This window comes from Hippoglossus stenolepis, chromosome 4, assembly GCF_022539355.2.
Source record: "Hippoglossus stenolepis isolate QCI-W04-F060 chromosome 4, HSTE1.2, whole genome shotgun sequence".
Taxonomy (NCBI): Eukaryota; Metazoa; Chordata; class Actinopteri; order Pleuronectiformes; family Pleuronectidae; genus Hippoglossus; species Hippoglossus stenolepis.
In genome coordinates, this window is record NC_061486.1 from 14,848,960 (window position 1) to 15,358,639 (window position 509,680).

At 42.1% G+C, this 509,680-nt stretch overlaps 10 protein-coding genes, 4 non-coding genes and 1 pseudogene across 24 annotated transcripts; 10 read left to right on the forward strand and 5 right to left on the reverse strand.

Moving 5' to 3' along the window:
* Positions 1-59,348: 59,348 nt before the first annotated feature.
* On the forward strand, positions 59,349-59,430 carry trnas-cga. The gene has a single exon. It is a non-coding gene; the product is annotated as a tRNA-Ser (tRNA).
* A 17,330-nt stretch (positions 59,431-76,760) lies between these two features.
* Positions 76,761-77,845, reverse strand: LOC118105678 (golgin subfamily A member 6-like protein 22). The gene is made up of 3 exons (XM_035153454.2): positions 77,599-77,845; positions 77,061-77,474; positions 76,761-76,949 (listed from the first exon to the last, which is right to left on the reverse strand). The coding sequence occupies exons 1-3, from the start codon at positions 77,626-77,628 to the stop codon at positions 76,761-76,763; spliced, it is 633 nt and encodes a 210-aa protein (XP_035009345.2). The 5' UTR covers positions 77,629-77,845.
* Positions 77,846-204,452: 126,607 nt separating this feature from the next.
* On the forward strand, positions 204,453-225,378 carry scn2b (sodium channel, voltage-gated, type II, beta). Its single transcript, XM_035155512.2, has 6 exons — positions 204,453-204,715; positions 218,100-218,260; positions 218,367-218,583; positions 220,390-220,582; positions 221,536-221,603; positions 221,983-225,378. The coding sequence occupies exons 1-5, from the start codon at positions 204,640-204,642 to the stop codon at positions 221,543-221,545; spliced, it is 657 nt and encodes a 218-aa protein (XP_035011403.1). The 5' UTR covers positions 204,453-204,639; the 3' UTR covers positions 221,546-221,603; positions 221,983-225,378.
* On the forward strand, positions 211,483-211,555 carry trnat-agu. Its single transcript has one exon. It is a non-coding gene; the product is annotated as a tRNA-Thr (tRNA).
* Positions 213,056-213,128, forward strand: trnat-agu. The gene has a single exon. It is a non-coding gene; the product is annotated as a tRNA-Thr (tRNA).
* Positions 213,375-213,447, forward strand: trnat-agu. Its single transcript has one exon. It is a non-coding gene; the product is annotated as a tRNA-Thr (tRNA).
* A 5,472-nt stretch (positions 225,379-230,850) lies between the features above and the next one.
* On the forward strand, positions 230,851-245,497 carry scn4ba (sodium channel, voltage-gated, type IV, beta a). The gene is made up of 5 exons (XM_035155203.2): positions 230,851-231,673; positions 237,483-237,646; positions 238,319-238,538; positions 238,693-238,822; positions 239,412-245,497. The coding sequence occupies exons 1-5, from the start codon at positions 231,580-231,582 to the stop codon at positions 239,500-239,502; spliced, it is 699 nt and encodes a 232-aa protein (XP_035011094.1). The 5' UTR covers positions 230,851-231,579; the 3' UTR covers positions 239,503-245,497.
* A 9,106-nt stretch (positions 245,498-254,603) lies between these two features.
* On the forward strand, positions 254,604-394,738 carry mecom (MDS1 and EVI1 complex locus). Of its 8 annotated transcripts, none has more exons than XM_035155191.2 (18): positions 254,604-254,853; positions 298,162-298,505; positions 367,316-367,450; positions 374,240-374,342; positions 374,437-374,550; positions 375,178-375,289; positions 375,432-375,579; positions 375,726-375,906; positions 378,837-380,220; positions 380,436-380,526; positions 381,837-381,863; positions 385,922-386,088; positions 386,350-386,427; positions 388,117-388,286; positions 389,497-389,641; positions 391,887-392,132; positions 392,249-392,435; positions 392,725-394,738. In XM_035155191.2, exons 1-18 carry the CDS (start codon positions 254,817-254,819, stop codon positions 392,857-392,859), a joined length of 3,804 nt encoding a protein of 1,267 aa, XP_035011082.2. In that variant the 5' UTR covers positions 254,604-254,816; the 3' UTR covers positions 392,860-394,738. The 8 variants fall into 8 exon arrangements, with proteins under 8 accessions (XP_035011082.2, XP_035011083.2, XP_035011085.2 ...); XM_035155192.2 differs by having other exon boundaries at positions 380,439-380,526; XM_035155194.2 differs by having other exon boundaries at positions 375,726-375,882.
* Positions 394,739-401,839: 7,101 nt separating this feature from the next.
* Positions 401,840-462,887, reverse strand: megf6 (multiple EGF like domains 6). Its single transcript, XM_047339667.1, is given in 38 exon segments — positions 401,840-404,439; positions 404,875-405,003; positions 405,150-405,278; positions 406,899-407,027; positions 407,213-407,341; positions 407,755-407,883; positions 408,822-408,950; positions 409,171-409,299; positions 409,759-409,890; positions 411,403-411,531; positions 411,645-411,773; positions 412,636-412,764; positions 413,170-413,298; positions 414,759-414,887; positions 415,576-415,704; positions 421,658-421,786; positions 422,143-422,186; positions 422,188-422,284; positions 422,959-423,090; positions 424,217-424,342; positions 425,387-425,521; positions 425,970-426,104; positions 430,231-430,359; positions 431,163-431,291; positions 433,693-433,821; positions 433,916-434,167; positions 434,300-434,422; positions 435,329-435,451; positions 435,612-435,749; positions 436,212-436,334; positions 436,821-436,943; positions 437,367-437,492; positions 438,735-438,857; positions 442,747-442,869; positions 460,026-460,130; positions 460,368-460,477; positions 461,346-461,480; positions 462,534-462,887. Coding segments are annotated over 38 exon segments (4,761 nt in total). The 5' UTR covers positions 462,617-462,887; the 3' UTR covers positions 401,840-404,359.
* On the forward strand, positions 426,838-430,104 carry LOC118105749 (EH domain-containing protein 2). The gene is made up of 6 exons (XM_035153549.2): positions 426,838-427,201; positions 427,300-427,476; positions 427,610-427,707; positions 428,088-428,500; positions 429,001-429,165; positions 429,266-430,104. The coding sequence occupies exons 1-6, from the start codon at positions 426,981-426,983 to the stop codon at positions 429,827-429,829; spliced, it is 1,638 nt and encodes a 545-aa protein (XP_035009440.1). The 5' UTR covers positions 426,838-426,980; the 3' UTR covers positions 429,830-430,104.
* A 1,252-nt stretch (positions 462,888-464,139) lies between the features above and the next one.
* mffa (mitochondrial fission factor a) lies at positions 464,140-468,791 on the forward strand. Of its 4 annotated transcripts, none has more exons than XM_035155255.2 (8): positions 464,140-464,239; positions 464,929-465,139; positions 465,464-465,633; positions 465,714-465,805; positions 466,717-466,881; positions 467,790-467,846; positions 468,034-468,118; positions 468,208-468,791. In XM_035155255.2, exons 2-8 carry the CDS (start codon positions 464,935-464,937, stop codon positions 468,337-468,339), a joined length of 906 nt encoding a protein of 301 aa, XP_035011146.1. In that variant the 5' UTR covers positions 464,140-464,239; positions 464,929-464,934; the 3' UTR covers positions 468,340-468,791. The 4 variants fall into 4 exon arrangements, with proteins under 4 accessions (XP_035011146.1, XP_035011145.1, XP_035011147.1 ...); XM_035155254.2 differs by having other exon boundaries at positions 464,152-464,375; XM_035155256.2 differs by lacking the exon at positions 466,717-466,881 and having other exon boundaries at positions 464,153-464,375.
* A 713-nt stretch (positions 468,792-469,504) lies between these two features.
* On the reverse strand, positions 469,505-471,568 carry LOC118106357 (dynein axonemal assembly factor 1-like). The gene is made up of 2 exons (XM_035154820.2): positions 470,511-471,568; positions 469,505-470,428 (listed from the first exon to the last, which is right to left on the reverse strand). The coding sequence occupies exons 1-2, from the start codon at positions 471,415-471,417 to the stop codon at positions 469,578-469,580; spliced, it is 1,758 nt and encodes a 585-aa protein (XP_035010711.2). The 5' UTR covers positions 471,418-471,568; the 3' UTR covers positions 469,505-469,577.
* Positions 471,569-472,099: 531 nt separating this feature from the next.
* On the reverse strand, positions 472,100-474,090 carry LOC118106326 (dynein axonemal assembly factor 1-like). The gene is made up of 2 exons (XM_035154765.2): positions 473,033-474,090; positions 472,100-472,950 (listed from the first exon to the last, which is right to left on the reverse strand). The coding sequence occupies exons 1-2, from the start codon at positions 473,937-473,939 to the stop codon at positions 472,100-472,102; spliced, it is 1,758 nt and encodes a 585-aa protein (XP_035010656.2). The 5' UTR covers positions 473,940-474,090.
* A 531-nt stretch (positions 474,091-474,621) lies between these two features.
* On the reverse strand, positions 474,622-476,479 carry LOC118106327 (annotated as a pseudogene).
* A 2,206-nt stretch (positions 476,480-478,685) lies between these two features.
* mrpl44 (mitochondrial ribosomal protein L44) lies at positions 478,686-481,414 on the forward strand. Its single transcript, XM_035155299.2, has 4 exons — positions 478,686-478,912; positions 479,808-480,276; positions 480,372-480,550; positions 480,736-481,414. The coding sequence occupies exons 1-4, from the start codon at positions 478,737-478,739 to the stop codon at positions 480,911-480,913; spliced, it is 1,002 nt and encodes a 333-aa protein (XP_035011190.1). The 5' UTR covers positions 478,686-478,736; the 3' UTR covers positions 480,914-481,414.
* Positions 481,415-509,680: the final 28,266 nt, after the last annotated feature.

The following is a 509,680-nucleotide window of genomic DNA, read 5'->3' on the forward strand; positions in this document are numbered from 1 at the left end:
TTAGCGGAATGCAAAATTAATATTCATATTAATGTCATATACAGATTATGAAGATTCATAAAAAAGTTTACAAAGTCTATTAAACACACAGCAAATGCAGTAAAAAAAAAAATCATAAGTTCCAGAGACACGGTGTCAATTGAAGTCCAAAAAGTTTTGATCCGTGACTCTGAGTTTCACTGAGCAAGTTTTGTTAAGAAGAAGACAGAGAAAGGGGGGTGTACGTGCATCAGTCTGTCTGTGTTTGGGGGCTGAAGAGTTGAGAATAGAGAGATAGACAGAACTAGTCCTGGCTCAGGGTCTTACCTTAATCCTTTCCACACATTTTTCAAAGTGTGTTCGCCAAGACGCCCAAAGAAGCATAGGGGCATCCTTTTGTCAAAGGCAGATTAACCTTATATAAACAGGTTTCAGAAAAGAGGAGAAAGGGCTGATCCAGAGGGGGGGGGAGTAATGTTTTCAAATAACTTTGAAAACGGACTAGAGGGAAATGAAAGGAAAATGAAATGATAGATAGAGTCACAAAGCTGGATGGAGAGGAAAGATTGAAAGACGGGACAGTTTTGATTGGGGGGTTAGCGATGGAGAGAGAATCAGAAAGAGAAGGGAGAGAGAGAGGGGGGGGGCTTTGGTTTGGTTGGGATTGCAGCCAGCAGAGCAGCTCAGAGGAGTAAGCTGCTTCCAGATGAGTGAAAAGAGTCGCACACAGCAACACATGGGTATAGACAATGAAAGGGAGTGTGTGACACAACAGCAGCCATGTTTTAGTCACGCAACAAATTAAAGGGCCAGCGGATCACCTAAACCACTGAACTCTGCCCGGACCTAAAAAGTCTACGGAAAATATGAAACAAACTTTCAAACTGAGGAAAGTATGGAACCACTTCAGATTTGTGGCAGATAGAGTTGAATGGTTTGCGTGGGAAACAACAACACAATGTTTCCCTGAGTCATCTTGTTAATTGAGGTGCTACTTCACTGTCTTTACTTACTCCTTTTTTTTTTGTGTGTTTATTGGTGGTTGACAAACCAGCTTTGAGGTGCACTGTCGCCACCAAGAGGACTGGAGTTGGCACACTCTTGTCCATGGAATGGGTTCCAAGTCAGTTCCTGCACCTGGTTTAGGTCTGTGTAGATTATGTGGACAGAAACACAACACAAACACAATGTTTCTGAGCTGAAAACCAAAATTGCAAGTTTTCAAGTGCGAACTGATCAGTGGGCGTATCATGTTACAGGTTGAAAAGAGCTCTGTTGTGGAATGTGCTACATTTATGACAATAGTTATGTTTTCGTCCACATTTTTTGTCGGTTTGAATTATGCAGAAAACTGCCAGGTGAATTACCAAAAACCTGATGGGAGGATGCGGTAGGAGTCAGGAAAGGACTCAGTAAATTGTGGTGCGGATCGGGGTTGGGGGGGCCTTCCAGGATTTGTTTTTCTTTCTTAATAATTCATGGATCCTGGTATTTGGGGGACCGATATTTATGAGTGTGCACAATTTGGTGCAGATCCAAATAAAAAAATCTGGGTCTTGTGAATTTCAATGTGGTTTCATAAGGAGACCGTTGGACCTCGGTGGACGTGTGGACTTTACTGACATTCTTGTTTATAAAGGTTCTGCTCAAAACGTTTGGAAATGCAGTTTGGTTCACTGGCACCTCCAGCCTAACTGTAGGATATTGCGATTACTGAATTTCATCTGTTATTGCAATCCTTATATACTGCTTGTGTATGAAGAAAATATGAGAATAACAATTGTTTAGTAATTTTTTGTCATTAGTTGTTTGTTTTCTTTTCTTCTTTTTTACAAAACAGGTGAATATTCTTTTGGTTATTTAATCATATTTGTACTATGCTCTTCAGGAAGGTGCAGTAAACAGTTGTGCAGCAGTTATTGAACTTTGTTGTGTTGGCAGGCTTTACTGCAACGACTGCAAGTCTCAGGACTGGGAGTGCATTATTTCCAACCTAAAGTGGTCTCTGTCCACAGAGTGTTCATTTTAAATGACCGTGTCAGCTGGGATCCTGCCCTCAGGACACAATAAGTCCAAATGTGAAACTCACTTAACTGGATGGATGGAGGAAGTTGATGCCGTTTCCTACTGGCACACGTTCGCAAACTGTTCCAAATAGGAAAGGCATAGGCACACATGCACAGACACACACAGACATGCACGTACAGTTAATGTCTACTTGTGACAGGAATAGCCAGGGTGAAGTATATGGATGGAGCTTATCCCACAGGCAGCAGATGAAGTGAAATGAAGAGGAAAGATAATTCCCAGGAAAAGGTCATCAGCTCCTGGGATTTCAGGAAAATGAGAAGGATGGGAGATTACAGGAACGCATGGACACACACTCACAGAGACCGGAAAGAGTGTTGTGAGGACCCGTTGCAATTCGTCACGCCTGGGCGCAGTGGCGTTCTATAATTGATTTAAACACACAGAGGCAATTACTTTAATTCCATCCATCATGTGCTATGGGAGCTCCAATAGCCCATTAGTGCTGTCATATATTTACTCTTTAATGGTCTGTTCATAAAAATACAGAAAAACATAGACGTAAATTCATTTTGGCCAAACCCCTTCTTTCACTCCAATGCTAATTGTTCACTCCTTTGTTTTATTCATTAGCTCATCCCAGAGTCATTCATTTCTTTTCTCTTCCCCCCTGCATTCAACCTTTTCTCTATCTGTCAGCACTGGAGCACAGTGACACTTTTCTTTTCTTCCAACCAGCAGAGATGAGATCATTCATTTTAAAACCCACTCTTGCCCACCTGCAGTGTCTCACTCAGGAGGTGACAACTCCCTGTCGCACCGTCGACTCAACCAGCAGTGAAGCTAAGTTATTAAGTGAAGAAATTCTGCTCGTTCTATTTAGGATTCAACACGCAGGAAAATAGATGCTTGTTTGATTAAGTTGTTTTGAGATTTCCTTTTATCCATCCCACGCAACAGTAAACTCAACCAAACGTGTTTGTTGACTGCCAAATCATCTGTGTCTCTGGGTTTGTGCATGAAGAGTGCACTTTTTCCCTGTGTGTCTTCTGTCTCTTTGTATCCCTGCGTTCATTAAAAATGTTAAAGCTGACATTGTGCTAATTAACAAACAAACCCTGCTTTCTTTGCTCATCATGTCTTTTATTTCCCTTCTATCTTGCACTGTCACTGTGCATCAGAGAGCAGAGAGGGTGGGAGTTTGACAGTTTCCGGCACAATCCTCAACCAGACGCGGCGTTCGAAAAGGGGAAGAGGCGTGCAGACAGACTGATGAGAAAAGCAGACAGAAGTCATGAACGTAAATTCTTAGGATGAGAAATGCAGCGCAGCAGCACGGCCCTATTTCTCGTTGTAAAGATGGATGGAACGCGGGAGTGAGAAAGGGAGGAACAGAGGAGGATGAGTGATGTGAAAGGTCTGCGGCTTGTTGAAGTATTCATGAGCGGTGCGGCGAGCGGAGAGCGCCGAAGATTGAAAACTAGGTATTGTGGTGGTTTTTTTCACTGTAAAAAGAACAAATGTCATTTTCCAAATGGGCACCAATTAAAATTCCAGGCTGCAAGAAAGATGAGAATCTGTCAGGAATGGGTTTAATTTGTGTGGACATGGAATGTGATAAAGGGTAATGCCAATGTTATTTTCTAATAATTGTCCAGTGTAAATTACAATATGTACCGAGTGCTAGTGAAGAAGCGTGTATTAAAGTGAACACGGGCAGGCAACATTAGGATATCAGTCAATGTTCATCCTGTCAACTGGAGAAGAGCAGTACAGGCTGATAATGCATCGTACCAACTGACAAATGTTAGTCCATTCATTTCCTACACATGTAGGAGTTACCAAGTGTGTGACTTTCAGAGCTAGCAGGAACATGAAACTCTCAAACTTAGTTTACGTACTTGCACGAGCAGAACTGTGACATCACAAGTGGCCTGTGGAAATTTGAAGACTACAGTACGTATATGCTGAAATGTGTATCATAGCTGCATTGCAGTAAGAATCCTCCAATCAGTGACCCTAGCATTTTGCAGCCCGTTAACAAAGTAGGATGCTAAATGTTGTAAAACCCTAAAAATACTGTTGGTTTAACTGCATTTTTTTCTTACGATTCTTGGACCATAGCTGGTTTCTTCTCTGGGCCAGGAGTATTGTACTTGAGTCAATAACTATCCCAAACAAATTGAAAAAAGTCAAATATTTGAACTGATGGACATAGTATACAGCTAGGTTATCCAGAAGAGCATCTTTCAGGACATAACTAAAAGGCCAAGCAACCTATTTATAGAGCTCCAGTGAAACACAATACAATTTTAATTATTTGACATGGTCATGGCCATACATTAAATTTAAGGCAATAAAATTGCATTTAAAAAACAAATAAGACAAAACAAGTGCTTTGCAGAAACATAAAATAACTGAAATGTTTAAAATACATCAATAAAAAAGACATTAAAGGTTAAATGATATTCGTTGCCACCAGATATTGCCCTAGCACCTGGATCTTAAAACAAAACTAATCCTTCGGCAGCTACACCTCAGAGCTGTATATTCTCAGCAAGGTGTTGCTTGTGATCAGTGGTTGTTGCAAAGCTCAGTGAAGGTGATCCATAAACACACGTCCAGGAGCACAAATGAATAAAGGTACCAGTTCTCTTTTATGTTTGGAGGGGAACGTTGAGGTGAAGGGTATTCAGCTACAACATGCAACTTCACCACTAGATGTCACTAAATCATACACACTGAACCTTTAATATCATCAATTTATTAACATGGTTTTAGCAGGGAATCCCGTGCAATAACTTGCAAATGCTCGTTCCACATGTGTGGGAACATGGAAATTAAAACATGCACTTCAATGGCTTCCTCAAATCAAATCAATGCATCCTTTTTTCAATTTCTTCGAGATCAGCCTGCAATGGGGGATAGTCATTAAATTGTGAGACTCCTTAACACCTATAATGTAGAAAGTTAAATCTCTCTGCTTCTCTATCTACAAAAAAAATCTTCTACCTGACACACATTAACTTAATTGTGGTTTCTCTGGCAGCTTGTCAGAAGTTGTGGAGCATTAGTTCTTAATGTTGTGGGATCGTCTAAGTTCCTCTGTTTGTTGTGCTGTTGTGTTCTCCATAGAGAGTTCAATCATTGAGATTTAAAGGCAAGGGGACAGGAAGCCGTTGGGTGGCTCTAGGAAGTGGGGTTTGTTGTAGAGCAGCATTAGTTATGGCTTGTGGGGAGGAATCCGTATTCACTAAGTGGGTTTGTTCGACGTTCACCATGGTGTGGTAGCTGGCCCTCTTTCACTGTCCCATTTGAAAGTAGTAATTCTAAGTTTCTGTTAGCCTTTCGAAAACTAATTTTGGCTGAGGCCTCTTCCCTCATTGCAGCAGTTGGTTAATGCCCCTTTTTGGACAGGGGAGCTTCATCCTTCCTCTCCCCTTGTGCCTCCCTGGGGAATTTCCTGAAAAGAACATTAATTCACCTCCGACTTTGGGTGGCACTTGGGCTGTGTGGATTTGGGGATTTAGGAAAGAACCCAACTCCCTATTTTTCCACTGTAAATCTGTTGGACTGGTGGAAATCACATCAGGTACGCAGAGGTTCAAAATGGAAGCAAATTTGGATCTAAGCCGTGAAAGAACACAGAAACAAAAACAGGATCATCCGTATGAGACTCTGGCAGTGTAATGTGTCCTTTCAACCAATTCTGAAATCTGCATATTCTGATACCTACTCAATAGGTTTTCATTTACAAGTCAATACATGTCACGTCTTCTCCTGGGCTGCCTTATCTATTAGAAAATCAAAAGATTCCTTACATTATCTATTTTCATGCAATTACTGTATATATCATGCAACACTATTCTGTGATCTATGTCTATTGCATTTAGTATATCAAGGTGTGTTAACAATGTATATGTTAGCAGATGTGTATGTTAGCAGATGTGTGTGGTACAAAGTTTATATTTAAACTTTGTACCACACACATCTTTATCTTTTACTCTGGTCTCTGTTTCTCCTTGTTTAAGACTCTGTATCCACTTCACTCTTTTTCCTTTACTCATCTCTTGTGTTACATAAGTGGTGAGGCTGTATACAGCACACAAGACAATTCAATCCGACCTGCAAGACAACTCATTAATTAAAAAGATATTCTCATGACACTTATAATTTTTTTCGGAAGTAAAATGATAAGTGTTGCCTGTAGTTTACGGAGCTATGCTTGCAGCGCTAGATATTAAAAAACACTGAGGGACACAAGAGATTTCCATTTTTTATCTTTGCCTAGCAATGACACAACACATACAACCAATACAGCACAGCTTGTCATTCTTGAACTGGATCATGTACTGCAGAGTATTACATATCAGTCATGCATGGCACTAGCAAAGCAGAGGATTTTCCTTATTGTTTAAAAAACTGGCTATGAGTTGCATCATCATCATCATCATCATCATCCTCATCATCTTCATCACTACCATCTGACATCAGACATCAGACACTTTGCCAAAGAGAAGCAGTTCCAGCTATCACATCAGAGAGGCGATATTTGTGTTCAATAATTTAGTAAGGCCTGACAGGGATGTTATAAAAATTGAAATGGCCCTTCATATGAAAAAAGGTTTCCCACCTTGTGTCACATATTTTCCTTTTGTTTTTCTCACGCTTTCATCATCTCTTAATATTTGATGTCACGTTGGTAGCCCATCATTTGGGTTTGTTCCATGAAGCTAATGTTCCTGAGCTGGACACAGACTTACTGGTGCCTGAACCATAATCAACTATGCTATAGAATTACATATCATGCTGGAGGAATGGGCTTTGGGCAGTATAGCAGATGAAGAAATACCATCAAAAGGTTGAGTTATGTTCATTTACACAAACCGAATATCCTTGGAGTTTGGTCTTTCACCACCTGCATTCTGTCCATCTGCAATTTACTGTGGTTTAAAACAAAGCTTCTACCTTTACCCTGTCAACTCCATCTTTACAAACCCACAGATATTGTGATGTAATCTTGAGTTTTTCCTTACATGTGCTTCCTCTGCTCTTCTCCTAAGCCTTGACTTGACAACTAAAGCAAAGACCGTTATAAATACACAATTTCTGACTCAGTTTCCGCTCAGTTTCCCTCATGAATCTTTCTAACCATGTTGTTCTCATATCTGAGTTTCTCACAGCCACATTTGCTTTTGAAACACGGAGAGCTGCCTGTAAATACCTTCTGTCTGACTGATAAAACTACAGTAGCATGTAGCAGTACGGGCTATCTGTATTTTGTTGCTGTAACCTCATCCTAACGTTCTCCCGGCCCTGCTTTACTCATTCATTTTTAACAGCAGAAGCCACGAGAGCAACACTTACAAACCAAAAAGTGAGAGAGAGAGAATCTTGCACAGAAATATATAGAGGCTACGAAGACAAGTTTGCGGACACAAAAATGCAAACACACACCAAGTGATACAAACACAGAAGCGACAGAGGAAGTGAGATAAATCATTATAAAGCGAAAGAGCACTGCAGGGATGCAAGTTAAAACTCCACCGCCATGACTGACCTCAATCAAAGTGGGCATTTGTCGCCTCAAGTGCAAAATCAGAAGCCTGCGTCATTAAACCTGGCACCCAGCTGAAGCACGAGTTGAAGTCACAACATGTTCACAAACACAGACTCACATATGAGCGTGAAGGACTGACACACATCTGTCCAATTCACTGGTAATAGGGGGAACAAGGAGTGGGCATAAACAATGAATTCCCAGCTATTACATTAGTTAAATAGAAAATGATTTGTTAGACAACGGAGAGAGGGTTCACAGAGTCATCGTGAGTTCTGTCTAAGAGCCTTGGTGTGTGTGTGTGTGTGTGTGTGTCTCTACCATACACAATAGCAAAGCACACGCAGAGAGGAAATGCAAGGGTGAAGCTGTTCGTCTTTCTAGTATGTGTGATTCAAATTTTGATATTTAAGGATGCTTTGGAAAAACAATAATAACCACATTATTCAGGCCATTATTCAAGAGTAAAAAGGCTAGTGTGTGTGTGTGTGTGTGTGTGTGTGTGTGTGTGTGTGTGTGTGTGTAAGAAAGAGAGAAAGAGAGCACATATAAAACACCAAGCTTCTACTATCCGCACCGTGAACAGTGCTACAGGGATCAACATTACAGTATTCCTTCTATGTTTCATAGGAATATTAGAACGAGGTAATAACCTGTTCTTCAGTCAGATGCCAAATTGGGATCGCCACGGGTTTTACTGAATATATTAAGTTCTTTGATTTCCAATTAAAACGCCATTTTGGCAATCGTCTGTGTGGCCTTAAGTTTCAAATAAAGTAATAACACTTTCAGTTTTGGGATTAGAAGGGAAAGGGAGTTGGCCGTGGCTGTGATAAGCTCCATGAAGCTACTGGCAAGAGCAAACACAGATAACAAAGAGTAATATGAGACATGGGCAGCGGAATTCTTACCCATTCCTTTTGCTGTTAAAGCAACGGCATGCCAAGTGCAATACTGCAACTGATACAGAAAAGAGTTTGGCAAATGCCAGCGCCTCTCTATATCGTTGTCACTTCACAGTCAGCTTAGCGCTCCAATGTGAAAAATCAACTGAGGAAATATAAAAGTGTTGAGGGGAGTTGGGAAGAGAGTTTTTACAGCTCCTCTTTTGAACAGTATTTTGTTTTTTTTTAAGATTACAAAGAAGCTGATAAAATCTCTGATTTAGCTGTTAGCCTCAGTGGCTTTTTACTGTGTTATATGTCAGACTGTATTTGACAATTTTACTCAGCTTAATCCAATTACAGTTTAATACCATACAAAGAATCACCCTCCTCCGTGCTAATAAGACTCAGGAGCACATTCTTACAACCTCTCATTATTCAATACTTTATCCTGACGCCTGCTTTTCCTTTTTCACTTTTCCGCCTGTTCAAGGGGTCACAGTCATTGTAATGTGTTGTAATCACATTTTGATAATTGAGAATTCGAGCAGGTAGTTATGGAACAATATGGGGTGCTGGAGGTTGTCTGGGGCTGTCAGTGACTGAGCTACAAGTTCTCGTTCCCTGGCTTTCCCCCCATCCATCTCTTTTTCTCATTCTTACTCCCTCCCTCCTTCCCTCCCTCTCGCCCATGCCCCTTCCTCTAACTCTGTCACAGCCTGGTCTCCATTGTGCTGATAGATTATAATGATCTTTAATTAGATCTAAATATAACGATAGGCGCTCACTGCTATCAGCCTCTCTCTGTGAAGACTGGCTATCATTAGGACGCGTAATAAGGAAGAAAAGAGGTGAAGGATGGGGGGGAGGACTGAGGGAAGGGTAGGGGAGAAAAAAGAGAGACAGAAAGCAGTTTAAAGAAAAGGACAGGCAGAAATGAATTTGGAGTTGAGAAAGGTGATTGGAGAGATTCGAGCAACTTCATGAAACTTGGAGCAATTTACAGCAAAGAGGTTTTATGTGCATTCAACAGATCTATCATTGAATGCATCAGCAGTCTATTAAGCATTTTTTCTCTTCTTCGCTCAGCCAAACTCATTTGAATGCATTTATCTCTCTTCTCATTTCAGAGTATACAAAGGTTTTGTGTTGAATTATGTCATTTTACTGTTTTAAAGTATTTATGACCTCCCCTTTGTCAAGAAATGAACACCATTGGTCGGGCCTGAATCCAACCATTTCTCACTCAGTTTATAGAACAGAACTGATCATCTGGTGAACCAGTGACTGCTGTGAAAGACAGCTGGCAGGAGGGAAAGACCCCCACTAGATGGCACCTAGAGGGTGAGCCCGGGTATCAGGGTATCTCCAGGGTAGCAACATGAGCACTCAAATAAGAAGGGCTCCACTAGCATGTAAGGGAATCGTATAATGATTATTGGACTGTAGTTATCTAGCACTTTTCTAGGCTTATCAACAACTCAAAGCCCTTCACAGCACAAGCCACATTCGCCCATTTGCACACACTTGAATGTTGCGCGGCTGCTGTGCTTTTCCTATCGCACACCATTCACACACTGCAGGCACAGATGTCAGGGGTAATTTGGGGTTTAGTATTTAGCCCGAGGACACTTTGGCGTGTGGGCTGGTGGATGACCAGCTCTACCTCGAGTGCCACATCTGCCAAACAGCAGCATACTAGATAACTAAGTGTTTGGCAACAAATACCCCTGTTTATCAAGGCTGCAATTCACTGCCCCTCTAGGCAGTTATATGACAATAGAAATGAAATAAAATGATGATGCACTAGTTAGGCATGCTATGGTGTTAGAAGAGGAGATGCTCTCAGAAAAGTCACCAGGAGGTTCTTGAAGACACAGAGGGATGCCCTGCTCTTATAGCATTTAGTAGCTTGTTCCACCACTGAGGATACACAGACAAAAACACGCTGGTCTGTGAATGTGTTGCACGCAGGGAAAGCAAGGCCAGATGATATCCCTTGGAGGGACGCTGCTGCTGAGAAGGAGTTAGCCCATATGATTTCGTTCAAGCAGATGTGTGCGGACCCAGAAGTCCCTCAGTAGGCTCGGTGACTTGAAATCTGATTTGGTTGACCATGGGAAGCCAGTGGAGGGTGATGCTCAAAGGAGTGGCATGTGCCCTTTTAGGCTGATCGAGGACCAGAAGCACCACCGCATTCTAAACTGTGTGCGAGGGGTTCACCGTGTATAAAGGGAGACCGGCTAGGAGGGCATTGCCATTTTCAAGGCGAGTGATAACTAGACCTGTGCCGAGAGATGGATGGCATTTTGAGACAGGTGAGGCCTGATTCTCCTGATGCTACATAGTGTGTCATGACCGGGAGCTGAGGGATGAGTTGTGGTCCATAGTGAGGGAGTGAAGTGTCATCCAGGTCCTTATAAGGGATGTAAGGTTGTGAGTGTGTATCAACAGGTGGACTGGTTCTGCACCCGCTAAGTGTGGAAGTTGTGACTTGTGTTTGAAGATGAGGTTCTTTGTTTACCACTTTGTTTATGTTCCCAACCCGTCTTTATACATGATATGATATTTGATCCCTCAATAGATCTATGCAAACGGCCAAGATCACTTTTCTTTGCAGGGTGCTGTCGGGGTTCAGGCAGAAGCAATAGAATTTAAATTTAAGTATCTGATCCAGGCACCTCGGACCCCGGAGGAGAGAAGGAGAATGTGGTTAGCGCTTAATGCTTCATGCATATGCTCTTAAAAAGTAAAGTATTTGGTTGGTTACACACAAACACACAACAGGGGCCCTCCAGACTCTTTTCAAATGAGTTTCTGTTTCCATGTCTTTGTTGTAGTTTAGCCACATCAAGGACAGAAACCCGACAGTGGAAGAGGATGAATAATTGAACACAGAGGACTGACGAGTGTTTGTTGAACCATCTACAAAATCATCAAATTCCATAGAGCAGTATTTTTTTCCCCGACAGATTTGACCTTGACTGGCACCACATTTACATATTTACAATGATAATGGCTATATGCTGAACAAACAGGGTTTTATAGCTTCGAGAACATGAGAGACACAGAGAGGGGAGGTAGGCCGGGCATTTATCGAGACTAAACATCTTGTATTATGACTAATTGGCAGGTTCTCTATCTCAAGAGTTTGGCGTGAGAGCGGAATACGCCGGCATGTGTGCATGTGCCCACATATGTGAGTGCGCACATTTTATTATCATTACAGATGGTCTGTGAGAACACTTGTGTCTGGGTATCATCAGGCAAAGAAAAAAAAAAACACACAAAGATGATTCATCCTCTCAACTCACCCTCCTCTCATTGCCTCGACTCATCTGCGCCACCCTTTCTTTGTCTTCTCCTATTTGTCTCAAAATCAATACGTCACTGAAACTCAGTGCATTTTATAACTTTTCTGTGGGTCCATTCAATAACACAACAACTGTTTTTCTATCAAACACATTTCAGGGTTGTTCTTCAACTGTTGGTGGAAGTGACCTTGCCACTGTAATCACATGGGAGAGTCGCCTGTTAAGGCCCAGTGGTTAGATATCTTCAACAGGAAGTCACATGTGAAGATGCTTACATTTTGTCCATCAGATATCGACCCACAGACGGAGTCTCTTTAATTTGCTCTGCTTAGGAATGTCAGACGCTTTCTTCTTTTTCTATAAACCCCTTTGCTTTGTCATCACTGCTATTTTACGTCTGGCTCCTCTTCGCTATGTCACCCCTTGTGGTTTCTCACATTCGTTATCTTACACTCTGTTCTCCATAATGCTTCTTTGACTATAAATGCTTGTTTATACAAAATTTTACCATAGACGGCACCACGGGGAGACAGACCCAAAACACAAGAGGCTCCAGAAGCTATAAAAATGTAAAAATGGCAGAATAACTTTGATACTTTCATCAGCCCGAGAGACTCCAAGTTTGTTTTGTCTGGAATTACTTATCATATAGTTTCCCTTGCTTATGTTTCAAATATTTCACATCACATACACACACACACACACACACACGTCACATCAAATTCTTAGTTGAAACTATAATTAAGTATTGGGCCTGCCATGTTTATGTGTATTGTTTCTAATTGAGCTTCATGCACAGTATATGATCCCCACTGTAGAGTGAATGCATGCCATCACACACACACACACACACACTGTATTACATGGTATAGTGTTGCATACACTATTATAATTAAGAAGCGAATAACACAGATATGTACACGCCCATGCACCTTGAGGCTCGTACCAGCACACATTCCAGAGCTTGCTTATTTGTGATCAAATCACTTGGGAGCATTAGATGCGATGTGAGATACTGCAATGCATTCTGGGGAAGTCTCTTGTTACTCTGTTGCTAGATTAATGGTATCCCTTTGCCCAATACCTCTGTGTATTACCAGTATGGGGTGAGGGTGTGTGCACATGTATGTGTGTGTGTGTGTCCAAATGTACAAGTGAGCCTGTGTTTGTTTGGAAATCATACTATTGTAAATGCACAGTACGATCTCTCATAAAACTCTATGTAAAACATAGGTGATACACTATAGCTATAGATTAGCGGTATAGTACAATAGTGTCTGGTAATAAATTGTATATAGTATTCCCATGTGTCTGTCTCCCCTAATGTGTTTTTGTCAGCGTGCTCATGTTGCTCGTGCTTGTGTGTGAGTACGGCTCAGAGGGGGAAAAAAAATAAAAGCATGAGATTGTAAATGAGAGTCAGTAGGGTGCACTAACAATGTTTGATAGGACCTGGGGTTTCAAATGATCACTCCTCTGTCTTCCCCCTCCTCTCCCCCTCTCCCGATCTCCTACATCACCTCTCCCCCACTCCCTCCCTCTGCTTCCTCCCCAAACCACGTTGCTTTGGGTAATTTAACAGCAGCAGGATATGCCTTCAAGCTCTCAGCCACAAACAGATAAAGACATGAATACACACACACACACACAAACGCACACATTTCCCTCAAATTAGACACAATGTTCCCGGCTCAACCCTCCGAAATACTTAAGAAAGTTTTCTGCATAAACTTCTTCTCTTTTTTTGGAGGGGGAGTCAGAGTGCAGGAGGAGGATCCTGTGAAGATCGAACGCACATGGAGAGGGGCAGCCCCCGAAAGCTTTGCCTTTTCAAACAGCTAAAAGTTTCTACAGACATAAAAAGCCTATTCTGTGAGTAGTGGAAATGCTTACAGTGCAGAGAGGCATAAAGAATGCAAATAAACATATTCCCCCAATGTACACACACACACACACACACACACACACACACACATACACACGCAGGCACACAGATGTGAGTTTGTAGTTATAGTTATACTCCTCATCCTCTCCTTGGTTGGAAGAAATGAAAAGAGGAAAAAAACGGAACATTGGTAAAAGGGGCATATGTTCGTTGATTTTCTTTTTTTAATTTCCTCTGTGTCAGGCTGTCCCTGATGAGGTTACGACTTCATTAAAATAGAACTAAGATCATAAGCTAGACGCACAAATTATATTCCAAATGCCTCGTTCAAGTGAGTCAGCGTTTATGCAGAAAGTTTAGATTGTGTTTGTAAAAATAAATAAATAAGCAAAGTTAATGTGTGCAAGCGTTGGGTTATTGCCATTTATAATTTTACGACGGCAGCCTATTTTGGGTTTGGATCCGGGAGGGTTTTTCATAGAGTGTATCTCGCTGCCTTGCTTGTGTTTGTATGTTTGAATGTATCAGCGAGGATAATTACCAATGAAAAAAACAGCCTGACCTGAAGGGGCAGGGTCCAGATTGAGGGCGTCACTCTGAACTTAGTCTTATTTAACCGCGTCAGTAATGGAAAGATTCAGCTTCTCTTATCCTCCCTTTAAAGAGGGACTATTAAGTATTGCACTTCTATAAAGTCGAGGGACTTGGAAGAGAAACGTGATCTTCACAGCCCCAAATTTGAAACGAGGGCTTTTTTGAGCAAAACAAATTAGCCTCTACTTTATTCGGGCAGACATCATAACCAAATCAGAGTGTTCATCCTGTGCAGCCATAGAGCATGCTGAGGTCTCCTTGAAGCTGGGAGACATCATCAGCCACCCCTGCTTTCGGCGAAAAAGCCTCAGCTCTGCACATTTCCAGCAGTGGAAAAATGCAAGTGCAAGAAGCAGGCAAGACTTGATCCAGGCGGGGGTACGGGACTGGGACTAGGGGAAGAGGATTGTAAAGGCAGTCGAACTAGGGACTCGGGATGCAAAACAAAATGGGATCTGCCCAAATATGAACATCTCAGTGCAGAATTGTGGCAACTGGAGCCTTTCTGCATTTCCTTCCTCCTACGCTCTTTATACGACACCTTTTTGTCAGCTCGTGGCTGAAGGCCTGGGTACTTCATCAGCTAATTGGACATTGCACCCCAGCAAATGTATGACATAAGTAATTTGGAGGTAAAACAAAAGGTTAGTGCATCTGTGATGATGTCAGTAATACTTTAATTGCGCACAGTAGGTTTTAAGCTATCTAATGATTTTAACAGGCTGATACTAATACTCATAGTATACATACAGTATTCATCATGCTGCCTGTTGACTCTGAGCTGTTGATTAGGTTTCATCCTTTTGCACCTTTTGTTTGCTTTGCAGAGATTATTCTGCTATTACTGTTTTTTCCCTCATTCCTATCTACACCAGAGCAAGACATCCACTCTCCTGCGGATTTATTTTGCTCAAATGTCTTTTTGTGATCCACCAAAGTCCAGTCAATCAAAAAGGCTTTGTCAAGGAAACACTGATCGTCTTTGATCTGTGCATCATGTTGCTGCTGGCATGCTGGGATTTTGGGCAAAGAGTTCAGAATAAAGCAGTGTCACTTATTAAAATTGTCACTTTAAACCTGAAAAGCATTTTTTTTTTTTATTCTGCACACAATGCAGATATATCAAGTTCCAATCATTTTGCTTAACATCATACTGCTTTGATCTCATCTCGCTGAAATATAAAACACATAGTTATTCACATATGAAGAATCTTTAAGTGGTCTGCTTGACCTAATTTGCTGTTAAGTGTTTGTGTGTAGGTGGGTTAAAGAAAATGTATTATTTCAATTATAATTTTAATAAGCAAGATACTCCACAGCATATATCTAACTTTTTTGAAAAGCCTCGTTTGCATTTTGGTGGAACTGCAAGAGGCTTGTTGCTTCACTTGGGTTTTGTTTGTGTTGTAAACACTGTTCTTTTCTTATCAAGATTCTTGCCACGTGTTCATTTGAGATCAATCACCAGGCTCACCTAGTTTATAGCTATAACTAAACAGCTTTGCCTCTGGAAGACGGTTTGGGGTATTATTACTCTCCTGCTATTTCATGTAAGTTAGATACCTATAGCAACTATAACTAGCAGGATGATCTTTGTGTTTGCGTCTCCTACTGTTGCTTCAACTCTCGATTGGCTCTCTTTAGAATTGCACATGTGAATTATTTTTGCAGTACCCTTAAATGCACTGCCATTTCCATCCTATATTCGATTCCTTTGTCTAAATGAACATATTCAAACTGAATTTGCCAAATCAACACATCAGCCTCAAGGGCAAAAACATAATTTACTTTTTTCTGCATCGTCTACTTTTTGGAGTCAACTAATATATTTTTCTTCTATTAACTTTTGAATATACATATATTGCCCATTTTACATTTTTCCTTTGCAAAACTGGCTTCGGTGGGAGTAACAAGACGGCTGTAGACACATTTAACTTATATAATTTCCCTTTTCTCCTGTGACGTATAAAGCTGCAATGAACTCCCTCCAGTCTGCCCTGATATAAAACACCTGGAACATCACTCCAAGTTAAATTCATATTGGTTGGCTCATCAGTAACCGTTTTGCACCCGGCACGTTTTGGTCATCTCAGTTTTCAATCTCACGGTTGTTCTTTTGTTATTTTGGTGATAAACTTCTTTATCTATCCATTGTCAAACGACACCAGAATGCAAAACTGTTCAACTGGATAAAATGGACCCATTCTTGACCTTGACCTTGGCTTTCAAGCTTTTTTGCTTGGACATCAGATATTGTGGAAATGGAATGACGGTCAAGACCCAACCTTGAACTGAAACTAAAGCAGAATCTGCGTCTACTAAGTTGTCTTTCAATAACCAATTCACCTTCAAAAGTAGGTCACGGTGTTGATTTTCGAAAGGTTCGCATCAAGAAGATATTAGGCCTTGAGGAAAGTGTGTTTGCCTTGATATACTCAGGCTATCAGACTCTGCAAGAGAAGCCGCTGCTCACTCGACCCAACCCCGGCTCCCCTCGGGCTCCACCGCACTGGCCAAATTCAGATTTTCTGGCTTTTAACAACTGCCAAGAGGGCGGCGAGCACTAAACCCAACTGCAGGCTTCAAAGCGTCTCTTCACACAAAGCTTCGAGCGACGTCACAGCTGCTATGTCCATGTCATTGTGTCCACGGATTCCTCTAGTCTTGGTATTTAAGAGCAACAGAGGATATTAATGAACACAGGCACAATGGTTTGGGTGGTAGACAAGTATGTGTGAATCTTTCGCTCTGTCTCTCTCACAATCATCACCTACTCTGTCTCACTGACCCGACACAGGGCAGAGAGAGCCCAGAGCCCAGCAGGAGTCAGACCAGCTGACCAGGGTCTGCATTTAATCCCACGCTCCGGTGCACTGAAAAAGGAGCAGTGCCTCACTGATCTGACCTGAAATCAGTCACAACACTGTCTTTGCAGTCGGTGGAGTCAAACAGTATAATCCGGACATTCCAGTCTTTAATAAAAACACCTTGAATTACATGTGTAACTCACAAAATCGAGCCGAAATCGAACACACGGGATCGCAGTGTGGTATTATTTTCTTCTTCAATAAAAGGAGAAGAGGGAGATTCTCTGCACTGTGATCCAGTTTCTATGTTTTTTTTTCTCCTTCACAACCCTTTCTTGCTCTCTTTTTACTTCATCATGCTGACAGCTACTTGCAACATTTCCATTTAAGGAGTAAACTAGTTGTCCACTGGATGTACAGTATCAGTGGATGTTTGTGTGTATGTCTACGACTGTTTGTGCACATCTGTAGCTGCGTGTGTGACAACGGGTGCATATGACGTAGCCTTGCCATAGAATGATAACACAAACGCTATCCTTTGTTAAAAACACCAAATATCTTACCTCTGTTACCATGGTAACTGATTCCAGATCTGGGATAGTCCTGTCTCGTCCTTTGCCAATATTACCACTCTTCTCATACCTGTTATGAGTTGTGTGTGTGTGTGTGTGTGTGTGTGTGTGTGTGTGTTTATTTTGGTTGGAGCATTCCTCTATTTACGCAGTTCAGTGTCAGAAGATTTGAAATAAACACACACACACACACAGTCAAGCACTCTGAGAAACTTCGACTTGTTGCTGATGTAGTGATGTAGTGACTTGTAGTTTCCATGGTAACGTCAAGGGAGCAAATCCAGGAGGAGGGCCAACATAACAAAAGGGAACACTGCCACCCCACGACTAGTGAGATGAGGAAAACAGACGGATAGAAAGAGACAGAGAGCAGGAAAAACAGCTGGAGGACAGCGACTGATAGACAGACGGATGTGATGGAAAGAATGACACGACCTAACAACAGTACATGTGTACTGTATCATATGTTTCTCTGTCTGTTCTCAACCCCAACTATACAACTATATAATGAATGAGCGAAACATAACCTTGAGTCCTGAGTCTGCATCATGCATTGTGTTAGCCTGCCTCAGTATCAAGATCGATCACCGTGGTTCAAAGTGGTTGCAGGAATACTGCTGAACTCCTGCTGCTTAGCGGGAAATCCCTCCTCTCGGTTCCCTAAGGTGCGTCCTGCCGTACTGCTTTGATGTCCGTCTTCCCACCGCTCCCACAGGCAGGGACCACTCAATGCCTCCAGTGTAAACTACAGAGATATTGTTTAACAACACAGATCAAAACTATTCAAATGGCAATAGTGAAAGCAGATAGGAATCACATGTTTGTCTTTGACGTAAAAGTTTCTTTCTCACCATTGTGCTTAGAGTTTAGAGAGAATAACAAGTCGCTGTTTTTAGGCTTGAACTCCTTTGCACCCTTTCACACGTGAAGAACGCAGCAGAACATTTAACGGGACAAATGTTCTCGCAACAACAGGAAAATGTCTGGAACATTCAGGCTAGTGGTGTCACCGGGGTACAGCATGCCAGAGGCAGGTCATGATGCATAGTTTCCAGTAAAGAGAGGTTTTTGTTCACAGCACATAAACACTAGTGTTGGCCCAATATCGCCAAAAGCTCTTGAGTCTCGTTGTCCTTCCAAGTTAACATATTTGTAGGCGTCTTCTACGTGTATGGCACCTATTTTTCATTTATTAGCTGTTATTGTTTTAGATTTTTCCTCGCATGTTAAAAATGTCAATAAAATGCCTGCTCTTGAATTGATATAGGCCCCTCGTGGGAAACTTCAGAAAAATGTGTGGACTTCAGTGCATATCTGAAAGCAGCTTATGTCTTTTAGATGACAGTTATTGGATAACCCAAGTTATAATGTAAACTGTGCCTTCATCATAGGGCTTTAAAGCCCTTCAAACCCAACTCAAGCAATGAAGTACTGTGAAAACTAATACATAATTTCAATGCATGTAAAAAAATTATGTAAAGAGACTGACTCTGGCTGCACTGTATACGCTGGGAGCAGTCTGTTCCTCTCCTGTGAGGTCCACTCTGTTTTATTATGTTTGCCTTTATACAAATTTAATCTTCATTCATGTAAAAGGCATTTTTTTTGGTTACAACTCCTGTAGTTTCCCCTTCTTTATCCAGCCTTGGCCTTTTTCGTGTAAATACTTTATTTCCAATAAGGTTTTTAGTTGGCACTTTAACACGGCTTGGGTCCCCTCTTTGTCTCACACATTGGACCAGTTTGTGACAACTGACAACAGCAGCCGCCGTTGCATTTTTTTATATGCACTTTAAAAATGTGTAAAGTGAAAAAATATGTTTTTTGATATTTACAGCAAATAAGATCAGTCACACTTGGGAGTAACACCTTAGAAAGAGCATCTTACCCAGTAAAGAGAGCCTATTCTGAGAGGTGTGAAAACTGGATGCTGTTGATGAGAGAGCATACGGTGTGTTTAAGTAGGATTCAACCTGTGAGTGTTGCTGTTGGTGACACAGGGGAAGCTGTTAACCACATTTCTTTCTTTTCTCCCCTTTCTCCACTTACACCAATGTTCCCACTCATACACAAGTAAAGACAGTGGTAGTGAGAAGACAGTTACAGGCTCAGGTGGACTTTTCTCCGCGTGTTGCCACTAATTCACCTCCTGACGCAGGTAATGAATGTGCGTGTCTTATGTTGCACTGTTTCTGTCTGAGAGCACACAGAGCCTCCATTGGTTAAAAAGGAGGATGTCAAAAACAACAATCTATCGCTTTCCATACGCACGTGCACACACTAACTTTGCCACAGACGCATGTGCAACGTTGCGAATCCGGCTAATTGAGGTGGACATGAGAAAAGCAAAAGCTGTCGGAGCTAATTGAGATAAATGAAGCTGGCGGTGATCAAGGGATAAACGGCGTGTTTCAATGTCACTCCAGCAGAGAGACGGACAGCTATAGATACAGACCCAGTGCACAGACACACAATACAATACACATGACCCACACAGTCTCAATGTCATACACCCTTTATTACAGTTAGACCCGTATCATCATGTTCTTCTTCCGTTCGGTTTATTGGCGGGTGACAACCAACGTAAAGGTGCATTACCGCCATCCACTGGATCTGCCCCTTCTTCCCGACTGCTCCACCAGGATTTAATATAATGGAATATATGTCTGATCTTTAGTGCACCGCAGGTTTTCAGTTCTTATTGTGAAGTGCACTATAGGGAATTGAGAGACTTTAAAGACAGAGTCACTTTACTTCGTCTTTCTTCATGATTTTGGCTGAAAGTGATAGTGATAAAAATACCTAACTGCATATTTTTGTAAAGTGATGTATTGGGATATCATGGTGAAGTGTTTTACAAGTGGAAATAAATTCAGTGTTTATATACCTATTCAAGCGACTATAGAGCCTCCATTTATGTAATTGGAATCCTTCTTTACAAGGTTATGATTTCCACATGTTTGGAAAATCCTATTTCGTTCCCGTCCACGTTCATTTTGATTTACTCATTAAAATCGTTCAAAACAAAACCCCAAAGTCCTGACAAATATGCCGACACTCAATAATCTTTTAATGATTGCATTATTATTTTATTCCCATAACACTAACATCGTTAAAGAAAATATAATCTGCATCACTGATATTAATGCATACATGTCAGGGGTTTTCCTGACCAGAAAATTAGGCGTCAGACCGGGATGGGTGGGGGCGGGGCAGACACCCACGGAGCCATGCACAGCTCCACCAAGTCTGCTTACGGTGTTCATTTGGGTTCTTTTCACATAAGTTTGGATCGTGAAAAAGTAATTTTTTACAGTTTTATCGGCTCTGTCAGTAATTTACTGCTCCTCTTTGTGTCTCGATCGTTCGTGCTGCACACAGTGCCAACCGCATCCAGCCAAACCGAGGCCGCCACCATCTCCTCTGGCTTTCCATTCATTTCTTAGGTTTACAGTCCGTTGAGTTTACCCAGTCTGAGTTGACACGTGTCCGGTGACACTGTTTGTGTGTGTGAGTGTCTGGAAATCTGCGTGTCTATTTCATATAGCATTAATTTAGTGTGTTGGCATATACAAATTGTGTCCTCTTCGTATACACCTGTGTATCTACAGAGGCATGTGAACACAAACGCACACTGAAGCTAACCATGGTTGAGGAAGCTGATATTACGCAAACTATTTTGCATTTCGACAACAGCCTATTTCCAGATTCCAGATTTAAATTTTCAGTATGTTTAACCTTCATATGGATAACCACTGACCTTTGTAAGTCTACATTTTAGATTAATCATTTGGAAACAGTTTACTCAAAAAACACCCCCTTCATTCCGCCACCCTGAGGTAGTCATTAGCTCTAGTGAACACTCCACAGCCTTAATCTGCCTAATTGCTCTGCATTTAGAGGTGGTTTATAAATGAGGCTTTCAGCAACACAATAACTAATGCATTTGACCCCGCTGGTCAATAGCCATACGTTAGACAATGTCAGTGGGAGACTCTAATTAGGCACCAACGCCATCCCAACGGACAATCCATATCTGCAATATCTATCACAGGGGAGAGAGGAGAGCACAAGGAGAACTGCATGAGTCGGACGAAGGAGAAATAAAGAAATATGAGTATAGGATCAAACCTGACAGGGCAGAGTTCTGTGTCACTGGCATGTTGTTTTTCCACCAGATAGAGATGATCATATCAAATGGGATGGCTGTCGATGAGATGAGACAAAGGGAATCGAGGACGACCAACAGGGAGGAAGAAGCACGAGTAAACAAGGATGAAAAAACAGGGAAAGTGGGAGGAGGGACAAACATGAGATGTGGAAGTAGAAGACGAAAGAAAGACAAGGATATCACTTGAAAGAGATGGGATGTTTGAGTTAAACTGAAAGCTCTGCTGTCTCTCACCCCGTCTCTGCCTCCCTTGTCTCCCTGTCTGCCTCCACGCTCCTTAATGTGCGGGAACAGATGTGTAATATCTTCCGCTACATAGGATCAGGGATGATTTCTAGCTGTGCGCCGGGTGTCAAATGGTAATACGGTTCAAAGACGTCTTTTAATAAAAGGGGATTGGTTATTCAATCCAAGAGGAGAAGCCGAAATAGAACATACAGAGAAGCAGTTCCCCACAACTGTGCATACATGTGTGTGTGTGTGTGTGTGTGTGTGTGGGTGGGTGGCTCTTTGTTGCATAAAGGTTCGCGAGTATGAAAGTCAAAGGTGCTTTTGTGAACGTGCCGGTTGGTGCGTGACTGACTTTGGGTGAACATATATCTCTGTTTTTATGCAAATAAATGTTTGCTTGCATCAGTCTGTGTGTGTGTGTGTGTGTGTGTGTGTGTGTGTGTGTGTGTGTGTGTGCGCCTGTGCACGTTTATTAGCTCACACAATCACCCACTCCTTTTTTAAAAATAGAAGCCTCTTGGCTGAGGCTGACAGCAGCAGGGTGAAAATAAGGAGTTCCATTCTGGAGGTAGGAGCCGTCACGATACAGTAAGTATAGGGTGAGGGAACACACACACACACACACACACACACGATTTAAATGGATGCCAATGTAGTCTCTATGAAAACAGATACTTGGTAGATTTTAACAAATCTATTAAAGTGATATATAAAATGTTATTTTACACTTAAATTCACCTTTTATAGTTTTTTCTTTGGAGCCACAGACGAGTCACACGTTTTTTTGGGGGATTACTTTGTGTTCCCTCGCAATATAGTTTGCACTTCATTTCATTTAAGGTACACAAGTGTGCAGTCATCTGTATCCATGCAGTTGGCCTAAATACAGTAAATGGCAATGAATCAAACAGCCCCCTGCAGACCTTTGAAGAAGTTGTGCGTTCTCCTGAAGAGTCTTTTAGATCTAGAATTTGTTCAAGTTTACTTTCACTAATTATAAATCGAAATACTTCACGGCCAGTTCAAGTAAAAAATCAAGAGGCTGATCCACACTGATGGGTTCTGGTTGGAGAGGATGAGCAGAAATAGGGCTAAGGATAATCGACCCGAGTCTATTATTATTGTCATTTAAAATATTTAAACTTGGGTCGGGCCAATCAAGCAAGGATAATGTCTGTTTGGACACAAAACAAAATGTCTTTCCGGTTTGGGTCGAGCTCGGTTACTTTTCTTTTAAGTTTGGACAGGTTCCGACAGAGAAATGCGTCCTGGCCAAATTCTTTTACATGTGGCTCAGAACCAATAGAAGAGGAAATGTATTGGGAGTTAACGCCAAACAATTGTGAGGTAATGCAAAAAAAGTAATCCTGAAAAAGTTCTCGCCCTGACCCCTCGGGAATCCGTATTTTTTCTTTTGTACTTTGTGGATTTTGTAAGAAACAAACGCAGAGGTACTAAAACAGGATAGACACTGAACTTCTTCTGTTGTGGCTTTCACAGAAATGGTTGTAGTTGATTACAAATTGTTGATAATAAACAACAGGAAGTCCTCTTCATTAGTTTGTTCAGATCCTTAACAGTGCCACCTACCCCCCACCTTATCTGTATTACTCTTTTTCCCGTTACATTAAGTAGCTGATCCCAATCTGGTGCTCTGATCCATTTTTCAACTGAAATCTGTATTCACCTCGAGAGAGATATAGAGCGAGAGGAGAGAGGAGCGATTGGGCAGAAAGAAACACTGTAAAAGAAATAGAAAGCAAGAAACAAAGCAATCGGAGTGGGACTCTGGTTCCTCCCAGTTCTTGCTGCTCTGCAGAAATACCGGGCACGGTTGGCACAGCAGTTCATTATTCCAGAAGATTCCAGCTCTGTATTTCATGTCTTCAGACGGGATTTCCTCCACCAGCGATCCCTCGGTGACAGTGTTAAAAACCTCTGGGCCTTTTCTGTCACTATCGTTCCTTAAAATGATTAGTATTTTCTTATCACCTCATCTTTTTTTCAGAATGTCACACGAAAGTTAAAGTTTCTCTTGTTACGTTCACGCCTTTACAGGATATAATACAACTCACGGCACACACACACGCACACACACAGACACACACACCCACAGATATGGGCAGCAAGCCTAATATATTAGCAGGGCATCTCCTAGACTTGTGGAAACATCCCTATTACTTGTGCAGATCCACCTACAGTATTAAAAAGTCATATTGATCACATTGCTATTCAAGCAAAGCCAAAGCTGGTATGTGGAGAATGGCCGCACGCCAGCCACGCTGGTATCTGTTGATAGCACAACGAGGGTCATCATTGTCCCTCTCTCTTGGCAATTAGCTAATTAGCTATGCAGCTAATTAGGCCAAGTGCTTCTTCAGTAAATCTATTGTGTTTAAGGGTAAAAAAGTTAAACGATGGTCAGCAACTGTATTTCGCTTCCTTGCCCTCAGAAAAGGCAGCGAGTACATTTACTGCCGATGATGAGGTGCAAAAAAGAAAACCATCACTGCTTTTACGTGGCATTTCTACCACCATCAGCAGAGACTTCATACATTTACATTCAAGTCAGCAGCTTAAGGGCTCAAGTAGCATTTTTAAAGTCACACAGTAGTTCCTTTTACACTGAGCAGTGAAACACATTGAGTGGCTTAGAGCTCAGAATTGCTTTTCATTGGCTTAAAGTAACACAGAGCCGTTCATTTATTCATTCACTTCTTTATTTTTCGAAATAATATGTAGAACAAAGAGCCACGGAGTGAACTACATGTTTTGTGTAGTCGTTGATGTCAATTTAAACCCATTTTATTGTTTTCTTTTTTAAATCCCCCAGCATGTGTCAGCACCTGACAGCTCCACACTGCAGAATGTAGGGCATATTTTCCTCTTCCTTAGCTTTATTGACTTTATATCTCAAAGTTGCCCTCCATTCACATCTGCAAGTAAACATCAATTGAGCGGCCATGTGTTATATTGCCTGTCTGTTGCCGCCACCTTCTCACCCCTCGCTGTCCCCACTCTGACCTCTTCCTCTTCTCCTTTCCTCTATCCATTTTCTCTCTCTTTTTAGTTTTTTTACTGCCACACTCTCACCGACTCCCCAGCGCCATCCTCGTCCAGGCATCCTTCCACCACCTTCTCCCTCCTCTCTCGCTCGATCATCCCTGCCTCTCATTCAGAGCAGAGGCAGCACCAGTCAAATTGATTTTGCCGCTGTGCTGAGGAGCCCCATCAGCTCACAGATTGGGTTTCCCGCTTACCCTCTCCCTCTGGCCCTCTGCGTTTCTTTCTTTCCCTCTCGTTACTTCGACTTTCCTCTCCCATCCCGGTGTCCTCTCGCGTCCTATCTCCCCATCCTCCTCACCCCTTCCCTCTGCCATGCGTTGCTCTTTTTCTCTCACTAACCCCTCTCTGCACGCAGCCATGTGTCACCTACAGCAGAGTTGAGCGACTGAGGGAACAAGTGCAGCCTCATGATCCTGATAATAAAGGGCCTCATGCGATACATGACTGCGTGTGTGAGAAAGGGAGGCTGAGAGGAGTTGAGGAAAATGTCTTCATGCAAAGACATGAACCTCATCAAACGTACAGCACACGGGGCAGAGGACTGTGCAATCTAACCACTGTTGTCATGAGATTGCACAGTGAGATTGATATTCACATTTAATTCGTGTATACGATATAAAGAATACTTATCAAGGAGAACCCATGCTTGCTCCACTCCTGGATCTAAAATCTTTATCAATCTTACTGTTCCTTGAGAAACACCAAAACCTCTTTGAATAGCACACAGATGTAACCAACGATAACCTTGAAGCCTTGAAGATTTGTCTGATAACGTGGTGCTGAAAAGATGACATATTTCATTATTTGTGAAACCTCAACTAAAATATAGCTTTCCTCATTTTAACGGAGGCGACAGATTCCTCTAATATTCCCCCTCTAAAATGACTCATAGCCTTTATTACAATACAATATTGCTGTGTGCTGCATATGTGGGATTGAGTCCCTGTAGTTTGTGCATTGCATGTTTTTGACTCCTTCCTTTTATGAACATACTAATAGTAGCCTAATGTTAAGGCAAGATCTGCAAATTCAACTTTAGAGTTTCTAGGATGTGGGTATCAGCAGTAAGCATTCCTTATCTCGAAGGCCCTGTGCACTAAGCCATCTGAAAAACAAATGTACAGAGCCTAAACTGATATCAACCCCTGGAAGAACAGTGGACAAGCTGACTCCTGAGTGTTACTGGAAATAGTAACAGCATTGCAGCTTTGTGTTTTGTATGTTCAATGAGTGATTGTGTATTGGGTTCCACCAAACCCAATCCGTCTCTGGCTACAAATGACGTCGAAAGGGAAAGACGCCGCACCTGTATTCTGAATTTTACAGCTTCATTTTATTTATCATTTGTCAACTTTACATACGGCCTATGGCCAAAAAACATTTGGCCCAAATGCAGCCTTAATTAACACATGGTGCACCGAGGCTGCTGCATCCTCCTGTGTTGGCCGCCGTGTTACTTTCCACCTGGCCACACACTGGGCTCACTACTCCCTGCACTGGCACTGGACATTGGCATCGAATATAATTTGTGAGGTCCAGAATCCTCCAATATAAATGTAATTCCTACCTGGCTGGTTGTAATATCTGATCATCCCTATCATACATAACAGTAAACTGTAAATAGCAGGCTAATGGGTTGAGGAAGGGCAACCATGAATCACAAGTGGCCGTTTCACCTTTGGCTGCCAGGAGGGTCGGAAATCAATCATGGGACATGACGGTACGCTTTAAAAAATTAACGATCTGACACATGTAGTAAATACTGCAGAGCAAAATTGCTAAAGTGGTACTTGGAAGCAGGAGGCAGTTTTACATTCAAAAATATTGTCAGATGCTCCAACCATCAATAATATCCTTGTGGACAACTTCCATGATTTTACAGTGGTTCTCTACAGGGAACATAGCTTTGTTACACCGTTATAACAGCTGGCCATCATTCTACAAACTACCTTGCCAAAAACAATGCCGGTATAATCACTGGAAGCAGAGCAATTGATCGGAGGCTTGGCTCGGCCTGCGCCCGTGTGTGTGTGTGTGTGTGAGGCTGTTCCATCACACGTGCTTCTCTATAAATAGTCAGCTGAGCAGATGTGCTTTGTACACACACCACAGCAAGATAATCTCGAGTGATGAATGACTATCCAGGAAAACAATCCTGCATTGTAGGTGAACAGCTTGCTCCCATCTCATCTCATTGCTCCTCAGTTGTCCCCCATATGACTCGCGTCGCTGTGTCGGTCACGCAGCAATGGAGAGCCCTCTGAGCGTTAAAGCCCGATTTGAGGGTTCAACAGGTGTTCAGAGTCGTTCTAGCACATGTTGAAGGAGAAATGTGTCCAATCAAAGACCAGCGTGAACACAACAGTACGACAGAGTATTAGGACGATTGTAGAAGAAAAAAAAATTGGAGAATTCAAGAATATAGTCATAATATTGGGAGTGTAAGTTTGTAGTATTACAAGAAAAAATTGAGTTGTCATTGAGAAAAAGAGGAAAAATAAGGAAATACGTATCAAGGAGAACCCATGCTTGCCGGAGTTCCAATCTTTATCAATCTCACAGATGTTTTGAGAAACACCAAAACCTCTATGAATAGCTCACAGGTTTAACCAACGATGACCTTGAAGCCTTGAATATATGTATGATAATGTGGTGTTGAAGATTACATGTTTCATTTGGTAAACCTCTACTAAAATATTGCTCGACAAGAAGCTCCACATTCCTCAATTTAAACGCAGGCGACAGGTTCTTCTTACGCTGCCCCTCTAAAATGACTCAAAGACTTATGTGTTTACGGGTGTGTTCATATAGCGCAAAGTACTAATAAAGTTCATTTTGTTAAGTATATTCCGACACTTTTGTATCAGTGTGTTATTTCATGCCTGGCTGCTTAAAGGTGTTCTCACAACAATCTCTCCGGTTGCTTAAAGTAGAACAGTTACTTGGCAACAGAATGATAAAATGTTAAAGAAGTGAAATTGATGTTTGGATGTTTGTGTTGGAGCCGGCCCAAAATGAACGACCGAGCTTCTGGGCTCTATGGATTCAATCATGTACCAAAGTTACTTGTTAGCCTGCTAGCCTGTGGATATTATTCCTGACTGGGAACGTTTGCTGCTGCAGTTTAGTTAGTTAGTCAGCTTGTATTGCCTGTTAGTGGTAATAATTGTTTTGCATTTTGATTAAAATAAGCTTCATATTCTCCAGGTCATTTTATTTTCTACTACTGCCATGATACAGCAAATATACATTCGGGTCCTAAAGTCTGGGGAATGTGTTGCCGGACTTTTACACCCCACTGTACAAGATAGCAGGGCTTTGTTTATTTCCTGAAAAAATATATATGTCAACACAATTCTCACAGTAAGTTAAGTAAAAACACTTTTAGGATTTAATAGGTTTCTGTAGCCCACTGCTTAATATTTCAGGACAATGATAGAAGCTTGCAGCTGGTGTGCACTATGGGGGGGGGGAAACACTCAAACATCCTGGCACTTGCCAGTATAATGCAACTAAACTGCCCCTGGGACCTAAATCACAGGTGTGGCGTGGAATATACAAGAGCAGCCTAAAAACAAAGTGTGTGTGTGTGTGTGTGTGTGTGTGCGAGTGTGTCTGGAGCATATGTGGGTGTTCTCCCGTTATTGGATTGAATCCAGCCTCATGCCACTAACCACATTTCTGCTCCACTTATTATTGACTGAAGACAGAACAGGGAAGGAGTGCAGAAAATAACAGGAACAAGATAGATAAGACAGGATGTGTGTGGAGAAGTGAATAAAGCAGCGGTGGAAAAATAGACCAACTGACGTGAAGTCGACCGGCTGCCAAAAACACAGAGTAGATCTGGAAATTTCAAGGAACCTGTGATGTAATGAGAACACACTCACTCTGTAGTCATCCTATGAACTGATAAACACCGTTATTATCTGAGTACGACACAGTGTTGACTATGAGCATGTGAACACCTTGTCTTTATGGTAAATGGTCAATGTGGCATAATATATATTAACAGTTTAATTCATGTGAGTATATGATATGAACGCAGTGTAATATTGTACATATTATCTATATTTGTTACCACATATAAATAGATTGATTATGATGGCGCGGGACAAGATTCTGGGGCCGGAAGCCTTCTGGTTTCAGTTTCTTATTTCACCAATCACGTTTGAGCAGGCCTTCGTTGCCCGGAGGTATAAACAGTCAGAGGGAAACAGGTGTAACACATTGACCAAAATGCCTCGGCTTATAGGCATTTTAATTGATCTGCATTCATATGGCGGTGTCTGTTTATAGAGATGAGCCAAAATGGCGTCTGGACCTAAAACACCTACAAATGTGTCTGTTTGTGTCGCGTGTGGTCAAACATTTGACTGGTGTGATAAAAGAAACTATTCGGACTCTGAACAATGTACAACAATTAGAAGACAGTCTCGGTCCGGATATCTGCTGTCGACACCGGAAGCCCCAAAAATATTGGCCTTTGCCTCCAGAGGCTAATTTGTTATCAGAGAATTTCTGATGGGCTCCAATGTCGGATGAATTGATGTTAAAGTGACAGAAGCCCTCTATTGGCTATTAGTACCAGGAGCAAAGGTGGAGATAAGGTTGTGGTATTTGATCAATGAGTCGTTGCAGATTCATTGCGTTCATTTTGTTTTGTGTTGTTTCCTGCTCTTTCTTTTCTTGTCACAACTGCCACAATCCAAAATGCGATCAAGTGGGTTATGGCTTTGTGTGTGTGTGTGTGTGTGTGTGTGTGTGTGTGTGTGTGTGTGTGTGTGTGTGTGTTTGCGCGTGTGTGTGTGTGTGTTCCAAAATCCGGGTTCATACTCTGTTGTGTTTTCTGTGATCACCACACATGCAGATCTTGAACTTATTGTTCTGTAACCTGAATGATTGTGTCTATTACAGTGCCACAAACCACAAGCTATTACTCACTGAATAAAGTGTAAAAGAAGGCTAAATAAACAAATCAATCAAGTTTTTCCTACCAGTTTCTGTGCACACATTTAAATCACTTCCACTTGTTTTTAAAGCCAGGGTTATGCAACAGCCATACGCTGTTACACCCACGTTTCACACCCCACTCACTGGTCTTCCCTTTCTATCTTCCTCTCTTCTTTACTTGCTTTCCCCTGCTTGTCTCACCTCCTCGACCTACACCCCCCTGCCGTCCTCTGCTCAATATCACCTCTGAGAGACGGTGACATTTTACTGGTTCATTCCCCGAGCACAAAAGCGAGACAAGGTACAAAAAAAAACGATTCTGTGGCATCAACACACAGGTGACATTTCATAGCAACAATTGACTCCACTTAGATCTGTGCCTTGTGAGAGGATTGAGACAGTGTTTGATCTTTTAAACACTCAGACGTCGCAGGCAGTGGTGTAATTACAAGACAGCTGCAAGCACAGGCGGGGGCCATTGATCAGGAGCGAGGACGAAAAAAGACACGACCAAACACACACAATAATGCACATACTCTGCAAGTCTATCTATTCATGCACTTTTGCAAAAAGCAACATCAGATTTAAAGTTCAAGCTTGATATATCAATCGATGATTACATAAGATGACTCACCCAGATAATTTAAGACATAATTATGACATTTTGGATAAGATACTGTATGTTAATATGAGGTATTAGTGTCAATATTAGTCATAGTCGTAATACATACCAATTTTTGTATTTAATTTCAAAGCATTTCTTATCTTACATAGGATGTATGTCCAATCATGGACATCATATTTACTGCAGTCATGTTATCTGATTGCAGTGATAACATTGTGGTTAAAGAGGTAGACTTGCATATAAAAAAAAAGACAGAAAATAAGAAAAAAAAATTGTGAAATAAAATATTTATTTCCTTCAAACTGAAAGGCGTGAATAGATGATGCTCCCACCTCAATCACTCCTCCTACTTCTGCGTTCAGAGACAAAACCTATATGTGCAACTGGACATTGACGAGGCAAGATGGATGCAGATGGATAAAGAATGGATGGTAAAATTGTAGTAAAAACAGCAGAATGGAAGATGGAAGATCAGCATGGGCTAAATAAACTTCAGGTAAAAGAGTATAAACAGTGCTATTGATTCTGTTGGTCTGATATACTCAGGAGAGCCATTTAAAAGCCTCAAGCCACTGACGGCGAAAGCCTGGTCTCTGTCGGACAGATTGGAAACACCGAGAAGGTCACAGCTTGTCAGCACACATGGGAAAAATGTCTGAACTTTAGTTAAAGGCTGGACCTTGATTTTTCTCGAATTTGTTATATATTTAAGAAGAAAAATATGCTCGCCGATGATGCTAGAGTCATCATGTCTCATACTTACATTTAATGTCTCCAAATACAACGTTTTTGTTTTTAATTTCAAGCACTTTTCTCAGTTTTATTTGAGAAAGCACCATTAAATATTACTCATTGTAAATAATGTCAATGTGAATCAATTTAAGGAATCCAGTTACGTCAGGCCAATTTGCAATGTTATTCTGAAGTCTTTTTTTTTTTTTTCAAGAACACTGCTTGAAAACAAGTGGCAAATAAATCTTCAATGAAAACAAATGTAAATCCTAATTTAACCATCACCACAGGGGTAAAAGGAAACAAAAAAAACATACAATATCAAGCCCATTCTAAAGCAACGTCAAATGTTATTCACCGGGTGGCTTGTGTTGCCTGAGAGTGAACAGACTGTAGGACACTGATATCAGCAGTAAAAACATGTCGGCTGGCATTAGACTGCCATCGTTAAGCACAAAACTCATTATGGCATGCCTCGCTCCCCTGCTGAAAGACAGAGCGAGCATTTTCCTCCATTCCGAGGGGGAAAAGGAGTAAAACAGTAGTTAGCCCTTTCTATCTGCATCTCCCAGAAAGGGTTGGTTGTCAGGGACCCATGTGCGGAGGGAGATAAAGCCGAGAAGGGTTAGTAATACAGTGCAGCTATTTAAGAGGCTGTAATGATATTCATTAATTTAGATTCATTTCAACTTCCAGAGGGGGGGAGAGAGGGGGAGGGAAGGAGAGGGAGAGACAGAGCAGACAGTCGATGGATAGAAGATTCAGAAGACTGGGATATAGAGGTTTGAGTTGGGGGTCAGAGAGTTAAGCTGAAGTCACAGAACTCAGAAAAGAAAAGTAAATACTGCAAAGAGAGTCAATCAACTGCACAGTCTTTTTCAGTCTTTGGAGGTTGAACCGCTCTTTATTGGGGAAGTATGATTTAGTATGCTGTGCCACAAGAAGAATACGTCAGGCGTTGGCAAAGTGTATGTATGTTATGGAAATACAATGCATAAGTATATTTTGTATACATATATATAAGTATTTCAGTCAAAATGCATTTATTCCACTTTTCATCTCTTTGACCTTCAGATTGAAACACCTTTCAATGTGTGTCCGGATCTCAGATCCATCCAAATCCTACAGCCAGGAAATCCTTCCAGGACTGACATGGTTGTAAATTGCACATGCAGGGCAGTTTGTGTGTGTGTGTGTGTGTGTGTCTGTGTGTGTGTCTGTGTGTCTGTGTGTGTGTATTTGCCTAGGAAATGATAAAGTTACAAATTCTCTGTGGGTTCATCACTCAAAAAATATGGATTATTGTCACTTTAAGAATAAGTATATCCCACTCTCTCCTCTAACGTGAATGTGTCCTAATTATGAGAATGCTTGTTAGTATTTGTTACTGTGACTGTGCAGCTGCCTAATCTCCATCAGAAATAGCATTGTCAGCCTGGTATCGGAATCAGTATTCACTTGTTGTGGCAGATGACATATGTTCCTCTTCACCCCGGAGAACAGTTGGCAGATCTCTTCTTAGGCTCGACAAATTAAGCAAAATTATCTCCCAAGAAAAGTTTTAGCGAGGCAGACCTTGCCCAAGCCATCGCAACCTGATTTTGTTTTTGTTTAGCATCTTGGGCAATTAACATTTTCAGTCACTTGAGTTGACAATGCAATCATTGACATACAGTAGTTGGGGTGTTTTATAACTGGCACCGTGCGGTACCATCTCATCATCACGACAGACTGTTCTAGAGGTTGTGGCGTGATGGTGCCAGTGTTTGACTGTAATGTTGCATGGCTGGATGCCCTGTGAGGGATAGATATGCTGCCTCAGACTAGGATTGCTATACTCTCCTGATCATGTGTAGTTTAATGCAGTGATGTAAATCTGTTGGGTTTTGTTTCTCAATACCTGTTCGACCTATGCCAGTCAGTAGTGATCGCAGCCGGGGCCAGCACCATTTATAGATCTGACATATTCTGAGAGAAGAGCGCTGAAGAACAATGGCTGGACTCCAAAAAATGTCACTTCCAAAGAAATTCATGAGCGTAACCTTGGCTTGTCCTTCTGCTCCAGTAACTGACTGTCATCACATGGTTACAGTCAGCTGTAACCATGGTGATATTTTCACCAGGCCTTTACATTTGACCATGTCAACAGATGATGTTTCACTATTAAAGTGCTGCATTGTAAGGCTCCATGTTGTATTCCTAACTAACTACAGCTCTATTTTACCATTCTGTCTTTTATATCCTCTGACCGGGACTTGTTAGTGGGACTACTTCTCATACTTTAAACCACCGTCCTCAGAGAGAAGCTTAATCATCTCCTGAAAGGTTACTTGAAAATAAATTGAGGCAGCCTGCAAAACACGATGTGCCATAATGACTATTTCTTTAATTAAATTAAATATTTACAGAAAAACATCATCCAGGCAACAGCGAGGAACATAACAGTAGATTCACTTTAGCCTGATGGGAAGGACAGGGTCTGGGTGCCCTCCGTTTTGAACCCAGCAACAAACATCCAAAGACATTTTTCTCCAACATTGCGTCAAAAAGATTCATGTTGTAAGTTTTTAATGCCAGACAAGTCTGTCCTTGATGCATGATGCATCCATTGTGAAGCACAAATTTGCACTTATCTGGGTCCATCTTTTCAGCATGCCCAGCTGGGGAAAACAAGTTATAAAACAGTTTTTTGTACTTTTGGCAATCATTGCACATTATTTAGGATTAATGTTATGCTTCTAGGCTTCATCATAGGGATTTATAGCCAGGAACATATTGTAGTTTTTTCTAAGTCCTCTACTGTGGCTAGGGGATACAACAATTAGTCAAGATGAAAAAGTGAAATTCACTCCAAATAAACAAACAGCTATTTAGTGGATTAAAAGCTATAACCACAAATGTCCAGTAGTGTATGTGGCATTGTGCTTTGTTGGCACTCCAGGGCAGCAAGGTCTGAAAGTCATGCATCATATGTTTTAAGTCTTGATCAAAAGACCACAAGACATCGAGTGTCTAACAGCAGATGGCTTCTAATTCCCAAGAAAAAAAGGATACATAATAGCATTAGGCTCTGAGGATGTAACAATAGCCTTCAGCATCAAGCCAATGCCAACATTCTGAAAAACGTACATGGTACTTTTTTATGACAAAGGAATTGAGATGTGATTCTTCTGGGTCACTCAAGGACAACAAAACAACCCTGAAATTGGTCTAGTCTGTACGAGAATGGTAATGGAAGAAGAAGAAAAATAAGAAGCTAGAAGGAAGTAAACACAGTATTAACCACAACACGTCAAATATCAGAACCAAAGTATCTACCGAATCCTGCCTCCCTGGCGAGTATGGTAAAAACTTAATGGGTGTTTTAACAGGCCACTGATGGAGGCAGGATTTCTCCCTGCACAGTTAGTAACGCAAAAAGCACTGCACACAGCTTAACAATGAGGTAATGGCAAAAGACACAAAACTAGAGATATTTTATTCTCTTAGGACAAAAAATAGAAACCTATAATGGGGTATGCAAAATGTAACACAAACATACTTACTGTATTTGTGTGTGTGTGTGTTTGTGCTTGTGTGTCTTCATATTGTATTTCTGGTATCGAGACATCTCGTCCAGGCTCAGGATGTCACCTCAGGATGTTGCTATTGCTACATTTTTCTTGTCTTTGGAATAGTGTTGTGTGTGGTTTTTCTACCCTGAGTTCTTTTTCCTGTTTTATTTTATAGTTCTGATCTCCCTAATGTCTCAGTTCAGGTTACTTCCTGCCTTTGGGATTTTCCCTCCAGTTTTGTTCGTCCCGCCTTGATTTGTTTCACTTGCTGGTTCTGTGCCACCTGATGCTACTTTGCCGTTATTTCAGTTTGTCTGTAAGTCAACTCAGTTCTGTCTTTGTCGCGTCGTCTTCTTTGTCCCTGTCTGCTTGAATTCCTGATCCTGCCTTGTTTTCCCTTTACAGTTTGAGTTTGTTTCCTGAGCCTTAGTTTATTTTATTTTATTTGTTTTCAATAAAGTCTGCTTATTTTGATTGAATCCACCCCACTCCTGCATTTGGGTCCAGCCGCTCACCAAATCCTGACAGTTCTTGCTATAATGAGGATGCTTGCATGCTGAGACCTTAAAGTACATGAAGAAATCTAACGGGTCATAAGGTTCATTAAGTGCAGCAAGACCATGTAATATTTTTACAAAAAGAAGGGCACTTTTAAAACAGTGCTGGCATGAAGTGAATACCAGTGTAGGGAGGCCCAGGCTGGAGTAATGTGTACGAGTCCTCATTAGAGTCTGTCCTGCAGTGTTTTGAACACAGTGGACCTTTTTCAAAACAGAAGTATTTAAGCCAGGAAGAAGAACATTGCAAGAATCAAGGGGAGCAGAGGAAAGGTTAATAAATAAAATGAGAAAACTGAAATAGGGTGTTAACCATGAAGTGTTGAGTTAAAGTGGCACTTTTCAAGTGAAATTGTCAATATGGTTATGCAGTACAACAACTGAGAGTGTAAAACAAAAAATAAATGTTTTTTTAGCCGTAAATGTGATTCCTTTGAAAAACTGCTAACACAGCGATATGTCCCCTACAAATTAGGCTTCTTTATGAATAAACAATTACTGGAAAAACTATGTTTTACAAGAAAGGTGAATGCAGGTTTCTTTACACATGCTTTTTAAATTACATTTATTATATTATATTTATTAATCAAAGCAGAGTCGCTCAGTAGTGGTTGGAGTGGAGTACTGAACAAAAGAAAAAGCACAGCTATCACCTCAGAGCCTTGGCTTCACTCCCACAGTCCTTTGAGAGTGCTTTGGTTAAAGGTAAGGTAAATATGATGGCTTTAGTTGATTTTAAATAAATGCATTGCATCTGAAATCACTTTTTTCCAGATCACAGACTTTCCCCAACCTGTATTCGGTACATGAACATATCTTTTCAAGGTCACTGTCCCTAATATTCACAACAGTATTAGACGACCATCAGCTCCATGTGTCGAAGCGCCATGAAATTCCCAAAATGTAAAACAAGTCAAGGCCTGAAGAGTGTCGCTGGAGTGATGACAGTATTCACTAGTCAAGCCTTGACTAAATACGATAAATACATTACAATTTACCAAATCTTTACAATAAAATGCAATGTACAAAGAAACAGACAATATGTTTTACTCACAGACTTTAAACATTAGCGAGCCAGCAGCTCCTCACAGCAATACACGAGTTGATTCAGCAGCAGGGGGCAGGGCATGTTTACTGATTGCTTGGATCCCATTTCCCAACCAATATCCAACATTATTACGATCTGTGCCTCTTTTAATTGATGCAATTTTTGCATAGTGTTTATATTATCGTGCTCTTTGTTTACACCAAACAGGCAAGCGTCAACCATGTAATAACTTAATTTGCCTCTCTGGGTACTTATTTGTTGTTACAGATAGAATAATTGGAGCACTTGGAGACATTAGCAGAGCCTTGGAATCACCTTAGGAACTTGATAAAGAACATGTAAAGAACAACTTGTTGTTTTTTCGACAGAAGAAAAGAAAAACCTAGCACTCATATTGTGGAGGTGTAGTGTTCTGTTGAAATGTTTTGCACAGCTCTGGATGTGACCAGGTGCAAATGACCACATTTGGCGGTGGTTTGGGAGAAAAACTAATTTACCACTTACAGAAAGGCCAGCTATTACTGGCTGCATTACCGAACTATAAAGTAAGCAACATCTATCAAACGTCTCTGTGCACCCAGTATGTAATTCATGGTGCATTAGACCAGGCTGAAAAGACAGTATAGAAATACACATCTAGGCTGCTATATTGTTTGAGGTTCAGTGTCAAGATCAGATGGATGCATTATTTGTGTATTTTTGTGTACGTTGGTGTAGCTCTTCTGTGAGTGTGAACGAAATGGGAGAGAGACTGCTGGCGGTTTGCAGGTCTGGTTGTTCGGGTGGTTGACTAACGCACATGTTTGTGGGTTGGTTGTTGCAGATTTTTTCTCATTACAGGTCGGGTGCGTGGGTGCAGATATAAACAAATGGCATCACTGCAGCCGGTTATCATCTGCATCCTAATAACAATCAGCAAGCAGAAAGAAACCCACTTAAAGCTTCAGCATATTTCCAGAATCATTTTGGGAAATCTAAGCCTCCTCTTGCCTCTTATTAATGCGGCAAATGTTACTGTCAATAGTCAACTTCTTTCAAAGCATCTTTATTTAAATCTCTAATTCTCAAATGAGCACAACAGTCATTTAATTTTTCATTAGCTTCCAAATAGGACTGACCGAGAGACAGATTATATATGTGAGTGTTTAGCATCAGCTTTATTTAGGTGTGGAAGATGGTAAATGTAAACAAATCTGTTTTCAACATTGAACACAAGATATATCAAAGTTTTTTTTCCAACTGACTTGGAATTATTGATCCCCCCCCCCAGGACATACTGAATTATTGAACACATAAAACACCTTTTATAATGATAATGATGATACTCATAGCTGGTTTTAGCAAAAACATCTTTCTCAAACAAAACCTCACCCTTGTTAAAGACAAAACTCGGCAGTGATCCCACACTCAAAATTGACTAATTGGGTCTTTCTGTTTGTCTGTTGTTTTATCACAGGCCAGAGAGAAAAACTGGATTTTTTTTCCCAGTTCTTAACATCACACTGTACTTTGGAACAATTTTTACTTCCTCCGCTACTAGCAGCTTAAAATTGAGGCTCCTTCATAAAAGTTTCATCCTGGATGAGGTTTTGGCTGCTTAACTAGTGGCTTGCTCTCCACAAAACGTGGATGCGTATCATTGTCTCTGTCACAGGGCAGTTTTATAAAAACGACGTGTTTGGCGCGCAAGCTTAGCCGAACAATGTTAACTCCATCCAAGCACATTTGCAATTCACCCGGATGTAATGATGTTTCAGATTTTTTTTTCATTTGCTGCAGAAATGTCATGTGCTGAAGTTTGAGTCCTTCTCCTTGTTCGCAGGCGTCTTGTCTGCTCATGGAACATCTGCTCTCCCATTTCTGATCTTGCTCTTGGGTTTTTGTGAAATAACCCTGTCAAAATTCCAATATCAGGTATGACATCGCCTAATTTTCATCACCGCACCTGCATCCTGGCACACTAGGCACACCGGCTTGTCTTAAGGAAATCAATTTTCCATTTCTCTTGGGAAACGCAGCATACTGCTTCTACTTTCTTTCATTGACAGACCGAATGAATCATCTAACAGCTACATGCATGTTGTGCTCACCCTGACCTTGACACAGACAGGCATACACCTGAAGGACACGTTAGTCAACGATCTTATGTTATTTCTCTTTTATTGCAGAAAACAATAAGTGCTGTCATGAGAATTCCATCATAATTTCTGAGTTGCTTTTTTTGTATTTTTGAAATCCCTGACGGGCCGAACTGTCGCTGGGGGTTACCCATACCCTCTGATTTAGAGAGTGACATTGTCTGAGTTTGACAAGGAGGTTTTCCTAGTTTGTTGGATCAGAGAATGTTATAAATCCCATAAATCCCCCCCCCCGTGTTGTAACGTCTCATTTGTTTAAGTGGTTTGTAATAGCCTAAGAAATTTTGAATTTATTTCCAAACTAAAAGTCTAATTAAAATGTCAACCTCCCTCACTTAGTTTGTAAGTTTTTCACAGCTGCAGGTTTCTGAAACCATATACTGTTTTAAAATGAAACCTTCGATAACGACATACAAAGAAAGAAAAGTATATTCTACAACTGTTCTTTTCAGCCAAGGTAAAACTAAGAGAGTATACAATATACTGAAGAAGTTTCCGACCCACAGATGAGGTGAAAGGGGCAACTGAGTTCAACATGAATTCAATATGAATCGATATGAATGCTTCACAGTGTATGCACTTGGATCTTTACATTTCCTTTTCCATGTATTACTATTTATGGACTCATTCATGAATTAAATTACTTCAGGGTCTTTTATTTCTATATTTCTTTGCCTTTTATTTTTCTGTGTGTGGGTGTGTGTGGGTGTGTTATGAGTCTTTGCTCTTTTTAAGCAGCTGGCTCTGATTCAGCTCCTCCTCTATGGTCTGTGGCCCAAAAGCAGCATTACTGCAATTATTGATGAGGTTCACTTATCAATAATTCAGCCATACATCTGATTAGCCAATAGGATTGATGATGGAGCTCTTGCAACGAATCCTCACACATCAGTCCTCCGCTTGGCCCCAGGCTGTTGTCATCTCTCATCTCTCACCATGTCTTTCCGCCTTTACTTTGCCTTCGTCATTCTGTACGTTCCCTTTCTTTCACTCTCACCTTTCTTTTTTTCTCTCTATTAGCATATTGCTTTACCTGTGTCTCTCCCCTCTGGTATTCCTTCTCCTAGTATGTATCCAATTATTCTACCTTGGTTGTACACTGTGTTTGGGATAAGCTGGACAAAGAACCATCTCTTCATGATGCTCGTACTAACGAATGTCTCTAAAGGTCAAGGCTGGTCCTGTCTTTTGATTTCATGCTGCCTGGTGGCTTTCATATGCTGAAAGGAGAAGGAGCAGTACATAAGGAGAACATTCTGAAAACAATTTCCCGTCAAATGATATCGTATAATAAGTGACATCATATTTCAAAATGCATTTTTTTAAAAGGTATCTTTGCATCCGATAATGTGTATGACGTAAAGCCTGTACGTTTAAAGAATAATTTATGATCATATGGTAGAAATGTCATCATCATGAAATCAAATTAAGTCAGAAAACAAGGTCATATAATGTAGTAATGTATTAACTTTTGCAACTAATTTAGAGATTAGCAATAGTTTGGAGATAAGATCTACAGCCTCTTTAGATCAACCAATCATTTTTCATTGAATGATATAAATGGTGTTATTGTGAGTGTCTTTATTGTAAATTTTTAAAAAGTTAGCATTGCCTAATTGGGGTTTCCACCACGGGCGCAGTATGCATCGCCCCTGCGGTGCTTTTCAGTTATGTTTATTTTTAGCTGCTCAAACACTGTTTGCCTTGCTTGCCCTAACGGCGCGCCACTGAGGGACACTGGGAGACTGAGCCTGTGAGTATTGGGATGGAACAGAGAGCTTTTTTCAGGACAGCGGGGATCGATATCCATGCCGGCTGCACTCACGACCCCCATGAGCACAGTAGAGCCCCAAGATGTAAAGAGTGTGTAAATTTGCACATGGGTGAATCTCTCACCCTCTTCTTTCACTCTGCGTTTGTGTGTGCACTTGATGTTGTGCGAGCGAGGGTGCTTGTGCGTGTCCACAGGGCAGTCGAGAGAGACTGGAGGGAAGAGAACTTCCCAGCGAAGACCCTGAGTGTTAATTACTTATTGATCCAATTTGGCAGATGACTCCCTAAAAAAAGCAGAGGGCAGCTCAGTGCACAGCTCAAAAGGAGAGAGAGAGAGGAGACAATCTACTGCTCAAAAGTCCCCCAGACTTTCATCTCTGCCTCACTAAATGTTTACTACCAATTCCTGGCCTCTGAGCCATGCCTGGCTGCACTGCCTCCTTATCACTCCCCAGCTATCGGACTCCTTTCTCCTCTGTTTTACTCTCGTTCCACATTGCTTGTTTTCATTCTACCCTTCACATCTAATCTACATCCTCTCACCTCTCACTTTTTCCCTCTGCTCGTCTCTCCGGTCTCCAATCATCAGTGAATCTGTGTTTTGATCAGGGATTCTTATGCTGCACATTCACGTCTTTAAATCGTTCTGCCCTGTTTTCATTCTTGTAGCATTAGGGCATCACTCGTACGCTCCTTCCTTTCTCCATCATCTTTCTGTTTCTGTCATTCTCTTCGTTAGTTTGTTCTTCATTTTGCCTCATTCCCAACCCCTCAACTAAATCCCCTGCCTATAAGAAATGGCTTGTACTGTAAAGGTTGAATAAAGTTTTTTTTCAGGAATACTATCCAAATGACATAAGCCACCACAGTCTAGAAATGTGCACATATACTGTCGCTTAAATACTTGCATTCAAATAAACAATTGTCCTCGATATAGTTTATATTTAGTACATACCTCCTCCAAGGACCAACAGTCCCCTTATGAAACCACATTTAAATTCACTTGAACCAGATATCTATTTATATTTGCACCAAATTGCACACACTCATAAATGTCAGTCTCCTAAACATGAGAGATTGTTTTTCCATCGAGATCCTTAAATTATTCCGTGACGCACATCCCTCCACCACGTTTTTCTGAGTCTCTCCAGTAGTTTAGGTGTAATCTTACTTTCAAACCAACCCAAAGACAAATGGACAGTGGTGAAAGCATTTTACACAGAGGACCTCTACTGACATTGAGTATTTAGTTGTATTCTCTTTCAAGTAACTCTTTTTTCCAACGTTTACATTTTGTTTGTCGAAATTTAACGTACAGGGTGCTGTACAAACACATTCAATTTTGTAGTCAAAGTGTTTACCAAGTATTAATACATGGAAAACAGATTTTTACCTTTGGGTTTAGACTCAAAATGCAAAACAGAAAAAAGACGAAAAAACTTATGACTTTGGTTTGAACTTTGATTTGATTTCACATTTCCAAACAAACGCAAATGCATGAGCTGTGAGTCTATTTTTTGTGCATCAAACCAACAAAGGTGCCTGAGTTTGCACCTTTTTCAATAAATGATTAAAGTGAAATCGGAGCTCCAGAATCTTATGGATTCAGTTGTTGTGAAGTGGCCCATTGAACCATTTTTATCATGTTCTCAGCGCACCAACCTACTTTTGTGTAGGGGTTGAACCCAAGAGATTCAACTTACAAACTGGTTTCCATGCCACCCTCTTCCTCCATCTTGCCATAATGAAAACCCGAAATGTTCACTCTTACAAAAACAAGTACTTCTGGTACAAAAATGTCTTCCTTTGTGTAGCCAATGAAACTGAAGGTCTGATGTTCATTGGTGTGCAACAATGTTCTTGTTTTTTATTTGACAATGTTCTACTTTATATGGAGTTGATTTGTTGTTACCGTGTGAGTGAGCTGCAAAAGAAGTGCTGCGCCAAGCACATCTGCACCAAATCACCAGATGTTGCCTTCCCCATCATCCAATGTGTGTTCCTAAATAGAGTCTGAGAATATTGGAAGTTTCTCTGAGTCCAACACGTACTCTGGGAAGTGTTGAGTCAGCGCTTAGTAGTGTGCCAAATAAAACTTTACCATCATGGTTAAAGCCCATAGCTGTTCCAGGCTGTTTCCAAGGATCCTCTGGCCTCTCAGAATACCTCAAATTATAGAAAACCTTGTTTGACAAACATTTATTTTTAGTTTGACCCATGTCCCATCCACTAACATGAGCTATACTGCAGCCAACCAGCAGGTGACGACCAATACACTCTGGCTTTTGGGGAGATGTCACGTCATCCAGCTTTATTAACAGTAAATGGGTACAACCCTCATTATATGATTTTGAAAAACTACGTTTACAAGTGTGCAGTTTTTCTACATGTAGTATTTAGATGAATGGATGTGATGCAGATAAAGCCAGAATGAAGGGATTCGTGACTGTGGAGGTTTGTGTGATTGTAAATGTCTGTAACAGTTATACATGGGGAAACAGATCAATGCATTAGAAGTTACTATCAGTATATCTAAAACCTACATATGTGTATGGTAGCTGCTTATATTTAAAACGTCATAGTATATTATCTTTCTTGATAACAAATGTGCTTAAAAATTTGTATTATGGTGCGATACACTGAAATATAGTTGGAGGAGGAGAGGATATATGGGGGAATATATGGTCCGATCTAAAAGATGTGTAGTAACCATGAAGTTAGAGGAGAACGATATGACCATACCTCTCTCACCTCTTTTTTTCATCTCTCCTCATATATTCTTTTTCTCTCACACTCAGCACTTTCATTTCTTCCTCAACTTCAGGGACATGAATCAAATCTGTGCCCAGGATATTTTACAGGCTACATGAGCCAAATCTCTCGGGCCCTCGGCCGTCCCGCCTGAGTCGCACACTCATGCACATATCAACTCACGCGTGGATGAGCCCAAACACATCGCGCATATGCGCACACACTTGCTGAGTCGCCCTTACACTGCGTTTAAGTGCAGCAGTCCATTTGTTGTCTGCACACACACTCTGAAGCACACACAGTTTACACAATGGAACCAATGGTTGTGGACATTATTTATCTTGACTATGACTTCAGTCTGTGTATTTCCCTATCATCACTTGAGACTACCACTCCTCGGTTTGCCCTGTGTGTGTGTGTGTGTGTAATTCTTTCTTTGGAACTACCTTTATGTGTCCTGGTGCTGCAGGTGTATGTGCATATTTGTTTGCCTGTGTATCTAAATACACACCTGTCTGCTTGTGTACCTGGGTGCTTTTGTGTGTGTGTGTGTGCGTGTGTGTTGGCAGCCAGGTGCATTACCCTGTCAGAGTGCAGAGCTCGCCTCATATCTTACCTCTAACAGCCAGATAGGAAAACCGCTCCACTTTTGATTTGAGGCGAGAAAAGTGGCTTAGCACACCTCTCTCATATATCTCACCTTCTCCTTCACCCCCCCTCTCATCCCACACTCCCTTTTTACTTTTATTTGTCAATTTCCTTCTCATCCCGGCAGGGGCTGTCAGCAGGACTGGAGTCTGATGTACCTGTGGCTCAGCATTCATTTCAACTTGCCACAAAAACTAAAGGATAGAAGAGTTGCTGTACTTCCTATGGTTTTTATGTAATACATATGCAGCCAACTTATAACTTAAAATACAACATTGGCTGTATATGAACAGACACGTGTATATTTCCTTGTGGAAAACTGACGACAGCAACATTCAGAACTTACCAACAACTTCAGCTCAGTCTCTCTATGCATTACACCAATATTGGAAGATACATGTTACCTCACACCAAGCTAAAAGAAAAATACAGATGCACAACCCTTCTCCATTTTCCCCTGCCACCTTTTCCCCCCTCACCATTAAATATTATAGTCCCATTTTGGTTCAGAAATATCACCACTAAATGTGGAACTATTATTATCATAAGAGCGACAGACGTAGTTTCCCTGAACGAGTCCATCATTTATCGGCTGTAAAGATTAGCTGAGTCACTTTTGTTCAATCGTTTTTATATACCTGATGCCAGGATGTACACACATTAGGACTAATGTTTCAACCAAAATAACTGTTTTATGTTGTATGGGAATAAATAGAAATTGAGACCCTAGTTGCTAATGTGTCCATCAGTGGGAAGCCTGAATAATCGCCTTCAGAGAAAGTGTCTGGATATAGTTTTATTATCCAATTTTCATTTTATAATCCTCTACCTCTAAATCTAATTTTAGCCTCATTTTCTATCAGGTTTGCTTCATCTTTAAAAGAGATACTCCTCTAAACCATCAAAATGTGATTGTTTTCCAATCAGATCTCTCCTGTTGTTTTCTCACCAGAGGAAATGTTAACTCGATCGCACATTGGTTACAATTATATAACTGGGACGGAAGACCTGAAGCCCCACATGCGTTTGTTTAGAAAGTGACAGGTGTGTTAACCAATCCCATTTTGATTTATAGTGGGTGGAAACCAAAAATCACCGCTCTGCGCTTTCCTGACGGCTCAAGGCCAGAGCTATCTCTCTGGTTTACCTGCTTTCTGTCCAGAGGCCCGTCAGTGACTCCAGTCAGTCAGGCAGCACAGACGGCAAAGTGATAGGATGGTGCAAGAAAAAATAGGTCACAAACAAAACCGAAAGGTTTAACAGCAGAACCTAAATTAAACTGATGTGCTGCTTAAACACTCTTTCGATATTACAAAATGATATTGCGACTTCAATGGAGGCAGGTTTTCTCCGATCTTTGGTTACTGTTAAGTTAGCTGGAAGAGGAAGGATTCGATTTTTCCAGATGAACGTTTAAATAACTTGTCACGCCAAAAGAAGTGAAGAAGATGAAGTTGCAATGGGCTTCACATGGCACCACTCATGAATTGGAATATGCATATGAAAATCTCTTTGATTGCTTTGATCGGAGGACTCTCACAGAAGAAAGAATGATAAATAATAAATAATGAATGGTCAGAGGATCGCACTTCATGATCAAGGGTAGGGGGGGGCTGTCACCATGTTCATGTCTGGCTGGATCACAATGCAGGTAAATGGAAAGAACTTTGTACTTTTGTCCCTTTTGGTTTCAGTAGCTTGAAGTGAACAGTTGGAGATTCTGTCCTTTCTAACTGAGTCGTTTACTGTACATCTCTGCGATGCTGCTTTAATAGCTTGAAACTGTTCTCTGATGACCAGCTGGGTTTCAAGGGGGCTTACCTCCCTTTACATGCCATTTATTTTGCCCTCTATGTTTAAACCTTGTGCAGAAACAGTGTAAAAACTAATTAAAATAATTAACCGAGATACATGTGAGTGGTCACAGGGAAGCGGAGGGAGACAGAGAGGTTGTTGGGATTGTGTAGCATTCAGTTATTGTAGTTGTTAAAACAACTCAACAAACCAGAGCACTGCATCTTCGGTAGGGTTCAGTAATGTTTCCCTACAGGGTCAATATGGATTTGTCATTATTATCGTGTTTTTTTATGTAGTTTTCATATCTCTACTTCCATTTATTTTTCTACTATTCTTCCACTGGAGGCTGTTGCGATTGCTTTGTTCAGTTTTGACGTTCACTGCCTTTGGTTGTGATGGGAGCTCAAAACATGCAGGTACTGTACAGTGTGTAACATGATAAACAATAGAAAAATGCATTGCTTTTATACCCACAAAATCACAGATAGACTCTATAAACAAAAAAAAATGGTTGTTATTTTATCGGTTTTGAAGCGGTACCGCTGCTTCAAAACCAAAACAAATTGTTAAAATCCCTTTAAATCATGAACACCATACACCGCATTCAATTCAGTTTGCTTTAGTAGTTATCTAGTTTAACACTAGGTCTGTGTGCAATGTGGGGAAAGGGCCATAAAAGCACAAAAAGAATACAGAAATGTATATGAATGAAAAACATTAAACCACAGAGGGAAAAGTTTCATAGACAATTTCTCAGAATAAAAACTTCCCGGATTGTCTGCAACTAAAACTCGATCGTTATAAATCAAAACATCAAGAAGTGTAAAACAAATAATCAGCGGTAAATCTGCTCAGTCCTCTGTGTGTCTTTTTGAGGGTTAGGTTAAAACATGACAAACACAACTACACATTCTTCTTTGTTCCCCTTTACAGTAACCTACTTGCTGAACATATGCAGGTGCTCCTCACGTTACAAAACAGGGACCTTGAATCTAACTGTGACTTCGTTGTAGTGGCGCACCTCTGTAAACATCTGCAATATGACTAGAATACGCATTTTAAAAAGAGATCAAGTTTGCAGGGGCTGCTAATGATACATATGTCTATATAGTTGGTCAGAATGATGTGATGGTGTGGTAAAGCTCAGTTCAGTTTATTGCATATAAGTCTGATACACCATATTTCATCTTCATTTGTGTCTTACACTACTTTTAATAATATATATACACAGCAGCATGTAGAACACGGAGACATTATTTAATTGTTGACACCATGCATCACGTGCCATCCTTAAATTTGCTGCACCTGCAGACTAAATATGTGTTTCTCTTGTTTATGGCCCTCAACCTTGTGTTTGCTTGGGGAGCTGAAAACATAGAAGTAGCTCAGCACCAGCAGGGTCTTTAAAGTGGAATATAAAATGATGCCTGAAATAATTTGATCATATTTAGACCTCAGGCGACTCTTCAGTTGGCACCTGCTTTTAAACGGAACTTTCAGGCCTTCATTTCAATTTACACCGGCTCCTTTAATTACTCACAGCACACTTCATCTAACATTTCAACTCTCCCACTTCAACTCCTTTCATAACTTTTCTCCCAAATAGACTTAAGCCTTACTCATCATGAAAAATGACACCTGATCCCCATTATTAATTCCGTTTGAGATGTCACGTCTGGCACAAATTCATTTTCTTCTCCAAAGACTCAACATGTTAAGACACTAAATCAGATCTTTAGGCTCTTTCACATTTCCCCCCCCAAAAATGAAGCCTTTTTTTGTTGACAGTTTTCATAACCGAAACCTTGCTCATATATGAAATCTTTTTAAACCCCTGCATTTCTAGCCCACCATAGTCTATACGTGCAACTACAGCTTCATAATCAACCTTATACGCAGGCCTAAAATTCCTGCATCTGTCCCCTGATCCCGATCTGCACCAAAATCTTTCCAATTAGTTTCATGGTCATCCGTCCTGTAGTTCATGTGTAATCTTGCTTCAAACGGGGTGAGGTAAAAACGTAACTTTCTGGGCAGAGGTAACAAACCCATCTGTCATATTTGAACTGGCCACCAGCAGCACTCGGAGAAGTCAGGTTGGTTGTCTGGTGGCCCAGTTTCTTTTGTCCTCAGCGGGCAGTTAGACCCCCACATACCACCGGAAATAGTTTCTGCTTCAGCTGTTTGCATTCCTGCGATGGTGAGCTCTCCTCAGCAGGCAGGTAGAACTGTTGTAGCCTGTTTGCCATTAGCAGGGAAGCTCGGACCAGATTGCCAGTTGATAATAATAAATGTGTACACCCTTCCCACTACATGATTCCAACGATGTTCCCTGGCCGAGCCATCAATTTAGATTTCCTGTGCTGTCAAGTGGCGTAGATGTGGTGCAAATTCGCCTTTTTTCACCTCTGATGTGTTGCTGGCTTTTTCTTTTGTCAGTGATCACCTGTGGTGCATCATGTTGGACATCCTTTCTCTCAGCTTGATGCGCCTGTGAAACAGTATAGGTGGCACCTGACTACTTGTGTGAAAAGTCTGTCACTTGTCCACCAATATTTTCATCGGCAGTGAGGTTGGCATGGATTTCTGTTCTGGGCTGGTTGTTACCATTGATGCCTCTGCACACGTTAGAGACATCATATCTAATGGGTTACTTATTAATAATAATAATTATAATAATTATTATTATTATAATTACCTGACACAAAAATACATAAACAGATATCCTGTGTATCGGCGAATATTCCATGTGGAACATACAGAATGTGGATGCTTGGAGGAGTGTCTGTTTGTCTGTTTCTCTAGTGTTTGCCAGTGGCACATGTAGCAGGCTGTGACTCTGTGTACTCTCTGCTCTCGGCTCTATCATCAGTATAAATATTCATGGTGCAGTGTACTTATTAGATGGACGGGATGTGCCGGGTTCAGTCAGTCTTCTTCATTAGCGTTATCGCGTCCGGCTTTCACCAGTCAACTCCCTCCTTTGCCCTCTTTCCCCATCCACTGTCCCTTACTTCCACCAGCCCAGTGCAGACAAGGGGCTTGGTAACAAATTGCTGCAATAAAAGAGATTATTAAAGACTGCTTCACGTATTAGAATATAGCTGTGGGGTATTTTCATAGGGAAATAATCTGTTTTGTGCTCTCTCTTGGCTCACGCTCCCTCTGTCTTTGTCTTTCCATTGGCCTGCCTCTCTCTATTTCTTACTGCCATTGTAGGTGTATTGGTCTGAATGTTGATGACAGTCAGGAGCGTGGCAGAGGGCCAAGGGATGGGAGGGGGGGGGGGGGGGGGTAGAGATTTGCAAACAAATTTAATAACTAGCCCTGCAGAATGGAATCACTTTGCGAGCTTTAGAATTGCTCACCTCCCTGAAAGTGAGTGAGAAGGAGTGAGCGAGCGGGATATTGAAAAGAGAGGAGAGGTGGGGACAGGGAGGGGAGACGCCGTATTAAAAGGACTGGGGAAATTTGAAATGTGTCACATTAATTTCAGCCGCCGCAGTTATCAGGGTGTGTGGTTTACACCAGAAAAATTTACTTCAAAAGGGAGGGAAGGGAAAAAGGCCGGCGAAGAAAGGGAAGAGACGGGGAGGGATGGTAATTAGAGAAAGGTGCAGAAAACAGAAAGCACAGCGAGACGGGAGGGGAGAAAGAGCTGAAACAAGCATATTGAAATGAATTCAAGCAGCTCGTCCTGAAATGAGAACATATAGATAATCGAATCTATCTAATCTAATCCAGATATGTGTGTACATTATTTTTTCAACACTTTTGACAAAAAATTTAAACCTTATCAGCCAACATCTTGTTCACGGAGGTCATACAAGAGCGACATTGTAATTAATATTACAGTGATCAGTGAGTCCCCACATTATTATCACTGTTGTAGTATCAAGAGCTCAGTGGGACACCTTCATTCTGCAGCATCAATAGAATGAGGTTGTAATCAGTTGTGTTTCATCAGTTGTTTATTCCCATATTTGAACTGCCATTCAAGCTGTGAGAACTGAATTGAGGTGAATCGAAACACAATATTTTTTAAATTACAAACTACAAACAGTATACTGATGTCATTAACTTTAATTTTATATAAATCAAATAAGGAGGCCAGGGTTCGATTCCCTGTAATTCAATTTAGTTACATGTAAATCTAATAAGGAGGCTAGGATTCGATTCCAGGTAATGGCGTGGAAAGGTGCAGTGTGGCCCTGAACGTTACCAGCCCACCTCAGACATACCTCAGGCAAATAGGAGAGTCATACAGGCTCGGACGTAGCTGGGGTCTACGAGGTTCACATCAGGGGTTGGGGAACTTGGACAACTTGATGAGAAGTGGGCTACAAGAAAAAGCCATTCTTAGAACTGAAATAGTTGGAATGCTATACAAGCAATACCATAGTGGATGTGGGCTCTATGGCAGGGCTGTCTCCCCCAGACTGGGAGAGTGGCTACTGCAGACTCTGTCCAGAAAGGTGCTGCCCTGGGAACCTCTGATAAACCTCCCAGAGCCCTCAGGCTCCCAGGCCTCTGGTAGAGGACACATGCCTAAAGGAGAAAACACATGAGAGACCGCCCTCATGGAGCAAGTGGGGATGTTTTTTTAGATTTATATATATTCTAATATCTAGCAGTCTTGCATGTACATCGCTAACAGACTCAGCAGCAGGAGTATATAGGCTTGAGTGTGTTGCTCTAGGCAACCCTACATCAAACTTTTACATGAGTGTTTTACTCATTCCCTCGCCCAACCCATATTACCATGTTTAACCTTTCAAGGACAAGGTCTCTTTTTTACACCAGGCACCTCAGGTTACCTTACACCATTCAAACTTCTTCTGCACGTTACATGTTTATGATGGGTTGCATGGAATCTGAACTAAAAATAATAGTAAAAATCCACACAGCTGCAATTTTCAGTGTCAAAAAAAGAAGTGAAATATTTTTAATACATCCGAAATTATACGACCTCAGGGTCCTTAAATTTTGAAACTGCTGTATTGATTTAAAAGTGTATTTGAGGGTGTTTCAGGATAATGTGACACCACTGTTAGGTAAAGTAAATAGATGCAATAGAGCTAATTCATTTGTTTATGTCAATACTTACACACATTGTGCAGGTTATAAAAAAGAGTTGTCTACCACATTCACTGCTAATTATGTTTTTTCTTGATGTCAGGAATAAGAATGACATTCTAAAAACGTTTTAGATTTGTTTCTAAAGGATGAGTAGAAATTCTATCAATTATAACAACTTCACAACCGCATCATCGTCTTTTAAAATCAACTCGAGTGGTGCAACATTCAGACCCCTACAAAATACCACACAAAACAGTTTGTAGGTCGAACTTTAATTACATACGTTTGATTTATATATCAGAAAAGTCACTGATTGGCACTTTAATGAATGAAGAGGCTTGGACTATATCCTGGCCATAATCACCCAGAATCCTCAGTAATTATTTCTCATTCTGCTTAATAACTCCCTCTTGTGTAACCACGAATAAAGATTATTTTATTGGCTTGGAATTGTGGTCATTTGATTGGTTGGGAATGGTGATAGTGTCGTCAGTCTGGTTAATTGCTGCTCTGAAATCATTTTAATAAGAACAAGTGCCCTTGGTGGGTTGCCTCTCTCTCTCTCTCTCTCTCCCCTTCCCTCCCTCTCTCCGACACACGCCGAGTGAGGGAGGGACAGAGATTGAAATGTTCCCATTAATGAGTGTCCCCTCTTTCTAATTATTCTCACTGATTACATGCAACAGTCATGGGTGTGCGAGACTACCTAAAGTCTATTTACAAGCCCGACACACTGAGAGAAAGGAGGAATGGAGGCCGTATGGGAGCTGCTCTGCTGAGGTTCTTGCCTGATCGTCTGTCACTAATGAACAGATAATCCATGCATGATGTACACATTAAAGATTGGACTGGCACCTTCAGATACACATTAGGTTCTGTTACTAATGACCAATCGATAGCTAGTTTGCCAGAGTGACTTTTTATAGTCCCAGCGGGGTGAATAAACAGCAGGTGCAGATTCCATGCATGTTTGTCTTTTCGCATTGTGTATTATATCAAGTTGGTTTTGCAGTTGTGGTCCACAGTTGGCACCTGGTATAATTCCCCCTGTATGAGAATAGTTTGGGGTATAATTAATTTTCCTTTACAGAAGAAGCGGAAATGTGTAATCACCTAAAAAAAATAAATTCAAAGCTATAAATAACGTTTGCCTGCCAAAAATCATAAGAGACACAAAACTGGATGAACATAATAAATTGTTTTGTTATATTTATGGGTACAGTATGGATTTCGGTGATTTTACTGTGATTGCATTAGTTCTACTGTTTTGTAGCTGGTTATGAATCAGTTACAACATCAATTACTTGAAACTCTACAACGCTTCTTTTCTTGAGGTGTCTTGAAGTGTTTGGTCCCTTTCCACTATCCTCTCTGGTGTTATTCATTGTAATGGTCACTGTTGTCCAACGCTATCATGATGATATTAAAGTGGGCATATTTCAAGTTTTGTGGCTGCTTATTAATCAGTTAAACAATCATTTAAATCACATAAAACTAAATGTTTGTGAAATCTTTTTCAGTCGCAGTTTGTTGTTTTCAAATGAAAAATAAACATGTTGAAGTGTGTTAATTTAGGCTTAGCAGCAGTATAGCGATATTCACATATATATATATATATATTAGTGGTGCACCGATGTATCGGCCGTATATCGGCAGCCGATATTCGCCTCGCTTACTGCCACCGGCGTATCGGTAATAAACTTGACTTTCACCGATAACATTGGCCGATGTTCATTGGTATGTTTTCTGCAGCCTGCCAATCTGGCATCCAGATTATGGTACACTGACGCCGGGTTTCACCGGGGGCGCTGCGCCGCGCAGTGCCAAGGAAAGCCAGGCGCCTCCCATCCCCCTGTTAAACCTTTGTGCGGTTCACATGCGATGCGCGCGCCAGCGCCTTCACCGATGGTTTCGCGTGTGAAGGAAGGTCGCGCCAGGAAACAGACTGAGAAATGATTTTAAACGATATAAATGACATATTTTATATGATATAAATGATCAAATATGCATCCCATACTTTGTATTCCCCTTCTGTTGTCCTGGAGTTTTAATTTTCCCAATTTTCCCAATCACATAATTAAATGTCCCCCTCTGCCCATCCACTACAGCCACACAAGCAGTCATATAGATAAAAAGAGAGAGGGGGGGGCTAAAGGCTTGCTTGGAGAATACGTCATTTACCCCCGACACCTCCTATTGTGTTGTGTTGCACAGCAAGCTAGTAGTAGCACTGCATCTTGACTTGAATTTATATGGCATTCCCTAAGGGTTTATGCTAGTGTTTTGTAAGGCTGCATTGCAAGCAACTGTTTACAGTTGAGATGATGTCTTGAGTAGGCCTGGTGATACTGTTAAATGTTTGGCTGAATAGGTGTCTATGTCCATCCATGGCATCTAAAGTTACACTTGTCACTTTTTCTGTTTTTCATATTATTCAAGTAATAAACAAATATCGGTATCGGCTATCGGCTAGATTGTTGTTTTAAATATCGGTATCGGCCAAGAATTTCCACATCGGTGCATCCCTAATATATATATATATATATATATAGAGAGAGAGAGAGAAGAGAGATTTAATTTATCTACGGCACATTTCATTATGTTTAAACTCAAAGGGCTTTACATCAAAAAGCACAATTTAGTAATATATAGGCATAAAAATAGAAAAAAGGTAACATAATCAGAAGAACCTCCGCCTGATGACCTGAGAAGCTACATCGAGATTTAATCAGCGAGTCAGATATACTGAGAAGCCAAATCATGAAATGCTTTACAGACCACTACAGATTTTGAAGGTGATTCTGTATTGTTGCTGGAGCTAATGAATTATTCCTTTGTACCAGAGTAATATGCTACAATGTTCTTGTACGTGTAAGGACTCTTGGTGAAGCATCAACAATGAGCTGGAGCCATAATACTGTTTGGATGATCCACTAACCAGCTTGATTTGAAAGCATGAACCATGATTCAAGTGCACTGCCTAAAGAAAATCAAATTGTATAAAGAGAGTATTGAAAGATAGAGGAATAGATTAATCATTTCAAAGTAAGCAAGCATGCTTGACAAAGATATTGGCAAAAGTTCAGCGCGTAGACAGAAGAAAAGCAGTTCAAATGGATTGATGCAAATGTCTTTTTTATTTTCTTCAGACCAAAGAAAACTGTTGTTTTTGTCTTGACAACTTTCAGGCAAAAGTCTGCTCTTGAAAGCTCCATTTAGCAATGTTTTTATTATTACCAATACATTAAATTACTTATTCAGAAGGTGAAGGTTACTATTACAAATGATAATGACACTGAAAACCAATAATACATCAGCTTTAACCTCTTGATAAACTATTATGATATCTGAGCTCTGTTACAACTACAAGGATTTCTTTTTTCTGAGCCTGGTTTTTAATTAAAAGTTTATTTTGTATTTTTATAAGAGCTTACTTTACTTTTCACTTTAACTTCTTGTTTTACCTTTTTTTTCTAAGGCCTTTTATTTAACATGCCTTGTTCTGTTTTAAATCTAAGTGCGCTTTCATTTGAATCAATAAAGCAGCAGCGCAAATCTTTCTGCCCCATCTCTTCCTCCCTTGTCTTCCTTCCATTACAGTTTCCCTCTGAGTGAAGATCAATAGCACATGGACCTTTTAATGGCACAGTGCTGTTGCTAGTTTGTGTAATATAAGAAAGTAAAAATTACCTGCACTCTATTAACAGATGGCATTTGTTTGTGTTTGTGTCTGTCTGAACTCTGCTGCTGAGTGTATTGATGGTGTCCGATAATGCTGCTGCTTCTCTTTTGTCAAAGGAGATGGGCAAAGGCTAAGCGAAGATGAGTAAAAGAGTAACAGACATAGATAGACTGAGAGAAAGAAACAAAACAATCTTTGCGAAGACATGCTGAACAAATCAAGATCGTTTCATATGGGTACAAACCAAACGTTTAGGTCGTAAGCTGTCAGAATTACCTCACATAACACTTCCTTTCTTAATTAATACGACATTTCCAACCAACGACATGCCTATGAATTGCAATAATGTTTCTCAAATAAAAACCCTGCAGTGGAAAGTATGTGTTGCAAATAGAGCGCTAACCACATTTATCTTACATTCTGAATACATAGGTTTAACTATTTTTAGTTTTAAATGTGTGCAATTGCCACATATTTTAATCTGTGAACTGGCATATAAGCTTTCATTTATACTTAAGCTTCTGCCTCAAACCTAAAAACTCAGCTTTACCTCACACGTTAAGATGTTTCACTCCCTAACACCATGTTTATCTAAACTTCAAACAAAAAACAGCCTTGAAACAGACATCCAAAGGAACAAGCTCACTTTTCAATCTCAATATCTGGAAATATAATATATGATATTCTCTGTAATACACAAAAAAAACCTCAACAAATCCTCTGTAATCTGCCACTGATTTTCTTCCTTTAGGTGTCCCCCAAGGGCACAGTGTTAGGTCCTCTCTTTTTCCATTCTCCTCAGTGGTATCATTCATTGTAATAGCCACTGTTTTTCAAATGGTATTCTGAGGATCTCCAGGTGTGCATGGTCACAAATCCCCTCTTCATTTAAGTCACAAGTCGAAGCTTTCTTTCTTATTGTAAAGTGTGACAAGGTTTTGATACTCATCTCCCACACCCTTGCAATATTATTTGTGAAAAACACCTAAACATACCATCAAATAGTTAAGGAAAAACCCATTTCCATCTGGGAAGCATGAGTAGAATAAAGCAGATATAATAATAATAATAATAATAATAATAATAATAATAATAATAATAATAATAATAATAATAATAAACATGCAAGAAAATGTGCTCTACAAAGTAATCCTCTGTTTTGGCTGCTCAGGAATGTATTTCACCCAGTTTTCTGACTTATACCATAAGTGAGATACAAGATGACAACCAATATCTGTATCAAACAAACACCTCCCAGTTACGTATGTGTGTTTGTATCCGTGTGTATATGTGTAGCTATGTGCATGTGTGTGCCTCTGGAAATAAACTGAACCGACTGACTGAACAAAGCCTTTTGGGGACCAAGGCAACATGACTAATCAGTCCTCCTGAGTGTAATCTCCCTGAGAGCTCAAGTCTGCATGAAGTTGAACTGAATCAACATGGTGGCTTGGCCATGGTCTCTTGTCTCAGAACAAAGCACCAGGAGCCCCCCACACACAGACGTAGACACAAACACATTTTATCTTTCCATTTCATAATTGAATTATACCTGTAATCAGCCTTTTCTTCATAAAAAGTCCCATTATTTCTCTCTTCAGGGAAACAGCTTATTTTGTGTCATCATCAGCATTCTTGCACAACACATATTATCGTTCCTTTTTTTTCTTTTCCACACCGGTTAATCTTAATCAACAAGGTTTAAGTCCTGAGGTGACTCTATCTCTAAGTGATGACATTAATCACATTACTGACTGGTATAATGACACATAAACAGTACATACACATAATAAGTCAAATGATGTATGTCTGTTGATCTCATTCAGCGCAGAGGACCTTGTTTATTTATCACAACTTGGTAATAAGCACTCTATGTAGATTATACCATTCATCACTGAGAGCACAGCAACACTGATACGGATATTGTGTGCGTCTGCATGCATTCCTGCTTCGAGGATGTGTTTGGTTTATCAGATTGATCAAAGCCATCTCTTAAAAGGCCATGGCAATACAGCTTTGTGGCTTTCAGTGTACAAACGTGTCAAAACCTTGAAATCAGGATTTTTGTGATTCCTTCTCTCCTTGACAAGCCTATGAGAGCTTGACTCTCCCGAGCTTCAACTCAAGTGTCGCACACAATTTGTGCTTTGTGTTTGTAGCATCCATTTGGACCCTGTGGATGAACACTCCAGCTGATTCTCTGTGGGTGCCAGCCTCTGTCCCGTCACACTGCCCCGGCTTTTCCGGAGATTGATCGGTATCAGTCGGCTGTCTGACAGCTCCAGAATTAAATCTCATTCAGCAAACCTGACAATTTGAGACTGAATGGAAATGTGTGAGACAGACGGAGATGAAGGAGAGGCAGATTTCGAGTGTGCAGGGCGGATGGCGTGGTGGAGAATGTGGAACAACCTACTACCACAGTCAATGTGGAACAATAACACAGCATTAAAAGTTAAACCTTAAAAACTCTTGTATCTGTTTTGTACAAGATGGAGAAACAGTACTAAATAGAATTAGTGCTAGTCATTATTCAAACTGTAAAAACAATACAGTTAAAACAGACAAGATTGAGGGTTAAAACATAAACAGATATTAAGCCAGCCAGCAAGGTGAAGGCATGTAATACAAAGAGATAATAGGTGCATTAGGCCATGGAAGTCTCCAATAAAGGCACAGATGTAATGAGGGTTGGGGAGACTATCATCAAGATAAGCTGGAGTCATGAGAATCTGTGCATGGGGGTGCACAGCGGAGGGTTTTAATGAGAGCTGAGAGGCAGTTCTACTCCAAGCAGAGTTTAGTAGGTCACACACTTTGAATGGACTCTGCCGCGTATATAGCTGTCATTTCTTCCCTGCAACAGGTTTGGATTTTATTGGATTCTGTTGCTGGCTTTCGGTGGCAATAGAGAGGAGAAATTACAATAGTGAAAACAGGATGAAATGAATAGAAGTATGAGAATTTCTGTAGAAAAGAACAGATCAACTCCGTTCATTTTGGAGAGGTGTAATGAGATAAGTGAATATGTGATCATGGGACTCAATTAAGTACATCCAGCTTTCAATATCAAACATATAAAAAATTGCCATGTTTGAACCTTTTTTAGTACTTCTGGGATTTTTGACAACTTTTGGGTATGGGGCATATACCTGTGTTGTGAGCAGCATAGAAGAGGAAGATACAAAATCAGTCAAATAAACAAAACAATATTTAAACAAACAACACAACACAAAAGGCAGTTCACAGACCAACACCAGTAGAATCATTTGCCACAAAATTTGCCGGAGTTAAGGTCCACATATTTCTACCATATATAGGTTCATTGATTCAACTTGTGGGTTTACTACAATATGTTTGCATGCTGTCATGTTCAAACTATGCATTAGCTGTCTCACACTGTATATTCGTGTCTGCTCTGATTGATCAGTTGGCCCCCTACATTGTGTGTTGGACATGTCGGTCAGAGGAAAATGTATCTAGAAAAAAAATTATATAAAGATTACACTCGTAAAGGATGATGTGTGTACAGTAGCTACTTTTATGCTACTAGTTGGAATCACATTTCCAACTGTCTCCGCCACATTTTCATCATTAAATTTAGCAAATTGAGTAAACATTTAAAATGTGAGTAGAAAAAGGTGGATATTGACTGTTGTGTATCTAAATCCTGGGCAGGACGTAATAGATCATACACTGACTAGAAGGATGATGTACGTACTGAAATCTATCTAGCACATGGGCAGGGAACCTTTTTCCTGTCAAGGGCCATTTAATATTTCATAACATCCTTTGAGGGCAATAATAAATTATTAAAGATATATCACACTAGCCTCTCTAATGTGATGGCTGGAAGTGCTTCTCTTCTGTGAGGCAGCTGATGTCAGATGGTAGTGATGCTGCTGCTGTGGGCTGTTTGTAAGAGCCTGATTTGATAAGAACTGCTCATCACTGAAGGTAGAGTCATGCAAACGCTAACGTATGTCTCCTAATAATGGGAAAATCCTTGAGACTTATATACAGTTGATAGAACAGAGAGAGATTATTGTACCTAGCACTGAGCTTGTTGTTGCTTTTTCGCTCAATGATTTTATGCTGTAGGTTTTTTAGCACATCTGCTGGTTCCACATGAAATAATGTAGGAAATAAGATTGGGTTCAAAATCTTGAGACCATAAATAGGAAAAATGGTCTCAGACTTTTGTACCCACCCATATATCATTACAAAATTAACTCTGGAATGGGAGATTACCGAACAAGGACAAGGTGAACAAATAAAGTTAGAATGACTTAAGAAATAAATAAGTTAAGTAAAACATACAGAATATTTTTGTAATTGTTTGTTATGTTCACAATGAGAGATCAGCCTTAAAGAAACGTGCAAAACAAATGTGTCACTCCTAGTGTATTTGAATAATTTTTGCTTTTCAGGACAGTAAAGACTTTGCCTTAAGTCATTGGAACAACTGGTTAACTTGAATATGATTTCAGCTTTGGGCTATTTTGAAAGTCCTGTGTACACTGTCGCCTAAAATGTGTTATGTGGGTCAGTTGACCTCAAGCATGAAACATCAGGAAATATCAGTGTTGTGCATTTCTCTGTGAGTTGTTTTTATTTATAATAGCGAAGTCGGTGACTGTAGAGTACCCATTTCATGTAGAATACATGTTATTGTTTCCCTGTAGTATTTTCCCATCCAAACATAAATGCCACCAATAGTTTGGTACTACTGGATGAGCTCAGAAAGGCCTCTGTGTGTTGTGTTAGCGGCTGGACTTTAACACAGGACCTTTGAGACAAGTAGATTCAAAGGTTTAATACAGAGTTAAGATAGGAGTCCAGACATGAACGTGTGGCAGCGGTCCTAAGGCAGTTATAAGGCTACATAGATAATTTTTAAAGAGACAGAAGGTGTAAGCTGTCACGGTGGCCGAGAGGTTAAGGCGTTGGACTCGAAATCCAATGGGGTTTCCCCGCACAGGTTCGAATCCTGTTCGTGACGTGTCTTTTGGGAGCGGCGGTGGACTAGTGGTTAGAAAAGAGGGACATCAGACTGGAAGGTCGCTGGTTGGAGGCCACAGACATACCTTGTCCGGAGGATGGACCAGACCTGGATCTGTTCAAGTCCAAGAGGACAGATGGACTCTCCCTATCCAACTGTCTTAAGTGCCCCTGAGCAAGGCACCTTACTCCCCTAACATCTGCTCCCCGGGCGCTTTCCATAGCTGCCCAATGCTCCGTGTGGTCACTGTGTGTGTTGTGTTCACACAGATGGGTTAAGAGCAAAGGGTTATTTATACCAACGTTGGATATGTATATGGAAACGGACGTAGCCTTCTGTCTTTACTCTGCGTTCATTTTGTCTGCATTGGTGAACATCTGAAAAGTCACAGATATGGACTTAACAGACAAAATGAAGCAGTACCACCGGAAATTATGGGCGGCAGCGTAGGCAGTGCTTCAAGTGAGACGACTATAGGACACAAGGAAGAAATGTCAACAATGGCAGATCTTTTTGATGAAAGACTTTGCGAGTTGGTAAGAAAATACATCTATAAAAACATAATTCCGCTCACAAGTGGTAAACAGTTAACAAGTCACTTCTGCCACTTTATTGAGAGTTACAGTGTCACAACCTCCTCCTCCGTCGCCATTTTTGTCGTTGTGGGAAACCTTTGACTGCCCTGCCCTCTTGTGGATGTATTGCTTGCTTGAGGGAGATCAATTAACAGGAAGCCACGCCTAGCCGGGAGCACACAAAGTCAGGCACAGGCACTAAATGGGGACAAGAACACACAGCTGGGAAACACATAAAAAAAAAAAAAATAGCCCAAAACAACAGACTCTGTATTCCTCACACTGTGTAAAGTACCAGATGGGAGCTTAGTGGCTGTCGGTGTCCATGCTGGCTTTGCTCTTTAGCTAATTCATTTACTGCAGCCAAACAACATCCTTCCAGAAAGACCCCTCTCTGAGAATTCATTTAATAACCCTTCAGCAAGTCTCAGGCTGTGGGACTGTAAGGCCCAGACTGCCTGTGTTTCTGTGTGTGTGAGTGTGAGTGAGTGCCAGTGATTCCTCTGCATCAGCTCCGGTCCCTTTTGATTTCTCCATTAGCACTGTCTGTTTGGTTCAATTTTGTCTCGGCAGTCATGAGTCACCACACACACTCACGCCGTCACAAATGCACAAATAGTCCGACACTTCACCGAAGTCGCTGGGCAACAGGCAGCTTGCTGGCCACCTCGAGCATGCTGGGAGAATAAACTGACTTTCTCAAAGAGGCCGAGCAGAAAAGGGCCACCACCCACTCATTGCTATTGGGAGTCATGTTTGTATTATTTTTCTCGCATATTCCCAGACAGCAGTGAAACAGAAGATTGTTAGAATTAGTGAACTCAATCACCCAGCATTCTGATTTAATGAGTCTTCATTAGGGCAGAGTTACTGTATGTATTTCCATGCATATGCTTGAACTGCTTTCCAGTGGGGACCGCTATCATTAATGCAGCGATCTCTTACAGAGTTTTGTGCAATTCAGTTGTGTGTGTGTCCTACCCCTTAAATTATGGTTTTAATTAAAGGGATGCAAGCAAAGCATCTAAAATGTGTGTTTGTGAAAATGCTCTAAGCTAAAGATAACCTCAGGGCATAATGAATGTATACAGAAAAAATATTAGTGAATTCAATCTTGTATTCCTGATGCAATCTTGTGAAAATCCCAAACTTTTGGGTGCGTTAGGTTAGCCAAGTCAGTTTTCCACCTTGACTACCGGCTGCCTAGCAAGAGATATCTCTCCCCCAAAGATAATAAAAACTTGATCTACTCTTTAAGTGCATTGAACTCCTTAGAGTGTGTTTCTACCATTTATAATGCCCATCTAAATTACCAAATAAAAGCAAATAGGTGAAGTAAATAATTGAATCAATAACTCTTATCAAGCATCTCCTATGCAGAGGTTGGTGAGTTACCACAATGGAGTTTAAGGGTCACTAAAGGCAAAGAATCAGAGATTTCTAGAATAAAGTTGTAATATTAGGGAACAAAGTTGTAATTTTTGGCTGCGTGTCATTTTACAGAGGGAATATTAGAAATCCAGCCTGTTGCAAAATCAGATTTCAAACGAGGAATGTGCGTCATCTTTTGAAGTTAAACCTCAGTATCGGTCTCACAAATAATGAAATACTTAATCTTTTGGCTCATCAGCACCACATTTGGTAGTGATCAGCTATCAGGCTATCGTTGGTGACACGCTGGGCAAAGGGGCTTTCTTGTTTCTCAAGAAGCAATGAGATTGGTGATTTTACATGTAGAATTAGTAGAACTCTGGAGTGCATTGGTTATTTCCTAAAAATGTTCTTCTCGAAATATACATTTTCTCATTATACAACTTGATTCTCATTATAAGACTTTTTAATGTTATGACTTTCTTCTAAATTACAACTTTATTACATAGTATAGTTGTATATTATTAGGGACATATTGAAAAAAAAAATTCTGAGATAAAGTCGGAATACTACAAGAAGTTGGAATATTGCGACAATATTCTCGAAATCGCCGATTTTTTTCTCTTCAATCCGGCCCCGATACTCGTCGTAAAATGACAGAACCCAACATAAGCATAAACTCACAGTGTTCTTTCCTTGTATGAGCGAAACATTTGTCTCTATTCATGACCCTAAGTGGTCGGTCTGTGGCCTTGACTGGTCTGGAATGATTCAGTCGCGTGAAGCCGCGGAGTTCACTGATCCATTTTTACGGCTCACCAAGCAGGTGCAGCGGAGCAGGGAGCACATCTGCTCTCTTTACAGCCACAGTGTGTTACTATATGACACTTAATTTTACGATCGCAATAAAATAAAAATTATAAGCATTAAATTGCTCCAACATCTTATAAAATCCGCCGCGAAGGCAGGGATACATGTTGCATGATGGCTTGTAAGCATCGAAACGCCAAATGCACATCTGCCAGAGGGTCAACAGAAAAGGCTGATGACGGTTTTGTTGTCCGCTTTAAAATTTTGTTTTCCTCTGAGCACTCACACCTCACTTCGTACTCCCTCTTTCCTCTGGGTCATCACTTCCTAACCACCGCCCCCCCCTCTAAACCCTCTAGGTATAGGGACTATAGCTAATGACAGATAGAGGTAATCAATGCACTGCACGACTCCTGCTAAGCTCCTCTATCCTATTCTCATGCATTACTGGCCTGTCTCCTTCATTACCCATTCAACCTCTCCGGCTCGCCGCATGGCTAATCCTTTCTTTAGCTTTCCATCCTTCCCTCCCTCCGTCCACGCCTCACTTTATCTCACTATCCATTCTCCGGCCGCACTTCACACCACCTCTATTTTACTGTAATACCCCCACCTGCTCTTTGCTGCGTCTCTCTGACGGTGCGAGCTGTACCCCGGTTTCTCTTTAAATGATCCTGATTACAAATAAGTCACATTAGTGGCACTTTTGATCTCAAATCTCTCCTAATTGTGGGAGTCATTAGAATACATTATCTTAATTTCTTGTGTGCTTCCTCCCCATATCTGTCTGTGGCTGAATCTGAATATCTTATCTCCTTAACAGTAGTCTAATGAAGGTCCACACAAGGCTGAAGAAAGGAAGTATCCACACTGAATCCTCATAATCAGTTTCCTCACAGCACCTCATTAGATCCTTATCTCAATGTCATGTCTGTCATCAGTGTGTGTTTATCTGTACGTACTGTATACCATTAACTGCATTCATGTGTGCATTTTTGTCAGGTTGATGTGCATGTGCATATCCCATGCGCCGGTTTGTGCTCACACCAAAGCATGGCTATACTTTATGTATGTGTGTGTGGGGGGTTTATTTTACGAGGTTACACAATCTGTCCTCACTAATGATAATAATGTGGTATTATTCCCAATGGAGACAGGGGAGCTGCCGTGATGTTATAATACATCCCCAACCATTACAACAATGGATATTGTAATTGGACTGCATTAGTTTTCATTTGCATGTTTCATTCTTATTTTATGATTTGATTATTATTTATTCCAGTGAGCTTAAAGGTCGCTCATCATCATTATCAGCTCCTATCTGGACAAATGGTGGCAATCATTATTTAGCAGTGATTACATTTTTATTTTATTTTGTTTCATGAGTGGGAGACTTCCAAATATTTTTCATTAGCACATCCCAACATTTTCTCTGCCTCTCCTGCTATCGGAATATACAGGTTAGAAGATTCACCGGTAAAGGGATGAATCTACAATAATGACAGGTGTTCTCTCTGCTGTGCCACCACCATCTGGTACTTCTAGAGAGGGAGCTGCACGCACACACTCAAGCACACACCTTGCAACGTTTGGTCTCTGCAGGTTCAAGGCGAGCATGCTGTTCATCAGCGTTGACAATCTGTTTGCTGCTCTAAGCCTCCCACCCAACTGTTACCCAACAGTTAGTAAAACAGCCCGCGCTCCAGGAAAGACCACAAACCTGGGGAAAAGTGCAACCAAAGCACAAACCAGGATGTAAGGCCAGAAAAGCTCACTGATCACCACATGATGAATCCACCATATAAAAATCAATGTAAATGTTACAGTTCGCCAAGCACAGTGCTGCCTCATAGTTTGAATGTATATAAAATATCTCCAGTATGAGTTTAGACTTCTTTTCCTCCTTTTTGCAAAATATAGCCATTATAAAACTGCACCTTACAGCAGTCATCTCTCTCCACGGAAGGTGGCGCAATCCATAAAACATGTCCACACACATTTGTTCAAAGGCACATGATACATTCAAAACCAATCTCTTAAATGTTCTCTCGTAATTTTTGCATTTTTAAGCAGGCAGAGCTGCTTTTTAAAAGACAACCTGTCCTCCAGTTCAAACTCTATATCTCCATCTTTCCCACTGCCAGGCACACCACCGTCCCCACTCGGGCTTATTGTGTTAGTGTGCATGCAGAAGGAGATATAGGGATCACCACAGGGGGTAAGGAGTTGGGGGAAACGGGGCAGAGAGCTGTCAAACTGGAGAGGTTTTAATTATTCTGTCTGGGTTAGGATGCCCGAAGACAATGTTGTTCAATTTGAATATATACATTGTTTTAATATTTATTTTATTGCCTCATGTTGGCTTAATTAAAAATAGACAGTGCTTTATTGAGAAAGCTGTATGTCCCAGTCAATTTAATGCATGAGCAAATTAAATCCTGTTTGCAATAAACTGCACTCATGGCTTTCATTTTTTGTCTGAGAGATTTGTGCCGATTTAAACCTCTGCCATAAAACGAGAGCTTTACAAATGAGTGTGGCTAAAAACACTGATTTTAATTTTCCATGATGCTCAAATACTTTCATATGGACGACGAGGCTTGTGATTTACATAAAAACACATTTCCAGGATTGTGAAATGAGGAAAAGCAAAACAAAATGGAAAGCAGACCGTCAACATCATGGACTTTTATGGCGAGACAGAGATAAACTGTTCATGTGACGATTTAAAACTCTTTATGAGGGAGCCATGGAAACATCTCTGCCACACAAGATATATCACCAGGAGCTAATTATTGACAGCTTGAGCTGGATGCGTAACTTTCTACGTTTGTTTACCCCTGCTGTCCTCACCCCTGTCCGTTTGTTGTTGGGTTGTTTGTTTGTTAGCAAGAATACACAAAAACTACTGGACGGATTAGCACAGGCCTTGTTGGAAGGATGTGGTATGAGTCAGGAAGGAACTCATCAACTTGTCTTAACATTGCAAGATTTTGATATCCACTGGATTCTCAAGGAATGATTCATGGATCTTTATATTTATATCTTTGAGTGTGTGCAGCTTGGTGCAGCTTGATTGAATTGAATGGGACTACTGGACTTGGCGGAGGTATGCATGCGCTCTAAGACGTGTCTAGTGAGTCAAGTAAACTGCATCACAACACCTGCCTTTGGTTTTCTATGTAAGTCCACACACTAGAGGAGACATGCACCACTGTGGCTTTGGGTACAGTTTATTTGTTTATTTGCAGGGTAGGAACTAGTATTGGAATGGTTCCACAGAATCAGCCAATCTTAAAGGTGTGAGTAGGGCATTCCACACTTTGGTGCTATTGTCTCAAAAGCCCTGTCACCACAAGTGCATGATGTGGAGCATACTCTGGCAAATTGAGCAGTCACAATACAGAAAACAAAAAAACAGGGTTTTAGTCTTTGTTGATTTATACTTTAGGTTTGAGTGACTTTTTACATTTCTGTGTTTAAGCGTAAAAGCATTTCTGCTGTGAAGGAATACTCAAGGCAGCCTCCCTTCCAAACTGTAATTACCATTTGAGCATTAAAGTGAATTCTTGACCTCTGCATTCATAGCTTGACATAATAATCTGAGATCAAGGTGCGATTCCTTGCTTCTTCTAGCATGAGGATCTCGAGTTAAGATCATTTCATCTTATCTCAAGCTCTCAAACAGAGACCTAAGTACGTCTCCGAAAAGTGAAACACTTCAACAACAGTTACAAACAACCCGGTCACATTGTCCTTCAGCTAAAACCGTGTGCATGTTGTGTGTGACTCTGAGGCTGTTGAGGCCAAACAACTCCCCTAATGCTGCTGTTGTTAAATGATTCAACAGAGACATTTCAACTTTGTGACTGCTGGTTGAAAAGGCGAGACATGACTGCTTGTGTGTGCACTTGCATCCTGTATTCGCCTCGTATTTTAACCCCTCGGTTACTTTGGATCAGTCGGTGCATTAAGCCATGGGAGAGAATGGTTTCCTGTGGTTTGTCCTTACCCAAGGAGCAACATGACTCCTTAGCCTTTTTCTGACTTTCCTCTCTCCACAAACTTTGACTCTGAGCTTGTTCCAGAATACAAGGAAAGGCACCTACCGAGTGGAAGAAGGATAAAAAAGATAGATAATGCTATGAAGAAATATACAAGAAGAAATATACCATGTTGTCTACATGGATTTTCTTGTAAAAGCACTTTGTGACCCTGTTAAGATAAGTGCTGTACAAAAAAAAGTTATATATTATTATATTACATGGTCTAAATGTAAATAATTGAATCATCCATTTTTTCCTTACTTGCTTTTTTGCAATTCTTAAATAGATTTCAATCTATTTCTGGTCATTTTGCCCGACTCCACAACTTGGTTATGCATCATTTGGCAGGATTTTCTTTTCTCACTGAAACTCTTATATGTTACTGTCGTGCATGTAAGTGTATCTTCTACAAATGCTTAACAGCCTACTTGACAACCATAAGGCTCTGTTACATTTATAATACCTGCATATACTGTAGATCCTTCTCTTGAAAACAACTTCCCCTGGATGACTTCGCTTTGTGCCTGATTAAACCTTTATGTGAAGCAGCTCCACTCTGCAACTACCCGCCCTGAAGTTATTTGATGTGCAGATTCAGTCTTTGACATAAACTCATTGTGCTCCTCTTTCTTATTGTTTTTTTCATTTTTGCCACTTATTGTGAAACTGTGAAATAACATTGTATTATTATACAGGGATTTGGTCGTCCTCGATTCGAGGTGGGGCATGTTTGGCCATATGCAACATGTGAGACAGTTTGATCCAGTCAATGACAATTCATAAAAATCAAGTCAGAGGAGAGAAATACAAACCATGACATCAACAGTAGATTGTGCTTCAGGGGGTCCCATCTTTACGGCTGTCCAGGTCAAGGTCAGGGTGAACACAACACACATGAGGCAGTTCTATATCATCGCCAACATGCATCATGGAGTTTAGTCAAGAAAAGTATGATTATTTTGTCGCTATACATAGTTTGTGGGAACATCTCACACGTCTCTAATGCTTGGAAAATGTTAAACTGGATCACTTTAGGCAATGTTACACAGGATGCAAGTTTCTAGCTTTGTGATTAGCGAGCTAATAGCTAAGCAACTGATGGAGAAACTAATTTAGTAGGAGCATTTGTGAAGGAATGCTTGGCTGCCACTGGAGAGGTGCGAGTACCAGACGAAGTAAAATGTAACATGGCAGACTGAAGGACACCACACATAAGCTCTACTGGTTTCTCTCTGGCCAGCACTGAAACAACAGACATTCTGCAGAGATCACAGCCGAGTTTGACATGAGGAGGGAATTGTTGTCTTCGCAAGTCAAGTCATGCACGCTTAGACATGGGCAGCTTGAAAAGGGTAACGCTGCACTTGCCTACCCTGCTGTGACAAAAGTCTGTTAAGTTTTAATATGAAGATAAGTTTACAAAAGTTCTCCAGAAATTAAGTTTCAGGGCATGAAGCAAATACATTTGCTACATCATTAATGGTGGAATCAGCGGATGCACCTGAGAACCTACATCATGAAATCATTGAGATGCAGCTTAGGTTTGGTGTTACAACCTTTTTCTGCACTACACTTCAGCAAGTACGTCCAGAGGTATTTGTCAATCTCTAAACAGACATTTGCTTGCATTTGCAAAATCAGCTGCAAGTAGCATCATCGCTACCACCACCTTCTGACCTCAGCTGCTCACCAAAGAGAGGCAGTTCGGGCCATTGAGTCAGTGATTATCTTTATAAAGTAGGGATTTTATAAACATTGAAATGGCCCTTGATAAGAAAAAGACTCCCCATCATGCACTAGACAGATGCTGGTATAATGGAAACATGCATTATCTTGTCCGAGCTGTGTATTATGTCCTCCATGAAGTTCTGTCTTCCATTTGGGGGAGCGAGATCCTTTTTACAAAGCAATTTTTTTTAAAAATATATCAACAATCTAATAACTGCAGCACAGAACACGTTGTCCTCCTTCAGAGCAAAACCACCTGCACATTTGTTACATTCTGCAACAATAACAAATGGAAAAGGGCAGTTTGGGACTACACCTACAGTAAAATGATTACAAAATCAGAATCTGTAAATCAGAATATATAAAAAAGGTACTAGCAAAGGATTTAACACAGCTGTGGAGCTCTTTAGTCAAAGTCTGAGTCAGCTTCCAAATAAGGACATTAATAACACGACTGAAGCGCAGATGACAGGATAAAGACTATAAACTGACTCCACATACATATAATTTTTCCTGCTGATGTATGCCCCATGTCCTAAAACAGCAATGAAGACTCTAATATATTTATCACGATTAAATATAAAGCCGCGCATGGGCGACTTATCACCAATAATGAAGACTCACTGAGATGGATGTGCTACTGCCCTCTCTCTCTCTCTCTCTCTCTCTCTCTCTCTCTCTCTGTGGCCTCATATTTGAATGACTTTATTAGTGTGTGTGTGTCATTGTTTGTGTATGTGTGGGTGAAAGAGAGATGGGGTCTATATAAATCCTTCACAAAACGGCGAACACTGTATGTTCTTTTTGTATAAAATATTCGATGCAATTTATACATCATGACGTAAATACCAGAACTTTGCCTTTCACAGCTGATGCAGCCCTGATCACCAAAGGCTCTTGAATCTTGTTGTCTTTTCAAGCTGACATCTTGGTCCAAGTCTTCTACGTGTATGACACCTCTTTTAATCCTGAGATATTTATGTTCCTTCTGGGTTTTTCTGTCGGTCTTACATCAGAAACACCATCAACACATCCACTCCCGGTGCAACAGACTCAGACATTTGTGTCCTCACATACAGCCCTTCGGGAAAATTTCGGTCAAATGATTTCAGTGCCGGTCTGAAAGCAGCCATACTGTACTACATGCATTGTGATTGTGGTTTTCTCAAGCTATATTCTAATGTAGTATCAAGGCTGCTTGTTTAGCATATAACTGAACATGTGTACAGTGAGTTGTTGAGGATGAAAATACTATTTGAATATGACAAAAACAATGTTGATGAAAGGTTTGTGTGTGGATATGAAAAGCTTTTTCTATATGCACCCATTACTACAACAGTGGTGTTGAATAATGGAAGATCATGATGAATGAATAAGTAAAACTATTTATATGTAAGAAGATTTTTGCCCAACCAGAATGCACCAAACACGGTAAATGTGATAGAGAAACACAGAACTGACAACTGTAACGAGTGTGTGTGTGTGTGTGAGTGTAGGCGCACAGTGGAATGATATGTGTGTGCAGTGTTGGTGTGATATAGTAAAGTTGACATGAGGCCCGGTGTCACAGCTTGCCTTTATTAGTGAGAAGAATTACGAGGCTTCAGCCCGGCTCTAATCATTTAACACACAGTCGAGCGACACTCACATGACGGCGCACACACACTTCGAACAAATGCTGAAGGCAAGAACTCAGGCGTCTCTTCACCCCTTTAACTTAAAAGCCTTAGTTAATTGAAATTTTAAAATATTCACGCTCATTGATTATGTGCAGAATTTGGGGAACTCTGTCAATATTAATGATCGCTTGTTGTTCAACAGCTTTCAGAAAATGGAATTAGAACCGCATTAGTTTCTGCTACCTGCATTTTCTGAAATTATAAAAACAGCTCATAAACCTGTGCTGTCCCAATGACCCTGAAAAGAAGTAAGTGGAGAAATTGAAGGCATGAATAAATGAAAAACTCAGCGTGGTTTCCTCAGGTTGTTGGCATTATTTAGGAACTGAGATGTTCAAAGTTGTATACGTTTCTTGAGGGTTTTTGCGGGCGATTTATTATTTTTCTTCCTTAGCCATTCAATGATGATTTATTGATGGTATCTTTGCCTCAAACCCCACAATGATGAAACAATCAAAAATATACACTTAGAAGAGGTTCACACACACACACACACAAACATGAATATCAGAATAGAGCAGTGCGGTGTTGTCATAAAAATACACAACATGCATACACACACTGGAACACTTCCCAGTTTATCGATCAGGTGAATTTTCTGACGAGAAGTAAGGCGCAACATAAATATAAACTAGCGGAGGAAAAGATGGGGGGACACAGCCAAGTCTATCAAACACCACAAATTAATACTTCAATATCCGGGAGTGAGAAGCCGCACAAGTACAAAGGCACTGAAAGAAAGAACAGATCATTACTGTGTTTTCGGTCTCACACACACAAACACACAAACAAGCCTCTGGAGTATTTATATGGATTTAGCTTTTTCGATTTGACATACCTACAGTATGTGCTTTCTACAAGACCAACATCCCTCTAAGCAAATTCACGGTCAAGGAAAATCTATAAGTTCCATACGTGCAAATGTGTCTACACAACGTATGTGTCATTTTCGGTTCACACATGTTCAAGCAGCATGCATCACATTCAGCAAGTAAATTCTCCACTTGCACCCGTTTGTGCTCTGACCTCAACATAAAAGAACCACAACAGCAAAATCAATGAGGATGAAAGATTTGACCGTATTTGCCCTATGGTGACCATATTATTATTATTATGTCCTCGCCTTATTTCCCTCCGCCTTCCCCTTTTCTTATTTACTCTCTCTTTGTCCTGCACCCACCCGATCTCATCCTTAAGTTAACCCCCTCTCACCCAATGTCTGTTCTCCAACCTGTCCTCCTCCTCCAGGTCTCACTGAAACACAATAATGTAAGTAATTGTGCCCAAGACTGTTGCGGTGCTGTAAACATCTTCAGGATTTTTCTATTTGCCTTTTTGACAAGCGCTTTCAGTACTGAAGTTACATGCAAACCAACAGTTGCAATGAAGCTAACTGAATTATGTAAACGCCCTCTCAGTATTGCACTAATGTGCAGTATCAACTACACTTTGATGCTAATGCAGTAAGTACGCGTGCTACATTAATTTATTATTAGCTAAGAACAAGGAGATCGTGCTGTGGGATTATGATCTTCAAAACTCTGCAAGCAGCAGAGTCATAATGGAAAAAATACATTAATTGTAGTGTCATCAATGACATGATGCTCGTTGGTTTATGTCCATATGGTTTAGTTAGATTTAAAAGGAGTAGAATCCATAAAAACTTGGTAGGCCAACAAATAATTAAACTTGCTTATAAAAAGGGAAATTCTCAATAAAAACATCCTATCAACTAGTTTAGCATAATCTTGCATTTGTGTTGATTAATATTATTATCAAATAAAATAAATACAAAAAAACATATATATATACAGTTAGCCTCCATCATCTGAGGTACAATGCATAGCTAAATGTTTAAGTAATCCTAAAAGCCAGTCATATACATGTCCACATTGTATTTCAGAGCAGTAATGAATAGTAGCTGAAGTTAGCGCGTATGCTAAATCAAGCTATACAAATTAGTGTTGTGTAAAATATTTTCCAACGCTGTGTTTTAATCTGCAGAACATGAAGAGACGTCAGAACAGATGTGAGCTGCTACATGAACTGTGAGGAATAATGGCTCCTGGACTGTTTGCATCTTTCCTCCATAAGTATAATTACAGTTTAACTACACACTGTTAAACATTTTAACTGTAGGAGCAGCTTGTGTTCCTCCAGGCTCTGGACTTTACTCTTGCTGTGCACTGACGACTGCATGTAAGTGCAAGTACTGTAAGGTTCATATGAAGGGCTACTTCACTATTGTGCTTTCTCAATTCTAACATTTCTACTGTAATTACTTAACATTAAACACTGGAGTTTGATCTTCTTTTGACAGTTAAGATCACATCGCCTTGATCCACAACTGCATTTCATTTTTGTTTGTTAATTGTATATTAATTCAAGAGGTTTAATGTGCAAAAAAGTTTCCTTTAAAACTCTAGCTTTACCTCGCAGCACGGTCATGCTTGATTTTCAGTCAATTTCAAGCAACAGCCTTTGACTATAGAAGCAACGGAGCGAGTTCAACATACCCAGGATATCTCTCAGTTATCTGGCTGAATTGAACAAATGCAGTCACACTAAGCAGCATCACAACACTAGTGATCAACTCTATAGGTCAACCCAGGTTATCCGACTCTAGATTGGAGCGTGTGCACATAAAAGGGGCATTGTGTACTGCATATGACCAGTCACAGACATGGACAAGTGTACTGGCAGCAGAGCCACATATGTCACAACAAGGATCAAACTATTATATTACTACCAGGAGTACAAACATTATCCAGTTAAAAGAAACACAGTTACAGCTGTTAAATACAGAAAGGACAGCTTGCAAAACATGTCTGCTAGTGTGAATGTGTATAAGTCACTGTTTTGTTACATTACATTAATGCGTAAGTGTCATGTATTCTCATTGTGTGTATGACAGTTTTAGCCTTATTGTTTCAGGTGCAACCCTGGTAGGTCCGTGAACACCTGGGAGTAAATAAAACACGAGCACCCACCATGAACAAGTAACGTACAAGTAACTCCCACAAGCAAAGAAACGTAGGCCAATGCAGATAGTCTGTGGTACAGTCGGTTATGTTCGGCTCCAGCAGTTGACAAAGGTTTATCATTTCCTCCGATGAGTGCGACTTGGCATTTCAGGCACTTTCAGTCTTACATTTTGATAAGCATTTTACAAATGTCATTTCAAAGTACATGAAACCAACATAAATACCAAAAGATATAAATTTTAACATTTTCTAATTTCTCATGACAGAAACATGGATTGAGAGAAAAAAGGGGAAGGAAAGAACAACACATAGTACTGAGGTGCTAGGTGAGGCCAATGTGCATTGTTATGTTGTTATGTACAAGTTAGCCTGTGTTGATCAGAGAGGTTTTAAGAGAGAGAGAGGAGAGCGAGAGATGTTTTGGTGGGGAGGAGAAGTGGAATAGCCAGGGGGTTATTTTGGGGTAGTGGTTGAGTTGGCCATTAATGTAATGAAGGATTTGTTGGTTGGGTTGCAGTGTTTTGTTGTCTTTGGCAAGTGTGGCTAAATGTTCCTGGCTGTATTCCAAACTGACGCGTAACTGTTGACACAATTGTTGTGTCGAGTCCAGTGAGTTCATTGTTTATTGAGGTGAGAATGTCACTGAACTCTGTGCAGCATGTTTTGTCCGGGGAGATGTGGACAGACTGACATTTCTGAGGTCTCTTGTTGCTTGGTCTGGGGGAGAAATGGTCAGTGTCTTGTTTATTGTCGTCCTTGTTGCAGAGTCTGTTAAAACATTCGTCAGTGTGATCTTTGAGGTCTTCTGGGTCGAACTGTTGTGTCGAAAAATAGGGTTTGTTTTATGAAAAGTGACGGGAAAGAGGGAGTTATTCTAATCAGCACAAAGAACTGAGTCAGTGGAAACACATTTAAGAGCTCATGGAGCATTAGCTGGTCTAAGTTTTGCAATATGAATCTGCCACATACGTTTTATGCTATTTACCTACATAAAGTTTACCTACATAAAGTTAGTCCAGCATATTTGGTGATGCTGGGCTAAACTCGATTATAATAAAAAAGAATGCAGATTTATGCAAGAAATATTATCATTATATTACCGAAGTCACTCATGAACTGTTTAGTTGTTGTTGTAACTCTGTAATAACATGTATTGTTTGAGGTGTTTGATGCGTCTAGTGATGGGTTAGTAACTGTGTTGAAATTTCCTGCAATTACAATAGGTGAGTCAAGATACGTTCGAAAAAGCAAGTAAAAGAAAACATGAAAAAAGAATGGATCGTGATTATTAGGGCTTTAAATACGTGCAATGGTGATTGGGTGATTGTATAATGATATATCCATGATGACAAATCCCCCTTCTGGGTCTGTGATGGTATTATGGATAAGAGATACTTTGTGTATTATAATTGCAACTCCTCTTTGCATAGAGTTGAATGGTGCAGCGAAGATGTGATTAAATTGTGGTGTACTTAATTCAGGGTTGTCAGATTCAGATGTATGAGCTTCTTGTAGGAGGCATATGTTAGTTTATAGTTTGTTAATGTGGTTGAATTTCTTGAAGTTTTACAATGTTAATTCAGTTCATTGTGACTTTGTGTGGGGTCCGAATGTTTTTTTAATAGTATGTCTATATGTGCAGGTATATAATCCTGTGTGAATGGATTATGTGTGTGAGTAAGTCATTTTCTGTGTGTGTGTGTGTCTGTCTGTGCAAGTAGATGTGTGCAAGAGAATGTACAGTCCGATAATGACATAACCATGTAGGGACACGCACATTAAGCCTCTTAGCACCGACAGAGCATCATTAGCATACTTACATCTTGATCTTCTTACATCCAGTGGCTCTGATCATTATTATCTCCGTCAAGGAGGTTATGTTTTCGCATTGTCTGTTGGTCTGGTAGTTAGAACTGGGCAGTGCTGCCAAGCGAGACAAAAAAGTAACCGCAGCTTCAAAAACAAGCCCTAAACAAGCCCAGTATTCAAATATAAGTATATAAATATTAAAATACTACGAACTATAAAATACTACAAACTATATATTTTTTAAAGAGTCTAGAATCCTTGCTGCATATGAGTAACAGTGTAAGAAGAAAGTAAAAGTAAAGTGTCCAACTATTATTTTACCTCTGTCCCTACTTGTCACTTGCTCTTCACATCACTCATCGGCATCATGAAAAGAAATCTGTGCGATGCTGTGGCTGGTGAGGCTGAGCTGGGTGAAACAGGCGGTGGCGGGTTCAACACGCTGCGACCGTGGGAGTTGCCAACTTTAACAGCCACAACATGATTGACATGACGTTGATTTTTCTCCAATAGGGAGGATAAATGGGTGGGAGAAGCCCACGTAGGGATTTATAGAATCATTCAGCACTGATATTATTTGTAAGGCTGTTGTAAGCAAACAGTGGTAATCAATGCATGGGGGGGAAATAGTGATCATAAATGTCAAAAAATTAACTTGCTTGGTAAATATTCACAACAAGCAACTAGAGTTTTTAAAACAAGCCAAGCGAGTTCCAAAAAAAGTTGTGTAGAATACTTGTGACTATAAGGCTGAGTTATGGGTCAAGAAAGAACATATTAAAGCTTGGTGAGGATCCCCATCAGCCCGGGTGGATCCGAGATCTTTTTTTATTTTTTTATTTCTTTAACATTGTGAGATGATGACGTTTTTTATTATTATTTTCATTGATTTCTCAGATAATAATTCATGGACCTTGATGAAATCAAATTCAGGCATGTTTAGTGGAACGATATTGTTATTATTATTGTTTGCAATTTGGTGCAGATCCAATAAAAATATGTATCTGGTGAATTTAAACACGGTCAAGAAGACTGTTTGGCCTTGGTGAAGGTATGTGCTCTCTACGTGCCCTTGTAGTTTGTTGAATTAGGTTGGATTACCTTATTCCCATGGTGACTAGTTTAAATCATCTCACATGAATTTAATCAAATTACATCCAGTCTTTACTTAATTAGGCTAGATTGAGCTTCAAATACACATTGATGTTGTTCATTTAGCTATCTGCTAACCATTTTAGGAACAGACACTGTCACAGCTGTTTGGATGAAGTTGTTGCTTACTAGCCTTTTGTAGTAGCATAGTACTAAGAGCATATTCACATGATTGGGTACAAAGGCTTCATAGAGGACTGTAAAATGTGAACCTACATCTCAAGCAGGGGTATTAAAATTTAAAGAGGTCCAGTTAGAGAAAATTTCTTGAAGCAAAGGTCCGGAAGATCATAATGTCTAACTATTTAGTGTGATATATATCAACGTATCAATGTATCAACATCTGCATGTACTAAATACCTGACTGTCAAATCAAATGAATTCAGTACGATTCAAAAACTTTTGGACAATATTTATTGTCACATAACAAAGAACTGAACATATATGTATGATTGCAGATATGTATAATGTTCTCTCATTAACTAAATAAAAGTAGGACTGCATTTCAAAATAAGAGAAAATAAATAAAATGGGAAAATTGTGCATGTTCAAATAAAGGGCTTAACTTCAGAAAAATAAAATAAAGGGAGCAAAGCTTGAATTTCCCTTTTTCTGTTTCACATCTTGACTCAAAAGTCTCAACTAATTTAACAGATAATAAATCTCAACACATCTTAACAATTGAACAGTTTTAGAATCACTTTCTTCCCCTCTTATATCCCACTCCCTTTTTTTGTCTGTTTCTCTCCCTTTCTCCGTCTCACTCCTCTGTTTCTCAACTTTCTCCAGCTCAGTCGTCTGTATCTCTCCCTTTGTTTTCTCTACCTGTATCGCTATCTTTCTTTTTCTTTCTTTTGCTTTTCATGTGTAACTTGCCTCTAACTCTCTCATCTGTCTGCACTGTAGAGTCGCAATGTTTACCGCCTGGAATGCACAGACTTGATTGGCTGAGTGGTATCACGTGGGATGGCTTAACTCGCATGCAATTGGTCTGTGCGTTTCCTCATCCGCTAAACCACTACCGTAAAGACTACAAAAGCTGCGCCGGTTACAAATAGAAGCGCCCCGTCAGGTTTTAAATCATAACCTTCTGTTTTGGCTGTAGGTCCGGGTCCGTACGGGACGGCTTCTGGGTCCGGACTCGGACCGCCTGTTAGTGACCCCTGTTTTACACCATCAGGCACTGCTGGATGGTGTGTTACAGGGAGCGGGGGGAGGGGGGGAGTCAGGACGAGGGGATGGTTGGTCCTGCTCTCTGTCCCATCGCTTTCCTTCTTCTCCTTGTTCTTTCTCTTCTTCTGTCCCTTCTCTCTCTTTCGTCTCCTGCTTTTTCTCCTTGTTCTCATCGGTCTTCAAGGTGAGTTCCTGAAAAGACAGCGACGACATAAGTTTCAGCATTTTCTTCTTCAAAGTCAAAACATGAAACAAACCTACAATCCATAAAATTCAAATCTAAAATGATCGGATGTAACGTACCTGAAGCTCAGTGTTCTGCTGGGTCAGATATTTCACTTTTTCCTGCTCAGCAAACAACTTCTCCTCTGTCTCCGTGAGCTGGTCCTGCAGAGCTTCAAATTTCACCTTCCAGTCGCTTTCCACTATCATGTTCTCCGGGGGCTGGAGCTGAAGATCGGAGCTCAGGGAGAATTTTTCTTCCACAATCACTTTCATCGTCATCTTCAGATCTTTGATGTCCTTCTCCAACTTTTCTACTCTGGCTATTGATGTTGGGGCAAAGCGACGGGCTCGGTGGAGGGCTCCACGGAGGACTCGTTGGGCGGCTCGGCCAGTGGCACGGAGGACTCGGGCGGCTCGGCCGGTGGCACGGAGGACTCGGCGGGCGGCTCGGCTGAAGGCCTGAGTTCCTTCAGACAGCATTTGTTCAAGTGACTGAAAGACACAAATATACATATACCAGGTAAAAACACTGTCCCATCCTAACTTCAGATATATTCAATGAGACAGAGCTGAATGAATTTTAGTCATTTACACACGTCTGCTTTTAAAGACTTACTTTGTCTCCAGAGCAGTTGATCCTCTCCATGTTGGATGAAGTGAATTTCCCTGGTGATGTTGATCAATAAAGATAATCTTATCTTATCTTATCGTATTGTGTGAACGCAAGTGTTCCAGTGTAACAGAGTTGTTGTAAAGTATATTTGCTGTGAAGCACTTGTCTACTGACGTCGTCTGTGGTGGTTTAAGGACGTTTTCAGAAAGAAGATTCTCGTGCAGCTGTCGTCTACTTAATGGTTGTTCAGTCTGATTCTGCTGAGAAATGTTTCTCCTTCATATGTTTGGGCGAGTTAATCAGCTTTGCCCTGTTTCTAAAGGTAACATCAAAGGATTACAGTTGTCTTTGTGACCTGGACTGACACGTCAAACCACTCACTGTTTGAAGTCTACAGGAAACAGTCCTTTAACATGTAGGGTGGTAAATACACAAAAAAATGACAGTTTTATTCCATCGAGCCGGCTAATAGGATTGCAGTTACTTGACCTGTGCTATGTTAACACCATGGGTTGCACCACCTCAGTATCATTAGCATTAGCATTAGCATTAGCTTTAGCATGGCTGTAGCATGTTAAGCTAGAATATTATTTCCATATATAAATTCAACACACACATCATATCAAAAGTTATTATAACATATTTCGTACAAACTAATCTCAATGCGATTTAAACTCAAACCTGTAAAAATGGCGGCAGAGGGAGTCGGACACGTCATGGACACAGACGGAGACATCATTTCTTGACACCAATGACTGTGCCAGCTCCTCATACACAACCACCACCTCAAATACTCAGAGGACACTGCAGTTCTGGCTCTGATCACAGACTTACATTATCATACTTCTGTGTTGGTTGGTCACACACAGGTACTGTGTTGTTTTTACACGTTGTGTTACTTTTTACACGTCATGTTACATTTTACACAAGGTGTTACTCTGCTGTTTGTTTCATGGGATGTGTTTGTAGGGGAATGTGCAGTGCTGTGACACGGAATTTCTCTTATTCAGGACAATAAAAACTAATTAACTAAATTAGTACATTGCATGAAACAGGAGACACACACACACACACATTTGTAGGTGAAGTATAAAAAGTAGTTGGTAGATATTGTGTTTCTTTGTAAAGTCTAGAGACTTGTAGGGTCGACTGCAACATGGGCTTGACATATCTAATAATAGTAATCACTTTATCCATTGAGCACCTTTGAAAACAGTCGTTACAAAGAGGACTAATAAATATGAAAAATGAGGCCGTGCGAGCAATTTAGAAATGTATTTCTCATTCCAAAAATGTACTCTGAGAATTAACATGGGTTTCAATGGGCCAGATATATTTCTTCACTCTAGCGCTCTCCTCAAACAAATGCTTGTTACTCAAAAACTATAAGTCCTATCTGTAAAATGAAAACATTTTGAGAATCCCAAGACTTTAAAGAACAACCAGATATCTTTATTTTTATTGGTGAGAGTTAAGAAATGGGGCCGTGGGAGCGATTTAGAATTTTTTTCCTGTTTTGCTCTTTCCAGAAATTTCGATCAAAATTAACATTAGAGCCAATGGAGAAGATTTTGAAAAAGATTCCTCGATTTTTCGTGGCGGATAGAAGTAGAGGTCCGAGAGATTTGAGAGTGACATGTCTGCGAAAGAAACTACTTCGTTTTTATCCAAAAATCATTTCTGACAGCCTCCATTTGTGGATTTGAGAGCAGTTTGAGTGAAGAAAAAAGGGTCTCAAAACAGTCATTTTCAGCCTCTCGCTCAAAAGAGTAACATTGTACGTTTTCGGCCGTTTTATCGCGATTTGTTCGCAAACCGTTCAACGAAATTCATATAAAATAAATAGAAATACCATTCGACATAATTCCGCATGTTTTTTTGTAGGTCTCGTGTATGTGCGACAAAAGTTGCGGGAGGAGAAGCGGGACGAAATTTTGTAGGGAAGAAGAATAAGAAGTCAAATAATAATTATAAATCATATTTTAATGACTCATATATCAGCAGAACAAGAAAACAAATGACATCAAACTTGTGCTGAATAAATTGATGTTCATACAAACATAAAGCTGATGAATACATCTTAATACAGTAGAATTGTATGTGTTGAAAAAACAGCCCAATGTGCCCTATCAAAAAACACAGTTACTCCTTTGGTTGTTGTGCTGTAAACAGGTTCACATCAAAATATGACAGACAATAAAATAACAAAGCTACTTAGGTCCAGAATGATCAGAGTCTAAATGATGAGCAAATGTCAGTTTAGACCCAAATATAACGTAAGAGAATCTGAACATAATTTGGTACATTAAGGTGCAGAACAATGTAGGAGAAGTGAGACTGATGGGCAGGAAGGGAGGAAACAAGGAGTAAGGAAGGGAGGATATGTGAATGAAGTAAGACAAGTTAACCCTTGTGTTGTCCCTGCTTCCCCCGGCTGTTGGCCCCCTCACATAGCCCACCCCATATTAGGACGCACACGTAGGGCAATAGACAAGTGAGCAGCCCTTGCAGATGTATTTGTTACACTCGCGGCACACGGTGTGAGTTTTACAGTCCTTTTTCCTGGGGCATATCTGACACCTCTTTCTTTTACTCCCCGAGCGGGGCTGCTGCTAGGCCTATGGAGGAGGCCGGACACTCGGGTCGAGCGTCGTGGTCAAGAGCTCTCTGTGCGGCGGCGGCTTTTACAGCCTTCACAACCACGGCGGACGCTTCCGTGCAGGGGATGCGCTCCCTTCGTGCGATGAATGGAGTCACGAGAGCCTTTCCCAGCTGCTCTAGGAACACCCTCCGCTTGTTCCGCTTGCCCGGCATCCAGTCTGGGTTGATCTCTCTCCATATCACGAAGGCGTTGTAGGAAGAGACGTCGAGAATGTTGTGAAAGATGACCAGGGGCCAGCGCGCGGTCATCCTCCTGCAGCTGTAAGTTCCGATCACCTTGTCTAGGTTGTCCACGCCACCTTTGTTGCGGTTGTAGTCCAGGACGATGACCGGTTTCCCGTCCTCGCGGTCGCTGATGTCGGCCTCGGGGTGCCGTGTGCTCAGGAGCACCACATTCCTGTTTTTCTTTGGGATGTAGGACACCAGAGTGGCGGTGGGCGTGAATGCGAACTTGGATGAGAACACCTCTCTTCCCTTGACCGCGAGCAGCCCGGTCGGGAGCTCGGGCTTGTTCTTCCGAACCGACCACGGTGAGCTTCCTCTCCAGGAGCTGCCGCGCGAGTTCGTAGGAGGTGAAGTAATTGTCGCACGTGACATTACGACTGTGCAGTCCCTCCGTTACATCGAGCACTACCCGCAACCCCTGGTTCCGTTCTGGGTGTCCGCCGCTCGGCTTTCCGGTGTACACTTGCATCTTCCAAGCGTAGCTTGATTTCGCATCGCAGGCCACCCACAACTTGATCCCGTATTTCGCCGGCTTGCTGGGCATGTACTGTCGGAAAGGACACCGGCCTAGGGAGAAAAACAGGAGGAGATGAGATGAGATGAGGGCGAGGACTAGCAGCCGCTATCTACATAACATAACATAACATAACATAATAATAATAATATTTTTTAAAAAAGACTAACCTCTGAACGGAACCAGTTGCTCGTCCACGGTCACTTCGGGCCCCGGGTTGTAGAGGTGCGGTAGCCGCGACACCCACGCGTCCCAGACCTCTCGCACGGCCGCCAATTTGTCCGTGGCTCGTCTCGTGCGTCTCGTCTCGCGGTTGTTGAAGCGCAGCAGTCTGGAGTACGTGTGGAAGAGTTTTAGGGGAATCGTGGCACGAAATATCGCCCAGCCGCTCTCGGTGTCCCACAGGCTGGCGGCGGCTCGGCCCGGGACCTGTACACGCCCGCTAAGATCAGCAGCCCTACGTAGGCGCGCAGGTCGGTCTCGTCACTCCCTTTCCATTCGTCGCCGTATTTTCGACGACCCTCCCGATTCATCATCTCCAGGATGATGTTCTCTACCGTCGGTGTGATGAACAGGCGGAACGTCGAGGCTAGGTCACCGGTGCGGGACTTCGCGTGGATCGTGGGGCCCCGGGGGACCCCGCTTTGAGCCGCAGCAGAGGAGGAGGAGGGGAGGAGCAGTGGCCCTCCTCTCGGCCGTACGCCCTCGAGGACCATGTTATTTCCCCGTTTCTTGACGGGAAGGTCTCTCTTTCCACGAGTCCAGTGGTGGTGGTGGTGGTGTCGCCGTGGTCTTGTCCTCCTTCTTCTTCTTCTTCCAAGGATGAAGAATCTGCAAAAGCATCACCCACTGGGTCGTAGTCTTCGTCACCGTCTCCGTCGCCGTCTCCGTCCTCTCTGTCTTCTTCTTGGTCTGCTTTTCTGTCTGCTTCTCGGTCTGCTTCTCCATCTCCTTGTCCGTCCGCTTCTCGGTCTGGCTCTTTCGCGTCCTCTTCGGGTTCAGAGGATGGTTGCTGGGAGAATAGCTGTTGGAGAACCTGTTCTCTGGTGAAACGCTCCTGACGCGACATCGTGCCATGGTACGTGAGAGAGTGGCACACTGAGACTTATATGTGGGTCTAATGTACCCCCCTTGATTTCAATTGGAATCAGGTGTGGGTCTAAATGGCACCACAGCGCCCTCTCTGGGGGTCTAAATGACCCCTCCCATGACAATCGAGAATGACAATCCATTGGTCTCAATTACCCCAGGAGAATTGGATAATGACAATCCTTGGGTCACCCTAACCCTAACCCTGACCGGCCAGGGCTTGCGTATGATCGCACGCACGCACTCACGCATGCACACAGACACACACACACTCTGGGTCAATCCGACCCAGGAACAACACGAGGGTTAAGGTGACGGAAAGAAAAGAGAGATGAGATAGAGGGAAATGGAGAAAAGGGATGTTTTACACCATCAGGCACTGCTGGATGGTGTGTTACAGGGAGCGGGGGGGAGTCAGGACGAGGGGATGGTTGAGGGAGAGGAAGGATGAGAGAGGAGATGAACCATTTAAAGAGAAAACTGGGGAACATCTTCCTCCTCTCTGTCCAATCGCTTTCCTTCTTCTCCTTCTTCTTTCTCTTCTTCTGTCCCTTCTCTCTCTTTCGTCTCCTGCTTCTCCTTGTTCTCATCGGTCTTCAAGGTGAGTTCCTGAAAAGACAGCGACGACATAAGTTTCAGCAATTTCTTCTTCAAAGTCAAAACATGAAACAAACCGACAATCCATATAATTCAAATCTAAAATGATCGGATTTAACGTACCTGAAGCTCAATGTTCTGCTGGGTCAGATATTTTACTTTTTCCTGCTCAGCAAACAACTTCTCCTCTGTCTCCGTGAGCTGGTCCTGCAGAGCTTCAAATTTCACCTTCCAGTCGCTTTCCACTATCATGTTCTCCGGGGGCTGGAGCTGAAGATCGGAGCTCAGGGAGAATTTTTCTTCCACAATCACTTTCATCGTCATCTTCAGATCTTTGATGTCCTTCTCCAACTTTTCTACTCTGGCTCTTGATGTTGGGGCAAAGCGACGGGCTTGGCGGAGGGCTCCACTGAGGACTCGGTGGGCGGCTCGGCCGGTGACTTACTTTGTCTCCAGAGCAGTTGATCCTCTCCATGTTGGATGAAGTGAATTTCCCTGGTGATGTTGATCAATAAAGATAATCTTATCTTATCTTATCGTATTGTATGAACGCAAGTGTTCCAGTGTAACAGAGTTGTTGTAAAGTATATTTGCTGTGAAGCATTTGTCTACTGACTCACTGTTTGAAGTCTACAGGAAACAGTCCTTTAACATGTAGGGTGGTAAATACACAAACAAAGGACTGTTTTATTCCATCGAGCCGGCTAATAGGATTGCAGTTACTTGACCTGTGCTATGTTACCACCATGGGTTGCACCACCTCAGTATCATTAGCATTAGCATTAGCTTTAGCATGGCTGTAGCATGTTAAGCTAGAATATTATTTCCATATATAAATTCAACACACACATCATATCAAAAGTTATTATAACATATTTCGTACAAACTAATCTCAATGCGATTTAAACTCAAACCTGTAAAAATGGCGGCAGAGGGAGTCGGACACGTCATGGACACAGACGGAGACATCATTTCTTGACACCAATGACTGTGCCAGCTCCTCATACACAACCACCACCTCAAATACTCAGAGGACACTGCAGTTCTGGCTCTGATCACAGACTTACATTATCATACTTCTGTGTTGGTTGGTTAGTGGAAACTGAAACTGACATCATCATCATTATTATTATTATATTAACTGTCACTGCTCATTAATAACATCTATACATATATAGATATCACTCTCATTATTTTTTTATGATAACAACTAGTCTGTCAGTGCTGAAACAGAATGGTTACACATTCTCTCAGACTGTATATAAGACCATCAGTGACTGTATATAGAGATGATTAGTGACTATATAGAGATGATCAGTGACTTTATATAAAGACCATCAGTGACTGTATATAAAGATGATCAGTGACTGTATATAAAGATAATCAGTGACTGTATATAAACACCATCATTAAATGTATATAAAGAGGATCAGTGACTGTATATAAAGATGAGCCTTGTGAGTCTATCTTTAATAACAGTATATTCTCTATATATAGTTTCTACAAATGCAGTTTGTCTCTGTGCCGTCATGTCACATGTCTGAAATATATAGTTGGTGAAACATTACACCATGATGTAATTAGCATGTTATACAATTGGGTTCAAACAATGTGTTGTGTCTCCTACTGTTCGGTGCTCAGGCCCTAATAATAATAAATTGGGAATCAAGCAGTTGTGACTTAATTAAATGTTACTGTTTTCAGTTTCTGTTCACATTTCTTTCTCAGACTCCACCTTTTCATTCTGTTATTCACTATTCTTAACAAAACATAACATAAAAAGCGAATTGTAGAGGGGGAAATCACAGATTCCCCTTATGTAATTCCCCACCTCTTTGTCTTTTGGCTATATGTCTATATATACAGTATGTAACATAAAACCAAGGGCTACAGAAATGCCTTACATTTTCCATTTCCCATCATCATCCTCCACATCTTCTGGGTTCCCTCCTTCATAAATAACATGGGAATGTAGTTTTATGTCCATCCCCATGGCCACAACATAGACCTTTTCTTGCTCTTCAAACCACAGAAGTTTTTATTACACAATCTCCCTTCCTCCCTCCACCTCATGAAGCACAACACTGGTGCAGTATACGGTCCCATGTAAATCCCTATGGGATTGCAATAACACAGTATATACCTCCACTCCATCAGCCTAATGTCATATTATTATTGACCATCTGAGAGATGATTGCTGCCGGATAATTATCTGCATGTATCACAAGCATGACTATTGCACAAGGCCCGGGGGACAGCTCATAAAACTATCCCACATAATAAAAACCCAAATGATCTGCCAAGAAAGGCGTTTAATGACACTACAAATGTAAAGCCAAGTCTCCGGTGCAAAGGGGGGTGCATTCAGTTCAGACCCTGGTAGGAATGCAGAGAGACAATGGTTGTTCAAAGCAGCAGATGGATCGCTCATCTGAACGAGTCACGTCGTGCCAGGGACGCTGAACATTGCATCCATTATTAGGGCGACAAGTCGATGGCAAAAGGCAAAGAGAATTACATTGTGCTTCTTCAACTTCTGACAGGAGTAAAGGCCGAGGTACAAAATCACACGGGGACAAGCTGAAAGTCAAGCTGACTCGCATTAACACAGATAGATAGGCACACAGACGCAATGATCCACAAGCAGACAACTTAGCACGCCAGACAGGCTGGGAGAGACTCATCAGAGAAGGGGCGAGACGGACAAACAGAGCGCATCATGGGCAGTAAAACAGCACTCGTTGTCATGTCCATAACTCAGGCTCCCCTGAGTTTTTCTTCTGAAATGAAAATCGGACGTTGTAGTTCCTCTGCGGGGATGTCACGGGTGGGAAAAAAATCCATTCCTCTTCTCGCCTCTCTTCAGATCCCTCTCTAAATCTTATCTAGTTTCATCATAAAAAATGACAGGCTGTCTTGGTAAAGCATAGGACTTATATCAGCATGGGGTCTGGATGGGACAAAGACAAAAGCAGGACATACGGGACCAGAACGGTGTTTTCCACCCTTGTATTTTGTTACTGCAGTAACGGCCAAAACCTCCCAATGTCAGTTTCTCATAAACTGAAGGGGAATGACTAATTTCATATTGACACTAAATATAGACATTCGAAAATCCCTTTAAAGTACACTTGGCTCAGATCATATTTGGACAGATTTTTTTTTATATTTGCTGTAATCCATATACAAAAATATGGGTGTTGACAGTGGATAAAGACAAAAGTCAGAGTCCTGTGCAGTGGCAGTGCATGTTTATGCTTTTGACCCAGAGATGTTTGCTTGGATTTGTCGTATCGTCCAGCCAGGAAATCTATTTGTTCTCCTGTTCGGGCAAGACAGCTGTTATTTTACTATTGTTTGAGTCCAGTCATTCTTGCAGATTAGTCGATATCAAGTCTCGGAAGAGCTCTGTGCTGTTTATCTGCCCTCTGCTTAACAGACCTCTGCAATAGCCGACATGCAATGCATGAAAAAATAACAGCAGTTTAGTTAAATCTTATTATAATGTATATATGAGCCACACATGTAAACAGCAATAAAGACAATTCAGTTTCATACTCTGAAAAACATTGACTATAAAATCCTCATCGCAGATAAACCAGATAGGATGAAGCCAAAGTTTTGTAACTTCACTCTGCACCATAGATTGTTTTTACAAGCTCTGCACACAAACAATATAAAAGTGACAGTATATCATAGAGCTGTGTGAGGGGGACGTAAGAAGCTCCACAATCCAAGCAAACCACCCATCCCAAACAGGCATGTTTAGAACAGGCACTGCACTAGTTGTACCAAAAAGACATGAGAGGAAGCTGTTAAAGTTCTGTCACATTTAGATATTTTTTGCTTCTTGGGGTTTTTCTGCAATTGCTTGGGTTTGATTGCACACAAGCCTCAAACAAATTCACCTTCAGTATGTTTGACTCTGGGGCATAAGTTTGTTTGCATATGTTGATGAAGTCAGATTGAATATCTGTCAACTTGCTGCCGTGTATCTCCTTCTCATGTGGCAGCTATGGACCATGTTGTCTCTATGTGTCGGTATTAGGTACATTTAAATGAAATATGGTCTCCCTGATGGAGTGGGTGTAGTCCCCGAGTGTAGGCATGATAAGCGATCTGTGTCCTGCCAACCGGCCCAGCCAGCCAGGAGTGGGCGGTGATTTGTCTGCATCTGGTGTATTAATGGATGCCTTACACTAACACACAGTGTTTCACACAAACAATTAAATCTGTCAATTAGTCTAAAGAAATGTGTTTTGCATTTTCACATAACCGCTCACATACCTAATAAGCTATAAAGCTCATGGTTGCCATGGCGCACGCAGAGCAATACTTCTCCGTCTCAGTCTGATCACAGAATCACACTGCAATCAACAAGTCCATAATTGTTGTGTTCCGAGGTGATTTAGGTCGTATTAGCGCTGCAGCTACATTTTATATATAACTTTCCCATGTGTCTATCAGTGTGGGGATTTAATTGAGAGATATGATTAAGAAATGTTCCCCACCATAACGGGCCTTCATTTGCCACCACACTATCTTCCAGTAATGACTTACCATGGTAATCAGGTTTTACCTTTCCTTCTGTGAGACGCGTGACGCATTTCAACACTAAAACAACTACTGTGCAACACACCACGATACAAAGTGAGGCAGTGTACTGCTGTAGTTCCCTTTGACAAAATGTCACCACCAAGAGTTGGGTTTACTTGCAGCTTTTAAAACAGAAGATGAAAGCTGAAACCAGGAAGTCAGCAGCAGTAGCAGACACAGCCGTGTTCACAAGCAATATTTCACTACAGAAAAAGCCAAAGACCTGATGCCAGGGCTGATCAAATCCCCTGTAACTCACTGCAGTGACCCACGGCTCGTTTCATTGGTATTTTCCACCAAACGACACGTGTTCCTGGGACTCACTGTTTTGAGATCAATTTGTATCTATTATAGCCGTTTAGCGTGTAACTTGAACACATCGTGGTTTTATCAATACTAAAGCAACAATTAGTGTGTTCGGTGAATAAGGATGTTTTGCCAGTTTAGTAGGTTGGATAGATGGATGGATAATCACTATTAACCCTAAGGGGCAATTTAGCTTATAGTAGTATTCAACACCAATGCTCTGATTTCAGAAAGCAACTCAGATAAAATAACCACAGGACAAAAATCGCAATGAAATATCAAAAGCAATAACATTGCAATGTTTGTAACAGCCAATTACTTTAATTGGCTACAAGATTTGGACAAATAAACTTCAGTCCTTGTATCAGTGGCTATCTCTGACTCTATCCTATCTCTGATTATTTTTCAAACCACACAAATTTGAAACATACTTTTGCTCAACCTCAAACATTTAAGGTCATCACTCAACATGCTGCTTAACGGAAATCTTTGGGCATTTAAAAATTTGCATTGGCAATTTGTGCAAGAAAGTAAATTTGATTTGTATAGCACCAATTTATTTTTATTTACAATTAACCATACGTTCATCAATACCCTAAAAAGACAAGGTTGAAAAAAAACGGTTTTATAAAATGAGTTTTTAGGAAAGCTTGACTCCAGTATACAGAGTATCTGGTCTGTGTCTGTGTGACTGAGGCTATAGCCTCTTCAAAACTTGTCTCAATGATTCATATGAGACTCGTACAGTGGTACAATGAATGAAGGGTGAAGAGAAGTTATTTTAAGTGCAGAGCATGCGTAAAGTCCTGATGTGGACACTCAAGGTTTTTTATTTTATGTCGATTTTTCTTGTTGCCTGTCAAAGGTTTTCAATTGTTTAGTTTAACAATTTTTTATGGGATTATTTCTATTAGAAAATATTATTTATTAATCATTGGTAATGATTGTAGCAGTCTGCCCTCCCTTTCTATAACAAGGGCATACAGAAATACAGTGACATGTAAAGAGACTAGAAAATTCTCTAAATAAGGGGGCGACAATGACATTTAGAGAATTTATTGCTGTGCCTGTTCATAATGTGCTGATGGGGGCTGATTGCTTGGCCTGTGGTAATCTAAGTGTGCTGCTTTCTAGACAGCATCATCCTAACATGTATGTAGGTTGAAAGCATCCTCCTGGGGCCAGCTTAGCAAAGAAGGATCAATGTGATAGTTGACGTTTTACAATTGCAGTGTTTAATCCTCTTCAAATGCCCCTGCAGCTGTACCTTAATACCCAGTGTCTTTTACACCTCATGGATTCTCATTCTGATTGGTACAGAAAATGAAGGAAAATGTGGACTTCACCCTTTTTTTTATTGTAGAGTAATTACATTTCCGCACCTGAGAGCATGTTTAGCAGCAAATATCTGGTCCTCAGCCACATGCACAGATAGACCCCAGGTGATGCTCAAGCCCCTGCCCTTTTGACCTCTGACTATATTAAATGTATATAGTGCTTTTCTAGTCTTGATGACCACTCACAGCGCTTTACAGTGCGGTTTGCCATTCACCCATTCACACACATGTTCATACAGTGCATCTATTAGCAGCACCTTCGGGGTTCAGCATCTTGCCCAAGGACACTTCGTTATGCAGATGGGGAAGACTTGGATCGAACCTTGTTTGGATAACGACCGCTCTACCCCTCAGCCACAGCCGCCCACATATTAGTGCCCTTTTATCTAACATATTTTAATTTCTTTTTCTAAGTTTGTATATGTGGCCCATGATGGCTTAAATTCTAAATTAAAATGCATAGTAATGCCCAACAACTGCATTTTAATGTACTAATGCTGCAAGACTGCAATATATACATATTATTTGTGTGAATTAATAGTTTTGTAGTTATCCGTAGTTGGAAATTAAACTCCTGTGTATATGAGTACTTGAGTAAATAATGTGTAGATAAGAGATGCACTGCTTTATGTAACTTTATTATGTTTTACAAATAATTAGGAGAAGGGGGGCCCTTATATTGCACTCAAACACCTGCCTCCCAAAATGCCTTTGCACGGTCCTGCTGGTCCTTCAAAGTTTTCAACAGGATCCAATTCAAAACAAGTTCTTCTCATTCTTTTCCAGTCTTTCCAGCGTCGGTGGGAGGGGAAGTGAAGGAAAACAGGACAGAGATAAGTGGGTTGCTTTAGTGGCTCTAGTTTATTGAAGTTATTGTGCAATGACCTCCCGACTATCTCCCATTTACCATCCCTTTACCTAGTCTGCTATTTTCTACCTCTCTCTCTCTCCCTCACTCTCTTTCTCTTTCTTTCCACCTCCTCTTCTTCTTCTCTCCGCCTTATCTCCCCAGAAACCTTATTGACTTAAGACCGACTGCACAAAATGTGTTTTCAGACAGTGGTGACGGCAGACTGAGATGGACAGCCAGGACTGTGGCTTTTAATCTCCTGCTGCTTTGCATTTTAAACCAGGAGCACAGGACCATGCCTGTGACTGTGTGTGTGTGTGTGTGTGTGTCAGACAGAAAGCCAGAATGACAGAGAGGTATCCTTGACCTCTAAGACCAGACATAGAGTACTTACTAATCCCCTTCACCGGTTGCCAAGGGAACATAGACAATCCAAATAAAATCTGAACAAATGACAGCTCCCTTCTGTGGTTATTTATTCTCATGGTGGCCACACAAATATACCCAGACATGCACACACACACAAACACACACGCATGCACACAAACTGCCACACCAGTGCACGTACAAGTGGCAAATGTATGCACCCAATTTCGGTCGCAATCCAACAAAACCAGCACCTAAACTGACTTCTCTGCACCCGGATTGACTTTTTATCCCATGTGCTTTTCAGGCTCGTCGATCAAGGTTGCCTGTGGGTTTCCAGTCTTTTAATTTGATTACACTGCTTTAGGAAACAGAAGGTGTCAGTTACAGCAGCAGAATAAGTGAATGGGTCCTGTCCTTGACTCGCTGTCCCGCTCCATTCCACCATCAAGGTGTGGAATCAGCAGTTTTCCTCTTGTTCTGTTGATTTTGGTGCAGGCCACCGTTGAATCACAGCGGCAGTGTCTGTAATTAGGAGAAGCAGACATTCTCCCACTCCTCTGAGGCTGTTGGGAGTGCCTCCGCTGTAAGCCTCATAAGCCCACGGTGTTTAAGGACAGCCTCATTGCTGTCACTGACCGCAGTGAGTGATTGGGTGATTTTTGTCCTTCTTACTGTCAGAATGTCAGATGTTCTTTTATGATCGGGAAGGTGAAGCTTGACGTTTGATGTTTTTTTGTTTTTTTTACTTCTCTAACCCCTGCTGTTAAGATTGATTAAGCTTTCATGAGTTGGCTTGCTATGAATTCCTGGGTGCATACGGAGGCTGCACTCGGCCCAGGCTACAACCAACTCAGTGAGTGTGAGCATTCACAGCTGTGAAGTCCTGGATCCTCATCTGTTTTCTCAATTAGCTGAGTTACATTTCTCAATGTGCTGCATTTGATGGTGCAATGCATTTGACATGGTGTCGTGCAATCCATGTGTTGAGACCGGGAATAAAATGTAATAGCTACTGTAGATTTCTAAATGCTGACTTATGCTAAAACCTGAGGGAATCTATGTACTGAAGAACATACTGAACAGTCTGATCAGGGGCATATGATGATTTATTTTTAACTGCAGATATAAATAAGTCATCTAGCCTTCCTGGTTAAATCAACAATTACATAAAGTTGAGAATCACGTACTGATCTTTAGGTAGAAAAAGAGTATTGTAGCCTCAGTATTGAGTATTGATTATGTTCATTGATTAGACAAACTTAAAGGTCATGTCTTAAACAGAAAATATATACGTACAATACAAATAAAGTTCCTATAATTACAGCCTGGGAACTCCAGGGCTCAGATGAACACAATTTAATCAAAGAAAAAAATCTGATTTCATAAACTGGAAAAAAGCAAGAACCTTAAGTGGCAATTTGAGTAAAAACCCTGAAACCAAGAGAGGATTAGTATAAAATATATGTCATACTAATCCTTTCTACAAATATATTTTCTTAATGTATAGTTAAAACCACATTGCCATGGTAACTGAAGCAAAATAATATCTCAAAATATATCTAAAAACATGAGTCGCGATATGAAGGTGATTGCAGTGCTGTCTCTTTGCAGAAGTTTTTGCCACAGAAACTTTTCATCCAGGGCCTGAGATAGATTGTGAGTGGCGCAGTGAGTTGTCTGCCCCTTGTGAAATGGCAAATTGACACAAAGGTACAGTGCTTTGGACAAGTATACAGCTTTGGCCGACCTGGGAGAGTTGGTGAACAGAAAAGCACATGGAGGAAGGTGTGTGTGTGTGTGTGTGTTTGTGTGTTTGAATGACATGAACTCCTGTGGGTATACACCTGTCTATTTACTAACTCCTGTTTTGTTAAAAAGTGTCTTACACACCGGATCACAAAACACCCACCCATAAAGAACTCACTCCACAAAAGAGTATCTTGACTATTAAATATGATGCCGAGAAACAGACACAAGCAGACACTCGCAGACGCAGCAGGGATCTGCTGATCATAGCAGCCTCATCTATCTTCCCAGTATTTCTTATTATTTGGTCCGTGGGTCAGAGACCCTGCAGATTTCACGGGTCTCTGCTCCTTATCAAGATCAATTCCATTCAACTTCATAGGAGCAGAGGCCTCTTATTATATAATTGAATTTGGGTTGATAATGGGAGCTGAGCAGTTCCAGCACCTGTGATCAGCTGAGACAAAGGGGTGGATCACCTGCTGCAGCTGCTAACATACGACACACCAGAGTGGAGAGGTACTCGGACATGGACCTGAAACAAGGAAACCTGTACATGTACAAAACCAACTTTGTCATCCGCATTTGTGTCTCTCCACAAAGTGACTATAACTGAGATTTTTACAAACTCCTTCCAAAGAGCAGATTTTCCAAACCTCTTCTGTGTATCTGTGTGTAGATGTAAAATGGAGTATTTGGGAAACAGTTGTGTCGCAGCTTACCTCGTGCATGCACACTGTTGCTATGTGCAACAAGCATGCAGTAGAAATACAATGGCAGCTATACCATTCTCCATTCTCTGCGTCTGGTCAGCACCGCCAGGTCTATCCAGTGGTTCCCACATTAGGAGTTGGGGACCCTCTTTGGGGTCGCCAGACACAGAAGGAGGGTTGCTGAAAACAGATGCCATTTAAAGACAACTCTTAATATTATATTAAAAAATAGACAATGCCTTCTGGTTTCCTTTGTTGCTATGTAACCCCTGAGGTAACTACGACAGATGAGTGACAGGATCACTTTGCAGCAGGTCGATTTACACTACTACAGGAAACATTGCATCATGTGCGTGTAAGTGACATTTTTGTGAAGTCGCTTAAATTAATAAATATCCTTTGGGATAATTGGGGTTGCAAGTCTCTAGCATGTTTTTTTAGGCGGTTGAGGGTAAACAAACAGTTGGAACCTGTGATATAGACTTTTTCGCCACCTACAGGCCAGGCATGCTCTCCTTGAGCATTTGTAGTAATTTGGCGTTCTCATCTGGACTGAAATATTTTGTAAAATGAAGGTCGCGCAGTTGTGCTGACAGGGTATTAGAAAACACACAAGTTTAAGTGTTTGTAATTTAATGTTGAAGTGGCTCATGTTCACAGGTGGTCTGCAGAGAGTTTTCTTAATGTATCAAGTTACCATTGTTGATATTTCCCAACACTATTTGGGAAGTGAAGTGAATCTACGATCCACTGCAAGAGTGTTTCTCCTACTGGGAACCTTGAGTGGTTTCGACAATAGAAGCCTGATGTGTGAGACTGCAGGATGCTTGTGTCTGTGCATGAGGAGTCAAGAGTTTTGATGATGCAAACAGGGAGCCATCGTCAGAAGTAGTAGGAAGAAACAATAGTCCTTGTGAATTTTTAAACGTGTAACATAAGTCATTAACAAGGGGTTCATTATGCCAACCTATGGTGTGTCTTTCTGTTGAAAATAAAACTATCAAAGTGAGAGGACTTTATAAACATATTTTCTCTCCATCATGTCCTGGCCCCAGATGACACAGCAGTCGTGCTGCTAATACAAATGAACTCTCTTTTTATTCCTCTGTGTTGAAGAACTCGAAGCCCCCATGAACTAGCCAACAAATTGAATTGAATTTGAAGTTTGAAGATACTGTTGGCCCCCGTTTTAGTTTGAAAACTCCAGGTCGGAGTTGCAGCCCGGTAGCGAATCCAAAAACATTCTAAACACTCAGTATCAGTTCCACCTCATCGTTGTACAAAGAAAGGAAAATAACTGCTTTTACTTTTTAACATTGCTGTTAGTTCGTAGTATTAACTTTAACTAAGAAACCAAGTGCAGAGTAACCAATCCACTCCCTGTTAACACCGGCACACAAATGCACAGTGTACGTGAATGGTCAAATGATATACATTATCAGGTGTGTTAGCATGAACGGGGACTATACACATTCAATCGTGTTTCCCACTCCTCTGTCTTTCTCTGCATCTATTCCCTCCAATGTTTCTCTCCGTCTCTCTCTCTCTCTCTCTCCATTATAGACGCCAACTGGAAGAAAAACCAACAAACATTCATACAACTACACACACACACATCATCCCCAGCTCTTCCCTCGTGGGTGCACCCTCAGGTATTCTGTTATTCACACTGAACATTACGAGCCATTCTCCGTGCATGGTAATAGAGACATCTATCCATGAAAATGAGACATCTGGAGCATCTGAGCGCTGAATTTCACTCTACACTGCATATACTGGGGTATTGTGTGCGGGGAAAGAGAATATATGCATATTTGAGAACAAGGGCACATGTCCATGCATTTGTGCCGGGCTACGTTAAGTGGAGAGGAAGACACTTGAGTGCTTACACAGTAGAATGAATGATTCATCCTTATCATGAGAAGACTCGTAACTAATTGAACTTCAGAGGAGAGAGTCTGTTGGAACTTTAACTTTTTAAAATGTTTTTCAGGTAAAGATAAAGCAAAAGTCATTGCCGAGTGTAGCCTGTTCCCTAATACAACAGTCAACTACATTATTAGCTGTGCCTATACTGTATATTCTCTTTAATACAGACTATTGATGAAGAATGCTGCAGTTGAAGGAAAAACTTTCTTAGTCATATTAATGAATGGCTGAGTCTCTACGATTCCTCTTCTGAATCCATTTCAGGTGTTTCTTCTTCACCAGCGGGTGCTGCTCCTGCAGGAGGCGGGTCTTTTTCTTTTTTTCCCAGAAGTTACAGCTAAAGGAAATCCAAGATCTTTGTTTTAGACTTTTGATGAGATGTCCTCCAGACCTATCACAGAGGTCTGGCTATGGAAAATAACAGTATAACCGATACTATTATTTCATCACATCGGAAATATTGCAAATGAGATTTACTTAGTGAACCTGGACAGGAACCATTGAACTTTAGAAAATTATCTTTTCAGCAGAAATTTGCTCTTTCTCTACATTTATTTCCAAAGCCAGTGAAATCACACTTAGCCACTTAAAAAAAAAAGCAGTCAAACACCATTCCTCAGTAATAATGCTATACTTCATTAATTCCAACCAGGAACTTGTCTTGCCACGTTCCTCCCTACAGGGAGGTCAGAGCGAGGGGTCACAGCAGCGCACATGAAGATGGCAGGGATTTAGTGTTGCTCAAGGACACTTCAGAAACTCAGATGCTTTTTTGAGCAGCGACCCAGGTCTTCCATTGGAAATCCTGCTGCCTAAGACAAATTTGTAAGGCTTAATCACTGGCTTCAGTGTGTGTGTGTGTGCAGATTTGTTCTCTGGCCTGAATTAGTGTTGCAATATAATAATTATAATTTCACCTTACTCATACAGGCCTAGACACAGGAAGTGTTCTCAGCGAGACTTTAAATGTGTCTCAGTAAAAAGTAAAAGCAAAGGCAGTGGTTAACCTGTCACCTGTGTTTTGAAAAGCCAAAAGGAGGATTAAAGGTGTTGAGCTTGGTAAAAGTCACTGGTAAATGCAAATGGAGATGGTCAGACAAAAAATGCTTTGGTTGGACTTGGTGTGGACAGGAGCCTTGGGCCTGGTGCAAACCCATGGATCATCTGGTGGTGTAGAGTTGTAGAGGTCTAATGCAGGAGTAGTGCAGCATTTATAATAACTGGTAAAAAGATTTAATTTATACATTACATTACTTTACCCATTCACACAGCACCTCTATACGCAGCACTTTTGTCTATCACACTGTCTTCATAGCCATCGGGGCAATTTGGGGCTCTGTGTCTTGATGGGGATTTAACCACCAACCTTCTGGTTAATGGACAACCCTCTCTACCTCCTTAGCCCACATTCACCCACATATGAGAAAATGAGAGACACAGCTGTGCAGCAGCTTGTCCTGTTTTTATTTGAGCTCTGACTTATTTAACTTAATTCAAACCACTTTATTTATCCCTTCAGGGCAATTTAGTTTTGCAGTCTACCAATCAAAAAAACAAACAACAACTTGTGAGTAAGCAAGTTTTCAGTCCATGCACAGCCATAATTAAAGCTGGTTTTAGGCTTAGGTGACACAGTCGTAAAATTACGCAATTGATAAAACAGAAAGGTTAAAACAGAAAGATAAAAGTATTGGTTGTGGAATATTCATTAATACAGATCTAATAAAACGACGGCACATTTCAGGTAGAATCCTTGCGTGTTTGGACCGTGGAGGTAAACTGTGCTGGGAGCATAGCAGAGGGAGGCGACATCATAAAGGTACAAAAATCCTAACTGTTTAATATACAGTTGCTGAATATGGAGCTGTGTGAATTTCCCTATGGATTGAGCTTTTTGACATTTACACAGTATGTATATAAGTATTTATATAACACTCGCTTTGTATGCAATATGGGAAGAACAAAAATCCAGGAGAGGATTTGTGAAAGCACGGATACGTCTCCATATCTACTGTACATAAGCAGTATATTTATAATAATGGATGTCATTTTACATTAATTTACAAATAAGTAGTCAATCCTTCAGGAAAACAAAGGTCAGAAGCCCCTGCTCTCAATCTAAAGAGGTTCTGTTTTGTCGAAGGGGCCCTTAATCCCTCCAACATGATTAGTTTTGAGTGCTTGAGCTACTGTATGTATTTGTTCACATACTGTATGTTTGCATACGAATATGTTAATTTGTGCTCTGGTGCTTTGCACGGCTCTGTGAGACAACAGCATGTGCAGCGAACAAGAGAGAGGAATCAGTGAAGGTTGGGTAGTTAATGGAGGATGACCTGAGGACAGACCTATCATCGGGGAATACTCCGAGACGAACAAAGAGAGAAAGAAAAGAGAAGTCTGAGGACGGAGTGCGTGTCTCAGTAATATCTACAGCCTTGTAAAGAAACCAAGACATGCTGTTCAGTATGGAAAAAGCAAGGATACATTATGCAAACTCTCCTTTTCAGTGGTGCAACATTGTGTAAATGTCTGTGCATGTGCGTCTGTGGAAAAATGTGTGTGTGTGTGTGAGCGTGTCTCAAGGAGCAGCTCTGCGCGTCCTGGCGTATAGAAAGCAGCGGAAATCACAGCTTAAGTATGTATGGCTCCTCCTGTGGGAGCCCCTGTTTAATTTTGCATGCCTGCAGAGAGTGTCATAACACATTCACATCACACAGCTCAACAAGCTCATAGGGTCAGGCTGGAGAAGAAAACTGCTTCTGTGCGTCTGCCTGTTTCCCTGAATTCATGCACAGTTGCTCCATACATTAGCATGTGTGTGTGTGTGTGGCCATTTATTTGCTCTCATGCGTACATGTTTGCCTACTTGCTCATATGTATGTCTGTTTATGTTTATTCATGTACAAACACTTGTGCGTCTCCCTCGTAAAAGCCCGCCGTTACGTCGGCTAACATCATTTGCGCTGATCAGCCCACTTAGCCTTAATTAGCACTTCATCTATACATCGTAAGGAGATAATAGAGAAACCGAACCAGACCTAACACATTTTAAAGGCTGTGTAAGTCCAAGCAAAAGCCCAAATCCACTTTCAATTTCCACTTTTAGTTTTGGAGAAACAGTTATTAGTCCCCGCTCTGAGATGTGAGAGCTTATTGATTTATTGTGACGCTGCAAAAGGCATCAATTGTAGCATACCAGCAATTATTGGAGCAAATCAGATGTTTACTTTGACCTTTGATGGAACAAGAAAGTATTAAGGTTTCAATATCGATTCCCAAAAAGCATGAAAGTAATGAAGAAAAACAACCTCAGTATCTTAAAAACATCCATTTTTGGACTTTGAAGGAAGAAAAAATCCATCAGTTTTGTATATTGTAATAATAAGAAAATAAGAAAAATCTTGCAAAGAAAACTCTTGTTAATGGGTCTAAAAGTGGGAGATTTCCACATAAATTCAAGTATTTCTATCCACTCGAGGATACAATTCATAAATAAACGCCACCTAAATTTTCTCATTTGATTTTTATGATCTATACATTATGTGCTCCCTTTGTTTTTGCTGCTTTTGGAAAGTGCTTAAAATTTTGATGTGGCACTGGACAGCCAGATGTCGATGAATAGATTCAACTCATTCAACTCATGTCTTTGTCTACACTCATGTATGTCAAGCTGTTCGGCAAAGATAAAGATTGTGCAAAGCCACACACACACACACACACACACACGTGCACATTTGAGGTCGCAAAGTCTACACACTTGGAGACAAAACACAGAGCAGTAGGATGCACACTGTAAGCACTTAGCACATCACTTTAACACTCCCACACAGGCTTTGTTTAATTCATTAACTCTTCCATGTGACATGACCATCTCTGCAACCACCACACACACACACACACATACAGCACGTACATGCATTCACTCACAGGACAGAATGAGGCCAATCAACTCCAAAGGACTGCCAGACGATGATTAACATGTTTTATTCGCCACTCCCTTCAGCCCCCATTTTGCTCTCCCGATTTCTGACAGCCCTTTGCTCTTATTGTCATCCACACACATAGATAATGTGGGAAACAATGAGGTCTTCTCTTCTGTTCCCGTCCTGTCTCCCCTCCGATTGTCCGTGTGTCTGTGTCATGTTTTGTCGTGCCGGCAGCCTGTTCTCTAACTGGCTGTAAAAAAGTCCACGGGGGCTTCTAGCAGGTCTTGTTCTGATCCCCCCCCCCCACTCTGTATCTCCAGCTCCATTGCCTCCCACTATTCCCTGCTCCCGCACAATGACAAGGTCGAGACCTGTGTTTGCTCGGCCCGAGAGCCACAGGGTGATGCACGTGTGCACAAACACACACACACACACACACAAACAAGTGCGAACAAAACACACACTCACGGACAGCGCACACTCCCTTGTAAACACTTTTTCACTCTGGAGTGTTTTCCCGAAGGAAAGAACTAATTTGCTCTTGCAGAGAGTTCAGAGGAGTCACGGTGGGTTTATTTGTCTGTCCATGGGTGTGTGTGTGTGTGTGTGTGCGTGCACAGAGTTGACAGAATACAAATACTTGTTCAAAGTGGTGTGATTATTGCCCTTGACATGATATAGGTGGTTTAGGGATTGGCAGCTTGACTCTTTATTTCTTTCTCCTCTCATTCTTATTCTGCACATGCTTTGCAGACTGTAATAACATTTCAGTCACATGTCAGTCTGCACAAGGCCCCAGGGATTTGTTTTAACATGCATTTGGGCCCAAACAAACATCACTCTATGTGCAAAGAAGAACCGGAAATAAATCAAATCAAATAAAAAAGAAGATTGATTATAAACTTCTTGGTTTCAGTGTGCTAGAGACGGACTAAGGTAAACTTTAGCCAATACCGTTCAGAGCGAGGGCAATTGGTCAGTTAGAAAGAGCCAATAGCAATGAGCATTACATTTAGTGGTTTGTTTAAGGTTCTATTGATTTCCTGTGTTGTAAAAGATGGCTGTAAAACTACAAAGTTCATTCTTTGGGCAAAAGACAAAAGGGTCCGTAACCCTGCGTTACCTTCTCGAAGACCCTGAGATCTCGAATGCTTAATTCTAAGTCATTTTCAGATTGACACAAGATCAATAACCCCTTCCCGTCACCTGTGAGGCCATTTGGATTAGCGTATACATTAATTATCCCCATAGAATCTTCTTCTACATCCACGAAAATCCCTCCCTCGAACTAAATATGTTGAGAGTCTTGAGCCTATATATGATGAATATCTTCTGCCCCTCCCATTCCCCCACAGGACCACTGACCCTGTGACTGAGGGGATGGCGCGGTATTATTTTAATCACAGCTATCATGTTGTATCAGTCTTGGAGACAACTTCACGGGAGACAAGAGAGGCTCTTAGGTGAAGAGGACGTGGAGAGGAAGGAAGCAAATGTGACAAGAGCTACGGCTGCAGCAAGACGTGCGCCGTTGAAATGAATCTCCCAGGTGCCAAATCCGCTAGACATATACTTGGTTGCACACAAACACGTTGCAAAGATAACATGCACAGACACACAATGACCCTGTCAGGGAGCCGTAGCTCTGCTTTTTTAGGGCAGGAGAGTCAATTAATCTCACATAAATGCGAAGAGAGAGCACTCATGTCACGCTTATTTCTGTGCAAACGCCTGATGTGTACATGAACGGAAATTAACAACAGCATTTCATATCCAATCAAACCACATTAGAGCGTGCCACACTGCTGCAGATTATTATAGTTATCACAAACAAACACACATGCATATAGCAACACGGAGATAGTCGCGCGAACACGTGCGTCTTCAAAGCCTTCCCCGTCATTTCACAGGTCAGAGTGGATTATTTAGAATCACTTTGTCTCTCGTCATGGTGTACGAAACCTACATATCAGCACAAGCGGGATTTTTCACAAGCGTGAGGTTAGCTCTTCAAAAACACACACACACACACAGGCTTGGCTGAAAAAAACATACACACACAAGATATCTCAGAGGCATAAAGGCGCGTTATTAAATTAGATGGGGAAACATGCGCCCAGTGCCTCAAAGACAAGAGCCTTTCTCTTCTCACCTAATCCCAACAAAGGGATGCTTACGCCTTTGTTCTACACTCCCTCTCCTCTCAGTTCGGACAAGGAACGAGGGATCCAGGGAAGGGAGGAGTGCTTGCCAAGTCCAGGCAGCGAAGAAAAATCTCTCCCTTTCTTTGTTTGTTTGGTTTTCTGCGGAGTTAATCTCAGCGCTGCTGATTAGCGGGTGGTACAGTACGCGGCTGTCTTCTCTGAAAGAGAGGGAGAAAAAAAGGGGTGGTAAAAACAAAAAAAGGACTTCTTCCAATCTCCAACCATCTCCGGAGAGATAGGCCTACACACACAAGCACACTCGTGAACACACACATTTAGTGCCAGAAAGAATAGATAAAAACAAGAAAATGAACATCCACAGGATGAACAAAGTGTTCCACCTTCAGGATGCCCATCACCTCAAACAGCAGAGGATTACTATTTCTAATCTGTTTACATGTTTCAACACCTCGATTATAAGGCTTAGTCAGCAGAAAACAACAGTTATGGAAACACGCTGTCTCGTGAAAAGGACAGCTCCAAACTTTTGCCGCAGGAATGTGTGAAAAAACATGTGAGTTGGATGAGATTTTCATTCATCACGGTGATACTTTTCAGAGTGTTGACGCTGAACAAAATGACAAAGAGCAGCAAAACCAGGAGGCGAGCTAGAAGTGGAAGAAGAGATGAGCAGGGGATTTTCAAGAATTAATGAAGGCTGGTAATAAACACTGTTTAAGACATGGGGGAAAACAAACCACCAGAATTGGAGTAAACTCCCTTACCCGTCCTCATCAATATTCATATATCAGACTCTCTTACAGAGTAGAAGAATTTAAATGGGACATGTTTGTTGGACATAGCTTTATTTAGCTAGGATGTCCTGTGTGTGACCTTGTAATCCAAAGCATTTAGCCAACAATCTGGATGCCAGTGCTGTCCATTGTTTCTCAGGCACTGGTTGGTGGACAGAGCAAGAATAAATAATCACTAAGCCATTGATTTGGATTCAGTGATGATTACTGTTACTTTTAGGACTCGCTAACCTGAGCCTTGTGGTAGCAGCGCTCAATGCTTCATGTTGATGCTTCACCCACATTCAAATTTAAGCTCATAACCTTTTCAAAAGTGAGATCGCAGTGTTGGGTGTGAATGCAATCTAATCTTAATTAATGATGTCATTCCAAATGGCCTTAAAATCATAACACAGATATAACGGAATAAAAATACATATATATGTATATGTACATAGTTCTGTTGCTGCTTTTTACATCAGTGCCAGCATTTGAACTCAGGTTTTCAGCTCTGCTTTGTGTTGCTTTTGAGAATGAAAATGTGCTTTACCAGACCTCTTTCATAGCTGACAAAGGTTGGTAATGGGTCATTCAACCGAAAGAATGACCCGCGCTCTTTTGTGTCTCTAACTGTGAAAAACGCACTTTTCCTTGAAGTGTTTACACTACATTTTGTCTTCCCTTCTTGTTGTCACCACCAAGCGGCATGCACAAGACTGAAGATTGCTCCGCAGCCTTGAACAAAATAAGATAAAGAGTGGAAATAGCACCATTCTATCTTATCTATGTTACCTATCTCATTGTGAAGAGCATCCAGTGTGCATGTGTGTGTGTGTGTGCGTCTATGTGGCCACGCACGATATACTCCAGAGTCAGCCAGGGTTACTGCTGCATGGTCCTCTTTACTGTCTGATAGGATCAAACGTCTCAAGGGGGAGCAGACATGGCTGCCTCTGATTGGTTACTGGCTCTAGAGGGTTCAGCTGTGGAGAAAACTACTTCGGCCCCAGTCTCACACATCCCATCCCTGCTGAGAGTGGTATCTGGAGGATCAAGAGTGTGAAAATAGCTCTGACTCGGTGCACACTTGTCCCTTCGTTATCTGTCGAGCAGACATCTGGCCTGGGAGCTGACGTCAGAGCGGTAAAATAAAAGCCTGTGAAGTTACAAACTCTCAGGGTATTTCTGCACAGTGCAACTCGAGGCAAGCCTTCATGTAATCTATTGCTTTGGTCTGCTATGTGCTTTTCATTTTCATTCTTCTGCTTTACTTGTATGACTCTTTGTTAAAGTCATCCAAGTATTATTTTTCTATCGTCTGTTTTGACTAAAATCAAAGGTCAGGCACATTGAACAAACTTCTGATCTCCCAATGATTTATGTCTGCATTATAGGCTCTGTTCAGAGAGATCTGATTACAAGTGGACAGCTCTAAGTTTGTCTCTTCACACCTGGCATTAAAATATAACAGAATGTGTCTCCTGTGATCACTTGTGATCATAGATCATCATTGTCTTGCCCATAAAAAGCAGGAAGCAACCACCAGCGTGGTGTCTTCTGTGGTCCAGGAAATCTAGTGACTGTTTTAATAAAGCAATGCAGAGGTGATCAGTGTGCTACCTTTATTCTTCTTAAGCTTTAACTTTTCTCATTAAAATTCATGGTGATTTTGGCAATAAAGACTGACAGCATGACCCTATATTGTCTGGACACAGAGGTTGCTGCTGAAAAGTGAGTTTCATTTCTCGCTGGCACATAACGATGTGTGTTCATGCGCGACATGGTGATCTTTTCTGAGCTGTAGCCCATCAAATGTAATGATCATTTGTCATGCACAAAGGCCCAGAACAGCCCTGGAAGTAGCTGGAGAGCAAATCACAGGCAGACTAAAAGATGCACTGCCCAGTTAGGTGAGCGAACACAGACACAAAAGAGACAGATGCACGTTCAGCTTCACATTTCAGTTATTTGCTAACATCAAACTTGGAGGGGAACCCTATGTAACTCTGGTGTACGTTGTTGGACCATTACGATGTCACGTTCGCTAGTTTATCATCCGAAGTCAGGTAAATCCGTTTCGATGTTTAGCCGGCAGGTTAGCCAAACGGTAGCCAGGCTCAGACCTCAACTCGTATTTACGACAGCGGATAATGCATCCAACCTGTAGGGGGAGCCAAAGTATAGCAGAGAGCGAATCTTACATCGAGTCACTTTAAAGAATTGAGTAGAGAATCATCCATGAATTAAGACCCTTGCAAATCTGGTTTTGGTGTAGATGTATTCACGTAATCAAGGAGACATTTATCCAAGAGAACTACGCCATGACAGGAAGAACGCAGCCAGTCACCTGACTCCTCTTGCTGTCCTTTCACACTCACTTACGATTCAAAGAATTTACAGACGCTGACACAATAATGCACAGATTCAGACACAAACTACTCTCACACACACATCACACACTTGGAGCAGTATGAAGGCCTGCAGTCAGTTACACTTCAAAGGCCCAGTGCTTGATTGGGCCACAAGAGGTTTGGGGGTAACGACGGGACAAAGCGTCTCCGCAGAGAACGATCTGCTCACGCTCTCTGCTTCACTCATTACACTCACCATGTTTAGAGCAGTTTGAGGCTTCAGCAACAAATAACAAATATTAAAAACAATTTTTTGGAAATGTTATTAATTTAATCATGATTATTTCTCTCCCAGTTTCAGTACGTGATGTTCAGTTATAGACTTAAGGATTTAAGGGCAAAATATTTATATAACATTCATAATCATGTTTCGATTAGTGTAGTGTAGTGTACTCCTGAACGTAGGAGCTGTCGTGTTTTCATTACCTGACAATGAGCCCTTTATATCTTCTGATGGACTCCACAATCCTACAAACCAAACATTGTCTCCAGAATAAAGAGGGCCTGTTGTTTTTTTTTACGTTAGCATTGCTTGGAAGGGAGTGGTGAGCTGAGGGGGTATTCAGTTTGTTGCAATATACAACTTCACTGCAAGATGCCACACAATCCTACGCATTCCTTTTCAAAATTCTCCCTCTGAATTAGGATTCAGCCTCTAGGCTATTAGCTAACTCACTACAAAACTCACCTACATTACATTGAACCTGTTGCAGTCTTGTAAAAGCGGCCTCCTGAGCACACAAACTACCCCAATGATTATAAACTTGATTGAACCAACTCATCTACATCTTTTTAGCTGTATAAACGCTCTATGTCAGCCTTTTTTTTAATCAGCATCCAAATGTCGAGACACACTGGGGGTCGGTTATGGTTTTTCCATTTCTCTCGGAAAGTGTGACATCCCTTATCTACTTTGCTTGACAGTAACCGTGATACTTGTCAGCGGTGACACATAACAGATGTGTGTGTGTGTGTGTTTATCTCACACAGACCGTGACCTGACAGACATTCAGCTAGAATGGACCACCCTAAAGGACACTATTCTTTTACATTATTTTCTTTCATCGCAGAAAAATGAATTGCTTCCTTGAGTTTATCTATCTTTTAAGCTTCCAAGTTGCTTTTTTTCTGTTTATGAATCGCCTCACAGGCCGGATCAAATTGTCTTGTTGGCCGCATACGGCCCGAAGGTTCCACACCCCTGCTTTACTCACTGTGCTTGATGTCCTTCGAGGTGAAAAGGAGGTCAAAGAAATGTGAGTGAGCTAAACATTACTTGAGTCATTTTGATCTGGGACCTCATTAAAACAGTGATTAATCACCCACAGTCACCCTGGCCCCTCACTGTCATCAGGACTTTGTGTCAGCCTCTCCAAATGTCCATCTGATTTAATGAAAGGTAACGTTTGTGTGTGTGTGTGTGTGTGTGTGGACTCACTGATAAATTAGCGTGATGCCTCATGACTTCTTATGTCTGTTAGTGACAGATGTAGTGACACTCACATGACTGATCCGATTTGAGCACAGATAATTTTGGATGTATATCGTTAAGTAATAGATATATATATATTTTTTAAACGGTCTGAAATTTAATTAGTAGTATTTGTTTCATACTGTATAAACTATGTGAATTCATATGAGCGTAAGTCGTTAGCTAAGGTTTGGTAGCAGGGCCACGCCTCAACCACACCTCTAATCACCTGTCAAGACTACTGTCCCCTATTTAACCCATCACACTCTGTTTGTCCAAGATTTCTTCACTCACTTGTCCATTCATCCTTCTACCTCATCCTCTCATCCTTCTACCTCATCCATTCATCCTTCTACCTCATCCCTTCCTTCATCCATTCATCCTTCTACCTCATCCCTTCCTTCATCCCTTCATCCTTCTACCTCATCCCTTCATCCTTCTACCTCATCCCTTCATCCTTCTACCTCATCATTTCCTTCATCCATTCAACCTTCTACCACATCCCTTCATCCTTCTACCTCATCCCTTCCTTCATCCATTCATCCTTCTACCTCATCCATTCATCCCTCTAACTCATCCCTTCATCCTTCTACCTCATCCCTTCCTTCATCCATTCATCCTTCTACCTCATCCATTCATCCTTCTACCTCATCCCTTCTGCTCATCCCGACCCACATCCCTTCTTATTCAGTTTGGTACATACATCTTGCATGTCTCTTTCTACTAGCTGGGAACCAACAAAAGGTTTGGGTGGAATGATGCCTGAGATGGAACGAGCAGTCTCCCTCCGCTTGGTCACCAGTGCATCCTCCCATACCAGCCACATCTTGACCTCAATCCCTCCCCTCTATGTCCATCCATTTTCAACATCCAATAAATTGATTTCCATTGAAACCCTCAAATTACAAATTGTTGTGGTGACCTAAATGTATATGATGTATAAGACTAGCGTTAATTATACTTACGTTGCATTTCCAAATATTTGATGTTTAAAGGTAAAATGCCAGAAGACATTAACTGAGAGTGAGAAAAGGTTTTTAAAAAACAGAGGTCAATTGACTGACCCTTTTTTCAATTCATATCTGCAGCAGAAATGGAACCAACACTGCTCCCTGCTAACATTGTTCATATACTATTGATTTCCAGTCAGGGGAAATTGTCAGTGCCAAGTGTGGAAACTGATCGAAAACATTAGCAGAAAACATTTTGGAGGAACATTTAATATGGATGCTCTGCCAGAAACTCTGCGGAAAGATCCAATCCTGGCAGCAAACTAGTTTCTATTATTTATCCCAAGTCAAAATAGTTGCACATGAATGTAATTTGTAGCAGGAAATGTTGTGTCCACTGCTGCAGATACATTGGACTCTTCGTGATTGGTGTTTTGAAACTTGCATCTTGTCAGTTGGCTCATTGGTTTGGAACAAGCTGGGATAGTTTCTCCATTTGGGGAGAGGACGAAAAAGATGAGGTTCTAATATCTAGCTGGTGAGGGGAAGAAAAGGCCAAGGCTGGATTTTACTGATGACACAATTCTCTCAACAAGGAAAGATAATGTGTAGAACCCAGGTCTCCTGAGGGTGAGGTTGCAAACATGCACACACCCAATCCTGAATTCGTTAAGGTGGTGCCAAATCTGTTGTGCATGTTTTGTTCATCTACACGACAAACATTTAAATTTACATTCGTGCCACACATCACTCACTGTCACTGCATGAAAGCACTTCCTGTACTGGCACTGAGGATACATACATACTGACATACTCACATTCATACAGATAGTTTCCACAGATTCCTTACGGATGGATTTTGTTTCCACATTGGCATTGTTGTAATTCATGTCTGTGACTAGTCAACTAGCAAAAAAAACATCATACCACTTAAGTAATTGATCAGCTTAGGTCTAACTGTCTAACTCTACAGTGGTTTTGTATCAGCACTTTGTAGAGGGTGATATAGTTTCAATTATAGAGACTTTTACTTCAAGTTTATTCCTCTCAATGTTGAGCTTAACTAACTGCAATGGCAAGGTAAAAAACAAGCTACCATGAAAAAGAGAAAAGGCAAAAGTTGCAGTGTTGCTTTGGTTGGAGCCCAACCGCACGTCTGCATTAAGGGAGCAAACAACTGAAAGGGAAATTACAGAAAATTACAGGGAGTGTTCGAAAATCAATTTGTGTTCGGGGCCAAATGGGAAGAAACGTATACAGAAGCAGCGCAATCTAAAGAATAGAGAAGGTACAATGGGATGCTGCTGGAGAAGACATATTTTAGGCAGACAACATAATTAGAGCTGCAAGGCTAAAATGGCTGGTGGAATTTTCTTCAGCAAAAATCCGGCACAAAATGAGCTCCTCTATTGTGTGTTTACAGCAAAGTCATCCAAGCCTACTCATATTGAACCACTACACACACACACACACACACAAAAGAACATTTTACGCTTTGTTCTCAATGTTTGTGCGGGATGGGATTGTTTATTGATTCGTTGTTTCAATTATTTCATCCCACATAAAACATAAACAGGCAATGGTTGTGTTGGGGATTCACGTGTAGGGTAAAATGTCTTTTCTTCTATCTCATAATAGTTGCAAACAGTGTCTGTTTGTGTGGTTTGTGTGTGTGTTTGCTATACCCTACACCACTCATTTCCTCTTAGGACCCCACTGCCTCAGAGGCTCATATATGTTCTCTTTAAAGGGCCCACTTCCTCGCAACATTCATGATTAAGTATCCACTCTACCGCAGATCTGCTTCCGCTTAATCTGACTTGCACAGTTCTCTATATACAGTGTATTCCCCACAGGCAGAGGTTCATGCTCCCTCTCTCACCTACGTATGTAATCATCACAGGCATAAGTCAGCCGACGCATGTTCTTTTCACTGGTGTTATTTGTTGTTGTTATTAACTCCGCGAGAATTGTTCTAAATGACTGCGAGAGCTGATGCACCTGCACTGCTGTGTGTGCATTACAATGAGTGTACAACTGTGCCGATCTGCCTATATATAAGTGTGTGTGTGTGTGTGTGTGCCTGCCTCCTCGCCTGCATGGGTACTTGGGCTGTGAAGTTTTTAATGGGTCCAATATCTCCCTGCATGTTTATTAGCTAATTATGAAAAATGGTGAAACTATATTTCACCCGAAGCAACCCCCGACTGTCACAGTTTCGGCCGAGTCATATTCGCATACAAATACCAGAGTTCTGTTTTCTAATCTAAAAGTTAAGTTAAAAAATGATGCTCTGACTCCGGCAAACAATTTAAATTCAGCCCAGACTAGACCCAAAAGTATTTCTTGCCGTTTATTTATTTCTTTATTTTTTAGTTTATAGCAGTTGCCTTCTCCTCTTTTCCTTCTCTCTCTTACAATCAGTCCGTTCAATTTACACTGCGATAGTCTGCAGGGTTGAAGCAGCCGAGCTGTCACAATGGATTTGTGTCCCCTAAACAAGATTAACTACTGCTATTTGTATCCCCATATCTGTGAAAGGGTAATCAACGCAGGTGGTTTGGCTTGCTAATTTTCACCATGGTAACCACTTACAAAAGCCCATCACAGCAAATAGCTTGGTTTTTGACAACACTTGTATTGAATGTGTGACTTGTGCACATGCGAGTGTGTGTCCCGTGTACCTGACTCAGATAACAATTTATCCAGAATAATTCCCCCCAGATTCGCTCCCCGAGCGAACGAGGGGACGAAGTCAGTGCTCATGTTTAGCAGAGTAATACCTGCAGTTTATAGATAGTATTTCCACTTCTTGGACTTCCTGCAGACAGGATTAGTGCAACAGTGGTATGAATATCATAGACTGTGCATAAAGATAGACAACGTCCCCAAAAAGTGTCAATGCATGTCAATAGCCTCCTCCGTCAGTCCATGCAACATGGACCAAAATAAATATGTGTTCAGTAAAACCTTCTATAGCACTATCACTTTAGGTAGTTGTTATCACACTGGCATATGTCCAAGTGCTAATTTTTCAAGTAATTTTGTTTTTAATTTAAAATCAAATAAAGAATATTTGAGTTATGACACCAGTGAAGTGGAAATGTAGCCTTGAACGTAGCTCTGTGTGTGTGTGAGAGAGAGAGAGAGCTAGAAAAAACAACCTGATGGCATGTAGCTCCTGCTTTAAATGTAATTCATATAACATATTCATGATCTGAAAATGTTGCATCGTTGTGATTTTGTGTTCTTTCTGTCTTTTTTTACGTGAGTTCTCGTACGTCGTCTTCATGAGCAGATAATCAGTGAAATGTCTTGTGTGTGTGTGTGTGTGACGCAACCAGACTTTAAATCTGTGAGGATTTAAACCCCTTGTAAATTGGACCAATTTAAGTAAAGGTACACGTCTGGAGGAATTCAAACATTCATTACCCCTCTGAAGTGTTCGACATGGTACAAGTACAAGGTCTTTGAAACTTACTTAGGGTTTTAGAACTGAGTTATGGCATACAGACTGACAATGTCTCATACCGTCAACTACAAAAGACTTTCTAAAAGACTTCATGGTTTGGTTCATAGAACACACAAAATGTCATGAACCTAGTATTAAACATATTTCATATAAAATGAAATAACGAAGATGACGCTTATTACACTGCAATACGTATTTAAGTAAAAGGCCAATAAAGTTGCCTTGTTTATCAAGTGTCACTTAAACGAATATTGAATCGTTATGGAGGACCTATAACAGAAGTCGTCTGTCTTTAGTCAAACGTTTATCGTATTCCATGAAGCTGACAAAATGTTGGATCCCAGCAGCAGTACAGGGAGGAGGACAGGAGGGAGGACCGTCGTTTCTCCGTGCAGTTACTTTGAAAGAATGTAAATAGCACGGTGCTTCTCGTGCAGTTACGTCTTTAAAATCATTTACTTACACTTTTATGTGTACATTTGTTTAACAGTGAGTGAATTTGACCACTAATTTCAAAGCCCTTGCAAGTAAACTGAATCATTTTTTAGACTGGGATGAAAAGTGGAAACTATTAGTACCATTAGTAACAGAGAGAGAGAGAGAGAGAGAGAGAGAGAGAGAGAGAGAGAGAGAGAGACTCCTATGGGTTTGCTCTCTGAAAACTCTCCATCTGATCAATGTGCCATCCACTGTGTGCTAAAAGCCCAGAATATGAGCTTGATTTTCTTTGATGTGGCTCCACTGCCGACATTTCCTTGAAAGGCTGTTTGCAGTTCATCCGTCTTTGACTTTGTGTCTCAATTGGTCAAGATAAATGTAGTCATTCCGAAATCCTTTTCTGGGAAGAGTATAGTTTGCTAGCGGATAAATTAGACGTCTCAATCTGCGGGAAATGGCTGTTTTTGTACCAAGATCTACCGAAACTCTGCTGTGGAGTTTGTCTGAACTCTGTGAGCGCTGGCGGCTATAAATGGTAAGATACACACTGCACACCTCTGAAAGCCACAGATTACTGATTTCAGGCTTCATCTGATAGGTTTGTGAAATGGTATCATATTAATTGCAAATAACTGCGAGCTTTGAAAGTAATTTTTCAAACCTTACATGTAAAGGCTGGAATGTCAGGTGTCATTGGCTTTTCAGTAGGATTGTTGCCTTCTGTTTGTGTCGATGAGCCGCAGGTGAACAGATGTTTTACCCCATGAACGCTTTCCTCACATACTGTACAAGCATGCATAGGCACACATACATGCTTTGTCCCGAAATACACAAGGAAATACAACCAAACACAATATTCACCAGCACACACAAATTGACGAGGATTATTAGTACACCCAGGGAAGATACGGTGAGAGTGAAGGTAGAAGATGGAAGGAGAGGTAGGAATACCATACATAAAGAAAAGGAACTGCACTTTGTTGAAAGAAATACATCTTTGTTTCAACTTTGCATACTTCTGCCTACTGCCTACTGCCAACTTCCAATTATCCTATTCTATACAACCCTCCACCACTTGGAATTTTCTGTTTCTAACACAAACTCCTCTGCTTTCTGTCTTCTTTCCTTTTTTTTTACATCTTTGTTTTTAGATTTACATTTTTTTCTCTTCCAATCTTCGGCAATAAATAAACACATTTACACCAGCTGGCCAATTCAGAAAGCAAACAAACACAACAATATACAGTAACTGCAAGGGAGGTACTGAATGCTGGAATGGAAATGGCAATTGTGTGTTTGCTCACTAGGGAAACGTTGTTTCTCTAACCATTATTGTAAAGAATACAATCCAGACCAGGAAGAGTGCCCTGAGAAAGTGCCTGTTATAATTTGGTTATATCAGTTATATCAAACAGCAATGTAAGACTGAGCCCACTCGCTGAGTAAATGATATAATAGTGATCACATAGACATCCAGTAATTGTACGACACTATAATGGTAAATGGTATGTATTTAAATAGCGCTTTTGTAATCTTGATGACCACTAAAAGCGCTTTACAGCAGTTTTTTTTTTTGCCATTTCCACACACATTCATTCAATTCATCTATGGGCAGCACCTTTTCTATGAGAAAATTTGGGGTTCAATATCTTGCCCGAGGAGAGAGACCTTTTTCTTGTGTTTATTCAAGTCAACAATAGGAGCCATCAAGTTACAGTCCCAGCAACACCATGTTGCTCAAAAGCACTGAGTCATTAAATAAATGACCCTATGACCTCTATTGGGAAATTAGATTTCCATCATATTGCGCAGCGATTATAAATTGTATTCGGAAACTAAAAGAGCAGTCTTCAAACTACATCTGCAACTTTTCTCTCTTCTGCCTTATCTTGTGAGCTTTTTTTTTGTTTTTGAAAGGCAATGCCAGAGTCTCTCTTTTGGAAGGTCCCTTTCCTGTTTAGCATGCATGTCTTCCACTGAGAGACTCAACTGTGTCTATTTAATTCTGCAGCATGATGATGCAGTTTGAGTTGCTTTATTGTCTTTTCTTTATCCGTTAAACCCTGGATGCTGCTGCTACATATTTCCACCAGCAAAATGAACGCTTTCCTTAACAATGGTGATCCATTGTGCCAAATCAACGTGCGATAAAGGTCACAGACAGTTTCTCATTGACAGGTGTATGTTGCCTGGAAGCTAAGCTGCTTGTCTCATGGCTTCACCTCAACTGAACTAAGAGAGGGTTCGGTCTGTTGCTTCACAACCATTGTGAAGTCTTGTCCCAGCATACCCCCGTCACTCCGCTTTAATCATAGAACCAAGATATCTACAGTTAATCCTTTCTGGCCCTCCAGAGTTTACTTTGGTGCTCTGCTGCCTTAGTATTTCGATAATACATACAAGTAATGTCAAAGATAGCATGAGAAATTTAGTCTTCCTTCTAAAAACTGCCAAATCTGAGCTAAAAAAGACCACGTTGGAAAAACCAGTGAGCAATTAGTCATCATAGGTTTCTAGGCATTATTTTAGCGATAAGGAGAGGGAGTAGAAGAAGCTCCTTTAACTTGGCCACACCACACCGCCTCATATTTTTAGCTGTTTCCCTCCAACTGCGAAACTCCATCTGCATGTCTTCTTTTTATTTTCATTCAGCAGGATTTGGGATACGTAACAATGCAGAAAATAGAGCAATTGAAAACAGGAGCAGAAAGCAGAGGGGAGTGCAGAACAGACATTGTTTCTTCCCCTGCTTTTTGGGTTGCGTCACTCTGCTGAACTGCTCACGAAACACGGCTTTGATAGGAGCGAGAGTTACGGAGGTAGCGAGAGAGAAATTAGAAGAACCCGGCAAAATGGGACTCCTTTAAGTACACTTTTACACTTTTTAAAGCTCGTTACAGAAATCCATCCATCCACACCCAGCGTTTTTTTTTTTTCCACAGAGACTGTAGATTGATTACCTGATGAGAGACAGCGGGAGGAAAGAGCAATCCAATTAGGAAGAGTGAAGTGCCTCTAAAAACTCAACCCAGTGCCACAGCCAGTCAACTTTCAGAAGTCCAAATGACTTCCATGGCTGGTGGCAAGTGTTAGCAGAGGGAAATGAGACTGCTGATTTCTGTGTGATACAAATATGCTTTATAAGTGTGAGTTCATCTATTTATACAGGTTCCAAAACAGGGAAGTGATCTATATCACCAATCTCTTATTGTGCTATCTCCATCAAAATATCACAGATTCTAGTCAAGGCTCTCTTGGCTTTAGAAGAAAGTATAAAGAACTAGAACCATTTATACAAAACTATTCAGAATCAAAGACACAAACAGTTACTTCTATTTCTGAGAGATGTATTCCCATCTTTCTTTTTAAAAGCAGGCCAGCAACTTTTGACTTGCATAAAAACAATAAATGTAATCAATAGAACAGAATAAAGATACGTTAGTTGTTGCACAGGGAAAATAAAGGACAAGTGATCAAAATGTGATTTTTTGGGGTTAAGTACTAATCTATGAAGTTAATAGTTCACACCAAAATTGCAACTTTTGTTCAATAAAAAACTATAGAACCCAGCTTAAAAAATTGCCTTATGCACTTTAGGCCAAGATTATATGGACAAGTGGTCAGAAACTTTCTTATCAGTGAAGACACACAAGCACATGTGTACTTTTATCTTAGTGAGGACACTCATTGACATGATGCATATCCTAGCCCTTTACCCAAAGCTAAATGCCTAACCCATACCCTAACCTTAACCTAAACATAATCCTAACCTAACCCTTAAAGCAAGTATTAACAGCCCCTTGAATGTGGGTCAGAAAGTGAGGACCGACCAAAGTATTCTCACTTTCCCAAAATGTCCTCACTCCGTAAGGTCTTGCCTCAAAACGGTCCTCACGAAGATAAATGTACAAGTACACACAAACACACACACACACACAGGTAGGTGAGTTTTAAAGGGCTGACTAAGCAAAATTCCAGGGAATGAGGTCAACTAACATGAATATCCTCCTTACAACAACAAAGTACGCCAAAAATCCCCTGACCTTGAACTAAATTCTCGCTCCCGCCATCCATCTCTGTACTCTGGATGATTTGGCATGCGATTCCCCACTCTGATTAAAGCTTGTCAGGAGTGGCCACCACAAATTAACATGCACCCCTTCATTTATTTCTCCTTTCATCAGTAGTGAGGGGAGAGAGGAAGCTAAGGGCCTTGGGGAGAGCGGAGGGGGTGAGAGTGAAAGAGGCAAGAAAGAGCAGAGTGGGAAGGAGGGGTGTACGGAGCAAATAGAGAGAAAGCAGAGAGCTACCCGTGGCCTTAAGGGAAATTGAGAGATGGGGTTGGTGGTTGGAGGAGGTGTGAAAAGAAGATGCTGGCACGAGGAACAGGGAAAGATGATAAGAGCCACAGGGAGAAGGAGAATTGAGGCATAAGAGAGCTTGGGGGAGGGGATGTGGGGACTTTTGTTTGAAGCATACTTCACATCCACTTCATCCGCTTCTGAATTTTGATCAGAACTTGTTAGATGTCTGCAACTAGCCCCCTCCCTTCCCCTTCCCTTCCCCCTTGTTTGGCTCAACTCTCTTTTTCTCGTTGTCATTTCTTTGCCAATGGATTGCTCCTTTGTTTCTGCTGTGTCACAATGGGACTGTTTTGAGCCCGAGAACAAAAAGTGAAAGAACGGGAGAGAGTGATCCAAAGAGAAATTTGACAGTGTTCGCCAGATAGAAAAAAAATAAGTAAGACAAAATGAGCTTAATGATATAATGTGAATACCAAGGTGATTATTGAACGCTGTGTCAAAAAGTGAATGTAACACGCCATTCTATTTGTATATTATAAATCTTATAATATATTTTAGATAATTTGTGCAGGGTGTACTTTATACAGTACAACCATAAAGGATTCGGCTAGGGTAATGGTTACTCTGGCAAATCAATAAAATGTATTCGGCCCAGAGAGACACCATTTAAACTCGGCAATGTAGTGAGGACTCCCCCCTTTCATGAAGTCCACTGAGGTCCTGTTCAGAACTGGTCTTACCATCTGTCTCTGGTTATCCGATTGCAAGTGGACAGCTCTGCGTACACAGTCCTCACGTGGCAACCAGTGTTCGGATCTCACTTTTCTGCTCTTTGTGCAAATGCACACAGCATGGGTCCCATCTGGTATCTGGTGGTTGTAAGAAAACAGATTCATTGTCATATTTTTTCATATATATTTTGTATACATGATATATGAAATATATTGTATACACTGCACCCCTTGCTTTCTTTTAAATGTTTGTCCAGAATCTGAATTACCTTCTGTATATTTCTAATATACCTATTATAAAACTAGCAAAGCAAGGTAGGGGAGAAAGTTCTTTGAGGACTTGAGCCTCTAGATCAGTGGTTCCCAAATGGTGTGCCGCAGCACTCCGGTGTGCCACGAGGCAAGTCCAGGTGTGCCGTGGGATTTTGAGAGAAATGTACAATATTATTATTGCAATACTACTATACTACTACAGGGCTCCACAGTGCGGCCATTAAAGTCGGCGACTAAAATGTTTTCTTGGTTGCACCGGTGGGCCAAACATTAAGCTGGTCTGTTTCTGTATTTTAACGCATTGTGACGCTTCCTCATCTCATCTCCTCTGCGGAGTTTCCACTCACACACAGGCCCCAGGCTGGCCCCGCCCCCACTCACACACTCTCTGACACACGTGAAGCAGAGACGAGTGAGAAGAGGAGGTGAACGGGGCGATTTGTTTGTCGAACAGTGGAAACAAAAAGTGTGAATACAGTTTCCACTACAGACCAACGCTGTCAAACGATAAGCGCCGCTGCTTCAGGATCAGAGCAGAAGCAGCGGTTGGTTTGCACCCTGTCAGAGTCTCTGTCTGAGTGTCCTCCCTCCACACTCCTGCTGACCTGCGCTCACTTTACACTGTAACTATAAACACAGACACTCATCACAGGGTATTAGGACCTGAACAGTACTGACGTTTACCAAGTGTTTGTATGATCTGCTGGATAGTTTATGGGACACGTATTTAAACACACTGAAAATGTGACGAGCAGACACACACACCAATGCATATGGGAACTGTCAAGAAAAGGTATAATAGGTGCCAAAAGGCGCAGCGAACATTGTTTGGGTGCACTCACCTAAACAATGTGCTGTACCACCTAAATGAAAGGGTTTGGGCACTAGTGCGACCGATGTTAAAAGTAAGTCAGGTGCCCTGAAAGATTCGTTTTTTAATTTATTATATTAGTTATTTCATTCACTAATTTCTCAATACAGAGGTAAATTCTGTACCCTAAAAAAATCATTAAAAAAACCTTCGGAGACTGATTGACAGCCAGTGTGAAGGAGAGCAACTTAGAAAAAGAGAGAAAAGCGGGTAAAAATGGATGATAACAAGGGTTTTCCATGACTATGAATACAGGTGTGCCTCCGCTGGGCAGAAAAAGTTTCAATACCACTGCTCTAGATCAATCAGTCCTTCAGGATTCCTCCCTCTGGGGATATGTGGCACTCAACTCAGTTCTCAGTGGGGATTGGGTGTCTTTGTGTTGGAGACGATAGAAACAAGACAAATCACACAGAGATGAAGGTGCAGTACTTTGAGTCACAGAGCAAGAAAAGTTGAGTTCCAGTTCATGAGTAAATAAACCTCTTCCAACAAACTCCCCGTAGGTGTTACTTGACAAGACAAGTAATCTTGCTTCAGGACTGGACTCATGTGAACTGCTTGAAACTTTAGGACAAATGTATTGATTTGCAGGCCAGATTTTCCTGATCTTAGAAACAATAGTGATGTTTTTTTTCTGTCTTTGAGACATCAAGGCCATTTCACTTCAACAGTATTACCGGCTTTCATCCTGTGTCCCTTAGTCATGTTGTTCGATCCGTCATGTCATTGTAAAGTTTGAAAACATACCGCAGGCACTGGTATCTGAAACTCTCCCCCTCTTTGTTTCTTTCTCTCTTTTCTACTTTCTTATGATCCAAGGACATCCTGGAGTTGAGAAGCAAGTGGTAAGTAAAGCTGAGATAGTTACGTGATTAGTGTTCCGTGGCACAGAGAGTTTAAGTTTGACTAAAGCCACTCTTCCTCCTCTCTGTACTGCCTCCTCCGCTCCTGCTCTCCATCTCTCTCTCCCCATCTTTCCCAACAACTTGGCTGTCCCCTGGCTGAACCACTTCTGTTTAATATAAGTGCGTGTGTGAGAGTGAGAGAGTGAATGACTGTGTGTGAGAGTAGTGTGTGCGTACATGCTAAGCCATCAACTGATTCTCAGAGTGTAGCTGAGGCTACTGCTTAAACTCAGCAGCCTTACAAAGTTGCTTTACTTGAAACATCAGTGCACTGACTGGGAAATACCAGTGTCTATGCTTTTATTTATGTATTTTCTGGAAGAAAGAAGAGAAAGTTTATGCTGAATGGTAAAAAAGATAATTTTATCAGCATGCCAAAAAGCAAGTAGGAGGCTATGTATTTCATATAGTGTCTGCAGCCTTCACTAATGAATATATATGCATAATTATTTGTTTCTTTATCTTTGCCTGTGTTTTTGCAGTAATGAGATCTTCTGTCAGAATATTTTTGAAATGTTTTCTGTTCAAGAAATCTGTAGCGTTAAACCAGCGATTGCAAGTTTTCAGCAGGTGGCACCAGCATTTTGACCACCATCACAGAAGCCATTCGGGCAGCCAGAGCTTTAGCTCATCCTTTTGGTTCTTCGGACTTATCAACAGCCTTTGATACAGTGAACCCTGACATCCTGTTTTCTATTCTCTCTGACATGGACGTCTCTAAGTGCTTTCATGGATTAAATCATCTCACCAGGACTTTCTTTTAAGATAACAAGGCCAAGACAAACATCCTTATCCCATTCCTTCTTTACAGGGGTGCCCCAAGGCTCAATGCTGGGACCCCTTGCAATATACACTACTTCCTTGGGTCCAGTTATGTACTTGTAAGCCTTCACATATCACTGCTATGCAGACAACAGACAGCTACACCTCTCATTCCCATCAGATGACCCTGCCGTCTTGGCTTGCTCCCAGACATATCCGCATGGATAACACCACTTATCGCTACTTATAGATCTCTAAGACTGAGCTCTAAGACCTCCTGACCAATAAATCTTTCTAGCACAATATCAACGTCAAAATTGCCTCTTGACTCTAAACCCAACCATGGTGACAAGATTCCGAGCTGCCAAGTTTGATGGCCAGCTATTCTTCTCAGACGTTTGGTCAAAATGTAGTTTTGAATGAGCTTTACAAATAAACTTGACTAAACTTGTCTGACCATGTCATCTGTCTCCCAGTAGTGCCGCTCTGCACTTTATAACATCATTAGGGCTTTTTGACATGGTACTCTCTTACCTTGACAACTACAGTACACTTGTAGTGGGCCTTCATTAATGCAGAGTGAAACCCTTACAGATGGTCCAGGATAAGGTGATGCATCTGGTCTTCAATCACCATTAAAGGGCACATGTCACTTGGCTGATCATCGACCCCTACTGGCGTCCTCTGGCAACCCAATTCAAATTCAGGTCACAAATGCCTGCATACAGAGAAATGTCTGGGTCTGCATCCATCTACTTGAAGTCAGCCATATCGGTCTTTGCTCCTTCTCAGCCACTGCCTACCTCCAAGAAATGTTGTTTGGCATTGTCATCACTGCACACAAGGCAATCACAGTCCAGAGTGTTCTCGCTTGTTTTCACACTTGTGGGACGCTAACAAATGCTATCAGAGCCGGGGCGACCCTCCGTATCTTCAAGAACCTATTGAAGACTCATCTCTTCTGAGAGCACCTCCTCTCCGAACAACTCTTCCAGCCTAACATGCCTAGCTGGAACTTAGTGTGCACTTCTCTACCTGATCTGAGACTTTCTCTTGTAATTACAGATATAACACTTAGTACTTACTTCAAGGTCCCCTGCTGTACTGAAGCGTTGCATCTCAAGTCTCTTTGAATAAAAACATCCGCTAAAAGAGAAAATGTTCATGTCGATGAAAGCTGATGAAATGAATAATGTGAGACGAGGGGTGTGGCCCTTTAAAGTCCATAATGACTCAGCTATCGAGTTGATGATGGGAAAGAATCAACAGCAACAACGGCAGCCTTCATTATAGGTAACACCTACACGTGTGTGGTGTCTGAAGACTATAATTGTCAAGAAGATTTCAAAATCAGAAATTAATTAATTCTACAGTAGCTTATATGTTACATATTTTCCTTTAGATGTAATTAAGCTTTGATAAAAAATATTTACAACCTGCTCTGCAGTTGCCACATGATCTCCGTTGAAAATACTGCAGCTGCGTCACTCTGTCCACTCATCTATAAATAAGACACAGGTTTTTAATAAGAATTGTCCTTCAATTAAAAGATGATTAAGTTTAATCAGAATTGCTAATAACTCCTGTGGACATTTTAAATTAACGTTTATCGCTGACAAAACTAAATACTAGTGAACTTGGAAATGTGATAATAGTTGCACGTGTTTTCCCCACATCTTCTATCGCTCTGATTTTGCAATCTTTCTCCGTAGCTCTCTTTGTTGACCAAGTGTAAACTGTGCTGTGATCTGAGGACAAACAAGATGATGCTCTGTTGCCAACAAATACATGCACGTCACTTTGTTTGGGCAAATCGGTGCGTGTAATGACCATCACTGTTGACTGCATGTCCTCAAGTAGACACTTTTACAGCCTCTTACAGCCTCACTGTGTTACAATACACATACACAGCACAAAAACGGAGAAATGACACAGAGAAAGGATAAACATAAACTTGCTGGCTAGTTTATTTGTTGTGTAATGTAATCTCAGTCAGTGCTTCCTCATATTGACAAATCAATTTCCCCTCATTAAGTATTAAAGAGGTCACATGCACTCTTTCTGCAGAGGGGTTAACGTCCGGTCAATAAGCATTTATGTGTTCTTCGCTTCCATTGGATAGAATTTACAACATTATTAGAAACCTGAAATATTGATTACCACTGCCTTCGTAAACCCAGGGAGCTTCCACATGTTTAGTGGAGCACTTTGTCATTATTTTCAACATATTACTTTTTTGTTATTGCACTCATGTATCTTCTTTATAGGTTTAATATATTACAAATTGCCTGTAATTGATGCTTTACTTTTCATATCCCACATATTTAGTTAGTGAAATAACTTCTGGGGTTTTATCATTTTGACCACAGTAGCAGGCCGTGGAGTATAACTGCTAAGATGTGTTTTTTGTTTCCTAAGGCTTTCAGGCACCAGATACCTTCTTTTTTTTAACTCCACTATCTGAGCATGCCCAAACCTTGGGTGCTATTGGATCGTACCTCCAAGAAAAACTACTGTAACATCTCCAGGACTTTAGCACCTCAGAATCAAAATATCTGTAAGATGCTTCCTATCTCAATCAGGCTCTGAAAGACTTCCTGCATTTATTTCTTGGAGACTATAGATTACTGTTATATATTGCTGGTGTTGTTAAAGAAAGGAACATGACCAGACAGAAATTAACTAAAAACCTAAAGTTTTGAGCATATTGCTCCTGTTTTGGTTTCTCTTCACTGACTTTCACTCAATCAAATTATTTATTTAGAAAAAAAATCAACTTTGGGGGAATGACCTGATAGCATATGGACGCATATTCATTAAGCAGTTGGTCCAACCAGCTATTTACTGCTGACTATTCCCCTATTCTCGCATTTCCATTCCTTGTCTTCATGGTTCTATCTAATCAAGGCAAAAATAACATAAATATATACTTAAAGTACTGTGCTTTAACTCCTCTTTATGTTGTTGACATGCTTACTGAGTGCACCCTGGATCATCATTAAGCAAAGGTCTCCTCACTATACCTAGAATAAATAATAGACAGAGAGAATAAATGGCAGCTTTCAGTCAATATGACTCTGTGGAATTCTCTACCACAACCCATATCTTCTTTTACGAGCAAATTGAAAAACGTTTTTCTTATAAGCTTTTAGTTAGATCAAATGTATGTTGTTAACAGACACAACTTTTATCTGTGTTATTATTATTGTAAGGGAATGGTGAGGTGGCAGTACTTGAAGGGAAACAAGGCGGGAGGAAATAGCAGGTCTGTTGGAGGAGACAGGAACCCAGAGACGAGTCTTTGCACAGTTAGTGTTTTTGAAATCGACCACGGAATAATTACAGGTAGAGGGGAAAGCTCACCCAGAAATGAAAATGAACTCATTATCTACTCCCCACTATGCCGATGGAGGGGCGGGTGAAGTGTCCAAAAAACACCTCAGGAGTTTCTGGTGCCACGTTTGCACATTGATCACAGTGTACATTTTGGCTAAAAACACGGTGTAACTGACGCCATTTCAAGGCGAATTTTTTTATTGGATTTGGCTGCAACACTGTTTACCCCTGAAACTCCCTAAGTGTTTTGTGGACTCAAACACTTCACCCACCCCTCCATCGGCATAGTGGTAATTAGTTTTGGGTGAACTATCCCTTTAATTAATAATTTTTTATTGCGACCACATGTGACTACACTGATGTAACTTGAATTGCGACAGGCCATTATCACAGCACACAATTTTGATGAGGTTAATGATGGTTCTGCCCAGTTCAAGTTTTCCCAAAGACATTTCAGTGTGACAGGGAGTCAGCATGAACTGTGCCGGGACCCTATAATAATAATTAATTTCATCATTTAAACATCTGTTTCTCCTACTGTGACATGTTGAAATGTCTGCTGTGAAAAGGTTCTATTACTTATTCCTCAACATTTGAATCAAATTGACAAGCGCCTTTATAGTTGCAATTTTTTTTTATGACATTATTAATTTGAAATTTGAGCGTTCAGCAATTGATTCAAAATGTAGCTGTAGTGTTTTGGTTGTGAGAGCTTTAGGTGTAAGTCAGGCGTCACCCACAGTCTGTTGGATCGCAGCAGACACCTCGGCAGAATGGCTGCAGGTTATTTAAAGGTCTGCCTGTCTACTCTATGGAATACCTTTAACATTAAATGTGATTATCCAAACTACTTTTGCATTCGACGCGCTCCTCTCTGGGTGTACATAATACCTCTGGTGACAGTGATGGATTGTGTTTGTGATTGTGTTGGGATCTCACTCACAGATTTACAGAGATAAGAATAAATTCTAAATCAGCTTTCAGTCACTATGGTCGTACTCTACGGAATTCTCCACCACCTGAGCTAAGGGCGGTACAACCCGATCTTATTTGAAAGCAAACATGAAGACATAAATCATTTGTGGAGGTTTTCAGTGAGATTGAAGGTAACAGATACAACTTTGATTATTATGAGTACAATATATTTTTGATTATTGACTGTTAAATTCCATGTGGAGTACCTCATGCCAAGTTGACACTTGGCTGTGGCTTTTCCACTTTCACCCTCACGCTTTTAATGTATTTAGCATTTTATGTATTGGATTCTGGATTTGATTTACACTCTATTTTACGTATTTTTTTCTTTTTCTTACTTTATATTTTTCTATTAAATTGCTGTTATTGATATGCTGACCTGTACTTCTTATCCAACACTTTTCATTGTAGCATTGACTCTGTGTTAACTTGCATACGACAAATACTCTTGGAGCCTTAAAATAATACCATCCTATAATTTTGCCCTTTTTTTTTGTAACTTCTAATGTCTTTTGTCATGTATGATTTTCGTCTATATTCTCTTTGCGTTAAATCTTGAAGCATATTGATTCTACACCTTTTGTATGATATGTTCTATATAAATAAAATTGACTTAACTTTAGTGATTATATGACCATTAATGTGCCGCAAAGGAAACACTTTTCCACAAAATAAATTGTATTTGTGACACTTGCATTCGACATGCTCCTCTCTGAGCTTTACCCAACACCTCTGGTGACAGTGATGGATTGTGTTTGTGATTATGTTGTGATCTCACTTCAACATTTACAAAGATAGCATCTTCCGTGTTTGTTTGCAAACGCGATTTGCGATAAAAAAAAATATCAGCGCACCTACTTTATTCAAACACGGCTACGTTTTTTAGTTTCAGTAAACATTGGAACCGAAGCCTCAAATCAACGCAAAAATGACACATGAATTAATGTCAATATTTTGGGGGGTTAATTTAGTTTTTCAAATAAAACTTAAAATATACTCAATTTTATTTTGTCCTTACAATGACTAGAGGAATGAAACAGGTTTATGTGAGTTTTGAAATGATTTGTTTATTTTTCTTCTCAGAGCTCTGTTGTGACATATTTAATCTGATATTTGTTGTTTAAAGGTTTACCAAGTTGACAGATGCCCCCAGCGTGTTGTTATTTTTTGTTACATAAACATAAATAAATAAAACATCATATGTATAATAACTCCCCAAGGAGAATATAATGTGACGGCATTCACCCATGAATTGTAAGAGGATTAAGAACAATGGTCCAGTTTTGTGGATTCTCAAGGGGAATGAAAAACAATCACATCCGTTGGAACAAAGCACAGTGGAATGTATCAGACTGTAAAAGATGAGATTATATATCTACCTGCATGCAACTGCACACAACGCATGAACACACACACACATTGATGAACACTTGCACACTTGCTCATGCACACTTTCAAAACTGTACACGTAAGCACTCAGACAGGAAATATCTCCTCTGAAATGATCTGTGGTTAAATGCCTCTTACACACATACACACAGCCAGATGGGTTTTTAGGTCATCGCTGTGCCTGCAGCAGAGCATGGAGAGTGATGTCATCGCAACCTGTTGGGATGATGACTCCCGGCATTCTTAAAAAAACCTGTTGACTGACCTTTACCGCCAATGTCCGCTGAACGGTGAAGTTCACAGACGGGGTAACTCTGTGCATTCATTTGAAAGATGTATAACAATTTAAGATTAAAAAAAAATAACATTTATTACAACGGATTGTAATCATCTGGAGAGAAACACAAACCAGAGTCAAAAGATGAATTTTGGAAATAATTATAAACAATTAAAAAATATTCTCATCTGGATTGCCCCCTGGTGGTTGGCTGCAGTCAAGGTCAGAAAGGTTGCCTCCTCCATGTTATTGGATGGAACATGGACCAAAATAAAATGTCAAAGTACAGATTGAATACATTTTCCACAAAGATTGTTTCTGTCATTTTAGTTAAGTTTTTATCACAAGTGCTTATTTTATTCAGTGTAGTCTCAACTACTTGTTTTGATGTTGTAAAACCAGGTTGAAATGCCATGACTGACAGCTAAGACTTACTTCGATTGGTTGGGAGCATGTGTCATTGGGGTCTTGATACCGTGGCTCTACGTCCAGATTACTACTGCACAGACTCTGGCAAACGACAAGATGACGACACTTGTACCCTGGATATTTTAACCTTGGCAGAATGGGAGGAATACCGTAGTCTGTGGTTTGTATTTATCAGGCCTACTGATAAACTGCTAGACCTGTCATGGTCCATACAAAACATGATATGTAGAGGTTCATTACAACTAATTACGTAAAATATATAATAATACATATTTACATTTATATTTACATCATAAATTATGAATTCTTGTTATATAGTTATATTTGAAACACTTTGATGTGATCATATAAACAGATTAGTCAGTGTAATGCTTTCTAAGTTGTACATTGTCTCATCATAATTCAAACTATGATGCAACAGTATCAGCTCTGTAAAGTTTTTCAGGCATTAAAAAAACATCTGAAAAACTACAAAATGGCAAAAGAAGTTTCAAGACGCTCCGGATTAAAGAGCTGAAGTGTCGGCCTTAGGCTGCAGCTTAATTATCATATGTGTCCTGCTGCCTTCATATGGCTGCAGGGATTCACTGACCTGAAGAAGCGTCTCACGCAGTGTAAAGCAGCTGTGGACAACAGATATGGTCTCAATCACTCCAAGTCCTTTACAGCTTCAACAACGTTAAACGTGTTTTTATGCTCACTTAAACACATCCGGAGTGTTTGATTAAATATAGGCTACTCTCTTAAATCTCATGTGTTACTCCATCTGCGCATTAGCTGAAATAATTTTGAATTTAGTTGAGTGGCAGCAGAGTGGTTCTAAAACATCTATTCTCAGCACACAGGAGTGATGAGGGGGTCGATCCATAACCTGTGGGTTCTAACTTACAGAAACATTCCATGCAATAGGCTGTGCTAAAGTGGTTATAGACTTTCAACTATCGCTCTCTCCTCCCTCTCTCTCAATTAAATTTGAAGGTGATTTATTGAAATGGAAGTTTCATATACATATTTTCCACCATTGCTTCCTCTCATAATAGTTTCGAGGAGGGATCTATTTGTGGCCAGCATGGACAGGAGGAACACTGACTGGGGTGAATTGTGCTTTCAATGTGCAGATAGTATGTGAATGTGATTGTTTTTTGAGGATAATGCTCATGAACTGTTTGTCCAATTTTATCTTCATCAGTGCATTGGCAGGTATTAGTCAGTAATCAGAAATGGGAGCATGTAATTAACATCATAGTGCAACTTTTCAGTCTTTTGTTGACATTCAATCGTTAAGTTTACAATAATGATATTCAATAGTACATCAAGCCTTTTCTCTTTAACCAATTTATCTCACTAAGTACTCACTTGGAATGTGTCTATAATGGTATATATAATGTACTATTGTGTTAGGACACAACGCAAAACTTAATTTGTTGACCATATTTAACATTATGATTTGGTTAAGACTTTAGAGACCTGTCACTATAAATAAAGTATAAACTAAGTATGGATTGTATTTACATTATTGGTTGTTATTAAATAATAATTGACATTAATTATGTTTGAAATAAAGAAATAATGTAGATGCTTTGATTGTTGCAGCCATCGGTACAAAATGAACACCATAGCTTTATCATCTATCAACTTTTAAATGATATTTACTTTTCTTCTTCCTCAATGTCCTGTTCTTACCTGTTAACCTGCTACTATCTCATGTTGGCATGGTAACAGAGCCGAGCATCTTTAGTGGTCAATCTTTTAATGGGGTTGACAAATAGTAATCAGCAGGATGGTGTGATCATTATATATTTAGGAAACTTCAAATATCAAAACAATAGAGTGGATGTAAATTAAAGGTAGTTGTGCAGAAAATGTTCCTGATTTCCCCCCTTCAAAAAAGAACATTAATAAGGGATCTAGGAAAATCGGCCTCTGTTCCTTCTTTGGCACATTTGCACCCTGCACCTCTCTATTTCATGATTTTAATGCCACACATAAATAACGTTTATTATCGTCTGTCCTTCAGTTGATGAGGGACTATTACATTAGAGCTGACTTGTCAGACTGGACTAAAAGCGGCTGATCTGGAGGTGAAATGACCTGCTTCACTCCTGGGAGGGGGCTGCACCCGCTGACCCCACCGAGTCTGAGAGAATGCAGGGAAGCATTCAGGCAGTGACCTTTGGCTCTTTACTGATTCCGTCCCATGTCACTTGAAACAGAGAATTGATTGCTCACAAATTGCATTTTTATTGCTCATGGGATAGAGATCAGAATGCAGAGTGGGAAAAGTATCAAGCAAGACAAAAGAGCTTTCATTGATCCTATTGACGCCTCTGTGCTAGTGGCAGCCTGTTGTAGCAGCTCCATGTGTCTTTGTCATTTTCAATTCTTTTATTTTGTAATGCAGTACCTGGTACTTGTCCTGTTCTAATAAGTTATTTTATGCTACTAGACATTACTCAACATCAAGATGCTTTTCAATGCTTTCACTACATTTTTATTAAACTCCTTTGTCCTCAGATCGCTTCCATTGACTGGAAGTCATGCCTGCTATACTCCATTGGACTTATCTACACATGCAAACAAGTGATCGCCTTACAGCAATCAACCACTACAGCCAGTGGAAAGCCCTCAATTCAAGAGGAGCTAAGTAGGAAACAGCAGGAGAGCAGAGCTGCTGTTGTGCAGAGAATGAGGAAAATAATATTTCATCCCCGCAGTCATTATGGGGAATGTAAGTTCCCTGGCAAATAAGATGGATGAACTGGGACCACTCGTGGTTCTCTGAGACGTGGCTACACAAACAGATACCTGACTCAAATGGGATGATCCTCAGATTCTACATGATTTGTACGGATAAGGATACCACCATGAGCAGTGACAAATCAAAAAAGGAGGATTTACGGTGCACAAACATCTGCAGCAACATCCTCTAGCGGTGATCCCTTTATTCTTAGTGGGAAATGTAATAGTTTCGGATAAAAAAATTGTCTTTGTAAAATAAGTTTCTTTTTTAAATCTCAATCTTCATGAAGTGAATGTATACCATCTTAAGTTTTTGAGTTACTGCATAGATTTTTCAGGGTTCTGTCATGTCTATGGTGGTTGCTATGGACGCCTATGTTGCTAGGTTGGCCTCTTTATCTTCCTGAACTTCTTGAAGACTCATAGAGCAACTCTTTTCCAAACACCTCAAACACCCAAACAAGATTGACTAGCACTTATTGTCCATCCATCCATCTATCTGCACTTGAGAGAAAAACAAACTGTTTACATTGTTTTACACCAGAAATCAAGGACAAGCGTTCGGTAAACAGCCTGGAAACAGGAATTACTTGTTTGGTCACAGATCTCCAAAGCTTATAGAGGCATGGAATAAAGCATCCAAGTGAGCAGAGTATAGTTAGTCACCAATACTTCATCCCACCCAGTGATTCATGTCACGATCATGAATCAATCTCCTGAAAACAACCTCAAAATTTCTGGTTTCTGATTGTTTCCAATCTCAGACCAAATTCTTCAGCGGCTAAATTTAAGATTTCAGCTCATAAAGATTTATTCTGCAGCCCGGAGCCTGACTGTAGACACACGTGCTTGCTCTCACAGAGAGATCCAAGGAGGCATGCACTATAAATCATGTGCTGAAATAAGAACACGAACAACCCCCCCAAACACCTACATGTGCACACGCGCACTCACACAGACCCGTGCGCTCGCAGACCTCCCCCACGAGTATCCCCTGAGTTTAATTTTGGTGGGAGGTTTTGTGGACATTTATGGAAGGATCTATGCTGTAGGTGGCACCGAGGCAGGAGTGAGAGAAGAATACGAAAGAAAGAAAGAGGGAGGAGAGGGATTATTTCTGATGGAAAGATCGAGGTGCAGAAAAACAGAGGAGGTTGTTTGAAGAAGGAGGAAAGAGTCGGAGGGAGAGAGAAATGAAAACAGAGGGTGAATGGCATGGTGAGAATGAGAAGGCGAATGGTGGTAAATGCCGGCCCGTGCTGCTGAGATGCAGAGCGGGGCAGCAGCATAGGAGAGAGAGAGAGATAAGGAGATAGAGGGAGAGATGTGGGGGTGGAAGAGTGGTTGAGGAGAATTTTGCAGCCTCTGCATTGCAGGGCCAAGGTCAGAAATAAATAATAAAGTAAGTGAACAAAAGAGGGAAAGAGAATGAGTGAATGGAGGGATGCAGGAAAGTGAAGCTCAACCTCAGAAACGAGTGATTCTGACCAACAAGTAATGAGTTTTGACTAATCCATTGAACAGCACATTACATTTTACATATTAAAGATACAATCATCTTACCAGCAAATTTTAATTAAATGATGTTCCTCAGTGAAGGTGATACAGACAGAATCAGAAGTTAGATGTTTTCTATCCTTCAGCATATATTTCATACCTGAAGCTTTTCTGCCATCGGTGATGGATGCATATTATGTAATCATAAACCCTCAGGGAGCAATCCAATCAAAACAGATTAATAATGAGCTCATGAAGAGGTAATGAATTACACATTATAATCCATTAGGTGTCAATATTAAGTGGTAAATTAGTTTTTCAAAATAATTTAAGTTTTGCTTAGTTTTAATGTGTAAAATGTTTGGTATTTTTTGCAGATTCATGCAGATGAAAAAAAAAACGTCTGTATAATTTTTTTTAAACTTTTAACAGAGAACCCACATGGCGTAAAGCCATTAATCCTTATTCATTTAATAGGAAATATTTGAAACATTATTTTGACCATCTTGAGATGATTTACAGCCAAGTATTTGAGGTCACAAAAAAAGCTTTGTTCAGCATTTAATTCTTAGTAGAAAAGCTGTTGATGAGACACTGACAAAGGAAAAACACAGGAGCAGTTGATTTATGGTTCACATCGTCCATGAATAGCATTGTCACCGTTATACAATGTGACCTTTAGATGGTTCTGGGCTCTACTCTGTGTGTGCCACATTAATGTTAGAGGTTAAGATAAAACCTTTTTGAAGTTTTTTTGTATGTTTACCAAAAAAGTCATCATAGTCACTTGACTCTTCGGAACCTCTTACTGTCACTGTCCAAGGCGCTGAAGAGGATAATGACATCATATTATAGGTTAAAAGCCCAAATGAAAGTATTAGACTTAGAATTTAATACATTTTAGAATGAAATCCAGCTCAGAGTTGAAATAAATATGGCTCAACTCTGCATCAAGATGTATTTGCCTCTGATGTACCTTGTCCATTATTTATCTTAATGAGGCATCTAGTGAATCACATGAGTCATTCCCTTCTGAGGATACACATCACCATGCTACTCGGTCAGGGTCTCAGAAGCATTTGACCACAGGGGTCAGATTGAGGCCAGTTGTTTGTTCGCACAGGTCTTTAAATGAACTGTCAAACTACCACTTTTACCAGCTGCATGCGTTCTAACCAAATATAGTTTAAAAAGTAAATGGGACCCCTTCTTCACATGTAAAAAAATATATATACCTACTTTAATTGTAGGTTTTAAGCTGCTTCCAGACATGCACTGAACTGAGCAGAGAATCTCTTGCTGCGTTGTTCATGTTTGAAAGGCAAACTCCAGAGAAAGTCTGGACCCAATTCTTTAAGTAAGCTGTGCAGGTCATGTCTGAACTGTACTAAATGATGCAGACAGACGGGCTTCAAACCCACAACCTTCCTGCCACCAAATCTGCTCCATAGCAGTGTGTGTGTCAAGGAGACACCTACTGTAGCAGTGTCAAACATAGAGACAGTTTTGGGTACTTCTGTCTGAATACTCAATTGATATTGTATTAATGACTATTGAAGACACATGTAATAAAATAGTAAAGACAACTGAGTATTCATGTAATAAAGTAGTAATGACTACTGAGTATTCATGTAATAAAGTAGTAAAGACTACTGAGTATTCATGTAATAAAGTGGTAATGACTACTGAGTACTCTTGTAATAAAGTAGTAATGAGGACCAAGTACTCTTGTAATAAAGTAGTAGTGACTACTGAGTATTCATGTAATAAAGTAATAAAGACTACTGAGTATTCATGTAATGAAGTAGTAATGGCCTGTGAGTATTCTTATGTTGAAGGGTGTCACTGGTGTGATCCCATGGCAGCATGGTCTCTAGTTTCAACTCTTGTTCTTTTATTGCTTGTTCTCCCAGAAGAGTGGAGAGAACGGAGCTGAGCAGCTTGAAGCCGTTGCTTGCTCAGGATGTTTTTCGTTTGAAAAGGAGGCTTGAAAAGAAACACAATCACATGGAGGATGTTGTTACACAGCGAATCACCAGGGTAAACAGGAATGAGCTGCATTTAAATTAAACATCATAGCAAATTAATGAGGGGAATGTGCTGTGAATGCTGAGATGTCCACAGATTCATTAGGCTGAATTTTCTACCTCTTCTTCCACTCTGCTCTTCTTTCTCTCGATGGTTTCTTGTGTTTTTTCATCACTGGTGGAGATCGTCAGCTCAGGTACTCGGGAATCACGTCAGGAGATGGAAATGTGGAAACGTGGCACAGCCAGGTGGACAGCAACAAAAGTTGATCAAAACATGAAGAAGAAGAAAAAACGCCTCCTAACCAAAGGATGGACAGAGACATTATGAATTTAAAATCAACAAATGTTGATTTTCAAAGTCAAGTAATGATCTAACATTGAATGACATAGTTCTTCTTACAAGTGAGTGTCAGGCACACTTTCACTCTTCTTGCTGGGTGAGTCTATTCATTTAGGCCATCGGAGCACCAGTATCTATTATGCACCACATGCAGAATGTGTCAAATGTCAGGCTTTGACTAGAATTTAGGAATTTCTATATAACATAAAGACAGGAACGATACTTCCACTCTGTATATTTTTTGCTATTTTGGCGTCTAAAATTGAAGTAGGATTTCATATATCTAAGCATTTGGGGGCATTTTTAATATGTTAACTTCAGAACATGAAGCTGCTGTCTGTGCAGGTTTGTTGAAAACAGAGGAGAGACAGGAAGAGAATGTAACAATTTGAATAAGTGCAACTTCCAGGCCCCTTCTCACCTCACCTGCTGAGCTCAAACACCGTTGTTAACGCCCCTTCCTGCGCCACAGAGCACGGCTGTGGTGCAGGCACAGGATGGTAGCCACAGCAACAAAAGAAGCCAGAAAAAACAACATGGAGACAGCCTGGGCTTTTCTCAGTGACATTTTCAGCAACTTTGCAATTCCAATAACATCAAGAGCTTTTTAATCGCCTGTAAAGCAGACATGTGGCTAACTAGTTGCTTTTATGTGTGTGTGTGTGTCATATGTGTCTGGCTGGTGTAATTGTTCAAACCTTTCAATGACATCCAGCTTTGACACTGTATTCACCTGTATTTAAATATTTGGAGGTTGGAAGCAGACAGTTCTTCTTCCTGCCTCTTCTTCCCCCACATGCTTTACTTCACCCATGTTAGCATCGCACCAGTGCCACCTTCTGTTTGCCTTTTACTTTCCATTTACGGCATCAGTTTCCATCTGTGTTCACCGTGTCTGACAGAATATGGAAGTAGTACATCGCACACACACACACACACGCAGACACACATTTCTCACGCCATCTCCATCCCTCGTTCTTTCAGTCTCATCCACTCTTCTCTTCTCCCGGTTAAGTATAACCACAAACTGCAAGCCCTCTCTGTGGCATCCATTTCTCCAGATGTGAGCTTAATGAGTCTGAACATGTCTTCAGCGGGTTATATGGTTTTTGTTTAATAACCCTCACTTACATTTACGAGCAGAATGCGGTATCAGGCTATAGGGTGTTGAAGTTATCTCTTTTGTCTTTTTTAACTTCTAAAGGTGCATTTTGAAAAAGGAACACCTTGACAAAGACTTACACCGACATCCTTGAGCCCTCGCACACATCTGCTTAAATTGAACATGTAAAGTGGACACATATCTTATACAGTAGAGATGTAAATAACACATAAACAAGCTGAAAAACAAGGTATAGGTTGCGACAAGTAAGATAAGCTGGAGTCATGGCTCGGAAAAAGAAGACACATGGGTTGGCAGAAGAGCAAGAAGAAGAATGGTTTGACTAGCAGGAGCAGTTCATTTAATGAATGGAGAAACTTATAAAAAGAAAAAAATGTCAGAGTCATGTTGAACCTCTGGGGTGTAGAGGGTATCTTTTTCTATTATGAATATGTCGAGAACGCATGCAAGCACACGTGCATGCCCACACACACACACACACACACACACACAAGCACATACGCACACATTGGCCTGCAGATAGAAAACTCTATTAAAGGCCTTTATTAAACCATCAAAAGTCAGACTCCTCTCACAGTCATCTGACACTTAACGGAGTAAATTGATTCATCATATTTAAAGCACAAGAGTGACAGGTGTGGGTGACAGGTGGTTTTATCGGCCTTCAGATAGGCGGGCGTGTGAAGGTGTGGGACAATGGGAAGAGAGAAAGAATTGGATCTTTTAAAGCGACGGCAGCTAAATGAAGCCATGGAGTGTGGTGCAGATGGAGAATGACTTCAGACACGAGGTAATTATTTCCTGGCTGGTGGAATGGAAGGAGCAAGGGCTCCTTCATTAACTGGCTGTTCATTACAGAGGGATAGAGGGATGCAAGCACGTACACACACACACACACACACACAGACTTTCACAAGATGTATATGTATTCACAACTATTTAAATTCACCTCATCTTCTTTTTGGAATGCTGAGTACGTCTCACAGGCATGGAAAAATATGAGGGATATCATTTTCTGCCTGCAATGATGAAGATAAGATATATTTTGAGGTCCGAGTTCAGGTTATATAATCATGACAAATTAGAACAAGATAAGGATGAGTTGTTTTCTCGTTGTCTCCTTTCCTCCTCAACAACAACTTTATTTATGTAGCACTTAACACAACATTGTTGATCTAAACTGCTTAGCAACACAACAATAACAGTAAACATTTCACGGGGTGCAGACACTTGTGGGCCAGCACAGGTATATGTCATCATGTCGCTGTGTTTTCCTGTCGTACATAAACAACTAAGTTAACTTTAGCATTGAATTGGGCTAGCTCATAAATATATACACATTTTGACACCCATTACTCTGCCTACCGGGATCGTGTTAAACTTTTAAAGCAGTGTTATAGAGTTCGGGGAACTCAGAAACATAGATGATTAATTTTTCCTCCATCAAGTCTCTTCTGCCAGTTGCCTCAGACCACATCACATACAGCAGGTAACTCAGCAGCCACCAGGATCAATGTTGAACGCAGCGCTTGTTGACAATTTCAGGCGGTGCACCATGCCTGAGGGAAGGCCTCAGCCTGTTTCGGCACCAATGCTTTTTGGCAGAATTACCGCTGATCACATGTGGGAAACCTATCAGCACCTCTAAAAGCCACTGTTATAAAACAAGACAATTCATTGTAGGTCATGGATGATGGTATTTCTCCACTGGGACCAGCCAAACAACCAGTGAAGACTCTTGGAAGTTACCAGTCCAACAACAACCGAACCCCTGTGAAAAACAGATTTTTATATTAACGCCTCAGTTTTTGAATGAATTGGTGACATCGATGGTTTATTGATTACATGTTGTGTCAGTCAGCTGTACATACTTGACAATATTGGGAGCACATCTCTCAGTAAATAATAACCTTCCAAGTACTCAGCCAAGCCATTGCATAAGTATTTGAAAAGGGTTTACATGACTCATGGGTCGTAGGAGGCCATGCTTTCATCTTTTCATCTCTCTGGCATCTTCGTCGCCTTGCTAACCCTCGAAAGGTTTGCAGGACTGTGTAATAGGAGGGTATCAGCATTCGAGATCTTCAACACATTATTTAGACGTTTGCATAGAATCAGTGGGACTTAAAGTTTCAGAAGGATAACGCCTACAAACAAGGTGAGAGAGTAATCTGAGTGATTTGAAGTGCGAGCCTCGCAGATAAGTGGGCACTCAGAGCGGAGCGGCATTAGAGTTTAAAAGGAGACTTGGTGCTTTAAGTTGAAAGGATGGAGAGTGAGCTGAAAAGGGGAGGGCGGGCGGGTGGCGGGGTGGGGTGGGGTTAAGCAGCCTTGTTTATACCTCTCATAAAGGGCTTGTCAACTCTGTCAGCCCAGAGGAGAGAAACCAATTTGCAAGCTGACACCTTGTGACGTGTGTGCGCGCGTGTGTGCATGACAAATGCACAACCCGCACACCTGCAACTTCTCACCTTCGCACTTCCCGTATGCCACACACATGTGCCCGACACCTGCACATACACCAAGACAAGAAAACACACGCATACCTTGCACACCCACATAGATGGTGCCGACACTTTCTAAAACCCGCAGAAATATAGACTCAGTCACACACACACGCGCGCACACAAGCACATTTAGACAAACAAGTTATGAATTTGAATGCAGATGAGCGTTTTGGATGAAGGTTGCTGCAGGCTGTCCATTTAGGAGAGTCATCACCCTGTTTCCATCGGTGACACCTGGAGACACCGAAGTCACTTTTCATCTATCTCAGACACCTGAAGACAGGAAAGGAGAGGAGAGAGAGAGGGAGGGAGACATGGAAAAGAGAGCTTAGAAAGAAAGAAATAATCAGATACAAAAAGCTTTTAAAGTCTTATGCGTCTTACCTATTCATGTAGACATATTTGCAGGTGGGTTTCCATCTGTGTTGTGGTGTTTTTGTGCTGCCATTGTAGCATTGTCGGTCTTATTGTATGGAAATGCCAGGGGTGAAGGATCATCTCGTTATCACACCTACTGACAGCAATTTATTCAATGTGAGCGCTGGAATTTGTATTATAAGTGTGGGCTAGAGAGAGAAAGAGGAATGAAAAAGATTATTTGTTTTAAGTTCTTCATTTCATTCCATTGCTCATTTGGCAGCTGTTACAAATGAAGCTTGACAGACTCCTCTACATTTTCTTTACTATGACACAAGGACTCATATCTCTGATGTTTTTGAACCTTATTACCATTGAATAAAAGCAAACTTTGAATTTTACTCGTGCTTTTAATAATCTACAGATGAGACAGTTAATCTACACAGAATCACTGTCGTTTCTGCAAAAGTTAAAGATGATTGACTTGAGCTCAGGTACAACAATAAATAAAAGCATATATTCGTACCACTTCATATTTTCTGTTTAATAATGAATAATAACCATTTTGATATGAAACATCATTGAACACCACCATTTGCAGCCGTACTCCACAGTACATTACCACACAACCTGATGAAGTGATGCTGCAGTGCAAAGACAGAAACAGTCCCACATACAGTGGAGCCAACCTCAAATTAAATTTAAAAAAAGCTCCCGCATCAAACATCTCTTCATCAGAAGCAGTAAAGTATGTGAACCTTCCTCAAGCACGGTGTTAGTCAGCAGATAAGTGTTTTAAGAGCCTCTTCATTCTTTGACAAAATATCAGGAAAGGTGCCAGGGCGTGATGTGGGCGGCCAGGGGATCAGGGGACGAGGAGAAAACAAAACAGAAAACTTTTTTTTCAAAGTGATAGAATTCAAATGAGAGCCCAGACGAAGGTAAAAAGAAAAATCACTTCATCGTTAAGGGCATGGGGAGCCACTTAAGTCAAACCAGCGGCTTTGATCAGCACAGTTCCTGTCTTCGTCATTTCTGCTGGCACGCGGCGTAGAGAGCATGGAGATTCCCAGATGGCGGGAGATTGCAGAGACTATTGGTAAAGATGAGGCATTCTACAAGTAACTATAACTCTATTACTCTTCTTTGCCTTATCCGGCAGTGTGGTTGTGATTTTTCGATTTTTCTTCAGCTGCGACACCTAGCGTTTAGCGGAAGGCTGCAGCGAGGGATAACGCCTCATGTCACAACGTCACAGCATATCAGAGGCTTAAATTGAGGACTGGGTTGTAAGTTTTAACTCATGGTTTGAAGGTGCTGCTCCCTCATTACTGTAGGTTTTTATAAATGATATGAAGTGGATGTCAGCGGCACCTGAGAGCCTGATCAGAGTAGACCTGTGTGTGTGGGAGAGGGAGAGGGGGGGGGGGGTGTTTAGTGAGGTTAAAGATTAACTGTCTTAGCTGTCTTGATGAAGTGTGACTTTCGAAGGGCAGATGTGAGAAGGACCAGCCAGCAGGAAGTTGTAGTGTAGTCGAGAGCAGGAATTAAAGGAATTGCATGAATTGGTAAGGCAGGCTCTGATCTAGTGGAAGGTAGAAGCCATTCAGCACCGTCAATCTGTGACTGATGCATGAAAAGTATGAAGTGCTTTTCAAGGTTTATGGGCTTTTGGCAGATCGGGTTGGTGTTGCATTGTTTTGCCCGGCGGTGGAATACCCGGCTCTCCCTGCAGGAGCAGCTGTGTCTCTTCCAGGCTGAAAACTCAGGTGAGGCAAAAAAAAAAAAACGTGGAGTGTGGAAATGTCATCCTGGTCTGCTGAGAGCTTTTTTTCTGTATTTCTAGAACCAGCGTGTGTCAAAGGCCAGCGCGGTGAGTTACAGTTGAGTTGGTAAAAGAATTTGTGAGACATGATGAGAGAGCCAATGGACTTAGCGTGAAATGAGAGCAGAAAGCCTGGATGCAGCCTCCAAATCCTGATTCTGTGACCTCTGATATGATCTCGATTGGACTGCAGCTGACTGTAATGTAACCCCCCCCCCCACCCCCGACAGTCTGAAACCACGGTTCTCATTGCAGGTGGGAGAGAGGCGGTGAAATAATTCAGGCATCTTGCAGTCTTATTCACAGGTGATAAGCGGCACTGTCACGGCGAACGAAGGTTAGAATCATTGCTGCAGTATTTCTGGCTTTATATCACACTGAGGGGTTAAAGAGGGGATATAAAACACTGCTCTAAGTTTCCTGTTCATTTTTCCTTCCAACTATCTTCACTCACATGTGATCACAGGCTCTGAGTAAGAAATCAAAGGGCGAGACTGCAGTTAAATGTTCTCCTGTAGAGGAGGAGGAAACCATTGCACCTTATTCTGGGTTTTCAGAGCATGTTTAGCTTTAGACACATGGGAGGTGGGGGACCTGGCAGCTTCAATGATTTGGACGATCTCCCTAATGAGATGGTGGAGCTTTCCGGACCAGGACATGACTCAAATGGATAAAAAAGCCTTTTCAATTTCCCCATTTAGTCCTTCCCATCTGTGTTGGTGGCAGTGGCGCCATCCTTATTGCCTCAACATGTTTGTGAGATATCGTCTTGTTTCAAGTCTCAATGAAGTCATCACATTGGATATAAAAAGGGAAACTTTGAAATGGGACGCCCACAGTCATGGAGAAGGGCGCATTCACATCAAAGTCCTCTATGAACCGTTATTGTCTCTGCGGATGAAGCAGATTGACAGATAATGCATATCAGTAAACAGCCTTTAAGGCACACATAATATATCATTTTCTTTCTTTCTGTCTCTTTTCCTCTATATCTCTCAAAGACAAATACACACACATGCACACACACACACAGACACACACACACACTTGTATTTGTGTTTCCCTTTAAGCTTCAAAGAGGGACCTGGAGTGACAACAAGGACAGAAATTAGTCTGTAAAAGCATCAGAATGCTGTGTTATCCACCCGGATTACCACTCCTGCTGCTCCAGGGGCAAATGGATGTGTGTGTGTTTGTGTGTTTGTGTGTATGTGTGTATGTGTGTATGTGTGCATGTGTGCATGTGTGTGTTTATGTGTACAAGAGTGTGTGGGCAAGGATGCATCCTCATGTGTACAGACACATTGTCTGCACTGAATTTTTGTACAGAAAGCTCGGAAGTAAACACAACCCTGTGTTTTAGTACAAAGTGAAGGATTTACAAGGAAACAGATAAAAATCAAAATGGATTTTTTTTGAAAATTAATTTTCGCCCAAGGAAAGTTTGTTGCCGTTGAGCACATCAAAAAAAAATCTCATCCAGTAAACTTTTGAATCAAGGTGGGGGAAGTGACAGCAGTGAGAAAGCAACTTCTTCCAGTCTGAGAGAGCGAGAGAGAGAGAGAGAGGAGTATTATTTCAAAAAGGAAAATGGACTGTATTTACTTTGTGCTTTTCCAAACTTATCGACCACTCAAAGTTCTTTCCAGTACAAGTCTCCTTCCCCCGCTCACACACACAGTCATACAGCACTTCTATACACAGCGTTTGTTCTATCACACACCCGTACACGGTCGGCACAGCCATTGGGGGCAGTTTAGGGTTTATTATCCTGCCCAAGGACACTTCAGAATGCAGACTGGAGGAGCCGGGGATCAAACCATAAACATTCTGGTCAGGGGATAACCGAGCCTGAGCCACTGCTGCCCAGTAAGTAATGTAAGAAACTGAAAAAGTAAGAAAGATTCAGACGGACACATTATTTTAGGATACAAGTAAGATTTTCCTTTTTTGAATACATGTCTCTTCTGTCTTTATTTGTTAATGACAGTCACATTATAATGATCAAATCATTAATAGAGAAACCCTGTTTTACAGTGCTTTCCATTCTGTCCACAAGGGATGTGTAATGAGCAGTAAATGTACCGCATGTGTATTCATTTAATACTAATAATGGGTGAAGACAATTAAACATCCTTGACTGACACCGAAAGAGATCAATGATAGACATGTGATTGATGATGAGAACAATGAGACAAAACCTAATTAATATGATGGATGGTAGGGTGGGTGATTATGACAAATAAGGCCAGATAAAGAATTAGTTGTTGGGGGGGACAGGGTTATGAAAGCATAGATGTTGGCGGGATGGGTGGATGAAGGAGAAGTGAAGGTGAAAGTTGGGTGGAGGTAGAAGAGACGGAGAGGAGACGTCGCAGTTATGGATATTACAATAATTAATTTAATTTTGTGTGTTGTGTGCATGTGTGTTACTGTCTAGGAAAAAACATGTATCTCATGATCCGGTGGAGCACAACATTCTTAATGGCTGGAAAGAATATAGATAGTCAACATGCAACATTCCTTTTATTGAAATTGAATTACAATTGGTTATAAAATTTCAAGAGATCCATGCACTTATGCCCTTGGAAATCTGACCGTACATTTTTTATACCGCTTATTCTTTGAGGGTCGTGGGGACATTGGACGAGAGGCGGGACACACCCTGGACAGGTTGCCAGTGTATCACAGGTTCAACATACAGAGACAAACAACAATTCACACTCAAATACACACCTACGGACAATGTAGAGTCTCCCATCCACCTAATCCCAATCTGGATGTTTTGGTACTGTGGGAGGAAGCTGGGGTACCCGGAAGAAAACTAATGTAGACACGGGGAGAACATGGAAACTCAAAATGTCAAAAAACAAAACCAACAAAACAAACAAAAAAATCCTTTATCTGCCTCTTTGTGCAGGGACACGGCAAAATCCATGGATTTCTTTCCTGGCCCATGTTCCATCCTTCCACCAAGTTTCGTGGAAATCTGTAGTTTCTGCGGAGTCCGACTGATTAAACCAACCAACAAACCCACCAACAAACAAACAAGCCAACAGCCAGGGGTGGGGAACATAACTCTGGGGGTATATATAAGTCCTTCAATACACCCGGTGTAACATGAAAACTTGAAGAGATGTTCAAATTAAACATGTTTTCGCTCACACAAAGAACAGGATAGTGCCTCACTGTTATGGTACCACACGATACTGTGGTCAGTGTGTGTGAGTGTTATTCTGAGAACAGGCTGTAGTTTGCCACAAACTACATAGAATAGGAAAGGGCGGTTATATTGAACCGATGGGGTCTTTCTTCACACACTCAGCCTTTACAGAGAAAAGTCAAGTGCCTCATCTGTTATTAAAGGCGCTTCACTCATCCTTTTTTAATGTGTAATTCATATGTTGTATATCGCAGCGTGGCCGTATCTCATTCCAAATATGACCAGCGTGTTGCTCCGCTGGTCGACTGAACCTCAGCTCGGAGACGCCTCTGTAACCGCAAAGGCCGCTCACGTCTGATGATAACCCCCCCCCTCCCTGCTACGCTGCTTTGTGTGTAGTGACTCGCTGCGAGAACCCAGCACCACTGCAGTGAAAACAGAAGTCGGAGTTAAAGCAAGGCCAGCAATAAGTTGTCTCATATCTCCGCTTCCTGTCCCGAGGTGCCCTCTGTCTACTTCACTCGCTTATTTTATTTTTCAGAGCCAGTCATCTTTCTCTGCCTCCTCCACGCTCTTTTTTCTGTTCAACTCATTTGGCAATGAGCACTGAAGCCCCCTCAGTGTGACAAACAATGCGTGTATGCATGCCCGTGCCGTATGGAGCGTGTTGTGACTAAACACATGTCCCCGCTCTCTCGCCGGGCCGTGAGCAATTCCTCATATTGTTGCACCGTGCACAAAAGCTCCTGCGTCTGTGAGCAATCGTGGCCGTGGTGTAATCAGTCAGAATAAAGCCGACTCTGTGACTGCACCCCTCAACAACTTGTCATCTTCATTTTATCCACTTCTTGCTTTAATATTCATAAAAGAAACATTACGTCCACGTCTCCTTGTTGGGTGAATAAGATTTGTTTGTGTCAAGTGAGTGTGTGGCTCAGTGATCCATCCATTCAGCTGTCCTGGGGAGGAGAACATCATACACCATAATGGAATGGATCCCTCTGTTTGGGATCTCTTCATTCGGCCTGTGCTTTACCAAGTTTTCACAAGGCAGAATGAGGAAAAATGGTGTGTACTGCCCAAGGAAATGTAATGTAATGTAATGGTAAGTACAGAGGATGTTTTGACACCAGAAAAATAACGGATTAATGGATAATGTCAGTGTGGATGCTGGCTCTTACTCTTAAGGTTCATCCTGGTTTGACTTGGCAGAAGTAAACACTTGAGCCTTTTTTCCCTTCCTCTGCTGATCCTTCGCTCTGCTGCTTTCCCTCTCTGGTTCTCACACTATCTCCCTCCCGAGCCCAGATTTGTGTCTCTTCCCCTCCGGATAGTGTTCATTAGTATGATAAATCTCTGGGGCCCTCCTAAATATTCCACTCAGTTTCTAATGAGACACACACAGACACGAAATAAACACACCAAAAACAAATCTTGGGGCAATGGTGTAAAGCTCAAAGCTAGTTTGGGATAGGGTAGATAATGCAATCTCTCAACGTCACCACAAGGCAGGGCCCCACAGATTTTGTACACAAAAGCCCACATTCTATGAGTGTAACAAGAACAATGTCAAAAAACCAGAACAGCGGATAACCACGGATAATACAACATACAAAGGACCTTGTTCTCTAATGTGCACACTACAGAATAGTGTATTCGCCCATCACGCTTATGCCGAGTGGTTGCAGAACCCCTGCATGATGCTGAGATGCTTTTCACAGAGGTTACAGTAACATCCCCCCGTGTGCCCCTTTAACAGATTAGCCGATGTCAGACCATATGTCTCCACACAAATTCTCCCGCGGCTCCTACCCTGCTAAAAGCTCAGGCGAGTGAGTCATGTAGAGTTTGTCACCCTGTCATAACCAACTCCCCTTTGCAATGTACAATACCTGCTACGGCCCCATTACATTAAAGTGAATCCAGCTCCCAGACAAACTGTGTGGCAGCTCAAGGCCAGGGCCGTGGTGGCTTGAGGAAACGCTGGAGAGGCGAGCCTTGAGAAGAAAGCTAATATGCAGATGACTAAACTATCTACCTGTCTTTTATTTTAACTCTCCATATGAGTCACTAGACACGGGGAAAAAAAAGATGAATCCACTTCAAGTTTTATCCTTTGAAGGGCACCTGGTCTCATGGATGGTTTTATGCGGCCTCCAAGTGACCGTGAGTATTGCCTGTTATCCGAGAATATCTTAAGTGAGCGAAGGTAATGCCTGTCGGTGTGCGAGTTTCCTCTTCAGTGCCTCCTGCAGTCTGCGGGGAGACGCCTCTTCAGGGTCACCTCTTAATAAATAACTGAGCCAGAATATCTGTTTCTGTATCTCCTCCCTCGCTCCCCCACCTCTTGCCGTCCACCAATACTTACCTGCACATGGAGGATGACCCTAACCTGCCGCACACGTTCACACAAAATCTTAAAGGTACTCACTCTGCCAAAAAAATACGCCTAAACGCCCTTCCTGCCGACATACCCGGGGCTACCCAGGGACAGATTAGCTGTGACACAGTGTTGCCCTGCCACCTCTGACCTTCCAGAAAGTTCTGAAAGAGCAGGCCCCTCGCTCACCACTCAAATCCAATTATCCAACCAAGCAAGAGAGGGGATGAAGGAGGGGACGGTAGCAAGGGAGGATGGGCAGAGAGGGAAAAAAAATTATACAGAGTTTGCCATTCTGTGGTTCTCCATCAAGCTTGCCCCATTTTGATCCCTCTTCCCCCTGCTGTTTACTCCCATTTGTTTCCTTTTACCGCCATTTACATCCCCCACCGCACCGTTATGCTATTTTTGTTCGACTGTATTCGTTTCATAATGCCTGCGGTAAAGGACAAGACAGAGGAGAAAAAAGATGCAGCGTGGCTGGGTGCAGTGAGCGCAGCAGAGCAATCTAATCCCCTTCATATTATTAGATACAAGCCACTGAAAGTTTCAAGGTAATCTGTGATTGCTGATGGTTCGCACCTAACAACAAAGGGGAAAAAACATCCTGTTGACTTTCTGTGAGCTTTAAAAACTTTCTGTTAACATTGCATTTTAATGAGTCATTGCTCCTGCAATCTCTAAAATCAGCCCTCTGAGGGTTAGAGGAATCTTTTATTTATCTTATCTTTGCACATCTGTATCGATTAACGAATCAGAGTTCAGGTCGCTTTCATCAAAAGGTGTGCAGCGATACTTTGATATACGCCTTGACGCCAGAGCCTCACATTTCCCCCCCACAGGCTTCAGAGAAGCCTGATAATCAGCGTGATCAGCAGTAAGATCAGCTCGCCTGGGATACAATATCAACTGCAATCCTGTTAATGCTGATGAAGGATCTGCTGGTGCTACTTTGAAATTTATATGCAGCAGCTTAGCGAGGTAACACATCTGGATATTGGAGCAGTTGAAAAGTGAATGGGCCACAGGCTGCGCTCCACTGATACTGGGTGTGTGTGGATGCAAACACATTTGTAGGTCAGAGTCCTCAGGGTAAAAAGGTCGCAGGTGGGAGGAAGATAACAATGGAGCAAAAGAGCTGAGGGATTTTCCTCCCGTCTCCGTTTTCGCCGGCAGTACACACGTGAGTGAGTTAATGGACTGTATTTTGTATTGTGCTTTTCCAGTCACATTCATACAAGGCCTTCTATCGTTGTATCACACACCATCCATGGACCATCACCACAGCCGTCAGGGACAATCAACATCTTGCTCAAGGACACCAGACTTCTGAATAGTGAGCAACCCACTATACCTCCTTAGCCATAGTCAGGTGTGTGGGTGAGTGATCTTTTGAAGTAATTTACTCATTTCCTCAAACTACAATTCTGTTGAATTTCATAACTGAACTATGACCAAGATGTCAACTTCATGTTGACTTGACACAAAGAAACAAACAATTAGATATTGTACTTTCATGGTCCAGCCAAAAGGTTTTTACCTATTTCCATTTATCTGCCACAGTGTTTATAGAAGCAGTGGCATCAATAGATGGGAGTGGTAGAGAAAATGTAACATGCCTTACTTTTCACTGCGCCTGTAAAAAAAATAATACCGGGGGCTTAAGTCATTGTGACATGTGTTACACACCATCTTGGACCATCTTTTGGATATGCACGATTTTTAAAGCAACATTTGTACATCTGCTGTTGTTTTGATTGTTTCATTATTTAAAATGTACATAGGCAAATTTGCCATCACTCACACACTGACACCTTGACACTCACACATTCATTTAAAGAATATGTAATAGTGATTATTGATTAAAGAAGCATGTAAGACAGCCATCAACCTTTTGTGACTTAGACTTTGTCCACTACAGATCGATTCATTCCTGCAGTGTGACATTGGCAATATATGTGATGAAAAACACACACCTGGGTGTTCAAGACTCCTATTCTATGCACAGTGACAACATTATGCAAGGCCACTATTGTAATTTCAGCCCAGCCCCTTATTTTCTTTCCAAAGTTTCACTCCGAAATGTTTCTTTCTTTTCCTTGTAAACTCGCCTTGTAAACTAATCCATCGCTCTGCTACCTGCCTGTCAAGGCTGTCAGTGTTTGTATGCACATAAGCAGACACAGGTCAGGAAACCTTGACAGGTTTTGTATCCGGAGGACATAATCTGACTTGAATTCCAATCAATTGCATGACTAGCTACATCGGCATGATTCCCTTCAGGACACCCACACACACACACACACACACACACACACACACGTTCTAAAGATCAATTAATACTATTAAGGTTTTGAGTGCCTTTTCCATTTCTTTTGTTGAAATATGTGTTTTTATTTGCATCCCTTCTAACTTCTTTCTTCTATTTCTTTGTGAGTTTTTTTCAGCCTCATTTTCATCCTCGGCTCTGCGCCGATCAATGTGAATATTGTAGCTTAAATGTGTCCTAACTGCTTTTGATGGCTAGCAAAGACGTGATGAACAGATAAAGTGGGAATTAAATCAGAGGACTTAAGGACAATGGCAGTTTTAAGTAACAAAAGTAAGGCTAGGTAAAAAACGACAGACTCAGAATGTGAACATCAATCATCCCAAGCACCGTAGTCGAGAATATAGATAAGATTTGAAGATAATTAATTTTGGCTTTTCAAAGAGGCAATGGCAGGGATGATAGATCAAAAGCCAGAAGAAGAACGTGTCAACTTGATTGTGAGATCTTGGTAATAAGCTCAATATGGACTGAAACTACAAAGAAGATGAAATGTGTACACGGAGCAGGATCCTGTTTGTTGAGCCAACTTTGTTGTTGAACACCACCTGACATTTATCATTCTCAAAATCAATATAAAAAGGATTTACAAAAACACCATCACCATATGGCATGAATGCAAAATCATGAAATCCACCACTTTCAAACAGCCAGCACCCAGGACAGTGTTATAAATGAGATTAAACTCCTCATAATCTAAATAATACAGTAAAAGAGGAACAAAGCTTGTCCCATTAGCTCATGTGTATAATTAGAGACTTGGGAGCCACAGCAGAGGGGAGACCATCCCCTCTCTTTCTCAGTAGAGGCTGAGTGATGAGATTGAGATGTGAGGTATGGGATTGCTTGTGACAACTCCTCGGAACAACACCTGCTACCTCGCTAACACGCTTAGCATAAAGTAATCAAACTTTTCTCATTATCTCAGCAATGCAAGCCAATTAGACATGATACATCAACAACTCTGCAATTATCTACAATTACAACTCATTAAGCTCTGATTTACTTATGTTTTAATTAGCTGGCGCCGCACTTTGCGTTGCAGACAATGTCCTCGATCGCGCTGGTGTTGGTGGTTGCTGTCACCGCTGATGTGGTTTGTGGGATTGTTGCACTTGGCTGGGCATGGTGTACTCAAGAGGCCATCAATCACTTCTCCATTGCCTCACTGTTGACTCTCAACTCTCCAGTACACTCACTCATACACCAGCCTGACATTTTGAATGGCTGCGCAGGTTAAGTGTCTTTTGGTAAGATTTATCTATGATAATTTGGCCCAATCCCATTTCACCCGTTCTCCCTACCCCTACCCCTTGTTTTCGAGGTAATCTTGCCCCTTGAAACGGAGTCACAAGGGGTAGTGGTTTAAATCTTCCCCTACGAATTGGGACAGCCCTTCAAGAAGCCATTACATCATCAGTAGTCGTCGTGAAAACCTGTCACGTCATCAGTAGTCGTCGATGTAAACAGACGAGACAGTTTTGATGAGGATGTCATTGTAATAACATTGTTGAGCAGTAAAGTTTAGTAGCATCGCTGCTTTACGCGTGTTCAATCAAGTATCTATCAAAAATAGATCAAAGCTAGCATAAAGGCAGCATGCTAACGCTGGTGTGCTCGCTATCTTTTTCATTAAGGTTGTTGTGAAAAAAGTGATTAAGTAAGTAATGAAGTAATTTTTTCAATCCTTATTAATGGAGAAAATTCTACATTTGTGGATCTCTCTCCCAGCTTGCCGGTGATTCGCAAGGCATTCTGGGTACCCCTAGCTTTGAAGAGTGTCGAGGGCTATAAAGCCCTATGCCTTGGCCCTACCCCTCCGTCCCAACAGGTATTGGGACAGCCTACCCCTACACGTGAATGCACAAAATGAAGGGGAAGGGCTTAGGGGTAGAGCCAAGGGGTGAAATGGGATTGGGCCTTTATCTAGAGCACAGAAAAGGAGACTGATCTGTTTGTAGATATACATGGGCTGGAAAAGCCTTATTTCCTGTTCATCCCACTCAGATTCACTGGCGTGTATTTCTGAAAATATATAATACATCCACAAAGGGAAATATAGCTTATTTTAATATATGTGGTATGTCTAATGCAGTAAATGGAGCACAGCATATCCCTACATCAGTGGTCAATGTGTCCTGGAAGCAAACCCATTATGTGGTGGATTTCCCTTTTCCAGGCATTTAGTATCTTTGCATGAATAAAGTAGTGACAGAAAGAGTTGAAGGCACAGAGGAGGGGTAAGAGATGGATTTAGAAAAGCTCTGTAATTGTTGGAGGGAGGGAATGGACTGGAGGAAGAGGCGAGAGAAGAGAATGGGAGTGACGCCACAGATTACCCTTTCACTGTTCCCCCGATCGAGGTCTGTGAACGAGTAATTTAGTTATTTCAGTTTAAGCTTCTTCTGATTTCTCCCCGGCAACATTTTAACCATTTCTAGTTTCAACTGTCTCTTCCCTTCATGACAGAAACAAACCAAACCAATTTTCTCCCTCTTGTTTTTGAAGAGGCAATCAGCAAAGTGTCCTTGGTGTGATTAGATTCCAAGCTGCTGTCTTCCTTCCCATCATTTACACATTTTCTCATGTTGTCTGTTTTTTTTTGCTTGTTTAAAAGGAAAGCACAACTAGGCTTCCTCCTAAACTCTGTGGAGACTCCTGCTATGTTTACGGGTAAACCCACATGCAGAACAGGCTGTCCGTGTGTTGAATTGGAGGGGGGTGAGGGCTCCAGCAGGTGGACGTGCAGGGAAGAAGAGAAGATGAGGGTGGAGGAGCTGGCAGGTGAGAAAGGAGTTTGAGGGAAGCTGTAGCGCAGCAGGGGATGATGGCTGAGGTGCTGGCAGGCGAGGCAGGGGCTTGAGGGAGGCTTGAGGCCGATGGAGATGGGGGGTTTTGGGGATGGTGAGCTGAGCATTGAGCGCAGCAGGTGGAGATCCGAGCAGGCTGGCAGGTAAGCAGGGGGTGATCCTGAGGCACAAGGAAACAATGGTTAATTCAAGGAGACACAAGGGAAAAATCTGGAGAAATGGCACTGACCATGTCAATTACCAAAAATGGAGAATCCTCCATAAATGCTCACTCGATATATGCTCATCCTTCTTCATTCCTCTGTGAGTTGTCTACCTTCCATCCAGTGTCTCTATCAGAAATCATATGACCATTTAGTGATCATGTCTGTTTATGAGTCCATTTACAGGACTGCCTTAAATACTTCGTCCCCTGGGGTGAGCTGGTAGCTGAGTGATTAGGGCTCCTGGCCCATTTCATTTCCCTCTTTGGTTTACCAGATAACCTGTTTCCTATCAACCAGTGCCCCTCTCATGGCACCAGTTGCTGTCGCCCCAGGTCGTGAGTGCAGCATCGGCATTTTAACATAAAGTTGTACGAGTATGGCAAAATATTTCTCAAACAATAACATTCTAGCCATTTTCTGCTCTTTCTCTTTTTCGCTGGGGACAGCCTGTGGCTAGAGGCATTCGGTTTTGGGGTTTTCTGTCCATTCAATTATTGTGAACACAATATCTTAAGAAATTTCTTCAAATTTGATACAAACATTCAGTTGAATTAAAGGATGAAGTGCTTATATTTTGGTGATCTATCGTCAAAGGTCACTGTGACCTCACAGAGCAAGTTTGTGAACACGATATATCAGAACACATTGAGATAATTTCTTCAGAATTGGTAAAAATGTTAATGAAGACTAATGGATGAACTGATAATAATTTGGTGGTCAAAAGTTAAAAGTCACTGTCGCCTCAAAAACATGTTTTGGGCCATTTGAGCAGGGTATCAGCAAGTTTGGGAATTTGGGGAATTTGTTAAAATTTTGACCATTTGTCCGTTGGAATCAAAGATTAATTGATTCGATTTCAGTCGTCAAAAGTCAAGGTCATGCTTATGAGTCTGAAAAAAAATGCATGTAGACTGAAAATGTCCTGGTTGGCGGAGCCATACAACCACAGCACAGTAATTCTTGAGCTACAAAACATGTCTTACACTGTTGGGGTATTTATTTAGACACAGCTGTGCAGACTCTTTTTTTACTGAGGCCCTTTAAAGCTGTGCACATAAGGGTGGAGTTAAAGTAGGTACTAAACTTGAGATTGTGACGCAAACTTGGGCTGCTGTCTTTGAAACAACTTTGCTGTTGGTAACTTTACTGCTCTCTTCATGTTCTGCCTTGTTGATGTTCAACTGCAGACACCCTGGCAGTTTTTGAATTTGCATGTAACAATATTAGGACAATTAGCAAACATTAGAAGACTGAAGCTGTCCAGCCACAGTTAGTGGCATTCGATTACAGCTGCTCAGACTGACATGGCACAGCAGGCCTGTGAAATTCCGATCGCTGTGATCCACTCTCATTTATTATTCAAATTTCAACCAAGGGTAAAAAACATTAAACCCAGGCTGCGATGCTGTTGCACACACATAAAACCGGGTCTGTATCTGCCTCACATTGGTCCGTTTTTTCTTTCTTCCTGCTCCATTTATTGCTTCACCCATCTTTTCCTCCTGCAAGTGAGGCATGAGCCGTTAGAATGATGAGTGGGACAGAGAGACAGGGATGAAACAATATAGAGACTACAAAGCTAGAGTTGACAGGGAGATGCACAGCAATTTTCTAGTTGAGACAAACACGTTGAGAATAGAACAGTATATCCTGCAATAGCTAATGAGACACCAAAGACAGAAAGTTGGAGGCTGAGGAGAGTTGATGATCTAAATTAATTGGCAACGGTACCCCTGTGGATATTTCAAAATGGCAAAAATAAGATTATCCTCAATTTATTCTCACCGAGGCTGAAAAAATGTCAAACATCTCATCTGTCAGCTCAGTGGGGGATTGGTGAAAGGCAAAATGGAGAAAATTACTTCTTATTAGGAATTAATATAGCAGAGGAGCGCTGGATATGGCAGCGAGTGACCCTGGACACTCCTGGTTTAAATAATTAGTCAAACACTCTCCTCACAGTAGAGAGGTGTGCTCAAACATTCACTTTGTGAGCTCCTGTGTGTGTAGTAGTTCCAGTTTAATAGTTTGATTATCTGGTTGGAGTAAAAGTGGTTGAGCGTGTGTGTGTGTGTCTGTGTGTGTGTGTGTCTGTCAGTTTGCTGTACATTCAGTATATGTGCAATTCAGATTTATCCATGTGCTCATAGCAGATGTGCTCAGTCTGCTTCCATTTCGTTTGTGTGTCTTTGTGCGTGCAACAACCAACACAAATCTGAAATTGGCAGCAGAATATGCTGTAAGAGCTAATTAGGCGTGGAGCCGCTAGCATCCTAAAGTGAATAATCAGTAGGGAGGATGAATGGAAGAGACAAACAGGCTTGACGAGTGAGTACAGCCACCAATCCACGGTGGAGAGAATGAAGACGAAGATTTGTTGGACCTGCGTTTGATGGATTTAATTCCGGTTGATGGACTGATGGCTCAACTCAGAAGCATAATAAAGTCATGCTGCCTATGCTATTTGTTGGCTGAGGTCAGTGGAAGACTTACTGTGTCTGTTTCTGTTTAATGGTTCATTATTTTCTTCAGGGAAACGATTGCTCCAATGTCAAACTTCGTCTGATTTCTTTCTTTCTTTCCTCATGAATGAGTCACTCTGTAGTTGGGGTTTTTGCACCATAAAAGCAAGGTGAGTACTGCAAGGGGCCGTGCTTTTAGGAGCCTGGTGCTGTGTATGTGAGCAGAGTTCTGACAGAATGTGGATGTATTTTATTCACTAATGGTCATTTATATACGGACAATGTCACAGTTGTTGATGAGAGACAGAATTCCTAACAGCGGTGCAGCATCAAGGGCTGTGACTAATGATGAATGTCCTGTCTGGGTGAATTAGAGCCACGGACAGCGCCTCATACAATCTGCCTGGACGACTGCCCAGTGTGTGAGTGAGTGAAGGTGGAGAGACGAGGAGGAGAGAGGTGGGAACACTGCGGCACAGGGAAGGTTAAAAAGGTGGGGGTGAGAGATGTAGGGGGGGGATGAGAACACATTCAGGAACGTCGAAGGATGAGCATCTAATGGAAAAATAAACATTGAGCGATTTGGTTATCATTCACTGGTTGTAATAAATAAAGCAAAGATTAAAAGAGCAATTCTAAATGCAAAAAAAAAAAAAAATCAATGAAATTACTCAGCGAAACAAAAGTTACAAATCATTAAGACAAAACTGAGCCAGAGCCAATTATGTGTCTACATTGCTGTAACTAAACTCAAGAAAATCAGTTCATTAAAGAATACAAAATTATCGACCATCCTGAAATTGGAGAAATGCGGGGAGAAGTCATCAGTGGTTTCTGAACCAAACTAATGAGATTAACATTTCTTTAATCCCCAAACCAAACTTTGCTTACTTCAAAAGTTTAAAACTACGAAAATATGTTTTCTTTAATGAGGTAACACTTTACTCTAACACAATATAATGCAGCTGTAAGCAAATACAATGTTAATAAAAAGCGGCTTGGATGTGTCTGTTTGGTTGACAAATACTGTAAATAAACACAATTCTCCTTATATGTTCTCACACCATAATATAGGTGATTATAAACACCTTTCAAAAATTATATGATGCTTATATTTAGATAGATTTTAGCGTGTCTATGTAGGGGAATAGTAATATATATCCACACACACACATATCTTCCCCCTTTCATTCTGCCTATAATACAACAATAGAATGCAGAGTTTTGAATATAAAGTAATAACTACTGTTGGCTACATTTTATTCAAGCAATTCCTCCAGAGAGAGAGAGAGAGAGAGAGGGGAGAAAAACCAAAACAAAGAAAAAGATACACAAACAGTGGACTATTAGATTTGAGGATCTCCTAACTTCGACCTTCTCTGTCACTCTCGTCTGTGGCAACAGAGGGATGAGTTTCCCAGTTTTTGACACATTTTGTGGAGTGTGACCAATTTATCACCCCATCTGTGCCCAAGCACACTTCTGTCAACATCTCAAGCAACAGATCAAAAATACAAATATACACACACTGAGCTCAGACACTGTGGAGTGTACAGTGCTTTTACACACATGCACACACTGAATGCACATTCATAAAGGCATTTGAATGTGGTGTTCAGTGGTGCTGTTAAAGTGCAGTTGAAATAGATGATTTAGCATCTGCACTGTAAAGGCAAAATGTCAGTTCTTAGGTCCTGGTACGAGTAATATGTGAATTGTGGTCATAGGGTTAGGGTTAGGCATGAATTGGCCATGGTTAAGGTTAGGGATAGGCTTTTGGTTAGGCTATCCACAATGAATGGAAGTTAATGCAGTGTCCCTTATAAGGATATGTGTGTGGGTGTCTGTGTCCGAGAAGTTTACCACTGACAATCAGTCACACAAACCTGCTGATGTTGGTAAACCACTGAGTTGCAAAGGCTTAGGTACTTTTACTTTACAGTTTTTATTGTCCAGTGTGGTAACAAAACACCAAAACTGATGATGACAGATTCAAGACTCACAGACAGCTTTCCAATAATAGGACATAAAACATACTATGTGTGCCAGCGCGAGGAGAACCTGTATCCAGTAGTTTTGAGCTACCAAAGGCATTTACACAAACCAGAAACATTGTCTAAAGCAGCAGGAAGCTCCTGGTGTTGACCTTTGTAAGTCAACAGTGCCAAGATTACGTCACTCTTAAGTTATGCAATGTCTGCTTCTATAGCTTGAATATTACGGTGCAGTAGAGACACGTGCCAAAAGAAAATGCTACAGTTACAGGTGCCACCGTTGGCTCTAAAGCAGTAATGATGATTGTCTGAAAAAGAAAGACATAAAAAACATTACTACAACATCCAGATTGTCTTTAATAACTAAAATATTTCTCTGGTGGAGCTTTTCAGTCTCTCAGGTTTGCCTAAATGAATGTTTTACTACATTTCAGTCAAATAACTTAATGATCTCACAGCATCTTACTGATAATGCTCTTTGTCTGTGTCCTTGGATAAAACATCAACAATACTAATTACATTTTTGACAGTTTTCCTCTTGAAACCGTTGTTTTATTGAGACTCAGTTTATTACTTGATATATTTTAAATAATCACCTTATATGTGACTTATTTAAATTTGTTCTAAAAAACATATTTTTCCATTAATTTTAGTAAAATCTCACAAAGTGATCCATTTAGTTACAAAGCCAGATATAATGATCCTAATCATACCCAGAGTATATCAATGCATAACATGTGACTGATAGTTTAAAGAAGACATAATATGCGTTTTTAGTATTTCTTGCCTCCAGTGTGTTATTTAGGTTATTTTTGTATATAAAAGGTTTGCAAAGTTAAAACACTGAAAGCTCCTCTCCCCTTCAGAAAATACTGCTCCTGAAGATCCTTAAACACCTCATCACTAGTCCAGCTGATACTTCTGGAGTATTGGGACGTCATGTTTTGCCCCTCTGTTGCATTGTGCACACCTAGTGGCAGACAGGAGCTAAAACATAGTGTTTTAGACAGAGGCTGAAAAGAGGAGCTGCAGCAATGGACAGCTGAGGAAAGTGATGTGTGTTCTGAACATTAGAGCATGCAAACCTTTTCAAATAATAACCCAAATTAAAATTATGAACCTCAACATAAGCATTGTATTTATCCTTTAAATAACCTGCAGTGTTATCATGCAATAATTAAAAGTACTAACATTTAAAAAAATTCACCCGAAGAGGTTCAAATGTGTGATTCAGTGCTACGCTGAAGAAAATGGGTCAAGCACTCATTTTGGTTTGGTTGTATAGAACTGATCCAGCGACAAATGTTCCTTTCACATCCTAATGACCTGATCCACATTACATTTTCATTACATTTCATTTAGCTGACGCGTTTATCCAAAGCGACTTACAATAAGTGCATTCAACCATGAGGGTACAAACCCAGAACAACAAGAATCAAGAAAGTACAATTTTCTTCAAGAAAGCCAAACTACAAAGTGCTATAGGTAAGTGCCATTTAAGTAATACAAAATAATAATTTGTTATTTTTGTATTATTCCAGGTATAGTCGGAAGAGATGTGTTTATAGTTTTGCGGGGGAAGATGTATAGTCTTTCTGCTGTCCTGATGTCATTGGGGAGCTCGTTCCACCATTTAGGAGCCAGGACAGCAAACAGTCGTGATTTTGTTGAGTGTTTAGCTCGCAGTGAGAGAGCAGCAAACCGACTGGCCGATGCAGAGCGGAGTGAGAGGGCTTGGGTGTAAGGTTTGACCATGTCCCGGATGTAGACTGGACCCGATCCGTTCGCAGCACGGTACGCAAGTACTAATACTAATCCACCCACAGTACAAGTGAGAAATACACTAAGACCTAACAGTGCAATGTTGGGTTGGCAATGCTTCGTACACCGGGGCCACATCAAGTCACTGATCATAAACTCATCATTTTGCTTGTGTGAATGTGCCAGATTTATCTCATTTGGAGACACTGTCAGGTGTCTGGTATTTGCTCATGTGAGGATATTCACGCTCAAAGAGGCATGAATAGATACAGTAGGGACTTTTTCAGCACTTCTTTTTAAAACTTGAACACTTTTTTTTTTCATAAGCTGTTTGGCATCGACGAGGCTCCTGGATTCCGGGATGAAGACACAGAAGATAGCAATAATAAACTTGCCTAGTGTGCATGTGTGTGTGTGTGTGTCTGTCTGTGCGATGAGCTCAGCAGTTGTTGATTCAGCTAAATGTTTGATCCGAAGAACTCTCTTCAGACTCAATCATTAATGAGGCACTCACACACACATAAACACACACACGCACACACACACTCACAAACACACACTTACACACACACACTCACAAACACACACTTACACACACATAAACACAAAAGCTGTGGAATCAGATGCCAAATTGCACCCCACTTCCCTGCCTGTCAATCATACCACAGAAAGGGTAACACCATCTTTTATAAAGCGACCTGATGAGATGTCAAGGAGCAGACATGTCCACGTACACACACACTTCAGTCCACTCTCATGAAAGCCCCTTATGGTATAAAATATAGGGTCAAGCTATTAGAGTTCAACAGAGAGCCCTCTTGTTTCTAAAGGGACCTTGTTGGCCTCCTGCCTGTGACTCACCTCACAGCCAGTACTTCACTGTGAGTGGCCCACTGCTGCTCACTTCCCACAGCCTGCTCAGCAGGACACACAACAGCTGAGAAAGTGGAAAGCGCACATTTTAAGTTGGGCTTCATACAATGCTGCTTAGCAATGCATCCCACTGTGTAAAAACGATCGTGACAGTTTTACTCTTTCACCCTGATTGCATTCAAAATGTTGCATAGTGCTCATCCTTACAGTATAAACACTACCCAAGCACTTTGTTAGGGACAATAATGCAACTATCCCATAGGGGTGTAACAGTACATGTATCCGAACCGAAGATTTCCAGAATGGGCCTTTTGGTTCGGTACGCAGGTGTAAGAAAAGACAAGTGGAATCGTACAAAAGCCGTATGCCGGTATTGTGCAACTGCTATCGGATATGTAGCTGGTAGCACAAACGAACATGCATTACACTAACATTAGTGGGCCAAGGAAAAAGCGAGTTCCGTGCAAACCCAGCTCCTCGGGGCATTAGAGCAGCGGCTTGTAAATAATTCAGACTGTGTCAAAGCAATAATGAGTGACATAGGTGTTCTTATAGCATCAGATATGCAACCGTTCTCTGTTGTTGAGAACGCAGGGTTCAAACACACGCTGAAAGTAATCGAGCCCCGTTACGAAGTTCACTCTCGTCCGTATTTCAGCCAGCGAGTCACACCAGAAAACCTCTGTCGCTGGAGTGAGAGTGTTCTCCACAGCGGAGACAAGTACAGTTTTCTGAAGAAAAAATAAAATAAATATATATATTTAATAATGTTAATTATAAATTACAGTAATGGTGCAGTTTAGATACAGTCAATTTTCTACATCCTGCACCTTAATGGATATTTATTTTACTATTTTAAATTATTCATGAGTTTATTTTGTTATTTTACTTTTGTAAAAATTACTTAGGTAAGAAAGACACAGCCATGCTTAACCAGGATTGACTAAAAAGAAATAAAAAATGTTTAATGTTTTCTGTTCCTTGTATTACTGTACCGAAAACGTACCAAAAACTTACCGAACCATGGCCTCAAAACCGGGGTACGTACCGAACCGTGATTTTTGTGTACTGTCACACCCCTGCTATCCAATCAATGCATAGAACAATGTAAATAGAGCTTCAGTTAATGTTAGCATTAAACATGATGACAATGTCCTGTTTGGTGGTGCCAGACTGCCTGGCTCAAGTGTTCCTGAAACTGCTGCACTCATCAGATTTTCAGACACAACAGTCTCTAGAGATTTTACTCCGATGGTATGAAAGAGAAACAAAAATGATCAAGGGAGCATCAGTTCTGCAGACAGAAACACTGTAATATTAAGAAACGTAGAATGGCAAGAGTGGTTGGAGCTGCCAGACAGGCTATAGTAACTCAGATAACCATTCTTCACAACAGTGGTGAGCTAATAAGCATCCCAGAATACACAACACGTCTAACCTTCCGGTGTTTGGGCTACAACAGCAGAAAATTACACAGAGATCCTGTCCGGTCAAACGAGAAAACAAGAACTCTGAGCCTGCAGTGGACACAGGTTCCCTGCAGGTGGTGGAACTATGTGGGAAATGTTTTCTTGGCACAATTTAGGCCCTTTCATATTAATTAGTGATGCTCTGAATGTTACAGCCTATCTGAATATTGTTGCTGGCCATGTGCATCCCTATGGCCACAATTTAGCAATAATGAACCATTTCACAAAGCAAATGGTGTCTCAAACTGGTTTTATGAACATGACAATGTGTTCAGTTTACTACAATGGCCCCTCCAGTTACCAGATCTGAATCCATTAGAGCATCTTTGGGGATCTCAAAGGGATGTTTTCATCATCATGTGGAATTCAGCACGTGAAGAATCAACTAAATTAAGAAGAGGATAAAGCAAACAACACCTGCAGGCTCCCATCCTGCTACTAAACAGGACCAACCCTGCTTAGATTCCAGGATTGAATGGGATAGGATGTGTGTTATCAGGGGAGAATGGTAGTGACGCATCATTTGGTTTAGGGAAAGAAGATTTGGCTACAATCTTTTTTAACTATTACCTCTCTGTAATGTGTTTTTGTTAAATTAAGCCTTTAGGGCATTAGGGCTTAAAGACTAAAATTGCCAGAGAATGAAGTTAAGAAGCCTAGAAAATTGCTTGAAAAGTTCTGAAAATTACCTGAAAATGAATGAAAAATGACTGGACCAGGAAAATCACAATTTTTTTCCAATTTTGGAATAGTACCAAAAGGAATGCTATAAAACGTTCAACGATAAAATTCTGATACTGGGAAATTATTGGGAAAAAAACTACAGTACAGTTTCAGTCAAATATTGAAAACATATTTAATAAATATTAAAAAATTATTCTGGAAAATTAACTGAAAAATGCCTGACACCTTTTGGAAAGACACTGGAAAGTATCATACAAATAACAAAAATACAAAAAAATACAAAAAAACAATATCGATAGAATACTCAAAAATACAGCAAAATTACTGTACAATTAAAATGATTACTACACTTACTAAACACACACATATACAGTGGAGGGGGGTTAGAGAGGGCATCATTAGGGCATGTGTGCTTACTTCGGAATTTATGTATTTATTTATGGGCTATATATCATGTGACCTTTTCTCCTCCTGATTTTATCCCTGTGTGTGTGCACAGGCTCCACTAACTTCTTACTTTCCTGTCAGATGCCTCTGTACAGACTTTTTGTAGCAGTGTGTAGGTCCCTTTTGTCCTCTTATGGATGAATGAGTATCAGCTCATAACATTCTGTCAAAGTCATCTCTCCGCACACAATGCAGTTCATTTTCTCCCCATAGTCCATATCAAAGAACTAATGAAATTACATAAGACAGTGGAAAGCGAACACTCCATTTAAGAGCAAAAGAAAAACCATTCCCCACTCAAAGATTACTCATTATTTCTTGTGTGTCAGTCAGTCTCTAGTCCGCCAGAGAAAGAATACTTTCTCCATAAAAAGAGAGTCCTGGGTCACAGAAGGAAGAAATGAGAGAAACAAAGAGGGAACTTTCTTGTGCCAGAGGTTTTGACAGTGCAATTTAATTTTGACTGATAAATGCTATTTTTTAGAAGTCTTAATCATTTTTTAACTTACTTCCATCTCCATAAATTTTGTCATCTCAAATGTCCTTTTTTTCTTTTTTCCATAAAACAATACAATGATAGATGCCTTCACATCCCAATCACTCCCGCTCTCCAGTCTTTCTCTCATTTTGTCCTACAGATTCGCTTATACTCGTTTTGACATATCATATCAGAGGCAATACGATTTCATACAATCACATATTATATAATGTTCGCAATATTTTTTATTTCTGATTTGATCAAGTCAAAAGTCAATTTTGTTTATATAGCAGCAGATCATAACAGACGTTATCTCATGGCACTTTTCATTCAGCCATTATTAAAATCTAAATATAAAGCACGGAGCTGCAATATACTGAGCCACTTTATTCAGTTCATATTCTCGTCTATTTATACATTTGCAGATTTTCCCACAGTCAGAATTTAGTCAAACATTCCACAATGTAATCAGCACCGACAATTATGAATAGTTTTTGTTATTCAGAATTCCTCCTTCACTTTCTTGACACTTTTTTAACTTTTAGCTCTTCTGCTTTCTTAGTGTTTTATTTATGTGTTAACACAGCACAATGCTTCATGTGGGCTGATACTGATGGTAAAGAAACAAATAAAATAAAAAGGCTAATAATACTAAACGTGATCCGGCCAAGCCCAAGGGAGTTAAACCAGGCTGGGACCAATCGTGTGAATACATTTATTCTGCTAAAGAATGTTGCACTAGTGTTCTGCTTGGACATTAGCCCTGGACACTGACCTCATTGGAAGCAGGCCTGGCAAAGAACGGTAGGAAACATTAAAGTATATCACATATACCATAATGACTGTCAACGAGAGGGAGAGACGAGCATCACAATATCACTTTCATCTCCGTCCCCATCTATTTTTATCCTCATCTTTATCATCGTCAGCATAATCAGCTGATGTCATTATTATCGCCGTTGCCAGCTCTGTCACCATGGTAACAAGTAGTTGCCAGGATGTAGAGATGCAGGGTGTCAGGCATCATGGCATGTTTTCTCAATCATCTCATGATGCCTCTAAAACACATTAGAATTTAATTTTATACCTAGACTCACTGATATTCATAGCCCTTAAACAATGTGATATAACTCTGAGCAATATTTACTATTTGAAGCATTTGTGATGTGATAATTCACAATGACCCTATTTGTACTTTCTTGATGCAGTGCACTGTGCATATATATGTACTTCAAAATACTAGCTTGCACTCATGGATGATGTCTAACTCAATGTACCACGTGCATGTTTTTGTGCAGGTGCAACCACATCTGAATCTACATTGTTGGTTAGCCAAAAAGAAAAAAGAAATGGGATAAACATTGTCAGGATGTTCTACACACTTAAACGACGGTGAAGCACGAATCTGGCAGCGGGAAGGGATAATGTCACTCTCGTCGAGTAGCCAAATTAACCAGAGTGGCAAATGGAAAAGTGTTCAGCCGGCCAGAAACCAAAGCGGGTTCCCATAATGACTGAGAGCTCATGAGGATATCAGCATGAAAAGTAGTTTTTCTAACGAGTGGGGAAACGTTCACGATCTCAATAAAGAAACCTGCATGTCAGCTCAGAGAGCAGAAATAGCTGTTCTCTCCAGTCATCTGGTCTCAGCTGTGGATTATATGAAGACTGTGGATGGTTTTACAGACTGCAGGAGTGAACACCAGTTTGAAGTTAACATGGCTCATACTGTCACTTAGGTTGTTTAATGATTTCATTGCTCTGTTCTAGAGATTTACAATCAGTGGTTGGTTATAATGCACATCTGATTTCCCCAAAACTATAAACATGTGCACCAAGTGTCTTCTCACGCGTTGATCACAGTGAAGCTCTCTGTGTTTACACTGCAATCTGTGATGGAAATCTGGAAATACAAGAGGCTGGAAACACCAAAGTTATCTACGTGTATTTTAATAGGAGCTTTCTGCAGAAAGGATCAACACAGAGAGTCACAAGGATCTCAGAGTGAAGATGCAGGACACTCAAACGCAAGGATCTTATATAGGAGGACTAAGGCTGTCTCTCAGAACCAGTTCAGACTGGTTCTGTAGGCGCAGGTTGAGAGAGGAATCTAAACACAGGGAACTGATTTACAAATGTTTCCTTTGGAGATAAGCAGACATACATTCAGTTATTTGGAGAGTAAATAAGTGATAAAAAGGGTCTGACAGTTTTCAGGTCAACACAGTTCAGACCATAAAACAGCTCAGGTCATAAAGTATTTGGACAGGTTGTATATGTATGTAGATACAAGTCATAAAAGTCTTTAGACAGGTCTGCAATAACTTACACTCAACTACAAAATAGTTTTCAACCACACTTAGTTAATTTTTCCAATACAAATCGTACTGGGAATTTTTTGCATTAGCACATCTAGCACATATCTTGACATGCTAATGTTACACTTGCAATGACCGGAATGAGCTCTCATCTTGTGCATTAGGCTAAAAGCATGACAGTGAAAGCTTTTCTTTTTTTTAAGCTAACCCCTGCTGTCAGTTGATGGTTTTGGAAAAACACGGGTTGTTTCTCTTTACCTCTGGAGCTAACTCTGTGTATAATTTAGCATTATCCAAAGCTGCCTTTTGTCACTGGAGTGTGTTTTGCCAGCTGCCAGAGTTGTCTTTAGAAAGTTGAGCAATGGAAGTGTGTTGCATACGGTTTCATCTTCAGGGGTCTCCAGCTTTTTTGTTTGCAAAGTGAAAATGTCCATTATACGCTGTTATTACATTAGGGAAACCTGAGTTGTAACCCAAAGCTGCACAAATATCCTCAAATGTACACAGGAAACATACAAATAATGTTAAAAGAATAAGCATTTAACTGGATGTTTTTGAACTTTGGTAACAGGTTGGCACTGAAATGATGCTGACTTGTGCCAGAGTCTCAGGTCAGTAGGGCTTATTCCTGTGCAGAAGCTGAATGCCCACTATATGTGTGTTTGTGAACGTGCACCAGAAACAGACGCTAAACAGTTCCTCTGAGCTGTCAAGGTTGAAAGCAATGAGGTAAAAAAAAACTTGACAAACACCTAACAGCAGTTTCAATAGCCGAGCAATCAAAACAGCTGGCTCAAACAGAGAGAGCAGAAGTATGACGGTTGTATGTGTGTGTGTGTGTGTGTGTGTGTGTGTGTGTGTGTGTGTGCGTGCCCACAGTGTGACGCAAAGCGGACTCTGGAATTTGTCATAGTTATTGCTTCAGTTCACTGCAAGAGCAGCAAGAAACTGAGCAGTGGAATCATTATTTTGACAGTTACAAACGCTCCTCAAGTGCACATACACACACAGACACACAGACACACACACACACACACACACACCAACACACAAGCCCCAGAATATACACAAAGTAACATAGAATACTGCAGAATATGCCTCATGCATTTCCCACAGTAGCCATTAGAATAATTATTTCCAGTGCAGTATGTACACATAGAGTATATCCCACATACACACACAACAGCTGAGTTCACACACACACACACACACACACACACACACGCACACACAAATTCACATGCACCCAGAGGCCAGAGTTCCTAACCTTGTCACAGTCTGCTAGAGCAGCACATCGATCACTGTCTCCTGCGAAGACAATGAGGATGGGAAGGAGAGAGGAGGACAGGAGAATAAGACAGGGAGGATATTTGAGCTTTACAAATAACTGTAGAGACATACTGTATGTTTGACCTCCACCATGATCAGTAGGACCCCTCCTCTACAATATACTAATGTTTATGACAACATAGAATATGGACATTTTAGCTCCAGTATTGTCAGAGTGAGGGTGACACGGTGGTGCAGTGGGTAGCAGTGTTGCCTCACACCAAGAGGGTCAGGGTCATTTCTGTGTATACGATCTCCAGGTTCCAGCTTCCTCCCACAGTCCAAAGACATGCTGGGTTAGGTTAATTGAAGACTTATTGGTCGTAGGTGTGAATGAGAGAGCGACTGGTTGTTTGTCACTGTGTCAGCCCTGCGATACACTGGTGACCTGACCCAACATCATGGATGGATGGATGGATGGATTGTCAGACAGATTACGTTTATAGTTATGCAAGGTATAGTGTACTGTAGCACTGACCTAGATTTCCCAGTGATCTCTGGGTGGGAATGAAAGACTGGGGTGGCAGACACAGAAACAAACTTTTGGAGAGACAATGTTAAGTGACCAAAGGATGAGGATGAAAACATTTTAACAATGATAGCGTGAGAAAGGACCCGAAATAGGAGAATACGGCAAAAGCAAATATAGACAGTAGAACCGAGAGAAAATGAAAATCTGTTGGGTTCAGTGGATTTATGTCTCTGAGCTGGAGTATTTAAGAGGAGGTCAAAAAGGAAAATGGACAGAGGGGGAGAACACATGGCCTTTAAAAGTGTGGGTGTTACCAAGCCTAAAATTTGAAGAAAATTGAGCTACTCTTTCCCTTAAATGGTGTTAAAACATGTGCACACTTTCACAGCTTTCCAGTTTCCACACACAGAGCGAACAAAGAGACCTATTTGTTCAAGTTTTTTGACACAGAAATTGGACTTTGAATTGGTCAGTGGGTATTGAGGAAATGTCAGCGAGCATGGAGAGTTTGTAAGGAAGGGAGGGTTAAAGAAGTAGAGTGAAAATAGAGGGAAAGGAAGTGGAGTCGGAGGAAGAAATCAAGTGGGTTCACAAGGTTTATTTGCTCATAGTTTGAGGAAAAAAGCACGAGGGCACAGGTGGAGGAGAAGAATGAATAAAATAGTGAAAGAGGACAGATTGGTCATAAATACAGCAAAGGCAACTGGATGGAGAAAAGGCAAGTTGTTGGGTGCTTTAGAGGAGAATGAATTATTGGAAAAGAGATGCAAAGCGGATGTTGAAAAAGCTGCAAAGTGGCAAGAGAGTGAGAAGGAGTGAAAGGAACATGTCCCTGCAGGCATAGATGAACATGCCATCAAATTAGATTATCATTATCACACTCATTAAATTGTCATTATTAGCATCACAAATTGAGATGCCAGTTTACTTGTCTCCCTTATCTCCCGGTTCGACTACATTGTCTGCTGATCACGTTATTTCTGTAGGGAACTCAATTAGATGACCTCCTAGAAGTTGAAGCCCTTGAAGCTTCGAAGCTATTAGTGGCAAATTGTTTATTTGTAGACTCATCAATAGTTACTACAATAACTTGTGACAGCATGACAATGACTTGCAGAGGTGGAAAATGCGATAGAGTCAAGTGGGAGTAGCTCAGGAGTCGACGCAGATGACAGCGACAGAGAAGAGGGGACTTTAAGAAGCTCAGGAACCAAATGCCACAACCACAACAACACCAAACAACTTCCGACACCATACATTTGAATGATGGATGAACTGGACATATTGGACAGTGACTCCGAGGTACTTGATGCTAGAGAAGAAGAATTACAGAGCTCAGAGCAAAAAAGCCAAAAAAAATCATTAGATAGAGGAAACTGGTCTTGGCCAGAGCTCGACCCCCGAGAGCCTGCCGGAGCATTGAACTGAGAGTAACCAGCTTGGGCAAAGAACTGAGACTAACAGACTAGAGCAGCTACTGAGATAAATGCACTTCGGTGGAAAACTCAGGGACACCGTTTTAGGTGGAGGCTCAGGAGAGAGACAGAGAGGGCAGGATCACGAGACTTTCCCGCCACAGAGTCACAGGTACAGTAAAAGCAAACACGAGGAAATCCCACACAGGGACGAAAGCCTTGTCCGCACTGACAAGATTATTTCGCAGAGGGGACATTTTCCTCTGTTTTGACCTCCCATCCACAAGCAAACAGTGTTTTCTTTTACAGTGGCACCTTAAGGGAAACCAGGAATAATGGGGTTTGGAGGAGGAGAGCCAGGGCAGCAATGAAGGGTGAGGTTACAGGATACCATTAGCCAGGTCACCACATGGAATGTGCGAAGATGAGTGAAAGCCAACTCTCGCTTGGGCATACCACACACCACTTAGAAATATATATAAGCGTCTTTAGAATCAATGAACACTTTATGTTCCTTCACAATGCAGGGTCTTCTGGATTCAGGTGACCTCTTGTCCCTTCCTAATTGGGCTGAGTTGCATTTTTAGATTGTAATTGACACTTATTGGCAAAATTTGCACCCAAAAGGGATTTATTGTTACCAGGGAGAGACAGCAGGCTTACACTGGTGACAAGCAGGATCTGGCAAATGCTAATTAAACCTCTTATTAATGACATATCAGACAATACAAACTTATACTCCACAGTCAAACATTGCTCAAATTCACAGAATCTTAATTTGGGAAAACTGAATGATTTACTGACACGATGAGTTATTCTATAGAGAATATTAATTCTGGAAGATCTTAAACGAAGGTGAATTTGAATGGGACCTTATTTTTTATCTATATAAAAGGCAATGCAAACTAAAAACAGTTTTACTTATATTCCATTCCAAGTTCATTCATCTCAAAAGTTATTGAGGCGATTTCAGTTGTTTGTTACCTTTAAACAATTCTGATATTAGATCAGGTCATTTTTCCTTGGAAAATGGTTAGACAGTCAAAAAAGTGAAGAAAGTGAAGATGGATCTGCCTCTTTGACAGCATCCGCACCAAGATTTATTGGACTGTTTTTACACCGATGTCCAATCCATCCACCAGGTTACGTGGGTGTGTTCAGTAGTTTTTGTGTAATCCTCCTGACAAACAAACAAACTAGAAGGGCACTTGGAGAGTGCTTAAATTTGTCAAGGCTAACGCCTTATCTCGCTATTTTAAAGAAAGTGAAAAATAATTCATGGATCTGCATCCAAATGTCATGGGTTCATGCTTCTCCACCCCTCCACTAAATTTGTTTAGTAGTTTTTGAGTAATTCCGCCAATGAAAACATACCTCTTTGTATGCATATAACTCATTGGATCTCATGCAAACCAAAACACAAAAGAGAACAGATTGTGCAGACATGTTAGGTAATAAAATGGCATTCAGCACTTTCCTAGATCTACAAACTCTTTGTTTCCTAGAAGTTGTTAATTCATCCAATACGTTAAGTGCAGTGGGGAAGACAATGGACAGAGGAAAACAATCAGGGACTCCATCTGTCAGGAGCAGCATCTTCTCCACCTCCACTTACTGTCCTCCAACAGAAGCAAACATGCTAAGTACTCATGACAGCACTTATGCCCAGAAGGAGTGTTTTTCTCGTTCGACTGCTTTGACTGTATTGTAGATGAGGAGTTTGAGTCACTTCATATTATTAGTAAAGGAGTCCAGGGGGAGCGGCAGTGTAAAATGATCCCTCCCTCCCCACCGGCAGTGGAAGATTAGTTCCTACCCCCCGCCTGAGAAATGGGCCCGGGTTTAGCTCACTCTGCTGTTCTAAATCAATTATATTACCTGCTAAATCAGGCTCTTTACGCAACAACACACAGGTTTCTTTGTCTCTAGCAATCTCTCCAGCTTTATTCCTTCCCTTTGCACCGTCTCTCGATGTGCTCCATGTGTCAGGTTTGCCATCGTTTTGCCTCTCCTCCTTCTTCTCTTCAGCTACCCACTCTTTCTCTCTGGCTGCTAACCAAAAGGCCAAGGTGTAGAGGCGTGGTGCTAGTGCCATCTTTTGACTGAACACAGGCTGTGATGGTGCCCAAGTCAGACGAGATTTTTCTCGACATCTCAAGAGCAAACACAAGAGGTTCATCACTCAAGATGCCTGCAACTGTATCATTTGTCCTCTTTTTTTCTTAGATTGACTAATCTTCAAAGAAACTGTTTAAGCAAACATTTCAGTCTTTTTTTTTTTACTTTACAGAAAACCAGAAGAATAAAGAGATTCCAGCAGATGGGTGTCCATCCTCTACTTCTGTGTGTCATCTCTCTATTTGACTCTCCTCTCTCTTCCTCACTATTTCACTTTGTTTTTCTTTACTCATTCCTTCCGGGTTCCTTGTTTGCTCTGACGTAAAAAAGTCGCTTTTTGTTTTGTTGTGACATTGAATTTCTCCTCAGAAGACTCAGTGGTCTGCTCAGCTGCACATCAGTGGAGACAAGATACGTTACAAAAACATTTTCCCCTCACGGCAAAACTCATTGTGAGTCAACCTTGACGCGAAAAAAGAAGAATTTTCCACAAACTTTTAACCATAAACCTCCACAGACAGACGTGTGCACATACATACACACCCACTGTCTAAACAGAGGAGCAGAGTAATAGTAATAGTGCATTAAAAATGTTTGCATAAATTCTCCATTCATATTATGCCCACTAGTGCGGGTAATTGAGATTGTGTTGCGATGTGTGAGGTGGAATGCAACCACTGTTGTCCCTGTTTAGCTCAGTGATCTATATTCAGAGAAAATGCTGAGATGACTCTCATTTGATTTAACGAATTCATACTAGAAAAGCTTGTGCGTACACACACACACACACCAAGAAAAACAAACATTAATTTGTTTTACTTTGCTTTCAAGGGTTTTGCATCCATTCATAGTCATTCCCAAAACCTCTGAGCTAAAGCTGAACCAACATTGTAAATCTCTCCCCAATATCTCGGATACAAACGTCGCCATTTTGATCATTTGGGGCTAGCGTCTGTGCTCTAGCGAATGATAGAGCAGCGAATCAAGGTCTTTCAGATAGACAAGCTCGATCAAACTTGAGTCAGTCTCAGCTGTCAATTTTCACGTTTCACCCCGTTTTCATTGCATCAAATAAATATGTAAAACCAAACTAACCAAGAAAACTTACACTTGAACAAACACCGGTGTGATAAGAAGTACCTGAAATGACAGAAACCATCTTTGAGTAAAATGTATTGGAGTACTTTGAATTTTTATGTTTTTGTCAATGTCTTTTCCACTAATATGGAGGAGGCAGGATTTATGACCTATACCACATCCAAGCACAAGGTGTCACATTTGGTTTCACTTAAGGTGATGAGCAAGCATGTTGTCCAGTATCATATACAGTCTATGGGAAAACCCTGTTTCTGAAATAGTAGCATATTGCTTCACCTTTTTAAAATGTCTATTTATCTCTCACAGTGTTCTTATTACAATAGCAGTAACTTTCTTACTCCAGGAAAAAGACAAACACACAACACATCATGTGGTGGCACCCAAGTGCTTTTGCACAAAGACCTACATACAAGTTTAAGCAAAGAGGCCATTGTCAAACATTGAAGACTCTACAGTTGCTGCTGCTTCTTTCTCTATTAATCCTGTACAAATATTAGACAAAATAACAGGTTTATGTTAACTAGTGGTTGTTTTAAGCTAAATGCTCATGTCTGTGTACCAACATCCTTATGTTATCTCCTTCAGGAAGGACACGTCTAACCAGAACTTTTAAGAAGTTTTGCCACTAGGAAACCTAATTCTTTATTGTCTCTTCAAATAGTTAATCCAAGCTTTACGTGACATGATTGAGGATGTCACTGTACCTCTCTATATATTGTTCCTTGTTGCTCATGCATCCAGTCTCTTTGACTTTGGAGCCAAAGATGTGTCTTCCAAGACATTAGCAAGAGGGACTGTCCATGCCAGCCCTACATCATATTCATATTCACTGTCCAGTGCATCCTTGAACACTGAGTGCTTCAGGTGGTCATGTGCAGTGGAAAATGATGGGAGGAAGCCACACCTCCTCGCAGCTAAAGTGACGCTGCATCAATCCAAGAGATGCATCTGTCATCGCCATCACCCTTTGGCCGCTCAGTGTGATAAAGCGAGCTCTGCAGTCAGTCAGTCAACTTCGGACACAGTCCACTGTCCATCGAAATGCTGCATTAATTTAGCATGATCCACTCACTCGAAAACCTTGGAAATGTCACCCCTCCCGAAAAATATTACATCTGTTGGCTTTCGTTCAGTTTCACTAATCCAGGTATGGATTGCCCTGTCCACTGCTGAAGTCATGTTGTCCAGAAGTAAATGGACGTCCATATTTTCACTCTCAGTGAGGACACTGGAAATGAGCCTTGCCTCTATAAATCTTTTCCTGGATGTTTCCAAAGCAGGAAGGTGAAGAGATGAATTACCGTTCATCAACAGAACCCCAATTCAGAACTTTTGAGGGTGACACATTTTTCTATTTCCAGATTTCAGTATATTTATCAAATGTGCAATGACAAGCACAATGTTCTCGGCATTTTCAGTCTCAAAAGTCTTCTTGGATTTCAAAACAGACTCTTTGACACAAGGAGGGGTTCAGGTGGTGTATTAGTACGTGCGGTGGCCCTGAGAAGTCAACACAATGAAACTTCAGGGAAACACAAGCAGATTTTAAATCATCGTCATTAATTTGATAACAAAGGCTGTTTTGTCTATTTGGTTGTGAGTATATGCAGCACATGTGGTGTCAAATTTGATTCAATGTTTCTTTATATTTTGCTTATTTATCCCACGATGCCGGATCTCAATTTTGTACAGGATTAGATTCGGCTCTGTTACTGTCTTTTCTTCTGGCATAAAGGTAAATCTTACCTTTCTGTGTTCATACTGTTTATAAGGAATGGTGAGGTGGAATAAAAACACATTCCCACCTTGAACAGGCTGTGTAAAAGTAGCTTTTGTATCATCCTTGACTACATTTACATGGACACCAATGATATGACAACTGACCTTATTCTTAATAAGATATTACTTCATTCATGATGTTAACATGAGTTGCTAAGAGAGTTATCCAATTCATATTCCTGATTACATGCTTCAGAGCATAGTCCAATTATGATATTGATAATATATGAATATTTTTCCATCTTGTTTACTCACAAACCCAGTACAATCATTGTCAAGCAGTTGGTAACTCTCATATGTCGATGACACAAAATGCTGTGAAAGCTCCAATGGGACATTATACTGCGATTAAGACGTATAAATGTCCAAATAATGTCACTAAGGCAACGCAAGTTTATTTGTACAGCACATTTCAACAACAAGGCAATTGAAAGTGCTTAACATAAAATATAAAAGACATGATGACAAATTTTAGCATCAACATAAGACAAAAAAGATGAATTTAAAAAGAAATAACACAGAGAATGAAAGAAATATATGAAGAAAATTAGGAAGAAAAGAATGAAAGAAGCAGAGCAGTGTAAGATTTGAGTAATAATTTGACTATTGACCTTAACCAGAATACTCCAAATCTTAATTTGATTATTGCATATTCTAAGTATGACCTTATTTGAGTTAAGGTAATCAGAAAAAAGCTATTTATATGTCAGTGTCGTTTTCAGACTATTTTCTCAATCCGGTAAATGTCACTGTCCATGTAAAAGTATCTATTGTCAAATGCTTGTTTACCTGTATACCTATTTTTAATTAAAAGTTACACACAAATACATATGAACCCAAATACCTGTTGCATTAATAACATGATGGTACATTTCAGTTATTTTAGCTTAACATTATAAAGACTATCACAGCAGCCAGCCAACAACCTGTGAACCATTATAATGACTTATGGCGTCATGGTAAATTTATGGTGAAACAGTTTATTCAGTGAATAATATTTACTTTCATGCTGCCAGCAGCAACACAAACAGCACTCAATACAATGAAGAATACATGTTGTCAAGGCCATTTTGAAAAGTGTCTCCGTGAGGTATTAAAAAGAGTGAAATGTTGCTCACAGTTTATTAGAGAATAAAGAGTCAAATTCACTCTAACCTCAGAATCCTTGTTTTGTCAAAGTGGGAGTAAGTGACAGTCATTCATTTCTGCAGGTGGGAAGACTTGTAATACCCGGTTTTTGTTCTAGCTCTGGTGATTGACTTGGTTTCCTTAATGGATGGTCTGAGCCTGAAGACACACACACACACACACACACACACACACACACACACACACACCCACACACACAGAAGCAGAGATTAACCCTGTGTGTCAAGAGCGGAACAATCGATTTTGTCAACTCCCCAGTACTTCCCCATTCAGATCCACTTCACTGTCTGGGTCCATGGAGACATTAAACACTTGCAGGCTTCGCACATACTGTCACACAAAGGTAAACACACATACCTTAATGATGTAAACTATATAAGCACACAAACTGGTAAATGTCAACGCCCACTCCAGCACTTGGTCAGACATACATGACTGGGTTCCTGGTAATAATTGGTTTGCTGGGAAGGCTGTGGGTGTGTGAATCAATTACAGCTCGGAGCTGAGGGAACTGATTAAACTGCTTTTGTTTTTGTTCACTGGGAAGTTGCAGGGGAAAGAAGCTCCATCTTATGTATTTGTGTACGTCAAAGCTTGAATCGTTGTTCGTAAATTCTCCTTTGCATCCATCCTACAATTCTTTTGGCAGTTAACTGCTCATTCCGGCCCCAGCTGGTTACAGCACTGACCAGCTGGACCGAAATTGGCAGCAGGCATCAGCATTAGCTTATAAATCCTGTTTCACCTTGGTTGGCAGCAAAATGCTGTAGATGGAGGCATTTCTTCATGATGTGTTATCCCTTGAAATATCTGTTAATAAATAGTGTGGCCCTTTCTGCTGCTCTCCAATGTTGTGCAGCCTAAAAATATCACCAATAACAGGAGCAACAGAGGGCAACTCCACTGGTTGCAAAACAAAAATCCATGAAATGACTCTACTTCTCAATCACTAGTTTTCCTCAACACAGTATGATGTTTATCAAGTAAACTGTCGACCCATTTAGAGTAAAATACACCATGTAGGTATGCACTGGGACATGGACACCATATGATTGACAGCTGGCACCATCCAATGGGTTCAAGTCCCAGGTGTCGATGAGAGTGTGTTGTCAGTGAGCTCTCAGTCAGGCTCACTGACTGCTCCTCTAATTATGGTTACTTCAGGGTTTCTAAAAACCAAGATGTCGATTGCCAACGTGTCAAGATTGAGGCTTCAAACGGCAGTTCACAAACCAGTGCGTGACGTCCCTGGGGGTTTACACTTGCCTTGGTCTTTACAGCCGGGATTTTAACCCCACCCCTTTGGTCTGGCCTCCGAAATGGAACATGGGCTTTTGCTGACAATAATAATTGTAAAATCACAATATCATGTTATCAGTGTCACTGTGTCCATATAGTGAGGACATCGTCAATGTGATCTTTACTGACTACGCATTCTACATTTAGTCATACTCTGCAGTTGCATCAGTCATAGTCATCATTGCCCTCACTCTGCCCTCACATTGTTAACTTCATTAGTTTTGTTGTTGTTGTTACATCATGTCTGTTGTGTTTTACATAAATGCGATGACTAAGTTTGTGGGTGTGTGTCTACAGACACTCAAGTCTCTTTTCAAGACTCCTGCCAGTGTTGTGCACAGAAACAAGATGATATTCACATGTTGGCACACCAGACACAACCCAGACTGAGGCCAAGTCTGGCAAAATTACCAAAGATTGTAGGATTTCTTGAAATACTTGTTTTATGTTACGCAATCAGAAAAACTGCTTTTGAACCATTTTAGTACAAAAAAAAAAATCAGACAAAGATAATCTCTTCCCTGTAGTCAAATGGCCGGTTAATGCAAAAAAGGCCTCTGCTTGACCCACATCTGAAGATGTATTAAGGAAACCAAGCCCTGATTTATGTTTGCTAGTGAACATCTGGAAAACAGAATTATTTTAATGCTCTGGTATTTTCTTTTTTTAACACAGACAGTGAAATACAGTGAATGTGAGTATGACCTTTAATTATGTATCATGTAATGAATGACACAGCAAGTGAGTAAAAAACGGACATGGACACAGATGTGGAACTTTAGCATGTTAAAAGTGCGGTGAATTCATAAGCATCAAGTCATGGGTTTTCTCCACCTAGTTTTACCTATGGTTGGTTTTAAAGATACAATATGTCAAAAATATTCATCAGAATGTCTAAAAACTACTTGAACTATATATTTTGTTGACATGTTTCCAACCATGTTCAAAACCAGAGAAATCCCAAATCTTTTAATTACCTCATATCCGCTTTACCTGTGGCTTTGCTCATCTCTACGAACTTCCGGAACATACGACAGAAAGTATGACGACAGAAAAACACATCGCTAGCCAGTTAGCCTGTCAGTTGTTTTTTTCCCCTTCCACTGTTTGTAATGTTGTCAATGCTCTCCCAGTAAAATTCAAATGCACAGAGGAACCAAGCAACTCAAGATGATTATGGGACAAGAAATGGTCCCACGCTGGTTCACGACATCGTCAAGCTAGGTCTTTTGTTATTATTTTGACCTCTAGGTAGTTTAACCAGTTTAGGCTAAACCGGGGCCCATGGTTCGAGGTGGTACCATCGTGGTCTCATCACATGTTGACCAACAGACTTCACGTCTTCACTGTCACTTACTGGTCATTTACTTGCTGCTGCGTCATCCTGGAACTTGCTTTGAAGATTTTATTGCTGTTGTTTTCTCTGTTTTCTTTCCTCAAACTATTTCTGCTTTCATCACTCATCTGTTCTGAAATGCATATGCTCACATACACAGTATTTACGCACAAACGCAAGTGCACGCGCACTGATGAGTGAACTGGGAACACGGAATTGGAACAGATCCGGAGGGGGCAAAGTTCCCCATTTTCTAACTGTCTGTTTTTAAATGTCGACAAAACAAAAACAACACAGACCCCGAGAAAACAGAACATGCGGAGTTGACATGAAAATATAGCTCTCCGCCAACAAATAGGATCGGTTTCATCTTTATCACCCAGTCATCGGGACACAAAAAAACTCCCCCCCCCTGCAGACTGAGAGCTTGAGGATGGGGGCAATCAGAAGTAACCACAGAAAAAGTGTGCCACTTAATTGAGAGGAAGAACAATGCATCCTCTTTTAGGCCTCTCTCTGTTTCTTTGTTCTCTATCTCTCTGTCTTTCTTTATCACTCTCACTTGCGGGGGTGTATGTACAGACACAGGTGCTCTGTCATGCTCATCCTCTGCCCCGACCTAGTCTCTCTGCATTTGCCTCCATTTGTCTGCTTTCCTTCACTCTCTCTCTCTCTCTCTCTCTCTCTCTCTCTCTCTCTCTCTCTCTGCACCTCTGTTTCTTCCTCTCTTTCACTCCTGAACTACAAAACGGAGGCGACGTTCTCACAACCAATATCTTTTGTATTTCTTGATATAGGTTGGAGTGTGAATGTGGTTGTTTTTATGTGGATTGTGGCAAACATCGACTGAGGGACAGGGTATCCAGCATGTTTATATCATTAGACCTTCCAATGATAAAAACCAAGTGGTTGGGCCACACTGGATGCGTAGCGGCACATTTGCATTGCAGAACATCTTGTTTTTCATTGCGGAACTGGTCTGCTGGAGATTCAAGGTCTCGTCTAACAGTTTCAATGTCCATATCTGTCGAATATGTCACAAACTTAAAACGTCATGGACCTGTTTCAAAGTAAAAGCACTCTGGCATTTCTGTTGACTGAATCCATTCCTTTGTTTTAACGAGGCTTTTATTGTTATATTTATTGTGAAATACATGCAGGACCGGAAAAGATGCACGGCCTCATACCATAGAGTCCTCGTATTTAGTTGAGTACAGGCCTACTTTTATTCTAAGCAATACAGTAGTCATACTTGAGATCTCATACTGAACAACAGATGCGTGCGAGACGCAGCAGATCTGTGAGGCAGTCGTCATGCGCTGCACACGCACCCAGTGTGGCCCAGGCATAAGACCATGATATGGTATTGAAGAATTGATTCGTGTCGCTTCTTATAACTTGGTTTGCTTTATAAGACTATTTGTGAGGATGTCTGTTTATATTTCAATGTGGTGTATCTGCACTCTTAGTGCTGGATCATTCATTGGGTAGTTGTTGTTTTTTTTGTATTATACTTATGTCCTCGAATTTGAGTCACTTCCTGATATCTCGCAGGCGGATGTGTCTGGTTCTTTCATATTTCAGGTTAGTCATCCCGATGAAGGTCAGTGTGCAGCAACATATTTTTATCTCATACATTAGCCACACTAATAACGACTTCGTAATTTCTTTGTTTTTTGTATCAAAATCACCTCTGCACCGAACATATCTCTGAACAGACACTCTTTTTTTTTTACATATTTCCTTCTTCCTCAGCTCTCCTCTCACAGAGTCATGAACCGTGGAAAAGGCCTTTCTTTTTCGGAGGGGGATGTTTTTCTTACAGTGTTTATATTATATGTAGATTTCATTCTGCACTGGAGCTTCAACCTCGCCTACGCCTTTTAGCGTAGGCGAGGTTGAAGCACGTCAGGCTCAACTCCCCCATCACTCAGGTCACGTCCGCACACAAGGGTTAACGGTGCACGAGGTCAACGTCGGGCCACAAAGAGAGAGAGTGGTTGAGACAGTAGGATGTCAAACACGGAGAGGAGAGATGAAAGAAAGTGATAATACGTTATATGTGCCTGAGTGTCTTGTTTATTAACTTGAATCTTCCAGCCTCTTCCTCATTCAGTGTCAGTCCCAGGGCTCAACAATGAGTGATGTGCCCTTACCACTACTCTCTCTCTGTCACACACACACACACACACACACACACATGCCTCTGCCTGCGCCTGATTCCATTAGTGCTCTTGGACCCCAGTCATTGTCCCTCCGCTGTCCTCTGAGGCAGCAGCCAAAATCACTGGAGGAGAGCAGCTACACAACACGTCTCAGACAGACTGTTAATCAGGCGGGGGCTGCATGGAATTCTGTGGCCGGTTACCTCGCCGCTCCCTCGGCGAGTAATCACCTAACAGTGTTATGCTGATGTTGCACCGGGTCAGATGGAAAGAGAGCTGTTTGTCTCTGTGAAAGAGACGGAGAATGAGGAGAACAGAAAAAAATGAGAGGGAGGGAAGGAAACGGGAGAAAGGAGAGGAGAGACGATGATGATGATAATATGTATTTTTCACAAGCTCACATGCATCACTCATGTATCAGCTTTATTATATTAATGAATTTTGAATTTTCTGAATTTACAAATGGGTCAGTTACTCATCTCTACATCAAACACACACACACACAGGTTTGCGTAGCTACCCTTGTTCAGACTTTGCATTGACTTCCATTCATTGTGGACAGACTAAACAAAACATTATTCCTATAACCTTCACCATGAGCAACACAAACACACGTCTATTTTATGAGGACTTGCTTTTTGTCTCCATAAGTAAGTCAAGTCCCTATAATGTGACTATGTAAAGAGATTTAGGTTCCCACAACTTGAGTAATACCTGGACCCCACACACACACACACACACACACACTCACACACACTAACCTTAACCTTAACTACTCCTTGTATCCCTAACCCTCCTCCGAACCTTAAAGCACGTCTCCACTATAAAACTTAATCATTCATGTTATGGGAACTTAGTCCCCATAATGTGACCGTGTACTGTTAACAGTTTCAGGTCCCCACAACATGGGTAATATCCAGACCACAGTGCATATTGACGTGCTCCTGTGCTTTTAGTGCATCAGGCCATGAGAGATGAGGCGGCGGCAATTAATACCTCACTGACATTTTCTTTCGAGCTGTGGTGGAGGGAATAAGGGGAATGAATGCAATCCATCCGTGATCCCCACACCAAACCATTTCTGTGTGTGTGTGTGTGTGTGTGTGTGTGTGTGTGTGTGTTTGCATGTCCTAATTTCCCTCTGAGCTCTTAATGACATTTCATGTTTCATCTGTGTGTTACAAAAAGACTGTGCTTAGCAGGGGTGATTTAAAGTTCACTGTTTCAAAGTGGGAAATAACAGCATTCTTTTTTTTCCCCTCTCGCAGCAGTCTGAAGGAATAAAGCTGTGTGTTGTTCTGTAAAGTGGAGATGATAAATCAATCCTTATGAAATGTAGCGCTGAACTGTCAATATGGCGCCTGTTAGTGGGTGAGCAGAGAGGCCGAGCCAGGCTGCCCAGGCATCTGCTGCTCCGTCTCTGCTCGGTAAATAACATTTGAGATACCCATTCCGCCATAAACACACATTTTCTCATGAAGTTCACTGAAGCCGGTTCAGTAAAGTGACAGCTCTCGTTCTGCCGTGGTGTTCACTTGTCTATCTTGTGCGTCAGCCTGGTTTTCTCTCTTCTTTTTTACCATTTCCTCCTCTTTGCTGTTGTTGTAGGAGGAGAAATCAATGCAGATTATTGTTGTTTGAGTTGAAAATAAGTTCAGCCATTCCCTCATTAAAAGAGACTTTGCTCTGAAAACAATTCCTCCTGTAACCTAACAAAATGTGCGCATCACCGGATTCAATCTGCATCAAATAGACAAACAGACTTGCTGCTGCTACAGTGTTAAAAGATGCACAACTATGATGGAACACTTCAAACCAGACTCGAGGGACCGAATCGCTTTTTAAAGGCACTTTGTGTAAACATTTTATGTGAGGACATTCAGTGGGGTCTAAAACACTGAGACCACTTTCCCACTCACTTAAATCAAGAAGTGGTCTCAATGGGAAATCTCAATGTTATACAGTAAACAGTGCAATTCTGTGTAATTCTGCACCATCTCCAAGGAGAAAAGTTTAAATGGTCACGTAATATCATTACTTATAGACTGTACATAGAGAGCTCCCCAAATCATCTCGATTGTCCCCTGGTGGCCGACTGCAGTACATGTCATAAATCCCGCCTTCCCCATGTTAGCAGATGGGATATGGACCAAGCTAAGAAGCTAAAGTAAACGTTTAAAACATTTTTCTAACAAGTGTTTTTTGTCATTGAAGGTAGCACTTATGTACAAATGTCTGTTTAAGAGTTAACTTTTCTTGTGAGTTTGGTTTTAATTAGTTATTTGATTTGCTATATGAAAGGGGGGGCAGGGGGGGTAACATCATGATTGACAGCTGAGACTGTCTTGGCGGGACCTCGATGCTGTGGCTCCACACCATTATCGTTACTGTGCAAACTCTGGCTCCTAAGGACTTCAGATCGCAAGGTTGCTGCACCGGTATCCAGGATGTTATCTTCAACAAGAGGAAGAGGCATTTACAGAAACATTCTTGTGTGTCTATTTTCAGGAAATGAAAAAAAAACAACTGTATTTTTAAATAATTGAACCACAAGAGATTTAGCCAAACGCGCCTGTTTACTTGACTTTTTTCAGTTGTTAAATTCAACAGACAGACGATATATGAAGAGGATATATGAAGAAGATATATAGAGTTTCCCATCCTACAGCAACGATATTTAATGTTTCACTAATGCAATCAGGTGCAGCAACAAATCACCAGGAGTACGAAGGTATTGAAGCAAAGCTGCGCTTGGTAAATAACTCTCTATTGACATCAGTGTGGTTAAAATGGGTCCAGTGGACATTAGCGGTTATATAACTACACATTGCCTACATTCAATGTGGATAAGACACCAAAAGAGTTTGAGGTTAACCAAAAGAAACAGAAACTTGGGATTTGTTTTTGAAGACTGCATCGAGAATAATATTTACAGGAGGACGCTCTGGGCTAATGGACTGGTGCTTATTCCTCTGAGAAGGAGGGGGAGAAAGAGAGAGAAATAAAATATATGGATGACGGTTGCAGTGACGGAAAAGAGAGAGATAGGGATGAATTGAGGGGTCACAGAGAAGAGGACTTATGGGACGGATAGAGGAGGAAAGAGGCTGCAGAGGGACGGATAGTGGTTTACTTGGCTACTACACATCTCACTGCGTCACCTCCACTCAATGTCACGCCCCTCTCCGTCTGACGAGATGCTAATGCACATGTCACCACGGAGACATTTCCAACTCGGCCGTCCTCAGCATCCGCTCTCGGCGCTCCTCTCGCTCTGTCATTTCCATATCTCTGCCAACATGTCCCCGATCGCTCTCCTCCGCTCTTCAGCTGCTTCCCAACATACTTATCTGTCCCTCTCTCTAATCTAACTCCGTCCCTCCGTCACTCTCTGCCCACTGGCCTTCTCTCTCTCTCTCTCTCTCTCTCTCTCTCTCTCTCTCTCTCTCTCTCTCACACACACCAACACGTAGAGTTTGTGGTCACTAGTTGACTAACAGGGGTCATTGGTGGCAGACAGGCTGTTACTCTATGTGTTTATATCTACGTCTGACGGGGTGTATTCACAGAGTCACACTGTTGCCATTTATAACACCACACTCACACCCCATATAGACTCTATATAAAGATGGACGACGCGTCTCCACGTCCTAACCAGAAATGGAGCCTAAATATCCGGAATATGAACGTGACCTTCTTGCTAATTATCTCCGCTGTCAGTTATGACGTTTCACCCCATTTTATAGCATCAAATAACTAATTGAAATAAAATGTACTGTAAAACTCAACACAAGTGTGATGAGAAGTACATAAAATGAAAGAAACCATCGTTAAGACCAATTTATTTGATGTGTACTTTGACTTTTTATTTTGGTCCATGTTCCATCCACTAACATGGAGGAGGCAGGGTTTGTGGCTTATACTACAGCCTGCCAACAGGTGGCGATCAAGATGCTTTGGCTTCACTTTTGGGGAGCTGTAATGTTGGCTCTCTTTATATACAGTCAATGTCAAACACAGTCATGTACATTATATACAATGTCTGTGTTCTCCTCCTTACCTTCTAGATTCCCTTAGGAGGGGATCATAATTATAATCCATTCACCCCCAGTGCTGGTGCTTCCCTGTGGGGAGTGATGAGGTCATAGCCTAGACGCCCATTCTTAAAGTTATACATATATAAAATATTCTGCATTCACTTAAAAATGCATTCTACCTGAGCGGGCTGGCTAAATAAATGTTGTTATTTTTAACCAATGTTTGGAAATGGTGTTTGGCAGTAAATTGTACCCAATATCAGCATAATGTGTAATGATAGAAGAAGCTCATTCTCTCACACACACACACACACACACACAAGCACACTTAAACACCAAAAGCTTGTCTCCCCACACACAATAGCAAAAAGTACCCATTCACACAAACACAATCTCACGCTTCCTATGTCTCTTCATCCTGTTTTATGCGTCTCTCTCTCTCTCTCTCTCTCCCTCTCCCTCTCTCTCTCTCTCTCTCTCTCTCTCTCTCTCTCTCTCTCTCTCTCTCTCTCTCTCTCTCTCCAGTGGAAAAAAGAAGGAGGTGGTGCTTTAGTAAAAAGTACCTCACTGCCTGCACAAGATTTACCATCTCAACATTTCAACATTTGTGGACCATGACATTTAGCCGGAGACGCTAGAAGTCACACACGCTGTGGTGGCGGCCCTGAAACTCCGCACCCACCCACTGCCTCGCACATCCGACCACTGCCGCGGTACAACGGGGCCCTCTACAGGCCACGTGCGGAACAGCTCTCCTCAGCCGACACTGACGTCGGACTGAAGGCTGAATAACTCTTAAAGGCATTGCACTCAGTAACTGTCACTCTCTGTGTCTGTCAGGCAGCCTCTCGCTGTCTCACAGAGCCTCCCGCAGACACCCAGCCCAAAACACCCACACTGGTACACCGTCTCATTCACAAATACTGGAAACATGTATACAAATATATATATGGTCTCCTCCTATGGATCCGTGAGTGAGTGTGGGGTCAGACATTAAATACCAAAAGTCGGACTTTGCAAATCAGTTGAGGTTTTTTTTTTTTTTTTTTGAGGTTTGTTTGTTGCACCAAATATAAATCAATGACTTATTAATTTGAAACAGACACACTTTCACACCAAAGTCAAAGTACTTGGGCCACATGATGATCAATAGCACTTATGTCAATATTAGGGTATGTCAATATTAGGGAAGTTGTTTTCTCTCTCACCAATGGAAGAAGGGGGGGATAAAAACAAGCTTTTTTCATTTGTCAGTGTTTGACTCTTTTTTTTTTATTCTGTAAAGCTGTTGTTCCCAGTCTGGGGGTTCCAAGAGGTTGAAAGCTTAACTTTGAAGGGTAGTAAAATTATAAATGGAATAGGAAAAACATTATTCAGTAATTTGTCTTTTTCTGGGTCTTTAAATATTACTCAAATGGCTCAATCTTAGAGGGGAAATTAGTCTCCGGTTGAGCCTCTCACAAGCAGCGCGGGACGAGTGAGTTTTTTTTTCAAGGCGTCACAAACCAGAAAAGGTTGAAAAAGTACTGCCATCATGGAAAGCAGTTCGCATTTACTTAAACTGCTGCCTTTGACAAATAATGGGGAAGATAAAGAGCCTATATTTATAACTCTGCACCAGAGAATAAGCTTTAAAGATGCTGCAGTGTCTCCAGACTTTAAACTGAAAACTGTAATAATATTCATTTTTCTGTGCCGTCAATTCAAAAGTGCAGCGATAGAAAAGAGAGGATTCTACAAAGGCATAAAAATATCACTAGTTTCTAGCATTTTGTTTTATTCAGCTCTCTCTGTCTATTGTGGGGTGTAATGAACGTCTTGGCCCCTGGTCCACAAGCAAAGAGCGTTTACGCTTGTTTTATGTGCAAATGTTCAAGAACAATGCAAGTAAAGTTTTCCAGGTTTGCCCCAACTTTTCAGAGTATTCTTGAGAGGTGTTTGATTAGTCTGCACTTGAATAGGAGACAGACAAAAGGCCATCATTGTGTTTTTTCCCCCATTGTTTTAATGAAACGCTCACTTTGAACTCAGGGGCATATGTTGATAACATAATTAGCGCACACTATTTGAATATGTTTGTGGAATTTATTACACCACATCTTTAGTCTGAGAAGATTTCCCTAGACTGTGTATGACATTTGCCTTTGTGGGTCCTTCTCCTCCGTTTTGATCTCTTCACCCTATTAACAGGTTTCTTAATTTGAGTTTTTAGTAAACATACAAACAGTCTGAGTCTCTCTGCCTGGTTTGGTTGTTTGCTTCACGATGATGGAACGTATCAGTTATTTTAAATAAACCATGCATGACGTGCACAAACTTCTTCTTCTGTGTACATTGTGGTTGTTTATTCATCTTTTTCCAGATGTAAAGCCATTGGATGATTATGTGCATGGTTTAAATGATGTTTTCAGTCTAATTGAATGCTCAGATCTTTTACAATCTTCGAGCCCATCGGCTATCGTCGCATGAAAAATTAGCCCCTGGGGGCAAGGGACAATATTTGGGCCTTCTGGTGTAGACAGTGGATATCTGGGCCAAGACTCGTTCACAGTTTACAGTCTGAACACTTTCATCTATCACCAGAGTTAAACATTTCTCCACACAAAACAAAAACAGCTATACTTTTTTGTAGGTGTTTTAGATCCAGATGACATTTTGGCTCTATTAAAGACTATCTGCATATTAACGCAAGGATAAATTAAAACGCAGATAGTCAGAGAATTTTGGTCAATGTGTTTGTCCTCTTTTGCTCTCACACAGACTTTTTACCTGCGGGCAACCAAAACCTGCGCAAATGTGCTTGGTCAAACTAGAAACAGAAAGCAGAAGGCTTCCGGCTTCCGGCCTAAATATCTTGTCTCTCGCCTAAAGATTCTGCAGATTTACATGAAGAATCTGTTCATAGAGATTAGCATCCTTGTTTACAAAAGGCTCTCCTTGAAAACCTTAAGTGCAAGTACAAAAGCAAAGAGGAGGCACAAAGGTTTTTTGGGAGGGAATTGGGGATTCTGTTCCTTCTACATCCTTATTTTTATTAGGCCAATTTTAATATACAAAATATGTAACAGGTACAAAACAAATCAACTTAATAGGCAAAATTAAGGAAAAAGGACAGAGTGTTGGTTTCTAACCACACATTCACACCCAGTAACACAAACTGATTTACCCACAAAATGACAAGTCTGCTGTTGCAAACCGAAGCACGTGGCAACACACAGTTTGTCATCAATTATTGTAGACATCTGTGTAGAGCCTATAACAGCAGTAAAAGCTGCTGACTTTTGTAGACACTTCCTCTCTGTGATCTTTAAGCTTGATGTTTTGCTGAAGTTATGCACTTAAAAAAGTGTGTGTATGCATGTGTGTATGTGTGTATGCATGTCTATGTATGTTTGTTGTTCGACCACGTTACAAGGCCTTGCATCAGTTTTACGCCTTTGCAGTACTACAAAACAGAACGCTTGGATTCAACTCTCACTCCCGTATCTTTCCTGCCTTCAAAATATCGTTCTTTCAGCGTGTGTTGCCCCCACTGCTCTCCGTCTAAAGCACTTTCTCTCGCTCTTTTTTCTCATCTCCCCCCAAGTCCCGCGCGTCTCTGCTTCAGTCCTTTTAAACTTTGCTTGCTCCACTGTTCTCGCAATACTAGTTTGATGCACTGACTCAAGGAATCACAATACCTGAGCTCAGCGATGTGATTCTGTTAAAACCGGGCACAAACGTTACAGATGCCATTCACGGCAGCCTCAATGGATTAAAACCCACAACTCCTGTGTGTGACCGAACTTTCCTTTGTGCTGTGATGCTTCCAGTTGTTGACAAATTGAGTGATATCACCTATCTGTGATTATATCTAGTCTGTGACATAATGATCCTTTATAATAAAGAGTAGTTTCAAAAGCGCAAAAGATGCATTGAAAAGGAATTCCCCTTCAATAATTAGGCAAAAGACAAGACAGAGGCAGACGGAATTCAAATATGTGAACTATATATTATATAACCCATTTGCAATACAATCATGCAAGTCTTGTTAAAAGTTGAATATCTCATAACAAAATACCGTCCGTCTTTCTGCTGTGCAGGAGCAAAGCGGGAACACCTTCTCTGCAGCTATACAGGCTCAGATGGGAGAGCCTGAGATCAAGGGAAGGAAACCACCGCAGCTGAATCTGTTCTTTAGCGGCTCCAAATATTGCATGAGGAGGGTGAAAAAAGATCCAACCGAAGGAAAAAAAATCCTCTGAAGAAAGTCGTGCTTCAACAACCTCTTTATCTTTTTCAAAGTAGACTCAAAATCTGCCTTGTCATTTGACTGTAGTCATGAAGCAGCCGGATATGTCAAGCAGTGGTGGGATGTAATGCAGTACTTTTACTTTTTTTTCTGTACTATTTGAATGTATCTGTACATAAATAGATTTATTTTTGGATACTTTTCACTTTACTCCACTATATATCAGCAGATATCTGTATTTTTTACCCCACTACATTTTTACAATGCATTGTGTCACATGTTCACATCGTTCTTTATATATTTAGAAATAATCAATTACAAGGTCGGGACCCAGAGATCCCGACCTTGTAATTGATTATTTCTAAATATATAAAGAACAGGTTGCTATAAACCCCGCCTCCTTCAGTGTGAGCAAAGCCATACGACCGTTGCATTAGGGAATAGGCTACACTCGGCAAGTACATTACTTTTAATACTTTAAGTACATTCCAAAGCTAAGTTGTACTTTTACTTAAGTAAAATTTGCTCATGCCAACAGCGAACATATTCATGTACCTTAACACAAAAGACAGGATAAAAATACATTGGCTCGACTGAAGGTCATAGGTGTCGCTTTTAACAGGAACAAACAAACTATGTAACACAACTGCTATTAACTGAATCCTCATCTGCGATACAAGGACCAATATTTTGTTTGTTCTACCTTCTCCTTGTCATACTGATACAATGATAGAACCATGACTTCTTCCAGTGCACCAGCTCTGATTCAGATTCCACCAGTTAAAACCACAGTCCACTGCTCACTCAGCCCAAACGTGAGCTGCAATGAGACAGTACAATATTGAAAGGGTGAAGATGCTTTGAAAGAAAACCTGAACTTGAAGTGCAAACACCAGACCATGCATTTGCTGTGAACATATTCATTGTACATGTATGTGTTTGTGTTTGACTGTGCAGGCAAAAAAGAACGTGAGGCTGTTCTCACCATGAGGCTGTAACCTCAGCTCCCCTTCTCCCGTGGTCCCTCCACGGCAAGTGCTTTTATTACCTATCAATATTTCAGGGAACTAATTTAAGCAGCTCTTGCTCCATTATGCAGTCTGGTCTAAGTGTTTAGGTTTTAACTCCGTGGAGAATGATCAGGTATGTTCTTAGTCTGCGACCGCGGTTGCATATGCAAAACTGGAGGCTCGGGGTTGCCAATTCTATCGTCATCCCTCTTTCTGGGGAATCCAGTGCTGCTCTAAGCCTGCCAGCAGCATGCATTATAGATCAATATGCAATACAGCATCGCCCACAGCCCAGTAAGGAAGTGCTGTGCTGTAATGGTTGTTATCTGTCTGCAGAGCGGCTGCCTGTTGAGACTGTAACCAACAGGTTCCAATAGTAAAAACTCACATTACTGCATAGTCGTTTCGAAAAAGAATACAGCACGATTTACTGTTGATGAAAAACCTTTATTTGGCTTCTGTTTCTTGGTCGACAGAAAAATGATCAGAATGTGCATGTGAGTTTCTTCCCATACAGGAGCTTTTGGGTGAGTGTGTGCAGTTCTTTGCGAGTGTGTGAGGACACCAGAGTGCGCTTGTCTTGCTTTGACACCGTGTTTGTCTTTCCACTCCCTCTTCTGGAGATGCACTTCCACGCGAGCCCTCCATTTGCCATGACCCTGCTGCAGAGGTTATGATCCACCTTTAACACTTCTCCCACCTAAATCCCCGTCTGCCTGACATTTCTCTTCCATCCAAATCAGATCCGTGGCTTTGGCCTCCTCTCACCTGACCACCAGCTCCTGCAGTCTTCTTTGATTTCTATCAGCTTGCGTTCAGATGTAGGTCTGATCTTGTCGCTTTCCCTCTTTCCAGGACGGCGACCTTTCATTTATCTCCCTCAAGCAAGACGTTTCCCATCGGGAGATTTTCTTTTATTTGTCTGGATTTATCTCATTCTTTGACCTGTATTTGAAATTATTCTTGTTTGGATTCTTGGTCTTTCAAAGTCTCCTTCAACTTTTTGACATTTTATTTAGCCAAAGTTCACTACAGTCTTTTATTTATTCTTTTACCGCTTTCTTTTGTCCATCCTCCCAGCTGAGTTTCCTAGCTGGCTGCTGATCTCCTCCCCGAGGGCTTCATTTGTTGAGATCAGTCCCTTATTTTTTGGCTTTAGTGGTTGTCTTTGCATGGCCGAGCTCTGATCTAGCCTTCGCCAAATTCCTGAAAGGTGCATGTAGTGTTAAACCAACAACAAAGCCCCATTTTAACACTGGATACACTTTTTTCTCCTTTATCTTAACACGGGAGGTTAAACCTGAGCTCACTTTTGACATCAGCTGGTCAGTGCTCCTTGCAGGCCTTCTCAACGATGCCCAACATGTTGTTACAGCCATTAACAAGTTGTTAACAATAACACTGTTGTCTGTCAACCATCTAAAGTATCAGTCTAAATCTTGAGACCGTTTCTGACCTGATTTTGGAGATGCACGTCTCATTCTAAAGTTGGTCCGAATTTCAGAATTGTTGTGCGTCATTTGTCGTGTATTGTGAGGGGGTAGCAAGGAGAGATCATAAGCAAACTTTGGATGAATTTCTTACAAATTTCACACTTCTGACATTTATGTCGACCATCCTCAGGCTCTCACCAAGTTGAAGTATATTCATAAGTGGATTTGCCCAAACTCTTTTTTGTTTAGTCCTTTTGACAAATTTTTTACTTGCAGCGTTACTAGATTGGTAAGTAAACAGCTGTTAATGCTGTCATTAGCTACGTAGCAATTAGAAAACGTACAAATAGCCCTCTGAAAAGAGAGAGATGCAGAGAGAGAGGCAGAGAGAGGGAAAGAGAGAGAGAGGAATCAATACTTAACCCAGGGGCTGAACAGAAGGCCAGTCTGTTCTTCTTCTAAGTGAACAGCACAGCTCATGATGTTACACACATATCAAACCGTCAAGGGGAGTTTTGAGCTGAGTGAGTGTGTGTGTGTGTGTGTGCGTGTGCGTGTGCGTGTGCGTGTGTGTGCGTTGTGTGTGTGTGTGTGTCGTGTGTGTGTGTGTGTGTGTGTGTGTGTGTTCGCTCTGTGATGCACCTGGTGGATGGACCAGGTGGCCATCCAGGTGTGTGGGCGGAAGCAAGACTTGGCAGACAGATACGATGGGCACAGTTTTCAAAGGGGACACACAGATACACAAACACACTTACATTACATGCACAGAATATCGCAGGTTGTTAATGAGGAGTGCAACTTCTCCCACCACTGTTTATCAGCAGGACCTTTAAAGGGTCATCGGAACCACAGAACTGTCATACTGTCTTACTTGTGTGAATTGGTGGACTTTTAAGAACCAAATCTAAGTACCCCAACACATTTCCTCACCATTGGTTGTGCACCATAGACTGTAAATAAAGATGGACGACGCATCTCCCAGACTTGGAATTATTCATTTTAATAACATGTGTCTGATGTATTTTTTGTATCATCATCACCTGAGGATTGAGATAGGGAGATGAGTGGAGCTGTCCGAGCTGCGTGTGCAACTCCCCTTGTGATGCACATGCACAGCAAGGGCAGGTCTGTCTGTCGGCCTGCTGAGAGCTGTATGCTTGTTGGGACAATGCATACAGTGAAAGTTGTACTGAGTTTATCAAGTTTATGCTGAACCCGGAAGATGGTAAGAACTTGACAAAGGAGCCTCAAACGTTGTGGGAAAAAGAAAGAGAGAGCGACAATAGAGCAAAGAATGCTGCACACATCTCTAGAGTATCGCAGGGACACAAAGGGTCACAATGGCTGTAGGGCACGCAATGATTCCCGTGGCATGTGGTACCCGACGTCTGCATTTCCTCCATTTTGATGTCATTCGGAACCAGAGTCTGCGCAGTAGCGATCTGATACACATGCTCGAACAACCGCGTGTCAGTCTCAGCTGTCAATCATGACATCTCACTGTGTTTTTATAACTTAATTGAAATCATATTTACACATGAAATGAACACTTGAAGAAACATTAGTGCGAAAAGAACTGGATTGACACAAAGCCCAAAATATCTCACCTTGTTAAATAAGATGAAATAAAAATTCCATGTTTTGCCCTTTTTATCTTATCTTAGTCCGCTCCGAATTTCAAAGGGTTCTTCTTTGGATCGTGCCCCACCCGTCTGCAAAATATCATGGAAATCAGTTCAGTATTTATTTTTAGTAATCCTGCTGACAGACAGACAAACAAACAAATGGCTCTGAAAACACAACCTCCTTGGTGGAGGTGAATATTGTCAGTCTTCTTTGAAATAAATATCTGTCATAATGCATTTATTTGTTCAATGAACACACACACACACCCACACACATTTTATAATGTGCTGATTTAGAAAATAATCATAATTTGAAAAGATAAAAAATAAGACTTGGTGACTGTGACTTCAACACTAACAAACGAAGGTGAATGTAAATACACACAGATTTACAGCACGTGTTTCTATGACAGATGAAAACACACACACATACAGCACAGAGGGATCATACACTTCGCCCGGAGCAATGAAAGTACACAAAACACTTCTTCCCTCAGCATCTCCCCCCTCTCTCTCTCATGCGCTCAAAATATCTGCGAGGCTTCCTCTTCCACTATCAAACAATTGTTTGTTCTCATTATCATAACTCATTAATCCTGATCAGACTCAATCCCACTATCTTTTTCTCTGTCTATTTTCTCCCCTCTTTCTCGCTCCTTCGCACAAGCACTCACACACACACACAAATACATGCGTTTCTTCCTCTATTCATAATTCATAGGTTTTGATCAGACAGAATGTTTGATAAGGTTTACAGTCGGCTTTCCCCCGGCAGAGAGGGAGACAACAAAAATAAACAGTCATAAATAACACCCACTGGATGATGTAGGAGGCACAGTAAATGTAATGATACAGCTGAAGGGAGAGACACTGAATTTTCGAGTGAGTGAGACAATTGAATCGTGCATTGTGCTTCTGAAGGCCTTCGCTGCTCCAATTGCAGAGTGAGGTGGATTTTTTAAACTGTGAGAAAAGAAAATCTCAAGTTATGAGGGATGTATAAATACTTTAATGGATAATGTTTAAAACAAATGTGTTGAGTAACACAGGGGGAATATATAAGCTAGATGGTCAAGTAACACAAGTTGACGTGAACCGGCTAAATGCAGGTCAGTCATAAAGAATGATGACAACAAAACCTGGACATCAATTCATCAAACAATCCTGAGGTAGTGATGGACAGCCCAAACCACACACACACACACACACACACACACACACACACACACACACACACACACACACACACACACACAATTAGACTCATATTGTACTGTTACACAAACACACAGAGCGGTCAGGGGATTTATTGTAAAGCTAGCTTTTACATATGGAAATATTCTTCCTATAATATGAGACTGGGAGAGGGAGGCACGCTCAGACAGAGAGAGAGAGAGAGAGAGAGAGAGAGAGAGAGAGAGAGAGAGAGAGAGAGAGAGAGAGAGAGAGAGAGACGTGCATGAGCGTGAGAAGGAGCGAGTCAGAGATTGATAGGAAAAGTAAATCCATCCCAGAAATAAAGACTAATCCAAACTCAGTCTGATGGATAAGTTGTTAAATTGAGTAAACAAACTCACCCCTCTCTTCATAATGAGGTGCTGGGAACTGTTGTCATTCAAAATGGAATCCAAAACAAGTCAGTTTGGTTCAAATGGGGATAATGTTGGGTAAATATGTGCAACAGAGAAAGAGAGAAGAAAAATCCCAGAATGACAAGAAATCCACCCAAGAAACGATGATCCCAACTCAATTTGGCAGACTTGTAGACATGTTGACAGCAAACACCAACACCAAGTGTTTTTTTCGTTTGTTTTCATTCCAGATTAAGTACTAGGGGGAAATGTTAAGAATAGAAGGACAAAAGAAACTGAAGTGGCAGCGGACGGCAACAAGAGGGATGCCAATCACAAGACAGTGGTTATTGTTAGAGGGAGGTGTGATCATAGGTCTTTACCTGTAGAAAAACAGGACTCTGGTGGATCAACTCTGACGTCATACAGACCTGGTATTAACATCCGTCCTGGAGATCTGATCACAAGTGGCATTAGAATGTGTCCATTACTGTTTGTGAAGAACAAATGAGGTTGTTTTTTACCCAGACAGAGTTTACAGATGTGACGGTACGGGGGGGGGCGTGAGGAGGGGCAGAATGAATGAGTGCGCTGTTGTGCTATGAATAAAGATTTTTACCAGTATAGAGATGTATCAGAGGTGCTCAGTGTTGATATCGTGGCCACAAACAAATCAACATTATGGGCACTGAAAAGCATTAAAATACGTTTTATTGTGAAACTGTAGCGGGTCAGAGACATCAGCTGAGTGGGGGGTCCTCTAAATATGGCCCATGGTCTTTTTCTCTGTCTAATTTCTCTCCTCTCTCTTGCTCTTTCACACACACACACACACACATGAAGGGAGGCGCACACACACTTGTATTTGAAGTATACAAACATTCCAGCTGAAAAAGTCTCATGCATCCAGTGTGAGTGAGGATCATTACTCTTGCCAAAGATCATCTGCCATATGGAAATCGGTTCCTTGAGAATAATATGAAAAAAGCTGTTTTGAAAAAACTGAGTGAGGGGAAAAAACTGTGTTTCTTATTTATTTATTTTCTTTCAAAACTGTTCTTTTCCCGACTGTGCTGGCGTTTGAACACAGGGGCACATTAGCAACAGAAAGCTGAGGAAAAATCTCTTGATTTTCACTGGGTGGCTTTCAGGCAAAGCTGAAAGGGAAGGGGACATGTGGCTGCGGCAGAGAGGAACATATGGCATCTGCTCTGGTGGAAAACCTTAATACGGGGAGAGCACTGGCACCCGTTGCCTCGCTAGCATTAACATGCTGTCAGAGTTGTTCTGGCAGAACAAAAAGTGGTGCACACTTGCCCAGCACTGTTCCCGAGATCATTGCAGTGTGTCCCTTCCCACTTGCCATCCATCCTGGACCACGTTATCAGCGGCGTTATGGAGAGGCGAGAACACACACACATGCTGGAGGAGCTGGGTTTATCAGATCTCCGGCCAAAGATCCAGTCATAAACACTGCTCTTGTTAACTTGCTGAGGAAGAGGAATGAAAAATGAAATGGACACTGGGAGTTTTCAGAGAGGGAAAGTGGGACCTGTGATATAAGCGTATGTAGGACAAATCACATTATATTAAAAGACTTGATATATACAGGAAAAATACATAGGGATAAGCCTATATAAAAAAAAAAACATAATTTAATATTCTGCTAAGAAAATGGGAAAAATTGTATGAGTGTGAAGCAGAATCAAAAGGAGCTAAGGATTTTCTACATTTGGTCATAGAATAAAAAATTACAGCACATCCTTAAAGGTTTAATGTGTCAGATTTAGGTGAAAGGGATCTATTGGTAGAATTTGTATAAAAAATAATCCTCATGATGTAATCATCTAAATTGTACATTTGTACATCTGAATTATTGTTTTCTTTACCCTAGAATGAGCCTTTTATATCTAAAAACTTAATATTTACATCAGGAGTGGGTCCTCTCTACGGAGGCCACAATGTTTTTAACAGTAGTCCACACTGGACAAACTAAACACCTTTCAGCTTTTATGATAACTGAAGGCTACCACAGGTTCTCTTTCATGTTTGGAAGGGGAGGGCGAGGTGAGGGGTATTCAGCTGCATCATTCAACTTCACCACTAGATGTCACTAAATTCTACTCACTGAACCTTTAACTACTGGCACTCAAGGGAGCGCTTATCTTCGCCAATTCTAAGGAGTTCCTTTGCAGGTTATGTCTGAAAACAGCTTTTGATTTACTGATCTATTTGAAAAACAATTACGTTTTACTCATGCAGATCACACATGCAATAAATGACCCACCCTTTAAAGAATGTTGGCGGGTAAATAATTTTGAGAAAGTCTTCAAATGATGCAGTTGATGGTCCTCTCTTTACTCCAGACTGTAGAGTTGACACAGCTGCTGTGTATACGTGACTTAAGAGGAGGGTTGGACCTCTCTGATATATTATACGTCACTGGGTCTGACCCGACCGCTAAACCAGCAGCTGGGTTACACAAACACAACCCAAGTCACTATAAATAACCCAGAAAAATGGCACAACAGGTTCAACCCTGTGTTGGAATAGATTAAATAACCCTGTGATTTTCTGTGTATCCTCTGCCCTCAGATGTGGGGAAGTCAACCTCTCTGTTTAAATGAAAAGCTAAATGGATTTTCGATCCGGTTACTATGACTCCAGAGGGATTCACAGAGGAATGTGATCCACAGTATGTTGAGGTTTCCACGTAAACTATTACTTGTGTTTTGGGATTGTGGTTTGCTCTTATGGTCTCTTATCATTGTTGTCATTATCCTCATCATTATTGTTGCACTGCTGACATGATCTTTATCATTATATAAGTGTCTGTAAGTGATCTTTGAACAACAGGGAGAAAACAAGCAAGTATTAAAAAAGCTTGTTTGGAGCTGGTTAGAAAATGGCAGAGAATGATGAAGAGGATGCGGAACACTGAGCGCTGGTGAGAGGTATTTTTCTGTGAAATTTGGAAGATTGATGAAGGATGATGAGGTGTTTCACAGACTGTTGAAATACTAAAGACATGCGAAGGTAAGACTGCTGCTCTTTGACTACATCTTTGCTTCTCATTACGCATTTCTCAGGGTTTGAACGGAGCTGCGGGCTGATGGCAGGTTGTGTGTGTGTGTGTGTGTGTGTGTGTGTGTGTGTGTGTGTGTGTGTCTACATTTCCTTCTGAGCATTTGTGAGGTTATGACCACACCTGTCAGCATCTGTGCTTTCATCGTTGTGTGCACATCTGTCCGTGCATTTGTACATCTAAAATCTGTGTTAATGTTTCAGTATCAGACATGACTTAAGGCTGTTATTAACAAAGTTATTCAGCCAAACTCAAATCAAAAGATATCACTACCCAGATGATTACACCTTCTAACTGGTCTGCTCTGATTGGCCACCTGGCCCACTCTGTTGTGATAGGGTTAACACTTCCAACTTGTGTAGGAAATGTCGGCCTCGTCTCTTCACTTAATCTGGCTTTATTTGAGGCATGCCAGACTAGCTGCTAGGTATGTATTATGCAAATGTGGTGCTATGTGATGTCACATGACATCATGATTCCCCAGAAGTATCGGCCCGACGAATGATGAGGCGTTTCAGGAGATTCAGGAGCCCAGATTTCTGTCTTTGCAGATCTTTAATATAGACAAACTAGAAAAAACGACCTGCAGTTGTACTCTTACATCAACCACTGCAGTGTCAGTTTACATCATTTTTTTTAGCAGACTCATATGAGGTCACATGACCTTTTAACTTGACCACTGAAATCTAATCAGTTAGCCTTTGAGTCCAAGTGACAACAGGTCAACATTTGAAGAAATTCTCTTGAGGCAGACTTGAGATATCCTGTTCAAAAGGCCCAAAACATGTTTTATGAGGCCATCATGACCCTGACCTATGACCACCTGCCTCCTCCATGTTAGTGGATAGGACATGGACCAAAGTTAACAAAAATGTAATGTTGGACTGTGCGATCTGCTTGATTTAACCTAATTGGTTAATCTGTGAGTCTAACTTAAACACTTGTGCCAAATTTGAATGGAATCTCATGAGGCGTTTTTAAGATTACACGTTCAAAACTCGAAAAACTGAAAACGCATAATATGCCTTCTTTGACAGCCAATTGCAGTATGAAATGTGGACAGGTCAGAATGGATTCAAAGCAGTCATAAGTGATATTGCTTGAGTTTAAAATCCATAGTGGTGTCAGAGTGATTGGTGTGAGCTGCTTGATCAGTTTGTGAATGTTGATTTGCTGAGGACCTTGTAACCCCCCCACAACAGCTGACTGATGCAGCTCCCCAGGAAAACAAATTGCATCTCTGCTCGTCATTATCATCTTAACTCTGCATCAGCTGTCAACAAAGGGCCACGGTACACGCATATGTGTTCACATACACACACGCTCATCATCTTCCGTCTCCTCGCCTAATCTCCAAACAAAGCTGGGAATGTTAGCCTCCAAACTCCTCTCACTTTGAATTTTGTTGGGAAAAAAATCCCCGGAGAAAAAAAAAGAAATAAAAGACGACGTCTGCAAAGAAAGAGATGAAGGAACGAGCACTGGCCAACTCCTGCTGAGAAGTCTTTGATAGATGTACAGTTTTTCAAAAGGGGAGTTTGGTTCATTCGCAGATTCTCTGCAGGGGCTGTGGGCATTGTTTGAGTGTCTCTTTGTGTGTAACTGTACGTGTTTGAATCTATTTTTTCATCACTTTATGTGTACAGAACAGATGCACACCAGGCCTGTGAGGGTCTTTCTTTGAATTCTGCCTATATTTCTGTGCGGGATAAGAGTTTTGTTTTTCCTCTTTTATTTGCTTATTTTGGGGTTGTCCTCATTATCTGAATGCTGGAGTCCTCATCTGTTTTGTATGCTTTAAAGAGCCATTAGATTACCTTGATGTTTTACAATACTGCAAATTAGGTTTACTGGAATCCCAGCATTAATAAGATTAAGCATCCCTTTCCGTTGTTAGGGGGAAAAAAGTAGTGTAGAAAATGTGCGATTGTCCCTTAAACTGACAAAGCTGGGGGAGTCCTTTTTACCGACTCTGCAAGAGAGAGCAGTGATTACATCCCTCTACTTTGTTGCAGGATTTAAAACGAATTGAGCAAACAGGGTGACCTCCATATTTGATTAGAACTGCAGCTATACCCTTTTCTACCCAGCAGAAGAGAAGAGATGAGAAGAGAACCAACACTTTTAATAAAGAAGCACCTGCATAATAGAAGTTTAAACAGGAGTAGTGAAAGACGCTACTGGGTTTTCACATGAGATAATACTTATTCTTTCACGTTCAGTCTCAGATGTGTTTTGATGTAAGGATGGTTTTATGTTGTAGATGGTGTGGTGAATATTTACCAATCCCCAAACCCAGATTAAGTGAACCATGGTTGGGTTCGTTTGCAGAGCGAAAAACAATATTTGGATAGTTCAGACCTTTGGACCAATTGCACGAAGTTGACAGCATAACACAGTAGGAGAAAATATAGAAGAAGAAAAAGAGCAGAAGCGCCTCACATCATTGTTTGTAGTCTTCACCTCTGCCAATGTAATGTTTGATCGATGAGGACTTTTTGCTGGTAGTGATAAAATACCAATATCACTATGGCAACGAAATTAATGAAGTAAACCAGTTCATTCGTTTTCTCAATTCAAATGGAAAGACTTTTATTTTCCCTTTGCACTGTGATGTAAGGTTTGAAAATTAATTCATTAGCATGTATAAGGAAATTTATAAGAAAATTTGTATCACTGATCTTTGTCCCTCACATGCACATGACAGTAGTCAAATTGATAACATTCTGACATCAGACACATGCCTGTCTACAAACCAATCAGTGTCCAGTATAGGTAGATTTAGCCAACAAATGGGACGATGTCAGGACGTACATTTATTATACAAAAGTCCTTAGTCCACTCTGAAATTTGACACCAAAACTCCCTGGATCAAATATAAACAATTTAACAAAGTCATGAATCTTGGTCTTGATTTTCAGGTGTGAAAAGACCCAAAAATCAATATCTAAATTTAATGCAGGATACCTTAGCTTAGCTCTGTCTGCCTGAGATGTCAGAAGCTGCAGCCCACCCACTTCTTAGGTATCACCTTATTCTTTTATTAAGCCAGTTAAAACCCTTACAGTCAAATGTGACTAAACACCAAATGCAAATAACGTAATACCTAATGGAGCAAGTCTGTCTTTCCTGTCAAGTTACCTCGTTGCCACAGCAAATCCTGCTTGTTTAACAAGGTTTAGTTCTATTAATCTGTCACAGACAGAAAGCCACATGCATTTAAGCCAAGTGACGTCTCGGCACATAACAAGACCTGACATGAATAAACAGCCAGGATCATCTGGGCTCACTGTAAAGACATAGACGACATAAATTATAAGTAGTGTGACAGGCCCAGGTCTGATCACAAGGATGAAAAGCACTTAAAATAAAGCTGACGAGACACAGGGAGGTCACGGCGACTATGAAGCATATAACAAAACAACATTGAAATCAAAATCATGCGAATAAGAATGATTTGACGTTGATTTAAAGTTGCTATGTGTGAGTTTCCTCTGCTGACAAATGTGTTTTCTTGCCAGGAGGTTGAAATACGCCCTCTGATCAGTGCTAAAGCTAAAGCTATTGTCGCCCCACACTGTAGACTGTATATAAAGTCCCGACTATCCAGAAATGAAGCCGAAATATCTCGGATACAAATGCTGCCATCTTGTGTAGTTGTAGCCAGAGTCTACGCAGTAGTGACACACGAGCTCCAGAGTGTGGCTCAGACGGCAATTTTCTGTCCAAACCTGACCAAGCTAGAGAGCCTGACCCGAACTCAACAGGCATTCTGTTCTTTGTTTGCGAAACCAATCCGAGTCCGATGTTTTCCACAAATACACGCACGTGTGCCGCAAAAAATCTAACAGCTAGCCCAGTCCAACATATATTTTTGTTCACTTTGGCCCACGTCCTATCCATGAGCATGGAAGAGGCAGGATTTACTAACTATACTGCAGCAAGCCACCAGGTGGTGAACGAGACACTTTGGCTTCTCTTTTGGGGGTCGTCAGGTCGTCTATTTTAATATACTGTCCGTGCCCCTCACCCACCACCACTCTGTATTTGCTGTGTCACTGCAGGCCATTTAAATAGGTGGAATAATCACCAATATAAACAGGTCCCACTTGGTCTATGAATAAATGAAGAATTTGTGGTGATGTTTTATTTCATGTTTAAAGGCCTCCAAAGCCTTGCCCCGGTAGGGAGGGGCCACAGCTCTACAGTTACCCCTGACATGAACTCAGGAACAGACAAAGTCAATAAATTAGTGGTATCCTCTGTAACGGAGAGTGGCAGCTGTACTTCTTGTCACCTTGAGAGATGAATAACACATCTCCTTGTTATCCCAATGAACATCTATACTTTTATGATTTCTATACCTCTGTCTTATCCCCTTTACCTCTGTTCTCATTTGTCTTTATATCTGTCTCTTGCACCGGCGCTCCCTTGTACACTTTGTCTGGCTCTAATGAATTCTTTCTTCTTGTACTTTTTGTAACTTTTTCCCCCCTCCCAACTGAATTTTCATTATTTAATTCCTCTATTTTTCTCTCTCTCTGTTGCTCTTCTTTTTCTTTGAGTTTTTGTCCTCACATCCTTTTGGTTATTTGAGGACATGGCACAGCATCATGTCTCAGGCCACTGGAGGACTTTTAGAAGTCAACAAGAGAGGGACTGTTGCACACACACACACACACACACACACACACACACACACACACACACACACACACACACACACACACACACCCACACACACACACCAGTGTTAAGTTCTCAAATCCCCCTCAAACAGCACCACTCCCACAAGGCGAGAAGCCTCAGAGAGAAAAGCAAAGAGTCAGAATGTTTTCTCTCCATCCTCCGTCTTCCTTTTCTTCCTCTTCTCTCACTGTAGCCTTCAGTAGCTCTGTGCAGTGCAGTACAAACATGAGTGATCAAAGAGTCTGTGGTGTCAGAAGCGAGGGACAAGACGAGTGTGGAAGACATGATGAGAGCGGGGGGGGGCAGGAGAACAGGGCTGTCAGTCACATATTCTATCAAACGTAGTGGAGCCTGTGTCCCAGTGGCGCGTCAGTGCACGTTTGAGTTTACCTGGAGGCTCATCAGCGAACTTTCCAACCACTTGATTCGTTGTCATTCCTTCCTCATTGATATATTCATGGATTTGTTCAATTTTTATTAGAAATAAATAACATCCTGTTTGTGCACGGCCTGCGGTGGCTGTCTATAAATAAATATATTACAAAATCAAAACAAAAACATGTCTTTTCTGTGTTAGTGTGGGCCTTTTCTGGTCAGACCTACAGTTGGGCTACCCCACCGAAAACGCACAGGGATTCTGTACTGGAGCTCGCTGCTCAATTGTGGAAAGCCCTGGTGATGTAAGACGTTGGGAGCATCAGAACTGTCACAGACTTTCCTTTTTTTGTCAAGAGGTTTCCTTTAAGACTGGCACATCTGCCAACCTCGGCCAGTCACTTGTCAGTCACTCAGATTGATGGCAGCAAGTTAGGTGGATGGGGAGCGAGGGAGAAAAATACGTCGTAAATGAATGGAAATGACCTAGCTCACAGTCTTTGTAATGCCTTTCAATGGAACAAATCTTTGTTTGCGGTGGCTGTGGCCGAGGGGTAGAGCGGTCGTCCTCCAACCAGAAGGTCGGCAGATTGATACCAGTCTTTCCCATTTGTATGCTGAAGTGTCCTTGGGCAAGATACTGAACCCTGAATCGGCCCTAATAGTTATTAGAAGTTGCTATAAGTTAAAAGCATCAGCTAAATGATATGTAATGCAATTTAAGTTTAATGGCACTGATACGCTATTGTACTCATCTCTGAAACCCCAGAGACCCCAAACAAAACAAATCCAAGGGTTGTACATAAAGATGGACGACATGAAAGACTCCCAGAAGTGAAGCTAAAACATTCTCCTGATGGCTGCAGTGTAAATCATGAAACCCACTTCCTCCATGTTAGTGGATGGGACATGGACCAAACTGAAATGGGAAAGTACACGTGAAATATGTTTTTTCCAAATGTTTTCTGTCATTGATGACCATGATGTACGTTCACATGTTCATGTTTCTGACGACATTGGTTTCATTTAGCTTTTTGATGATAAAAAGGGGATTGGTTGGATGGATGCATCAGCTGGACCTTTAAGAATCCAGCTCCACTCCACCATCACTACCCCAAAAGACATCACATATGGGGATCATAGTTATGAAGAAAAAAGATGTGTATATCTTAGTTAAAATCCACCAGTGTTTCACACCTTATCTAAAGCTGTTGCTTTTTAGAATGGAGGCTTAAATACATGATGTCTGCTAAGCCTCTGTACAATTACAATAAACTAATTTGTTGGAACATGATCATAGTATCTTAGGCACACAATATCAGTGCCTCTCCTGTGGAGAGCTGGTTAGAGAGATATGCAGGCGAGAGGAGCCGCAGAGGAGGTGCATGTTTATCAAGAGTGTTGAGCTCAGCTTCTGCAGGTGAGGCTGTCAGTCAGAGGGCTAAAGGTTGGGCTGGTTACCGTGAGGAGAATTAACTGAAATACACTTGTAGCAGTATTTTAACCAGCCTCCGTCACGGGTTTGTTTTCAGCACATATATTTGAATATCCCTGTAATAGTGTCTCAAGTCATTTTAGGCATTTGTTTGTTTAAATATTTGCAAAAATGTGGGCCCATGTGTGAAAAAGTAAATAATTGTGATGACAATGACAATAATAACTAATAGTTTTTAGAGAAATAGTTACATTTTCTCCTTTCTTATTGTGAACAATAGGATGGACAGGTACATTAGTAATAAATCTGTGACAGCTCAAATAGCCAACCCTGCAAAAGCATTTTATTCTTGCTTTGAAACATAATGCGGATGCCTCCTACACTGAGGAAAACTTGGAGTTTGTTCAAGAAGGAGTAACAATGAAATAAATGATGGTGTTGCTGCGTCCACCGTGGAGTCACAGCACCCTCTTCTGGATCCATTGAGAAGTCAAGTTATTGTTCCCTTCATGCGGTTTTATGTTATCTCTGTTTGTGTGTGTGTGTGTGTGTGTGTGTGTGTGTGTGTGTGTGTGTGTGTGTGTGTGTGTGTGTGTGTGTGTGCATTTTCTTCATTTGTAAGTATTCACCTGATTCATCTTAACTTAAGATGTAGTGTATTTTAATCACCATAGTTTTAACTGACATACAGTACTTCAAATGATAATAACTACCAGAGTTCATGTTACATTTACATTTTAATGAAACCATTTAATTGTTAAACTTGACCTCACCGCATAGACAGAAAAAACAGTCCAAAGTCGATATGGACATGAATGAAGAGCAAATGTGGTGGCAATAATTTACAACAATACACAATTTTAGCAAACAATTGTTTTAATTCAGCACAATAAAATCACTTCCCTTCGAGTTTAAACTAGTAATGGATTCTAGATGATTTACTGTGCAGAGAGGTGGGTTTCACATTCAGCGATACAGTGTATCAGGACTTATCTCTCATACATTTATTTAGTCCCAGATAAGGTGCTGTATTGGCTGAAGGACTTTTCACTCCGTCTGTGGTTGGTTCAGTTGCGATGGTGGCCACACAAGTCATTTCCACATTTTAATTTTCATTCAAACAACCCAGAAACTGTAGATAATACCAGTGATACATGTGGGCATGGTTTGTGACACCTTTGTAGTACAGCTTGTGACATTTCAAAAAGACATGATGGGGTACTGGCAATAAATGTTGAAGGTTAATGTTCAATAATTCCATATAAATGTTATCTGTGCTGCCCTGTATGTCCAGGCAGACCGTCAGGAGCAGAAAAGTGAAGGTTGCAGCTGGCTTCCATTATTGATACCTTGTAGTGTTTTTCATTGTTGACAAGTGAACACCCAAACATCCAATGGTCCCTTTTTTTCAACATTTTAAGAATTGACAAGGATCGACTGAAAGGTCAATTAAAAAGTTGACTGTCATGAAATATTAGATTCAGGTAGCAGTAGAGAATACACAGGGTTGTGTCCTTCAACATTTGAATAAAACTGCAGATCAGTGGACTTACCTGATTGGCAGTGGTTGATTAGCTTGGATAAACTGCTGATCTGATTACTGACTCACCTTATACAGCATACAGGGTCTGGAGATGCCCCTCTAACCTCGTGCTCTTCATTAACCTGCCCTTAAATTGAATTCTGTGACGTCATTATTAGAGGTTTAAGATGGTATGGAGGGTCTCATGGCTCACTGATAATTACCTTAAAGAGACAGTTCACCCAAATCTTGTTTTTTTCTATATAAGCCTTGAAAGAAATACTCAAACCACTGTAAGGACAAATAACCACAATTAGCTTTTTCGCAATGCTTTTATATGTGAAACTTGAAATGTACTTACTTTTGCACAGTTTATATCACCACTCTATCTGAGCCATGGTGAGTCTGTTACCTTAACAAACCTCTTACCTCTGATTGTCTGTATAAAAGTCAGTGACAGTCACTGGGATGCACTCTCGTACAATATCCCTGCTGCCTAGCAACAGAGGAGCCCTCTTCTCTCTGCTGAAAGACAGGGGAGAGAGACGGAGAGAAAACAGAACCAAGTCCTGTGTTATTATATCGATCTGCTTTGCTCTAATGATTGCCAGTTAAGTTTTGATCTCAAATGTCAGTGGCTCAATTTTCATTTTCAGCAGTTAGGTTGGTGCTGTAGAGAACAAGGGCTGGGAAAGGCTCTCCACACTGAGAGGTGACATTCAGCACCAGGGGGGCCGACACAGTCCTGAGAGATATCCAGCACCCTGGAGTGTGAGAGGGAGCGTCCTGCCAAACAGGATAAAAGAAACAGTTCTACTAAAGAGTGCAGTCCAGCATTCCACCATATCTTACAACATGTGCACTCTATACTCACTCAGACCTAAAATAACAAGATTGGTCTGATAATGTAGACACGGTATCATTTGTAAAAAAAGTGTTTATTGTTTCTACTCTGGGGTGCACTGGTTCGCATTGTCACCTCACAGCAAGAAGGTCCCTGACTTAGATCTGGGGTCTTTCTGCGTCAATCATTCAATCAATTTTATTTGTATAGCCCATAAATCACAATTTTTCTCATAGCTCGACAAGATGTGACATCCTCTGTCCTTAACCCTGAACAAGAATAAGTTAAAACTACCAAAAAAAACTATTAACCTAAGAGAGAGTCACATGGGAGGGATCCTGAGGTGCAATAGATGTCACATGTAGCAGAGAATGTCAGCAAAATAATAACATTTACAACATTGATTAGAAGAAACAGTATTTAACAGAGTGGAAAGTTAAAAGTACTGGAAGAGTTATCGCCAGTAATGGTGGTATACGTGAGTAGGCATATTGTATATCTAAGCAATCTTGTTGTAATCATAATCCATGATCAGCTGCCACCATCATCACGATCCATAATGTGTGAAGTTTGCACACATTACCATAGAATGAGGCCTAAAATCTAGATCAGGAGCAAATTCTCTTCCATGGAGTCCGCCATGTTTCTACAGAAGCCCAGAGCAGTCAAAACAAAATTGGCAAGAGAAGAAAAGGGCTTTTAGGTTTTACCTCTTGGTAACCTATAGGTGGTCTTCAGAACCCATAGGTTCTCTATATATGATTGGAAGTGGAGGCTTTGGGTTGCAGTATGCACCCTCACCACTAGATGCCACTAACTCCTTCACACTGTTTGGATTACACCCTACTGCCATGTCCTTGTGTTTCCTGCCCTCTTTCATTCCCTTCCCTCTTGTGCGTTGTTTGTCCACGTTTGGTCTGTGTTTGTGTGCGTGCATTTCTAATTTCTTGTTTTCCCTCCAACTCACCTGCACAACTGAACCGCAGCTCTACAACCTGAAGCAGTATATAAGAACCAGGTCATGCCACCAGATCTTCAGATCCCCTCAGTGGGAAACACTCTGGATGCTTACTCTATAGACCTCATTTACTAACACCTGCTCCGTCCATTTGTAGGATCACCTGCCCCTCTGTAATACCTGCCACGCTCACTTCAATCTCTTTGTTTAGACACCTGCCTGCTCGACCACCAGCTTGACATGAACTCTAAACACACAGAGGGGGAATCAGTAGGGCAGCTGCTGATAATGATCAAACTACCCAGTGAAACACCCACACCCACACACACACACCCACACCACACTCACACACACACACACACACACACACACACACACACACACACTATTATACTGCTGTGTGTTGGTGACAGCTTGTTAGCAGCTGATTCCCCATCTTGATGGATCATTACCCCCGAGCTGCACGATCATTGAGGTAATGTGAGAGGATAGAGATGATCTTTTCATTATTACTGTAAGAATCTCAGCACATAACAACTTCACAGTGAATATAATGTCAAAATAAAAATGGTCCAAGGCATGACGTCACTCAAGTGGCAGATCAGGATACTGAGGCTGAAAAAACTGAACATTATAACTCGCAGTCTTCTACAACGTTGAATAAGCAAATACAGACACTGGATGTTGTACTTTCACTGTGACTATGTGACTTTGTTTACATGGACACCAATATTCCGATATTAGCTCGATTAAGAAAAAAGTCTGAATAAGGCACGTAATTAAGACTTGTGTAGTATTCCAACCTAAGTCACATTATGTAGACATGTATACATCTTGATCGCATTATAAGTTTTTGAAGCATTTTGCGACATCGTCATAGAGCAGTTACCGACTGCTTGATGACACATGGCCTGGGTGTAGGAACAATGGGATCAATCAATCAATCAATCAATCAAATTTTATTTGTATAGCCCATATTCACAAATCACAATTTGTCTCATAGGGCTTTAACATGGTGTGACATCCTCTGCCCTTAACCCTCAACAAGAGTAAGGAAAAAATACTAAAAACCCCTTTTAACAGGGTAAAAAGAACGTAGAAACCTCAGAGAGAGCCACATGTGAGGGATCCCTCTCCCAGGACGGACAGAAGTGCAATAGATGTCAAGTGTAAAGGAGAACATCATCAAGATAAAGGTTTTAGCAGCATTGATAAGGGTAAACATTTTGAAGCATAACTGAAGGTCAGTGAATTGGTGGATTATTGTCAGTAAAGGTCAAGTATCTGAGGAGAAATACTATGTATCAAGCAGTCCTGCTGCAATCATAGTCTATGGTCAGCTGCCAGAAAGATCATGATCCACCATCAAGATCGGATGCCACTATAGTCCACAGTCATTGTCCACTGCCGCCATTAGGATCCATCATCAGCTGCCACCTCGGCCGTGGTCCACCACCATTATCTGATGCCAACACGATAAAGGATCCGCCTTTATTATCACGATCAGCCAGCACGATACAGAATCCGTCATACTGGATCGACCATTACGATCTCTGATACGCGATCCACAGATCCTAATCCATGATGTGGCCACACAGCTGGAAAGAGAAGCTCTATCTATCTATCTATCTATCTATCTATCTATCTATCTATCTATCTATCTATCTATCTATCTATCTATCTATCTATCTATCTTTCTATCTATCTATCCATCCATATGAATGTACTGAATGCATGTTTAAGGTGTAAGTCACTGAATGACCCATAGCCCTGCTACAGGCCTTCCACTGCTGTTTTAGTAAATCTGAAAACCCTCTTTCTATGTGGATAGCAGCATCGTTATGCTAACCACATTCACACAAACCAGCCCAGTCTCCTCCTCTTCCTCCTCTTCTCTCCGAAAAGCTTAATGTCTTCAAACCACTCTCCTAACTCCCTCTTGCCTCATTGTGACTTTCCCTCTCTTCCTGTCTTGGCATGTTCTTTCATTTCCTGACGTCATCCCCTTATTCTGGAAGCAGAAATGTTCAGTCCAAAGGAATATGGAGTCTTCTCCTCTGGTCCCATCCGGTACCCCGTCACCCTGTACCCCATCTCATCAGCTCTGTGTTTATACTACACCATTGTTGGCATCTCCTCTTTGCAGAGGAGGGATGGAGAGACCATACCTGCGTTTGCCTCTTTCATTTCCCAGTATCCTCTCCTCCTCACTCCCACCCAGGAAGGGTGATGGAAGAATGCATAGAAGGAGGGAGTGTCTCTGTTTAATTTTTTGTTTGTCTGCACGGCAGCCTGGTTCTTCTCTGCAGGGTCTCCTCTCCAGTAGTGATATTCTATTATAGGAATATGTATGCCCATTTGGTGTTTCCCCCACTCATTTAGTGACTGGTTGATATTTGTGGGTTGTGTAACACATATTTCCAAAATCTTTCCTAGTTGTTTTGGGGACTTTGATGATGGCTATGCTACAAATATCTAAACTAATAATTCAACCATGGGAATATATTGGCAGATTTTAGTTTAGTGCAGATATTACTGGCTACGGTAGAGTAGAAGGGTCGGCTTAAGAAACAAAATGAGAAGAAGATTTTTTTTCATTTTGCAGGTCAAAATACCAAGAAAAAAGTCAAACAAACTCAGAGATTCTTTTCATTACATTTAGAATGAAGTTGAAATGTAAAGAACCTTGAAATAAAATAAGATGGTGCTAGTATAAATGACTTCCTCTTTTGATGGATTGGTGAAAGGAATTTCTTCTCAGTAGTACATAAACACAGTGTGGTAATCAGTATTAGATCTTTGAAGAGGTTTTGCTCAAATATTTCGACTTTATCATGTCAACAATTAAAATTAATTCACGATTAATATTAGATCTGTATTATTATTATTTGTCATCAGCTTTATTACTAGCCTCCTTCTTTTTATTCTTAAGTGTTCATATTTTTTTTAAATCTTCACAAATGTTTAGTCACAACTGGAATGTATATATATTTTTGCTTTATTAATTAATGTCTTATTAAAGATTGGCAGATTATATAATAAAATTCTTCTCTCTGCTCATTTTCATGCAAGATTTGAGAGTTGGTGTAAAAAAAATTGTTTGGTCGATGAATGAAATAAACTTATAAATATTGAATACAATATTAATATTATATATGTGTATATATATAAACTGCCATTTAGGAAATTATACACACACACACACATATATATATATATATATACCTTTCTTTTCTTTTAGTGCTGACTTTCCTGCCCTCCCTCCTCATCCATCACCACACTGACAACCATGAGATCAACCTCCAGACGGCTGAAGACACTGCCAGCCATGTTCTGCCTCTAAAACAAAAACACTGCCTTGTTTCAAAGCGTTTCTAACGCGCACATCTGGAGCACAGTCGCTGCTCTTTGCCTCCGCCCTCTTGTTTTCTCTTCAGATCATTCTAAAGCCGTGTTTTGATTGAACCCAGGCGGAGGTAAGATGTCTTCCCCGGCGCAGGAGAGGAGCTCCGCCGCTCCGCTGCTCAGCGCTGTGCTGCTGCTCGTCTCGCTCTCCGGTAAGAAGCGCAACACCAGTCACACCGATCGATGCCCGGTTACACACATTGATGCACGGATCAACAGTTGGATAGGATGAGATCCCTCACACACACAACACATCACACACCCTCTGGGCCCTTCTCTGAGAGAGAGTGGATGTGAATGTGTGTCAGAGATGGGGGTGATAATGGGTGTGAGATGATGTCGGTTAATTGTTTAAGCATCCCCCCCCCCCCTTGATTCAAAGTCATTATACCAACGTGATTTGTGATCCGTTGTGTTACTGGACTTGTTCTTTTTCCTCCCATACACAGCCACCTGTGTTTAGCCTCTGACAGCAACACCAGTGGCCTGTTGTATCACAGCCTTCAAACAGGATTATGATGATGCTCTATGTGAAAAAATAAACATTGGCTCATTAGTCCGTGCACAGCAGGTCCAGTAAGGATCTGTGACTCAGTGTGAGTGATGTGTAGAAACAGGCCCTGTGATAAGGTGCTAACAGGGAGAGACTCATATTTACAGGCCTTGTCACAAACCCGCATCTGTGTTTATGGGCAATATTAGCACATCAATGCAAGACGTAAGTGAGATGACCTGGCCCAGATGGGTTCATGAGCGATGAGGCCAATACGGAAGTACAAAAAGCTGCAGTTCACTGGGTGGCCACTTGAGGCTGGCTCCAAGAAGGAGTCAATTCCCATTGACTCCCATGTTAAAAAGCCCGAGTTTAGAGCAGAATTAAACCTGTTTACAGCCTGGTTCAAAAAACGGTTTTAGTCTCAATCACTAAGTTCTTCCTTCATGACAACTCTGAGGGGGGTGAATTTGTTTCTAACTCACTCGTTTAAATTATATACAGGTTTGATATTATGAATAATTATCACTTGATGGACAGGTGACGTCACCGTTAGCGCGCGACTCCAGCTCCTAGCCTGTTGCCTGCTCGGCTTCACCTGAGCTAACAGGCTAACAGGCTAACCCCCGCCACCGAGCAGGACCTGAGTCTGTGGAGAGGTTTCACTCACATATCGGATGAATAATACGGTTTGATGTTCGGCTTGTTCTCCTGACGGAGAAGCTAAAGACGTCTGCGCTCCAGTTTCTGTGGTAAGTAAAGTTTATTTTATGTATGTGTTAGTAGTGATGAGCAGGTATCGGTGTCTCTGTACCTGGCTTGTTAGCTTAGCTCCGCTAGCCTGCAGGCAAGATACCAGCAGTAATGGCGATGCTAACGGGACCGTACGGGAGTTATTGAACCGACATGAACCGACATGAACCGGTCCACACAGCAGAGAGAAGCGTTATGAATCTTTTAAACTGAGACAGGAGACTGTGTGTGTTTGGAGAATAAGCTCCACCACGTAAGATATCTAATGTTATGTAAAGTTGTTTCACTCGCCAACCCATTTGACTTGACTACGTTACACAGATTATTATTCTGCAGAAACCGATTTACTGTGATCAACTGAAACGTGAGTATTTAAAGTCACATCTGCATTTTAAGAGCAGCTGTTTAAAGTAGCATTACGTCTCCTAAAGCTCTTTATTCAGAGTATTGGTGTTGATGTGTTGTAACGTGTTAGTGAAAACTTGTCGGCTACATTCAGTTTTTACATTGTTAATCTTAGGCAGATTTTACTGAATTATTGTGTTAAATAAGTGGACATGCAGAATAATGTATTTTGTCACATAAATAAATTATAGGAAGTGTAACTTTACTAGAATAGACAGTCACATAGAGAACCTGAGGCTGATGTCCACCACCTATTTCCTAAGCTGAAATGATTATGATCTGATGAACTTTGAAGTAATAAACTTTTATTTTTACCATGTAAAAGTCTGTTAAGGAGTTAACCTGGCACATGTATGACTTTACATATCTGTGTATTTGTGTTGAATGTTCCTCTAGGTGACTCAGACAGCCTGCACCTGTGGATGTCCAACATGAGACACAACTGGAATCCAACCAGACTGAACACTGAGAGTCATCACTTCAACACTGACTCCAGGTACAGACCTGTTTTCATAACTTACAAACAATCAAAGCAAAGTATTGCACATAATACATAATGCATTAAATTACAAATGCAATACTATTAATGTGGAAGAACTCCATACTGTACATTCATTGTCTTGGTAGTGCACTGTTTAATCCAAAACCATATTCAAATACATAGTTGAATATCCACAGAAAATAAGGATACAAACTTTGTAACACTTCCTCTACAATAATGCCATACTTTTATGTTTCCTGTCATATTATTAGGGACGGACGAGCCTGAAGGACGCAGCTGTGCTGACCGTGTTCTGTCTCTTATGGCAAAGAAGAAAAATAAAACACTGGGTTTTTATCTAAAGTGTATCAAATCAGAAAGTAAAAGATAAACATTGTTCTGATAAGTGTTAATTTTTTTAACCAACCATAATGAATATAGAAATGAACTCTATTATCCATGACACTTAGCAATGACTCTAAACAGTTGCAGGCCATCTTTAGTTAAGGGAGGAAAACATGAAGTGTTGTGCAGATGAAGCTGGTGCAGGTCGTCCTCATGTTGACCAGCCTGAAGCTGCCGACTCTCCACCATGTTGCTGCTGCCACAGTGGATGCTGAGGACATCAGGTGCTGCAGTGCTTCATCTAATGAAAAGAAGAAACTCACTATAAAAGGATGTTTTATGTTGTGTATGTTCCAGCAAAGACTGGTTCTTACAGTTTATTCTGTGTTCAGCAGGTGGAAGCACCACAGATTTCAGACAGAACCGATGTACTGGGCTCTGGGTTTGTACCCTCATGGTTAAATGCACATATTGTAAGTCGCTTTGGATAAAAGCGTCAGCTAAATGAAATGTACTGAAAGAAATAAAACATTGTACAAATAGATCAAATGTCTTTCTACCTCATCTGTAATATTCAAGGTGATAATCTCTCACAGAGCTGTTGATAACAGTCCACATCAAGTCTCTCCACTTCTCTCAGTGTGAAAACATAATTATATAATAAATATGAGAACTGTTTACAACAGTGGTGTGTGGAGATTATAATCATATCTAAACTGTCTAATTCACTGTAAATTCCATAACAGGCTAAATAAACAAGGTGGCAATAGTAATGGTGGTTATACCAGCCTGTATCAGAACATTTGTGAAACATATAGTTACTATCACATGCAACTTACACATGTAGCGTATTGATATTAACTTACTAAAATTAAAATCAAGTCACAACCAAACACACGACTCTGTAGTAGTGTAGTTAATTTGCTTCAATCTGTTCATTACACGTGTTAAATAAACGGTAACTTTTATAACAATTAAATATTAAAAACCACTTGAGGCATGTAAGCATATGATTATGATAATAGATAAAGCAATAGGTTTTGTTGTTGTATAGTTTCAAGGTTACTTACCTCGAGTGAGTTCGTTGTACAGATCGCGACCATCCTGAAGCAACATCACTAGCCGCTAGCCGGTTAACAGCCGCGGATAGCATGTAGCCTAGCTCCTCCTCTTTGCCCATTTATTGGTTAGCCAGGAACTAGGAGGAGTCAGCACCGGCAAGATGGCGCCGGGTGAACGCTTACTACTAGCCTCATTTTCACTCTTCAGAAACCAACGGGTGACGTCACGGACCCTACGTCCATCTATATATACAGTCTATGTATTTAACATGAAAAACAGGCTCCCACACTGTGTGACCCACATGTGATCAAACCCACAGCATCCCTCTACAAATTCAGAATGATCAAATGTGCCTCAAGGTAAAGCCAGTGCTCTCCATCACTAGCTTGTGAAACACAACTTCCTGCTGTAGCTGGAAACTTAAATTATCCTGTGAAGTCACCTCCAAATAGCTTCAAAAGTGCACTATAAAGTGTACAATCAGCTCCGCGCCCAGGTGACTACGTGCACCTTCTATACTGTATCTCACTCCGGCTTTCAAGTAATTTAACTCTGCAATATTCATTCTTTCAATATCATATACACTACCGTTCAAAAGTTTGGGGTCACTTAGAAATGTCCTTATTTTTCAAAGAAAAGCACTGTTTTTTTCAATGAAGATAACATTAAATTAATCAGAAATACACTCTATACATTGTTAATGTGGTAAATGACTATTCTAGGTGGAAACGTCTGGTTTTTAATGAAATATCTACATAGGTGTATAGAGGCCCATTTCCAGCAACTATCACTCCAGTGTTCTAATGGTACATTGTGTTTGCTAATCGCCTTAGAAGACTAATGGATGATTAGAAAACCCTTGAAAACCCTTGTGCAATGATGTTAGCACAGCTGAAAACTGTTTTGCTGGTGAGAGAAGCTATAAAACTGGCCTTCCTTTGAGCTAGTTGAGTATCTGGAGCATCACATTTGTGGGTTCGATTATACTCTCAAAATGGCCAGAAAAAGATAACTTTCATGTGAAACTCGCCAGTCTGTTCTTGTTCTTAGAAATGAAGGCTATTCCATGCGAGAAATTGCGAAGAAACTGAAAATTTCCTACAACGGTGTGTACTACTCCCTTCAGAGAACACCACAAACGGGCTCTAACCAGAGTAGAAAGAGAAGTGGGAGGCCCCGTGCACAACTCAGCAAGAAGACAAGTATATTAGAGTCTCTAGTTTGAGAAATAGACGCCTCACAGGTCCTCAACTGGCAGCTTCTTTAAATGGTACCCGTAAAACGCCAGTGTCAACGTCTACAGTGAAGAGGCGACCGGGATGCTGGCCTTCTAGGCAGAGTGGCAAAGAAAAGCCATATCTGAGACTGGCCAATAAAAAGAAAAGATTGATATGGGAAAAGAACACAGACATTGGACAGAGGAAGATTGGAAAAAGTGTTATGGACAGACGAATCAAAGTTTGAGGTGTTTGTTTGGATGACACAGAAGAACATTTGTGAGACGCAGAACAGGTGAAAAGATGCTGGAAGAGTGCCTGACGCCATCTGTCAAGCATGGTGGAGGTAATGTGATGTTCTGGGGCTGCTTTGGTGCTGGTAAAGTGGGAGATTTGTACAAGGTAAAAGGGATTTTAAATAAGGAAGGCTATCACTCCATTTTGCAACGCCATGCCATACCCTGTGGACAGCGCTTGATTGGAGCCAATTTCCTCCTACAACAGGACAATGACCCAAAGCACACCTCCAAATTATGCAAGAACTATTTAGGGAAGAAGCAGGCAGCTGGTATGCTGTCTGTAATGGAGTGGCCAGCGCAGTCACCAGATCTCAACCCCATTGAGCTGTTGTGGGAGCAGCTTGACCGTATGGTACGGAAGAAGTGCCCATCAAGCCAATCCAACTTGGGAGGTGCTTCAGGAAGCGTGGGGGAAATTTCTACAGATTACCTCAACAAATTAACAGCTAGAATGCCAAAGGTCTGCAATGCTGTAATTGCTGCAAATGGAGCATTCTTTGACGAAAGCAAAGTTTGAAGAACAAAATTAATATTTCAAATAAAAATCATTATTTCTAACCTTGTCAATGTCTTGACTATATTTTCTATTCATTTTGCAACTCATTTGATAAATAAAAGTGTGAGTTTTCATGGAAAACACGAAATTGTCTGGGTGACCCCAAACTTTTGAACGGTAGTGTATGTGCAATACTGTTACATTGTACATATTAAAATTTCTTATAGTTCCTTGTGTTTATATTGTGCCCTTGTACTTATTTATTACCTTTATTGAGAGTAGTGGGAAAAATAAAGGATTATCTTATCTTATCTTACCTTATATTATGTTATCTTACCTTATTTTATCTTAACACTCAGCTAATATGACATCTTTAATAAGGGAAGTTATTACGTCCTCGTGTCTTTTGCAGAGAATGATTAACACCTCTTTATTTCAACTTACTGGTCTTGTGCCTCTTCACTGCGTCTCATGCCCAAGCTGTGGCGAGGTTATTAACCTGAGCAGGACACATGGCGTCAAGCACAGTCGTCATGCAGGGAGAGATCATTCAGTGGCTGAGCCAATAGTTCATTGGTCTGGGAGAGAAGAGTAGAGACAGAGTAGAGTAGAGTAGAGTAGAGTAGAGACAGAGGGGTGGGATCATTCCAAAGTCTGAATTTTTATGTAATTGATGTTTTTCATGCAATTTACACAAAAAGGAAATTGCTGAGGCCGGTTTTTAAAATCAAATTTTCATCCAATTTCATTGTCACTTTAAACCTGTTCCTTGAAGTGAGACTACATGTTGAGTGCAGTGAGACTGTGAAGAAATACTTTGACCGGTTTGACACCATCCAACCTAATGGAGTTGGAGGAAATGGAGTTGAAGTTTGTCTTTGTCAATTTCAGTACAACAATGTTCACCCAGTATTTTTAGATGGTGTCGCCACCCGTTGCATTATGCCAACTGAAAACAGATACTGTTGCTGGGGAGCCTGTTGCTTGGTCATTCAGAAGAACACCAGTTCTATTCTAGGTTGAGGGGGGGTCCAGCAGTGTAGTAATCGTACAGATTTTAATTTCTCATGCAGTTTCCCAGCAATATTCCTTCTGCCAATTGGTGTGTACTCAACCGCACAGCTGCAGTTACCACAGAGAGGCACTAGAGGGCAGCAGCACACAAACAGGAGGAGGCATGTACTGTAAATTCAGTGGCATGGACTTCGAACAGGTCAATGTACATTGTCTTATACCTTTGTACAGAAGCACCAAAATACCACAGGTCAGTCAAAATGTTATAATGTAATTGTAATTATGTTTCTGTTTTTATTAGGAAACAAATTAGATAGCTCGAACATATTTCTTTTAAAATGAACTGCAGTTGTCGGTGCTGTGGCTTAGTTGGTAAAGCGCCTGTCTAGTAAACAGGAGATCCTGGGTTCAAATCCCAGCAGTGCCTTTTGTCTTCCAGCTGGCTCATGTATAGGTCGTAAACCGCCTCCTCCAGGTTAGTGGATGGACCACTGACCAAAAATTACAAAGACGATTCCTGTTATTTCAGGTAGTTCTTATCACAATGATACAGGTTTAATTTGGTATAAATTAGTTATTGGGGCCGCAATAGTTTATCTCCCTATCGCTACTGTCATTCTCGCTCCAAATGTACATAATGTCAACGATATTTTGGCTTTATTTCTGGATAGTGGGAAGAAGTGGAGACGTGTTGTCCAGCTTTATACAGTCTATGATCTCAAAATATTTGTTCTCATTATCATTGAATTACAACATGTCAATCACAAGTGAAATTTTATCTTGAAAATATTGATCCGAGCCCAAAATTTGACGTTCATATAAGTAGAGTAACATTGTTAAGACAGCCTCTCTGACCGTAGATCAACTGGTATCACAAGAAATGCTATATGCTAAGTACACAAACAAAAACAATTGTGATTTTCTATTGTGAGACCTGAAAAGGTAACATTAGTTCATTCAGTAGTCTTTTTCATTTTCAGATATCACAAAACTATTAATACTACCTGACAATAAACTTTTCAAGCACACAACTAATCTAAAGTAATTTTTCTGATGTGTTCAAAACTTAATCAGTCCAGATATCTGGCAAATTACAGAAATGTAGGAGAGCAACTGATGTTTCTTTATTTTTAGATGTTAATAGAACCAGGGTTTCTCTTACGATCAACTGAAACTGAACTGCTCGACACCTCAGCGTTTACTCTGCTGAAGAAGTTTAACACCGACCCCCATCCAAAACCAGAGGCTGTAGTTTACCTTCAAGTCCATCTGTGTTTATTTGTGCATCTGCTATTGTCACCACTCAAAGCCTTTTAGTGCTTGAATGTTTACAATGCACTGTATCTTAAAGCAGTCAGACTTTGTGACTCTATTATAAGTAAATACATCTGTCAATAATGCATGAGAGTGGAAGGCCGTAGGGGTGATAAGGACAAGGAGCGGAAAGAACCTTTCAACTCTTACTCAGTCTGGTCAATATTCCCCTTTTGGTTTGGTATTTTCAATATTGATCATCAGTGAGATTTTAAAAGGAGTTTCAGCCTGTGCAGTTATTATGGCTGCAGTGAAATAAGGTCATGATACTGGATGATGCCTCTCTGTCTGTGCTACTGTGAAGTAGTGGTGTTCACTTTACACTTACTTTATAGCAGCAAAATGCGATGCTGCAGGCTCATTATCTTTTTCTATAACTATCTTTTCCCTTATCTCAGTTGTGTCACAAACATTTTGAACATCCTACATGATACCTGCAACTGCAGAATGAATCTCTGACAGACCTCATGCAGGGTGGATGTCTCCAAAGCAGGGGGCACTAATTAAGGAAACAAAATTCAGAATTGCACCAACAGAATATCCACTACAAACTGTAGCAGACTCTGGCCAGCTCGGACATCTGTCTCAGTCTGTAAATTGATCTTCTGCTAGGGGTGCTGTGGCTTAGTTGGTAAAGCGCCTGTCTAGTAAACAGGAGATCCTGGGTTCAAATCCCAGCAGTGCCTTTTCATTGTCTTTCAGCTGGCTCATGTAAAGGTCGTAATCCGCCTCCTCCATGTTAGTGGATGGAACATGGACCCAAAATTACAAAGACGATTCCTGTTATTTCAGGTAGTTCTTATCACAATGATACAGGTTTAATTTGGTATAAATTAGTTATTGGGGCCGCAATAGTTTATCTCCCTATCGCTACCCTATCGGCAGACTCTGGCCAGCTCGGACATTTGTCTGTAAAATGATCTTCTTCCGTCGGTGCTGTGGCTTAGTTGGTAAAGCGCCTGTCTAGTAAACAGGAGATCCTGGGTTCAAATCCCAGCAGTGCCTTTTCTTTGACAGGAAATAGACTTTTAATTGCGAAACACAATATTATTTTCCATTTAAGGGACAAGATATTTTAACTAAGGTTTATATCGCAGCCAAAGACTATTTAAAGATAACAGAGATGACAGGGGGCACTAGAGCTAAACCCTACAGAATCGCAATCAACTCTTCCTCTGCAGACCCTGACCACTACATGCAACATTCCTAAGATACCTGTAGATCAACTGCTACCGCAAGACATGCTATATAAAAAAAATAGAGTATGCATCGAGATATTGATCTGATTACTGAAATAGAAACATTTTAGAAGCAATCTGAGATCATATCTGCTGTTACAGTCTTAACTCCTCGTGGCGCAATTATCATTAAGCTAAGATCGCCCTGGGGACATATATATAATTTACAAGTGCTCCTTGTTAATGTGGGTTATACCGTAGAGGCATGCACTAAAGGAGGTGAAGGTCAGGGGAGAGAAGCAGCCACTGACTTTAGCTGATCACAGACATAGAAGGATGCTGTACAGTTTCGTCAGTACCCTCCCTGTGGATGAACCTGCTGCCTCCTGTTATACCTTATAAACCAGAGAAAAACACCTTCAGCACCAGAACAAGCAAGTGCTCCTACTATTAGGGATTTTACTGCTTAGTCTGTTTTGAAACATCCTCTAAATACTAAGCTGCATCCCTTTGTGCCCTTAATGCAGCTTTAAATCACTTTTAGAAGAGACCGTCACAAGATGGCGTCCGTGCTTTTGTCGAGTCAGCCTTCAGGGGATTCTCACTCTCAGAAGCTTCGTGCAAGCAAACCCACAGATGTCTCCCTGGATTGGGACGTGTCAGTGGGGTAGCTTACACTGGGGAAATGTTCCCGTGGTATGAAGAGAAGCTTCCCTGGACAATCGAAGAATTTGGAAACATCCTTCGTAGAAAGGATACCCTATAAATAATGTGTTATGGTGCCTTACATGAAGGGATTTCTTTGAATTTGGCGCTAACATTCACTCGGACTAAAAGATGAACTGATCAGCTTTTAGTGGTCAAAGGTCAAGGTGACTGAATTCATATGCTGACTGGAAGGGCATTCAAAGGACGCATACCTCCACCATGGTCAAACAGTCCCCCCTTGAAACCACACTTACATTCACCACATCTGGATTTTGATTTGGATCTACACCAAATTACCCAAACTCATTAATATCAGAACCCTAAACATGCCTGATTTTCTTCATCAACACCCATGAATTAGTCCCTGACAAATCAAAAAAAACGTCCTGTCTCAAATTCCAAATTTAATGGAAGTCTTTCCTTACCCTTACCTTCCTTCCACTGAGTTTTGATTTAATCTGTTCTGTAGATTTTGTGCAATCCTGCTGAATATCAAAGAAATGCAGATGAAAACACAATATACTTGGCGGAGGTGATTCTGATAAAAGGCCTTGTCCAAAATTCCTACAAAAGTCTTCACTTTATATATAGATATGACATGGTGGATGTAAAAAAATTAAAAAGGCTTAGAACCATGGGCGGCAATTCAAGTTTAAATACAAGCTACAACATTGTATGTTTTGTTTAGTTTTTTAATTTCCATTCTTGTCAAAATATAAGCTGCACGTTCTTTCTTTCTACTTTCTTACACCTCAAAGATTTAACAAGTGGCTTCTTTTTACCAATCACTGATTCCAGGCAGAAAGGCTTCATCCTCTTTACACCATTTCCACAAAAATGAAAAAAGATATTTTTACTGCAATATACACTTCTGATGTGAATCGTACTTGAAATGTAATGAAACGGGGACCATGCAGAGTTGGAAAAGAGGAATGGAGGGAGCAGAGAGAAATTATGTAACAGACCTACTTTATTCCTGCATTGACCTTGTGAGAGGAGGGAACAATGGAGGGTAATGAGAGGGCGTAGAAGAGAGAAACGCTGGAGAGTGTCGTTGGGGAGGAACCGAAACTGTAATTTTGAGGGTAGTCAGATCGAAGAGGTGCTACGAAGGAGGCGTGAGAGGTGGCCAGAGATGGGAGAGGAAAGAGGGAGGGGCAGAGAGAGGGAGGAGTGGCCCAAGGCTGCCTCACTGCAGTATTTCATCTGTTAGCAAGTCGTTGTCTCCCTCTGTCTCTGCATCCATCCCTAGGACTGCTGAGTCATCAGAAACACCAGCCTGTATCTGTCTATGACTTATAGTAACATATGCTGTGCTTGTGTGTGTGTGTGTGTGTGTGTGTGTGGGGTGGGGGGTGGCAGACGGGGCTTGAATGTGACACACAGCTAACGCTGTGTGTGCAGGTAGGTCAGTTTGTGTGGGTGACATTGACATAGCACCGCTAGCATGCAATACACACCTTGTGGGAGGATGTGCATATGTGCGTGTGTGTGGTGCAGAGAGGCAGGCAGGCCTGTGGAGTGGTGCAGCAGCAGTGGGAAGGGAGCCAGAAACACCCGACTGCAGAGGAGAGAATGGTGCAGAGTCCCAACACGCACGCACGCATGCGCGCACGCACGCACACACGCACACACACACAAGAGAGAACGAGAGAGGCAGAGCTTCTGTCTGGGGAGTGTGAGTCCATGCTGAGACATAAAATGCTCAGAGAAGAGGAGCAAACTTAAAGAAACTGAAGAATATATTAATCTAATTTCAAGTTACATTATACACAGGTTTATGCATTTGACCTTTGGAATCCTTCCTAAAGGGGCTTCATTGCTCTTTCAATGTTCCAAATTCGAGGAATATGCGATGCTGCCAAACCTTCTGATAACCCAGTCAACTGCAGAGATTGTAATAACTTCTCAAAATTAATTAAACATAATCCTCCAATCAAGAAAAAAAATACTTTTAAAATGTGGATACCCACATTACACAAGTGACACCAACTAAATGCACTTAATTCAACTGTCAAAATTTCATTCCAACAAATGTTGTTTCCAAAAGTTATCATCTCCCCCATCGATGTTTCATTTAAATCAGTGATAACTATAATATTAAATGTGATTGCCGTCAGTCTCCTCTAATTGACTGTTTCTAAGACAGGATTTCAAAATGCCATAAGTAATACAACAAAGGAAATACGGAGTCACTATTCCCGACAAAGATTTAAACCTCCTTACAATAAAGGAGTGTAAAATATCAATAAACCATAGCGTATGCTGTATGCAGGCAGTGTTCGTGCATTTTGGATGCGTAACTTTGAAGAGAGGGTTGATGGGAGGGGGTGGGATGTATTGGTTGCAGCATGCTCTTGCTAGTTTTTTAAGGATTACCAGCCCTCGCTTTAAGATCCAAGAAGATATAGGGACATTTTGTGTAAACTTGTGTGAAGGTGTGTTTTTGTTCACTAGACCAGGGGTCTTCAACGTTTTTCAGGCCAAGGACCTCCAAACTGATGGAGCGATGGAGAGGTATTCATGTTTTTATTTTAAACATGTGCAAGGTATAGGAGCTGCAGTGTGTGCATTGCTGACTGAAAGATAACATCTTCTGCCTCCATTTATCTGTTCGCTACAATATGTTGGATTCATGTTAATGTGTATTTAAAGACATTTAAATGTGTGGAAAAACATTTTTGGGAAAAAAAATAGTTTGGAAAAAAAATTAAAAATATATAAAAAATTGTCTAATCAACCAAAAATTTCGCGACCCCCCTGCAGTACCTCCGTGGACCCCCTGTTGAAGACCTCTGCTCTAGACTAAGGCATTGCTTGGAAAATGCAATCTGCAAATCCATCTATGACATATAGGCTGATTACAGTAGATTTATATGGATTAAACACATGCTGTGAAACACCCCTTTCAATTTGGTGTTTCTCAGGAGACTTTCCTGGAATTCCTCCACATAGCAGGCACGTTGCTTGACTTACCAGTCACTTTGTGGGTCCACATTTAAAGCTGTGCTGCGACTTGAAAAAGTCACATCAAATGGCTTTCAGCCTGAAAGACAGCACTCTCTCAGCAGTTACTTGGAGAAACACGTCCTCACTACATATTGGCGAGTTGAAACTGCTGAGGAATTGCACTCTTTAGGTTGTTTTGGAGTTTAGCAGAAAACACAAAGCCCTAAAATAATGCCCTTTTTGCATTTTCACATGAAATATTTCTTTGTACCGAAACTTGTGCGAATGAATTTCCTTTTTCATTATTTAGATTTACGTTCCTTATGAGATGTCTTAAACTATTATATTAATACATCCTATTTATCTGTTATTGATATGCATAATTTCAGTCAGCTTCAAATATTTCACAGTAAATCTAAGTCCTGGCAAACATCGATCCATGATCTATATTTATATCCATTATCTATGGATATATCTATGGATATTCTATGATCCATGATCTACTTATAGAGACAAACAACCATCCAGACTCACATTCACGCCTAAATTCACCAACTAGCCCTAACCCCAATCTGCATGTGTTTGGACTGTGGAAGGAATAGGGAGACACAGGCAGAACGTGCAAACTCCACACAGGAAGGCTCCGGCCTAACTGGGATTCAAACCAAAAACCTTCTTGCTGTGACAGTGCTAACCACTGTACCACCGCCTGCAAGCATTTAACATGAAATTTTGTTTGAATCCCCTTGTTTTACCGCTCATGCATGTCACTGTTGTTGGTACTGGTGTTATTACCGTTGTTGTTTTTGTTTTTCGTTATAGGTTGTGCAAGCATGGAAGTGCTCGTGCCCAGTTTCATAAATGCACTGAACGGAACAACAGTCAAAATCCCCTGCACGTTCACGTCCTGCTACAAGATGGATGTGAACACGTTTATCATGAACTGGACCTACCAAGAAACACTCAACGACACAAAGGAAATGGTAAAGTGGCTTGTATTTACATGTTTAATAAGCAGAATACTTCGGGCACCTATGTCCTAAATCTTTTAGCCAATTAAAAACTCTCTGCCTCTTTCTCCGTCCATAGTTTATGATTTTCTATAAGAGGAAAGGAATGGTGACTCTGAGGACAGAACGGTTCGGAGAGAGGGTCATGTTTGCTGGGAACCTGGATAAGAACGATCTGTCCATCAAACTGTCAGATATCCAGGTGGAGGATGTGGGGACTTACAACTGCTATGTGATGAATTCCCCAGACCGCACCCCGGGATATGGTCCCATACAACTTAATGTTGTCACTGAACGTAAGATACTGACCCTATACCTTCTCCATCCATTAATTATCTCTACCATTTATCCTATAAGGGTAAAAAAGGTGTGGTTAGAGCCAATCCCAGCTGACATTGGGCGAGAGGTGGGGTACACCCTGGACTGGTCACTAGTGTATCACAGGGCTGACAGAAGCAGTTTTCAGACATGAACTATGGAGAATGTTTTGTCCCAATTTGCCGGAGATTTTCAAGAGTTTGCTTTTCACATATGAAGAACTAATCAGGAAATGGTCCACATTAGATGCATTGACAACAACAGGAAAGTTTCCGGAACATTCAGGCGAGAGGTGGCACCTGCGATGAACACGCAGGAGGCACGTACTGCGTTTTTGTTTACAGCACATTGACACTGCCAGCCCTTATCACCATAAAAACTTGTTGTCTTTCCAAAGTGACGTCTTTATCTGTGTTGTCTACTTGCATCTTTCCCCTTTTCCGTCCTGAGATATTTGTAGTCTCCAAGTTTAATGTCCACCATGTGTTAGAAGCGTCATTCAGCACATTTTGCTCAGGCACTGGCAGGAAAAGTTCCGCTAAATGTCCGGAGCAAGTGACTCGCACATACAGCCAGTCCGGATAATTTCAGGAAAAGGTTTGGAGTTCTGTTCATGCTGAAAGCAGCGATACAGAACAAACATTTACACTACGGGCAAGTTGGAGTCTCCAATCAACTTAACCCCAATCTGCATGTCTTTGGACTGTGGGAGGAAGCTAAAGAAGACACAGGGTGAACAAGCAAACTCCACCCAAAACAACGCAACCCAACCTTCTGTTATTTTCTATAAATACTAGACGCTGCCTTGGAAATGCACTCTCAGGGCCATCACACGCTACTCAGCACTAAACCAAAATCTGGATGTGCAGTTTTGAGGGAGAGTGCCACTGAGAAAAACTTTGTATTAGGTTTCCATTTTAGCTGTACCCAAAATGGAGACAGGGCTTGTAGTGCAGGGAATCAAATAAGAAGGCTTCGGGTTTCTGTTTAAAGGTTTGCAAAAACAAAGAAACTTTGGTGTCAAAAATGCCGCCAGCACAAATGTAAGCAAAACTCTGGATCATGGACAGAAAATACAAGGGCACACGACAGGAGCAGAACAGGAAAGGGAAAGTGATGGGGATCACTAAATTCGCAATGGGAGGCAGGGAAAACCCGGGCATATATTAAAAACGAGCAAACAGTCACTAAAGAAGCCACAAAGGCTATTCCCTAACAGAGAGAAGCAAAATGGCCTGATTTAGATCCAGAATGGAAATAATAGGGGGTCTTTGTGTCACAGCATTCAGTGGTCTACTTTTTTGGGACACAAAGTCCCCTATTATTTCCATTCTGGATCTAAATCAGGCCATTTTGCTTCTCTCTGTTAGGGAATAGCCTTTGTGGCTCATGAATAATTCCCGTAGTTGTGTGAAAATATGGCTCAAACCCTCAATTTGAGGTTTTCACCATTACTATAGGTATTTATACTGTTGCTGTTCATCACAAATAGATGCTACAAATGATTAAACATATATGGCTACATTTTGTGCAAGTATACGTTTTAACAACTTTTGTTTCAAATGTGACATAAATTAAGCAAAGTCGTGCGAAAGTTAACATCTATCTGTGCTCTGGAGTGCATGGATAAGTGTGTGTGTGTGTTTCCTGAAGTGTAAGGACCTACTGGTGCTGAGTCAGCTTTTTACTTATTAATGACCATCAAGAGGTTGAAGTCCCTCAGCATCTCGCTGGAACACTCGTCTTTATCCGTTGTCTACAACCCTCTCCTCTCCTCTCCTCAGTTCCCCCGCCGAGGGACTCCACCATTGCAGTAGCTATCGGGGCATCGGTGGGCGGAGCATTGGCTCTGCTGATCCTCTCCATGGTCGTGTTGAAATGCCTCCGTCGACACCAGAAACAGGAACTGATTTCGGAGGAAAAGATGGAGGAGGAGGTTAAACTGGACCCTGAGGGTGTTGCAGAGGAGGGAACCAAGTAAGAAATTTCACCTTGACGTCAACAAGACCAAGATCTAAAGTAGTGAATGATACGACACTTTTATTAAAGTGGAATGCATCAAACATTAAACCCATAAGGATGCAGCTGCTGTTGAACCGGCATCCGTCATTTTAGTTCTGGCAGATAACACCAGTAATAACCATGTAACTGCCATATTCCCCTGGTGGTTAGGATTTGCCTGCACTGTGTCGAAGGCAAACACATGTAACGTACCTTAACTTAAGTCCTTAGTAGTAGGAGGGGCCATAATGAAGAAAGAAAAATCTGAGATTTTGAGCATAAAGTGGCAATATTACAAGAATAAAGTCGTAAAAATTACAAGAATAAAGTTGCAATCTTACAAAAGTAAAGGAATAAAAAAATACTTTTTTGGAAATAAGTGTTGAAGAAGATTTCTCATGAAGAAGACACAGAGGCAGAATTGTAGTGGAAAGGTCTGTTTATCCCTTACTGCAGCCAAGTTTGGTCAAAACAAGTTGCATGACAGCAGGTCATTTAGAGGTCGAGCTACACACGATATAAGCAGTAATTAGAATCGTTCCACATGTCATTGCCTCTTGAGAAATTACGAAACCCCTTGAATAGTACGTAGAGGTAAATAACAAGAATCACCCAGATGACCAAACATTTCCTCCTCCACAAAAGAGGCAATTTCTTCAGAATGGACACAATCTTTTCAAAGTCCTGATACTGTGGTAGATAATGTGGTGCTGATTATGTATTTTGTCATTTACCATAAACCCACACTAAATTATAACTTAACAAGATGCCCGACAGATGCTGATATTCCCCCTCAAAACATGACATGTGGCCTAAATTTACAACTTAATCATCGATTTATTTCCCTTTAAGTCACTCTCCGACAACCTTATAGATAGAAAGCTAACCTGTTGTCATGTTGTGTGGCACCTCTTCTTGAACATTTACAGACAACCGTAGCCATGTCACCTGCTTGAACCCGCAGACTGTGGAGCTCTCATCCCCAACACGTCCTACGGTAAATACATATCCATGTCAACCAATCTAAAACTGACCAAAATACAACAAAGATCAATATCAAAGTTTCAGCCAAATTCAAACTGGGGAGACAGGGCATTGCTATATTTGCACATGGAACCAGAACCTGGATGAATTAATCACTAGACTGAAATGGAAATCCTCTGTCCTGAAAAAGAACTATGGATGTGCAGTGTCCTCAAACGTGGTCAAAATAAGTGTTACTCTAAATGTGAGCACATAGGTTCATGTTTTTTTCTATCTTTTGCCCTACATCTTGCCACCTGCTGGCTTTATCTAGACAGAGGTTTATTTATTGCTGCATCTACCAAGACATTTCCTAACAAACTTGTTTATCACCATTCTCTCTTTTTTTTCAGACCATCATCCTGAAGATCTATAGTAACCACTGCTTGAATCATTGTCTACGGATGCTCCCCTACCCCCTGCAGGGCTCCAGACTTACTTTTCTAACCTTGTCATTTAAGTGCACCAGCACATCCTTTAGGTGCACCCAAAATGTATCACTGTGCCCCTTGGCACCGCAATAATACACCTATTGTACCATTTCTTGACAGTTCCCATTTACATCGGTAATTTCTTAATTAGGGCTGGGGTTTGATTTGTTCAAATATCGATTCAGTTCAGGATATTTCACTGTACAATACCAATTTTGCCTAGATATGAAATCAATTCTCAGAGAACTAAAGCTGTAAACTGAACAAGGAAACCCCTAACTTGCTGCATTATTAAAAATATTAAGGTAGGACTGTCACAATAACACATTTTGTTGGATGATTCTTTGTCCCAGAAATTATTGGAATATATGATATTATCATCATCGTGAAACCATTTTAAGCCACTGGTATAATGATCACTTAATTCTAAAGAATATTGAGTCTGACATTTGAATTCAATTTAAAAATAAATATTAATATTTCAAATATCCTAAATAAATAAAGAATAAACCACAGACAACCAAAACAATACATAAAATGGACTCTCTGGCTCTGTTAAAAAAAATTGCTCTTGATAAATATTAAACATTTGGCTCAGGATATATGTTACCTGCTCAGCAAACAGGAAGGGATGCTTATAATTTAGATGAGCTTTTAAGTTTCTATTGTATTGGGTTAGTGTTCCAGCGTTATACCTAGGACTTTGTTCATGTGTGGGTTCGATTTTTTTGGGGATTGTTTAAATGCGTGTCTCATAAACTCTCAAGTCAATCAAACAAACACAAAGTAAACGTCAGTGCGGTTCGGATCTTAATAACGTGTGATTAGTGTCGGTGTTTATTGTAAAAGTGTAAAGTGATCGCAGGTCAGCAGGAGTGTTGAGGGATCACATTCAGGTAGAGACTCTGACACGCTTCAAACCAACCGCTGCTTCTGCTGCAGCAGCGCTGATCAATTTGTATTAGTGGTCCGTCGCGGGAAACCCTGTATTCACACGTTTTGTCGCCACTGTTCGACATTTACTGCTTCGCTCACCTCCTATTCGCCCTCATCTCTGCTTCTCTGTCTGTGTCTCAGTGTGTGAGTGAGTGAGTGGGGGCAGGGCCAGCCCGGGGCCTGTGTCTGTGAGTGTAAACTCTGCAGAGGAGATGAGATGAGGAGGCGACACGACTCGAACAAATACAGAGACACATCAGTTAAATGTCAGCGGTGTGACCAAGGACATTTGTTAGTCGCACTCTGGAGCCCTGCACTGCGTGAGCGAGCGAGCGAGTGAGTGAGTGAGTGACATTGAGAGAGAGAGAGTATATCTGTATGTCTGTGGGATGTGTTTCCTTGAAAAAGCCAGGGAACACTTTTTTCAACATAACCATTAAACATATTACTTTATTCATAGCTACAAGTCAATATCAATCACATTACAAGTGTCAAACATTTTAATGGCACACTATACGACAGGATGGGGCTGGGCGGTATCACCTACGCTTTATAGCATGGTATCAAAATACAATATTTTGAATATGGAGTGGTGTTAATATCACAACATACAACTTTACTCGCATGATTTTATGGGATGTTATTTCCAATTCAGTCTAGGGCTTTGGGACAAAAACAATTGATTCCCTGAAGTCTATCTTAAATTAATTAATAAATCCAAAAGTGGTTTGTGATGGAAGTTAAAAGCCTCTCACACAGCAGATCAGATGTGTGTGTGTGTGTGTGTGTGTGTGTGTGTGTGTGTGTGTGTGTGTGTGTGTGTGTGTGTGCATCTGTTGTGTGATGGGAAATTGTGCCGTATGCTCTTCTGTCTCACAGCAACTTTGGGATTTGGTTTTGGGTGAATTTTTTTAGGTTAACATATTGTGAATTCATTGCCTTAAAGCCATGTCTCTCAACTGTGCGTCTGGATACCATGTCTTAACATAGACAACAGAAATAGTGCATGTGTGCATGTGCTGTGTCCTTCCACAGCTGAACTAAATGATGTCTACATGTCTCGAAGGTGTCAGCTTGTGTCTGAGCCAGAGAGCATTCTTAAACATTCCTGAAACGCGTCAAGGTTTTTCTAGCAAAAAAACAGTCGCCCTGCATAGTGACTTGTCATAATAGAAACAGCACAGGTTCTGTTCATCAATTTAAAGCTGGCTCTGTTATAGACAAACGTTGTGACACACCCTCTCTCCAAAATCACTGCCTATTTAATATGCAGTGCAGATTTCGGAATAAGTCGCAGAAGTCAAAATTGCAAAAAATGTCCCAGATTCCCCGAATTCCCCCAATCAATATTCAGGACTTGAATTAGATTAAATAAACATTTAATTTGTATTTTGTTACTTTTTTTGACTAAAATAAACTATGGAATATTTACAGTGTGTATTGAATAAATGAACATGGGCGTGGTTTCAGACAGAGACAGTTTGACTGAGCCACCATGCACAACGACCAAGACCCTCAACCTGAAGCAGCTAAATATCATTCAGTCAGGATTCATTTTGATTGTTTCCCTACACCTTGTGCTTTTTCTACTGTGACACGTCACAAATGTCTGCTGTGGACAAAAGGGAGGTGGAGCAACATGTTTCCCAATAACCTCATGGTTCTGCCTTGGTCTTATATGTTCTTATTTAGTTTTTGTTGTTGTTTTTTTATTGTGTAAGAGTGGTATGCTTTCTGTCAGTGACACAAATGAACAACCGCACTGGTGAACATGTGACTGCCAATTTAAATACGAACACAAACAGCTTGCCCTAAACCTATTTTACAGGTTATACCATCCATCCCTATGGTGGGCACTGGTCCATCCTGCCTGCAGCCTTGTATTAGGGTATTTAAGGATACAATAATTACAGTGTTTTTGACTGTAAGATTTCGCGATACATTGTACAACCATTTGCACGTTGTTTAGAAGCCCCCTGGTTAATTCGTAAAAGAAAAATCAAAAATAGAAAAACATTGCAGAAGTCTTTAGCAAAAGCACCTAAAAGGCGAAGAGAATTGAAATACATTTGTACAATACGCTGTGTGTTCATGCAAATTTGAAGCAGTGTTTACCACGAAGGTTTTGCTGGCAATATATTTCGTCGTATACATAACTGTGAATAGTATCCACTCTGTTTCTCAAACTGAAAAAAATATCATGTAGTAGACAGATGTATCATTGTATATAAACCACCTCTGATCGTGAGTTTGCCCTGAATAGTTGCTCTTGTATCACTTTAAATGTTAGTGGACACCAAACTAATGCTTGCACTGTGTTGCCTCTAAAAAGCACCTGTCGTTACATCAGGTATTTTAAATAAAGATGATTTAGGAAATATCCCTTTTTTCTTGTAGTTTCTGCTTCTTCTCCTAACATCCATTTTTCTATTCCTGCTTATCCTGTTCGAGTTGGCAACGGGCTGGAGCTCAGAAACAGACAACACCACTGTACGATCTGTCTGTCACAGGGCTGACAACCACCGTACAGCTGGCAACTGTTGTCTATACACTGCAGAAGGAAAATCAAAAGAAGGCCCCAGCGTTCCCAAGCCCCGTTCACCAGTCATGCAGGGTGTGGACTCAAACCCATCGTGTGCGTTAATGGAATGTGTCTTCCGCTGGTGTATGGCACACAAAATAAAACAATATGCTACGTAAGAGGACACGACGCATTAACCGGAAGAAAATTTCACAGAAATACAAAATACAGCATAGGAACAGGAGTATAAATGTTAAATGAAGTAAAAGTTGACCTGTGGTAATTTAAAAATGGGTAAATATTAAATTCTAAAGTATAAAGTGCTGTGTGCAGCCTTCTCCCATCTTTCACCTCCCATAGTGTGTCATTTTAGTTTCACAAAAATGTCTCCAAGTGCATCACATGAACCCAACCATTGTTTCTTGACATTGCCATTGATATATTTGCTCTTTTTTTGCACACTGTATCAGTTCTGACTTTACACGTGCTGTATCTTTGACACTCACGACTCATATGTACAGTATATGAGCAGTAACCAGTCTCAAACCCATTAAACCGAGCTGTACTCTGCTCTCACACAGGGAGGACGACCTGGAGCCGCTCCACTGAGAATCAGTCAGAGGTGACTTTGGCAACGTAGCATGTGGAGTGTGTATTTTCAGCATTTACAGCCAAAAAGGATTCCTTTAGGTTCTGTGCTACCGCTCAGTCACATCAAAAATAACCAGACCAAATGCTGTTGCAGGGTGTGAATTGTTTTGGGAGATATGTGTAAAATAGGCCATTGTGCAGAATGTTAATTTGAGTGTGAAAATAAAACGTCCCTCTCTATGTAAGAAATTATCTTTCAGGGCATTTTTGAGCTTTTCCTGACGATTCAAGTCAGCCACTGGTCTCAATGAATCCTCAATTAATTCCACATTATTGACACATTTACCCCAATTAATTTATTCCTGCTTTTTTAATGGTGCAGGGTTCAGGATGTGCAATGAGATGAAGTGTCTCCATTACAGGTGATGGCTACATCACTGCTAACTGTTTAACATGTGTTTGTTATTACTTGAACACTTGAATTGTGGCAGTCATCCAAACAATATGTTATACGTAGGTCCCTCGTGTGAATTTTAAACTTGGACAAAAAAATTACTATGATCTACCTCTACTAACAATTTCAACATGTTGTAAATCACATCAGCACAGCTTCTTACATACGATGTTTTAAAATGCCTGTAAAAGTATTGTCTAAATTTCCAGGATTTCCAGGATGCATAGGAATCCTGAGGTTATTTGTAATATATGAAGAGTTGGAATTAAGCGTTTAGAAAAGTTTTCATCCTATATGCTTAAAATAATCATGGAAGTAACATGCATTGTTTAAAAAACTACAACAAAAAGGAACATTTAATTGCAGCTGGCAGAAAATGATGCCAGGAAAAGTAGTATGACATATTTCATTCACTTAAATTTACGTAAAATATTGACTAAGGTTAGAAAATAAAATGAAAGTTTGCTGTGGATATGTTAAGCCTATTAAGCCACATAGTAATCATACACTTGGAGGAACAGGAAGACACAAAAGAGACCAGGTAGTTGCAGTTCCATTGCATGCACAAACACATGCATGCACACACACATAGCCCACAGAGCTTGCAATGCAATGTTTTGACATTTTCCACACGTCAACAAATCATCACCAGGTTAAAAACTCCCTTCAAACGCATAACTTCAAATTACAAGGCTGCACAACAACACCTTATGAGGCTGCAAAACTGCGTGAGCTGCATGTTCTGCGTGAGTTCCCTTACACATCAGCTCTGATGTCTGGTACTTACAACTCACGCATACGTGCTGGTGTGTGAATCTGTTGGTGCTGCAGACCAGCTCTTAACTTTAGACAGGACTCACCTTTTTGACGGTCCCCGTTCCCCACTGAGAGAAGGATGGATGCACAAACCGCGGGGATAGAAAAAAGGCAAAAAAGAGAGGACAGCCATGCAAACACAAGGACAGACAGTTGCAAGCATGCAACATTTTTAAAAAGGCAACAAAAAAAGAAGAACAGAGAAAATAACACACATTGGGAAAGGGGAATAAAGGAAGAACAGATGAAAAGCATAGGTAGAGAGCGAGAGAGGCTCCACTCAGGATGTCCTCCACTCAGGATGCTTTCTAAAATCTGCTCACTCATCGGCTGGTGCAAAAAGAGGGAGAGGGCGAGAAAGGAGGGGATGGAAAGGGGGAGGATGGAAGTGGGGGGGCTGGTAGAGCAGGTGGATGTGTAGGTTGAGAGGAAGGTTAATCAGAGTGGGAGTGAAAGTGGTGGGCGGGAGGAAGATGGAGGTATGAGATGAGGAGCGAGGTGGAAGGAAGGCGCTGCAGAGTCTCTGAGTGTGGCTGTGTTCTGGACTGGTTCAGCTGTGTGGCTTCACTGCAGCATTTTCACTGCCGTGGCTGTCCCAGAAACAGATCCTCCACTCCCTCCCTCCCTCCATCCCTCCATCCCTCCCTCCCTCTGCCTCTCCTCTCTCCTCCCTCCTTTGCCTTGTGTCGTCTCTCATCTCCTTGCTCCTGCTGTCCCTCCCCTCCCCTCCACCTCCTCTCCTCCTCCCCTGTCCACTCTAACCTCCACTGCCCATGCTTTTTCCCCCTTCCCTCTCAACCCTGCTGCTCCCCCACATTCTCCTCTCATCAGCGTAATGTCCCCTTTTGCTCCGCCTTCCTTTCACACACAGCATCCAAGGTCACCCTGTCCAGAGGCAGGTGTGTGTGTGCGCTCACATGTGGTGTTCATATGCATGTGTACAATCCCTGTATGTTTGCATCTCAATCTCCACATCGTCGTATATATGTGTGTATTTGCTTTTATTTTTTTATATTTATCTAAACATAACTTGCTGCATTAAGGTACTACATGTATCTCACTATCTGTCACTGCCCCCCACCACGTACTGACATATGGGTGTGTGTGTGTGTGTGACATGATGGATGATGGACCTCAAACCCACACACACAAATACACACACACACACACATTACCTTATATGGGGGAAATGGACAGAGATTACGAGAAAAAAAAAAACACAAATATACTTATTTGTCATTACAACAATTATTTTCTTTATATTATGTTATATTACATATCATATTTGATAAATATTGAATGCATCAAATGTATTTAAATTTTATTTGAATTCCAAGACGCACAATCAAACATAAATAATCGCTATATTGTAAGAAAAAAGATCACTCTGCTCATTAAGAAAACAGTACGATTACTGTATGGCTTGTAGAATACGCTACAACCTACAATATGCCAAAACCCCAGGGAGGGTGAAGTGATGCCAAAAGATCACAGGTCTCCTTGTGATGCCACGTCCTCACAGAAATGAGTACTGCCAGTTCAGAGAGGGAATTAGGTGCAAAAAGAGAACGCATGAAAGAATACATGCTGAATGGTTTCTGCAGAGAATAGAATTAAGCATGTCCACTGTGTGTTGATCAAACGTCAGGTTACTCAACAACACCCAGTGACTCTTGCATCTATATTTAGCAGTAACCTCACTAAAGGTGAGCCGGGGAAGTAAAGGATGGAATATTCTGTAATGTAGTGGACTTGTCCTCTCACCCATTGGGTGAAATGAGAAGTTGTGTTGAATAGACAGAGAGGGACTTTGGACGTGACCTTGCGTGGCTCTGATATTTCCGATGACACTGTTAACGTGTGAGTTGATTGCTAAGGAAGCCATGAATCCTGTGGATGAGGTCAGGCTGCACATTCGGGGTTGTGGACTTTGGTGATCCTTCACTGCCACATGGGGCTGTGTTGAAGGCTGAGCTGAGATTGATGAGAGGTGTGCTGTAAATGTGTACTGTTGTGGCGGGGCCATATTTTGTAACACAGTGTGAAGGACACATCAATTTTACCTATGTGTCTTGCAAGCTAAATGTAAGGCGTGTAGGCTCGGATCAGTTTCTTGAGGGGAGTTTGTGACAGTTGTGAATCAAACTCACAGTTCAACACCATGTGTCTTCTTTGTATTCTGTAGTGTAGACCTTTGCTCATTGTATAGTTTGTATGAACAGATGATGTAGGACAGGCTGAGCTCATGTTGCCCTGTGCTCTGTTTGGCTTGCACCTACTAAGCCTGAGACAAAAGCCATTATTCAGGGGCTGTCATGTAGTGTCACATGAATTAACCAAGTTGTGAGACACTATATGAAAAACAGCTAGGAAGCAGATACAGTTGTTGGACAATTGTTATACAAGAAAGTCTTATCCAGTCAAACATTCAACGGGTTCTTCGTTAGCATCCTATCACTGATTGTTTGGGCGATTAGTGGGCCTAAATTAGCCTAGAAATTGACAAAAATCTACAAATTGCCCTACCTCACAATAATAACTGAATTAAAAGAACATCCCTGGATCCACCCTTTGATCCAGATATGTTCCAAAATTGAATGGCTACTTCCCTTTGCCATCGCCTTAGCCTTCATGAAAATCGGTTGAGTAGTTTTGCATAATTCTGCTTACTAAAGGCAAATTCAAGGTTTTCGGATTCACAAGACCACCATGGTCTGCACTGACTGTACTGTGCATTCTCCAGGTACAATATATCGTGTTGCTGAACACTCTCCAGTCCAGTTGGGGGCGCACTCTTGGTTTTGTCACAAAGAAGAAGAACACGTAGAACATGGACGCTTGTTTTGAAGAGAGGCTGACGCAGACCCTCCTACCCTATTATGAATGGAACCGTGCGCATGTATGTATGCACAAGTATGCAACTCTCAGTGGACATAGCGCGCTGAAAGGATGGTCAGCCCGTGACAAACAAACAACCCCACATGAAAATATAGTCTCCTTGGCAGAGGCAACAAACCCTGTAATAGGGTGACACAAGATTTTGTATTACAAAACCATTTTCTGTACCAAATTCAGCAAGGCATGCTTTCCTTAAGACCAACCCATCCACATACACAGTCCAGAAAGAGAAGAGAGAGCATATGAGTCATTTGATAGAAGGCTTGACAGTGAGCAAGGTGTATTAGCCTCCCAACCCTGATGTGTATGAGAAGCATGAAACACGAGATGGAGGAAGGTGGAGACAGGAGTAAAGGCTGCAGTAAACAACCAGCCCGAGTCTGACTTGGAGACACTCATGAGTAAAGGCTGACTCAGCCCTACTGCACTGGGTGCATATGTGTTGGTGTGTGTGTATGTGGCAGCAGTGGACACACACACACATGCACACCCCTACCCCCCATCACCATTTCCCCTCTCTCTCTCTCTCTCTCTATGTTACCCTCTACCTCTGCAGTACCTCTCTCGCTCATTCCTCCCTGCAGCTGACTGGGGAGACACTCGCTCGCTGCTTTTCTGCCTGGCTGCTGGCTCTTCTCCAGCATCCTCCCCACCCCTCCGCCCTGTGCCTCTCGTGTGCTCTCCTCCTCCTCCCCCTCTGGCCTGTGTCTCCCCTTTTTGGAGTCGCTTGGCCAGCCTGCTTCCCTGGCCGTTGCCGCTGCTGCCATTGCTGCTGCTGCTTGAGCAGTGGAGCTGTCTGACACCACACTGCATGCTCTGCCTCGCCTCTTCGCTTTGCTGGATAATCACTGAGTCTGCAAGAGACTGCAACGGAGGACGGGAAGGGAGGGAGGCAGAGAGGGACAGAGAGAGCCTGCACTCTTCGTTCAGCTGCTGCATTCTCCAGCCTGCCTCTCCCGCTGCTTCCCTGCGCTGCTTGGAGCGCAGTGCTGGGGGTCAACTGGACGGGCTGAGAGCTCCTCGAAGGTCTTCATCCTCCTCTCTTTAGGGTTCCTCCCTCTGTTCATTCCGGGGGCAGGGTGCAGAAGAGAAGAGGGAGGGACTGGGAGCAGGACTTCAGACTCCTGCCTTCAGCTGCGCGGCTGTGTCCCACCTTGCTCCAGAGACACATGAGAGGAACACACGGGCATATTTGCATAGATTAGACACAGCTCAGGCTTTAGCAGACAGGAAGGAGGGGGGGACAGACTGACAAAGACACACATTATATAAATACAGAAGGACTGACAGACAGGGGGGTGTCATGGCGTCAATGGACAGCACCGGTGTGAGTGTCTCTGGTCGGCTGAGATCCGGGGATCTCCTTCACGCTGGCCTGGCAGTTGTGCTGCTGCTCGGTGAGTTCTACTTCTCTCTATGCCTTTAGCTGCCCGGCCATTCCTCACTCTTCCACCAGCACATTTCTGATCCTCTCTGAAAAAGCTTATTATTTGTGTTAGATAATCCCTGTGATTGTTCATACATTTCAACTTGTTTCCCTTCACACCCTCCTCGTTTGCTTGTGTTGTTCTGTGCCTGCCCGTCGGTCTTGTTCACCGCCATCACAATAAATCCATACCTCATAAAGTCCACACCTGAAGGCTAAAAAAAACAAACAGGAATGGTGATGTCACAGCTGGTGTTTACTTGTGGCTGAGGGCATGAAGGTCAATTACATCCAACCCTTCTCATCTGAACGTGGACATGTTCCATATCTGGTTGCTGGGCTGGAGGAATGATTTGTTAAATGACTCTTTATGGTCAATGGAAAGATGATTAAGAGCCAAAATAATCAAATACAGTAAAAGTTGAGGTTCAAGAGTGTACGCAAAAGTCTGCAGTCCACATATATACATGTTGTAGTATTACTGGCTGTGACGTAGTGGTGCATTGGTGGTCTGTGCTTTCACGCTCCCTGATTTTGTTGTGGCGCCCAATAGTGCCCCCACGTCAACATTTCCTCCTTGAGCTCAGCTGAGTCGCCACGCAGCACAGTTCTCAACAGCTGAGCTTTAAAGGCACTAATGCTAACATCAATGTGTGCATGTGAGGAACTCCGTCATTTTAGGACATTTTTCTGATATAGAATTAAATTAGAAATAAAACTGGTTCCTGCTCTTTCTTTTCTTTTTCCCCCCACACAAATGGTGGAGCTGTGGTGTGTCAAATTTATTTTTTATATGATGTCCAACTGATAAATAAAAGATATGCATTTCCCACAAAAATGAAATTACTCTGGTTAATATAAATAACAAGGTATTTAGCCTTTTCAAGAAAATCACCCATCACAGCATAATTTGTGAAAATAGCTTCTCTAAAATGAATTTGTCTGCAGCTTATCACACACTAAATACTTCTATAACTATCAGATGATTAAACATGTTTTGCTTTATGCTAAGCATGTAAATACAGGATGTGGGCATGAGTTCATATATAAATAAAATAGTTGCGAACAAGCAAAGTCCGTCACCATCTTGTCATTATTTGTGCCTTATCAAGGACAGACAAATCCATTGTGCTGAAAAGCCAGATTTGAAATGCCAGCTTATAAAATGTCCCACACACAAGTCTATGACGCGCTCTAGGTGACAAAAGCATTTTATTTGATTTCGTATTCTCAGCAGTGTGAGCTGTATTTACAGGAAACTCCTTAAGATATGGTCAACTCAGCACTTCTGTAGCCTAATGTATAATGTAAAACACCACGTTTGAGCCTGTCAGACTTCTTTTCTTCCGATTCTACAATATATGTACATCCCTCTTTACATGCAGTTACCCTGGATTACCTTGCAGATTTAAATGCAGAACAAGTCGATACAGTATATTGGTCCATATTCCAGATTTTAATAGTTACTGTGTTTTACTCAGCAGATTTTTCCACACCAAAATGCGTGATGTATTTTGAATATTGTGTGCTTTTTAATATATGGGTTAGTAAACTGTGGAGTTGTCAATCTGTGATTTCAGTTGTGTCGTTGCCCCCTTGACGTAGTTGCTCTTAGTTAGTTCAGTGGGTCATCTTTTATTTTCTACTTCTGCTACAAGGTTTCTGATGCGTTGGATTCAACTGAGGCAAGTTACCACCATTTTATTCAAAAGAAAATATGACAAACACAAGATAAGGGTTAAACTAGGCCATGTTCCTGCAAAGTAATATAGGTTCATTTTCATTTGTCTTGCTGGTCAAATGGGGGCTTGAAGATATACGTAAACATAAAAAAAAACAGAGCTCTATAGCTCTCGAGGTGGGAACCTTACTGTCAATCAATTATATTGATTTATATTTATATTTGTATTGATTTCAAAAGACTTTTGACTGAAGTAATTCTGAAAATGATCGCGCATGTTAAGGCAGCAATCTTGTTGCATCAGTCGAACAACAACTTTATTTACATTGTACTAATTTATTGATATTGATTTATTGCCCTACTTGTTACTATACTACTAATCTTATATTATACATGTAGAGATGCCTCTTGTGTTACAAACCCTCATCGTAAAACCTCAGAAAACAAAGATCTGTAATCCAAAGAGGTTAGAGACATCCCCGCACAGCACACACAGTCACTTCAACCCTGCCGTTGTCCACTTCCATAAGCATCAATATCTGGTGCCACTTGTTATATATTATATATTATGCAGCACCTTTTAAAAAGAGAATAAAAACAATCAACAGCAGACAAAGTAGCAGTTGTGGTTCAACAGGAAACGAGGCAAATAAGTGCAGAGCAGTCCAGTAACATGTTCATCAGTGGTTACTACGTACACATGGTAATTAAACCGTGTGTAGTTGCATGTTTGTGTGGCAAACCCATAACATGAGTGTCAATCCATGTGTGTACATGCAGTGTAAACTGGACCCCACCCTCCACCCTCTGTTGATTGGGTTACTTAGCTGCTGCTGTAATTTTCTGCCCTTCTGTCACTCACTCACCTCGGAGCGGACATTACTCTTCCCTTACCTCCCCCTCTCCATCCCTCTGTTCGTCCCTATAGTGACCCCTTCCATCACTTCCCACACACTGTACCTCCTCCATTACCCCTGCCCCCATTCATCTCCCTTCTCCCCTACCCATTCCATCACTTTTCTCTCCATCCCTCTCTCTCTATTTCTTCTTTTGCTCAAAGAGGTAATAGTGTCCTCGGTCAGTTCTCTATGGGTTCAACTCAAAAATACATTAACCCTTCTATCGCTGGCCTACTTTAAGGAAAAGAAATAAAGGAAAGAAAAAAAAACTCACCTTGAGAGTCAGCCAAGGACACGCACGCACACGCACACACACACACACACACACACACACACACACACACACACACACACACACACACACACACACACACACACACACACACACAGTCAGTTGCCTTTCCTCCCATCAATGATTCAGATATTGATGTTTCCCAAATGGGACAAAGAGATATTTGATAGTGGAGCTAAAAATATCAGATATTCCAGCCTATTACTCATGTTCACATGCACACAAGCACATGCATACAACCACCCACATACAAAGACAACCACACTCACTCAACTAGCATGACACATTACTTGAGTCGGTGAATCCGTGGGCTTTGTCAGGACAAACTACAAAGGTGGGAGAGGAGTGGAGAAGAGGACGGGCGGAGAGCAAAATGGATTGTAGAGAGAAGAGGTGTAAAACAAGGGAGGTGTGAAATCTATTTCTAGACACGGGAGCTTGGCGCTGCTCTCAGATATGGAAAAGATCATCCTGCTCCCAGCGCACGTCAACCTTTCAGAGGGGAGATTCTCTCCTGTTTTACAGGCAGAAGATAATTCATCATTGTACTCAGAGTTCAAAAGGCAGTTAAAGGAGTCTAACCAGCAGCCAGCTATACAGAAACATGTCAACTCTCTAGTCTAGGCTATCAGACTCCACCACTGTCACAAAAAACACACAGTGGCTCCTCACATCTCTGCTGTGCTTATTTAGTTCCAGCGTCCCGGTGGACCAAGTTCTGAGAGCGAGCGAGCGAGAAGAAGACTGAGTTAAGAAAGGAGAGAGAGAGGGAGAGAGAGAGAGAGAGAGAGAGAGAGAGAGAGAGAGAGAGAGAGAGAGAGAGACAGTCCATTAAAGGAGAGCAAAACCAGAAACAGGAAAGAACAAGCAGAGCCCCGAGTGATCCGTGCTGCTACTGAAAGTAGAGGAGATAAGTCAGGATGACTACAGAGGAGAGGTAAAAATATCCGATTTGAGAAGAAGAGACGAGCAGGTGATACTAAGAGGACAGATGAGCAAAATCTGAAAACTGAACAGAGAAAAAAATACACTGATACACGTTTAATCATTTATCAACTTGACTTTTACGTGAAAAACTATTTTGGTGCGTTTATATGAGAAAAAAAACAGGATCAACAACACACCTATGTTCTCATTTAGTTGAGTGAGAATGAACGTTACTATAAATTATGTTCTATGGGGGTATGCACAAATCTTTCTTTTTTCTTGGACAGGGATTTGGAATTTGGTGACCAAGTCAGTGACAGCTGCACTCACATATTTGAAATTACTAATTTGCATAGCCTACTGTGTTTTGGCGAGTCTGCATTTGAAACAAACATATTACTGTTGTAAACTGAGATTATGCAGAAGCAACTCACTGCTGTATATCATTCAGTTCAGCTCTACACGGCTAAGGACATATTTAGACAAAGAGAGACCAAGGAAAATACACTATTGACGCCATTTCTCCATCAGTTGCTTGCCTGTAAGTGGTCAAAGTATGTTTATTATCCTAACCTGGTCTTAATAAAGACTTTTATGTTGGCAGAACAACACAAGTCTGCTACACACTGCAGTAAATTGTGTATAACTACTTTTTGAAATAGCTTAGTGTGCTTGATCTCTGCTCCAACACACTTGACCATCTTGACCCTGGAAATGTTTTTATGCCTCCACACCGGCGACAGCTGGAGACAATATTTTCCTGAGCTAACTGAGTATGTTGGTAAATGGTCTGTAGTGATGTAGAGTCTTGATGAGCACTCAAAGCCCTTTACAGTCATGTTTTACCATTCACCCATTCACACACACATTCATACAGACGCATAGGCACACTCGTACGCCAGCGCTGTTTGCACCATGTCCAAGTGCAATGTGATCCTGAGCAGGTCACTGTGGACCAGAGCGTTTATAAATAGGCCCCAAGAGTGTGAGGGACACCAGATCAACAATCTGGGAATTACACCATCTGCACGGCAAGACCCAGATACCAATACAAGATGACGCTGCTTGTTTGGAAAGACTTACTCAGTGTTTCCTGCTTCACGTAGCATCACAGGACACCAGTAATACACTGTAAAGTGCTGGATTCATTTATTTTGTATTTGATCGAGGTGCATTTCTGTTGGTGTCTATGGGTAGCTTACATATAAATAGATCAGTTAGTGTTTGTCTTGTGCCAGACATTCTCAGTCAGCCAGTTACCTAAGTCTTAATGTCTGGTTTATAGGTCTGCGTAACGAATTTATCAGATGTGTGAAATCAAGTAAAATACACCATATTGCAGGAAAATTCAATTATTGAGGTCAAACTATGAGTCCAGAGTCAAAACCTTGAATCACGTTAAGACCAGCAGGGGGCAGGTATTAATATTTATCACATTAAATTAGTAATTTATGACTTATCAGTTATGGTATATTCTAAATACAAATATTTGTTTTTAATAATATGATTTAATCCCCTCAAAATCCAGCGGTGTTCTACTTTCGGCAACATGTTTTCCACATACTCCGTCTGCTTAACTCCTCTCCACAATCACCGGCTGGGTATAATCACTATGGCACCCTACGGGGAGACATGAGTGGGCCGTGGGGAGTCATCTGGTCAAATAGAGTTGAATAACTAAATCGAGTATACATTATATATTATATTTTGAACAGTATTTGTATTTTGATATTATAACTGCAGCAGCAGAACGACTTGATACTTTCCCAAAACCCGAAGCAAAATAAACTTAACTGGTGTCAGCAGCATCTATATCTCTGCTATAAAGTATTGGTAAATTGGATTTACACTGTTTCTGTGGCTGATGGTGTTACATTTTGGAAAACACACTTGGTTTTAGATTCTCTTTGAATACATTGGAAATATATCCTGTTCCTTTCCCTTTTGTTTTCTTCACCATGTCTGCTCTCTCTTGTTTCAGGGGTATGGAGTGTTAGTGGACTGGAGGTATCAACAGGTAAAGTGTCCACAATCGAAGCAATGAACGGCTCCACGGTTCTGCTGCCCTGCACATACTCCTCCTGCATCGGCATCAAAGACCTCTACTTCAACTGGCATTATAATGACAATGGAACCATGATCAAGGTAAAACCCGCAAACATGCACATGCACATGTTTGCAACATCGACTGTATGTAAAGATGGATGACACGTCTCCACCAAACAGAGTATATAACAGCTTAGAGTGTTGAAGTTCTGCTCCAACACACTGCTTCCTTAGTCCACTTCCTCTCACTATCCAGAAATCAAGCCTAAATATCCTGGGATACGAACGCTGCCATGTTTTGCATTATAAGTCAGAGTCTATGCAGTAGCGATTAGGGGATGGAGCCACTATAGCGAGGTCCTGGCGATGACCACAGACGACCAATTCAACCCAGAAAATAATTGAACAAACATAACTGTGATAGGAACTACCTAAAATTGTACAAACCATCTTTGACTTTTTATTTTGGTTCATGTCCCATCTGCTAACATGGAGGAGGTAGGGTATATGACCGACTCCACACCAGGGGGCGATCATGACGCTTTGGCTACACTTATTTAGTCCATCTTTATGTACACTCTATGGAAAAAACATACACACAAACACGATTGGAAAAATGGACATACTATGGATGTATTTTAGCAGACAACCAATCTACCTGTGTGTGTGTTTTGTGTGTGTGTGTGTGTGTGTGTGTGTGTGTGTGTGTGTGTGTGTGTGTGTGTGTGTGTGTGTGTGTGTGTGTGTGTGTGTGTGTGTGTGTGCGTGTAGTTGTGTGAAGCAGAGATCCCAATGGAAGGCGTGGAGCCCAGGGTCAGTGTGTACCATGAACGTGTGGACTTTGTCGGCTCCTCAAAGAGCAACAACATCTCCATCCTGCTGTGGAACATCACCTTTGAAGATCAAGGAGATTACATCTGTTTCGCCCGGAACCCGAAAGAGAAATACCGCAACCACAGCGCTATCTTCACTCTGATGGTGGTGGACCAAAGTATGTGACAGCTTTGTCTAACTCAACAACACTATAACAGTGTTTAGGCACTTAGAAAAAAGTTGTTCCTACAGCATGTGAACTTCCTCTGCATCGTTTACATCGTCTCCCTCTCCTCGTCTTTCTGCCTCTCAACTTCTCTCCCTCTTTTCAGTGAAGGAGGTTGACAACACTTTGACCGTCATCATCGTCTCTGTGCTGGGTGGAGTCATTGGCTTAGTTATCTTCATCATGGTGGTAAAAGGCTTGGTTGTTCACTTCCTGCTGAAGGATGATGAAAAAAAGTGAGTAAATCACAAATTATGGGCTAAATAAGAAACGTAATACATCATATATTTGATGTATTGATTGTTATATTAATTGGGACTTTTTTACCAAATATACCTCTGCTAGTACTTATTGTATAAGCATCGTCATTTTTTCTAATACTTTTTTATTTTAAGAAATGTGATAATTTGAAGTGCTTGGCTGGGTTTCTATGTTAATCATTTTGTTACACTACTTGGACTGATGACAGTTCAAATTCAGCCAGAGGAAATATGGACAACAACTATGTTATAACCTATGAAACCATCATTATAAATAACTATGAATAAAAAGAAAAACCCAAGTACAACTTAACATATAGAATTTTAATGGACACAATGTAAACATGACTGCATGTCTTTTCTGCATTGCTCATTCCACAAACTTGAATTATTCATATCTGCAAAACGTAAATGCAGATTTTTCTATGCCTGCCAATTTAATCGGCCAACCAATAAATCATTCAGGCTTCATCATTAACTTATAAAAGGACTAAAAAAGGTTTTAAAGCTGTTAAGGGCCACTATGAGAGTAGGTCTTAACCTTTGTTGACTCTGTCCCCTGCAGTAAAGAATGCCTGGTGAACTCAGGGAACGACAACACAGAAAATGGACTTTCAGGAGCCAAAGCCGACAACAAAGGGACACCAAAGGCATGAGCATAAAGCGACGTATGTCTGTATGTTTGTATATATGTTAGACAAATGTACACGCTCAGAGAACAGGCTGTTATCGGTGGACTGTTTTATCTTACTAGTGGCTATAACTAATAACAATATGTAAATGTTTCTTTTAAATCATGCTTGAGATTTGGGGGGGTGTGAGATGTGCACAGGCCTGGATCACTCGCTCACTTATACGGCAGCCCAGTTGTTACACAGAGCCTCGGTTATCAAATGCTGCTCTGTGTCCTACTGAGCCTCACAGTGCTCTTCAGATCAGACTGAATTATTTCTGCTGCCAACTTTATATACATATGCTTCCTTGTATTCAAAGGATTTCTTAAAATAAATTACAATCACTATTTATTTATTTTTAAAGATTTGTGTTACAAAAACGTAAAATAACTGCGATATCACTTTAGAGGAAGAATTTTGCACAAAGCAGATTCTAAATTGCCTTTTTTTGTTGTTGTTGCCTTTATTGATAACGTTTCTGGATTTCAGTGACCCCACTGAAATACAGTTAGTACTCTTAGTTGACAGTATCTTTGATTATCCATTTGGAATTCATGGTGTTAGTGTAATCCACAACTCTGAGTGAAATCAGGACCCAAACACACCCCCACAGTCAACTGAACAACAGCATAAAAAGGAAAAGAAAAGAAAAAACAAACAAACAAACAGTTTTTCCCAACTCTCCCATGACACTGACGCACATTTAGCTAGCTAGCATTAAACTAAACATTTATTTTCTGTCTATGAACCTATTTTTTAACAGCTAGTTTTACTGCCGGGTCCAGGTCCGTCACACTGCCAGGTTGTGCTTGGTTCATTGATGCTGAATCTGCAGATTTTGATTAACTCCTGGCTACAACTGGGCTTTCTGAAGTGACTAAAAGGATCCAGTCCTGCACTGGTTTTTATTGTTTCGCTTTAGATGAAACACAGGTGCCTGTTCTGCTTCTGCTCCCTCTGCTGGCGGGAGGTTAAAAACACAAAAAAATGTATAAAAAAAGACAAAAACAACCCTCATCAGAGACAATCCCTAGACCTGCCCAGCTCCCTATAGAAAGGAATGAACTTAATCATGCTGCTTCTGACTAATAACCAATGCATTTTTAGCATGTGTGCATTTTATATAACGTCATATAAGTATATGTTGTCTCGTACCACAGGACAGGAACATTTCTGTGCATCGCTGTATGGTCTCATTTAACCCTTCACATCAACTGAATGAAGCTGTGTAAATGCCAGACGAGCACCCTCCCCCCAAACACTGCTACAGCTATTCTCACCCCTTTAACCAGGTCAAGGTGATGACCCATCTTTTAGGGTCATGACCTGCAGGTATTTGTGGGAAAAGAAGGGTGACAGACAATTTAAACTTATTAAAACGTACAAACTTGTTTAGGATCACTAAATTTGAATCACATATTTAAAAAAACTACAGAAGTTGAAGACGTTGGCACTTTGTTCAATGGCACATCAGCAGTATATACTGTGAGTGGGAAGGGCAACATGCGTACGCAGTTCTCCGGATACCAATTCACCTTTACATTTTCTCTATAGAAGAACCACTGACTTGCTTGGATAACCATAAATCAACACCCTTAAAATACAGTACACATACATGCATTTGTGATTGTGCTGAAGCATCCAAACATGTCCACTGACACAGCGTCAATATTACAGGTAGCACAGCACTGGGACAGATCACTACAGAAGAATGTAACGACTCAGTCAGGGATGTTAAATATTGTCCAATAAGTATAGATATATTTTAATTCATTAGAAAAATAATATCCAACGTGTTAGTGTTATTATAAAGTGAATCTGTGAATATTCTCAAAAGGCCAGAATATTTTATTTATGTTTTGTTCTGTACAACCTGTACAACCTGCCGATACCTTCACTGTTTCGAGTTCTGAGAGTTCAGATTAGACCACAACTACTTGCTGTGATTGTACCAACACACATACGACACTGAGGACTGTAAGTGTAGTATATACACATTTAAATTGTGGAAGATGCTCAAATTTAAGAACTTGTAATATTTAAGAGGTAATCACATTTTGTTTAAGTAACAACAAGGGTACTCAATAGAGTCCATTCCTCCGCCAAGGCCCAACATTCCTCTAAATTCACTAGATCCGCATTTGTTTTTTGTCTCTTTACCTAATCATGCACACTCATAAGTACATCAGTCCCCAAATCATGTCAGAGATCTATGAATTACACCCTGAGAAATCAATGAAAATGTTGGAAAACTATTCCTGGATCTGCTCCCTAATCCGAGCCATGATTCAATGGATTCTTTCTCTAACCCATACTACACCCTTCCACTAAGTTTTGTGGTAATCCATCCAGGAGTTTTTTGCATAATCCTGTCAACTATCAAACAAAGGCAGACAGAAACATTACCTCCTATAGGTGGTAACTAAAGTGGCACTCAGTAGAGTGCATACCTCCGCCAAGGCCCAACAGTCCTCATAAATTCAATCAAACCCCACCAAGCTAAATACACTTATAGATATCTTACCAAACTTTAAAGGGTTCCCCCCCTGACCCAAACCACATGCTTCCACTGAGTTTCATGGTAATGCATCCGGCATTTTTTTTTGCATAATCCTGCTAAATAACAAATGCAGATGAGAACATAACCTACTTGGCGGAGGTAAGGTAGCATGTGTAAAGTGTTAATGATGAATCTTCTCATCCGATGGGAAGTCAACATAACCGTAGTGCGAAGATGCTCATTGGAAACTAGAACCTCTCTTTGCGACCCTCAGTACGTGAGGTAGCTTCTGTGGAGCTGGCTGAGATGTGCCGTCACAGCCGCGTGCATAGCTCAAATAGCTATGACAGCTGAGAGCCACTCACAGACATCTGCTCACGTACTCACATACTAAAGAGACACTTTGATACCAGGGTGCAGTACACTGGCCTTGCATATAGACAATACGGCACTTTACCACTGATCAGAGTGGCTGCACAAAACAGGATATTATGGGAAAGACTTCAGTCTTCGTTCTTTATAAATTCACATTGAGTTATTCAGCTGACGACAGCATTGACTGTCTACATGTTGTCTCATTGGAACAGAGCTCTACGGCAAAGATTTGATCTTATTTTTCTAATCGCTCCCCCACTTCTGTTAGCCTGCTGCTCTCTGGCACTGCAGTGCATTTCCCTTCTTGCTTTCAATGGAAGCAAGAAGACGACAGACAGACCGATTATGCAATAAACAGTTTTAAGGCACTTTACAGATGTGTCTGGACCGGTTGCGATCGCAACTGCGTCTGTCCGAGCCACTGTTCATATGTAGCTTCACTCTACTAATGTATCTCAGTCAGACTAATGTATTGACATTAGGTTCATATATCTACATTAGACAGATTTAACTGCATTGGATCGATCTAGATTAGATCCCTTTTACACTTGGCATGAAATTCCCTGCGTAGATGGAATATCTTTCAAGACGAGCTCAGAGCTTCAGGCCACATTATGAAACCACCTCCGACCTCTCCCTTCGGTTGAGGAAAGCTCTGCAGCCGATTTCTGAAAACCCAAGTCTGCAATGTTGTGTTCATCCTAATCTGGAAAAAATGGTATGACCAGAGGTACGAAAAATCTTCATGAAAGTTGTATCTAGAGTGAATTCAGATATAGTGTGGTTTAACCAAACCTCATCACATTACAGCCTTTATACAGCGCTGTGTCGTAAGAATGGCCTGGCTGCATTCTGAGCTGTACCTTTCCAAAAAGAAAAAAATCAAGTAAGTTCCAACGAATTTGACATGACATGTAATTAGATCTCTTTCAAAATACAGATACCATGACAAACAACACATTTGGAGTATAAATGGGATCAAGGCTGATGTCCACAGACCCAAACTTGCTTCCTCATCCCACCATCTGTGTGCATATCCCTCTGTAAAGAGGGTCCATAGTGTCCCTGTGGGCAAACAACTACAACACTGTTGTTGTTTTCTCTTGATGTAACTTTTCTTCCTCCATACCTCGGTCCTTGCTAAACAAATTCATGTAGGGATTGTGATGCATTGCGTGTGTATTTGTGGCCACAGTTCTAGTGCCTGTTTTGTTTTTCTGGGATCACTAACCAGATTTTCTGTTCTCTGGAGTGTAGCCCATTAACCCTGCCTCGCGGTTTCAGGAGATTTATTCTCTGCCGTTATGGATTTATTTATGTTCCTGACGAGAGTGAAAAACATCCACATCGATATTGGCCCAGTAAACTAGACACAGGCATGTGGGAAGACTGTAAGGATGATGGCCTGTTTCAATGAAGGCCAGGTATGCGGCAAACAGGATAATAGGATTTCATGTATGAATGCAGACAGTGTAGATCTACTGTAGCTGTGGAGCTGCTGCCGTCATCACAACATGAAATTGTACTGGCTCTTTTTCTCTCTATCACATTCTGACCTGTATGTATTTCTCCAAGAAACATCCTTACGTGGGTTGATGTCGGCTTAACAACTGCTTGCAGTGTTTGCTGCAGTACTGACTCTGCCCTGACTAGAGTAGGACGCTCCTCTGCAGTGGTGCAGTACACCACAGTCAATACAACGTGACTGCCACCTGGTGGTACATGCCTAACACATCAGACAAGCTTGGGCAGAAGCTGATGAGACAAACAAACAGGCGCTTATTGCATTTCAATTCAGACCATGAACAAAAAAAAAAAACTGTGTCAAGCAAAGCTAGAATTATAATTTCAGTGTTAAGATCATTCGTACAGCTGAGACAATTTATGAATATTAAATTTAATTGAACTGTTGCTAATTGCTTTACATAATGCTACTAGTTAGATTGCTAAAAATATACATTACTTACATTATTGGGTGTTCTATCTACGTTTAATACGGGGGGACTCATCCTGTTCAAGTTTACACTAAATCTATTAGGAGAAGGATACATGACTCAATTTGTGCAAACTTGGATTCTTTATCAAATTGCTCCCAGTTGACGGCTACATTGAGCATTAAAGTAGTTACAGATAGTCTCAGTGTTACCGACTGACCACTATGGTATTGCTCTTACTGCCAGGGCGGCTGAAACTCATACTGCCAGTCCAAGAGTCTCACGTCTGCTGTTGTTACGACACTATTTACACTGACACACAGTGACTCTATTTGTACACCACAAACACAGATAGTATTACGGTCTTCCACTCGTATCGACGGTACTCTCAGTGCTAAATCCTACGCGATATCGCTCTGGCACTACCGATGTATTTCTAGCGGCTGAAACTCACACTGCCAAGCCATGAGTCTGACGTCTGCTCTCCGCTTCCCACATTCCACTCGGATCAAAAGATCACACCACGGATCGAATGGTGGTTTAATGCAGCAAAGAAAATACATTGATTTTACTACAATCCCAATGCAAGGGGATGCTAGATACATGAGATGAATGTGGGCGCCATAGGTTCTTATTTAGGCACAAACACAATCGTTTCCATTGTAGGAATTTTGAGATAGCAAACAAAATCATAAAAAGTAATTATTGTCAGCATATTGTGACATAGTGTGTGTCAATGTTTTATCACGTGTCTAGCAAACTGCCTTCCGTAACTCTTATAGACCACGGCTATAGCTAGAGATTTGAATTACAAGCACAGGCTGACACTCACTGCAGTCCTGCATTTTGAACTATTTCAACAATATTTTTGACACATTCTATCAATGTCCTAATTACAAACTTATATCTACACAGTGATCTAACTCCACTGACGCTACAGAAACAAAGACACTTTACAGTATGTCAAAATCTTGCAGCAAGTTCCACACACACAAACACGCTCACGGACAACAATTCTGCCACCCCAGGTTTCCTGAATCTACTTTTCTGTGATGTTCAGCTGTTTGTCTGTGTTTGTGACCATGTTGCTCATGCTCCCTTCATGACTATGCACCACAAACTCTTGTTAAAAAATACATCCTGAAAATAAAATGCTGATTGGAATTCCCGGAGTGTCGCTGTGTCGTTATTGAGGATGTTCCTTCATCCGTTTACTTTAACAGGTCATAAACAGTGCAGTAACTTAATCCATGATAGTTGTGAGTCTCTGTTTGTGTGTGTTATGGTGTATGTATAATGTGTTGGTGAACAGATAAAGAATATTACTGTAGGAAATACGCTACAGAGAAAGGAAAAGGACGATTGTTTTTTATTGATGATGCGATTTATGCCATAATGAGTCCTAATAGGGCAATAAACCTTCATTAAGATTGTATATTACACACAGCTTCTAAAGTCCAGACTAAAGTTATCCTGGTTTATCAATTGAATGGGATATAACTGAGTGTTCTTTGATTCCTGCAACAGCAACAAAAATCCACTGTGGTATAACAGTGCAAATATCTGAAATAAAAGCTTTTTTGCTGTGGTTTGTTTCGGCCATGTGCGAACCAAAATCCTAGTCACGCATCACTTACATCAAGCAAGATCTGCACCACTCTTTCCACATTCAACTGGAAAACCCCATATGTTGTTTTGAGGATGAGATCACATAGAAAAACAGCAAAATGATGAAGAGTAATGTGTTCTCCATTATCTCCAGACATCTCCATTTAATGCCAGAGAAGAAAGAAGTAACAGCTGCGCAAAACAGGAATAGCTTTTGTTCCCGTCGGCCTTCACCGTTTTCTTATTCAACAACACAACAGCTTATCTATGTATAACTAAGGAGTCAAGTCGAAAGCTGATTTCCAAAATAAGACGTCTCGTGCTACTATGATTGAACATGTTAGTAAGGTAAAGCTTAGAGGGAATGACCAACATGCACAGGGACCGATTCTTACATCCTTACCAGTAACGCACGTCTATTTTCTGAAACCACTCTCTGTAACACTGATTGAGTCTGCTTCTTAATTCTTAATCCTCTCCACTTGCCATGTCACTATCTGTCACACCATGTTCTGTCACCCATGGAAGGTGGCATACATGTGGATAATGAGTTAGATATGTGACCTTTATTGAATTTGCTTTAATGCTACTTATAAAAATAAAGAAAAAAAAGTTAGATAAATCCATTTATCAATGATGCCCACTGTCGGACTTAATGATGAGTCAACTCATCATTTAACATAAATACAAGACGAAGGAAGGCTCACATTTACTGTGTATTTAAAGTCAACTTTATTGTCAATTCTGCCATATGTACAGGACATAGACGAGATTGAAAAGCTGTTTCTCTCTGATCCCCAGTGTAAACGTATAGGTACACAGAACATATACTTACGCAAAAACAGAACATATAAGTATGTAACATAGTAAGTACTCAAAACATAGTACTCAGTACAACATAGAATACAGTCCTAAGGCACACGGTGGATAGGATGAGAGAGGTGCAAAACCTGAATAGTGCAAAAATGGATTTAGAATACAAAAATACATTCATGATTGTCACTGAATTACTGGTGAGATTGCTGCACTGATGGCTGCATGATTGCACTGATATCCCTGATTCCTACACTGAGGATCACGTGATTTTCATATTCTTGGTACTCGACACTTCCACCTTGTGGACGTTTCGCGGAAGTGCGCCACCTTTGCTTTCTGCACATGGAGTCTGCTCATTGTGTGTTGTTTATTGTCTGTTTACTGCAGTGCGAAAAACTAAATGCTGGTCTACACAGCCTGTGGGCCGGTGGTTTACACACTTTACGTGGTAATTTTGTTTTGTTGCACATACTATGGATTCACTTCTTTATATACATAATGAAACATAATGACAATAATGATATTGTCACTAAAAGATTCCACGATGAAAAGAGACTGATACACACAATGAGGTACATCTGTAGTTTCATTGTGGCAACATGTGAACGTTGAGGAAAAAACAAAACGGAAGTTCCCGCCCGGTTTCAAACCGAGGACCTTTCGATTGGGCGAACGTGATAATCACTACACTATGGGAACTGGTTGCCCCATGTCAAAGCATTTTGAATTTCCCCTTGGATCAACAACAGTTAGCTTCCGTATCTCCATTAAAGTACACTACAGTACACCATGGTACACTTCAGTTCAACAAAAGTATCATTACAATTATGTACAAATATGAACACGTCTTCACTGATTATGTGTGTGTTTACGTTTGTCGTCTTGATGTGTGGCTACGTTTAGACAAGTGAGGATCACAGAGGCTAAAGGCTAAAGTATCAATAATATACAAAACAACAATATAAGACGCGTTTTTTATTTCTCCTCAAGGAGTTTCCCATTAAACGAAAACGTCTTTGATGCATAAAAATAGGGTTAGGGCCACAGAATGTTCTCCCTGAGGAAACTAAGAAGTAAACTCGAGGAAACACAGGCCTACCCCTGTACTCGTCGCTCTGCTGGTTCTCCTCCTCGTTCCTGGATGAAGAATAAACAGGTATGTTCCTGGTTCAATGCTAAACCTCATCATCATCATCTGTGTCTTGGATTGTTTTCACTCTTCACTGTTTTAACTCGTGAGCTGGTTTCACCAATTGGCTGCTACTGAATTGATTAATGACATGAGGATATTCACATGAAGCCCCTGTCTTCAAAACCCTTGACGCATGGTGGACTCAAAGATTAAATACACTCCACAACAGCAGAACTTTGACTTTAACATCTGCACACACAAAGGTGTAGCTTCTCGGATCAGGTGTGTTAGCGTTAAGGTGAAGAAGCTAGTTGAGGCAGCAGGGGCTGTAGCTCAAGTAGTGGCAGTGGCAGCTGTATAGTAATCTAGAGGTTGGAAAGTGTGCTGATCAATCCCACTTATTCATTATTGACTTGGATTTTCAATTGTAAATACTTTTAAGCTGTTCACGTACAGTAAAAAATAAAGAAGAAATTAGTTAAAGTCAGATCGACTGCAGGTCTGCATCAGCTACTTTATGACATTGAATAAGATGTTCAGCCTCCTGATCTTTTACTTTGAAGGCAAGCCATTTCTTTTTCTGTATTGTACGTCTTCATTTCAGTTTACCGCGTTTAGACAACACCCGCTATCGAACAATAAGCTCACACCCATCAACATTTATGTGCATACACCAAAGAATGAAATTAGCCAAACCATCCTAAAGTGACATTTTATATGCAGATGAATTATGCTTCATGCATCAGCTTACTGTAATTATCAGCTTACAATAATACCTGGAAAAGCAATTTGTAATTGTATTGATAAAAAAATACACTTGCTGCACATGGTGTTTTGTTGACTCTATTTCCCTCGTCATTATCCTGAGCTAAACTGATTAAAGAGTTGCAGAGCTTTTTTATTTTGAAATGTTGTGAACTCGGGTCTGAAGATTGCGTCGATGGCTTAACAGACCTCTGAAATAGCCGACATGCAATTTGTCAAAAACTAGTACTTCATAAAATCATTCAAACACACATAGACACACACGTGAACAGTGATAAAGCAACTTCAGTTTTAATTTATGACAAAAATTAGACTACAAAATCTTCACTGCAGATAAACCAGGTAGGATGATCACATGGTTTTCTAACTTCACTCTGCACAATCGACTGTTTATAAAATTGCTCTGCACACAAACAACACAAAAGTGACAGTATAATTGCAGAACTGTTTGAGGAGGACTCACTAATGACAAGGAATAATTCTGAAGTAGCTCCAGAGCATTAACACAGCCCGAGCTGTCAGCATATTCCAAGCAGGCAGGTGTATAATGGGTACGGCACTAGTATGATACAATTCTTACACTTACAATAAATAAATACATGTGCATTATTTTCTGACAGTAAATAATTTTCTTTAATAGCTACTGAAGGGTGAACATATGGCCACGTCTCTGCCCACACCTCAGCTGACCATAAAAATACTGTCAACATAAAAATACAGATGTTGCCAATAACACTAATGGTGCAGCTCATGTCCAAAGTGTCCCAGGAGGCCGTATGATAATGTGACAGTGTGCATACTGGCGATGACTGATTTTGTCTTGGGTGTGCAGTCCCTATACAATATCATCTATTAGTTAAAGTGTTAGGCTCCCTTAATAATGCTAACAGGAATGAAAACTTTGGTGCTGGGGTTTTCTATTGACTATTTTGCTTTGTCTACATTTAAAATAAATACAGTGTCACTGGCGTCTGGAGAAAACGAGGCCCTCTGCTGCATTCCCTCTCCTGTGGACACTCTCCGTCTCGTCTTGTTGAGGTCAGGTAAGTAGGACTCACCCTGTGCATCGCAGATATCTCAGGAGACAGACGATGTTAAATATCATAGATCTTGTGGCAACCCCTCAATTCATAAAGTCAACGTCCATATTGTTCACACCGAGCCATTTATTGATTTTCTTTTTATCTTGTCTGTTTCAAGTTCAATCGAACAGTGTCCTAAGCACTCAGCCACCGTTGACTCGTTTTCTCTTAATATGTCCCGAGCATCCCATCCATCTGGGTTTTTTTAATTGCCCTGCAACCGGGAACCTGACGAGGATCCCACTGTCTGCTGTTACTGGAAACGGAGATAAATAAACTTGATCGACTGTCCCATTGATTACTTGTCACATCTCTCTGATACTGGTGCAAGGGGAGCATCAGTGGAAATTGATTGGGATGCGTTTGTATCTTTAGTCTACGTCTCGGGGTACACGCCCTTCTCATCAAGCACCCCTCAGAGATAAATATGTCTGTGGCCAACACCAGCCCTATCAATACTACTTCCACAAATTGTCTCAGGAGCGCATCGTAATCTGTCTCCCAGGCCGGGTACTGGGTCCAGAAGCTGTTGTTAAAATGCACTTTACTCCAGTAGGAACCAGAGCAGCTCATTAACCTGTCACATGTTACCTTGTGCTTTTGAATTCATTCACTTGATCCATACCAAGCCTTCAAATGATAAAACCCACTATTACTTAGACCTATTTTTTCTTATCTTTGCTGTTAGTCGTAAGGTGGGGGTATACGATGTGGCTGCAGCATTTCCAAGAATATTTATAAATTATTCATTGTTATTTCAATCTGTTATTTTGCTTATATTTATTGCTAGACATCATATAATTATTTATTTTTAAAGGGAAGAAACCGATTCCTCACACTACATATTAAACACTACTGGATAGTACCCACTAGAGGGCGCAATAGTATAAGAAGTTTTAACAACGACGTCGACCGTGTTTTCTCACCGCCTCTTCCTCATGTAGTAATATTTGGAACAAGCACTAATTCAGAGCCATATCGCATTTTGTGGTCACGGTGCTTCATGTTCGTGGTTCTTTATTGATTTTTGTTACTATATTATTTTGCAGGTTCAAATAACTGTTATAATCTGTTTGGTATTATAGCCATTGTGCGTCCTCCTGTTCAATCGCCAACAAATAACAGAAACATATATATTTTTAGAATGCTCACATTTTTTAGATGCAATTATTATTTTTTAAATTATCTTATTTTTTTTTATCGTAGTATTATTCAACCATATTTATGCTAAAGAACTAGCACTAGCATGGTTTATTGACAAAAATATCTTCTCTTGTTTGAAAATAAGTGTAGAATCGTTATTATGTGATGGTATAAAAAATAAAGGCATCATTGCATTGTATTAGTATAGAATAAATATGGGATAACACCATTTTAAAATAAACCAAAACACATTAATGCATGTAGACCTGTTTTTTTTCTTGGGTTGTCTCAAGCTTTTATTGAAACATGATGGAGACGTTAGGTGGGTCAAATACATCTGTCTTTAATTTATTTGATATCTTTTGCCATCGCAGTGTCTTTTTCACTTTGCTCTTAAGGATTTTCCTTCACCTTGAAAATGACCAGGCTTTTAAAGCATGACTTTTATCCAATTTCCCCATGATGTCGCACTCATTTTCAATTCACAAAAATAAAACATACAAATAAAACAAATAATAAAAGTTAAAGGTGTGTGTTAAATCAAATTGGCTGTCATATATTATACCTCATCTTTTACTCTATAGCAATATCATTATCTTCTTCTTTTTTTTTTTTATAATGGGAATAACAACACCTTGGCCCAGAGAGAATGAATTATTTTCTCCACCTAAGTATTTAATATTTTATTGCATTAGCTGGTGGAAGCTGCGTTTGATTGGGTCGATAATTCTCCACACAGGGGCAGCATGCACTGAGCCAAACACCTCGTTCTCACGCTGCACACATGTAACAACAATTTTTATAAAAGCAAGAAATCATTGCACTATTATATTCGCCGGGTCGGTGTAATAATGCACAGTAAAAAATCAAACACTCACTAAACACGTGCTCCTAACGTTACAGTCTGAAATGTAGCAGCTACAGGCCCATGGTATTCAAGGGCCAGGAAACAATGTGGGCCTCAAGTGATGAAATTTATATTTTCTATTAGTCATTTCATATATGTCTCTTTATGCCTATTATGGGCCACATTTTGTTATTATTAATAATGAGAAAACACGTGTTATATTTATTATTATATACATTTATAAAGTTTTAATTAAATACCTTATTTTTTGTTTTTCATAATTCGAAGACTACAAAGTCAATATTCCATTCATTTATTAGGTTTTTTGTTTCCAGGCTGCAGGTTCGCTTGGACAAAGCAGTGATAAATATCCCTGTTGATCACTTGATTGATTACCTTTCTTAAAGGTCACGCGGGCGCTGGTAATTTCCTTACGCCGGAGGCTCCCTTTTCACTTTTAGTCTGCGTCCGTGCGCAGCCCCAGTACGCACCGTGCTATTCCTTTAACCCCTTCACGGCTTCAGTCAAATCTACAACACATTCATTTAGTTGGAATGAAGATTATTAAAATACATGTGCGGTACAGAATGTGACTCGTTCGTTAATAGCTGGTGTTTGTTTGCGAATTTGACCCTCAAGTGCAAAAGTGAGGCACTGTTGTTTTTAGTATATACCCACATCTGGGTCTCGAACCCAATTAATTTCTAATAATTACGCGGCACGGGGCTGCGGGGATGTGCGCGCCGCTCCGCCCTGCCACCGGGTTCAGCGTGTCATAATAAAATATGTAGAGGGTGGGGGTTGGGAGAGAGAGAGAGAGAGAGGAGTGAGTTATTGTGGTGAATGAAAACTGTTTCCATTTAGTCTAATTGAGCGCGCCGCCCCAAGCCCTCTCTCTCTCTCTCTCTCTCTCTCTCTCTCTCTCTCTCTTTCTCTCTCTCTCTCTCTCTCTCTCTCTCTCTCTCTCTCTCTCTCTCTCTCTCTCTCTCTCTCTCCGTGTGTTCGTGCGCGCCACCCTCTCGGGCACGGCGCAGCTCATTTAATAGCAGCATTTATGTCATTACAGTGGAGGTAGGGTGAGGTACGAGCTATAATAAAGCGTCAGTATTAACCTCTCTTCACTCGAGACAGTTAAATGGGGAACATCAGCTCCGGGACGTCCCAAAGTTTAGTTTAGTTAAGTTTAGTTTAGGACGAAGTTGAAATAGGCCATAAAACTGGAAAATTTGAAATAGGCTATAAAATTCAGTGGAAAAAAATAAATTTGCCCTTTTACGCAATTGTGCGTAAAAGAGTTCGTTACAAGAGGTTATATTTTAATTTACCACTTTGCACTGAAACTGTCCTTTATTTTGAGATATGGTTGAAATCATTTCCATCAGAAATAATTGTCATCTGTATGTTTCCTTTTTGTGCACAACGCACAGGGCGTATCTGCGTTATTGAAACATTACACGATGACATGCTTCGCTTCTGGTCAGCGGTTCTACCTGTTTGTTTTCTTCTTGACATTGCATGATGTCACGACTTCAATCAGTTTCAACACACTTTGGAATCGATGGCTCGAGTTCACAAGCCATTAGAGAGTTCATCTGCAAGGTCAGGGTGACTTCATGCGGATCTAATTAATTGCCAATTACTTTAATTATACCCCGTCCCTATTTAAGGACGTATCAACAGACTGCACCTTTATGATTTCGTTTTCTTCATGAATGTTGTGATAGAATGAAATGTAAAAAAAAATCCAGATCTTCCGTTTCTGTATCTGACTGCTGCTCTACTTTGCTGATATGACTCAGTCTCTGAATATGCCTCTATAAAATGTTGATGTGATAACAGCAGACATGCAGTGGTTTTATTGACTTTTTGTGCCTTGGATGGCATTTATGAGTGTGGCCCCTTTTTCAGAAGAATCCAGCGTGAAGAAAAAAGAAATGTTGATGCAGACATTATTTCACCCACTGAGATGAAGGTTTTGGTCGAGTCCTTTTTTTCTTTCTTTCTTTCTTGTTTGATAGATCCTTCCTCCTTCCATGTGAAGTCAATTAAAACATTCTTATCGAGTCCTCAGCAATTACCAAGTGATGAAATTTACGCACTGCAACCGAGAAGTCTCAAACAGGCATTAATGCTATAAGCACTTAAACTTATTAATAATTGTCAGCACAGAAAGAGAAAGATGGAGAGAGAGAAATAGAGGGGGAGAAGAAAAAAAAAACGGGGCACTCTCATACTATAGCTGTCAGTCGGGTGCCCAAGAGAGAAAGAGGGAGGGAGGGAGGGAGGGAGGAAGGAGGGGGGGACGTTTTTCCTTCATTTTCTATGCAATGCTCTGCGTAATGGTGAAAATACAAATAAAATATGTAACATTTTTGGCATCGGTGTGATTTGTGTGAACGGTGATGAATTGGACCATTTAAGACAGAAAATGTGCGCAACAAGGAATGAGGGCTGTTATAATTAACGTCACCGGCGATGTGTGTAAAACATATCACATATGACAAAGTATTGCACTGAGGGATCGGTCTTTAACACTTTGTTTTATTTTTCAAGAAAATAATGTGCGTGCATCATTGTGGTTCACTTGATTTCAGATGCTAAGATATTTCTCTGCAGTTTCATTTATTTTAGAAAAACCTGCACTGGATGCGTCTCCATTGCAAAGTTCCCTCATGCGTCAAATCAACAAGAGCGCACGACCGAATCTGAGGCTGCACCATCGTTGATCTTTTTCTCTTTTTTTTTTTTTTTTTACAGTGCATGCTCCGCTTTCTCACTCTGATAGTTTGAAAAGTTGCAGCTAAAGGCAGATGCATCTCCTCGATCCGCACACGCAACGTCTCCAGGTTAAAACAGCACCAGTGATAAATCGTCCCCAAACTTTTTCTGGCACTTGCTGCCCGGCACATTTTTCAGGGGGGCTGTGCGCATGTGCGAAGGTGCCCGGGACTGACAATGCTGGAGAGATAGCGCGTTTGGTTTGGATTGAGAAACCCAGAGAAAAAAGGGGGAACCACAGAGAAAAAAAAACAAAAAGGAGGAAAAAAGATCCGAGAAAAAATCCAAACAAACCCACGCCGAGAGACTGGGCAGCATGAGGTCCAAAGGCAGGGCACGGAAACTGGCCACGAGTAGGTGCAACATCCCTTTCTTTTTTTCCCCTTCTCCTTTTCAAACATGCCGTCTTAACATCTTACCTATCGCTGTTATCACCGCGTCTGCTTCTGCTACTTTCTGTAACCGTTTCATTCTCCTCCAGGCAAATCCGCACTTTCACGCGCAAAGAGTGACAGAATGGTGATGTTGTCGCGAAAGGAGAAGTGAGTGGAGGAGTGTAAACTTTAAAGTTGAGCGGAGCGATGGAGGAACTTTTGTTGCGGGGCGTCCGCTCCTGTATATTGGAATCGCACGGTTGCATGTAGTGGGCGCTGTAGCTTAACGTAGTGGGTTAAAATCCCCGTGTCCTGTGCGTCGGCAGTTTCATCGTATTAGCTGCCCGGTGCTGCAGCGCGTGGTGCTGCTGGTCTCTTCAGTTTTTTTTTTTTGCCGGGGGAGCAAGTTGGATTTTTGAAATACAGAAAGAAAGAAATTTTAGAAAAACCGATTGATGGAGAGAAACGAGGAGAAAAGGAGGATTTAGGCAGACGTGGTAAATGTTGCGGTGGAGGGGATCTTGTTTGTGAGGCATGCAGTTCGCTCCGAGCTCCCACGAATGCACCATGTGTGTTTGTAGTTAGATTTTATACCATTCTGGGAAAAAACAACCACAAATGCATATACTGTAATGTTTAAATTTATTTGTATGCTGCAGTGTTATATGTTGCTACACGTGGTTTGTTTTTTTTGCAGGACGCAGCTCCTCGCTCTGTTTGCAAAAAAAAATATATCATTCAGGATAAAACAATAACTTCAACTATCCAATTAGTTTTATCAAGTGAAGTGTAATATCGAAACACTCTCGTCATTAAATCGAGTTCATTATTTGGATCCACTATAATAAGTTATGCGAGATGATCGATAGAGCTGTTCATGCATTGATTTGCTGCAATAAATTATCAATAATTATATTGTGTTTTCTAAAGCTGCTCCAGTCTGCATGTTGTAGTTGTATTTTTCCTGTGATGGTTTGCATATATACATTTATCTGTTCTGTTGCCTTTCATTTGAATTTTGTCTAACACTAAAATGCACACTATATTAATCTGAAAAAAATTTGCAATTTTCTTTTTGAAAGAAATTATGCAGATATGTAAAAACAGAATGGCAACAATACAATGTAATGACCCAGGCCTGCAATATTTTAGTGTTTGCATAAAATGTTATTCAAAGCAGGTCAGGATTTTCACGAGTTTCAAAGACTTTCAGTTAGATCAGTGCTCAGTATTTACATTGTGCATGTAGTCCTGCATTTTATGCATTAAAAACAAAGACAAATAAAACAATATTTAAGAAAAACAGCAATGTGTGCAATAGCTGCAATGCAATGTCTGCACGTATTTGTACAGTTGATGCCAGCAAGCAGCAGGTTATGGAGAAGTTGTTACATGTGTTTGAATTGGTTTGGCCTCACAGAGATATCCGAGCTATAATAAAGACGTATTGATGCAGTTTAATCAACATATAAAGTGAGTGCTTTAGTGTGATTCTATTGAATGTGGTAGAGACATGAACGTGCACGCGAAAACACACACGCACGCATCGTCATCATCATCATCATCATCATCATCATCATGAGGAAAGAAACCACTTGTTTTTCTTTCTGTCTGTGACTGTGAAACACAACACTTTGCCTCGGAATAAGACTTTTTATTACCGTGCACAGAAACGCACCCAGAGGAGAACAAGCAACAACTGCACCATTTTCTGCATATTTGACAACCATTAAAGTCCTTCTGTGAATATGGCAGCTAGAACCTATTATTCGCTGTGTATTTAAAGATTATTATTCTCGGGATGGAGGGTCTCTACCTCTTGGGTCAGAATAGGGGGGGGTGTTGTGTGCGTCCTCTGGAGGAGCGGGCTCGCCCTGGCCCCCAGCCAGGTCTGCACAGTGTCAACAGTGAATATTTAAATTCCCAGACCCCTCATATGGGCTCTGCTGGTAAATGTGTTCAGTGTGTGTCCGGAGAAGTCGTGTTAAAAACGGGCATGTGCGGGAGGGCCTCCTTGCAAAACGGTCGTGTGATTTCCCCCCCCCCAAAAAAGGAGAGAGGGTGCATGTAGACGAGGTGATGGAGAGGTGGTAAACGTGAGTGATTGATGGAGGCTGAGCTGATTAGTCCAGATGTAATGTGGTGCGGCCGCAGAACTCGCGTTTGCTTCCCCAACTAAGTTTAGCCGAGGCGCGCACATGCGGGCCGCACCCCGCGGTGAATGAGATGGAGGGAGAGGAGGTGGAGGAAGAGGAGAACTTGGACGAGTCAAACTGCAGCTCGGTGAACAGGCCCAATTAAAGAGCCACTTAGCATATTTGTGTCCCAATAAAAGCGCTTTGATTATAGTGTGTTCAGAGGGCTTTGATAAATTGTCAGGAGTCATCTCAATAGCGATTAATCTCGCACGAGCCACTGGGACTAATAACTGGGATTTACGCATCTATATGTGACATGTAAATCAGAAATTTGGGATAATTAAAGGAGAGGTTCCATGACACATATTTTGGAAGCTTAACAAGTGGCAGTAGCATTGAAATCACATGAGTGTGTGTCCACAGGCCTGCAGGGATACACACGTTCATCTGATACACATTTTGTCATGTCTCCAGAAATGTTGTCATATATGCTTTACCTTTCAAATTGACGTCCCTGATTGGAAGGTGTTTGTGCATGTGTGCGCGTGCATGTGCGCGTATATGTGCGTGTGTGTGTGTGTGTGTGTGTGTGTGTGTGTGTGTGTGTGAGGCCTCCGGATCTCGCTGTCCGTCAGGGTCTCTCTCCTCCTCCTCTCCGCAGCCGAGGAGCGCGTCGTCCTCCTCACTTTGTGCAATGGGCCATGCATCCCGCGTTTGTCTGGCGGAGCTCATTAAAACGGTTAATAGATCGGCCCATTTAAAAGGTGAGAAGGAGCGGGCCGGCGCGAGGGAAGTGAAATAGAGGCCCCCCCCCCCATTAAACAGCCCCTTGTTGTCCCGGAGCGGAGCTCTTTGCCTCCGCAGCGCTCGGTGCCAGAGCTCCGTGCGCAAATGCCCCAAATCTCCCTCAGTGCACAGGCGCATGGGTCGAGAATCACTGGGGCCCACGACGGAGGTGACTCCTCTCTGTTCTGTTGGCTTATGTTAATGCTGCTTTGAGTTAGATTTTGAATGCAAATATAGAAAAAATATAAAGGCCCCTAATATATTTTTTCTTGCACTATAAGAGTGAAGTCTTAAATAGCAAACAAAAAAAATCTATTGGTTTGATTGTTTATTGTTTTTTTAAACTAAAGGGGCTATCACCACTAGGGTAAATAAAGATTTTAGATTTAACATTTCAATGCAACATTCAATAACTTAATCCCTTACTCTCCCCCCCCTTTTTTTTAGATTGTGTGTTTGCTTTAGATGACAGATTGTGCATGAAATGCTCACTTAAACTTGAAGGAACGCCACTTGTACCGCTGACACAAATGCTTGTTGTGTAAAAGGTTTCTGTCAGTACCTTTTTTAGAGGAGTTACATTTTTCCACTTCAATGTCATGGCCGCGGAACAATTATAGGATCTGTCTGCAGAGGTTGTGGAAGTGAGCAAGCACACTTCCAAACATGCAGCGCAGCATTTCTGCTTGTTATAATGGGACGGCTGCTGAATGCTTGTCAAACCAGGTGTAAAGCATGTCACGGACACGTATGCACACAGAAGCACATGCAGCCTTTGTGGGTGTATTAACTGTGTTCCGAGGTACAAGCGTATGTCTGTGTGTGTCTGTATGTGTGTGTTGGTGGGTTTTGGGTGGCGGGGGCAGGTTCACTGTGACCCAGGCCCTCTCATCTATCAACGCCCCCATCTGTCTGACATGTCGTCCACTTTCCTCCTCTCTTTGGTGGGGAGAAGGGTTCTTCTCCCCCCCCACCCCTCCCAAAAAATGCCCCTTTTTCGGAAGGTCTCTGATGTTAATGAGTCGTCCAGGACTCGGTCTCAGGGCTGTAAACACAGAGCTGATGAGGTTAGTGGTTTGTTTATGCACTGTTGTCACCCACTTGAAGGATGGCCCCATGTCCCGAGCAACTGGGGAGCTTCCAGGCCCCGTCGAGGGTCCCCTCTCAGGCCCTGACACAGCAGCGGCCCTGCCCCAGGGGCTTCTCTCCCGTCTCCACTCCCCTCTTATCCAACTGCACTTCTCCATCTCAGCCCATCATTTATCCGAGGAATTTCATAATGCTCGAAAAAGCACACGCACAAGCATTATTTTTTGGAACGCTGCTCCGGTGGCAGGTACAGAAAAAGTGAGTCTCTATGTAATTGTGGTGTCATTGAGTGTTGCGCTGATGGGTGAGGCGATAGCGTGTTTGTGTGTTGCATGTGTGGGGTGGGGTGGAGGGGGTATGGTGCAGCGATCCAGACAGGGCAGTGTGGGAACACCAAGGGATGGATGGAGGCAGGGAGGGTGGGAGGTGGCTGTGCAGCAACATGTCAAGCCTGGGAACCGCTGTGTGTTTACCACAGGGAAACCGTACCAACACAGAACAATGAGTGCGCCGTACCCCTTCTAAATAAAAAAAAAAGGCATTTCTGCTTTCTTCTCCCCCCCCCTAAAGGTCATGGAGTTAGAGATAGGGAGTCCACACAAAAGCCTCCTGTCTGTCGGCAGTCTGGTCTGGCCCAGTGCGGTGCCAAGGCTGAGGTCATTATCAACAGAGCGGTCCCAAGCTAAGCATATTTTCATAGATTGTGCTTGTGTGTGTGAGTGTTTGCTGGAAAGGGAGGCGAGGCTGCGCATGTGCTCATGTGGCTGGGCCGAGTGTGGACGTGCGATTTTCGGAGCGTATTTCACAAAACAAAAGGCCCTCTGCGGAGCGTTCACATCCACGGCATATGGCTGTCAAATTTGTGACGCGCTGCCATTTTCTCATCGCAAATTGGTCCGAGACAAATGACGTTTTTGCTGAGTTGAAAAGTTTACCCTCAACGTCAAACTGATTTGTGTCGTTATGATGTCTGAGAAGTTATAATGTCAACAGATTGCTGATGGTGCGGTTCGCCGGGGCTATTAATGGGCCGGTGCGAAGTTGGCGACTCCTTGGCGCGCTGTGAGAGGGGACGTCTGTTAGCTAATTAAAGAAACTCAATCATTTTATACTCCAATCAATTACCTGGTAGCAGGCGGTAGAAACAGGCCCGACACTCTGGCCTCATGTCTCACATCGGCTAACTACACTAAGTCACTTTACTACATTGTTTACTGCTTTTATGGGAACGAGGACTAAATAAGAGGCTTGATATGACTTCATGCTGACTGCCAATGTGTGTGTGTCCTACACTTTACACTAGACTGCAGATATAATGTCCGTTTTTCATGCAGTATGATCATTAACTTTTCAAATTCACCCCCCCCCCACCAACAGAATGGCATTAAGTGGATTTATCACTTCCATCCCAGTTGTCCATATCTCAACGACCCTTCAGCCCCTTTTGGATAACACCAATGTTCCTTTGAATGAATGATGAATATCTTTGTTCTGGCAGGTTCGCTAGAGTCACGTGTGTTTGCTTGTGGACGTTGCTTTTTAATCTCTCTCCCGGAGGATTCAGAACAAGAACAGTGGGTTTTTTTTCTTTTCTTTTACTCTTACACACTGGAGGCACCACATAGCTATAAACAGGAATTACCCAACAATCGCTTTGTGAATGTGGTGATAACAGTCTGTTCCAGCACTGCTCGGGGATCTCCCTGGGCGGAGCAGGCTGGCCCATAGGGATGGAAGGAGTGAGTGAGTGAGGGAGGCATGGACATAAACGGGGGAGCAAAACAAGAACATCAGGTAATGCCCATAGCGGAAGAGGCCGGACAGAACAGGGCGTATATAGTCTGCGAGCATTTATGTTTTTATGTACTGCCAGTATTCCTGTACACCTTTTTTATCTCTGCTACAACAACCACATCCCACCTCCCACCCTGAAGCTCATCAAGTGGTGACCGCTTGAGGAGATGCGATCAAAGGTGGGGCTTTCCAGATGAAGTCCACCACATCCGCCTGATTGGATCTGATAGCAGCTGTCTTGCCCAGGTTGTAGTTACAATGGGAAACAAAACAGAGGTGAAAAGCCATGACAAGCTGTGAATTCATTATTGTAGGTAAGAGAGTCAAAGGGTCAGTAAAGCCAAACTAGCAAGGTCTACATATATTGCAGGTGGTATTTTATTGTGAAACATTTGCCCGCCGTTGACGCTCCGCTGATATGAGCATCGCACAGTTCTTGAGCTTTTTTGGGCCAGATAGAGATCTAGTTTTCCACCATTAGTGAGGCATGAATCATCAATGTTCACCTTACTGTCCCACTCCCAATCCCATGTCTGAGAAAAGGAAACATCCCGTCCCTGTCCTGCAGAGATCTGTTCTTGATGAATTCCCCTCTGTGCATGGTGTGGGCCCGTGTAAGCCGTGCACCTTCTGTGTGTGCACGTGTGTTGTTGGTCAGCCAGGGTCGCAGCAGAGGAAAGAATGTGGCCGTGGATAGGAATGCAGGGCTGATTAGCGCTGCTTACCTGTAAGTGAACTGGACGTGCCGGCGTGTGATGAGACCGAGGAAACGAGGGAACAATAGGACAGTAGAGATTCCTTTCCACGCCGCATTCCAGCGATCCTGCGGACAGGGCCCCCCGCTCAGAGCTTTGATGAACCCTTCTCGCAGCTTCCTGGGATTGTCGCTCCTCCACAAACACAAAAACATGAAGCGGTACGCGAGCGGGGCCAGGGAAGAGAGAGCACGGCCCTCCTCAGGATGTCCTGTTTTGATTAGCGTTAGCATCCTAAAAGCACCATAGAAATATTATTCTAACACGGAGAAGCGCTCAGTGGTGACACATCCACTTCTTTCCACTCTCTGACCCCGAGGGTCAGATACACTACAATGAGCCAGGAATCAAAGAGGTGCTCCTCACCCAGTTATATGACTGAGGAAATCATGTGAGGAAAACACGGTGATTAGACGATAGGGAGAGATTTCAAGGCCTGTCAACAGGTGGATGTTTTTGGGCCGATGCTTTTAGAAACTTTTCAAGAAACACCTGACAATTTCTGAAGTGATTATTAAAATTTTAAATAAATGGTGGCATCTTTAAAAATTGCAAGGGTGTTTTTAGTAGAGATGGAAAAGGTTTCTAGAAATGCCTGTCTATCCAAGAATGAGCAGATATTCCTCAACGAATGAGAAGTGTGACTTTTAAGAGACAAAAATATTGAAGTGGCTCAAACACTGATGTAAATGATTATATGTTATAAATGTATTTAGTTCTTATTACCCTGTGAGATATTTTATTAAACTTAATTCCAGCGACTAACCTCTACTAACATACTAAGGCTTAACCCTTACCCTAACCCGAGCTGTTATTCCCAAGTCATGTTAGACATTAAAATAACTTTTATTCTAAAGAAACGTGGTCGATATCAGTTGCTAGATTAACTGAGGGTAGTCTGAAAGTAAGTGCTGTAGCAGTGTATTTTGAGCAGCAGTGTCCTCTTTCCACAGCCCCACACTACATCTTTCCTGTCTCCTGTGGAATCAGAGAGCAGTGAAGCATTGCAGCATGGTTTGTTGTTCTGCTGTTGCTTGAGGGCTTTAGTTTGACAGGAGGGCACCACTTTGTTCACCTCAGTGTCCAGAAGGGACCCCTGGGGGCCTCTGGGCCTGGATGTCTCTGTCAGGGCTGTGGCAGGAGTGGGGCAATGGGGGCCCCCGCTGCTCAATGGGTCAGCGGACAAGCTAATCGATTTTATCTCCGTTTCACACACCACGCCAAACCCCTACTGGCCTGATATTCACATGTTCACTGTTCAGAGGATTATGCTCCTTCCATCTTCTGTCTATCTTGTTTTTCTTTTTTTCTCTTTCAGTTTTTTCTTATTTCTCCCACCACATTTCTACTGCTTCTAATTTGTATTTCATTCGTTATGTTTTGTCTACAACCTCTCTTGCATTTTATCGCCCTCCCCCACTCTACCCCCACTTTTTTTTTTACTTTTGGAGGGAGCATTTTAAATTTAGCCTCCGTGCCCGTCTCCATGTTGGCGCTCCCCCTCGAGGGAGGCTGGTGGGCGGGCGGAGGAGCCCTTGTTTTCTCGGCCATTCCTCTGGATGAAGCGTTGGAACAAGGGAATGAAAGCTTTGGGAAAGGTCTGGAAACTTCCCATTCATCAGTGTAAGGAGATACTGCGCTGACAGTTAGCAGACGGCCGGCCAAGTACAACACGGGACAGCCGCGTGGGCCCGCAGCGCTCGGCTCAACAGACAGACAGAGCAAGACCAGACCAAACACCCCACTCATCTCTGCTCGAGGAAATAACATATGTTAGCATTTTAGGCATTTATTCTGATTCTCTTTGTCGGAGGGACTCAAGTGTGAACAGTAGAATAAGTGACTGATTATGGGGGCAATCATATCTAATATAGTAATAAAGAGGAGCAGGGGGCAACAATGTTTTAGTGCTGCAGACAAATAATGATCACATGCTGCCATTTAAGTAATGGAACAAACTGCGGTTAGGTTCAGTTTTTTTTCTGATTTGGCAAAATCAACAACTTTTTCTAGTTTGGGCCTAAAAAGGCATTGTAAGTTGTGTACTTACAAACCCTTTCACCATACACTTCCCATCAGCCACTGCAGCAAGACAGTTTGCATGCATGAATTCTGTAACCGCAACACGTCTATGCTTGAATCTTTATCGATTCTGATACTCTGATACAAATGCGGACATGTACCTGTACAAAGGGTGAGCGGAGACGGGACAGAAGATTGGCTGGGCAGTGCATGGTGGGACATTGCAGGTGTGAGCCTGTGTCTCTCTGCCCAGCCATTAATCGCTGCCATCTGACAGTTCAATCTACGAGGGACGGAGCGGAGCAGCCGGCTGGTTACCAGGGCAGGTCATTACTGAGCATGGAGGCAGCCAATCGCATCAGTGATCAATGACAAAGGCAGCAGAGGAGAGGAGAGCAAAAAGTGAGGGAGAAGTGGAGAAAGGTGAGCGAGGCGATGGAGATGTAAGAATGAAGGGAGAGGAGAGGTATGGCAGGATGAAGGCAGTTATGCTGCTGAAGGTCAGTTCTTGGTTGTGGAGTGGATGACAAACAGGCTGTCAGCCGCCAAGAAATGGAGATATTCATCCGATGCTGCACAACTTAAAATATGGGCCCCTCGCACGTGCACACACTTAAATGTGCACAGACACAGTCATTGCCATAGCAGCTTGATTGAGAATGCAGCAGGGGAATTTAGTGTGAGCCATTGTTTTATGAATTCCATATACAAGGTGTTGGCAGTCTGCGCTGCCCTTTTAGTGGTCGGTTTGGGCTGCGCTGTGGTAAAAGTAATGACTGACCGAATAAAAAAAAAATTCAGTTCATGAAAACGCCACAACTCCCCTGTGGCTCCGCCTCCACTGCCCACCGCGTTACCACGGGAACAGCTGCCATGGCGAGGACCGTCCGGCGGTGTTTACCCAGCCCCAAGAAGTCAAACACAGCCCTCCCTCCGACAGAGGGAATTCCAAACGCTTTACGACATTTATCATATTTCATTACCCAGCGAATGTCATTTTCACCTTCTCACCCATGTTTTTCCTCAGACTCTCTCAAAGAAAAGAAAAAGAAATGATGACGATGGGATTAATTGACGTTGTGGGTGACAGTATTTGGCCAGGGCTCTGGTAAAACAACAGGGGGATCTTTCGTTTTCTCCCCAGAGGCCTAGAATAGCAGAACTGGTCGTTTATCCTGCACTATCTCTCAGCAAATCCACTGGCCCTCTCTCCCAGACACAGATTCTCTCACACACACACACACACACGCACACGCACACGCACACACACGCACACGCACACAAAACACACACACACACAGGCCATCCCGTGTAGACACCACTGAGTGATGATGAGTCATTATAGAGAGGGTGCCCTTCGACCTCCTGCAGTCTTTATGGATCACTCTCTGGCAGAATCATATTCCCTAATGCCAAGTTGCTGTCCATCTGCCTGCCTGTCTGTCAGACGGTCAGGCCCCTAAGTCTCTCTCTTTCTCTTTCTCCCATACTCTCTCTCCCCTGAGTTTCACACACCAGTTCATCCCAGACATCTCCGTCTCTGTTTATTTTAATAACAAACAGGAAAAATATCTCCTTTTCCCATTACCAAATGTTTGAACGTGATAGTTTTCCTGTAGTCCGCGGTGAGAATAATGGGCGCAAGTGTTGATTTGTTCCAAGATCATTTTTAGATGAACTTGAGAACAGGCTTTCGAAAGTTGTCTGTTATCCAACGGTGCGGTATAGTTCAGATGAATTGCATGTATTCACCCTAACTTACCATGTACTGCAGTGTTGAGATTGGCATGCGCCATCACTTCAGTTGAATTCGCAGTAATCCAATCCACGTCTTTGCATGTAAGTGTTTTCTTCAACTCTATTTTCCTCGCTTGCATGCGATCATGGTAATTCATGCAGCGCAGCAAAGGGGAAGGCGGAGGAAAGGAGTCAGTTTGGATTTCTGCACGTCCTCTTCTCTTATTCAACGTTACTTTGTTAATCCAATACTACCACTATGCCAAAGGGTATTCTGTGCGGATCAGGCCGCTAATATGTTTGTTGTGGGCGCCAGCATTTGATCCTTCTCTCGACAAATGCAATTTGCTTGTCTTGATTTGATCAGCTACAGCAACATATTTCCGTGCAGGCGGGAGCATGTAAACCCTCCATACAAAAGGAGTTACAATGTCTTTTTTTGTGGGGTTTTTTTTGTGCATCTGCGAGAGAGGAAACTCTATTACAGGTGTCCTGGACCGCGGGGCCCTGCTGTCTCTGATGAAATGCTCTTTGGGTGTTAATGCAATTCTGATTTCGCCTAGTCTGGAGACAAGCCACCTCTGGGGTTTTAAAACTGGCTCTGAAAGGCAGAAAACAAAGTCTGGATCTGAACTGTGCAATTACAATGGTGGAAACTTTGAAGGGCACTTCCTGATGCAGCATAGTAATCTCCTTTGGGACACCAGAGAATGATGCTGTATAATTTTGGTGATGTTTTTGTGGAATAAGCTTTGTTATATGTATGCACAGAGCATGCGACTAAAGTGGCACTGTACACAGCCAGTGATATATGGTATGCCTTTGACATAGATTATACTGCAGGCAGGCTTTAGCTCTGGTGAGATGACAGCTGATGGAAAAAAAGGAAAACGTAGTTCTGAGGTAAGATACTTTACATTTACAGGTCTTTGTCTTTGAAATCATAACTACTTGAAACTTTTACAGTGGATGCTGCAAAAATTCACCAGTTACAAAACCATGCCTTCATCCCACAGCATACACCAGAGTTACTCTGCACGCAGAATAGCAGCAATATCAAACCAATGCTTTTCTCAAATGCAAAGCTGAGGTTATAACCAAAGTAATATCTGGGTCATAATGTGTATTAACTTTTGCTGTTAAATCACAGCAGTGAACGGCAGATGCCACAGCCACCAACTGTCGTCCATTTTCAACACCAGTCCGATGTAGAGCCCGATTATGATAATAAATAAAGTCTATGTAATAATATAAAAATCAATCAAATTGCACACACAGTTCCCTAAACATGCTTGATTTTTAAAAAAATTTTTTATCAAGATCCAGGAATTTTTCTCTGGGAAATGTGTGAAAATGTCAAAAAGGTCCTATCTCAAAATGTTACGGAAATTAAAATTGAAGTCCTGGATTCACCCATTGATTCAGATCTGCAGGGAAATTTAACGGGTTCTTTCCGTCCTGTAGTTTTTGTGTAACGCTGCTGACAAGCAAGATGAAGAAAACATAACCTCATTGGCGGAGGTAAAAACTATAAATTACGAATACACAGAACTTGAATTAAAAAAAACAAGCAACATTTTGAACAAAAAATGTAAATGCACATCTTTTCTGCATGGTTTATTGTTTAAAATAAAAGCTTTCATGTTGACAAATGCTAATATTTGAAAGGCTCATATCTGTCTTTTTATCAGCCAATGGATTAATAGGTCGGGCGCTCAGTATAACATCTATTTATTTCATGCCTAACATTAGACAATTGTGGTAATTGTTTTACCATTTGATAGTTCGAATGCACATTAAAGGGAAACCTCACCACAGCTGACCCCACATTTATATATCACTGAAAATACGACTGGCTCGCAAAACAAGTGACCCTTTTCAGCCCCTCAGGGTTCAGAGACATAGGCCCCATGCTACCTGTCACTCCGTCAGCCAGCCCAGGGCCCCACAGATCAAATACAGGTATGATTTATGTCCGCTGTCTCAGCCTTCACACTGCATGTTCTCCTGCACTGGAGCTGTTGGTCAAACCCAACTGCAGCAGTAATTTGTCTCCTTACATGTGTAGGAGGCGAAGGCCAAAGGTCAGTGAAATGAAAATGACCAGACCTGACTTAATTGTTGTATCTATTTGCAGTTTGCAGACAGGATGTCGGTCTGAAGGTCTATCTGTCTATTTGTCCATCTGTCTCGCTTCTCTCCCAGGCGCCATGTTTTGTGTCAGTGGGTCAAGACCCTCTGGCTGCAGTCGGCCATTATGGGCACTGATCTGATCCAGCAGGAGCACAGAGTTCACTGAGGGGGATCTCTTTTTGGCCAGATAGCATCACTTTCAGAACACACAGCCTAATTGAAAGGTTTTCTCTGGTTCCTCTGGACCTCTAATTGTGGTCCTGCAAATAAAGTTCCCTCAATAAAAAATGATTCGCTTCAGTTTGAATTATAATCAATATTTACCCATATTTTCCAAGTCTACCAAACCTACTTTTTCATCTATGACTTTTCAACACCATTATCCCTCCAATTTCCCTGCCAGCTTGGCACATGTGACAGGGTTAAGCCAGTAAATTGTGGAGAGAAATGCTTCCTGCGTGTAATTACATTTATCACATATAATTAGGAAGTTCTGCTCTGTCTACACGTGACGACCCTTGACCTTGAGTGGTGTTGCCAGACACCCAAACATGCGCGTCCAGAAGCTTCTCTGCGATGTGTCAGTTGTACCAGAATTTCAGATGAATCTGTCATAGTAAAACGCCATTTTATCCAGACGTACATTAGACTGGTCCCTTTGCCAGATTTTTATAACTTGACAAAGTTTTGGTCTGTTCATATTTGACCATTCACACCTGATTGGTGGACTATACAACGCAAAACGCCAAACCAACTTTATTGAAACTTTGTGTGGGGGTGGGACATGTGGCAGGAATGAAACCATACAATTTTTGCCACAGATCAAAGATAGATGTGATAAGGGGCCTGTTGGGCCTTGGCTGGGTTTTGTGCTCCAATGAGTATAAACAATGTCATATAGAACTGACTATATTTCTTAGCATTTTATAAGGTTGTTATAATGTTATAAGGATAAAAAAGGATTTTGTTTGAGAACTATTTTCTAAGTATCTTTACCATGGCGAAATGCTTCACTGCAGAAGAGGTTGTACATGCCTCTAGTTGTGTTACTATAGGTTTACTACAGTAACCCTTCAGTAAGTCTTAAGCTAACTTGGGCTCACACAGTGAAGCCCTCTCTATTTGTTGATTCTGTGTGAAATACAGCCGTACGGCTACACTCTGCTAAGTATTTAAGCCCTTCTCTAAATCTTGGTCTTTCTTTCTCCCTTTGTTTCCTTCCCTGCATCTTTCTCTCCTTCTGTCCATTGCTCTGTCATTTGTTCTTCCTTTTCCTTTGGCTTGTACCCTTTTTGTGTTATAATTCCCACCTATTATTTCTGTCCGGGGCCCTCATTAGTCATGTCCCTGTCAACCGCCAGCTGCAGACGTGTACACACACACACACACACACACAGACGAAACCGCACAACCGCACACATTCTTGCACATGCACAGGTATGGAAGTCATCAAGGCAAGGTCAGAGGTCTGCCTCATTACCCAGCTCCAGTGAAAACTTGGTGTGTTTTATGCACTGGTATCAGAAAGCAGGAGGAGGGAAATGAGGGGAGGAAGAGGGGGGGTGACATGGGGAATAGAGAGAGCAAGATAATGAAGAGGACTGATGTGATTTTAGGAGAAGAGAGAAGGAGACATTTACGTGAAAAAAACCCTTTTCTGTCTTCGTATCACCTGTTGTACCGATCAGTGCAGCCACAAGAAGGCACATTCTTTGTTTAGGTGGAAGGTAGAATTGATTGATTGACACACACACACACACACACACACACACACATAGTACATAGAATTGGAGCCTGCGTGGCATATGATACGCTGACATGTGACAGAAAGCAAACCAGGAGTATGTGTGCATGTTCAAGTTCAGAGAGGTCAGAGAGGTGTCTGTGTGTGCTTGAATGTGTGTGTGTGTGTGTGTGTGTGTGTGTGTGTGTGTGTGTGTGTGTGTGTGTGTGTGTGCTAGAGGGAGTGTGGGGGTGGGAGTGTCAGCTGGGACCAGTCAGGGGGACACTGGTGATGCAGACTGACGGGGGACATAAACACTCAGTCGTACGCTGAAGGGGCCCATTGTCTCAATCGCCGCCATGCCAGGCTCTCTGTGTAATGGAACGATCGCTCTCTGTATGTTTGTCTAATTGCCCAATCTGTCTCTCTGTCCCACCGCCTGTCTGTCTGTCTTCTGATATGTCTATCTCACTGTTTGACTGGGCCTTTTTGTCCCCCTCACACACTGCTTCATTTCTGCCCACACATGTGAGGCATGTCCGCTGGATGATCTGCCGGCTCCTGGGTCAATGTTTCTAATTTTTTGTGCGGCAGCCAACCTGTGTTTTTCTGCTTCTCCTTGTCCAGTCAGTAATTCAACGTATAATGACACACTGCATGTCTCAGCACTTCTTAAATTAAAGGAGAATTCTGAAACGCACAAAAACAAAACACAACAATAGGCATTACACGTTAGCTTTTTCTGCTCCTCAGAATTGACAAAACTTTTGTGTTTTTATTACGAGCCTTGTTAGCGGCAGGTGGAACTGTTAGCAAGTCCGGTGGTACGGAGCATGCGAGGGAGTTATTAGCTGTGGGATTTGGGAGCCGCAGCTGAGAGCCCAGAAAGGAGGCAAAGGTGTGCGGAGGATATGAGATGTTTGGGGTCGAGGTGCAGGGACTGTGATGAGGTGTATGAGATTAATGGGAGTAAGAGAGGGGGGCAAGAATAAGGGGTGAGGTGCTGAGGACATGTCGAACGGTTGTTAGGGATTTGCATCTGTGTTTCTGTGTTTCTGTGTGCGTGTGTGCGTGTGTGTGTGTGTGTGTGTGTGTAAGAACGCACACACATTCGTACTGGCTGCACTAAAATTTTCCAGTCACGTTCTCACCTGGATTTCAGATCCTTAACCCGACGTCCTGCAAGATCAACTCAAAGCCAGACTGTTTTATTCATTCCCCAGTAAGATTTCCTTCAGCAGCAGAAACGTGTGTCAAACAAAGGAGAGGGACGCAGAGACAGAAAGTATTAGAACTTCTCGGTTCGCAAGTATGGAGGTGTTTAGAGGAGGCCAAAGTTCATCCATGTCTCTGGGCTGTTTTATGTGTCTGCTGCCACTCTCCATCTCAACGCCGAACGGCTTTCACCTTCTGTCTTCTCCCAGTTAAATACGTTTTTTAATAGAAAATTCGGCTAACCACACTTTATTAAAGTATGCATTTAAAAGTCTATATTTAAAGTATTTATTTAAAGCATGTAGGGCGTTGATAATTAACATTTTTAAGCAATTTTTAACAGGTTTAAAAGTGACCACATCCCTTGAAAAGTATATATATAGCCCCGTTTATGTTCTATACACTTTCAAATGCTTCCAGGTGCTTTTTCAGCAACACACACACACTTTTGCCCAAGCTCATTTTTCTTTCTCCTTCCTTCTTTCGTTTTCTTTTCTTCACACAGTCACCAGCTCGAGTTACTGGCACTGCCATGTTTAGAAACAGAGGCGCATACAGAGGGCTGAACTGTAGTAATAATCCAATTAGAATAATAAGTAGCCCTGTGATTGGCACTTCAGTCAAACACTGAAGGGGCTTTTACGGCCATGTCTCTTGAAGGACATGCTTCCGTATGCCGGCCTCCTGTTTGCACACATGAACACACACTCACACTCACACAGATGTCTACTTCAGTGGCTTCTCTCTCTCTCTCTGTCCGTATAGTCCGCACACAGTGTCTGTTTATTGTAGATGAGGTGTGGATGTTTATACACTCTGCGGAGCAAAGCAAACCAGTCCGAAGTGTGAGGTGATTCTCAAATAATCCTCCTCGTTCTCTGGCACATCCACACCGTGTCGTCCCTACTTGTGTTATTTGTTCATTTTGGCCCCATCAATTTACTCACTCCCGCAGAGAGAGAGATTCTAAATAGCTTACACATCTGGATTACCTGACTAATAGAATAAAGTTAGTATCTTGAAGGAATCTTGAACTTCATCTCTAAATTCACGAGTTTTCTCCTTTTTTCCTCCTGTTTAAATATGCATAATAAATTCAGAGCCAGTATAAAAGATGCAGTGAAATAGATATATGGTTTATATCTTTTTTTTAAATGCATATGGAGCACTGACATATCGTTGACATATCTCACACAACCTCCCACTTTTAGAATGGCTCGGGCTCTGGAAGTAAATTTCACATTCATTTTCTCCATTAACTGTTCAGAAAATCTTTGAAAAAAAGTCTGGAAAGGGGTCGACCAGCTACAAGTTGAATCGTGAGCATAAAACATTTGATTTTGAGCAAAAATACCACCAAAATAAATTGGAAAATGGAAAAAAGGTAAAGTTTCAAGACTGTACATAACTATTTTAAGAGTGAAGGAACCACGCATCCCATAAATCATTGCAAATGATGCCTCTCCAATGACTACTAGTGCTTCTTCTTGAATTTAACCTTGTAGTTATTTTCACTCCTTTGGACTTTCATCAAACATCTCTAAAAAACTGCAGCATGTTGGAAAAAGAAATGATGGTTATACATAATTAAACATAATGTTATGCTGAATGATCCCATCGACCATGGTATCAGCAAGATCCGCCTATCAGAGACGTCGCTATTACACCTGAGAATTGTGGGTAGGGTAGTACTTCTTGACACTGCAAATTAAAAGTTGAAATACAAACTTGTGGCTTTTACAGAAACATATATCATCGTTTCACAGTCACGTAGCTTGTGGTAAGTCTACCTTGTATGGTTACAGTATAATGGCTGAGAATCAAAAGCTTTATTCAGAAAATGCTTTCGCAACCACGCTGTTGAGGTCTATGATAATATCTATTCTTGTTTGTCACCACAATAAAGTATAATGATAATAAAATGTATACTTTTATTCGCATTTAAGTGACAATCAGTTGTTCTCAATTTCATAAAAGGTCTTTCAGCGCTTTGTGTCCTCACAGCACATCAGGGCCCAGGAGGTCACAGAGGCAACAGTGTATCATGAAATCAAAACAAATGATTTTGTGTAGATGTCTTTTCGCACCCTCGCTTCTTTTTTTTTTTTTCTTCCCTCCAGAAGCCTGCGTATTAGCGTTTGTATAAATACATCATAGAAACACACACAATGGCCAAGGAGGGATGGATGTCAGTGGTCAGAGCAGATAAGAATGACAAAGCTCTACACTAAGCCACGTCACCAGCAGGCCTCTCACCTGCCTGTCTGTCACACAGAGGCACTCAACCATCACCGACTGATTGTTTGTGCCCATGCATGTGTGTGTGTGTGTGTGTGATTGATGCGCTTTGCCTTCCGTCAACTTTACCCCCCTACCACCACCGTCCTCCCGCCTCGCTCTCTCTCTTTCTCTCTTGTCCCACCTCAGTCTGGACTGTCAGGGAAACGCGAGGCCTCGGGAGATAGCGGCGCTCTCTCCTGGCCGGCCCTCGGGCCGCTCTGTCTCTTTCTCTCTTCCCTGTGCCAGTCACCTACTGCTGTGGGAAAAGCAGAGGAGATGAGGCCTTAAAAAACAGATCATTGTCCGCCTTCTAGATTAAAGCCAGAGAATGTGAGCATTGTCCACTGAATGGCTAAACCTTCCTGCTGTCACTCAAACGCTGCTCTGAGCGCTACTTCATGTCTAAGAGGCTTATCTGCACTGAAAGGCCCCTAGCTGCTCTGGGGAGAGAGGACGTAATGAAGCGTGTTTTTTTTTCTCCCCTCTGTAGGGAGAAACCTGCTGCTGGGTGGTGTGTGGGTAGGGGTGATGGTGGTGGTGGGGGGGTGTTAGGGGATTCAGGGGGTGGATGTGGCCAGTGGGACAGCTGCAGCACCAGGCCCCTCTACCCCCCCCCAACCTCTTCCAATCCTTCTAACTGCCCCTCTCGAGAGAATTGTCATTTATCTAGTCTCACATGAGAGGGAGTGCTGTTTATATGCGGGGGCATACGGGCCCGAGCCCGGCGCAGGCAGGATAGGGGGGACGTGGGGACATTATGTGGGGACGTGCCGAGGGACCTGCCCGTTGTCCGCGCTCAGCCGTCTGTGGGGATGATCAGCAGGCCGCTGATGTGGTCCCCTCTTTGTGCTCCTCTGTTTGAAAAGGGGAAAGTTTAAGTGCTGCTCGCATTCAGGGCTGAGGGCCGGCAAGACAGGGAGGGTTAGCTAAGCTCCGAGGCCTGTGTGTGTGTGTGTGTGTGTGTGTGTGTGTGTGTGTGTGTGTGTGTGTGTGTGTGTGTGTGTGTGTGTGTGTGTGTGTGTGTGTGTGTGTGTGTGTGTGTGTGTGTGTGTGTGTGTGTGTGTGTGTGTGTGTGTGTGTGTGTGTGTGTGTGTGTGTGTGTGTGTGTGTGTGTGTGTGTGTGTGTGTGCTTACATTATCATAACCTGTATTAAGAAAAAACTCTACATTTCCTTTTCAGCATCATTTGAGTCATGTGGAGATTTATGGTTCTTCTCTGCTTATGTCATCACGTACTCATATCAGAATCAGAATTATTGCCAAGCAGATTTTCACCACAGAGAAATAGAAGGAGAGATCAAATCAAGGAGCAAGTGCTTGAGTTCAAGGTGAAAGATTAAGAGCAATAAGTAAGAAAACTATACAATACAAATTGAATATATACCTGTACAATACAGGATCACAGCTAGACTCCTGGCATACCCACTGAATAGATGTATGTTTGAATGAAATGATTTAAAAAGTGAAATCCCTTAAAAACGATAAAGCCCTCACATAATATTCTGAACCTTTATTTACATTCGTAACTAGTTCCTCACTCTCCTATAAGATGTTTCCTTTTTCTTGAGTGCTGTCTGAGTTAGAGACAAGATGACACAATGATTCACTTCATGAGCACAGGGATGATGCTCGCTCTCTCATCTTCTCATCAAACCACGAGCCGCGCATGCACTCTCCTAATGTGACCTCTGACCTGGGCATCTTGCGGGGTTAGCACTGCCTGCGCCTATTCTGCGCCGTGTCGGGAGGTCAAGTGGGCTGGAAAGCCTCATCATGGACCAGAGGGGTTGTCGGCCCGGACGAGGACGGGAGGGGGACGTTAAGTGGTGTGGCCCAGCTGTGATGGGTGGCCCAACGGTCCATTTAGAGTGTCAACCCCATGCTGGGAGATGGTACATCCCGACGAGCCGAGGGGGACTCCGTGGTACCAGCGTGCTCTTGACTCTGTCAAAATGTCAAAATATGAATGTCAAATTGTAGGAACATCACTTCTGCAGCATGTTCAGATGGAAGCTCCTGGCGTCCTGTGGCGCTCTGTCTTTCATTTGTGGCTTCAAGAGCTAAAGCAGAGGCAGAAAAACCAAGGTTTGAATTTAAAGAGCAGTTTCAGTCTGACTATGCTGCAGATGTCCCCTTAGTAAATAAAATGCAATCTGCCGTGTAACAGTAACAGTATTCAAATAACGTCCTTTATCTCACAAAATGCTTTTGTCCATCTCGAGAGGATGAAAATCGGATTCCTGAGAATCTGAATGTTAAATAGAAAATGATTCATGGGAATGATCGCTACATATCAATGATTCACATATTACAATGTGTCCATGCACCCAAGAGTGATAGGTGCCACATTGTGCGGGAGACGGAGAGTGGATTGGAAGGTTCTTTTTCAGTAAACATTTAAAAGAGTGGAGAAGTGAACAAAAGCGTTAAGAAGGAGCTGTTTTGTTGCCCCTTTTTTAACCTAAATAGGCGGTCTGTCCGACCGAGGCCTTGGCTTCAAAGTATTATCCCACACATGCAATTACCATTTCTATCAACTGGGGAGGAAGATTATGCTTTTTGGGTGTTCTTCTGCGTTTCTTCCAGTGGATTCACTTGGTGAATGTGACACGTTTTGTGTCTCCTACCCCCCATTGAATTTAAAAGTTCTCTATTCTCCGAGTGAGCTGAGGAGAGTCCTACACGCGGGCTGAATAGACACTAAATCTTTCAAGGTTAGGACTTAACCTTCTCCCACTCTAATTCATCTTCAAACTTTAGTCTGAAACCAATCAATATCAGATGATTGGTAAACAATGTGCAGTGTCTGATAGGCAGGTACCAAGGGCCCTCAATGGGATTGCAAATGCTTTGTGCGTCCCGAGTCGCTTTTGCTCTAAAGCACTGTCACAAAAAGTGAAATTACCATTCGCTTGGAATGATGCCATTCATCTTTGTCAGAGCGCCAAGCTCAGCACGCAAGCCGCTCCCCTCAAATTAATTCCTTGTTTTGCATCAGCTGAATTTGCCCAAATCCAGGAGGATGGCTCCGGCTGCACCTCGGCCGCCTTCTTTAATGTTGCAATTCCAGCTGATTTTTTGCTGCGCGCGGGGCCCCATGCATTTTATTTGCTGCCTAATTCACAAAGAAAAGGAAATAGATATGAAAATAAGTTGAGGAAAACAAGATAAATCTGGTAGTGAAATTTCAGAGGCCGTGCATGTCCCAGCCAGGAGAGTTAGAGGAACATAATGCACACACATGGCTCCTGAGAGCCCAGTGTGATGCTATTTGTCATTTCATGTTGCAGGAGCTCCTGTACAAAGGTAATGTCCTCCCAGAGGCTCTTACCCATGTAATAAAAAAGGAAAACATCGTGGAATGAATGTCTGATTCATTTGCTGTCCTGCACAAGATATTCCACAACACGTCAGGACAGTTTAAGTGCAATTTAAAAAGACATTGCAAACAAATGTATTTATATATTCTACCTTTTTGACGTAAAACCCCAGAGTAAAGTGTGCAACGCTGCACAATTTGGAAAGAAAACACATTTAAAACATTTAGCATACAACTCTTTGATCAGATCTTAAAATAGTGGAATTCAATTTCTTTGAATGAGAGACCTACTTTTCCACTAGAGGGCTGTGACTTTGTTTGTTCTTTCTCTGCCCGCTCCACTGAAGTCGTTCCTGCCTGCGGGGTAACCCAGCCCTGCCATCGTGGGCCCTGCCAGCATTTTAGTGGTCGCTTCTTTGTTGTTCTCCCTCTCCAGCTCATGTACAGTCGATGTTATCCCAGTGTTGTTTCATGGTGCGGAGCCCACAGTGACAGCAATGATGAGATTTTAAAGAGCGGGTTTGTCCTCGTCCTTCACTGTCTTCTTCTCCCTGTCGGACTCAAATGCTAAAAATGGTTCCGAGGCTAATTTATGGTTTGTGGCAACTGCGACCGCTGATTTGTGAGCCCCTATGTTTGTGTTTATGGAACATGGCTTATTTTCCTCATCTTATCTGCCGGCAGATGGACAACATGGTTTGACAGGGTTTATTTAGATGTTTGCTTTTTCCGGCACAAAGTATGATGGAGTGCAATTACCAGGAATGGAGAATGAAGCCCTGGGGTCAAAGGCCTTTTCCTGTCTCCCTCCCTGGAATCAGACGACCAACGTCTCTGTACCCGATTCCACATGTAAGTTACACAGACTTATGTATGTAGAAGAGAAGAGAAGACTACTGGAGATAAGTGGGTCAGGCCTGAGAGACCGTTCTTCACCTCAGACACCTGCACCTCTCCACAGAGCCCCCATCAAGGGCCAACTTTGTCCCCCGGCTGCACCATTGTCAGCTGAAGGGCCCTCCAGACTTCACTCTGAATACCTCCCTGTGCTACCCCAAGTGGACTCAGCCCAGCTCTTCCGAGAGACAGACAAAACAGCGGATTCCAAAGCGCTGGCCCCTTGGCATTCCCCTGCCTCTGGGAGATAAAGCGGGGGAACATCGGCCTGATTCACTCCTCTACTCTTCATCCCTCTCCACAAAACTAAGAGATGAGGAAGAAGAGGAGAACAGGAGACTTGCGAGGACTAGCAGTGGGGTGGTCTTTGAGGTGGGGGGGGGGGTCACTGAGTTATTAGTGAGCACTAGTGTAGTGCTGCCTTTCCCCTTTGGTCCTCTTCTCTGCGGTCCCTGATAAATGACTTCCACTGGGCTTACTGGGGAGTGTGGGTGGAGAGGGAAGTGGAGGAATTATTCCCTTCTGTCTGTCTGTCTGTCTGTCTGTCTGGACTATATTTAACCTGCCGCCTTGACAAGATGGATGTTTCCAAGGGACGGCTCCCCTCAGCATAAATGAAGCCATTATACTCTCCTCTCTTGTCCTCTCCGAAGTTTTTCATTAAAAACTTGAAAGTCGGGCTGAAATAAAACCTGAGCACAAACGCAGACGTGCTGGGTCACCGCGGGCTCTGGTAGGACTGTTTACATTAGTGCTGCTAATTTTACTGCTTATTTTACCTGAGGCAAGTGAATATCTCACACTCATACACCCAGACTGATATAGGAGATGCTGGTTGGCCACAAAGCTTTTTCATACCAGTGCAGTGCCTGTTCTAAAACTGCCTGTTTGGGATGGGCTCATGATTTGGCCTGTGTTAATGCTCCATTCCTCCTCAAACAGTTCTACAATATACTGTTACTTTTATGTTGTTTGTGTGCAGAGCTTTTTACAACAGTTTTTTAACAGTCTGTAGTGCGGAGGGGGAAGTTTGTATTCATCCTACCTGGTTTATCTGCAATGAAGATTTTATAGTCAAATGTTTTTCATAAAGTAAAACTGAATTTGCTTTGTAACTGTTCACGTGTGTGACTTTTATATAAGTTTAAATGGTTTACTAAGCTTGCTCAAGTTCAAAACTTTTCAAAATAAGAACTTCTGTAATTCAGCTCGATAAAAAGCATTGCAGCAACAAAACAAACACTGTGAATATATTCATATTCACGACGATTTCGACCTGCGGTGTCACGCAGTTGCCGACCACTGTTTTATCTGAGGACACAGAAGACGACACGCTCAACTCGGTCCACGGACTGACCACTAGCGCGATACCCCACCCCCGCTGACTGCGACAGAATGCTGTTTGCCTGTTAATTCCACTTTTATTGATACTGAATGTATTGCGTGTCCAAATCACACTAAATTCTGCAACTCTTTACAATGGACATGTCAAGTGTGAAGCCGATTAGATGAATGGTTTGCGAGATATGCCCTCCACATACATACAGACAGAGGTTTGGTCGGTAGATTGCACAAGAAACAACACACTGCCACTTCTACATGCTCAAGCACAGACTCCATGCTTTATAGTGCTGGTGTGGCCGTGCCGGTGCAGGCCATACGCGGGGACTGGTGTGGAGGAGTTGGAAGTGATTAGGGAGAAATATGCCTGTCTCCCTGTAATGTCAGTAATAGGCAGGAGCACATCAAAGTCCGCGCCTGTCAAAATGATCCGGATCAAGCCGGCCCCCATCTGGAAGCCATAACTGACTTTTCACTCATTTAAACACTCTTAAAACACACTGAACAGACATGGAGCTCCCGTCTCTGCTCACCACTCACCACCACTCATATCAGCACCCTCTGCCCTCTGCATCCCCGCACATGTGTGTCTGTGTGTCATTACTCTCTCGCTGCCTGCATATTCTCCCGCCGCCTCTTTATGCTTTTCCACATTTAACGGCGGGCCCATATGTTTCACATTTGTGTATTAGGCTACTAATTTCTGATGATAAATGTTTTCAGTCACCCTTTCAGCCTCGTTATTGCAGACTACAGAGGATATAACATCCACGGAGCGCCCCTGAAATCCTGTTTTGCCAGTTAAACTGATCTCTACATGTTAACTAATGGACACGCAGATCGTTTTTTTAAGGCAGCGTATACATCTGGTAAACCACGAAATCAAAGATAATATTATTGTCGGGAGGGGATTAAAAAATGCAATCAGGTGCAGGCCCATGTTTTTCTGCTTCAGCTTCAAGTCGAGATAAGTATCTTGTCAGCACGATAACCACGCAGCGCGTTCTGAGACAATGACAGAGAGCGCCTCCCTCTCACTCGCTCGCTCACACCGTGTTGACTGGACATATATTATCTTTCCAAACACAAGTCGGACACGACTCTAAGTGTATTTTAATTGGCTTCGAGCTGCCTTCCTAAAGCAAACAGCCCGTGGTGTAGCTGGTGGTGCGGTGCGCTCAGTAACTGACGTGTGGCCCGCAGTCGGGGTGGGGTTGATCGCCTGTCTGTCCACTCCACCGACAATCAGTGCAATACAGGACTCCATTGTTTTTGTGTGTGTGCCCATGTGTGAGTGTTTGTTTAATCGGACTGCATCTCTGTCTGGGTGAGACTTACGGGGAAAAACTTTGTGGGTGTTTCACATTTGAAGTAGCGCACACTTGCTACTGTTACACATTTTAACGCCTGGCAGATAGCATCTTGATTTAAATCGCAAGTGATTTAATACTAACAATTAAAGTAGGCATGTCAGCGGGCAGCCTGGGCCCCTGCTGTGGCCGGACAGGGAGTGGGCCCTCTCTCATATCTCCACCAGACAGGGAGACAGGAGGGCCTCTGGCTCCACCAACCACCGATGCTGCTAACGCACGCTACTTTTCATTCCCGACCTTCAGAGAAATAGTCTTCTTGCTTTCTTTTCTTCTGTTTTTTTTACCTTTGTAAAAATACATCACCCATGGATCAGAAGTTCCCACTGACAAATGATGCAATATGTCTTTTGTTTTCTTTTAGTTTTAAACATTTATCCTAGCCCTCTGATTGGTTCAAAAGATCGACACAGGGGTACCCAGTTGCTACCCGACCACTGTTGAACAATCATGTCTGTTGTTGATGTTGGCTGTGGAGTCAAAAACAGGACTTCTGTTGGATCCGTGAACTGGGAGCTGGTAGAAAATGTGTTTTGGAGAAAAGAAAGGCATGGTGGCAAGCAGAAGAATAGAATGAAAAAAGTCTGAGCTCAGCATATGAAAAAAAAAGCCCTAAAAATGATTCATTTTACAAGAACCAAGGATCTGACTCCTAACATGGCCAACCCCACTCTCATAAAATCTATAGACATCCATTATAAAACACCCAGGCCCTTATGAGATGCTTTGCTCGAGCCCAGCAACGGGGCCGACTGCCTCCAAATCCCCGCTGGAAGTGTTTGAAAAACAAAGCCAGTCTTTACTTCAACCTCATTAACTAGTTATAATAAACAAAACAATGTGTTTTTAATGGATGGCGAGTCCCGTCTCCCCTTTCCCCTTCCAGCGCTGGTCCGGAGCGACTGGCCAGCGGTGGGTTTCCCAGGACCACAGCTTGCGGTGTCACGATGATGGATGGGCAAGGTTGGTGGTGGGGGGGGGCCTCTTACCCTTCTCCTCTGGGATGTCCCGTGGACTGACAGGCACATTGTGGCATGTGACCCGTGCTGACGTACTGCTCCGCCCACTGGCACAGCCACAGAGAGCCCCCCCTCTGGAAAATGCCCACTTTTCCACTCTCATATTGGCGTGTTTCGCTCGCCTCACAGAGAGATTCGGACACGGAGCAGTGCACGGAGGAGCGTGCGAGTGCATGAACACGAGCAGACACAATGTGACTGTGAAGGATTTAATTGTTCTCTGCTCAACAGTGAATGTAAAGTGTGTTGAAGGAGAATCCATATTATCCAATTTTTATGTATAACATTGCTTCACTAATGCTGCTTTCAGACATGCACTGAATGTTAATCTCCAGACATTATCAGGAGTTTCTCCTACCAGCCCCCTAGTTAAAGCTCCGCTTACTGTCTGAGTGAGACCATGTGAAAAAAACAGTAGGACATCCTCCGGAGGATTCAGTGGAGTCGAGTGTGCGATGACTGATGACGTTTCGAAAGTGTGACAGATGCTGAACAAAAAGAATAGAAACATCTCTGGATGAAAAAGCGGTGCCATACACGGAGAAGACAACGGTTACAAAATCAAGACCCTGTTCTGTGTTGAGTTCGCATTTGTAAATAGCATAAATTAGGTAGTGATGCCGGAAATTGTGCGGCATTTGATTAACTGAAAATAACACTCGTTTGAAAAGTTGAACTTCTTGCGATATTTACAAAGATAATGTTAAATACTTAGCAGCGCTGGTTTCATTGGTGTAGCTTTACAGCGTGAGGAGTCACCACCTGAGTACCTGAGGACCCCTGCTGGGCCTCAGCGGGGAGAGACATTAGCTTCCTGATGAGTAAACACCAACAGAAGCTCAGTAGCCACAACACACACACTCTCCTGATGTTGTTTTACAAGATTACAGTACCACACGTGTGTCTCTCTCTCTGCCTCTCTGTCCCTCTCTCCGTCTGACTCAGTCGAACACACTCCTCGCCACACAGAGCGCCTCTGGAATAAAACTCTCCAGGCTAGTGTAAAACAATCCAATAACAGCCAGCACCTCTCAAAATAAAACAATAGCTCAGCTCATGCTGGTGTTGTAAAACGGCTCAGCCTATTACATGCAAGTATGTGTAACTACACTGTAAATTTGCCCTTTGGGTAATAGCACATTTTTTCCTTCATTTGGTGATTTTGGGATTGGAGCAATCGTGATGCTTGTGAGTGTGTGCGTGCATATGCTTGTGTGTGCGTGTGTGTGCATGTGTGTGTTTGTGTGTGTGTGTGTGTTCAAGGTTAGTTCAGGTGTGTGTGTGTGTCTGTGAGTGTGCAAAGTGTTTTCCCACTTATTCTTGCATTGTGTTTTATGCACGTACATGCCTCTGTTTGCAGTTTGTTGTAGCTCAGCGTTGCCAAGTGAGCTACATCCTTTTGGAGTGTCCATATTGTTTTTTCCCAAGGGTAGTCCTGTCAAATGCTCCATTAGGCCAAAGGTCATTTGAATAGAAGGATAAGATATAAGACTCAGACAGACAGAACGTGAGGGTGTGAGCGACCATGACCCCTGCGACACCGCTCGACGTGTTTGTAAACAGGATGTCATTAACACTGGGAAATGGCCGGGCTCACAATGACTTTTGTCTCCGTGTGTGTGTGTGTGTGTGTGTGTGTGTGTGTGTGTGTGTGTGTGTGTGTGTGTGTGTGTGTGTGTGTGTGTGTGTGTGTGTGTGTGTGTGTGTGTGTGTGTGTGTGTGTGTGTGTTTGTTTCTAGAGCGGGGCGAAGAGAGAAAGAGGGTGGGGAGAGGAGGGGGAGAGGTTGATAAAATTTCAAATAAAACACTTCACATACTTCCACTGATAAATCAGCGCCCTCACAGTTTTCTCAGAACTGCCCTCGCACTTTTTCTGTGCAAACAACATCCAGGTTAACTTTAGTCACATCAGATAAGTGGCGGCTAATGTGATGTACTAATACAGTGGTGAGATTGTGTGAAGCCGAGCTAAGTGCACTCAACTGTCAGCTCTTATTGTGGTGTCAGTCCTTCCTTCTAATTAGTGTCCTCAGCAGGCAGGAAGTGGGCCTAGGCTGGACTAATCTGTCAGTGAGGCCAGACCATCCTCGCCCCAGCGACTGTTTCCTTAGATAAACCCGGAGCCCTTTATCTAAAACAGTTGCGACACTCGGGGGGATCTGGGAAGCCCCTAGCGATTCTGTTATTACTTATCGGATCTTAAATTTTTCCACATTTTATCCAGAACTGGACAAAATTGCATTGTCCTTTGTCATTTTTGTTTATCTAAGAAGCAACAGCAATCACGAGGGATCTCCGAGTTTCTTTGGGATGTGCAGGAGCCTCTTCACGCAGTGCGTTCACATCGCCGCGGTGACAGGTGTTGATTGAGCATGAGAGGGAGGAAGTGGAGTGAAGGACACTTCCTGGCAGACAGTTTTATCAGCGAGGGAGCGGAGGGGTCAGAGAAAGGGTGGATGAGGTTATCGCACTCTGCTATAGTCATGTACTGTATGAGTGGTGCAGAGCTTTTGGAGGCCTGGCAGCGGCCCAGAGTTGCTGACCAAGGTAACTGTCTCTTTCATATAAACATTGTGTGAGTTATAGCCACATGCTGGGACTATCAAGTACATAAGATGTGTTCTTTTCTACTTTAGTTTATACTGTGCTGCCGCGGTTCAAAAGGTCGTGAAATAGGTGGAAGGGCTCTCTCCGGTATGTCCAAAAAGGACCTGAGGTTGTTTGTGTATTGTCTAAGGGCGCTGACACATCCTGGAGTGAGATATCTCACGCTTGTGCAGATTGCGAGGCCGATTTTGAGAGGCGAGAGACGTATAGTTTAAGGACGTTTTTTTGGCTCGTTGTCGCACCGGTCACAACAAAAAGTCGAGTAACAGGCTCAGGAAAAGAGAAAGTGAGAGAAGAGGAAAGGCAGAGTGATGGGGGGTTGCTTTTCCTTCCCCGCTCCCTCATTTGCACCCTCCCTCCCTCCATTTTTCTCTCTCTCCTTCCCTCCTTTCCTCCGCTCACCACCAGCGGGGTCCAATTCCTCCACTTGAGCGCCCAGGGCCAGCAGTGGGCTGATTAGACCCGCACCCCCAGCCGCGCTGCGCTGAGGACTCTGCAGCGGGGCGACTTCAAATGCACCTCGCTCCTGCCACCCCAAATAAAACCTGACTGCTCCTAATGGACACATTTTAATCTCCCTGGGTTATTTGAAGATTTCTGCAGCCCACTGCTGGCCGCAGCAGAAACAAATTCCTCTCGCTTTGTTGATTAAACCGCAGCCTCTCCACCGTTGCTTATCGTCCAGCGACGAGCCAGCCGCTCTTTTTAATTAAAAGTGAGACACCACAAGTGTGCAATTAACAGCTGGTAATTATGGAGCTCTTCAGAAGTGCAACACTCCACCTTCATTTCAATTATATAATGGACAAGTGGCTGTTTGATCTCCAAATTAGTGAACTCTTGTAATATTTGTTTTGTGGCAGATTTGGAGGGTTAATAGTGGCCTATGGTGGCCTCCCTCCTCCGTGATTGATGTCGGAGCAGAAAGAGGGATATTAAAAACTGGAACAGTCCATCAGGAAATGCAAATCACACCTTCATGTTAATGAGCAGGCAGCGGGCCGGGCTGGCCAGCCGAGGCGTTTCATGTGGGAAAAACAAGCGCCCGCTCTGCCGCAAACTGATTAGTACATTTGAATTTGAAAGTTTAATTAAGTGCTTCTAATACGGATCATTTCGGAGAGTGACGCATAACATTAAATTGTTTGATACGCGATTTCGCCGCCGTTTGATTGCAAAGCGAGCACGGGTGAATTTGCAACGCGAGTGTGGAGGCATTGAGCGCCGTCCCAGAGGAGGCAGAAGCTGTGGACTTTAACTGATAACTGATGAAAATGTATTTAATGACCAATACACTCTTTGAGTGTATAAAGCGGAACACTTGTTCAGTTTTAATTACAATTGATTTCCATCTATGTACATGGCTGTGGCATTGTTAGTTTAGAGTTAGCGTTCCTCCACTCTTTGCAGTCCATCAATATGAAGAAAAAAAGTAGACCTTGATTGATTTTTTGGCTGCAGGAGTGCATGCAGCAGGTTAAAATGAGCCAGTTATTAATTGGCTGCAATGCTTTAATGTCTTTGGGGGATGCTTTCCATTCTGGCTCCTTATACTGGATTGTCGATGTATCAAGTGGCTCCAAAGAAGTTTAATCTTTGTGCTGTTGTGATTTGTAATTGCTTTATTTCCCTAGTCAATACAGTTCTTATGGAAAAAAAAAGTTTTTTCTTCTTCTACAATGGAGGGTGCACTTGCATCACACTTAGCCACGTGCCTATTATTGCCTCTTTAGGATTTGATATTTGAAACTTTATACATCGTCATACATCATCATTCTGAAATTAAGTCGCACAGATCTGATGAGATGTCCGAGATAATCAAACGCTAGCTTTCAATCAATGAAGTTGTCAAATACAAAGAAATGCAGTTTCAGAAATATACAAACCATATTTAGACCGACCAATGATTATAATCCACTTGTAGAAATAATGTCAGATCAAATGCATCAGCACCAGAGGTCTCCTGATGATCTGTTTTACTTTAAGCACAACGTGTTCATGTTCAGGAAATCTGTCATTAATTCCGCAGACATGCCACTCCAAATATGTACAAAACAGGAAAACCGAAGGGAGAGAAAACGCATGAAGTCAACAGTCTCAAGTCACTCAAGCACTTTGGAATTTTGCATCGGTGAATATTGGCAGCTCATTGTGAAATAAACACCAACTATTTAAATTCAAACCAGGTCATTATGGACGGTTCTTAAACAACATGTCAGTCATTAGGGGAAGCCATGTGGCTCTGCTTAAAGACCCTGTTTGTTTGAATTAAGAAGAAGAAACAAGGGGGGGGGGGGATTTCTGTGATCCCTCATCGTTCTGAGTGACACTGAGCACTCCTTACAGGACCGCATTTCCCATCTACCCCACTGAGCGCCGAGTAGGATCTGTGATATGCTTCGTATCGTGTGTGTGTGCGCGTGCGTGTGTGTGTGTGCACGTGTGTGCGATCTCTAATCTAATCTGAGTTGCTGTTACTGTCATGTTCCTTTCTGTCCCTCATTGTCCTTCGGCATTCCCACCTCAATCTCACTGTCATTTTGCAGTTGTCACTCTCAATTTGCGTCCAGCCGCTACACACACAGACACACACACACACACACTGGAATAAAAAAAAGCCTGCTGGTTTTCACTGTATCCTATACGAGAGATCAGTGTGAATAATGCTAAATAAAAGAACGATTTTAGATAAAGTGCGTTTGTCATCCGAAAAAGATTGTAAATGCATTAATTCATTAGTCTGCATACTTTTGCTCTTTCTCACCATTTCATGATATGCATTTCATATTATGAACTGTAATTGTAATGCAGTCGTGAATCACCAGGTTTTATCATTAAATGTAAAATACAAGCAGTTCTTGACAATGACCAACACGGTTTATGTCCAGACTTTCATGCCGAGTCGTGCAGTTCTGCAGAGGGAGGCAACAATCCCACATACAAGAGTGCAACCCCACTATATTGTCCAGTTAACCCACCCCCTAAAATAGAGGGAAATTGACATCCATAACAAATAACATAAACAGCTTCAGTGCTCCGAGGGGGATTTTGTTGCTTGGGGCGCGGGGCTTGAATGTTAGCCTTCCAACAATCATTAAACAAACATCCTCTCCGGGACCTCTCCGTGCCCGGGTCTATTCCACATGTCACACTGTGGTTTTGGAAAGTCTCCGCAGCCACGGACATTATTGTATGTAACAAGTTCTGTAACAAAGTTAAGGTGGAATTGGCCTGCTGCTGTGGTAGCGTTCGAGGCGAGCAGACCCCGAGAGTGGAAAAGCAACCCTCAGACAAAGTCCATTCATATCTGAGAGTATTAAATGGAAGATGTCAGGGTTGATAGTAGGTGGCCAGCTTGTCACAAATTCTCCTGCTTTCCAATAGTTAGTTGTTTTTCTTTCTTAAGCAAACACAGACATTGCTTCTGATTAAAATCAGCTTTTTAAAAGAGTATCAGCAGCTGCTCTCTTGAATCTTTATCAGGCAGCTTTTACAGAGTCTGTATTTGCTCATGAATTCAAACACGATAGGGGCGGTTTGTAAATCCATGTGGCCTATTGTGCATGAGACAAGGCCAAAATAGCAAAAATCAAGCGCACCTTTACGGCATCTGTTCAAGAGGCTGCTGAGAGGTGAGAGAAAAGATTAATTAAATGAAGTGAAGAAAGGGGATCCAACGCTTTTTAAAGGTCTAGAAGTTAATTTACAAAAAGAAGCTTGTTAAAAGAGGTGGACAAAAGAAATGCACCATGATTGCACACTGGTGGGTTTTTTAATTGTCACATTCAGTGATTCCATATGTATCTCTCTCGCTTTCTGTGTGTGTGTGTGTGTGTGTGTGTGTGTGTGTGTGTGTGTGTGTGTGTGTGTGTGTGTGTGTGTGTGTGTGTGTGTGTGTGTGTGTGTGTGTGTGTGTGTGTGTGTGTGTGTGTGTGTGTGTGTGTGTGTGTGTGTGTGTGTGTGTGTGTGTGTGTAAGGGCCCCAAGTGATGAGTCTTGAGTTTGTCAGATGCCTCAACCCAGACTTGAGGGCCATTTGTCATTGGTGGGATTCATTACACGTGTCGCTCGCCCCCCTCAGCCGGGCGGTGTGATCACCACTGACCCCCTGTGACAACCACAGCACCTTCATTATGTCACCGCGGCCACCCTGTCACTACAGCAACTCTCTAACTGTCTGGGTGACACCCCTGGGTGGGACTTCAATCTCTCATCCTGAGGCCTGCTTGTCTCTGGGCTTGTCACTCCTTGTGTGTGTGTGTGAGAGTGTGTCTTTCAGGCATTTCTCTTTGGTTCCTGTTTTTTATTCTGTTCTTTATTTCATTTATTCCCTATTTCATACATTTACAATGCATTTCACAGTAAATCAATGTATAATCTCAAACACTTGCATAACTTTCTCAGTTCAGTTTAGTTTCCCGTGAATAACAGATTGTCTGGCTGAATTATTCTAATATATTCATCCACCTGGTTCCCTTAACAGGTACGGCCACTTTTCTATTCCAGCTTTTGCACCATCTCATCTGTTATCCCTTAAAAATAATGTCAGGCCAATAAACTGACCCTTAGATTAATGAAATCATTCCCCAGTAGGTGTTAGGTATAGTAGAAATATACATTTATTTGTAATCCGTTCCAGGGCAATATTATCATATTCCTCCTCCCAGTGGGATCATTTCAGATAACACACTGGACACTGTTTTACTATTAACTCTCCCCCTATATTGTAATCAGCAATTATTCAATTATGTCCCATTAGTTGGAGGGTGTTGCCAATGTCGCCGCCCTGGGCGTTTAGCCCCTGCTCTCTGTCAGGGGGAGACCCCAAGGGCCCCGCCGAACGCCTGTGATTAGTGTTGCATCTGCAGAGAGGTGACAGAATCCCTCTTCAAATATTTTGTCTTCATTTTACGGCTCTGAGATGCAATTATGGAGCAGCAGTTCATTACGGCAGCACGCCGCGCTTCATGTTTTATGCATGCCGCCTCATTTAGGGCCTTTATTAACGAGGCAGGTCTGACCAGGCTGCTTTACTGCAGGCTGCACTACGGCCACCTCCGCTTGTGTTTGTGTAGGTGTGTGTGTGTGTGAGTGTGTGTGTGTGTGTGTGTGCGCGTGTGTGTGTGTGTGTGTGCTGGCAATATGAGTACGCATGAACGAGAGGAGTGAGTGAGAATGAAAGCTAGATGGAAAATAAAAAAGAAAGAAAAATGTGATTGAGAGAAAACTGAATGAAGCAGGGAGTGTGTGTGGTCAGTGTAGTGGTCACTTCACCGCCGTGCCCCCTTTGTCCCAGCAGCCGGGCTCATAACGTGGCTCTTATATAGTGCGGAGACTGGCGCTGGGCCGGCTTGACTTTACGGCAGTAGATTGAAGAGGTGGGGGCAGCAGGGGTGACTAACTGCACCTCCCTCAGCAGAAGAAACTCCATCTGCATCCAACATTGAGACAGATGAGGCCAATTTGGCTCCTTAAATTTCTGGGCTGTGATGGATGTGGGCTGGCTGTGCACACTGAGAGGTTCGTAGAGAGGGTGCATGAGGGAGCGGGGGAGAGAGAGAGAGAGAGAGAGAGAGAGGGGAGACAGGTGAGAAAAGGGAGAGAGAGGGAGACATCCCATGTAAGGAAGAGAGAGAGCGAACGAGAGTGACGGAGACTCACCCCTGAGCGTGAGCGGTTTGAAATTATGACTTAAACAGATTCATTTATTATTGGCGTTGCTGCTTTACGTATTGATGTACAAAATAGATGCAGAAAGTTTGGACAAAATCATGACACAGTTGAAAAGTTTGGATCTGGACTTTAGTGCTGTGTGATAACTTGTGAGTGCACTAAACATATGTGTTGGTCATATCATGTGTGATCTAACCCTACGTTTGGACAAATTAAGCTACAGGACTCATTTCGCCCGATGGCAGTAAACAGGGTGTCGACACTGACTTTCCAGCTTTCAACTGAGGCAGAGCTAAATCTAATGCGCCGTAGCCGGAAATTTGTACAGCCAAAAATTGTCTTTGATGGAAACTTTTCAGTTGGGAACGCGGCCAACGGCACAACGCGCTCAATGCCCACCAGGCTTTGCTTTTCTGTCGTGCTCGATGTTTATTTAGTGCACAATGCAAACATGCGGGGACAAGGTTATTGATTCGCTGATATACAGTACGGCTTCCTGCATTTGATTTCAATCAGGTGCGCCTGATTATTCATGTCAAACACATGAATGTTTTCTGGGCTACATGACTTTGAAAATAACATTTTTTTATGTCGCAAACACACATCTCAAGTAGTCAGGTTTGTGTTTGCCTGCAGTTTTGCCCAGCTTGAACTGACTGATGGCCTTCCCGCTGCAGACCAGGGTCCCCATCTGTGCTGCAGATCCGCCTCCTTTGATAAGAACTACCATCCTCAGGCCTACATAAATATTTTATCAAGTATAATGGAAATTGTCAAATCAATCTAATTGTGTAATGCATTATGAAGACATCAAACTTAAACAAAGCACATATGCTATCATTTCTTTTAACGACCGGGCCAGGCTGGGCCGGGTTGAGCTGGCGGTTTGGTACCCAGGGGGCCCTCCACAGGGCTGATGGGTGGGGGGGGGACTGGCAGCAACCACTCTGGATATACGTCTCTCTCTGCTCTGCCCAGACCTGCCTCGCTCACATTTCATCAAAGGAATCAATTTCTCAAATGTGCACAACTGTGAGCCATAATTATATTAGGGCCCAATGGCAGTTAGCCATGACATGAAAGAGGGCGAGAGAACAGAGGAGGGAGAGGCTGCTCATCTATGCGTGTTTGTATTGACATGTATTGTTACAAGTTTAACTTTGCAAAAAAACATTCGGTTTTACTTTTGTAGTTTTACATTTTTTTTTTTTGGGACGATAGTCAAATCTATTTTCCCGATTGATGTCTCACCTTTGAGCGGTACTGGTGTTTGTTGTTGCTGCCTGAAAAGATAGAGGAACAGGAAGGTGGATGGAAGGAATGGCACAGGTAACCAGAACAAACAAATCAAAACCCTTAGGATGTGTGACATGTCGGGGGGGGGGTTGTTGGGTCGGGATTTAATCGGAGGCAAAGACAGAAGAGATGATGGGATTGATGACCTTTCTCAGCACATTCTCTCCACACTTCACGTAATATATGAAAGCTGACAATTCAATACTTTCAAAGGTATGAGTAGCCTATATGCAGATGATACACACTCATGTTTCACTGAATCAAACATGTTATGCTACGACTAAGATTTTCCTTCTCAAAGGACGGACAGAATATTGAGAGGCTCACACAGACTCACACACAGTTGGTGTTCAGGATTACTACTTATCTCTTATTTTACCAGTGATCAAATCATTCTTGTGGTACCACTCTGATTTCACACATTTAAACTATTATTATCATATCACATCCGCTTCCATCTCTTAATCCCCCCTCTTCTTGCCCCTCTCATCTCCTATCCCCCTCTTTTTTCCCAACCCCTCCCCACTCTTTCCTCTCATCTTCTCTATCCCGGGGTCACTGTGTGATTCGGAGGGCCCTCCCTCCAAGCCCCCCTGGTTGATGTATAGCTTGTAGAAACAATGTGAGCGCCGGGTTGTTATTCTGTTTGCTTTGCAATTGACAGGCTTGAGTTAACGTCCGACTGGGATCCTATCTCATTAAGCCAAATGCGGGGCTAAAACAATCATAAAAATCGTTTGGCAACTGGCATCTCGCTACAACAACATACAGGCGGGAAATAAACTCCGCAAATTAGAGTCGGGGAGCGAGATGGAATCAGAGAGTGGGGCAGAGATGGAGGGAGGAGGCGGGAGGGAGAGAGAGAGTGAGAGAGAGAGACTGGCCCATATGCTTTATGTTGTTAGAGACTTAATGATATGAAGTGGTCGGGCTGATGTGGAGGCGTCCTCGTTGATGATATTGATTGTGGTTTTAGGATATAAATTGTGCGTTCATGTTTGTGTGTTGCACATCCATCTGTGTTCATCTGTGACGTCATTCATTTGTATTTCATTAAAAATAAATGCAGCTCGCTAATCCTTCATATTGATTATCACAATGAAAAGAAGTGGAAGCAGAATAGAAACAATGCAATTTGTCTTTTAATGCAAATGTGTCGAGTGAATACAATTTTTCAATAATGTACTAAAGTGTGTGCGTGTGTCCCTCTCACAATCTGAATCAGTGCAAGTCCCCACTCACTCTATAACGTACTTATTTTTCTTCTTTTATGCAAACACACACATTCCCTTTCTCCCTCGAACACACCTCTCTCTCTCTCTCCCTCCGCGATATCTTCCCCTCCTCACCCTGTCCAAACATACATCTTTATCAAGCGGCTGTTGTCAGACAACATTAGATAATTAATAGGCCATTTGTCAGGCCTGTGAGAAACATGTTAAAATCCCCGAGCAGCTCCCCAGATAAATCCTGCCGCGCACACAGATGCCTTTGTTGTGTCAGCCTGCCATCGGAGCTGCAGATTTACCATTAAAGGACCCTCATTATTAATCACAACTAATGCTAATTAATTAGGTGTGAGTGTGTGTGTGTGTGTGAGAGGGAGAGAAAGGGACCGACTCTAAGTTTCAGTTTGTTGTGCAGTGTTAATTGGTACCTCGGCCCAGAGCCCTTAATGGAGTGTTTTCCATTTAAAATGGGGAGTAGTTGACTAAGAGGGGGGGTGAAAAAACATAGACAATGCTCTCATTAATTAAGGCTGTGTTAAGAGCTCGACTCGTGTTACCCTGTGGTCTCTGTGTGCTTTAACACTTTGTGCAATGAGGCCGCCTGTTTGTGAGCATATGCATGTGAATACAACTGCAAATATGGCTTTTTATACATACCTGCACTGGTGCCTGTTTTTATCTTTAATTCTAATGGGAGTTGATGCAATTTCTCAGCACTGCACATTTAAATCTAAGGACAAAGTGTTAGATATTCGAGGGTTCAATTAGCAACGGGCAAATACTAAATATTAGAGCAGAAATATGTCTACATTTATACTTTTAAAATGATATGATGGCTTTGTTAGCCAGGGTCATTTATCCATGACCTGGAGATAATTGTTACTGTGTCTGCTCTAATGGATGTTGCACAGTTTGAGAAAGACAAAATGAAAAAGACAACAACATTGACAAACATGCAATTTTATGTGGGAATTTCACTGCTCACAATTTAATTCTTTTTGGTAGAAGAAACCAACATTTCGGGTTAAATTATGCATAATTGGCCAAATTCGCATCTATAGAGCCACCTAAGGCTATGGATGTTTGTAGTTTGTATCAGTCCCTTCCACAGCCAACCCAATGGACCCGTGCACCAAAAGACTCCCCAGAAGTGGCGCTAAGGCCTCCATTAAGCACAAAGACAGAGTTAATTAGGAAGCTTATTGCCTCTCCTGAGGGCTCGGGCCTCCAAACACTCGCCTATACACCCCTGCTGAGGGAATCTAAGGCACAAACTGATGCACTGTAATTAACATCGCTCGGCAAATCAACAGCAGCCATGTTCTGATTGGCAGCAGCATGTGAGAGTGTTAAAATTTAACCAAAATGAAAGATGATTATTTTTTATTTCCTCCTGAATGGAGTCACAATGAATTGTCTCTCCCAGATGTCTACGCCTATACGTCTCCCAGAGGGTGTTGTCATTTTTCAGTCAAACAACTAGACGACAACAACAACACACACACACACACACACACACACACACACACACACACACACACACACACACACACACACACACACACACACACACACACACACACACACACACACACACACATATTTTGAATTATCCAAACAATGCCTAAGTTGGAAGAGTGTAGTGGCCATGATAGAAAACATTTTTTAGAAAGCCGCTGGGAGAGCGCTTACCTCTGCCAAGGCTGATTGGCTACTTAACCACCATATTGCATATACACGTATTGCAATCAGATACCATGTTGACAGAAATTTGGGGTTAAACAAAAGAAAGAACAATGTGGTAAGGTATAAATTTCAGAATGTCAAACAACTAACTTAAACCACTTGAAAAAGGAAATTTACAATTACATATATTACACATATTTCAAAGGTTCCTTACCTAAAAATACTTTTGACTCACAAAATCTGGATCCTGCACAACATTTCACCTGTTCATAGATATTAACACTCTACATCGGCCATTTTTTTCATTTAAAAAAAATCTTGATCTGTTTTAATTAATCTAATCAACTCGATAAGTGAATGGGTTCTTCCTTGTTCCATTCCCCCTCCTTCTTTCAAGTCTTAGAGGATCGGTTTTGTAGTAGTGTATAAACCCTCTAACAGACAGATAAACACCAATGACAAAATCACTACTGTGGTTCTGGTATTTTCAATGGATATCAACTGTTGGATATAACGTTTGTCGTTGGTCGGAACAGCACAAACACATACTCACGACTTCCTGCTGTGGAGCTACAAATAGAAAGGTATGATGAACAGTGCACTTTCAGAATTGGGATGATGACTAATGGAGGGGATCATGTGTGATTATGTTTGACCTGTAATACAAGGGTATTACCACGCCTCCCTGTTCCATTTGTCCGTTATCACAGGCAACAAATGATGTCTAGAGATAAGCACGAGGGCCGCTCCTCGTGAGGTGAGGAGGTCATTTCCCTATTTCACCATGTGGGACCCCATCCGTCAGGTTTTCAGACCCCTCAATCTGATGAAGCGATCTGTGAATTGCGCCCGGGCTAAGTAGATGAATGATGTTCTTACTTTACACCTTACCGTGTTACAACCTGTCCAGCATCATACGCCATTATGCAGGAACATGAACATAAATAACACGTCAGTTCAGTCTTTGAAACGTAGTATTTTTAAATAGTACAAATGGTTCTTGGTTGTTTTTTGGACAATCATACTAATCTATGAACCACCACGACATAAAAAATCAAATACTTGAACTCAAATACGGCCAATCGTGAGTAAAAGGATTTAAATTTGATCTAAAATGTATTATCGCATAAAAATAGCAGGAAAGAAAAAAAAGGAACAATTTAGAAGAATTTAGGCAACCTGAATTGTAACATAAAAAATGATAAGGACAAAGTGTAAAATGGGGACAATGAGATAAGGATGGAGACATTGCACAGAAATGAGAGGGGCTGTGGTGGGGGGTTGGTTTGACTGTGTCCACAGGTAGGTTATTCCTCTCTGTAAACATATGTATCCATTTGTCCCGTGGGTGCGTCCCCATGGCGTTCGGTTGGCAGTGGCTGGGTCACACCTCCATTAGGGGCTTTGTCACAGTGATTAATAGCTCCTTCTATCATCTTTAATTCACTCCCTGATGATGGCGGCCCTGCTTGCTGCTCGGGGTAATCGTGTGATGTATGAGTCCGCCCAACACCTTGTGGCAGAGGTGAAAATCATTCCACCCATGCAGATAGCAGGCCTGGGAACAAATGTTTTCCCTCTTAATAAAAATTAATGAATTTGGCGTTAAGCGTGGGCTTTCGAATACATGGGACTTGATAAGTGTGTGTGCACGGCTCGGCCATGATGTATTTTCACATTATAATAACAGATTTTGATGAGGAGATAATATTGTTTTCCTTATTATTTTGCACTTAATCATTTGCGTTGTCTCTTCTTCTAGTTCTATCTTAGTCAAAATTGTGTGTTTCTTGTTTATTTTTTACATTTGCTTCCTCGTATTATCGTGAAATGCCATCTGTGTTATTAATGCAGTTTAAATCTTGATGCTGCTGCTCCCAGCTGGAGTTCCCCTCCTCGGCCCAGAAATCTTTTAGAGCTTTGATGAAGTAATGTCCATTGCTGAACAAACAAACAGGACTGTTTGCTTTGATAGGCTGAGGCACACCGAAATCCCCCCACACACACACCCCCACACACACACACACACACACACACACACACCACGATCCGATCATCTGTGTGCAGCGTCCCCACCGCCCCACATGTCTAAGCCGAGCTACGCTCTTTGACTTATCAATCATCTGCACATGAAAACCACAATTTTCAAAACGCTGAACGTAGCATATTTGCTTTCAGCTAACGTTTACCTTACAGAAACATATATGTTTATGAGCTGCACTGCTCTTGTTGAGTCCAGTGGACCGGGGGAATTTCTGGTCTAAATCAAATATAAACTTGGAGACCAGCGTGAGGGGGGAAATGTCAGAGGAGAAACGGCAACGGAGGGATACGGTTACCTTTAAAAGCTCTTGTCCCTCCACCATATGGCAAGCTTCACATCCAGGACTATAACTGGGTTACACAGTCTCTGTGCTGAAAATCATTACGTGGACTCCCAGAGCCACATTGGGTTTCATGCCCGGCCCGACTCAGCAGAGTTTCCCCCCTCGAACGCACGGGGCCCACACAGTGTGTGTGTCAAACACAATAGTTGCACAGACACTGTGATCAGGTATTGCTGCAGGGAGAGACTATCAGAAATACTTAGGTTAGATCTGGTTCAATAAACACACACACAGTGTAGTGCAAAACACAGAAAACATAGATATCGGTAATAGACAGCTCAGTGTGTTCAAGCATGGGATTCTTTCCCCACAGCAAACACACAATTTGACGGAAATTATGATTCTTAAGTGGTAGAGGAAAACAGCTCATGTAGTGCTTATAGTGTAGCTGACAGTTTTGCATTCCTTTTCACCGGACATTGTGCTGTGACCTTGCCAAAGGGGAAGCTGCACATTCGAGGATATTTACATACAATGCCCTTGGCTTATCTTGTGCTTCAAGTAACGTCTCAAAAGTTTGCGACGGCTCGAGGGAGAGTGCACATTAAATAGTTCAGCGACTGTGTCCAGGTCTTGAGTTAATCTCTCGGGTTAGTTTATGACCACCTGTGGCCAATCACGGTGACCGGTTCAGTCAATCAGAAGCACAGTTACTTCATGGCCAGTGAGCAAGACGTGTGTGTGTGTATCTTTGTGGATCAAAGGTTCCATGGCTGACAGCGCAGCGGTACAGTGTCACACAGGCAGCCCTTCAGGAATGTTAGTCAGTGCAGGGATGGGTTGTGGAGCCTCATTAGCGGAGACCCGTCTCCCCTTGGCCTGTCAGGCTGCGTTAGGCACAGCCCACCACAGATGCACGCTGGGGGAGCAGCGGTTTCCTGTGGATCATTTCCGGCTTTTAGCGTCCATCTGTCTCACCGTGTGACACCTGTTTGGCAGTCTATCATGTTAGCTGGCTTCTCCATTAGCTTCTTGTCTTTATTTGTCTGAAAGTTTGCTCATGCGGTGACCTTTCGATTGTCTGTATATGAACTAACCAAGGCATTCATTTTCATTTCCGTTTCTTTGTCCGTCTGTTAGATTTCCATGAAATGTTGTCATCGGGTCATGACCCAAGCAGGAACCAATAAAGCAGTTATGGATAATCAGGCAGATTTTTAAAAAGATATTTCTTCATTAAAATGTGTAAAAACAACTCAACCTTTCATTTTGTTGACTTGTGAACTTACATGAACCAAAATCTTTTGAAACAATGTTCAAACAGAGAAATCCCTAATCTTATTTAAGGCAACAGGATATTTCATTTTGGTCGCCTGAATTGCATCATATCCACTTTACCTGTGGCTTTGTCCGTCTCTACTATAATATTGACCTGTAACGAAGGATAACACACTGTTAGCCAGTTAGTCAGTCAGTTGTTGTTTCCTTCAACTGTTGGTATTGATCAATTGTAATTGATCACAAAAATCTAATACATGAACTCATCCATGAACATGATTTGTCGCCTCAGCGAGATTTGAAATGGGGATGAAGGTGACAACTCCCATGATCCCACGCTGCCTCAAGACATCATCTTCTTTGTTTTGGTTCAGACACCCAACATGGCGAGATAGGGTATTAGCGTTGGCGGTTGTAAATGCTCTCTCCTTGCACCTTTCTAGCTGCATTTCAGAGACAAACATTTTTCAACCAATTCACCTTTGCTCTACATGTGCACCATGCCAACAGTAGGAATTATTCAATACCTCTTCCACCATAAAGCCCCACCAGCCACGTGTGCCACTCTGAAGAAGCCCAGTGTGGGTTCAAGGGTCATACTTCTATGTCCTGTTTCACTCTATTCACAATTAACCCCAGAGTGCTTCCCTCTGTTTTCACTACAGTAGTGGAGAAAGAGTTCAGGAAAAGGAAATATAAAACAGTCAGAGCAGCACAATGCCGAGAAGACCATGCTCACCCACCTCAATCAGCAGCAGCTCAAACAAAACATGCCGTGTTGCTGCTGTAGGCTTGTTTTTTTTTTTAAACTCCAAAAGACTGTTTTTTGGCATTTATTTTAAATCTGATTTGAATTTAATTGTGTCTGTTGGGTGTTTCTCATGCCAGGAACAAATCCAGTGATTTGACATTAGAAACAAGTTCCGTCATGATCTCTGGCTCTTTACCGAGCTCAATCTAAACAGAATCGAGACTTTGTTACATATGACCCCGCTTTCTTCAAACCTGTAGGAACCTTCTGTCTTCTGCTGTTTATTTGAACGGATCAAGTTAATACATGCACGTGTATGTTTTACTCATTAGTCTTCCCTAGTTACAATAAACCTCTTGTTTTCTTTGGGGTTTCCATCCATTTATTATCTATAACTCTTATCCTCTAGTAGGAACTGGTGCAAATCCCAGCTGACACTAGGCAAGAAGCAGGAAACACCCTGGACAGGGTGTCGTCGTATCAGAGACAACATCACTATTCCATCTCACATTTACACCTACCTCAATTTAGAGTCTTCAATTAATTAATCCCCAATCTGCATGTTTTTGGACTGTGGGAGGAAGCAGGAGTAGTTGAGAAAATCTAAATAGACAGACCATTCTAAGGGCTTTGCCAAGTTGGGATTCAAACTTGGAACCATCTTGCTGAGAGGCAACAGTGCTAACCACTGCATCACCACATACTTAAATTTTTTTGTCGGATACATAACCTGTTTTCTGCGTTCATTTGTGATAATCCAACAATGTCAAGGATGTTACTGAGCATCACCCTCACATAGAGACTCTTTCTGTGTCTTTCACAGGTGACGGCGATGATGAGTTTGCCCTATACTCGTCCGACCTCCTAGATGATGTGTGTGGCTCCGATGGCGATCCCACACCTTCCTCGGCCCTGGTGGAGGACCCAGTGTCCCCTCTGCTCTCTGATGATGAGTCTTCGCCTCAGGACCCCTTGTCATTCCAACACCCGAGCTTTTTATGCCAAGAAGATTTGACCATTCCCCTGGACTTTGAGCTGAGGGAGTCGGTGGTTCCAGGCGGAGGCCTGGGCATCTGGAGCCGCAGGAAGGTAAACGTCGGGGAGCGTCTTGGACCATACGAAGGAGAACACACGCCTTGTCTCCGAGACCCCACTCAAGGCTGGGAGGTAGGAACACGATAGATGAAGAGTTTGTGTGCTTGTTGTCAATGTCTTCTGAAATTATTGCTTTAGAGTCAGTATACCTTCACAGAAGTTAATGTTTCTTTAAGTGTACTGCACTTGAATATCAATCAAAGATGTAATTTGTACAGTTGCTACCATATTATTCAATGGTTCGGGGATTTATTTTTTATGGCAGCTCTACTTGTGACAGAGCAGTTTACACTTTGGTTCAAGTATAAACATGAAAATTGCAGTCACAATGTTTTTTTTCTGCACCAGTAGTAGTAGCACACGTTCTGACAAGGGGGGTTTTCCTTGGCGTACATACACTGTAGCATTCACATCAAGTCCTCTTTTTTATTTCCTCCCATGTCGTCATGTTCACATTTAGCCCAGTGACCACAAAGCTGTTGTTGTCGTCGGTTGCCCAGTGATGTAATGTTAGCTCAGTGCCACTGAAAGAAAGGCAGTCGAGGTTGTGCTCTTAACTCAATTAAAATGAAAAGCCATAAATCCCCTCTTCATCCTGGTTAGGGACCCAGTGCGGCCATTGGCAAATCACATATTGGTCAGGCGGCACAAAAAAATCGAAGGCAGGGTCACAGGACAAGGTCAAAGGTTAGATGTGGTCTCCGTCAGTGTCAGGCTGGTTGGGTTTTATAGAGCAGGAGGAAGGGCCTGGCATAGTATCAGCCTCATTTAGTCTCCCAAAATAGATCCTCTCTAATTTGGATGCGAAGATTTAGTACTTCATATCCAGACCTTTGTCCCTTTGTATGGCAGAACCAAGCTCTTGAAGAGTCGCTGACCATGCAGTTCACAGAGCGAAAAGTAACAGGTTTAAATAAAAAAAGACCATTCAAAACAGTGTTCACTCTCTTTTCCTGAGTCTCCCTAAGCCTTAAGTCCACTTTAATGCTGCACTTTTAAAGATGACTGGGAACGTGTTGGTAAAGTATCAACATTTTGGTCATATAAATAGTTTTGGATTTGGACTGGAGCTCGTTTGGTTTGCATCATAGAGCATTACTCCAGCCCGTCGGCTCTGAGTGGGTTTGGCTCAGGCCGAGTGAAAATAAATTTCTTTCTTTTTCACCCTGGACTACATTTCTCCAGGAAACGTCTCCCTCATTAACAAACTGCTGCTCGCGAGATGCAATATACGAATGTCTGTTAAATGGAAGTGAGAGAAAAACTCTTCATTTTGCCAGTTTTCATAACAGAGAGCCGTAATAAAATGTCTCTGTCTCTTCCAAAGAGATTTACAGCTAGTCCAACAAGCTCTCTTGGTTATTCTTTTTTTTCCTCCCAGGGTAAGAAATAAAGGATAAAGGGGGAAAAGGAGTTTTCATGAATTTTAATCTGGTGGTAATTAATGGGCAGCTTGAATAATAATATGGATTTAAAAAGCTGAGGAGCTGGGATGTAAGTGAGCGTGTGTGTGTGTTGGGGCAGGCGCGTTGGGAGGTGCGGGTGGTGGCAAGGGGGGGATCCAAGATGGGATCCTGGCGAGGCAGCACTGTATCACAATGTTTAATTACCATCCTGACAGCGAGCCATAACTCTTTCCATTAAGTAAATAAGTTGTAAAGAATTTATGATGAAATGCCACATTATTCAGAATGGATATTCAGTGATGACATCCCTCTGCATTAAATATGGTAAATGCCATTAAGCCCTCCTGACCCCCCCCCCTCCTCCCATGCCCACCCGTTTACCATCCCTCGCCCATCGCTCACACCCCCAGCCCCCGACTGCAAACCGTCAATATGCCAATAAGCCCGCGGAGGGTCTGTAAAAATAAAATTGATTTGGTAAATGTGAGTTAAGATAGATATGTTTGCTTTCATCATCAATTCTGTGCGGCGCAGCGAGGTGATGTCACCGACCGGGGGAACGATAAAGTGGCGCTCCCATCTGGAGCGTTTGATGGAGGGCCGTGAGCGGCTCAGGCCAGTGGTGACAGACTGGGGGAAGTTTGTCACCAGGGAGGCCACCGCTCCTCTGCACCATCACCATAAATTCGGGCGGCTTTATTCATAAAGGGGAAGAGTGACTTATGGCGTCCGTGATGTTTTATGAATAGAGGAATGGTGACTTATGGGAAAGATAGCTTTGGTAAATAAGAGGTAGGGAGGCAGCAGTGAGCGGCCTGTCAGGCTGAGACGCCCGCTAACACTGTCGTATGCAGAAGTGAAGTGCTGACTGTGCCAGCAATCATATTCCCGCTGTGTGTGTGTGTTTAGTTTGGGTATGTGGAGAGAATGTGTTTGTGTGAAGGATTTGTTCATGAATGTAATTATTAACATCAGGTGTTTCAAACTCAAAACCAGTTTTGATAAGTTGTTTTTGAAACACTTTCTACCTTCTCTGTTGAAATCCTCTGTCTGTAGTCAACCATAAATAAAATCGTCGGACCAATTGAAATGATTGGCTTGCGTACCTGTCCGTCACTAACCGACCTGCCTGCCTGCTCGCACCCTGCCCCTGCTCTCTCTGCGCATGAGTCTTGAGCTGGAAAGACATAGAAGCTAAAGCAGAGACAATAGTCAGAAGTTGGTGAGCGAGTTACAGAAAAGTCGGCTTCTAGCAGTTGTCACTCAGTGCACGTTGATGTGTTCTGGGGGCGTAGCTTTGACGAGAGGGCTGGTGGGATGTATCGGTTGAATATTTTGAAAGTGTAGCCTGCTCTTGCTATCTGGATTACCAACTCTAGCTTTGAGAAACTTTTTCATTCATATTTAAATGTTTGAAATAGAAGATTAATCGGTATGTAATATAAAGAAATCAAGTTTTTGTTTTTATGAATCCAAATCATCTGAAATAACTGAATGGACAGTGAAGATGGTGAGGACCAGAACAAAGCTGATGATGGTCTGAAATTTAATTCATGTAACAGCTCAGGAAATGTTTAACAACACGAGGGAAAGTATGAAATATTTTACTCAAAATGTATTTGATCATTTCATGAACTGTGAAAAAATGATATTCGTAGTTTGGTGTGAAAGAATTAGGAGGATGTGTCCTGCAGTATCCTACAGTATATTTATTTCTCAAGGCTTTGCTTGAAACTACTTTTAATGCCTGGATGCCCTCCAGTCCACATTCTGCTGTCTCTCTCTCTGAGTCGTCAGGCGCATTGAAATTCAAACTCCATTTGTGTCTGTCCTCTTCTCAGCGGCAGCAACAATAAGACGGAGAGTTAGAGTCCGGGAGAGAGTTATCCAACACTCAATGAGCCTTTGGACTCGCCCAAACTCGCAGCCCCATGGGATTATGGGTCCTGGGCTTAGAAAGCTGGGTGCCTCCTGCTGTAGCGGCGATGGGCGGAGCAGGTTAGGGGTGCGGGAAGGGGTGGGATGGCGAGTGGGGCGGGACAGGGGCGCTTAGGGCCTTTGTGCACCTCTCGAGTGAGAGGCCGAGGTGGAGGTGGAGGCAATAGTGGTGGCGGTAGTGGTGATGGTGGGGAGGTGGTGAAGGAGATTAGCAGTGATGGTGAATAGGAGTAGAGGATTAGGTGGCTGGGCCGGGCCTTTCCTGGATCTGCCTGTCTCCTGAACCCTCCTGTTCATGAGAGGATGGGAGGATGGAGGGAAGAGAGGCAGATGCCTGACCTGGAGGAGTTCATCCTTTAAACTGTCAGCTGAAAACTTTTCATTTCTTAAGATCTAGTGATAAAAATGAATATGTTGGTGTGTTTATATTACTAAATATTATCTGATCAAAAACTTTTATGATTAACCTGTTGCTTATATAGAGCCTGTGTTTAGGATGTAGATGCATGATGGGTGATAAACAGCCGGAACAACAAAGAACATCCTCCAGGAAAGTTTTCAACCTGTCTGTTTGTGGTTGCTGCTTTCGCAGTTTGCACATGAACTCTAGGAAAGGTCAATTCTGGAATGAAGGTTTTGTGTGTTGCATGTGTGCGCACATACGCTCTTGTGCGTGCGAGGCAGAGTGTGAGAGTGTGGACGGAGGGCGTTTCGAGAGGGCGTTATTTTTTTGTGCACGGATAAGCTGCTGTCCTGAATGAATGCAGATGTCTCTGGCTGGCTGTCCGCCTGTCCCCTGTGCGCTGACGGCCTGTCACCTCTCTCTGTCACAGGGAGAAAGAGCCACTCTCAGTCCTGGCTAAAAGCCCCTTAATCCCCGAGCCCCCTACCACATCCCATCCACTGTCAGCGGAGATGGCCCTGCCCACAGCAGCGCTTAGAAAGGCAGGCGCTAGGGATGAACCTCTCTGTCACTCACACACCTCTCAATGGACACACATCTTCACGTTCTCACGGGCACGTACACATGCACATGTATCGTTTTTTGGGGAAATTCAAAGTGAAAAAAAGTCCCGCGGCTGCAGAGGCGAGGTGAATGGCGGATGTCAAACGCATTGTGCTGCAGGAACACAACGGCTGCGCTGACATCATTGTGGGACCTGCTTTCTCCTCTTGAGAAGAGCAGCGACCGGCCGCTGAGACACTGTGTGTAATAATGAAGGAACAGTTCACAGCATACTCTCGGGTCTCGTTGGCACTTAATGAATTGTAAAGAAGACAATAAGGACCATTAAAGTCTGTTGTGTGGGACCGGATAGTGCGAGGGGGGAAATGTGTCGCCGCGTAGACAGAGTGTTCTGAACAAGTGACTGTGTTTTTGTGTCTTACGAGAACTGTGCTGCCGAGGAAACATCTATCCTTTAATTACACCTTCTTTGATTGTGATTACAGCTATGCTCCTGAGCTCTTTGTGTAAGACTAGTAGTTTAGACAAGTAGAGTTGGAGAGACCTGAGGGTACAATAACTGCTGGGGGAGATGGGGCTGAAAGTAGATATGGAGGTGGGGAAGATGGTTTTGCTGGATCTGAGCTAATACCAAGTTTTTCACCTGTCTTCAAAAGTGTAGCTTTCAAACCATGTGTCAGATGAGAGTCTGTTGCTACGGAGATTAGGAAGCTTGCAGTTTATGATCTCATTACTATGAAGTGTATACCTATAGAGGAATTTCATTCATATCAACCTAATCTTCACCTCATAATTTGTCTTAATGTTTATTGCGGAGTAGTCTGCACCATATGTAGCACAGAAGGCCGCATGTAAGGAATCCAATATTCATGCAGAAGACCCAGTTTGCATCCCATCAATAACCTATGAATTTGTTCTTTTTTAATCTCCACGATCTTGTCCGGAAATCCTTAATATTTGAGTTGCTTAACAATAACCATACCGCGTTTATTTGCCACATTAATCTAAATAATTTCATATTTTGCTCAAGTATAACACAGCAACCAGTCACAGTAGGTTTTTCGTAAAGACCCAAGCCTACCAAGGCTGGTCTTAATCAACTCTGCCAAGGAGTTCATGTTTTTACTGTTGTCCATTTGTTTGTTGGTTTGGTTGTTTGTAAGCAAGATTTTGCATTACCCTAAAACTTGGTGAAAGGATGCAGGTCCAGGAAAAACCCATTGAATTTTGGTGCAGTTCCAGGAATGTTCTATCACTTTCTTTAGCATTGTGATATATGGCGTTTACTGACATTTTGACTGTTTTCTCAGGGAATAATTCATGGGTCTTGATGAAAAAAAGTCAAGATCCATGAATTATTCCCTGAGAAAACATATTTAGGGGACTGATTTCTATAAGTGTGAGCAATTTGGTGCAGCTTGATTGAATTTCAGTGGACTGTTGGGCTTTGGCCCAGATAATGCGCTCTACTGAGTGCCATTCATTTTTTTCAATTTTACAGTCATACGTAACAGTTTGACATTTTATATAGTTTTCCAAGCAATCAATTCATGCATTGATTGAATTTAATTGGCACCACTCGAGTGAAGACCATGTGACTTAAGGAGCTACTTCAACACCCCTGCATGGCCTCTTACCTCCTCCACATGGTGCAGAGTGTGTGCAGCCTCCCCTCCGTTAAAACAACCCCAGTAATTCCTTCAGCCGTGTTCGTCTGTGTCTGTCTTTGTCTCTCGTGGTGTCTGCGAGTGAGATGAGCTCTCCAGCCAGTGTAACTGAAGCTTGATTGTCTCGGACGGCAGTGATGTCCATTCAAAAACCAAGACAAAACAAGCTGGGGGTCCATCTCCCTGCCCCTGCAGTTGATTGGTAATCCCTTTCTTTGGGTTAATCTGTTGTTTGTTGGTGCTGGTTGAAGCCGGTGTGTGTCTGTTTGTGTGTGTTTGGGGTGGAGGGGGGTGTTATTGAAGTTTTAATCTAATCTGAGAGGAGCTAAAGTAGACGAAACACACTAATGTGGACAGTGTAATACTGAAAGTGTGAGAATATTGTCCTACATGAGTGCGGAGTCGGTCAAATCCATTCATTCCATGTGGAAGCTCTTCTTCATCAGTTAGAGAGAATGAAAAAAAACTCAAAATTACAGATTTCCCTCTCATTCCTTAACTCTCACCCCTCCTCCACCTTCTCCTCCTCCTCCTCCTCCTCCTCCTCCTCCTGCTTTCTCTGTCAGAGTTCCCAGCAGGGAGGGGAAGCTAGGTTAACTAACTGAACAAAGTCAGAGTGAATTGCAGTAGGACAAAGGCGGGCGCGAGTGGGGGCTATGCCAATCGGAAGGTGTAGCCGGCAGCACAATACCAGGTGAAGGAGGCTGTCGTCAGGGGTCCACCCGAGCAGGGCAAAGGTCACAGGCCTTATTAGATCTGAAGTGAATGGAAGGGACTTATTTAACGGGAAGAGGGAGGTCAGTAAAAAGGAGGGATGAGGAAGGAGTTCACCTGTTTGAAAAGCTCAGAGGGCGGCTGGTTTCTCCCCCTCATTATATCCAACCTGTCGGGAAGCAGACAAAAATCAGACCAGCTGATAGCTCACGGTGGGAGTCACAACACACACATAACACAGCCCTGAGCTGCAAAAGAAAAGGGGGAGGCTGATTTGATCGGAAACACACAGGGCAAACTCAATAACACAATGACAAACGTCTAGACATCCACAGATATAATAGACTTTATATGTAGGTGCATCGACTCGACGGCGCAATATAAATGCTACTGCCTTGTAACGCACATTTACATCATCCATCCTCGGCTGTTATGGCACTCTGAATGATCTGTGGTGGGGTCACACTGCTAAGACTGTTGGAGGAAGAACACTTCAAAGTCGCTGCCAAAGCCATAAGACATTTCTGCGTTAATGGATGATGTTCAGAGGAAAGTAAAAGGAGAAATGAGAATGGAGCATGGTATGTAGCAACGGTTACCCACTTGAATTTGGGTCACCACAAGAGTTAGACATTGATGTTGCCTTCCAAATATCCCAAAAGATATATTTTTAAAGGACATATATGTAAAACTCTGATTAAGAATGCTAACCCAAACGAAATTTGAAAGGACGATGACCCGCGTGAAACCCGGTGAGCCAGCCACCGCACAACACTCTCCACCGAACACGAACACCGGTGACGGTATATCCCTGTTTGACTGCTTCTCCAGGTGCCAACAAACTCAGTGTTCTGGTCGTTGAACGTGTAGTTTGTGTAAATACAAACGGTTGAGTTTGTCTACAGTTAAAACTCATGTCTGTAGTGGCTGATTCCAACTTTTTGCTATGAACATGCAGGAATGAAGGCGGAGCCTCTGAGGAAGCAGTGAAACGAGGAGGTTTATTCGTTTTCAAATATCAACAGTCGTTCCCCAGAATCACTATCTGTACCTTTAATGTGATGATAGTAGTGAAGTGACATTGGAAGTGAGGGAATGTGCAACAAGTATTGACTCCACCCATGTAAGGCATTCAAATCAAACGCACCTCATCAACTTTCTACAAGGCTCCCCAGGGTAGTGCTATTACACACACTACTCTTACTTATAGCTGCACACATACAGTTACCCACAAACGTGTAATACACCAACATAAAAAACCCTTTCACACACACACACACACACACATACACGTACACACACATGGGCAGACACACACAAGGTGGCCCCTGCACTCTGCAAAGATATAGGTGAAAATGAGGGGACCCCTAAACAGCATACAGGAAACAGAGGTGATGAATTCCGTGTGCGGGGCCACAGAGCCAGGCTCATAGATACCTTATCTAGGGGGATTGATAGGGGAAAGGGCCTTCCCTTAAAACACACTACTGATTGTTTCCAAATGTCTTCCCAATGGGGAGGGTCAGGGAGAGGGAGAGACAGCGACTCGGGGGCAGAGCTTGCAAGACTTTTATTGGTCCAGTCCGGGGGAAACAGAGAGGGAACGGCAACTCTGTCCCGGCTTTCCTGCCCCAAGTTGCTGCTAGCGCTTAACTACCAGTCAGATCACATTACCCAGGCAGTAAATCTAAGTACCGGTTAACGCAAATAATCAAGAGCTAATACTGCACTACGAAACCACTTTCTCTGTGTCTGTGGTTGGAGCTGTGCAAACAGGCACAAGCCAAGGCCCTCTGTCCTCTTAGCCTCTGCCAGACTCTCCCTCAGTCTCTCATGGCTATTATAACCTACACACAGTCACAATCTCCATGGACTTATGTTTCCATGTATCCCTCGTGGAGTGTGTACCTCTGTGTGTGTGTGTGTGTGTGTAGTGTGTTTGTGTTCACTCGCATGTTTAAATCTCTCTCCTGTCACTGCAGTTCAAAGGGTAATGGGACAGTGCGGTCTAGTCTGAGAGCTTATTACTGGGTTAAGCGCTAAAAAACGCCGGCCCGGGCCACAGTCAGCACGGTAACACCGTACCCTTCTTCCAATTACTCCATATTGCTGCTCCAATTAGAGTGGAGCAGGTCCAAAACCAGAGCCGAGAGCTGCCAGGTTTAGAGAGAGAGAAAGCAGAGGCCCCGGGTGGCAGTAATGAGGTCTTAACCCCGACTTTGCTCTATTATGTCATAATGCTTTAATTCGAGCCATATGATAGGCTGCCGTGCACTCCTATGTTATTGGAAAGTCAATATTTGTGAGCTGGCCCTGTCTGCTCACCTCAGATGTGCCCTGGGAGTGAGTGCAAAAAGCCAAAGATTTCTGAGGAGCAAATTATTGACAGAGGAGAAGGCCACACCAGGTTGTTCAGGGAGGGGATATGTTGTAGTCACTGCTTGCTCACACCACATATCTAATGAAAAGAGAAATAAATATGTGGTGTCTGCCTTGGGTGATCTACACAGCTCTATGTGGGATGGTGATAAACCATTGGCTGCATTATACCTCAACAGAATAGGTTATGTTTTCATTTTTTTTTTTTAAACTTAGTGGAAGGATGGGATGTGAGCCAACGGGGAACCCACTAAATCTTTGCTCGGATCAGAACAAAGGGCCTGATCCAGGAATTTTTGACATCACTTTCTTTACCATTTGATTTTTGGTCATTTTCCCAGGGAATAATTCATGGATCTTGATGGAAAAAAATCTGGTATATTTAGGGGACTGATTTGTATGCCTGTGTGAAATTTGGTGCAAATTGTCTGCTGGGCCTTGGCAGAGATATGCACTCTACTTAATGCTGTTCTAGTTACTACTAGCAACAGTTTTTAAGTAATTTCTAAAAGGCATGTAAAATAACACGTATTGAAATAAAGTCACACTTCACAGCATCTAGGATATTCACTTATCCAGGGTGGAATATTATACAGCACATTTGTACGCCATTGAAGTACAATTCAGAGGTGTTTCATTTATTGTAAATGAGCATTTCATTTTTTTATGTTTTTATTTTATTTTAATTTCATCTCCACTAGGGGTCTTCTGACACTGTTCATTTACACCTTATATTACTTTGACTTTCACACGTGATTTTTAAGATTAGTATTCCCCATTGAAACATATGGTTTATAAAATATCATGCAATCTTGTAAATAATGCTAAACTACCCAACAGAAGTACAGACACATTTAGCTCCCCTTCAAATCCTGATTTTACCTTTATGTATCAGTAATCATAATCAATCATAATTTTTCTGGTAATATCTATTTACTGTTGGCATGGTGAATTTTTTTTTCTTTCTTTTACTTTTAGATTTTACATCATAGTATAACTTTATTTGCTTAAAGTCTGAATATATATCCCCTGTTACATACATTAGCTCTATGTCCCACACACCATAGAGCAGCTGCTCATCACGACATCACTTCACCACCAAACGCTGTTTTTTTTTTTGTCCTGCTGTTGCACCGAGCATCAATTAACTAACAGTGTATTTGTTAATAGTTTGTACAGTGCTTGAAGGTCACATTTTAAACGAGTGCGGCTCTTGTATTTAATGGGGTTAATTACCATGGTAATAACCCAGGACCACATCCTGGTCAATAATTGTTTGGTAATTGGTTTCAGGTTGCACAATAAAAATACAGTCCATCAATTCCTGTCATTTCATAATTACAACAGGGGGCTGTTTAATCATATTCAGAATAAACATGCATTGCTTTCAAATAATGAGAAGCAAGTGGTAGATAATATCTCTTTAGAGAAGGGAAGTGTTTACTGTACCTACTCATACAACTCTATAAAAGTAATTTGTAACTTACAACTGTGTATAACAGCTACAAAACATAACAACTACTACTCTTCTGCAAGGGTTCTTGCAGTTTTGAGTTGATTCTGCACTACAGGCTGCATATGCTGCAAATCAGACTTAATTTGTGTTCTGCAGAGTTGGATTTCTTGTTTACACTCAGAGTGACTCCAGGAATGTTATTCTAACTGCATTACAGCAGCTTTTGCAGGGTATCTTTTTTCATACCCAGCATTGTCCATTGTTTGAAGACGTAAATTGGCCAATAAAAAGCCAATGCTTATTGGATATATTGGATTAGACATCCAGCGTACTGTACGCTCATGTGTTTTGCATTACACTTCTCTAAACTTGAGCGTGGGGCAAGGGATTGAGCTCTACACATGGCAGTCCCCCTTAAATCCAACAGATAAATGCAGCTCACTCATCCGAACACTGGTGAGGGGAAAACTGTAGATAGTGTTTCTCCTCCTGGGAGAGAGTGGAGGGGTGCAGGGGGATGAGAAAAGCAGTTAAAACATGGTTATGCACGGCGACCGGGTGGGGGTCCGTGCACAGATAGGATAGGCAAAAACCAGACAACTAGACTGGGTGAAAACAAGAGTGATAGATGAGGCAGAAGAAAAAGAGAGACACATAAAGGGGGAGAGAAGAGTGCAAGAGAGTGAGAAAATCAGTCAGAGTGAATGAAAGAGAGGCAGAATGAGCCGAGGAGGAGGAGAGAGAACTCGATGTCCTGTCTCTGCTACGTGCCGAGGGAGACAGATTTCCCGGTGGAGTGTTCCCAAGTGTCCCCCTGCAGTCCATAATAGGATTTCCAGGCTACAGCAGGTAGTCTGTGAGGGAACTTTGTTCGCAGGCGCTCACAGATAAGGGTTAATGCAGCCCAAAGGTTCCTCCGCTAAACAGGGCGCTCTGGGAGTCTGTCGCTCCCTCCTCGTCGGCCTGCGTTGTCAGCACCAATCCGTCACAAAGGATTTCTTCCTGCAAAACTCAGTGGCCATTTCTGACATCTCTAACAAACTAATTGTTGTCTCCAGTGCTGGCAAGCCCTGTGAAGTCCTAACGAGTTAGCGTCTTCTGCACAGATGAGAAAAAGTCTCGCAAAATCAATTTACGCTTTGTCATCAGAGCCAAAATTGGCAGAGGAGGAGAGGAGAGAGGAGAGGAGAGGAGAGGAGAGGAGAGGAGAGGATGCCAAGACAGACCATGCCAGAGTCTCTTAGAGCAGAGTTTGTGTCGTCCCTATTCTCTCCTCCAATTGTTCTCTTTACCCAGGCCGTTTTATGACCGCTTCCCTCCAAGCCACTTTATGACAGGCATTGTAATGTCTTTAGAGTTCGGAGCAGCCTCTGATTGGGCCATGCGGTGCTCCTCTCTGGCTCTGAGTGACAGTGGGACCGGGTCCAACCGCCACCCAGGACACAGAGCCATAAATCATCCTGCTGGCACCGGGCTCCACTTCCTGAACGACTACCAGTTCCTGCAGGGGACAAAAAGGGCTTTGTGGGCTTTAGGCAGCAAGAACCTCTCCTCTCTTTCAGGATTCTGAGGTTTTACGAGCGATGCTGAGAGAGATTGTGGGGAAAGAGAGAGAGAGAGCATACACACACACTCTCTTTCTCTTTTATTAAGTATGTTTAATAAGGCTATGACTAAGCTAGGCCTAATAGCTACTGAATGTGGACACCTGTTGAACAGCAGGCCCTGATCAGATCAGCCACTGTTTGTTTTCATCTGTCACTATGGAAACTTCCCATTGGCGTTACTTCACTGAGATAAAGTCATCAGCCCTCAGTTTCTGCAGGAGCCCAACTTGGCGATTTCATCACTGTTAATGTGAGGAATCAGACTGCCAGAGCTGCGGTGGCGGCCCACGCCAGAGGTGGCCTCCCTCCATCGCTCCCTCCCTCCTTTACATTCCTCATTTCCACCAGTCTCCGTCCTCCCTGTGTGTTTGGATGGCTCCACCTCACTGTCAGGCTGTGAGGGACGGCTGTTTTCCTTGCAGGCCAGATCAAGACAGGAGATTGGCCCCGGGGGGCCCGAGGATGTGAAGCTCCTGACACGTCCCGTAAATCTAGGGTGTCCCATCTCCACCGCTAGATCCGTGCGCAGCAATGAGAACGCCAATGAGGCGTGAGGATGAACATTCCTCTGGCCGTTCTCACACACGATAATACTTCGCTGCCCCTCTTTGCTGTCCACCTCAGCAAAAAAGACGTCTGTCTCTGTACCCCCTGGTGAAGTCCCCACAACCCTGAACCTTTAGGCATAAAGGTTTTTGCAGTAAGGCTGCTTGCTTACATGGCTTTGTGTTTTTGTTAAATGATGAATATGAAATGCTGTGTTATTCTAGAGTCCATGAGAGGCAGTTACAAACTGGTTATGTTGATATACTTAATTCCCATAATCCTCTGCCATGTCTGTCTGCAGTCCCACAGCATGGAGTTGGCAGAGCTCCGCGAACATAAGCAGACAAACTCGTATGCACACTCGTGCACACACACACCTTCTTACACACATCTAGGTGTCATGTAACTCTCATACATGGAGCTATGTGTGGGGCTTTCATGCATTCTAGACCTTTTTAACTCTTGTTGTATCAATTTAAAGTTTTACAAACTTACTGGGGCCTCTGCTATATCAACGTATTTCAAATGAGTACTTTCCACATGTCTCTGGTGAGAATAGTTTTTATTATCACCGTTATTTTATTTTCTTTGTTAAATGTTTCCACTCAATTTGCAGAACCCACAGACATAATCCATATGGACATATAAGGGGAAATTGAGGTGAAGGGTTAGACTGAAAAGTATACTGACCAAACAACAAGCAAACAGCAGACAGCCTGGGCCTAGGCCACGTGGCCCCCTTTCCCCCCTCACCCAGGCGGCCATGTTAGCCACGTTAGCCAGATTTTTCACCCAAATGGAAATGAAGCCTGTCACTTCCACGCAGCCTCCAACCGCTCTGTCTGTCCAATCCGTCACAGCGCGCCAGCGGCCGCACAAATAGGCCTGCCACTCTCACTGTCATCTGAGTAACGGATGTCCCATCGTTACCACAGGGTGCGAGCAGGCAGCACTCAGGTCCACTTTCACTCCTCCTCATTTTTCCTCCATCCTCCTCCCTCCTCTTCCTCTCCCTACCTCGTCCCGGTGATGAGCCTTTTGGACCTTTCGAGGAGTTCAAGGTGTGTGTGTGTTTGTGGGTGTGGGAGCACAGGCATGTGTATTTTTTTTCTGTGTGCAATGAATGCTTCCCCCAATCTCCCACCCTATGCCCCAATCTCCCATCAAGACTCAAAAGCAGTGGTATAATAGGAGCAGGGGTGGGGTGAAATAAATTGTGTCCTGGACTGGTAACCTAACAGCCATCATAAATAATGTAGACCTATTTGAAGGGGAAGATGGGGCATTAGAAGCTATTTACACTGCAGGAGCCGTGCTATCGATCAGCATGGGACGTCCCATAGATAAGAATGGGATGATGTCATGGTTATTTATGGTGATTCCCGATAGTAAGGCTACAAAAGGGATTCGAGGTGACAGCATCATCAGTTTTGGGGGTCCAGGGGGAAAGGGGGCAGGGGGTTTGATGCATTCGGTCATCAATGGAGAGATCAGCGGGGCGGTTGTGGGAGGCAGTGGGCGCATGCTTCTGACATACACACACATTCAAGCGTGGACCTACCGACATTCATGGACACAGGCGACTCTACTCGCACACACAAACATTTAACATGCATGCAAACACCCACACGATGCAAAGATAAATGCCACTGGCGTGATCAGGGTCTATAAAGAGCGGTGAGAGGAGATGGCTGAGAGGAGAGACAGTACATCTCTGTCTCCCTGTTCCACATTCAGCAGCGTAACATATATATAAAGAGAGAGAGAGAGCAATAAAACACTGGTTCTCCTCTGGTGTTCTCTCCGAATTGAGCCAAAGGCCATATTCAATACGAGTCTGAGACAGAATTACCATTCAGGGATCACTGCTCGGGTCATATAAGTACATGAACCTCAGTTGTGTTAGATGAGAATTTAGGAACTGTGAGATATGGAGACTGGATAAGGTGCACCTTGGGATTTGTCATATATCCTGCAGAGGGAGGAGAAATAATGGGAGGACGTCTTGGAAAAGAACTCGGAGGTCCCTTAATTACAAATCCAGCTATTGGTCACCCATCGCCGACGTATCACGGTTAGTATTGTGACATGGGAATGTCTGAAGTAACATGAGACAATGAGAGCTGCTTTCAGACATGCACTTTAGCAAATCTCCACACAATGGGGATCAGACTTTGGCTCTCACGTATGAAGAACGCAGCAAGAGATTCTCCGGTCCAATGCGGTCACAACAAAAGAAAAAAAACCTCTCCGCACAGCATGCAGGACATAACGTATAACACCTATTTCTCATCAGGATATATTTGTATTCATTTTGTTTTGTTTTAAAGTTTTGTTCAGTCATGTGTTCGAGACACAATCAATGTGCCCACTCGCTCCTCCGGAGAATATCCTGCTGTTTTCTCGCATGGGTTCACTCTGACATTTTAACAGTTCTTTAGCAATTCTTACAGTCTAGCTGGAGAAAAATTTGCGTTCTTACATACAGCCACTCCCGATAACTTCAGGAGATTATTCAGAGTACAGTGCATGTCCACTGACAACAAATTATCTGCTCAAAAACTCTGGTCTATCAATTTTGAAGTATTCCAACACTCACTGTATCAGTGACAAGGAACGGTGGTCAAACCTAAAGTACATTTAACATGTAGATCCGTATGTGGGTCACGGAGCAGTGTGGTTGTAATGGAAATTTTCTCGGTTATTGTGTCAATGTAAGTAAACACATTGTTGTGCAAGCCTAAAGTAATGCATGTATATTTCCATACAACAATAGAAAGCACCAATATTAACAAAATGTAGTATATTGTGGAATATTCTTTATCCTTCTATGAAAGATAGCATTTCTAAATAACCGCTGTCATTTCAGATATAATTCACAAGAACCAACCGTTTACACCGACCACATACAAACCCAACTGGACCAGCCATCGTGTACACACTTATGCTTTGAATGGTGCCATGAAAACAATGTCGTGCTGCAGCAAAGAGCCGCACAGAACACGTCAACAAACACTTTACTTCTTCCATAAGCTTTAAAAGATGGTCAAAGAGCGGGAGAGCGAGAATGGCAGGAGTACTAGAAAGCAAGACTCCCAGAGGTGAGGGAGGTGCGGCGGTGCGGTGGAAAGAGGAGAACGGGAGGGGAGTAAAAGTTGGCACGACTCCACAGTGTTTTTTGTCGCTGGCCCCTCGGAGCAGGAACATTATTGTGAATATTAGTTCAGAACTTCTGGCACCCATCCAGACACCGGCCTCTGCCTGTGCAGGGGGGGGTTTAGCAGCAGGGTTCGAGCCCCATCGTACACACACACATCACTACTGCCATTAACCCCCCCACACACACACACATCTCCTCAGCACACGCAAGAACTAAAAAGGCTCCACAACAACAAGATGTGTGGAGCCGTAAGTCCTGCCCAGCCCTGATAACAAGTCCCAGCTTTTTAAAAAATAAGCAAACACATGTGGCCGTTTGATGTGCCCCCTTATCTCTGCGCAACTTTAAATCCTCAGAGTTTCTCCAGCGAGATCAAATTCAGTAATTAATCTTCCGCCTTTTTTATTGTGGAGCAAAAACTTTCGCTCAAACTCAAAAAAGCTCACTGCTGAGTCCGTGCACCAGTGGAGTTTCCGGCAGTGCGTCTTTCACGCTGCTAATGAGAAAGTGGCGGAGAGGCCTGGGGAAAAAAAGTCTGCTGAACTCCATGAGGAGTGCTTCAGAAAGTTGTGCAGTTATTCTTGGATGAATGGTGAAAGTATGGTTACTTGTAGGTGTTTGTTTTCATTGGGCTGAACGCTCTTCAGGATTGTCTTCTTGACTCTTGGGCTTGAGGCTCAGATCAGACCATTTCCCATTATTTTTTAGTTTCACGAGACGGGTAGAGCTTACAAGGAAGGAAATGATCTTTGCTGCTTTTATTAATATAATTTATCATATTTTTCCAGTTTGTATGCTCTGTAATTCTTCTTAAACTCATGATTATGGTCATAAACTGTACATAAGAGGATAGCGCCTCAGGAGCCAGTAAGTTCAAAGCGGGGATGCCACTGGGCAGACTGATAGCCGCCTGGCACAGAGGTGAAACCGCACAAAGAGAGAAAAGCGTGGGGAGAGCACCTCCCAGTTCCAGGGAAGGAGGAGGGCGCATGCAGGGTCTATTGAAGGCGAACGAGGAGACACAATGCACAACAGGGTCAATGCTGGGTCAGCAAAGTCCATGAACTGCCGGGTACAAGTGATGGCAGGCAGGAGCGAGACGGCAGAGGACAGACAGGTGAGCTGTTAGCATTAGCCATTAGCTTTTTTCCCTTCTTTTAATGCCAGAAGAATGCGGTGCAGGAAGGTGCTCGTTCAAGGGCGGCGACATGCATGATTATAACCGCGCACAACAAAAACACTCTCCACATACGTGTGTGTGTGCATATGTGCTCGCGTACACGTGTGCACTTTAATGGAGTACTTTTTTTCAAAGGTTTTGTTAAAGGCTTTTTCGACAAAGCCATCACAAAGGTCATGTATCTATAAGTATCTCTTTGACCTTTCACCCTTGACCCCTCAGCCAGCCAAGACAACGAGGGGCTCAGAGAGGCGTTACCATGGATACAATACCAGTGGGTCAGTGAGGGGACACATGGGATATTTACACACTTAACTGTTGTGTGAATGTGCGTATACACCTGCATGCATGCATCAATGGGTGCTTCCAGGTACAGTGCATGTGCTTTTTACTCCATTAACCAAAGTGTGCACCTAAGAGAGGATACATCGAGGTCCCCACTGAAGTTTAACTGTAAACAAGCACCCACCCCCCTCTATCTCCAAACAAGCCCGAGGAGGATGAGTCGATGGGCTCCCAGGTCTCTATCTCAGCCTGCCTTGGGGGCCAAAGAGGAGGAGGGAGTCAGGGTTTTGTCCCTCGCTCCCCCCCGCTTTTGTTAGAGTACCCCTCGTAATAAATCTGGATCTGGTAAATAGCCCATGAATAAAGGGAGATTTTATCCTCAGTGGCACAGGGAAGATTTAGTGGGCAGAGGCAGCGTCGCCTCTCTTCTGAACAACTACAAAGTGGTCACTCAGCGAGCCTTAAGAGGCATAAAAAGCCTGCGGTAGTTCATTAAATCTCCAGCATGAAGATGGGACCGCTGTGGCCGTGATTTACGGCAGTCAGGTGCATATATCGGCGGTGGCACCCAGCCCCACCTCTCATTCTCTGTCTGTCCCAATGAGGAAATAACTAAGCATGCTGCGCTATTTATCGGCTGCATAGTTGGGAGACACACAGGGAGCGGGGGACAGGGACGCTGGGAGCGCCGGAGAGGAAGGGGTGGAGGGGGGACGGATGGTGTTTTTCCAACTCTTGTTTCTTTTAATCCTGCTCTGAATAGGAGCAAGAAACGATACCTGTCTCTCACATCGATCAGAGACCATCTTGAGTGTGGTTCCAGGTGGATGTGCTTGACCTCATGAGGAGGCAGTGGAGGGCACGGAGGGTAAAGGAGGGGTCAGGGGTCAGTTTATGAGAGTTAAGCTGGGAACCCCCACTTAACCCCCCACACACACAAGTATTCTGAAATTCAGAGAATAAAGTAATAAAATATGTTAATACATTTTCTCAATTACAACTTTATTCTTGTTAAATTACAACATTATTTGCAAAATCTCAAGAACTGTTTTCATCCTGAGACGTGGAAATGGGAGTCTGGCTACTTTTCCTGCTCTGATGATTTTTAATGATCTAAAACAATTTATTTTAATAACTTTTAGTATTAAACATTTCTGGCAATAAAATACATTACCTTTATAAATGCTCTGTTGCATAATATATGAACAAGACACATAAATGTCTCCTGAAAACATTAGGTCCCTAACATATCACCTATTACAATAATATCCTACATTTCATGTTATGCTCACAAATCCCTGGCTCCTTCACTGACTTGACTTTGACCTTGCTGTAATCACTAAACCTTTAATATTCCCCAGATTAAATAACAAGTCACTCTCTCTCTCACCTTGAAGCTGAGCCACTTAACATGGAGGAACATTAAATATTTGTTTTCAGATTCTTCGTGCTTTCAGTCAGCGATAGGAGCTTCACTTGGATTTGCCCTGTTCAAACATTCACGGCCCAATACAGAGTTCAGTGTGTGTCATCATAATCTCAGTCACAAAAGTTTTTTGATAAAGAAATGAGTGATGATTTTATTTGTGTGTGAACGTTTGCCAGTCGACGTTTACAGTAGTGACGTTGCTTTCACTCTGGTTTCACTCTCAGCCGTTGGAGATCTCGATAAAATACTTCCCGATAAATTTACTTACGTGTGAACTCCCAAGCAAACTTTTCCTGTGCACACTCTAGCCCTTCTCTGCGCTGATTCAGAAGGTCAAGTTCCCGCAGACAATCTGCAAATCTGTTAATCTCCTCACTGAAGGACAGCATAAGGGCAGATAAATGCCATTTACCACAGTATGACTCCCCAAATAGGATGATTTAGACTTGCATTAATCACATTCAGAAATGTCAAGTTTCCCTTTTCCTTTATAGAGTTCCTCTCTCGTTTCCCTTCTCCCACTCTGTCATTCCTCTCCTCCTCTCCTCCCTTTACCCTTCATCCACCTCTCTTCCTCTCTGTGATGTCGGCATAAAGATGTAGGGCCCGATCAGTGGAAGCTGATGTCCTAATAGAGAAGTAATGAGAATAGATCTGCTGGCTGCCGGGCTGTCTGCGTGTCCCGGCCGCGCCGCTGTGTTCAACCACTTATGAAAGACACGAGGGGGGAGAGCGCGATGTGCTCTGGCCCTTAGCGCAAAGATAATATTCACTGTTTTATCCACCTCTGCCTGACAAATGACTGTCATTAATCAGCAGCCAGAAAGACTGCCCTGTGTGTGTGTGTGTGTGTGTGTGTGTGTGTGTGTGTGTGTGTGTGTGTGTGTGTGTGTGTGTGTGTGTGTGTGTGTGTGTGTGTGTGTGTGTGTGTGTGTGTGTGTGTGTGTGTGTGTGTGTGTGTGTGTGTGTGTGTGTGTGTATGACTGGTAAAAAAAAATGGAGGCACAGAGCATGGTCCCTGCTTGGTATTTGTGCAAGGAAGAAATGCAAATATCCACACACGTGAAGACATACACACCTTAAAGATCTTGCTGCGGAAGGACATTCACTTTTTTTCTCTTTAAACCAAAAGTAACGGGCCTATGCAGGTATTTTAAACACAGGTAAACGATTTTGTGCATCAGAAAGAGACAAAGATTATAGTAATGAATAACATTTCAAAAAGGAGTGCAGACAAAAGCCAGATGTTAGTGAGCTTTTAAACCAGAGGACTTTATTGCTCGATGGGGTTTTTACCTCAAAGAATTTTTTATTGCACGTTCAAGGTGTGTAATACAAGAGAACAGAACAAAATCCAAGAAACGAGAGGGAAAATGGAAAAAATCAAGCATTTACAAAGAGGGATCGAAAGAAAGTGAAAGAGGCACAAGTGGGAGGATAAATAAATGTGGAGGTTAACAGGCACAAAGTGCCAGAGCGAGGGCCGGTTGTTGGCCCTCACAGTAGATGAGGTGGCAGAAAGAGAGAGAGGGCCCGAGGAGGGCCTTTGTGTGAATGAATGCGTCTCACCCTCCAATGTTATGATGGTAAGTCATTAATCACAATCCTGACAAAATACACAGTGACCAAGAATCACACACTTGGCAGCCAAGCGTACACGCGCACACACACACACACACACACACAAATATGCACGTGGGCACATTATATACAAGGACATATAAGCACCCAGTCTGAAGTCACACAAAATGTGTTTGCGTGTGTGTGCACATGTTAGTGTGCATGCTTGTATTGCTCTCTAATTCACCTCTCTTGCTTAGAGACATACTTCACATCTCCTGTGGACCACAGCAGCGATTCCTAGATAACAACTAGTATAACCATGAGACGGAGGAAATACAAAGAGCTGCTGGAAAAAGGCCCAGCTTTGGGGGAAATGCACTTATTCTTATTTATTTTCCGTTTAGTTTTTATTAAATGTCGCAGATTTCTTTTTACGTAGCCGCCATGAAACATCTCACCTTTACAAAGTAACCAGCTTCATAAAAATGAAATTGCTGTAAGGGAGGTCTAAGTAGCTTGCTATATGATAGCACTTGGCAGCTGAGAGCTGAGAGCTGTTGGCCTACAGCGCTGGTATCCTACACAGAGGCTCCACTCTCTGAGTTGGCTCCTGGCCCTGGTCCTTCCCCCTGGCCTCAGTCTGGCCTTGGTCTGGGCCTGCTTGTCCCCGGCCCTGCCAAACCTCCACCGCACACCCCCACCCCTCCCAGGAGCATCACTGCATCTCTAATCTGCACCACTCTGCTTTTCCAAGTACACACTCCAGCTGCCCAACCGAATGCAGGGATGACCTGACAGGCACACTGCCCTGACTGTGAGCCGGGGCACCTCGCTGACACAAACACAACCTTCCTCCTCCAGTGATCGTCTGTTTGAGCCCCTCACTCATATTCATGTATTCCTCTGCATCTGCTGCTGTTTCTGTCTGAAGGTGTTGCACTCTTACGCACACACACACACACACACACACACACACACACACACACACACACACACACACACACACACACACACACACACACACACACACATTCAGTCCAAAGTCGTTTGACACTGGAAGCCCTCTCATATGCAGCGATGCCAATAACTGAACAAATGACTTTATGTTGTGTTGCATGTTGTCATAGTGAACTCTCTTACACTCCTCATTTACAACTCTCTCAGACTATTTTTTTTCTTGCTGTCCCAGTAAATGAAGAGAACCCTTTCATTTGCTTTTTTCTCAGCTCAGGCAAAGGTCCCACCTTTCCCATATTTAATTTCTCCTCCTTTTTCTCTTCTCTCCAGAAACAAAATAATATCTCAATGATAAAAAAATATTCCTTGTGTCTCATGTTTTTCAAGTTTGTTTCTTTCCATCCATCAACTATACCCCTTTGAGGGTCGTGGAGGGAGCTAGATCCACCCGGGGGTACACCCTGGACAGGTCGCCATTCCATTATAGGGCCAGAATCAGTGACAAACAACCATTCACACTCATACATATCAAATCAGTGTCTCCAATCAACCAAACCCCAATCTTCATTTCTTTGGACTGTGGGAGGAAGCCAGAGAACCTGGAGAAAACCCACCCAGACACGGGGAGAGCATGCAAACTGCACACAGAAAGACTCTTTCACTGGTGTGTGGCAAACAAAAGCATACAAGACAGTACATAAGAAGACAGGAGTAAAAATGGCAATTGCTGTGTGCACTTTAGCATTCTACAATTGTCATATCACTCAAATAAAATCGTAAAGTCCCTTTGACTTCATTTAACTGTACACGTCTGCTGTACAGAGAATTCAGTCTATTTTTGTCCATCGTCTTTCTACATCCAGCTGTTTAAGATGTTTGCAGAAGTTGCTGATGAAGATCACAAGTTAATCAATGTGACAATTTGAATCCGTCTTTCACTTATAGGTCTTTTGATACCTCTGTGAATGACATATGTTATGCCTGACCAAAAATGTGTTTCACAGATTGTTGACCTAGGTCTGGAGGCCTCTGCAGGAGTGCTTTAGATTAGATGTTTTATGTTTTGTGTTAAAAGTTGCATGTTCCTTATCATCCTCAGAACTCGGGGGAAGGTGGAAAGAATAAATGGTACAATCATAGAAAAGCGAACAAAAACCATACTAACCACATGTATAAGTCACGAATTCCCTGACGTTTTGGTTGAACAGAAGTCTAAGTCAGGTAGGCTTTAACAAATCCAACCATCTGGTCAGTCAGTTGTGTTAGAAGCACCATCTTCCGATTGTCCTGTGAGATCACAGAAGTAACAGTAGAAGCACAGAGTGGGTATAAGCCCCAGCTGAGATGTGCCCACCAGGGAGCAGCCTGCTGCTGGAGCAGCTGAGCTGTTTTAACTTCAGACCGCTAAGTTACTGTGGTCACTCACAGGAGGGATCCTGGTCCCTGCTCAGAGAGAAGCAGGCCAGAATATACTGCAGAGGAAGCCATTCAGAAAGAGAGGAGGAAGAAAAGAGGTGAAGCAGAACATCAGAGAGAAATGAGAGCAGAGTTGTGGGATGTGGCTCTGTACAATAGCTGTTGTGCATGAGCAGTGTGAACCTTTGCATAATGCAGCTCACCCTACACTGAACCGCTCGTGGTGTTTTCCAGTGACCTGCTGCTTGTCTGGCTTGTTTCTCTGAGCCGTCTCTTCGTCTCCGTTCGCCAGGGCTCAGTATCTGTCACCAACTTTTTGTTCGTTAGCCCATGTTTGTGTCCGTCTTTTAGCCGTTGTCCCGAGAGAAATGTGCGGCCTCCACATATGAGAGCATTTAACAAGGCTGTAGCCGTTGTGTTTAATAGTTCTGGTGATGATAATTGTGGGCTGAGCGATGGCTCGTAAAAGCCGCTGCAGTAAGAATGAATTTCAGGCCTGTAATTGCAGCTCGTTAGAATAATGCCAATCAGGAGCTTTGGCCCGCGGTTCCTGAGGGCCCTCATGGAGGCCCTCTGTAGCTCAGCAGCAGCGTCTATTAAACGAAAACGTACCATCGACACGATTTATCCAGCAGGATTTGATTCTGTCATGTGGACTTCATAAGAACCATTTTTTGAGGTTTTAGTAATATTTAGTATTATTTTCACTTGCTTGTTTTTATTTCCCACTTGTGAGCGGTTTCTCTGAATTCTCCTTTATACAGCCACTTAGCAAAATACCTCAATTTCTATCAAGTATTAAACCGTCAAAGAGAGGATTTTATATATTTGTTTGATTTGCTTATACAGCTAAATAAAATACACATATTTATTTCACGCTGAGACAAAATGTGGCATTCTTTGATACATTTTTTATATTCAAGATTCCTTCTCTGTTTATTGTCATATAAAATTTGCATTTGTTCTCCCATTGTTTTTACCCAGTGTGTCATGTTTTTAGAGCTTGAGTCAGAGCCAGGTTCAGTCAGGCCTGGAAGTGGGAGCTCTGATGTGGCCTCTGTCCCCTGCGCGGGGGTGCGCACACTGCCACACATGGCTAGTGTATAATTTAAGATTTCTGGTGAGCTAAATAGCACTCTAGCTCAATAGCCATCAATATGGCCGCTTGTAAAAATGTGTCTGGGACCAGTTGGGAGGCTGGCTGGTTTGTTAGGTGCTGGGAATGTTTGAGGCAGGTGGTGGAGGGCCAAGGCCAAGGTCCATATGGATCTGATCACTGAACAGTAGTGGCAGCTTATGGGGTTTTCTTGCTTTATTCCAGCACACGGTGTCTCTGTGGTTCCTTCAGTCTGCAGCTCTGTTTCTCTGCAAGTCTGGATGTGTCGTTTTGTCGGCCTTTTGTGTTATGTCTCACTGCATGTGTGTGTGTGTGTCTGTGTGTGTGTGTGTGTGTGTTGTACTTACTTTTCTCTCCTCCCTCTCTCCATGTTCTCATCTTATAATTTGAATCTTTATTTTTAGCTACTTTGCTTTTACATGTTATTTAATGTCTGCATCAAAATGTCATGTTGTCAGTTCCATTTGTGTCACACGGCCTTGATTAGTTGTTTTGCAGACTCGTGTTTAATGTTCGGCAGCACATCTGCAGCTTCTCCGGGCGGCATCTCGAGTGAAGAATGAAATCCCCGCGCGTTCCAGACCGCGCGACTTTTAATCACAATGTCATGTTTTCAAATGAACTAAATGAATCCCTTCTCCCCTCTTTGTCTCCAACCTCAAATATTTACTGTTGGCGTTGTCTGTTGGCGGCGGAGCGAGGGAGCGGGCGGGTGCGCTGTGCGCTGCAGTGTGCCTTGGCCAAACAGAAAAGCAGAAATGTGGGCCCGGCTCAATCCAGCCCTGAGGCCCCGTGTGTGCAGCCGAACTGCTTAATTGAGATCTCAACGTGACACTGAGCGCTTGTAAATTACAATGTGCTCGCCAGACAAGCTAGAGAGGCCTTCATCTCAGCAGCAGCCCCACAAACATATGGGACGCGTGTTTTTTGTGTGTGCGCGTCTTTGCCCTTGTCCATGTGTACAGTTGGCTGGTCTTACTTTTGTCAGGGCTCCTATTTGCTTCATTATTACCTCTGCATCTTTATTCCTTATTGTAAAAAGTCACTTACATTTTGTATTTATTTCCATCATGTTAGTTCCTGCCCTCTTTCCTTGACGACCAATTCACTCTTTCCAGTCAAACTTCCCTCAGCGAAGTCATCCAATCACTACACCCATTTTCTTGTTCGGGCTCCTCCCCTTTCCCAGACTTTTGTTAACGCTCGCCACATGATTTAAAAGATAGCACGGCGTTGCAACTTTTTAATTACCTGGGCACATTACTTACAAGGTTACAGACATCAACAGGTGCTGTCTTTATATTGTTAAATGCCCTATTAGCAGCTGCGATAATATATTAGAAATATAATAAAAAAATAAATAAAAACAGAAAAATAATCGAGGTACAATTTGCTCAATAACACACAGATCGAGGATTATTTTTGCCAGTCTGGAAGTTACAGAGTTTTTGCAGTGTATCCAATGTCACATGTATTGTATGTGGTCATTGAATTAGCACACACACACACATGCTTTCACACACATACAGGAGAAGCACACACAAACACTGACTCACACACATGGTTTCATACACAAGAGAAGCACACACTCACCCCATACACACATACACACTCATGCTTTCATGTTTGCTTTCACACTCATACAGGAGAAGTTCACACACACTCACACACACACATAAATGCATGTATACAGACTTGTCAGTCAAGCGGTGCGACTGTTTATATTTAGAAGTTGTAATGAGTGTGATGTCATTTCTCCATGCTCCTGAGAACAATCTGGCAATCTGGATACTGTCAATCACTCTGTGCCTGCAGGCCTTAGCAGACTGAGGTGAGTGTGTGTGTGTGTGTGTATGTAGAGGGGGGGGGGGTAAATTTGGAGAGAGTGTGTGTAGAGGTTCTGATGAGCAATTCTTTAACAAAGACCCAACATATGAGCTGCACATGGTGCCTTATTTGAGGAATGGACTCCATCATTCTCACCTCATTGCCGTACAGCGGCTGCACTCCCGCACACGCCTGAACACACACCAACACGTACCCACTCTCAGACACACACCCTCACACGTCCACACTGCACACAAGCAGAGGTCTGCCTGGTCATTCATGCACACAGATGCTGTACACTTACAACACCCACATTCACCTATACCCACTAACACCCGCAGTGCCCCCCGTGCCTGGAAAAGGTGGGAATTTGTTTACTTTTTAAAAATGTATTGAAATGTGTGAAGGAGTCTGAATGCACGCGGTGTGAATTTCCTCTATGAGATTTATCAATTAATTCAATGTGGTAGGAAAGAGTAGGTAATAGGAGACGTTATTAATTTAGTCTGGCACCTACAAACTTCGCACCTTTAGTTTGAAACACTCAAAGAACAGTTGCTGCTTATACTCACATACTTCCATACTCACCCTGGATATTGATAGTACGATAACATGCAGTGCGCTGTACCTGAATAACGGACGCAACCAGGTCAAACATTTGAATGTAAAACAATAGAAACTGTGAGTATTTTCGTATTTGTGAAAGGAAAGAGTACAAGTTGTTGGCAATGAACGTGGCTTTGATTCCATGACACATGACACAGAGGGCACACACATGAAAGTTAATGTCCCTTTTTTTCGTCAAGTGAGCAAAACAACTTGTATTTTGGCAGGTGACCATTACCGTCACATGTCACAGTTGTCATCGCCAGTGTATGCACTTGCAGTGACACTACCCTGTGCCAGTGACTGTGTACTGCTTTGGGAGCATATACTTACTGAATTGTCCAATTTCAGGCACAGCAAGTGTCTCATGCAGGGCTCATTAGCATAATGTAAAAGTAATTACTGATGACTTTCCTAGAACTTGCTTTGCGGAGCTGGGGGTAGGACAGGAGGAGGAAGACGTGGAGCAGTGGAGCAGGCAAAGCGGGCAAGACAAGCAGGAGACTACAAAGTGACCAGCCAAGCGACCGCCACTGTGTCTGTGTCCTTGCTCTTTTTTGTCAAGTGCATGTTAATGTTTTAATGAAATGCAAAAGAGGAGGGGGGGGGGGCATCCATATAAACGGCTAATTAAAATAATGAGGAAGGAAAAAGAATGTAGTGCAGTGTCACTATTGATTAATTCATTCATAAAGAATGGGGCGGGCACAGCGGGCGTATCCCCGCCACTTCACAGCGTTCCCAGAACTGCTAGAAGAAAAGGGAGACAGGCGGGAAACTGAGGCAGACAGACAGGTACATTGTACGGTGCTCAACTGTAAATACTCACCTAATCACTGAGGCCACCAAACTCACAATGAATTGTGGGCAAATTGTGGAGACCAACAGGTCAAAGATCTGGCAGGACTCCAGACGTGGGTCTTAAGTCAAATTTAACAAAGCACCAACACACTGTTTAATTTTTTAACATATTCGTACCAATATAGAGTATAAGTAATATTTTCATCATTTAAAGTTTCAACTGACAAAGTATTGTAATTGATAGTTCATGGTCACAAGAACATGAGGTCATTGTGACCTTGACCTTTGACCACCAAACTCTAATCAGTTCATCTTTGTGTCCTAGTAAACATTTTATCTAAAATTTGAAGAAATCCCCACAACGTATTCCTGAAATGTTGCGTTCACAAGACCAAAACCTTGATAAGTAATGTCACTGTGAACTTGACCTTTGACCTTCAACCAACAAACTAATGCCATGCATGAGTCAGAGTTAATGTTGACACCAAATTTGAAAGAGTTCCCTGAAGGTGTTTTTGAGACATCACGTTCACAAGGCAAAAGAAAATTAGTTTATGTGGTCACAGCAACTGTAACCTTTGACTTTTGACCAACAAAATCGAATCAGTTCATCCTTTAACTTAATATTTGCCCCAAATTTGAAGAAATTTGACTGAAAACCCCAAAAAACATTGCCTCTGGCCATTGGCTGTTGCTGGTCCAGACGCATAAAAACTAAAGATAGTAACATGTGAAACACATATATATGACTTTCTTGTCACATATTTTTCACATGCTGCCTGGTGTGCACATCAAATATGTGGTGTGACCCATTCTTTTAAAGTGAAAACATTTCTATTGCCGCCCTCCACTTAAGGTGACTTTGGCTGTTGAACATCTGGGTGATGTTATCAGGTCATGTGTGTGTATCCTCGTTCTTTGATTCCTCCCGGAGACAGATTAGATTCTGGTTGCTCCCTCGGCGTTCCCTGTGTCACGTCCCCGCTCCCAACAATGTCAGACCTTACTTCCTTGTTTGGTTCTCAAACATGTGAACGCTGCTCATGTTTTCTGCCCGTATCGGTTCACTCTCTGCTGTTATTTAATGCCTTTTCTCATGCTTCTCCAATAGCAGTTTGTCCACTGTTGTTTAGGTGCTACGTGGTTGTGTAATAAATGTGTAAAAGACAGCGTTTTCACCTGTGTCTCAACTGTAGAGAAGAAGCCAGAAATTATGTTCAATCTCTAACACATATGGAGCCAGGTCTACTTTTTTTTAGGTTTCCAGTCTGACATGTTTCATATTTCCATTTCCTCCTCTGTGTGTGTCTCATTCCCTGAACCTCTCTTTGTGTGTCAGTGTGTGTGTGCAGGCAGCAGCGGGGCAGCTTGAGTGCAGACAGACGTTCGCAGCTCCCTGCAGAATCAAGGCCCATCAATCATGTTAACATGTTAATTAGTAGGATTTATTTTATTCAGCAGAAATAACAGTGAGGATCCCATTACCGAGACTGGCCTGAGGCTAAGTGTGTATGAATGTGTGTGTATGTGAAGGTGTAAATGTATGAGTTGGGGGGAGGTCCTCTGGGGAAGACCCCCTTCTCTTCCTGTGTAACACCCAATCTCTCTCAATGGCACACTGTGAGAAATAACGATAAAGCTGCAATCAATCAAAAAAGTGAATCAATTTTTTTAGAAAATCAAACATCATGTATCGTGTGATTTGTGTGGTCAGGACGCAAAACCCTACAGCACGTATCCGATACGTCAGGCTCGATTCACTGATAGAAAGCAAACGGAAATGCAAATCGCCAGCTCCGTTTTATTGGGCGAACTTAACGTGTTAGCAACAACACTCTTATGTGGGAAGTGGAGGCCTGCCCAGATACAATTAATGATTTACACTCTGCTGCTCACTTTCACTGTGCAAATAAGATTAGGAAATAATACGTAGCGTTCGAGTTACCCCACCTGACAGTCTATGATAGGTTTCGTGTTGCAGGAAAACAAGAGGCATGGACTGTATTACAGCTGGGCTGCTTGTTCTCTGAGTCTATACAGAGGTGAGGGGGATGCCAATAAATGTCATATTATGTTGATATAAGGATAAGTACCTGCAGACATAGACATGCAGTGTGTGTGTGCGTGTGTGTGTTTTATGGTTATGGATAATCAACAAGGAGAGCTCATCGTCTTTTTTATGCTCACCTGTGTGCTGCTCATCTGTTTTTATTGAGCTAAATTATTAGGAGCAATGAAAAGCATCAGACGGGTGATGCATACCCTACACATGCACTGTTTATACAATATTTAGTCAATACTTTATATATTGTAATAACGCCATTTCATAATGAGGTCATCGTGACGTCATATTAATCTAAATAAGGTCGAAATCGTGTCTCTAATCTTATTGGTTGCAAACGTTCACCGATTACTTTCCTATAGGACATAACTTTCTGATTCCATAGTGATGTCACAGTGATGTCATTCCTACCATATGATTATAAATAATTTGTCCATTTATATTTGCTTTAGTTCATGTCTATATCATATAATGCAGAATAATTTAAATATATATTTTTGCTGACTTTTCGTTTGACTTTTGTTGACCCCCGACCCCCCCCCAACATACAGTTTCACTTCAGTTTGAGAAAAATCCATCCCTGTTCTTTAAAATTGGTGTTACCAATTGAAGTAATTTTAGCCTAACAATTTTCCTTTTTCAGTGCACACACACACACACACAAACACAAACACAAACACAGACACACACACACATTCAGGACGGTAAACAATACCCTGCTTCCGACTACACTGCTGCACAGTCTGATAAATGACTCTAAATTAAAGATCACAGATTTTACAAAGGAGGAAGTACAGAGAAGCAGGTACATTTTTTGAAGCCGTGAGACAATGGAGAAGTACTTTCTACAAAAGGAGCAGAAACTCGATATCTGGGAAATTGTCCTAAATAGCGATTATTTTCAGTGCACTTCCTCTATCAGCCTTCTGACAATGCAACTCATCCACAATGAATGAACCACATGCAGTTTCACTCATTTCCTCTGTTTATAGGTCACATTTTATTCAGAATGTCCACAGCTGACTTCCAAACTGTTAAGTCTCTATGTGACACAACCTTTATTTACAGACTGGGTTCAGAGAAGTAATGAGGTTAAAGTCACGTCTTAACCGTGACTCATTATCCAGTTTTAAATTATCTTTAGTTCAGTTCTGCTTTAACGGATGAACAGGAAAGCTGAGAAGAGGCCATGCAATCACGGTGTGTTAAAACATGTGACACAGCTGTTTAAAACACCTGGAGACCCCTTGAGAGTGGGATGTTCCCCCCCTTTTGGATATATGACTAGGTGCTTTTTTCAATCAGTGAGGCAGGGCGTGTGCCACTGACACATAAAAAGGAAGGTGAAAAGCAGGAGAAGGAAACAGGAGCCGGGAATCTGATCCACCTTGTCTTTATCTGGCTCAGTAAAACAACACCACGCTCCATAGCAATTCAGCCGGCTGTGGACATGCACGTGTGTGCTTCTGTGAGTTCCTTGTCGTGTGTGTGTGTGTGTGTGTGTGTGTGTGTGTGTGTGTGTGTGTGTGTGTGTGTGTGTGTGTGTGTGTGTGTGTGTGTGTGTGCGTGCAAAGGTGTTTCCTCATATTTAAATGCACATATTTGTGCATTTACGGCCATGAAAGTGTTGCTATATAAACAGCTCTGCTTGTTACCATTTTTGTTTGCATGCCTAAGTATTTTTGTGTGTGTGTGTGTGTGAGGCTGTTTGATTGTTTCACCACCTGTGCCCGCCATGTCCACAGATTAGTGCCTCCCACCCTGACACTCAAATCAAACACAGCTCAAGTTTCTCAGCTGTCTTTTGTGTCGAGCGTGTTAAGCGATTTTTAAAGTGGCCCTATCCGGTTTCTCCTCCGGGCCAAGGGGGCAAACTTTCACTGCCTATCTCTAACTTTCTCCAATTTGTTTTATTTTTGGTCCCCCGTTTTTGGTCAATTCTATCCTCTCTTTTTCTTCTGATTTATTGCGAGCAATTAAAATCGTGAAATGGTGAAAGGAAGAAAGTGACATTTAAGAGCGAATTTAAATTAAAAGTTGCTTCATCGGGGGCCAGAAGCGATGCATTGGCCCATCTGCCGTCTGTCCCGTCCACTCCGCAGATGAGTGGGAAGCTCATATCTCACTCGTCGCTCAGCATTTTATAGGCATCCTATTTGCATAGCTGAGAACAGTGGAGGGAGAGGTGGGCTATGGGAGATGTGTATGCGGTGGCTAACGAAGTGGCCTGGAGAGTGCATGGATGGACACTTGCCAAGCAGCCCCCTCCTTGCACCCGGAGCTTACTCCCAGTCACTGTCACCCCCCCACCCCTCGCCACCCGCAGCACATCGATGAGTGCACCCACTCTAAAAGCTCACAAATTCTGCTCCCCGCGACAATGGTTAGGTCAGCCTAGATAAAGCACGTCCATTAGAGGCAATTGAGCCCGGGGACAGAGAGACAGAGACAGACCGGAGGGCAGAGAAGGAGGGGATGGAGTGAGGAGTGGGGTGTGAGGGGGGTGGCTTTGATAAATACCAAAGGTGGCCATAACTCTTCTGGGAAATTTTTGCTTTTTTGTTTTTTTCTTAGAGGCCGATAAGTGTCTTTGAATCAAATGGGTTTTAATTAGCAGTTCCTAAGTGGCAAGTTCATTAGGAGGCTCATTAGCATATTACCCGGGTGTTTGGCTATTTGCATGAGGATGGTGGTGCTGCTCCCTGGGACTCACTCTGTCTTCTCTGTGTTTTTGTGGGTGTGTGTGTATGTAAAGGAGGCAAAAAGGGAGAGATCGAAATAGGGATTGAATGAGAGTCAATTGAAAATTAAGAAATTGAGATCAAGAGACAATATGTTAGAAACTAGCTTCTCTACCTCTTCTTCCCTGTCTTTTATTCCTGTCCCCCATGGTTGTTCTGTTACAGTCCTTTTCTCCGCCTCTTTTTTCTTCTTCTATCTTTGTCATCCCTCCTCCCCAGTTTCCCTCTCTCCCTCACTTTAAGTGGTTAGCTTGTGGTTATGTGGTGATGGAAGTTGATGGCTGGCGGTCGGTGGCTGTTCTGCAGGGGCTTTGGAGGAATCCATCTGTGACCGAGTGCGTTGTGGTTTTTGGTCAGACGTTGCAGACCAGCCTGCTGCGGTGGCGTTACATAGTGATGTACTCAAGATGACAACGTGGGGGACAGGGGGTCGTCCTCCGACATCAGCCCAGATCCTGATGTCTGGCGTGATTCTGGTGTGGATGAAATTTCATGGAGAATAGAAGTTGCACTGGGCGAAATGACACATGACATATTTATAATGCTTACAAGAAAAAAAGTTCAGTCAAAAGTTATTGAAAAATTGTCAAATTCCTTAAAATGTATCGATGAAGACTCTTCAGTTTGCTTTATAGATTGTATTCCTTCATTTCTTAGCTTATAGCTCATCAGTTTTTCTGTAGATTGTATCTACACCTGCTTAATAATATATTCCAAATGATGTGCAAAGTTAAGTTATCAAATAATAATAAAATGAACCAATCTTAAAGGGTACTAAGGAGAGCAGATACCTCCGCTTAGGTCCAACAGTCCCTCACTGAAACCATATTTAAATTCACCAGATCTGGATTTTTATTTGGATCTACATCAAATTGCACGAACTCATAAACATCAGGCCTCTCCATGTCCGATTTTTTCAGCAAGATCCTTTTTTGCAATGATAAAGAAATAGAAGAAAAAAAAAACATTCTCGGATCTGCACCAACATGTAATAGCTTCATACCTGGGTCTTACCCCACCCCTCCACAAAATTTGTTGGACATCAGTTGACTACTTTTTGAAAAATCCTATTAACAAACAAACAAATAAACAAAGACGGTGGTAATAAGAGTGAAAGTAAAACTCGTGTCGGATACTTTCCTTGCCTGCATTTTATCAGCCGTGTATTGATGGAGTTTCTTGGCCCGTTAGTGGTCATGTTTTCATTAAAATGAGCCGTGAGGTCAATGACCTCGCCTTGACAAAAGCTTTGACCTCATTCTCAGGCTAACGGCCAATAGTATTGACAGATGTATCAGCATGTGTCGATACGTTTAACGGAAACATTACAGTTCACCAACAGCGTAAGGAGACCGAACGCAATCCCACATGCAAATGCGAGACGCACATTTGAAAGGACACTACATTCTTGCACAAACACACCCGCCCAACCTCTCCGTATCTCACTCCTGCGCACGACACACACACACGCACACACACACACACACACACACACACACACACACACACACACACACACAGAGTAAGATAAGTTGTACTGAAGGAATATATTTGCAGTGATTTGAATTGCGTATGTGAGTACTGTGAGAGATCAATAGCTCTATATGGAATGGCGGGGGATGTCAATGCCATAGCGACAAGGACTGAGTAATGAGCAAGGGGTCTAATGGCAAAGAGAAGGGGGGAGGGGGGGGGGGCAGAGTATTACCTATACCTTGTCCCCTGCCTCCTTCCTTCTTTCTGTCCCAGCCTTCTTCCCCTCCTTGTGCCTTCCCTTTCCCTCCCTTCATACTGACATCACTCCCTCCCTGTGTGGTAATGTGTAATGTTCTAAAGTTGGCCCGGCCCGTCGCAGACTGCGGCCGATACAGACTGATTAGCTATAAATCTGGCTGCAGTGGCCAGTTACCTCATAGTGGGGTCAGACAGACAGAAGGACAGACATGAGAGGGGATTGAGCGAGCAAGAATATTTTTTTTAGTCTGTGTGTGTGTGTGGACACAGCAGAGGCGCATAGAACTGTCTGACTTACACGGCCTTATTAATACAACGATGACTGATAACACTCACTTTGGGTCCATGTAGCTCCCAGTTTAAATATTAAGCCATAACCAAAAGCCAGGGTGGTGACCTGAGCTTTTCCAGGGATCTGCTGTCAAGCCTGTTTGAATGGGAAACACTTGATAAAATGCTCATAGTCCTTTTGACTAATCCCACAGGAATGTGTGTGTGTGTGTGTGTGTGTGTGTGTGTGTGTGTGTGTGTGTGTGTGTGTGTGTGTGTGTGTGTGTGTGTGTGTGTGTGTGTGTGTGTGTGTGTGTGTGTGTGTGTGTGTGTGTGTGTGTGTGTGTGTGTGTGTGTGTGTGTGTGTGTTCTCTCTCGCTTCTCTGTCACCTTCTCTCACAGAATCAGAACCATCAACATACTTAACTCAAGAATATTTCTCTAGGTTATACCAGTCCAACATATATGTCATCTATAAGATTCAATAATAATCATAATTCAATTTTAAACATACTGCTCTTTCCATTTAACCATTTTCTCTGCACAAATTCACATTTATTCTTGTAGACATTGTACACACTTGTATATACAGTAGTTGGCTCACAAGAATATACAACTGTAAGGGCATTGCATATTGCAAGATACTTCCCATTGAACTATGGACATTTTTCACAGAATACCAGTGATGTGACTCACATGTAAAGATGTGGAAATGATCTTAGAGCTTTCAAATAATATAGATGTATAATTATGTGATTGAATCATTATATATGATTCAATCAATGCATTTTGATAAGTTAATCGTACCTCCTAAATTTTCCTCTGGATCAATAAAGTATCTATCTATCTATCTATCTATCTATCTATCTATAAGTCTTAAGTTGAGTTTACTTTATATCTGCTTGTCAATTTCACTTAAAAAATGCAATAAAAGATATCTAAAAGTACTACTTACTTAATTTTGTCAAATGAAATGAACTTGTTATTTTGCTAAGATCTCGTTCACTCCAGGAACACAAGTCCAGTTTACCAGTTTACCAGTTTACTGAACAAACAGTATTTTGTATCTGTTTTTGGAAAAGCAAGCACATAACTCACATCACATGAGTCGAATCAACTGGATCGTGACAAATAAGTGAAGAACACTAATGTAACACTAATGTTATGGTAAACCTTTTACTGTGTAAATGCATTGAACAAACAGAATTCCTCGAATTAACATTTGACAAGATGGAAACAGTCATCTTGAAGCTCTGATAACTTGCCACCAGTGCTTATTTTGATGACATTCTATAGATTAAGTGATTATTCAAACAACCGAAGAAAATGAATGGGTCGATTAATCAATAATCCTTTCCTCTGAACCACACTCACATTCATTACAATGCACGATTTTGAAATAGATCTTGATTGACATTACTTTGGACGGTGGGAGGAAAGTGGAGCACCCAGAGGGGGAAGCCCTGTGAAATTGGGGAGAGCGTCCAAACTCCACACAGAAAGGGCCAGTGTTCAAATTATGTGCAATTGTGGATTGACCTATATGGAAGATTTCCCTAAGTAGCTCCGCAAATTTGCAAGAGGGTTCAGGTACTTGCAGCCTATTTCAGCAACCTGTTGACAGTGGTGCTCCTGGATCCTGGCTCCTGGCTCCTGGCTCCCAGCTCTTGGCTCCTGGCTCTTCATTTTAAACACATTAATAGATGTACTTTTTGTTGACAGAAGGGAGGCGGTGATGAGGTCGGTGAACAGGCAGTTTGACCTTGGCACTCTGACTCTGACTCCTTGCTCCGGTGAGCCCAGAGAATAGCCCGAAGCGGCTCCCACAAACTGTTCACCACATGTCAGTCAGACGGCCCTGAACTCTGCATTCATCTGTGCTTTTATCACCATTTAAACTACTGCTGATTATTCTGAGAATATTTGGCCTGTCTGCATTTGTCTGCACATTGACGCCAGGTTTGAGTTTGCAGGCTCAGACAATCAGGTGGAAGAGGGATGTCTCCTCTCTATCTTACACTTTGATGATAAAAGTTGTACAACTTCCTGTTAACACACACCTTCAAGCAATTAATCAGCATAAGCTGCTGATTAATTGTCTGACACTGTTCATAAACAGAACAAATCCCTGTTCTAGCCGCTAGTACTTTTACTCCACTTGACCTTTTTTTAACTTTTAAGCTGAACCACTTTCAATTGAGAGCACACCAGACACTGAGTTAAAAAAAAAAAGAATAACGACACTTGGAGCAGCATGTGAACATTTCAAGTTCAAGTAGAATGGCTCTCAGTAGAGTGCATACCAAGGCCCAACAGTCTCCGTATGCAACCACATTTAAGTCCACCTTCGACTTTTTGATCCACACCATATTGCACACATTCATAGATATCAGTTCCCTAAATATATGGTTGATGGTAAAAGGAAAGTATTTCTAAAGCACTTATCAAGCAATCAAAACGCTGTAACAGTACAAGTCCCATTCAACAATTCATACAATATAGACTGGAGGAGCTGGGGATCGAACCATCTATCCTCTGGTTTGTGCACAGCTGCCCTTTTCATCAAGATTCATTCATAAGTATGAAAATGTCATAATAATAAAAATCCTGGATCGACACCTTTTGTCTGGATCTGCACCAACATTTCGGTTATTGGCACATCCAGCCTGCATCCTTCGCCCAAATTTCATGGAAAAGGTAATAAAAAGGACAGAGAAGTGTACAGCTATTTATGTTTATTAGTATTTGCGGTGTAATTTTGTCCTACAATAACTACCAAATAATATGAAGCTTCATTACATTGTAAAGCCAATGCAATTGTAAGGCCAGACCAATATAAACTGTATCGATAGCTAACAGTTTAAAACCTTGTGGTGAAGTGACGATCCACGAGGAGCGGCTGTCTCAGGGAATCCAGTCTTGCACGAGTTGGGCTGGAAGCACGTCTGGACTGTGAGAGCATGTTGTTCCACTCAACACAGACGAGCCCCTCTTCACCCCGTGTGTCTCCGTGTCTGTTTCTTTTTCAAATTGCATTAATATTAACACATGATAATGAAGGTCCAGACACAGACAGAGGGGCCTTTTCTCTCTCTCACTCACACTCACTCTTTCCCCTCTGTACGTCTCTGTCTCTCTCTTCCTGTGACAATCTAAACCAGATGCGGGTCACGGAGTTAAGGAAGAGGGTGATGGTGGTAGTGATGTGTGTGTGTATGTGTGTGTGTGTGTGTGTGTGAGAGTGTGAGAGTGTGTGTCAGTGTGTCAATGTCCAGATATGCGTGTCTGTGCATGCGTGAGTTGGAGGGGATCAAAAGTCAGGACAGGAGGGGATGGAGGGAGGAGAGGAGGGGAGTTAGGGTCGGGACGTGCCTCGCCAGGAGTCAGTTGTCAGAGGTTGTGGGTGGGTGGGTGGGGGCGTGTGTGTGTGTTGGGGAGGGGTACGGGTCATTAATTTGCTGTCCTTTGTTTTGTCAGTTTGTTTTCATGAGGCCCTGGTCGGGCCGAAAGTAAAAGCAGTCAGCCTGAAAATTGTCTGCCTGCTCTGCAGCATGTTCTCCCCTCAGGGCTGACCAAGCCACCCATGGGATGAAGGGGGGGGTGGGGTGCTGGGACAAGAGAGGAGGTGGAGAGGGTGATGGCGAGAGGGGGGGGGCACAGGGGTCGACCCCACTTCCCTCTCACACCAGCCACTTCGGCCAAGATTGATCACAGATTACGGATAGCAAATCCTGCCCCACTCCAGCGACTCGTCTGTCTCACCCTGCCGCTCATGTCTCTCCGCTTCGCTCTGCCTCCAGACGACGGGCGATCAGCCAGAGATAAGACCTCGACTCACCAATTAATATCAGGAAACGAGTGCAAGCAGTAAAGCGCTAATCAATGCACACTCATGAACAGGCAAAGTTCTGTTGCTCGTTCAGCCAAGGAAACCGTTTTTGATGTTGTCTTTGTATTGCAACGTCTAGATCTCACAGGGTTTTAGGACTTGTGCAAAATGACACGTTGATTTACGTGATACATTTTAACAATGGCTGCTGTAAGTTATTTTTTTTTCCAGACAGTGATGATACCAATTATAGCCGGTTAATAAATTTAAAGTGCTGAAAAGTGACTTACGTTCAAATAAAAGTTGCCATGATTGGTCATAATCACTGACCAACATCATGTATTAGAGTTTCTCCATTAGTAATGATTGTGCATATTTAGGTTAATACAGTTACAATTTTTTGATATAAATATACATAAGTTTTCGATCCATTCATCCATTATCTATTCCGCTTATCCTTTATAAGGGTTTGAGGGTTGGGGGGGAGCAAACCATCCAGACTCACAATTTAGAGTCTCTATTTCATCTAATGTTAGTCTGCAGTCTTTATTCTCTTGGAGGAAGCCTGAGTACTCGGAGACAACTCACAAAAACACAGGGATTACATGCAAACCCCGTACAGAGGTCCCGCAGCTGAACCGGGATTTGAACCTAGGACCTTCTTGCTGTGAAGCCTACCGCACCACCATGCTGCCCAACACAAGTTTGGCAAGTTTGAAATGAGACGTAACTAAAAAGCAATAACTTTCCTCCACAAACGTTTCCCTTCACATTGGCTTGAACACACAAGGCCAAAGATCAGATTAGCACCTTGGTGCCGCAGCAGTACCTACAAACCACATACTGCAACATACAGGATAATGGCTCATTAAAACCAACAACATAATCACTACATTTGAGAAAACATATGTGAAAAAGTAACACTGAAGTATGTGAGTCTGGAGTCTGAAGAAGACAGAAACAAAATAGGTTAAATATTGTTTAGGTGCAAAAAAAACTGTATGTGTGTGTGTTGTGTGTGTGTGTGTGTGTGTGTGCGCATGCCCGCTGCACACTGAACCAATAAAACTGAAAAACTGTGGAGTAAAACACTTTTCTTCTCTTGTTACACCCCCATGGTTTTCTGCTGCGTGCTGGAATTCCCACCTCTGCACCCTGGGGTCCACCTACATTTCCCATAATGCATTGCTCGGGGGGTAGGGGGGTTGAGGGGTGGAATCCCCTGACACTCTATCAGGGTAAAAATAGAGAGAAAAGTAGAAAGGAGAGGAGAGAGGTGAGGGGATAAAAGAGTGAATGTGGAGAGACAGAAGGAGATTTAGAAGGTGTTGGCACCGCTGCCACAGGGGGACTGAGGGTTTCGGGAAAGGTAGATTCAGCCGGGGCAGCTAGTGTGTGGGTGATGAGGATGGAGGCGGGGCAAGCCAAGGGCAGGCACAGACAGACACACACGCACACAAACACGTGTTCGCATACCATCCGCAAACCCACATTCGCCTCAGAATGAGTCAGCACCTACAGAACTGTGAAATTCACCTATGCATGATCTCTGTGTGGAGAGCGTGTGTTTGAAACGTGTCAAGGCTCAGGTTTGCAGGCCTTGTTTGATGCTAAAGAAGCTGTGTGTGTGTGTGTGTGTGTGTGTGTGTGTGTGTGTGTGTGTGTGTGTGTGTGTGTGTGTGTGTGTGTGTGTGTGTGTGTGTGTGTGTGTGTGTGTGTGTGTGTGTGTGTGTGTGTGTGGGGGTTTGGGGAGGTTGCGGGTTCAAGTCTAGTAGATTGTGCATGGAGGATATTAGGAGAAAGAGGGGGAGGGTGCGGAGGGGCATATTTCACTGTGGCACCCCCCGCTGGGCGCTGTGTACCCACATTGTTATGAGCACACAGATCTTTTAGGCCTGTAAAAATACCAGTGCTGCGCTCAGCAGCGGCGCACAAAGGAGAAGCCCTCGCGCTTTGTTGCTCTCGCTCAAAAAACGCCAAGTGACATCAGCCTCCCTTCCTTCTCTGTCCCTCACACTCTACTTCGGTTTCTCTCCCTCCCTCCCCACACCTCTGTCCCCCCTGTCTCATCCTCTCTCTCTCTCTCTCTCTCTCTGCCTCTCTCGGTTTCTGTCTGTCTTTAAAGTGTGTGTAATGGTGTTGTAATTTCTCTGTCTGTCTGTGCTGCGGGAGGCCCAATGCAGCCAGATGACTGTGAGTCGACTAAAGTTTCACAACATGTAATTAGGGCCTAAGTAGCAAGGTCAGTGCTGCGTGGCCCTGCAGCCGGGCCCTCTCGCCCCCCCCGCCCTGTCCGGCTGAACTTATGTCTCTCTCCTCCTCTCCGAATTCTCCGTTTCCATTCACTTTTTAACTACATCTCTTTTTCCCCTCCCTTGCTCCTCCTTCTTCCCTCTGGCCGGCTGCATCCATACTTTAGTTTGAAAACGGCCTTTTCAGACTAAAAGGATCTCCACCACACAAATGTTTTGGCTCCGTTTCCATTTGAATCCTGGTCCATACTAACACACCTGTAATCATGTGATTGCTTAAAGATTTGTCCATGTTGCATTCTACAATCCAAGGCCAATGCCGGTTGTTTTCTTCCAAAATGGATGTGATAGGAACCTGACGAATGAGCTACGTTGAAAAGACCCAATCAGTAATTTGTTGTGAGTGTCTCAAAACGCAGCCCTGGAGTTCAAACTAAAAAGGTTCTGCAGCGTTTCCAAACTTCTCAGTTTTAGCGGCTCTTAAACTCGGCAGTAGTGTGGAAGCCAGACGTATCCGTAGCAGCGTTGATGTATTTTCAAATTAAAAGTTTAGATGTAGCCTATATGCCTCCTTTGTTGCATCTTTTTCTCCTCATACTTCCCCCTTTTTTTTTTACCTCTTTCTTCCTCTCCCCTCAAATTAGGCACCCCTCTCCAGCTGTTTCACATATCCACACCATCTTATTTAGATAAAGCCTGCCATCTTCCAAAGCAGAATGGGAATGATGTGACGGCCTCTTTATAGAAAACTTTTTAATTTAATTGTAGTTTCTTCTCTTATAAATGGTTAATTGAAATGCCAGAGGGTAGCCTGCTTCGAAAGTCAATAAAAAGTCCTCAGAATAGAAGTTTATAGGGGTTGTCTATGTACATAATTAAACCCTTCAGGCGCTTTAGAGAAGAAAAAAAAAAGAAAACTCTGTAAAATAAATGGTTACGCAAGACCGGCCTGCTGAGAGAGGGGATTGAGAGAGACAGAGGGAGACAGATAAAGAGAGAACGAGAGACGGAGGCTATTAGGACAGTGGAGCACACAAATCAGTGGCCCTACCGACACCTCGGGGATGCCTTCACGGTGGCTGACAAGAGCAATACTCCACAGCGCTCTGCCTCCCCGAAAAAACAACAAGGGAGGAAAGGAGAAAGAACCCATTGACATTTTTTAACCAAAAGGGTGAAGAAGAGAACTCAAAGAGGGGGCTCTTTCATGAGAAGTTGCTTTTGAATTCTCGTTAAAGTTGTTGGTTTAAGTCGGTCGGTTAGTTCATGTTTTACTAAGAAAGACTAGATCCGGACGACAGGAAGTGCAAAAAATATTCTCCTTAGCAATGCTGTCATATGATGTAGTGTGCGAGGTTCTGGATCTCTGAGGTTAATTGGTTGAAATGGTGTGCGCTACATAGGCAGTGGGGTGCAGAGACAGGTTTAGGGTTACACACACACACACACAACCAAAAATCACAACTTATAGTTTTACAGTTACAGCATACTACAGGGAACAAGAGAACCCGTTAAGACGCCGCTGGGCTGTCGGGCCGTCGCAGGGAGGTCCTGACGATCACGACATTGTTTGCATGTGCTCGCAACCCTATATTTCATTCCACATGGGTTTTTATGACTTCTTCGTGTGTCTCTTTTCATCCACCTCGTTCGTTTTACACCCGCACATCTGCGGTCGCACATCTGTACGTGTGCTCTCCCACACATCTGTTTGTGTGTGTGTGTGTGTGAGTCTTGTGTCTCGACTGCACCGGCCAGAGAGGTGGCTCGGCTTTTTCCTGACTGATGATAAATGGCAGCGCCAGGAGCAGATAACCCTTCAGGAGTTTTCGCTCCTGAGAACAGCGGTGGAGAACATTCTGAAACTCCCCGCTGACCTGACACACACACTGCAGCCTCTGTCCTGTTTGTTTTCTCTGCCTGGTTCTCTCTCTCTCTCTCTCTCTCTCTCTCTCTCTCTCTCTCTCTCTCTCTCTCTCTCTCTAGCATCTCCGCAATTGCTCCCTCTCCCCCTCTCTCTCCCTTCTCGCTCTCTCTCTGCTCTGGTCAGTGATAGAGGAAGGGCCCAGAGCGACCTGCTCACTGTGGGCAGCACACCGTTCTTGGCGCCAGCCAGTCGCAGGAGCCCCCCTTCGCTGGAGATTTGGAGGAGTGGAGGGGGGGGTGGCTTCTGCTGCCTCTCTTTCGCCAGTGTCTTGTACACAGGGGAGAGGAAAAACCTAAAAAAAGAGGAGATGATCTGTTATCAGGTTGCTGTGGCGTGTGTTGTGCCAGAGGTCCTGTCGTCCGGCCGTACATTGGGGTCTTTGTTCATGGATGTGCCATTCGTGTGTGTGTGTGTGTGTGTGTGTGTGTGTGTGTGTGTGTGTGTGTGTGTGTGTGTGTGTGTGTGTGTGTGTGTGTGTGTGTGTGTGTGTGTGTGTGTGTGTGTGTGTGTGTGTGTGTGTGTGTGTGTGTGTGTGTGTGTGTGTGTGTAGCCTGTGGAGCCTGTGTGTGTGTGAGTGAGTGAGTGTGTGTGTGTGTGATTACAGCAGCAGATTGGTGTTTTTTTATTGGAAGCTGTGGGTGGATACATGCACAGTAGCCTAAAGCCGGAGACCAACAATGATCCCATCGCTTGTTAAATCAAATGCTTAAATACATCTATTGGGGAATGAGGACGAGTGTGGAGGGCTGCAGGCCCGGGGTATAAAGGGGGGTGTTGAGGTTGAGGAGGGGGAGATGGATGAGAGGAGGACGAAGAAGAGGAGGAAGAGGAGGGGAGGTGGGCTACTTTTACAGCCGGGCAGCAGCAGCAGGCTCTGTTTAATATGAAGTAAAGAACAGATCCAACTGCATCATTAACTCTCAATTACAGCCATGAGGCTAGCAGGCCGGGCTGAGCTGAGCAGGGCCCTGTGTAATCTGTGTGTGTGTGTGTGTGTAGGTGTGTGTAGTGTGTGTGTGTAGGTGTGTGTGTGTGTGTGTGTGTGTGTGTGCGTGTGTGCGTGTGTGTGCATGTGCGTGTATGGAGAACAAACTGCCTAGTTTGGTGTTAAATCTGAATACACAGACAGCAAGTATATTATATTCTGCTTTATGTGCATTTGTGCACAGTAAATATGTGCCATGTTTGTGTGTGTAAAAGGTTCAGTTCCTGTAAAATGCCTTTAAATACATTGCGCCATAATGTTTAATATTCCATTGACATGACAACTGTGTTTTTTGTATAAATTATCATCTAAAAACTCACTTTTTACTTGCAACACTTTCCGCGACACATAAGATGCACGACACGCTATACCTCAGAATTAACTGGAAAATGTAAGACTCAAAATTGCCACTAAGCCCTCCAGCTGCACAGCCGGGGCGACTGGCACAGGACAGAAGTCACAGGAAGTGCTGAGGAGACAATTGCAAAATCTATAAATCTGAGACAGTCTGAATAAAGTGGAAATGGATTTCCCACACGCAATAAAGGCAAACGCAAGTGCGGGGGGAAACACAGCTGTAGTCTGTTAGGATCATTTTGCTTAATTAAATGTTTCTATTAAAACAAAAAGCAGCTTATGTTTCCTCAGAAGGCCGTCATCTAAAAAAGCCGCGGCAGAAACACTCACACTTAACTACTCATTTCTCTCTCTCTCTCTATCGTTTTCTTCATTCTTTCCTTCCCCTGCTTTCCCTTTCTTGGAGATGAGTAAATGCAATAAAACTGGCTGATCCAAATGAGACCCATTGCATCATGGGAATGAGATATGTGCGTCTGTCTGTGTGGTTTTATATGGAGACTTTTTCCCACTTTGCAATAAACATATAGTGGCAGCAGGTTCACATAGAGGAGCTCTGAAAGGTTTCATTTAGCTTTTGAAAATGCATACTGACGGACAGGTATACATAGACAGACAAGCAGATGGATAAATAGACAAAATGACAGGAAACACATGTTGCTCATCGAGGGTATTTTTGGATTATCTTTGCATGCACTGTAAACTATCTATTATTCTGTCATGGGTATATGTATACACTACAAAGTGGATTTTAAGTCTTTCCTGAACCGTCCGCTCTCTGGGATGCCACAATGACAGTCTTGTTTTATTGGTTTTCTTTGAGGACATTCACATTCGGACTGGCTCCCTGTCAGTGTTTTGGGTTACACGGAGTTCTTCTTGGCACCCAAAAGAGAGGTTGGACCTGACTCACATTATGCTCTCCGCCGGCGTGCCAGGAAGGGTTACAACGCGGGCAGTTCTTGGCTTTGGCAGAGAGCAGCTTGGCTTGGCGCCGTTCAGATTGGCATTTCCATCAATACTGAATTTTAATGAATGGCAGCTACATGAGCCGTGCTCATCGGTGGCTACAGTGATGATGACGATGATGATCTCCGAGCAGATGAAAAGCGTCCACAGAATAAACTTCTCACAGTTTGACTCAGAGACGAAGACGAGGAGGTGGAAGACGAGAACCTCTAACTAAAGTCTGCTTGACGAACACAACACACCAGTTTTTAAAGTTGCATCCCTCAAACCCATTGAACTACAAGTACAGCAGCTGCCATGACCATTATCATCCAGGGACAACAGACGCTCTCTCAGCACAATGACCAAAGTATTTAGTGTCTCATGTTTTCTCATTTTCACACTGTCCTTCAGAGCTTCTCTCTCCTTCCTCTATTGTAGTCCTCCCCTGTCCCATCCTCTCATCCTCCCACTGTGTTTGTGTGAAGAAGCTTGTCCCCCCGCTGGGCCAGGGTGCCGGGATGCCAGGCTGAAAGACCCCAGGGGAGAGCGCTTTTTGAACCCCTCTTGTCCCCCTGGTTTGATGCAGTGCATCTCTCTGTTGTTGGGTGTCTTTGTCGAGCACTCCAGGAGGTCCATTACTTCAGACCCCTCCAACGACAATCTTCATGCCTCCCACCCTCCTTAAAAATCCCCTCATCCTCTGAGCACTGCTATACTGTCCTCATTGAGTGTCCCAAAGCATCTTCTGTCTGTGATCAGAGACAACTGGCATGCATCCTCGTTCTGTGTTCAGCCACATCAGAGCAAACACAAGACAGCGTGATCCCGTTGAAACAGAACATTAAAGTGAGCATCTTCAAAACGATTGAGCAACTGAAGTATTATGATAAAATCCCTGAAAAAACACCTCAGAATAAAATAATCTCAGATCGCTCCTTCAACCCTAACCCTATAGGATCTGAGCTCTTACATAGACAGGATGCACAAGAAGAAATAACAAAAAACATACATACTCTGCATTACTTTATTTGCCCCTCTAGCATTTCAAAATGACAGCATCGAATGTGGATTGATCCCACATCTATTCCAAAAAGGACATTCAGTCAGTAGTGAAAATGCCAGAGGCAGTGTGTGTGTGTGTGTGTGTGTGTGTGTGTGTGTGTGTGTGTAGGTTTCACAGGGATGGCGCAGGCCAAAGACCCTGGGCGGCAGGGGAGCGGTGAGCTGTGCGGAGCTTCTCCCAGGGTATTTACCGGGGGATCTGACTGTTTGGATTGGTGATTTAGGATGTTCTCCGGGTCACAGGGCATAATTATACACTGAGGCCGGGGTCAGCAGTGGATTGCCCTTCTGCCAGCTCTTCTCAGTTTACCAAAGACGCCAGGCCCCCACCATTATACCCTCTCAGTCACACCTCCCACAACCGACAGTACCACTGACTATCACAGACCATCCTTTTAATGTGCCAACCTCCTAAAGAAATGAACTCACTAAAGGATAGCCAATAATGTTAACAATTACATCTTTATATGCATACATTGTAATTTCAGGATTTAGTGTTGGTTTTCTAATGTCTAACAACAAGGCAGACTAGAATGACACTCAGTGGGAGCATTCCTCTGCCTGACAGACCCCTTACATTCAATCAAGCTGTATCAGACTGCACACACTTACAGATATCAGTTACCTAAATATGCCTTGTGTTTTTCATCAAGATCAATGCTTTATTTCCTGGGAAAAACCATCAACAAATACCTTATCTTGCAATGAAAAATTAAAAAAACATTCCTAGATCCGCCCATTTGTCTGCAATCATGCAAAACTTTGATAGGTTCTTTCTCTGCCCATGTCCTATGCCCCCACTAAGTTTTGTGAAAATCCATTCAGTTCTGTTGAACTTTATTTACATTTCTTAAATTAATTTGACTGCTTGCACGCAATGTCAAAGTGTGTCACAACAGAAATTACCTGATGAAAATTGTTTACCTCCCATTTCAGTCATGTACCATGGTTCTTTTTCTAAAGCCATGCCTCAGGAGTTGTGGGTCTTCCCCTGTGTGACCACTGACAGGCCTTTACGGTAAAGAGCTGGAGAAGCTGAAAGGACGTGTGTGTGCAAGAACACCCTGACTCCCCTGCCCTCTCCGTGTGAATACATTAATTCATTTACCACTTCGAGGTCGCCAAACCCAAATATTTGCCTCTGCACATATTTAATATTTATGATGACGAAAGCAAATATTGCCCGCTGGATTGAGTGACACAGAGAGGTCAAGCTCTGGACTTGGCCAAAGGGGGCAAGCAGAAATGTTATTGGTTTGTGCGGGTGCGAATGTGTGTGTGTGCTCTCCTGAGAGAGCCAGTCCACATCACAGGGGCAGTGCAGGCCGTAACACACGTGCAAATATGACACAGTTCAGCAAACAATTTACATGAATTTGTGTATTATGGATTCATGAGCTTAAATCTCCGCTCGTCTTCTAAGAAGGACAACTGTGTTTTTAGTCATGTGCCCGTTCCCAGGTGTATGTGTATTCACTTATACATCTGTGTGAGTCTTTGCACGCATGTACATGCTCTGCTTTTGAGTGTGCGCTTCCAGTGAGGTGATCCATTAGGGGGGACAGTTTTACGAGCCAGTCTCAGATCTGGATCAGCTCAGATGAGATCCTGTTTCCTTTGGACTGATCTCCTTCACCTCTGATTCCGGCTCAAGAGCTGCATGACTAAATGGTGAATGCCTAATCTCTTTTGAACTGCAACCCAATAGACGCAGCTTTAAATTGTAATATCAAGTTTTCTGACAAGCTCTACTTTCAGATTGAGTTTCATGTCGCTTTTGTGAATTTATAGCCCTTTGCTTCGGGGGAGAATCTGTGAGTCGAACAAGTTAGGAATAAAGACATCAGGTGCCTCTTATATTTGTCCGTACACAAAGGGTAAATATGAACACATATATGCATTTATGTGTGTTATCGACATGGATACACACAACAAGTCTGTTATTCTGCATCCCACCCACCATTCAAGCAACCTTGCCATGACCTCCAAGACTGAGAGGGTTTGAGGAAGCAAACTAAGATCTCTTAAACACACAGATCACCTCTTCACCTCCCTGCCCCTATCTCCCAACGTTTTCTGCCTTTTATCCTTTCTTTCATATGAGCTATCTTTCTCTTTGCCCTTCCTCCTTTCACCTCTGATAAGTTATTGTGCAAGTTTGTGGAATGTACACAGGCCAAGGATCTCGTTGAAGTGTCATTGTTCTGTTTGTTGAAAGGCACGTCGCCCTCTTTCTTCTGCTCCTTCGGATGTGAGAGAACGGGGGGAGAAAAGGCCTTCATGGCAGAGTGATAAAGAGTCTTTCAATGAAAGAGCCTCAAAAAAAGATGAGGGAAAAAAGGGAGAAAATCCTGAGACAATATTTGTCAGTGATTCACCTACAGTTCATGCCATCGAGGAGCGATATGGACTTAGTGACCTAGTCAAGGGGAAAGCAGGTGTGAGTGTGTGAAAGAGATAGAGTTTTTTTCAGTTGGCGATAATTCCAACACACTTACCTCACTTGTGTGCAATTTAAGCGCAAATGCATGCAGCTTATACGACTAAAGCATAAAAGGAAAACAACGGCACACTTTCCACATGTCAGTGAGAGCAAGTTATTCACAAGGAGGAAACATCGTCCCAGCCAGGCAAATAAAGTCTCTCTGGAGCCGCTGTGACATCCCAGGGGACCAATAGCTAAGAATGATGGGGGAAGAGACAGCGTTTCACGACTCCAAGGCTTCTTCGCAGTAAAGCCATGTTGTTGTGTCGGTGAAAATGGATGGACAGATGAAGAAGTGAGTTGATGGATGAATGGATGGATGGATGGGTTGAGCTCAGGAGGAAGGCAGGCAGAACGTGAGAGAGGAGCAGGACAGTGGCAGAGGAAATTGTATACTCATCATGACATCCACCATTAACTGTGCTGCAAAACTGAGGTGTAACGAAATGAGGCGAGAGATACAAGAAAGATGAAATGACTCATATATTTGATGTTATTGTACATGGTTATGGTACATTCTTGTAGGGAATTTACTCAAACAAGTAGGTAACACAAAAACAAAGAACACTGCAGAAGCTCCACTGTTTTATGGGACAATTTTCCTCAATATTTAAAAAAAGATTTTTGCTTTTCATGTCAAATCAAAATGGTGTAAAATGTGTTAATTTTTGTTCTTATGTTTGATTCCTAAATCCCAGCAGAATTTTTTTGTCATACTTGTTTTTTAAAAGAACATTCGTCTGAGATTTTGAAAGGGTCAAGAAATGTTCATTTATATGAATTAGAAAAATGAAAGGCTCTATGAATGAGCCTTGTGGAACTCCTTAGGAAATCGTTCTGTAGCCATGAGGAAGCGTGTTTCCCAATTTCACAAATGTTTGCCTCATATCCAAATAACCTTAACCATCTTTTTTTTTTAAATGAGGGTATTCATCTATTTAAAAAAAAAACTAATTGGTGAGAATGGAGAATATATTTTCATTACACAGAAGGTTTTCACCCTTATCGACTAAAGAAATTGATATATTAACACTTTCAAGTTTATTTCATTGTTGGACTTTCTATTTACACAGCGAACACTTTTCTGGCAGTTTCAAAATTAGATAAGGTCAAAAAATGAAAAGAAAATCATAATTACATAGCTGTAGTTTTTATCAACAAGGTATTTCTGTGTTGAGTAAATGAGGGAGGAAGATAAAATGTCAGAGAACCTTCGGTACATAAGTGAGAAGTAACAAAGTACCAATGTGGTCCTATATATATTCCGTCTTGGTGTTCGTATTGTATTTCTATTGGTGGGAACAGAAGACAGTGATCTCCAAGGTACATTGAGAAGGCTCCAAACCCCATCGTGCTTTACGGATGAAGGCAGATGAAGTGCATGTCTTTGGACGTGTCTAGTTGGCAATTGTAAAAAGACAACTGGAGTTACTTTGTGAAAATAAGTAGAATAAAGTAATGGCTGTGAAAGGGATAGGGTCAAGGCCATGTCCATGGTAGTGCGGTGAAAGTAAGAGGCTGTGTGGGAATGACCTCACTGGGGCAGCTGGCAGCACTCCCTCACTTCTTTTGTCAACTCCAACCATTTGATGCCATTGAATCAGAGCAAGGCAGAGAGATTGAGAGAGCAAAGGCGAGTGCTAGTGTGAAGGTGCAGAGCAGCGTGATGCAATGTGAGATAGCAGCTGAGTGAGCGCTCTCTGTGTGTAAGTGAGTGTGTGTGTGTACTTGTACAAGCATGCAGTGTGTGGAGAAATGGCTAAATTTCCTCTAATCGCACCAGCAGGTCTATTATACCCCTCAATCTCTCCATTATTAGCTCTCGCTCATCTCTCACCCTCATCCTCCTCATCATCACTCGATCCTTCAACCCTATTCTTTTATGTTGCCAGAAAGCAGAGGAGGAGGAGGTGACGGTGGTGGCGGTGTAGGGCGGGGGACTATAGGTGATGTTTTGAAGGCTTTGCAAGTTCCACACCTGTGGGTGTAAGGACAGTTTGTAACCTTATCTCCTATGCTTTGTGTGTCTGCTTTTTCTTTGGCGCTGGATATGAACAAATTGAGCATTGTGTTTAGGCAGGGGCCAGGAGGATTTCGAAGGAAGGAAGCCAGCGAGTCCAGGCTCTGCACAGCAGTAGCCTGAGACGGGAGATCAGGAGTGATTCCATGTGTAAGATTCCTTCCTTCTCACGGACAGTGCTAATGAAGTGTGTGCACCCTTTGTTAGACAGGCTCCTCACGCAGGGCCCGTTCTCTTACAGACACTCTAGACAAGACTCTCACAAACATCTTTTCAGCCTGTTTTTTTTTTAACATCCGTAGGGGTAGAGCAAACAGATACTGCACTGAAAGTATGCCAGAAAGTTGAAGTAGGTTAAAATATGCGATTTAGGACGTATTGAAATAAGCTGTCTAATAGGTTTCACTGTAAAAACCAATCACCAACATTATTAAAATCTAATGTATCCATTAAAAAGTTGTTGCTTTTGTTGATAAATAATGCACAAAGAGACAGAAAGAAGGGATGAACCAAAGCTCAGGCCATGAATCACATCTGATCCTGTCATGGAGTATACTCGTGGCTTTTTTAACCTCTTACAACGACATGTTTTCAAATCTCCCAGTGTTGACGCAATTTCAGAATATACCTCCTAAGTGCAATTTCTTGTGTGCGTACAGCGGAGGGTTATGCCGGAGTCCATATCCACTGTCACGCTCTCTTGTCTCCGCTCTGTTGAATGCAGATGAGGGGGGAAATTAGCCAGTGTGGGAATATCAGAGGAGACAGATACCCGTGTCACCATGCATCCTAACAGAAAGACTCCTGTTTCCAATTATAGCCAGCTGTAAAGATAAAGCGGTGTGAGCAGCAAGACAATGGTAAAACCGCCCGTCTACGAAGTCCCGGTCTAGTGTTGAAGAGGGGGGGGTGAGTGGGGTGAGAGGAGGGAGCAAAGCTGGGAGGAGGTGATGAGCTGAGGAGTGAAGGAGGAGGCAGGATGATGGAAAGAGATGAGCCGGGGGAGTAAAGCAGTAAAGGAAGACAGTTAACAGGAGAGGAGGAATTCTGTCTGTATTTTTAGGCTTATCCTTTCTAAGGATGTTCACACACTGTCATGTGGGAAGATGTAGGGGCACAAACCACCATAAAATAAACACATGGGTCCAAATGAAAACTGAAAGTATTTATAATGTGCTGTGGCTATACTTCACTAGACAGAACTTGGGCAGATCAGGTCGATAAATCAGGCACTCCAGCTGTTGCTTTCTGTTTTCTTATTTCAAACGTTAACCTCCACTTCTATTATTACCACTGCCAAAGTCCTCATCCTGGTTCTCCCTGGGACTGGAGAAGCTACCGAGAAACTTCCAGGACCACAACTTGCGCTCCCTCGACCATTTTTACTCCTACTCCACACTCTATCTGTCTTGCTCACCCTAGCGTGACCCAAACATGCGGCCAGTGAATGCAATGTGTTTTCTGTGGACATACAGGGAAGGTATAGAGGCTCCAAACCAAACCTCAGCCATGCCAGGCCTTTGAGGGAAGGAGGGGCCCCTTTTTTGAGGAAGTCATCACAGAGTCCAAATAACAGGGCCGTCCCCGCCTGGGGCCCGCTGTCAGGCCAATGATCGATGGTCATAGTCTCAGATGCCTTCCCCAACTGGCCAGTGGTGAACAAAGAGGGGCAAATATAGAGACAGAGAAGGGGTCATCCCTGCCATGGAGGGTATGATACTCAGCCAGGGAGGAGGATGGAGGGAGGAAGAGAGCGAGGGAGGGAGGGAGGGAGGGAGGTAGTGTAAACCCCAGCATGTTGATTGCTAGTCTCTTCTTTGATTCAAAAAACAGACATGTCGTGCTGTTTTATTTCGTTTGTAACGTGTCCAGAAATTGTCAGCATTGAGGCAGCGCTACATTTTAGTGATTGCAGCTCCCGCAGCTGTGGCCACAGGAATGCAGCCTGCCTTCCTTGCCCTCTTCCTCTCCTCTCCTTCTCCCTGTCTATCTCTCATTCATGTCTTCTCTGGTTTCCTCACCTCTGTGCCTACCCCTCGTTCTCTCACTCTCTCTCTCTGCCCAGAGGCGATGACTCCGGCTCTTCTGGGAAATCTCTGATTAACACTGAGGCCTTTTTTTCTTTTTTTACCAAGAAGGCCGTCTCTTTTCCCCCGTTTTCCGCTTAACTCCTCTTTCTAGCATTCAACACGCTCCTGATGTTTAGCCAACATCAGTCAGGGCTCTAGAGGAAGCTCTGCTTGGCTCAAGACAGAGAAAGACCCTGTGTTGTACCAAACCTGGGTGGTGATGTATGGTAACTCAAAAGACACAGTTTGTGAACAATCAATTAAATTAATGATGTGCCTTTGAAGTTTATGCTGCAAAAATAAAAATTTTGACCAAGCGATTTTTCAGATTTATTTTTTTTTACTTATTCAGGCAGATCCAGTAAGTTTTTTTTTTTTACCTGAGTGTTTTCATTGGCCAGCTCTAAAACCAACAAATGTGAATGGTCCTCTCTTAAAATCTGTGAATGGGCAAAAACAACCCAGGCTGCCAGTCTTGCTGTTATCTATTCCAAGCAACTGAGCTGAAAGCAGACAACTTATTTTAAAGGAGTTGCACAATAGTAATTTTCCCATAACTGCGCCAAGTACAACCTTGAACAACTACAGCCAATTCCAGATGTTTATAATAGGAAATCAACAGTGTTATCATTTGACCAAAGTATATATTTTTTCTTCTTTTCTCAGACAAATCATGAAGAGTGTGAACGAAATATAGTTTTAAGAGAAACTCAGGGTGATGTTTGTGGGTGAGTTCAGGCCAGGCCATGCTCGGCCCTGGAGTGGGAAGGTGGCCATTGTGAGAGCAGAGGAGCTGCACTGCCTTCAAGGCCCCTGACACACAAGCACTTATTGTTGTCTGCCCTCTCCATATAAGTCAAACTAAGCTGACTGAATGTACTTGACCCTTCACCCACTCCCTCTTTTCTCTCACACTCCTCCACTCTTCCTCTTATCCACTTCTCTCCTCCTCTGCGTGTGGTCTTGCTTTAACCACCTGTCTCCTTTACTGTCGGATTGTCCCATATCTCGACGGACATATAATTGAATCTGGTTTCTTGTACTTGAACCAGCTCAAGTGCGTTTCTCAGCCAAGAATCCAGAATTACTCTTGCAATTATTTAGGCCTGTGAGATAGTTACCCAGGGCATCTTGACACTCCTCATCTTCATCATGAATACAACCCTCTCTCCCCAACACCTGGTGTTGGCCTATTACTGACCCAGGCTACTACTGGCCTCATCCTTTTGGAGAGGAGAGGAAGGGGCGCCAAGAACAAAAGCAGGAAAGAAAGGTTTGTAAGATTGGAAGAAATACACATAAATCACATATAAACCAATGAAAAGGGGGGAAATAAAACCTTGATGAGACTGACACTATTTCAGAGAGTGTACATTTCATGGTCGCCTATTAATTGCGTCATATCCACTTTAAACGTGGTTCTGCCTGTCTGTAATATAACTTACGGGACAAACAACATATGAGGAAGGAAAAACACCCATTTAGCCAGTTAGCTGTTTCTTCTTCTCCCTGTTTGTATTGGTCACCAGTAATTGATCACGATTATTCATTACCATTTATAAGTAACATGAATAAAAGTTTAATACCTCAACCATGAACATGATTTGCATGTCGCATCAGGAAGAGTTTCATCTGCAATTGTGGTAGAGACAACAAGTCCCATGATCCCATGCTGCTTCACAATGCCATCACACCATAAGCCTTTGTTTTGATTGCGGTCGAAGTTACATATTGTACGTTTAAATAATTTCTTTGCTGTTTTATTATTAATTTCACTTCAGCTTAATTCAATTTCACATCAAACATTAAATTGAATAAATTGAATCCATTGAAATCAATCCCTAATTATTCTATTCTCCTTGGCTTAATTCAGGCAAACTTAATTGAGGTCGTAATTTAATTGAGTTCTGCCAGGAGGGATTAAAAACATACAACAAATCTACTGGCTATAGAACTCGTGCAGTCAAGCATCATGAAAATGGCATTTGATAAGCCCAAAGAGGGAGTCAGCTAAAAAAACAAATCACTCATCAGTGTAAAGTACATAATGATAAATGAATCAATCACTGGTTCTTTGACTCTTCAGTTTAGACACTCTGAAGTGGCACTGTAATAACTCTGGCTTTAATTGTTCTCTAGAGGGGTGACCAGGGCAGCAAATAATGGCAGCTGCTTTCCTCCCTGTGTGTCCGACAAATATTTCAATCAGCTGTGCCCTGCTCATGCCAGCAACCGTACAGACTGTTTCCCCCAAGCTCTGTTGTACTTGGTTCTTTTCTTACGTAGGGTTTGCTGCCAAGTCATGCTGTAGTACAGTCACTACAAAACAGATTCAGTGAAACTTAGCTGTAATTTCGCCAGGCAACAGATTTGACTTTTTCCTACCACAGATCGCACAGCATTGCTGCCATGCTGCTTTTAGACATTCTCTGAAGTCTGGACATATTCCTGACATTTTCTGGAGGGGCTGTCCGTGAAAACGCAAATGATCAAGTCAGTTGCTCACAGACATTTGCTCTGTCAGAGTGAGCTCGTGTAAGAAGGACAATTGGATGGATCAGGATGAAAACGTGGTGCCATACACATATATAGACAATGTTGATGAAAATGTCAACTTAAGATGGTGAGATTCAAGAGATCCCCCCTCGCCTGAATGTTCAGGAACATGTTCTGTTGTTGTGAACACGTCTGAATCGCACAATCTCCTGCTGCGATCTTCATATGTGAAAAGGCAAACTCCAGAAAAGGCCCGGAAAACTCTGCCCTGTCCCGTCCGGCTTCATTGTAGTATATTTATATAAGTGAGAAGCTGTGTGCGTATTTGGGCAAGTGTGTGTGTAATTGTGTAAAAACCTATCATGGTCTATCTGTGGAGTATGACTCTTATTGCAGTGGGTCATCTTCCACTCTGAGGGCCAGACAGCTAATTACCAGCCAGGAAATGAGTCTCTGTAGTGAGGATGATGTTTAGAGGAAATGACCACAGATGACCAACTGAAGAAGAGAAATGAGTGTGTGTGAGTGTGTACGTGTTTGTGATCCATGCTTGGCAAAATGGAAACTTCAGTGTGGAGCCTGCCCCCCCCCCTTCTTAGAAATGTGATACTGCTGTCATGACTGAGTCTAAACTTCAAGTCTGAAGTGAGTCAGAGAAATATGTGATGCCCACATGAACAAAGAGGACAACTGAGAAAAGTTGAGTGAGTTGAGTGGCTGTGAGGGACGGCAGACCTCAGCTGCAATTTGTACTGTACTGCACCACTGGGACTTTAAGAAAAGACGTCTACTGTTGAACCAGTTCAGCAGCCAAAACTTCAAAATCAATGCTCAAGTGTTAAACTATTACATGCTGTACTTTACTTTCACTGAAAATCTAATATTGATGTCATACAGTGACACAGCTTACTAACATGTTTCTTGAAAACGTGTTAAGCATATTTGTCTTCCAATGTATTTTGAGGGCATTATCACACCTGAGAGTATGAACCAACCACAGTATTTAAATTTAGGTCTGACATTGTTATTTAGAGAGTGCACTAAAGACTTTTTTATGACATACGAACGTCCTCTTAACCTATGGGCTGCAGCTATCTATACTTGTTATTGATTGGTTTATAGACGGGCGTGCATCTGACATCAGCGTTTTGTCAATTCGGCGGATCGTAATCTGTCCGTTTGAATGGTGAAGTTAATGAACCGGCCATTGTAATATCATTATGGTATTACTACCAGTATCACCAAACTATGGTTCAGTTTGAGCCGGACAGAGACCAACTCTTTTTTTCAGACAAAATTTGGTCCATTGGTCCAGACCATGGGCCGAGGCACCTTTCACATCTGTTATTTTGGTTTGAACTAACCTGAAAAGTTCAAAGTGGAAACACCTCAGATAATGTTAGATTTTTCCGAAAGCACTTGCAAATCAGTTCCACTACACAAGCCACACAGTTGTTTTAGTCCTGTTGTTTTCCAGCTTTGTCAGTGCATTGTGTAGCAGGTTTGCAGGTGGGCAGCATTAGAGCTGAAGGAGTAATGCTGATCAGATGAGATATAGTAGGACTTTGCATGCATCAGTATGTGAGCATGTGTGTGTTATTCCTAATGTGAGGCCCATCATTTGGTCTGCTGCTTTAAAACAAAGGGGCTTTGGTCCAGTTTACTCCCATGGGGAGGCTACCTTTGGCCAGGAGAGAAGGCGAGGGAGAATGAAACCACGCAGCTTGTTGTGCTCTCCGCAGTCACTCCTCCACTACTTTATGGGAGGGTCAAGGTAGTTAACTAGTGGCAGGCGTTCAGATGGGTTCTGCTCTGACTTCAAACGGGGAACATTATGGCCGTGCGCGCTCACAGGATATTGCAATGTAAGGCCACTGAGCACGGCTGGGTTAGAGAGGGGAGGCTTTGTATCGAGGCCATTAGAGCCCTAAACCGGTACTAATGAAGCCGTTTCCTGTACAAACGGAGCTGCTCAGGGGAAACTGGCTCTAGCTTTTAATAAGGCCCTCTCCAATCCCAGTTAAGATGTTGGTACTTTTTTATCTGGGTACTGAGTGGGTTACCGCTGGTTCCAAGCAGAACCTCCCTTTGGAAAAGTTAATTACGCATGATTAATGGAGAGTTTTCCTTCCAATGATATCTGTGACAGCACAAAGCTGTCGTAAGGCTTGTCAGGCCCAATTCGAGCTGAATAAGTATTTATGTGATCGCATGTGATGGGCCTCCTCTCACCAGCACCAGCCCTCATCAATCAAGCCCTGCTGCTCGCAGTAGTGGGAAATTGGTCTATCAGCGCGGCTGCCTCTACCCCCCCCACACACACACACCCCACACCCCACACTGCTGCCACCACCGCCGCCACATCCCTCCCTCCCCATTCAATCAGGCCCGGGGCTACAATGCTTCTTTAGCTCTTACTTCTGACCAACGCAGGGGTCATGTGGGGGAAAGTGGGAGCCAGAGCTGAGCCCATCCATTACAGCTCTTGTTTCTCTCGGTGGCAGCCGGACGACGGGATTCTATTAAGAGCTCCGTCTATTCAGCACTGAGATTACACCAGGGCCCTCTCTCCGAGCACACCTCGCCGCCAACCCCCAAACCCTCACCAAAACCCTATACCCACCCTGGGGGCCTTATAGTCCCCCCCGCCCCCACCACCACCTCCGCCACCGCTGCAGCCACCGACAGCCCGCTGCAGCTCAGTCATGCGTCCCCCTCCCCTCCTCCCCCACCCTTTTTTTTGTTACACTTCCCAGTAGTAGTGTTGTTGTTTTTTTTCAGTAGCCAGAATGACAATAATCAGGGAGAGAAAGACAGAAAGAGAGAGTGAGACAGAAAGACAGAACAAGAAGCTTGGACAAGAATGAAAGCAGACACTCTAACCTGAACCTGTTCCTGGTTGGGCTGGGGACACACACACACACACACACACACACACACACACACACACACACACACACACACACACACACACACACACACTGACACACACTGTTCACCTGCCTGGGCAGCATTTGACTTGTAAGCACTGCCACACATACACACAGGCCTGCTGCAAACGAACACACACACACTCACACTCCAAACCCATATGCTCCCTCTCAAACAGAGGACATGGAGCTTCGGCACCTGGCTAAGAGACTGGGGGCCATCTCCACCACAGTATAAACACACTTAGATGGGTAACATCACAAACACGACTCCGCCGCAGTTACGTCGTAAACACCCCCGCCGACACCAGATCAAACCGCCACCCCTCCAAAGTTTAAGAAGCTCGTTTGTCTCCTGCCGGCCTGAAGAGACTCTTCATTTACTTGATATGTGTTAGCACTTGAGAGAGAGAAGGAGAGGGGAGTGCTGCTGGGGTCACGCCCCCTGCCTGGATGGATGGGGGTCTTCCTGTCAAGGAGAAGGAGAGAGACAGCTCTCCTGTCAAACAAACAGAAATTTAATACGTTGCCTTCTATCAGGACGTCCACAGTGTGTACATACTCGCTTTGGCTTGATTATGAATAACCCCCTCTGTGGTATAAACAAGTGGAGTGAAGGCATTCATCAGGGATAGAGAGGTAAGGGTGTGAAGACGGTGGAATGTTCTCTCCTCCGTTGAGAGACTGAGGAGAGGAGAGGAGACGAGGAAGGATGTAAAAGAGGATCTAGGAAGCCAAGAGTGTGATTAAAGAATGGAAAGCCAATAAGACAAGAGACAAAGCAATAACAGAAAGCAGAGGAAACGAAGAGAGGGCCTTGGCAGGGAGAGGGCACTCAGGGTGGGGCAGTGTGAGGTTTACTCTCGCAGCACTTCGCTTCATGGCCTGGAGTTGGCAGCCAGCGTGCGGGTTAACAGGATCGGAATGCTTCTACAGGGGCAGCATAATCAGCACCAACTTCCTCTGATTCAGAAACCGTAGGCCTTGTTCTCCGCCTCCTTTGTTTCGGCCGGGCTCCGCTGACAGCACGGAGGAAGCAGCCGTCTGACGGTCAGGGGAGATGTTGAATGCGTGTAAACACCGTATCCACGGAGGCAGAGAAAGAAACTGACAAACTTCGGTGCGGCTAATGCGTCTGTGCACCGATTGGCCGCCCGTGCCATCTGCGCGCATAGATGCACACACTTGTTTGTGTGTCTTGGCTGTGTTTTTTAAACCCACATTGCCGGCCTCTCCCAGTGAAAAACACGCAAGACGTGAGTAGAGGCGGTTGTGTGAGGGATACTCTGCTCATAAGCTCCATACTCCGTCAGGCCAGTCATCTCCAGCTGCCCGCATGAGACTTTTGTCTTTGTTAAATGTTGTGTGACAATGAGATTTTCCAAAGTGCCATCTAGATAAAGAAGTGGATTGAGAGAAAGAGGGGGAAAGAGAGGAGGGGGCGACTCCGATAAGAGCCGAGATGGTCTGGTCATAGTCCAGCAGCCCTTCATCACCGCTGCAGCCCCAGATATATCTCCCCTCTGTCTATGAAGCACTCACATGCACACCTTCATCACTTTGTCTCTCTCGCTCTCGCCTTCACAAACTAATACACACGCGCACAAACACACCTCTATTCCATCACTGCAGCTCTAGATCCTCAATCGATCCTCGCGTGCACCCCAGCCCCCAGCAGCAGACACCTGCAGGTGATTGATCCCCAAATCAGTCCCTCACAACCCCAGTGCAGTAAAAACCATAACAACCCATCATAAAAGCTGATTTATCTTCACCTAGCCCTGGGCCCCACTGTTAGAATATTAACCCAAAAGTGTATGACACCAGAATGATTGGTTTGGAATTGAATAAACCTGGGGAGTATTGACGCACATGTCTGATGGTTCATATCAAGTCTGAGTGCTGAAATGTGCCAAGTGAGATTGCATTATCTCAGAACACTGGTGCAGACACACACCCACGCATCAGAGAACTTTAGTTGTTTGCATCTGGTCTTGTATGTACAACGCTGCGTGCAGGAGATCTGTAGGATTCAATGTTGTCTTTGAAATACGTGTTGCTAGATTCATGATTGCTGCATGTACAAGCTCTTATTAAAAGTATACACATTGGATTATTGTTTAAGTCACACAGGGATTTTTGTCTAATCTCTAATGTAATGCATAACAGCATCCTGCATTTTGAACATTGTATGTGATTTCTTATATCTTTGCAATGTTGCGATACAGTATCCTTAAATATATTTATGACAATGGCAAGATAAGATAAGATAATTGATCCAACGGCAGGTAAATTTATACATTACAGCAGCAGATAGTCAGAATGAGGAAGACAAGACAACATATAAAGGTATAAAAATAGAATAAATGGGGCAATAAAATAGAAAATATAATTAAATATATGTACATAAACCTTTCACTACAGATGAAAATATTTGGAGCGATATGCACTTGAGAAAAAAGTGCAGTGACACAGGATGATTGCAAGAAGATGTATAGTGTATTTATTTTTTAGTTTATGCCTGTATCAAGCATGCACAGCAAGTATGAGATATATATATATAAAACATATATTCAATATACATCACTAAATATAACTAAGAGTTTGAAATATTACGCAGCTCCTCTAGAGTCGTTAATGTTCAGTTTGAAATCAAACAAAAATACCATATGTCAATTTTTGAATTTTGTTTTCAGGGTGTTTATATGTTTGCATGTGTCGGTGCATTACTCCATGTGTGTGTTCCTGTAGGAAAATGGTGCCCAAGCCACATTTTAATGAGAGCGTTGGCCTGGATGCCAGAGGCATGGTGCACTGGCAGCGGCGGCAGCGTGTGCCCTGTACTCAGCGGTGCAACAAGCTTGCAGGTTAAATATAATCCCAGCCTAACTCAGGGGCCTCTTTGATGCTACTGAAAGCCAGTGAAGCCTTTAATGGGAGCCACTCTGTGTCCCTGTATGTTATGAGCAGGCCGCCTCGGCGTTCCTTCACTTCAGGTTTGCTGCAACTGATTTGTTGTTTTTCGAGTTAATTCTGACTTTAATCATGGCTACATACACTGAGCTGAGCAGGGTAACAAGTGTGTGTGTGTGTGTGTGTGTGTGTGTGTGTGTGTGTGTGTGTGTGTGTGTGTGTGTGTGTGTGTGTGTGTGTGTGTGTGTGTGTGTGTGTGTGTGTGTGTGTGTGTGTGTGTGTGGGACACGCTCTCACAAATTGCTTATGCTTTGCACTTACTCAAGAACATTTTCTCACTTTCTCACATTGCAGTTTTGACCACTTGTAAATTTTGGCTAAGAAATACCCATTAGTCCCATTTGTCATGTTTCACTATGTTTTTCTCCCGCAGTACAACAACATGAGCCTTTCTTTTCTTTTCTTTGCAAAAAAAAAAAGGGAAAATACCCAAAACTAGCAAGTATATGAAACGGTCTGTGTATCCATGAATTTCTCCACCTGCCCTGCTTTTAAAAAGAATATATTTTTCACCAAATTAAGTAATCTCTCTGACAAATATGAACAGGTTTTCAGTTGTAAACGCTAATAGAGAGGTTGTATGAGAAATCTCGATTTCATTAGCTTCATTGAATCATTTTTATCTTATTTCTAAAGTCGGCTTACACCCTACATTTCTCCAGTGCCCCCTGACTCCCTTTTCTTTTTAATCTCGTATGACATGTTGTAAGTACCAGCACTTCACTTAATCTCCAAGGACAGGTCAGAACAAGACAAGATAACTTGGCCTGTCTTGCAACCATACACCATTTCCTCCTGTCACTGAGCCCAACTAAAAGTATAGCCTATCGTCTGATATCCGCCAACATTAAAATATTAGCCTTGCAATTAGACACGGCGTATGAAAAGCAGATCATCGCGGCGCTGCAGCGAGAGCCCCGACTTTAAAACGTGAGACGAGAGCTCAATAAACGTAATGAATGTGTGACACTTGAACATCTGAAGTGCCGTGTTCAGTTCCACACGGCTTTTTACCTCTGGTACATAAAAAGGGTCTTTTAAAGATGATATCTATGAGCGTTTTAGAGCCAATTTGTTCACCCTGCGGCGACCGGCAACATACTCTAATTACCTCCACCCACCAACCCACTCACCCCCCCACCCCCTTCCTCTTTTACTTCACTGGACTGGAGTGGGACGGAGGGGCGGTGGGGCGGTGGGGGTTGTTTAAGTTTCCAGCCTGTCTCGTGTGCATAAGAGCCATGCGCCCGCTGAATTTATGCTCGGAAAACGTGACCTCTGACCCCCTGCGCGGCTTTATCGCACCCCGTAGCCCACATACAGTGTGGCCCTGTGTGCATGAGGCTAGGCGAAGGAAGTGTCTGTGATTACCACAGCCTGTGCTACTTTCTATACATCACCCCCACCCTTTTCGAAGACCCCCAACTGCAGCCACATTCCAGGTACTGCTCCTCAAGGAACAACAGCACACGTTTGGTTGCCAATCATCGTTAAACGGAAATTTGAAATTTGCATTTCCCACAAGCTTCATCTTTGCATCCACGCCTTCCGCCGGGATGCTCAAAGCATTTTTTAACAGTAGCTTTGCTTTGCTTTGCTGCTCTTTATAATTGACTGAGCATGTCCTGTTGCAGTGCCTGGTCACGTCCCGACATTCCTGCTGTCAGTGTTGATTTTAGCACAAGCAACGATATATCTCATTCCCATCGAGGGGCCGCTAAACATCACATTTATTCTAGTTAAACATCCATGATACAGAGATGAGTGTATTTGCACCATTTAATCCAGCACTTCTGCATCTGCACTTCAGATTACAACGCTCACTGGGTGGATATTATTGTTTTTTTTTGGTTGATGTTTTTCATGGAATGGATATAATTCCAAATCCTTTCTCTATTTTCTCTTTCTCTTTATTGATCTGCAGCTATAGCTCCACAATATGCAGTATCCCTGTGTAAAAGGCCCCTGTCACTCCTGCTCTGAAGCTGCTAAATGAGATTAGATAGTTTATGTCTTCTCATAAATCCTCTCAAGCGAGCATCATGTCCTGTGATGTTCCGCCTTGTTCCAATATTGACACTTGTCTTCATAAACTTGACGGAAGGAATACAAATGCCCTCGTGGATACAAATGGGCTCCTTCACACCACGAGAAGAAAGCCCCCTATTGATAAGATAAAAAGTGTAATCTTTTAGGGTATGACTGAAATAAATGATATATGGAAATCTCTACGCAATGCTCTGGTTGAGCTGTCACTGCAGCTAGATGTGGAGAACAGACAAAACCGAACAAGCTGCTGCTCGGGGGCTTGTTCCTCTGCAGGCCGCAGAATTTGTCAAGAAATCATCCCTCTCTCTTTTTCTCTTTCTCCCTCTCTGTCGGAATGCCTGGCTGACCCCCGGCAAATGAAAATAATCCAAAGTAATTAGAAGTGAGCTGGTCTGGTCCTGAGAGCCCCCTGACGGCCGGGTAAACATGGCGGAGGAGGAGGGCCGGGAGGGGGGCCCGGCCCAGCAACTAGAGGCAGGAGGGAAGGAGGGAGGTGGTGGTGGGCTTGGGGGGTCTGACCTTGTCCACATAAAGCAGTGATTTATGAAGTGCAGGGCACAGCAGCAGGGCTTCTGTCTTCTCCCGCAAAACCAAATTACTGAGGTGGAGATTAACACGCCGCGCTCACAACGGGCCTACTTCCAGAGCCGAGGAAATTTTTTATTTACATTTTTCCCCTTTCATTTCCTCTGGTCCTGTTTTAATGGTAATTGGGCTGTATGTGGACACACCATGTCTGTCCCCTGAATATATGTGGAACTCCAGGCCACACACTTATTGTATTGTATTGCGTCTAATCTTGGCTGAGGGGTTGTGGTAATTGAAAGAGAAGCAGAAGAAAAAAAGTTGCGCAAAACTGTAGGTTAACTGTTCTGTTTGAGCTGCAAATGAGCTTTTTACCACTTGATTGAATCGGCCCACATTAAAAGCACAAAAATTAAATGTGCATGCAGCAAGGGGGGCGCGTGTATACAGAGGCATGATGGAGACTTAATGCAGCTTTGCGCCGGTGTCAATGGGAGGTCTCGGCCGTGAATGGTGGAACTATTTCATGTGGATTTGGCTGCGATATTTTTCTTTCTCTCCTCTCTTTTTTTGGGTGCTTTTTTCTCTTTTTCTTTCCGCTCTCCTGGAGGATGTGCTGGAATGCACCACCACACAGGCCTGCGCGCCCTGTTTCCATGTGGCCCCCTCTCAGAGCTCTGCAGCGGGCACACGGCTCTGCAGCAGCTCGATGCATGGATGGAGTCAGTTTGCAACCCACTCGGGGATCCCCCCTCTTCTTCTTCTTCTTCTTCTTCTTCTTCTTCTTCTTCTTTTTCTTCTCCTCCTCCAGCATGCATGGTCTGATCTGACATTACATGCATGGTGCTAAAGGCAATCTTATTTTCTGTACCAGAAAAAAATTAATATTGCTGCAAAGTTATTCAAAGCTGAACCTCAGAACAAATGAGATGCTATTGATCATAAAAATTATTTGTGTATGAATCGTTTTGTGTGTGTATGTGTGTGTGTGTGTGTGTGTGTGTGACTGATCTCCTAAAAACAAACAAGAAAGCCTGCAAGCAAAATAAGCCACGGGCCCATTATAAGCAATTGAACCTCCTTTTAAAAAAATTTCACAGCACTTTAAAGCCTCGGCACTAAACATTATCCGGATGCTGTACGTTTTAAGAGCCATTTAAATAAGTATGAAATGCTGTGTGGTATATGATACAGTCGGAACTAACATACCCTGCAGCCTGCATGTGTTTGTCTTTGTAATTTGTTGATAAACAGCTTTTTCTCTCCAGCAGCATGTCAAAATCATTATGATAAAGGCGTGGTATAATTCACATTAAATAGATCTGTTTCATCTCACAACATCAGAACAGTGTTTATGGCAGATTGCTGGAATAAATAATAATAATAAAAAGAGCCATGCCTCCTCGAACATCATTCATTTATTAACAAATGAACAAAGTGTTTTAAATTCCCCTCCATCCAGCTTTTATAGCCGCTCACTTCAGGTGATTATATATTCAAAGCTCCTGTGCAGCTGAATCCTTCATGGCACCGTCCAGCTAACCTGACACATTAATGTAGATGTTTGGTGCTGCAATTCACAGAGAAATTACAGACCCCCCCCCCCCATCCCAATATAGTAAGTCAGAAAGCTGAACAAGTCAGATTCACAGCTCAAAAGTGATCCACTTAGAAAGTTAGATTTTTTTTTGGCTATGGCTGCCAATTTTCTTAAATCTGAAACCTATGACCCTTAAAACTCACAAACCTGCTTGTGGGGATGAAAAATAGTGCAACTGCTTATTATAGCATCATAAATAGACATATTCAAATAATCAAACTTTATTTCTTAGATGCACGCAGTTTTTCCTGAAATGCACAGATTATGTTTAGCGGTGTTCACTACATGACAAAAGCAAATGCAATCATGATTAACTGTGGTTTTTGTCAACTTAAATGTTCAACTATGAATTCAAATATTTTAGTTTAAAAAAAGTTTCATTTCAGTTGAGCCCGCCATCTCCTGGCAGGGGGAAATAACTGCAAGCATGTCTTCATATTAGTGGGCCATGCAGGCTCAGGGGGTCCCGCCACAGTTACCCCCAATTTACCCCCACGTGAAGCCACAAAACCCCTGCGTACTTATCCTCTTTTTTCAGACATTTTCTCCGTATTTAGAAGAGAGAAAAAAAAAGAAAGCAAGTAAAAAGAGCTCGAACCCCTCTCTCCTCTCTCCTTCTCTCTCTATCAGGGCCAGAGAAGCCATGGAGCAATCACTTTCCCAGATTACTTGTATTTAATACACAATGCATCATAAAACAAATCCCTCATCCTGACAGGAAGAAAATAGAACAGCTCATTCGACTTGAGCTTTCCCAATTTATGGCTAAATTAAAAAGGCTTCCAACAATGGACAAGTCGAAGGGAGGCAGGAAATCAATGACCGGGGCGGACCGGGGTCCCTCCTCGGTTCTCAAGAAGCTGAGCGAGACGATGGGAATCGGTGGCGGGGTCCCTGCCATATTTACACGTAATTTTTTTTTCCTGTCCTTCGTGCACATTTGCGCCGCGATTTTTACCTAAAACAATGGACATTATCTGGGAAGGAAGGTCAATGTCACATGAGCGAGGCGCGTTATCCATCATCATCTGCTCCCATCAGCCAAAGTCCTGTCCCCTCTCTGTGGCTTTATGAGCTGCCATAATAAAGTCCTTCTGCGCACTGACGACCGGCACGTTTCTTTCTTATTCTTCATACCAGAACATCCCGGTTTAATCCGTGTTTCGTCACAGTTTCAGGCTCAGCTTTTAGCCCAGAAATGTAATTTAAACTGCACCAGATTCTGCTTTTCTTCGGGCCGCTGCAGGTGCACGCTCACAGGCCAGAGCTGAGAGGAAAGTAAAGATAAATAAAATCAAGACTGATGCAAACACCAACAAATTCAACATTTCCGTTTTTTTCATTTATTTTTATTTTTATGATCATTAAAAATAAAAAATCCTAGTTCGTTTATTGTAGATTTGGGGGAGGGGGTGCACGAGTATCATTTACCTTATTTTAACAACCTGCAGCATTTGTTGTGCGCGTCACAGATAAGCAGGTGATTAGGTCAGTGTTTCCAAAAATGTGGCTGAGGGACTCCTAAATGGTCCTTGTGGAGTTTCCTTGGGGTCTGCGGGAAACTCCCAAGTGTAGTTGTTACATGACACGAACACAATTAGAGAATACGGAGAATTTTCTATAATTAATATTAGATTTATTTATCGTCTCATTCTGTTCCTAAAATGCATCTCAGCTGCGCATCATTGGATCCTGATAATAAATACTAGAAAAGCGTTTTTTATTTTTTTCAGTTGGGATGTTCAGGTTAATAATGTCATAAAACGGTCCGTGAACCCGCGCCGATATGTTGTGTAAAAAGTTTTGGGAACACGTGGATAACGATTTGCCTTTGATGCTTGTGTAGGTTCATTAAAACGTGCCGCCTGTCTTTGTGCGTGTGTGAGTGTGTGTGTGTGTGTGTGTGTGTGTGTGTGTGTGTGCAGTTCATCCCTTCAGAAGCCCCATCCCGACCTCTCCCTGACCCCGCTCACCCTCTCCAACCCCGGACCCTGTCACTTTAAAATTTACTGCGGAGAGGAGTCGCTTCCGACCCGGGAGGACAGGGAGCAAAGGACGGTCCCCGGTGCTCCTCAGAGTCGCCTCTCTCGGAGGGACGAACGTGCCTTATTATTATTATTATTATTATTATTATTATTATTATTATTATTATTATTATTATTATTATTATTATTTTATACCGAGACAAAACATGACAGAGAAACATCACACAATCTGTCCGGGACGCGCAAAGTAGAGTGGGGGCGATACTTGAAATCTCCCCCCTCCCTCCCTCCCTGTCCTCCCCCACCACCGCCGCCCGAATCTGTCCGCTATCATCCGAGGAGAGAGAGGGGGGGGTGGGGGTGGGGTGGGGGAGGAAGAGAGGAAGAGAAAAGTTGAATGGCTACTAGAGGACACCTGGGTGCGGCAGGACAGGAGGGGTGACACGAGAGGAGCGGACGAGCCGAGCGAGGCGCAGCCACAATGAAAAGTTGGGAGCTGGGTGTTGATGCACCGGAGGGGATTTAGTTGCGACCCCGCGGATGTCTGCGTGACAGTGAGGGGGAAGATCGACCGAGTCTGCGGTGTCTCCGAGACAATACTGCGCGAGAGCGTGAGAGAGAGAGCGAGAGAGAGAGAGAGAGAGACGGGGGATCTACTTTTACGCACGGCGCGGTGTCCGAGGGACGGTGAAGCGTGCGCGCACCGGCGAGGAGTCGACTCGTCCCGCGGAGTGAGGACGCGAAGAGACACCGAAACAAAAACACAGCCACACGCTGGTGCTTTCTTTTTTTTTTTACTTTTTAAAAAACTGGAGAAGGAGCCATAGAAGAGACGATTTTTAGTTTTATTGTGTATCCTCCGCGTTTTTTTTGAATCACTTTTCCTCTCGGTGAACGACGCGCTTATTATCCCAGGAGGTTTTTAAGTGTGACACGCCGGTGCACAAGAGTTTCAACGGTAAGAGGAAACCACACGAAGAGGCTCCGTTTGTTTTATGAAGCGATTTGCACCGAGAGCAAATAACAAGACAAGTAAAGCTGCTGTTCTCTGTTCGTGTCTTTGTAAACTTAAGTTAATTTCATGAAAAGACCTGCAGCTCGTTTATTTGTATAGATCCAGTGTTCCTCTGCACAAAGGACTTTCTACAACCCAAATATTTATTCAGTGCCAGGTTATAGATGACACAGTGGTGATTCAGTTTTCTGCTTCCCAACATGATCGGCTGTGTCTCCCGTCTATTTCTTATCACTCGCGGTTTCCCTGCAGTTGATTTGTTTCCCTGTAAAGTTTACAGCTGCTGTGTGATGAATATGAACATGTTAAAAAAATGACGTCAAGCTGTTTACAATCCATCCAGAGAAATGTCGCGTAAATATTTCGTAAATCCACTGACCTCACGATTTGCATAATAATTCACTTCATTGTGTTTATTGTTGTTTTGCTCTTGACGTGTTTTCAATTGTGTTTTGGATCACAGCAATGCAACAGACTTATTCCTTTATTATTATTGTCTTTGTTATTATTTATAGCATTGATTATTATTGATGCTATTATTATTGTTGTTATCGTTCTTATTTTAATTAGTATGAGTACTAGTATTATTATTATTGTTAAGATCCTTCTAATTTGTATATCCCTTAGGCCCATAAGAACAGATATTATAGGTAGTTTCGAGAATTTATTCGTTAAATCTGCATTTTCAAAAACGAATTCAAACAAGCAACTATAAAATCTTTTAGCTGCACCTTTTTCTAAATTTTTTCGTTTTTTTCGTTTATTAGTATGATAATACAATAATTATTAACCAGAGCTGATAGTGAACTTAAATTAGCTTTTATTTGTTGCATTCCATATATTTATTTCCAAACATATAAATACATTTGCTTTACAGGGGTTTTACCTTCTGATTTTGGTGCTGATTTATTATTGTCACTCAGAATCATGAAAAACACAATAAAATTTACATAGTTTTATTGCTGTAATGGAAATGACACAATTCATTGAAAGCTTATCCAGGTTTTTCTTTTTTTAAGTAAAAGATGCCCACATATTTATTGCATATTTTATTTAGTTTTCTTACATTTATTGTTATTATTTTGTGGTTTTAAGAGTTACAGTAATTTCCTTTATAAATTAATAATAATAAAATACATATATCTATATAGGCCTATACTGGAGATCATTTTTGCCAACAGTCTCTAATACACATGATTATTTTCTATATTATATAGCAATTACATTGCCTTTTTTCCCTCTATCCAAACCTGTGTGTGTGTGTGTGTGTGTGTGTGTGTGTGTGTGTGTGTGTGTGTGTGTGTGTGTGTGTGTGTGTGTGTGTGTGTGTGTGTGTGTGTGTGTGTGTGTGTGTGTGTGTGTGTGTGTGTTGCTGCATGCCACAGACCAACTCCTAACATTTGAGTCTTATTTCTCAGTGGGAGGTATGTGGTTAGTCAGTGTTTGGACACAGTAACCTGGACTGATACTGATCAAAGTCTGATCTCTCTCTCCCTCCCTCCTTCCATCTCTCTTCCTCCCTCTCTCTCCCTCTCTCTCTGCAGATCTTGGATGGTTCAGGCCATGTGAAATTTTGTGTGGATGCCAGCAAGCCAGATATCGGGAGCTGGCTGAAGCACATCCAGTTTGCCCCTGTGGCCACGCAGCACAACCTGACAGCGTGCCAGATAGATGATCAGGTACGTGGAGACACTTGCAGCGCGCCGCCTGGCAGACCAACAACTTCAGCGAACACACACGAGTCGAATATGATCTGAAGACACACATGTGGATGACTTGATGTCCCCTCATGGTGCCGTGTCCTCCTCTGAAGCTACACGCTGCTTTTATTCAAACACAGCTCCGGTGCCAGAAGGCTTCCCTGTATTTTCCGACGGCTGTCCCTGTCTGCGCGCTGCTGTGTTAAAAGGTGTTATTGTGATCTGAATCAGATTGTCCCATGAGCGGCTGGCCCACCCTGCCTTCACCTCACTTCACACACCCACACACCCACACACCCACAGCCCTCTCTGCGCTGCACCACCAGAGACTCCTCACTATCTGTGCGTGTGTTTTCCTTCTGTAATTGTGCGCTGGCTTCTGCCCGTGCAAGGACCACAGGGCAGGATCAGAGGAGGACCGCTCCACAACACTTCCCCAGTACCACTTGCGATATAAACTCTCAGATATGCCAGGAATGTCGCAGTGCCTTTTGCTGCTGCTCACCTGGTCTGTGCAGGGGAGGTGTGTGCTGAACGCACGTGTGGGCCCGTTCGCCCCAGTAATCCCAGCGCCAACAGTGGCTAAACTTTATTTGACACGTGTGTTCGAGCAAAGCGTGGCTTGACCCGAATGAAAAAACATAATCTGGGTTGCGTGTTTGTCGTCACTTCTCACTGGTGGTCTGCTTGAGTGTCACCCGATGAAATACAAGCAGAACAAAGTACACGTTTATTACAATAATCCAAATACAGCGGTGGCCTTTTGGAAATGTAATTTACACTTTAAAAGTCAACTTCATTGTCAATTCTGCCACCTACCCAGTGTAAACATACAAGTACACAAGCTACGTATAAGTACACAACATATAAGTGAGCAGGCAAAAGGGCACAGGGTAGAGTGGATATTTCCTAGATGATGATTTTGGTTTCGTTGGTCATGAAATACTTTTTACCCAACAAGTAAAAGTGAACAAATCTCCTGCTCCTCCTTCACACGTCTCTGTTCCTCTCACCTTCCCTGTGCTCTCTGTAAAGCACTGAAGGGAGCACATAGCCCACAATGGGAGGGGAGAAGAAAAGATGCTTCCCAGTAGTACTTACCCACTCTCGTTTAAAAAGAAAAAGAGACAATCAGGCAGAGGGAGCTTTCCCCCGAGCTGCCCTCTCCTCGAGGTGTGACTCGCTGTCAACACTGCGGTTCTGCTCGGGTGCCCGTGTAAGGCTCAGACAGGTCACGGACATGGCTATGATGAGGTGATTGTTAAGTATTACACACTGTCACAACACGGCACAATGTGGTGTCTTTAAGCCTTCCGGGCCGACATTGGTGTTTTTGAAAACACACTGTAGCGTCTCACAATGGCTGTCTGTAGGTGCAAAATGAATAGACCAAGTGGGGGTGGTCTTGTAAACCTGCTGTCAGTTTGCAGGGCGTCTGTGTGTGTGTGTGTGTGTGTGTGTGTGTGTGTGTGTGTGTGTGTGTGTGTGTGTGTGTGTGTGTGTGTGTGTGTGTGTGTGTGTGTGTGTGTGTGTGTGTGTGTGTGTGTGTGTGTGTGTGTGTGCTGGTGTGTGTGCCTGTGTACATGTTTATGTGCTCGGACTTGTTAGTGTGTGAAGTGTTTCATTATGTATTTGAAGTGTGTGTGTACACACCTGTAAGTGCCTGTGTTTCTACATGTATGCATGTGCGAAGTCTTGTGTGTGTGTGTGTGTGTGTGTGTGTGTGTGTGTGTGTGTGTGTGTGTGTGTGTGTGTGTGTGTGTGTGTGTGTGTGTGTGTGTGTGCATTTAGTTTGGATGGTTAAAGTTAGGGTAAGAGGTTAGGGAATGTATTATGTCAGTAAGCGTGCTCACTAAGAGAGAAGTACAAACGTGTGTGTGTATAAATGCTGTAGGACTGTGTTTTTTGTTCACTGTGGTTCAGATGACTCCCCGAGCTGGAAATGTTTAAACACACAGTACCTGATTCCAACAGGTTTTTACTGCCACAGTGAAATTCTGAGTCGCAACCACACATTACACACTGGCCACACATATGTGCACCGTCACCAGCTTTCCACTGAGGGGCCTGACGGAGCAACCTCACACGATCTGCTAAATCTTCCCTCAGAACCAATTCTAAATCTCCTCACATAGTGTCATCCGGCCGAGATGATTTGTTGTGCGATTTATTACGAGAGGGCGCCGCACGACGGCCGCAATTTCCAGGTGTGTTGGTCATTATTTAGTCCTCGTTCCTCTCAAGCACCAATTTTAGGCCTGCCAGTGTGAGAGAGTAAAGCTGGCCTCTGTCCTCTTATTTCTGACCCAGTTCTGTTTATCATAAAACTTTATGAGCAATCTCTGGTAGGTGAGGGGTGGGGGGGGGGAGAGAGAGGAATGAATGAGTGAGGAGAGAGGGAGGAAAAAAGGCCTGTTTTGTCTTGACTGGAGGAAATGTTGGGGATAAGACTTTGCTTTTCTCCTCTGGTTCTCCCTCTCAGTTTATTTTTTCTGCCAGATCTAGTAGATTGCATAGCGCAGTATAAAAGATCTATGTTTTGAAACCACCTGCAGAAATATTGTAGAAAAATTATAGATTATATTTGTTTCTCTGTGATGCCGACTTTCGCTGTAAATTCAGTATATTTAAGTGCATTTAAATTTGTTGGCTTGAGTTTAATGCCTTTTCTATTTTATTGCTTTATATATTGGACATTGCAGAGTGGACAGAAACAGGAAAGACTGGAGAGGAAGGAGATGGCAGGTGCTGCAGTTAGTGAAATCTGTAGTTAATTCAACGCGCTATAAATCGTGTTTAATTCATTCTTTTACAAATAGAAAACAGCTCTCTGAAGAGAATGGGATATTTTGCACGTTTGGCTTTTAATTAGAAACTTGCATTTCTTAAAATGCAGGAAATAACAAGGAAACTTGGACAAGATCATTTGTAACAGTTAAATCTTTCATCTGTGGCCTGCAACCTGCTGCTTCGACACAGAGCTCCACTTCCCCTGATATTCTCATGTGATTGGATACACTACAGCCTGAGCATTGCTTTACATAGATTCCCTTCATGATCCCCTGTGCTTTTGTCGTTAAGATAATTACAGCAATTAGTGGTTTAAAAACCCTTTACTGCGCTGTGGACTCTACTGATTCAGTTGAAAGAAAAATGGATTAAAAGTGTAATTACCATCATCCAACGAGGCCCTGAAGAGCCTCTCATAAGACAGTGCAGAGGGATATGAGCGTTAATCTCATCCGCTCTATTGATTCTCACTCGCTGTTGAGTGGAATGAAGTGACGGAGGGGCAAATTAGCAAACCCCCCCCCCCCTGACGGTCATTCGCTATGTAAACACACTGAAGGTGAAAGCGTGAAGTGAACATAACTCACTGAGCTTATTCACGTTTCGGGAAAAGAATCTGGAATTCATGGTTTTGAAAAAAAGAGGTGGCTTGTATATAGATTGCAACAAAGTACATTTTCATATTTTTGGCTTGGAACGGTAAACATTGGTGATTCATCCTTTATGAGATACCAGAACGTTTCTGCTTCTTCAAAAGGTCACTTTCCCACAGCTCAGTCCAACGTGAGCAGAACGACGTTGGCTTCTTCACACGTTCGTCCAGTTTGCTGGAACCAGCTGTGCATTGTGTGCTGCGGCTCTTCACTGCTATCGAGGATTCATTTAGATGCCAAGTGATGGGGACTGCCAAACACACTGTACATGTTGCACGACCCTGTCAGCAGCAGGGAGGTCACAACACATGTGGACATGCAACGTCATGCAAACAGTGTTATTGGATTACTTGTCTAAGCCTTTTTGAAGCATATTGTTGTATCTAATGCTTTTTTTTAATGCTAGAAATGTGAAGCTATACTTTACGTTCTTTTCCAAGACATTGAGTTTTTGCTCCAAGGGCAGTGCCCAGATTCAAGAGTTCATCTTGGCAGGGCAGCGTCAGTGAATGGCATACCTGTCCAATGAGCTCTGTGTGAGCGAGGAGTCGGCCAACAGGGTGCGACCGGGGGAAAATGTGACTGTGTTTACTTTGCTAATGACTAATGGTGTCAAGGTAACAAAGCAGTACGATTGTGGCCTCTGATCCTCTCGTGGTTATAACCTTTGACAGAGTGTGTGTGTGTGTGAGTGTGAGTGAGTGAGTGAGTGAGTGAGTGAGTGAGGGAGATAAGTGGTCAAAACATGAAGTTATATAAAGTGAAATCATAATTTTGATGTTGCTTTTGGTTGCAGTGAGAATAAGTAATGACCTTTACGTTGTGGCAGCTGCCATCCACAGCTGGAACCAAGACGACCAGTATACAGAGTAACCTGCTATTTTAAGCCACTGTGTGTGTGTCTGTGTCTGTGTGTGTGTGTGTGTGTGTGTGTTTAGTTGTTGTTGGCATATCCATGACCTGCTTTAAGGAGGACCTCTTTATGATCAAGCAGAGTATGACTCGCTGTGTGTTTGTTTATCTATGTGTGTGTTTTCACTGTTTATCCATAGCGACCCCTCGTGGGAAGGGCTAGAGCTTTTTTGGGTAATTCCCGTCATATTTGTAATTACCCTCCCGTTTCTGGTCAGTCACTAACTCTATGCCAAAATACGTCTCCTCATGTAGACAGAGAAACAGAGCTACAGATGTTTATTGATCACTTAAAGAGAGCAATCAAAGGTCAAACTCAGGTTCTCGCTGATGCTCTTCTCCACTACTTCGACATATGTTTCTTAATTACCCCCCGTTATTTCTGAAACGTACAGAAATTATAGACTTATAGTTGCGTTCTACCTTGAACTCGTGCTCTTGTGTTTATGAACAAAGTGGTTTTGACAGCATCCATTAAGTTTTATGTTCCGAGGCCTCAGTCCACGCCCTGGTAGCTTTCCAAAGAGCCTCCCTCCTCCAGCCTCGGTATCAGTCTCTCCGAGCGGAATCCCTGCAGACGCTCGTGTCTGTTTGAGCCGCTGCCTGATTGTCTCTGAATCACAATATTTTTGTGGCCTTACAGAGGTGACAGACACAGGAAAGAGAATGTGTCTGTTTGCATATGTGTGCTTCATGAATGTTTGCTCATTTGTGTGTCTGCGGTGGAGACAGACGTAGGAGTTGGGTTTGTCAGTGACTAAAGCTGCTGTTAAGAACCTCACTGCTCAGTTCTCTTTATATTTATACTAATGCGATTGACACTTCTGTATCTGACCAGAACAAGAAAACAGCGAAGAGTTTAATGACTGCGACCCTTCTGTTGGTCCACAGAGACCTCCAAAGGCAGATTAAAAAGAAGAATATTTTTTAGGATTAAGTCAATTAGTTGTTAATAATTTACATGCAACATGTCTCTCCAGGTTTAGATGCGTTTATGCTTCCATCAAATCAGTTGCAGTGCATCCATTCATCCTCCGTTATTGATATCCAAGCGATCTGCCTTGGCCAGACTCTGCTTACTATTGACTTCTGCTCCCTTTACCCCAGTGACTCCCAAGTCTATGAAACTTCCTGTGCCTCAGTGAATCACAAAAAAATGATATATAATATATCATTTGCCAGAAGCTAGAACAATGTCACAGACATTTATAGAATAGTCGACAGAATACATCACGATCTTTTATTGTGACCGAGATATTTATCAAAACCCTCTGTGGAGCCGCTGTGGCTCTAGTGGTCTAGCTGTGCTACGGCCAGAAATTCCCTTAATGAGCGGTGTACCTGCGACCCATGCCTTCCCAGAAGCCCCCAGGAAGGGTAGGGGGTGGGGGGGTCCCTTCCTATTGCATTTCTAATGAATTCCTCTGTCATCATTGTAACGTCTATGTGGCAGAGGAAACTAATATGTTAAACTTCCAAAAGCATGCCAAAAATAACGCCATGTCTGATTGTTTCACAGAGAAAGGCTATTGTGTGTCCATGGGAAGTGCGCCGCAATCCCAGGGTCTTTCAGCTGATTCTTTAAAATGACTGACCCTGTCTGCATGCAGCCAAATATTTAGCAGCAGCGTGATTCCATAATCTGTATGCAATCTATTCTGGTTTTCTAATCTGTCTTTTTATGTAGAAATGCAGACTTTTTAACGTAGGAGCATTCCGTGGAGTTGTGCTGTATTTAATGAGCACATAGAAGTGATGTTAGTTCTTAAAATGATCTCACTGTGAGTTTCATCCATCATCGAAATACTCACTTAACGCAGTGCATTTTTTTCAACAGCTTGTTTATTTTTGCAGTTTATCACCATTCTTGCTCTCCACACATTTCTTGGCGGCTTCCTGACAACTACATGCATTATGGGAGAGTCCAGTTAGCGTGTGTGTGTGTGCTTGTGTGTGTGTGTATTCTACTTATAAGACGGTATATTTATTCTGCAGTATGGCTGTTCGCACTTCCACTTTGTTTCCGTGTAGATGGATGTTTTACGTGATGATTAATTACAAGTTAATGAGTGTGGGGATTTTCATGTGTATGTTTTCTGTGCGTGTGTGTGTGTGTGTGTGTGTGTGTGTGTGTGTGTAGTTGTAGTGGTGCAAGTATAACAATCATACCCAACACAACTGTATAGTCAATTTGCATGTGTGTGTATTTTAATGGTACCAAGAGCTACCCAAAGTGACCTCCGCTGGTTTAGAGATTTGATTGCTAAGCCCACATTGCAAAAGACGAAAAAACCTACAACATCGAAGGCAAATGGCAAAATGTCAAATTCTGCACATATTAAAATGTTGACCTCTACACTTTTTTGTTTGACCTTTAACTTTAAATCATAATCCCTGTGCGTGTGTGTTGCAGATCTTCTACAAAGTCACCAGAGAGATTTTCCCCGGTGAGGAGCTGCTACTTTTCATGAAGGCTGAAGAGTATTCATGTGATACCATGGCTCCTGATATTCACGGTACGCACCACACAAATACACATTTCTGTTCAAATCTAAAGCAACACATACTTCATTACACAGCTATTGTCCCCCCCTCCCTGTCACCTTGCAGAGGAGAGGCAGTACCGCTGTGAGGACTGTGACCAGCTCTTTGAGTCCCGCAACCAGCTGCTGGACCACCAGAAGCAGCCGTGTGGGATGCCCCCCTCCTCCTTCCTTAACCCAGGTTTGACTTCTTATTCTTTTGAAAAGAGGGACTATTTTCATGTCATTGTAAACAGTGGGTATAGTGAAGAGTGACAAGAAGGATGTTTAGAATCTGGCTGGGAGAACATGACACTAATGATGTAAGCCTCTGAAAAGGAGATCACAGTAATACACTGTGGAAAGAAGAGTAAAAAAACTGGCATTAAGAGCATTTAGTTTTAAGTAAGTGTAGAGTGAAAGAAAACTGCATGTGAAAAACGTTAAAAACCAAAATATTGGTAGATGATTCCATTGAAACCATCACGACCACTGTGCTACACAGGTAATGCATTGATGTAAAACTCTGCATGTTGTAGCAGATTTACTGTATGATTCACACTCACAGCATGAGTGTGAATCATATTTACCTACATCATCTATGTAATGATATAGACAATTATTAAAGACAGCAAACATGCACCCAAACAGCTCATTCTTATATCATTTGTATTTTTAAGTTAACTTGCACCACCTGCAGGCTGCATGAATTTTGAAATATATCTGATACATAAGCTTAAAGAAAGATCCAGATTTCTTCTGCAGTATAGGGTATATATACGTTTAAAGAGTGGTCCTGCTTGGATTAACCTTTTTCTGATGAATCTAGGAGGGGACAGTGACCTGAATGCAGAGGAACCTCAAGACTTGCGACCGCTCCACCTGTCCCACGGTCTGCACGAGTGTAAGGAGTGTGACCAGGTCTTCCCTGATGCTCAGACGTGAGTGAGCAGCTGACGCGCTCAAATAATTTATTAATTTTGAGAGAAATTTTGCAACTTTCATTTCCAGATGCATGCGGAGAGCTGATAGGAAAGAAACTTCTCCATATACTGATAAATCCATATTTTCTGTCCCTTGCAGCCTTGAGGGCCACATTCTGTCCCACTCTGATGAGAGGGAGTATAAGTGTGACCAGTGCCCCAAGGCCTTCAACTGGAAATCAAACCTGATCCGACATCAGATGTCACATGACAGTGGCAAGCACTACGAATGTGAAAACTGCTCAAAGGTAAAGTGATGACTTTTGAAGGGGCTACGTTTTTGTGTATTTGTCTACAGGTCTGTTTAGTTTGTATAGTAGGTGTGAATTATTTCTTAACGCTTTAAGAAGCAGATAATAACTCCGCCCGATGTCTGTGTGGTTCCTTCCCTCAGCAGGTGTTCACAGACCCCAGTAACCTGCAGAGGCACATCCGCTCGCAGCACGTCGGGGCTCGGGCCCACGCCTGCTCTGACTGTGGCAAGACGTTCGCTACGTCTTCTGGCCTCAAGCAGCATAAGCACATCCACAGCAGTGTCAAGCCCTTCATGTGTAAGTCACTAAGACCCTACCTATGTAAGTCTCCTCAGTACGTTATAACAATAATAATAACAATGACTGCTTGTGACGTGCCTTTAATAGAACACAATGTTATATTTTTTTGCAAAACTATATTGTCTATCCTTCCTCAGCTGACGTGTTGGTCATGTAATGCTCTGCAGGGATTACACGTGGTCGATAGAGTAGCTGTGTTTAGAGTGGCAGCACCATTTCTTTAGAGTCAAGAGTCACCCAGTTACATCTGCATCAGCACTCTCACACACTGCTGCTATGGGGATGGCAGCATTTAAACATTTGAATCAATCCCATTTGGTTTAACCTCACAGTGACCCAGCTTGACTGGCTGTTAATGCTGCAGCTAACACACACACACACACACACACACACACACACACACACACACACACACACACACACACACACACACACACACACACACACACACACACACACACACACACACACACACACAATCCTCAGCTAACTCCTGCAAGACCCAAACACATTTTGACCTTTCACACTTTCAACACCTCAGACCACCGATCTCATCTCCTTCCCCTAAAGCATTATGACCTTCACCCTTTGCCCCTTTCGTTCTCTCCTTCCCCGACACTACACACCAGCACACACACATGCAAGCTCACACACAAAATACACGCACTCTCCAAACACACACGTACACACACACACATGTGTATGCATAGGTCGTAGTGACTGCATCTCCGCTGCAGACCTCTGACTCTCCTCTCCCGTTCCGCCACATCCACCATTCCTCACAAATAGCAACCACATGTACGGCCCTCTTCCCTGTGCTCCCTCTGAATAGGAGTCCATTTGCTGTAATCAGCAGAAAATATGCAGGTTCGAAAACAGCTAATGTGCTGTGTAAAAAAATAGAGACTACGACATGCCGGCTGCCTGGGAGAAACCATGTGTGTGTCTGAGATGTTTGTTTGTGCGAGTGCTCTTTAAGGGCACGAATGTGTGTACGTATGTTTTGAGACAGTATTACACTGTATGCATGCGTCATTCTGTTTGCATGTTAGTCTGCACGGTGTGTTTAATTTGTGTGTGTGTGTGTGTGAGTGTGTATCTCAGAACTTTCACCATTATAGAGGAGCTCCTGCTGGGTTATTAATTCAGACACTCAGCTAGCCGCTACATAGCCACCACTCCACTCCCAGGAATGTGTTTATAATATTTTCTTACAGTTTATTAACAGCTGATGAATGCACATGTGTCGTGAGTCAGGTCTCACACTCAGTGTGTTATGCAGTTGCGTTGTTGGTCTGTAAATGTCACAAGTACATGATTTATGGTGCAGGGCCTTTTTTTCTTGCAGTTTTTCCCTTCCCATTTGGCTGTACACACACACAGAGAGAGAGAGAGAGAGAGAGAGAGAGAGAGAGAGAGAGAGAGGATATGGAGAGATGGATACAGCTACACCCTGCAACACACACTTTTAATTATTATTTGTATTCCGTTAGAATCATTATTTGTGTTGCCAAACTGTGATACAGTTTTTCAAAACCTAACTTGCCTAAGTTGCTTTAATCAGTGTAAAAGTATTAATATAATTCCTTCATCTGCTTTGCAAGACAGAAACTTCCTGAGAAGAAAATCAAAAGAATCCACCAAAAAAGAAAAGAAATAAGATGACATTAACTCCTGGCCCAAACTATCCTGTTTAGCTTTTCTCTGGGGTGTTTTATGTAAATCTGTTTCCACAATACTTTTCCCCTGCTCTTCCTGTCGATCTCCTTAAATTGCCTCTTGTGCACCTTGAGATTGGAAGGCATCCAAAGTATGCAGAGGTGTAATCACAGTGTGAGCCTAACCACTTCCTTATCCTCATACTGAAGATCTAATAACATTGTGAAGCAAAATCAATCATCCAGAGCGGCTTCTTGCTGCTTCATGAAATAGTAGGTTTACGTCTATTTGAAATGTCTCATGTAGAGTTTCTGATCTGTAAAACATCCTATATTATAGAAGGGGGGCAAACAAAGACCCGTGGCCTTTTTCATTAACTATATTCTTGGCTTTTACAAGAGAAGCAATAGGAAAGGGCATGTGAAAACAATACTTGTGCAGATACCAGTGCTTCGCTATCACCCCTCTTTGTAAATTGAAACAAATCCTCATTTGGTTGTAGATCATTTTGACAGATTAATAATGGCGACAGATAACTTGAGGCCGGGTATTGTCACTGTACGTCTTCCAGGGTCAGACTGACATAGTGACGGAATACAGGGGTGGACTGTGGGAAGGTCACTTAGCTCAGGACAACAGGGACCTAGCTATGGGGACAAGGTGAGGGGGCTGAGGGGGTGACAGGAGTGGCCCGGAGGGGGAAGAGGGAAGAGGGGCAGTAGAGGACGTGAGACCTGTCCCTGGGAACCGGACTGCAGGATAGGATTCATTCAACTCCGCTTCCTTCACAAACTTAAAATAGAGCCATTGTACTTCATGCGGCCGAGAATGTGTGCGAGTGTGTGTGTATCTGTTTGTCTGCATGCCTGTGTGTGTGATTCAGTTTCTCTGTGTTATGTGAATATTTTGTGAATGTGCCTGCTTATGTGTGTGATTGTTTACTGACTCCCTGGGAGCGTCCCTGGGAGGACAATGGGCCTGGAGATGCCTGGGAATTCAGTTTGATGTGCAGGTGATGAGTGGCAGCAACTGACTCACACCATCAACCAAACAGATTCACTTACAATGCCAGGATCTGGACACACCTCTCCTCCTTATTGTGCTGGAAATCCATTGTCAGAGTATTGATGGGAACACAGGAATATCATTCATACTCTATTTCCTCTGCCTCAGCTTCAACCAGCCTGAATCATGTTAACAAGAGATGTCATATCATGTGATGTTATTGTGCTTTTGTGTCTGTTTTTTGTTGCATACCAATACGTTCTATGTCTGTCTCCGTGTCCCTGCAGGCGAGGTATGCCACAAGTCCTACACCCAGTTCTCTAACCTGTGCCGCCACAAACGCATGCATGCTGACTGTCGCACACAAATCAAGTGCAAGGACTGTGGGCAGATGTTCAGCACCACATCCTCCCTCAACAAGCATCGGCGCTTCTGTGAAGGAAAGAACCATTTCACTGCAGGGGGATTGTTTGCCCAGGGTATGTCACTCCCTGGCGCCCCTGGCTTGGACAAATCAGCTCTGGCGATGGGCCATGGCGGTGTTGGATTGGCTGATTACTTCGGGGCCAGTCGTCACCTTACCTTCCCTGCTGCCCCAGCATTTCCTTTTAGCTTCCCCGGTCTCTTCCCCTCTGGACTCTACCACCGGCCACAGCTCATTCCTGCCACCACCTCTTCTATCAGGCAACCAACACATGCATCTATTGTCGGGCCTGGTGTAGAGCTAAGTAAGAGTCCACTGCTGCCTCCGAGCCCTGGCTGTCAGGAGTCCCGAGAGCTCCTCAAAGCTCTCCGTAAGGATGGCGGTTCACCTGGCAGTCAGATGACGGCCTCAGAGCTCCATACTCAGAGCTCATCCTCCACAAAGCAGCGAATCAAACAGAGTGACCAGTCCGAGAGCAGCGACCTGGACGATGTCAGCACGCCCAGCGGAAGTGATCTGGAGAGCACATCAGGCTCCGAGCTGGAGAGTGACATGGACAGTGACAGGGAGAGGGGGGCTGCTCGAGAAAATGGAAAAGGCCCCAAAAGGAAGGCCAGTGAGGGAGGCCCCCAGAGCCCCAGCCTGACAGGCAGCAGTGCTGCCAAAGACTTTGCAGGCCCTTCCCTCATCCCACCCTCGCTGGACGAGCACACAGCTGTAACTGGGGCTGTGAATGACTCTATTAAGGCCATTGCCTCAATTGCTGAGAAGTACTTTGGCTCCACAGGGCTGGTTGGCCTGCAGGACAAGAAGGTTGGGACTCTGCCCTACCCCTCCATGTTCCCTCTGCCTTTCTTCCCAGCTTTCTCTCCTCCAGTTTACCCTTTCCCAGACAGGGACCTCAGACCTCCAGCCCTAAAGGTCGAGCCCCAGTCTCCGGCAGATGAAGGCAAGAAGGCCCAGAGCAAATCTTCATCCGAGTCACCATTTGACCTTACTACCAAGAGAAAGGAGGAAAAGTCAGCTCCATTCGCTCCCTCCAAACCAGAGGCCTCCAACTCTCGTGGTCAGGATCAGCCGCTGGACCTGAGTCTGGGGAGCAGGGGCCGCGGACGGAATCCAAGAGAGGAGGAGACAAAGAAGAGCCTCGGTTATAAAGAAGAGAAGGGAGCGGTGGAGATCCCAAAGGCAGACACCTCCTTACAGCATGCCAGGCCCACCCCATTCTTCATGGACCCCATCTACAGGTATTGTTATTCCCAGTAGCTTAATGTAAACTCCACAACAAACTACTGTTAACCATTTGTGCTATGAAAAAGCATGAAAAAGATAACATACTTTAAATGGTGTCATTTACTATCATATAATTGCCAACTGTAATATTTTGAACTACTGAATGTAAGTGTACATTGTGTATTTGCTGCTGTGCTTGCGATAATAACTGATAGAAATCTACTATTAGCAGGGTTGAGAAGAGGAGAATGAGCGATCCGTTTGAGACTCTGAAAGACAAGTACATGCGGCCAGCACCTGGCTTCCTCTTCCATCCACAGGTACGTTCTGATTGTAACATTGATTAAACAGACAGCAACAGACCTTATTTCAATGGGTATTTCTTGGTAAGTCGTGCCCATTCCAGTTCACAGTGGCTGTAAATTGATGATTTGTGTCATCTCACCTTGGCGACATCACTGTTATGACTGTTAGCTTTCTATAGCTGCAGATGTAACAACAGCCTGACAGTAAATCAGTCAATATATATTATCATTCTGTGGGTTTTATGGTCGTCCCGGACTGACCAAACTGGATTAATGAGTATTAGTATGTGGCTCCAGCCGTATCCAAGCTACTGCCTGCTAAGCCCATTGTTGGCTATCTGAAACAGATGTGGCAGAAAGAAAGGGCACCCTGTGACACGTCTTCCCATAACGTGTCTTTGATTACAATATGAAAAACGATATGCTCTTAAAGCAATGATTTCTGCCCCTGGGTTCTCTGTGCCAGTGTTTCCAGTGTGCGACTCCATAAATATATATATATGTATATGTGCGTGCGTGCATGTGGATGCGTGTGTCCATGACATGTTGCGTTGACATTCATTTGTTCAATCTTCCCCTGCGGGTGAGAACGGTCCATCGGAAAGTGAAAACACCACTTTCTCAGGCGTATGATTTTTTTTTCTTCTTTTCTGGACGTTTCAGGTCTGGTTTTTACAGGCTGTTTCATTTGTCTGATTTATGTCCCCTGTCCAGACTGCTGCATGGGCCCAGGCTGCAGCAGCCACATGGCCGTCCAACACGCCTTAATGAGGTGTCCTATCAGTAGAAACACTAACAGAGTGCTTAAGCCATCTTTATGACTTTATGATGTCTGGACACACAAATCATTCCCAGAAACACCAGACCTGGGTAAAAGGCCTAAACCAGACCAGGCGTGGGGCCCTTCTGTATACTTTTGAGGGGGTTTGTTTTCAGTCACCTGACTCACTTTTGAGCCATATATCAAATAAAAGAGGTTGCAAAGCTGTGGGGACTGGAACTTTTTTCAACCTTTGGTGATTCAGCTTTTTATTTCCTGGCAGGAAATTTTTACTGCTAACCAGTTCTGGCTTAGATTACATACTGGAATTGTATTTGTAGCTGGCTATAATGAGCTTATTGAACACCAGGAAGTGTTGGGAACTGTTAAAGCCTCCTATAATTCCAGCGCCATAACTTTACCAATCATTTCTCTTTCAAAGTTAATCACTTTGAGATCCATCATCCCCTCTATGTCCACATGTGTCCAATCAAAACCTGTTGATTCATGCGCCACTTCCTGGTTCTGACTGCTGTCTCTCTCCCTTCTGTTCCGCCTCCCTCAGTTTCGTTTGCCAGATCAGAGAACTTGGGTAAGTTCCTCCGTAACGTACAGTAGTGCTATGTGTCTTTGCCTCTGCCAAACAGACCCCATCCCCTAATTAATGCATGGGCTGCATAGCAGTTTACAACTGACATCACCCAGCAATGCATGGCTTCAGCCAATCACCACCACGCACTGGCTAGACTTGTGTCTGTTTCTGTGTCACTTTTAGGACATTTTCCTAAGTATTTGTGCGTTGCTTTTTGATCTGTTTACATCTCACATCTACATCTAGATGTATCCGCTGTCTGATTCACATGAAAGGGTTGAAGCGGGGATTTCCATTCAACTCGTCTGAATATGTGTTTGCTTGTTTGGGGACTAGTGGGCTCTCGCAAATGGGCATGGGCTGGATGAGTGGATGAGTGGTGGGGTGGAGGGTGGTGTTTAGGGGGGCTGCTTTACATCAGTGCAAGGGTAACAGTCTCTGTGGGACACATTTGTGTCAGAAGGGGGGCTGGTTCCTCCCTCCAAACATCTGGTTCCCGATTAACATCAACAATTGAGAGCTGAGAATGCATCTCGCTAATTAAGGCCCTCACAGCATCACTGACATCTGAAGATAGCCAATCAACTGCTGGTCCCAGAGCGACGCTACAGCAACAAGCAAGTTCACAGAGGCTCACACACTGCCTGCAGGGGGGTGGGGGTGGGTCTGGAGGTCTGTGTATATGGATGTGTGTGTGTGTGTGTGTGTGTGTGTGTGTGTGTGTGTGTATGGGGGTCTCTTTTACAAAGTAGGGGTGGGGGATGTACGAAACCTTTGAAAAATCACTTTAGAGCTAAATGTGCAGCTGTTTATCCTCCTGTCGTTTAATTCCAACATTTCACACACATGGCATCGTCAGACAGTGGCCTAATGACACTGACTCACCATCCATAAAACCAGAGCAGTGGCAGAAGGGCCCTTTTTGAAGTGTGATCTGTGGCAGACTGTTACTTTACTTTCAATCACTAATACAGCTAATCCGTGGGATTGGACACGTGATCCATTTACCACTCCACATCAAACAAAGCGTTTGAGGGGTTTAGAGAAACTTCCCAAATACTTCCCGAAAATGTGACGTATAATAAAACATTGCAGAAAAAGTTAAAAGCATTATTTGGCTTCCGTAAACAATTTCTGACAATACAGCAGTGGGTTCAAAAATATTTCCAAACAGGAAAAATATGAATATATCACAATATATTATTGTTATGTACAAATCCTTGTTCTTCACCTAAAATTAACAATATAATAATAACAACTAGAGGGCCACATACCTCTGTCAGGGGGCCAACAGTCCCCTTATGAAACCACATTTAAATTCACTAGATCCACATTTTAATTCTGCAGGGTTAGGTTAAAATGAAATGTTGAAAACGGAAACATGGAACAGAAATCTTGGAAATTGGTTTCGTGGTTTTTGCTGAGACTTAAAAACAACATCCTTGGTGGAGGTATTTGCCAAAACCCTGTAACCATGTTAAGTAACAGTAATAATAATAATAACTCTATTTATACTGCACCTTTTAAAACATCCATAAGGAGGAAAAAATTTAAAGCTGGAATACAGATATCAAAGACAAGAAGAAAATTAATATAATTTTGTTCAAATCAAAGACAGCAAATGATATAATACAAAATGAAAAACATGACATCAAATAATACAACATCATTTAAAAGTAAAGGACAAACGAAACATAGGATACACTGAGGATGCATTCCACGACATAGAGGCATACAAATATCTCTAAATGTAAAGGATACAGAGGTAAATGTTGACCAGAGGTGTGAGTTTAAACTCTTAATAGAGTGCAGCAGCACGAGTGGGCTGAGCTGGGATCAGAAATCCCCCAGTGGAGGGAATGGAGTCGTTTGAACTCTAAAAAAGTGTCTTATCAGACGGGCTCGATACTGTCGACAGCTTTAGGGGCCTTAATGTTCCCAAGAGTTATGGCTTCTCATTGACTAAGGCAGACAAACTGAGCATTCACTCCGGTGCCTGAAAAAGAGCCCAATGAAATACACAGAGCACATTCAAAAGAAATATGAAAGCAGTTCACCTCCCTCTTTCCCTGCAAACCCCTCGCCTATCTTTCAATCCAATCCCCTCTCTCTCTCTCTCTCTCTCTCTCTCTCTCTCTCTCTCTCTCTCTCTCTCTCTCTCTCTCTCTCTCTCTCTCCCCCTCACTCTGTTCTCCCTCCTCTCGCCTTTGATTCATGGCGTGCAGCATTGGCATATTCATAATCAAACGGACCTGACACTCCACATCCTCCCTCAGTGGGAACGTCGACGGCTGCGGCAGGAACTTTACACTCGGCCGTCACTCCTAATCAGCCACTCCCAACGCCAGGCCCCGCCGCCATCCATCAGCCCTCCTCTCCTCTCCCCAGACTCTCTTCTTTCTTTCTTTCTCCCTCTCTTTCTTTCTTTCTTTCTTTCACTCCCCTATCGTCTCGTCCTTCATCACTCTTCTTCTCTGATTCTCTTCCTCCTCTCTGTGCTTTTCCCCTCGGTGCGCTCCATCTTGGCGTGCAGCCTGAGAGTGACAGGGGGTGAAAGCAGGAGATGGAATGTCAGAGTCGGAGCAGGGCTCTGGTGGAGGACCCGAATCACCATTGATTTGCTGCCTTATTGAAATAAGAATAAGAAACAGGCTGAAAATTCAATACACGCAAAATAATGCAAATTTGTGTGGCCCCTTAAGAAAACGAAGGGGGTGAAACTCCTCTGTGTGTGTGTGTGTGTGTGTGTGTGTGTGTGTGTGTGTGTGTGTGTGTGTGTGTGTGTGTGTGTGTGTGTGTGTGTGAGATGGGCTGACAGGCCCCGCGGCCTACTGGGACCCCTCGCCCCGCCCCTCCCTCCAGTTCTCCCTTCCTCCCCCTCCAGCCCCCGCTCCTCCCCCATCCCGCCCCTCTCAGCACAGCGATATCATTATTACCCATGTCTGGCCCTTGATCAGTAATGTCAACATCTTTCATATTGACGAATGTGCTGTCTGCCCACATTGTGCACAGAATGGTTTACAGCCCAGCAGTGGACATGAATCACTCCTCTATCCCACACACACACACACACACACACACACACACACAGAAACACAGACATGTATCTGACAACACACACACACAGATACACACTAAGCACGTACAATCGCACGCGCGCACACAAAATTCCCGTGCCTGCACACACTACACACACATGCATTACGAATACATTCTTCTCTTTCACACATATATTTTCTCTTTCACATACATCGATGGTAATTAATCAGCGACCACCATGCGGTACATAGTTTCTCATTCATACACACACACACACATACGTGCGCAGACCAACTGACAAGTATACATATCTCCTCAGAGAGTATCGTGATGAAAGCAAACGTTCAGCTTCATTAGTAGATTGGCTGCGGTCCTTAATCCTATATGTGTGTGTATGTGTGTGTTTATGTGCCCACTGTACGTGTGTACATTAGAAACAAGAGTTGGATGAAGTACACGAATAAAGTTTTACACCTGCTTTCTAGACAACAGATGAATAGTGTGTTTTTTTGTTTTATATCAAAGTTATGAATCAGTGTCACACATGCTCACGTACACCGGGGATTCGACCTTGTGATGGATGAATCATTGATGAAAGTCACCGATACCTGTATCACTTCATTTCACCTGGTAGCGTGCCTGTAAACAAGGCTCGTCTTTCAAACCAAATTATACATCAAAGGTTTTAATTATATCTTCGATTTAACAGTCAATCAGAATCAAATGATAAGGTATCCACAGCAAATGTAAAATATATGGATGTTGTGATCTTTCTAGCGTTTAAAACATCCATCTCTAATGATATATTTTGCCTAAATTACATTTTCTGCATCCTGCAACCAGAAACCACCGCGAGTTTACATTGATATCCTCCAACATAACTGCATGGCACTGATGAAACTCTATTTAAAAATCAGCCTCTTTGCTTTGCATGACGGACTTTGCCATGAGCTTCGAGTGTGTTTTTAGCCACAGCACTAACCCGTCCCTCCGTCCTCCCTCTCCTGTTGTCTCCTCAGATGTCGGCCATCGAGAACATGGCAGAGAAGCTGGAGACGTTTGGCTCGTTGAAGCCGGAGTCTGGTGACCTGCTGCGCTCCGTCCCCTCCATGTTTGATTTCAGAGCTCCGCCCTCTGCACTCCCAGAAACGCTGCTGCGCAAGGGCAAGGAGCGCTACACGTGCAGGTAACTACCGCAAATGATTTGGTATATTTTGTTTTATTTTTATTTTCCGTATTGTAGAAATATTCATAGTGCTTTCATATGAATCCTCAAAGAGTGTTTTTGTGGCTATTTTGTTTTGTATGTGGACATTTGTTACTGAGGACAAGTCCTTGTCAGAATTGCTGTTTCTTTATTTTTTTTTATTATTGTAGATAATATAGTTTTTATAACACTATAGTAACACAGGTAAACCCTACTTACAAATCTTTATTTTTTTTTTAGATATTGTGGTAAAATATTCCCGCGCTCTGCCAACCTGACCCGCCACCTCAGGACTCACACAGGAGAGCAACCATATAGGTAAGATTATTACTACACACACACACACACACACACACACTTGGAGCCGTGTGTTATGTTGAATTGGTGTGTGGGTGTTTAGTTTTGGTTCTGGTGTCACTGAGCTGTTACAAGGAAGAAGACAGTCCAACATAAACATGTCAGCTGAGTATCATCCTCCTCTCATGCTTCTCTCCAGCGACGCGCCAAAGATCCTCCTCACTTCCAGGAAAAGAAAAACACAACACAATACGATATAGGCACATTATCATATAGTCAAGTATCAGATTTGCACAATAGCACAATAACTCCCTCCATGAAGAACCGCGTCTCTCTCCCCACAAATATGAAGCGAATGCAGCAAAACACACTTTTTACAAAACAAACTCTCGAGCAGACAGAAAGACACATTGAGGTTTTCCCAGGAAACACTTGTCTACAGTCAGAGCGGAGTTTAATAGCGTTTTCTTTATGCCGTAGAAAGCTTGGAATAATTATCCTACCGCCAAATAATTTTCCTGATGAAAGATGGTGTCCGTTGTCTGGGTGACAGGACGAAGGGAGGAGGGGGGGCTGGGCAGATGAGAGGGGAAGTGAGGAGGTTCGGAGAAAAATTGGGGAGACGATGGAGCGCGGGCAAACGTCCAGGCCCGGCAGCTTAGGTCATTTCTCTTGTGTGTATGAGGCCAGACTCATCTGCGAGCCCACTGGCTATTTGCTGCTCAAAGTGAGGCTTTCAGTCCAAATAAAAAAGATCACAAGCTTAAGCTCTTCAGAAATCACTACTAATAATAGTAATCATAATAATTGAGATTTTTTGTCAAGGCAACCTTGCTAATTGTTAACAAAGTCCTCCCCCTCCGACGCTGCAGAGTTTTTCAGGTGCTGCTGAGGCAGAAGGAACAATGCAGCAGCACTTCAGTGTACATGTAAAAATTAATCTTGCACATTTACTACATTTGGATAATGAGTAAGCCCTGGCCAGCGCTGCTCGGCTTTGTAGTTACTAAGGTGGAGGAATGTTGGCCCAGAGCTCGGAGGAGGCCTGCTGACCACAGGGGAGAGAGAAACGCAGACGCAGGCCTCTGCTGCCCCAGCCTGATAGCCTGCACTCGGCACGCTGGCACGCCATTAAAGATCGCCGCTGTTTATTGTAATTCATTTTTTTTTTTTTGGAGATAACCGGGGGGTTCCTGAGGGACAGCCAATCGAGCGAGCTAATTCCACAAGAAGAAAAGATGTAATCTTCTCGTATAATTTTGCATGAAGAAACTTGGCAAGGGGCTCTAATTTTGCAGGGTTAGGATCAAATCTGTTGCATGCTTATTTTGTGAGAGAAGAATGCAATTTTATTGCGCTGGCTGGAGATAAGAGACGGAGCTGTTTCACCTTAAACAAGCTCCTCCATCATGTCGGGGGCTGTGGGACTGCTGGGACTGTCTGTGTGTGTGTGTGTGTGTGTGTGTGTGTGTGTGTGTGTGTGTGTGTGTGTGTGTGTGTGTGTGTGTGTGTGTGTGTGTGTGTGTGTGTGTGTGTGTGTGTGTGTGTGTCCTACATAATGTATCTCATTATGTTTCCCACAGAAAAAAACAGCATTTCCTGGTTCATTGGGTAGCACAGCTGTACTTTCCCTGTTGCCGCTTGTGTATCTTTTTCAGTTTTTGTCATTTATTGGTTGTTTAAGTGAAATGTGTCCACTCTGTCCTGCAGGTGTAAATACTGTGACCGCTCCTTCAGCATCTCCTCCAACCTGCAGCGTCACATCCGCAACATCCACAACAAGGAGAAGCCCTTTAAGTGCCACCTGTGTGACCGCTGCTTCGGCCAGCAGACCAACCTGGACCGTCACCTCAAGAAGCACGAGAACGGCAACTTGTCAGGTGAGAAGAATTTTTTTTTGTATATAATAGAATAGAATAGAATAATAGATGATCAATTTTAAGTTTTCTCTGCTGTTTCAATTTTTCTTTGAAGTTTTTCTTTATTCCACACACAAGACAGATGGAGATATATACATAATCATAGTATAATCATAATCAGCAGTTGATAACACTTGTGTAAATAAGATAGAAAAGACACATACAGAGAGGAGCTCAGGGCTCTGTCATTGCTGCTGCTATTGGTGTCCATCTTTTAACTTATCAATTAAAATTGATACCCCAAACTTTTTTTGATTTCTTTTTTTACACATTTGTAGATGTTCATTTTTTGAGGCAATCCCAGAATAAATTGGTAAAATATCCCATCATCACAAAGTCCTTTTTCATATTTTATCAGAGAAAACAAGAGCTGTTTTTCTACTTTTTGAGATTTACAAACACTTTGGCTGATTAATATAAATCATAATCAACTTTAGAATCACTTTTAGAAGCAGAACAAATAAATAATTAAAATCTGTCATGCAACTGCAGGAATTTTTTTTTTTGAATGAGCAGCAGAGCTCATGGGATTGATAAGTGGCATCAGCCCGACTCTGAATCAGCAGAATGAGCAGTGACACTTGGCCAGTCGCCGACGGCAACAGTGCAACAGCACATCTGAGTGTGGATTGAGTCTGAAGAGACTTACAAGACAACAGACTGAAAGTATTAGCAGGAGACGCTTTCTTCCCACAGTTAAAATAATAGCAGCGTAGCCTCTTGAACTTACAGCACTTTGGCAGGTCTGTCATTACGAATGCATTTTGTGTGGCCAAATCTTAAACCCTTTAAATTGTTGTCAAAGATCTCAAGTCTCCAAAGACACCAAATATTTCACGAAGAATTCAGAGGAAATGTGTTTAACGTGATGCATGGCTCGGTTATTCCCACTGATGTCATGGCTCCAGCATTACATCAGTGGGAAGAAATTGGATTTGAACATTTCTATCACTTCATTAAAGTGTTGTAAACAGCAGACGCAGACAATGCACCAGCACACAGTGTGAAGAGAGCGTGTTTCTATTTAAATATACAGACTGAGAAAAATGGTTTAACCTCACAGTTTCATTTTAGACGATGACAGAATCATTTAGAAATGTTTTACAGCAGCGAAATTAAATATCCAAACACCTTTAGAGATGAAACTGTAATACATTGTTTCTTCCTGCAGGCACTGCAATGTCGTCTCCTCAGTCTGAACTGGACAGCAGCAGCGCCATACTGGACGACAAAGAAGACTCGTATTTCAACGAAATAAGAAATTTTATCAGCAACACTGGGCAGAACCAGACGTCCCCGGACCCCTCAGAGGAAGGGTGAGCACATTGTTTGTTTCTGAGGATGACGAAGATGATTACAGACAAACGTTAGGGAACCAGGGCCTGATCCAGGGGCCGGGTCAGGGGGGTTACAGGCCCCAGTTGAAATCAGATTGGCCCTTGAAGTGCCCCTGTCCGGTCTTTTTTTTTTTTTTTAAATGAACTAGTCACTTATTGACAATACTTATTTTTTCAACTTTTTTGAAATACACAATGTGCTTGGACAAGAATTTTTTTTTAAATTTCATAGTCTATGGTGTGTGGCTTTGAATCAAGCTATAGAGCTAACAGTAAACATGGAATTACTTAAATGTCCACCTTATTGAATCAGGAATGGTGCATAGATGTTGGACATGATTTGCCCCTCTGTGTAAATTCGGGCCAATTTATGGCCCTTGGTTTAGAAAAATTCGAGATCCACCCCTGTAGCTCACTACTCTTCACAGCAGGTACAAATGGAACCAGATACACTATAACTTTTATTTATCTGAAACTGTGCAGGACCTGATAGTCTGACCTACGTTAGTGCATACTGAACTCTTGCAGTAATTGTGGCTTCATTACCGCTGTTGGACTCCAAAGGCTTGAATAAGAATGAATAATGGGTCAGCTGCTATCAGCCCATTTTAGACGTGCGTTTTTATACCACCCAGCCAGCTATCGTTCATAATCACATCATGTTCAGGGTCTGGAGTGGAGAGCAATCATCTGCGATGACATTTAACATAATCACCGGTTTTTGAAACGTGCAGGAGCTCTTTATATCAATTGCCTGTTTGGCCACACGTACGAACAGATATCTGCGCGCACGCAACTCTGCCTGCAGCGATATGCAAATAAATTCTTGGAGCTGCGATCGGGGGGCGGATAGCGGCTGAGAGGTCCGCTCAGGTCTCGGAGAGTTTGTTTTCACGTGCCTCGCGTTGGTGTGATCACAGGGGCAGATTGTGAGGCCAGATACGGATCTCACAGTCGCAGTGTGTGATTGTGCAGGAGGCCTGTGAGAGCAGGGCCGGGCGGGAAGAGTGTCAGAGGGCCAGGGGGAGGGGCAGGAGGACGGAGGAGGGAGGGGGGGTGCAGCACATCTGGAACCAACATGTCTGCCTACAGGAAGAGGGTAGAGGGGGTGGGGTCACAGGGTCGGCCCGTGTTTCCTTTCAAAGTGCTTCTCTCCTGACTGCTTCTGATAGATACTTTATCCTCAGCAAATTACCACGTTTGAAAGCGTAATTAGCGAATCTGTTTTCTTAATCACAGAGCTCTCTCTCACTCTCGCTCTAGTAGAGCTTGGTCCCTCTTCTCAGCGCCGCGAGCTCGACACAGCACGAGTACCGTCTGTACGGGGGGAGCTCTGTCGAAAGCACAATGTCATCAGCTGCCAATAAAGGCGGAAAGATGATGTCGATCCTAAAATCTGCAAAAACTCCCCCGTTCTAAAGTAACTCAAAAGCATCCCTTTCAAACCCAGTGCAGGTATCCTGTTTATAAGTACCCTGTAATTATGTGGTGATGTACTTTTTTTTCTATCTGTCTACTTCTCCTCGTCCAGCTCTCGGTTCTCATCCCCGAATCCTTTGTGAGAGAAATGGCATTTTTGGGAGATGACGAAAGACGTCCCAGAGTGTAATTAGTGAATCAGTCTTAATGTGGTTCCAGATGATTTACCAAATGGTGGTTTCCTGTGGTGCTGAGACAGAGGGACAGATTAAGACTCAGGCAGTTTGGATAGCTGGCTCTCGCTCCCTCCACGGGGAAAGAGGAATGGGCCGGTTGGCATCGCTCTCATAACTCTCTCACCAAATGGGGCTGTCAGCTAAATATTTTGCCTATTAGATGAATACGAGATAGCAGAGAAAATAAACAGGGAGAGGGGCAGAGCACTCCAGTTAAGTACTGCAACGATCAGCCCGGTGCTGCCGTGGCCGAAGGGGCCCCCGAGCCTCGATGACAAACGGGATTCTGGCTCTGCTCTATCCCAGCTGCCATGTCTTGCTTCAGATTCATCTCCTTCTGCTGGTTATTCGATGCACGCCATTGTTTTTGAACTGAACATAGAGAAAACCCATTAGTTTAAGAAGCACCAGATTTCAATTCTTCATTTGTTTCAACATTTTTCTCTGTTTTCCTAAACATAGAGTATTTATAAAAACGTAGCAGTTCTAGTTATTAATGGAGATTCCACTGTAATTTTTTAAAAATTCAATCAATCTGTATTGATCTAATCAATGTCTCTGGTCCGCAGGTTAAATGGCGGCCAATTTGAAGAGGAGAAGCCACTGATGGCCAGCCATGGGTCACGTGACCTGGAAGACGAGGAAGCAGAGGAGCTCGGTGCTGATGAAGAAGAAGGAGACGAGCCTAGCAACGCCTCTGGGAAACCGGAAGGGGAGGTGCTCCCGAGCAACCTCAGTGATGATGTCACACAAGAGGAAATGGACTTCACTGGGCCCAACGACTTGAACCTCAACTGCAAAACCTCTCCCAGGGGGTAAATTTCACACAGAGGCACACGATTAAAACATCATGTTATATATTGTGAATGATGACATGCTGTCAAAAAGCATCTTGAAAATGTTTCATTTGAGTTTTCTGCTTGCCCACCAGGTATGAGGATGAGGAGGAGCAGAGCAGCTACTCAGCCCTGGATCATATTCGCCACTTTTCAGACATGCGCAAGCTGGAGGAGAGTGAAGTGAGCGATGGTGACGGAGACGAGGACGATGGATCATTCGGCTCTCCTTCTCTGACTGAGGCAGTCAAACAGCCACTCTTTAGAAAATCTAAGTCTCAGGTAAGAGAGACACTGACAGTTCATGTGCATGTTTGCCTCATAGACTGTAAGTAAAGATGGACGACGCGTGTCCACTTCCTCCCACTATCCAAAAATGAAGCCAAAATACCAATATCAACATCTTGCACATTTGGAGCCAGAGTCTGCGCTTGGCTTCACTTTTGTGGAGCTGTCATGTCGTCCATCTTTATATACAGTTTATCCAGGGTTCACCTCCACAGTATAGATATATATTTGAATTAATGATAACATGATAATTAAACGTAATCCCTCTCACCCTCTCTCTCAGGCGTACGCCATGATGCTGTCTCTGGCTGAAAAGGACTCTCTCCACCCAGCCACCCACACCCCCGCCACCATGTGGCACAGTCTGGCACGGGCCGCCGCCGAGTCCAGCGCCATCCAGTCCCTCAGCCACGTATGATGACACCCCTCTGCGCTTTTCCCTTTCACCTTTCAACCCCTCAAAACCTGACCGATGGCACTGGGAGCCCAATACAGTGGGGCTATCTGCGGGGGGGCCCCCATGATCATCCACAGAGTGACTGCTGAGCAGAACCACAGCCCATCTGACTGCTGAGCGGAGCGCCTCACACGACGCAGGGTTACTGTGCGTGCAGAACCCAGCCCCGTCCCAGCCCAAGAAAGACCCCCAACAGATAGAGAGCAAAAAAATGTGTCCGCCTGAGACCCTAAAAATTGATTTCTTGCATTAACACCAAACTGGATGTGGTGAAAATAATAATGCTAAAATAATAATAGCTGTATTTATTCTGCTGAATTTCTATGTTTTGCACAGCAAAGGCAGCTGGTGGACATGGAAGATGGATGTGCTGATGTATCATTGCTTAGACTCCATTCATTGGCCAGCACATACAGAGCGAGGAGAACATTTCACGCTGCGAGGGTGGGGTGGTTGTGTCTCTAAGACGGACGGCCTCAGCTACACTGTGCGTAAAAGAATAGGACCCCCTCTAATCTGGATAAAATATATATCACAAGAAATCCCTCTAAACCCGAGACATCCACAGTTGTTTCCCATAAATCCATGTACTTGATGTTAAAAATCAAAGGTTGTGATTACAGCGACCTCAGTTCAGATGGAAACCGCTCCATGTAAGGACAGCGCTAACATCGCTTTGATATCACTGAAGAGATGAAAAAAAGTAATTGTTCAACTGAAATCAGGCCAGTTTCCCGTCTGAGTTTCCATGGCTGCGTGTGTGTCCGTACAATCACAGCACTGTGTCTACCAACTGTTCTCCACTGCACTCCATCCCGCCCGCCTGCGCTATCTGTGAAAGGATTTAAATAGATTGTCTTTTTAGTGGAAGAGAAGAAAACACCTTTTTTTTGTTTTTACTGAGATAAGTAGCCAGTGCTGAAGTTAATTGTTGTTCTGTAAAAGGGCATATGTCTGTTTTATTTTGAAAAAAAATCCCTTGAATCCATCCTAGTCAGTCAACAATACCACTAAATAGCCTGAATGCTAGTCGTTAGCTACTCCATGCTTGTGTGTCTTTCATTTTTAGACAATCATGATTTTTGTTCTGTTTTGGGGTTTTGTTTGTTTCCTTGTTTTTATTTTGGGTGTCGTTGTTGTTATTTGCTGTTGTATGTTGAGAATTGTATTTATTTCTTGGCAAACTGTAGTTTGTTTACTGAATAGCACTGCTCTTAGCCCACAGGTGACGAGGACGTTTCCTCGCCGGGCTATCCCAGAGTTCCAAGGGGTTTGTAGATTACATTCGAGTGCCGGATAGTATTAAACATACGATTCACTCCTTATTCTTCTAATGAAACCGGTCGATGAATAGATATTACTTAGGTTTTTTTTTATTCTATGACAATTTAATGATTCAGTTGTAAAAAATGGAAAAAAACATAAAGAATGAATAATAAAAAAAAATGAAGCCAGGTATAATTTCTTCATAAGCGCATGATTGGTCTTGGTAAGATCTGTATCTGACATTTTCTACGGTTGTCTGCAAGCTTGTGTGACGTTCGGTTCATGTTAATCCCTTGTGCCAAACTTATGATAAATAACAGATTACTTTTCATTTATTCTCCCGTTTTGAGGGACCAGTTTTTTTTGTTTGTTCGTTTGTTTTTGTCGTTGTTTTGTTTATAATCGATTTTAAAAAGTAATCAAGCAAGTTGAGGTACTTTGTTTTAATGCTTTCTACAATGTAACTGTTATGCATTTCAATTCAATACTGTGGGAGGAACAACTAAGAAATAAAGGACTACAATGTGGACTGACATGTCTTCCGGTTGTTTCTCATTAAACATCTTTTTACTCACTTCTTTGTCTCCCTTTATGCTCACACCCTCACCCTCCATAATAGTCCTTCTGGCTGCCCATCACTTGGGCCTGAACAGAGATTTATACTGAGAGACATGAGTCAGAAAACCACCTGGTGCTGTTTTCTGGCGCTCTCATGGCCTCCGAGTGTGAGGCAGAGCTTGAACTCTGGTCCGCTCCTTTTTTTTCCTCCAGGCTTTGGCTCACATAGAGCGAGGGGAGCATAGAAAAGGCTGGAGAGCGCCTGAATGTGGTAGTGGGAGCGCAGGCAGGAATGTGTCCTCTTTATTTGTGTCCGTTTGTGGGGCATGATGGATGAGGTGGGTAGATGTGATGACCTGGCTCATCGCTCAAACGCTCAATAAGAGTCCCATCCTGCAGCAGGCCTCCCCGTCCGGCGCCCCCCTCTGTCACATGCTGCCAGCCGACGTGGGCGGACATTGTGGCTGCGAGGGTTGGAGGTTCAGCGACTCCATTGTCCGGCAAGTGGGGGGTTGCAGAATTGGGCATGACAGTGAAGATGGCTGGCGCTGACACTCCACATTTACAGTGCTCTTGGCACCCTAATGGATGGGGTGTTTTCTTAGGGCCTGTTGTCGGCCCTCGGGGCTCCGTGGGGCGTCCAGCTTTGATGAGGTCACAGGGGGTCACGCAGTGCTGATGAGGTCAGCGTGGGTCGTCCAGCTTTGATGAGGTCAGTTGCGATGATGGTAGCGTTGGCGCAGGCCAGGACCATAATAGAGTGGCAGTGATAATGGCCCTTTGTATGAGTTTGGCCACCTGTACTATTGTGGACTAATTCAAGCCTTTAAGCCTCATCCGTTCTTTAAGATTTGTAACAATCTTTTTTAATATCTGCTCATTACAGTTTTTGAACATGCATATGGTGAACATGCATATTTACAAGTGCAACATATTCGGAACAACATTTGCGTTAATTTCTCTTCTTCCGTATATGATTTGGCAAATGGACTTCACTCTCTTAAGTAGCTTTGATTTTGGTCTCCATTTACTCCTGTTGGAAATACCTGACTCTCTTTGAGCCAAATGTTGTCAAATACAGTTTGTCTGTAGTTTGTTGTTGAGCAGCTATTAAGTGTGGGTTGTCAATGCTTTTCTGCCAAAAACAGCTGCCTGCTACGGCCAAAAATGACGCTGTGAGAGCAGTGAGAGTGAACCAAAAGATTACATTTGAAGGCCGCTTTCATGAATCTGCCCCATGAATTCTTGTGAACAACATTTTAGATCGTGGACCGCGTTTTCCTTGTGTTTGGAATTGGGTGGTTTACACTCTGAGTTCTCAGATTCCTGTTTTATTTTGAAACTTCATTCATCATATGTCTCTTTTGCTTAACTTCCTGTCTTTGTCCTGTTTCCTGCCCTTGGGATCGGCTGCACCTGTCTGATGTGTTTCACCTGTGTTCAATCATCCCTTGTGTATATAGTCTCTGTGTTTCCCTTTGTCTTTGTCAGTTTTATTTTAATTTCAGGGTTAGGGTTAGCTGTTGTTTTTTTTTGTATTGATTGTCTGTTTTGTTTTGTTCTATTTATATTAAACTGTGGTTCATCAACCAAACTGTGGTGCCTGGCTCCTCTCAGGCGAAACCTTGACAGCCACAAATAATGACTTGAAAGACTGTAAAACTAGCTGAGTTGTGTGCAAATTTCCTTTTGTTTTGTTGCTTAAAACCACCCATCTCATAATGCACACAGTCATTTGATCATTTCTTTAACCAATATCATGACATTATCTCACCAGACAAACAAAATAAAAGTAAACAATTTAATGATAAGATAATATTAGAAATAAAAAGGTATAATGTAATAAAATATTAACTGAAAAACATAAAATCCCAAAGATGAAAAATGAACAATTAACAAACAGAAAAATATAGCATGTTGGAAAAAAATGTGCAACACATTGCAGTTTTAAAGTGGCTCCAATAAAAGTTTCCACACAGTTGAAAATACTCCTCCCCTTCCCCCCATCATGTAAGTAAGATTTTCCAGTGCAACACAACATGCCCTCTCCTTCATAAGTATTTATGACACATCTATTGTTCGAGCATATCCTCCTGACCTGAGTCCAGAGTCAGTTAAAGTTTGCAGTTTTTAACTATCAAAAAAAACTTTTGGGATGTTTACCTATTATGCACATTCTTGCTTGCACATGCACTTTCACTCCCACAAATGATCCATTGTTATTGTCAAATTATTGATTATAGATTTAATTGGTATTCCTAGTGAATGTCCCTGTTTCATCATATTGAAACAATGTATTTCTTGCCTGATATTCATTTGTAATTAAGCCAGGTATTGCGTGAGAGAGAGCACTAAAGCAACCATGGTTCAACTGTAAGTTAAATTATCTGTAACTGGAAGAAATAACGAGAACATTTTAATCACCTTGCGTTGCTGCAGAGCGATTATCCAGACGAAAAATTCTGCATCATTCTGCAGATGTAATAAAACTGTCAAAAATTTCTCTGTTCAACGAGCTTTTAACAAACAGGGATTATACCTCGACTACATCTGGGAACCAACTTGGCGGCGGGACTTTTGCCACTACCCCTCGCTGACCACTGCACCCCCGCTGCAGTTCAAATTGCCCATGTAATTACATCACCTACATAAAGAACTTCCCCCAGACAAAAAGTCCAAAGGCACTGGCTCTGGAAAGAACACCAAAATATTATGAATAGAGAGCAGTGTGTATAATGCCATTGTGTGTGGGCAGTGAAGTGGTGCGAGGAGGGCACCCGAGTGAGTTTGGCAGCTTAGCGCTTTTACTGCTGTGCATGCGTCGGTTTGATCAGCGTTGATTAGCGCATGCCAATGTCACCCATGTATCCTCTCACACTTAATCAACACGTTGGGACGAGTTATTGCCGTCATTAACCCACAGCGTCTCATAAAGGGCCTCAGTGTGTATTGAAGTGTGGCTGGCAGGGCCTAGTGTGTGAGGAGGTGCTGGATCCCCAAGCTGCCGTGTCCCCACTGTGTGTGTGTGTGTGTGTACGTGGTCGGGTGGGCACACCGTGGGCAGCACTCGGTGGGCCTTGGAGCCACTCAGCTAATGGTGCAGCTGGCACAGCCTCAGAATCCATCAGGCCTCATTACAGCTCCTGTTCAGCCACTGTCCGTTTCTCTTTTTTTCTTCTTTCCTCCCCTCCTTCTCTCTGTCCTCACCACAACCCTCCCTTCCTTTCCTCTGCCACTCGTCCACGCAGCCGGCCCTGTGTGGCATGTAACTGCCCCGCTCCCCTCGCTCGAACATACATCAAGCCCCCAGAGAGGGGGAGCTATCACAGCTGGCAGCTCTCACGCAGATTGACTTGGCACCCGTGCTGACTCAGACGCCAGGGGAAACATTTTCGGAGAGGGAGGCATGGATGGGTGTGGGAGTGTATGGCTTTCAAGGAGGGATGGGAAGGTGGAGGGGGGTGGTATGGAGGGGTACTTGCAAACAGCTGGCTCAAGTGTGTTGCTCTGTGTGTGTGTGTGTGTGTGTGTGTGTGTGTGTGTGTGTGTGTGTGTGTGTGTGTGTGTGTGTGTGTGTGTGTGTGTGTTTGGGTGGGGATATTCCACAAATCATAACATCAAGTTTTTGTTGTGTTTACAATAATGGTAGCACCTCCTCTGTCTGCATGTGTGTGTGCACCCTCATTTTTATTACCTCTTCCAGCATAATCATTGAAATTGTCAGGACCAGTAGACCTCATGGGGACCAAAGCCTTGGCTGTCTACAATGGCAGTCGATGCCCTAATAATAAGTCCTACTAATGGATGGCCAAGGTATTACTCATGTATATTACTCACATTATGGGGATTTGTCATTTTTATGGGGACCAAAAAGCAAATTTCCATAATGTAAATCAAAGAAATTTAAAGGTGAAGACATGGTTTAAGGTTGGGGTTAGGGTTAGGGTTAGGGTTAGGTTTGCGTCTAGCCATGGCACCCCAAATGAGTGCTCTGAGTGGCTTGGGCACAGGGGGACTGAATGTGTTAAAGACACTTAAAATGTTCCTTATTCAGGCCATAGTTGGTTAATTAAGATCCCACGACAGCGGGATGGGTCAGTGCTTATTATAATTGCTCCAAGCTTCCTTGATCTCTTTCCAGAGTCAATAGAGTCAAATGATATTGAGGAATGTTAATATAAACATTTATGAGTCATAGTTTAAAAAAAATATATATCTATCAAAATAATGATAATGTAAATCATCACAATTTAAGGGGAAGAAATGTTTTGAGGTTAGAGTCAGGTTTAGGGTTAGGGTTGTCTCCAGGAAATCTATGTAAGTCGATGTAACGTCCTCTGAAGTCATGGAGATACGTGTGTGTGTGTGTGTGTGTGTGTGTGTGTGTGTGTGTGCGCGCGCAGCCATTCAGACTCTCTCTTCTTCTTCTTTTTCTTCTTTCTCTTGTCTTTCCTCCACGCCTGCCTTCTCTCCTAGAAAGCACCAGAGCTAAAGGTTTTTGCGGCCTCATTACACTGTTTGCTTTTCCCCCTGCAGGCTACAGCTCATTAGAGTTATTGATGGACACTCCAGTCTCAGTCCCAGGGAACAGACCGGGACAGAGCCGAGCAGCCGTACACATGGTTTTAATATGACGAGTCTAATCAGGACAGGCGTGGTGGCAGAAACATTTGAAGTCATCTCATTCTTTGCTCATGGAGTATAGATTAGAAAGCAGCTAATCAGGCCTTTAGCTCCATGTTAGAGGGGGTGGGTGTAGCAGTGTCGGGTTGTGACACTGTAACCTATAAATATAGGTCTCATTATCAGACAGTGGGAAATCTATGTACCTTTAACATAAGCCTGCGTAATTATCCCACTGGATCCTCACAGTTTCACTCTGTTTTCCATTATGAGCACCATCCAGTGGTGGAAACAGCAATGTACACCTACCTACAGCTTCACATTTAGACTTAGATTAACACTTCACAATTTGAATAAACATGAAATTTGTACTTTACTTTATAGACAAAGTTGCAAGATGTCAATCTGCTCAAAGACACATGCAACTTATTCAAAAAAAGCTGACACGTCTAAAACCAAAGATACCTTCAGATTGCAGAGTGTGGGAGAGTTCAACGATACAAATCTGTTTTTTTGCAGCCTCGACATTCAACATTTATTTTTCCAGGCAACAGCCAAACAAATGGTGCAGGACGGGTTGAAATGATTTCCCCCCTCGTTCCTTTATCTGAGCCGACAGCTTTGTCAGCCCGAGTTCAAAACGCCGCGGCCTTCTGGGAGATCTGGTTCAACACAGAGGGGCAGAAATTATCTCTGGGACGTGAAGTGAAGCCACGGCGGTGAAGCGATAGAATCTCCTTTGCAAAGAGTGGCGTATGCATAATTACAGCGAAAAAGTACCCGTGATGCGATCTTACCTTTTACGGGCTATTTCATCGCCAGTTTCCTGCCCCCCTTTCTCTCTCTTACTCACTCCTGATAAGCCAGCGTGCAGGCAGGACAACAGTAGGAAATTTCACTGCAAAAACGTTTAAGCACAAACTTTTTTGTGTGCAATTGTAATAAAACAAATGAAGCTTAGAGGTCATTTAAATGAGCCGATGAAGTCTGAAATTAATTATGCCTGAATGAGGGTTTTGTTTTTTCGAGCATCTGAGGGCACTTTCACACCTTCCTCGTTTGTTCTGAACCCTCTGACTCTTCAGTTTGGTCCAAACCAAATTAACAGAAGATGTGGTCTCAGTGAGAATCAAACTGAACCATGGTTTGTTACACGTGAAAACGTTGAGAAAACATCAAATAATAGAAGAAGAAAAAGAAGTGGATGTGGCTCAGGGGATTGCTTGTTGTCTTTCAAATCCAACAGTATAATGTTTGAAGAAAGGAAGTTCATTTGGCGATCAGGAAAACCATAATGATATTTCACTTCACAGTTCAAGGAACTACAACGTTGGGTCAAGGTCAAGTATAGATACAGGTAATGATGAAAGAATGTACATATGTCCGACAAAAGTCTTAAATTAAAATATGAAACCAAAACTAACCAGATCAAACATAAACAATGTCGACAACACATGAGCCTTGGTTCAGACTTCAATTATAAGAAAACTGTGCAGCAGTGTTTTAAGTTTACATTGAAAAATTTGAAATAAATATTTTAGAGTTGCATTTACTGAAGATATTTGAGTTGACTTAATCAAATTTAACATGTAACATTTACGCCAAATATTTGAGCCCTGACATACGGAAACAGTGTATGAACCCCCCCAAAAATGTTGGACCCTTTGTGGCACTGCTCTTTGCCGTGGCACCCTTCGCTGTGTGTGGAGGGCAGATCCGGCAGTGCAGTGGCCACCCATGAGCGCCGGGGATGAATGGCCTCTCTGGGCCTGTTTGACTGGAAACAGGTGTGTGTCATCCGAAGATGAAGGCCCGGCCGATAAACATTATTGGAGAACATCTGCTGCCTGTCACAACACGGGGCGAGCCGGAGCGGTCCCCCATCCATCAGCCACACCGGTGAGTGGGTGGTGGCGGTGGTGGTGGTGGAGGGCTCCATCTCCATCCTTTTGCTGTCGGACCCGTTCACCCATCACTCACCTCGGTGGATGCTGGATACCGGGTGCATGTTTGGTCCAGGCACCTGCCTGCCTCTGCCGGACCACGGCCGCTTCTGGCCGATGGAAGACAAAATGCTCCAGCGCACATGAAAAATGTCTGAGGAATAGCACTCTCTCTTCCTCTGACACGACACACACACACACACACACACACACACACACACACACACACACACACCTTACACCACTATTGTACCTCAGGTGCCTCTCACAACCCCCCCACCCTCTTTAGACTACTGTCAGGGAGGGATGGCCTTAATGCTTGACCCTTCTCGGGCTGATGAGCGATGCCTGGTAGTACCCACAAAAACACCCCCGACACATCCACTCACACACGATCACATAGGTCTCTGTGACAGCTGGACCCTCTCTCCCCCTCTTTCTACCTCCGCACCTCACCGTGCCCTCTCAACCCACTACAGGATCACACAAATCAGCAGCACGCAAGGCTGCAGTCACAGCTCACTGGTCAAACAACAATAAAAACAGCAACATTTCGCAGTGTGTTTTTTGGCGTTTATTTGGTTCATGGCTCTTTGTAAAGATCATGGAAGAAAACAAAAAGACAACAGGATAATACAGTAAAAACGTAATTCATTAACTCAATCAAAATGGATCAATGTAGCACCACACACCATCAGAAAAACAAGCACATTCGGTTATCTCTGATAAATGACCTGAGATAAAATACACACAGTCTTTGTACAAGTTTAACCCTCAAATCAAACACACATAATTGTTGATCGCAGTAGTGATATTGGACATGTAATCTTATCTTGTGTAAAAAAAAATGTCCACAAACTGCAGCAAAAGTGTTCACATATCAACTTTCAGACTTTTCTACAAAACTCCCAAACTCGGTATCAGCTGCTGATTCAGCAGACATGTGCAACAAGTGCAACTCCAATGCAGGATTTGCCTGCAGTATATTTCGCGACCAGCACACTGCACAACACTGAGAGATTCTACAATCAATGGCAATAAATGAAGTGTTCTTAATGCAGGTAAATGATGCATGATTATGTCATATACAGAATTAAGGAATTACATGTACATTGATGATATTTTTGCAGACATCTGTAGGTAAGTGTACACACAATTAAATAAGCTAAGATGAGAGTTCATCCATTATTTTAAAACTGTCAGCTAGGTAGAATTAATCTCTTTAGAATAATCTGTAAACCTAGAAGCCAAAGCTGAGACTTTTTTTAAGGAAATGATGCAGTTTGACAAAGATCACAGGGAGAATGCGTAAAAATTCAAATATTTGTATCAAGAAACACACAGACACTTTTTTGTGAGTCACCATGATGAACGCAAACTACATAATAGTTTCCTGTTGGGGATTCACATAAATACAAATATCAGCATTTCAAATTGTGGATGGCACGGTGGAAAGGGGTTTGGAAGAAGGTTCTCAGTTCGAGTCCTTGTTCGACTGGGGTCTTTCTATGTGGCGTTTGCATGTTCTCTCCGTGTTTACAGGGTTTTATCCAGGTACTCAGGTTTCCTCCCACAGTCCAAAGACATGTTTGATTTTAAAAAACTGAGATTTTGTTTGATTACTTCAATTAAACTCTTCCTCTAGTCAAACATGTTTTGCTTATTGACCTTGCACTTATTGCACACACCATCTTTGTGCAGAACAATGTATGTGCAGTTTCAGGGCCATGTTCATAATCTGCTGAAAGGGAAAGTTCCTCTGTGCTCACCTTTCAAGCTGACTTTAAAACATGAAGGTACAATCTGGTCAGGACTGGGTGATAAAACAATTTCAATAATTATCGCAATATAATTTCTATGAAAAGCAATACAACAGAGGTTCACAATAAATCGATATATAGCTTGTGCATTGTGGAAAAACTGGGAGGAGGTATAACACCTCAGATTTGTAAAATGTTTTGCTGTTTATGAAGTTTTTGTGATTCTCTGCTCAAGAAGTTAAAAATCAGTCTTCAAAGTTAAAAGAAATAATAAAGGGACATTTATCATTTATTATCTTCAAATTCTTTGAGCCATATTGCTCAGAATTCTCAGCTAATCATGCTCCAATATGCAACATACAGAAGTGTGATATGGAAACTGCATAACAAATATACTGAGTATGGACATTTCAGTAAAAAAGGAAATATCTACCGTGTGTAGCTACACTTTTTAAATGAAGCATCTTTGCACACTTATAGATTCGGGGATTGTGGAGAAAGCGTAGTTGTACTTTTAATATACGTAACCAGGTAGCTGAACTCTACTGTGGAAAAAAAATATATCAAACATAAATTATTACTCAAACATTTTTATACATCTTAAAATACGTATGGAGATAATTTCTCCCATAAACCAAAATCCTCTGCTTGAACATTCATTGGACCACATGTTTGGAGCTCACATGCCTGCAGTCCCTGTATGTGCGGATCCTGGTGTTTTACTCCTCAGAATAAGTATATACATGACCCATATATTTCTAAATCCGTTTTAGCTGCTGTTAATCTTCACCCAAAATATGCTCGGCATTCTGCTGTACTAACCACCAAGTTTTTTTTATGAGCAGAGTTGTAGGGGATGTAAAGTCTCTCTGGTTACAAGAAAGTCTCGGATTCAGTCACGTGTCTCGTCCAAACGGCCCGAAGAAAGAAACTGAACTCTTAACAACTCATTAAACGTCAAACTGGAGAAAGTAACTTAAACGCTTTCATTCAGCAGATGTGATGCAGGTATTAGTGTGTATTGCTAAGGAGTCTGTGTAACCCTGGACTATAATCTTACACAGTTTGGGGTCAGTGTGGAGTTCCTGGTCCTCCGAGGGCCCTTCACATGTCAGGTTCACTGGTGGATTGGCTTGAGCGGCGTGCTCGGTGATGAGTGCGGTGCAGCGTGAGTATGATGTAGCGTCACTTTCTGACAGCTGTTTCACAAAAAAAACATCACCTTTACAGAGACAGGCTCCTTAAACGCTCCGCACAAGCCAAGTCCTGTCTGTGATTGTCCAGTCAGGAGTTTGCACCTTCTGCTACGGGTTATGTGATTCTGCTGCCCGTTCTTCTCTTTCTTTGGGACATGGAGACATTCAGCAGTCCTGAGGTTTGGTGCTGCAGTGCTGAAAGACGAAAAAAAAAAAAGGCAAGAAGACATCAGCACTATTTGAAAATCAAAAGCAAATGTTCTGGGGTTTGTGGAGGAGAAGTAACTGGTGCGTAGTCTCCCGTGTGCTCGGCTTTGAGGAGGTGAAACGAAGACAGCCTTGAGCCGGGCGCCACGCTGGGTGCAGATTAAAATAACTGTCAGGAGACAGGAGCGGCGATTGAGGGAGACAGGGTGACACACAGAGTGATGGGGCTCAGCCTCTCACACTTCATGACATAGTATTTCACTAAAGCTGGTTCAGCTTTACAGCCTGTGACCCTGCGTATGTGTGTGTGTGTGTGTGTGTGTGTGTGTGTGTGTGTGTGTGTGTGTGTGTGTGTGTGTGTGTGTGTGTGTGTGTGTGTGTGTGTGTGTGTGTGTGTGAATGGCAACAGGAGCCGAGCAGTACCTTCCCTACATGTGGGGCCCAGCCAGGTGAGCGGACACAGACATCGGCCAGTCAGCCCATCACAGCGGGCCCTGTGGGAGCACTTGCACGGCAGGGAGCAGTCGGGGCCAAAATGCTCCCCACCACAGTCTGAGAGAGCGCAGAGGAGGGAGAGGTTGAATAAACACAACAGACACACACAGTTAAAGTGTATTAAAGTGCATCTTCTAAATGTCTGATTGTTTAATTCTAACATCTACTTGTTAACAGAAGTGCTCCCTTATGGTGACGTCTACCTTTTTCACATCTCCCTCCTGTCCTTCCTGGGGGACAGAGACACCGTCCTGTCGCTGGGTCACATGGGGCCTCACCAGCACAGTTGCATGACTCTGCACAGCTCAGTCCAAAGCTGCCGGCTTCACAGCCTAAAGACGAGAAACGCCAGGGTTGCCAGATGAACGATAATTATCGTATTTGTACGATAATTCTTCCCTCTGTACAGTGTAAGATCAATAATGCCAACATTTCCATGATGTATGATAATTTGATCCTTTTGTGACACTTAGTATTATCAGTTGTAATCTGGATAATAAAATATGGATCCTGTTTGTATTCAGGCATCTTTTCTCGCGTGACGTCTCTCCAGTCAATCATGCTTGAGCAGCCTCAGCTCATCTTGCGCTCACCCTGATTCGATATAGGTCAAACGTCTGCTCTCAGATTTCTTTCCTGCTCTTGGATTTTTTTGTGTGTGCAATAAGTGTGTTGAAATTCCCCAACCAAGAGAATGCCTGGTGGAGTGTTGACAAATAAAATTGCCAACTAGCAACCGCAACTAGCAACCGCAACTAGCTGTGCCTAACGTGTCACTACCTTTCAAAAATCCTGAGTGATGTCATTGTTTTGTAGAAGGATTCATTAACTAACTGGACAAACGTCTTTTTTCCAAGAACGTTACATTTAGACCTTTAAAATGTGATGTGCAATAATAAACCATCACTTTTCTATACTTATGGACAATTAGAGGTGAAAATGCAAGACCACACACATGTGACTGCACAATCACATAAAAAGAAATATACGAGCAAAAACAGACACACTTAAAAAACAGATTTCCTCACATTTGTAAGAGCATTTAGTGATAAAATAAAAGGTGCATTCACATTTCCTCAGACAGACACACACACACAGAGTCAGCTCTGTCTCTGGCTGCCTTACAGCTGCTCTGTAATGCTCAGCCATATCTCCTGCTGGGACTGAAGTGGCCATTTAGGCGCTCACACTGCGGCTGAGAGCCCAGCGAGCAGGCGGGAGGGCACAGGGATGTAACAGGAACGCATTAAGCAGGAAACACCTGTCTCTCATCAAATAACCAGCCTGCCTGCCCACCTACCAACCTGTCTGTCTGTCTGCCAGAACACACACGCACACACACACACCTTTTCTTCTCTGGAATCTCTTATTCATTCATGCTCATATCTGCACATGCACAACTGCAGGATCCAAACGGCTGCTTGTTAATGAGTGCCGGCCTGTGATTGTGAGCATGACAGGGTTTCTGCTGTCATGATGTTGCTGGAGTGTAAGTATCTCAAAAACATAAAATATTGGAAATCCGATATCTATATGTCTTTATCAGTTTTTCTGCAGGGTTTTACAAAGTTTAAATTTCAATCATCTGAATTTGAGGCCTTTAAAAAGTCTTAAACATGTTAAAATATTGTGTACTTAAATAGACTTTAAATACTTTAAAGGTAGTTCTTTAGTTTTGGCTGCATGCATAGCTTGTAATGTCTCTGTGTGCTGTAGTCATAGACCGCATATGAAAAGGTTTTAGTTCTTTCTTAATATTAGCAGATATACAGTAAGTTATTCTGGGACACTGACCTAGTTCTTGAATTTCCTTCATTATGGCATCTGTTATTTAAAAGTTACTGTTTCACAAAATCAAATTCATTCTTTTAAAAATTTTACATTTAATCCTCAGCCTATTGCATAGGCTAAAATGTAATGTTGTGTTTTTCTGGATGTTCATTTGTACTCACGTCTTTGGCATTGTGACCCATAGTAGCCTGGTGGACATGCACATTGGCCTGTTACGTGGTCACATGACTGACCCACTTTACAGTCACATGTTTGGGCACAGTTCACTCCGAAAAACCCTGAAGGGCATCCTGGGAGAAACAGGGGAAACAGAAAAACAGTTTATGGTTAAAAATGGCCAGAAAATCATGTTGTATTTCATTTCATAGTATTTCATAGACTATTAAACGTTTCACAAAGGCAGAAAAATCCTATCTATTTTAAAGTGTATGTGAGGCCAGAAGATGTGATGAATTGTTAGTTAAGGTTTACGTACTGTGTTGACAGGAGTGGCCGTAGTATCCGGCAGTACAGCTACAGGTGCCAGTAAAACGGTGGCACGTCCCATTGTTGGAACATGGACAGTCCTGTGCACAGTCAAGACCATATTTTCCCTGTGAACAGGCTGAAACACACACACACACACACACACACACACACACACACACACACACACACACACACACACACACACACACACACACGATCTGGACTGCATTAGAGGCACTAATGAAGAAACAGTGATCATAAACAACATGATTGGTCATAAATGGCAACATTTGTTAATACCACTAAAATCAAAGGAGGGTATAAAGATAATGGCAATTATTAGTATTTATTAGCTATAAAAAAAAAAGGTCTGTTGATCTGTTAGTAAAACAAAGGCAGGACTGGCCCATAGTAACAGGAACAATATTGCAAAACAAGTTTTTCAATGGAAATCTGAAAAATGACTCAGGTTTATTGTTTGTTTTGAAGTTTTCGATTTCCCCATGAGCACAATAGGATTTTGTTTCGTTCTGATGTGTTCTGTTGTACCTGTGTCACAGCGTGGTCCAGTCCAGCCCAGTCCGCACCTGCATGACCCAGCGACAGGGTCACACAGACCCCCGTTCTGACAGCTGCATGTATTTCTGCACTGCGAGCCATAGCGCCCTCTGGGACATCCTGAAGAAACAGTCAGGAAACACCCAAAAACTTCAGGCCCTTTTGCATGTTCTTCTTTCACACACACAAAAATTGCACTAACCACATTGATGTTTATTTAAGCAATAGTTCATTAAAGAGATGGCAAAGTAGTCTAATTTGGCGCTGATATAAAAGAATAATCATGTTTCTCTGGGTAATTTAGATCAGGAACACAATAAGCAGACCGTCTTTGATTTCCCTGTTTATTTATTTGCTTCCTTGCCAGATCCATCGACACGGAAGACAGAGAACAAGCTACTTATAGGTTTCTGTAAACATTCAACAAGAGCAACTTAAGAGGTGGTATGTCCGAGTGAATGCAGGAGGAGAAAGAAGAGAACATTTGTTGACGAGCAGTGCTGGAAAGCCCCTCTCGCAATCCAGCTGAGTTGCTGATAAAGGGGGAGATTAAGAAAAACTCTGCCTCTGTTTCTCGCGAAAAAGAATCCCTGTGATCATCGGAGGCCTCGCACTGAGGAAATGGAGAATTTATTATGTAAATATACAGTGAGAGAGATGTTGAAAAACACGCCCGAATCTGTGCGGCGGCTTCTCAGTTTCTAGTTAGGTCGTCTATTTCTGAAGAACTCATTAGGGCCGATGGTTCTCACTGATGCATGTCAGCGGACCTGGTTACTCATTTTATGCTCATGAGAATGGTAAGAAAAAGAGATATACCAGATATCCATCTCAAAGCCAAACATTTGTTTACTGCATGATAGTCTTTAACTCTATGATAAAAAAGTAATATACTTAATACTTCTCTTTTACTCATTGGCTAATCCTTATCTTTTCTGCAAAAACATTGCCTCTGAAATTCTTCTCTAGTGAAATTGTATTAAAATAATTCACAGTGGAATAATACGCATGAGGTTTACTTAGATATTGTCATATACATAAGGACTATGTGTATTCACCTTGTTGGCAGGACTGTCCCATCCTGCCCGGGGCACAGATACACCTCCCTGTTACCGGGTGGCACTGCCCTCCTTCCCCACAGGAGCACGGCTTAGCACAGTCCTTCCCATAGTACCCATTCACACAACCTGCAGAGAAAATCACGCTTTAATTCATGCAAAACTACAAATCAACAAGTTAAGGAGATGTCATAGGCCTTGCGGTTCACCTCGGCCGTGGTTGACCAGAATTCTCCAGTGCGGCAAAGATAGCGTGATGATGATGATCATCCCTAAAACACCAGCTCCAAGCACGAATCATAAAGCTGGTGCAGTGGAGAACAAACAGGTGCCAGGATTCAAAACTTACTTGAGCTGCAGTCGGCTCCAATGAAGCCCGGAGGACAGTAGCAAGTTCCAGTCCTGAAGTCACAGCGACCGCCGTTGACGCAGCTGCATCTGGATTTACAGTTCGGCCCAAAGGTTCCTGCTCGACATCCTGAACACGAACCGTGATGACAAGAGGGAAAAAGATGACGGAAGGTGACTGTTGTGTCGTTTTGTATCTGATCCAGCTTTACTATCGTGCCGAGTTTGCATAACAACCAGTTTGGATTTGTTTTTGATGGACTTTAGATGTAAAAATATGTAAACATTTGAATTGGTTAAAACTGTAACATCTTAAAACAATTGCAGATGAACAAAAGTTTTGAATGTAAGAATTACATGTAAATATTTAGTTCAATGGCAATCTACAAATTGGGTCAATGCGCCCACATTTTCCTCCAGACTCCCCGTTTAATTAAAGACAAAAAACCTCCATGTTAGTGGATGGGACACTAAAAAGTCAAAGTAAACTTTTTATTTTATTCTCAAAAAGAAGGAAGTGTAGATGCGTCGTCCATCATTCTGTACAGTTGATGATAAGCACAAGCCCAATATCAGTCGGTATACTTACGTAGCCCACAGTTTGCCCCGTAGTACCCAGGTAAGCAGCTACATTTTCCCGTCACAGGATGGCACTGCTCCTGATCACCTGAACACTGGCACAGCTGACTGCACATCTGGCCAAACATGCCAGCAGGACACGCTGCGAGAACACAGTCAGAAAAATATCACAAACTCTAGGTGTTACGTAGAAGAACTTCAAAAGGATCCAAAATTCGTATAATGCACATCATTGCATTACAGCGCATGGTTTTAATTATGACAGTTGACAGGACTTTCAGTAGTTAGTGGGAACAAATACAAATTCCACTTCACTTTCCTTCTCCAGATTCCTGTGTGAACACACTGGGACCTTCAGTACTGACTGGTAACCAAACAAAAAAAACACTTTCCCTGGTGCCCGGACCCAGATGGACGCATAGGGACATTCTTTCACACACTTTTTTTGTCCATACATGCGTATATACGCTCATCACAATAATGAATGGGGTCCGCAGACACTCGGTCATAGCGAACAAGATGAATCTGTGAACCGAACATGTTTTCGGGTGAGACCGCAGCACTCGGCTACTCAATCAGACAGCGGCAGGCAGCGCGGGGGACAGATAAGAAAGGACTCCAGACTAAAGAGGCAATTACGGCGCTGTCATTATGCATGTCTGCCTTCCAAAAGCCCTTATCCGCCGCGGAGGAGACAAAAACAATGCCTTCTGTTTTACTTGGCAACCGGTGTGTAACATTTATCAGATGTCTGGGGAGTGTGTGAGGAGAGGAAGGGAGCTGAGGCGGAGGGGAGGTGGCGGTGTAGACGGAGTGGTGAGGGGCTGAGTATAGTGAAGGCGCTCGTATACAGTTCTAAAGGGTATAGTCTAAATAATGAAACATTAGCATAAAGTCCTGTGACAGTGAGGCTTTAGTGCTGTGTGTAGAATACATTTCCTGGAATGTAATAAATGGTAATTTTCCCCTTGAGGACACGGTGGAAAAAAGGAAATTTTAATTAGTATTAACAGAAGGATTCTTGGTGATCGCTTCCATCCCATGATGCCTTTTCTTCCTGATGGAAGTGGTGCATTGTGGGGGGGGAGTGTTTCTATCAAAAGGGAACGGATGTCGGCCAAATGGTTTTATATGCATGACAGTGATATTAGCCATGTGTCAGGGCTTCCTCCATGAACACTAACACATAAAAGACATGAGATACACAATTTTCACTGCAAGTATTTAAGATTCGAGAAGCTGCTTCTCACCTTACCATTAAAATACAAACTAAACCAGAGGGAAAAAATCATATATTTGTGTAACTCTCTCAGAGAGCTCAGACCTAAAGGCCACATTTAAATTCACGAGATATGGAATTGGATCTGCACCATATTGCTCCCATTTATAAATACCAGTCCCTTAAACACGACTGTTTTTTATTCCTATCTCACCTATCTAGTTAAAACAAAAAAAATTCAATAAAACCCGAATCCACCCCCTCATCACCATTGCGGCTAAAATTGTATGGGTTCTTTCCTGACCCATACCGCATCCTTCCACAAAGTTTCATGATAATCTGTCCAGTAGTTTTCTTGCATAATCGTGCTAGTCGAATGCAGAACCTTGCTGGAGGTATTAAAGTTTTGTTTTACGATGGATGTATTATTCTTACTTTTCTCACAGCCGGTCCCTGTGAGTCCAGCTGGGCAGCCACAACTCCCAGTCTCATGGTGACAGGACACCCCAGCCGGGCACTGACACCGCCGGGCACAGGAAGCACCGAAGGACCCCGGCAGGCAGGCTGAGGGGAGTCAAACAAATGCGGGGCACACAGTCAGTTTCCCCCTTGTTTAAAGCTGCTCCATTGTGAGCTTCATTCAATTGCAATTTCCTCAGTCCCACACACACACTCACGTTTGTCACACCTGGCTCCTCTCCAGCCTGGCTCGCACTCACAGCGGCCCGTCACATGGTGGCAACTCGTACCGTGGACGCAGTCGCACCGCTGCTCGCAGGCCTCTCCAAAGAATCCCTCTGAACAGGCTTCAGACGAAACACACGAGCATTGACGTACAGCAGGAAACATTAGAACCAGAAAACAAAGGTTTTCAACATGGCAGAAAAGAGGGTTTGTGCTCATTAGGACTAAATGCACAAAAAGTTTTGACACAACAAGTTTAATAAATTCAGGAGTAAGTAAACCTTCTCTTAGGATTTGTTGTTGCTGCACAGAAATGCAGCAAAGGTGTAAGGTGAGAGAAATGTTACACTTCTTCAAGGTTATATAGACACAAGGTGGAAACTACTGGATGGCATTTAAGCTATATATATATATGTATCTCTTAATGGGATAGGTGAATGACAGAGTCGATAATACTATAAACTAATACTATACCGATAGATTCATATCTTATATTCGATATAAATATAAATTCAGATTCCTATGAGGTCACAATTGACCTTGGACCTTTGATCACCCCAATCCAATCATTTAATCTGTAAGTCTAGAGTGAGTGCCAAATTTGAAAGGATTCAACTGCAGCATTCTATGGTGAACATGACCTTTGACCTTCAAATTCTAATCACATCATCTTTGAGTCAAGTCAATGTTTATGCCAGATGTAATGAAATATGTGTGTTCCCCGTATATTACGATCACAAGGACGTGACCTTCGAAAACAAAAGTCAATTGCTTTCATTTTTGAGTCCAAATGAATGTTTGAACCAAATTTGAAGTCATTCTTGAGATATGGTGTTCACAATGGGAATGGAATGGACGGACAAATGGACCTGAAAACATAATGCCTCCGGCCTCTGGCTCCCACCAGCACGGAGGCATAAAACTGAGAAATGAAAACGAATATGCTGTAATATGACAGTGCTGATGTAAAGCTCGGGAAGTCACCTGACTGACACAGCTCTCCTGTCCAGCCGGGCTGACACACACACTTTCCAGTGATCTTGTCACACCTCCCTCCGTTCGTACAACCACAGACCTGGATGCAGCTCGCTCCATAACGTCCTTCCTCACACTCTAGGAGAGAAGAGAAGGAACCCTCAGATTGAAGTTACACTCAAGAAATGATGTATTGCACAAACTCAAAACGCTTTTTAACAATGTCAAAATGTTTGATGAAGAGGAGTTTGGAATGGGCAGCATGGTGATGAAGTGTCTACCAGTTCTCAGTGGGTTCAAACCTATGGGCTGCCTGGGAATTTTTTTCTGTAGGGAATTAGACATTTCTCCTCATGTCCACTAGGGCTTCCGTTTGTTTTCTCCCCCAGTCCAAAGACATGAACGAGACTCGAAGTTATGTGGATGAGAATTAATAGTTGTCTGGTGTAAAGCTCCTCTCACCTAAGGTCAGCTGTGATTGGCTCTGTCTTTCCCCATGACCCTGAAAGTTTAGCTAAAGGACAAATTGGAAGAAGGACTCACCTAACTCACAAGCGTCTCCAGTCCAGCCGGGTGGGCAGGAGCACTGGCCTGTCACACTGTCACAAGGGCCCCCGTTTTGACACAGACACTGGCCAGAGCAGTGTTCCCCATATTGTCCTGCAGGACAGGCTGAAACACACACACGCACACACAAACACACACACCCCACACACACACACACACACACACACACACACACACACACACACAAACACACAGTACAGACAGTTAATGAATGATATCTAAATTAACACATATTGAAGAGATAAAAGAATGCACATTTTGAGTAGAGAAATGTATATACCAATAACAATTGATGATTCTAGCAAATATTGATAATGAAAATAATATATTATCCATGTCACTATCTTAGATTCCATGTTTTATATCAGAATCAGCTTTATTGGCCATGTATGCGAACACATACAAGGAATTTGACTTTTTGAATTTGTTTTTTTCCATTGCTCTCAACGTACATACACAGAAATAGACAAATAAATAAAAAAACAAGGTCTACATCTGTTTGCTGTCATTATTTGTAGTGAATCCCTACTGTGAATAAAATATACAGGAAATATTCAAATTGTCTCATGAAGAGGAGCAGATCTCAACAGTGAAGGTTGATTTTTTTAACCAGTCTTTGTGTGTTTAGCTGTTCTAGAGACAGGTGCCTCCACTGGATATTGAAGTTGACTTGAGAAGAAGCAGCCCTGCAATTAAAACATGTTTTGAAATGAGGGAGGTGGATTCACATGGACGAGCTGACTTCTGGACTTGTGATGAGGTAGTGCGTTTTAAGGACTATACAGGGGTGTATGCAATAACATCTGTTTTTACATTTTCACGTACCAATTCCTCCAGTTCAGGTTCGATTTTAATTTAGCTTTTGTTTAGATGCTTTTTGATTTGCAGCTGTTTTCTTTCAATCATGTACTTTTGAACAATATGAAAATCAATCACCGTGTTAGCATCCATGACATTTTATCGAGAGGTGCAGAATGACCAAAAGAAAAACCCATTAAATTTAGGTGCGGATCAAGAATATATATTTTTTCACTTTAACATTACTAGAGAGGGCATTGTCTGACCTTTTCACTGATTTCCCAGGGAATAATTCATGTATCTTAATGAAAACAAAGCAGGTAACTTATATCCCTCAATGTGTGAGATTTGATGCAGCTTGACTGAATTGAAGGCCACTGTTGGGCCTTGATGGAGGTACTGTGCTCTACTGAGTCTAGTTTGAACAGTGTCAGTGATGCAGTTAAGAAACAGGTTGTTTTAAAGAGGCAACACTGCATCACCTCTTCACAATAATGTCACAGAAAACTGATACAGACTTAATGTTCACTGTCATTTGCCAAAAAACATCTAGCATGTTAAAATGATCTCCTGATTTTCATCTAAATTAATGAAACCAAAAGGTTAATTTTGATGTAAAAATGTAAAATGACTAAGTTCCACCAGTAAAATCATTTAAAACTTTAAATATAAAATATATTTGACAGCTTCATTCATCGTCATTCTGTAGGTAAGTCATATATGTATGTGATATATCATTCTGTGAGACTGAGCGATGAGCTACTCACACAGTTGGCAGCTCCCGCCGGTCCACCCGGCCGTGCAGCTGCATCGCCCGGTGACGTGGTCACACCTGGCTCCGTTCTGACACTCACAGGTCTGACTGCACTGCTCTCCAAAGTGACCCCCCGGGCATTCTACCCACACACACACACACACACACACACACACACACACATGAATACCTTCAAATGAGCTGCAGCTACATGCACTGGAAACGTACAAGGGGCGTGAGGGTTTTCAGCACCCATATTGTAAACGTACTGATGATCAAAGTCCCACAGTGACATTTGGAATCTAAGGAAGAGGAAAATGCGCTAATGACAGAGATGCATCATTAAGTCATGCTCTTAGCTTTGTGCTGACTCTGGTTCTGGTGTAGTTAGGACCACAAAATGACTGTGGCGAGAGGAAAAGTCTTGAATAAGACTGCAGAATGACAGGCTAAGAAGTTTAGTGGGCATTTCACTGGATTCATTAAAACAACGGCTTGAAATCCTCAAGAAACTTCAGTATGAGAACGGCGATTGGTTCGCCGCTAAAAGTTGTATTCTTCCTCTACTATATTGTTGATCACTATAAACACGTGGGTGCATTTATCCAGAATAGACCTCAATTAAACCTCGTATGCCGGAGGGCACTCTCGTCCTCCCTCCTTTCTCCTCTCTCCGCCCTTACCCATCCCTAAAAAAGTCATTGGCAATGTCTCATTATAGAGATAATTGTTCACAAACACATCTTAGTCGTGTTTAAGGAGAGGATGTCGTGATGGGCTGCAGCGAGGGCCTCCCTCACACCCCGTTTTAATGATGTGGCTTCCATTACCCAGAATGCAGTGTGGTCCTGCCCAGCCGGCGGTGCATAGGCAGGCTCCTGTGATGTGGTGGCAGCGGGCACCGTTCCTGCACTCGCACATCTGGCCACAGTCAAGACCGTAAAAGCCGTCCGGGCACACTGTGGGCCGAGATAAAACATCCGACTGGTTAGAACTGGCAGCTTCACAAAAAAAAAAAAAAGGGGGAGAGGAAAAGGTTTAGATGCCAACTTTTTTTTTTCTTATTTAGTTCCTTCTCTTCCCTCCGCCATCTCTGACTCTCTTCTCCTCCCGCTACTTTCCCTCTCTGTCTTACCACCTACTGAAAATACCAATATCAAATGGCAGCACCACGCTGCGGCTGTTCATTTGCAGAGCGTCTGCGTTCGTTAAGTGAGCTCATGTCCCACATATGCGGTGGATCTGGGCCACATCAAAGTCGACGGCGGCTCGGAGGCTGTTCCCCTTTTGGGGGTGGATGGGGCACAGAGAGCCGGTAATTAGAGCACCTGCTGAGTCCACAGGCCCCACCAATACACTGCAAAACAAAGCCAGGTTACTGTTCCCCGCTAACACACACACACTGTTACGGTATCGCCGCCGATGCAAAGAGATGCCAGTGTGAGAATCTGTTTCCCATTCTCAAGGAGAGATTGTTTAAGTGTGTGTAGAGTCAATTGACACTCAAGAGAGTTTGGTAAACACAGTGCCTCCTATCCACAAGAACCTGGCCAGAGGCTGAGGGATGAATGGGCCGCTCCAGCACTCACATGTAAATATTGTCTGTAAGCACGACTCTGCCAGAGCAGGAAAGAATGACTCTGTTTATTTCACGGCTTTTTTTTTTATGGCTCAATTTCTCACCCAGGAGATCACGGCCTAACTCGAGCATTATAGTTGTGTTTTGCAATAATGGGATGCAAAAGTGTACATTTACATCGTTACTGTACTTTTCATGTATGTGTTATTTATTTAAAGTTCAGTGTGTAGAATTTAGTGACATCTAGTGGTGAAGTTGCATGTTGCAGCTGAATACCCCTCACCTCAGCCTCCCCTTCCAAACATGAAAGAGAACCTGTGGTAGCCTTCAGTTGTGATAAAAACTCAAAAGGTTTAATTTGTCCAGTTTGGACGACTGTAAAAATGGCGGCCTCCGTAGAGAGGACCCGCTCTCGATGTAAATATTAAGTATTTAAATATAAAGGGCCCATTCTAGGGTCAAGAAAACAACAATTTGTACAATTTAGATGAAACACACAAGTGATAAGATCACTAGGATTATTTTATATTCAGTTTCTACCAATAGATCCCTTTCACCTGAATCTTACACACTGATTTTCAGGTATATTTCACTTTTACTCCAATACGTATACAAGCAAATATCTGTACTGTTTACTCCTACATTTTTACAATGCATTGCGTGGCATGTAGATATAGTTTTCAATAAATCAATACAAGAGGGGAATTGGTTCAATGACCCGATCAGAGAGGTCAGGTAACATTAGACCCCGCCTCCAGCAGCAGCATTAGGGCACTGTCACACATGTGCGTATATATCACTGGCGAACCTTCTCCTCCCGTTCTCTTTCTATTTGTGCGAGCTAGGAGGCAAATAAAACATTCACTTCCTGCATTGGGGCAAACTGCAGCGTTACATGGGGTTTAACTTTGGTGAACTTTGACCTGCGATATTTGCTTTGCATTCACAAATGTGTGACCGGGCCCTCACTGGCAAAGAAACACCCAAAATGGATTCAGAAGATGTCGCTTTCCGAGACTTTAATATGACAATGACAGTGTTTTCATCATCTGCAGCGTTTTTTATATATATGACAGAGTCTGCATTATTCTTATATTAAGCAAAATATACAGTGGGCACAGTTAATGATGTGATAGACCGTTAGGGAACAGGTTACAATCTGCAAATACTTTTACTTTAAGTATGTGTAAAAGAAAGTACTTACTTTTTTACTCAAGTAGTAAAGGTAATATGGTACTTTTACTTGAGTCCATGTTTGTCTATTTGTTTGTACTTTTACTTAAATAGAATATAAGCCTGGTGATGGTTTCCCAATTATCTCAGTGTTGTTTTTTGAATTTAATTGACCACCTCTTCTATCTGTACAAGAAAAGCAGTGTCACTATGTCAAAAGATGAGAACCCAAATTGGGACTGCTACAGAGGCGGAGCCAGTGGGGGCAGGGGGGCACTGGCTCCCACTGAAATCTGATTGGGCCCTGAAGTGCCCCTGTTATTTCAATGGTCTTAAAAAAACATAAGTCACCTACTAACAAAACTAACAATAAATATGACTTTTTAAAATATATTCAATGATGTGTGGCTTTGCTCAAAGCAATAGAGCCGACAGTTACTTAAATTACTTGTGCATTTCATTGAATCAGGAACAGTGTATGGACATATAATTGGCCCCTCTGTGAAAATTGTGACCCCTTCACGGCCCCTGATTTAGACAAATCCTCGATCCGTCACTGTACAGAAATGTGCTTTTAATGTGTTCTAAATGCCACAGCGCTGCACTCAGGGTGTTTCCCTCTTTGCAATCTATACATCATAGCTTCCTTCTCCTGCTCCAATTGATGATGCTGTCCTCACTTCTACTTTTTTTCTGCCTCAAGGCCTCAAACTGGGAAAAAAAAAACGTATCTTTCCTCGCTCAGCAGTTACTGGCATGGCCATCGTCTTGTTCCCACGCTGACAGCATGACGTCTTCGCCTGCCTCTGTAGTGGTTAAGCTGCGACGTTATTAAAACTAGCCCACTGAGGATGCTGTCATCTTAGCCCAGCTGTACATTAGATCTGTAGTAACGCTTAGGCCCCAAAAAAGTAAACATGGGTTTATTGTCTGTTGTTTATTATTATGATAGCAGTTGCTGACACCATGGCAACAAGCTGTCGCTCTGATAAATCATGTGTTTAGCGATGAAACAGAGGCTCAACACGTCTCTGATGTTAGAATATAAACATGAAACATCTCACAGGAGGGATGTTCCCTGTAATTGTGTCTTTACACCAAGCGCACTAATGAAATCAACATGTTAAAGCACTTTCCGTCTTTTTTTTTGGTGCTGCGGCAAACACACTCTACGTTAGATCTTCAGGGACGATCCTGACACATCCGAATTGCAAAGTTTATTATTTGTTTAAGCCAGCAGGGGGCGAAGGGTTTCCATATTAACCACAAAGCATCAATCTGTCATCTGATATTAGCACCGTCTGCTAGTGTTTGTAAATGTGGACTCTTCCCTCCAAACTTTGTTTATAGGTAGGCACAGATGAGACGTTCCAACACACACAAGCGCGTACACACACATGTTCACACACAGACATACATACACACATGCACAAACACCCCACACACACACACACACACACACTGTGCCATCGTTGAAAGACTCTCCAGACTAAATGAGCTCTTTAAGACAGGAGGATTATTTCCAGATCTCTGGTTGTGTAAGAGCCACTGCTGTCAGCCCATAAAGCAGGACCACACAGCCGGAGAGCGCAGACCACAGAAACACAGCGGATAGAGAGAACACAGAATAGCACATCCTGGTGCTATTCAGGGCCTGCAATGAAAGAGGTCAACACAACAACAACAACAACAAAACAATAAGCCAGCTTCCTCGTCAATAACGCAGCTGTTGGATGACGGTCGAACCCCGGTTTTTGTTTTTTTTACTGCTGTTTTCATGCAAACATCAAAGTTGTGGATCAGAACTGCAGCAACAATCCAACGCTATTCGAACAAGAGGTCTGTTGTGCATGGACGCATTTCGGCACAATAACGACTCGACGGAAATGTTCAGCATCAGCCGCAGCGAAACAAGGCTTTTTTTCACCATAGCAACGAGCTCTGCGAGTCCTGCAGTGGCGGTGATTTTCATGAGCGATGAGATATAAGCCAGAGTGGGGATGAAAATTGCCCACGTAGGAGCAAACATTGAAAAGTCATTTGAATTCTGCGAAAACAGATGAAGTGGAGAGATCTGGTCCTTCTCACGGCGCAGGCCTCTTCCTGACTTCTCCTGAAGGAAGAGGCCCCAGCAGAAGACTGAGAAACGGGACACCTCTGTTTGAGGGGGAAAGGCCTTCAGCAAAACAGAATCTGGTCGAACCGATAGCCAGTACTTCCACAGCAATGACCAATCAGAGTGACGTCTGCGTCTGAGGCCATTAGAGTGTTATGACTAGGGATGTGAAGCCCTGTTCTAGAGTGACACGGCCGTGATTTACGATGCCCCACGCGTTACAGAGGTGGTATGAATTTTCTGGGCCTGGTCGTACACTTCCAGTAAATCTTACACTTTGTAATAACAGGAGGCCACTCTGAGTCAAAAGACTATAATCAAGAACAAATCTATTATACTGTTAGGACTCTCTCACTGTTGCCGTGTCTCAGTGCTCAGGACAAATATCGTAATGATGAGAGGAATATTGGTGACATGAAGGGTTTTGCTTTGTGGGGGCACATGAAAGGACTCTGCTTCCTGTGAAATACTGTTCATCTATCCCAGGACGACTATCACAATTTATATCTGGGGATTTGTGTGGTTTTTTAAATGTTTTTTGCCCGTGACGTTACACGGACAATCAGATGATTCATTGAATCTGTGTTAGGATTCAATCAAACTTGGGCAGATGAAGACAATCAGAAAAGCATCCTGCAGTGCCCTCTAGTGTATCAAAACGATATTGTGTCGAGCAGCAGCGTTGCCTTGACTGGGAATGTGGTTAAATAAGTTAAGTTAAGTTCAGTATGGATAACTTAACACAAAAATATACTTATATAATAAACCGTTTTTTGTATTTTGTGACATCCTATGACATAATACCCTAAAACACTAAGTTCACTACCTGCAGCAAATCCTCCAAACTGACAACCTGGAATGTTCAATATTTTTTCTTGAAAAATGGCACTTAAGCACCAACTGATTATCAGAACACTTGCTTATAGTAAAAGATAGAAAGTATTTCAGCTCTGACAAAATGCAAAACTAAATGAAACTGTAAAAAAAAGCTGAATTGGGAGCAGGTTTCCTCTCAAGTCATCTGAAGAATCATCAATGTTCATGTGAGGTTTGTCTCCTGAAACCCAAACTATCAAAACACACCACTTCACTCCCTGAATAACACAACTGGGAGTTCTGCTCCAAAAATTAAATGTTTACAAATGGACAGACAGACAGACTGAGATACTGTATCCCTCTGCGTTATATGCCATATCTATCCATCCATCCATCTATCCATCCATTCATCCATCCATACCGCTTATCGCAGGAGGGCTGGAGCCAATCCCAGCTGATATTGGGTGTGACGGTGTGAACCCTGGACCGGTCGCCAGTGTATCGCAGGGCCAACATATAGAGACAGACAACCATTCACCGACCATTCTCACATTCACACCTACGATCCAGTTAACTAGCCTCTCTATGTCTTTGGACTGTGGGAGGAAGCTAGAGTACCTAGAGAAAACCCACGCAGACACAGGGAGAACATGTAAACTCAACACAGAAAGACTCTGTCCTGGACCTGGAATTCAAACCAGAAACCTTTTTGCCGCACAGAAAATGTAAAATTAAATAGAAAATGCAGCAATGTCAAAGACTTCTTGCATTACATGAACAGCTTCTAATCATTGTTGTATATCGGGTTCATTTCATGTGAACTGCAGCTGTGGATTATTGAGAAATCCTTTAATCCAGTGCTAATGATAACAAGTAAATCCCTTAATATCCACACCCTGTAAACACAACTGTGTGGTGTCTTTCTGTTGCTTACTGGTGAAAAGTTCTGAGTTGAGAGCCATTCCTCAGTTTGCCATCGATTGACAGAAAAACAAACATTTCTTAAAATCTAAAATATCAGAGGGCACCAATTCGCTATCTGGTTAACATAACTGTGAAGTTCCATACACAGATTACTATATCCCCCTCACTTTATATACTGGATGGATTATTAGCAGAACTATACTTCCTACATTTGAGGTTTTTATAAATAAATAAAGGATGGCTTCACTTTTCTAAGAAATGATGCGGGCAGGAAAGCCAGTAACTCAAACAAAGGAAATCTTACTTTTTTCACAAGACGTGCCGGCGTATCCAGGAGAACATGTGCAGGCTCCACTCACATGGTCACAGTGGGCTCCATTGTGACACTGACACTGCTGAGTACAGCCCTGCCCATAACTGCCATTCACACACTCTGTGGACGACAGTGATGTGAACATTACAACACAGAATACTTATGATGGACGGTTATCAAGATTATATTGTATCAGAATGATTTTTGTCTTGAATTTTTTAACCAAAGTGCAGCCTGTTAGAAACCATATATACAGTCTGTGGTGTTAAGCTGTGGTGCTAAATATCATGTTGTTCATCCCACTTATTAAGTACATCACAGTCCCAGGATCAACTGCAATATTTTCTAAAATTAAACATAATATGATCTAATTAAAGATCCAGGGAATTACTTTCCGTGAACTCAAAGGATGCTATACCTGCAAACACCCCATGGTGGCAGCATTCATTAAAAATATATGGAAGAGGTCAACTTACTCTCTTCACAGTGGTCTCCGGTGAAGCCCGTCTCACACACACACACAGTGGTGCGAGTGTCCAGTGTGTGGGTCACAGCCGGCGTCAGGGTGGCATGAACAGTGCATGAAGCAGCCGGCTCCATGGTAACCTGGAGGACACTCTGGACACAACAGACATCCACAGGACACACGCTTTAGTAACAAAGTGAAAGTAAAAAATATCTTCACAAAGCGGACACGAAAAATTAACATCTGGATCCATTCACTTATTCAAATAAAGTTAAATTAACATCTTTACTTGAAGCATACAGATGTGAATAATTGGCTAAAACTATAGACTATATATACAGATGGACAACATGTTTCAACTTCCTCCCACTATCCAGAAATGAAGCTAAAATATCCTGGATACAAACAGTGCACTTTAACACATTTGGAGCCAGAGTCTGCGCAGTTGCAATGTGGGGACGGAGCCGTAGTAGCGAGGACCCCTCGATACACATGCCCCATCAAGTCTCAGCTGTCAATCATGATGTTTCACCTTGGTTTAATAGCGTCAAATAACAATTGAACAGAGAACGACCTAAAACCATCTTTGAGAAAATCTCATGTGATGTGATCTTATTATTGGTCATCTGTCCGATTCCATTAAGAATGAGGAGGCGGGACCTATGACCTATATTGTAGCCAGCCACCAGGTGCCAATCCAGACGCTTTGGCTTCACTTTTGGGGAGCAGTCATGTCGTTCATCTTAACAAACAGTCTATGGTTAAAACTAAACCTAAAATGACAGAAATCCCATGCTTTTTGTCTCAAACCTCAGTAGAAACTCACTGTTCTGACAGAGGTCTCCTGTGAAGCCCGGTGAACAGTCACAGCCTCCAGTCTGCTTGTTGCAGGAGCCTCCGTTCTGACAGCCAGGACAAGACGACTGGCATTTTAACCCCCAGAATCCATCAGGGCAGTCTGGGGAGCATCAAGTGTCTTTCAGATTAACTGAGCAGTAATCCACTTATGTTAGTAACGTCGCTGTAAAGCCCTAAAGCTTCTTATACCTAAATAATTTGGGAGAGGAATGCTTTAAAAAGGTCTGTGAAAGGGGTAAAATGTGACACTGGGCAAGTGAGCTTTTAAGCAAAGGACAAGTTTCTGATTGGTTTGGTTAAGAGAAGGAAAAGGGACACAAACACAATGGTGTCTTTGTGGCTAGAGATAATACTGCAAGCTGGAAGTGAGTCAGTGAGTTCAAACTTTCCCTCAACACATTGCTTCCTCCTATAATCTGCAACACGATCAGGCTAAAATGACCCAAAGCTCTGGAGACGTATTATGCTTTTATAGTTATTCCCTTTGAGGCACATGGAGTTTTTTTTTTTCATGTAAAAGGTCTACAAGGTTAGCCCAAAGTCAAAAGTAGGGCTTTCAGTTTTTATTTGAATAGTTAACATTTGAACTGTATTGACCTGTTTGACTTCAAAATAAACAAATCTAGAAGCACATCAGACCATCTGTGGTAGTATGCTTCGTGATTCAGCAGAGGGCGCTCACTGTCACCTCCACCTATAACATGCCTTTTGGACCAGTAAAGTAAGCCAGTAATGTTAAATTGAGGCACCGTAGACTAGCAGAGCAAAGTCAAATGCTCAACCTCGTCTGACTGCATGCACGTGGGGCGGGGGGGTTGCAGGTATGCAGTATATACTAATTGTGTCATGATAAACAAATTTAAAGGTGACAGGCCATGTCCTCTACATTTGCACACCTAGTGGATATTCTGACACACCCCCTAACAAAGTTAGGTAAATCCAGAGTGGAGGCCAATTTTTTTCTACATGCGCTGGAACTGGTTGACCAATCACAACAGAGTGGCCAAAAGGAGCATACTGGGCTTTATCAGGAGGGGGGAGGCCTTAAAGAGAGTTTCAGACAGAGGCTGAAAAGAGGAGCTGCAGCGTTGGACAGTGTGAGGAAAGTTATGTGTTTACTTAACATTAAAGCATTAGAACCTTTTCAAGTTATAACCCAAACTGAAATCATGATACTGAATATGAGCAGACTATTTTTCCTTTAAAGGACAATGAATTAAACATACCTTCCTGACAGGAGGGTCCTGTCTTCCCAGGGGGACAGATGCACTCTCCGGTTATGGGATCACAGAGCGTTCCTCCACAGTCACAGGCCAGATGACAGTTTTGTCCATAGCTCCCAGCTTTGCAAGCTGGTAACAATACACAATAAAAACATGGAATAAAAAAAGTGGAAAACACAACCGTCCAGTGTAAAACCAGAAAAACCACAAGACAGGATTACACAATATTGCACAATGGGCTAAGGGAGAAAACTACAGTAGAGAAATGCTCACTCATTTTCTGTTTATTTATTCAGCCTCTGCAGTAGTAACTCAAGTAAATCACCCCTGTCATGACCTGGCCACCAACTGAAGATCAGTAAAAGTCAGAACATTTGGAAGACTCCTGTTTTATATTTGGCATCGGCAAACTCTGCAAGCCTGGGCCTGGGCCGTGCATTAGCGCTGACACACTGTAACTCAGTCATGTTGTCTTAATCCACTCCACGGAGACACAAAGTCACATTTTATACCAAAGGCTCCCGAACAATATTCAGTATCACTTTAGATCAAAACACAGAGGGTTGAACTTTCCTTCAACCGGCAGAGCAAACAGCCGGAGGACGCCCTGCTGCTGAGGAACAACTCCTAATAACAGGAACACCTGCATTGACCAGGTGAACTTTTTTTATTTCGAGTACTAAATCCACTCAATCCATCAAAGGTAACAGAGAGTGAATAGAAGGAGAAAATAAAGGAGGGTTTATTGGCGTTACGGTAAAAAAGAAAAAGGTTGTGACAAAGGGGGAGAAATTGCAGGAACTCATCAATAACAATTTGTGTTGTCAGTTTATCAAAAACATCTACACAAGCATGAAGTTTGCAAACAAAAAACAGACATGCAGACACCTGTATGCACTAGTATGCAGGGTTATACTGTATGTATTCACAGTGGTGTTCTACTATATAACCACAAGAGAGCGCTGTGGAGTCGAGGTTGATGGAGGACTTCTTACTGTCCCTCAACACTGTGTCGGAAACATTTGAAAAGAAAAAGATGACCTATGGATGAACGCCAGATGAACATAAATTAGACCTAAAATAACTTGACTCTGCACTTCCCCTACACAGCACTTGTGTAGTTTGATGCACACAATGTTATTTAAACTGCAATGCAGCAGCTTTTAGTCTCACCGAGCTGACATCTATCTCCATGAAGTCCTGCAGGACATCGCTGGCTGCACTCTCCGCTCCTGGGGTCACATGGTCCCCCACCTGGACAGTCACATGGCTGCTCACAGCCTGCACCGAAGAAGCCAGGATCGCATTCTACAATAAGGGAATGGAAACACACACACACACACATAGAGAGCAAAAGAAGATTAATACAACAGAGAATCTCAAACCAAACGTTTTGCAAAACCATGGAGAGTAGTCAGGCACTTGGTTTGTTCAAACCAGGGATGATTCTGAAATCTCTGTGGATGATCTCAAGCTGCTCCTCTATATATTAAATAGAGACCTATAGACCTTTACTGCATTAAGCAGCATACCACCAGGTTTATTTCCCACCAGCCAAGGAGATTAACCAGGATCTTAATAAAGTTTGAAGCTGTGAAATGGTCATTACATCAATATGTCTAGATCGGTTTTAGGCTAAAAAGTGCATGTTAGGCAGTTGACCTGAAATTGTTTACTAGACCCAAATCTTAACCATTTCATTCCTGAGGCCTTGGATACTGATGAACACGTTGGTGTCCTGGTGAAGTGTTCCTACCTTTCTCACACTGTGGGCCGTGGTGTGCAGCTTTACAGGAACAGCTCCCCGTTTTGGGGTCACAGCCAGAGGAATGTTCTTGAACACAGTCGCATTCCTTGGAACAGCCTGCGCCGTGCGTCCACCTGGGACAAGCTGAGGGGCGGATGGGATGGATCGGTTTGAAAACGGAACAAAAGAAAAGCACAGTTAGGTCGATGTACAGTGGCGAATGGTGTCAATAGGTTCTCACACAAATGCTCATCAAACTGCACGACTGACATTGTTGCTGCACGAAAACGACTTCATATACGTTTCTTTAAAGTCAAGCAAAAACAATACATTTTTGCTTGTTGGAGTGAGTTCATTAAGAAAAAATTTTGAAATATCGGATTGCATTTATTAAAACAAACACACCCGACCACCATGTTATCACAGCGCCAGACCTCTGCTAGTCTAAGTCATGTGACCGCAGACTCCTGTTTCACATGAACATCATGCACAATTATGGTGCATCATTCATCCCTACTATATCAGTATAATCACAAATCTAACTTGAGTGCGGGCCGGCTGCTTGTGCAAATGCTTTCCTGCAAAGTTTGAGCTGTAAAAATCCTGATGGTGGCAACTTGGTGGCCACTGTTGTTGGAGATTACAGCAACTACATCACATAAACAGACACGTTGAACAAATATACGTAGAGGGTAACGTAAGGCATTGGAAACTTAAACACTGCCATCTCCTCATTAAGTGCTTCAAACAATCACATTTTGCCAAGACTGTCTCTACTCAGCAACAAAAAGCTGAACTCCACTCCACCCTGTTCCTCTCCACATTGGCTTTATGTTAGATGCAGCTGCAGGCTCTGGTTACACCCTCTCCACCCTCTCTATGTCCCGCTGCAGGATGGAGCAGACAGCTGTGAGAATCTGATAATGTTCCTCGTGCACATTCCTCCGTCATTCGGTTTTTGGTCTTAGAAGGGTGAGCAGCCTCCACACTGAGACGATCGAGAGCAAAACAAAAATCAAGATGTCCATCCGGAGGCTCAGGAGCAGCCCTAAAATGCTGGGAGATGTCAATATGGTGACAGAGGAGCTGAAGAATCTTTATTACAAGAGGCTGCTGCCGATAGAGAAATATTACGCCTTCCATCACTTCCACACGCCGAGCTATGAGGACGCAGACTTTGACAGCAAGCCAATGGTGCTGGTGATGGGCCAGTACTCAACAGGAAAGACAACTTTCATCAGGTAAGATTGTGGCCTCCCATTCTTCAGCCATTAAAAATATGCAGATTCCTTGCACAAAGGATGATGACAGTGGTGCTCTACGTTGTGTGTGTCTTCAGGTATCTCATAGAACAAGATTTTCCTGGTAGCAGAGTTGGGCCAGAGCCGACCACCGACTGCTTCAGCGCCGTCATGTACGGAGACGTGGAGGGAATCATCCCTGGGAATGCCCTCACGGTGGACCCGAAGAAACCCTTCCGCAACCTTGGCCCTTTTGGAAATTCTTTTCTGAACAGGTGACTCAAAAAGACACAAAAGCAGAAAATGGAAAAGGGGGAGGATAAGTGGAGTTCTATCTTATTTCTTCCAAAAGTCACCCATTAAACATTTTTTCCCTTTCTGTTATTCACAAATATTTTTTCGATGCAGGTTTCAGTGTGTTCAGATGCCAAATCAAGTGCTTGAAAGCATCAGCATAATCGACACACCGGGGATATTAACTGCAGCTAAGAGAAAGCTGAGCCGAGGTGAGATACTTTGCTAATTTCCTTTTCAGTGGCAGAAGCTATTAGTGGGCCTTAATGTCCACGTATTCAAGTTTAAGACAGAGTTGGAAAGCATCGTTGTTGTCAGGGGGATTTAAATTCCTGAAAAGAGGAGTCATAGTAGATGCAATAAAATAACAGGATTTCAGTCCAACACATGAAGTCAGAAGCACAGCAGACAAAGGTAATGGGACATTATAGTTGGGAGGAGACGAGCAGCAAGTTAAGGAGCTGCCATTGCTTTGTTTTATGGGTGTGTTAATCTATGGGTGTAACTGAAATGCCTCGAAACCAGTGAGAGCCTGAGTCCCCCTTACAGTCAGTGTTGATGAAAACCCTGTGTTTTCTTGCTCCATCCCCAGGCTACGACTACCCGGCAGTGCTGCGCTGGTTTGCAGAGCGTGTGGATCGAATCATCCTGCTCTTCGACGCACACAAACTGGAGTTCTCCGACGAGCTCACCCGGGCCTTTGGGTCTCTGTGCGGCTATGAGGACAAGCTGCGTGTGGTGCTCAACAAGGCCGACAGGGTGGACTCGCAGCAGCTCATGAGAGTGTACGGCGCCCTCATGTGGTCACTGGGGAAAGTGTTTCAGACCCCGGAGATACTGCGGGTATACATAGGGTCGTTCTGGTCCGAGCCCAGGCAGACGTGCGACCACTACCAGCTGATAGAGCTGGAGGAGGAGGATCTTCTGACTGACATACGGAACCTGCCGCGGAATGCTGCAGTACGAAAGCTGAATGACCTGGTGAAGAGGGCACGCTTAGTACGGGTAAGAGATTGTGTCCATCGCAGTTAGCAAAAAAAGTTTTGGCTCCGATTTGGCCCACATCCCACATGCGGCCCACATGCCACGTCGAATGACGGCACTTGGAAGGTCCACTCCTCTTTGCTCGCTTTGGGCCACAAGTCAACCATAGCAATACCGCATCTCAAACAAGGTGCCAAAGGTGCACCCGAATTTGATTTGTGCTATTTGGGCCATATTCACCATTTAAAACACTTCACAACCAGATTACACCTCGCCTAGAGCAGCGCATGTTTGCCAAAAAAGGACAACATGTGTTTTGGGCTATTTTGTTCCACGTTTGCTATTTTACAAGTTGACTTCTTTAGGCCCACATCCATTTTGTACAGGCCACCAGAGGATCAGAAGTGTTGCATCATTGCCTGAAGTGGCCCACATCTGTATTCTATCTGGGATAAATATTAAAAAATCCAGCTGCAGATTTGATGATCTTGTGTCTCATTGGAGTTTTGCTCCCTTCCCAGGCTCATGCACATATTATCAGCTATCTAAAGCAGGAGATGCCGACCATTTTCTGCAAAGAAAGCAAGAAGCACAACCTGATTTATCAGCTTCCTGTGATTTTCAAAAAGATCCAGCAACAGCATCGGGTTCCAGCTGGTGACTTCCCCGACTGCACCAAGATGCAGGTCAAACACCACGTTTCAATTGCTATATTAATAACATATATGTTTGAACTTGAACTAAATATGTTCTGTGTGTCTTACATGTAACTGCGTTCATTTACAGGAGAAACTTATGGGTCATGATTTCTCAAAGTTCAAGACCCTGAAACCAAGTCTGATGGCCTCCCTGGATAAACTCCTGACCACCGACATAGCGAAGCTGGTGCCTTTACTTCAACAACAAGAAGTGAAGATGAAGAAATCCCTCCCCGGCATGTTGGACGGGGACTTTTTGGGAACATTCCGGCCCGAGCATTACAGGAGAGATCCTTTCAAGGAGCTCCCCAGAGACGATGACGGCAGCGAGGCAGATTTCGACGAGTGGATCGTGGAGAAGTACAAGCCCAAGTACGATGAGATTTTCTACAACCTCAGTCCGAACGCGGGCAAACTGAGCGGCAGCAAAGTCAAACAGTGGATGACGACCACGCTTCTGCCGAACTCTGTGCTCGCTCACGTCTGGAGGCTGTCTGATGTGGATGGAGACGGCATGTTGGACAATGAGGAGTTCGCTTTAGCAGTCCACCTTATTGAGGGGAAACTGGAAGGTCACTGGCTGCCCAGAGAGCTGCCCTCTCACCTGGTGCCACCGTCAAAGCGCCTAAGTACAGCCAGCGAAGAAGAGTAAACATGACATCGAGAGGAAGTGGAAGACGAAGGACATGTCTCCATTATATGTAAAATATGTAAATCATTTTTCTAAATATAATCTAATCAGAGGATACGTTAATCAGCATGACACCAAAACATTAAGTTCATGTTTGATGGTTCTGATCACTGAAAACGTGTTTTCATCTCACATTTCACTTCGGAATTTTGCACATTCATTTAGGTTATATATATATTTACTCTTACATAATAATAATGTATCTATTTGTATTGCCATTAAACTTATAAAGATGATTAGCCAGCATTATTATTTATTGTTTGTGATAGCATCATCATCATCATCATCATCATCATCATCATCATCATCATCATCATCATCATCATCATCATCATCATCATCATCATCATGTTGGTACTCACGCAGGTGGCAGAAACGACCATATAACCCTGGAGAACACAGACAGGCTCCATACAGACGATGACAGTGTCCGTTGTTTGGGCAGTTACACTTTCTTCTACATTGCTCCCCGAAATAACCTCTTGGGCAACCTGTGAAAATGAATAATGACAGGAAACATAGTCATAGTTCTGGTAGGATGCCTGCTTCAGTAAAACAAGCTCCACTGGAATAAAACCACAGAATGACAGTTTAACAGAATTTGGTCAAATAAAATAAAAATAGATATGGGCTTAATTATATGACAGCGTATAAGGGCCTCTAAAAAGAGAAGAGAAATCTTAGATTTCGAGCTTAAAGTCACAATATTTCAAGTAAAACTCATACATTTATAAAAATAAAGTCATAATATTATAATAACAATGAAGTCATCAACCCTGTGTCATTATAAGGAATGAGGAGCATCTTCTTAAGTTATACTTTTCATATAGGTTTCACAAATACTTAATCTTTTGGCACATCAGCGCCATATTATGTCTCAGTCTCCTGATTTTCTGTTTCTGAAGAAAGAACCAAACAGACTTGGAAGAAGTTGCCTCTATTGCGGTGGAGGAAATGTTTGGTAGGGGTCGACTGTACATCTGCGTGCTATTCAAAGGGGTTTCGTAGTTTCTGCAGAAACAGTGAGATAGGTAATCAAGATGGAGTGGGAAGCACCACTTCTCCCTGCTGCTTATTTCCTAAAAATATATATATTTTTCTTTTTAAGTATTTCTTTTTTGTAATATTAGGCCAATTACTTTTTTCTGATTAAATTGTGACTTCACATTCATAATATTCTTACTCTTAAACCAAAAAAAAAACGTAAATTCGAATTGTGTGTGTGTGTGTGTACGTGTGCATGTGTGTTCATGTCTGCTTAAGTGTGTGTCTGTAGAAGAAAAAGTGTACAAACCATCCTCGCAGAGCAGGCCCTGTACCCCTGGGGGGCACAAACACTTCCCAGTCACAGGGTCACACAGGCCTCCATTCTGACAACGGCACAGACTGTTGCAGGCCTGACCGTAGGTCCCCTGTGGACAAGCTGCAGAGAGCAAGAGGAGGTGGGATCATATGAGAAAAAAAGCACTGGCATATCAGAATCAATTGCTGGATCAAACTGTGGGAAATTCAAGGTCTAAGCACTGGTGGTAAGAAGTCAGTCAACACTTCCTCCTTATCCTGTCTCTCTCCATGTGCGTGCTCTCCTCACACTCCTAATCCCTGTGGCCTTGTTGCACATTATAACATGAACCATCTGGCTGTTGAAGACGTGTTACAATCCCTCACGTTAATGTGTGCTGAAATTCCATGTCACATAGCAGCTTTATGTCACTCCCTGGAAAGATAAGCCAGCTGTAATAATTTGTGGGGGTAACTGCATCATGCAACCGCAAATAGACAGAAAGTGAAAATAATGATGACTACAGAAATGTTTGGTCCTTGGACTTACATCAGTTTGATGAGAACTACCGAAAGTTACTTTGCATCTATTTAGACTTTTTAGTTTGGTCAACATCCCATCATCTAACATGGAGAAGGTGGGGCTTATGACCTGCACTGCAGCCAGACATCAGGGGGTGGTTGAGACGCTTTGGCTTCCCTTTTAGGAAGAAGTTACATAAAACTTTTTTAAGAGAATAACTTGGAAGCAGATTGTAGAAAGAGGGGCTACAACTTAACTTGCTGTATTGCCAGTACATGAACTTTCAGTGTAAACTAATTTATTGTGTTTCTTGTGGCTCTAACTTCATAAAATAAGGTGGTGAAGTGACATCAGTCAAATCGTGTGAGACAAAGTGGTAGAATATTTTATTTCATTTTTAATGGCCATTGAAGGTCCGAAGCTGTCGCCATGTTTTGAGCAGTTCACAGTTCTTTATAGATCGCTATGTTATTACTCTACAGTGGCAATTCCCATATCTGTGCTTCAGGCAGTAAAATTGGACATCTACTCCGCTCCACCTGAAACTGCTGCCCATGTCCAGACACTTCACCTTCAGGGTGTGCATCTGAATACCACCACCTGAGGTGCGTGTTTCTAAAAGTGACAGATTGCTTCTAACGGACTTCATCCCAAGTGGCTCTCCTCACATGATTACGAGCCTGACTCCTGTTCGGAGCAAAGACAGCCATTAATCATGGAGCCTGATGGGAACAATGGAGCTCTGCTTTAGTAGTGGACATCCTTGGCCTCAGGCATGTGCTCTCGCTGTGGGCCCTGCTCGGCCTCGCTCCAGTAGCAGACAGATTGATTCACCTGGTGCTCTTGTGTTCAGGAGCCCGTAAACAAGCCAGCCTCCCACGCAGAGGAGCCGACAGGTTTTGATACATGGCCCTGGATCGATGCACAGTGGGAGCACTCACATCTCCACAACTTCACCACATCATAGCTCAAATAGACCTAAAGAAGAGGTTATATTCTGTGGGGAAAACCAGCAATAGTGTGTGTGTGTGTGTTGTGTGGGGGTACTGTCCTGTTAATATTATCTACATTTCATGTCTATGATCTGAACCTAAATTATTTATTTTGGTCTCCTATCCATGCATAAGTCTTAGCCAGTCATTTATTTTATACGTTCTAAAAAATGAAATATTGTTATAAACTTTTACAGAAATAGTTTAGTAGTTTTTGTAAAAAGCACAAAGTGTTGCTTTTGCACATTGTTTTTCGTAAAAAACAAATAATAAAAAATCGTAGAAGGTAAAGATTTTGAGTTTTCAGAGCGAGCTGTATCAATCTTCACATCTAACCATTTGAGAGATAGTAAAAAAGTGTATTTCTCCTTAAATGAATGCAGTCTGCTTATTGTGACCCGTACTTGTGTTTTATTGTACAACAACATCTAGTGGTCATGTGAGACAGCATCCGTCTTTTGTACAAATGCCCCAAAACGATATTTTTATATTCAAGTGGTAAAGCTTTCAATCGGCCGCAGTTATTATGAGGCAGGTGTTGCAACTGAGTCCATGTAAGGAGGAGGCCAAAGTGGAGGGCTGGAGTTAAACATGGGAGAGACTGCTGTTCATTACAGATCCAAACAAACAACCACCATTTTCTCATTTCAGCATGTTTTTTATATTAAACCAAGACAATGAACATCCTCTATCTGAAAACAAATCCAAACTATGACCTTTCCCTTAACCTGACCACAGAGTTATTTACTTTTTGATTTTGAAGAGTTTACATGTTGCATATCGCCCTAACCCTAACCCTTATGCAAGTAACACTGCTGTGCTTCAAATCTGAGGTTAGCGACAAATGACCAATGTGATCATTTAAGCTGGAGGATGTGTTGATTCCTTGAGGGAAATATATCTCAACCACACTGACAGTTAAACTGTAGGGTTGAGCTCACTGTAGCACTTGTCAAGAATCAGATAAACAAAGTTACACACACACAATGCACAGGAATGTAGAACGTCTTTGTATAAACAGGACTTACTCATGTTGCAGATGATCCCAGTCCATCCAGGTGAACACTGACACCTGTCTCTGTTTTCACTGCACTCTCCGTTCACACAGTCTTCACAGCTCGCACTGCAGTCATCCCCAAATGAGCCGTCTAGACACACTGAACAAACATATGTATATATAATATGAAAACAATCAAATAACGTCCATCTGATTTCTCATCTTAGTCTCATCACTTGCATGTTTTACTGCACCTATGTGGCTGTCCAGCCTGAGTTCTCCCCTGCGATCTCTCTGCATCTGTGATCCTTTTTCATTGTCTCCAGCATCACTACCATCATCATCATCATCGTCATCACTGTGATAACGGGAGTGTAAGGCTGCTGTGTACTGCAGGAGCTGAGGAGCGTTGCGGAAGAGCAGATCTGGTAATCTGTGGACCTCCAGCTGCTCTTCATCTTCTTCCTCCTCGTCCTCCTCTTCTTCCAGTTCTCTGCCATACAGAGCTAAAGACACCCAGCACAAGGTTAGGGTCGGGATTAAGTCATATGAGACAAAGTGGGATTTCTGAATATGGGCTTTATAAATAAAATTTGATCGATTGATTGATGACAAGTTGAGATATGGCTGTTACTCACAGATACAGGAGTGCTGGTCGTGATCCAAGCGGAAGCCGAGTCGACAAAAGCATTCGTATGTTCCCACGGTGTTGACGCAGTAGTGTTCGCAGCCTGAAGTTTCAGCCAGGCACTCATCAATGTCTGTCAGAGGAATTCACAAACATCATACCGCTGAAGAAATGACAGAGTAATAATAGCTCAGTTCAAGTGTAAGTGAGTCTCTGGTTGGTTTGATTTAAGTTTATCCAGGTTGCACACAACTGTTTTTTACTGGTGACGCATAAGTTCTTTAGAAGACAGGTTGAGCAGAGCTGCGTTCAGCCCAGATAAAATGTAATAAAAGGTTTATTTAACAGTCCTTTGTGATCATAGACTGTATAAAAGGTGGATTTTTTGTCTCTGAGGGATTAAATATGCATTTAATACTTCAAAATATGCTCAATGTTACAGTTTCTAGTTTAAGCTGCTTTCAACATCTTCAATGATGTGACAGCATGCAGCTGCTTTCACATTGATAGAGGACATCGGGAATCCATTGTGTGCACTGCCTTTTTATTACAGCAGGGTTTTTATATATGTCGCTGCTGCTTGGGCAACACCTCTGACACACCCACCAAACAAGAGAAAACATAACTCGAAGTCGGTTGCACACCTTTTTTTGAGCAAACATGTCTTTCAAAATGTGTTGAGATTGAACGCACCCTGTTCAAGCTCAGGTCGGCCTTGTCATTTCTCTCCATCCAGATGAAGATATGACAGTTTCACTTCAGAGCATTTATTTGATCTAAATTCTTCCAGATGCAGATTATGATTTTTGCTGTGTTACTAATCTGGCAGTTGCTCTCGATTGTGCAAAATCTGCTCTGCAGTAAACAAATGTGTTTTTAGTTTTCTGCACTGAGACGGCTTGAAAAGGCTCAATATCGGAGTAATTAGGTTGTATATGCGCTTTGGGACTTTGTGTCCTGCGCAGCTGTGTCACAACATAGTAAACACTTACAAAAGCACCAGACCAGGCAATCTGCTAACAATCCAACGGCCTCTTACCATCGCAGCCGCAGCCGTCTGGGTTGAGTCTGTGGCCGGCTCTGCAGCTGCACTCGTAGCCGCCCGGGTAGTTCCTGCAGAAGTGACTACAGCACGACTCCCCACTGGCACACTCATCACTATCTGAGGACGGCACACAGTGGTACAGGGTTTCAGCAGACAGACGGACAAATAAAGAAACCAAAATAGAGTGAATATCAAAGAAGAGTGAAAGAAAAAACAATACATAAACAACGGTGGAGAAAACAAGACCCAGAGGAATAAGAAGATGAGAAATTCGTACCCACACACGTCTTCCTGTCTCGGTCCAGCTGGTAACCGTGGTTGCAGGAACAGAGCGGGCCGTTGGTGGTGTGCTCACAGTGATGAGAGCAACCTCCATTGTTCTTCTCACAACTGTTGACGATCTCCATCTCAATGCCTGGAGGACACACGACCACAACCATGACTACAGTGAGGACAATGTTGGGGGCATTTCAAGGACTATTTTGTTTGTCCCAGTCTTTTAACTGCTGGGTAAAGATGATCTAAAGAACTAAACTTAACCTTTCCAATTTCCTGGCAATGTAAATCATATATGTGCTGAATAAATATTTGTTACTTTCTAAGCTTATCCTTTATTGGTATTGTCTGCCAAACACCACTGTCATGAAATCTGAATTCAGAATTGATATTCTGTGTTTTATCAGCTGGGTTTTAATGAGGTCCATATGTCTGAGAAAAGATAATTGAGTTACTGCTCCCTATCCATTTTGCATTGTATGTATATATATATGTTTTTGTTGTATTCAGAAGATGAATAATATTTTGGATAAAAATGTTGAGGTTGAGAAAGGACATTGTCATTTGCCATTGGAATTTGTGGATTTGAATTTGCACTTACGGTAGCACTGTTTGCCATCAGCACCGAGTTCAAAACCTGGGTGACACACGCAGCTGAAAGAGCCCAACGTGTTGACACACCCATGGGAACACTTGGCACGGCCTGAGCTGCACTCGTCAATGTCTGTAGGAGAAAATTAATACAAGACATGAATGCACGTATTTACACAGCAGTTCTGGGACTTCAGAGAGAATAGGACCTGGGTTACTATGATTCATACAGACACAGAAACATGTACATTGACATTTCTGCCATAAACACACACACACACATACACACACAAATAGATTACACACATATCTTTTTCCTTGATATTGATTTCTCTTTCATGGATAGTTTGATTGTAAACCAGATGTACTGCATAAGAAATATAACAAAGACTCATTAAGACTTCTTAATTATAAGCAGATTCAATTAAAGATATTTAATTGGAATGTTCCTTCTCCATTTTTTCCTCATTTCATTCTCTTCTTCCTCCTCTCTAACTCAAGCTGGTAATCCTCACTGAGTTTGTGATTGTGTTCTGTGTGTGTGTGTGTGTGTGTACGTGCATTTATCCACATGATCATAAATGAACTGATGGGAATGTGTGTGTGTGCAATTCCTCACCTTCACAATTCTTGGCATCTCCATCCAGTGTAAAACCGCGTCGGCAGCTGCAGTGAACCCGGCCGTCCTCAGACAGACACAGCTGGGCGCAGCCTCCATTCCTCTCCTCACAGGGGTCCATCACTGACACAAACATAAACACACAATTACAAAACTTAAAGACAGGTCAACCCAGCAGGTGACACTGTGACCCTACTGGTTACCTCCTAAGAACAGTTTTCATTTTTGACACCAGACTGACATCTGAATTTGCCACATGCATCATTTTACAGGTTTTCCATACTTTGTCAATGGGTGAGAACTGGGGTTGTGATATTTGATCCATTGCAGGAGGACAAATCTGAATTCCTTTTCTTGACTCTTTCCAAAGCTGCTTGTTACATTCTTTCCTTTTCCTACCTTGCACACTGTCAGTAACCACAAGCGTGCCGTGCGCTCTATTATGGTCCAATATACAACAGCAGAAGCCCCTAAAGAGTAATCTGCTGTCCTGCACCTCCATACTTGTTTGATATATTCATGCGTCTGTTGGTAAAAATGACTTACATTCACAGTGTCTCCCATCCCTCTTCAGCTGGTAGTCCTTCCGACACTCACACTTGTAATGATTGCTCCCCGTGTCCACACACTTGTGCTCACATCCGCCGTTCAACACTGAGCAAGAAGTCACAGCTTAAAGGCAAAACACACACACACACACACAGAAAGTGTAAATAAAGACAAGCTGTACAGCTTTTAAAACCTGTACTCAGATATATTTGACATTGTTGTCAGCCTAAAACAGCTTCGCAACTCCAACTCTGCCGCTGTGTAATTATTGAAAACCCCAGGGTAAAGACTGGAATGTGTAAAATGATTTTCGAGCTGGGTCCAGTGGGTACTGCTGGTTACTTCCTAATGATCTTTCCATCTCATTTCTCCTGTGATTTAATGATGTGCCAAATATGAATATCAGCCGTGTGTCTTGTGGGTGCTCTAAACATAGACACGATGACACAGATGGGCTGTAAAAGTGAGAGAGGGACTGGTTTTAAACCCTGATGACTTCTGCAGACACAATTAACTCCACTCCTATCCCTCCATCCCTACCTCCTTTACATCGAGTATTAAGACATTAAACCAAAAGGTAACGGAAGGCGAACGGATTATCAGCAAATAACGATTTGCTTCGATACTTACTTATTTCATGGTGCTAAATATTTAGATCAATCCTAATGAAATAAATCTGAAATTTCCCACTTGACACTGGGGTTAATCAATGATGCTCAGCACTGCAACTCATTGGAGTTTTATCGTGCTAATCCACATTTGGGGATATTCTTCCGTATGTTCTCTCACAAAATACACAAGGTGTGAGTCAAGTCTCCTGAGGGCAAACAGGGACCAGATGTTCACTCCAGATGTGAGCAGGTCATTAGCAAATCTCAAATGCTCACCATCAAAGTTGGAAGTTGTGAAAATACACAAATAGCCTGTAATCTCAAAGGACTGTAGACTTGTAAAAAGGGGAAATAGTGGATGTCCAATTTGTGAGTTGTATGCAGTGTTTAGCTAAAGCAATAAAATACAAAATAGTAAACATAAATATGTCTGATTTGATTACTGGTTATATTGAATAAATAGTTCAAGGAAACCAGCAGAGACTTCATGTTGAACACGCAAAAAAACGCATGTTATGTTGAATTATGTTTCACAGTCAAGATGTGCTTCCCCAATTTTGTCTCCCATCCCACAACCCCTCAGTGGTTAGCGTTAGGACAAGGTTGGCTTCAGGTTAAAGTAAAGGGAAACAGAATTCAACACAACAAAGAACATATCTCAAAATGAAACTAAACTTATTCCTCTATGTTACTGAGGGAATGTTGGAAATATCCTACAATATTACTGTGAGATATAATTGGAATATAAACTTACGGATGCAGGTCCGACCGTCAGAGTGCATGCGGAAGCCTTCGCTGCACTCACAGTGGTGAGAGCCCGGTGTGTTGACACACATCTGCTGGCATCCTCCATTGAGCTCCTCGCACTCATTTACATCTGAACAAACAGATATGTACAGTTTATTTAGTCAAAAAAGTGGTTTGTTCGTATGCCTGTCATGAATGTGGCATAATTAAAAACCCATATAAAAGGTCTCTTGCCCTTTTTGTGTTAAAAATTGGAGCATTGCTTTGGTCAATTCTGGGCAAAAAATGATTATATCAATAGAAGGTTCAAATGAGCTGGAGTTTCGAAACAAGAAATGTGTCACATCCTTTATAAAACAGTGTATTAAATTTTGAGTCGGCCTGATAAAAAATTCCCTCAAATAAAAGAAAATGAAAAACACATTTTAGTATTAAAGAGCTGTAACTGAATGATTGCATTTGCCATCCTTGAGTGTGTGAGATTTGGTGCAGATCCATGTTCAAGCCTCACTATCATCACCTCCCAGTATTTAATAGTGAAGGACAAAAGAAAATGCTAATATTGAAAAGTTTCTGTACATTCTATCCTTTTCTTCTTCTGGCAGCCAATGTGTCAAAGTGCCTTTGAATCCCCACTTGCTGCAGAAGCCGACTGAAACACAACACTGACCCTTTGCTCTGCAGACTTCTCTTGGGAATAATACACATGTTGGGTGTCTTCGTTGGAGAATGATGAATGGCTTATCACTCTCTCGTACAGTATGCGTGCATCGATTTGTTTTCTTACACAGGGGAGAGTTCCTCCGCAGAGGTATGTCTGTGCGTGTGTCAGACTGAAGCGCATGTTCCCGCAGAGACAGAGGCTATAGTTGAGAAGACACGCTACCTGGGGCAGCTAATTCAAGGGTAATCAGACTTTACTACACATCTGGACAACACATCACACGTCCTCCGGAGCTTCTTCTCTCCCAGGTGATGAGAGAAAGGCCGCGTGAGAGGACCAAATGAAGCAGTTTTCTTTTTTAAATTTTAAGAACATGTGGTTCGGTTTATTTCTGCGTGAAGCGCTACCATCGTTAAGGTCAAAGCTCTTCCCACGTAAAGTGCATATACTAGAAATCGTTTTCTGATAGTTTATGCATGTGTGTGTGTGTGTGTTCTTTCCCTGAACTCGAAAGTCTCTGGCAGACCCATGGGAACAGGCATCTTCAAAATGACCTCAAGACTATTTTTAATTCGTTTGTGTAGGAACTAAAGGGAGGGGAGGGACAAAGTTAAGGCCCTTCACCATAAAAATAATCCTTTTCATATCCTGCACATAGATTAGTGTGATCAGGTTAAAGGTCATTACCTTATCAGACTGAAACAGATATTCAGGTTTGTTTTTGGAAAGTTATGAACTTGGGTCCGAAGATTGTGTCGGCTGCTTAACAGACCTCTTAAATAGCCGAAATGCAACGTATGAAAAATTACACCAATTGAGTAAATCACTCACACTTATAAATAAACCACACACATGAGTGATAAAGCAAATTCAGTTTCATTTTATGAAAAACACTTACTATGAAATCGTCATTGCAGATGAACCAGGCAGGATGAGCACATGGACACATGTATTTTAAAAGCACTGCACACAACATCCAGCACAAAAACAATAAAAAGTGACAGTATAATTGCAGAACACTTTGAGGAGGACTCACTAATGACAAGGAATAATTCTGAAGTAGCTCCGGAGCATTAACACGGGTTAAGCAAACATTCCAAACATGCAGGGTTAGAGCAGGCACCGTTTATTTAGATATCTCTGAATTTTTAAACAAATATTCACAACACAACCAGCTCTGAATAATGATAAACTCATGAGTGATCCTGTCATTATAGGCTATTTTCTACTTTAACACATTGGCAGCTGTGGTAGAGGAACCCTGGTATACAAAACAACAGACGCAAGGGGAGGTTTGTCAAGGTTAATATACTTATTGGGCTCCTCGCGTGAAAGGATTTCAGTGGGAGACACACAATGGCTGCTTTTTACCACAGGGTGAAGTGGTGTGTGTGGCAGCGGGGGTAGGAGGGGCGGCGGCGGCGGTGTCGGAGGTCGAGGGCCATGAGCTCTGAATGGTATCGTGTGACACCGCCTGGCTCGGAGCGGAGCTGCTGAGCGAGCATCCCACAAGACAAAGCAGCAGATGAAACGTACGGGAGCGCAGCTTTGGTGGCGGAACAAAACAAACAGGTGGTCTTCCAAAGAAACGCAACAGGGGCTGAATTTACTCAACACCAAAGGAGGATCCGAGGCACTGGAGCAAATGTTTAAATGTGTGTAAATAGCACCATTGTGGCTGTCAGCTTAAGTGGTCTCACTCATTTTTCAGTTTCCAGGATGTGATGCTGGCTTTAAAAGTTCCTAAAACACCTTCTAAAAAGGTGTTTTCTGCCACAGTCTAAACCCACAGTTAACCGTCTTTCCCCATAAATACGACCACACGCACTATTCACACAAAACACTGTTAAATAAGAAGTTCACAGCTGTCGTTTGACTTCTGTAGAGGTGACGACTCAGACTTAAATTATCACAGAGTGGCAGTATCCTGTCTTAAAGGCTAAAAGGTGAGGGGCAAGCATTTACACCTGTATCTTTCAGTAGCAAATGGTGCTAAGTTTTCAACACTGACTCTGCATATTCACGTCAGATGAGACAGATGGACTGGAAATCATGAGGTCTGAGAAGGTTATTAAAAACCTGTGAGCTGCGTGTGTGTGTGTGTGTGTGTGTGTGTGTGTGTGTGTGTGTGTGTGTGTGTGTGTGTGTGTGTGTGTGTGTGTGTGTGTGTGTGTGTGTGTGTGTGTGTGTGTGTGTGTGTGTGTGTGTGTGTGGCTGGTTCAGCTCTTTACAGCCTGGAGTCTAGACAGTTAAGTCGGCCCTCAGTAGGTCAACCTTGGCTTTTTGGTTCAAATTGAATGACCTAAATATTTCTCTAACATCATGGAGGACATATGTATTAATATGTATCTAGAATGTAGATGGTAATCAATCAGAATCAGGGTTTATTGCCAATTAGGTTTACACATACAAGAAATTTGCTGTGGTGTGTTTGGGCAAGTATGAATATAAAATATATAAAAATAGGAAACAAATTTTAATATAAAAAGTGTATAAGCACCAGTGAAGAGATTGTGCAAAACGCGCACACTAATGTTATCAATCTTTTGGTAATATGTGTTTTAAATTTATCAGTTGTGCATCAGTGTGCTTTACAATTAGTAAATGAACTAAATGCAACTCTTTACTCATTAAACATTAGCAAAGACTTTTTTAAGGTGATCAGGATTTGATTACATCCACTATAGCTTGAAATCTTGATATTGCCTTTGTTGGCATATTAGTCTGATATTCTTACCTAAACCAATCAGCCAATGAAAGCAACTAGTAATAGCCAATCAAAGGCAGGTTAGGGACAGGGACACGGACCCTAACCCTAACACGGACGACATGATAGCTCCCCAAAAGTGAAGCATAAAATCTGCCTTCTCCATGTTCGTGAGGAGATGCACGGTATTTTTGGTAGTTCTTATCACACTGTGGATTAACATCATGATTAACAGCAGAGAGTAATGGGAGCTTGCTACCACGACTCCATCCCCGGTCGCTAGGTGCAGACTCTGGCTCCAAATATGCACCATGGCAGCATTCTTATCTGTTTTTTTGGGGATTCATTTCTGGATAGTGGAAGGAAGTGGAGACACACCGTCCATATTTATATAAGGTCTATAGGGTAAACAATAATAAAGCTCAAACATACCAGAGAGCGCCCTCTAGGCATGTTATAGTATGCATTACATTAGGTATGTTGTGCTGGTTTGGAAAAACAACAGGCATCTTTAACATCAAGTAAATTCATTCACATTTTTGACTGAAAAATACTTGTCCATTCATAAAACAGTACAGGAAGCCCCGGCCGGCAGAGAGCCTGCTACCGTCTGTCTGTACACTAGCTACATCCAGATGTCCGTCTTACCGTGACATGTCTTGCCATCTGGCTCCAGTCTGCTGCCTTCGGGACACTTGCAGTAGTAGCTGCCGATAGTGTTGCAGCAGTAACCCTCACAGCCGCCATCATCCACTTCACATTCGTTAACATCTGAAAGAAGAGGATAAAAAGGCCAGTTTTACTTACATACAGCAATACACGATATTCAAAACACTGCTGCTAATTCGATTGTGTGGACAGACAGGTTTTTGGCCCTTTCAGCTAAACTTTCTTCTCTTCTCTCTTTGCGGGGTTCCTTCCTGTTTTCTTTAGTTCTTTCCCTTATCATCAGAAACTTTTACAGTTTATTTTCCGTGTAGATCATGACCCTCCTGACTTTCTGCCACAGAAATACTTTGATGTTGCTAAACTAACAGGCAGTTGATAGTGAGTGTGTTGCCAATCTTTTAGGACCGGTGCACTCCCGGAGGCACATAAACGAATCAGCAGAATCTTGTAATGATTTTTTTTCTCCCTTGGAACTTTCACCTGATTCAATTGATTAAACTGCTGCTATTGCCCCTGTGGTTCTAGTCCATGTGGCAGAGTCACAGCCGAACCTTTCGCAGATGATACAGTGTTGGAAAAATGAGACTGTGAAAGATAAATGCATTGCACTTCAACGAACACCCCCTGTGAAGGAAGAAGGAAGGAAGAAGGCAACAGAGGAGAAAGGAAAAGTTATTTAGTTTTTTGTCCCCATCTGGTACAATATTTAATGGAAGCACTGAGCCGTTATAGTTTGTTTGTCTTTGAATAACAGGAAATTTCAAAAGCACAACTTGGAAAACTAAACTGGAAAGACAGAAAGAGACAGAAGGCAGAGGGAGATGGGATTAAGTTTGTCAGCTTGTTTGTGTAGATTGAGAGCACATGACAACTCAAGGTCTGCCTTTAGAATCACAGTGTATCAAATGCCACTGCGTGCCTATGGCTTTTTTGCAATAGACAAGGATGTGCATCTGATCATTACCGAGCTTCTCATTAAAGTTTTTACAATTTGTTGAGGCTTTGTGGACACAATGTGTCCTTTTCCTTTAATCCCCTGGTGTTTAGGTATGCAAATGTTAATCTAAAGCATACACAGGTAAATGTAATGCCAATAATGAATAGTAAGTGTAGATGCACATGCACCCAAAGGCCCCTCTGGTAAAAAACCTGAAAACAATTTCTGGTTTAGTTTTTAACATGTTAAATGAGCAGACTCAGAGCATTACAATCCCCCTGTCGGTCTATTCTTTGACTTTTCATGTAACGTCTACACTGAATTTTAAAGGTTTCTTATCTGATCTGTAGGAAACAGACAAATAAGTGTTGCTCAAAAACATTTGATAATGTCTCTGTGTATATATGTGCACATGAATAAACCATGATAAACCAAACTGTGTGGTTATCTACATACGTGAGCGATATTGCTTGATAATTGTAGCAAACCTTGGCATTGAGTCAATTAGGAGAAAATTGTCCACCGCTGACTGTGTGAGAGGGATTATCAATTATCTACTCAGATCATTTTAATAGATGAGAAGTATAGTACAGTAGTTTAGAACAGTGATGCTAAAGTTATTACAACCATAATAATTCCCCACATATATTTTCCATGAAGACAGAGGGATACAGATGTATTTCTCTTATAGAGGATGAACAAATAAAGAAAAGCAACTGAAGTAACAGGACAAATGTTTCTCTCCTACAGTGGCAATTAAAGGGAAATTATACTATGTTTCCAGATCTATTGGCAGTGATTAGTAGAACTATGGTGGTTTGGCTTCTGCAGAATTCTACAGGACCTCAGAAACTAAGGATGGGTCGCCATATTTATTTGTTTCAGGCCACACCCACACTTGGTTTCTAAGGGCAGGCAGAGTTATCTGGGTCATCACACTTTGTTTCAGGGATTTTGCTTCAGGTTTAGCTTCTGGTCTTTCTCTTTCTTTGCTTTATTTGAAAAATGAGGAGTAATTGACAGGTTAGGATTGTGTCCATTCCTCCTAATGCTTTTTGTTTACTTCAGCAGAGGATAAATAACTGGCAGAGTGGTCTCCAGGTCTGCGTTGCCCTGATGTCTGGACTTTTACAAGCCATTACTAATGCAGAAGTTCAGCATTCAGCACATTCTCTTTCACTAGGGGGGGCTCTAAGAAACTATCACACACACACAGTTGCACACAGAGAAACAATCCTGTTCTGCATTTTTCATGAACTCATAGGGAGGTGACACGGGCCCTTAACCTCAGGACCCTGCCCCCTTACACATCCCCACTTTGATCCCACGGCTCCTGAGAGCCCTAATGAGCTCTCCATGTCAGCTCAGGGTCATTTACCATCACTGGCAAATGGCAACTAGACAGACAAAACAAATTTGAAGAAACATTCACTTCAGAACGTCTGGATAACATGATGCTTAAAAGGCAGAAAGTCATACGTTACTCAAAGAAAGACATATTTGTTATCATGTCTTTTTATTTCAGACTAAACTTAAATTATGACCTGAACCTAAACTGTAACCTCAAATAAAACTGTTACTGTTACCTAAAGTACACACAGAAATCCATTTACAGATTTCTCATTTTGTGGTTTGGCCTTTCCTGAAAGTCATCGGTCACACTCTGTGTCTCTGGTCTAACCAGACCATCATCAAGTGAACATCGTGCTAAACAAAAAAGAATGGAAAGAGCTGACTTGTTAGTACAAAGTCTTGTGCCAAACCTTCACCAAAAGGATATAAGATATAATCATTTTAGATACTCCAGGGCTTGTGCTATGAAGATACAAGGAAATATAAGTAGATTTATGCATTAACAATTGCCATAGTGGTTTGTCAGCAATCAGTGTGAGGGAGGTGAAGAGCATAGATTATAAAATGGATTTATACCACAGCAATCATCACATACATCACTCTGGTAGATTTTAAAAGAACATATCAGTAAAATATGCAGAACTACGGGGTTTTACACAGCTGAATGAGTTTAGCTAGAAAGGTTTGCTTTGAAGAGAAAGCTTGGAAGACTCCACGTGGTAACTGCACATGACATGAGGACATGCAATGACATTTTCAGACCAAGGAAAAAATATTTCCTTGGCAAAAAGGGATGAAGAACGATTTCCAATTGTTTCCTGTTGCTAAATTAACCACTTTCTTCTAAGTTCTGTTAGCGTATCAACTAGGGTGAAGTAAGACTTAAACACAAAGGAATAACATTAGAGGAGATGTGTATACTTGATTTTTTGGGGTGTTATATTTGACAAAGATGGTGGCAAGGACTAAAACCTTATTTTAAGAAACCTTTAAGTGAAGTCACCAACACTCAAACTGTTTTGTTTTTCTACCGTCAATGGTTTCTGCTTTTGTATCCTGAGCTTTGGACTACTTATCTCACTGTTGTACATGAGCGACATTTGTAGAGTAGAAAAGAAATCATAAATACTTCCAGATGGGGCACAGTGGTAAAGCTTCTCCGCATGCATAACAGCACCTCTCAGATGCTCACTGTGTACCATGACCTCGAGTGGTTAATTACTTTGGTAACACAGCACATCTCAACACACGCATGTACATGTAAACAAGCCCGCTCGCTATCTCTCAGAGCCCAGACGTAATCCGATTAGACTGTGACCTGCACAGCACCGGAGGATTTCATTCACGGAAACCGTCCTATTTTACTTTTCTGAGCAACGTTAACTCCTGGAGCATGTTGGCATTAAGATCTCTGCCTTGGTTCAGCTGTGGGGCATTTGGATGTATTACATGGGCCACCCGCAAGTTACACACATGAATACACACATGCATGCATGTATTTATATAAACGATTCCATCGACCTCACCAATGTCTTGAGGGGATCTTTCATCTTCCAAGATAAAAAGGCCTCAATAGTCAAAATATGGCGGTTTCAAAACAAGTCCGTTTTTTTTTTTTTCTCTCTAACAGCTTGACACCCTCTATAGCTGCTTTCAGTCATGCACTAAAGTCCGGAGGGGCTGTATGTGAGAACGTTAATTTACAAATCAGTTCATCCAGACATTTTCCGGAACTTCTCCTGTCCGCAAAATGTCTGAGTGAGCCAATGTGAGAATACAGCAGGAAAAATGTCCGGAAATTTCCCAGCGAGCGAATGGGCGTGTTGATGATGTTTTGAACAGAATACAAATATGTCAGGATGAAGAAGAGGAACCATACACGTAGAGGATGCAGACAAAGACGTCAAGTAGGAAAGACAACAAGATTCTGGAATGTTTTTGCGATAGGGAACAACGTCTGTGTCAATGTGCTGTAAACAAAAAACGCTGAGTGCTAGGCACCAAGGCACCACCTCTCATCTGAAACATTTTCCAGACATTTTCCTGTTTTTGTGAATGCACCTCCTGCTGACCCAATTTTCTGGAGTTCATGTCTTAAAACACGTCACGTGTCTTACACACTAAAACCTTATAGGTTTTTTGGGTGGAAAACTTCACATTATTCTGTTACGTCAACTATATATGTTCCATATATGATGATAACATGGAAACCTGACATGCTGTCAACCAGCATTGTTGAGGTATGCAAGCACATAGTTTATCAAAATGTAATATCGTGCTGTGACTCTCCCCTTTAGCTCCAAAGCCCCTGATACCCAAACACCTGCAGCCTTTTGCTTGATGTTCTCCATGTGCACCAGCGCTGACTCCCTCATGTGGCCTGTGAGTCTCATACCTACAAATCTGCATCATCAATCTTCATTTCACTGATGGACTGACCCGATGGACCACATGTACCCCTTACCTCAACGCAGAGTCATTCTTTTATAAATCTTCTGGAAAACCAGAACCCTCCTGGTATATTGGACAATCCATAACTTTTTAACCCATTTTCTCCCACACCCACTTTATTTGCATTGTCTTATAATGTCTTACATGCCAATCTTGAAAACTATCATGTGTTTTGAATGAATTACATGAGCTCATTGATAGCTCAGGAATGGAAAGTGTTGGTCTCCTCTTGGTTTATGAATAGGGGTGATAATGGTTTCCCATCAATAGAGAGAGGACAGCTGCTCGAGTGCTCTGATGTTCTCAGACATCAGCCACCGAGATCCAGTACCTGTTAATCTCATTAGGTGTTATTAACATTACTTGTCCTCCACAGAACAGTACTGCCCCTTTCCAGTCTCTCCAAGGACCAATGCTCTTCCTCTCTAGAAAAAAAGATGGAAGTACAAGGACATTACATAAATCAACATATGTCCAACTAAGTATCCAATCCGCTGATGTTAAAGATATTAGACAAAGAAAAGTCAAGATCAATAACTGAATCAGCAGACCTCAGTTGCATGGTGTATTTCTCAACTCTGTTCAATAGACGTGGAGGCTTTAGATCTCGGACCTCAGTGGTTGTAAGTGATACGCAGAGCTTGAGTGATTTACTGTTTCTTCCTCACTAGGTGGAATTTGAATCTCTGGCATAAGTCACTTGAATTTCCTACATTCTCCAAGTCCCCGTTCCCACATTTCTACTGTAACAAAACGACACAGAAAAGGAACGCAGCTTACCAAACTAACATTAACTTGTCTATTTCTATTATCGCAGCCTTCCACCCTCATAAACCATTCTTTCCATTGTTTTTCATTTAACCGAAAATGACACATGACCAAAAGTGGACAACACATTTGATATTGCAACATGAGGTCCACAAAGTTGGACAAAATAAAACTGTCAGGAACAGGAAACGTTCTTTCCTTGATTCTTCTGAACTTCAGAGGGATTGTTGCAGGAGAGCCAGATAATAAAGCTGTAAAAACACTGCTGCAATAACTCAACACAGAGATGTTACACCTGATGGTTTGATTGGTTCACATCCATCCAACGATTCATTCATTATTCTAATTTGGAAGATGTAATGTGAGGCAAAACAAACTTTTGTCTATTATGATTTTTTATTATTCATAGGCTCTGTATATTGCGGCAACTGCATTCCTTACTGTGATGTGCCTAATTACTGTTTTGTGCACAAGGCTCGATGTCACGTGTGATTGGTTTGGATCTAATCATCTAATCAACCACTGCTCTCGGTTCAGGGCCCCGTCACTCACGTCAATGTGAATGTGAATCAGCGTGGGAGAGGCACCATTATTTTTTGGGTCGGTCGGTCAAGCAGTTCACCACTTTGGTCCAGACTTTTTCAGCAACAGTAAGATAGATCATAACATACATTTTAGAGACATTCGGGATCCCAAGAGGATGAATCTAACTGAATTTGGTGATCTCCTGACTTCTCCTCTTGGGGATGTACAGTTCATATCAACCATGCTCATTCCTATATCTATCATTTAAACCAGTAACACTGGATCCATATATTTGTACTGCATTTGTCTTGGGACAGTAAGTAACTGCTGATCACTTTATGCTTATAAATAGCAGAGCAAACAAAGGTGCATTGAGTGCTGATAGGGAAAACACAAGGTTCCATGAGACTGAGGTCAAAGGTAATTTATGGACAGCTGAGGAGCTTAAGGAACCTGTCACACAGAGGAAAGAGAGCTTCAACAATAAGCTCAGTAGGAAATAGAGCGGAGACAAAAGTGGGACTGTTTTCAAACTGTTGCACTGAATGAAATGGACAGAAAGAGACACCAATCAATCATGGCTTTTCAACTTGGAGGAAGAATGGAAGTCGTCATTCGGTCATCAATCAAGTACACGATGAAAGAGTAAAGAATCCCAGAGCTTGTGTTTGATGGTGCAGAGCCACATTTTGTGTGTTTTATTATATTCTAAGTGACGTAGGTGGGATCTAACACTGTGAGAAACTACCTGCATTTCTCTGTTTCTTCTCACTGCAGTGTCTATGTGAGGAACCATTTATCCTACATGTTTTGGATCCTATGGTCACACGCTTTTACCAGCTCCCTCACTCCAGCAGCTCACATGGTTCCCATTTGTCCTCTCAACACAGAAATTATGCTCTAACATTATAAGGATTTTCAGAGACTGCCTTCAGCTCACTGTGCACGTATTTTTCTTCTCTTTCTTGTTGTTGTGTTGCATGAATATAGTACAGCTAATCTGGGATTCTTAAACAACATATTCAAAAATAAAACACAAGTTAATTACAATATCTTCTTCATCTGGAGTAAAATAGCTGGAACACCTGCCCTGAAAGTCCTGTTTTAACTTTCTCTCCTATGTCTCCATTAAAGCCTCTGTCAAACTTGGTCCCTGTACATCTGGAAAAGCCATGCCTGTTTAGATCCCCAACAGATAGGACAGAAAATGTCTTGCACAGACAGGATGAAACGTGGCTGTGAATTTGTATTCCTTATGTTCAACCTGGCATCGCAAAGCAAAAGAAAAAAACAAAACGAAACAAGATTAGGTTTGATTTCACAGACATGAATTCAGCAAGATTTGTGTCTATAATGATTCTTCTGTAAAAACTCAGAGATCGTTCATCTTCATATAGAGTCTGTGGGTAAGGACTGTATGTCTACATGACTCACAGGGTTAGCTAACCATGTTAGCTAGTTCACATGGTTAGCTAGCTCAGCTATGATAGCTTTTTAAAAACAACAGAAGGATGACAATAAAACTACAAAGAGCTCATATAAAAATGTACTGTTGATGAATGTCTCTATTATCAGAAATCTTTAGTAAAGTGAAGAAGCTTCTACTTTGCCCATTAAAGGATCCCAACAGTGACCTCATGTTCTCGAACTTATTTACCCAAATCTAATACTAATACCAGAGCCGACCCGAGTTCAAAGAGGAAGAACTGAGAATGCTCTGCTGCTACTGTAGGAGTCTCACAGTGAGTCTTGGGAACACATGGTCAATCACACAGACCATTAGCTCCGACCCATTCAGCATTAACCTGGTAAACAATGGTGCCTTAATGCATTTGGGGAGACCAGGGTCTGCTTGTTTAGTGTGTGAGAACTTCCCTGCCATATGGCAGCCATTAGGGCTCTAATGAGCTTCTTCCTCTGATAGCAATGCTTAGCATGAAGCACTGCTGCTTGTGTCCTCCTGTCAGCAGGCCAGCAGCCTGCAAGTCTGTCTTGGCACCAGGATTCCAAAATCCAAACCCATAATGGAGTTACACGGGGTAAATGACAAGCAAATAGTGCCATCTCAGTCTCACTGCTTTTTAGACCGACCTTTGTTTCTCTATGGGGAGAGTCACACAAAATGTCTACCGTTCAGATGCTTTGTTTTTATCCTTATTCATCCTGTCCTTTTGCACTTAGGATGTCTTCATCCTGACCGTGTGATGGATTCACTATTTGTCACGAGACTTCAATGTCGGTTATAAAACGATAACCCTGAACAGCTGTGGCTGAAGTTGCATGTGGACAAAATATGTTATTGCAATTCATCGCAGCCACCTGGCCTTTTTAAATCCTCACGGAGGAACAGTATAAAGTTATCTATGCAATTTCCAGTAGGAATGATGCTTATTCAAATCTGGTGAGAGGAAACATTTGACTAACTTTCTTTGCATTCAGTTTTCTCTTTCGAATTTTTTTAAGTAACTTTGGATGCTAGGGGTGTCTCAATCAAAACAATAGGAAAAGACCTACTTTGATGATGTTGTGAATCACCGTGGGACTATGGGAGCTATTGTCTTCAACTCCATTGTGGATAAAAAACCTTGAATTTATGAGTTCATGTATTATATATATAAATATCAAGTTTTATTCACGTTACGTGGAAAATGGCAATGAATAATCGTGATTCCATTACGAGTGACCAAAACAAGCCAAAGAGCCAAAGCCCCCGGGGCTGATATAACACAATAAAAGGTGATGAAAGAAACCTTAAATAAAAATTGGGGATTTCTCTGCGTTTGAACATTGTTGAAAAACATTTCTGATGACTTGTTAGTAAACAAGTCAACAAAATATATAACATAGGTCTGGTCGTTTCAGATTTTTTTAATTTAGCTTCAACGGCTTTACATTGACAAAAGAAATTTGTTTACCAGCTTAAAAAAGGACTTTACTTGGTAAAGTTATAAATTGTGTTAATACTGTATGACTTTCACTTGAACAAACTTAATTATTTGTGTTTCAGTTTTAAGTATTCATATGACTATACACACTTATAACTTATCATATACAGGAATATCTTCAAAATACATTTATCTTAATGTTTTCACTCAAGGAATAAAAATACAGACGACTGGTGATTAAGTTCATATTATGCCAGAATAGAAAACCTTAAAGGGATCTGTTCAGGTCTGCAGGCTTACACTGTAAATCTAGTTTTCAGTGAACCTTTTCACTAACCTCAGATTCAAAAGAGCACAAGAGCAGCTGTAGCCAAAGCAAAGAGCAAGCTGTCAAAGGTAATCATGAGGTCTGCTCTGCAGCTCTTACTGAAAACAAAGAATGTCATGACACCCGCACCTCCAAACATTCAGCACCTTAGTGTCTAGCAACTCAAATTTGGTCGAATAAATCTTTGAAACTTGACCAAGACAAACAGTAAAAGTCTTGCCTTCATTACAACCACATGGTTCCCATCATATGTTAACTCTGCTGCACACTTCTGACACGGTTCAAGCCCTTTAATCTGTAAACTGGACATTTACATTGTAGGGTGCAGTATCCTGTATCACCAAGTAAAACCATGAGAGTGCGGTGCATAAATGAGATTATGTCCTCACCTCGTTTGTTGACTAAGACATAGCCTAGAAATAAAGCAGCCCTAAAAATTGGTCTTTTTCCCTCATAGCCAAAGAAATACGAGGGGAAATAGACGTTCAAGAGGTTCGTGTTACTCAGGAGCCAAAACAAAATGCTTTATAATTCACATGGAGTTTCACAGTGGACCTAAGTGCATGGTCAGACTGGGAGAGGATGAACTCAGAGTATGGTATGTTAGTTAGCAGAAGGGGGGAGGATTCACTCCAAACCTGTAAAAGACATCACTGTTCCCTGAGAAAAACCACAGCAGCTACCAGGACATGATTTTTTATACAACTCGTTTTTCACAAAGGAATCCGGCTTTACACCACCATTTTTTACCAAATTAAATCTAGCTCTAGATTTATTAACTTTCCTTCAGCTATATTTTTGTTGTAACCACACCTTGAAATTTTGACTCGACAGCATCTTTGAGCCTAATTACTTCCAGAAATCTGTAAGAAAATACAGTTTCTTTCCATTTTGAAAGACAAATTCTTTCACCGGCTCTGAGGACCAGCCATGCTAGTAAAATCCTTTTTTTCTATCCGACAGAAAGTCACAGGGATGTATGATATTACTGCCAAAGACATGTGGAAGAGAGGAGATCAATCTCTGGCTAAGGAAATCAGATCTATAATATAAAAGATCAAGTGAGGACAGAGTTTTCCCAAGATGCAAATGTTTCTGAGCCACATAAAAACCACATGCATGGTGTCTTCAAGTGGAATTCAGATAATCCAATTGAAAAGTTATATCAGAAGAGAACAGTGCACAATGTGTAAAATCCCAATAGAGACATCAGAGGGTAACGCACAAGCTGAGCCCATGTAGTATAAATAACAAGAACACCTTTCTGATATGAACACTGTTCTGTTTCAGTGACAAAAATGCAGATATAACACAAGAGACTGTGAGGAAGAAAGCCTGGTGGTTTTAAATCTGAAGCACTGAGTCAGCATTTCTATTTATTCACCTCCCTCCCTCTGAATATCAACAACCCTGTGGAAAGAAACCACATGTGGCTCTGACTCCTCACTGAAGTTTAGTCTACTATAGTCTACTATAGACTTTAATACAGTCAGAGATAGCTGCTGTTGTAATACAAATATTACATATAGAGGGCAAATATTTAATGGCATTTCACTGAGGGCTAATTTCAATATTTTACTTAACAATGCCAATCATACAGCAGTAATATGTGGACAGGAGTGGTAATATTTATTGCTATAATTACACAAAATCTGTAATCATGTCTAGGCCTCCATAGTCACCTCTCCTCTTTCTATTGTTGTACTCCATGGGAGAGGTATGTGACATTTTGGCTGTTCACATTTTATTCAAAGTTACAGTGTAATATACTTACAAATTTCAGTAATTAGTGTAATTGTGGCTCCACTTTTGTACAAAACTGGCCGTTAGAATTATTGTTGTTTGGCTCGTTTTGTCAGGTACGTTTTAATTTCATGTCGGCCCCCTTTCTATTGTTGTACTATATGAGAGGAGCTACACATTTACACAAAACTGACTGATTTAAACATACTCAAATTCAAGCTGAGAATTGGCACTTCAATGATACATCTATTATTTTATGTCAGATTGAATGTGCTGAATATAAAACATATAATGTCAAAACTGTCAAAATACTTATGGTAGGGAGTGGTTTACATGAACATACACCGAGAACATTTGTTTAATTTAGTAGAGAGTTGGACCAGTCTTGTCCAGACATGAGTGTTTGAGAAGAGAACTGAGACTCTGGGAGACAGACCATGGTCTTTGGGGATTAAACCCGAGTGTCATATGAAAAACGATGATTACCATATGAGAAATCGGGATTTACATTGCTTTCTGCAAAGTGTCATAAAGGAAAGGACTGACAACAGTCCACAGCCCTTTTACTGGTAAACATAATTTCTTAAAGGTCCGACATCTGTGTATTTTTTATTGTAAAGCAGATTTAGGTGTTATATAAATATTGTGAAAGTATCAAAACACTAACCTATTAGAAAACAATGCCTTAAAAAAAATAGCTGTCAAGGTGTTTGTATTTTGTGAGATGTCAAAGCTATTCAGTCACTACCCTGAATCATGCCCCCAACACGGCCCACCCAGACCAAGCGACTATTCTCATTTGTTTTAACTTTATTATCAACACAACACGAAGAGGTCATCCTGTTGCCGAGTTCACAAGCTGCAAGAAAAATGTCCACAGAAATGTTGCAAAGGTGTTAAATGTCAGGAGGCCAATAAATCATTGAACAGCCTTCCCCAGGATAAAACTATGATAAACTGATACCTAAAGTTTTTTTTTGTCAAACTGGAGCATTTTATTTAGACTTAACTGTTTGTTCAGCTTTCCAGCACTGACTGACCATTACAATTCAGATTTACCAAACTACAGTAGATGCTGAACCCCGAATGGAAGTTGAACGCACTAATTGGAAGTCGCTTTAGATAGAAGCGTCGGCTAAATGACATGTAATGTAATGTAATGTAAATGCTTCACTCAGACAACAGCCAGCCAATCAGAAGAGAGGCTCAGAGATGAGCTAGCTCTCCAGAGAGAAGTGTCAAAGAGGATATGTCCAATTACACTGTGATGGTTTTTGGTACATGAAATCACAAATATATCATATTTCTATGAAGATCAAAACTTCAAACAAACTATCAGAAAATTGTAAAACACGGGCCCTTTAAACCAAATAAACTCTTAATGGTGTGAATGCATGAGCGTGTTCACTACTGGAATTTCCTCCTTTTTTCTTAAACGCGAGAAAATTCCTATTAACCGCTGACGTCATTAGCTGTCTTATTACATTGCTACAACCTCCAGTAGAACAGGATCCAGTCTCAGGCAGTGTCCTTAATCACTCTGCTATAATGTGCTTTGAAAACAACCAGGCTTCTTTAGTGAGGACCAGATGGTTTCTGTCCTCACACTGTTATGTGCCTGCACACTCTTAATTTCAAGCAGACCCGTGCACCAATTCAACCAAAGCAAAGTCTAATCTGAGGCTTAATAGAGTGAGACAGAGTGGCATTCACAAGCCGGGGTAAATGTTACTATTACAGAGCAGGCTCCAGTGTCGAAGCACATGCTTGGGCTGTGTTCAGGCTGTTAATTACCTCAAAGTGTCAACACCAGAGCCTTAGTGTCAGTGGCTGACACACATTTCAATGGATGGTGCCTTGTGTCTCATATCAGAGATTGGAAGCAGGTGGCCGGCTGGCCCCCACACAACACAGTGTGAGTGGGCTCTACCACCGCAACTTGGCAGAAACACCAATGAGAGTAATGTACAAAAAGCCAGTTGCCGATGAGTGCTGAAAGGGGGTAGTAGCATGGGAAGGGACTCCTGCTTGAACTATTACCAGACCCGGATTGTTCTTTAAAGATTCCGATGGAAATTCCGTTTTCATCCCTGTTAACATGTCCATATGGTGTTTTTAATATGGTGCAAAACATGAGCAGTAAACGCCATGGCTGAGTATTTCCATCTTGGTACTGCAGTGACCCAATGACAGTCTCAAAAGGAATACAACCAGAAATAAGTTTTTTGCACTTTGGATTCCAAAAGGTGATGGGTTTTCTGAATGGATAAACACACAAGTTCAAAATGTTTTCATGATTTATTCTATGACATGAAATACATCAATACCCCCCTCAAAGATGTTACGTCTCTTAAAAGAGGTGGTTGTCAACTGGTGGCTAAATGGGACTGCTGAGGTTGTCAGAGACAATAAATGTCATCATGCCAAAGACAAAAACCAATGAACCAACTGGTCTGCCTTTGACACTTTGAGTTCATACTCATGTTCTTCCAAACTAGTATTATGAGGCTTCTCTAGAAGAGGTAAGTACATACACAAACTCATTTAATGTCTTCATTCAGTTCAGGTCAAGCCTATTGTACCTCCAAAAGAAAGGTAGGTATGTTTTAAAGCTGCAGTAGTTGAATTATAAACCACTAGGGGGCAGATAGGCCTTGTTCACACCTGGAATTAACATGTGTCCTGGGGGATCCAATCACACACGGACAAGTTGTTGTGAGTTGGTAACTTAACATGTGGCTCCAGTTAAAGTGCACCTCCACTTGTGTCTCGACAATAAACAGATTTGGAGCAAAAAGCGCATTCACCTGGCCTCTGGTTACCATCAACCTGGCAATCATAGCTGCAATAGCCACCAAAGTCCACCATTTTACCTTTGTTTTTGGTCTCCACCATCTCCTGAGGGAAGTATCTGGTTCTTTAGCTGCTAAATGCTCCACTATGTTCATCAGTAAGTTGCTACATCTCTGTGCATGCCATGTGGTGCTGAGCAGGTATAGTTTGACAATTTTCCATTTTCTTTGGGTGGAAACAAGTCTGATGAGAGCAGGGAGAGTGAAACAAAACTGTGAAGTTGCAGACAACCACAACAATGAGCTAAAAGACATTAAAAAGCTCTGTGGACCTAAGGGTAGCTGAGTGAAGTCAAGTAATAATTCTTTGAGAATCTAACACAATGAGCAACCTCCTTCACATCCAGGTAGTCACGTGTTCAGACAGAAAAAAAAAGACTAAAAAGCCAAATACTTTCACGCTACAATACAAGAGACATTATATGGGAAAGGGTAGGAACATACAGGAAACATATAATAAATCTGAAAATATCTTCATGACCAAACAGCAAAAGTCAAGTTGCTTTAACATATTACTCCAAGATAAATCTACAGAGGTCAATTCCTGCTTCTCTGTTGTATCTGCTCTTTTTCCATCATACATGGATCACGACCAGGTTAGTGATAAATCTGTCATTGTGGAATGTAAACGCTCGCAACATAAATTCAATAGTGTACAGTGTTCCCTGGTGAAATCCTGGTGGCTCAGTGTGCAAATACAGTTATCCAGGTTTGTAGGTCTCTCTTGGTAATCGTGTCAAGCTGGAATGTGCCATACATGCCTCATGTGCGGAACAAATAGTTTCCTGACCTTGTTGATCACTCTGTCTATCAAGGAATAAATGAAGGTTTGGGGTCATTGCTTAGTTTACGGGTTAGGTGATGAAGCACATTTATGGAAGGTGGATATCTGACTGATATAGTCAGTTAAAATGTAGAGCCATTCAAAAGACTTAGAAGTCATTAAAAACCTGGGATTATCTCTGATATTCAGCGAGGAAACTTTAAACATATCAAGAATACTGAACAGAGTTCTGTGCATTTGTTACAGCAGCAGCTCTTCTGGTTTATGGAGCCGAGGATTGTAGACAATGGCCACAGTTCAGTGAGTTGGACCACACAGTGAGAACCCCACTCAACACACTGATAACAGGCTTTGTTTTTACACGAAAACCACTTAATCGCTCGGAAATGGAGCCCAACAGAAATAATCAACCACTTGTGTCTGCAGAGGGCGCTGTTGCTAAGAGTTTCATAGCATTGCTTTACTGTAATATTGTGGCTGATTGGTGCATATCCATGATCGCCTGTTTTGAAAGCTTCAGGAAATTGTTCAGAAAATTCTCTCACAACTATCTTCACTGATAAGTCTCACTTTCTCGCCTTCCCTCATGGTATACAAATAACAGCATGTTATTTCTCTCATATTTATTGTGATTTTTGCAAGTAACTTGGCTTTCAGTGTCATTATAGATATGTACTGCCTAACTTAAGAGCAGCCACAAGTTATTATGTTCTCATTTTGAGATGATGCCAGTGGCCTGAAATCTCTCATGTCACCAGGGATACCACCAAGGAGGATTTTCACATCAATGCTCCCTTCGTTTAATGAATGAGTTTTCAAGATTTTCTGAATGCTCCTAGTATTCCTTTAGCAGTTGGAGAACACATTTCCACAGTAGTAGAGACAGGGAAGCTTTCTTCTTACTACTACACTTTGTGGTACACTAAAGTCTTACTGTGAAAAGTATGCAGTATTATGTGTTATTGTTGGCAAATTTCCCTTAAACGTTTCTGGATTGACTTACAATTTTAGGTTAAATCAGTTTGAATTGAAGAAATATAGGGGGGGAAAGTAAGCTTTTATAGTTCCTATCACTTAGGTTGCAAGATTTTGCAAGGATTGTGGATATTTATCTTTTCAAAATAGTGTAGCTGTCAAAATATCCTTGATACATGCTAAAACCTTCACAACACAGAATTATTAGTGCAAATTATCAATGCCTATATTTGCCTCTGCATTTATCAAAGGTGCAGTTTTAGGAAACTGGCTGAAAACGGGAGGTTGGCTGTTTCCTCGTATAATGACTCTGGCAGAAGAGCGAGGATAAATCTGTCTCGGGAGAAGAGCGAAGGAAAAACGTTTTGCAAAAAGAGCAAAATGTGAGTTCTCTGCGCTGAGGTGGAGCCAAGTACAGGATGTAAAAGAGTGAAAGCAAAAACCTGTAACTCTGATCAGATCTAATATCCTTATCCACTCTCAATCTGTCACTGTGAGGTGTGAAAGCCAAAGAGGCCATGTCAAAACAAACGGATAGCAGCGCTGCCTCTGACAAACAATGACGCTTTCCTGTGAAAAGTCTTAGCGAGAGAGAGGACTGTTTACAACCTGCAGTCGGCAGGTCCTTCCTCCTGGGAAAGTCAAGGAACCCAATGGGAAATCCTTTGCATTGCGCGCGCGCGTGTGTGTGTGTGTGTGTGTGTGTGTGTGTGTGTGTGTGTGTGTGTGTGTGTGTGTGTGTGTGTGTGTGTGTGTGTGTGTGTGTGTGTGTGTGTGTGTGTGTGTGTGTGTGTGTGTGTGTGTGTATGTGTTTGTATGTTAGCAAGCATGTGGGGGGTAGGAACCAAATAGTCTCAGTTCCCCATTTTATCTCTGCAGGAGTCTTCCAAAACACTAACCACTGTCTTCTTGTTTGCGGGTTGAAGTAGACTACAGGGGTTTGAACAGTAGAAGGAACGCACTGACAGAGACATGAGTAGGATCTGTGTATATACATGTCCCGTTTTGAAAGAGATCATCCTGAAGCATCAGTAATGTGATATAAAACTTATTTCGTAATGCAAAAGCAGAGCGAATATTGTGGGTCAAAGTTCACCAAAGTTGAACTCAATGCAACGCCAGGCTGTAATATGTCTCGCCGCAGGAAGCAAATGTTAAATTGGATAGTGTATAAATAGGTGTATTATTATTAATATTAGTGACTAGGAATCTGTTCTTTTTCTCTCTGTACCAAATGAAAGCCAAACTGCAGATATACCCTTATTAACATGCACTTCTTACAGAGTGAAGGCTCAGCTGGGTTAGCCACAGCACTCCAGGCTGTAGCCTTCAAAGCAAACCAATCCTCCCGGGGACTCTGACCACTTCTTCTGCCTTTAACTAGCCAGAGACCCCCGCAGAGCAGCCTCGTCCAATCAGAGCCGCAATACAGGCTCATTCTTGCTTTTACAAACTGAAAGCAGAAGGCCTAAACCGGGCCTATTAAAGCTTTAGAGGACGTGTGTCAGTTCAATGACTAATAAAGCTGCGCTCAACTCTCGCTCCGTATTGTACATGAACTCCTGCAAAGTGAATGGAGCATGCAGGTTTGTAAACATTTTAATCGTGGTAAAATATGTAGATTTTGGTGGAGGAGTTAAGGGGAATTAAAACTCACCGTACTGGCATCTTGTCCCTTTGAAGCCCGGTGAACACTGACATATCTGGTCTTCAGTCTCTGAGCATCGGCCTCCATTGAAACATGTGTTGGCAGCACACACCCCTGCAGACATCACATATCATACTGTGCATACCATAACGCTGCTGATGATATAAAGATGTATGAAGCCTGTGTTTCCATATCTCCATCCAGTCAGTGGTTTGGCCTCCTCTCTTAAATGTAACTGACATTGTTCCAGTTCAATCATTATCCTAATTATCTAATTGGCTATATATATATATCAGCTTCTTGGCAACATCAGAACTAGGCCTATGTGATCTATATGTGTAAAATACTCACTATGCAGACAGCCAATCTCTTCCCCCCTCTGAGTCCAACCTGGGCAGCACTTGTAGACTGTGTGGACGTCCATGCTGTACCTCTGCCTGTATGCTGTGTAGTATGTTGTCCTGAGGAGGAGAGGTGATATTATTGTAGTCACATAATATCATTACCTGGCAGTTACATTATAGGTCAATACATGAAAATAATCCAATGTGTCAACATAAGCCAATTTCAGACATAAACTCAACTGGGGCCGGACATTCTCCAGACTTTTCCTTTCACCAATGAGAGATTGAGACTGAGATTGTCCGAGTCGGGCGCGTTCACAACAACAGGAAAATGTTCGGATTATACAGGTGAGGGGTGAAGGCAGGATAAAACATATAAATTCCACATTTCTATTCTTTTTTTTTTTCTCAGTTTCTCAGTTTCACCTCCTGCTGTATTCTCACATCTCACATCAAATCTCTTATCAGTCAGAGGTCATCCTGACATTTTACTAGGGGGCTGGCAGGAAACACTTCAGACAATATCCACAAAAACGGACTTGGACATTTACATTCTCACGTACAGCCCCTTCAGATAATTTCAGGAGAATGTCAGTGCAGGTCTGAAAGCCTTATATCTAGCGAATCACAAAAGAAAGATATGTTGTTGTACTCAGATAATGCATTGTCAGTGGTATGGAACTATACATTTTATATCAGTGGTTTTAGCTTTATCACTACAAGGTTATGATCTCTGATTTCAGTGAGCAGATAAATAAAATAGGGATGTTCTCTTCCTTGATCCATCAGTCATTCACAAAGAGGCTGAGCTCCATTCATTCCAGTGGAGCTTATTAATGTCAAGGACAAATGCATTTGAACAAGGGAGACTCAATGTTGGAATTCCATACATATGTGTAATATGTGTAATATCCATCACCACTCACTGCACTGTTGCTCATGGATGATGATCCATAATAAACTGTTGAAATATTTTTGCTCTTACCTCCTCTCATATCCCATACACCATCTGTGGTTGGTGCAGCCCTGTTTCCAAACCTTCACCATGCGGGTAAAAGCCTGGACACACGGCTGAGGGGCCCCCAGCATGGACATCTCCTGATCCGCACAAACATTTGGCCTGTGCGTGAAGAAATATAAAAAGAAAGAGCGAGGGAAAGTGATGGGCAGAGAAATAAAAAAATACTCTTGTATAATAAAAAATCACCAATAAATTGAGAAAAAATAAACAACTTTGTACACTGTTATGACTTTCAAAACAAGCGTGTCAGTACCTAATTTGTCTTTACTATAAATAATATGTTGACGCACATAGTCAACTGAGTTGAGAGCTTCCAAATGTTCTACACATGTTCAGTTGTATGAACATCACCTCATCAAACACTGTGTTTGTCAGATAATTACACAGCTTCCTGTTTGGTGTAATGTGCTTGATTAAGATGCTGGGGGGGGAAAAACAGTCCAAGGTTTTTGGACACTGCCCACAGCACCCAATAAACAACCAATGAAATCCTATGGGAAATTAAGTCTGTGTTCTCCAGAACTGTTTGCATGTTCACGTGCATGTTCATTAAAGAGCCTGGAGGTTTGCCCTGCAGGTACATGAGTCAGTTATAAGTAGCCTGTGTCCATCTGTGTTGTGAGTGCAGGTAAACTGTCCAGAAGTGTGTCCTCCTCCACAAAACCATCTGGCTTTAATACACAGCAGCCTGAAGTTAATTAGAGGAAGTATTCGGCTCCTCCGCTGATGAAAACGACTTCTTCCATCCTGTCCAACACGCTCTATTTATATGTGGAAACCTCTGCTAGAGTAATAGGCTATTCATAAAAAAATACATTCCATTGGAAGCTATTAAGCAGAAGCATGTAACATCAGTGCTGTAAAATACACATTCAACCTAATGGGGGGCCTGAAAGAGCGACTCCTAGTGGGCGTTAGACAGAATAAAATGTAAAGTAGCTTAAATGTTACACAAAAAAGTAGAATCATTAGTTCAACTCGAGCTTTATGTGAATATTAGTTATTTTTGAATACAGACTATGACAGGTTGCTTTTGTCTTATTTCAAAGCATGTAAAAGCAAGAAACTAAAACTTTCTCATTCACCACCTCAATACAATATTTTAAAGTGCAAATAAAAACGGTGGAAACCAAATTAAAACCCATTACTTACATGTCAGGTTGCAGCTGCAGAGATGATGCGACGCGCACGGTGCTGAGTGATATCACACACAGGATGATGGTATGTGGGAGCATGATTTCAGCCTGTTAGAGACGCGGGGAGAAGAGAAGTGCTCGGTCACAGTCGGTGCAGCCTCTGAGTCCAGCATCAGATGAAGCGCAGCATCCTGACGTTTACACGAGTTCCTCCTGCGACATGACTAAGTTCAGACTCTACGGTTGTGTTTGGAGGTTTCCAGAGATCCGGGCGTGATTTCCCTGAGCACCGGTGGAAGCAGACTTGTCTCATGTCAATCGCAGCCTTTGAATGGCTCCGTCTGAAACGCACCACCCACTATCACTGCGGGGGCCAGCTCCTCAAACCCCCGGCCACAGCAACCTGTGCTCGCACTACTCACATATTAACACAGGCAGCAAGGCTATCTCCTGAATAAACATGACGTGTGATAACATGTTAAATAGTAGGAGCCTGTTTGTCAAAAGTGTTCCTATAAATATGTGGTATTGAAGAATTTAAAAAAGGAAAGGAAACCGAAATACATTTGCAGTTTGCATTACTGAAGTAACGGCAGGACTATGATTTTGTTGCATATATTTTATTGTCAATGTTTATTAAAGTCTGTCTATCTTTATATCTATCAATCTATCTATCCATCCATCCATCCATCCATCCATCCATCCATCCATCCATCCATCCATCCATCCATCTATCTTTTTCAAATTGAGTATTAGCTTATTTCAACTTTTTGTTGTAAAACAAATAGAACACGTTATAATACATATATAATATATGCATTATAAGTCTTGTCAAATACATAAAATAAAAGTTAAAAAAATATATGATATACACTACACAAATGAAAAAACATAATTATGAAGAAGCATCCACATCTAGTATTTCTGCACTTTTCAATTTAGAAAAAACAACAACATGTATACAGAGAAATTAGGTTTAACATTTGAAGCACATTTAAAGCATTGTAAGTCACATAGAGTAGAGCAGTGACATACAGAGGAGATTTATATGTACACAAATAAATTGAAGACAAAAAGTGCTGCTGCTTGAATCGCAACATCTAAGACATCAAAGGAATCATTCCTGGCTAAACACGCTGGAAAAGAGAAAGCTACACTCTAGCAAAGCCCTCGAACAACGTGCGATTATTCGCGAGAGCGAGGGTAGTTTACGCAAAGTAGCGGAAAATCTGTCCTGCTCCACTCTCGCTCTAAATGGGCGAGAGACCTTGACTCCCATTCATTTCCCCGCCCCGCTTATTTTGGTGATTTTCGAGCGAACCGTTTGGCGAATGTCTTAGAAGAGGGATAGCACACCATTCCCGACCGAGCCACACGTTTTGTATGTTTTGTGCGTGTACGACGAAAACTGCGGGAGGAGTAGCAGGACGAAATTTGATACGGAAGACGAATAAGAAGTCAAATAATAAGTACACAGAATAGTAATATATGACCAATGCATTGTATGCATAGGCACACATTTTAATGATAAAATGGAATGAAACTAATTAATTATACCAACGATAGATAAATAAATGACATTTCTGCTTTTAATTTCAGCGCTTGGTGCCAGTGACGTAACTTCCTCCAAAGCTTGGCTACTTCCTGTTTGGAGTCCGGGCAGAGGAAGAAGACGAAGAAGAAGAAGGAAGAGAGGAGCCTCCTCTCTCACATCAACACAAGGTGATGCTCGACAGATTCGTCGTCTGCGACACTCACACTTAACCAGGCCCCGCGGAGTATTTACACTGATCTTCAGTCTCTTAAGGAGCCGATAAATAAACTGCTACTCGGAGAGGTCGCTGTCCTCAGCAACAAGGTAAGAAACCGAAGCTAACGCGTTAGCTTGAAATGGCGCTAATGTGATGCGAAACCCAAAAGAACCAGAGATTTGGGGGTTTGTTAGATCACCTGACAGTCATTTAAACCACAGAGATGGTCAACAGTAGCTTGTTGATACTTATAACAATACCGATATTGGTTAATGTGGCGTCACAGTCTAAATTAACCTTAATATCAATCAATATCAATGTCCTCTAGTACGAGCACCAGGCTCACATCTGCTGTCATCAAGACTGATGCTAAACTGGTGCCTGTAGCCTCCTTTTGCTTTCATCCATCATGAGACACTACATTGGTGTCATATGATGTGTTTTCATTTTCTTCCTCCTCCCTGAGGCTCATCAGCTGCATCAGTAATAATCATTTCCTGACTAGATCCTTGTTTTGTGTGTCAGGAGATTATCATAGCAGTTTATTAAGCTGGATCAGCAGATACGCAGCACAACGCATCAGAATGAAACTATTAGAACACCTATTGTGATCATTTCCCGACAAATGTCAAACTCTGTGTTGCTGTGATTATTCCTCAGAGTCAAATGAACGGAGCAGCATTCCCTTCCCCCACGGCAGAGATGGCGGAGATGAACCGTATCCAGTATGAGCTGGACTACACAGAGGGGATCAGCCAGAGGATGCGCATCCCTGAGATGCTCAAAGTGGCCAATGAGGACCCTAATTTTGGATCCCAAGAGGTCCCCCGCAGCGTCTTAATGCAAGTCCCAGAGAGAATCGTGATTTCAGGTTGGTATACTATGATATCGGTATCAAATGATGTGTGGTTCAAAGTCCTTTTATTGCAAACAACTCATTGGTGCCTGTCCGCTGGCTGTAATCTAGCTGTTATTTGGCTTAGTCACAGCTTAGTCACACTGGCAGATACTAGATAACCCTCTACCAGTGGCTCAGGAGTTTGTCCATCCTGCTCTTAGAGGCACATGACACGCATAAGTATTATGAATCATATTTAAGACTTGAAATGAAACAAAGACGCTCTAAAGGCTGCTTTCCAATCAGCTGTATCAGTCTGTCAACTCCAGTTTACTCTTTTACTTCTACCTCCACCAGGAGACAGTAGTGATTCCCAGTACTCCAGACCTAGAGATCTTGACCTTATCCAGTCAACACCACTTGAAGCCCTTTCACTGAAGACACCACCCAGAGTCCTCACCCTCAATGACCGACCCCTGGACTTCATGGAAGAGGAGCAGCGGGGAGCTCTGGACAATGAGGAGTTGGTAGGTGATAAAACAACAAAGTATTTCTCTATTACTAAGAAACATAGCCTGATTAAACCAGTTGTCAATTTTGCATCTAGTTGCGGCCCCAAGGACGAGTGCGACGAGAACGCTCAGCCAGTGAGAACACACCCGTCCGTCAGAACAGTCAGCCGATGAAAAATGAATCAGCGTGAGTATTGGCCTGGACATAGCACCATTACACCTGCGCTAGCTCCCTCTTATCTCCTTCATGCATGCACCAGCATGCTGCTTCTTTCTTTTGGTTTTGTGCTCTGTCCCTTTTGTCTGTGTGACACAGCTGGTTGTTTGTTGTCACTAGTGTTGTAAGCTGCTTTGTTTTTCAGCAATTTTTCTGCTTTGAGTGTCAATGCAGCTGTTTTTGTCAATGACACTATTCCATTAGCTCATAATTTAAAAGTAGTCTCCTCACTTTTCATTTCATAGTATTCACATTTGTAATTGTTCTAAATAACTAAAATTTTCGGGCAAAAAGGGTCAATTTAGCTATTTAATGTATAAACACACAAGACCACACTTCCGTCTTAGAAATACTGGAGAACATGAAAAGAAACATTTTCAAGACAGAAGCTGTTCAGATGTCAATCACACCTGGAATAGTTTTGTTTATTTGAATGTTGTCCTACTCTTAGTCCTAGCTTTATTGTTTAGGTTGATATTTTAAAGATATCCGAGTGGGTCTTGGTTTTTGTCCTAATTAAGAATTATAGAATTCGGCTTTCCTTCAAACTTGACATTTTTAGCTGCAGATTTCAAATTTGTTTGTCGATGCCTTTAGTTCGTGTCCCCTCTTCCATTTCTGTTTTGTGTCCGCGTTGTATTTTATGTTAGTAAAGCTCTGTCAGTTGTGGGCAGGTTTGATCTCTTGCTGATGTTGCAACATTGATTTTAGTTCATTTCCCTCAGTTGCGATGTTTACAAAGTCAGTAAACAGTTTCTTAGGAAAGTTTCTTTTCCTTATTTCTCTTCCCCCCTCCTTCCCTCCCCTCTTTCCTCTATTATTCCTCTTTTTCTTCCCTGTTTCCTCTGAATTGGCTGCTCTTAATGGTGGGCACTGAGCAGTGCGGCCCCGTCCCCCCCAGCCACTATCCACCCTTGTCCCCCTCTCACCGTGACCGAGGAAGAGCACAACCTGTACAGCACTAGCGGCGTATTATCTTTCCTCCAGTCCACCACACGTCGGGCCTACCAGCAGGTCCTGGAGGTCTTGGATGAGAACCCTCGCAGGTGACCTCCCAATAATCCGGTCATATTTTACTTTAAAGGGGGGGTGTGGAATGGTCCTACCAGATATTAGAGGACAGTGCAGACTTTTATACGACAGACTCTTGAGCTCCCGATGTTTAGAGGGTTTCACGTGGTGTTTCTGTTATGTAGCTTGGCACTTAATCCTTTTACAAGTTTGGGAGTGTTTGTGTGAAAGCCTCAGGCATAATATGATCATTTTGAACAATTTCTAACTCTCAGTAACAATATTAATACAGCATCTATTATCACATGATCTGTAGATGTTTCCTCGTCACCAGCTTGTTTCAGTTTTGCCTGGACTTTTCGAACTCTTAAATTTAGATTCGTCATCAGAAATAACAAACAAAAAACTGGCCCATTTAACGCGAAATGGCACAGCCCACTTTTGCTTAAAGCTTTTAAAGTGCTCATGGGTCAGGATAAGTCAAAATAAATAAAACAGTGGAAAATAAACTAAGACAGTCTGTAGAACATAGGCGTTCATTTCCAAGCAAAAAGAACCTCAAAATGCTCACATACGCATTCCTCAGAGTTCTGCAGCTCAATGAACTTTTGACTGTTTGCCCTCCTGGGGCCTGGATAAGGTGAAAGCTGAAAGAAAACTCCTCACCATGTGTATTCACACCTTCTGGACAATTTCCATTATTAGCCTCTTATTTTGTAGGAGTTTGATTTCTTCAACTGGAAAGTGCTTTTAGAATTTTTGTAACCTTGAAAAGGATTACAAAACAAAAATTAGTCTGTTGATTTCCAGGATAACACAACGTTTGCATGAACGCGAAAGACGAGGCAGGTCGTTTCTTTGTGTGTGCAGCACTGTACCATGTGTGTTTCTCTACCTCTCTTATTTTTCCCTCTCCCAATCCTGTCTTTCCCGACCTTTTCAGCAAACCATCTCTGCGAGGGGGGTCAGCTTCAAGCTCCAACCCCCTGCATGAAACCAGGTAACCTCACCTGGCATCTTCAATCTGTTCCCTTCTCATCTGCCTCATCTTACACTCTCATTTCAAGATCAAACCCTGGTAGAAAAGCAGTCTATGAAAAATTTGTTGCGTGTGTTAATGTGCTTTTTAAGAAATACACTCTGCTGCGAATGGTTGAATCATGTTTATCTCAAATTCTTTTCCCAAGGCTTGCACTATCATCTTATGAAGCTTCACTGGACGCAGGGCCTGATGATATGACTGTGGTTGATGCAACAACACTTCGACGTCAGGTTAGTTCATTCGAAATTCATTATCTCTGTGTGTGGGAGCTAATCACAAAACCCATCTGAATGATTTCTTTATCCTGATTAATCCTTAGCTCATCAAGTTAAACCGGAGACTCCAGCATCTGGAAGAGGAGAACAAGGAGCGAGCAAAGCGAGAGATGATCCTGTACTCGGTCTCCGTAGCTTTCTGGCTCGTCAACACTTGGGTGTGGCTGCGACGTTAGAGCCGCTCTGTGTTTCTGCAATCACCTTGACAAGAGAACGTACATATCCTTATTCTATGTGTCAAACTTTAGCTGCCCGCTGCACTCCGGCCCTGTGCGTTGAAGACCTTGACGCGTGTTCAAGGCCTTGTTGGGCACAGGGCTGATATTTTTGATTTTTGTTTATTTAATACATGTACAGTTTTATTTTTTTACTCTTGGCTTGTTCTTGTCTTTTCTGTTTTCATGTGCTTTGTTTTTATTAGAGATCTTACTTCTCAATGCTAAGCATGACTTGTTGTAAATAGTTGTTCATGTCACTCAGAGCTTTGGAGAGGAGTGATCCAGAGCTACGGCGTAGTTTACCAAAATAGGGAAGTGGAGCTTCAATGTGGAGGTGTAAAATGTTGAATATATTTAATGCGAGTGAGAGTCGTACGTGACTTGAACCTTAAATAAAGCCATATACATGATGTGCCGTCCTGTTCTTTTATTGAAGCATGAGATGCACATAATTATGATTCTGCAACTATGTGTCTCTCTCAGATTCGCAGGTTGTTATCTGAAGTGTAACCTCTTTCTTTTATGTTTTCTGACCAAGTCTGACCAATGCATCCATTGGGCGATAATATTGGCTGATATGAGCCTTTCACGGGCTTATTGGTATCTGCTTTTAAGTTTGCTGTATGAAAACCTCTTTTGAACCAGAAAGGCACTCAGTAAGGCATACCTCAGCCACCACATTTATATTCACTTGATCCGGCTTTTTATTTGGATCTGCACCAAATTCTACACATTCATTAATATCAGTCCCTTGGAAATGCCCGATTTCTTTTCATCGTGATTCATTAATTATTCAAATCAAGGGAAAGGTTGACTAAACAAAAGATAAGAAAGTGCATTTATGTTTATTTGTTTTTACTTTGCATAACAAATATCTTTCTTAAGTTCTAAATATTTGGTTTTATTTTATTTTTATGCAATTGTTCATAATAAGTTTATGGTTAAATTACACATATATTATAAATATTTGATAACAATTTTGTTTTTCTTTAGACGCACTGACAACTGACAGGAAGTAATTTTAGCTAGTGTATATGTGTTCGTTCATAATCTAGTTATTACCATTTGTGTTGCCTTACTAAGTTATAATTTGCCCCTCCGAAGTAAAACAAAGGAAAACTGACCAAATTAAGTACATTTTATTCTGTTGTCACACAGTTTTACAGTGAGATTGTGTAGTTTCAAACTTGAAAGTATCAGTCGAGCTCCTCAATCAGGCAGCGTGGTGGAGAGGAGGCTTGGTTTGTCTCTGACTTCCCCACCAGCTCAAATATCGGTGGCTCAAGATCATCTTGATCCCCCGGATACCACAGTGATGAAGAATCTTCAGAGACTTCAGTGAATGTTGAACTTGCGTCTGGACTTATGGTGGTGATGCTCTCGCTCTGGTTTCCGCTCGGCTCATCCTCATCGCTGCCTCCTGATATGACCTCTATCATCGGTTTGAACAGCTGCTGTGAGGAGAACGTTGCAGTGAAGTCTGCATCGTCCACGTCCTCCAGATCGGGCAGGTCGTCGATGTGTAGTGAGCGATGCAGTGGGAGGAGGATGGTTTCTAGCTGCTCTTCATCCTGAAGCTCTGTAACCAACGGACCTGGCCCATGTGCTGGTGCTACTTCCTCTGCTTCAGGAGGAGCTGCCCTGACCAGAGGAGGCTGCTCCTTCTCTCCGTTCTCTCTCATGTTTGTCTGCTGGACTACATGTGACTGGTTTTGTTGTTGTTTGTGATCATCTGCTTTCTCTGTCTCCAGCACAATCTCTGCAGCAGCGTCTTGCTCTTGCTCTTCTTCCTCTTCTCTCAGCGGCTGCTTCATGTTTGATTTGTACTGATTATCTTTCTCTAGCTGCTCCCTTTCCAATCCTTCACTTGTCTGATCTGCCTCTTCATGCTCACTTTCTGGTTTGTGTGTGTGTGTTGCATGGCCCTGCAAGAACTCCTCGTGTGCATCCAGGCTGTCCTGCACGAAGGCCTGGACCTTCATTTGAGATGAAGTCCAAATCTGGGGGTCATTTTCCTCAGAAGGAGTGGTGGAAACCTCAGTCTCCCCTGAAATGAAACAAGACAGACACTTTTAATCATGTTAATCCACATTCACACTATATCTGGAAAATTTGAGATGATTGTTCACCATTCTCCTGCAGCTCTCGCAGCCGCCGCCTCTCCTGAGCTTTCTCCCGAATCACCGCTATGCCATCCAAGCTGTCCTGAATCTTCCTCCTCTCTCGTGTTTCCCATAGCTCCCTCTCTTTGCGCTCCCCGTCCAGCCCTCCCGCCACCCATGCCACTGCACATGCCCTGTCTTTAGGAAACACTGGACGATCGTCCAGGAAGGTGAGCTGCTTGAGGCGGATGATCACCATCTTCCTGTAGTTTGGGATTTTCCTCACCACCTCGTTCCCCATCAGATTCAACACTCGCAGCTCAGGCATGGCCTCGAGCACGTGGATGATCTCTGGGTCATTCAACAGGTTGTTAGACAGATCCAACACACTGATCGCCAAACACTGACTCAGGTGCTCCACGTCCAACACGGTCTCCAGCTTGTTGTGGGCGATCTGCAGAGTGGTGAGGCCTCGGAGGCCGGAGATGTTCTCTATTTTCTGGATGTAGTTGTTCGAGACGTTCAAGGTGCAGAGTTTCTTCAGGTTCTCAAGGTTCTCCAGTTTGAATAAGAGGTTCTGCTGAAGGAACAGGCAGCGCAGATCAGTCTGGGCGTCCAGGTTCTTGATGCGCCGGAGGCCGTTGCTCTCCAGCCAGAGACACTTGAGTCCTGTGTACTCCTCCAGGTTCTCGATGGTCGAGAAGCCTTTGAAATGCAGATACAGTGTGTCATTGAGGCGAGGTGTAGAGTAAAGTTTGTTCTGCTTGCAGTGATCCTTCAGGAACTTCTTAGTCATTTGCGGCCATGAATGTTTTGGTTCATTTTCCTTGTTCTCTTGACCTCCATCCTCCATCATGGCATCAACTCCTTTCTTAGAAGAAGTTAGTTCAGGATGTCCTCCCTCCGTTTGAGCTGCATCTTTATCTCCCGTCATTGTTTTTTTAATTCAGCAAAAGAAACTGAAGTAATCTCTACTTTGTATTAATGTCAGTTTGTAAGTTGTCTATAAGATAAACTCCACCGATCATCCGCTCGTGTAGCTAAAGTTTGTGTTTGTTTCCATGGTGACGCTAGGACCGGTACGTCTGACAGGCCGGATGTTGTTCCCTCGTTGCCCATCGGACACTTTTAGCCGTTACACTCCGCTGTCAGTGAACCTACATGGCGTCAGTGTTCGTACTGCGTCGTGGTGCGCTGACATTAGGGACTCACTGTCAGCGTGTGTGCAGAAACGTGTCGTTGACACAGGTCCGTTTTTTGTCGAGTCTGACCGATATATCGATCGGGCGATAATATTGGCTGATATGAGCCTTTTTATGCAGTTATTTATAATAAAGTTATGGTTAAATTAAATGTCTATATTATAAAGATTTGATAACAATTTTGTTTTTCTTTAGACGCACTGACAACTGACAGGAAGTAATTTTAGCTATTGTATATGTGTTCGTTCATAATAGATAATAGTTATTAACATTTGTTTTGCTTTACTGTGACGGTATAAAGCTATAATTGGCACCTCAGAAGTAAAACACAAGAAAACTGACCAGATTAAGTGCATTTTATTTTGTTGTCTCACAGTTTTACAGTGAAATTGTGTCATTTCAAACTTGAAAGCATCAGTCGACCTCCTCAATCAGGCAGCGTGGTGGAAAGGAGGCTTGGTTTGTCTCTGACTTCCCCACCAGCTCAAATATCAGTGGCTCGAGGGTATCTTGATCCCCCGGATACCACAGTGATGAAGAATCTTCAGAGACTTCAGTGAATGTTGAACTTGCGTCTGGACTTATGGTGGTGATGCTCTCGCTCTGGTTTCCGCTCGGCTCATCCTCATCACTGCCTCCTGATATGACCTCTATCATCGGTTTGAACAGCTGCTGTGAGGAGAACGTTGCAGTGAAGTCTGCATCGTCCACATCCTCCAGATCGGGCAGGTCGTCGATGTGTAGTGAGCGATGCAGTGGGAGGAGGATGGTTTCTAGCTGCTCTTCATCCTGAAGCTCTGTAACCAACGGACCTGGCCCATGTGCTGGTGCTACTTCCTCTGCTTCAGGAGGAGCTGCCCTGACCAGAGGAGGCTGCTCCTTCTCTCCGTTCTCTCTCATGTTTGCCTGCTGGATTACATGTGACTGGTTTTGTTGTTGTTTGTGATCATCTGCTTTCTGTGTCTCCAACACAATCTCTGCAGCAGCGTCTTGCTCTTGCTCTTCTTGCTCTTCTCTCAGCGGCTGCTTCATGTTTGATTTGTAATGATTATCTTTCTCTAGTTGCTTGCTTTCCAATCCTTCACTTGTCTGATCTGCCTCTTCATGCTCACTTTCTGGTTTGTGTGTGTGTGTTGCTTGGCCCTGCAAGAACTCCTCATGTGCATCCAGGCTGTCCTGCACAAAGGCCTGGATCTTCATTTGAGATGAAGTCCAAATCTGGGGGTCGTTTTCCTCAGAAGGAGTGGTGGAAACCTCAGTCTCCCCTGAAATGAAACAAGACAGACACTTTTAATCATGTTAATCCACATTCACACTATATCTGGAAAATTTGAGATGATTGTTCACCATTCTCCTGCAGCTCTCGCAGCCGCCGCCTCTCCTGAGCTTTCTCCCGAATCACCGCTATGCCATCCAAGCTGTCCTGAATCTTCCTCCTCTCTCGTGTTTCCCATAGCTCCCTCTCTTTGCGCTCCCCGTCCAGCCCTCCCGCCACCCATGCCACTGCACATGCCCTGTCTTTAGGAAACACTGGACGATCATCAAGGAAGGTGAGCTGCTTGAGGCGGACGATCACCATCTTCCTGTAGTTTGGGATTTTCCTCACCACCTCGTTCCCCATCAGATTCAACACTCGCAGCTCAGGCATGGCCTCGAGCACGTGGATGATCTCTGGGTCATTCAACAGGTTGTTAGACAGATCCAACACACTGATCGCCAAACACTGACTCAGGTGCTCCACGTCCAACACGGTCTCCAGCTTGTTGTGGGCGATCTGCAGAGTGGTGAGGCCTCGGAGGCCGGAGATGTTCTCTATTTTCTGGATGTAGTTGTTCGAGACGTTCAAGGTGCAGAGTTTCTTCAGGTTCTCAAGGTTCTCCAGTTTGAATAAGAGGTTCTGCTGAAGGAACAGGCAGCGCAGATCAGTCTGGGCGTCCAGGTTCTTGATGCGCCGGAGGCCGTTGCTCTCCAGCCAGAGACACTTGAGTCCTGTGTACTCCTCCAGGTTCTCGATGGTCGAGAAGCCTTTGAAATGCAGATACAGTGTGTCATTGAGGCGAGGTGTAGAGTAAAGTTTGTTCTGCTTGCAGTGATCCTTCAGGAACTTCTTAGTCATTTGCGGCCATGAATGTTTTGGTTCATTTTCCTTGTTCTCTTGACCTCCATCCTCCATCATGGCATCAACTCCTTTCTTAGAAGAAGTTAGTTCAGGATGTCCTCCCTCCGTTTGAGCTGCATCTTTATCTCCCGTCATTGTTTTTTTAATTCAGCAAAAGAAACTGAAGTAATCTCTACTTTGTATTAATGTCAGTTTGTAAGTTGTCTATAAGATAAACTCCACCGATCATCCGCTCGTGTAGCTAAAGTTTGTGTTTGTTTCCATGGTGACGCTAGGACCGGTACGTCTGACAGGCCGGATGTTGTTCCCTCGTTGCCCATCGGACACTTTTAGCCGTTACACTCCGCTGTCAGTGAACCTACATGGCGTCAGTGTTCGTACTGCGTCGTGGTGCGCTGACATTAGGGACTCACTGTCAGCGTGTGTGCAGAAACGTGTCGTTGACACAGGTCCGTTTTTTGTCGAGTCTGACCGATATATCGATCGGGCGATAATATTGGCTGATATGAGCCTTTTTATGCAGTTATTTATAATAAAGTTATGGTTAAATTAAATGTCTATATTATAAAGATTTGATAACAATTTTGTTTTTCTTTAGACGCACTGACAACTGACAGGAAGTAATTTTAGCTATTGTATATGTGTTCGTTCATAATAGATAATAGTTATTAACATTTGTTTTGCTTTACTGTGACGGTATAAAGCTATAATTGGCACCTCAGAAGTAAAACACAAGAAAACTGACCAGATTAAGTGCATTTTATTTTGTTGTCTCACAGTTTTACAGTGAAATTGTGTCATTTCAAACTTGAAAGCATCAGTCGACCTCCTCAATCAGGCAGCGTGGTGGAAAGGAGGCTTGGTTTGTCTCTGACTTCCCCACCAGCTCAAATATCAGTGGCTCGAGGGCATCTTGATCCCCCGGATACCACAGTGATGAAGAATCTTCAGAGACTTCAGTGAATGTTGAACTTGCGTCTGGACTTATGGTGGTGATGCTCTCGCTCTGGTTTCCGCTCGGCTCATCCTCATCGCTGCCTCCTGATATGACCTCTATCATTGGTTTGAACAGCTGCTGTGAGGAGAACGTTGCAGTGAAGTCTGCATCGTCCACATCCTCCAGATCGGGCAGGTCGTCGATGTGTAGTGAGCGATGCAGTGGGAGGAGGATGGTTTCTAGCTGCTCTTCATCCTGAAGCTCTGTAACCAACGGACCTGGCCCATGTGCTGGTGCTACTTCCTCTGCTTCAGGAGGAGCTGCCCTGACCAGAGGAGGCTGCTCCTTCTCTCCGTTCTCTCTCATGTTTGTCTGCTGGACTACATGTGACTGGTTTTGTTGCTGTTTGTGATCATCTGCTTTCTCTGTCTCCAGCACAATCTCTGCAGCACCGTCTTGCTCTTGCTCTTCTCTCTTCTCTCAGCGGCTGCTTCATGTTTGATTTGTACTGATTATCTATCTCTAGTTGCTCGCTTTCCAATCCTTCACTTGTCTGATCTGCCTCTTCATGCTCACTTTCTGGTTTGTGTGTGTGTGTTGCTTGGCCCTGCAAGAACTCCTCATGTGCATCCAGGCTGTCCTGCACGAAGGCCTGGATCTTCATTTGAGATGAAGTCCAAATCTGTGGGTCGTTTTCCTCAGAAGGAGCAGTGGAAACCTCAGTCTCCCCTGAAATGAAACAAGACAGACACTTTTAATCATCTTAATCCACATTCACACTATTTCTGGAAAATTTGAGATGATTGTTCACCATTCTCCTGCAGCTTTCGCAGCCGCTGCCTCTCCTGAGCTTTCTCCCGAATCACCGCTATGCCATCCAAGCTGTCCTGAATCTTCCTCCTCTCTCGTGTTTCCCATAGCTCCCTCTCTTTGCGCTCCCCGTCCAGCCCTCCCGCCACCCATGCCACTGCACATGCCCTGTCCTTGGGAAACACTGGACGATCATCAAGGAAGGTGAGCTGCTTGAGGCGGATGATCATAATCTTCCTGTAGTTTGGGATTTTCCTCACCACCTCGTTCCCCATCAGATTCAACACTCGCAGCTCAGGCATGGCCTCGAGCACGTGGATGATCTCTGGGTCATTCAACAGGTTGTGAGACAGATCCAACACACTGATCGCCAAACACTGACTCAGGTGCTCCACGTCCAACACAGTCTCCAGCTTGTTGTGGGCGATGTGCAGGGTGGTGAGGCCTCGGAGGCCGGAGATGTTCTCTATTTTCTGGATGTAGTTGTTGGAGACGTTCAAGGTGCAGAGTTTCTTCAGGGTCTCAAGGTTCTCCAGTTTGAATAAGAGGTTCTGCTGAAGGAACAGGCAGCGCAGATCAGTCTGGGCGTCCAGGTTCTTGATGCGCTGGAGGCCGTTGCTCTCCAGCCAGAGACACTTGAGTCCTGTGTACTCCTCCAGGTTCTCGATGGTCGAGAAGCCTTTGAAATGCAGATACAGTGTGTCATTGAGGCGAGGTGTAGAGTAAAGTTTGTTCTGCTTGCAGTGATCCTTCAGGAACTTCTTAGTCATCCGCGGCCATGACAGTATTTGTTCACTTTCCTTGTTCTCTTGACCTCCATCCTCCATCATGGCATCAGCTCCTTTATTAGCAAAAGTTAGTTCAGGATTTCCCCCCTCCATTTGAGCTGCCTCTTTCAGTAAGAGCAAGCTCAAATCGTTGCAGCAGAAGATTGTAGAGGCACTTCCGGTGTCAACAGAAACCGCCACTGATATGTAAAGGCGGCTGCCGTTGTTGCCACACTGTTTGGAGGCAGTTGCCTTTGTTGCCAAACTGTTTTCGAGGCTGCTGCCTTTGATGTCACACTGCTTCAAGGCAGCTGCGCTCAACCACAGTGTTTACTTTCTAATTGCATATAAACCATTTACAGTTTTACTATCATAAGTTGACTTTGGCCCAAATGATTTCCTTATGATGGGATCTTTTAGGCATTCTCCAAGGACTCGTATACACTAAAATCCATAAGAACATTTGAAATAGACTTATTGTTACTCCTTCAATTTCTAAATATTTTTTATGGGTTATGAACTTATATGGTGTAAAAGCATCAGTGCATATACTAGACAAATGACTAACGAAGCTGTGCAAAACAAACAGCTACTGACCTACTACTTTTTAACCAAGTTTTATTCTCATGTCTTCAGTATTTATATGAATTGAGTTAACTGACAATGACTCCATGGACAGCAATATTGATCCAGGCTGGCTTATCCTATTCAAATAAAGTGCAATGTACTGATATTGAATCAAACTGTTATTTATACTTTCCTGCCTAACCAGTAATTTCAAGTACAACTTGAAAAACAAAAATAATGTTTTGCTTTTGATGACTGACAGACATTCAAAATGTGAAAATAATCGCCTTTTATTTTTTTATGTTTGAGTCTTTTGTACAAATGGAGATCAAAGTAACAAAATTAAAGTACTAAATTATAGCATTGTCTATTGTAATGACATATTGTGTCAGTGATGGTAAATGTTAATAATGGAACCTTATAAAGGGCCACAGAGCTGCAACAACAGACACAAACAGCAGGTTTTACATGTGTCACTGATAGCAAAGGTATTGTAGTAAGGACTGGGTTAAAGTGACTTTAATATTAAAAAATCTTTGAAGTTCACAAGGCACGGACATTATTTGGCTAATGATACATTAATAACAGCTTCTCACAATCATCATTTCAGACAGAGCAGTAAAGTCACAGCAAATTTGAGTCTTTTTATGTAACTCATTGAAAAGAAAGCAGTGTTCCAGTTTCAGTCATTAAGTATCATGTTCCACTGAACAAGACTACATAAATATACATATGGAAATACCAGTACAGATGCTAAAGCAGTGAAGTGTCCACTTGTCACATGTTGCACATTGTTGTAGTGCAAATTAATAATGGTGTCCCTCAAAAGTTTTTGACATGTAATTTAGCCTACACATATCCAATAGTAATATCACTTAATTTTTAAATGCAATTCAAAAAACACAATTACTAATCAATATGAGGACACACACAATACTTAAGAGGAAAAAAGAACATCTTTACCTTGTTCTCCTTGATCTTTAGGGAAACCCAGTGTGGGTAGCCAAAGCGGTCGTCTATATTATGTGCTGACTAGTCAACTTCTTTTTCCATGGAGACTGGATTTCTTTAACTTTGAACAAAATATTATTATGTTATTTGTTACCTGTGTCACTGTGAGGAGTCTGAAGTGTGACACAGGCTGCACATCTTTTAAATGATCAGTAGACAAAAATAAAAGAATTAACATGGCATGGATCCATAAAATGCTTAATACATTTTATTATTCAAATTTTTTCTGAAGAAAACCAATATATCTGGATATTTAGAACAGAAAATATTTATTTTTGAATTCGGCTGTATTAAAATACAGTACATACGAGCACAGAAAGTAGAAAGGAATAAAACAGATGTGAAGGGATGACACCATAACTGTACGCAGCGTCTCAACCGTCCATGGCCCGGAACAATAACAAGTAAGTAAACGTTCACAAACTAGTCCAGATCTTCCTGAATACGTCACAAACAGCTGTGGCAACTGAGAGCTGCCTCAAATTGCGGCAACTGCCTCTACAAATCAGTGGCAGTTTCTGTTGCCACCGGAAGTGGCTGCCGATGCCACGATTTGAGTTTGCTGTCTCTCGGATTTCCTCGCTCCATTTGAGCTGCGTCTTTATCTCCCGTCGTTGTTTTTAAATTCTTCAGAAGAAACTGAAGTAATCTCTACTTTGTATTAATGTCAGTTTGTAAGTTGTCTATAAGATAAACTTCACCGATCATCCGCTCGTGTAGCTAACGTTTATGTTAGTTTCCATGGTGACGCTAGGACCGGTACGTCTGACAGGCCGGATGTTGTTCCTCGTTGCCCATCGGACCGTTAGAGCCGTTGCACTCCGCCGTCAGGGAACAGACATGGCGTCAGGGTTCATACTGAGTCGTGGTGCGCTGACATTAGGGACTCACTGTCAGCGTGTGTGCAGAAACGTGTCGTTGACACAGGTCCGAGAGAAGAAGCGATGGATGAAGGCCCACACGTATCTCATGGCGAAGAAGCTGAAGCTGGAGGGGCCGCCGCCACCGAAGCCACGGTAACAATAACCGGAGAGTTCACCAGAGAGCGTTTCAAGGCCATTCATGGATTTATCATGTGTCAGGTTGTTTGTGTATAGGATCGATCTGCACAACATTATAGTTGCATTACACACGTTTTCTCCGCAGACTTGTTCAGCAGCACGTGAGTTATTACTGCGTCCACTGCTTTTATAGTGAAGCCAGGGGCGTAGTTAGCAATCATGGCGCCTTCACTCATGGGGAGGAAAAACCTGGGTCCCCCCCTCTACCCCTCAATTTTTTATTGAAGAGCTTTGCATCGATAACATTTCAGTCATAACATTTTTTCTTTTCCTTATTTCTTAAAATATATATATATATAAATCATTGAGACCTGTCCAATATGTGTTGACCAATAAAAATGGCCAGTATGAGCCTTTTACAGATATATTGGTATCAGCATTCGTGTTTGGCTGTATGCACTGATATGAAAACCTTTATTTGAGTCTAAACAAGAGACGGCAACTGCAGCCGCAGATTTGTCTGTGGCACCATTTGAGCCCACCCCTGCTGGGATCATGGCACCTTTAGATAGGTGGGGGGGGGGGAATTCGGGTCCCCCCTCTAGCCTGCAGTTTTGTCTTGAAGAGTTTTGAGTTGATTATCCTCGAAACACTTTATTTTGTTTTTGTTTCTTTATTTGATTATTTATATATTTACTTTTCCCAAAAATGTGAAGAGTTAAGTTCTATATATTGGGTTGTATTTGTGTTTTAGTTTTTATGATATGATTAAACTGTAAAATATCAAACCTTCTTTGTAAGGGCTTGATGATGGCGTCATAGGAAACATTAAACCAACTTTTTAAATATTTACATATTGGACACTTTTTGCAGAAGAAGACCGTTGACTCCATGTCTGACTTTCTTTCAGCTCCCAACAGCCTCTGTGGGATTACCATGCCGAGGTTCAGGCTTTCAGCACCCGCCTCCATGAGAACTTCTCCCCGGAACTACTGAAGACGGCATTCGTCAACCCATGTTACTTGCAGGCGGAGCAAGAGAGGAGACGGGGGTTGGGTGTGGACTCAGACACCATCGCTTTGGTTCTGAAAGATAACATTCAGCTGAGTGCAAAGGGGGTGAGCTTCACCCAGAGCCTTCTGACAGACTGGTGCAGGGCCAGCTTCCCGAGCCTGCCGAGCGAGGGGGTGGAGAGCATCGTCGGGCACCTCACCAGTTCAGCGGTTGTGACCTATGTCGCTAGAAATCTCGGCATTGAAGAGTTAACCATGAGCGCAGAATTCCCTGTTCCTGATGACGTGCTCCATTCGACGTTCATGGCCGTGATCGGTGCACTACAGGAGAGCAGTGGAGCCGAGCGAGCAGGATTCTTCCTCAGGGTAAGAAGCGTGGTGTACAGTATCACAAACACTCCACAGTAAAAACATTTGTCTTCTTTAACTCGCTCACCTTTTACCTTCTGTCCACTCTGTAGGATTTCATGGTGACTCAGCTGATAGGAAAGGACCTGTTTGATATGTGGAGAGTGGTTGACCCGATGGGACTATTGGTGGAGGAGCTTACAAAGAGGAATGTAGCTTTGCCAGAGCCTCGCCTCATCAGGTCGGCTGGAGCCAGCACTGTCCTGCCACTGTACTTTGTCGGCTTGTACAGGTATGTATGCTGCTGTGGAGGCCGTTACCCAAAGTATATTAGTAAATACAGTTTTTAAATAAAACATGTTGGTAATTAGTGCTGGCGTGTGTTAAAAATCAAGTTACATTACAAGTTGCGCTTTTGAGGTTTATTATCTGCCGATGTTACTGATTTTGTTCGTTTCTGCTCACCTGTGTATTCAGCGATAAGAAGCTTCTGGCTCAGGGTCCAGGAGAGACGCTTGTAGCAGCAGAAGAGGAAGCAGCTCGCGTGGCCCTCCGAAAACTCTACGGCTACAACGAGAACCGCAGACCCTTTGACTTCTCGCCTCAGCAGCAGCAGCATCAGCAGCCGTTAATTGAGTCTGTCAGCAGCAATTAATAAAGTCACAACTGTTGCGGGAAATCATTTAAAAGGATAAAGTCAAGCAGAAAATGTGGCTTGAATCTACTAAAGAAATCCTTTAAGATGCAGTATGTCTTGTTTGAGGAATCCAAACTCCTTTTGTGGATTCTGAGGAAGAAACAAAGGAAACAAGGTTCGCATCTAACTTGGTGAACATCAGTCCAACGGCGCACCACAATGATTCTGTCGGTTATTTAAACGTCAGTTCCTCCAGACAGAAAAACAAATGTCCAAAAAGGTGTGACTATGCTGTATGATCCAAATGAACTGCACAGTAATCTGAGCATTCTTGAATACATTGTACAACATAATCAAAACTTTACTCCACCGCCCTGTTTAGTAACCTATTGGTTCAGCTGTCCGTCACATAAAAAAGTCCTGATATCTGGTTGCCCTTGTAAATAATACAATTGCCATGGGTTTATTTGGTATTCTGTTATAATATGTTGCTCAATAAAAAGTATGCGTACATCAAAACCAATTGTGTATGTTTGGGTTGATTGTTTATATGCATCATTATAAGTTGTGTTATATTATTTAAAATCATAATTATGCTCTTACAGGGCAGTGAATGTGTGAACATACTGCAGATATCTACACATGTTTTAAGCAGAAGTCATCTGTTTAAATTTCCACTAACCTTAAAACACTTATTAGGGCCCGAGCACCTCCGGTGGGAGGCCCTATTGTATTTCGAAGGATTTGTATTTCCCTTTTGGGGGTTTTTCAGGGCCTAGACATGCTCAAATTGTTACCAAAGTTTGCAGAATTCAAAAGCCAAAAAGTAATTGTATGCTGGAGTAATTTGAAGTGGGCGTGGAAAATGGCTCAACAAGCGTATCTAAGGAAAAGCCCCTCCAGTTAGCTTTCACCGATCTTCACAAAAATCGTAGCGGGTGTATCATGACAAGACAAACAAAAATGGTCAGAGTGCAATTGGAAGAAAAACAGCAGAAGCCATGTTTTGACTTTAGTGGCCATATTGGCCATTTTCACATTTTACTTTGGCGAACGTAAGCCAGGGCTTTCATCAGATCAACTTCATATTGAGATGAGTGTCATTTAAACAAGATGGAGACAAAACTAACTCAGATGATTTTCATCACGGTGTGACCGTGGCGTGGCGTCAAAGTTTGATTACACGCCATTAAAACATGAGGTTCTGTATCTCTGACATATTTGTTCCAATTGAGTTCCAAACTAGACATGTAAGACAAGAGTCCCAGCCTGATAACATCTACTGAAATCTTGACTTGGAAATCACAGGCGCCACCTGCTGGCTACAGGAAGTGACATGTTTTGCTGATGAACTGCTCCTGGCTGCTTTACAATATACAGCTCAAAAGAAGCTCAGTCAAGTCATTGGATCATGGTCAGTGTGACATTTCCTCAAACCGTGTAAACATTGAGGGTGCGGCGAGTTCATCCTTCGCCAAGGAAACGATGTTGTCATAACTCCAGTGTGCATTGTCCTATCACCGCCAAACTGATGTCTCTCATGATCGAGACCAAGCCTGAACAGCTCTATGTGTCAATATTTCCTCAGTGTCATAGCGCCACCTACTGATTCGCCATGAAACAGAATTACTTTGTAAATCCACTCTGCATTATCAACCGGCTCGAACTACTGACCTATGATCACACTCTGACCTGAACACATCCATATATTAATATTAGTTCAAGTCATATGATTACACCGTTACTTTGTAACTTTTCGTTGCACCGTTACTTTATGCTTTTAGTTGCACAGTTACTTTGTAACTTTTCGTTGCCACCGTTACTTTGTTACTTTTAGTTACTTTTTGTGACTTTCGTACTTTTAGTTACTTTTCGTTACTTCGTTCCTTTTCGTTACTTTTGGTACTTTTCGTTACTTTCGTACTTTTAGTTACTTTCGGTACTTTTAGTTACTTTCGTACTTTGTTACTTTCGTACTTTTAGTTACTTTTTAGTTACTTTCGTACTTTTAGTTACTTTTTATTACTTTTGTACTTTTAGTTACTTTTTAGTTACTTTCGTACTTTTTAGTTACTTTCGTACTTTTAGTTACTTTTTAGTTACTTTTGTACTTTTAGTTACTTTTTAGTTACTTTTGTACTTTTAGTTACTTTTTAGTTACTTTCGTACTTTTAGTTACTTTTTAGTTACTTTTGTAGTTTTAGTTACTTTTGTAGTTTTAGTTACTTTTGTAGTTTTAGTTACTTTTTAGTTACTTTTGTTTTATGGCATCAGCTGACTAAGACCAAACTTAAAGGAAAAAATGAACATTCGAAGATACATCAGTGGGATAAGAAATACCCAAAATTATGATCTTTGAGAAAAAAGAATTTTAACGTTTAATTTGACCTTTTAGTTTGGCCCATGTCCCATCCACTAACGAGGAAGACAGTGTTTATCCCCTATTCTGCTGCTAGCCACCAGATGGCGGTTGAGATAATTTGGCTTCACTCTTGGAAGCAGTCATGTCAATCCATGTTTATTACAGTCTGTACTTGAGGCACAGTGGAGTTCAGCATCATTGGTAAGTTAAAGCTGGAGCTGTCTGGTTTATTCTGTGTTTCAGGAGAGAAGTGGCTGGGACACTGTGCCTCACAAGTCTGCTGCCAAGCTGTGAGGATGGAAACTGTCTTCAAACATGTGCTCGAAGATTCTTGAATTCTATCTGTCTTTGATGCCTTTAAACTTAAAAATTCACATTTTGTAAGCGGTGCCTTTTTAAACCAATCAGCAGATTTCCAATAACCAATAAATAGTGTAGATGATGCCTTACACCATTGTGCTGTAATATGTGACAGTTAAAGGGTGACTTCTCCTGGTGTTCTTCACGCTGTGACCCTTCAGAAGTGACTCCTAATCGTGAATGGGTTGTGTGGCTGAACACACACAGAAACTCCCCATGGAGCATGAATGTTTGTATGTATTTGGTTTTCAAGCATCTGCAGCCAGCCCTGGTCACTGTTATTTATTTTGCCCAGAGGTGACGGATCCGTCTGGTCGTCAAAGTCGACCTCGGGGAGCACATATAAGTTTTAATGGCAAAGATTGGCACAGTTGCACATTTTTGTTTATTCTCAACACTATTAACACACAAGGATTTCTTATTATTTTATATTATATATTATAAATGGTTAACAATGCAGTGTAGACTTAAAATATGTGTTATGTGTACAAATTATGTCTTTAAAGGAGAATTTAAAATTGTTGACAAATATGAGCACTTAAAATAGCTTTACAAGCGGCATCATAGCTTGACATAAACCATTTATCAATTTTTTTCTTATAAAAGGATAAATATGGTGAATAGAATTAAACTAGTGGGGCCCAGGTGCACCGTGACAGTGGGAGGCCCTATTGAAGTGGAATTATTAGGGCCCGAGCACCGGCGGGTGGAGGCCCTATTGAAGGTAATAAGGATTATTCTTTTTTATTTTACTTTTTTTTTTTTCAGGCAAATGAATTGGCTTTTGAGGGCTTTAACGTATCAATCGTTACCAAAGTTTGCAAAAAAATTAGAAAGTGTGAAAATTTAAGTATTCTGGAGTAATTTTAAATTTGACGTTGTTACTTTTGTTTGTCCACGTTTTTACCCCTCTATTTTGAATGTAATAGTTTTAATAGATTAAAGTAGGCTTACCTTATGCTGCCACCAAATCAATCAATCAATCAATCAAATTGTATTTGTATAGCTTATATTCACAAATCACAATTTGTCAAAACTTTAACATGGTGGCGGCATCCTCTGCCCTTAACCCAGATAGCAGTCATAAACACCTCTTGACTCCATAAATAACTATGATGTTTCTCAACCATTGGGTTCAGACCCTCCAGGGTCACATGGTCAATCTGAGGGTCTGTGATATGAGACATTGAAACATATTTTCTGTGTTTACCAAATGGGAAGTATGAGGAGATGGTGTTAATTGGTAAATTTCAAGATATCTGATGTGTTACATTTAGGATCAAAATACTGTTTGTGTTTAGTGAAATGCAGTTTTGCATTGTGTTGTAGTGTTTTTCCATGTTGCTCTTTATTTTCATGTTGAAAAGCCAACTCACAGTGTGTGCTTGTCACCTGGAGTCAGAGCTTTCACTGTGGGCTCAAGTGTTTTGTGGTAAGATTGATTAAAGAAATGCTTTATTAGTTGAATGGCAGATCTCTGTAAATGGCTATTTCAGTTGATCAGTTGAGTCGTCCTTGGCTTTGGCCCCAGCTGTTAAAAAAGGGACGAGGCGATTCATTGCATTTCAATTACTGCTTCGAAACATTTATGAAACAAAGTAGTCAACATAAACAATGCTTTTATTTCCAGCGGGGAATATCTTCAACTCACTCTCCTTCCCCTCCTCCTTCTCCTCCTTCTCCTTCTTCTTTCTCTCCATTTGCTCTTTCTTTTCCTGCTTATTCTTCTCTTTCTTCTCCCTCTTCTTCAGTTCTTTGCTCTCCTTCTTCTCCTTCTCTCTCTCCCGGTGCTCTTTCTTTCCTGCTTCTTCTTCTCTTTCTTCTCCTTTTTCTCCTTTTTGACCTTCACCTTGTCGGAGTCGGTCTCAAGGTGAGTTCCTGAAAAGACAGAGACAACATAAGTGTCAACACTTTCTTCCTCCAAAGTCTAAACATGAAACAAACTTACAATCCATATAATTCAAATCTAAAATGAGTCATGATTTAACGTACCTGAAGCTCAATGTTCTTCAGTATCAGGGCCTCATGCTCCTTTGCAACTCGTTCTCAGCAGCCAGCTTCTTCAGTGCAGTGTTTTCTTTGTGAGCTGAGTTTCTGCAGTCAGCGCCTCTCTAGATCACCTTTCACTGCAGCCAGAGCAGCGTTTTCTGCAGCCACAGCAGTGTTTTCGGCAGCCTGCTTCTTGAGAGCTGTATTCTCTTTGTGGGAGCTGAGTTTTCACCAGTCAGCTGCCTCTCTGAATCACCTTTCACTGCAGCCAGAGGCAGGCGTTTCTGCAGCCACAGCAGTGTTTTGGCAACCTGCTTCTTGAGAGCTGCATTCTCTTTGGCCAGAGCTGAGTTTTCCATGATCAGCTGCCTCTCTAGAGCACCTTTCACTGCCCAGCCAGGCAGGCGTTTTCTGCAGCCACAGCAGTGTTTTCGGCAGCCTGCTTCTTGAGAACTGTATTCTCTTTGGCCAGAGCTGAGTTCATGATCAGCTGCCTCTCTAGATCTGCCTTTCACTGCAGCCAGAGCAGGCGTTTTCTGCAACCACAGTGTTTTCAGCAGCCTGCTTCTTGAGGCTGCATTCTCTTTGGCCCAGAGCTGAGTTTTCACAGTCAGCTGCCTCTCTAGATCACTTTTCACTGCATCTTTTTTTCAGAGATGATGTGCTCCATCTTCTGTCAAGAAAGCTCCATCGCCTTGACCTGGATTGCACTTGTGGCTCAGCTCCCTTTTCACCCTCTCGATCTGATCGTTTCTGGGACGAGAACTCAATTTGTAGATGTACTTTTCTTTGTCCTTCAACACCAGCCTTCAACTCCTTGAGCTCGTCCTCCAACTCTGTCTGCATAGGCTCTTCCAGAGTCAAAGGCCTGCCTGTTTGGCGGAATCAATCTAGTCCTGCATGGCCTGTTTGTCCCTCTTCCACCTAGCATCATTTGTGGACATCGCCACTTCAGTGCCGCATTTTCCTAGCTAGCTCCATTCCCTCAAATTCCATTTGTGATCTCCATGTGGAGGAACTCAATCGTTTTTGTGGAGATTCCACATGATGTACAACGGACTGAAAGACACAAACATACATATAACAGGTAAATACACAGTCCCATCATAAGTTTGGATACAGAAAAAAGACAAGAGGTCTTTCATCTTCATCTCTAATGATCCACACTGCTGAATGTAACTTTAACAGTTACATCACTTTTCATCAATTCAGACGATTTCTCATCCATCCATTCATTATCTCTCTTAAAACATTGATCATCACATGAAATTATTTACGAGTTATTTTAAATGCAGTTTCTGCATTTCTCTTAAAGCCTGATATCCTCAACACTAAAGTGAAAGTGAATTATCCTAAACAGAAGCTGCATAATATCCACAGAGACTCATTTCATGAAGTATTGTAACACACAGACCGCAACTGTCAGTTCAGACTGGATATCAGGTGACTGATGTAACGGAGTTTATTGGTCACAGACAAAACATGAAATAATGAAATAAAATGTAAGGTAGATCTGAATATGTGTAACACTAAAGTGTCTCCCTGATTAAGAAAATCTTACCGTTTCTTAAGTTGTGTCCCTTCTTCATCTTGGCTGAACACAGGTACAGAATTAAGTGTTGTCGAGAAAAATGATCCGTTGTCTTCTAATAGTCTTGATGTTTCTTGGAGCTGTTGTCTTCTCCCTGTCTTGGACTGGTAGCACTGTTGAATATGAAGGGTCAGGTTGGAGCTGTTATCCTGTCGCCGTCTCAAACTCAACTGACAAATTTCTCCTCCAGAGTTCAATAAATAGGGTTTCATAGGTGACATCAAAGGAACAGTTGGCTATAATACAGGCCCTCATGCCTGTGTTCAATAGGGCCTCCCACTGTCTCCTACTGTTCGGTGCTCGGGCCCTAACTAGAAATAAGGCATGAGGGTTTCAAACGTGACATCAAAGGAACAGTTGGCTACATAAAAACAACATTGAATAAAATATCCGTAGGTCTTGAATTTCCTGCAAAGTTTCATGATCTTTTGAGCATGTCTAGTTAGGGCGAGCACCTCCGGTGGGAGGCCCTATTGTATTTCAAGGATTTTGTATTTCCCTTTTAGGGGGTTTTTCAGGAACCTAGACATGCTCAAATTGTTACCGTTTGCAGGGCAAAACCCCAAAAAGTAATTGTATGCTGGAGTAATTTGAAATGGGCGTGGAAAAATGGCTCAACAGCGCCATCTAAGGAAAAGCCCCTCAGTTAGCTTTCACCGATCTTCACAAAAATGCATAGCCCAGGGTGTATCATGACAAGACAAACAAAAATGGTCAGAGGTGCAATTGGAAAAAAGCAACAGGAAGCCCCGTCATTTTGACTTTAGTGGCCATATTGGCCATTTTCCACATTTTACTTTGGCGAACTTGTCGTAGGGCTTTCATCAGATCAACTTCATATTGAGATGAGTGTCATTTAAACAAGATGGAGATAAAACTAACTCAAAGATCGATTTTCATCACAGTGTGACCGTGGCGTAATTAATCAAAGAGTTTGATTACACGCCATCAAAACATAGTTCTGTATCTCACAACATATTTGTTTCCAATCGAGTTCAAACCAGGCATATGCGACAAGAGTCCCAGCCTGGTAGCATCTACACAGAAATCTTGACTTAAAATCACAGCGCCACCTGCTGGCGTCACAGGAAGTGACATGTTTTTACTTTGATGAACTGCTCCTGGCTGCTTTCACAATATACGGCTCCAAAGAGCTCCAGTCAAGTCATTGGATCATGGTCAGAATTGTGACATTTCCTCAAACCGTGTAAACAGTGAGGTGCAGCGAGTTCATCCTTCGCCAAAGGGAAGAACGATGTTGTCATAACTCCAGTGTGCATTGTCCTATCACCGCCAAACTGATGTCTCATGATCGAGACCAAGCCTGAACAGCTCTATGTGTCAATATTTCCTCAGTGTCATAGCGCCACCTACTGATTCGCCATGAAACAGGAAGTACTTTGTAAATCCACTCTGCATTATCCAACCGGCTCGAACTACTGGCCTATGATCCGCAATCCTGACCTGAACACATCCATATATTAATATTGGTTCAGGGTCATGGCGCCACCTCGTTACGTTACTTTTCGTTACTTAGTTACTTTGTAACACCGTTACTATTAGTTCCTTTTCGTTACTTGTCGTTACTTTGTAACTTTTACCCCGTTTACTTTTAGTTACTTTGTAACTTTCCGTTACTTTTTCGTTACTTTGTTACTTTTAGTTACCTTCGGGACTTTACGTGCTTTTAGTTACTTTTCGTTACTTTTCGTTCCTTTTAGGTGCTTTCGGTGCTTTCGTTACTTCACGTGCTTTTAGTTACTTTCGGTACTTTTTAGTTACTTTGGAAGTACTTTGTTACTTTCGGACTTTTAGTTGCTTTTTAGTTACTTTTGTACTTTTACTTACTTTTTAGTTACTTTTGTACTTTTAGTTGCTTTTTAGTTGCTAGTACTTTTAGTTACTTTCGTACTTTTAGTTACTTTTTAGTTACTTTCGTACTATTAGTTACTTTTTAGTTACTTTTGTACTTTTATTTACTTTTAGTTACTTTGTACTTTTAGTTACTTTTGTACTTTTAGTTACTTTTAGTTACTTTTGTACTTTTAGTTACTTTTAGTTACTTTTGTAGTTTAGTTACTTTTGTAGTTTAGTTACTTTTTAGTTACTTTGGTACTTTTAGTTACTTTTTAGTTACTTTGGTACTTTTAGTTACTTTTTAGTTACTTTGGTACTTTTAGTTACTTTTTAATTTTTGTACTTTAGTTACTTTTTGTACTTTTAGTTACTTTTGTACTTTTAGTTCACGTCCACGTCACGTCACTGTACGTTACGTTACGTTACGTTACGTGCGTTACGTCCAAGGCGCTGAATGTTTTCATGTAACAAAACAAAATATGTCCTATTGTTTCCCCCATTCGTTCAGCTTCCCCATGATGGTGTGTCATATTGATGGAAACCAGAGATGTTTTGGATCTGACTGGTTTGAGCTCATGGCCCGCCTCGATGAGAATACTGTTGTACTCCACATCTTTCACAAACCAACACATATAATGTAAAACTGAAATGATAAAGATTAACATCTGACGCAGTCTTAATCTACTGTTGAGCGTGCTGTTTGTCACTTGATAAGAGAATAACATAAATGCAGATGTTCAAATGTGCTTTCACCCGTTTTATGGCATCAGCTGACTAAGACCAAACTTAAGGAAAAATTAACATTGAAGATACATCAGTGGGATAAGAAATACCCAAAATTATGATCTTTGAGAAAAAGAATTTTAACGTTTAATTTGACCTTTAGTTTGGCCCATGTCCCATCCACTAACATGGAGGAGACCGGTGTTTATCCCCCTATTCTGCTGCTAGCCACCAGATGGCGGTTGAGATAATTTGGCTTCACTCTTGGAGAGCCGTCATGTCGTCCATGTTTATTTACAGTCTGTACTTTAGGCACAGTGGAGTTCAGCATCATTAGTGATTAAAGCTGGAGCTGTCTGGTTTTATTCTGTGTTTCAGGAGAGAAGTGGCTGGGACCTGTGCCTCACAAGTCTGCTGCCAAGCTGTGAGATGGAAACTGTCTTCAAACTGTGCTTTCGAAGATTCTTGAATTCTATCTGTCTTTAATGATGCCTTTAAAACTTAAAAATTCACATTTTGTAAGCGGTGCCTTTTAAACCAATCAGCAGATTTCCAATAACCAATAAATAGTGTGAATGATGTAACACACCATTGTGCTGTAATATGTGACAGTTAAAAAGGGTGACTTCTCCTGGGTATTCTTCACAAGCTGTGACCCTTCAGGGCTCCGTGCGTGAATGGGTTGTGTGGCTGAACACACAGAAACAAAACTCCATAGGTATGAATGTTTGTGTGTGTTTGGTTTCAACTTGTCTGCCGGCCAGCCCCCTGGTCACTGTTATTTATTTGCCCAGAGGTGTGGATCCGTCCTGATCGTCAAGTCGACCTCAGGGGAGCCTTTACAAACATATCGTTTTTGTGGCAAGATTGCTTTTGAGTTTGCACATTTTTGTTGCTATTCTCCAACACTATTAACACACAAGGATTTCTTATTATTTTATATTATATATTATAAGAAGTAGTTAACAATGCAGTGTGAATAAAATATGTGTTGTAATATTTAAATTATGTCTTTAAAGGAGAATTTAAATTGTTGACAAATATGAGCACTTAAAATAGCTTTAGCGGCATCATGGCTTGACGCAAACCATTTATTAATTTTTCTTATAAAAAGGATAAATATAGTGAATAGAATTAAACTAATTAGGGCCCGAGCACCGACAGTGGGAGGCCCTATTGAAAATTATGGGATTATTAGGGCCCGAGCACCCAGCGGTGGGAGGCCCTGTGAAATTGTAAGGATTATTCTTTTTATTTTACTTTTTTTCCAGGCAAATGAATTGGCTTTTGAGGGCTTTAACATGCTCAAATGCGTTACCAAAGTTTGCAAAAAATTAGAAAGTGGTAGAAAATTTAAGTATTCTGGAGTCATTTTAAATTTAGCGTTATTACTTTTTGTTTGTCGTTTTTACCCCTCTATTTTGAATGTAATAGTTTTAATAGATTAAAGTAGGCTTACCTTACCAAATCAATCAGTCAATCAATCAAATTGTATTTGGCATAGCCCATATTCACAAATCTGGTGTCTCATAGAACTTTAACATGGTGTGACATCCTCTGCCCTTAACTTGGATGGCAGTCATAACCTCTTGACTCCATAAATAACTATGTTTCTCAACCATTGGGTTCAGACCCTCCAGAGGGTCACATGGTCAATCTGAGGGTCTGTGATATGAGACATTGAAACATATTTTCTGTGTTTGCAAATGAAGTATGAGGAGATGGTGTTAATTGGTAAATTTCAAGATATCTGATGTGTTGCATTTAGGATCAAAATACTGTTTGTGTTTAGTGAAATGCAGTTTTGCATTGTGTTGTAGTGTTTTTCCATGTTGCTCTTTGTTGCTGCATATTGAAAAGCCAACTCACAGTGTGCTTGTCACCTGGAGTCAGGCTTTCACTGTGGGCTCAGAGTGTTTGTGGTAAGATTGATTAAAAGAAATGCTTTATTAGTTGAATGGCAGATCTCTGTAAATGGCTATTTCAGTTGATCAGTTGAGTCGTCATGGCTTTAGCCCCAGCTATTAAGGGTGATTCATTGCATTTCAATTACTGTAAACGATTATGAAAACAAAGTAGTCAACATAAAACAATCTTTTATTTCCAGCAGGGAATATCTTCCAACTCACTCTCCCTTCCCCTCCTCCTTCTCCTCCTTCTCCTTCTTCTTTCTCTCCATTTGCTCTTTCTTTTCCTGCTTATTCTTCTCTTTCTTCTCCCTCTTCTTCAGTTCTTTGCTCTCCTTCTTCTCCCTTCTCTCTCTCTCAGTTGCTCTTCTTTTCCTGCTTCTTCTTCTCTTTCTTCTCCTTTTTCTCCTTTTTGACCTTCACCTTGTCGAGTCAGTCTCAAGGTGAGTTCCTGAAAAGACAGAGACAACATAAGTGTCAACACTTTCTTCCTCAAAGTCGACATGAAACAAACTTACAATCCATATAATTCAAATCTAAAATGATCTGATTTAACGTACCTGAAGCTCAATGTTCTTCAGTATCAGGGCCTCATGCTCCTTTACAACTACGTTCTCAGCAGCCAGCTTCTTCAGTGCAGTGTTTTCTTTGGCCAGAGCTGAGTTTTCTGCAGTCAGCTGCCTCTCTGAATCACCTTTCCTGCGGCCAGAGCAGCGTTTCTGCAGCCACAGCAGTGTTTTCGGCAGCCTGCTTCTTGAGAGCTGTATTCTCTTTGGCCAGAGCTGAGTTTTCCGCAGTCAGCTGCTCTCTAGATCACCTTTCCTGCAGCCAGAGCAGCGTTTTCTGCAGCCACAGCAGTGTTTTCGGCAACCTGCTTCTTGAGAGCTGCATTCTCTTTGGCCAGAGCTGAGTTTTCCATGATCAGCTGCCTCTCAGAGCACCTTTCACTGCAGCCAGAGCAGCGTTTTCTGCAGCCACAGCAGTGTTTTCGGCAGCCTGCTTCTTGAGCTGTATTCTCTTTAATAGACTGAGTTTTCATGATCAGCTGCCTCTCTAGATCACCTTTCACTGCAGCCAGAGCGAGCGTTTTTCTGCAGCCACAGCAGTGTTTTCGGCAGCCTGCTTCTTGAGAGCTGCATTCTCTTTGGCCAGAGCTGAGTTTTCCATGATCAGCTGCCTCTCTAGATCACTTTTCTGCATCTTTTTCCAGAGATGATGTGCTCCATCTTCTTGTCAAGGAAAGCTCCATCGCCTTGACCTGGTTGCACTTGTCGCTCAGCTCCCTTTCCCTCTCGATCATTCGTTTTCTAGGACGAGAACTCAATTTGTAGATGTACTTTTCTTTGTCCTTCTTTCAACTTCAACTCCTTGAGCTCGTCCTCCAACTCTGTCTGCATGGCTCTTCCAGAGTCAAAGGCCTGCCCCTGTTTGGCGGAATCAATCTGATCCTGCATGGCCTGTTGTCCCCTCTTCCACCTAGCATCATTTGTGGACATCATGCACTTCAGTGCCGCATTTTCCTGAGCTAGCTCCATTCCCTCAAATTCATTTGCTTGATCTCTCCATGGAGGAACTCAATCGTTTTGTGGGAGATTCCACGCGATGTACAACGGACTGAAGACACAAACATACATATAACAGGTAAATACACAGTCCCATCATAAGTTTGGATACACAGAAAAGACAAGAGGTCTTTCATCTTCATCTCTAATGATCCACACTGCTGAATGTAACTTTTTAACAGTTACATCACTTTCATCAATTCAGACGATTTCTCATCCATCCATTCATTATCTCTCTTAAAACATTGATCATCACATGAAATTGTTACGAGTTATTTTAAATGCAGTTTCTGCATTTTCTCTTAAGTACAGTATCTCAACACTAAAGTGAAAGTGAATTATCCTAAGCAGAAGCTGCATAATATCACAGAGACTCATTTCATGGAAGTATTGTAACACACAGACCATAACTGTCAGTTCAGACTGAATGTCAGGTGACTGATGTGACAGGTTTATTGAAATTCACAGACAAAAACATGAAATAATGGGAAATAAAATGTAAGGTGGTCTGAATATGTGTAACACTAAAAGTGTCTCTAGTTGAAAATCTTACCTCGTTTCTTAAGTTGTGTCCCTTCTTCATCTTGGCTGAACACAGGTGCAGGGTAAGTGTTGTCGAGAAAAATGATCCGTTGTCTTCTAATAGTCTTGATGTTTCTTGGAGCTGTTGTCTTCTCCCTGTCTTGGACTGGCCAGCACTGTTGAATATGAAGAGGTCAGGTTGGAGCTGTTATCCTGTCGCCGTCTCAAACTAATAGTAAATTTCTCCTCCAGAGTTCAATAAATAGGGTTTCATAGGTGACATCAAAGGAACAGTTGGCTATAATACAGGCCCTCATGCCTGTGTTCAATAGGAGCCTCCTGTCTCCTACTGTTCGGTGCTCGGGCCTAACTAAATAAGGCATGAGGGTTTCAAGCGTGACATCAAAGGAACAGTTGGCTACATAAAAACAACATTGAATAAAATATCCGTAGGTCTTGAATTTCCTGCAAGTTTCATGATCTTTTGAGCATGTCTAGTTAGGGCCAGGCACCTCCGGTGGGAGGCCTAATGTATTTCCAACGAGTTTGTATTTCCCTTTTGGGGGTTTTCAGGAGCCTAGACATGCTCCAAATTGTTACCAAAGTTTGCAGAATTCAAAACCCCAAAAAGTAATTGTATACTGGAGTAATTTGAAATGGGCGTGGAAAAATGGCTCAACAGCGCCATCTAAGGAAAAGCCCCTCAGTTAGCTTTCTGATCTTCACAAAAATCGTAGCCCAGGTGTATCATGACAAGACAAACAAAAATGGTGAAGGTGCAATTGGAAAAAAGCAACAGGAAGCCCGTCATTTTGACTTTAGTGGCCATATTGGCCATTTTCACATTTTACTTTGTGAACTTGTCGTAGGGCTTTCATCAGATCAACTTCATGTTGAGATGAGTGTCATTTAAACAAGATGGAGATAAAAACTAACTCAAAGATCGATTTTTCATCACGGTGTGACACGTGGCGTGGTGTCAAAAGTTTGATTACACGCCATCAAAACATGAGTTCTGTATCTCTGACATATTTATTTCCAATCAGAGTTCAAACTAGACATGTACGACAAGAGTCCCAGCCTGATGACATCTACACAGAAATCTTGACTTAAAATCACAGCGCACCTGCTGGCTGCAGGAGTGACATGTTTTTGCTTTGATGAACTGCTCTGGCTGCTACAATATACAGCTCAAAAGGAGCTCAGTCAAGTCACATTGGATCAAAAAAAAGCTGGTCAGAATTAACGGCATTTCCTCAAACCGTGTAAACATTGAGGTGCGGCGAAGGTTCATCCTTCGCCAAAGGCATTTGATATGTTGTCCTTGCTCCAGTGTGCATTGTCTATCACCGTAAACTGATGTCATGATCAGAGACCAGAGCTGGAACAGCTCTGTGTCAATATTTCCTCAATTGTCATAGCGCCACCTACTGATTCGCCATGAAACAGGAAGTACTTTGTAAATCCACTCTGCATTATCAACCCGGCTCGAACTACTGGCCTATGATCACAATCTGACCTGAACACATCCATATATTAATATTAGTTCAGAGATCTTAGCGCTTCCCACCTAAATTCGTTACTTTTGATTACTTTTAATTTACTTTGTAACTTTTCGTTACTGTTAGTTCCTTTTAGTTACTTGTCGTTACTTGTAACTTTTAGTTACTTTTAGTTACTTTGTAACTTTCGTTACTTTTCGTTACTTTGTTACTTTTGGTGCCTTTAAGGTTTCGTACTTTTAGTTACTTTTCGTTACTTTCGTTCCTTTTCGTTACTTTCGGTACTTTTAGTTACTTTCGTACTTTTAGTTACTTTCGGTACTTTAGTTACTTCGTACTTTGTTACTTTCGGACTTTTAGTTACTTTTTTAGTTACTTTTGTACTTTTACTTACTTTTTAGTTACTTTTTGTACTTTTAGTTACTTTTTTTGGTGCTTTTAGTACTTTTTAGTTACTTTAGTACTTTTAGTTACTTTTAGTTACTAGGTACTATTAGTTACTTTTAGTTACTTTTGTACTTTTATTTACTTTTTAGTTACTTTTGTACTTTTAGTTACTTTTGTACTTTTAGTTGCTTTTAGTTACTTTTGTACTTTTAGTTACTTTAGTTGCTTTTGTAGTTTAGTTACTTTTGTAGTTTTGATTTACTTTTTAGTTACTTTGGTACTTTTAGTTACTTTTTAGTTGCTTTGGTACTTTTGGTTACTTTAGTTACTTTGGTACTTTTAGTTACTTTTTAGTTACTTTTGCTTTTTTTAGTTACTTTTGTACTTTAGTTACTTTTGTACTTTTAGTTACGTCCGCGTCCGTCACTGCTGCGTTGCGTTGCGTTCGTTGCGTGCGTTGCGTTGCGTTGCGTTGCGTCAAGGCGCACAAGATGTTTTCATGTAACAAACAAAATATGTCCTATTGTTTCCCATTAGATTCGGCTTCCCCATGATGATTGTGTCATATTGATGGAAAACCAGAGATGTTTTTGAATCTGACTGATTTGAGCTCATGGCCCACCGCCTGGAGTAAGAGAATGCTGTTGTACTCCACATCTTTCACAAACCAACATATAATGTAAAACTGAAATGATAAAGATTAACATCGCGCAGTGTAATCTACTGTTGAACGTGCTGTTTGTCACATGATAAGAGAATGACATAAATGCAAGATGTTGCAAATGTGCAACTTTCCACCCCGTTTTATGGCATCAGCTGACTAAAGACCAAACTTAAAGGAAAAATTAACATTGAAGATACATCAGTGGGATAAAAATACCCAAAATTATGATCTTTGAGAAAAAGAATTTTAACGTTTAATTTGACCTTTAGTTTGGCCCATGTCCATCCACTAACATGGAGGGCAGTGTTTATCCTATTCTGCTGCTAGCGCAGATAGGCGGTTGAGATAGTTGGCTTCACTCTTGGAGAGCCGTCATGTGTCCATGTTTATTTTACAGTCTGTACTTTGGGCACAGTGGAGTTCAGCATCATTAGTGATTAAAAGCTGGAGCTGTCTGGTTTTATTCTGTGTTTCAGGAGAGAAGTAGCTGGGACCTGTGCCTCACAAGTCTGCTGCCAAGCTGTGAGATGGAAACTGTCTTCAAACATGTGCTCGAAGATTCTTGAATTCTATCTGTCTTTAATGATGCCTTTAACAAAATTCACATTTTGTAAGCGGTGCCTTTTAAACCAATCAGCAGATTTCCAATAACCAATAAATAGTGTGAATGATGTAACACACCATTGTGTGCTGCTTAATATGTGACAGTTAAAGGTGACTTCTCCTGGTGTTCTTCGCTGTGACCCTTCCGGTGCTCGTGCGTGAATGGGTTATTTGGCTGAACACACACAAAAACAAAACTCCCCATAGGTATGAATGTTTGTGTGTGTTTGGTTTTCAACTTGTCTGCCGGCCCGGCCCCCTGGTCACTGTTATTTATTTTGCCCAGAGGTAGCGGATCCGTCCACAGTCGTCAAAGTCGACCTCAGGGGGCACAAACATATCGTTTTGTGGCAAGATTGCTTTTTTGATTTGCACATTTTGTTGCTATTCTCAACACTATTAACACACAAGGATTTCTTATTATTTTATATTATATATTATAAATGGTTAACAATGCAGTATGAATAAAATATGTGTTATGTGTACAAGTATGTCTTCAAAGGAGAAATTTAAAATTGTTGACAAATATGAGCACTTAAAATAGCTTTACAACGCATCATAGCTTGACATAAACCATTTATTAATTTTTTTCTTATAAAGGATAAATATGGTGAATGAATTAAACTAATTAGGGCCGAGCACCCGACAGTGGGAGCCTATTGAAGTGTAAGGATTATTAGGGCCCAGGCACCGGCAGGTCAGGAGAGGCCCTAATGATGTAAAGTTATTCTTTTTATTTTCTTTTTTTTTTTCCAGGCAAATGAATTGGCTTTTGAGGCTTTAACAGCCTCAAATCGTTGCAAAGTTTGCAAAATTGAAAGTGGTGAAAATTTAAGTATTCTGGAGTCATTTAAATTTGACGTTGTACTTTTTGTTTGTCACGTTTTTACCCCTCTATTTTGAATGTAATAGTTTTAATAGATTAAAGTAGGCTTACCTTATGCTGCCACCAAATCAATCAGTCAATCAATCAAATTGTATTTGTATAAGCCCATATTCACAAATCACAATTGTCTCATAGAGGCTTTAACATGGTGTGACATCCTCTGCCCTTAACCCAGATGGCAGTCATAAACACCTCTTGACTCCCATAAATAACTATGTTTCTCAACCATTGAGTTCAGACCCTCAGAGGGTCACATGGTCAATCTGAGGGTCTGTGATATGAGACATTGAAACATATTTTCTGTGTTTACCCAAATGAAGTATGAGGAGATGGTGTTAATTGGTAAATTTCAGATATCTGATGTGTTACATTTAGGATCAAAATACTGTTTTGTGTTTAGTGAAATGCAGTTTTTGCATTGTGTTGTAGTGTATTTTCCATGTTGCTCTTTGTTGCTGCATATTGAAAAGCCAACTCTGATGTGTGCTTGTCACCTGGAGTCAGAGCTTTCCTGTGGGCTCAAGTGTTGTGGTAAGATTGATTAAAGAAATGCTTTATTAGTTGAATGGCAGATCTCTGTAAATGGCTATTTCAGTTGATCAGTTGAGTCGTCCTTGGCTTTGGCCCCAGCTGTTAAAAGGACGGGCGATTCATTGCATTTCAATTACTGCTTCGAAACGATTATGAAAACAAAGTAGTCAACATAAAACAATCTTTTATTTCCAGCAGGGAATATCTTCAACTCACTCCCTTCCCCCTCCTCCTTCTCCTCCTTCTCCTTCTTCTTTCTCTCCATTTGCTCTTTCTTTTCCTGCTTATTCTTCTCTTTCTTCTCCCTCTTCTTCAGTTCTTTGCTCTCTTCTTCTCCTTCTCTCTCTCCAGTTGCTCTTTCTTTTCCTGCTTCTTCTTCTCTTTCTTCTCCCTTTTTTTCTCCTTTTTGACCTTCACCTTGTCCGAGTCGGTCTCAAGGTGAGTTCCTGAAAAGACAGAGACAACATAAGTGTCAACACTTTCTTCCTCAAAGTCTAAACATGAAACAAACTTACAATCCATATAATTCAAATCTAAAATGATCTGATTTAACGTACCTGAAGCTCAATGTTCTTCAGTATCAGGGCCTCATGTCGCTTTACAACCACGTTCTCTCAGCAGCCAGCTTCTTCAGTGCAGTGTTTTCTTTGGCCAGAGCTGGGTTTTCTGCAGTCAGCTGCCTCTCTAGATCACCTTTCACTGCAGCCAGAGCAGCGTTTCTGCAGCCACAGCAGTGTTTTGACAGCCTGCTTCTTGAGCTGTATTCTCTTTGGCCAGAGCTGAGTTTTCCGCAGTCAGCTGCCTCTCTCTAGATCACCTTTCACTGCAGCCAGGCAGCGTTTTCTGCAACCACAGCAGTGTTTTCGGCAGCCTGCTTCTTGAGAGCTGCATTCTCTTTGGCCCAGAGCTGATTTTCATGATCAGCTGCCTCTCTAGAGGCACCTTTCCTGCAGCAGAGCAGCGTTTTCTTTGCAGCCACAGCAGTGTTTTCGGCAGCCTGCTTCTTGAGAACTGTATTCTCTTTGGCCAGGCTGAGTTTTCTAGCAGTCAGCTGCCTCTCTAGATCACCTTTCCTGCAGCCGAGCAGCGTTTCTGCAGCCACAGCAGTGTTTTCGGCAGCCTGCTTCTTGAGCTGCATTCTCTTTGGCCAGAGCTGAGTTTTCCTTGATCAGCTGCCTCTCTAGATCACTTTTCACTGCATCTTTTTCAGGATGATGTGCTCCATCTTCTTGTCAAAGGAAGCTCCATCGCCTTGACCTGGATTTGCACTTGTCGCTCAGCTCCCTTTTCACCCTCTCGATCTAGTCGTTTCTAGGGCTGAGAACTCAATTTGTAGATGTACTTTTCTTTGTCCTTCAACACCAGCTTCAACTCCTTGAGCTCGTCCTCCAACTCTGTCTGCATAGCTCTTCCAGGTCAAGGCCTACCCTGTTGGCGGAATCAATCTGATCCTGCATGGCCTGTTTGTCCCTCTTCCACCTAGCATCGTTGTGGACATCATGCACTTCAGTGCCGCATTTTCTATTGCTCCATTCCCTCAAATTCCATTTGTGATCTCTCTCCATGGAGGAACTCAATCGTTTTGTGGGAGATTCCACATGATGTACAACGGACTGAAAGACACAAACATACATATAACAGGTAAATACACAGTCCCATCATAAGTTTGGATACACAGAAAAGACAAAGTCTTTCATCTTCATCTGTAATGATCCACACTGCTGAATGTAACTTTAACAGTTATCACTTTCACATCAATTCAGACGATTTCTCATCCATCCATTCATTATCTCTCTTAAAAACATTGATCATCACTTTAGAATTGTTACAGTTATTTTAAATGCAGTTTCTGCATTTCTCTTAGAAAATACAGTATCTCAACACTAAAGTAGAAGTGAATTATCTAAACAGAAGCTGCATAATATCCACAGAGACTCATTTCATGGAAAGTATTGCCAACACACAGACCGCAACTGTCAGTTCAGACTGAATGTCAGGTGACTGATGTGTGAGGTTTATTGAAAATTCACAGACAAAACATGAAATAATGAAATAAAATGTAAGGTGGTCTGAATATGTGTAAGCTTACTTAAAAGTGTCTCCTGATTGAAAATCTTACCTCGTTTCTTAAGTTGTGTCCCCTTCTTCATCTTGGCTGAACACAGGTACAGGGTAAGTGTTGTCGAGAAAAATGATCCGTTGTCTTCTAATAGTCTTGATGTTTCTTGGAGCTGTTGTCTTCTCCCTGTCTTGGACTGGTAGCACTGTTGAATATGAAGGGTCAGGTTGGAGCTGTTATCCTGTCGCCGTCTCAAACTCAACTGACAAATTTCTCCTCCAGAGTTCAATAAATAGGGTTTCATAGGTGACATCAAAGGAACAGTTGGCTATAATACAGGCCCTCATGCCTGTGTTTCAATAGAGACTCCACTATGTCTCTACTGTTAGTGCTAGGGCCTAACTAGAAATAAGGCATGAGGTTTCAAGCGTGACATCAAAGGAACAGTTGGCTACATAAAGCAACATTGAATAAAATATCCGTAGGTCTTGATTTCCTGCAAAGTTTCACTTGATCTTTTTAGCAGGCATGTCTAGTTAGGGCCGAAGCACACTCCGGTGGGAAGCCTAATATGTTCAGAGGATTTGTATTTCCCTTTTGGGGGTTTTCAGGGCCTAGACATGCTCAAATTGTTACCAAAGTTTGCAGGAATTCAAAACCCCAAAAAGTAATTGTATGCTGGAGTAATTTGAAATGAAATGTGGAAAAATGGCTCAACAGCGCCATCAAGAAAAGCCCCCTCAGTTAGCTTTCACCCCGATCTTCACAAAATGCGTAGCCCAGGTGTATCATGACAAGACAAACAAAAATGGTCAAGAGGTGCAATTGGAAAAAAGCAACAGGAAGTCCCGCCATTTTTGACTTTAGTGGCCATATTGGCCATTTTTTCACATTTTACTTTGTGAACTTGTCGTAGGGCTTTCATCAGATCAACTTCATATTGAGATGAGTGTCATTAAACAGATGGAGATAAAAACTAACTCAAAGATCGATTTTTCATCACACGGTGTGACCCAGTAGCGTGTCAAGAAGTTTGATTACACGCCATCAAAACATGAGTTCTGTATCTCTGACATGTTGTTCCAATCGAGTTCCAAACTAGACATGTAAGACAAGAGTCCCAGCCTGATGACATCTACACAGAAATCTTGACTTAAAATCACAGCGCCACCTGCTGGCTACAGGAAGTGACATGTTTTACTTTGATGAACTGCTCCTGGCTGCTTTACAATATACAACTCCAAAAAGAGCTCAGTCAAGTCGTGGATCATGGTCAGAATTGTGACATTTCCTCAAACCGTGTAAACATTGAGGTGCGGCGAAGGTTCATCCTTCGCCAAAGGGGCTCGATGTTGTCATAACTCAGTGTGCGTGTCCTATCACCGCCAAACTGATGTCTCATGATCAGAGACCAAGCCTGAACAGCTCTATGTGTCAATATTTCCTCCAGTGTCATAGCGCCACCTACTGATTCGCCATGAAACAGGAAGTACTTTGTAAATCCACTCTGCATTATCAACCGGCTCTGAACTACTGGCCTGATCACAATCCTGACCTGAACACATCCATATGTTAATATTAGTTCAGGGTCATAGCGCCACCTACGTTCGTTACTTTTCGTTACTTTTCGTTACTTTGTAACTTTCGTTACTGTTAGTTCCTTTTAGTTTACTTGTCGTTACTTTGCCAACTTTTCGTTACTTTAGTTACTTTTGTAACTTTTAGATTACTTTCGTTACTTTGTTACTTTTAGTTACCTTTCGGGACTTTCGTACTTTTAGTTACTTTTCGTTACTTTCGTTCCTTTTCGTTACTTTCGGTACTTTTCGTTACTTTCGTACTTTTAGTTACTTTCGGTACTTTTAGTTACTTTCGTACTTTGTTACTTTCGTACTTTAAGTTACTTTTTAGTTACTTTCGGACTTTTAGTTACTTTTTAGTTACTTTTGTACTTTTACTTACTTTTTAGTTACTTTTGTACTTTTAGTTACTTTTTAGTTACTTTCGTACTTTTTAGTTACTTTCGTACTTTTAGTTACTTTTTAGTTACTTTCGTACTATTAGTTACTTTTTAGTAGTTACTTTTGTACTTTTAGTTACTTTTTAGTTACTTTTGTACTTTTAGTTACTTTTGTACTTTTAGTTACTTTTTAGTTACTTTTGTACTTTTAGTTACTTTTTAGTTACTTTTAGTTGCTTTTAGTTACTTTTGTAGTTTTAGTTACTTTTTAGTTACTTTAGTACTTTTAGTTACTTTTTAGTTACTTTGGTACTTTTAGTTACTTTTTAGTTACTTTTGTACTTTTAGTTACTTTTGTACTTTTAGTTACTTTTGTACTTTTAGTTACGTCACGTTACGTCACGTCACGTCACTGTACGTTACGTTACGTTACGTTGCGTTACACGTCAAGACGCACAAGATGTTTTCATGTAACAAACAAAATATGTCCTATTATTTCCCCCATTAGGTCGGCTTCCCCCATGATGGTGTGTCATATTGATGGAAAACCAGAGATGTTTTTGGATCTGACTGATTTGAGCTCATGGCCCACCGCCTCGATGAGAATACTGTTGTGCTCCATCTTTCACAAACCAACACATATAATGTAAAACTGAAATGATAGATTAACATCTGACGCAGTCTTAATCTACTGTTGAACGTACTGTTTGTCACACTTGATAAGAGAATGACATAAATGCAAGATGTTCAAATATTGCTTTCACCCCGTTTTATGGCATCAAGCTGACTAAGACAAACTTAAAGGAAAATTAACATTCGAAGATACATCAGTGGGATAAGAAATACCCAAAATTATGATCCTTTGAGAAAAAGAATTTTAACGTTTAATTTGACCTTTTAGTTTGGCCCATGTCCCATCCACTAACATGGAGGAGACAGTGTTTATCCTATTCTGCTGCTAGCCACCAGATGGCGGTTGAATAATTTGGCTTCACTCTTGGAGAGCCGTCATGTAGATCCATGTTTGTTTACAGTCTGTACTTTAGGCACAGTGGAGTTCAGCATCATTAGTGATTAAAGCTGGAGCTGTCTGGTTTTATTCTGTGTTTCAGGAGAGAAGTGGCTGGGACCTGTGCCTCACAAGTCTGCTGCCAAGCTGTGAGATGGAAACTGTCTTTCAAACATGTGCTCGAAGATTCTTGGGTCTATCTGTCTTTAATGATGCCTTTAAACTTAAAAATTCACATTTTATGGCCCAGTTGCCTTTTTAAACCAATCAGCAGATTTCAATAACCAATAAATAGTGTGAATGATGTAACACACCGTGTGCTGCTAATATGTGACAGTTAAAAAGGTGACTTCTCCTGGTGTTCTTCTCGCTGTGACCCTTCAGGGGCTCCGTACGTGAATGGGTTGTGTGGCTGAACACACACAAGAAACAAAACTCCCCATAGGTATGAATGTTTGTGTGTGTTTGGTTTTCAGCTTGTCTGCCGGCCGGCCCCCTGGTCACTGTTATTTATTTTGCCCAGAGGTGACGGATCCGTCCACAGTCGTCAAAGTCGACCTCCAGGGGAGCACAAACATATCGTTTTTGTGGCAAGATTGCTTTTTTTGATTTGCACATTTTTGTTGCTATTCTCCAACACTATTAACACACAAGGATTTCTTATTATTTTATATTATATATTATAAATGGTTAACAATGCAGTGTGAATAAAATATGTGTTATGTGTACAAATTATGTCTTTAAAGGAGAATTTAAAATTGTTGACAAATATGAGCACTTAAAATAGCTTTACAGCAGCATCATAGCTTGACACCAAACCATTTATTAATTTTTCTTATAAAGGATAAATATGGTGAATAGAATTAAACTAATTGGGGCGAGCACCGACAGTGGGAGGCCCTATTGAAAATGTAAGAGTTATTAGGGCCCGAGCACCGACGGTGGGAGGCCCTATTAAATGTAAGAGTTATTCTTTTTTATTTTACTTTTTTTTTCAGGCAAATGAATTGGCTTTTGAGGGCTTTAACATGTAAATCGTTGCCAAGTTTGCAAAAATTAAGTGGTGAAAATTTAAGTATTCTGGAGTCATTTAAATTTGACGTTGTTACTTTTGTTGTCGTTTTTACCCCTCTATTTTGAATGTAATAGTTTTAATAGATTAAAGTAGGCTTACCTTATGCTGCCACCAGTCAATCAGTCAATCAATCAAATTGTATTTGTATAGCCCATATTCACAAATCACAATTTTGTCTCATGAAGACTTTAACATGAGTGTGACATCCTCTGCCTTAACCCAGATGATCATAAACACCTCTTGACTCCATAAATAATATGTTTCTCAACCATTGGGTTCAGACCCTCAGAGGTCACATGGTCAATCTGAGGGTCTGTGATATGAGACATTTAAAACATATTTTTTCCTGTGTTTGCAAATGAAGTATAGAGGAGATGGTGTTAATTGGTAAATTTCAAGATATCTGATATGTTACATTTAGGATCAAATACTGTTTGTGTTTAGTGAAATGCAGTTTTTGCATTGTGTTGTAGTGTTTTTCCATGTTGCTCTTTGTTGCTGCATATTGAAAAGCCAACTCACAGTGTGTGCTTGTCACCTGAGTCAGAGCTTTCACTGTGGGCTCAAGTGTTTGTGGTAAGATTGATTAAAAGTACTTTATTAGTTGAATGGCAGATCTCTGTAAATGGCTGCTTTCAGTTGATCAGTTGAGTCGTCCTTATTTGGCCCAGCTGTTAAAGGGGCGGCGATTCATTACATTTCAATTACTGCTTCAAGCGATTATGAAAACAAAGTAGTCAACATAAAACAATCTTTTATTTCCAGCAGGGGAATGTCTTCCAGCTCACTCTCCCTTCCCCTCCTCCTTCTCCTCCTTCTCCTTCTTCTTTTCTCTCCATTTGCTCTTTCTTTTCCTCACTTATTCTTCTCTTTCTTCTCCCTCTTCAGTTCTTTGCTCTCCTTCTTCTCCTTCTCTCTCTCCAGTTGCTCTTTCTTTCCTGCTTCTTCTTCTCTTTCTTCTCCTTTTCTCCTTTTTGACCTTCACCTTGTCCGAGTCAGTCTCAAAGGTGAGTTCCTGAAAAGACAGAGACAACATAGAATGTCCAACACTTTCTTCCTCAAAGTCTAAACATGAAACAAACTTACAATCCATATAATTCAAATCTAAAATGATCTGATTTAACGTACCTGAAGCTCAATGTTCTTCCCAGTATCAGGGCCTCATGCTCCTTTACAACTACGTTCTCAGCAGCCAACTTCTTCAGTGCAGTGTTTTCTTTGGCCAGAGCTGAGTTTTCTGCAGTCAGCTGCCTCTCTAGATCACCTTTCACTGCAGCCAGAGCAGCGTTTCTGCAACCACAGCAGTGTTTTCGGCAGCCTGCTTCTTGAGAGCTGCATTCTCTTCCAGCCAGAGCACAAGTTTTTCCATGATCAGCTACTGCCTCCTCTAAGAGCACCTTTCACTGCAGCCAGAGCAGCGTTTTCTGCAGCCACAGCAGTGTTTTCGGCAGCCTGCTTCTTGAGAACTGTATTCTCTTTGGCCAGAGCTGAGTTTTCCATGATCAGCTGCCTCTCTAGATCACCTTTCACTGCAGCCAGAGCAGCGTTTTCTGCAGCCACAGCAGTGTTTTAGGCATTACCATGTAAGGAGCTGCATTCTCTTTGTGAAGGCTGAGTTTTCGCAGTCAGCTGCCTCTCTAGATCACTTTTCACTGCATCTTTTTCAGAGATGATGTGCTCCATCTTCTTGTCAGGAAAGCTCCATCGCCTTGACCTGGTTGCACTTGTCGCTCAAGCTCCCTTTTCACCCTCTCGATCTGATCGTTTCTAGGGCCGAAACTCAATTTGTAGATGTACTTTTCTTTGTCCTTCAACACCAGCTTCAACTCCTTGAGCTCGTCCTCCAACTCTGTCTGCATGGCTCTTCCAGGTCAAGGCCTGCCTGTTTAGGCGGAATCAATCTGATCCTGCATGGCCTGTTTGTCCCTCTTCCACCTAGCATCATTTGTGGACATCATGCACTTCAGTGCCGCATTTTCCTGAGCTAGCTCCATTCCCTCAAATTCCATTTGCTTGATCTCTCCATGGAGGAACTCAATCGTTTTGTAGGAGATTCCACATGATGTACAACGGACTGAAAGACACAAACATACATATAACAGGTAAATACACAGTCCCATCATAAGTTTGGATACACCCAGAAAAGAAGACAAGAGGTCTTTTCATCTTCATCTCTAATGATCCACACTGCTGAATGTAACTTTAACAGTTACATCACTTTCATCAATTCAGACGATTTCTCATCCATCCATTCATTATCTCTCTTTAAAACGTTGATCATCACATGAAATTATTATGATTATTTTAAATGCAGTTTCTGCATTTCTCTTAAATACAGTATCTCAACACTAAAGTGAAAGTGAATTATCCTAAACAGAAGCTGCATAATATCCACAGAGACTCATTTCATGGAAAGTATTGTAACACACAGACCGCAACTGTCAGTTCAGACTGAATGTCAGGTGACTGATGTGACAGGTTTATTGAAAATTCACAGACAAAACATGAAATAATGAAATAAAATGTAAGGTGGTCTGAATATGTGTAACACTAAGAGTGTCTCCTGATTATAAAATCTTACCTCGTTTCTTAAGTTGTGTCCCTTCTTCATCTTGGCTGAACACAGGTACAGGGTAAGTGTTGTCAGGAAAAATGATCCGTTGTCTTCTAATAGTCTTGATGTTTCTTGGAGCTGTTGTCTTCTCCCTGCTTGGACTGGTAGCACTGTTGAATATGAAGGGGTCAGGTTGGAGCTGTTATCCTGTCGCCGTCTCAAACTCAACTGACAAATTTCTCCTCCAGGATTCAATAAATAGGGTTTCATAGGTGACATCAAAGGAACAGTTGAGAAGCTTATAATACAGGCCCTCATGCCTGTGTTCAATAGGAGCCTCCCACTGTCTCCTACTGTTCGAGTTAACTAGGGCCCTAACTAGAAATAAGGCATGAGGTTTCAAGCGTGACATCAAAGGAACAGTTGGCTACATAAAACAACAGAAATTGAATAAAATATCCGTGGAGTCTTGAATTTCCTGCAAAAGTTTCATGATCTTTTGGGCATGTCTGGATTAGGAGCCCAGGCACCTCCGGTGGAAGGCCTATTGTATTTCAAGGATTTGTATTTCCCTTTTAGAGGGGTTTTTCAGGGCCTAGACATGCTCAAATTATTACCAAAGTTTGCAGGGTCAAAACCCAAAAAGTAATTGTATGCTGGAGTAATTTGAAATGGGCGTGGAAAAATGGCTCAGCAAGCGCCATCTGAAGCCCCTCAGTTAGCTTTCACCGATCTTCACAATCATGTGGGTGTATCATGACAAGACAAACAAAAATGGTCAGAGGTGCAATTGGAAAAAAGCAACAGGAAGCCCGTCATTTTGACTTTAGTGGCCATATTAGCAGCCCATTTTCACATTTTTACTTTAGCGAACTTGTCGTAGGGCTTTCATCAGATCAACTTCATAATGAGATGAGTGTCATTTAAACAAGATGGAGATAAAAACTAACTCAAGATCGATTTTTCATCACCACGGTGTGACCCCGTGGCGTGGTGTCAAAGTTTGATTACACGCCATCAAAACATGAGTTCTGTATCTCTGACATATTTGTTCCAATCGGAGTTCAAACTAGACATGTACGACAGAGTCCCAGCCTGATGACATCTGCAGAAATCTTGACTTAAAATCACAGCGCCACCTGCTGGCTACAGGAAGTGACATGTTTTTACTTTGATGAACTGCTCTGGCTGCTTTACAATATAAGCTCAAAAAGAGCTCAGTCAAGTCATTGGATCATGGTCAGGGTGTGACATTCCTCCAAACCGTGTAAACATTGAGGTGCGGCGAAAGTTCATCCTTCGCCAAAGGGAAGACGATGTTGTCATAACTCCAGTGTGCATTGTCCTATCACCGCCAAACTGATGTCTCATGATCAGAGACCAAGCCTGAACAGCTCTGTGTGTCAATATTTCCTCCAGTGTCATGGCGCCACCTACTGATTCGCCATGAAACAGGAAGTACTTTGTAAATCCACTCTGCATTTATCAACCGGCTCCGAACTACTGGCCTATGATCACAATCCTGACCTGAACGCATCCATATGTTAATATTAGTTCAGGGTCATGGTATGCACCTACGTTGCGTTACTTTTAGATTGCTTTTAGTTGCTTTGTAACTTTTCGTTACTGTTAGTTCCTTTTCGTTACTTGTCGTTACTTTGTAACTTTTCGTTACTTTTAGTTACTTTGTAACTTTTCGTTACTTTTCGTTACTTTGTTACTTTTAGTTACCTTTCGGGACTTTCGTACTTTTAGTTACTTTTCGTTACTTTCGTTCCTTTTCGTTACTTTCGGTACTTTTCGTTACTTTCGTACTTTTAGTTACTTTCGGTACTTTTAGTTACTTTCGTACTTTGTTACTTTCGTACTTTAAGTTACTTTTTAGTTACTTTCGGACTTTTAGTTACTTTTTAGTTACTTTTGCTTTTAGTTGCTTTTTAGTTACTTCATTGCTTTTAGTTACTTCGTGCTAAGTTACTTTTTAGTTACTTTTGTGCTATTAGTTACTTTTTAGTTACTTTTGTACTTTTATTTACTTTTTAGTTACTTTTGTACTTTTAGTTACTTTTGTACTTTTAGTTACTTTTTAGTTACTTTTGTACTTTTAGTTACTTTTTAGTTACTTTTGTACTTTTAGTTACTTTTGTAGTTTTAGTTACTTTTTAGTTACTTTGGTACTTTTAGTTACTTTTTAGTTACTTTGGTACTTTTAGTTACTTTTTAGTTACTTTTGGTACTTTTAGTTACTTTTTAGTTACTTTTGTACTTTTAGTTACTTTGTACTTTTAGTTACTTTTGTACTTTTAGTTAAGTCACGTCCGTCACTGTCGTTGCGTTGCGTTGCGTTGCATTACGTTCGTTCGTTACCGTCAAGGCGCACAAGATGTTTTCATGTAACAAACAAAATATGTCTATTGTTTCCCCCCATTAGTTGGCTCCCCGCATTGGTGTCATATTGATGGAAAACCAAGAGATGTTTTGGATCTGACTGATTTGAGCTCATGGCCCTCGCCTCGATGAGAATACTGTTGTGCTCACATCTTTCACAAACCAACACATATAATGTAAAACTGAAATGATAAAGATTAACATCTGACGCAGTCTTAATCTACTGTTGAACGTGCTGTTTGTCACATGATAAAGAATGACATAAATGCAAGATGTTCAAATATTGCTTTCACC

What these genes read in the sequence shown, in the direction of transcription:
- LOC118106357 (XM_035154820.2), bottom strand. Translation starts at nt 471,417, where the DNA reads ATGACGGGAGATAAAGATGCAGCTCAAACGGAGGGAGGACATCCTGAA. An exon ending in GCGAGAGCTGCAGGAGAATG is followed by an intron (nt 470,429 to 470,510) that starts GTGAACAATCAT and finishes GTTTCATTTCAG; the next exon opens with GGGAGACTGAGGTTTCCACC.
- scn4ba (XM_035155203.2), top strand. Translation starts at nt 231,580, where the DNA reads ATGGCGTCAATGGACAGCACCGGTGTGAGTGTCTCTGGTCGGCTGAGA. An exon ending in GGCAGTTGTGCTGCTGCTCG is followed by an intron (nt 231,674 to 237,482) that starts GTGAGTTCTACT and finishes CTCTTGTTTCAG; the next exon opens with GGGTATGGAGTGTTAGTGGA. An exon ending in CTGAAGGATGATGAAAAAAA is followed by an intron (nt 238,823 to 239,411) that starts GTGAGTAAATCA and finishes TGTCCCCTGCAG; the next exon opens with TAAAGAATGCCTGGTGAACT.
- scn2b (XM_035155512.2), top strand. Translation starts at nt 204,640, where the DNA reads ATGTCTTCCCCGGCGCAGGAGAGGAGCTCCGCCGCTCCGCTGCTCAGC. An exon ending in TCAACGACACAAAGGAAATG is followed by an intron (nt 218,261 to 218,366) that starts GTAAAGTGGCTT and finishes CTCCGTCCATAG; the next exon opens with TTTATGATTTTCTATAAGAG. An exon ending in ACTTAATGTTGTCACTGAAC is followed by an intron (nt 218,584 to 220,389) that starts GTAAGATACTGA and finishes TCCTCTCCTCAG; the next exon opens with TTCCCCCGCCGAGGGACTCC.
- LOC118106326 (XM_035154765.2), bottom strand. Translation starts at nt 473,939, where the DNA reads ATGACGGGAGATAAAGATGCAGCTCAAACGGAGGGAGGACATCCTGAA. An exon ending in GCGAGAGCTGCAGGAGAATG is followed by an intron (nt 472,951 to 473,032) that starts GTGAACAATCAT and finishes GTTTCATTTCAG; the next exon opens with GGGAGACTGAGGTTTCCACC.
- mrpl44 (XM_035155299.2), top strand. Translation starts at nt 478,737, where the DNA reads ATGGCGTCAGGGTTCATACTGAGTCGTGGTGCGCTGACATTAGGGACT. An exon ending in CCGCCGCCACCGAAGCCACG is followed by an intron (nt 478,913 to 479,807) that starts GTAACAATAACC and finishes ACTTTCTTTCAG; the next exon opens with CTCCCAACAGCCTCTGTGGG. An exon ending in GAGCAGGATTCTTCCTCAGG is followed by an intron (nt 480,277 to 480,371) that starts GTAAGAAGCGTG and finishes TCCACTCTGTAG; the next exon opens with GATTTCATGGTGACTCAGCT.
- LOC118105678 (XM_035153454.2), bottom strand. Translation starts at nt 77,628, where the DNA reads ATGGAGAGGATCAACTGCTCTGGAGACAAA. An exon ending in TCAACTGCTCTGGAGACAAA is followed by an intron (nt 77,475 to 77,598) that starts GTAAGTCTTTAA and finishes TGTGTCTTTCAG; the next exon opens with TCACTTGAACAAATGCTGTC. An exon ending in AGCAGAACACTGAGCTTCAG is followed by an intron (nt 76,950 to 77,060) that starts GTACGTTACATC and finishes CTGTCTTTTCAG; the next exon opens with GAACTCACCTTGAAGACCGA.
- mecom (XM_035155191.2), top strand. Translation starts at nt 254,817, where the DNA reads ATGAGGTCCAAAGGCAGGGCACGGAAACTGGCCACGA. An exon ending in ACCCCACTCAAGGCTGGGAG is followed by an intron (nt 298,506 to 367,315) that starts GTAGGAACACGA and finishes CTCTCTCTGCAG; the next exon opens with ATCTTGGATGGTTCAGGCCA. An exon ending in TTAGAAAATCTAAGTCTCAG is followed by an intron (nt 392,436 to 392,724) that starts GTAAGAGAGACA and finishes CCTCTCTCTCAG; the next exon opens with GCGTACGCCATGATGCTGTC.
- LOC118105749 (XM_035153549.2), top strand. Translation starts at nt 426,981, where the DNA reads ATGTCCATCCGGAGGCTCAGGAGCAGCCCTAAAATGCTGGGAGATGTC. An exon ending in GGAAAGACAACTTTCATCAG is followed by an intron (nt 427,202 to 427,299) that starts GTAAGATTGTGG and finishes GTGTGTCTTCAG; the next exon opens with GTATCTCATAGAACAAGATT. An exon ending in TAAGAGAAAGCTGAGCCGAG is followed by an intron (nt 427,708 to 428,087) that starts GTGAGATACTTT and finishes CTCCATCCCCAG; the next exon opens with GCTACGACTACCCGGCAGTG.
- mffa (XM_035155255.2), top strand. Translation starts at nt 464,935, where the DNA reads ATGAACGGAGCAGCATTCCCTTCCCCCACGGCAGAGATGGCGGAGATG. An exon ending in AACCCCCTGCATGAAACCAG is followed by an intron (nt 467,847 to 468,033) that starts GTAACCTCACCT and finishes TCTTTTCCCAAG; the next exon opens with GCTTGCACTATCATCTTATG. An exon ending in CAACAACACTTCGACGTCAG is followed by an intron (nt 468,119 to 468,207) that starts GTTAGTTCATTC and finishes ATTAATCCTTAG; the next exon opens with CTCATCAAGTTAAACCGGAG.